Source organism: Tamandua tetradactyla, chromosome 3 (genome assembly GCF_023851605.1).
Source record: "Tamandua tetradactyla isolate mTamTet1 chromosome 3, mTamTet1.pri, whole genome shotgun sequence".
In the NCBI taxonomy this organism is placed as follows: Eukaryota; Metazoa; Chordata; class Mammalia; order Pilosa; family Myrmecophagidae; genus Tamandua; species Tamandua tetradactyla.
In genome coordinates, this window is record NC_135329.1 from 167,702,704 (window position 1) to 168,279,419 (window position 576,716).

General features: G+C 34.8%; 2 pseudogenes; one reads left to right on the forward strand and one right to left on the reverse strand.

The window, feature by feature from the left end:
- Positions 1 to 40,813: 40,813 nt before the first annotated feature.
- Positions 40,814 to 51,263, reverse strand: LOC143675835 (macrophage metalloelastase-like; annotated as a pseudogene).
- Positions 51,264 to 138,134: 86,871 nt separating this feature from the next.
- Positions 138,135 to 139,469, forward strand: LOC143676476 (elongation factor 1-alpha 1 pseudogene; annotated as a pseudogene).
- The last annotated feature ends 437,247 nt before the right edge of the window (positions 139,470 to 576,716 follow it).

Here is a 576,716-nt window from a genome sequence, read left to right on the forward strand (position 1 = left end):
CTAACGTTTCTTGTGGGTTGTAAGTGTGTTTACTTTTAGGGTCTGGAAACATAAAGCTTTCTATACAGCACTTCTTCAGATTGCTTTTAAGATTTTTCAAAGTAGAATATAGAAAAAAGCAAGTCCATCTGGAGTTATTGGATATGGAAAACCTTGACAAGTAGTTGCTGTGAGTACTATATAGTAATGTCCTTTGCAATATATAAAACACTCAATAAACACCAATAATTATAATTAATTTTAAATGTAAATTTGTAAACTGAAAATCCAAGTAACAACTCTAAGATAATGTAGTAAAAGTAGGGTCGTATATTACAGTGCCTAGGAGTAATATGATAGTATAAATTACTCACAGATAGATAGCATCTCCCACTCTGCTACTCCCCATCTACCTGCTCTTCACTTATTTTTCCTGTTGATACTTTTCTATTCTCAGTAACTGACAGTTATTACTATTATATATTTAATTATTTATTAATATAATATTATCATCTTAATGAGTAATGACAGTGTTACTATTTATGTGGCTAAATATTTTTCTCCTTGTTTTCTAAGTTAAAGTTGTTTTTGTCACCTGTATTCAAAATGTTTTTTATAAATGTAAATTAATTTATTAATGTAATTAATGTAAATATATAGTGACGTTTAACATAAAGAATAGTTCTAGAAAATAATAGAACTGTAGTACAGCCCAACATTCAGGAAAAAAAAATCACTGTTTTAATATTTTGGGGAATGATGAATAGGGAAAAATCTCAAATTATAATCATCAGTAAAATTATTTCTATGATTATTTGCCTTCATGTCTTTGTTCATTACAGCTTGGCAAATTGATAATAATTCTTTGTAAATTTAAGCAAGTGATTATGGCTGAAATGATTAAAGGATAGGGACGTATATTCTAAAATTTAGTAGCCTGAACTTTTGGTAGGAAGATGTTGTTAGTAGTATAAAGAAGCAGAAACATGATCTAATAATATATGAAGAGTTTATCAGCACCATCAGAGCCATGTGAATTCTTGAATTTGTAAATGGGAATAAAGCAAAGATTGTAAGTGTTATAGATGCGCTTACAGATCAGGTGATTTTATAAATTGCCAAATAGAATTTGGCAATGCACAGAATGCAGTTATAAGGCAAAAGAAAGGAGTTTTCTAAGGGATGCTTAGGTAACACAAATTAATTATACTTACATCACCGAGTAATAACTAAAATTATGACAAAAATCAATATAAAATTAGAAAAGAGTGATAGTCCAATAAGAATGCACAAATGATATGGAGAATGGAGTTGTGGTGATGTATACATTTAAAAAATCAGTTTTCTCTGGTTAACATCAGTTCTATTGACATTCTCCATCTGCAGGTGGTCATTTCTCATTAAAAAATTAAGAACTATTGGGAGAATCATATCCTGTTTCCATAGCCTTGGGACTTCATCTTCTGGAGGTACTCAAACACAAACATACACACATACCAGCTTAAAAAAAGGACGCAATCCTGAGGTCCATCCTATATTCTCAGAAGCAAGGATCACCAGCAGTCAACTCCTGAATACTGGTCTTTGGGAAGAAAACATCACCTTGATGATGCCGTGATTTGGACTTTTAGTATCAAAACTGTGAGAAAATAAATTTCCACTGTTTCACCCAACCCATTTTGTGGTATTTGCTTGAGCAGCCTCAGAAACTAAAACAATGACCAAGAAATAACTTTTTCATGTAATGTCTTTCTTTGCTCTCTATTGCCCCTCCTGACTTGCCTAGAAACAAACGTAAGTACACTACATTTTTCAACATATTTGTAGGTGGTTAGGGAGCATAAAATTTCCATGAAGCCGTTCCTATAATCATGGCATTGGCAAACTAACTTCTAGAAGCCATTAAACTCATATCATAAATCTGGGCATAGCAAATCTATATGGGAATTGATGGAACACAAAGAATGAATTATGTATCACAGAACTGCTGAATGGCAAAGAAATAGTGCCCACTCAGAAGCACATTGTATAGAGGAGAAATATATATATATATGTATTTATGATACCTGAATTTCCAATATAAAGTAATGAAACTGTCGCAGCATATGAATTATTATATAATGTTAACAGTTTAATAAACAAGAATTAGAATTCATAATTGTAAAAATATTCACATGTTTTATTTGGACAGAAGAATGCAGTTATATTATAGGTTTGCATTATTGAAAATACACAAAGTATAATTATTCTTGCATTGGATACACATAAATCAAGTGATCATCATTAAAGTATCAGAAATAAAGCTTGGCTTATAGTTATTGGCCAGTTCAGATCAGCTCAGCTAATGAGATTTAGTTAGGAAAAAGGCATATTTAATTAATGATATGACCACATACATTTTGTTTAGTATTAAAATTATAGTTACTCATCCCATAGTGAGTATGATCCCTTATGCTACTGATCCCCTGATGCTAATGATCTCTTTTCAAAGGTTTATTAAGTATGTATTTTAAAAGAAAATGTATCTATTTATTATAACAAATTAAAGTACATACTTTACGTATGCAATGTTTATTAGGAATTAGAGAGCCTGATGAAGGAATTAGCCTACTAAACAAGCTTATCATTTCTAGAATGCCTTGAGACCTATAAAATTAATCCCAGCTATTCAATATATTTTAATTTTGTATCTTTGTTGAACATGCCAGGAGGCTAGTTAACAAGGCTTCATACTAACAGATAGGAAATTTTTCCTTCGAGATACTTCCTGAGCAGAGTCAGAAATTCCCCAGACTTTACAAGCAGGAGAATTTTTCTATTATTAAATTTATAAATTCTTAAACTAAGAAAGGTGAGAGTCTTGAGTTGAGCTTTGCTAGTCATCCCGAATGTCGAGGTGCTAATGGGAAAGAGAAGACATTCCTTTGACTATTAGTACATAAAGAATAATAAGAGTGTTATTAAGGGGACATCAGGTAACATGTAGGAGATGAACTTTATCTAGCTAGATTGAGCCAGTCTTTATTACTAGGAAGAATATAGAGAGGAACTGAAAAAAAAAAGGAAAGAAAAAAAAAAAAAAGAAAAGCCCTATTCTGGTAGCTGGAGTAATTTAATAAAATGATTGCAACTGATACTGATTAAATGTTTAAACATTAATATTATTAGTTATTGTAAAACAATCAATATGTTTATATTGGGTTTTAAGCGTAGTATGACAACATATTTTTCTTTGTGTAATAAATTACCTGTTTTTTTCTTATTTTTATTTCAAAACCATTTTTAAAAATTAAGAAATCAGTAAAAAAAAAAACAAAACATTTAGCACTACTGTATTCTCTCTGTTATGTTATGTTGTTGAGCTTCTTCCCTCTACTAATTCTGCTTTTTAAATTCATGTGTAAATAGATAATAGAAGGGCTTATGCAATTCTCTGATTATGGAGTTTAGCATCCCCCACAGGCACTCATTTTTTTTTTAAGGCTCATTTTTAATCTTATCTAGTGGTAGTTATTTTTATTATGCCATTTTATTATTATGGAGAAAGATTTTTTTTCATCTTTTTGTTTTACTGGAAAGAGGTAATATAAAAAGTATATAACGAAGTATAAAATGGTAAGAAAAGTACATGTAAAGGAAATAAAATTTAAAAGCATGGATCTGATGGACATAAATAAAAATAAAAAGGAGAATATCTAGATGCAATGCCAGTGAAAGAGTAAGATATTTTGAGGTGATACTTTATATACCAGGTGTTATAATGTTCAGAGGACCTAGCGTTAGAGGTCATTTTAGCACCTTCATCCAGAATTCTTTCTCTCTTGCCCAAAAAAGCATTGCATTTTCTTTTTCCACAAACAGATGCTTATTAAAGTGAATTGACTAGTTGCTGAAATATAGTATTCTCAGGAATCTTTTGTAGCTAAATTTATGTGATGAGCTGAAAACCCATTTTCCAAAAGCAAAACTTTCTTGATCATAGTCTGATTAAACAGCAAATTAATATCGATAACCTAATAATGCACAAAGAGTTTATTTATTTTTCTAGAACTAGGTCGAGGTCATGGAATAGTATTCGTTGATGTCACCCAACACATGTAATCACCTTTAACAACTCTTAAAAGAATTCTTTTAATTTTGGATTTTGGAGAGGGTACAACCGTTTGTGGAACAGACTTTTTCAGTTTTCTGAACGCGAATGTCATAATTTAGTTACCATTGCTTATCATCACCACTTGTTTCTTATCTTAAAATCTTCAAAGAATCCTATTTGCAATTAAGTTCACACCCACAGGGACAGGGATTAAGACTTGAAAATGTTTTGGTGGGTTCATGATTGAGTTGGCCAAAAGTACTCTAAACTTCTGTTGTCCTTTTTCAATTAACGTTCCTTTATGATGAGAAAAATAGAAAAATTCATATCCAGGAATGCACTGAGGGAACTCAATGCATCTTCTTCCTCTGTTTTGGTTCTGTGTTCCTAATCAGCTTTGATTTCTGCTTCTCAGGGTGATGGTTTTGTTTATATACTTAGGGAAAAATGCTCTCAGTCTCTTGATCTGCAGTTGCTCATTCTTCATGATCCAGAAAGTTTTCCTCTTTTGTTCTAATTGCTATGGCTAAATACTTTCAAATGCGATTTTTTCCTGTTCTTTGCTATTCCACTGAAGGAAAGTTATACTTCTCTAAATCTCTAGAAGAAAAAAGAGCATATCCAGTTTAATGATCCCCCCTCTAATCTAATGTTTTCCTCTATGATTGCTCTATCTCTCATTCTTAATATTCCCTCTTCAAAACAGCCATCTGCTGGTGGAGATAAAATTGGTCAAATAGTAATTTTCTGCATGTGTTGCAAAGGTAATGAAAAATAGAGACTTAAAATTTCAAAATAAATGCTTTTCTTATGTCATTCCAAAGAAGAAAATTATATGTCATACATTGTGTATATTATGTATACACACACACACAGTTACTTTTTAACAAATATATGAGAGCCTGCATCTCAAGATTGACATTATAAATTTAAACACATGATATATGACAAGGCTCAAATATCTTTATATTACATTTTCATTATAATTATCTGAAAAAAATTCCCTAACAACATGTTGCTAAATGTATCTTTAATACAGTCTGAGTGAAATTTTGCTGAAACATTTCTGCATCAGTTAATTTTCATAATCCTACAAGTGTGAGTGGGACAGGCTGGGAAACTCTAGTGGCAGGTGCTTTGCCACCTGCCTCACAGTAATATACGTCTACCAATAATGCTAATGCATCCCCCACCACTGATCACCATTCTCAGAACAACTGAAGGTTTGGATATGGTACAATTTTTAAAGGGATGCCATTTCAGTTTCATGAATGCCGATTTTGAGAAACTAACAGTTTTTGAAACTATTAATTCTCCATTGTTACATAACGGAGAGAAGACACATTGCTCTGTGGGCTATAGCAATCATTTAAATAGATTGTGCTAATATAATGTATGAAATATATCTTCACTAAACACACACACACAAACACATACACGACACCATTTGTCAGACCCTATTCCTGGACCTTATGAAACATCACTGAATAATATGGAAAAATCATATATAGTAACAATTTAATTTAGAATAGCTCATTTGCATACTCAGTTCACAAATCCTCATGCTATAGTTGAGAATTCTGATACATAAGCAGAGTGAAGTATTTCAGCCAGTTCAGATGGTAAATAGTAGAGCTGGCATTCGGTTATATTTGAGCCCAGAATCTGTAATTTAACCACTATACTATATGGCAGACTATATATATATATATTTAGATAAATCATACCTATCATGAGTCACTTAACTTTTCCTAACTTGAGGTTTGTTGCAGTTTGGACATGTATGTACTCCAGAAAAACATGTTCTTAAAGTTAATCCATTCCTGTGGGTGTGGACTCATCTATGTAGGAACTTTTAGTGAAGTTACTTCAGTTAAGGTGTAGCCCACCTCAGTCAGAATGGGATTTTAATCCCCATTACTGGATTTCTTTATAAGAAAATGAAAATTAAACAAAGAGAGAGAAAGCCACAGATAGAGCAGCCAGAATCTGAACATCCACAGAAATGGGGACTTTACAATGTGCCTTTCCATGTGACAAGCTAAAGATCAAGGAGGCAGCCTCAGAAGGCCACAGTCTTCAGGGAAAAGCATTGCTTTGATGACATCTGGATTTGGACTTTCTTTTAGCCTCAGAACCATAAACTAATATATTATCCATTTCATGGCATTTACTTAAGCAGCCTAGGAAATTAAAACAAGGTTCTTTGTTCCTAAATTGAGGGTGGATAGTAGCTATATTGTAGAATGGTTTGAAAATTTGAAGTTATACATGCAGATTAGCCAGTGCAATAGAGTCCAGGTCATTTTTAGCCATTTCTTTTCTCTTTGGATTCTAAACTACATCAGAGAGTCTTCTTGAGTGCTAATACCTGTTCTTTTTTTGGTAGTTACTGTGATGAACAGGTGAGCCTTTGTAAGGGAAGTGTGTTCTTATAAAGTATTGATGCTTTCTATGGTCATAGATAGGGGAGGCTATATTCCATTCCTGTACTCCATGAATGTAAATTCATTTTCTTAATGTCTTGAAGTCACTACTACAAGCTTTAAGAAATTAGGCTGGTTATGGACTTTCCTGTGTCCTCTTTTTGTTCGTGTGCAAAGGGGAATGCCACAGATAGAGCATTTCTATTTCATAGGGCGGTTATGAAGATTAAATGATATTAAAGACATAAAATCACAGGTTGAACACACATATTTTATTTTACTATCTCCCAAATCCTAGTAAAAAGGGAATCACAGAAGATGTGGAATTGTTTGTGTTGTACAGTACTATGTTGTTGTTTTTTTAAAATTTTTATTCTAGTAGCACATATATAACCTAAAATTTGCCTTTTAATTACATTCAAATACATAATTCAGTGCTGTTCATTACACCCAAATTTTTTAAATGAATTTTGTCAATTTCTGCATAAATTGATATGATCGTGTGATTTTTTCCTCTCTACCTATTAATATGATAGATTATATTGATCAATTTTAAATATTGAACAAGTCTTGAATCCCTGGAGTGTATCCATTTCTTCATGGTATATAATTCTTTTATATATTGTTGAGTTATATTTGCTAATAATTTGTTAAGAATGTTTGCATTCATATCTATGAGGATTTTGCTCCATAATTTTTTGTACTAACTTTAATTTAGGGTTATGAGGAAAATGCTACTTCACTAAAAGATTTGAGGTGTGTCCTCTCCTAAGTCTGGAATAGATTGTACAAAATTGATGTCAGTTCTTAAGAAGTTTGAAGAATTTGGCAGAATTCTTCAGTGAAATGATCTGGCCTTGGATATTCTTTTTTAGGAGAGTTTTATTTATAGATTCACTTTCCTTATTAGTTATAGTGTCATTCGAACTATCTATTTACTATAGGGTATGTCGTTATAGATTGCAGTTTTTGAGGAATTGGTTCATTTTATCTTAGTTGTAAAATTTTTCTATGTAGAGTTGCTCATGGTACTCCTTTAATCTGTTGATGTATTTAGCACCTGTAGTGATATCCCACTCCATCCCTTATATTAGTAATTTCTGTATTTTCTTTTTTTCTGCGTCAGTCTTGATAGGCACTTGCCAGTTTTATTGGTTATTTTAAAAAATAGCCTTTTGTTCACAATTGATTTTCTCTATTGATTTTGTGTTCCATTTATTGATACCTGCTCTTATATTTATCTTCTTTGTTTTATTTATCTAGTATCTTGAAGTGGTACATTTATTTTTATATTCATTATTCTTATTTTTTCTAATGTAAGCATTTAGTACTATAAATTTCCCTCTCGGTACTGCTTTAGCTGTGTCAAATCAATTTTGTTATGTTATATTTTCCTTTTCATTTGCTTCAATGCATTTTTAAAATTTTCCTTGAGACATTTTTATTCTTTCTTTCTTGTTTCTCTTTCTTTCTTTTTTTTTTGGCATGAGCAGGCTTCTGGAATTGAACCTGGGTGTCTGACATGGCAGGTGAGAATTCTGCCACTGGGCCACATTCGCACCACCTGAGACTTATTTTTAATCCATAGATTATGTATGTATATAGTTTATTTTCCCAATATTTCAAGATTTTTCTGTCCTTCAGTTGTTGATTATCACACTCTGCATGATTTCCATCATTTTGATTTTTTTTTTTTTTTATTATGGCCAAGGATATGTTTTGTCATGAAATATGTTCCATGGGCACATGAGAAATTGGACTGTACTCTAGCCTCCCCTAGCACCATACCAATGAGGAGTGGAGAAACAACTGTTATTATGTGCTACTGTTGTTAAGTGGGATTTTTAATAAATGTTGATTAGAGTTAGTTGGTTTTTCCAAGTCTTTGCAAATTTTATGTCTTTTTCTACCAATTGTGGAGAAAGTGGTATTGAAATCTAAAAAACAAATTGTACCCTGTTTCTAACTCCTGCTGAACTCTGTTACCAATGACATATTTCAAGTTTATTCTCGAATGTCCGTTCACATCAATGGGACCATACAGTATTTGTCCTTTAGTTTTTGGCTGGATTCACTCAGCATAATATTCTCTAGGTCCATCCATGTTATTACATGGTTCATAAGTTTATCTTGTCTTAAAGCTGCATAATATTCCATCGTATGTATATACCACAGTTTGTTTAGCCATTCTTCTGTTGATGGACATTTTGGCTGTTTCCATCTCTTTGCAATTGTAAATAACGCTGGAAATGTACTAAGAAATGATGATCATGCATCTATGTGATGATGTTAAGAATTAACTGAGTGCATATGTAGAACGGTATGATTTCTAAATGTTGTGTTAATTTCTTTTTTTTTCTTTCCGTTAATAAAAAAATAAAAAATTTAAAAAAAAAAGAAAAAAAAACAAATTGTAGGTTAGTCTATTTCTTCTTTCAGTTCAATCATGTTTTGCTCCAACAATTTTGCAGCTGTATTCCATGATGCTTGCTCATTGAGGATTGCTCTATTTTCTTGGTGAATTGACCTTTAATCATTATGTGAAGTCCCTCTGTGTCCATGGTAAATTTCTTTGCTATGAGGTTGACTTTATCCGATTTTAATAGAATCTTTCCTGTTTTCTTTCTTTTTTTTTTTGTATGTTGTATGGTAGATTCACATTTCATTCTTTTTCATGTGTGTGTATTCCTTTATTGCAGCACCATTTGTTGAATTTTTATGTTTGGTTTCTTGTTTGTTTGTTTTGCTTGTTTGTTTGTTTGTTTGGGAAGTGCATGGGCCGGGACTTGAACCCAGGTCTCCTGTATGGCGGGTTTCCTGCTTTCTTTTGATTAATATTTCAATAGTATATACTTTTCCATTCTTTTACTTTCAACCTGTCTAGATTCGTAAACATTAAACGAATTTTCTCAGAGCCTACAATTAGTGCGTTTTAATCTACTCTGTCAATTTCTTTTCCTAAGCTTTAATGTAATTATTGATATGTTAAGGCTGCCATTCTAGTAATTGTTTTCTGTTTGTTTTCTATGTTTTCCATTTCTCAGTTTTGTTTTTCCTGTCTTCCTGTGGGTTTTTTAAACATGTTTTAGAATTCCATTTTGATTATCTATTGTGTTTTTTAGTGTATTCATTTGTATAGCAGTTTTAGTAATTGCTCTGAGTATTAAATTATGTATACATATCATATCACAATCTATTGATAAACATTTTACCTGTTCAAGAAAAAGTGTAAATCTAACTTACTTTTACATCCTTTATCCTGTTCACTTGCAATATGATTTTAAAAAAGATTCTCTTTGTATGCGTTGAGAACTGCAGTAGGCCATGCTATACATTTTGCTTGCACTGTCAATTATAATTTAGAAATTTCAAGAGGAAAAAGAAAGTATATTGTATTTACCCATATACTTTATCTTTATATTGTTTTGTCTTCCTTTCTGATATCCTAAGATTTCTTCTTTTATCACTTCCTGTTTAGAGAATTTCATGTAGCCATTCTTTTAGGGAAGCTCTACTATGGAGACAAATTCTCTTAGTTTTCCTTTATCTGAGATGATCTTGCTTACTCCTTCATTACTGAGAGACATTTTTGCTGGATATAGAAATATGAATTGATAGTTCTATTAATTTAATATTCGAAAAAAACTGCTGTTTTTCAAATTGACAGATGGAGTTGTTTTCCCTCATATTCAATGTGTCATTTTTCTCTGTTTTCAAGATTGTTTCTTTGTCTTCAGTTTGCAAAAGTTTGATCACAATGTGTTTTTGGTTTGGAATATTTTCTCTTCTTTTTTTTTTTTTTTTTTTTTTAGTTTATCCTTATCCTGTTTGGAGTTCATTCAATTGCAGGTTTATGTTTCTTTCCCAAATAAATGAAGTTTTAAGTCAATACTTTTTCAAGTACTTTTTCAGCTTCATCCTCTTTCTCTTTTCCTTCTGGAGTTTTATAAGAGAAGTATTCAGTTAATTCTTATAGTCAAGTGGGAAAAGGACCTTGTGACCACAGATCGCAAGTACAGCTCCTTAAGCTTCATAAGGGTAGAGTCTCTAGGCTTACTCATCCTGCACTATAAGAATGATGCTGGGAGGGTGGGGTGGAAAGTCACAGCTTTGTCTACAGCCTCTGGCTGGAATGGAGTGGTGATTGTCTGTAAGTTCTCTGTTTTGCCAGCAGACCCTTACCTAGTCCTTAAACTAGAGAGCGCAGGCTTTTCTTAGACTTTGTTTTCTTCTGTACCCATTGGTATTTCCAGATTGCTTGCTTCTCTAATACGGATCCAGTTTGGGTTATATAAGACAAAAAGGAAACTCAGAGATCTCACCACTGTGTCATTCCTCGAGTTCCTTGTCATTTGCCTTCTCCTCTCCACATATCCCTGTCATGTTAAATTTGTTTTAAATACACTGTCCAGGGTTTTTAGTGGAAGCAATAGAGAAATGTACATCTATTCCATCATTCTGGTTGAGGAAATCTCCCAAAGCTTTTAAGTATGGTGATTACTAACTTACTTTGTATAGAGAATAAATACTTGTTAATACAAAATTGGATCAAAGGAAAGATTTCAGGAGTTGCCAGTTGCACACTTACACAGCTTAAAACACTATCCTGTACAACAGGATATATCAGTCTTTTTATTTTAACAGAAAATTGTATTCATTAATGATCACTCCTCTAGCATCTGTGACAAGTATTTTATTTTATTTCCATATTGTCCATGAAAAGTCAGTTTACTCCAAAAGGCGTTCTCAATTGAAGAAGTAGTGTTCTGGTCTACATATGATCCAATTTCACCCTGGGTTTTAATCAATAAGTAAATCTTTCAGCCTAGGTAACTACAAATACATGTGTTTACAGCATTTTAATTGGCTCATTCACCAGCACACATATTCTAAAAATACAGCCCTCAAATCTATGCTTACTTATCATAAACATGCAAGCCTTAATCTTCTTGGCATATTGAAAAGGCAGACATCTCATGAGACACTGTTGTTTCTTCATTTCAATGTTTTTGCAAATGATAAAGCAAAACTGTGACTTTTTATCTGGCACTGAACATACAGTGTGAGTCACAGGAGAGAAAAACTTAAGGTACTTGTGACAGAAAGAGACATGAAATGAATTTACTGACAGAGCTTAATGTTTCAAGAAATAATCTTATCACTGGTAGGCTTTTTTTTTTTCCATTTTTTTATTTCATATTCTTTCTCATACTCCCATCTAGCATTTGAAACACTTACCACAAGTGTAACATCAATTAAACTTCCTGATAACACAAATCTGTATTTTCAAGTAAATTACATCATCAGATTAAATAAAATTCTTTAAAAAATAATACAGTTGTAATAAGTTATTTTGTGGTGAAAGGAAAATACATGACTGTTTGTTAAAATTAGGGAGCAGGATGGGGTGAGGAAGACAAAGTTGTGTACTGAGTTTGTAAACTATATGTTTAGATACTGATTTCTCTTTGTTAATGATTAAAGCAAATCAATAAATCAATATATGCATATATATGTATATTATTCACTTTGTGTAATATTCCAAGAACTTTACCAAATGTTATTAATTTAATCCTCTAAGAAAGCACATGATCTAGGAATATAATTTCCATATTACAAATGAAGAAACTGAGACAAAATAAATGACATAAGTTCTTATTTGACAAAGGATGGTTGAAATACAAAGTGGGATAACCAGAAATTGATCCCAGAAATCTGGCTCAAATCCCAATTTTAGACTTTGTACTCTAATGCCTCTTTAACAAAGATGTATTGACATCTTTTTTTTTTAATTGGTTCTAACCACCAAACATTAAAAATATAGGTGAAATAAACCAAAAAGTAGGTGATATGGAAATAATATTTGACAGGAATATTTCTTCACCTTGGCAAATCATTACAACATGGATTATGCCAATTTGTCCTCTAATTATTAAAAATTTCTTTCATCTCGTATTCTTACTGCCTTTCTTTGTTTTTTTCAAGTGTTTATACTGGGAAGTATAAGCACTGAAGCAGCTGAAATGATTCAGACCACAGAGAATAATGTTTGTATTTTAGTCTTTAAAAGGTCACTAAACCTGAGCAACACTGAATTACATTGCTAAAATCACAGTGTCTGTCAACACAACACACTTTCACAGCTTGTTTTCTCAATCGAAGTTAGATTTGCATTTTTGAATCATATTAAGGTGTCAGTATGGGGTAAATTGGACTTCTTATTTTGATTGAAAATTTGGAACTTACCAAGTGTACTTTGTTTATAAGTTATACTTAAAAATTGCTTTTATAATTATTTAAATCTTCTAAATATGTATTTATTAGAAATAACATGGCAAATGGCAGATAGCAAGATATTTACTGCATAGCTTTCTTTTAAGTTCTAATAAAAATAAACAATAAGAAGACAACCATAAAAAATGAAAACTACTTCATAGATTCTTATTTGCTCCTCCCTGTAGGGGGAGAAAAATACTTCCCATGCTCCCTCCACTTACTGATGAACTTCTGCTTAATCCTGTACAGAGAAGGCTGCATCCCTATGGTGATGCTAATGGAGGACAGTCCTTATAATTATACAGTGAAGACTCTTGGCAGTTGGGAGACCGATTTATTGCCGAAGAAGAATGCTTTACGAACTTTACAAGTTCTGTATTGGCCTACTTTGCTGTTTAGAGTTTAAAGACTTTCAATCCAATCTCACATTGTGTCCTTTTCAAATTTATTTGATTAGGGTTGAATGAGTGTCCCAAGAACTCCCAAAACTTATCAAGAACTACAATGCACTGCTGTGCTCCAGGCCGTAAATTGAGATCCAGCAAAAACATCTCAGGACTTGACTATGGGAATTTGAGGTGCAACAAATGATATTATTTAAAGAATATTGTATACACTAATAAATTATCCATTACTTGATCTCAGTGTTTGAAATTTCCACCATCACATTTCTTATTTTAAAGTATTATATTTAAAACTTTAAAAGACCATCAGACAATGTATTTTTATATCACTGAATTCATATATTTGATCAATATATGTAAACTTTTAAAGAATGGTAAGAAACAGAGCACTGCATCTTGCAAATAAATGAGACAGGACAGGTCCATCATAATATGATGGAAAGAACAATATGAGGCTTTGCTAAGGAGGACAGATTCAGCTTGAGTGGCACAGACCCTGGGTGACATACAAGCCTAATACATGATAAGGTGGAAGGTGAGTTAGCTGGATGTGCACATTTTTTTTTTCTGTTGGTTTGAGATCATGTCAAATGCTAAAATAACTCTATGACACACCAATCTGTGTTTTCATAATCATAACCAATTTCCATGCTTTACAAGGGATAAATATTAGTAATCAGAATTGGCCAAGAAAACCATGTATTATACACTGTCTTTGGAAGATAATATATAAATACATGTCTTCTTTGGAAGACAATGTATAAATACATGGTCCTTTGCCTGGACCGTTGAGTGTTGGAGAGTGACTTATTTCATTTTGGAAAAGATTGCATAATGAGCTTTAAAATTGATGAGATACGTCTTCACAGATGTTTACTCACTCATTTGAGAATAAGGTCTAGCTCTATTGTTTTAAAGATCAGGAAGGAAGTAAAATTTATAGTGAAATCCACAAGTTGAAAATAGTGGATCAAACTTCTTTACATTTTTGTAAATTTAAATATCTCTATCTCAGTTGCACTGTTCTTAAGACTCTTTTATAAGTATTGTTGGAAAATAATGGTACTTACTTGATATTAAGATTTGAGAAGATTAAATGAATCAGTTCTTGGTAAGTAATTACAACCATCTCTGGTATATAGTATATGTTTAAGAAATGTCAGGCATTATTATTATTACATTCTTCTACTTGGAAAGGGTTTAAATTAAAATGCACTTTTAGCTCATGGCTTAAAGTACAAAGATAAAAACCATTAGAATATATTCTAGGTCAAAGCTTAATATTAAGGGCAAGAGAAAGCCCTTAGAAAGAATATGTATTCATTATGCATTACATTCATTTATCATTAAACAAATAGTTGTGAAGAATTTACTTTGTGGCAAAAAAATCGAAAGTTACATACTTAAGTTTTTTAAATGAAGACAAATATCAATTTAATTTAAACTTGTTTTTATAGGTATTAAATAAGTTCCTTGAGCTGTAAAATCACTAAAGAAAACAGTGAAGGGTATTTTTCTTTTGAAAATGAAGTTAAGTCCAGAAAATTTTTCTTCCAGCAACTTGTAGACTTGAAGATAGTTATATTTCACCAGAAAATAAACATCAGCAAAGAAAAAAATCACTTTAAAAATATGAACTCATACTGGATTATGGTGGGCTCTAAATCCAATACTCTCTTTATAAGAAGGGAGACACAGAAATACAGACACACAGAAAGAAGAAATTGGAACTGTACAATCATAAACCAAGGAACACTAAGGATTGCTGGCCACCACCAGGAGCAGGAAGATGCAAGGAAAGAGTCTTTGCTGGAGGCTTCGGAGTGACCTGGCCCTCCCAACACCTTGATTTGAGACTTCTGGCCTCAAGGACTGAAACAATATTTCATTATTGTTATAAGCCCCCCCCCATTTGTGGTAATTTATTATGGTAACCCTAGGAAACTAATACAGATGGTTAAGTAACAAAACAGAAAAGAGAAAAAAGAATCCAGAATGAGGCAGATTAAGGAAAGATCATTAAATTTCCTAGCTGGGAACAAATAGGCTGATTGGATAAAGGTGAAAATGTGCTGTCTTTTTCATTCTCATTTTTCTTACCTCCTGTCTGCACATTCACTAATGCTTAGAGTTTTCTCTATATGTTTGTGGACGCTGCGTGTATGGATGCTTGCAATGGTCTGTTATATGGTTAGTCTCAGCAAATCATGTGACATGGTGAGCTTTTAGTTTCAAAGATTAAAAAGACAGCTAATATCATTCTTGACGTGAGCATTTGTTACCATTTAATATATTTTTTATAGTACTTGGCGGCAGTAGGATCATGGCTTCTCTTTTTTATGTTTAGAGCTGAAAATAATAAGTAAAAGGAATGTCAGAAAAAAATACTCCTGAGGCTTTTTTGCATTGTCAAAAATGCATTGCTATCTCTGTAGTTCTAAACAAGAAAGAAACCAGATTCTTTTTTTTTTTTTTTTGTACTATTTGTCGCAGATAGCTCAACAGCGGTTAGAAAATGCATTTGCAAGTGGTGCTCTGGGACACCAGTTCTACAACAGCATCTCATACATTTATCAATGAGAGAGAAGAGCCTCAACTAAACTTCCCAGTGATGCTTATAGCCCTCTCAACAGCGAATGGCATGTCCTCTGGGACTTCTGATAAAACATAAGCATCTAGTGGGTGCTCTACCTGAAATAGTATGGTCACTCTAATATGCCCAATTCTTTGAACCTTTTAATCTTCTCTTCCCATGTCTTTCATAGCAATTCTTTCATGCCTATCTCATTTAGTATGGGTCGTCACTTTATTCAAGCATGGTCCCAGAATTCACTGGGGTCTTTACCAGGACATTCATTTTTTTATCCCAGGAGAGTTCTCCAAAATCAACACACTACACATGTTGCCCTTTCATTTCATATCTTTTTAAATACATCTTCCTTATAAGTCCATCCCCTAGTTGTGTTTTTCTGACTCATGTTAGTACACTATCTAATGCTGCAGTTATTTGCAATATAGCCCGTTTTCTCCTTTATCATGCCCATCACCAGTTTATCCGATGAATGGAAAAAATAATAAACAAATGTTATAACTAGCATATTTTTGGTCAAAACATTTGTCTTATAGATAAATTATGCATTCAATTTTTTAAATTCTTTTAATGAATGCTTTTACACGTGTGAGTGTGTGTGAATGTACTTTGTCCTAATATTCTTGAATTTTATATAAAAACATGTATTTAAAATGTCCATATTTCCTAAAATTCAAATCTAGATTGCAGTTAGTAGTCTAGCAGTTAACATGTCTAGCAGTCAGACATGTCTGTTCATTACACATATCTTAAAAACTTGTGTATTATATGCTAATATAAAATTATTGGAGATATTGCAAATACATCGGCATGTCTGTTTTCTTCTTGAAAAGTAGATAATCAGGTAGCAGCATGCCCACATTTCTGCTTGGTGACAATTGCTAAAGCCTAATTCTTCCCTTTTATATGGGTCATACTCTTCCCTGTGCAACCATCATCACCCAGCCTGCTTCACCATTTGCTTTACTTACCTTGTCTTCTATATTTTGTTTGTGGTCATGACTTGATCATATAATTCATTTTCATAACACTTCAGCCTTTAGATTTGTTAAGTCAAGAATCCGAATTACTTTCATTTATCTAAAAGAAATTCTCTTCTTTTATTGTATAATCTGGTAATCTGTTTTGAGAAAATTTCTAATTCCATTTTATCTTTTCATCAAAGTGCTGAACAAATTTATATATATATATATTTATATATACACACACAAACACATATATGGACTTGTATACTGTAGATTATTAACTGTTTTTACCTCTTTTATGAAAAATTCTATCCATTGGTTTTAGCAGGACAATTTTACAGATAAACTTTTTGGGGGAGGGAGGTAGGAGGGAAAGCAATGTCTGAGAATATTCTTCTGCCATAAACTTAATGTAAAACTATTAATCATAGACATATTTCTAAAAATATGCAATCATCCAAGATCAATAAGTACTGACAGTTATATCCAGTAGCGGTAGGAAAATCAGTTTTACTTTATAATGAATATGATTTTGTGTATGTAGATGCAGCATATTAAGTATTTTATAATCTATTGTCAGTAAACATCATTCAATATATTTCAAAGGACCAATCTTGGAAAGAGGGGGCCTTGCCCCTTAAAATAATATTTACAACTTCTAAATTTGAAATCAAGAGTTATAAAAATATATCTTATAAATAAAAATTTGCAAGATTATGAATATTGAGCTCAGCTTAGTTAGGCACCTGAAAATAATTGTACTTATATGAAAATCAGTACTCTGGTTTGTTTAGGTAAGGAAAAGAATATATTGGAGTCCCTAAGACCATTCCCTTGTTCATTGTTTCACTAGGAGAACTCCCAACATGAGCATATAGTTATACTCATGACTCTGATTTATTGCTGTGAATGAATACACAGTAAAATCAGCAAAGGAAAAAAGGCCCAAAAGGCAAGGTTTGTGGGACACCAGGTGTAAGGTTCTAAGAGTTCTTTCCCCGTAGAATCACATAGGATGTGCTTAATTCCTCCAGCATCGAATTGTGACAATCCAGAAGAAATGCTATCTACCATGGAAGCTCATTAGAGTGTCAGTGCTCAAGGTTTTTATTGGGAACTGGTCACATAGGTACCCTCTGTCTGGCACATATCAAAATACTAGACTCCTAGAATAGACGCAGGTGTTCAGCATAAATCATATTGTTTGCACAAAGAGTTAGACACAGTGAGTCACTCATTATTTGAGCAACAGTGGAAATGCTCCTGAAATCCGAATTCCTAAAAGCCAGCCAAAAGCCAGCCAAAAGCCAACCTTGCCATGACATCTTTCTAAGGATAGCAGACTCACATGTGTTATATTAACTGATTTTTTTTCTGCATAGGAATCTTTTAGAATGGACTACCTTGAGCAGTTCAAATATTATTTTAAGCATATTGTTAATGGCAATGACAATTTGAGACTTGTTTCCTTCAACACCTTCACTATAATGAGTGAAATAATTGCAGATTTTCATTTGGAAAAGCAAAGACAACAAAAGGATATTTCAACTATATTGAAATAATTGGCTAATGTTGATTGTTTAGCACTTAATCTAAGTTTTAAAATCACATCAAAGATTTCTTGTTCCTTGGTACTTCCTTTGATCTTACTAAACATGAATGCTCTCCCTGATGCATCAACACTCCACTTTTAGTCTCACATGTAATTGAAGAATGACAGAGAACTTAAAGGATCCTTTATACCTGCTAGTGTTCAACAGTGCAGGTGTGTGTTATAGATAGTACCTATCTCAATGTGAGAGGTCCTTTTCTTTCTCATATAGTTGGCAATCTCCTCTTTTTCATCTTTCATGTGCATATCTCACAAGCAAGAAATTGTTTCACCTTTTTTAAAAGATGGATGAAGCAATGTCACTACATGCATCAGTAATAGCAACTTAACAGTTATTATTATTACATGGAAATCAATACCACTGCTTCTTGACTGTGGCTATGTTCCCAACAGATTAGATAGAGATTTATTCAAAAGATGGTAACGATTAAAGAGAGTCGGTGAAAATGATACTACTGCTTTAGCTAGATTGTGGGAGTTACGGTCATTGTGGTGTATTATTAGTAGTATTCATTATTTTACTCAGTTTATTTACTTTTGCAGATTATATTGTAGAGCATAGTATTCACATATATGTGAGTATAGATATAAATAAATAGGTGCCGCAAATTTTTGTGGCTTTTTTCTAAAGTGTTCATTTTATTGTTCTCTTCTATATGTTCTTCAGGTATTTTACTGTACCCATTTCAAAAACAGTTGATAAATAGCTAATATAATTTATGAGCAATTTTAGTAATTCCTTTTTCATAACTACATAAATATAAAACACTAAAACTAGTTATAAACATTCCTTATCAGTTTTTAAAATATCATTATAAATGCACATTTACTATCTTGGCTTCTAGTTGGTATGTGTATATATATGTTACTGCTTATCAATTCAGCATGCAGTTTATTCAAATAAGATATTTTTTTTAAATTCCAGGATATGCAGTTACTGAAATAAAATCACTTCATATGAAATATTCAAACTTATTTTATACTATCTTATAATCTAGTAAAGTTCTTGCAATTGAAGGTATTTAGGATACAGAGTGAAGAATAAATTGTGAAGTCTGCACATGAATCATGTTTAGAAAAGAAGACTGAACAAATGAAGCCTATTCTTTGAAAGTATTAGGCTTTGTATGATATGAACACCATGCATAATAGGATATTTTACAGTCTCTTTAATCATATAAGAAAACTAGTAGAGGGATTTGCATGAAATTTAAGAAAATCTTCCACTTAGCAGCCATTCATACAAGTGGAAATGTAACTCCTGCATAATTAAACACATTTTGAACTTGATGTGCAGTTAACAAATATTTATAATTCTACAGAAAAATGTGACTCATGGCATGAGAGTGCCCTTGTTTTTGTTCAGTAATTTACTTGTAAAATCCTTCATCTCCTGATTTCTTCACTAAAAAGTAGAGGACTAAATAAAGTAAAACAGTTAAATTTCAATAAAGTCTTTTGGGTTTAGTCAATTTAATAACCTCTAACATTTTTCTCAGTCTTTGTGGTTTTCAAAAAGGGCTTTTATATCCACCAATTCATATCATCATGATTACTGTCAGGTGGGCTAAAAAGACATGATTATTCATATTTTAGGGATTTTTGACCCCTAAAACTATAGTTTTAATAAGCTAGGAATCACATTCACTGTTATAAGGCTAGTAATAGGCCACATAAAGAACGGAAACCAAATCTTTTGAGTAGGAGATCAAAATTATTTCCTTGAAACATTGGTTGGAATGTATGTGCGTGTGTGTGTGTTCATATTTCACAAAATTATAAATTGACAATAACTATGCATGTGTTTGTGTTTATATGTGTAAAGCACAAATTAAATAAATAGACACTTTGTAGACTTCTGGATGTTTTTAAGCTTTTTAAAATTATAGACCTCATCTATTTAGAGCAGACTTAGATTTGCAGAAAAAATTTGCAGAAATTAAAGAATTCTCATATATCCCCCACTCCCCCAATTTCTCCTACGATTAACAGCATGCATTGTGCAGTACATTTGTTTCAACACATTACCACTAAGTGTTCATTGCTGATGTCAGAGTGCCCTCTGCATTTTGTGGTTCTGTTTTCTGACAATGCCCACCACTACATCCCATAGAAAGTAGTTTCCCTGTCCTAAATATACTATCTGTTTGTATTTTTAATTCTACTTTAATTCTTTCTTAATGGCTTCCAATTGAAAAGTCATCTATGTTCATTGATCTAACAAGTTGCATGAAAAAAACATTGCTCCTCTCTTAACAGAATCTATAAGCCATGTACCTGCCATAGTTTATTAAAGGGAAGATTTTGATGATTTGTAATGTCTTCAAGAGTAAATTGTCTTATCTGAAAAATGTTTTTTTAACTGACTCTTATGTTCCTAAAATAAAAGAAGCTAAAGAAAGATTATGTTTTTCCCCAGAGAAAAAACAGTTATATTGAGCAAATTTATGATAATTAACTTAGAAGTTAGAAAGATATATTTTATTAGTGTTCATAAATTTAATGATTATGTAAGGCTTCTGATTAATATATATTTCATATCACTATCTCTTATCTTAGTAAATATTAGTTCATAGAATTCTATTAGGGAAGCACATTTTGGAAGTTATTCCAGACGATTACTTTCAGTTTCTCTGGGCCACCGTTCCAAAATCCTTTGGACATTATCCTAACCTTTCTCAATCTTTTTCCTGTGCAGGGCGCTGACTAATCTATAGCTGTTTTCTCTGCATTTTCATTTGTCTGGATAAACACTGCATCTGAGCAGTATTTTAATTTCTTCCTGGTAATTCCAGCAGAACTTGTCCCTGTTCCCTGATTCTTCTACTATGACAAAAACATAAGTTAGTCTCTTCACAGGGTTTCTGCATGCATGCCATCACCTTACCACTTCTCAGGAAACATGCTCTGATTTATTCTTCTCCATTCTAAATCTTCAAAACCTAACTGGTAAATTATTTCTGAAGTATGTAAAAACAAAGTAACTCTACCACCGGCAAAACAAAATGACTCCCAAGTTTTACTATCCCTATTTTAAAATGAGAAAATTGAGACTGTAGGAAGGTAAGTTTCTTGCCCAAGTTCCCACGGCTAAAAGCTGGGGGTGCAAAGGTAGTTCAGTGGTAGAATTCTCATCAGGGCATGGGGGAGACCTGGGTTTGACTCCCAGCCCATGCACTTCCCAAAACAAGCAAACAGACAAACAAAGAAACAAAACCAACCAAACAAACAAATAATTCAACAAGTGGTGTTGGAGTAGTGGGGAACACACATGGGAAAAGAATGAAATGTGACCCCTGCCATACAATACACACAAAAGAAAGGTAAAGCTGGATTTCCAACCCAGGCAGACTTCAGAACTTTTCCTGTAATCATCATACAATTCCATTCCCTAATTCCTTTGGCTTCTCAACTGCCTTGTCACTACCTTCCCCTCTTCCTGGAACCAGTCCTATCTCCTGGGCTTGGAGACACAGTGAACTCAGTGACTGTTATTACTTCCTCTCTAATTGTCCCCAGTAATTTCTGGGGAGCCCTCAAAAGAACCTTCACATGTGCCCACTAGATCATGAATGTGGGAGTCTTCTTTTTCCATTCTGATTTCCAGTTTTCCATAGCTGCTGCCTGGTATCAGGATTGTTTCTAGAAGTAGGAAGTCTTTTCTGTGTGTCAGAAGGAGTCCATCACTAGGCAGATGCAGCCTACTGTGCAGGCTCACACACACTGAATTTCAGCCTTCAGTGCCCCTCTTGGCTGGTAGGCTTTGTGCAGTGTCCAAAGTGAAACTCTATCAGGGGGACTCTGCCTCAAAAGTGCACTTAATGAGGCCACCGCAGTGTCAGGGACTCTCTTGAGAATATTAACATCCACCCATGGTGAATTTCTGCTGAATTCACAAAATCTCCTAATTGTCAAACTTGGGGAATCCAGAACCCAAAAGTGTTTAATACGAAGTGGGAGAAAATCATTTCTGTCCTTAAAAATTTGTCACACATTAACAGGTAGAATTCAAAGATGGAATGTGCCCCAAATCTGAAAATGCTTCCATTAAGTAATTTTACTATTTGGGTACATCATGTTTCTAACCAAAGAAGCTTACTCCAGGCCAAGTGCAGGATGGAAAACAGAGGCCTCTATAAATTCCTTTGTTTTCCACTCTACAGTTCAAGCCTTTCATTATCACCCCTATCTAAACTCTCTGTACATTGCTATTGGCAGAACAAATTTGGGGGGTGGTTCGGTCCAACACTCATAACCACGCAGTGAGCTGAGGTTGAAAGGGGTTTATTGTAAAGCAGGGAGGGGAAGAGGAGGAGGCAAAGGGCGGAGGAAGGGAGGGAGGGGGAAAGGGTAAAGGAACACCTTCTTCAAGAGCCTGAAGGCAACGTTCAGCTGCGTTGTGATGTGTCTCTCCTTATATACTCCCACGTTCTTTGTCACTTATTAGTCCTGAAGTCTGCATTTGGTGACTGGTCTGATTGCCTTTGGTTAGTGTTTTTGCTTCATTCTTTTTGCACCTGTCTGGACCTGTTTGCTCCTTATTGATGGAGTCATGCCATTCTTTGATGTGGTTTCTTGCCCCGGGCATTGCCCTGGGCAGCATTTGGCATGAGGCCTTGCCTGTGGCAAGGAGGAGGAGGAAAGGAAAGGGTCATGAGTCAGTGGACCAGGAGTTTTGGCCATGGCTGCAGAAGAAGAGGGGGTTGGGGCCCGAACTCTGTCCCCTGCGACCTGTCAATTATCATCAACTACATCTGGGACTCAACTTCCGAAAAAAAAAAAATCATGCCACTATATATCCCTTGCTAAACTCCTGGAATACTGTTAGCCCTGTTGAGGGACACATTCCAAAAATATACTGAAAAGTTCCATATATTTTTCAATAGAATTCTAGATAGTTTCATAATACCTGCCTAAACATTCTTCACCAAATACCATTTTATTTCAAAGACTATGAATCATTTTAATGGTGCTTTTATAACCTGAACATATAAATATCTACCTCTGAGTCATAATAATGAAAGAAGTTCTATCAACACTGGTGAACAAAATGAGATCAATTTAATTCAGATTTATAGGAGAGGAAACTTCTTTATCCTTTCACTAATAATTTGCTAAGCACCAGTATTTCTTCAAACTTCAGTACGTGACCATTTAACATTTAGACTATACTGAGAATAAGGTATTTTCAAATGAACTCAGTTCAATGGGTATTTTCTTAAGGATCTTATCCTGAAGAGTAACTTGCCCTCTTAGATAGAGAGTAAACTCTATTACAAAAAAGCAGCAAAGAATAGAGCCAATTATGTTATTCAATTGTACTCATACATAACAATTCTTTTTTGTAGACAGGTAAGCTTTATTTGTCTTCACAGATTGGGCTGTTAGCTTGAATAATGTGCCACTTCCCATTGTATTTCTTCTTTTCATGACTCTTTAAGGCAGCCTATTTGTTAGTCTGATGAAATTTTGCTTGAATATGATTTAAAAACAAAGCAGATATTTGTGATACTAGAGTTGTTGATGGTCTGTCCTTTGGTCTAACATTCCAAAGAATACTTTCTAGCAAGTAAGACATTTCTTAGACAATTTGATTAAGAATAATAATAATTTTGGTGCTTAAAATTTTTGTTTTTTTACTGAAATATTTTATGCAATGATATTTTGATATCTACTATAGTAGCTGAAAGCATAGGCTCTAAAATGAGACTAAATCTGAACACTTACTAGTTTTACTAGTAATGTTTTTGTCACATCATAAGCACTAGGTAAATATTAATTATTAGTAGAATTAATAGAATTATTCCAACCAAAGAGCAATATAGTTCAAAGTCACAATCATAATATAAACCCATATGCATGTGTGTGTGTACACATATATATAAAATGTAGGTTTACACACACACACACACAAACACACATCTCATGGGATGTATAGTCATGGGGAGTAAATAATTCCTAGAATTTTCTTTATTTAATATCCAGCTGATTTTATGTAAGACTGTCTATTCATTATTTTAGCATTGCAATTTATCACCTAATGAAGAACAGAAAAGAGTGTTGTTTTTTTAATATAATGCGGCCAAATAGAACACCTTATTTTTTCTGTAAATTGTCACTTCATTCATTCACACATCACTCAAGTTAAAGATAAATTTAATATTCTCAGCATCATTACACTATAAGAAGGAAATAGTATTTACCAGCTAGGTCTGAGAGCTCAGGCACAAATACATTGCAATAGGAGGTAGCTAAGATTCTCATGGTACCGGCCTCTATTACTTTAGCCACCAATTTTAAGCAGTGCTTTATTAAACTCTCTTCAATTTCCCCAATTTGAGTGTGTCATCCATTTCCTTTCTAGACTCTGCTCAAAATAAAATTTCCAGGACTAGCCCTGGGAAGTACACCCTAATGGGACTGGGATTTGGGTTGTTCACATACTTGAAGATTATTAAAATAACCCCCTTGCTAGAGAAAATGGGCATGTGAAATCTGTAGCTTATCATGATTACACAAGTTATCAAGACTTTTGGAATAAAAATCAATTCAGGTGGACAGAACGTCAAGGGCCCAACCAATGGTTTTGACATTTGGTCACTATGGCAATGATAGTGATTATAACAATTGAAAATTTAGCTGTTTTTCTCTGACACCCTTGAGGCAGAGTGCAAATTCGCCACAATCCTTCACTTCTTCCTATATTTCCATATTTTTCAGGTAACTTTGCAGAAACTCTTATCAAGAGATGGGATCCATTTTTATTCCCATTGAATTTGGACTTGTCTTACAATTTGCTTTAGACAATGGAATATGGGAGATTTTACCAAAGACCACTTTCAAATTTGGTCTCTACAGACCTTGCAGATTCTGTGCGTTGCTGTCTTGGAACCCTAGTCATCCAGAAAAGGAACAGCCCTGATATAGCCAGCTGGAGGCTGAGAAATCTTGTGGACAATGATAAAACATCCCAGCTGAGGACATTCTAGATGTGTCAGTCCCAGCCAACTTGAATGAGGCTAGAATTTATTCAATAGAACTCAGCCCAAAATTTTAACCCACGGAATTCAAATTAAATAAATGGTTGTTGATTTGAAAACATTAAGTTATAGAACTGCTTGTTATGTAGCAAAAGCTAACTATCGAACATGGGTTCGATAGAGGGTATGCAAGAAAAAATATAAATAGGGCATCTTGAATACCTAACTCAAAGTTTGAAAATCAGAAACCCTCAATGGCAGGTTTAAAGGTCCCCCTCATCTCTGTAGCTGAAGGACAGATATGTCCGATAATTAACCTAAGAACTTTATTGTAGTGGCTGCACAGTCATAGAGTTGATTAAATGATAATTACCACTGGGTGTCTTAAATCAAGTTAAGAACAGTGATGAAAAAGGGGATATGGAATGGGGACTTTGGAGGGCACAGATAAAACTGAAAAATGTGAACTTTTTTATCACCTTCAATCTCCCTTGTCAGTAGTCAGCCTCTTCCACCTGCCCAAGGAAATCAGCCTTTGCTGAATAAAAAGTTTCAATGATTAAAACAGGAGCAGTTGACTCCAAAAAGGATGTTAATTGCATCCAGGACCGAATACGAGTTAGATCCTAACATATCCTAAATGGAAAAAGCATGAGGCTAACTCTGGAAAGAGATACGTGAATACTGAAAAGAGTTGTAAATCTTGCCAAGTTGTGTCAGGGGAGTTTGTATCAGGAGAAGCACATATGAAAACTTACTCTAAGTGTGTTGGAACAAAGAAGTAAAGGATTTAATAGGGTCAAATTAAATGACTTATGTAATATATTGCTCTGATCACCTAGGACTGGTGTTAATGATTATCTAATGATTCCAGATTTATTAGTGGAATCCTGGATTCAATGGCAGCCTAAAGTGAGAATTGTGATGCTGGAAATTTTTTAACATACTGGAAAGGAAAGAGTCCAAAAAGTATCCTTCATAAAATGTTGAAATGGATGCATTATGTGCAAACTGCTCATACATCCCTAACCCTAACCAATGGGGTCCCAGAGAACATGTTCTTGACCAGTGACTTAAGATATGTATTGTTAATCTGTGGGAATCCAGCTTCTTTGGTGGCTTTCCTTTAAATGTTGAATGATGATGATGATGCAATGGAATTGTGCTTCTTGATCTCTTTGGGAATGATGGGATCACAAAAAAGTAGAAGACAGACATGATTACAACATGCCACAGACATTAAGTAGTAATCAAAGTGCAATGGATCATCAAGGAATTTGCAGTGTTGGCTGATTTTGATCATGTCACTAGGGACTGAAATAAATGAAAATTCTAACAAGATGTTTCATATATATAGATGGAAATTTTCTAGGTTAGATAACCAGAAACCTAAATGAAGTAGTCATAATGAGAATTCATAGTCTGTTAACTATACTCTAAACCTAAGTCAATTTTGATAGGTTAATTGGTTGAGTCCCTCTTTTGAAGGGAACAAACCCTGCAGTATATCCTTTGAATCTTCCCATAAAGATATCTATGGAGATTAACCATGTCAACAATCAGTGGGGAAAAAGAAATACATATACTTTCTAGGGATTGCAGATACTTTCTAAACTGCTGTTATTCACTTCAGAATCAAAATACTACAGGGGTCACCATCAGAGAGAGACTTATCTGGTCAAAAGATAGGAGGAATCTGTGCCCAGTGGGACCACAGACCAACACTACTTGTTTCCCAGTTCCAGGATATTTAATGGCATGTAAATACTTAGAAACTGGCATAATCCCTAATTGTTTCCCTGACCCAAAGAGAGAGAAAACAACTCCAGTAGGAAAGGCCACACAAAAGTACCCAGGAAATTTTCTATAGACCCACCTCTTCATCTTCAGACAAGCCAAAACAGTAATATACAAGTAATACAGCATCCTTGCAAAATTTCCAAAGATAAGAATCTTATAATATTAGGTGCAAGAATAAGATGGTACTTTCATAATAACTGTGGATAATAAAAAATTGCATAGTTTGCTGAATTGCAACAGTTTTTGAATATTTTATTTTTTCAGGATCAAATTAACACAGGCTTTGGTACTTGGAATATAGCTATTGAACTACAAAACATTTTCTCTCCATTCCCATCAGAAAAAAGAATAAGAAATATTTTACTTTCATGTGGAAAAGACCAGTAAACATTCATTATTATATCTCAAAGCTACATCATCCTGTTTTCTGACAATTATAGCTTTGAAAGGACTTGGACTTCTTGATATCCCATGTAATGTTCCTCTGGTCTATTTATATTAATGACTGTGATAGTTAAGTTCAGGTGTCAACTTGGCCAGGTGATGGTGCCCAGTTGTTCTGCTGCTATGAACTTAAATCAACAGCATGCAAATTTAATTTATGGCTGATTACATCTTCCATAGTCTGAGGGGAATACCTTTTACAAAGAGTGACATTTAATTTAATTAGCTGGAGGCTTAAAAGGGGAAGTCAGAAGAGAGAGAAACAGCTCAGCACAGCTCAGTACACACAGCCCAGCTCACTTCAGCTCAGAGCTGAGAGCCAACATAGACCCAGATGTTTGGAGATGCAGAGAGGAAACACCCTGGCGAAAGTCATTTGAACCCAGAACAGGAGAGAAGGACAGCAGATGCCACTGTGTACCTTCCCATGTGATAGAGGAGCCCAGATGAAAGCTAGCTGCCTTTCCTCCAAAGAACTGGAAATTTGTTACTAAATAAAACCCCTTTCTAAACGCCAATCCATTTCTGATGTATTGTATCGCAGCAGCTTCAGCAAACTAAAACAGATTTTGGTATTAGAGGAGTGAACTGCTGTTGTGTTTGCAAATACTAAACATTCTGGAATACTGGATAAGGGGAGGATTCTAAAAGAATTGTGAGGAGCCTGATAGAGACAGCCTAGATTGTTTTGAGTAGGCTATTGGTAGAAATATGGACACTAAAGATAATTCCATTGCAGATTAGAAGGGGGGTGATCCTTGTTTTGAAGTGCCCAGATAGGAGGTAGCTGCCTTTCCTCCAAAGAACTGTAAATTTACAACTAAATAAATCCATTTATAAAAGTCAATCCAAGGCCGTGCAATGAAAGCTCAGTGGCAGAATTCTTACCTGCCATGCTGGAGACCTAGGTTCGATTCCCAGAGCCTGCCCATGCCATTAAAAAAAAAAAAAAGGTCAATCCATTTCTGGTGTATTGCATTCTGGTAGCCTTAGCAAGCTAAAACAGTGGCTTTCTGCTTGATACACCTGATGATTAAGAAATTATAAGCACTCAAGAGGTCTTAGCAAAATGTCTATTTTTCAGAGGGTGGGGTATGTCTCACAAGAAAGGTCAAAGTTTGTCAGATCTGTGGAGTTCCATGTGTTCCAGGAGCCTGGGATATGTAAACATTCTAGGGCATTTTGGAAAATTCCCATAAAATACTTCTTGCATTACTCACCAAAAGCAAGTGGTGTATTGTTCGGTGGGAATCTGGATTTTAGATACAACATATAAAAACATTTAGTAGACCCTATTATCTAGAAAGCACAAGGTTGCTAGAGTGGAGCTTGGACCTAGAAAGGCACCGAAGTTGATCCAGATTGAGGTGCAAGCTGCCCTACCAACGGATCCTTATGACTCAGCAGAATTAATATTTCCTGAAATGGAAATAACAGACGCAGATCCTTATGGAGTTATGAAAAGGCCTAATAGAATTGGATGTAGATCCTTTAGGTTTTGGAGTAAGTCCATCACTGCTCTTAACAACTGTTTATGCAGTTGAAAACCCTGTCAGGCTGCAGTCCCTGGTTGACTTAAGGAAACTGACTATGGAATATCAGCAAACAATGCAACCCAAACTATACATAATAAACTGAGTGTTAGCTGACCCATAAAGTTGGATGTGTTCATCAGCATTTCACAGTAAATAAGAAATTGTGTACACAAGACTGAGTCCGAGAAGTTCTGTAAGACACATGCAAGTTGGAAATCCTTTGGTCTTACTGCTTCACCATCTTTTGCTCAGACCACAATTATAACCTTAAGAGTTTCCTATATAACCAGTAACAGGGGAAGAAAAAAAACACAACCTTGTTTTTGCATCTGGCAAATCTTTGACAATTGTCTTAGCACTTGATTGTAAGTTTTGTAAAGACAGAGAATTTTTCAAAACCATTTCTTTTATCTTCATGCCTGGAATCATCCTTACTTCACACTTCATGTTCACTAACTAAACGTTGAATGAAGTAATTTTGATATATATATTAAATCATATGATCTTTTAGTAACAATGGTAAATTGGCTTAAAATCATGCATCTATTATTTTCATTTACAACTGCTATTCCTAGAGGGTTTCCATACTCTAGTACATAGGTTAAAAAAAGAAATTTAGAAATATTTTAACTTAGGTATATTCATAGCATTATACACTGAAACTGAAGTTAATTTTGAATCAACAAGCACTGAATACTCTTTCAAGAAAAAACTTCATTTGACGTTCCTATCAACTTTGAGATGATAACTAAAAAACCATACTTTTCAGCAAAATGGGTGCAACTCACATACCTCAGATAATATCTCTGTAAATTCTGAGCTATAGATACTTACAAATAATAGTCAAATTGCTTGATAGAATGTATAAAAATTGTTATTATTACCAAAGTAGTCAAACCACGAAAATGAAATTTATGATTTACACTTCATGATTTTTTTCTGCTGGGTGAATGAAACATGCATTTATTTATATTGTTAAATTACTGCAGAAGATGGTCAGAAAATCTCACCTTACTTTATAGTCCATAGAAATGGATTAAAATAAAATATGGTTACAAAGTCTACTCTTTTGGTGTATAGTTTATTCCACTTAATTTAGCCAGATTAACATGGGAAAGCTTATGCAGGTGAACATTTTTAATTATAAAATATATTAAAATGAAGCAAAAGTATCACTTTCAACACAAATGTGTAGTTAGAGAAATATTTGTAATGTACAAAATGACAATTTGCTCAACATTTTGGTTGAAATCCTAGCTGCTCCACTTAGAGATTACTGAAATCCTTTATCTTTTCAGTGCCTGTAAAATGAGGGCAAAACTCATTCCTGTCTCACAGAGATTTTGTGTGTATAAAAGATGATCACAAGCAAAAGGTTAGGAAAAAAAAACACATAATAAGCACATAATAAACACACAAGAATATATTATTTTTATTTTTGTTTTAGTTTATAAAATCTGCAAGCATAGATAAATGTACAAAAATATAACAGCTACTGTTGCACTACCACCCAATGTTAACAGAGGTTACATATTTGTATCAAATATGTTTTTTATATGAAATAACATCAGAAAAGCAAATATAGAGCAAAAATGCTAGCACACCAAACCTTCTCTTTCCTCCCTTACCAGGACTGACTATACTAACTGTGAAGCTGGTCTGTATAACCACATACCTTTTATATTTTTGCCTTTATTTTTACATATCCAGAATCAATGCATACTATTGTTTGAACATTTAATTAAAAAATAGAAGGTGTGAAATCTGTGTTCTTTTCAACTTCCTTTCTGACTTCTCATTTAGAGTCTTAAAAGAATAGTTACTTAGGAAAAAATTTGAAGGCAACATTTGTCTGAATCATCATATATTACAAAATAAAGGGAAACATATTTGTGGTGACTTAGAGTTTCATATTCCAGAAAACATGCTTTTAATCTATTCCTATGGGGATGAACCCATTGTAAATAAGACCTTCTGAAGATGTTATTTTTGGTTCAGGTATGGCCAACTAAATCTGGATAGGGTTTAGTTTCATAAGTGCAGGTCTTATAAAAAAGGCCATGGAGGAAAATGCCCCAGAGAGAGAAGCTGAAAGTCAACAGAACCCAGAAGAGAAAGTAGAAGATGTCACCATATGCACTGCCATGTGAGGCAAAGGACAAGGACCAGAGATCTCTAACGGCCAGTCTCAGAACATCCCACCCTTCAGGAAGAAAATATCTCCTTGCTGATGTTTGGATTTTGGACTTCTCCTTACCTTAAAATTGTGTGCAATAAATTTCTGTTGTTAAGACAACCCCCTGTATGGTATTTGCTTTGATAGCTAGGAAATTGAATAATATTAACATTTTTTCTAACGATATCTTCTTTTTTATTGTATATCATAAGCCATAATCATAAATCATGAGGGAATATTACAAGATGTTTCATCTTAACTAGTAATCAGAAGCACTGAAAGCTATATAGTTAAATTCAAGACACATGAAAAGATACTAAACATCATTAGTCATAAGGGAAATGCAAATTAAAACCAGAATAAATTATCATTACATTCGAATTAGAATGGCTAAAAAAAAAAGTGAGGAGAAGCAAATTCTGGGAAGCATTCAGAAACGCTGGAGGATAATGCTTAATGAAACAAACAAATAAAGCCTAACTCAGAAGGTGATTTACAATACCATCCCATCTATAGAGCATTCTTGAAAGGTCAAAACTATAGAAATGGAGAACAGATTAGTGGTTATCAAGGGACAATGGTGGTGGTGGATTGGGTAGGTATGACTATAAAGGGTAAAAAAAAGGAATTTCTTTGTTGGATTGGAACAGTTCTGTGCTCTGATTTTGGTGGGCACACAAATATAGGCAAGGGATCAAATTACATAGAATGACACACACAAATGAATACATATAAGAACTTATGAAAACTGAAAAAGTCTATAATCTAGTAAACTTATATTGAAATGCAGTTACATAATATGTCACCAGTGGGGAGAGCTGGATGAAAGGTTCACTGGATTCTATTAACTCTTTTCACCACCTCTAGCGAGCCTATAACTGTCTCAAAATATAAAAAGTTAAAACTATACTGAGGAGCTGTGTAAAGGTGGCATATTAACTAGCTCCAGGATTCAGTCTTTCCACCAAAACAACAAGCAGGAGCTGTCTGAAATAGCTTCTTGAAACTCCAAAGGCCAGAAGAATACCGTACAGCATCCAGGGAAGAGGAGAGTGGGAAGAAGAGACTGACAAACTATAATGAAGGATAGAAAATTGCTCTCTCTGTATGGTGGCTAGCAGCACCCATCCCCCACTATTGTGGCAGGCTCCTGTGGAGTCCAGTCCTGCTACACTGCTGGTGACAGAAAGGGACATAAACATCTTCTCCAAGACTAGTGGTGGGCAAAGAAAATCACTAATCATGGTTTATAATTAGGGAATTCAGATCACTGGAAGCTATGCTCTGAGAGCAGCCATTGCTTCAATCCACACTAGACAAAGGTGGGTTGTTTCAACCCACCCTGGAAAGGGGCAGCAGCAGTGAGGACTTAAGGATGCTGTGATTCCTCAGGGCTTCTGGAGAGAATTAATTAAAGGGCTACATTTGCAGGGCAGACCAGGAAAGCTCAGCTTCATGGAGACATCAGAGAAGCTCTAGGTGTCCCTCCTGACTGCCCCCCCCCCCCACACAAGGCACTTTGGAGCTGGTCTGCACCCCCTTCGTGGGTCTCTGACCCTGATTCAGGTGGGAAAGTCCTCTCTGCATGCCCCTCCTCCAAGAATTTTCCCTCCAAGGAAAAGCAGCTGGGGATAAAGAAAGGAGTGTAAGAAACTACAGAGGCAGACTGTCTGGGGCAAAGGCCTGCCAACTTAAAACACCTGGGAAGGAAGTTTGTATCCTGAGAGCCAAAGGGAAGCAAACTCCTGTTAATAGGCAAACTCTGAAACAAATAACAATCAAAAGTCTGAGACAAGACAGATGCCCAGAAAGGGAGGAAAAGCATCTCAGGGAATAAATCCCACAGTTAATATTTTAAAATGTTAGAATGTACGTTGTTTAACAAAAGAGCACAAGATAAACAAAAAACCAGGAAATGATGGCCTATCCAGAGGAAAAGGATAAAATATAGAAAACGGTATTCAATGAAGAAGACCAGAATGTGGACATATCAATCAAAAAAATGTTTTTTGTTTGTTTGTTTCAATTCTTAAAAATTCTTTAGGAGATGAAGGACAATTCAGAGAATTAACGAAAGGATATCAGGAAAACAATGAATGAGCAATAGGAGAATTTTAATAAAGAGATAGAAGGGAAGCAAGCAGAACTACTGCAGATTAAGATCACAATAACTGAAATGAAAAATTCCCAGAAGAGTTCCAAGAGCAGATTGGAACTGGCAGAAGAAAGAATCAGTGAATTTGAAATCAAGATACTTGAAGTAAGTCAGAATGAGAAGCAGAAATAAAAAAGAATTAGGACATCTCTGGGACACCAGTAAGTGTGCCAATATAAGCATTATGAGGGTTCCAGAAGGAGAAGAAAGAGAGAAAGAAGCAGAAGGAATATTCACAGAATGAATGACATAGAATTTCCCAAATTTAGCAAAATATATGAGTAGGCACATGCAAGAAACCCAGAGAACATCAAAACAGGATACACATGAAGACAAATACAGCCTGTCATATATTGCTTACACTGTCAAATGCAAAGGAGAAGAAAAGAGTACTGAAAGCTGCAGGAAAAACACAATGTGCTGAATATAAGTGAGTCTCTGTTAGGCAGTCCCAATTTCTGATCAGAAACCATGAAGGCAAGAATGCAGTGGGTTGAAATATTTAAAGTGCTGAAAGAAAATAACTATTAACTAAGAATTTTATGTCCATCTAGACTTTCTTTCAAAAATGTGGGAGAGATTAAGTCATTTTCAGATAAACAAAAGCTGAAGGAATTTATAACCACTAGGTCTACCCTACAAGAAAGAATGTTAAAAGGAGTTTTCTGACAGAAAGGAAAGGACACTAGACAGTGGTTCAAAGTGGCATAAAGAAAGATCTTTAGCAAAGTTAACTATTTGCATAACTACAAATGCCAGTAGTATTGTAGTGCATTGTTTGGTATGGAGTTACTTCCTACAGGTGCTACAATGCAATTGCATAAAAGTAATGATAAAACTATGGCTTTGGATGTATAACGTACAGAGGTATAAATGATAAATAGTATTAAAAAAAAGGGAGAAGCAGATGGTATAGGAAGTATATGTGCATGCTATTGAAGTTAAGACGGCATCTAGCCAAATGTGATTGTTATATATTTAAGATGTTAAATTTTAATCCTATGATAACCACGAGGAAAATAATTGAAAAATACATCCAGATAGAAATGAGAAAGCACTCAATATGGGAGAAAAAATAAAAATAAATATGAAAGTAGGCATTAGTAGAAATGAGGGACAAAAAAGGTATAGGACGTACAAAGGCTAAATATCAAAATGGCAGAAGAAAGCCCTATAGTATCTGTAGTGACTTTAAATGTAAATGGATTAAACTTCCCATTCAAAAGGCAAAAATAGGCAGATTGGATTTAAAAACATAAAACATTAACCAACTATATATTCATATTTTTAAGACAATCACCTTATATTAAGAGATATAAGTAAGTTGAAAATGAAAGGATGGAAGAATATATATCATGCAATTAGCAACCAAAAGAGAGCCGGGGTGGTGTTTTAGTTTGCTAATGCTGCCAGAATGCAATATGTCAGAAATGGGTAGGCATTTACAAAGGGGATTTATTGTTAAAATTTACAGTTCTAAGTCCATAAAAATGTCCAAGCTAAGGCATACAGGGACAGATTCCTTGGCTCTGAAGCAAAGGCTAAATGGTGTTCAGGGTTTTTGTCACATGGGAAGGCATATGATGACATCTGATGGCTTTCTCTCTAGGCTTCTAGTTTCAAATAGCTTCCCCAGAGGCTTTTACTTTCTGTATCTCCAAATGTCTCTGTCTATGTTGGCTCTGAGCTTTATCCAAATGACTCCCCTTTAAAGGACTCTGGTAAGTGAATTCAGACCCACTATGAATGGGCAGGCAAACACCTTCATGGAAACCACCAAATCAAAAGGTCCAACCCACAACTGAATGGGTCAAATCCCCACAGAAACAACTTAATAAAAAAGATCCTGCCCACAATGGCATGAGTCATATTTCCATGGAAAAAAACTAATCAAATGTCCTGCCCCAAACAATTCCCCTTGAGGAGGAGTTCTACCTCTGCAAGATTGGATTAGGAGAAAAATGCATGGCTTTTATGGAGTGTGTAAAAGTTTCAAACTAGCACAGGTGGCTATATTAATATCAAATAAAACTGACTTATAATTCCCAGAATCTTCCCATGCCAAAAAATAAAAATAAAAAATTGACTTATAGCTCCAAATGTGTACATTGAAGAAAGAAGATGTCAAATCAAAGACCTAACCTTAAAACTGGAAGAAAAAGAAGAGTAAATGAAACCCAAAGCAGGTAGAATGAAGGAAATAACTAAGATAAGAGCATAGATAAACAAAATGGAAAAAAAAGAAAAACAATAGAGAGAATCAACAATCCAAAAGTTGTGTCTTTGAAATAATTCATAAACCTTGAGTTCGACTGACAGAAAAAAAGAGAGAATATACGAATAACTAAAACCCAAAATGAAAAGGAGGACATTACTACTGACCCCTCTGAAATAAAAAGGACTAAAGGAAGATACTATAAAAAAATGTATGTCAACAAATTAGATAACATATGAAATGGAAAAATTCTTAGAAACACACAACTAGCTGCAATGACTCAAGAAGAAATAGAAGAGCTCAATAAACCGTAAAGAGACTGAATCAGTAATGGTTTCATCTCAAGAATTTCCTGAAAGGAATGAAGCCCTTGATTTTAGCCTGAAGATCTGTTTTCAGATTTCTGACCTAAAGAATTGAATATCTGTACTATTTTAAGTGCTTAAGTGTTTGGTAATTTACTGCAGCATTACTATAAGAAAAGTAATATACTTAATTAAAGAAAAAACAGCACATTGTATTTGACAATGAATACAATAACAATGGTGTATAATGGATGGATAGCGTTTGGATTCTGATTCAAAGAAATTAACTTTGAAAAGATATTATTGAGTTAATTGAGGGAAATTGGATATGGCAGGGTTATTATATGATATTAAGGAGTTATTAATTTTTTTGTTTGTGAGAAGGCATTGTGCTTTACTTTTAAAGGGGGTGTATCTATTAGAGTGTATTCATCAGTGAAATAATGTAATATTTGCATTTTATTTTAAACATTCCAGAATGTGAGAACAGATACAAGATTAACAAATCTTGCTAATGTTGAGTCTGAGGAATTGATATATTGAAGATGATTATATTCATCTTTATATTTGTATGTTTGAAGAGTCTTTAAAACTTGTTCGAAAGCAACTATTTATAGGGATAATTAATCAATATCTCTAAATTTCACATAATGCTGTATAAATAACTTTGCTTTTTAAATTTGAAAATCTAAGAGAATATAGCAGAATAGTTTTTCTAAATTTCTAAGCTTTGGCATCTACTGGATATTTTTAACTTATTGACTAACTTTCAAGAGCTTGAGCAAGTCAGTCAGCAACAGATTGAGATTTTAGTTGTTCCTCCATTGGACTTTGTTTTGCCAGTATTAAAACAGAGCAAGTCATTTTGACAGGTTGAACGTATGTCTTTAAATTGGCCAAGAAAATTCTGATAGTAAGGTTGATAGAAATTAAAATAGAATTTTGAAGCGTTGGATGGGCATTTCATTAGAATCCTATTTTCTTGATAAACTATCAGTATAATCTGATTTACTTTTTCAAATGTTTTCATCTCCTTTGTTCTCCTCACTCCTTCCAATTAAGTCTCAATGTGTTGGTTGGAAGTTTGGAAAAGCTAACAGAAATCACTTTAGCTATTTTAAACAGAAAGAGATTTAATGAAGGGAAGCAATTGCCGGCAACACTGTTAGAAAGAATGGAAGTGTAACCTCTAATTTAGATCTCCAAGAATTGAAACCAAGAAAACACTGCAGAATTTTCCCACCTGGTACTCTACTACCTCTGCCAATATTGGGAAGTTGGCATATAAGGAGAAAAATCTAGAGGTGGTTAACAGAAGGTGCATATTTCTTGGTCTTTGATCCAGAGTTTTTGGAAGCTGCCCCACTGCTGCACCTGTTACCTCTAAAAACCTTCTATTTCTGATAGATTTCCACTTCCAAAACACACCTGTTACTCAACATTCAAATAGTGAATGGACAGTAGGCATTATTAAAGAAGTACCCAAGTTCTCCATAACTATGATTTCTAATAGAAAAATGAGAGTTATAAATAATAATAATCGTGTTCTCTATTTCATAATTTATGTGCAATATTGTTAAATATGACAATTATTTCTATGACAAGTCACAAGAATTACATGACTGCAGTTGGTATATATAATTGTATTTTCTTATTTTTTCCCGTGTTTCCTTTGCCTTCCAACAGCTGGTCATGTTTCTTTACCTTAGTATTGACCTGAAACTTGACTCATGAGAAGCCCCGTGTGGTTGTTCTGTCCCATGTGCAGTGATAAATTTAATGCAATATTATGGCAAGCCTAATCGCTGACTTGGAAGTTGTTGTAGGTAGTCTTTAAAATAACTCCCAAAGAACCCTTTCCTAGTATTTATGCCATTGTGTTATTACATCCCTTCGTGTTGGCTGGATTTAGAAAATCACTTCTAACGAATAGAAAACAGTAAAAGTGATGGAATTTCATGCATTAGATTAGATTACAAAAAGACCGTGACTTCCATTTCACTCTTGCTCTCATTCTTTCCTCTATTCTCTCTGGAGGAAGCCAGCTGCCATGCTAGGAATAAGCTCTATGGGCAGGATCACATGGTAAGGAACAGCAGTCACCAGCCAACATCAAAAGAGAACTTGAGTCCTGGCAATAGCCTTGTGAGATTTTATGGAGGTTGATACACTACTAGTGAAGGTGGAATGACTGTAGCCCCAGCTAAAGCTTGCCTTTCAAAGTGTTTAAGAAAAAATACTTATAATATTTAGTTGATGGGATAAAAGTACAGTATCAGCATTTATTAGTTTACTTACATAGTTGTCATTTTAAAAGTTCTAGGTACATTCTGTTTTTACTTTTAATTAAAATGTAGAAATTATCCATTTTATTTGTCCGTTAGTGGGCAGGGACAACCTGATCCCTGCTTATCCTTTGTTTATCCTACCCCTCGTGGGGACTCAAACACCCTCCCCAAGGCCTTTGACATTTCTCCCCTCTTTTGCAAGGCCCTTGCAGACAATCCTTCCAGTTTGTTTTCACAGCAATTTCCTTAGGGCTGTGTGCTGGTTTGAAATGATGTATGTACCCTAGAAAAGCCATGGTTTTTTTGTTTTTTGTTTTATTAATTAAAAGAAATTAACAAACAAAACATTTAGAAATCATTCCATTCTACATATATAATCAGTAATTCTTAATATCATCACATATTTGCATATTCATCATTTCTTAGTACATTTGCATCGATTTAGAAAAAGAAATAAAAAGACAACGGAAAAAGAAATAAAATGATAATAGAGAAAAAAAACCTATACGTACCATACCCCTTACCCCTCACTTTCATTTACCACTATTTCAAACTGAATTTATTTTAACATTTGTTCCCCCTATTATTTATTTTTATTCCATATGTCCTACTCTTCTGTTGATATAGTAGCTAAAAGGAGCATCAGACATAAGGTTTTCACATTCACAGAGTCTCATTGTGAAAGCTCTATCATTATTCAATCATCATCAAGAAACATGGCTACTGAAACACAGCACTACATTTTCAGGCAATTCCCTCCAGCCTCTCCACTACATCTTGAACAACAAGGTGATATCTACTTAATGCGTAAGAATAACCTCCAGGATAACCTCTCGACTCTGTCTGGAATCTCTCAGAAATTGACACTTTGTCTCATTTTACTCTTCCCCCTTTTGGTTGAGAAGGTTCTCTCAGTCTCTTGATGTTAATTCTCAGCTCATTCTAGGGTTTTTCTCAGTCCTTTGATTCTGAGTCTCAGCTCATTTCAGGATCTTTGTCCCACGTTGCCAGGAAGATCCACACCCCTGGGAGTCATGTCCCACGCAGAGAGGGGGAGGGTGGTGAGACTGCTCATCATATTGGCTGGAGAGAGAGGCCACATCTGAGCAACAAAAGAGGCTCTCTTGGGGGTGACTCTTAGGCCTAAATTTTAAGTAGACTTGACCTATCAAAAAGCCATGTTTTAATCGTAATCCCATATTGTAAAGGCAGCTGTTTCTTCTAATCCCTATTCAGTATTGTATATTTGAAACTGTAATTAGATCATCTCCCTGGAGATGTGATTTAATCAATAGTGGTTGCTAAACTGGATTAGCTGGAGGTGTCTCCATCCATTTGGGTGGGTCTCGATAAGTGTCTGGAGTGGAAACATTTTGGAGAATAAAAGAGATTCAGAGAGAGCAGAGCAGAACAACATAGCCATGAGAAGCAGAGTCCACCAGCCAGTGACCTTTGGAAATGAAGAAAGAAAATGCCTCCCGGGGAGGTTCATGAAACAGGAAGCCAGGAGAAGAAGTTAGCAGATGATGTCATGTTTGCCATGTGCCCTTCCAGATGAGAGAGGAACCCTGAATGTGTTCACCATGTGCCTTCTCATTTGAGAGAGAAACCCTGAACTTCATTGGCCTTCTTGAACCATCCCTGGATGCCTTAGATTGGACATTTCTAAAGACTTGTTTTAATTGGGACATTTTCTCAGCCTTAGAAATGTAAACTAGCATCTGATTAAATCCCCCTTTTTAAAAGCCATTCTGTTTCTGGTATATTGCATTCTGGCAGCTAGTAAACTAGAACAGGCTGAATGTAAAACTCCATCTTTGCCTTTAGCAAAGCAGAGTAAAGAGGAACTATTGCTGCTCCCTACACTGCTAGGATTAATAGAATTACCCCAAAGCTAGTGCCATTGAACTGTATATCCATGTTTAATCTGTTATCTGTTCTGAACCCAAGTGTCTCTCTGCACTGCTGCTCTCCAGCCAGCTCTCCTCCAGTCTGGGGCTCAGCCTAGGGTCATTAATGACAAGTATATTTCTCATGTTTGCAAAAAAAAAAGAAATTAATCATTTTAGGTAAACCAAAAGTAATTATAATTTCTCAAAAGGTATTCCCTTGGCCTATGAAGGCTTCTATTTGCAAATTCGATAGTAGAGTCAAGTGAAAACTGATAATAAAATCACCATATCCCAAGGGTTTTCAAAATTGAAAAACTTATATGCAATAATACATATTAAACTGAAGTGAGTTGGCAAAACACCATTAATTATGTCATTCCTAACAATCTAATCCACTATTGCTTTTCAACCTTTCGGTGACAAGTTTGGATAGGATGTCCTGTATAAGTTGGTAAGACCCTTGGAAGAAATAGTAGTGTCCTTTAAAGTAGAACATGCCATCAATTTGAGGTCCCATTCCTAGAAAGTTTTTGGTAATAATTTGGGATAATCAGGGTCCATAAATTGTCTTCTCTCATTATATCTACAATACCAGTTATCTACAAAGAAGTAAGTCTTGTACAAAAGTGTATTAAAAATGGCTGAATCATTTTTTCTTTAACACTGATCTTAGGTATCTCAGGATGCTTCCACTAGAAGAACCTGTCTTGAAAATAAAAAGATTTTATTTTTGATTGTAGTGACAGCCTTGAATCTCAAATTGTGGTCATGGATAGATAATTTTATACTCTCATGCTCTGGCATGGGTTCTTGCTGTTCATTCTCATCAAAATGTGCATCTCCTCTAACACCAGCTCCAGGTGCAAAAGCATAGGCTAAAATTACACTTCTTCCATCAAAAGGACAGAGTCTCCATGAGCTCCACATCAAGAAGATAGCATAATTTCAGCCTCACCTGCATTAATCTTTCTGAATTTCAGGCAGGTTGCATCACTCTATAATTGAAGAGCCTTCTGGAGGATATAGTTAACATCTGCATGCAACAGGTCAGTAGTGTAACTGTTGACTCTGTAGGTGATATAATGTTTTGCCATACTGGCCTTCCTGGCATTATCATAAACATCGGGCTCTTCACATTGGGGTACATGCATCATTGCCACATAAATGTGTCCAGCTGCCCAGTCACTTTCAACCTGAGGCTGTATTTCCTGTATTTTATTCTCCATGAGTTTCCTATTGACTTTCATTTTTGTCACGTAGAGGTCATCAATGGTTCCCAAGTACCTGTGAGCAAACACAACATCATTTCCTTCTGTGTTTATATCTCTGGTCAGGGAAACATATCTAGAGGCAGTGACTTACAGGACTAGTATCAATAGAAGAAGCTTTATTCTAATCTTCTCCTGAATGGTTTAACCCAATTCAGTCCAGCTAAGACTTTAATTACAGCGTTTTTAGAGGCTCTGAGCCAGTTGACCACTATAAGCTATATTGGGATGCTTCAATCACAGAACCTGTGAAATAATACACGTTCGTTGTTTTAAATCACTGAGTTTTGGTGCAATTAGTTACACAGTAATAAATAATAAATACAGTGTATTACAGGACCCCTGGAGTTTCAGGAAAGTCTTATTAAATTTTACAATCCTGTTTACACTTGCTAAGAAGATAGGTTATCTTAACTATAATAGTAACTTACTTTTTCAGCTGTTGCTTGGTAAAACAAGAACTAATGCTTAGAAGGTAGTATTAACTTCCATTCAACGGAACCATCAACTGTCTGCTGAAGGAAGTATTTCCTACATTGTATAGCAAGACTTTAAATAAAAATCCTCAAAGCTGCCTTAATTCCTATCATACCTTTCTTTTTTAAAAAATTAAAAAGCAAAATGGATATATATCATACTTCACAAACTCAGGGGTATAAGAAATGTAATTTTATTGTCTCTTTCCAGACCTTTAGTGTTAGAAAGTTGACTTCAGTCAATTCAGTGCTTTCAATCCTTCCTAGAGTTTGTTTCTAAGTCTTGCAAATTTACTTTGTGACAAGGCATTAGTTAGTAGGGGCAGCTGATTCTCTACTCATCTGAGTAGCCATCAGATAAAATATCCTTGGCCTATTTGGTCTTTAGATATTGGCTCCCACAAGATGGCAAATCCTTCACTGCTATTCTTCTGCCTGCTATAATTATTGAAGCTGATTCCAATGCTACTTTCTTGGTACTGCCAATCGCTTTTTTGTATATCCCTTACTCTCTGTGACTCTTGACCCTTCCTATGTAAAACAACTTATACCTCCATTGTCTTTAGAAGTAAGCCCTCACTGCCACTACTGCACACCTGACATGGTGAAGTGACCGATCATTCTCCATACGAATAAATCAGTTGTTTCCTATTTTTGGTTAATAGCTTTATTGAGATGTAATTCATATACCATACAGTTCACCCATTTGAATGCACTAATTTAATGTTTTTAGTGTATTCACAAGCATTTGCAAATATCACCACAGTCACAGTTAGAATATTTTAATCACGTTGAAAATAAACCTTTTACGCTTTAACTCTCTGACTATTAGTCATTAACCATTAATCTACTTTCTGACTCCATAGATTGACCTATTCTGGACATTTCATATAAATGGAATTATATGATGTAGTATTTTACAACTGGCTTATTTAACATAGTGTAATAGTTTTCAGCGTTACCTGTTTTATAGTATTTGATAGTACCTCATTCCTTTTGATGGCCAAGTAATGTATGATCATTGTATGACCATTCCTTATTTTGTTTATCAGTTCTTCAGCTGATATATATCTGGGTTGATTTCATCTTTTGTTTATTATGAATAATGTCATCATGAACATTCAAATTTTTGTGTGGATATATGTTTTCATTGCTCTTGAGTGTATATTTCTCTGTGTGTTAGAGTGGGCAGTGAGAACGTAGGCAAAGTAAAAATGATCAATTTGCTACTATCTCAAAAATAACACTCTGCTACATTATATATAATGTAAATATGATGTTCTTTTTTTTGGAATGATAAAAAGAATAAAGAAATAAAATGCCTTCATTTTACTGTTTGCCCTGATATGTACTTTTCACCTTTTAAGAAAAATATTTGTAAAGATGATGATCTGTAAATTCCTGTCAGTTGCATTCACTGGAAATGCACAAGGCTCAGAGATGGCATTGATAAAATTGGTAAGTCCCATGGTAACTATACAAATAACTATTTGAAAAACTTCCAAAACATTTTTCAAAGTGGCTGCACCATTTCACCTTCACTTCAACAGTGTATAAGTGTTTTATTTCTCCACATTCTCATCAACACTTGTAATTGTATAATTTTTGATTCTAGCTATAGTGGTGGTTGTGAAGTGATCTCATTGTGATATATATATTTTTTATTCACCTAACATTTAGTCATCCGAAGTGTACAATCAGTGGTTCACAGTATCATCATATAACTGGGCATTCATCATTACAATTGACTTTTTTTTCTTTCTTGTGAAAATAACATATATACAAAAAAGTAATAAATTTCAAAGTATACTACAACAATTAGTTGTAGAACAGATTTCAGAGTTTGGCATGAGTTACAATTCCACTATTTCATGTTTTTACTTTTAGCTGCTCCAAGACACTGGAGACTAAAAGAAATATCAATATAATGATTCAGCAATCATATTCATTTTTTAAACCCTAACCTTTGTATGACCCCACCATCTCCTTTGATCTTTCTCCCATTCATTAGGGGTATTTGGGTTTTGCTCATTATAACTTTTTCATGTTGGAAGCGACTATTGATAATTTGGTACAGTGGATGGAATGTTTTGATGTTCTGGAGAGTCTTGTCCCTCTGCATTTCAGGACTTATCTGGTCTAGGAACCCATCTGGAGGTTGTAGGATTCTGGAAAGTAATTTTAGTGCATGGAACCTTTGTAGAAGCTCATATAATGCCCCAGGTGTTCTTTAGGGTTGGCAGGAATGGTTTGGGTTTGAGTTTGGCAAACTATGACAGGTAGCCTCATTGTGATTTTGATTTGCATTTCTCTGATGACTAATGATATTGAGCATCCTTTCATGGTTTTCTTTGCTATTTGTATATCTATTTTTGAGAAATATCGATTCTTTATCTTTGCCCTTCTTAAAATTATCTTTTTGTCTTTTTATCTTTTATTTTTTGAGTTATAAGGGTTCTTTATAAAATCCAGATATAAGTTCCTTATGAAGTATGTGATTTGTCAATATTGTCTTCCATTCTGTGGATGTCTTTTTGTTTCTTGTTAATATCCTCTGAAGCATGGATGCATCTAATTTTTGACGAAATTATATATATATGTATATATTTGCTGCTCATACTTTTTCATATCTAAGAAATCATGGCCAAATTCAAGATCATGCAGGTTTACTCCTGTTTTCTTCTAAGAATTTTATGATTTAGTTTTGAGTTATTTTTTTTCTTTTTGTATAATGCATGAGATAAGGCCTCAACTTCATTCGTTTGATTTCATTATCCAGTTGTCCCAGGACCATTGTTGAAAATACTATTCATTCCCCATTTAATGGTTTTGGCATCCTTGCGAAAATTCAGTTGGACCTAGACACACGTGCTAATTTCTGGAAGCCCAGTTCTGTTCTATTGATTGTATTTGTTTCTTGTTCTTGGTTTTGTGCCTCAAGCTATACTTTGCTTGGTGCTCTTCTTCTCTTAAGAATTGAAAATCGTCTTCACACATGGCTGAAGCTGCTGGAAATCAACATAAAGGATTATCCTTTTTCTGCATAATTCTTTGAAATAATTAGGAACACACTATATTTTGTACTGATTGTATGTGTTTTAGGGGAGTGGCTGGATGTGTGATGCTATCTCTCTATGTGTTATAGTGGGCAGTGAGAACGTAGGCAAAGCAAAAATGATCAATTTGCTATCATCTCAAAAATAATACTCTGCTGCATTACATATAATGTAAATATAATGTTCTTTTTTTAGGAGTGATAAAAAGAATAAAGAAATAAAATTCCTTCATTTTACTGTTTGCCCTGATATATACTTTTCACCTTTTTAGAAAAGTATTTGCAAAGATGATGATCTGTAAGTTCCTGCCAGTTGCATTCACTGAGAATGCACAAGGCTCAGACGGCATGCAGAGCTAGTCATTTGTTTCATAGGTAACTTTTTAAGAAGTGGCTTTTAGATAGATATGATGGTCCTGGGTATAAGCAATAAATTAATTGTTCGAAAAATACTACGCTTTGTATACTTAAGGTCATGTGTTATGTGTCATGTAATACAACAGGCTCATACTCTTAAAGAATGAAGGCTTGGTTTACGTTACTAGACAAAGAATCCCTAAAAGTCAAGGTTCTGTTTGAAAAACCCTCATAACTAGTAGAGGAAGAAGAATGTCAATGTCATCAATAGCAACTGTTGTCATGAGACTAATTACAGAAACTAGGACTATAGAAGCTTTGCATATTTTCTCTAACTTTTATGTGTATATATTTATATATTTTTATTTCCTTCTCTCTTCTTCTCATTATTATTTTATTTCAAGTTGTTAGAAGTTATTTCTGTGCTTTAAGATTTAAATAACAGGTGATTCCGTGGGACTATGGGCAGCATTTGAGGAGTGATTAATATAGCTGTGTATTGATCAAATGATTGTTGGGATTGCATGTCTCTCATCAGAGAAGTTTGAGAATTCTTTCTCTTATGCCAAGGATAGTTGCATCTTTTAAGATGGAAAGAGAGTTGTTCTGTTTTTGCATGGAAATTCTAATGTGTGTAAAAGGATGCATCTGAAAGTTGGGTAGATGTACGAATAGACTTGGTCAGAGATCAATTTAGTGCCTTTCAGTACCTAATCCACCCTTTTCTGTCCCACAGAAAAAAGACTTAAAACCCTGCCATTATTTTTCTTTTGCGCCTGATGCCATACTAGACTTTGTCAATAGAGGAGGCCGCAAGGACACTAAAGCAAAAACAGTGAGTGATATTGGTGTGCATTATGTCCCCCCAGGGGTGTTCATTCTCCAGTGAGCTTGACTTCCTGTAGCCCAGGTGCGGCACACTAGAACTTTAAAGTGAACTTTATGCCCACATAGTAGAAAGTTTCTGTAGATTAGCCTGTCCTCCTACACCCCCTGTCAAGCTTCTCAACCAGCCAGTGCCTGCTCCTACGTATTAGCCCCACTCCATAACCTGTGGTAAATGTCTCTACATTGCTTGTTAGTGGGGCAACCACGGTCTGTCCATTGTAGTTGCATCTCAGCTATGGGAAGCAGTGGGCTGGTCTAAGTTCTTAGTATCTGTTTACTGTCTCTCGTCCCTAGAAGTAGAAGCTACTTCTTGTATTTGCTGTTTCTGTGTTCTTTAGAAGTTTTTTTTTTTTATTAACCTTTTTTGCTACTTTATTTTAGTGAGTAAGCCTTTATAATAAAATTTGCCTGTTTGAATTATTGATATGATTTCTATATCCTGACACCTCCACTGGAATATATTACAGCTTGTACAAAGCATGTAGAATACTATCCACTTCTAATTCATCTCAAATTAGGGTGAGCTCATTGCTACCCTTAAAAAAATAATAATGATAATAAAACAACTCTAGATAGACATCAATCATATTGCAGAATCAAGTACCAAGATCATATATGATTTCTAATTGTTTTTATTTCTTTTAATAAGTGTTTGTCACACTTCAATGATGAGTGTTTTCTTGTAGTACTTTTCTTCTCTCTGTCAAAATTGTAAAACTGATTCTTATTCACAGTGTTGCACAAAAGTGAAATAACTGAAGGAAAATGTTGACTTTCATTTCAGTTTCTCTATTTTGGTTTATTTGCTTTTCCCCAGTTTTTGGCTATTGTCCACTCACATGAAGTGAATGAAGAAATATGCAAAATTTGATTTGGAATTCATTACATAATTGTGAATGTAATCAAACGATATATATTTGCAGGTCCGCACAAATGCATAATGGTTCAATAAAAGTTATACATTTTAACTAACAGCACTGAATCATATATTTAAATATGGTTAAAAGGAGAAATTTTAAGTCATATATTTATTACTAGAACAAAAATTTTAAAAACATAGGTAGAACTGTAAATTTAAAGAAAAAACAGTGAACCCTATTGTGAATGATGGAATTATGTTAAAGTACCATTATATAAATGTTTTTTCATGAATTGTAACAAACGTACCACATTAATATAAAGTGATATTAATAAGGTGGTATATGGGAATTCTGTATTTTATACATGATTTTTTTTCTGTAAACCTATAAGTTCATTAATAAAAAATAAAATTTGTATATATTTATTATGCATTCTAATTAGGATTAAAATAATAAAGAGCTATTCTTTATCTTTTCTACACAAATATCTCTCTTTGGAGTTCTGTTAGAAATTAGCATCTTCCTAATACAACAAGTTGTGAACTTCGTGCAATAAAGAGTTGGCTTTCTCTTGGTAGAATCACAGATTTGGAATTTCTGATCTGCGAAGAAAGTTTCCCACACCAGCATTCTTCGTTGAGTTTCATATATTCACATAGTTTTTCCCTTGGAAGTAGTGATCGTATCTACTCAATCTTATTTATGTACTGTTTTGCAGTTTAATGTATGGATGGGTCACAATTATGACCGATTCCCTGAAAACAGATTCTGTTTTGAAACACTATAGCATAGCCCATAGTCCAGAATAATCTTTTGGTTTTGTTCTGCATAGTTTTGACTTTTGATTTGTATTGCTTCTACATGTCAGGTTAACTTTGGCTAACAGAAAGATTCCTGGGAATATGAGCTGATTCTAGATTTACTTCCTTTTGTTTTTCAGCTAAATCTAGAATATATTTTTAGGAGCACTTACAATCACAACCTCCAACCCCCAACCACTCAGGGAAAGCTTAGCATGCTGATTAAATTTCTGCACCAAACTACAACAGCACTACTGGAATCTTAAAACCTATAATAAGCTCACCAGAACTTAGGAATCTAGAAATCCCCACAGTCAAGTTCAAATTGTATATTACACTCTAGATAGAAATACATGGAAATTTTAATAATATGGCATGCCTTTTAATCACAAAAGCAGAAAATAAACTCCAATATTTATAAATGATAAACAAGTTTTGACTTTAGGGAAGTTTACATTGAATTTCAAGCTGTATCTATTTCTCACTCTTATTCTATGGCGGGAATTATATGAATGTATCTCTACTTCTCCTTTGATAATGTCAACTATGAAATACAACCTCCCTGCCCAAATAAAGTCCTTGAAAGAATAGTTATAAATTCACATGGGAATGAAATTATTCACAAATTGTGAGGTGATATTCGAGTTCGAAATTATAATCTATGCTAACTATATAATTGCGTTATTATTCTTTACCATAATTTTCTACTTTGTGTTGTAAATTAATTATGTATGTCAATTATACTGTCATCATGAAAGAAGGGGAAAGAAACCCTCAAGAGCATTTTTAATGGGAATGATTTGATTAAATAAGAAGTACTGTAAAGAAGATAATGAATCAAGCCTAAATAGGAAAATGGAACAACTCTTTTGGGATTCATATAAAAGTATTTATGGATGTGTTTTTGGACGTTTTGTAACATAGAAAAGCAAATTAAAATAATACCTCAATAGATTTGTAACAAAAACATGTTGCAATAAAACTACAATGCATGTATTTATGTGTGTGTGTTTAAGATGGATTCACAATTAAGTATTTTTTACCTTGCTAACATATTTGGTAATGACACATTTCACTGCATTGCAAAATAGTATCATTTGAATTAATATTTTTCTTTACTGTTTATACTCTCTTGCTTATTTTTGGACCAGTAGAAGGCTTGATTTTCTAATTAACACACTGTTGTCTAATTTGTTTTGATCTAAAGTGGATTACAGGACCCTTGAATATGCTTAAACTATGAAATCATATCATTTCAGCTATGTTTATTTGGGGAATAATACAAAATCCATTATAAATCCTTCTCTCTTGGAAAACAGTGTGATAAACATGTTTTGACCTTGCTTAATGATTTCACTATTAAGGTCAATTGGTGCTGAACAATTTTGCAACAAACAGCCTCAAGTTTTCATCCAAATTTTTATGCTCTATTTGAAGATCTTAGTGTCTTATCACTGAGACTCAACAGACTCTCCAGTTTCCTCCATTGTGATTTCTCATCTCAGTTTGTGTACACCAACTAGAGTTATGTTTTGCCTTGGATTTCCATCCTTCCCCATTAATTGCATTGGTGATAAGTTAAGTAATAAGTTTAGTATTGGAGATATCCTTAACTCTTTTTAGAGAACAAGTATCCCAGAAGTTTAAATTTATGGGCAGTTTGAATCAATGAGGGGAGAATTGCTCTATCTTATGAGAATTTCACCAAATCTTAGACTTCCAAAGAAACACATGGAAACAGTCGTAATCGTAATGGTTTATTGTCAGTATGGAGCAAATTCCTATATGGTGAATAGTTGGAACACAGTCTCAGGCACAACAGAAATTTTCAGCAAATGACCACTTCATTACCTACCCAGCACAAAGAATCCAAAAGAGCAGGAGAAGATCCCATCGTGGTTGGTTTCCTGAGGAGGCCAAATAATGGGGTCAGGGTTGGTGGATGGCGGCTCCCCACAATTTCACAGGATAAAGGAAAGACAAATGTATGCTGCTTGAGGGTGAAGTATTTATATACCCCAGGGGGAGGGGACCTTTCCACTGAGATTTCCTGCCTTGAGAAGCAGCTCGGGCTGCTTGTTCAGTTTCAGGATTTAAGGTATGCACGGACCTTTTCATTAGATCTAACATCTCCTATGGGGTCTTGGAACAGAAACACTACACACAGCAGAAAAAGAGGAGAGAAGCTAAGCAAAGTCTGGGAGATGGCTGCAAGGTGTGTCTGTAACTTTCCCATTGCCCTTATATAAAGTAACCTTATATAACTGACATTTTATTAACTAGAAATTCCTAGTAACAAACTCTGAAATTGATCTTTGGTGAAATTTTAATTGATAATCACAACATTGTTAAGAAACAATATATACTTACAATGTCTTCTAATGTATAATTTAAACATAAGGTTTATTTTGATTTTACAACTTTCATACCTCTAAGGATATGCTATCTTTCATATATTATTCATTAAAAATATGCAATTCATCTCGATTATGTAATACTTTTACATTAACCAGAGGAATTTTATGTTCTAGCAATGCTGGATAAAATAAAGCCTTTATAGAACATTAAATCAATGTTTAAGTTTGCTTGCTTGTTTTAGGAGAGGTAGAAAGCAATATAGAGAAATGTTATGGTTATTGCTAAAAGTGGAGCTAGAGGGTTTGACATGAAATTCCCACCCATGACACTTTCAGGGCAGGGTCTTGATCAAGACATGTACCAAAGGTGCCAAGTAGTTTTCCAGAAGTCAGATCTTAATACAAATGCTTTTTCTTAGATTCATATCATTAAATACATTTGTTATCCTTTAGAAATTGGAATATTTGATGTTATACTGATATCATTCCCCTAATTATAATTTATTTGTGATCCAGATTATAGAAATATATGTTGAAGCTGAACAGACTCTTTTCATATACACACTCACACACACATACACACACAGTGTTTTAGGTTGGGAGATGTGACGTTGTGAATTTAGGGAACATTACAGCCCCCTTCTTCCTGCAGTGCTAAATTTTGTTTTGGAAATTGTGTTTCTCAGAATCTCTCCCTTTGTGTGGTTCGGGGCTAATGTTGGTTGAAAAGCAAACCTATGTGTGATTTATGGAAGGTGGAATTAAAGTAGCAAACATGCTGTAGACTGTTGTGGTCAGAGGGAAAGACACAAAAGATAAGGCACCAGGAGGTTCCAGTTCATCCTCACTCCTCTCTAGTCTATGTCAAATTCTCTTTCTTAATTGCTTGTCTACTGATCGACAGTAACTACTTGTTCACCACCAGAAGCTTCGGTGTGAACATACAAAAGCGGTACTAACCTTTCAGAGACTTCTACATCAGCTTGCCTTTGAAATCCAATTCTTGTTTCTCGATATACCCGACTTTCTGACTTTCCTTCCAGCTCCAACTTACTCAACTCCTCCATGGTATATTAGCATTCTCCACCTGATTATTTAGGTCCACTTTGGGTTTTAATTATGGGAACTCCTCACAAAATTGTATAAAACCTAATTCCTATAATAATTCCTTATTCCAGAAAATTCATAGGGGCTTCATTTCTGTGTGGACAGAATATTCCTAAAATGACCACAACACCTCTCATTCTACAGTTCTTCTGCAATATGACCTTGACACTTGGTCATCATAAAGTAGTCTATTTAACTCCCTGATCCCAGACCTTGAATCTGGTTGGATCTTAAGATTTCACAGATTTTAACTGGCCCAGAAGCTTCTATTTACTAATTTGGGAAGCCAGTTGCTCTGTAAGACGTGCAACTATACTAAAACCACCATGCCCTGAGATGGGCAAACAGTGCTGAAACCCCCTGGTAGATGAGATGCCTCATGGAGAACAGAGGCCAAGGAGTAGCATGGTGCTAGACATGTGAGGGAAGATACCAACTGGGAAGTAAATCATGTAACCCAAACTGTGCCTTATAAATCATACATGAACCACCCAGACAAGCACTTCTTGAAATCTAGACTTATAAAATTATATGCAAGATTAAGTATCTGTTTTAAGCCAATTAGCTCTGAGGTACTTTGTAATACACCAATAGATAATGGGATCATTCCTTCACATCCATGAACATCTTTCATATACCAGACAGCTTCAATAGAATGATCTTTATGCTTGGATTATGAATATGAAAATTAAAAATGGCTTTCACGATTATGATTACAAAACAATAATGAAATTGTATACCATATCTGAACATTACTCAGTATCATATTAATCTTGGGTTCCATTTCTTAAATTGACAGACAATTGAGGTTGAAGTTTCTGACCTTGCGTTCTTGGCTTACCCCAAAGATAATTTCCTTCATTTATCTGTTTGCCTTTTATAATGACAATTTATACATCACCATGATTCTAAGTACAAGAAATTACTATAATCCTTTAAGACTAAGAGGTTACACTATTGTTCCAAAACTCCTCTTTGTGACAGTACATATTTGATATATTGAAATCGTTCTTGCCATAAAGTCACAACAAAAGGTGAAGTGTTCATGATAAAGCAATTTATCACTCCAAATATGTATAAGGAAACTATAATCTGCAAAGCTATTCCTGGAGAAAATTGTACGTTTATATTTTATTAACTCTGCTTCAATCTATGCTGATGATATCCTCCTAAAATTTACTTTTTCAACTAACAGAAACATAGTTTGCTAGATGGCGTTTATGCCAAGAGAACATAAATTCATAGATAAATGGGATCTTCAAATTTTCATGCCTGGTCTTGTTGGTGTGGACTCATTGGTAAATAGAATTTTTGTAGATTGTCAAGCTACTACAAGATCTCTATAAACTTTAGAGAAAGACTGGCTTGTAGATACCTTGAATTTTGGACTTTTAGCCTCCACAGCCATGATACAATAGATTCCTGTTGTTTAAGCCAACCAGCTTGTGTCATTTGTCACAGCAGCTGGGTCAAACTAAGACAACAATCTTCAGTGCACAGCTCGATGATTTTTTTTTTTAACATCTATGCTTCTAGGTGCTGAACAGTCATATTAAGATATAAAATATTCCAGTCAACACGTATGGTTTTCTCTTTCCTCCTTTTAGTTACCTTTACTCTGATGGAACCTCCATGTGATATCACCACAGATTAATTTTAATACACATAAAAGCATAATTGTGAGGGTATGACTATATCCCACTGGTGGACAAGGAATGTTTGCTGAAGTGCGGCAAACCTGGGTTGGTGAAAGGAAACTACTCAGCAAAGTGCTGGAGGAAACTCACTGAGATGGTGCTTGCTGATGTGGTATGCCACCGATACTTACTACAGACTGCTTACCATTGGACGTCTCTTACACTATTACACCACTGGTATGAAAGCCACTTATTGGTGACCCAGCTGTGGGAACAAAACACAAACAGTAAGCAGAATCAAGAATAGTCATTTTCCTTTTGCAGTTTAACTACACTACCTTTACAGACAGGGCCTAACATTGTGCCAGTTAATAAAGAATAAATATGCATAGAGTCAAATTAAAATATTGCAAAACAGGACAAAGAAGAGTGGATTTGAATTGAAAATCAATAAGCTAATACTAGGCAAATGCCATGCATTGTAAACATCCAGTAGGTTATCATAAGATTTGCCACATAGTGAACCCAGGTTCTCAGAGAACAAAGAGAGGATAAGCCTAATGCTTAAGCAATTTTTAAGCCATAGCTTATGTCACATTTGCTATCACCGTTTTGCCATATTGGCCAAAACAATTTACATGGCCAAGCCCAGAGACACTGTGTCTTGGGGCTATGCAATGGCATGGATACATAAAGGCATGAGCAAATAGGAAGCCATAACAGCAACTGTCTATAGTTCATGGACATTTGTTTCCATCTTCTTTTTTTTCAATTGTAAATAGAGCTGTTATAAATATCCTTGTATCATTTTTTTTGGGTAGGCATAATCACTTATTTCTGCTACATATATACTTGGGAGTAGAACTGCCTTGTCATTGGATGCATATGTATTTAGCTTTCATAGGCAAGACCAAAAGATTTCCAAGAACTTGAAATAGATTTAGCTTCCCACCACAAGTAATGGGGGTTCCACTTATTCTACAATCAGACTAATATTTGTATTATCAGTTGTTTTCCCTTTATTTGTTGTGGTATAATTATAGCTTGTGTATCATTAAGGTCTGAATTTGTATTTTTAAAATTTTTTTATTTCATAATATAACATAGATTCAATACAAAGAAAGAAAAAAGCAATAATTTTCAAAGCACTCTTCAACAAGTAGTTACAGGACAGATCCCAGAGTTTGTCATGGGCTACATTACCATCATCTCAGATTATTTCCTTCTAGCTGCTCCAGAAGTTATGAAGCTGGAAGGAATAAATATTTTTTTTTTATCATCACAATTGACTTTCTACCTTTTTTTGTGAAAAATAACATACATATATACAATAAAACAATAAACTTCAAAGACATCACAACAATTAGTAGAACAGATTTCAGAGTTTGATATGGGTTACAATTCCACAATTTTACGTTTTTGAACCTTAGTTGCTCTAAGACACTGGAGACTAAAAGAAATATCAGTATAATGATTCAGCAACCATACCCATTTGCTAAACCCTATCTTCTCTGAATAACTCTACCATCATCTTTGATTTTTCTCCCATTCAATAGGGGTATTTGGGCTATGCACATTCTAACTTTTTCATGTTGGTAGGGCTGTCAATAATAAAGGGTAGGGAGGTAGAACTAGCTGATGTTTTTGAGGTTGGTTCTCTCTAGGTTTCAGGACTTATGTGGTCCAGGGACCTATCTGGAGGTTGTAGGTTTCTGGAAGTTTACTCTACTTCATGGAAACTTTGTAGAATCTTATATATTGCCTTAGATGCTATTTAGGATTCACTAGACTGGTTTTGGTTGGGGGTTAGCAAGTTTTTATAGGTAGCAATGTCTAACTGAAGTTTGCATAAGAGCAACCTCCAGAGTCGCCTCTCAACTCTATTTGAACTCTGTCAGCCACTGATACCTTATTTGTTATGCTTCTTTTCCCCCTTTTAGTCAGGATGGCATTGTTGATCCCACAGTGCCAGGGCCATAGACTCATCCCTGGGAGTTATCCCCCAGCCACCAGGGAGACGTTCACATCTGGTAGTCATGTCCCATATAAGGAGAAGGGCAATGATTTCACTTGTAGAATGGGGCTTAAAGAGAGAGGTCACACCTGAGCAATAAAAGAGCTCATCTAGAAGTAACTCTTAGGCATATTTATAAGTAGTTTAAGCTTCTCCACTACCTACATGAGCTTCACAAGAGGAAACCTCAAGATCAAGGGCTTGACCTATTGATCTGGGTGTCCCAAATGTTTGGCACAGTATCAGGGGTTTCCCTGGTGGTAAAATTTAATGTTGAATACTTTTTCTCCTACCCTTCAAGGTACTTTGCCAATACTTTTTGATTACCTGCTTAATATATTCTGAGATATATCCAAGCATTACATTAAGCTATACAGGATAAAAGGCCCTCATTTTTATTCTGGGCTATGCGTGTTTCGATCTAGACAGGTTGAGTTAGATTATGTGCTACATAAAATTTAGGTTCCAGACAAAATAATCCTTTCTTCCTTTGGTCTCAAAGAGTAGGTGAGGTTCTAAAATCAACACAATGTCTGAATTACCTTAATTCTGACCTGATTACTTTCATTTTTATCTTTGAATATCAGGTTATAAATATTTAAAACAGTCTCTAAAAATCCAGAAATAACAATCACCACTCCAGACAAAATGTGACTGCTACGAGAGCTTACAGTCAAGGCCCATGTTTTCTTATAAGCATTTTCTAAATGAGATCATACAATAAATGCTCTTTTGTTTCTGGCTTATTTTTCCTCTCCAAATGTCCCACAGATTTATGCACAATGTTGCATGCCTCACAACTTTGGTCCTTTTTTTGTAGCAGCATAATATTTGATCATACATATTCACCATCATTGGCCAATCTACTTCTCACTCAATGCATCCTTCAGTCACCTGCATTCATTAGGCATCATTTATAATGTCCAAAGTCCACAGTCCATCAACACTCTCAATTTTAGATAATTTCATTGTTCCCAAGAGAAAGATAACCAATAAACACATCCTCACCAAAAAGGAAATGTAAACCTCCCCTTAAGTCTTGACCCACCCCCCACCTATTTACCCCTGGTGTTGCTGTGGTACTGTTGATGTTTCCATTTAAATATATCCCATAGCATGCAACAAGTGTTTGCCCCCAGACCCTGAACTGAAACACTTTTTGTACAAGAGCCATACCTTTGAAGTAGGTCATGCAAGAACTTATTTATATCTGTAGTGTTAATCAGTGGGACCCATAAGTCTATACGACCCCTTTCAATCGTGTTTACTTTCAATATGGCAATATTACTTATAGACCTACTGGTGAACCATCTTCACATCTATCTATTCCCTTACATTTGTTCAACCTCATTAGCTAACTGTCCACCCATCTCTAGCTTCCATTTTTCTCTAGATTCCCTATATTCTATATTATAATCCTCTCATTTTATTTTTACCATGGTCATTAAAGTGGAGTAATACAATATCTATCCTTTTGTGTCTGGATTATTTCACTCAGCATTATGTCCTCAAGGCTCATCCATCTTGTTATGGGCTTCAGGACATCATTTCATCTTACTGCTGTATTATATTCCATTGTATGCATATACCACATTTTGTTAATCCACTCATCTCTTGATGGGCATTTGATTTGTTTCCATCTTTTGGCGATTGTGAATAATGGTGCTATGAACATCAGTGTACAAATGTCTCTGTCACTACTTTCAGCTCTTCTGGGTATATAATGAATAGTGCTATTGCCAGATTATAGGGCAACTTGATATTTAATTTCCTAAGGAACTGCCAAACTGTCTTCCATAGCAGCTGTGCCACTACACATTTCCACCAGCAGTGAATAAGTAAGTGTCCCAATTTCTCCACATCCTCTCCAACATTTGTGGCTTCCTGTTTGTTTAATAGCAGTCATTCTTATCAGGGCAAAGTAGCATCTCATTGTAGTCTTGATCTGCATTTCCCATATAGGTAATGTAAATGAACATCTCTTCATGTGCTATTAAGCCATCTGCATTTGCTTTTCAGAAAAAATGCCTATTCATATTTTTAGCCTATTTTATAATTGGGTTGTTCATTCATTTGTGGTTGAATTGCATGATTTCTTTATGTATACAGGATATCAAACCTTTGTTCAATGTGTGATTTCCAAATATTTTCTCCCATTTAGTTGGCTACCCCTTCATCTTTTTGACAAAGTCTTTTGAGTTGTGGAAGCATTTGATTTTGAGGATTCCCCATTTATCCATTTTTTTCTTTTCTTGTTTGTCGCTTTGGATGTAAAGTTTAAGAAGCTACCCCCTATTACTAGGTCTTGAAGATATTTCCCTACATTTTCTTCTAGAAGCTTTATGATACTAGCTTTTATATTTAGATGTCTGATCCACTTTGAGTTAATTTTTGTATAGTGTGTGAAATATGGATCCTCTCACTCTTCTGGCTATTGATATCCAGTTCTCCCATGCCCATTTATTGAAAAGACTATTTTATCCCAGTTCGGTGGATTTGGGGGCCCTGTCAAAAATCAGTTGACTGTAGATTTGTGGTCTATTTCTGCACTCTCAATTTGATTCCATTGGTTAATACTATCTTTGTGCCAGTACCATGCTGTTTTGACCACTGTGGCTTAATAATAATTTTAAAATCAGGGAGTGTTAATCTTCCCACTTCATACTTCTTTTTTAGCTATTTGGGGGTCTCTTTCCCTTCTAAATGAATTTAGTAACTAGCCTTTCTAAGTTTTCAAAGTAGGTTGTTGGAATTTTTATTGGTATTGCATTCAATCTATAAATCAGTTTGGGTTGAATTGACATTTTAACTATATTTAACTTACCTATCCATTAGCAGTAAATGCCTTCCCACCTATTTCGATCTTCTTTGATTTCTTTTAGCAAATGTATGTGCTTTTCTCTGTACAAGTCCTTTTCATTCCTACTTAAGTACTTGATTCTTTTAGTTGCTATTTTTAATGTAATTTTTTCCTTGACTCACTCCTCAATTAGGTCACTGCTTGTGATAGAAATGTTACTAATTTTTGCATGTTAATTTTATATCCTGCCACCTTGTTGAATTTGTTCTTTAGCTCAAGTAACTTTGTTGTAGATTTCTCGGGTTTTTCCAACTATAGTACCATGTCATCTGCAAATAATGAAAATTTTACTTCTTCCTTTCCAAGTGGGATGCATTTTATTTCTTTGTCCTGCCTGACTGCTTTAGCTAGAACTGCTAGTACAATGTTGAATAACAGCAGTGATACAGGGCATCCTTGTCCCTTTCCTAATCTTAAGGGGAAAGCTTTCATTCTCTCTCCATTGAGTATATTGCTGGCTATGGGTTTTTAATATATTTATTTGTCATGTTCAGGAAGTTACCTTTGATTCCTATCTTTTGAAGTGTCTTTATCAGATAAGGATGTTGGATTTTGTCAAATGCTTTTTCAGCATCAATTGAGATGATCATGTGATTTTTTTGCCTTTCAATTTAGTAATGTACTGCATTACATTAATTTATTTTCTTGTGTTGAACCATCTTTGAGTTCCTTGTATAACTCCACTTGGTTGTGGTGTATCATTCTTTTAATGTATTGGTGGAATTGATTTGCTAGTATTTTATTGAGAATTTTGGCATCTATGTTCATTAGGGAGATTGGGCTATAGTTTTCTTTTAGCTATAGCATCTTTACCTTGTTTTGGTAGTACAGTGATGTTACTTTCATAAAATAAGTTAAGCAGTGTTTCTTCATCTTCAATTTTTTGGAAAAGTTTGGGCATGATTTATATTAGTCCTTTCTGGAATGTTTGGTAAAATTCCCCTGTGAAGCCATTTAGCCCTGGGCTTTTCTTTGTAGGAAAATTTTTGATGACTGATTGAATCTCTTTATTTGTGATTGGTCTTTTGAGATCTTGTATTTCTTCCTGAATCAGTGTGCTTGTTTGTGTGTTTCCAGGAATTTCTCCATTTCATCTAAGCTGTCTAGTTTGTTGTTTCCATCCGTTGTTCATTCCATTGTTCATGGTATCATCTTATGATTTCTTTTATTTCTTCAGGGTCTGTAGTAACACACCCCTTCTCATTTCTGATTTTATTTATTTGCATCCTCTTTCTTTTTGTCTTTGTCAATCTTGCTAGTGGACCATCAATTTTATTGGTTTTCTCAGAGAACCAACTTTTGGTTTTATGGATTCTTTCTGTGGTTCTTTTGTTCTCCCAGTCATTAAACTCTGCTTTAATCTTTGTTAATTATCTTCTTCTATTTGCTTTGGAGTTAGTTTGCTGTTCTTTCTCAAGTTCCTCCAGGTGAGCAGTTAAGTTCTCAATTTTTACTCTTTCTTGTTTTTTTTTTTTTTAATATAGGCATTTAGGGCAACAGCTATCTGTCTCAGCACAACCTTTGCTGTATCCCATAAGTTCTGATATGCTGTATTCTCATTTTCATTAGTCTCCAGATAGCTACTGATTTCTCTAGCAATTTCTTCGTAGACCCACTGGTTGTTTAACAGTGTGTTATTTAATCTCCATTATTTGTGAAAGTTCTCATTCTTTGGTGGTTATTGATATCCAGCTTCATTCCATTGTGATCAGAGAAGGTGCTTTGAATAATTTCAAAGTTTTTAAATGTATAAAGAGCTTTTTTGTGCCTTAGCATATGATCTATACTGGAGTATTACTTTGTTAATCCTCTCTGTCTGGTTATTCCACCTATAGAGGAGAGTGGTGTATTGAAGTCTCCTACTATTATTGTTGAAATGTCTATCACTTCCTTAAATTTTGCCAGTGCCTGTCTCATGTACTTTAGAGCCCCTTGTTTGGGAGCATAAACGTTTATGATTGTTATTTCTTCTTGGCGAATTGTCTCTTTTATTAATATATAGTGTCCTTCTTTGTCTCTTATGATGTCCCTACATCCTTAGAACCTATTTTATCTGATACTAATATAGCTACTCCTGCTTTCTTTTGGTTGCAATTTGCATGGGGCATCTTTTTCCATCTTTTCACTTTCAATCTATTTGTACCCTTATGTCTAAGATGAGTCTCATGTAAGCAGCATATATCTGGATTATATTTCTTAATCCATTCTGCCAATCTGTGCCTTTTAATTGGTAAATTTCACCCATTAACATTCAAAATTGTTACTGAAAACATGTTCCTTGAATCCACCATTTTAATCTTTGGATTTTGTTTGTCAAATCTCTATATTTTTTCCCTGTATCTCTTTTGATCTTTTAAGTTACACTTACTGGTACTCTTCAATTCTCTTCCCTCCTCCAGATCTCTCTCTCATTTTTCTTTTTTTTAACTGGCAGAACTCCCTTTAGAATTTCTTGTAGGGCTGGTCTCTTGTTGACAAATTCTTTCATGATTTGTTTGTGAAAATTTTAATCTCTCCTTCAGTTTTGAAGGGCATTTTGGTTGGGTCCAAATTCTTGGCTAGAAGTTTTTCTCTTATAGGATCTTAAATATTTCAAACAACTGCCTTCTCACCTCCATAGTGCCAGTTGAGTAGTCTGAACTCAGTCTTATGTGGTTTTCCTTGTATGTAGTAGATTGTTTTTCTCTTGCTGCTTTCAGGATTTTCTGTTTCTCTTTAACATTTAATGGACTAATTAAAATATGTCTTGCAGAAGGCCTATTTGAATTTATTCTATTTGGAGTTCATTGGGCTTTCTTGATTTGCATATTTATGCCCTTTATGAGGGTTGGGAGTTTTTCCCCCATTATATCTTCAACTAATCTTCCTAGCCCTTTACTCTTCTCTTCTCTTTCTGGACACCAATGATTCTTATATTTGTGTACTTTGTTTGGTCCATTATTTCCCTGAGATTCAATTCAAATTTTTCCATCTTTTTTGCCATTTGCTGTTTTGATTGTTTGAAATCAGTTGTCCTGTCCTCTAGTTCACTTATTCTTTCTTATGCCTCTTCAAATCAGCTGTCATGCATCTCTAGTATGTGTTTGACTTGGTCTACAGCATCTTTATTCTCTGTGATATGTGCTATTTTTCTATTTATTCTTTCAAATTCATCTTTATGCTCTTCTAGTGTCTTCTTGATCTTCTTTACGTCATTAACCATCCCACTGATTTTATTTAGTAGAGTTATATGAACGTCTTCGTTTAGTCGTTCCAAAGTTTGTGTCTTCTCTGCTATTTTAATTTGGTCGTTAAGCTGCACTACATCCATCTGCATGTTGATATGTTTATGATCTTCTGTTGTCTTCATGGCATGGAAATATCTTGATTGGTTTACTTTGCAAGTTGATTTTCTTCAGTAGTCTAAAGCTTTGTGTTTATGGTATGGATGTGGATCAGGGTGTGTGGTGTGGGGCAGGGCATGACGCTGCAGTGATGTATTGCAATGCAGGTATAGGCACAGGTTGGTGGTGCTACACTGGTGCCTTTGAGCATGAGATGCAGTTCATGGGGTTGTAGAGGTGTGGTGTGGGGGCTATGCATATGGGGTGCAGCTCAGGCAGACCTTGGAGTGCAGGAACAAGGTGAGGCATGGGGGACACAGAGGTAGAACATTCCTAGTCCCAGTCTCCCCATCCATGCCCTCTGAGGGTTCTGTACTTCCATTTGGAAAGGAGTGTATTAGGTTGTTTGCCAGCTGGACAGTCTCTGGTTCTCTGCATCTCAGTTCTACAACTTTTCTAACCAGGAACTCCCTATGTGGTATAGAAGACCCTCCCAGGTCACTTATACCCTGGAATCACTGTCTCGGTTGCCTTCCCATCCCTTTTCTAACTGTTTCTTGAAGCAGGGTTGAACTTGACCTATCCTAGTCTGCCATCTTCTTGGAACTCTCCATTCTGCCATCTTTCTGGAATGCTGGGTCCAGCCCATTTGCAGTATTTTGTGTTGTTGAACTTAAAAAGCCTCAGGGGTTTTGTTTTTTGTTTTTCATCAACCTTGCCTCCTCTCTATCCAGGCAAAAACTCCTAGTACCTTTAATGCTTATTCCAGGTTTCTCTGTGCTGAGGGACTATTTTCAGTGGTCAGAATCCAATAATTAATTCCACAAGTGGAGCTTAGTTGAGCTAAGTCTTCGCTGCCAGCCAAGTTTGTTTCTTTTGCCCTTGAGCAATCAAGCTGTCCTGCCAGTGATGGAGGACTTCCAGCCTCACAGCTTGGGGAACTTAAAGTTCTGGCTGAGACCTCACCCAGTCCAGCTTGTCCAGACTGGGATATGCTATGTGTCCAGTAACTGTTGTATTCCCAGCAATTGTTCTGTACTGTTCTTGGTTATTTACTAGTTGTTCTGGAGAATGAACTAAATTCCACTTCATTAAGCCTGAATTTAAGAAATACCCATCTCCTGAATTTGTATTTCTTTTTTTTTACATGGGTAGGCACCAAGAAATGAACCCAGGTCTCTGGAATGGCAGGTGAGAACTCTAAGCTTGTTTTTTTATGATGACAAAAGGTATTGAAGATCTATTCATTTGGTTATTTGGATACACTTTTTTTACAAATGCTTTACAAGCACTTTGACCATTTTAAAATTGGATTGTCTTATTTTCATTTATTTTTTATTTATAGGAATTCATTATATTGTGTGTACATGTTCATCATTTTATAGATATATGTGCATTATAGATATATTCTTCCTAACTGCCATGTATTCACACTATTATCCATGTCTTAATGAAGAGCTATTTACCACTTTTTCTTTTATCATTAGCACTTTTTGTTTTTTTAAAGAAATAGTTACCCACTCCAAATTCATGAAAATGGTCTTTTTTTAATTTTGAAGTGTTCTGATTTATTTTTCAAATCTGTTTTGATGTGTGTTGTGAAAATATGAGATAAGGTAATTTTATGTGGATATCCAATTAATCCAGCACCATGTATTCAAAAGACAATGCTGCATCTTAGCATATTTTCACATGATCAGATTTGCTCAATGATTCTTCTTGCGAAAACTACTCAGTCAGAAAATCCCAATTTAAGATATACAATTTCCCAGGGATAACACAGTGGAGCTTTGCTTCTTTCAAAAACTCTGTTTCTCCCTTTAAAAACTGATGATAGAGCAAACCTATCCTTCTAAAAATAAAAGGCCATGTCACATATTTTGATATGTCATAATGTATGTATATATCCAAGGGTTATATTGGATTCTCAATAATTTTTAAAACGAATATTATGAGTAGCTATGAGAACTACTTTCAATTCAAAACAGTTCTATATTGCCAATGATACATGGCTTTATAACAAATATTTGGTTTCACAATTTATTTTCCAGTTTCACTTACTTTTGCATTGTGACAGATCATCAAAATTGTCCACTTCAAGATCAATCTACTTTTTAAGATGCATTAACCTTATAATTTGAGTACAATACTGTTTCTGATCCCATAATTTTAAAAATGAGCTTTTGTGTTAGTGTGTTTATATTTCAGCTTTGAGTAAAATAAAATTTGAATATTTTTCAAACTTCAAAAGCCTCTGTTATTTTTTCTTCCATCAGCCCTACCCCTTCTCTGCCAGAAGAGACTTCAGAGTAATTTTCCTGTCTGCTCTGGGTTTATCTGTGCTTGGAGCTTGTATTTAGCAGTCTAGATTTGTTAACTAAAACTGCAATTAGAGCTTGTTTGAGCTACTTTCCCTTTTTCCTAGTAGATACTGCTTCTTTTTCCCACAGGGCATTGTCTCCAGCACAGCTTGCCACGCCAATGGTGAAGGACCACTATCCTTCACAGTTTGGGGGCTTCATTTGTATTTATATGCTGTGCTTTCAGCCCTTCCAATCATTCCAAAATGTTGTTTGAAGTGTGTTTGGTCTCAGCTGTCTCCCAAATAGTTGTTTCTGACAGTTCCTGGGTATTTACTCAACAACAGTGTTTTTCTTTTGCATTTTAAATCCTTAGATCCTTCCCCAAGGACTATGCCTATAGCTTAACAACAGGATTCAATTACCAAATGAAAAGTTACAATCCTTCTCAGCCCATACTAATTGTGACAACTAAAAGCAGAAAAACACGCAATGTATCATTGCTTTGTATATTGGATTCATTTATTAATTCAAGTGCAATCACATTTTATGTTACAAATGTATGTGATCCAATAATACACCATTGTTTTTCTTGACAATACTTGAATTTAATTATTAAATTTTGTTTTGTAACCCCCCTCCTTGGTATCATATCTCTTGTTCCACAGTTTCTTAGCAAAATTTGGCAAGTACAGTATGTGCATTAATCAATGATCATAGAATGAATGGATGGTATGTAGAGGGTGTTAGGATTATTTTTATTGTTAGGGGTTACATAACAAAGCTTTTACAGAGGGCAGGTAATGTAAATGTCTCTAAAGTGCCTCAGACATACAGTTCTCAGAAGCTGACCTCCAGTCATTGAGAATGCCTCTCCATTTATCAGCTAATGTAAGGTTTGTTAGGAAATCTCTGTGTCAATTTACTCAATTTCCTGGGAGGTAAACTCCCAGACTTTCTCACTTTTGGAGTTTTTTCACCTTGATGGCTCTATCAGCCTTAGAAGCACAGTCAAAGGAGTCCTGGATCTCTTTTCTATATATTTCATCACTGAATTCCTTCTTTCCCCAGCAAGCCATTATCACAGACATCTTTATGCAGGTCTAACATTTTAGAAAGAAATACAATCTGTTTCAGTTTACCTAGTGAAAACTGATGAAAATAATTGCTATTTTAAAGAAATAAAATTTGTGCAGTCTAAATGCAATATTGTAGAATTATTAGAAATCATCACTCAAATAATTCATGGGAATTCTAGTTCTGGTTAAAAACCCATCTACCAAAAAACCCTGAATGCAATATATAAAACAACTACTAAAAACCTCTGAAAGCTGGCTAAGAGAAGGTACTCCAGGTAGAATGCTAAAAACTCTAAGAACAACCTAGAAATAAGCTTCCTGCAACTATTTTCTGCATCTTAAATATTCTGTCTTGGGTTCTGGAGTATCTCAAAATTGGAACTACAAACAGGTGCAGATTGGATAAATTCTAAGAAAAGCCTGCTTTCTCTGTGCAGAAACTGCCAGCAGAGGCCCCGTAAAGTGGAACCCTTTTGAATCATTAGTGCCAGCCAACCACAAAACGGCGGCTGCCTCACCAAGAGTAAGGCATCTCTAAGCACTTTTGACTTTTAAGCATTGGCAAAGAAACAGGAGGTTTCTTGCCTGGTGGCAGGAGAGAGGCAATCCTGAGACATTTGTTTCTTTGAGTGCTTACAAAGAAATGTCGCCCCTTTCCCCAACCACTACTATAATTTCCAAGGCAACCCCATAGAGTAAAGAAGTCTTTTTTCACTCTCCTTGTATACATAGGTAGAAACAGTGATGGTGACACATGTTATTTTCTCTTGGTGTTTCTGGGAAGTATTATCAGTTGCAGGAACTGTGTGACAATTAGGAGAGGCTAAAGTCCTGACTTTGGGTCCATAATACCAGGAAAAAGATCCCTAGAAAGCTGGAAATACTGGAGGACATCAAAGAGGTTAGAATTGGAGAAAAACAGCTTTAAATCTCTGCATTATGTTCTGGTTTATCCCTAAGCTGTATATGCTTGAAAATAGCTGGAATCAGCATGTCAAAGGCTTTGAGGACCGAACTATGATGTCCTCACTACTTTCCTCCCATAGTGACCTTTGGAGGTGTATGTATGGAACAAAACAGAATAATGTTGCAAAGTATTTGAGAAAAAATGACATTGGAACCATAACCAACAGAATACAAGTCAGAACTTAAGATCTGAAACCTAACAGGTGGAGTGCCTATTGAAAATAATTTTAAAAAAATCAACATTCCTTATATGATATTTTTATAGGCTATAGGATCTCATACTAAAGAATTCAAAATTCCCATGGTACAATGAAACAATTGAAAATTCCTATGGTGTAATCTAGATTACCTGACAAACAAAGAACGAGAAAAACCTAATCCACTCTCAAGATAAAAACCAATCAATAGATGTTCATATAAAATGACCCAATTTTTATAACTATCAGACAAAGATTTTAAAACAACCATTATCACCATGGCTTAAGAAATGAGAGCAAATCACCTCGGAACACATGAAATGATAAATATTCTTATCAAAGAAATAGAAGTCATAAAATGAACCAAATGAAAATTAGAGCTGAAAAGCACAACAACAGAAAAAAACAGTTCACTGGGGTTAAGAAAGGACTCAATGGAGGAATGGAGATGATAGAGGAAAAAGTCAGTGGACCCGATAAATTAATAGAAAATATCCAATCTAAACAATAAGAAAAATAATTTATTTTTAAAAAGGCAACGGCACCTCTGTGACCTCTGGGACAATATCAAATAGTCAATATTCATGTGTTTGGAGTACCAAGAGAAGAAGAAAAAGAGACTGAGGTGCAGAAAAATATTTGAAGATGTAAAGAATTTTCACATTTGATGAAAGACATCCATTTTCATTCAACAATTTCAATGAACCCCAAATTGGTAAGACAAATAAAGTCACACCCAGACACATTATAATCAAAATGCTGAAAATCAATGAAAAAGCAAGAATCTTGAAAGCAGCCAAGGAAAACATGTATTATATAGAGGGAAATACTTATTTGAACTAATACAGATTTTTCATTGAAAAGTATAGAGTCTAGAAAAGAGAGGAGCTGTCATTTAAAAGGCTGAAAGAAAAGAACTGCCAGTCCAGAATTCTTTGTTCAGCAAATATATCCTTCAGGAATGAAGGTGAAAAAGTAATTCTCATATGAAGGAAAATGAAGACATTTTGCCAGAAGACCTGGTTTACAAAGTACTAAGGAAAGTTCTTCATGTGGAAATTATAATTGAAATAAACTAGGAGTATCAGGAAGGAAGGAAGGAAGAGGAACTTAAATGCATCCTTTAGAAATTTATATTCACATATACCTTTTATAATCTAAATAATATGTCAGCACCTGTATATAATTAGTTAATTTTTGTTGACTTGACTTCTTAGGTGTAAAGGAAAAGGAAGAAACTAAAATTGTTGATTTTTATTCAAGAAAAATATAGCCTATCAGATTAATGTTTTTCTTTTATATTACAAGAGAAGCATTTAAGTTGAAAAAAGTGTTGGAAACATATTCACTTAAGAAAATATTTTTCTAATTAAAAATGTGATTTCAATATTGTATTTATACAATATTATTTATAGCAGGTATATATATATATATTTATAGCAGGTATATATATATATATATATATATATATATATTTACCTGCTATAATATATTTATAGCAGGTAAATCTAAATATAACTGTTCATTCTTGCAATTTGTTCTTCACTGTCTTCTGGATGCTTGCATGGTCATCAGAAGACAACAAAGAGGGAAAATGGTTTCTCATGGAAGCTACAGCTTATTGCCATCTAATTTAAGAAAAAAAATATATTGGCAGAATAAAGCTCTATGTTAAAACACTGATATTAACAGAAGAAAACTTTCTGGAATGGAAAATGTGTAATAGGAGGTTTGAATAGGAACAGGAGATTTGAATCAAAATAGCAAGCAGATATGAAACAATCTGGGGACTTAGTAAAGGTCTGCTTCACATCGTGCTAATAGGTTACATTTTTTTATCTTCACCAAGAAGGAAATTAATTAAAGAAATGTATGAGAGGACTTTATAACCTAAAATTCTCAGAAAGAGCAATACAGAAAATTATTGTATTTATTTTGCTCCTAAATTCAATTCTCTCTATTTCTTGTTATTCTTGTTTGTAAGTGGAAAATGATTTTGGAAGGGCAATAAAATTATTATGTTGCTACATTACAAATGCATTTGCACTCTATTAACAAGATAGAGCAATTGCCACAGCCACTAAAACTCTAGTTTAGTGTTTCGTATCTGAGAGAAAAATACACATTTAATATAGAATTAGTACACTGAGAATGCAAGAATTTCTCTTTTATTTGGGACTGTGTTTTTGCCTTTAGAAAGGCAAAATGTTATTTTTATTTGAAAGCCAGAATGTGTATTCCATTTGATTAGCAGGCAAATTTTAACTTTTTTTGCCTCAATTTTTTCCTGGAATTTTAAAAATAAGGATTGGGACCAGAGGTGCTATCACTTAAGCTGTTCTCATAAATTCAATGCTCACAGGCCATTTATTGTCTGATTTTCTTTTTCATTCTATAATTTGGGCACAATTCTTATAAATCAGTACTGAGTACTTAGTAAAAGTATCGTGATTTGAATAGTCTGAATCCCCACAGGTATGTTCAATTAAACAAAAGAAAAAAATCATAGCTTTCTGTTATTTGTTGTTTTATTTCATTAGATACTAAAATTAAATTCTATAAACTACTTACTATATAAAAATCATGACTATGAATATAATAAATACATACATTATTAATATGTCAGCAATCACAGTTTATTTCGATGTTAGAGTTGACATTTGGGATGGTGTGCCAGTTTGAAACGTATGTACCCCAGAAAAGCCATATTTTAATCCTGATCCATCTTGTGGGGCCCGACTTATTATTTAGGTTTGGAAACTTTGATTGGATTGTTTCCATGGAGATGTGACACATCCAATTGTTGGTATAGCCTTTTAATTAAATGGAGGTGTGACTCCACCCATTCAAGGTGGGTCTTGATTAGTCTACTAAGAGTCCTTTAACAGGGGAAATATTTGGAGAAACTCAGATGTAGATGTTTGGAGAAGAGTTGCTTAAGAGCTGACAGAGACAAGGGTGTTTGGAGATGCTTGGAGTGCTGACAGGGAGAGCAGATGTCTAGACATGGGCAGAGCCTAGTAGACACTGCCATATGCCTTCCCATGAGATGCTAAGCAAGCCAGAACCCAGAGTTGTGTCCTGGAGATGCTGAAGGCCTACAGACGCTTAGAGAGGAAATCACTCACATCAGAAGCTGGAAGCAATGGAACTGGGAACAAGGACCAGCAGACACTAGCCATGTGACTTCCCATGTGACAGACTTTGGTCCTTCTTGAGTCAAGGTAACTTTACCTGGATGCCTAATTTTGGACATTTTTCTGGCCTTAGAACTGTTAACTGTAATATAAGAAATTCCCCTGATAGGAGTCATTCCATTTCTAGTATATTGCATTCTGGCAGCTTGAGCAAACTAATACAGATGGTTTTACCTTTTAAGAGCCAGATGATATGATTATACTCCTTTTCAGAACAGTTATAAGGTAGTCAGTAGTGTTAATCCCCCAAAAGTGTTAGCAACCACTGTACTAACTCTTGTTAATTTCAGTGTTAAGTGCTAACATGTCTCCATTTTCTTGCTAATTCATAATAAACAAAGACAAAATCTATGATAACAATACCAATTACAACTGAGCATACCCAAAGGAGTGGACTAGACTTTAACTTCACCATGCTTGGAGCATGTCTTATCACTCTCATATTTTTCCTTTGTTTTACCTAGATTTGAGGATACCATTTCTATCTAAGTTATCTTAAATTATTTATATTTATCTGATAAAAACAGGTATCCAGGCTATCCACATGCTTTAGCTAAGCTATTAAACAAAATACATCTGATAGAGTTTCTCTGCTCTAGTCTTCCAAGGACATATTGCTTATTCTTTTAGAAAAGGAAGATGTTATTTACAGTTTCTTGACTTTATGAGTGTGTATAAGGTTCCTATTGTTTTTTTTAATGGAGTCTTCTGGCCATCTCTTACCTTCATGCTAAGCAGAGAAAGACAAAGAAACAATTACACAGTGAACACCTTCAGCATACCTGGACTTACAAATCCTTTCACCAATTACCAAATATTTAGTATTGTGATTTATTCCCTAATGGCAGTAATGGTGGTCATCAGCTTATTTTTAGTGTTTAAAAGCATCTCACAGAAATTGTACTTTTACTTCTACTATAGATGTGATTGTCAAATACGTCAAAGAATTATATTTTCAACACTTCTTTCTTTTTCCCTTAGGGAAGTCTCTAACAGGTTTCCAATTTAAAACCAAATAAAATTATGTATCAACATGCTTTCATTAGATATTTTCCATTTACAATTGAAATTCCATTCAAATTAGCAAAATGGCATAAAAAAATCTAAATTTGTTAAAACAAAATAGCTTCAAAATCTATTCTCTCCAGGAATCTTTAATAACTTCCCCAGGGCTCTGTCCATTCTCTAGGCTGTCAGTTCTGGTGGCTCTAAAGCTTTTTCCAAAATGGTTCCCTTTTAAAGGGCTCCAGTAAACAACCCCACCTTGAATGGGTGGAGGCATACATCCACGGAAACCATCTAATCACAAGTTACCACTCACAACTGGGTGATGAGAGCTTGATAACTGATCTCTCATTTACAACAAGAGAAATTGATGCTGAAATAGCATCTTTAATGTCATGGGAAAATCTTAAAGTCATTCTAGATATGCATATTTGTGAATTATCTTTCAGGAAGAATAGGGAGTGAGAATTTTTTCATGTAAAGAAAGATTGAGGATTGAGATTTGTTCAATTTTCTAGTCAAAAGATTGATTCTTAAACACCATGAAAAAAATATCCAGCTCTTTGCTGTTTAAACAGATATATGAAAAAGAAGTCAATAGAAAAGTTGAAAATTAAAAGCTGGAAGACCATATACTACGCAAACAATGTTTAAAAATGTCTTAATTACAGTCATATCAGAAAAAATAGAATTGAAGGTAAAAAAAATAACTGAAATAAAGTGGTTGTCATGCAATGTTAAGCCATTCAAATTATCAGAATGACATTAAAAAATCTAAATTTGTTAAAAAAATAGCTTCAAAATCTATAAAGTGAAAATTATCTACCTTAATGTGATGTTATTTTGTTCTTTGTCTCACAGTAATTTATAGAATATGCAGAATAACATTAAAAATACAATATTTTTCAGCATTGGTTACCTCGCTGCTGCCAGGCCTATTCTGGCAGAAGGAGCAACCTTGGGAGCAGACACGTCCTCCTGGGGAACAGCTCTGCGGGAACCTAAGCCTACCCACCTGGAATTGAAAAAAAAAAAAAAGACTGTATTTTATGACCCCAATTAACAAGCTTATGAAAAAATATATAGAATATTGTTCTAGTTTGCTAGCTGCCAGAATGCAACACGCAGGAGACAGATTGGCTTTTAATAAAAGGGGATTTATTTTGTTGGTTCTTCAGAGGAAAGGCAGCTAACTTTCCATTGAGGTTCTTTCTTACGTGAAAGGCACAAGATGGTCTCTGCTGGTCTTCTCTCCAGGGCCCTGGGTTCCAACAACTTTCCCTGGGGTGGCTTTCTGCATCTCCAAAGGCCTGGGCTGAACTGCTAGTGCTGAGATGAGGAATGCCGAGTTGCTTAGCTGTGCTACATTGCAATCTCGCATTTAAGCACCAGCCAATTAAGTCAACAAATAGATAACTAGAAAATTATATGATGAACACATAATAAATAAATAGAACTAGATCATTAAATGACTCTCATGGGAAACTTGAAAATGCTGAGATTTGAACATTCAGGAAAATAGTACATATATATATATATAAAGAAAGTGTGTGGTAGTTTGAAGCTGTATGTACCTGAGAAGAACATATTCTTAATTTAATCCATTCCTGTAGGGGTAAACCCATTGTAAGTGGGACTTTTTAATGAGGTTATTTCAGTTAAGGTGTATCCCACATCAGTCAGGATGGATCTTTATTCTGTTACTGGAGTCCTTTATAAGGGAATGAAATTCAGACACAGAGAGAGGAAGCCACCAGAAGCAAGAAGCTAACATGGAACTAGAAAAGAAGAAATAAAGCAAAAGATGCCACTATGTGCTATGTGACAGGAGGACCAAGGATCGACAGCAACCAGCCCCAGAATGCCACTGTCTTCAAGGAGAAATCATCACCTTGATGATGTCTTGATTTGGATATTTTCCTGACTCAAAACTGAGTGAATAAATTATTATCTTTTAAGTCAAACCATGTATGTATTTACTGGAGCAGTCTAGGAAACTAAAACAATGGGGGATGCTACACACCCACCAGAGTAGCTAATATTAAAAAGACTAATGATATAAATAATTGGTGAGGACATAAAACAATTGGAAACTTTTTTCCATTTGGGGAATGTAAATTTTAATAGCCAGTCTGTAAAACTAGTCAGAGGTATCTACTAATGCAAGATATACCCATTTCAATGATCCAGCAATTCCACTGCAAGATAAATAACCAAGAGAAATTATGTAGGTCTCTGCAAAAGGACATGTAAAGAAGCTTCAGAGCAGTTTTTATTTAAATAGCCAAAATTGGTAAACACATATTCTTCAATAGAAAAATGGATAAATAAATTTGGTATGCATGTATTCCACAGAACACTTCACAACAATAAAAGCAAATACTGCAGTACCCAAGAATATGGATTGATCTGAAAGAAGCCAAACCCAAAAATTATATATGGTATGTTTTCATGTATATAAACTTTGATAATAGGCAAAACAATCTATAGTGAGAGCATCATAAAAGTGATTGACTTCTTGCTTAGATATATTATTGACAGTCACTGTGGAGTTTTTTGAGGGTGGGAGAAATTTTCTTTATATCGATCTGAGTGGTGAAAATTATATGTATATAGTATATAAATATATACACAAAAACATACATACATAAATATACAAATTTTCTGAGATGTACATTGTAAAGTTCAGCATTATGTGTTTTATTGCATTGATAGTATAGCTCACTGCAAAATTTTAAAAATTTGGAGTGTACTTAAGTGATATTAAAGTGAAATGAAGTCTTAAAAATTAAGAAATGAAATACTGAAAATTAATTAATGCTTCAATTTAAATAAAAACGTATATAATAATAAAATCAAGTTAAATAGAAGAAAAAATGTAGAAAGAGCAGAAATCAATGAAAAAGATAACAAATACGTAATAGAAACATATAAAGGATCAACACAAAGTAAAGTCCTTTGAAAAGCCCCTAAAAATTGATCAATTTCTAGAAAACCTGAGCAACTAAAAAGTAAAAATTAAAATAAGAGATTAGAAAGTAAATGGATGTTATAGCTATAGATGCTATATGCATATAAAATATGATATTATTAGCAATCGTTTGCCAATATATTTGAAAATGTTGATAAACTGGACAAATTCCAGGGAAAATCAAAAATGACTCTAGAAGATATAGAATAACTGAATAGGCAAATGAAGACTAAAGAATTACACAATCCTTAAAAATATTTGCAAAAGCAAACAATAGGTGCAAAGGGTTGCTTGTTCTACCATCATTTTGGGAATAAACGTATTTCTTATGCACAATATTCAAGAATATAAAAAAATTTAAATAATTCCAGTTACCACTTCTAGTCAATTTTCTACTGCAGATCCTAGCAGAGCAGAAACAGTAGATAAATAAACAAGCATGGAGAGTGTTCTAGTTTGCTAACTGCTGGAATTCAATATACCAGAAACACAATGGCTTTTGAAAAGGGGAATTTAATAAGTTGCTAGTTGACAGTTCTAAGACTGAGAAAATGTCCCAATTAATTCTATAGAAATGTCCAATCAAAAGATCCAGGGAAAGATACCTTGATTCAAGAAGGACAATGAAGTTCAGGGTTTCTCTGTCAAGTGAGAAGGCACATGGTGAACACAGTCAGGGCTTCTCTCTCAGCTGGAAGAGCACATGGCCAACAAAGCATCCTCTGATAGCTTTCTTTCCTCACTTCTAGTTTCATGAAGCTCCCCACGAGGTGTTTTTCTTCTTCATCTTCAAAGGTCCTGGCTTGTGGACTCTCTACTTCGTGGTGCTGCAGCATTCTCTGCTCTCTCCGAATCTCTTTTTCTCCAAAATGTTTCCTCTTTTATAGGACTTCAGAAGCTAACCAAGAATCACCCAAATGGGTGGAGACACATTTCCCCAATCCATCTTAACAACCACTCTTGATTGGATTACATCTCCAGATATTACACATTCAAACATACAGTGTTGAATAGGGATTATTTTTCCTTTACAAAATGGGATTTAGATTAAAGCATGGCTTTTCTAGGGGACATACATCATTTCAAACCAGCACAGAGAGGAATACAAATAAACAACATAGCTATAATTTGCTGAACACATGATGCTGTGAAAGCTTGGAGCTATGTACCCCCCAAAAAACATGTTCTTAACTTAATCCATGCCTACGGATGTGAACCCATTGCAAATAAATTAAGGTATGGCATAAATGAATCAAAATAAATCTTAATCCTTTTACTGATTCCTATATAAGAAGAATGGAATTCAATTCAGGCACACAGAGAGAAAGAAAGTCATGCAAGAAGCTAGAAGTCAAGGGAACCCAGAGAAGCCTGGAGAGACCACCATGTACACTGCCATATGACAGCAAAGCCAAGGACCAAGGATCACTGGCAGCCAGCCCCAGAATCACTCCATCTTCTGGGAGAAAGCATTGCCTTGAAGATGCCTTCATTTTTAATGTCTCTTAGTTTCAAAATCATGAGCCAATAAATTCTGTGTATTAAGGCAAGTCGTTGCATTGTACATGTTTTAGTAGCCAGGATATGGAAACAGTTGTGTATGTAAAAATTATCAAAAATCTATTGCAAATTTATTCATTAATCGGTATAAAATTGAAATATCTAGAAAAATATGTAGTGATATATCAGGAAAACCTTTAGGGTAGAATTATAATGCTTTATTAAATGATATTAATGATGTGTAAATTGTATTTCCTGAATACTGTAAATGAAATGAAAATCCCTATACCTTAAATTTGATATAATACAATTAAATTCCATTATTCTAATGGGGCTGTTTGTTTAACTAGACCAGCTAATCCTAATATTTTATAAAGAATGGTAAAGAATAAGAATAACCAAGGTATTTTTAAGGAGTTAAATGAAATTGGAGAATAGCTTCACTACACTTCAAGAAGTACTAAACATTATTTTAATTAATATAGTATAGAATTTGTATAGAGAAAACTACATTTCACAGCTTAGAAACAGAGTCTCCTGTATATAAAACCTGATATTAGGTAGAGTTGTCTCTACATCCACACTTACTCTTGATTTTTTTTTTTACCTTTTAATGTTTATTAGCAATAATTGATGTGGCAAAACAAATACTTAAACACTTAAGTTGGCTGTTTAAATTGGCATAATGATGTTTTATTCATACAATGTGTTATGGTTGGGTTCATGTGTCAACTTGGCCAGGTGATGGTGCCCATTTGTCTGGTCAAACAAGCACTGGCCTAACCATTACTGTAAGAAAATTTCATGTCTGATTAATAAACCAGAAGATGGTTTATTAAATCAACAGTCAGTTGACTGCATCTTTGGCTGATTACATCTACAATCAACTAAGGGGAGTGTCTTCCAAAATGAGAGAATCAATCTGTTGGATTTGATCAAATCAGTTGAAGACTTAAGGGAGCTGATGACATCAGCACACACAGAAGAGAGAACTTTTGTTTCTACTTTGGCCAGCCAGCCTGTCCTGGGAATTCATCAAAGACCTTCATCAGATTTGCCAGCTCGCAACCTGCCCTATGGAATTTGGACTCATGCATCCCCACAGCTGCCTGGGATGCATTTACAAAATTTCATATTTACTAATATCTCCTGTTGGTTCTAGTTCCCTAGAGAATGCTGACTTAAACAGTGGATTAAAAAAAAATAAATTATATTTTGTTCAATTTTATGGGTAAATCTTAAGATCCTACTACTTAATCAGTTGCAATACTTTTTTTAGAAAACAATTACATAAGAATTCAAGAATTGACACAAAATTTAGGATAGTGGCCAAATTCTAAAGTATAATAGAATTTGATTACAAAGATAGAATCACAGCAGATATTTTTCTTAGACTGAGATACAAGAATGTTTATTACCTTATTTTGAAACACAAATAAAATATCCTTTGTAGTTACTCAATATTTAATAGAAACACTTTTAAAAGTTATTAGGTTTGCTGATAGACTTTGGCTGCAATCGAAGGGAAAAAGATGATTTAGAATGACTCCCAAGTTTCCGGCTTGGCCAATTAGGTGAATGCTGTTTTTATTTAGGAGAAACAGCAAAGGTATTGAAGGAACAAATTTGAGGGAAAAGTTTTTGTAAGAGTGGTTGTGAGATGTCTATGGGACACACAGGTGAAGATATAGAGAGGGTAGTTAGAAATACTGGTTTAAAATTCAGAAGAAAGATACATGTGAAAATCAAGGATGTTGAAGTTTTATTTATTCAAATGTAAGCCTAGGAAGTATGCAGATGGAAAAGAATCAATATTTGCTATAATTCAGAATCCTGACAAGTAATATCACAATAAACTGGGATTTTGAAGAGAGTTTGGTATCACAAATATGGGTGCTTATGGAATCACTAAGCAATGTTTAGCCACTTGAGCAACCATAACAGGAAGCTCTCACCACCACTCATCCTAAACTAAGGATTACAGATGGTCAGGTAGTACAAGAGCCAAGGATATTTATTAAGATAGCTCACTAACATTGTAGAGCAATGCCAGGAGCCAAGGTGATGTAGTTCATAGGAGTCAGCCCGGAGGCAAAGGATGAGGCGGAGAACAGTAGAAAATAGATTTTGAGTAGGTAGAAAACTAACACCTCCAGATTGAGAATAGAAGCTTCTGGAAGTTTAACATTTAAAAATTGATGAAAGATTAAAGAAATGGAACCACTAACTACTGAGGTAGGAGAAAATACAAACTAAAATATTTCTTTGATTTTTTAATAGAAGTTAGCTTTTAAAATAGAGGGAGTTGTGAAAGTGTCAAATGATGAAGAGAAGTCATGTAAGTTGAACATTAAGAGTTGCCCATAGGCTTGAAAACTATGGGAGCACTATTTGCTTATTTAAAAGTATTCATAGAACATAATTGGTTAGAGGAGTGAGAAGATGAAACAAGATGAATTTAATCTCCTTTTCCATGAAATTTAAGTGTGAAGGACGACATAATTAAAAAGCAATGGGTGAAAACAAGGGAGAGAGACTGTTTTTGTTTTGTGGGGTTTTTTTAAGTATGTGAGAAGCCTGAGCATATTTATTTGATGAGAAAGAAGTCAGTAGAGAAGAAGAATATGCAATCTAACTCTGTGGGAACAGAATAATAAATCAGTTCTTAAATAAATTGAACCTTTAATTGTATAGAAACAGAAAACATAGCTTTAAAAGTACCACTTTAATTCAAATTACCTTTTTTTTCTTTCTTTTTAAGAACCTAAGTTCACCTGGTAATGTAGAAAACTCAAGTGATAAATTTCTAATGTTCTTGGAACAGTAGAAGTTATAAAGTGTTTTTATAAAGCTACAGTAAAGAGTATCCATTTAATTCTTTAAGTAATGAAAAGACATTGAAATTTCTATCAGATAGGTTAAATAATCTGGATCAACTTCATATAATTAAGAAAGGAGAATGTAAAGCACTGGTTTCTGACACTTTAAACACAAAGTTGTTTGAAGAAAGTGAGAATAGTTGAGCGCGCAAAGAAAAATTTTGGTCAAACCACATGAAAACCAGAAGGTGTCTTTAATTTTAGCTTTTTGGGGGAGGGGTACAGGGCATCTTGGAAATATCTAGGTAGGGTGTGGAAGTCACTGGAAGAATAACATTCCTAAGAGAGACATCGCATGCCCTCCATTCACAACCCTGGTGGTGCGGGTTTGAAGGCTTTGGTCTTGTTTTCCTCTTCCATTTACTTAATGTATGATGCTCTTCCACAATGCCTGGGAATATTCAAAGGGCACTGACCTGACAGTTTGGATGGTTAAGCCTCTTTTGGATTACGTCATGACTGTTGTGTGTCCTCAAGAAAACAATTTTCCAGGGAAAAGCTAAAAACTCATAAATTACTTTTTGTTTAAGACATCAGAAATAATGGAATGGCATTAGGGAAGGAGACAATGGGATGCCTTGTTGATTGAATTTAACATTATTTTTTAACGATAGTCCATCATTTACAATAGGGTTCACTGTGTTGTATAGTCGTATGTTTTATCCTTTAAATTTTGTACTAATATCATATTTATGACTTAAAATTTCCCCTTTTAACTACATCTTCCTTCCTCCCTCCCTCCTTCCTTCCCTCTCTCTCTCTTTCACCTACACACATACCTCTTTTCAGAGCTGAGACTTCAAATACTTATCAAATTCATAATACTGTAATGTGTTTAACCCTCATACATATTGGATCGTTATTAAATGACACAGTCAACTCACTATTCTATTTATGGAAATGTGGTTAATTTTACTATTAAAACCAAGTTGTCCTTATAACTCATTATAAAACCCTCTAATTTGCACTCAATGTCTTCTATAACTTGCAATCAGTGAAATCCAAGTAGAAAGTCTGATTGAGTAATCTCACCAGATTAAGATAGAAATAGTATCTTCTCTTCTCCCTCTACTTCTTAACAACTCTTCTCTGACCCTTAGTTTGCCTTTCTTTGTCGGCAGTATCCACCATGTGGCAGCCTATCATTTACATGCAAGAATGATGATGCTCCGCAGCTCTTGCTCTTTCCTGTCTGGCTGCTTAGGGGAAGTGGTGTATGAATTGATTTGCCCTGGTACTTGGCCAGTCCCTTGTTACCCATTTGCCCACTGACAGGTTTTATGAAGGATACTAAGTGCACAGTTGCCACCTCCTTTATGAGTTCATCTGTAATGTTGTACCATGTGCCTTTCCCAGTTTGAGCTTGTTTACTGCAGTTTCCTTCTCTGCCAGGAAAGGTGAAGGTTATTTTATGGCTTGCAGATGATTGTCTCACACTTGGTGCTGTCTATAAGGTCCCTTGGCACCTCATATAGCTTCTTGAAATATACTTTCCAGTGGTTTTTGGATGTCCTCCTGTGCTGTTAGCACTTTGCCATCTGCTATCCTAATGCCACTGCAGTCTTTGGGTAAAATTCAATGTTTATAAATCCCTTTGTAGTGTTTCTGTCTATCTCTTATCTCCAATGCTTTTTACAGCATCATTTGTTGTTTTTTTTAATCTCTCCTACTTTAACTTTAATTTTTCCCAAGCATTTTTGAGCAGTTCATAAAAAATAATCATTTTGTTAAAAGCATTCTGCTAACATATGTAGATAGTACTCGAGTTGATGATGTTCAAATGTATTGCAAATATTGACTGAAATAAAGTTGTAAACGTATATACTGGTCTTAAAAGCACAGCTGTCTTAGCAAATCTTATACAATCAGTTCATAAGCAACGTCTCTGCATCTCAGATATCATGGTTTGAAGTCTTTTTAAATGTTTTATTTTTCAAATCTGGAATCCATCTCAGAGCTCTGTTGAAAATTTCATACACTTTGTTGTTGCTTTTATTCGGCATGATCTTCAATAATCTTCAGTAATCATATAATATCAAAATGCTCTCAATTCTGATATGTTTAATCATTAAACTACTATCAAAGGAACGTAAATGTCTTCGAATCTTTGAAAGCAATTATCACTTTATTTACGGTTCTTTCTCCCAAACTATCACTACTGACAGCTCCCTGGAACATATTTAGACATCCCTGCCACTTTCATCACAAAAATCTATTGCTTCAAAATTGAAAAAAAATATTTTGGCTCCTAACAAGATGAATTTATGTGCTACCCCTCCCCACATGGGATTTACCTAAAATAAATGTCTTCCTGTTTTTTATTGCCATCACCTTTACATATTCTTCTTTTTTTCACTAATAGGAACTTGTTGTGATGGGGAAAATTCAAGATCATAAATAAAAGTGATGTGGTGACACATGTTACCAAGTATTTTAAAAGCACTTTGCTTCACAGACCCCAAGGGAAATTTTCTCAAATTCGCTAAAAGTTACAAGTGATGACAAAACCATCTGGCCTAAAATGATTGTATCTTCACTATATACTAATTTTTTTGCTGTTAAAAAAAGCACTAATTCATGAGAACCACTCACTTTACTTCATATTCTTTCATTTTTCAACAATGAGGATTTCCTCTCCTTTCTAATGACAGTGATGCTTAATAGACTTTTCTCTCTTGCTCTTGTGTATAATGTAGGGATTCAGGAATGAATGAGATATAATACTTTATTATTATATCAATTATCCCTTTCAAGGAACACAAAACAAACAAAATAAAAAATAACTAAGTATTGAAAGGACTACAAATTACTTCCTTATGTTTCCATTGACCCCAGTTTCAGTTATAGTTGAATCAAAGTTCAGATAATTTAATTGCTTTTGTTTTTTGTCTTGTAATTGGTTCTATTAACATAAGTAGCTTTAAATAAGAGTTAGAGCTAAATACCATCACTAGAAATCTTGAAGTTTAACAGGATCAGGTCTCTTTAGGGGCCCAGAGCTCTAAGTATTCTAGAACTAAAACTGCCTAATAAAATCATAAATGCTGTTCCAGTGTAAATTCAGTAAAATTCTTATTTTAGACATTCATATTTTTCCATCACTCCCTTCCCCTCAACAGTCATATGCTTTTATAAACTACCTAGGCATCATAAATATAGTGGTAGCATTTCAAATTTAAATAAATTAAATAGTCCATGTCAAAATAGGTAAATGTTATATAATTTAAAATCTAAATAATGCAGACAATATTGCAATATCATGAGAGGGATGCTGGAAATGTGAGCATGAAAACTTGAGCAAGAGAACCTGGAATGAAAGCATGGATGTGACAGCCAGGAGTCCTAACTAAGAATCAAATTGCAGCCAAAATCTCCTTATCAGAAATTCTTCCTCTTCTATAACTAAAATTTTTCCTGAGATTATTAAACAAGCAAACTTAGCCACAAGGAAACACATCCACAGGGAAACTGGAGCATATACAGACACAGATTCTAGTCCCTTGAATGACCCTTAAGACTCTAGAACAAAAATCCCCGCCCTTGGTACCAGGAGTATGGGGATGAGGAGTCATTGGAAGCAAATGAAATGTTAGGGTTCCTTTAACAAGCTAGATCCAGTCCTTGGGTATATTTCTACCATATACGGACAATTCTGCAAGCAACCGATCAGAATATCCCACCTGTCCTGTCACTGTTCCCATCTCCCTTTATTTCCATCCTATAAAACCCCATTAATTCTCAAGTCAAAGAGACAGATTTGAGCTTGCCTCCTATGTCCTAGCTGGTTGACTCCTCAATAAAACACTTCCTTTTCTCAAAATGATAAGTGTCACGGTATTGGCTTTTGTGTGCGTGATGCAGCAAGTCCTTTGCTCTGTAACAGGCAGCACAGAGATTCTTGGATTTTAGTGAAGCACACTAATAGTAGATGGGAATTTAAACTTCCAATTTATACCATATATGAAAACTCATAGCTTAAATGTCTATCTAGAGATTTAGCAAAGCAATAATGCAATTTGGTGCTTTTAGCTGATAAAGATCATTAAAGGCAGTAAAATTATTGGTAAGAAGAAAACACTATATTGAATTATTGAATGTTTGATATGTTGGATCATGTGCACCATAAAAAGTTTCAGATCTAAGGACTGGTACAGACCGGATTCTGTACTTCCTTGATTAGTTCCCTAAAAGGGTCAAACCTAATGACAATTTAATTAAATTATGTTACTTGTTCGCTATATTTTCATAGGTTTTTTTTTTTTTTTTGGTGCACCAGCTCTTATTTATCTAAAATACACCTTTTCCAATACAGCTGAATCATTTTAAAAGCAGAATGCAAATACTTATACCCCTTGTTAACCTCAAGTCAAGAATCCAATGTTCAATTCAACATCCCTACCAATCTGTTATTCTTTTTTCTGTTGTTACTATGAATTTATGTCATTATTTTTATACAAAACTCAATCTAGAAACTTGGAAGTTATTTGGCATGATTTTCTTTCCGTTCTTCTCTTTAATTAATAAACGATCATTTTTAAAAAAAAATCTCTCTCTCAACTTTTTAGGAAGGCTAGCTGTTCTTTATTTCCATAATTATCCTCTCTCTCTTCAAGTCCTTGTTACATTTTTTTCCTGGTGTTTCACAATCACCTTGCCTCTTGGATACCTCCACACTGCAGACTCAGTTAAAAATAAAGAAAAGTCTTTAAATTATGAGAGTATTCATTGCCTATCCCTTGTCTACATCTCTTGCTTTTTATATGCCCACAGTCCCACATTCACGTGTGACTTTGCAAACTTATGCTATGCATAATTACATGCCTTTGTGCCCTTCAATGATTCTGTATATTCCCATAATGCCCCTTTTACCTTGCTCCCCTCTTATTTTTTATTTGATACTTGTCTTGTTTTTTATTTGTTGAGCCATTCCTAGTGGCCTAAAGACGTAATTTTACAGTAAATATCTTTACATTTCAATATATTCTTGACACTGTTGCTTATTTTTCAGCTGTATTATTTACACAGTTGGTAACATCTGTATAAAGATACTTATCAGTAAGGTAATGTTTCCATCTCTGATGTTTCCTCTTAAAGATAAAATGATCCTGCTGTTGCCTTTAAGCTCTTCAACTCATGTATAAACGTTCTGCTAAGTTCAAACAGCATGTGTAAAGTATGTTAGTTCATAGTTGTGAAATGGTTGCACGTTTTCAGTGTTCTGAAGATTAAGTTCCACACTGAATTGTTTTAATGCACTATGGCAAACATTAGGCTGTTTAATTCATTATTGGAACATTTTCATTACAGGGAGAACAGTTTAACACCCTGCAGTGGCAATTCTGAATAGAAAATTAAGTATACATTTGCGTTAGCTTAGGTTATTTATATGTTAAATGATACAATCTTGGTATACAGGATATTGTTCTTCAGAGAGAGGGATATGCTTTCAAGCAATTAACTGAAATGCATCAAATCAATACAGGATATTGTTAGGTTAATTTCCCTTTTTTGTTGTTTGTTTGTTTAATTGATTGAAGCTTTCTCTTTAGAACATTTTTATTCCCCCATGGAATTTCAGTGAGAACTATATTATATCAACATGAATCGTGAAAAGAATACAAGAAGAAAATAAAAAGTTCCTATTCATTCAAATTTTCAAGATCTAACCTGAAAGGAAAAAATTCTGGATCTGCAATAAATAGTCAACTAAAAGTAGCTATAGCAATAATATGTGAAATTGAACATTTTGTCCCCAATTTAATTTTGTCTGTCATGAATTAAAGGAAAAGAAAGAAGCCAGTGTGTATGTTAAGGCTCCCTTTAAGTTTATTTAAATTGTCATATATCTATATCTACATACACATATATACTGTGCATTCATGTGTAGTGTGTATATATATACTTATATATTATATAATATGCTGGACACAAAAATATACGTACATATATTCTTTTGATATTAAACTATGATTCTTAAAATGTATTCCAAAACTTAATATATATTTAATCACATAGCAATCAAGTATAAAGCTTAGTTATGATGGAAAATTAAGAAATGCTTTACTTATAAATACATAAAACCCCCAAAAGTGTATCTCCCATACCTCTCTAACCTAAGCTCGTGGCCTGGTTGACTATAGAAGTTGATCATAAATCCTTTTTATTCTTTTCTTCATTCTTATTTTTTGGCTTGAGGCCTGTCATATACCTCTTAGACACTTTCTATTTTTTTATTGAATTGATTTGAATTCCCAGGGAGGGAAATTGTTGTGTTTGATCTGTGGCTAATATAAATGCTGTTCTTTAGCTGCATCACTTGCCTGAGGAGAATTGACAAAGGAATTGATGTAATGTTTATACAGTTATATTCTTACTCATGTTCTGTTTCTAACAATGGATTCGTAGCATAGACTATGGAATGATGCAGACGAATTTCTTAATATTCTATTTGTGATTATCTAAATGTGGGCAAAGAACTAGTTTGGGTTTTTCTGAGTTTGTTATCATTTTTGTTCGTTTATTTTTAAATACATATGTCATGACAATCACAATAGTAACAACTTTACCTGGGTATTAAGGTTCTGTCCTTATTTCTGAAGGATGAGTTGTAAGACTAAATAAACGAGGGAATGGTTAGTGAAGCACATTCCCTACTTATAATGCCAGAGTGTGATGTCTGAAAAACCGAAGCATTGTCCCTTTTCAGCAAATGCATTAAGATCTCATTTCATCCCTTTTTGCCCCTTTGGAACAAAAATTTCTATTATGATCTAGAGCTGCACTGTTCAACACAATAGCACTAACCATATGTTTCTATTTACATTTAAAATTTATAATTTTTATTCTTCAGTTTTGCTAACCACATTTTACATATTCACTAGCCACATGTGACTAGAGATTTCTATCAGGCAGCACAGCTGATAGGACTTTTCCATGATAGCAGACATGTTTAGTGGACAGCCCTGATCTATAGAATACACTAACATCTCATCCACTTAGATGAAACTAGTCTAGGCACTTAGGGCATAACTAATGATAATTTGCCCATACAACTACTAATGGATAGACTTAAGGATCAAATAAGTCTCAAAGGTTAATTTATTTTATGCTTATATTTGTTTGTTTTTACTTACATTTAAAACTTTTAGGCAAGAACACATGCCAACCTTGCAAAACAAACAGAAAAAAAAAAGCAAAGAATTGGAAATAATAAAAAAGTCAAAGGTTTTTGTATCCCTTACCTTAATCCCTCTAGCCCAGTTGGAAATTTTCCTAAAACTTTGATAATAATCATTTCAGACTTCAATCAAACAAGCTAGTCCCTGCCTATGCATCTACACATCAGGTATAATTGTAGGACAAATAATTTGTGCATTGTGTTCTGTGTACATGTATTTAAAAAGTGAAGAAGAATTCAAAAGATTTATGGGTGTAGAAAAGTTGAGTTAGATAAATTTCAGATTTTATACCATCATTTAAAAATAGTTTTGTAAATGCATCCTATGTACCAAAAGCTGAGTGGCTCTTGTGCTAGAGCCATTTGATCTGAAACAGTTCCATTAACCAGAGATAAATTTCTCTATCTTTTGCTTAGAATATGCAAATGACTGAATCAACTTTTCAGGATATCAATCTGAAGAGCAGCAATTAAAACCAGCACATTCCCAAGATTATAAGAAAACCATTTGATCATTGTCACCTCTATTAGCAGAAAAGATAGTTGTTGCTACCGGAGCCTTAATCATTAATTAAGGCCATTGATGGTATAGTTAATTGTGCTTCAGATTGAGAATTGCCCACTGTGCATTGGTGAGTTTGTCCTTAGAGTATATTTGGAATCAGCCTTTTGAAATTTAACCATCAGAACCTAGCACATTACAAAGAAAAGAGTTTGCTTTTTTTTTTTACGAAAGGGGAGACTAAATAATCTATTTAAAGCTTCGGGGTTCTAACGTTTTCCATCACTATTTGATTTTTTTAGTCTCCTTTTTCATATGTATATATGAATCTATATAGGAATCAGTTCAAATATCTCTATATATGAGTCTATTCACATAATAAAGAAATTACATCTTCATATCTCCTTTCTTGCACACTAAAATTTATTCTCTCAGGAGTATATCCTAAGTCTAATTAAATTGTAAATTTGAAATCCCCAATGAATCAAGAATCCTTCCAACCAAGCTGCAGATTTTATGAGTTTTAAGAATGAACATATTTTCAATTAGAGTAGGTAATATGTGTTCTTTTTTCCTATTGGCATATAGCCAGAATATATGCATTTCCCATTACACGTGCATGACTCATAGCAAAGGAAAGATATTTAATGGAATTGATGGCTTTTAAATGCCTGTGTGGTTCCCATAGGATATCCCTGTTTTGTAAGCAAATGGGTGAATAAGTGAGTAGATGGGAATAAGGGGGTCACATCATGCCGCTCAATACAGGGCTGTCATTGGTGATGCTAATTTAATAGAAAAAAATCTAAATCCATGTACAAAAAATAAATGACATGGTAAAATCCAGTATTGATAAGGGAGTGAGAAAGCAAGCGCTAATACTATTGATAGTTTCAACTGGTACAAATTTTTTGAACCAAAGGTAGGATAATATAAAAAAATCAAAATAAATCATAAAAATACTCTGACCTAGCAATATTTCTTCCAGGAATATATTTTAAGATGTACTAACATAAGTATAAGATAAATTATTGCAGTATTCTTCATAATAACAAAATCCTGGAACAGCTCAGCATCTACCCGAGTCCACAACTGATAGAAAATTAAATCCTAGTTCTGCAAAGTGGTTATGAACTAAGGGTTTCACATAAGAGTTGACCAATATGAAACTGTTTTGGTACATTATACCATTTCCTTTTATTACAATGCCATATAGATGTTTTAAATGAAGGGCTTTATTATGCTAATTGTATAAGATCTCCAAAATGTATCATCCTATGAAGAGAAAAATTGGTGAATAACACTGTTTCCCCCTTGGTTAAACAAAAAGCAGACATATGCTTTGAAATGTATATTTTATTTTTGTCCCCTATGTTTACTTGAGAAATTATTAACTTCTTGTTTAACTATAGGTATTGATAGCATGGGTTGGTGGGAAAGGGAAAGCCAAATTTATTGTTTGAAATTTTGTAATGTGCATTTATGATTTTATTATAATATTAGTTTTATCTACATATATAGAATTCCAGTAAGTCAGCTTCCTTCACCAAGTCAATGGTATTTTATTAACTTTCCAGTCTACATAAATTCATTGTCTCACAAAGTACCTGAGAGTAACTGATGACTCTCTATTCCCACATCCCTCACTTTTGCTCCCTGGCTTCTTCCAATGAGAGGATGGGGTTCAGAATGACCAACATTAACTGAAAGGAAAATAGGTCACTGTGGGAATGTGGAAAGAGAAGATCCAGTCCCCACCTTGTTAGTTCTAAGCTATCTAGCGTTGTTCATCAGTCTTTTGGAACTTCAATTTCTGCATCCCTAAATGATGCAGAATGAGGTTGAAATGGACAAACATGGTAGATGCACTTCACAAATTTAAATGCTTTTTACCTGCCATCATTATCATTGTGAGATAGCAAAAGACAAAAAGAGTGTTGCCCCAAGGAAGTATAAAAGACAAAATTATAGCCCTGTATTTTTTGTCATTTGGACAACAAGGAAAAACAGTACATGAAATCAATAAAGTTAGGTTCAGAACTTTACAATTAGTTCAAGGATCTGATTTCATTCTAGGTTGCAAAAGGCATAAAATTAACTTGGCATTTGAATGAGAATATAAATTATCGCTGTACTGGCAAAGTCAGTATGTATGCCTGGCAAATGCCAGTATATATATATATATTGCTTAACTGTCTTTGCCGAGACAAGGAACCTGACAGAGTCCATTTGCAGGTAGCTCTTGAGGGTACCTGGCAGCTGCATTGTGGTTCTTGTAACCTCAGCACAATCACATTCCGAAGTGAGCACCACTATGTCAGAATAAGGATCCATAATTTCTTCTCTTAAAGATCATAGTTACTGGAAAATTCAGACCAAATTCTACAGGTTAGTATTTAACTATCAGTTTACATCTGGATTCCTGTAGAACTGATAGATATCCGTTAGGCTCTTCTCTTGAAACTGATTTGGCATGCTTGGGTGAAGCCCAGGTGTATGCATATGGAAGATCCATTTCTGACTCTAACAAACAGTCCAGTTTCCACATACACACACACATATCAGGCACACGAAACAGCTTTAGGTTTAAACTGAAAATGAGGTGAAGCAGTGCTTAAGGCCCAGGCTTTTCTATTCCTTTCTGTTTGCTACTCTTTGGGTTCTGCTCTAGAAGCCACTCTTTTATGTGAGAAGAAATCTCATTCTTTTTGAGGATTGTCAGTGCTTCCTCCTGAGAGGGTAGCACCCTACATTTTATCAGGATCGCTGTTTACATAATATTCCTATCAAAATTTTAATATGGAGACAATGAAGAGAAGGAATTATAATTCAACTTCAATTTCTGTCATTTCCAAATTGTGTCTGAAAAACAGTAAAACTATCTTAATTTACCAGGCTGCTCTGACAAATACCAACAATGGTTTGGCTTAAGCAATGGTAATTTATTCACCATTGGTTTTGAGGCAAAGAGAAGACCAAAATTGAGACATTAGCAAGGTGATGCTTTCTCCCCAAATTTTGTAACATTTTGCTTCTCACTGTCACCTATCCTTGGGGTGACTTAGCTTGTGTCCCTGCCTCTCATCATATGGCGATGTCTTTTTCTATCTCTTCTAGGTTCCATTGACTTTCTGTTCTGACTTTTGCCTGTAGATTTCTCTGACCCTGGCTATTATTTTCTTTACTTCTATAAGTCTATTTAAGACCCAATCTCATTCAACTGCTCCACAGCACAACTTAAAATAAGTTAAAATCAAGAGATCACATGAATGGGCTCGTATCCACAGGAATATGGATGAAGAATTAAGAACATATCTAAATTGAGATGCATTCTTCAGTCTACTATAGCAACCTTTTGAAACTTTCATGCTAGTCAGCACCATAAAGACAAAGTGTATAAAAAGAGATTTCCTCTTGGCTATGATTTAGCCAATGTCAGGTGAAAAGATGTGCTAACAATAGATGGCATGCAAGATGTGGCACATCTCCCAATAGATTATATATGTCACAGACAAGGACAAGAGGGCACACCCTTACTGAAGCTAGTTATGAACTCTGATGTTCAAGCTTACTGTTCCCATATAGGCCACACATCCCTGTCATCATGGAACTTTTGACTGAATTCCTCACTTATATTCCATTAGAAGTCTCTTAGATATTCTAAGGGTCAGAAGTCTGTCTCTTCAATGAGAGTATAAGGGCAGCTTCACTGAGACTATAAGGGCAACTTCTTTGTCTTTAAGCAGGTGCATATAAGTTGATAAAATCTTTCTGAAAAGCAAATGAGTCTATTAATGACTTTCCCCAGAATTCTTGGTACACCAATTGCATTTCTTTATGTGGTTTCTCTCTCACTGGCATATAGCCCTCTAGATTGTTAAGTAGTTGATTTATTTCTTGACAAATAACATACCATACAGTTTGTTATACTAGAGAGGACTGGGTATGATAATGCCCAAATGCATAGGCTCTTACTAAAAGAAATTTATTGTCTTATTTAAAACATATACAATGACGATGGTGTATTATATTTGTGTAGTTCTCAATATATATGATACTTTCACATGTATTATTCATTTTAATTCTCAAAAATACTGCATGCACTAAGCATTCTTATCTCCATTTTATGGACTACAGCTCAAAGAAGTCAGCTTACTTGCTCAAAAACAAATGGTAGCAATTGTCATAAGCATCTTTTTCTAGCTTTAAGTTCTTTTCTTTCCAGCATAGCACATCTACCTCTGATCAGCAGTAATGAATAAGTAGTATTTGATTTTCTGGGATTCTATGAATAGTTGGTAACTTATATTGCTTATCAAAGCTTTTTTAGCCTTCCTACTTCATTCAATCAAAGTTTAATAATGTGACCTCCTTTAGGTGTACTATTAGAAAATAAAATTAATTAGTTGAAGCCTAGTGTTACAGGTAACCCAACAACTGAAACAATTTGTCCCCTCTTAGGACATGGACTCTATACAGGGCTAATTTTGAAGCACAGATTTCTTTCTTCCTAGTAGGAAAATAATTCATAGTCTTTTAATAAAGAGCAACACAAGAAATGTATTTTTAAATATGCTCTTTAAAGGTTACATTAACGTTAATCTAGTTTTCTAAACTAATATACCAGATGAATCTTCAAGACTGGGGACAGCTGTCTGTTCCTTTATATCATAGTCCCGACAATGCTATCTGCAAGACATGATGGCATGAAAACGGAATTCAGTGTCAGCCAAATTCCCACATTTCAGAGTCTTGCTGATGAGAGTAGGAAAAGAGTCTCTCGACAAGAAGGGGTGGGTGGGTGATCAAGCCACATCCATCCAGTGCATCACAATGTCACACTTCTCTAATGCCAGAGAAAGACTATTTTTATGTCTCATTTTCAGTGTTTTAGATAAATACCAACTATTTCAGAAACTAGTGCTTTGAGAATGGTAACAAGTTTACTAAACAGTGAGTTATGATTTGAGAATTCAGCAGTCACATTAAAAACTTTCTTAAGTGCGACTAGTCTTTAGAATGATAGACAAGGCAATAAAAACATCTATGTTCTAATTTAAGGGTTTAAGCATCTTGAGCATTTCAAACATATGCTTCAGAGAAATTTTCAAGTCCTAAAATGTCTTAGTTCAATAAATTCTAACCAATGATATTCATAAAGACAAAAATATACCTTGTATATTTAAAATCTCATTCAAATTTGATCTAAATACTAATCATTTAAATTTCACTGTGCTTTATTCTTGGTATTTGAACTATGAGCTAATATCAGTTAATCTGTTTTCTCAGATCAAATTTTGGTAAATGTAATTTCTAATGCAGTTGTAAACCCATATGCTAACATATCTTATATGCCATTCCTTGCCTGTGACAAAATGCTTTTTTCTCAGATCATTTATTCTTTTGACAAATGCTATTTTCCCTTTGTCAGTATTGATTTTATTTTTAATATTATAGTTACATAAAGTATAGCACAATATTCTTAAAGCAATTTTTAAAATATTTGCTTGACTTAAGAACATAACTATGTATTGCCATTTCTATGATCACTCATAGAAATGGCAAAAGAAAGGGGGATGCCTTAGAAACCTCAAATTTTGTGAATTATAATTCATGTATTTCCTAGCCTATGATTAAGGTAAATAAAAATTTTGAGGTTCCACTAAAATTAATACATGTTCCGAATTTGTCACCTTACTTTGCTTTACTGCCTGTTTTTCTTAAATATCTTTTTCCCATCTGACATATTGCAATAACGCTCATTCTTTTCACAGATTTCCATATTCCACTGGAAAGAGGTACTGTCTCTCTCCAATGTGCTCCCAAAGCACTTTGAACTTCCCTTAGTAACTTGGAAATTTTTTATTTTCCTCATTTGCTCATCAGACATTACCATCTTTAGATAGAGATGCTAGAGTTTCTGTATTCATGTATTTCCTTCTTCTTTTCTTTGTTTTCCTTCTGCATATCTTGGAAACTTCAACTCTGCCTGTTTTTTTGCACCACGGTTAAAATCAGGTTTGTGGCAGTATTTGAACTCAATTTGATAGAGGATCACCATGGATATGAAGTTAAGTTTTTCTCTTTCTTTACACAACTTCTAGAAATATACCCTATAGGGAAAAAGCAAAAAAAGATGAACAGAATAGCCTTCAAAGTTTTCTCTGCAGTTATGGAGAAAGGGAGGGTGCAGGATGTCTCTGTGAAAGAATGCAGGCAGCTGACCCAGGCCAATATCCATATAAGCATGGTAATGACAGCATGTCTGACAAGCAACGCAAATTCTATTTAGAATAAAGAAGGATGTGCCTCATTGACTAGAATTTCTTATAGGATAAAACCCTAGGATCTATGGATTTATAGCCTTTGGTTCCTTGGACAGTGTCACATAAGCTATGCAATAAATTGCATATAAAATGGAGATGCGTCATGACAAAATAGCTGTGTTGAAGACAAGTGAAGAAAATTGCATATATAGCTTACAGAAATCATTTGCTAACTTTTGTTGCTACGGTAGCAAGTTACAAAAATCAGCATCTTAAAACAACACAAATTTATCATCTTATACTTCTCTACATTAGAAGTCAATGTTTATCCTCTCTAGGCTAAAATCAGGGTGTTGACAGAGCTTTGTTCAATTCTAGAGGCTTTACAGGAGAAAATGTTTTCTTGCCTATTCTAGCTTCTTGAGACTTCTTACATTTCTTGGATCATGGTCTCCTTCCTCCAACTTCAAATCCAGAGGAGTGTCTTCATTCCTTCTTACTGTCACCGCTTCATGTTATTGTCTTTCCATGTTTAAAAACCATTGTGATTATATTGAGCCAAACACCTAATCTAGCATAATCTCCAATTTTAAGTTTACCTGATTAGCAACCTTAATTCTAACTGTAGCTTAATTCCTCTTTGTTTTATAAACTAACCTATTCATGGATTCCAATATTATTGAGTGAACATCTTTGGGAGGCCGTTATTCTGCCTACCTCCCCACACTTAACCTTGACTAAAATATCTTCGATCCAGACAATTTTGAAATTCCTAGATTTATTCTTGCTCATCCAGTTACTTGTGATTGCCTGTATTCTTGAAATTATATGTAAAGCTTGATACTGGGTTAGATCTCTTATTCACGTGGGTCTGCCTTGCCAATCTGATTCTCTGTGTTATCTTGAAGTCTTGCATGTTCTGCAGAACAGCACCTGATCTTGGATCACATTAATTTTTTTTATTTTATCTCTTACTACTTTCCTCACTCTGATCCAGAAACATTGGCCCTCTTGATTCCTTTGAAAAATGCTGTGCATGTCCTCACTTTAACATCTTTGTATTTCCTGTTGGCTCTGCATGAAACTCTTTCCTTCAATTCCTCCAGTCATTACTCAAAAACTGTCTTTTCAATGATACTTACCCTGTCAATCAAAAATAACTTGATATTTTTGATCATATCAAAAATCACACCTCCTGCAGTCAGCATTTTATGTCCTATTTCTTTGCATTATTTTTTTATTAATTAAAAAAATTAACTCACACAACATTTATAAATCATTCCATTCTACATATGCAATCAGTAATTCTTAATATCATCACATAGATGTATGATCATCATTTCTTAGTACATTTGCATTGATTTAGAAAAAGGAATAGCAAGACAACAGAAAAAGAAATAAAATGATAATATAGAGAAAAAAATATAAATAAAAAATAAAAAATATATATATAAAAAACAGAACAAACAAACAACAAAAAAAAACTATAGCTCAGATGCAGCTTCATTCAGTGTTTTAATATAATTACATTGTAATTAGGTAGTATTGTGCTGTCCATTTTTGAGTTTTTGTATCTAGTCCTGTTGCACAGTCTGTATCCCTTCAGCTCCGATTACCCATTATCTTACCCTATTCCTAACTCCTGATGGTCTCTGTTACCAATGACATATTCCAAGTTTATTCTCTAATGTCGGTTCACATCAGTGGGATCATATAGTATTTGTCCTTTAGTTTTTGGCTAGTCTAACTCAGCATAATGTTCTCTAGGTCCATCCATGTTATTACATGCTTCATAAGTTTATTCTGTCTTAAAGCTGCATAATAGTCCATCGTATGTATATACCACAGTTTGTTTAGCCACTCGTCTGTTGATGGACATTTTGGCTGTTTCCATCTCTTTGCAATTGTAAATAACGCTGCTATAAACATTGGTGTGCAAATGTCCGTTTGTGTCTTTGCCCTCAAGTCCTTTGAGTAGATACCTAGCAATGGTATTTCTAGGTCGTATGGCAATTCTATATTCAATTTTTTGAGGAACCGCCAAACTGCCTTCCACAGTGGTTGCACCATTTGACATTCCCACCAACAGTGGATAAGTGTGCCTCTTTCTCCGCATCCTCTCCAGCACTTGTCATTTTCTGTTTTGTTGATAATGGCCATTCTGGTGGGTGTGAGATGATATCTCATTGTGGTTTTGACTTGCATTTCTCTAATGGCCAGGGACATCAAGCATCTCTTCATGTGCCTTTTGGCCATTTGTATTTCCTCTTCTGGTAGGTGTCTGTTCAAGTCTTTTTTCCCACTTTGTAGTTGGGTTGGCTGTCTTTTTGTTGTTGAGTTGAACAATCTCTTTATAAATTCTGGATACTAGACCTTTATCTGATATGTCGTTTCCAAATATTGTCTCCCATTGTGTAGGCTGTCTTTCTACTTTCTTGATGAAGTTCTTTGATGCACAAAAGTGTTTAGTTTTGAGGAGCTCCCATTTATTTCTTTCTTTCTTCAGTGCTCTTGCTTTAGGTTTAAGGTCCATAAAACTGCCTCCAGTTGTAAGATTCATAAGATATCTCCCTACGTTTTCCTCTAACTGTTTTATGGTCTTAGACCTAATGTTCAGATCTTTGATCCATTTTGAGTTAACTTTTGTGTAAGGTGTGAGATACGGGTCCTCTTTCATTCTTTTGCATATGGATATCCAGTTCTCTAGGCACCATTTATTGAAGAGACTGTTCTGTCCCAGGTGAGTTGGCTTGACTGCCTTATCAAAGATCAAATGTCCATAGATGAGAGGGTCTATATCTGAGCACTCTATTCGATTCCATTGGTCGATATATCTATCTTTATGCCAATACCATGCTGCTTTGACCACTGTGGCTTCATAATATGCCTTAAAGTCCGGCAGCGTGAGATCTCCAGCTTGTTTTTTTTTCCCTCAAGATACTTTTAGCAATTCGGGGCACCCTGCCCTTCCAGATAAATTTGCTAATTGGTTTTTCTATTTCCGAAAAATAAGTTGTTGGGATTTTGATTGGTATTGCATTGAATCTGTAAATCAATTTAGGTAGGATTGACATCTTAACTATATTTAGTCTTCCAACCCATGAACACAGTATGCCCTTCCATCTATTTAGGTCTTCTGTGATTTCTTTTAACAGTTTTTTATAGTTTTCTTTGTATAGGTCTTTTGTCTCTTTAGTTAAATTTATTCCTAAGTATTTTATTCTTTTAGTTGCAATTGTAAATGGAATTCGTTTCTTGATTTCCCCCTCAGCTTGTTCATTGCTAGTGTATAGAAACACTACAGATTCTTTGCCTTATTTTTATACTCAGCACTTATCAATACCATTCTATATAGCTTTACTAATTTATCTCATATGTACTGTGTTAACTTTATTTCTCACACTCACTTTCTTAATCACCAACGTTAAAAACAGTTCCTGCCATGTTCAGACTCTTCTGATGGTTTGAAACTGTTATGTACCCCCAGGAAACCCATGTCCTTTCCTAATCCAACATTGTGGGCCAGACCTACTGTTAGGATGGAAACTTTGATTAGATTGTTTCCAAGGATTGACCCACTCAATTGTGGGTGTGAACATTTTTTTTAGATTGCTTCCATGGAGATGTGGCACACCCAATTGTGGATATGATCTTTTGATTAAATGGAGATGTGACTCCACCCATTCAAGTTGAGTCTTGATTAACTTACTAGAGTCCTTAAGATCAGAAAAATTTTGGAGAAATCTCAGATGCAGACACAAACACAGACACAGATGCTTGGAAATGCAGAAGGCCCAGAAATACAATTGCTTCAGAGCCAATGTAGGTGCAGACATTTGGAGATGCTTGGAGTGCCAGTAGAGGAAGCAGATGCCTAGACATGGACATTTGGAGATGCAGAGCCCAGCAAACATCACCATGTGTCTTCCCATGATATTCTAAGCAAGCCAAAACCTATAACTGGGTCCCAGAGGAGCTAAATGAAGGCCCATAGACACATAAGAAGAGGAAACCATTTGCATCAGAAGCTGTAAGCAATGAAACCAGGATCAAGGACCAGCAGACACCAGCCACTTATCTTCCCATATGACAGCATTGGCCTTTCTTGAGTCAAGATATCTTTCTCTGGATGCCTTATATGGCCTTAGAACTATAAAACTGCAAATTAATAAATTCCCTTTTTAAAAGCCATTCCATTTCTGGTATATTGCATTCCACTAGCATCTAGCAAATTAAAACAGCTCTCAACAATTATTTGACAAGTTAGTAATTATAGAATGAACAAACTTTATTTTGCTAATATTTTGGTTGAATCTGAAAGCAAAATTTGTTTGGTATTAATGTTTCCCACCATTTATACGAATCCCCGGAAGTTAGACACTTAAGGAAGACAAAGACTCTTTTTTTCATCCTAGCATTGTTTTGAGCAGATAATTATGTGTCTGATGAAAAGCAATTATGTTTCCTAGAGGAGTATTGCCAGTTCTCTTATTATATAAATATCCTGTCCCCAAATGAGTAAATTACTTCCAATCCATATTTCTAGTTAGGAACTCAAGATGCAAAATGTACAGAATTGGAACACCAGTCGGCGTTTCAGACTCAATATATCCAGAAACGCAGTGGAAACATCTGATACCCACCCATATCCTGCTTTTCTTACCTTTGGACAGTACAGGACAATGGCACTTGCCTAACTCATTATTTGAAGCGGGGCTAAAAAATCAATTCTATAAAAAACTTGTGGGGTGGAGTTAAGGCAGATTTAACAGAGAAATTAGTAGTTGTAAATGCTTACATTAAAAAAAAAAAGAATGCTTTCAAAACAATAACATATCTTTTTACCTTAAAACATTGGCAAAAAAACAAACAAACTTAAAGCAAGAAAAAAGAAGGAGATCATAAAGATTAGAGTGAAAGCTAATGAAGTTTAGGAAATAATACAGAAAAATAAAAATGTATGTTATTTCTTTGAAAATTTCAGCAAAATGAAATTTTCAAGTAGGTTGACCAAGACAAAAATGAGATACAATTCAAAATTATTAGAATCAAAAAATAAAAGAGGAAATAATAGTACTGAACTTAACAGAATTTTTTAAAAGTCTTACACAGGAATATTATTAAATATTGTGTGCCAACAAATTAGACAACTTAATAAAGTGGAAAAATTTCTAGAAACACAGAAACTACCAAATCCGAATCAAGAAGAAAGGGTAAAAGACCTATAAAAAATGAGATTGCATTTGTAATTTAAAAATTTCTCAGAAATAAAAGCCCATGCCCAAATGTCTTCACTGGTGATTTCTATCAATTGATTTTCCACAAGGATACCATGACAATGCAATAGGTAATGAATGATGTTTTTCCACAAATTGTGCTAGTAAAATTGAATATTCATATACAAAGAATGAAACTGGATTTCTTCATACCACGCATGCAAATTAACTAAAAAAGGGAACTAAATATAAGAAACAAGACTTAAAACTCAGAAGAAAATCTTCATGATGTTGGGTTAAGAAAAGACTTCTTAGATACTACCTCAAAAGTACAAGCAACAGAAGAAAAATAAATAAATTAGACTTAACCAAAATTAAAAACATGTATGTTTCAAAGGACACAAGGAAGCAATGATACAAACTATAGGATGTGATAAAATATTTTAAAAGATTTAAAAGCCATCTATTTGATAAGAGACTTCTGTCAATATATATAAAAGACTTAGCTCTCGATAATTAAAAGAGACCACAAATGGCATGAATGAAAAATTGGCAAAATCTAAACAGTCATTTCCCTATGAAGATAGACAAATAGCCAATAAACACTTGAAAAGATTCATGACATCAGAGAAATGCAAATTGAAACCATGATAAGGTACTATTTCATAGGCTCTACAATACCTAGATTCAAAAAGTTAAGTAATGGTAAGTGTTGACAAGGATGTGGAGAAATCAGAGCACTCAGACACTGCTGGTGGGAATGTAAAATGGTGCATTCACTTTGCAAAACAGTTGTTGTACCAAAAAAAAATGTTATACATATAGTTACCATAAGACTTAGCAGTGGCACTAAGAATATACCCATGAGAAATAAAAATATGTCCCCACACAAAACTGCACACAAATGTTTATAGTACATTATTCCTAATAGTTAAAAGGTAGAAACAGCCTAAATGCCCATCAACCAATGAATGGATAAATAAAATGTGATATATACACACAATATGATAGTGTTTGGCTGTAAAAAATAATAGTAATGAAGTACTCATACAGGCTATACCACAGATTAATTTCGAAAACATGATTCCAAAAGAAAGAAGCCAGTAGCAATGGTAGCAAAAACTCCATATCATATAATTCTATTGTTATGAAATAGCTAAAATAGACAAATCTAGAGGCAGAAAGTTTAATGGCAACTTAGGGCTGGGAAAGTTGGTGAGAAATGGAGAATGGCTGTTAATAGGTATAAGTTTCCTTTTGGGAATGATAATGTTATGAAATTGATTGTGGTGATAGTCACTAAACTTTGGGAAGATGCAAAAAATGTTTTTTAAAAAATGCTTGAATTCTATGATTCATGAATTATGGCTCAATAAAATTGTTATATAAAGCCAAAAAAAGTAGTTCTTATCAATAAAGTGTGCAGAGACGAGACTTGTTTCACTTGCAAGCAAAACTATTCAATCACTAGAGAAATTCTCACCCATGTGGTTTTCCTGATGCATTGATTAGCTCTTGCTCCAATAATATTGTTTAATAGCCAAATAACAATGTCTTAGTTTCTTACAGCAATAATCATTTCTCACTTATTGAAGCTGTGAATCAATGTGGGGTCAACCAGGCCATATATTCTTTTTTTAAGCTGTGGGACCACATTCTGAAGAACAATAGCAGCTGAGGTATTTGCAATAAAAATGACAGGAGTTCAAAGAGGCCTTGCCAAACTGCAAAGGCATATTTAAAGTTCCTTCTTTATTCACTTCTGTTGACATGTTATTGACCAAATCAAGTCATACAGGGCAGTTCAGTGTCAGGAGAGTTAAATAATATATGCCCTACCCAAAAGGGAAGAGGAGAGCATATTTGCTGAGAATAATGTTTGTATTAATAGCTTTCAGAAATATGAGAGTTTGGGGTACTAGCATATACCCAAAACATACTGTTTTTTTTCTGTATCTCATCTTCTCCAAATCCACTACATTTTCAATGCTTTAAGTTCCATTTGTAAAATGTAGTGTATATTTTATTTCTTATTTCATTCTCATTTTGCTATCCTAGTGTTGGTTCTAATTTTTGCATTGATAATTATTTCTAACATTTGTTGAAAGTATTAAATGCTTGATATAACTATTTTAAATATACAATAGCTATCAGATTTTTAAAATCTTCAACTAAGGTAAAAGTATTATCCTCATTTTACAAATGAGAGATTTGAGGCAAAGTAAGGTAAGCTTTTCTAAGATCAACTCAGCAAAAAGGGAGAGTCAGGCTAACTGGGCCAGGAGCTCATGTACAAATTCATCAGCTGTGCTGGTTTGGATCTGTTATGTACCCCAGAAAAGACTATGTTCTTTTGATCTATCTTTGTGGGTGAAGACCTGCTGTGGGTTGGATCTTTGGATTGGGTTATTTCCATGGAGATGTGTCCCACCTGAATTCAAGGTGAGTTTTAACCCTTTTGCTGGAGTCCTCTATGAAGACAATAAAGACAGAAAACACAAAGAGACAGATACAGAGAACAAAAAGATGAGACCAAATGAAAGATGCAGAGAGAAAGAAAGTGCCCAAGGAGAAAATAAGAGAGAAAGAAAATGTCCAGAAAAACATTCTGGAGATTACTTATAGACAACAAAAACCTAGAAAGAAGGACCAGCAGATGCCAGCTATTGGCCTTCCCATGAGACAACCTTGGATGCCAGCAGCCTTTTCTCAAAGAAGGTGTCTCCTTCTTGCTGCCTTAATCCAGATATTTTCATGGCCCTAAAACTACAAATTTGCAAATTATTAAATTCCCTTTAAAGAAGTCAATTCATTCCTGGTATATTGCATCCCAGCAGCTTTAGCAAACTGCAATAGATTTTGCTACTAGAGAAGTGGGGTGTTGTGATTTGCAAGTAACCAAAAATGCCAGATCACCTTTTTTAAATGAATGGGGGAAAGATACTGGAAGAATTGTGAAGAGCTTGATAGGAAAGGCTTAGATTGCTTTGAAGAGATTGTTGGTAGAAATATGGATTTAAAGGCACTTCTGGTGAGGCCTTAGAAATCATGAATGTGTCACTGCAAACTGGAAGAAAGGTGACCCTTGTTTTAAAGTGGCAGAGGGTTTGGCAAAACTGAGTCCTGGTATTGGATAGAAGGTAGAATTTCAAAGAAATGAGCTTGGATATCTAGCTGATAAAACCTCCAAATTAAATGTTGGAAATGCAGCCTTGTTTCTCTTGTAAGCTTATCAAAAAATATGAGAGAAAAAGGTTAAGCTGAGAACTGAATTCTCAGGAATCCAGAAATTGATGGCTTGGGAAATTCTGAGCTTTCAGAAAATTGGTCCTCAGACAATAATGCTCCATATGAAGATTTAACCAAACATAGAGCCAGTCAACCATTTCAGAAAAAGCCAGGACTGGAAATGAAGTTATACAGGAAGGATTTGTAGAAAGTCCTACTATTTGGTGGTTGAGATCACTATGTGTTGCATGGAAAACCAACAAGTTTGTTATAAGAGCCATATAAATGGAAGCACTGCAAATCTGGACTAAAACTAACAGAAAAGAGACAGATTGAAGGAAAACTAACTTCAAAGGCAGAACAGTGGAAACTAAGATCTAGAGTAAAGAAACCTTGGGCCAGGAGAGCAGACCCACCCATGTATATGGAAAAGGTGAGTATTCCCTGAGTTTGCAGAAGGCACGTTGCCCACCCCATTGTTCAGAAAAATATTACCACCCCATGGCTCTCAGATGCCTGGGGAATTGAGGGGAACCTCGCTGCCCTAGTGTTTAGGAAAAAATGCTGCTCTCCCAGGCTCAGAGAGGGTGGTAAGCATTACTCAGGGGATGGGAAGAGCCTGGCCACCACTCCACTCTTCTGAAGGCATTGAACATATGCCTCAGAGATGGCAGAGAAACCAGGTGCTCCCTGATGCTTAGAGAGGGTAGAGCTGAGAGCACGTTGGTCTCTCCAAAGTGAACCCTCACCCTAGTGCTTGGGGAGAGCAGGGTCACTGTGTAAGCCCTTGGAGAGGGTGGGGCTACTGATTTCTCAAGCTCTGAGGATATAACATCTTTCTGTAGATGACTCTCAGACTTTGAAATCTAATTGAGATTTCCCTGCAGGTTTTCAGAACTGTTTGGAAATTTTGGCCCTTGTTTTCCTCCTAATTTCTCCCTGTGAAAATGGAGAAGGGATTCCCTATGGCAGTCCCTCTTTTGTGTTTTGGAAGCAGATAATTTGTTCTAGGATTCACAGATTCACAACTGGAGGAGAATTTTGCCTCAGGACAAACCATGCCTGTACTAATTTTGATAGACTTTGGATTTAATAGTGTTACTGAAATTATTTAAGCTTTTGGGATATTGTGATGGAATAAATGTATTTTGCATATGGCAAGAACATATCTTTTGGGGATCCAGAGGGTGGAATATGCTGGTTTGAATCTATTATGTACCCCAGAAAAGACTATGTTATTTTGGCCCTTTAGTGGGTGCAGACCAAGTGTGGATAGACCTTCTGATTGTGATTGAATTGTTTCCGTGGAGTTGTGACCCACACAATTTAAGGTGTGTCTTAATATTTTTATTTATTCCATTTATATGGATGGAATAAAGACAGAAAACACTAGAGCCAGATACAGAGCAGAGGGATGAAAACAAATTAAGGATGCAGAGAGAAAGAAAATGCTCCAGCATAAGCTAAGGGAGAAGGAAAATGCTGCAGAGACATTTTGGAGAGAGCTTAGAGAGAACAGAAGCTAAGAGAGAAAGACAAACAGATGCCAGCCATGTGTCTTCCCATGTGAGACAGGAACCCCAGATCCCAGCAGCCTTTCTTCAAAGAACATATCTCTGTCTTGACATCTTAATTCAGACATTTCCATGGCCTTAGAACTGTTAATTTGTCATCTAGTAAATCTCTTTGAAAAAGTCAATGTGTTTCTGGCATATTGAATCTCAGTAGCTTTAGCAAGTCAAAACACAGATTATACTGCATTTTGCTAGTATAGGAACTTTCTAATTTTCTTTCCATGAAAATTTTTTGGTTGGCTCATCTTCTCTAAAACACATCTTCCTACTACATTTTCTTTTCATAAACAACTCTTTCATTTTACTCTTTTACAAGAAGTATTAGCTTTTATTGTGGTTTTAATTGTGTCCTCCCAAAAGTCATGTTCAAGTCCTAATCACTGGACCTGTGAATGTGAATTTATTGATAAACAGAGTTTTTGAAGATGTGATGAGCTAAGATTAGGCCAAATTGGATTAAGTTGTGTCCTAATCCAATAAAAATGTGTATTCTTATAAGAAGGGAATAATTGGACACAGAGAGACAGATACATTTGATAACACAAACAGAGACTCAAGGCCAAAGTTTGTCAGTAAAAACCAGAAGCAAAGAAGAGGCAAGAAAACATTCTTCCCGTCAAATTTCAAACTTTTAACCCCCAGAAATTTGAGGTAATAAATTCTGGGTTTCTTTTAAGCCATCCAGTTTTTGACAGGTTGTTATAGCTGTCCTAGGAAACCAAGACAGTTATTAGATGCCTTCAAACTATAAGGGTATGGGCATTTTGTTGACCAAGCCTGACAAAGTCTCTACTGCTGTTAGACAAAAGCATACATGCTAGTAAGGGAAGTAAAAAACAAAAAAGCAAAGAAATGACTGAGGATGTTAACGCAGATCCTGCTCTAAGGAAAGGAAAAAAGAATCATGTAAAACATGACTAGGGGTAGGGGACAGAGAGAGAAGTCTAATGTTAGACATAATGGTAAAGGAAGGTCTTGCTAGGCAGAAATGAATTTAGTTCTGGCTATTGTCAAAGGACCAGGTTTTAGAGATTTGTTGAGAGGCAGATGTTTCAAATCAGAGAAAATAGAAACTGTAAAGACCCTCAAGGGAGAAATAGCTTGCTCTGTGTGCAGTTTGAAGCTATTATGTACCCCAGGAAAGCCCTGTTTTAATCCTGATCCAATCTTGTGGGGTCAGCCATTTCTTTTAATCCTGAATTAATACTGTATGTCTGAAATTTCTTTTTAGATTATCTCCACAGAGATGTGACATGCCCAATTGTGGGTGTGACTATTTGATTAGATGGAGATGTGTCTCCACCCATGCCAGGTGGGTCTTTATTAGTTTACTGGAGTCCTTTAAAAGAGAAAACATTTTAGAAAGAGCTTAGAGATGACAGAAACTACAGAGCTGACAGAAATTACTGTAGTCATTTCAGTGACACAGATGCTGACACTTGGAAAACAGAGACAAAATGTTTGGAGATACTTAAGCACAACAAATATCACCATGAGAAGTTAAGCAAGCCAGAAACTGGAGAGAGCCAATGGAAGTCAAGAGATGGAAGCCATCCCTGGAGAAGTAAAATGAGGAAGCCCACAGGAAAAGAGTTTGAAAGCAACAGAGTTTATACAGAGACCTTTGGAGTCTCTGTATGCATAAAAAAAATGTCCCAGAGGAAGTCCTTGAAGAAGCCTGGAGAAGAAACTAGCAGATATCATCATGTACCTTTCCAGCTGAAAGAAACCCAGAACAGAGAAACAGAAACAGCAGGAGATATCTATAAATAAGAGATTTGTAAAGGTATCTCATGCAATTGTGGGAATGAAAGAATCCAAAATTCATAAGGTAGTCTGTGAAGCTGATGCTCCAATGAAAGGTCTGGATGAATTCCACAGGAGAGGCTTACTGACTGAAGAAGCAGTGAAAAAGTCTCTCTTCTTCCTTAAAAGCTTTCCTCTGACTCAATTATATCACTGGTGAGAGAAATGCTTTAGTTAATCACAGATGTAATCAGCCACAGATGCAATCAACTAACTGATGATTCAATACACCATCCTTCCAGTTTATCAACCAACCATGAAATATCCTTGCTGCAATGGTCAGGCCAGTGCTTGATTGATCAGACAATTGAACATAATCATTTGGCCAAGTTGACGCTAGAACCTAGCCTTCACAGCCCACAAACTGTCAATTTGGCAGCTATACACATCACCTGAAACATGCTTAATTTATAAATAGAACACAATAACAGACATGTTTCACCTAAAAATCTTCAACTGTCCTGATACATCTGGAAATGCACCACATCTCTCCAAAACAGGGTGCAAGTTCTTAGGCAACATTCACTCTTAAAATTCATATCCTTTGACTTAGATACCAGAACATGAACAATGCAACTTATGGCATATAAAAGGAAAATAAGATATTTGCTTATGTACAAATACAAACATACTCATAACAAAACAAGGAGGAAATATTTTTCATGCAATCATAGTCTTCATTTATGTAACTGGTCATGTAATCATAGCTCATATTTATCACTACTTTCTTCTAATACCTATTCCAAGTTCCCTTTGACCTCAGAAAACACTTCAGTTGGCTATGGGTCTTTGCCAGGTGGGATGCCCCAAACCTTCATTCCTGAAGTTTCTGAGTCATTGGTAGTCCTGCTGAGATTGTGTTGTTGAAGTTTTCCATTGACATTAATCATAAGACATTGTAGTACTAACAGATGCCGTAGGGGATCTCCTGTATTCCAAGAAATACAGGAGTATTACAAGAAATACTCTTCTTTCCTTCCATTGTGTAACTGCAGTCCTATTTCCCCTTGAGTCAGGATCTGAATCTCCCCAGACAGAACAGTAATCCCCTTTTGTACCCGTTGATTCAGTGGCACAAGTAGCTCAATGTGGCCAGGTGGAAGATTTAACTTCCAGTTCAATGGAATCATTGTTGTGTCTCCTTATAGGAGTACCCCTCCTTTTGAAATTAAGACCTGGAGACCTTTCAGGTACAGGAAGCAAATATTTCCCAAGTGGATAAATAGGTGTGTTAGTGAGTGAAGCCACTCCCATCCCCCCCCCCCCTTGATTCCTAGATTTGTGAATCTTGGCTATGGGAGAAACAGTACCATGCAGTGGATGCTGATTCAGAGAATGCACAGCCTCCTGGAGAATATTTCCCCAGCCCTGTAAGGTGCTGCCACATAGTTGGCACCAAAATTGGGTCTTCAAAAGGCTATTCCATTGTTCTATCACCCAATTGCCTCTGGATGATGATCAACATGGTAAGACCAGAGAATTCCATGAGACATGTGCCCATTCCCACACTTCATTTGCTATGTAGTGGGTTCCTTGATCAGAAGGAATGCTATGTGGAATACCATGATGATGGATAAGGCATTTCATAAGTCCACAGATGGTAGTTTCTACAGAAGCATTGCATGCAGGGAACGCAATCCCATATACAGAGCATGTGTCTTTTCCAGTTATAACAAATCGCTGCCCCTTCTGTGATGGAAGTGGTCTGATGTAATCAACCTGCCACCATGTAGCAGGTTAATCATTTTAGGGAATGGTGCCATATTGGGGATTAAGTGTGGCTCTCTGTTGCTGGCAGATTGGGCACCCAGGAGTGGCCACAGTGAAGTCAGTTTCAGTGAGTGGAAGTCCATGTTGCTGAGTCCATGCATAACTTCCATCCCTTCCACCATACCCACTTTGTTCATGAGTCCATTGGGCAATGGCAGAAGTGGCTGAGGAAAGTGGATAACCCATCCTATGGGTCATTTTATCCACTTGATTATTAAAACCTTCCACTGCTGAAGTAAACCTCTTGTGAGTATTCACATGGAATACAAATATCTTCATATTCTTTACCCACTCAGAAAAGTCTTCCCGCATAACTCCTCCCCAGATCTCTTTGTCACAGTTTTCCAACCATGCTCCTTCCAAGTCCCTGGCCATCCAGTCACACAATTAGCAACAACCTATGATTCAGTATATAAATGCACCTCTGGCCAGTTCTGCTTTGAAGCAAAATGAACAACTAGGCATACTACTTGAAACAATTTCCCACTGGGAGGATTTCCCCTTGCCATTTTCCTTTAAGGACATTCCAAAATGGGTTTGTAGTGGTCCACAAACCCATTTGTGCTTCAGTGGTCCACCTTTTAGTGGCCTTCATATCATGCAGAATCATCTGTAAACCAGGCCTGAGTTTTCCTCTAGTCAGTTGACTGTAAGGAACTGGGGAAAGAAAAGGTAATGTGGTAGGAGTAGGGGCCATGAGCATTTGGGTCTCTTACTCATGCAGTTTATTTGTTCCTTTAGGATATGCTCAAATCCTATCTCTTGTATACCATTTCCATTTTACAATGGAGTACACACCAAACTTTATCTACAGGTAAGGCTTAGCTCCAAAATCCTAAAGGTCTGCATTGTGAATTCCTACAGGGACCTGCCAAAGGATCCAGACAGCATCCCTATTTCTGATCGACATTTCCAGCATGATAGGATGTGCTAGATTCTATGGCACAAGTGGCACAGTAGCTTGCACAGAAGCCTGGACATGTCACAGAGCCTCCTCTTGTTCCAGTCACCACTCAAAACTAGCAGCTTCTCTGGCCACTCAGTAAATGGGCTAGAGTAGCACACCAAAATGAAGAATATGCTGTTTCCAAAATCCAAAGAGGCCAACTGCGCATTGTGCTTCTTTTTTGGTCATAGGGTGCACAGATGCAACAGCTTATCCTTCACCCTAGAAGGGATATCTTGACATGCCCCATGCCACTGGACACCTAGAAATTTCACTAATGTGGAAGTGCCCTTGTATTTTTGTTGGGTTAATCTCCAATTCCCTGACATGCAAATGCTTTACCAATAAGTCTAGAGTAGTTGTTACTTCTTGGTCACTAGATACAATCATCATGATATCATCAAGATACTGGGCCAGTGTGATTTCCTGTGGGAGGGAGAAATGATCAAGTTCCCTGTGAACATTGTGACATAGGGCTGGAGAATTGCTATACCCCTGAGGCAGGACAGTGAAGGTATACTTCTATCCTTGCCAGCTAAATGCAAACTGTTTCTGGTGGTCTATACTGACAGCTATTGAGAGAAACACATTTGCCAGATCAATAGCTGCATATCAGGTATCAGACAATATGTTGATTTGCTCAAGCAATGATAACACATCTTGAAAAGCAACTGCAATTGGAGTCACCACCTGGTTAAATCTATGGTAATCCACTGTAATCCTCCAAGTTCCATCTGTTTATAAGCCAAATAGGAGTGTTGAAAGGGGATGTGGTGGGAATAACCCTGCCTCCCTGCCCTGCATCCTTCAAGTCCTTAAGTGTGGCACTAATTGCTACAATACCTCCAGATATACTGTATTGATTTTCATTCACTGCTTCGCTAGGTAGGGGGAGTTCTAATGGCTTCTACTCAGTCTTTTGTACCAATAAAAACCCTCACTACAATAGTCAGAGGACCAACGTGGGGATTCTGCCAGTTGCTGAGATTTCTATTCCAACTATGCATTCTGGAACTGGAGAAATGGCTATAGAATGGGTCCAGGGATCCACCGGACACACTGTGAGATGAATCAGAGCTAAAATTCCATGTGTCACCTGACCTCCATAAGCCCTTAGTCTGACTGGTGGTACAGAGTGATATTTTGACTTAGTGTCACCGAAATTAGTGTCACTTCTGAGCCAGTGTTCAATACTTTCCAAAATATCTGATCATTTCCTTTTCTCCAGTGCATAGTCCCCCTGGTAAAAGGCCACAGGCCTCCTTGGGGAATGCTTAGAAGAAAGTTAACAGTGTAAATTTTGGGCAGTGTTAATGCCTCCTTTCCCAAGGGTATCCAGCCCTTACCTTAGTCAAGGGTATCTAGGCCTGTAAACTGTCTCAAATCTTGGAATTGATTAAGGGGCCATGACACTGTTTTTGTAACACAAGTTAGACTTCTGTTCACTTGATCTAGAACTTTTCTGGCTTATACAGCTCAAATAAGAATTTAGTAGATTGCCCATCTCTTTTATTTCTAGGTACCCCATGGTCTACTAGCCAATGTCACAAGTCTCTACAAGTAAGATTATTTTGGCTGCTGCTTTGAATCTGTTGTCCATTATGGTGGCCATGCCCACCTTATCTATGATGATTAACTGTCACCGCATGGCTTCTGCCAACTCGAGACCTAATTATCCCCCACTCTGTACAAGGATTCTAGCTCAGTGACAGAAATTCTCACAGAAATATCTGACTTACAGAAAAGGGCAACCACAGAGCTTTCAGGGATGTTGACGCCAGTCTCATGAATTTATTTCTCAAGGTTCTGGTGAAGGATGTGTCCTCTGGACATGTCTGGGAGGTGTGAGCACATCGTCCATGGTAAATCCACTCTAACATCCCAAACTCTCTAAGCCTCTGCATCCCCTCATCTATATTATACCAGGGCAGTTCTGGCATTTCAACTTCAGGTAATTTTGGCCACTTTTGACCCATGTTTCAGCCAACCATACAAACAATCCACTAATCCCCTTTCTATCCTCTCAGTATCTCTGCTTAGTGGGCCCATATCAATAAATTCAGCTTGATCCAACTTTATATTTCTTCCACCATTATCCCACATTATTAATATCCATTCCCACACATATTCCCTTGATTTCTGTCTATATAGATTGGGAAACACATGCAGTTCTTAGGGAGTATAGCATTCCTCTTCATGGGTCACACTTTGTACCTCACCTTTCAGGACCTGCTGGAACTTTAATCTAGTTATAGGTCTTGAAGAGAAAAGGGAAGGTGGGGGTGGGCCATGAAGAGAAATAGTGTCATTCAAGCCAATTAGCTCAGGGTATTCTTTGCAGTTTCATTGGTGAAAAAGGATTTGTCGCTCCTAACAGAGGAGTGAGGACTTTTTCCCCAGGAGAGGTGGTTACAGGGTTAGCAGGCACTGAAGGTTTAGTTTTGTTATGTGGAGATTGGATGGCAGACTCCTCTGGGCAGATTGGGAGTTTGGAAGCTGTTTTCTCAAGGCAGTCCATTACAGATCTATGTAGCAAAGGCTCAGCAGATTCCAAGATTCCATCTCCCCATCACTGTCATTATCAAGCCATATATCTCCATCCATGTTTCAGGATCCCATTCTTTTTCAAAGCCCTGACTTTAACAGCAGACACTGGGCAAGTTTGAGATTTTAGTTTATGTTGTAAATCTGCCATTCACACAATGATGTTCTGTGTCTGGTTTTCAGAGATCTTGAGTCTGTGACCACAGGAAATAAGATTTTCTGTCAGGGCAAATATAGAAATTTCCACATCACTCATACAACACTTAATTGTAAATTTGAAGCCTTCAGATAATCCTTTTCCCTCATCACTGTACCAGGGTATCCAACAAAAAACAGCCAACATCATTATCTCTCTCTCTTTTTTTTTTTTTTTTTTGCATGGGCAGGCACCTGGAATTGAACCCAGGTCTCCAGCATGGCAGGCAAGAACTTTGCCTGCTGAGCCACCATGGCTCATCCGAGTACATCTCTTAAATCCAGATAACTATGCAAAGATGTTACCTACAGCTTTGCATCATATAAGCATACAATTAGCAGAATCTAATGGTGATATTTTGATCATCTCTTTTGCCAACTCACCCCATGGACTGTCAGTGCCATCTTGATTATTGGAAACAGTCATTAGTGCCTCTGAATCTAATCAGAGTAGAAAACCAATTGTAAAAACCAATTTTTAAGACTTGTTTCTAAAGAACCACTCCCGGCATCAAGCTGTATTAATCAAGGCTCTTCAGAGAAACAGAATAAAAGGAGATATCTGTTAGTAGGTGATTTATATAGATGTCTCATATAACTGGTAATGTAAGATTCCAAACTCTGTAGGGCAGGCTCTGAAGCTGGTGACTTTGATGAAGGGTCTGGACAAACTCCACAGGAGAGGATTGCTGGCTAAAGAATTTTGAAAAAGTCTCTTTTCCCTTATAAGTCCTCAAGTGATTGGGCTATCTCATTGTGGGTTACATGCCTCAGTAGATGGCAGATGTAATCAGTCACAGATGCAATCATCTGACTGACAATTTATTACACAACAGTTCTGGTTTATCAACCAGCCACAAAATACCCTTGCAGCAATAGTCAGGCCACTGCTTATCTGATCTTACAACTGGGCATAGTCACTTGGCCAAGTTGACATCAGAAGATAACCATCACAATGTCATTCCCTGGATGACTTAGTTTGAACATTTTCATAGCCTTAGATCTGTAAACATTCAACTTACCAAATTCCCCTTTTTAAAAAGCTGTTCAAGTTGTGGTATAATGCATTCCAGTAGCTTGCAAGCTAATACACTATATATAAGTAATAATCAAAAGGTTAGTAGGGCTAGAGCATAGTATGCACATTACAGAGTTTGTAGATTGGAGGTAGGAAGAAATGGGAGGTAGAATCTGGAAAAATCAGAGAATACATTGCATATCTTAGCAAAGTAGAAAATTGATAGAGGGTCTTGAGGAGTTTAGCAATAATTTTTGACTTTAAGAAAGTATCTCTGGCTACTAAAAGGAAGTGAACAAAATAGAATTAAGGATACTCATGAATAGGCTTTTGGAAGAGTCTGAGGGAGAAGCTATTAACTTATTCTAGTATTATAGCAGTGGAAACAGAGGAAAGCATATATATATGAGGTATATTTTTAATATAGTTCAGATAGGATTAGGTGGTGTATAGTGTTATGGGGAAAGGTGATATGGAAAAACCTTACACTTTTATCTGAAGCAACTAATTGGACAAGAAGAATGCTTTGTAAAGTAAGACAACTCAAGCAGAAAGAGCTTAAAGAGGAAATATTTAGAGATCTGTTATCTGAGAAGATTGGTCAAATACACTCTTGGATATATAATTATACAGATTGGTAGGGGGCAGTTGTGAGGATAGGATAGGTAGTTATTTAAAAACCATGAGACTTGATAAGATTACCTAGAAACTGGCTACATATAAGGGATAATATAGGGCCCATTATTGCCATTAGACCTTAGAGAATGTATAAATTTTCTCTAAAAATTTTAATGAAGTTATTTTGAAGATAAAAATTCCAAGGTACATTAACCAATATCAAATATATAAACTCATATTTCTCATTCTGACCAACAAAAGCTGCTATGAATATGTGCTAAACTGTCTTTTACTTCTCCCTTCATTATATTTGTGAACTCTTGTTTTAGCACTCTTACAGCTTTCTTTTTTTTTGGTTAATGTTTTTCATTAGGATGACCCAGTCTGACTGAAATATCAAGGATATCCATGACTACCTAGCTTGAAAATTTTATTCACATTTCTATTTTTGCATAAATTCCACAGATTTTGCATTTCTTTTCTTTGTTTACTTCTTTCTTTTCCTCTTCTTTCTAACCCATTGTACTGCTTATAAGACAGGCCTTAGAAAGTAGTTGCTGTCATCAAAGTCTGTGTATTGGCTGTGCATTCTTTCGCCAGTGTAGGCCCAGTTAAAGAGAAGAGGCCAGAAAGAGAAATTACATTCAGGGGTAACCGAGAAATATTATTTAGTCAATTATTTCTGAGCATATAGTAGGAAAGATAACCACGTAAAACATTGTCTAATTTAATTTTTACCTCTGTTGCTTATCATCTTTTGGTGTAGGTGCTAATAAGCAGTGAAAAGGATAAATGGCAGGCATTTGGAGAAAGAAGAAAGCTAAATGAAATAATTCACAGATGTAATTATTGGCTTCTTAATAATTGACAAGCAAATGAAGTGATGACTGAAATTGCAATGAAGAAGATAGTAAAATGACATCTGAAGATGATCTTTTAACCAAGTACTATTTTATGACATTTCTTTTTCTATGAGCAATTAATTGAAGCTAAGGTGTTTTTCCCTAGATCCCATTATTACACACACCATCCCACACATGGCTTAACACATACAACTACATACATGTATACAGAAGTCAGTAACTTTCCTGACTCGAATGTTTTTAATAAAACAATGTACGATATCTTGATGAGTATCCTCTAGAAGGAGTGAAAAATGTATGAGCATCATCCCCTTAGGTGCTAAATTGTGACTCTTAAAAATGAACTTTTTGTCTATTCCAGCCAGAATAACGAATAAAATATGGCTCTTTTAAGCCTAATAAGGACATACCTTATGAGATCTCCTCACTTGGTTCCATAAACATTACCACAATTGCGCTCTGCTTCTACTTAACAGTCTATTCGTCCTGGGAGTCCAGTGAGAAGGACAAGAGGTAGAGATCAATTAAAAGCATGATCTCAGAGAAAACATGTGCGCTATATTACTTCAGAAGCCTGAGAGTATTTGTCCCAAGACAAAATCTCCAATAGTCAAAGTTTTGTTTTCAACACCATTTTAAAACTTTTTTTTCTGCATGTCCCTTGTATCTGCTCCCTGCACTACATCTTTGCTATCCAAGATAAAATCTTGTTAATGGAATATGCTGAGAATTTAAACTCATGTCAAGTCTTGCACACTCTCTCCTCCCATCCAATAAATCATGTATATATCTGAATAGCATCCTCCTGGAAAAAAGGCTGGCTCTTTAGCCTGAACTGCAAACTGACAACCCTAACGATACAAATTTTGATAAAAAAAAATTTTAAAGGGGTTGGAAGAGAGGTATGATGGTAAAGGAAGGTCCTCTTGACAACTCCAAGTTACCTCATATTACTGTTGTCAACTGGTTAAAGTATGGCTCATGACAGGCATGAGTTTGAAGTCAGACTGACTGGTTCAAGTACTTGGTTTGTCACTTTGAACCTTGGTAAGTGACTTTAAGTCTTCCATACTCTCACCACTGCCACTGTTCAATCATGTTTCTCCTTTGGTCATAATAATATCCTCTTCTATCAGGTTACTTTGAAAGATTTCTTGTCCCCTTTGTTATATAATTAATAAACATTTTAAAGTCTTTCTCTGTTCTAGTTTGCTAGCTGCTGGAATGCAATACACCGGAAACAGAATGCTTTTAAAAAGGGGAATTTAATAAGTTGATAGTTTACAGTTCTAAGGCAGAGAAAATGTTCCAATTAAAACAAGTCTATAGAAATGTCCAATTTAAGGTATCTGGGGAAAGATCCCTGGTTCAAGAATGCTGACGACGTTCAACGTTTCTCTCTCAGCTGGAAGGGCATATGGTGAACATGGTGGCATCTGCTGGCTTTCTCAGGGCTCTACCAAAAAGGATCTTCTCCAAAATGTTTCCTTTTTTAAAGGATTCCAATAAGCAACTCCACCTTCAGTGGGTGGAGACACACCTCTATGGAAATCATCTAATCAAAAGTTACCACTCACAATTGGGTGGGTCACATCTTCACGGAAACAACCAAAATGCTCCCACCCACCAATATTGAATGAGGATTAAAGGGCATGGCTTTTCTGGGGTCCACCACAGATTCAGACTGGCACATTCCCTATGGAAACTTTTCCAGGTATCCCAAACTTTTTTCAAACTTATTTTCAACCCTGGTCATATGGAATGTTTATGTGTTTCATTGCATTAATAGGTCTAGTTTTTCTTGACCATTAAGTTTTCCATCCAAGATAGTGAGACCTCCAAAAATAAGAATAATATTATGTATTTCCCCATGCACTCCAGAAGAAAATAGTGCATATTAGAGTGCTGAACAATATTACTCATCTAATAATCTTTTGGCTGTTTTGCCAAAAGTGGTGGGTTCTTTGCCCAATACACTTAAATGTCCAATTCTTGAGACATCAGGGTTTCAAAGAGAAAAGTGTTCACTATTAGATAGGCATGATCTTTAGTGTGATAATCAGGTAATGGTCATTTATAGGTTAAAGACTAAGCTACTATGCATGGCAGGCAGGCCATTTTAAAAAATATTTTTGTTGATAAATCTTTACATGCAAACATTCCATACATGGTGTACAATAAATGGCTCACAATATCATCACACAGTTGTGTATTCATCACCATGATAATTTTTTAGAACATTTGCATCACTCCAGAAAAAGAAAAAAGAAAAAATTCATACATACTATACTCCTTAACTTCACTATAATTGACCATTAGCATTTCTATATACCCAATTTATTTTATCCTTTGTCCACCCTATTATTTATTCTATATTATCCATATTTTTTACTCCTCCATCCATACCTTGGATAAAAGGAGCAACAGATACAAGATTTTCACAATCCCACAGTCACACTGTAAAAGTTATATCTTTATACAATCATCTTCAAGAATCAAGGCTACTGGAATACAGTTCAACAGTTTCAGGTACTTCCATCCAACCACTCCAATACACCATAAACTAAAAAGAGATATTTATATAATGCATAAGAATAAACTCAAGGATAACCTCTTGATTCATTTGAAATCTCTCAGTCACTGAAACTTTATTTTGTCTCATTTCTCTCTTCCCTCTTTTGGTCAAGAAGCTTCCTCAATCCCTTGATTTGAGGTCTTGGCTCATTCAGGGATTACCGCCCCATGTTTTTAGGGAGATTTACACCCCTGGGGGCCATGTCACATGTAGGGGGGGAGGGCAGTGAGTTCACCTGCTGAGTTGGCATAGAGAGAGAAACTATATCTGAGCAGCAAAAGAGGTTCTCTGGGGGTGACATTTAGGTCTATTTTTGAGTAGGCTTACCCTATCCTTTGCAAGAATAAGTTCCATAGGGGAAAATCCCAAGATTGAGGGCTCAGCCTTTTGGTTTAGTTGTCCCCACTGCTGCAAGAATATCAGAGATTCTTCAAATGGGGAAGTTGAATATTTCCTTCTTTCTTCCCAGTGCCCTAAGGGGACCTTGCAAATACTTCTTTATTCACTGTCCAAATTACACTGGAATATACTGGGGCATTACACTAACCTGGACAAACCAACAAAATCTCATGCCCTATTCAAGATCCCATGTACTTATGGTGTTCAACTAAACTGACCATACAAGTTAAAATAGAAAATGCACTACCCCAAATGTAAAGTTTGTACCAAGTAAACATCTCTCCATTTTGGTCTTGCTTGGAACTTGAGTTTTTAAAATATGGGCAATATCATCCTTTATCTTGTATTCTGATTTACCTCAGTCCTATCCCAGTCAGCTTCATTCACGTGTCTACTCAAAGTCAGATCCCTTTTTCAATATTTTAAACTGTTTCTATTTGGGAAACTGCTTACTTTCATAGTTTCAGAGCTCTAATTCTGACTGTCTTGAGTCAAATAAATACCCAAAGTTTCTGGGGATGACAAGGATATAAACAAACAGCTCAGTATCTCAGAATTTAGAAATAACAGTTACAACTCCTGACTATATGTGACTGCTGTAAGAGCTTACAATCTAGGACCCTTTACAATAGGTCCCAATCTGATAACCCATGCTTTTGACTTCAGTTCACCAAGTTTTTATATTATAGTTAGTCCATATGAGTGAGGCATGATAATATTTCTCTTTTTGTTTCTTTTCTGACATTTCATTCAGCATACATCCTTAAAGTTCATTCACCTAGTTGCATGCCTCACAACTTCATTTCTTCTTGCAACTTCTCAGTAGTCCATTGTATGTATACACCATAGCTCCCCTTCCATTCCTCAGTCATTGTACCCTTAGGCCACCTCCATCCACTGTGGATCTTGAACACTGCTGCCATAGACACCATGTGCAAATGTCCATTCGTGTCCCCATGCTCAGTTCCTCCAGATATATACTGAGCAATGGGGTTTTAGTGTCAGATAGTGACCCCACCCCTAGCCTCCTGTAGAACCACCACACTGCATTCCAAGGGGCTGTACCTTTCAGTTTCCCTTCCAACAGTGAATAGGTACATCTCTTTCTCTGCATTTTCTCTAGCACTAGCACTTCTTCCTCTCTGTTCACTTTTAAACAGTTTTAGTTACACATTGTTCAATCCAACCTAAGTGTATAGACATGCCTTTGCCACTATAATCTATCTGAAGGCATGTCTTTGTCTTCCACAAAGAATAGGCAGGTTCATTCTGGTGACATTCAACTATGGTTATCAAGATAACTTTGGAATTGAGGTGGGTTAGTTCTGGGCCAACTGAAGCACCTTTGTTAATAAACATAGTGGGCTGTCTTTAGTGATCATAAGACTCTAAAATCTAACAACTGGATAAAATGGATGCTAGTGAGAGTTAGTTGCAAGTATTTTATAATCACAAGGGCACAAGATAAAGGCTATACAATCATTATCGTATGATGTATGAAGATGAAGGCAGAGATGAAGGCAGCTGTACTAAAATTCAAAGAATTCAGCCACTTCTTTTAACATACTAGAAAGTGAAAAAGGAATCGCTATATAGTTATTCAGTAATCATAGTTTAAATCCTAACTTCCCAGTTACGATTTCATTTAGAATTTGTATGTATTTGCATTCATTTATAGCAATTATTATATAACTATTGTGAGAATATTAAATGAAGAATGGGGGACAAGTTTTTGCTGTGCATTTTTCTCCATGCAGTTTCTTTAAAATTTTTTTGCATTAAAAATGTAAGTTTGCAGAGAAATCATTCATAAAATACAAAGTTCCCATATACCTACCTATGACTAACAACATGCATTAGTATAGCACATTTGTTATAAGTGATAAAATAATATTTTAATAATTTTGCTGTTTACCATAGTCCATGGTTTACATTAGGGGTCACTGTTTATATCATACAGTTATATGTGTTTGCTTTTGCTTTTAGTTTTTATTCTGTAGCATATAAACAATCTGAAAATTTTCCCTTTTAACCACATTCTGCAATTTGGTGCTGTTAATTACATTCGCAATGTTGTACTACCGTCATCGCCATCTATTACCAAACTTTTCTATCAACCCAAATGGAAATTCTATGCAATGTAAGCAGTAACTTCGGGACAAGTTCTGAAGTCAGATAAACCTATATTTGAATCCCACTTTTACTATCTATATTTAAATGACCTTGGAATATTTATTTAGCTCTCTGAGTTCCTGTATCTTTTTCTTAAAATGGAGATAGTCATACCATCCTTTCAAATTCTTGTAAAGATGAAATTAAACAGAAAATTAGAACACCTATAAGAATATTAAATGAAGAATGGGAGACAAGTGTTTGTTCCTGGATGCTCCCTTGAATTGTAGAAAAAGGTATTGTTATTATATTTGAAGTGCTTTATGATATAACATTATTGTATTTTACTTAAAGAATAGTTGCTTTTTTACATTTAACATCTAAATAAACTGGTATGAAAAATATTATAAAATTATTATAGTCATTTCATTTGGTGACTTTCAGTTCTGCAAAAAGATTAAACATTATTCAGGCAAGCCAAAATCCATAATTACTCTTGGAAGGGACTTGGAAAGCTAATCTCCAAAATACATTTTTTTTGACAAAACACTTCCCTTTAGTAGAATTTGTCTTACTTGAACTTATATTTGCTATGCATGTCATATATCATGCATACTGTGCAAAAAGCAATAACTTACATTGACATTATCTACACCATGTATGTCTTTATTCAATTATATCCCACCTCAAACAACTTTTTTCTGCACTGTATCGATTTGTTGTTTTTTTTAACCTTTCCTCCTTTCTTACCTTCAGTTGTCTTTAGTTCCAGATGATACGTCAAGATGTCCTTACTGACTGTTTTGTAATAAAATCTCTCACAGCAAAGAAGAATAGATCATTGAGTTAATAGGAGAAAAATCCAACAATAAGCCAGGATGCCAGAAGACTGATTCTTTAAATATACCAAAAAAAAAATTAGTGTTGACAATTTTTTCGGTCATTGTTGCCTTACTCTAAGGTACTTTAACGGTGATGTGAATGAATTCTGGGTCACATTTATAGTTCTGGGGGGTAAGATCATCAGGAAGAGGAAAAAAAGTTTAGTATTCAGCAGACCTTGGATTGAAATCTGGCTCTGTCATTCACTATTCTTTCGTGATTTTGTTCAGTCTTTTAAAAATTTTTACCCCTCAAGCTGTGCATCTATAAAAATGTGGGATATAACTGCAATAGCATTACAGGGATTTAAGAAGATTGTATATTGTGACAGTACTGCATTATCTTAGAATAATCATCAAAAAATAGAATCTCCTCATTTAACTAGCTTTCTCAGAAATCAGATTTACAGAATTTTACCAATATAATGTACATGTGCACATATGTGAATATGCATGTATTATGACAATGTTTTACCATCAATCCATATACAATTTTGATATTTTTAATAAAAAATAAGCAAGACCACCAAAAGTGGAGTATTTCAGTTTGCTAAAGTTGCCCAAATGTGGTTATCAGAAATGGGTTGACTTTTTCAAAGGATATTGACTAGATTAAAAATTTATAGTTCTAAGGCCATGAACATGTCTGAATTAAGGCATGAAAATGGAGATTCCTTCTTTGCAGAAAAGCTGCTGGCAGCTGGGGTTCCTCTGTCATGTGGGAAGGCACATGGCAAAGTCTGCTGGTCCTTCTCTCTTGGGCTTTGATTTCAAAAGGGCTCCCTCAGTTTCTGTGGGTCCTTCTTGCTTCTCCTGAGATGTTTTCTTTCTCTTATATTCCCTCCAAAATTTCTCTGTCTTTTATCCTCTCATAAAGGACTCCAGCAAGAGAATTAAGACACACTTGAAGGGGCTGGTTCTTAATCTCCATGGAAACAACCTAAGCAAAAGGTCCCACCCACAATAGATCTGCACCCACAAGGATGGATTAAAAAAGCACAGGCTTTTCTGGGGTACATAATAGATTCAAACCAGCACATGGAGTAAATAATAGTTTATAGGAAAATGTATATTAGTGACAGATTTGCCCCACTTAAAATACAGAAGACTTGATGTTACATAAAGAGATTTTTTTGCAATGTGTGAAAGGTTTATGTGAACTTATCCTAAATCTTCTTGAGCACAGTAATTAGTGTGCACTACACAAAGATTTTACATTGGCCTGTCACCCACATTTGACAAATGTTGATGGTTTCCAGCTACAATAAGCACCATTTATATTTGTCATACATGAGTTTAATGGTTAGTTTATCCTTCTCTTATTGGAAATCCATTGTTATCTAATCTATACATAATGGCTATAAAGTGTGTCCAGGAAATGTTTTCCAGTCTTAAGCTCTAAGAAGCTGGACTCTAAGAATTTAAATATATTATAATGTAAAGCAAACTATTGTTTAACCATTCAATGGAATTGGAAAATTCCAGAAGCAATATCTAACAAGACATTAATGCTGAGGTAAGAAAATAGACATGGTTGTAAACAAATATTTCACTTTCTATATTTGAGTCTCAGTATGTGTAAAGCAAGTGATATGATGGATTTATTGGAATTGTCTTGTCAATTAAGTCATTTTTACCAAATGCAAATGCTAAATAGAACCAGGTGAAATGTGTATACGTGGTTATGTGGCTTAGGGTACAGACATGAACAAGGCAGTGTCTAAGTAACATAAAGATAAAAATATTTGCGGTGATATTCATAAAGTTGAACACTGAGTGGAAAAGAAAAAATAATGCCTATTGCAATTTTAGGCACAACAGTCATCAAATTGTGTAATAGGCACCTGGGTAAATATCCACAGTTATTATCTGCAAGGAATTATGATATGTTACAATTGTAAAGTTCCATGTAATTATTTACATCTCAGGCATGGCTTATCTACTTATATCTTAGATGTAGCTTAATATGCTGGGTTACCTGATAAAAGATTTTTAGATCCCTAGTTTAAAACAATGGTAGATATCTCATTAACCTACTTTTCTCTTTAATGCCTCATCTCTGCCTATATCATAATTTTTTTAAATGATCTCTAATGATTCACGACCTGGCTACCTTCTGCTTCTCTAGCCCCTACATACCTCATACTATAGACTCAAAATTATAAAACTCTGAGAGGTCCCTGTATACAATCCTCCATTGTGCTTCCAAAATGTATTCATTTCAAGCTTATTTTTGTTCTTGTTCAATGTTATAATTTCTAGACTGTCAATGATCCCTTTCCTCTCTCAAAATCTCAAAAAGCTTAAGTATATCTTCCCTTGGGCCTATGTCTGTTACTACTTTGTTACTTTACACATTAATACTTTCAGATTATGCCTTGATTCCAATACCACTGAGCTTTAAATTCCTTAGGGCATAATGTGTCATTTATCTTTTTACACCCAATACTTAACATGTTGAAGATACTTTTTAAACTATTGAAAGGAACGGGTCACTACTTCTAGCATTCTACCTATTTTCTTCAGTTATGCTTTGCCCCTAATTTTGTGTTCATTTAAAGAAGTCCTTTATTACTTAACCTATTTTCCTTAGCATTGTTTAATCATTCCATCATTTTTTTGCACAGTACAATTTATTTAAAAAGTTAATACCATAGCAAATTAATGAAATCAGAGCAATAGTTATAAAGATGCAATCCCATGAAGATTCTATTACTGAAAATGTGAAAAGAGTATCTCTCGTTTTTAAATATTTGGGTCACAGATATGATATTGAAATACTGTTAAGAGAAGAAATAGATTCATCACTTATCTATTTTTGTGATTAAAATCCTATTTCTATTAAATATAGTCTATAAAAGATATTGATACCAGACTAAAGCAGTGAGTTCTCTGTCCAATGAGCTCCAGTGACCAATTCCCAAGGCACCAGGGTTTCAAAGAAATAAAGAGTTTATTGCTAGGCATGAAGCAGAAGATCAGATGGCCTATTGGCCCCAAAATCTATTTCTCCAAACTTCAGCAATTCTGATAGCATTATATCATCAAAAGATGGCCAGATTTTAGGATAAAGATCAGAGTAGCTCCAGATAATGTAATTAGAAGTGATCTAATTTTTTAGCATGTGCGGATTAATTACATGCTTAGTTACAAAACATATGTAAGAAAATGGTAGCCTTAAGATGATGATGGACATGACTTTAGTATTATAATGAAGTATAGGTGATTTCTAGGTTAAAGCCTAAGCTACTGCACATGTCAGGTGGGCCCATTCTGCTTAGATCCAGCTTCAGTTATCAAGGTAATTTTGGAATTGGGGTGGGTTAGTTCTGGGCTGACTGAAGGACTTCCATTAGCTAATATTAGAGGCTTTCTTTAGTGATCACAAGACTCCAAGTTTGAAAAAACGGATTAGTCACAAGGTTTTTGTAATCACAAGGGCACAAGACAAAGGTTATACGATCATTCTCAGAGATGAAGGCAGTTGGATGATATTACAGAGATTTCAGATATTTCCCTCTTTTTACTCTAATATACCAGAAAATGAAAAAGGAATCTATATGATGAGTCAGTAATCATAATCATCCCTTAAATTCCAACTTCTCCGTCATAATATCAGTTTCTACATATGTAATTTTAATATATTTAGAATTAATTTATTCCCTTAAATAGAGTAAGCATTCCCTCTATGGCAGTGATTTTCAGCAATAAAAACAAACATGCTTAAATGTAAATTTCAGCTCATGTCTTTGTATAGCTGTAATAAATTACAGATTCATAAATGTGTATTAGTTAGATTTTGCTCTTGGGCATGTATTGCTTGTAAGATAACTTGAGGGTGTTTGTCAAAGATTAATATAAATCTAAGAACTATAAAATTATATTTTCATAAATCACAGGCCTGAGAATTAAGGTTTCTCTGGGGCAGGTAGCAGTTCAATATAATGTTTCATTATCAAAAACAGACTCTTGGAAATTCAGTTTTATCTAATTAGAGGCTAAAAGAAAATAAATGACAGTAAAGCATGCATCAAAAGTTGGGGCAGACTAAAATAAGGCAGGGAAAAAAGATAGGGGGTCTAGATAAATGATGAAACAAAATATAGATTTAGATCCTTAGGCCTCAACTCCAGGAAATGGCAGTAGCTGACACATCAGGTCATCATAAGATCATCTAAAATGAAATGGTTCCTTTGGGGCCCATGAATCATTCAGTCTACAAGGCAAAGGAGATTCTTCCAAAGTAGTAATTGATCATTGGCCTGTAGAAGTGTGACCGTGGTATCTGAGTGCAGATTACACGTGTACATGGGTAGAAGCGCCCTCGGGTAACTCATCAGTCACAGCAGATACATAAACAGGATAGTAGCATTGACAGCCCTTTCATTGCATGTGGAAATAAAGGGTAGCATTAGGTGTACTATGAAATAGAACTTGTGGAATTCCCCAGTGGGATAATATTCATTTTTATACCTATCACACAATATAACTGAAAGCTGTTTATTATTTCAAAACACAATTTCTAAGACTTGTACACATTAGAGGAACATAACTGCTTGTTGGCAGTTTTGCTAATAAACTTCCACAAACTTCTATTGTCTTACAAGCCACTATTCCACGGAAAAATATTTGACTCATTTTTATCCACAAAGTGTGTGCACGTAAGCTGACAGCAATCTTTCCTTATATACGATTTCATCAAGGGAAGAAATTTTGCATTTGCAACTCTTTGAATCCCAGAGAATATAATCCTATAGGCTAAAGTGTTCCTATAATCAATTATGAGTTATGAAATCAATTGAGATGGATCATTAATGAGATTTATGAAATTGTAATAACTCTTTTGTGTATTCTTAAACTAAACTAAGATTTAGGACATGACCACATCAAGTGTCTTTTGAAAAACTCAGTACGAGCACAGCAGTCTTATTAGAAAATGATTATTTAAAGTCCACATAGTCAGCATTTTGCATATGAAAAGTACATTAAAATATTTGCAAACACATTTGTGTGGAATTCTCCATAATTAATACAGCCTTACTTGGATATTGATGTGAAAGAAAAATTGAAACAGAAAACTTTACACTAAAACTTACCAGTTGTAGTCAATTGAGAAATAAAAACAAATGCATATAGAATTATAGATGGTTACAGTAAAATTGGGCTCAATCACAAAAATAAATTTATATCTGCATTTTCTTCTGTTCCATGCAAGAAGTGCCACCTATTATTTGTATCAAGCAAGGGTTAAAAGTGTACCTCAGACATTTAAAATAAAACTGTATTTAATACACATACGTTGTGTATAAATTAAAAGATATCTGATGCTCGCACTAGTAAATTCAGGCAAAAATATCACATATCTAATCCTTTATGCTCATTGCCTAGCAGGATGAGTAAAGCATATTACCCAAATTTCATAGTATAAGACAAAGTAAAGGATATTCTATGAAAATAAATCAAAGAATAATCTATGGAATCAAACTAGAGGAAAAGATTATTATTTTTTGGTAACTTAAAGGAAATATGATAATGGAATAGTAAAATTTTAATTGTTAGCCTGGAAAAAGGGCATTTCAGGCTTCAAAAGAGTATGAGACCAGGAAACACACACAGTGCTCAGGAAGGGTTGAAGCACAGGGTCACAAGGAAGAAATTCATTGACAAATATATGGACAATTTGGCAATGGAGAGCTACTGATTTTTTTGAGCTTGGAATTTAATATTGAATCCTAAGCTTTGGAAAACTATCTTTTATTGCAATATAATTTGAAGATGATAAATCTGGAAACAGAAAGTTCTATGAGAATTTTATTACAATTTCCCTAGTGATAAAGTTGACTGGTATGAATAGGGAGGAAGAAATGATAGAATCCCTAACCAAGGCACTGAGGGAGAAAGAACATTGAAGGATGACGTGGTACTTCACAGCCACTATTGAATGACTTAGGGAGCAGAGGAAGAAGATGGAATTCCAGGGTAAATGGAAGTACGGATCTTGGTCTCCTAAATGTCTGGGAAGGCAACAACAGATCTCAGGAGGGGTGAGATTTGTGTTACTTAGAAAAAAAAAGAACAAGGTAGACTCCATATTGGGCACTTGTGAAGTCAGAATTGGAGCCTGGGGTGGAGGAATCCTATTAGTAGCTCTGACCCCATTAATCATTATTTTCTTTCTGGAAACACTTCTTCACGCAGCGCTCAGGAACATATTACCAAAGCTTTCCTTCCTCCCTGGCTAATCCTTCCCAGTACTCTTGGTTGTTTCCTTCTTGTAGGGGATTGCATTTATGCTCTTTGTTTGGCCAATACGTCCTTCCCCAGATACACATCACCCAAGGACTTCCTTTGTCTGATAGGAAGAAAGTCTAAAACTGCTTAGACGATTACTTTCTCCACCCTAACCCGTGAGTTTTTTTAAACCACTCTGACAATAGCTTGGTGTCCTCCTTGACCTAACTGCTGCAACCCATTTTACTCAAAGTTGCAAGACCATCACAGAAATTCCATCCTGGTTGCAATCTGTCAGAGACAGTCAGGTTCTGAGCACCAGTCACAGTGCTCCATCATTTGTCCTCCGAGGGGCTGTAGGGGCTTCTTGTTATTACTGATTTCTGGGTTACCTCAATTATGGTTTGACTTCTCAGACTTCTTATCACCTATATAACCAATTCCAGCCATTAAATGCTTTCTGTAAATATAGATTGAGTGGTTTCTGAATTTTTTTTCCAGATTCAGCAGATATATTTTGATCAAGGGCTATACCACCTGGAATTAGAAAACAACAATTAATCTTCACAAGGAAACAAGGTAAATTTGATAGACTATTTAGAATTGAAGAAACTTAAACACTAGGACACCCAAACTGCTTATTCTACAGTTGATGAAACTAAGGTAGTACGAGCCTTAAGATTTGTCCATTAGATATTTCTTTCACATCTGTTGTAGTGGGAATTTTTCTTGACTTGAATCATGTGACTGATTAAGTAGGGGAATCGAAGAATTTAGGTGGTCACCCTCAAAAAGCAGCTTCATTTGGAGATGATGGGTGGGTGAAGTGGGGATAATATTGGCAAAAAACAGTGCAAAAATGTTTCATTTTTGTGTGTAGTGGCATTTCAAGGAAAAGTAAAATCAAGTTTGAATTATTCCAAAATGTAGCTAGTTAAACCAAAAAAAAAAAAATTATAAAAAGTTTAAGAGGCCAAGAGTATACTAGAGGAATTTATAATTACTGGCTTTATAAAGTATCATTATCTGGAGATTTCATTGGGTCTCATTAAATTTATATTATTGAATAGCTTGGCAAGAAATGACTAGCAGGTGCTATTATAGTCAAAAGTTCTCCACAAAATTACATCCTATGTATAATGGGCAGTTTATTCAGCAGGAGTGTATTGATGCTATAACCAAAAGTTCCGTTAGAACCATTATAGGAGGTTGTAATTTTGTATTCAGAGCTTCTTTAATAATGATTATTGACCCATGAGAATGTAATCATTATAAATAATAAAGGCTTCTTTATCATTATAGCTACTTTAAAAACAAAAAGAAAAAAAGGAAAAATTCTGTACGAGAAGTCAGAGGACCTGGTACTTATTTCAAATATTAGCAGAGAAAGCAGCATGAACAACAACAGCAAAAAAAACTACTTTGTCTACCACCCTCTCACCTATGAATTGGGACTATAAGGTCTCCCAACAAATACACAGAGTGGATACAAGTATAAATAAAAAAACATTCTAGATAGTCTCTTCACATTGTGTATATATTCAAAATACACAAACCTTACATATAAAAATAAACTATGTATAGAATTGTATATATATATATATTATATACCATAACAATTTAAACAATACAGGTATTTTGCAGATTAAAATTAACATTATTATTGTTGTTTCAATTATAGATTTAATGAATAAGTATAGAATTATAAGTTGAAAGGAAATCTTAATTTTGCTGTAATCATAAATTCCTGCAGTGTAGTTGAGGCTATGGAAATTCTTTGATTTGCTAACCTTGTTTTCTTTATTAACATCAGTAAGTATATAGAATTATGAAAAAACAGACAACTAAAAGGAGTGACTCTCAAAATGGATGAAGTACTTTCCAAATAGTAAATCAGCAACTACTCCAGGAGCTAACTGGGTAACATGCATTCACTCACTGCTTTCATCCAAAACTATTTTAGTTTTTTGAGGAGTAATAACTTGTTAGGGCATAGAAACATGATCTCACTGTTAAGAGTGATTTTATATTTGGTTGTGTTTTCTTTAATGCCATAAGTTGATGCACATTTTCAAATGATTATGAATAAAGCACATGAACTATTTTGGCCTGATCATAAATCTGGGCAGTAATTTTAAGTGCTTTTATGATGATAGCTTTTAGTATCACAAAGATATTTTATGGAGTTAAAGACTGGGGAGTATTAAACTTTTTAAACGATATTTGAATAGTTACAGAATAGGGTGATGTCTGAATCGATATTTCATGTTTTAAATGCTTTATACACCTCAAATATCTCGTACCTTCTTCTTAACCTCTTCATTTTTCTTGTTGATTTAAAATAACAAAAATTAAGAAAATGTATTTAAAAATATGCAACATCCATTTATTTTCCAAATATGAATTGACGATTAGGTTGGGGTTACAGGTAATTGAGCCTTGGGTATTTTAGAGAAAACTGTTTCTATTCTTACAAAATAAAACTACAGTATAGGACTTAATAGATACTCAGAAAAAAGATCATATCATTTCATGCACTGAATATGACTTCATGAGAATGTAGATTGGGACAGAGTCGCAAGTGATGACCAATAAAAACTAAAAATTACAATCTTTTTTGTGTCTTTTGCTCCACGTATATATGCACATTGTTTCTTTTTCTAGGTTTAGTGCTTACAACAGTCTTCTTTTCTTCCTTCTCCTCTTTCTAATTCTCCCAAGAAAGCAAGAGAGGAAGGGAGCAAAGATGAAAAGGAGGAAGAAAAGGAGGGAAAGAGGGTGGGAGGGACAAAGGAAGAAATAAAAGAAAGAGCAGGTCTAATGAAAATTAATATGCATTAAATTAGCACAATATGGGGCAGGCAATGGTGGCTCAGTGGCAAAGTTCTTGCTTGCCATGCCAGAGACTTGGGTTCAATTCCTGGTGTCTGCCAATGAAAAAAATAATAATAATAGTACAACATGAAACTATTATATAGCTTAACTCTTTCATGGTGTCAAGTTTCCCAAGCAGGACTTACCTACGCAAAGAAAATACAAAACTCAGAAGGATATGGTTTAATTTGAGTCTAAATGCAAACAAAACAATGATTCTGCTTAATTCCAAAACCTGTGATCTTAGATACCATTTCCAGTCAGTCACATGTTACTAAATTACATTTATGGTGAATTTTAATATTAAAATATTATGCTATTTTAGCAAAATAACATAAAATAAACAGGAAAAAATATCACCATTGGTTCAGTCAGCTAACTGGGACAATTTTTCCTTTTGTTCAATGGACTCTGGTATTCCCCAAAAGAAAGAGAAAGAAATTATATTTTCAAGCAGATAATGAGCATAATGCAAATCAGTGACTGGCCTAGTGGGTTTTAAAGAACTGATGTACTTAATATACAACAAGAAAGCAATTTATGTACTAGATAACTTACTAACAAGTAGTTCTATAAATTTAGCACAGCAAACCAAAATAAAAGCTTCAAATTTTAGTATATTATGGCTTAGAAATTTGAATATCAAATGCTTGCAAACTTTGAGAGCAGAGTTAAAATCTGAGCTGTTGATATTTCCTTGTAAATATTTCAAAGTACATTATTAATCATTGAGTCTTAAAAAATATTTCATTTGCATATTTTGCATGACAACTATTGATAGGTAATAGTCAACTCGTGATGATTTAAGAATTATATTCCAATTAAAACTGTTGCTTCCATTGAAAAAGGAACAGTTTAAAAATGAAATAAAATAATGACTTGGTTATAACTTCAGTCTGAAAAACCACAGACCATACTTTTTTCATTTATCTTCTGTTTGGATTCATTTCAATAATAGGCTCTGTTTTAAGTGATATCAGTAGTTAATAAAAAAGGTTACATTTTCTGACTAACTCGTGACTAAACAATTATATAGGTTGTATCTATGTATTTGTGTGAGTGTATATACTTATTTTATAAACACTTGTATTTACCAAATCAAGCTCGACAATTCATTATCTCTTCCTTTCTTCATTCATTCCTTTAACAGATATATAATAAATATTTAATCAGGCCATGCACTGTTCTTAGTAATGGGAATATATTGATGAGTAAAAGGGACAAAAGTTACTCCACTAATGGACAGCAAGCTTCTCGTCAGAGACAAAGCGAAACATAGATAATGATGATTTGGAGCTATGTACCCTAGAAAAGCACATTCTTAAACTTAATCCTGTACATGTGAACTCATAAGTAGGACCTTGTGAGGAGATTACTTCAGTCAAAGTGTGGCCCTACTCAAGAATGGGTCTTAAACTTATTACTGGAATCCTTTATAAGCAGAATGAAGTTCAGACAAACAGAGAGAAAGCCTCTGAGGAAGCACCCACAGCTGAAAGTCAGCAAATCTGGAAGAGAAGGAAGAGGCCAGAAGAAGACAGGAGATGCAGCCATGTGCATTGTGGTATGACAGAGCATCCCACAGCCAGGGATCACCAGCAGCCAGCCCCAGAATGCCAGCCTTCAGGGAAGTGTCTCCTTTATCATTCCCTGCTTTGGACTGCTCCTAGCCTTAAAAGCATAAGCCAATAAATTTCATTGTTTAAGCTAACCCGCTGAATGTTATTTACTTTAGGAATGAGGAAACTAAAGCACATGTTGAGGAAAAATATGGCAGGGTAGAAGGAAAGAGGGCTGTATGCTATTTTAGAGTATTCAGTTGATGAGCATTGAGGAGGTGATGATATGAAAATCTATCATTGCAAGGGAATTCCAACGATTATTGTTAATGGATGGAACAAACCAATAACTTCAATGACAGTTATATAAGCCTATTGATGCAGTCTTTAAGAAAGGAAATGACGACTGTACTTTACTAATTTTTGCAACCCAACCTGTTTGTAGAAGCAGAATGCTTAATATCTCAATTGTATGGGTTGTAAATTTTGTTTATAAAATTAGGCAGTATCTCTTAAATATATATAAATATATAGAGATTGCCATAGAGATGGTTAAAAAAAAATCTTTCCAAACAGAATTCTTAATTTATACTCACTCTTTGTTTAAATAATATATGACTTCAAAGCCTCTTGGTATTTTGAAAAAATAAAAGTAACTGATTATAATAAACTGAAATCATGAGCATTTGTACCAATTTCATGATTAAAACTCTGTCAGTTTCCCAATTTCCCACATCCACAATACATGAGATGGATTTAATGTGTGAAAAATTTCTTTCCTAAACTTTCACTCGCAATTTAGACATTTTCTTACCTGCTGTCAAAATTCATGGAGAAAACTGGCATGGAAAATACAGCTATTAAGAGGGGGCAACTTGGTTGAAAGGACAAAATAAGTTACTTATCTGGATACAAAATTTCTGGACTAAGATATTTATGTCTTTTTTTGGGAAATAGTAATTAATTTTGTCTGTAGTTTCATTATTTTTGAAATGAGAAGAGTGGATTAGATCTGACATTTTTATTCAATTCTTAATGTTCTTTTAAAAATTAAATTGTTATTCAAATACTAATGTAAAAACTAGAGACAAGAAGGGCTACATCAGATGAAATGGTATAGTTTAGAAGGACCAGAATCACACTAAATTTCTATTCTTCCTCCCCCACCCCTATAAAAAAAGTTGGGAAATTTTATGAAATTTACCCTGAAAAATTTATTAACACATATGTCAAGTATTGATTCATGGTTCTTTATGTTGAGTAATAGTTCTACAATGTCTAAAATTTCATGAATACATTTTTATTTAAATAGTTGTATTTATTTATATGTATATTTTGTATAAAATATAGTTTATTTATTAAAAATAAAAATGTTTTTTAATAGAACCATGATGAAAGACATTATTTCTTAATAATATCTCAATGAAAAATAGGACTCCAATAAAATTTACTTTAAAAATATTCTGTAAAAATATATTGATTGACATTAACCAGGGTTAGAAATATAAGCATGTGTATTTAGAATTGTGTAATGCAAAGAGCTTATATTTTGCTGTATTTGGTAAGGCATAAGAAATATGTATTTTATTGAATGAACTACTTTATAAATCTATTGAATTGCACATTAGAATACTAAATAAAATATAGATACATAACTCACACATAAAGACAATTATTTTAGGCATGGTTTTCATGGGAAAAGAAGATAAAAGTTACTTACACCTTTAAAATTTTCTCCAGAATAATATTTTGAGAAAGAGGATGATTATCAGAACACATAAACTTCATTTATATTGATTAAACCATTTTGTAAATCTTAGAGTTATTTATTTTAACATCAAATGAATAAATAACAGAAGTCGCCAGTGAAGAAATGACCTTAATTGCCATTTGCAATGTGGAGAAATGACTATTGCTAGACATTCAACAAACTACTGTGACCACGTCATTATTTGGTGATGAAATTGAAGTTCCAATGGACTACTCACAGAAATATAAATGCATTGATTCTGATACATTGATCTTGTCATACATAAGCTGGCATTTTAAAATTAGACAAATAATGATTGTCGAAAACTGGGTAGACACAGACCTGAATAACTTCATTAGCATTTTGTATTTATTTGTTGTTTTATTATTTAATGTAATGTGTAATTATATTTTATTCTACTTTTTAAAGCCATGCACTGGTGTCCATGGGTTACGGAACTTCAGTTTTCATTTTAACTATAAGCACAGTAATACTAAATTGGCAATCCTTAAATAGTTACTTTTTGTTGGAAATGCAGTTTTTAAATGATCATATTTAAGTACCAAAAATGGTGAAGCATAGCAGAAATCATTTCATTTCCAAGATTGCATATGCATGTGCACACGTTCTTTGAGCAATAAAGGGAGCTATTGACTCTGGACAGCTGAGCTAAATTTCATTGATCAAAGATATTGTCCAAGAACTATGTAATGCTAATTTATGCCTTCTTGTATGAGTCTTATATGAAATTATAATGAATTTCAATATTTGTGAGCAATAATATATTCCATAAAATGTGTTTGTAGAAAATCATTAACTTAAATGTTTGCTTGGTTATGTTTATTCTTAAGACATTTGTAGTTGACAATCTTTTTCCTTTTTATGTGTTGATCATAAAACCTAGGAAAAAAAGTGATTTTTACTGTGCATCTTTTGCTCTTTTAGGGCAATGTGATTGTCTGTGATAATTTAGAAAAATAGGAGAGTCACGTTCATAACATTTTTTTCTTTTATTTGGAATTTTTCAGGAAGACCAATTCGTTGAATGGACTTAGTATTGTACAAATGTTTAACAGTTTTCTGGAATGTTCCAGAGTTTGGAAGCATTTCTACTCTCAAGCAGCCTAAATTTTTTGTCATTCATGTCCACATGATTTTCACTTAGTTAATAAGTCTAATATTTATTCTAATTTGCTTAAAGGCTAGCACGATTCTAGCCCCTGAGAGGTGTGGGAGAGAAAAAAATGTAGATATCATGAAGTCTCTGTTTATTCATCTATAAGTAACCATGGTACATGCCTGGAGTAATATTACAAAAATACAGTTTATAAGACTACTAGTAATTCAAAACTATTTTAATGTACAAAACTGTTCTACTTAAAAATTAGAGTAATAAAGGAAGATAGGATAATTTCTGTTTTAAAAAAGAGAAAGAAGCAGACGGTTGTAACTAACAGGATACAGTCAAAATTACAAGTTAAGGGGGGACAGACCTGTAACAGTTACGTATGCTTATCACTTGTTGAATTTTTATTCCCCTCCTTCCTTTCTCCACTTTGATCCTCTCTCCTACTTATTTCCACATTTCTTTTCTACATTTAGATTGACCTACTATATATTCTGTATTGTTATAAACAATCGAAAATTATTTTTGGAGCCTAGTGGAGATTCAAATAAATAAAATGAACTTGACTGCAGCAAAGTGTATGAAGTGGTAGTAGTTATCACAAAGTCATAATTCATGGAATTGCATTAAAATATAAAGAATTCATAGAATATTGTCATAGTCACAAATAGTACAACTCACATGCTTTGGGCAGGGAGGAGACTAATCTAAATAAATTAGAACACATGTTAATTTGCTATAGTTTATAATGCAATATATCCTTGCATTCTCAATGACTTCCATACTTTTGTAGGGGATTGAATCACGCCCTGATCCCTCAAAGACATGTTCAAATCTTAATCCATGTTCCTGTGGGTATGAACCCGTTTGTAAATAGGAACTTTTACAGATGTTATTATTAGTTAAGGTGTGGCAAAATTGAATCAGAGTGATTTTAAATCCCAATGACTGGGAGTCTTATAAAGAGAAGAAATTCAGACACAGCCAATCAGAAGAAACCAAAGAGTAGAGCGAGGGGAGTGAAGGATTGCCATGTGACAGAGAGGTGATTTCCAGATTTGCAAAATAATGCATGTACATGCTGTAAACATTTGTATACAGATTTTTGTATGAACATAAGTTTTATTTCTCTAGGGTGAACATAAAAGAGTAGTATTTCTAGGTTATATGGTGTCAATATAAAACAATATTGACTTATTTTTCTAACTGATTATAACATTTTGCGTTCCCACAGGCAGAGTATGAGAGTTCAAGTTGCTCTGCATTCTCACAGGCACTTTAAATTCCCACTATATTTATGTTTTTAAATTAGCCACTTGAAAAAAGATATATAGTGGTATTTCATCATGCTTTAAATGCACACATTCCTGATGGATAATGTTCAATGTCTTTTCAGGTTCTTATATATCATCTGCATATCTTCTTTGAAGAAATATCTGTTCAAGATCTCTGATCATTGTTAACTGGGTTATTTGTTTAATTATTGTTGATATTAGAGAGTTCTTTCTATATTCTAGATATAAATCCTTTGTCAGATATGTAATCTGCAAATGTTTTCTCCCACTCCATAATATTTTTTTTTAGTTCTTTAACAGTGCAATTTTTTTTGCAAAACATTCTTTTTAAAACTTAAATAGTATGCAATTTATCCACTCTTTTCTTTTACACATACTGCTTTTAGCGTTATTTGTAGGAATTCCTACACTAGCCCCAAGTTATAGATTTTCTCCTCTAAAAATGTTACGGTTTTACATTTTTCATTTAGATTGATACATTTGGAGTTATTTTTTGTATTTTGTTATATTTTTGTATTTTGTTAAATTTTGCATAAGATGTGAGGTCTAGTCCAAAGTATGTCTGCTTGTATATAATATCTTTTGAGGCACAAAATTGCCCTTGACTGAAAACCACTGCCATTTGGTTAATGCATTGTTCTTCTCTAGCTTATTTCAACACTTTGACATTAGTTTCCAACAGTCTGATAATGATGAGTGTGCATGGGGATTAATTTAAGTTACTCCTTTGAGTTTGCTCAGATTCTTAAATCTGTAGGTTTATGTCTTGTGTCAAATTTGGGAAGTTTCAGTCATTTTTTCATCAAACAATATTTCAGTACTACAGTGTTGCTCCTCTCTTTTTTTTTTTGTTACACGAATGCTAGAACTTTTGCATTGTCCTCAAGATCCCTGAAGCTCTATTCATTTTTTCCAACCTTTTTTTTTTTCCTCTTTGGTGTTTAGGTTGTTTACTTTCTATTAATATACCTTGAAGTTCATTGACTCTTTTATTATCTCCATTCAACCATTGACACCATTGAGTGTTTTTTTTTTTTTTTTTTTTTTGACTCTTTTATCATCTCCATTCAACCATTGACTCCACTGAGTGGTTTTTTTTTTATTTTGTTTATTGTTCTAAAATGTCCATTGGGTTCTTATTTATTTATTCTATAGAGTTGTTGAACATATTCTTTTTTCACATTTGTTTAAAGATTCTTTATTCCCAATTCTTGTCCTAACATTTTTGTAATAGCTGATTTAAAATCTCTTTCATATAAGCTCCAGCATCTCTGTCATCTTGTCATCAGTGTCATTTGATTGTTTTTTCCTACGCACATTGAGATTTTCAAGGTTCTCAAGATTCATGTAATTTTGGATTGTTAACTTGGACGTCTTAAATATTACTTTATGAATGTTTGCTTCTTATTTACATCTCAGGAAGAATTATGGCATTTTTGTTTTAATATTTATGGGCCTGGTTAGCTTCAGCTAGTTAAGTTCAACTCACCTTTGTTGTCTATGGTTCCAATATCACTTTAGTTTTCGAAACCTTTGCTGTGTGATTCAGATCTGTTCCATAGGGTACCCAGTGTTCCCTCTGAGACCTGGGAGGAGATCTACCAATTAGCTTAGTTCTCTGGATCATTGATATGCTATTTGAGATCAGACCCATACATGCTTAAGTTCAGCCTGGGTACAAAAGTTCTCAAGGCGTCACTTTCCCAAGCTCCTCCCTTTCCACATCCCGCTTTATTTGACATTTCTTTGGACTCTCCTTTTCTGTCTGTTGTTCAGAAACCCCCTACTTCTGAGGCTGTGCTGCTTCCTGACCACATATAGAGCGAACAGAGGGACAGAAAAATACCATCAGGTCTAAGTCTTGTCCTTTTGGTGCTGCTGCTCAATGATGGAAGACGGACGTTCTACATTTTCAGGCTCTAGTTGCTGGCCACTATTGAGACCACTATTAACACCGTGACTTTGCCAGGGGACCGGGGTGAAAAAGAGCAGAGGGAAAAACAAAACCAAATTCAAACTGAGATTTCTTCTACCCTCAACAAATTTAAATACTTCCTTTCTCATTGTTGAGCCAAGCTTCTCCTGGATCACTTTCCCTATGTGTGACTTGCTGTGTACTTGCTGTGTACCGATATTGGAGATGGAAATACTGAGCAAAAAAAAATGGCAAAAACAAAAACAAGTAAACACACCACAGGTCCATGGGTTTAGTAGTATTCCACATTCTGGTGTCCTTTCCTGATCTGTCTGATGCTATTTGATTTTCAGAGTCCTCACATAGCTATGCCAGGCATTCTGTCCAGATTTTATAGTTGTGGTAAATGGGAAAGAAGGACAACAGGTAATTCCTTCATCTTATCCAGAACTCTAGATCAAATTATTGCTAAAACCTTGTAATAGGTCTCCCTGCCTGCATGGACACCTATTCATCTTATTTTAATAAATGTGTGGTGGATGTATTGAAAGAAATAAGGTGGAAGATCGGTCGAATGAGTCCACAGCTATTTTAGTAGTCCACATGAGAAGTGATGGGGACCACGTCCTTTTACTTGCACCGTGAAAATTTCAACTCTCTCCATTCATTATCAAGCAACAGTAACTTCTAATAGATTTATTATTAAATTAGTTATATTTCAAGAAATCTTAAATAATTGAGTTAGTACGATAGGTTAGGTTTTGTTTTCCATGACTTGATATTCTTCCTTCAAAAGATAATCTATTAAGAAAACATGACATTCCTGCTAGCTCCTATATTCTGGAGCAGCTAGAAGGAAAAATCTGAGAGGATCATATGGTAGCCCATGACAAACTCTGGGATCTGTCCTGTAGCCAGTTTTTGAAGAGTGCTTTGAAAACTATTGCTTTTTTATTTGTTTGCTTTGTATATATGTTATGCTATGTAATAAAAAAGTTAAAATAATAATAATAAAAAAGAGAACACGACATTACTTTCCTCTATATTTCTGTTCATTGGTATACTGGACAACACTCTGAGCATCACCTTCAAATTCAACTGTTTTGAATGTTTTTTGCATGTTTCCATAAGTATCTCTTCAATTTAGCAGTAATGGACACTCCGAATCCTTTCAATAAGAAACATTCTTAAATAGATGTGCTATTTTATATTAAATAATGTACAGTTAAATTGAGCATGATTTTAGTTTACAAAAAATATCAACATTATTTGCAAAATGGTAGAATTAATTAATTATCTTATATTTACAGAGTACTGTGTAGTTCATATTTTATTGAAAACTATAGGTGTTTATCTTGAATGGTGTTGATCAGAACAAACATACGTACAACGCACTTATACATTTTCTGAGGGAAATTATTATGAATAAAAGTGATTAATATTTGGTTTCAACTTAAGAAATTGTATTATATGGTTATTTTTGTCTTACAAAAATAGAGTGAAATAAGGAAAATAATACAAATTGTGGTTTTTTCCCCAAAATTGAAACCAAAAAGCATAGAGAAAATACTTGTTTTCACCCACTCTTTATCCCTCCATATATATTGATATGAATGCATTTGTGTATTATAATCTGTATGACAATTTTTGGAGAATGATAAGCTCTTACATACAATTAACTACTCTTGTGAATGTGGCTTTCTGATTTATTTTATTGCATTGTATTTGCTTTTCAGAAAGAAATAATAACTTTATATTCCTATATTCAAAGTTAAATCTTTTAACACTCTGAAGAGTTCTACTCTAGTTAGTGAGAAGAGACTTAATTATACTTTCTCTTTGATCTCTAAATCCTTCACAACTTATATTAACTTTTCTCTCCTCTTCTATTCCACGTTACATAGTTCATTATTCAACAGTCTTTTGAATGCTGCAGTAATTCAGTTACACATGCTTAGTGTAAGTGCCATCATTAATAAGGATATTACTCATTGACATCTGTGAACTTGAATTTATACAGTGCACCAAAATATCATTACAGCAACTTTGCAAATCATTATTTACTCATGCCTGAGGGGAAAAAAAATCTGAGTCTTAAGAAAATTAGTCAGCAACTTGAAGTCCTTCAATGGTTGCAAACAGTATTCATAATAAAATCCAAACTCTTTATCGAAGGCCTTTCCTAATTTGGATCTTAACTATTCAACTTCAACTCTTCCACTTTCCTTCCTTTTTGCCCAGTCTTAAATAAAATTACTTGGCGATCCAATATACTTGGCGATCTGTATATCTTTGCTTTTGCAAGACCTTCCTTCTGCCTGGAACTAGCTACCTCCAACTTTTATTCTGCTATTCATTCATGTGTCCACACAGAAGTTAATTCATAGTAAAATTTTTTTTAAGTAATATTTATTTATTTTTCATATAAAATTGTATACCACTAGGGATATGGTAGTGAATAAGAATAGTTTCTGTCCTCAAGCAACTATCCACTGGTATATTTGACTCTTCAATCTGTAGCAGATGCCCTTCTTCTGTGAGTTCAGAATAGCCTTTTCATGTTGCTTTGGCAATACTCAATTTCCTAAACTAAAATAAGCATCTACTTGTAAGAACTCAACTTTGAGCTGCATTATAGTAAAGTATCTCTCCTCCTGATATTCTGGGATCTAGCAAAGGCACTGACAAACGGTATTTCAACTGCAAATATTTGTTGAAAGTATTAATGCATAAATTGAATGAATGAAATACTATATTATTAATCAGTATTAAAAGAAGGGCATATATACAGGATATTTTATTAAAAGATAAACTTACCTCATTTACATGTAACCATTTTTATATTTAACATTTTAGGCATAAGCCTTTATTTTCCAAGCAATGTAAATATAGAATTTTCATAGTACTATAGCCATAATGACTTTGATTATCATTTGTTATAATTATTTCTATAACCAAACAGTGAATTAGTAGGTTATCTATCTTTACAGTTATAATTCCAAGAGGTTTTCACTTCTTTTGAGACGTTGATTTGCATTCTGATTTTTAAAAAAAATAATTTCTGCTATTTCTATTACTGCTGTCTAAGTATGACACTTTCTTATCATCCCAGAAAGTACCTAGGAATCTTCCATGAACTCAAATATAAATTCAAAAGAGGAATGTTTCTGACTGAGAGAACAGAAAAAAGATACTAAATGATGTCTTGAGAGGGACTATCATTAACACATTGAAAAGACTATAACAGATGTTAAAAGAATTTTATTTTGCTTTGTTTTATTTTAATTCTACCAACTATCTGGCATATTCTAGAAGTATACCCTTTAGTATGGTAGCTACTAGCTGGATGCAGATATTTACCCTTTAGTATGGTAGCTACTAGCTGGATGCAGATATTTAAATTTAATTTTAAAAAATTAAAACAAGAAAAATTTAAAATTCGCCTCTTCATTTGCACTAACTACATTTCAAGTTCTAAATAGCCACCTGTGACTCATGGTTACTGTATTAGAGAGCACAGAAATACAATGTTCTCATCATCACAGAGCCATTCTATTGCATATTTCCATGCAGTTTAAACTAAAAGTTATTTGATAAATGAAATAAAAAACAAGTAAAATGCTAAAATTGTAAACTAAAGAACTGTACTCTTTTATATTTTTTAAAAATATTCTTTAGGAAAAAATGATTTATCCTTTTTATATTACGTACTCAGTCCCATCAGAAGGGTATAAAATTTTATTTAACAACTCCTACTCAAACCTACAACCTTCAGATGGGTCTCTGGTCCAGATAAGTCCTGAGATACTAGCCCACTCTCTCCAGAACATCAGTTCCATCTCCCTACCCCATATTAGTGACAGACCCTTCCAATATCAAAAATATAGAATTGCCATAGCCCAAACACCCCTAAAGAGAGGGATGGAAAGATCAAAGGTGATGGTGGAGTTATACAGAAAAGACAGGATTTAACAAATGAACATGAATCATTAAATTGATATCACTTTTAGTTTCCGGTATTTTTAGAGCAGCTAGAAGTAAAACAAATTGTGAAATTGCAACCGACGTCAAACTCTGAACTATGTGCTGTGTTTTGAAATTTATATATTTTTTGTATATATGTTATTTTTCACACACACAATAAAGAGAAAAAAGTCAGTTGTGATGATAAAAAGATATTTAAGACCTCTAACCACCCATATTCTGGAACAGCTCGAAGGAAAAATCTGAAAGGATCATACGGTAGCCCAGGACAAACTCTGGGATTTTTCCTATAACTACATGTTGAACAGGGCTTTGAAAACTATTGCTGTTCTCATTTCTTTGTTATATATATATGTTATATTATACAATAAAAAAAGTTAACAAAACAAAACAAAAGTAACTCCTACTCAGCTTTTCTTCACAATGAGCTTGCAACCAGGACACAGGTGTCATGGAAACCATCACCATATCAAGCCAAAATGGGGAAGGAAAAGATTTATCTCAACCTTGTCATTATTAGCCTTGTAGATTCAGGCAAATCACAACTTTGGGCCACCTGACCTACAAATGTGGTGGAATTGACAAAAGATTCATCAAAAAAATTGAGGAGGCTGCAGAGATGGAAAGAATGCCTGGGTCTTGGGTAAACTGAAAGCTGAATACGAGTGGGAGGTATCCCTCTATGGTATCCCTATGGAAATTTGAGACCATCAAGTATCATATGACTATCACTGATTCCCTAGGACATGGGTACTTTTTAAAAACACAATTACAGGTGCATCTCAGGCTGAGTGTGCTGTCCTAACTGTTGCTGCTGGTTCTGGTGAATTTGAAGTTAGTATCTCCAAATGGCCAGATCAGTGAGAATGCTGCTCTGGGTAACCAATTGTTGAAATTAACAAAACGGATTCTATTACGCCACCCTATAGCCAGAAGAGATATGAGGAAATAGTTAAGGAAGTAAGCACCCACATTTAAAAAATTGACTACAACCCTTACACAGTAACTTTTATGCCAATTTCTGGTTGGAACGTTGACAACATGCTGGAGCCAAGTGCTAGTATGTCTTGGTTCAAGTCTCCCGTAAAGATGGCAGTAGAACCATGCTGCTTGAAGCTGTGGATTGCATCCTGCCACCTACTCATCCAACTGATAAATCCTTGTTTCTACCTTTTCAGGATGTTTACAAAATTGGCAGTATTGGTATTGTGCCTATGGGCCGAGTGAAGACTGGAGTTCTCAAATCAGATATGGTGGTCACTTTTGCTCCAGGCAATGTTACAACTGAACTAAAGCCTGTTGAAATGCACTATAAAGCTTTGAGTGAAGCTCTTCCTGGGGACAATATGGGCTTCAATGTCAAGAGCATATCCATAAAAGTTGTTTGTCATGACAATATGGTTGATGACAGCAAAAATGACCCACCAATGGAAGAAGCTGGCTTCATTGTCCAGGTGATTATCCTGGATTAATCATCCAGGCCAAATCAGTGCTGACTATGCACCTGTACTGGATTGTGACACAGCTCTCATTGCTTGCAAGTTTGTTGAGCTGAAGGGAATTGGTCACAGTTCTGATAAGAAGCTGGAAGATGGCCCCAAATTCCTGAGATCTGTTGATGCTTCCATAATGATATGGTTCATGGAAAGCCCATGTGTGTTGAGAGCATTTCTGACTATCCTCCTCTGGGTCCTTTTGCTGTTCAGGATATGAGACAGGCAATTGCTGCAGGTGTCATCAAGGCAATGGACAAGAAGCTTGTTGCAGCTAGCAATGTCACCAAGTCTGCCCAGAAAGCTCAGAAAGCTAAATGAATATGACCCATTACACCTGCCACCCCCATCTTAACCAGGAGTAGAAGAACAGTTTCAGAACTGTTTGCTTCTATTGGCCAGTTAAGTTTGTATTAGAGTACTATATTTGTATATTCTGTCAACATCTCTGATAGCTTTGGTAGCATATTTTCTCATAGGATATATTTCAATGCTATTCCCATTTAATTACCATGACTTCCTATTCCAGGTATCATACTAGGAGTATTGTATTTACTCCTAAATAGTAAAAGACTGGCTAATAATAACAATGCATCATAAAACTTTTAGAAGAAAAGGAATGCCTTGTGGACCTGTTTTTGTGTGACAGTTTTAAGGTACAGCCTTTAAATGGAAACAATGACCAACAATCTGACTTGGAATTTTGAGACCCATGAAGACAAAGTTTAATGAGGAAAAAAGAGAGACTCCTATTCAATAAGTCATCCTGTGATGTTTAATATGCATTGTTAAGAGCTGGGCCGAGCTGAGAGCTGAGCTGAGCTGCTAATTGTGGAAGACAGCAGATTAAAATAATCAAAGTCAAAATGGAAATATCAGTACAGCCTTTAATTATTGAGATGTACCTCCTTTGTTTCATTTTACCCCATGGAAAGCTATCACCAGGCAAGGATTAGATGGCTCAGCACAGATGTGGGGGTGCACCTAACCCTCAAGGGAACCTCAAACTAGAGGCTTTGATAGTTTAATGGAGTCAGAGGCTAGGAGAGTTGGGAGGATGCCAAGAGTAGATACTGAGTCAGAGCTAAGAAAATATAGTTAAAGTCTTCACCTCCTTTCCCTGGAGAAGGAATCTCAGCAAAGTTGCTTGGAAAAGTCCTGGGGTTAGGAATACAAAGTGGGTATGAGAATTACCAGCTAGAAAAGCTTGAGTCTTGATTGCAACTCTATTCAGAGACTGCAGTGCATTGGCTGAGTGCCAAGTCTGGTATGTAAGGGCAGCTTTCCCCACAAGGCTTGCCAAGTAAAGCTTTCATATAGCTGGGGTTGAAAAAAATTGAATATAATATTTTGGTAAGGAGCTGGATTCCTCAAACATATGAACCAGTAACAATATATTTTCTGGAATTGAATTGCTCAAGATAAGTGGAATCAGAGCCAATAAAAAATTTTAAATAGATGAAAACATTTTCATGCAAAACGTAAGTCACATGTGATAGTTTGGAGTTTTTATGGACCCCAGAAATTTATGTTTTTAATCCATTCCTGTGGGAGTAGACTTACTGTAAGTAGGATCTTTGGTGAATAGGATCTTAAGATGTTACTCACCTCACAAAGGGTAGGTCTTAATCCTCTTACTGGAGTCCTTTACAAGAGGATGACTACAGAGAGAAACGCAGAGAAGCTGAGAGAGAAACAAAGTTGAATCTGTTGAAACCAGAAGATAGAAGCAATGAAACCAAGAAGAGAAGGGAGAAACTAGTAGATGCCCTTGAGGCCAGGGTCACTGGCAGCCTGTCTTCAGGAAGAAGGTATCGTCTTGATGATGCCTTGATTTGGACATTTTTGTTGCCTCAGAACTGTAAGGTTGTAAGCTAAAAATTCCCCATTGTTAAAGCCAGCCCATTTCTGGTATATTGCATTCAATTAAACTACTTCTATACAGTAGATCAGTCATTTTATCTTTTGGATACAAGGATCATGCATATTAAAGAATACTTTAAAATGTGTCCGCACTGGTTATTGGATTTTCAGGTTTGATTTTTAAAATATATGCAAAGTTTAATATTTAATGTAAAGTTGGTTATTCAGCCTTTTGAAAATGTGATAGTGGACATACCATATTGACTGAGGTATTGTATCAGTCAAATTCCTTTCAGTTGCTGGGCAATGCTATGAAGGCAAAGATTGACCTGATTTACAGCACATTGAGAAGCTAATCAGTACCCTTTACTTTCTAAAGAAATATTTATTGAATGTCTACTATGTGCTAAACTTTTTTTTTTGGCTTTCATTTTGGTTTCGAGTCTAGGATTCAGTGATGAATCAAATAGACATTCACTTCTTGCTAGATTTGAATCTTTCTGAGATATAATCTTTTCTTGGTCCCTGAAAAAATCAGAAAAAGAAGAGATGAAAAATATAATTAACAATATATATTTCATGATGATTGGAGATATATTAGTAGGAGAGATGGGAGCAATCTTTTTATGGTTGCTTTCCCCCATACCCAAATCTTCCAAATTTCTCAGCATTGTGTGTGTAAAGATTCAGTTCATGAGCAACAAAGAATCCCAAGTGAACCAGACTTAACTTGTGCTCTTGGTGCCAAAGAGACCTGGTAAGTCAGTATATCAAATAGAAAACAAAATTACCTGAAACTTACATGATAATTAGGAGGAAGAACTCATCTTATTGAACAGATTTTTAAAAGCTGAATTTTCGACATAAGAAACAGGTGAAAGTAATGAAAATTCCTAATATAATTCTACCCAATTAATACGGCAATGTGGATGTCTTATGATGACGTAATTTCTTTTATATATTCTGTTACACCATTTTTTATGGTTGGGAAAAAGACAAAATAAAAAAGAGAGAGAAAAAAGGAGGAAAGAAGGAAACAAAGAAAGAGAGAGAGAAAGAAAAGAAAGAAGGAAAGAAACAAAGAAAGAAAAAAGAAGGAAGGAGGGAGGGATGGAGGAAGAGTGGAAAGAAGGAGGCAGAAGGAAAAGGAGGTAAGAAGAAGAAATATTTTGAAAATAATTAGCTGTCTTCATCTGAATTTGAAGCATTTTACCTGTGATCATGGAGAAACTCTCACAAATCACCTCCTAAATAGGCACATAAACAACTTAACAAAACATGACAGGTTGGATCCTCCTACCTGCTACATAGGTATTTTCAGTGAGAGAACCGATGCCACTAGTTCAAACTGTACTTTTGCAAGCTGAAATAAAGTGGCAGCTTGGCATAAAATCAGACAGGGTTAATGATAGTGAAGCTGGTGGGCTGGCACATGTGGGCAATCTTTAAACAGCTTGTTGAAAGGCTGCCTGCTGAAGTGGGAGGCAAAGTGATTTATTTGCTAAAAAGAAAAATAAAGTATAAATTAAAATTAAGAAAAGGAAACAGCCTTTAGAAAATAGATTCTATCTTAATTTGCAAGCCCTTGACTTTCAGAAACAAAATAAACTTGTCCAAAGTAGATTTTTATCTTATAGGTTTAGCATTTACTAAACCAAGATAATTAGATTTGGCAACCAAGATCTAGTTTTTTTCTAGTCTAGAGACTATAATGTGATGGTTGGGTTCATGTGTCGACTAGACCAGGTGATGGTGCCTGGTCATCTGGTGAAGCAAGCACTGGCCTGTTACTGTGAGGACATTTCATGGACTTAAATCATCAGTCAATTGATTGCGTTTATGGCTGATTACATCTATGATCAACTAAGGGGAATGAGAGAATCCAACCAGCTGGATTTAATCCAATCAGTTAAAGACTTTTAAGGGAGAGGCAATGAATTTAGCAGTCAGAAGAGAAAGTTTTGTCTCTACTTCAACCAGCCATCCTCTTCTGGAGAATTCATGGAAAACCTTCATCAGAGTTGGGTTTGCAGTCTGCTCTATGGAGTTTGGACTCATGCCTCCCCATGATTCTGTAAGGTACTTTTATAAAATCTCATATTTACAGATATTTACAGATGTCGGTTCAGTTTCCCTAGCGAACCCTGATTAATACATATATGATCATTCATTTTAACCTTCAACTGATTTTGCTACTAAAAAGTCACATAGACTGTAGTAAAAAAGGAATAGTGGGCGGGCCGCGGTGGCTCAGCGGGCAAAGTGCTTGCCTGCTATGCCGGAGGACCTCGGTTCGATTCCCGGCCCCAGCCCATGTAACAAAAACGGAGAAACAGAATACAAGAAAATGTTTAAAAATGTTTCCCTTTCTTCCTTCCTTCCTTCCTTCTATCCTTCCTTCCTTCTCTCTGTCTTTCCTTTAAAAAAAAAAAAAAAAAAAAAAAAAAAAGGAATAGTTTGGTGATTTATGTAAATTTATGCATATTTTATTGTTCTGTTTAAAGCAGCACATTGTAATTCTTACTATGCTTTACTAATATATAGATGAAATTGGTTATACAATGTACCAAAGCAGAAAATTACTCTTAAATATGTTTTAATCATCCTTAATTGCATTAGTTGTGTTCATTCAGATATGAATCATTTTTTATTCTCTTTATATTATAGGGTAAACGTTTTCATAAACATTCAAGACATACAAAACAAAAGAAATAAATATGAGTTGCGTGGAAAAGAGAGAAAAGCAGAGTGAACTCTCATACATTTGGCTTACCTAAAATTTGGAAGTAATTGTTCATCTACTCAAACATGCTTGTTTCCCCTATTTGGCTTTTAAATGATACCTTTTATAAGAGGATGGTCAGCATTAATTGTATGATAACAGCACAACTCACTGAAAGGAAAAATATATATTTAAGGAGAATCGTTTGGATATCACCTCTGTATCACATGAAAATTAACAAGCACAAGAATAATTTTCCCCTCAGAACTATATAATGATAGCCAACTTTTACCTAACAAATTTTATTTTCCACTGCTTACTAAGCCCTGACTACTAATAATATTAAAACTATTAAATATCTTAAAGAGGGCCTGAAACAAATCAAAGTTATTGCATGTGCTCCATTACTATTTAGGTTCTGAATTTATATGTTCATGTTTCCAGCCTTCACCAGTGTACCAAGATTTGTCAGATGGGAGACATGATAGATCCTATTGATTTAAATAGCTTCTGAAGCATTATTTTCATTGCATATATCAAAAACTGCTTTGGGAATTCTAATATTCTAATCATTAGATTTGAGTAATAAGTCAATGTTTCAATGTATTTAAAATGACTAAAACTTTACACCAACAGATTAGCTAATCTCCATCCTGGCTTGAGCAGGAAATTCTACAATATATACTTTGCCAAAAGATTTTCAATTTCAAATTCTGGTGGGAATTTGCTTTCACTAGATTTTGGCATTTTCAAGGATACTGAAGTTATGCATATAAACCCCAGAAAACTTAGCTTTTCAGGATTCTTTTTGGATAATTCAAAAATATATACTGAGAAGAAGTCCAGTGGAGGAGCATAGATTAGGTCTTCTTAACTTGAAGGAAGGAACCACTTGAGGAAAAAGTTCTGAGTTAAGTAAGGAACCTGTGTGTATATCAAGGGCTATTTAAAGTAGCAGAGAATATTTCTCAACCATTTCTCTAAAGTCCTATTATGAATGACAGTCTTGGGTGTTAGTTTTTTATTAGTTTTTCCTTTGGGGATTTAGTAAACAAATCTTACCTAGTAAAATAGAGTTCTCACATAGCACATGGTGATATTAAATCAGTCAACAGCATGGTTTAGACCATGAGAATGACTATTTCCAGTGGTTCATAAACAATGCAAAAAAGAGTCTAGTGGGAAGAGCTGAAGGCCAAAGAAACAAATAATTTTGCATCTGATCCTATGTGGCAAGGTAATCTGGGACATTCTAATTAGTAAGTGATTAGATATTTGACAGAAGAAGCTAATAACTCAAATATTAGATCAATAAGGATTCAATTCCATTGAGACACAAAAATAAAAATTTAATCTTTTTTTTTTTAAATCACTATTTGACCCTAGTAATTTTAGATTACATTAAAATGCTTAACCAATTATGGAGAATGACTTAGAATGAATAGGTAGAATGGGACAGAAGACTTACGGGAAGAGGAGAATTTTGCCTTTATTCAATTTAAATGAAATTTGAAATACTAAAAATGCACCACTTCTCTTAGTTCCTACGTAGGGAGTTCAAACTCAAAGTGAAATTATATACCCATTCCTCTTTAGGGTGCCGCCACATTCAGAAATTGAATTTAAATATTAATTTTCAATTATTAAAATTACAATGAGGATCTGATTTCAGTAACAGAGAACAGCTTGTAATGGATTATTCCTGTGAAAGGTAAAAATGATAAAATATGAAAAAATAGAATAATAATAACAATAACAGGCTCCGGATTGTGACCAACATTAGAAAGAAACTCAAAATGAATTGACTACTGAAAAAAGAAGACATTAGGGTGGGCTATGGTGGCTCAGCAGGCAGGAATACTTGCCTGCGATGCCAGAGGACCCGGATTCGAATCCCGGTGCCTGCCCATGTAAAAAAAAAAGAGGCATTATAAGATGTGATCCATATTTATATGATATTCCTCTGTGTATATCATGAACTTGAGAACAAAACTGCAGTTTTTGATAGAGGACTTTGTGGCTGTCTGACTGCCTTAAAATTGATGTAGAAATTATCAGATATAAAACAACCATAAAGGGGGAAAGTAAAAATCTGCATATAAACTCACTAAAGACTAGGCTGACACACATCATCATACAATGAAAACAATGGGGAAACAATAACAACAAAACAACCATTTCAGAAGGTTGGAAATTATCCAATCACAGAACAAATTAAAATTGTCTATTCAAGAGTAACGGCTTAATCTTGGTAAGACAGAAGGGTCTGTATTAGTGTTTTCTCTTGGGACTGTTGCCATCTTACTCTTCAAATCAGCTCACTGTAGCCATGAAAATCCAGCAGCCTCATAACCAATGGGAAAGAATGAGCTCTTTTAAAAGACTTCTGTTAGAAGCTCCATCTCCAGACCACTGTCAAAAATTTGTCCAGTCTAGCAGCTCCCTGGAACAATATTTCTTCTGAGGGTATTGTGGCTATTTGGTGCAGAAATCAGGTCAAGCAAAAAGAAAAAATCCCTGTTAGCAGAGATCATGGTAAAGCATGATCATAATGTATTGAATTTCAAAGAAAGTAGATATCTGTGTCTTTTTCCATTCTGTTCAACTTGGAAGACTTTATTATCTAATCTTTTCTCATTATTTCCTCAAGGTCAATGAAAGTATAGTTTTTCCTTACAGGCATCATCTTTATTTTGTCTTTTTTCAGTTGCCTGTAAAATTTCTGCCAAGTTTCAAAATGTATGATTTCTCTATTCAAGGTTCAATTGGCCATGACTTTCAATTCTCTCCTCATCAGCATAAACATTTTTACTTTCATGATTGCTGGTCAGTTTTAAAAAAGAACTATACCTTCTTAAGAGTGAATCTGTCTGCTCAAATTTCTAGTTGATGTTTCCCTAGCACTCTGACAGATTTTCCCATTTTGTCTTTTTGCTTTTTGCGTTTCTCTGCTTTTTGTTTCAAATTCCTATTTTTCTGATAATTAAAACCATGCTAGCAATATATTCTGCTGAATGGAAAAACAGAATACAGAATTTGTGTTCTTATGTTTTCCACCAACAACTGACATGTTAATGGAGGAAATACTAATGGTTCTATTTGACCATTATTCTGAATGGGTTGAGACACTATGTATGTGGATATATTCAATGTATTAACATGTTCATACTATATTTAAACATGCGTAAATTAAGCTGGAATTCAATATTTATAAAGATTTTGTAATATTTAAATTACATTTAATCTGAATTTAGTGTCCAATTTATTATGTCAAATAATAATACAAATGTCATACTGGTCTTGTCTTTGGAACTCTTGATCAGTGAGAATATAGAGAGTTGTTTCTCCTTTATTTATGAAAGATATAGTTATAGTTTTAGAATATTTTTAATAATTATTTAAGAAGTTTCAACTATGTTACAGTAAAACAAACATCTTTTCCCATGTAGAAATTATTTTAGTAGAGAGAGATGAAAACTCAAACAGTTAAGAATAAAATTTGAAATATATTAGATGGTCATCACTATAATAAAATGAATGATAATATGTTGATCTTTATTATTTACTGTTTTCCAAGTATTGCACTAGGCCTTTAAATATATTATGGGATTTAATCTTAATGACAGCTTCACAGAGAAAGTATTATTATTGTCTCATTTTTAAATGGAGAAACTAAGACACACACAAAAAATCCTATGTGTGTGCCCTAAGTCACATTTTCAGGAAGTGGCAAAACAAGTTAAAATTGGTGTACAGTAATATACTCTAGAGACCACACACCTAAGCCTTAAGGAGGGCAATGCTTAAAACTGCAACCATACAAATGAAATTGTATGTGATCCAAGAAGGGAATATGTCTGTATTTGGGAACAGTTTGTTGGGAGAAAGGCAGTCAGAGACAACTAGCATTTGTTCAGTTCTTGCTATGTAACAGAATTATTCACATTTTAATTAAAGAATTATTATTTTATTTACCTCTTGGATCTTTATTTATCTGTATCAGTTCATGAAAACATCCTAGCAAACAAATCCATTCACTTGGAAACACTTTTTTTTTAATTTTAGAAGATAAATGGTAATGATTCTCTGAAAAAAAGGGAATCCACATAGCCATGGCATAAAACAGCACAGAAAAATGTCAAGTTGGATATAATTTAAAACTCCTTGTAAAATGCTTTCCTTTGTCACTCATATCACTCATGTCTAATTATACACAACAGTCACAATGTTATAATATTTTTCATGATTTACTTTTCACATGTTGATAAAATTCTGAGCTTTTCTTCAATCTTCCTCATCTGTGGTGTCTTACCCTGGTGAGATGTTGACTGTGCCCTTGTAATCAACTCCCCTGTCAAAAGAAAATATTTGATTTAATCTCCAGGTGAACAGTAAACAAGACAGGTTAATTCCAATGCCCATTCAAGCGTGTTCTCTTCTAGGTCAGTTAAAAATATAAACATTATTTATTTCTAGTTCTAAAAATTTAATAGTGACCTTATTTTCTATACTTTGAAGCTTTTTTTTGAGATATTTGTATGAAAAGAAAAGCAGATTTTTTTATACCTCATATTCTAAATTCCTTCATATAATTATACTATTTTCATGAGTCATTTTGGGAAATAGAGCCACAATCAGAGCAAGTTATGAGTCACTTAAATGTAATGGAAAGGTTATGAAGAAAGAGTTGAACAGAGTGGGAGGGAGTGGCATGGATCTAGAAGAAGGATGACTTTTATGTCCTTAGATTAATGACTATCACTTGCAGGTCTCAGCCCTGGAATCAAAAGCTAATGGACTAAACTTGGGAGTAATTGGTTGAAATGTTAATGAATCTGGACGGTTTTCAAACATATTCAGAGGTATATTTTGCAGCATTGAATATTAGCCTTTAAAATCATGTCAAAGTAACTTAGTTTTTCAAAGATGTGCTATGTATAGACTTTTAAGATATCTACTATTGTCCAATATTGTGTCAACATCTCTGATAGCTTTGGTAGTGTATTTTCTCATAGGACATATTTCAATGCTATTCCCATTTAATTACCATGACTTCCTATTTCAAATACTGCAAATTGGTTGTTAGTCTATATTATAGAAATTGTATTCAATTAAGTACTGTATATGGTGGGATAACTAATACTGATTTTAAAATTTAATTGAAAAGGGACTTCCGGAGAAGATGGCGGCTTAGTAAGACACGCGGGTCTTAGTTCCTCCTCCAGAAAAGCAACTAAAGAAACAGAAACAATACGAAACAGCTCCCGGAGCCACGACAGAGACCAAAAAGACAGCGTACCCCATTCTGGAACGACTGAACGGGCAGGAAGAATCCGCTGTGGTGAGATACTCGAGGGCGCGCATTTTCCCGGCAGGGGCGGCTGGTGACCGGGGTCCCCTCCACGCACGTGGCTCCCCAGTCTGACTGGGAACGTTGGATAGCAGGGCCCTCCCGCCACACACTTGGCGTCTCGAGCCAGCTGGGCAATTTGGACCGGCACTCCCCCAAGCACGGCGGCTGAGATTCGGATTGGCAAGTTAAAGGAGCCACAGCATCTTTTACTGGTGGGTCCCGCAGACAGACGAGCGCCACGAGCGCCACCTACTGGGCAGGAAAAGAAAAACAGAGCCCAGAGACTTCACAGAAAAACCTTTCAACCAGCCGGGTCCCACACCCAGGGAAATCTGATCAAATGCCCAGACACCAGCAGAAAATAATGGATGACGCTCGGAAAATTGAAGATATGGCCCAGTCAAAGGAACAAACCAGTAGTTCAAATGAGATACAGGAGCTGAGACAACTAATGCTGAATATACGAACAGAAATGGAAAAACTCTTCAAAAACCAAATCAATAAATTGAGGGAGGACATGAAAAAGACATGGGCTGAACAAAAAGAAAAAATAGAAAATCTGAAAAAGCAAATCACAGAACTTATGGGAGTGAAGGACAAAGAAGAAAAAATGGAAAAAACAATGGATACCTACAATGGTAGATCTAAAGAGACAGAAGCTACAATTAGTGAACTGGAGGATGGAACATCTGAATTCCAAAAACAAACAGAAACTATAGGGAAAAGAATGGAAAAACTTGAGCAGGGGATCAGGGAACTGAATGACAATATGAAGCGCACAAATATACGTGTTGTGGGTGTCCCAGAAGGAGAAGAGAAGGGAAAAGGAGGAGAAAAACTAATGGAAGAAATTATCACTGAAAATTTCCCAACTCTTATGAAAGACCTAAATTTACAGATCCAAGAAATGCAGCGCACCCCAAAGAGAATAGACCCAAATAGACGTTCTCCAAGACACTTACTAGTTAGAATGTCAGAGGTCAAAGAGGAAGAGAGGATCTTGAAAGCAGCAAGAGAAAAACAATCTGTCACATACAAGGGAAACCCAATAAGACTACGTGTAGATTTCTCAGCAGAAACCATGGAAGCTAGAAGACAGTGGGATGATATATTTAAATTACTAAAAGAGAAAAACTGCCAACCAAGACTCCTATATCCAGCAAAATTGTCCTTCAAAAATGAAGGAGAAATTAAAACATTTATAGACAAAAAGTCACTGAGAGAATTTGTGACCAAGAGACCAGCTCTGCAAGAAATACTAAAGGGAGCACTAGAGTCAGATACGAAAAGACAGAAGAGAGAGGTATGGAGTAAAGTGTAGAAAGAAGGAAAATCAGATATGATATATATAATACAAAAGCCAAAATGGTAGAGGAAAATATCATCCAAACAGTAATAACACTAAAAGTTAATGGACTGAATTTCCCAATCAAAAGACATAGAATGGCAGAATGGATTACGACCCAGCAATACCACTGCTAGGTATCTACTCAAAGGACTTAAGGGCAAAGACACAGACGGACATTTGCACACCAGTGTTTATAGCAGCATTATCTACAATTGCAAAGAGATGGAAACAACCAAAATGTCCATCAACAGACGAGTGGCTAACCAAACTGTGGCATATACCTACGATGGAATATTATGCAGCTTTAAGACAGACTAAACTTATGAAGCATGTAATAACATGGATGGACCTAAAGAACATTACGCTGAGTGAGTCTAGCCAAAAACTAAAGGACAAATACTGTATGGTCCCACTGATGTGAACCGACATTCGAGAATCAGCTTGGAATATATCATTGGTAACAGAGACCAGCAGGAGTTAGAAACAGGGTAAGATAATGGGTAATTGGAGCTGAAGGGATACAGACTGTGCAACAGGGCTAGATACAAAAACTCAAAAACGGACAGCATAATAATACCTAAGTGTAATGTAACTATGTTGGAACACTGAATGAAGCTGCACCTGAAATATGGTTTTTTGTTTGTTTGTTTGTTTGTTTGTATCTTTTGTTTTTGTTTTTTTCCTTTTTCCTTTATATATATATATATATTTTTTATTAGTATTATTATTTTAATTCTCTTCTCTATATTAACATTCTATATCTTTTTCTGCTGTTTTGCTAGTTCTTTTCCTAAATCGATGCAAATGTACTAAGAAATGATGATCATACATCTATGTGATACTAAGAATTACTGAGTGCATGTGTAGAATGGAATGATTTCTAAATGTTGTGCTAATTTCTTTTCTTTTTTTTGATTAAAAAAAATTATTATAAAAAAAATTTAATTGAAAAGGAAATATTCAAGAAAAACCATGGTCAATATTAAATTCAAGCAACAGTAAATATTTTTATGTTCGTTGTTGAGTCAGTGTTATTAATGACGGCTAGTATAGAGTCACTTTCTATTACTTGAGAAAACATTAGCAATATAGTAAAATATATGAGTTTTTAAATCAAAATATTCCAAATTTCAACTGCCAATTAGATGTTTTTTGTTTGTGAATATTTTAATTTCCTAATCTGCGAAAATACTAAGTGTTTGATGAAATTTTAAATTAAAGTCAATTTTTATTTAGACATTTATAACTGCTAGATTATGTTCCATAAGAAATGTCTATAGGAAGTATTTTTTTGGATTTCTTTATTATACAAATCCATTATGATACTCTAAAAGTCAATATCTAATAATCAAGGTACTGGAAGATATATGACTATTTAAATAGAATAAAATGTATATAATTTTGAAAATGAAGTAATACACATTTATTGAGATTCAATTTTGTACTACACAAATACAAAAAATAAAGACATGCATTTTTCACAAAATACGCACATGTATTTTTAGTTAATTAACTCTTCATGCCATCCATCTGAATTTTCAAAAGTATTGACATTGTGTGATATACAATATCTTTTTCTTAACTTATTCTCTGAAATATCTATAGTGATATCCCTTTTATTAGTTCATGTTGGTATGTTTTGCCTACTTAGTACTTTTTCTTCACCTATTTATAGATATCTATCAATCTTATTCTCTTTAAGGAACAAATTAATTTTGGAAGTCTTTTCTATTGTTTTTTTCTTATCTATTTCATTGCTTCCTTCTCTTTCTTTATTATAGCCTTCATTCCTCTATCTTAATTTGTTCCTTTTAGCTTCTTGAAATCAAAACGTATAGAAATATTTCATTAATTTTTCAGTCTTTAATATTTCACATATATTTTAAGGCTATAAATTTCCATGTAAACACTTCTTTACTTGTTCACCCAATTATCCAAGTCAAAATATTTTCAATTCTCCATTTTGTTTCAAATATTTGGGGATTTTTAAATTTCACTCTACTGTTTTCAGAGACCATATTCTGTTTGATTTCACTAATTTGAAATTTATTTGACATAATATAGGGTCCATAGTATTTGTACACTTGTAAATAATGTATTTTTGTGGATGTTGTATGCAGTTTATTATATGTATGTCAAGTTAGGCCAATTTTTAAAATATTTTGTTTCAAAAATTCAATTTCTTCATTGTTTTAATCATAACACTACTCACTTCTGGAAAAATTCGGTATGTTAAGATCTTTAACTGTGACTTTGTGAATTTGTCTATGTCTCTTAATGCTCTCAATTCCTGCTTCTATATTTTTTTATTGAAAAGAAATTCATACAAAATAAAATTAACCATTTTAAAGTGTTATCTTGCATTTAGTAAATTCATCATGCTATGCAATATTTAACATTCAAGTTCCAAAATACATTCACCACTCCAAAAGGAAACACCATATCCATTAAGAAGACACACCCATTCATACTAATTCATCTGTTGGAAAACGCCAATCTGCTTTCTGTGTCTGTGGATTTACATATTCTGTATATTTCATATAAATGGAATAATACAATATGTGATATTTTGTATCTGACTTCTTTCACTTATCACAGTATGTTTATGCTATACCATACATCAGCTCTTTACCCTTTTCACTCCTGAATAATACTCTATTGTACATACTGCATTTTATTAATCCATTACCCATTTGTAGATATTTGGGTTATTTCTACCTTTCGGCTACTGTAAACAGAGATGCTATAAACATTCATGTGCAAGTTTTTGTTTGAACACCTTTTAAATCTTTGGGGAATATATCTGGAGTTCAAATGCTGGATCATATCGTAATTCTAGCTTACTGTTATTATTTACCTTATCGAGGGGCCACAAACTGTTTTGCACAGTGACTCAACAGTTCACATTCCCACAAATGATGTATAAAAGTTAAAATATCTCTGCATCCTTGCTAACGTTTGTTATTTCCCAACTTGGTTCATTTTATTATTGCAGTCCTACTGGGTGTGAAGTGATATTTCATTGCTGTTTTGATTTGCATTTCCCTAATGACTAACGGTCTTGAGAATCTTGTTAAATGCTTGTGGGCTATATTTAAATAGTCTTTGGAGAAATATGTAGTCAAGTGCTTTGGCCTTTTTAAAAAAAATGTGTGTTATGGTTCAGTTGTATGTATTCTTTTTATATTCTGGATATCAGTCCTTGTCAGAGACATGATCTGAAAATATTTTCTCCTATTTGAGTGTTGTCTTCACACTCTCTTGATAGTTTCCTTTGATGTACAAGCATTTTTAATGTTGGTATTTTTCCAATGTATCTATTTTTTTCTTTTGTTGTTTGTGCTTTTGGTGGCCTATTTAAGAAAGAATTTCCAAACCACAGTCATAAAAGTTTGCTCTTAGATTTTCTTTAAAAATTTCATAGTTTACCTCTTAAATTTATGTCTTTGATACATTTTGAGTTAATTGTTGTATATAGTATGAGATAGGGGTCTGACTTCCTTGTTTTGCATGTGGCCATTCAATTTTCTCAGCACCATCTGTGGAAGAGGCTGTTCTTTCCTCAGTAAGTGGTCTTGACACCCTTGTTGAAAGTAAATTGTCAGTATTTAGTTTGAGTTTATTTCTGGACATTCATTCTATTTCCTTGGTCTGTATGTTTAATCTTATGTCAATGCAAAGCTAGTTTTGTTTGGTTGATGATTATGGTTTTATAGAAAGTTTGGAATCAGGAAGTAGATTCCAAATTTGTTTTTCTTTCTCAATAAATTTTTTGGCTATTTGGGGTCCTTTTCAATTATATGTGAATTTGAGGATAGACTTTTCCATTTCTCCAAAATGTTCATTGAAATTTTAATAGGGTTTGCACCAAATCTGTCAATATCTTTGGTTAGTATTCCCATCTTAACAATATTACATCTTTCAATCCATAAACACAATGTTTATCCATTTATTTAGATCTTCTGTAATTTCAGATATGTTTTGTAGATTTTAGTCTACCAGTCTTATATGTCATTAATTAAGTATATTTCCATTTTTGTATTCTTTAAGATGCTATTGCACATGAAATTTCTTTCTGGAATTGTTCATTGTCAGTGATCCAGAAATATAATTGATGTTTGCTTTTTGATCATATATCTTGCAATTTTGCTGAATTTATATTTTTGTGTATTCTTACGCATTTTTCTACTACACAAAATCATGTAATCTAGAAGTAGAGATACCAGTTTTACTTCTTACTTTCCTATTTGAAATATTTGTATTTCCTTTTCTTGCCTAACTGCTGTGGCCAGAACTCCCAATATTCCCAGTACTGAAGAAATGGCAAAATGTGCAATCTTCTCTTGTTCCTGATCTTAAGGGAGAAAGGTTTTATTACCTCATGAATTTTTCATATAAGTCCTTTATTATGTTCAAATTTCCTTCTAACCCTAGTGTTTTGGGTTCTTTTTTTTTTATGAAAAGGAGATGGATTTTGTCAATTTTTTTTCTTTCCATTGAGGTAATCATGCATTGTTTTTGTTCTGTAGGTGTGTTGTCCAAATCTCTTTCCTGTTGATATCCTTTCAAGTTGCTTTGTCCATTTGAAATAAGTTATAGGATAATGACCAATAAGAAAAACTATTATTGTAGGGCTATTTCTCCCTCAATTCTGACAATTTTTGCTAAATATATTTGGGTCCTACTATTAGGTACATAATATGAATTATCCTCTTTATTAATATATAATGTATTTCCTTGCCTCTTGTAACAATTTCTACTTAGTTTACTTTCTCTTATATTAGTTTTACTCCAGCTCTCTTCTGGTTAATTTTTGTATGGAACATCCTTTGTTATTTTTTCAGTCCCAACTTCTTTGTGTCTTTGGATCTCAAGTGTGTCTTTAGATTAGTATATGGAAGGGACTTACTTTTTAATCTATTCTGGCAATCTCTAGCTGATAATTGCAAAGTTTAATTCACTTACATTTGAAGCAATTTCTGATAAGGAAAGATTACGTTCTGCCATTTTATATCTTTTCTGTATTTCATATATATCTTTTCCTCAGTTCTTCCATTACTGCCTTCTATTGTATTTAATTGATTTTTGTGCAATTTTATTGAGATAGATTCACATACCATATAATCATCAAAAGTGTACAATCAGTGGTTCACCATATCATCATATAGTTGTGTGTTCAAAAATCAATTTTTGAACATTTTCATTACTCAAAGATTAAAACCAAACATAAAAAGAACACCCAAAACATTCCATACCCCTTTTTCCTCCTATTATTTATTTGTTGCTTGCCTTTATTTTCTTACTCATGTGTTCTTACACTAGATAAAGGGAACATCAGTCACAAGGTTTTGACAATCAATTGGTCACACCATAAAAGGTATATATTACACAATCATCTTCAAGAATCAAGGCTATTGGATTACAATTCAATGATTTTAAGTATTTCTTCTATCTATTCTAATACACTAAAAGCTAAAAAGGGATATCTGTATAATGCATAATTCATTTAAAAAAAAAAAAAAAGACTGAAAGACCTTTCATCTGTGTTTGAAATCTTCAACCACTGAAACTTTTTTGTTTCATTTCTCTTCCCCTTTATGGTCAAGAATGTTTTCTCAGTCCCTCAATGCCAGGGTCAGGTTCATCCCGAGAAGCCAGGTCCTACATCGCCAAGGAGATTCACACCCCTGGAAATCATGTCCCATGTGAAAGGGATGGCATTGAGTTTACAGAAGAGTTGGCTTAAAGAGAGAGGCCACATCTGAACACAAAGAGGTTCTCTGGGGGGGGTGGTGACTCTCAGGCATGAGGCATGATTATAACTAGGTTTAGCTTCTCCTTTGCTAGAATAAATTTCATAATAGCAAGCCCCAAGATTGAGAACTTGACCTATTAAACTGATAATCCATAATGTTTGTATGAATGCCAGGTCTTCCCCAGATAGGGAACTTTAGTATTTCCATGTATGTTCCAAGTCCCTCCAGGAGACTTTGCAAATATGTTTTTATTCTCTGCCCCGATTACTCTGAGATGCATCAGGGCATCATACTAAGCTACACAAACCAAAATGATCTCACTTCCTATTCAAGCTTCCATATAATTATGGTGTTCAAATAAACTGACCATACAGCTTAAATTAGAAAGTGTGCTACAGAAAATATAATTTTTTTACCAAATAAACATCTCTTTCTTTGGCTACACACAGAGGCTGAAGTTTTAAAACACAGTCAGTATCATCCTTTACCTTTTAATCCAATTTACCTTAGTGCTAACTAGATCAGCTTAATTTATATCTCTAATTGAAGTCTGATCTTTCAGCTTTATAAACAGTTTCTGTATGGAGTAATGCTGACTTTGGAAGCTGCAGAACTCTAGCTCTGAGTCCCAGGTGTCACACAGATACCCAAAGTTTCACGGGACAACCAGGTTATACATAAAGAGCCTCAACATCACAGAATTTAGAAATGACCATGAAAACTCAGGAATAGATATGACTTCTATGGCAACTTACAATCTAGGAACCTTACAATAAACCTTCCCCTGAAACTTATTTTCATGAATTCGATTTCAAAGCTTGCTTATTAGTAATTGACATTGGTGGGGCACTATACACATCTTTTCTTTTCCAGCTTATTTCACTCAACCTGCTGTCTTCAAGGTTCGTTCATCTAGTTGCATGCCTTACAACTTCATTTTTTGTTATAGCCAATCAATATTCCATTGTATCCACACACCACAATTCCACCTTCCGTTCATTAGTCAATGTATCTTGGGCCACCTCTATTCATTGCAAATCATGATTACTGTAACCATAAATACCAATGTGCAAATGTTTGATCATGTTCTTTCTTTCAGTTCTTCCAAGTAGTTCCCTAATAATGGGGTCGCAGGATCATGTGGAAACTCTATACTTAGATGCCTGTGGAGCTATCACACTGCCCTCCAGATGGGCTGAACCATTCTACTTTCCTGCCAACAGTAAGTAGGTACATCTCCTGCTCCACATTTTCTCCAGGGCTTATTTCTTTCTATTTATTTTTAAACAGTTTATTCATACACCATGTAATCCATCCTAAGTAAATAGTCAGTGCTTCCTTGTATGATCACATAGTTATGCATTCACCACCTCAATCTATATGAGGATATTTCCATTTCTTCCACATAGAAAGAATACAAGGAAAAATGATGAATAAAAAATTAAAAAATAAAATAAAAAGGAAAAACAACAAGAATCCAAAAACCACTCCCTTATATCCCCCCATGACCTTTTAGCTTTGTTATATTGCCTTTGTTTAATGAAACATATTGCAATGTTACTGTTAACTACAGACCTCGGTTTGCATTGCTCATATTTTCCATATATGGAAAATCCATCCAGCAATGATGACATTGATTTCTTCTCCCTCCCCTAAAAACATTCTCCTATTTTTGCAATTAATCACCATAATTGTCCACTCTAGGCTTCACTAGGTTGTACAGTCCCAGTTGTTATCTTCTATCTTTCCTTCTAGTGTCATACATGCTCCAACCTTTTCTCCTTCAACCATACTCAAACTCAGCTTTGTTCAGTGTACTTACAATATTGTGCTACTATCAGATAGTATTGTGGTATCCATTTCTGGATTTTTACAATCAATCCTGTTAAACATTCTATACTCCTTCAGCATCAAATGCCCAATTTTTACCTTCTTCTTTCTCCTGATAACTTGTGTTCTCAACTTTAACTCTCAAACTTTGATCATCAATGTTAGTTCATTTTAGTAAGACCATACAGAACTTTTCCTTTTGTTTCTGTCTAATTTCATTCAACATAATGATCTCAAGGTTCATCCATATTTTTGCATGCATCATGATTTTATTTTGTACCCTTACTCGTAGTCTTCATTTCTACACTCTTCTCCAAATCCCTCCCTTCCGTCTTTTCCCATCTACCTGTAGTATTCCCTTTAGTGCCGCTGATAGCTTCAGTCGGGCAGCGGGACTGGTACACTGGGTGGTTTTGGGGGCGAGCTCGCAGGGAATTAACCTGGGTAAGCTGGAGCTGGCGCTTTCCCCAGCCGGCGGTCGCGAGAAAAGTCTTCACTGAGGCCAGATGCAGGTTAAAGCTTTATTGATACACACCGGGATGGGCCACCCAGGAACCCGAGGAGTGAGACGTCTGGGGTCCGAAGACCCCGGGGCTCGGACGACCCAGAGCGGGGTAAGCGTGGGGCTTAAGTACTCTCGGGGAGGGGTGGAGTCTTGGGCGCACACGTCAGGGGGAGACAGCCACTCACACAAGCCAGGCGGCAGTTGCTAAGCTTTAGGCAGGTGTGGAGCTAGAATTAGGAATAGAGAAGCGAGGAGAAAAACAGGAAAGGCTGTGGGTTTGTGGCGAGCTACAGAAGTGGGCGGTCTACGACAAGAGGGGGAAGGGGGGAACAGAGAGGGGGGTTACAGGTACGGAGGGCAGAGAGTGAATGTAGAGAGGGAGAGAAGGATTAAAAAATTTTAAGCATGGCTAGGCTCCAGTCCCTGAGAAATATGCCACACTTTAGTATTTCTTGTAGAGCCAGTCTCACTCACAAAATCTCTTAGTGTCTGTTTGTTTGAAAATATATTAAACTCTCCCTCATTTTTGAAAGACAATTTTACTAGATATAGGATTCTTTGTTTGCAGTTTTTCTTTTTCAGCATCTTAAATATATCTTACCAATGCCTTCTCACTGTGTTGGTTTCTGCTAAGAAATCCACACAGTCTTATAGAGCTTCCTTGTATGTGATGGATCACTGTTCTCTTGCTGCTTTCAGAATTCTCTCTTTATCTTTGACATTGAACAATCTGATTAGTAAGTGTCTATTCAGATCTATTCCGTTTGGCATATACTGCACTTCTTGGATCTGTAATTTCATGTCTCTTATTAAGAGATTGGAAATTTTCAGTGATTATTTCTTCCATTAATTGTTCTGTTCCTTTCCCCTTCTATTCTCCTTCAGGGACACCCATAGCACATAGTTTCATGTGCTTCATATTGTCATTGAATTCCCTGAGACTGTGCTCATATTTTTCCATTATTTTCCCTATCTGTCCTTTTGCATGTTGGATTTCAGATATCCTGTCCTCTAGTTCTCTAATATTCTCTCCTTCCTCTTCAAATCTGCAATTGTAAGCCTTCATTGTGTTTTTCATCTCTTTTATTGTGGCTTTCATTTCCATAACTTCTGCTGTTCATTTTTTCAGGCTTTCAAGTTCTTTATGGTCATCGAATATCTTCTTTATGTCCTTCATCTCTTTTGCCATGTTTCCTCAACTTGTTGATTTGATTTTTTGTTTGATTTAACAATTTTGTTTGAACATCTTTAGTTGTTTCAACTGCATCTCATAAGTGTTAATTTTTTCCTTTGACTGGGCCATATCTTTGTTTTCCTTATTATGAGGTGTAACTTTTTGCCAGTGTCTAGGCATCTAATTTTCTTAATTACTTTATTCTAGAGGTCATTTCATTCCTTTACTTGGGTTTTCTTGTTGTTTACTTTAATCTCTATCTGTTCTTTAGCACTTACTTCAATTTATTCCAGACTTTTAGTATAGTTTCTGTTTAACTGATTGTAATTTTTCAGCTCTTATTTTTTTTGTTCTTGCCCTGCTTATATGAAATATTTTTTTTTGAATATGATCTCAGATATGCTCAACCCTATTCAGATTTTCCCATATAAGACAGACCCACATCTCAGAAGGAGGGTGTAATCAGTTTCAGGTTACCCTGAGGATGAGACCCAGCAGGTTGTCAGACTTTCCTGTGAAGCCTCTTAATTTTGTGCTTTTCCTGTCCTTCCCAGCAGGTGGCACATCTCAGCCCATAGCTCTCCACTGTTGTAAAGTGGTGCGATGCTTTTAAATCTCAGGAGACCCTGTCCCTGCCAGGAGCATGGTTGAGAAAAAGGCTGAGGTTGAAGGCAAGCTTAAGCTGGTTCTGTTTTCTAGCCCCTGTGGTCTGAATTCTCTGAATGAGAGCTGCCACTGGGCTGGACCTGCCCTCTGTTTTATTGTGGAAGATGTGCCCTTTAGGGATTTATCTCCTTCACTTGACTAGTTACTTTATCTCTCAGACCTAACTTAACTCCTCCCTTGCCTGGGTCAATGTGGACAATTGAAAATGCCTGGGGCTTTCTCTAATGAGTTACTTAGAGTAGCTTTTAAAGCAATAACAAATCTCTTTTCAGAGCCAGTCCCTAGCCCACAAGGTTCAACAGTCAAAAGCTGGAGTTGTTAACCATCTCTATGTTCCCCTTTTCTTGGGGAGCAGCCCTTTCCAGTATTCTGAGTTCTATCAACCCCCAAAACCTCCAGTGTTATTTTTTTTCTTTCAGCCCCACCTCCTCTCTGATAGGAGAGGCCTCAGGGCTCCTTTACCCCTTGCTCTGTGTTTATCTGTGCTCAGAGCTTGTAGTCATCAGTCTAAATTTGTTAAGGAAATTTACAATTAGAGCTTGGTTGAGCTACCTTTCCTTGTTCCCAGTAAAGGTTGCTTCTTTTTCCCACAGGGTAGTGTCTCCAACACAATCTGCCATGACAATGAAGTAGGAGCCCCACCCTTAGCAGTTTGGAAGCTTTATTTACAGTTCTGTGCTGTGATGTTGGCCCTTCCACCCATTCCTGACAGGTGTATGCTAGGTGTCTGGTCACTGATGTCCTCCAAACAGTTGTTCCAATCTTTTCCTGACTATTTACTAGCTGCTATAGAGGACTAACTATATTCCATGCCTCCCTATGCTGCCATCTTGTCCCGCCTCTCTGGCTATTTAATTGATTATTTTTGGATAAAATTTTGGTTCTTTTCTCATGTCATTTTTCTGTACATTTTTAAAAGCTACTCTCTTGCAGGTTACCTTGGTAATTAAAATTAATCACTTAAACCTATAGGAACCTGTTCTGAATTGACACCACATTAACTTCAATGAAACATAAACACTCTGCTCCTGTACACCTATTTCCCTCCAAGTTTATTTTGTTGTCACAAATTAGACCTTTATATATTGTATGCTCATTAACATGCATTCATAATTACAGTTTTATGCATTTGTATTTTAAATCATATAGAAAATAACAGGAAGTTTGCAAAGATTAGATTGTGATGTTAACTTGATCAAGTGAGTATGCCCAGTTGTCTGGTCAGGCAAACACTGGCCTGACCATTGCCAAAAGGATATTTTGTGACTGGTTGATAAACCAGAAGGTTAATGTATTAAGTCATCTGTCAGTTGATTGCATCTGTGGCTGATTACATCTGCAGTCAACTAAGACATATGTCCCACAATGAGATAATCCAATCAGTTGAAGGTTTTGAAGGGAGAAGAGAGACTCTATCACTGTTTATTAAGCCAGTGAGCCTCTCCTGTGGGGTTCATCCAAACCCTTCATCAGAGCCACCAGCTTCAAAAGCAGCACTACAAATTTTGGATTCACCCATTCCAACAGTTGCATGAGACACTTTTATAAATATCATATTTACAGATCTCTACTCTTTGTTTTGTTTCTCTAGAGAACTCTGACTAAGACAGCTTGGTACTGGGAATGGTTCTTGAGAAACAGAATCTTAAAAGTGGGTTTTTACAATTGGTTTCCTATTTTAATAGACTCAAAGGCACAAATGAATCTGTTTCCAATGATCAAGATGGCACTGACAGTCCATGGAGTGAGTTGGCAAAAGAGATACTCAAATTATCACCGTTAGGGTACATGGGTGGTTCAGGGGTAGAATGCTCACATTCTCGCGGGAAACCTGGGTTCGATTCCTAGACCATTCACGCACACACACACACACACACACAAAAACATTAAAAATATCACAATTAGATTCTGCTAATTATATGCTTACATGAGGCAAAGCTCTGGGTGAGAATATTTTTGACACTTTTACAGAGTTTTGTAGAAGTAAGAGATATGATGTTGGTTGGTTGTTAAATACACTGGACACGGTGATGAGGGAAAGGAATGATCTGAAAGTTTCAAATTTGCACCTTAAGTGCCATATGAATGATGTAAAAGTTTCCATGTGTGCCCTGAAGAAAATCTTATTTCCAATGGTCACAGACTTGAGATTTCTGACAAAACCAGGCACAGAGCCTCATTGGGCAAGTAGTAGATTGATAACATAAACTAAAGTCACATTCTTGCAGGGTGTCTTCTGTTAAAGTCTATAATTGGAAAAGAATGGGATCCTGAAATGTAAGTTGGTGATAAATGGCTTGATAATGATGGTGATGGAGGGACAGGATCCCTATAATCTGCTGAACCTTTGCTAGAGAGACCTGTAATGTACTGCCATGAGGAAAGAGTTCCTTGATTTCCAGACTGCCTTGAGGAAATAGCTTCCTGACCCCCAGTCTGCCCAGAGGATTCTGCTATCCAAACCTCCACTTAAGGAAACTAACCCATCACTGCCTGCTATCCCTGTAACCACCTCCCCTAGATAAAGAGCCCTCACTCCTCTGTCTTGAGTGACTGATCCCATTTCACCAGATGAAACTACAACAGAATACCCTGAGGTAATTGGTTTGAAATGTGCTTCTATTTCTTTTCATGACCCATCCCAAGTACCCCTCTTTTCTTCAAGACCTATAACTAGGTCAAAATCCCAATAGTCCCTGAAAGGTGAGGTACAAAGCATGACCCATGAGGAGGTACACTAGACTTCAAAAGAACTGTGTAAGTTCTCCAAACTACATAGACAGACATCAGGAGGATATATTGTGGGAATAGATGTTAAAGGTGTGAGATAATGGTGAAATGAATATAAAGTTGGATCAAGCTGGATTTATCGATTTGGGCCCACTAAACAGATATTCTGAAATCAATTTTTCAGCTCGAGGGGCTAGAAAGGGGATTAACAGTTTGTTTTGGATGGTTGACTGAAACATAGATCAAAGGTTGGCCAACATTACCTGAGGTCAAAATGCCGGAACCGCCCTAATATAATGTATATAAGAACAAGAAGCTTAGAGAGATTTGAAAGTTAGAGTGGATTTATCATGGAAGATCTGCTCACACACCCCAGGCATTTCCAGAGGACACATCTTTCACCAAAACCTTGAGAATTAAATTCATGAAACTAGCTCCATCATCCCTAAAGAGCTCTGTAGTCGCCCTTCTCTATAGGTCAGATATTACCGTGGGGACTGCTGTCACTGAGCTGGAATCCTTAAACACTATGGGGATGATCAAACCCTGAGGTGGGTAGCCACCCACCTTGACTCAAAGCAGGAGTCAAAATTATCTGACTCAGAGAGACTTGTGGCATTGTCTAGTAGATAATGGGGTACCTAGAAGTAAAATAGATAGGTTGTGTACTAAATTCATGTTTGAGTTGTATAAGCAGAGGAATTCTAGCCAAGTAACAGAAGTCTAACTTGAATTACAAAAGCAGAGAGTCATGACCCTTTAATCAATTCTCAGATTTAAGACAGTTTACAGAACCAGAGCCCCTTCAATGAGGGGAGGGGAGGATACCCTTGGGGAAGGACCCTTTTATACTGCCCAAAACTTACACTGCTAAGCTTCCTTCGAGCCTTTCCCAAGGAGACCTATGGCCTTTTACCAGGCTGACTGTACACTGATGAAAAGGAATGATCAGATATTTCAGGGATTATTTGAAACTGACTCAGAACTGGCACTAATTCCAGGAGACCCAAAATGTCACTCTGGTCCACCAGTCAGAGTTGGAGTATATAGATGTCAGATTATTGATGGAGTTAAAACACAGGTTTATCTCTCAGTGGAATCAGTGGATGCCTGGATCCATTTTGTGGTCATTTTCCCATTTCTGGAATGCATAATTGGAATTGACATACTCAGCAACTTGCAGAATCCCCACATTATTTCTCTACTTACTGAGTGAGGACTATTATGGTAGGAATGGCTAAGTGGAAGACACTAGAACTACCTCTACTTAGAAAGACATTGAATCCAGAAGCAATCCCATATTCCTGAAGGGGTTGCAGAGATTAATTCTACTCTTAAGGACTTGAAGAATGCAGTGTGGTGATTCCCACCACATTCTCATTTAATTCTCCTATCTGACCTGCGCAGAAAATAGATGGGACTTGGAGGATTACAGTGAATTATCATAAACTTATCCAGGTGGTGACTCCACTTTCAGCTGCTATTCCAAATGTATCACTCCTTGAGCAAATCAACACATCGCCTGGTACCTGGTATGCAGCTATTAATCTGGCATATTTTTTTCTCTCAATAGCTGTCAGTAAGGACCACCAGAAACAGTTTGTATTCTGATGGCAAGACCAGAGGTATACCTTCACTGTCTTACCTCAGAGATATATAAACTCTCCAGCCCTATGTCACATTCTTGTTCACCGGGATCTTGATCATTTCTCCCTCCCACAAGAAAGCACATTGATACATTATATTGATGATATCATGCTGATTTGATGTAGTGAGAAAGAAGTAGAAACTGCTCTAGACTCATTGGTAAGGCATTTATGTTTCAAGGGATAGGTGATAAATCCAACAAAAATGCAAGGGCTGTCCACCTCAGTGAAATTTCTAGTGCCCAGTGGTATGGGGTACGTTGAGATTTCCCTTCTAAGGAGAAGGATGATCTGTTGCATCTGGTGCCTCCTAAAACCAAAAAAGAGGCATAATGCTAGTTGACTTTGAATTTAGCAGACAACATATTCTTCATTTGGGTGTGCTACTCTAGCACATTTACCAAGTGACCAGAAAAGGTGCCATATGGCCATATGGGCCATATCATCCAGCAGATGCAATGGTGCTGGAAGTGTCAGTGGTAAATAAGGATGCTGTCTGGAGCCTTTGGCAGGCCCCTATAGGAAAATCACAACACAGACCCTTAGGATTTTGGCACAAAGCCTTACCATCTGCTGCAGATAACTATTCTCCCTTTGAGAAACAGCTTTAAGCTACTGCTGATCCTTAGTAGAGACTGAACTCTTAGCCATGGGACACCAAGTTACCATGAGACCTGAGGTGCCTATCATGAGCTGGGTGTTGTCTGACCCACCAACTATAAAGTTGGTTGTGCAATCCATCATAAAATGGAAATGGTATATACGAGATAGGGTTCAAGCAGTTTCTGAAGGAACAAACAAGTTACATGAGTTAGAGACCCAAATGCTTATGAGCCCTGCTCCTGCCTCATTACCTTCTCTTTCCTCAGTTCCTTACAGTCAGTTGACAGGGAAAACTCAGGCCTGGTTTACAGATGATTCTGTATGATATGCAGAGACCACTAAAAAGTGGACAGCTGCAGCACTACAACCCAATTCTGAGATGTCTTTAAAGGATGGTGATGAGGAGAAGTCCTCCCAGTGGGCAGAACTTTGAGCATTGCAACTGGTTGTTATTTTGCAAAGGAGAACTAGCCAGAGGTGTGTTCATGTACTGACTCATAGGCTGTTATTAATAGTTTGGCTGGATGGTTAGGGACTTGTAAGGAGCATGATTGAAAAATTGGTGACAGAGAGGTCTGAGGAAGGTATGTGGATAGATCTTTCTGAGTGGGCAAAGGACATGAAGATATTTGTGCCCCAAGTGAATGCTCATCAGAGGAAGGTTTTAATAACCAAGTGGATATGATGACCCATCCTGTGGATACAAGTCATTTTCTTTCCCCAGCCACTCCTACCATTGCCCAATGGGCTCATGAATAAAGTGGTCATGGTGGTAGGGATGGAGGTTATGCATGGGCTCAGCAACATGGAATTCTACTTACTAGAGCTAATCTGGCTACGACCATTGCTGAGTGCCCAATCTGCCAGCAGTAGAGACCCACATACAGTCCCTGATGTAGTATAATTTCCTGAAGTGATCAGCCTGCTACCTGGTGGCAGGTTGATTGCATTGGACAACTTCCATCATGGAATGGGAAGTGATTTGTTCTAACTGGAATAGATACATACTCCAGATATGGATTTGCATTCCTTGCATACAGTGTTTCTGCAAAAGCTGCTATCCATGGACTTACAGAATGCTTTATCCACCATCATGGTATTCCACACAGCGTTGCTTCTGACCAAGAAACCCATTTCACAGCAGATGTAGTATGGGAATGGGTACTTGCTCATGGAATTCTCTGGTTTTACCATGTTCCTCCATCATCCAGAAGCACCCGGGATGATAGAATGGTGGAACAGCCTTTTGACGGCCATTCTGTACCAACTCAGTGGCAATACCTTGCAGGGTTGGGGCAATGTTCTCTCTGTGTATGCTCTGAATCAGCTTGCACACTGAGATAAACTAATCAGTTGGAGGCTGTTAAGGGAGAAGAGAGTCTCTTTCACTGTTTCTTCAGCCAGTGAGCCTCTCTGGTGGAGTTCATTCAGATCCTTCATCAGAGATGCCAGCTTCACATCCAGCCCTACAAATTTTGGATTCTTCCATTCCCAAGATTGCACAGGACACTTTTATAAATCTCATATTTACAGGTCTCTCCTGTTTGTTCTGTTTCATTAGAGAACACTGACTAACACAGTTATAAACCAAAAATTCAATAACGTTGAACTTGAAATTAACCTATATAGCTACCTTTACCAGAGTTCTTTATTTCTTTGTATGGCTTTGATTTCTCTTTAGTGTCCATTTATTTCAGTCTGAAAGTTGAACTTTAGCATTTCTTATAGCATTCTTCTAGTAGTTATGAACACTTTGTGGCTTTGTTTATTTGAGAATGTCTTAATATCTCATTGAATTTTGAAGGACAGTTTTAGTGGATATAAATTTTTGGTTGGCCAATATTTTCTTCTAATTCTTCAAATATGTCATCGTATTGCCTTTATGGCCTCCATTATTTCTGCTGAGATATTGACTGTTTGTATTATTGTGGATCCCATGCATATGATGAATTGCTATACTCTTTCTGCTTTCGAGATTCTCCTGTTATCTTTCACTTTCTACAGTTTGGTTATAGTTTGCTTTCAAGTGGATCTGTTTGTATTTACCCAGCTTGGAGCTCTTTGGGCCTCTGGAATGTAAAGAGTGAAGTTTTTCACCAAATTTGCACAGTTTGGGACCATTATTTCTTTAGATATTCTCTCTCTCTTTCTCCTCCTTCTGGGGCTCCCAGAGTGGATGGGTTAATATATACATATCCCTTAGGCTCTGTTCATTTTGCTGCAGTCTTTTTATCTTATTTCTCAGATGAGATAAATCAATTGTCCTACATTCAAGTTCACTTAATCTTTCTACTCCCTGCTCAAATCTGTCTTTAACCCCCTCTAGTGAATTCTTCATTTCAGCTATCATACTTATAAGTTCCTGAATTTATGTTTGTTTCCCTTTTACAATGCATATCACTTTATTGTTATTCTATTTTAATTCACTGCTCTCCTTATTTCCTTTATTTCTTGGCCCATGGTTTGCTTCAGTTCTTTGAGAATGTTTTTGGCAGTTGATTTAAAGTCCTCATTTAGTAAATCCAATGTTTCTGCTTCCTCGTAGACACATTTTGCTAATTTCTCCTATACATGAGTCATACTGTCCTGTTTCTTTGCATGCTTCGTAGTTTATTTGTTGAAAGTTGACATCAGAATGATATAGTGTGGTAAATCTATGAATCAGAGTCTTCTCCCTCCTTAGTGTTGATTTTCTAATTTGGTGTGGCTGACAGGTTTGTTTCCTTTTTTTTTTTTTTTTTGGCATGTGCAGTCTCCCGGAATTGAACCAGCGTCTCCCACATTGCAGGTGAGAACTCTACTACTGAGCTACCCTTACCCTGCTTTTTTTTTTTTCTTTTAACTGATTTTTAAAAATGGTATTTAAAAAGTCTGTATTCTTTGTCATGTGTAGGTTCTGACATCACACTCTCTCTCATTTGCAGATAGCTAGTGCTTTATAGATATTTTCTTAAACATCTGCAGCTCAGCCCCCCCCCAAAACAAGCAAACATACAAAGTAAACAGAGAAAAGAAGGAAAGTAAGAGAGAGAGAAGGAGGAAGGAGGGAAGGAAGGAAGGAAGGAAGAGTCACTCTTACAGTTTTCACAGACTGGCTCTGTGGTAAGTATTGTTTCAATATTAGTCAAGTCCTTACAAATATGCCTAAATCATCACTTTTTGCTTGTACTCAACCTAAAATCAGCCATAAATAAAACCTCAGGCTTTTCCAAATGTTTTTCTGAGCATGTCTCCTGTCCTGGGCATGGATAAACAAAGCTTTCTTAATTCCACTGTATTCATGGGCATATTTCAATGCCTCATCTTACCAAAGAAACTCTCTTGCCAGCTTTTCATTCTGGGCCTGCACAAGCCTATTGTTTGCCTCAACTGTATCATCGTGTCTCAGACAAAAACAGCTGTACTGTCCTCTTTATATCTCCTCATTCTTGTGAGACTTCAAGAGTTAGAGGAAAGATTGGAGGCAGAGCAAGATGGTGGCATAGTGATGTGTGGAATTTAGTTCATCCTCCAGAGCAGCTAGTAAATAACCAGGAACTGTATGGAACAACTGCTGGGGTGACATCAATGACCAAGCATACACTGTACACTGGCCCAGACTGGGTGGAACAGCTGAGATCCCACAAAGAAATGTAAGTCTCCCAAGCCATAGAGGCTGGTGGCCCTTCCCCACAGGTGTAGCATGCTAATGTACCTAGGGAAAAAGAAACAGACTTTACTAGTAGCAAGGAGTTAGCTTAACCAACCTTCAATTGTGAAATTAATTAACAAATTCTGACCACAGAAAACAGGCCCTGAGCACAGATAAACCTGGAAGAAGCACTAAAGGAACCAGGAGTTTTTTTGCCCTGGCAGAGAGGGGGTGGGGCTGATGAGAAAAAAAAAAATTAAAAACCAAGGGTTTTTTACTTGGACAGCACAAAATAGTAGAAAAGGCTGGACCTCAAGAAAAGTGGGTATACAGACCCTGGAGTTAAAGAGAGACACTATAGCTTTTGACTGGAAAAATATAATGGGTGGGGATCCAGTTCTGAAAGTGCATTTTTTAACTTCTTAAGAGCTCATTAGATATAACTGTGAGTGTTCTTAGGGTCCCGCACTGCCCCAGGCAAGGGTGAAATTAAGGCATGTCTGAGAGACAAAGTAAATATTTAGATGGACAGGGACAATTCCCTAAAAGATGTATCTTCCCTAAGAAAATGGGAGCAGGGCCCAACTCAAGTGGATGCCTTCCTACAGGCAATTCAGGCCCCAAGGACTGAAAATCAGAAGCAACTAAAGCCTACCTACTACCTCAGCCTCGGTCACAACAATGCCCCTGACAGGGAGAGACTGCTGAAATTAAAGGCACTACATCACTTTACACTGGTGAGAAGCTGCAGGCAGACAAACACCACATGTTGGCAGAATAGTAAAAGCACAGAGTCTAGAGGCTTCATATGAAATACAGGCTACTCTCTCCCCTGAGATGTGGGCCTCTCCGGTCTGGGAAAATCTGACTGGGGTCAATCATATCTAGACCCTCCTTAATAAAAAGGCAACATATTGCCATGACAAGATGCAGAAACAAAAGAACTATAAAAGTCTGACCAGGTAAACAGAAACTATGCTAGAGGTCTAGAATAAGTTGAACTGAATGCCAAAGAATTGATAGAGAACAAAGCAATCCAAAAAGAAAACCCTAGGTAAAATGTGAAAACAACCTCAAGAATAAATTAATTAAGGAAAGTGTGCCTAGATGCCAGCAAAAAATCATGTCATATTAGGAAAATCAAAGATATGGTCTCATGAAAGAAACAAATTAACATCTCAAATGAGATATAAAAGTTGAAACAATGAATTCAGGATGTTCAAACAAACATGCAAAATCTCATCAAAAATCAAATGAAGGGCGGACCACAGTGGCTCAGCAGGTAAGAATGCTTGCCTGCCATGCCTGAGGACTGGGGTTCGATTCCCGGTGCCTGCCCATGTAAAAAAAAAAAAAAAAAAAAATCAAATGAACAAGGTGAGACTGGATATAAAGAAGACACTGGCTGAACTTAAAGGAGAACTTGAAAGTTTGAAAAACCAAATCACAAAACGTATGGGAATAAAAGGCACAACAGAAGAGATGAAAAAAAAAATAAACAAAACAATTGAGATTGACAATAGGTTTGAAAAAGTAGAAGAAAGGACTAGAGAACTATGGAAGGAACATTTGAAATCTAACACTCCAAAGAACAAGTAGGGAAAATAATGGAAAAATGTGAGTAGGGTGTCAGGGAATTCAATGACAATATGAAGCACATGAATACATGTGCTATGGGTGTCCTTTAAGGAGAAGAGAAGGGAAAGGGAACAGAAACATTAAGGAAGGAAATAATCACTGAAAATTAAAAATCACTTAATAAAGATATAACATTACAGACCTAAGAAGTTCAGGATATGCCAAACAGAATAGATCTGAATAGACCTACTCCAAGACACTTACTAATCAAGTTGTCAAATATCAAAGACAAAGAGAAAATTTTGAAAGCATCAAGAGAAAAGTTGCCCATCACATACAAGGAAAGCTCAAGAAGACTATGTGTGGATTTCTCAGCTGAAAACACAGAAGCAAGAAGGCAGCGTATGATACATTTATGATACTGAAAGAGAAAAACTGTCAACCAGGAATTCCATACTCAACAGAGCTGTCCTTCAAAGGGGTAGAACAAAATATCTTCAGACAAACAGTCACTGAGAGAATTTGCAACTAAAACACTGACTCTACAAAATATACTAAAAGGAGTACTGTAGGAAGAAAGGCAAAGACAAGAGAGAAGTCTGGAAAAGAGTGTAGAAATGAAGATTATCAGTAAAGGTAAAAAGAGAAAAAAATAGATATGACATATAAAATATAAAAGACAAAATAGAAGAAGAAAGTACTGCCTTTATAATGATAATATTAAATGTTAATAGATTAAACCCCCCAATCAAACAACATAGACTGGGAGAATGGATTAAAAAACAGGGTCCATCTGTATGCTGCCTACAGCAGACTCACTTTAAACAGAAGAACAAAAATAGGTTGAAAGTGAAAAGTTGGAAAAAGATATTTCATGTGAACAGCAACCAGAGAAAAACAGATATTTACTAATATCTGACAAATTATACTTCAAATTTAAAATAATTAAAAGAGACAAAGAAAGACACTATGTGCTAATAAAAGAACAATTCAGCCAGAGGAAAGAACAATCATAAATATTTATGCACCAAGCCAGAGTGCTTCAAAATATGTGAGTCAATCACTGACAACACTGAAAGGAGAAGTAGACAACTCTACCATAATAGTCGGAGACTTAAATTCCCCTTTCTCACCAATGGAAAGAATATCTAGATGGAGGATCAATAAGGTAACAGATTTTGAAGAATACAATAAATGAACTAGACTTTAACAGGCAGTTGCAGAACATTACACCCCACAACAGCAAGACACAGATTTTCCTCAAGTGTTCATGGATCATTCTCAAGGATAGAGCATATGCTGGGCCACAAAGCAAGTCTCACTACATTTTTTTTTTTTCACATGGGCAGGCACCAGGAATTGAACCTGGGTCCTCTGGCATCGCAGGCAAGCATTCCTGCCTGCTGAGCCACCATGGCCTGCCCCTCACTACATTTTAAAAGATATAAATTATACACAATACTCTTTTGGCTCATACTGGAGTGAAGTTGGAAATCAATAACAGACAGAGGACAAAATTCATAGATATATAGAAGCCAAACAACATACTCTTAAATAACCAGTGGGTCAAGGAAGAAATTACTAAATATCTCAAGGTAAATGAAAATGAAAGCAAATATATTATAATTTATGGGATGCAGAAAAGCCGGTGCTGAAAAGGAAATGTATTGCTGTGCTGGTTTGAAATAATGTATGTACCCTAGAAAAGCCAGGTTTTAATCCTAATCCCGTTTTGTAAAGGCAGCCATTTCTTCTAATCCTTATTCAATGCTGTATGTTTGAGACTGTAATTAGATTACCTCCCTGGAAATGTGATTTAATCAAAAGTCATTGTTAAATTGGACTAAGTGATGACATGTCTCCACCCATTCGGGTGGGTCTTGATTAGTTTATGAACTCCTATAAAAGAGGAAACATTTTGGAGAATGAAAGAGATTCAGAGACAGCAAAGAACGATATAGCCATGAGAAGCAGAGTCCACCAGCGACCTTTGGAGATGAAGAAGTAAAATGCCTCCAGGGGAGCTTCAAGGAACAGGAAGCCTGGAGAAGAAACTAGCAGTTGATGCTATGTTCATCATGTGCCCTTCCACTTGAGAGAGAAATCCTGAACTTCATCAGCCTTCTTAAATCAAGGTTGAGTGCCTTAGATTGGACATTTCTATGGACTTGCTTTCACTGGGACATTTTCTCAGCCTTAGAACTGTAAACTAGCAACCTGTTAAATTCCCCTTTTTAAAAGACATCCTGTTTCTGGTATATTGCATTCTGGCAGCTAGCAAACTAGAACAATTGCCTTAAATGCCTATATTTAAAAAGAAGAAAGAGTAGAAATTGAAAAGTCAACCGTTCAGCTGGAAGAACTGGAGAAAGAACAGCAAACTAACCCCAGAGCAAGCAAAAGGAAAGAAATAATGAAGATTCACGCAGAAATAAATGAAATTGAGAGTATGAAAACAATGGAGAAAATCAAGAAAACCAGAAGTTGGTTCTTTAAGAACATCAATAAAATCAATGGACCCTTAGCTAGGCTGACAAAAAAAGAGAGAGGATGCAAATAAAATCAGAAATGGGAGGGGGGACATAACCAGTAACCCTCGAGAAATAAAGGAGGATATGATGAGCGACTATATGCTAATAAATTATACAATGTAGATGAAATGGACAACTTCCTAAAAAGGCATGAACAACCAAAATTGACTCAAGAAGAAATAGATGACCTCAATATAGCAATCAAAAGTAAAGAGATTGAATCAGTCATCAAGAAGCTCCCCCAAAAAGAAAAGTCCAGGGCCAGATGGCTTCACATGTGAATTCTACCAAGCAGTCAAGAAATAATTAGTACCAATACTACTCAAACTCTTAAAAAAAAAAAAAAAATGAAGATGAGGGAAAAGTACCCAACAAATTCTTTGAAGTCAACATCACCTTAATACCAAAGCTAGACAAAGGTACTACAAGAAAAGAAAATTGCAGGCCAATCTCTTTAATGATTATAGATGCAAAAATCCTCAAATAAAATACTTGCAAATTGAATCCAACAGCACATGGAAAGAATTACGCATCATGACCATATTAGTTTCTTAAATGCTGCCAGAATGTGATATATCAGAATTGGAATGTCACCTGGAATAGTCACGTGGCTGGCATCTGCTGGCCCCTTGCTCCTGGGCTCCATTACTTTCAGCCTCTGTTCCTGTGGAGATTCCTCACTTTGCTTCTCCAGGGCTGGCCTTCATCTCTTGGCTTCCTTTGACTCTCTCTGGGTTTTGGCTTGCTTAACATCTCAAAATGACATCTTCTGGATGCTATGTATCTTCAAACATCCGTATGTCTCTGTTCTCCAAGTGTGGGAATCTGTGTCAGCTCTGCTCTGAAGTTCCTGTCAGCTCTCTCTCAGTTCTGTCATTTTTCGGACTCTATCCAAAATGTATTCTCTTTTAAAAGATTCCAGTAAAGTAATCAAAACCCACTAGTGATGGGTGGAGTCACATATCCATCTAATCAAGGTGTCACACCAAGAATTGGACCTGCCGCATCCCCTGGAGATAATCTAATCAAAATTTCTAACCTACACTGTTGAATCAGGATTAAAAGAAACAGCTGCTCCCATAAGACTCAATCAGAATCAAAACATGGCTTCTGGGGTACATAATAGATTCAAACCAGCCCAATGACCAGCTGGGAATTATTCCAGTTCTGCAAGGCTGGTTCAACACAAAAAAATCAGTAGGTCAAAGCAGAAAGACTACATGATCATCTCAATTGTCACAGAAAAGGCGTTTGACAAGATTCAACATCCTTTCTTGAAGAAAACACTTCAAAGACAAGAATAGCAGTGAACTTGCTCAACATGATAAAGGGAGTATGTGAGCTACTAACATCTAACAACTAACATCAAACTCAATGGGAAAAGACTGAAAAACAGAAGAAAAGATAGAGAATAAAGACTTGGGCGGTATAACTTATGAATTCCTAGAGTGGACAATGATGTCGACTACATGTACAAATATAAAAATGTTTTTTTCTTAAGGGAGAACAAATTAATGTCAACATTGCAAGGTACTGAAAATGGGATGGTATAGAGAAAGAACTACATTCAATGCAAGCCAGTGTCTATGGTCAATAGTAACATTGTAATATGCTTCCACTGGAATGTAACAAATGCGTTATGCCAATGCTAAACATCAACAAGCAGGAGATATGAAGGAGGGGTATAGATTCTTTTGGGAAAAAAAGGAAATGTCATTCACATATTTATGGTGGTGAAACTTGGCTATTTACTTAGGTTTGATTGTATAATGTGTGAATAAACCTCTTTAAAAATGAACAGAGAGAAACAAGTATTAGAGAAGCTGAAAGGAGCAGCTTTTCTGGTGGGCAGTGTGATGATTCCACAGGAGGCTAGGGATGGGTTTGCCATATGATCTTGCAATCCTGTTGTTAGCTTTATAACTGGAGGAAATGAGAGTGGGATGTAAATGGACATTTGCACACTGGTGTTTATGGTGGCAGTGTTTGAGATTCTCAATGGATGTTTGTGGTTTAAGCTTACAATGACTGAGGAATGGAAGAAGGAACTGTGGTGTATACATTTAGTGGACCACTGAGCAGCTGCAAGAAGGGATGAAGTGGTGAGCATTCAACTAGGTGAATGAAACTTGAGAACAGTATGCTGAATGAAATGTCAGAAACAAAAGACAAATATTATCATGTCTCAATCATATGGACTAACTATAATATACAACTCAGAGAATTAAAGTCGAGAGCATAGTTTATCAAGTTGGGGTCTAGTGTAAAGGGTTCTAGATTGTAAGCTCTTAACAGTGGTCACATATATTCAGCAGTTGTAACTGCTATTTCTAAATTCTGAGATACTGAACTATTTGTGTATAATGTAATTCCCTGAAACCTTGGGTATTTATGTGTCATCTGAGACTCAGAGTTAGAGAACTGAAGCTATGAAAGTCAACATTGCTTCATACAGCAACTGTTTAAAAAGTTGAAAACGTGACCAGAATTTGACTAGAGATATGAATGAAGCTGAGCTGGATAGGACTTAGGTAAATCTGAATACAGAGTAAAGGAAGATATGGTCAATATTTTAAAACTTCAACTTCTGTGTGAGACAAAAGGGAGAAATGTTTTATTTGGTGCAAAATTTATATTTTGGAAAGCACATTATCTAATTTAAGTTGTATGGTCAGTCTATTTGAGAACCATAATTACATGAAATCTTGAATAGGGCTTAGGACTTTGTTGGTTTGTACAGATATTTATTTTTTGCAATCTTGTTGGTGAGATCTTATTATTACTATGATATCCTGATATATCCTAGAGTAATTTGGGCAGAAAATAAAAAATGTGTTCACAAAATCCCTTTAGGGAACTGGGGAGGAAGAAGGAAACATTAAACTTCCCTAACTGGGGAAATCCCGATATTCTCATCAACTGTGGGGATAAGTAATTCAATAGGCTGAGCCCTTGATCTTGGAGTTTGCCCCTATGAAACTTATTCTTACAAAGGAAAAGCTAAGCCTACTTTTAATTATGCCTAAGACTCCTCCCCCAGAGAGCCTCTTTTGTTACTCAGATGTGGCCCCTCTCTCTAAGCTAACTCAGCATGTGAACTCACTACTCTCCCCTCTCCGTGAATCATGACTCCCAGGGATGTAAGTCTCTGACAATGTGAGACAGGGCTCATGGGATGAGCCAGGACCTGACAGCATGAGATTGGGGAAGCCTTCTTGATCAAAATGGAGAAAAGAGAAATGAGACAAAATGGAGTTTCAGTGGCTGAGAGATTTCAAACCGTCAAGAGGTTATCATGGAGGTTATTCTTAAGCATTATACAGACATCCCTTTTTAGTTTAAGTTATATGGGAGTGGCTAGAGTGAAATACCTGAAACTGTTGAATTATATCCCAGTAGCCTTGATTCTTTAAGATAATTGTATAACTATATGGTTTTTACAATGTGACCATGTAATTGTGAAAACTTTATGTCTGATGCTCCTTTTATCCAGGGTATGGACAGATGAGCAAAAAAAATAATAATAAGGATAAAAAATTTAAATTAATAATAAGGGGGCATAAAAGAATTAAAAAAATGGGTAGATTGAAATACTAGGGACCAGAGAGAGGGAGGGGTATGGGGTATGGGATGTATGTATGAGTGTTTTTCATTTTATTTCTTTTTCTGGAGTGATGGAAGTGTCTAGAAATGACTATGGTCATGAATACACAACAATATGATGATATTGCGAGCCACTGATTGTATCCTATGCATAGACTGTATGAGTGTGAAAATTATTTAATATATTTTTAAAAAGAGTTAGATGAAACAAAGGGAAGTGCTTTTTTCTGATCTTTAATGTCGCCCCAGATAGTTCAAAACATATTAACACAATTTTTACTGTATGATGAGGTCTTCTGTACTCCCTGCAGAAAAAACCAATGTCCCATGCTGGGCACTCAGGCTGTCATCTTTAAGATGACATACCCTATTCTTGAGTCAGCATTCTCTTGGTTGCTATAAATTTTTGACTATTTTCGAGGGTTCTGACAAAGTTGGTTCTGACAGATTCTCCTCATTTTTAAAGTGTTTCTGTAAAGAGATAGTCCCTTGAATAAACCCACACTACCATTTTTGCTAATGTCATCCCACTTGCTTTTGTACGTTAAGATTATATTATAAATTTAGTTTGAAATGCTAGTGATCAATGAAAGCGAGGGGTAAAGGGTATGGTAGGTATAATTTTTTTTTTCTTTCCTGTGTTCGTTTTATTTCTTTTTTATATTGTCTTTTTATTTCTTTTTCTGAATTAATGCAAATGTTCTAAGAAATGATGAATATGCAACTAAGTGATGATATTGTGAATTACTGATTATGTATGTTGTTTTATTTTGTTTCTTTATTTTTTAATTAATAAAAAGATTTTTAAAAAGACTATATTATTACATACATTTTAAATTTTCAGTATTTTTCCTTCCCAATTGACTCAGCATTTTAGAATATCTATCCACATCTCAAGGAAGACTTCATAATTTTAGGTCTAATTTGTCCTATATTATATATACACCAGGTTTTCCTTGGGTTTTTGTTTGTATAGATAGCTTTTTCCAATTTTTTGATGATCAAATTATCTGTGTCTTTATATCACGTGTCTTTTGCATGCATCTTATTATTTGTTGTATTTAACACTCAGTCTAAATATATTTGCTTTGGAGAGAAATTAAAAAAGACATAAGTTGTAAGTAGCATTTGTCTTATTAATGAATTGGAAAACCAAAAAGTGTGAAGTTGCTAAATCTTCCCAAATTAATTTGTACATTCAGTGAAATTTTAATAAAAATTCTAGCATGGAGAAGGGGGAGATTGGCAAGCTAATTTTAAAGATTTATCCTTTTTTCTTCAGTTCTTGGCAATTTTACTATGCATATGGCTAGGTGTGGTTTTCTTTCTATTTATCTATTTTCCTGTGTGGGTTCACAGAAATTCTTGAATCTCTGGCTTGATGTGTTTTGTAAGCTTTAGAAACTCTTGGCCAGTGTATCTTTAAATATTGGTAGTACCATATTCATCCCCTCCTCAGCTTCTGGAACTCCAGTAATTCATATGTTAGGCCTTTTCACTGGCTCCCATATGTCTGTTAGATTATTTCTGTTTTACCATTTTTTTTTCTCTATGATTCAGTCGAAATATTTTCTATGAAATTTTCTTCCTTACATCTTTTCTAATTCTGCTAATCTACTCCTAAATCTCTATATTTCTTACCTACTATAGTTACACATTTCATTTATGGCATCACCATTTTATTACATTCTCCATTTAATTTTTTATCCTATTTTACTGATGCAAAAATGTGGTGACATATCTCTAAGTCCCCTTCCAACCTCTCTCTCTTTCTGCTTCTGTCTCTCTCTCTTCCCTCTTCCTCCGTCCCTCTTAATTTTTAACTTACTTGTCATTATTTCAAGGTTCTTTTCTTAACTTACCAAAACAAAATTTAATAAAAATTAAAAAAGCTCGTAAATGTTTTTCTGTTATAATTCTCCCCTTTCCCTCTCTCGTTATTTGGTCTTATCAGTGATTTTTGTTTGAATATTGAGCATTGTATATAAATATTTTCAGCAAACAAGATGAGTAAGTCCCAAAATGATGGATCATGTCCTCAATCTCCTGCTATAAACAGTATTTTGCATACCTTGACAATATAGCTGTGGTATCCTAGAAAAACTAAAAATTATTCACAATTTATCATTTATCTCTGTGGATTTCATTTGCATGCATTGTTTATATTGCATACATTGGGAGAATATATGCATATATTGCTATATATATATATATATATATATGCATTACAATGTATGCATATGTAAATATATTCATTGAGAGAGAGAGAGAGGGAAGACAATAGAAAAACATCCACAAGGATATTTAGAGAATGAATAAAATAATTTTGCAATAACAATGATAAAGACATTTAAAAAATAAACATAGAGAGAGTACGGAGAGAGAGAAAGTTTGAGAATTTCACCGAAGAGTTGGCATTAATAAAAATTCCATATAAATATGGAATTGGTGTCTTTATATACCTCTTCCCCTAGAAATGTACGCAGATGAGTTTGTGTGGCTTACATGCTGATAGTATATAGGACTCTGCTCTACATATACTTTAGTTTATGTAATGTAATCTCCAAAATAATGGGAACTCTTTCTCTTCTTTTGCTACCAAATTACCTATAAGATTGTATACATAGCATTTAATGTATGTCCTTTTTCTGAAAACAGAATATGATCACCGAATCAGTAAAGGCTTGGGCTATTTCTCCGTCAGTTTGCTTTCAGGGCCTATGGTATCAAGATGTTAGAATTCATTTTTTACTCTATGACTGGGTTTACATTGAGTCACTGCCACTTAACCACTAGTTCTGTATCTTTAAATAGTCATGAAACCTCTCACTGTCTGCTATCTACTCTGTAAAGTGGGTGATATGCTACCCATCTCACCCAGTTGCTGTTAGTATTTAATTAGATATGCTATATAATGTAGTTGGTATATTATTTGGATTATTTATTATGCTTTTTGGCAAAATCATGTGCTCAGTTAATAACCCACTTATTAATAACCCCATAGTTATTCGTTTCTAGTAGCAAATGATTTTTAGAATCACTTTAATAGCATACTTTTGAAATCATTAACATGGCATCTTTATTTAAGGTTGATCAGCCCATTTTACTAATTTAAGACAAGGGCTACCATCTATTTCTTAGATCTAGAATAATTGCCAGAATTACTCTGAAATAGCTCTGCATCTGAGAACATCAGGGATTTTAATATCAAACTTGTACTTTGTGCCACCTTGGGTTAACATAACTAAGATGTCACAAAATATATAAATCATTTATCATGTTTTATACTTATTCTTTTAATTTTCTTTCATTGTTTCAATACAATGCCAGATTGAATGAGATGTTTCTGTCTAATTGACAAATGCAACAGTTTACTGGGCCAAATGCTTAGAGGATTGCAATGAGAGTTGGTTTTTATCTTGAGCGTCAAGATTCCGTTGCTGCTGCAGGCTATTCACCTCTTTTCTGTATCAAGGTCACCAAAGCGTCTGCCTTCTTGGATGTGCAAACTACTTGGCAGAAAAGAGGTTTGGAATTTTCAAGCTGGTCAAGAAAGACAGAGGGTCTCAATATGCTGCACGTAACAACAACAACACAAAATTTATTTTTCTTACATAGCTGACTTACGTCTTCACTTTGTCTTGTTACATTCCCTTTGCCAATATTTTCTCCTTGGCTGACTGACATAGCAAACTGTCTTTCAGCTATTCCAAACCTAGTCACCTATTTAATGCGATTTCAGCAATGTATTTGAACACAATTTATACTGGCTTACAATACTTTCTTTTTATGTATTTCTATTGTATTAGTTTATTTAACTTTCTATCACTCAATTTTTTTCTTACCAAATACATGTGTAATCTGTCTGCAAATACCCCTTCTTACTTAATAAATTACCTTCTCTTTCACTGTGTATGCTGCTAATATTTTCCATATGTGGCTTTCCTTTCTATTTTTCATTATGCTTCAAAAATTAACAATATTAATATTAATCAGAGATAAACAATTATTAAATTCGATAACCTAGACAGCCTGAAGAACCAAAGTAAGTATGATTTTCAGCCTGTATCTCCCTCATAGTGTTGGATAGAAAGGGGCTGGTACCCTTTACTTTATTTATTTATTTTTTATTTAAGACAACAAACAATACACTTAGAACCATCAAAAATGGATATCTTAGTTAGCTTAACCATAGGCATATTTAAAGAAAGTATCCATATAATCATTGTGCAGCCTATGTTTGCATAGTAAGTTTCATAAACCAATTTAAAAGTAAGGCAACAAGGAAAAATATCTACAAATTCAGATAACAAAGTTCTTAAATTCTCAGTAGTAAACACTAACTTAGATACCATTTGATCAGCTGTCAAAACTGAATTTTCCTAAAACATCAAGTAGAAAGGAATTGGAGCTCTTTATGTTCAGGATTCATCACCTGGAGGACTTACAATCTAACTGAACCTCAATAATGTTTAGTAACAGCTCCAGCCCCACCAGCTTATGAGAAATGGGCTACATTTTGCTAATGGTGAAGCCTACGTTTTGGGAGTTGTTTAAACCAGATGCCAATCCTAAGCCTTGTTTCCTGTATTCTCCCTATTTACCCCTTCTACTATGTTGACTTGGGTTTATCAACTTGTATTTCTGCTTCATTTTTTTCTGTTGTTTAAGTTGATAATTCCCCTTTAAAACCAGAATTTCCCAATGAACCTCAGCACCAGAGTAAAGAAAAACAAAATCTCTCCTGTGTTTTGGTATGGTGCAGTTTAAGATGGTCTTTACCCTTGAGTGACTTTCATTCCCTGAGAGGGACTTCCTCTCAGTTATGGGGAAGAGCAAGTTTGGCTGCAATGTCAGGTGTGACATGAGAGGACAGTGGAGATAAGGGCTGTAATCTGGGAAATGTTTCAAGAAATTCAAAACCTGGAAACGGATTCAGAGCAGTTGGCATAAGGACAGCAAGTTGAGTACAGCAGAGACAGCAACAGAAAGAGCTCACGCTGACTGCATACTCATTAAGTCCCAGAGTCCCAGGATGTAACTCCTTGCTCCTCATGGATGCAATAGGTACTATTGTTATCTCGATTTGACATATGAGGAAGCCAAGTCAAAAGAGGATAAGTAACTTGCTTAAGGTCACACAGCCAACAAGAGGTCAAGCCAGAATTTGAACCCTGGCAGACTGGCCATCCTATGGAACATAACGTTGATCATTCTGTTATAATATGTCATTATATTGGAGCTAATGGCAAAAATTCGATGTAATTTTAAAAAGTGAGTAGAAAGGAGATGCTTGTATGTGTAGTGGCAATGGTTTGTCTGAAACATTCTTTGAGATGGTAACCGTGATGGTTAAGATACAGAGGGCAGCATTACATACCATGAATGAATAAGTGAGGGGACAATATGACATCATCCAAACCTAGGAATGTTTGAGGATGAAAAAGGGGGCTATTAATTATGCTGAGAGAACAGGCTTAATTCAGGGTCATCCCAGGGATTTGGTATACAGTCTTACTCAGTGTGCAAATGCCTTCCCCAATACCCAGATACAGAAAATAAAAGATTGTTTTGTTGATCTAGCCAATGGTAGTAAGTCAGGAAATAATTGTTTTGTACTCATTTTTATGTAAACGCTTTGTGCCACAGGCAAGTTACTGGCTACATCTATTGCAGGATTTTCAGACAAAAATATTGTACCTTGCAGGTTATCCTTTACAGAATTTCATTTTAGTGCTGCTTCCATGATTTTTATTTCAGGTTATGACAAGGAATAACCACATAAAATCCATTATTGCACCTTTTTCAAGATGGGTTTGTGACAAGTGTACATTATATCACCCAGTATCCTTTCTAAAAGCATCCCACATGAAATAATTCCTTTGGAAACCAATATTCAACAATTATTTCCTCTGAAGAATAGATAGGTTTATTTTTCTCTAATTCTTGAAAAAGATTTAACTATTTCTTGGTTTATATTGGTCTCTAAAATATTCTGGTTCTTCTAGTCTGCATACCTGTATTCTCATACTTGTATCCCAAAAGTATGTTTCTATTTATTCTTGCCTTGATTTTCTACTACAAATTTTATATTTTGAAATATTATAAGTACCTTTTTGTACACATCTTTAAGTCATAAATGAAATGAGGCTAATGTATGAGTAGCACCTTTAATTTATAGCAAACCACTAGAATCTGAATATGCCTTTCACTGTTTTGTAGATAGCTGTTGACAACATTTTCTTGTATTTTTTTATATTGAAATAGCTAGAATAATGCCCACTGATTGCATCATCAATGTTTCTTTATAGCTAATTTGTGCAAACTCTGTCTTCTAAAGCAAAATAAGGGTAGCATTGTTCAGAAATGATTTCAATTTCTAAGTGAGGAAGTCTAGTATAACATTTATCAGAAAATCAGGCATAATTTTCTGTAGCACCAGAACCAACAAAATTCATCCTACCCAAGAGAGCTTCTCTTTTTAGTATTCACTAGATGACATCTAGATGAAAAAAATTGCTGATAATAGGAAGATATAGGTCTTCGGGTATTAAATATAAAGTCTCATAGGTGTTGGATTTCAGAAAAAGAATTTTAAGAGCAAAAGGAACTCTTGATGCAGAGCCCCTCTCAGCCCCCATCCCCAGTGTCCTTGGCAGGTCCAAAGGTCTAGATATAAACCTGTTACAAGCCCCCATCCAATCAGGAAACAACACACCACCTAGTGGGCACCCTCCACTCCTGGCACCACTGTCTCTTTAAAATAGCTCTAGGAACAAAGAACTTTTTCCTTTTCTTTCTGCTGGCTCCCCAGGTGGGAGCTAATTGCAGGCTCCCACCTGCTTTCTTCTTTTTGCTCTCCCACCTGCTTCCTCCCTGTTTTATTCTTTCAGTAACTCTGTTATCTTTGACTCACTATCTTGTATGGAATCTTTAATAACTCCGTGCCTAACATTAGGTGGTTTCAGAGAAAGAATTTTGTATGGGTTAAAATTTGGAAGAACATAGACCTGAGCCTAAATGACTGTGTTCCGTGTTAAACTTGGAAAGAGAAAAGAGCCATCAACTGCACCAAATCGGGAACAATCACAAGAATAGAGTCTGGCCCTGTGTATCCCTCTCCAATAATAAATGACATTTAGATGCAGAAATTTAGCTGGTGGAGGTCATTAACACATGTACCATACTTAGATATGAATAAAGAGAATAACTTAAAATATAATTAGGCAGAAAGGATTGGAGTGCAGAGGAGTGACTAGTGACACTCCTCTAATATGGATCTAAAAAGCACAAAGGTCTTGGATCAGTCGGTCCTCAGTCAAGGGGACATAAATTAAAAAAGACAAATATGTATCCCACAAATAACTTGTCAAGCATTGGAAAAGAAAAAGTTGCCCCAAAGAGCCAAATGGTTTTCTGTAGCAAACACACAGACATTATGATAGTAACCTTTTCCGTAATTGCTGAGGATCAGGATAAGTCGATGAACGTGAAGACAGTTAAGATAAGTACCTGGAGAAATAATGGGGTTTAGACCTTGTAGATTTAAAATACAGATGTAAGGAATTTAGGCAGTAAAGGTGATTCACAATAAAAGAGAAACAATAATCAAGGGTACAAAACAGAATATTTTTACCTTCTCACCTGCTTTAAATGTATTTATATCATGATATTTAAAATGTAGAAAACTTAGGGGAAATGACCTCATATACCTTAAATGAAAAGCCAATTCTCACCACCAAATGAATCATTCAAATCAGACTCATGTTAAGAAAATATCTGAATTTTTTTTCAGTTTCAATAAATACATCAATATTCATCCCAGGGACTCAGGATTATTTTTTAATTCTAACTCTAATATTAGGAAGATATTAGAGATAGATAAACAAATAAGAACTTAGATTTGCATAGATAGAGGAGGAATGTAGCTTTGCCCTGAGTTTGATACTTGCATAAACTAAGATTTGTCCCCATTTATTATCACTTACTATACTCTATGTGCTTGCTTACCTGGGACTTTTCTTGGAGAATAACCAAAAGCTTTGCAAAATTTAGTAGAGAGAGGGATGTGGTTGTTAAGCCCAAATTACTCTCACTCTGGTAGCACCACATTGTGAATGTAAATAATACCATGAAGTATATACATAAAAATGGTCAAAATGGGACATTTTGTGGTATATATACATATATATATATATGGAGGAAGGGGGAGAGAGCAAGAGAGTGAAACAGAGGAAAGTTCCTTTAGGGTCTTGGTAATGTATAAACTTTATTTTCTAGCCACTCTAGAGATGTCACTTGGTTGTTGCCAAAGCAAATAGAAAAGGTGGCCCTTGACAATCTTAATACAACATAAAAACTATATTGCCCACAAGGCTGCATAGGTGGGCTGCAGTGGGGGGCCAATGACAATCCAGGAAAGATGAGGTTTCCTCAAATTTTGTGTCCTATGTTGCCCTAGTAAATCCATGTGGACCAGGAATTTTCTTTCTGAGAAGGCTTTTAATCTTTAACATAATTGCAATTTCTGCATTTGGTATTTAGCTACTCAAGTTTTTTATTTCTCTAGTAGTTTCTTTAGTAATTTGTTTCTCTCAATAATTTTTCCCAAGTTATCGAACCATTGACATTGATTTGTAAATATCCTTTATAATTTGAATATCTGTGCAGTCCATAATGATGTCACTTTTCCTTTGAAGCTGAAATTGAAAATGTGCATCTTTTTTCTTTTCCTTGATCAGTCTAATTAGGTTTCAATAACTTTATTGATTTTCTCAAAGAATGAACTTTTGGTTTCGTTAATTTTTTTTTACTGTCTTATAGTATGTGTGTGTGGTTAATTCATTGATTTGTTCTTTGATCTCTATTGTTTCTTTGCTTTTGCTTTTGCTTAAATTATCCTTTTGTCTACTTTAGAAAGTTGAGGTCATTAATCTGAGAAATTTCTTCTTTTGTAAAATAAGTTTTTAGTGCTATATATATTTCACACTAATTACTGTTGTAGTGGCATTCCACAACTTTTGATACAGTGTTTTCATTATACCAATGTTATTTAATTTCTTTTTTATTTCTTCCATGATCCATGTGTTCTTTAGAAGTTATCTGGTCTCCAAATATTGGCAAATTTTCCTATTTTTCAATTATTGATTTATAATTTAGTTTGATTGTGATCTGAGAACATTCTTTGTATGATTTGAGTCCTTCTAAGCGCACAGGAATTTGTTTGATTGTCCCTGAATGTGGTCTGTGTTGTTAAATGTTTCATGAAAACTGAAAAGGCTATATATTGCTCTTGTTGGATCATGTGTTCTATCTATGTGAATTAGGTTGTTATATAAATGACCCAAGATGGCCTCTGTGGAGAAGAAAATCCTATCATTTTTTCCCTGTTGAACAATATATCCAAAGTCAGAGTATATCATATCAGCAGGGCCAGAAAAATCTCATACCAAAACCATACTTCAGTCTACTTCTGATAATATATATATATATATACATGCATGTACATATATTCCAGAAAATATGTACTGGAAGGGAAATAGCTTCATGTAAAAGAGGTTCCTCAGGCACTACTATTTTAAAATGTCCTTTTGTTTGCACCTTTCTAGTGTCTGGATGGGTGAGAGACTGTCTGTTTCTTTATTTGCTTATACATAAAAATAGATCAAACATTCTCCAAAAGATCAATTTGAAAAAAGAAAATACATGAAAATTGAGGATCTAGGAAAGATTCTATTAGAATTGTCCATGACTGTGTATCTCCTTGGAGGTTCTTTAATTCACCAGAGGTAACATTATTAACACAATTTGAAAACTGAAGCTGCAGGTTGTATAGTTTTAGAAATTTTAATAGCCTATGAGTAAAAATGTCTGTACTTAATGTGATAAAGAGGAGATAAAAATCCTGTAGCAAATGTTTTACTTAATGGGCAATTATTGATGCTCTTCCTCTTGAGATACAGTATGAGAGAAGTATGCTCATTATCATCATTTCTATTCAATATTGCATTGGGAATTTTAACAATTTTTTTTAAAAGAACAAGCACCAAATTGGCTCAGTTTGGAAAGGAAGAAATCAAACTATGTTTAATCACAGACAACATGATTGTGTATATAGTCTAAACCAGCTACAAATAAGCTATTATAATTAGACCAATCTAGTAATAATGCTGGGTACAAGTAAAAATTTTAAAAAAATAGATTTAAAATATACTATTCATAGCATAAATATTAATCACCAATAAATAAATCAGAAAAATAATATGCAAGTCTACAAAACATTACTGGGCATAGTGAATCTTTAGCAAATGGATTATAATGTATATATCAAATGTAATCTAGATGAAAATTCAAAATGTACATTTTAAATAGTCATATATTCTAAAATATATGTGGAAATGAAAATGAAATTCAGAAAAGCCAAGTCATCTTGAGTAAGAAGAATCACTTAGAGGACTTAAAATGTCATGTTGACATACTAAAAGCTATAGTAATTGAGGCAGTGTTGTATTGGTGCAAAAACTAGAAGAAGGAGCATAATAGTTAAGGAATTAACATGATTATACCAAAGAAGATATTGCAGAGTAGTGGAGAAATGTTGATCTTTTAATAGATGTGAAAGGGTCAAATGAAATGAGGAGTGATATTTGATAAATGTATATAGTTTTCAATGAATGACATATAATCATGAATGCAGGAAGACCTTCTATGTATTAACAAGAAATAGTCAAAAATTCTAATAGACTGAATTCAACTAAATTCATAATGATACTTCCATATTTGAATTTGGGACTACAGAGTAGTAATCTCTTCTCTATTACATCTGTATGCGTGTTTACCTGAATCCCAGTTCTCAAGGACATTGAGAGAGATGTCTGGTTTCTTTCTTCCATTTTTTTTATAGTTTGTGCTAGTCATTGAATTAAAAAAAAAAAATCTGTAAGCGTATATTAAGGCCTGCCATAATGTTATCAGGAGATTTTCCAGAAAGCACTCATGATCTTAGAAATGGATATATCTTTATGTAGTAGGGTTGCCATAATAAAATATCACAAACTCAGTGGCTTAAAAAAAAAAAAAAAACAGAAATTTAAACTGTGTCACAGCCTGGAGGGTAGAAACCTGAACGAAGGTGTCAGGACAGATACGCTTCCTCTGAAATATGAAGGGATCTGGAGGCTGCTTGCCCAATCCATGGTGTTCTTTGGCTTGTGGTCTAATTTGCTCTCTCCCTCTGCCACATGGTATCTTCTCTCATTGCCTGTGTCCAGATTTCCTTTCATTTAATCCAGCCTGATCTCATCATTACTAATAACATTTTCAAAGATCCTGGTTCCAAATAGGATCACATTCTTGAGACAGGGAAAAATAAAGTCCTGCATGGTTTTTGGGGGGAGACAATTCAATTCATAACAGATCTCTTCTGGCAATTTCATTTGATTATCTTTCTCTTGGATATATAAAAACAGTGACATACTGTTCATTTCTCGTAACAGTACATTGATAAAGAGTAGTCTCAGTAGAATGATATATTAGTGGTCATTTTCTATCATATCTTTTAGCATTGACTATAATCAAGTTACGTTTTTTACTGAAAACTACTGTCTACGATATACTCATACATGGACTGGCATTTAGCAGCAAACTGCTGCACATGAACAACACCTTTTTTTTTTCAAAAAAGATGTTTATACTTTAGTTGTACCCATCGGAACACAGTTCAGGCAAAAAAAATTATTAAATAAATGGTGAGGTTGATATTCTCTGGTGTGGATTTTCATCGGAATATACGGTATACAAAGGTCATCTTTCTGTGCCTCAGAAGCAAAGAACCGATTCATACAATTGAAAATCAGTGATAGTAATCATTCATCAAATGCAGTATCTTCTAGAATGCACATATAAGACATCTAATTTGTAGGCCCTTTATATGTTGCATCTAACATTGATAATAACATCTTATTTCTCTCTGAGCATAACATTTAAGATTAGTTTTGAGGAGGACCTTATACAGGTTTTGACTGTCTTTTTTATTTTTTGCTAAGGAGAACTACTTTGAATGACACAAATGTTTACTGTTTTAATATGTACTGGCAAAGTTCTCAGTTGGAAATCATTGTGTAATTAATATTTTAGAAAATAACTCAATTAGTTTATTGGAATTTTCATGGAGCTTTGGAAACAAATGGCATTATGCCAACATTAGATTAATGTTCCTAATTAATGCAGTAGAGTGAAAGACTTAATAAGTTGTGTAATAAATTTATTTTATAAATATTTGTCTTATCTTCTGTTCATCTTTTCTTGATTTTCAAACATTTAGGGAAAAATTAAGACAAATTTATTTGAATCTACACAAATTGATTCACCTTCTGCGTTTATATTGGTGTTGTATTCACAGATTACGCTTTTCTTCATTATTTGATGTGCCAATAAATTCTATTTTTTACTGATTCATTTCTAAATCTTGGGATATAAAACACTATATTAAAATTAAAAATAAGTATTAAACAAAGTTAAATTGCAATATATGAATATCTCAAAAATGTTGGTTATGATGAATTGATCCCTGTCAATTTAATGTTAGTTGAGCCTAAGTGAAGGCTGTTCGCCTATAGCACATGTAAAACTATTAAAATTGAGGTTATATTTCAATTTTTTCAGGTTCAGTTGAGAAAATAATTTTGTAATTGTCTCCTCTGAAATTGCCAAAAATTCTTCATAAACAATTACAGAGTTCCTGTGTAACCCATGTAATACTAGGTAAAGCATTGTTATAGATTGTGTTTTATGTTTCACAATATATATTTTTGCATATATTTTTGTTCACAATTTGGACATATTCTTCATAAAAATTTTAACTATTGAAATTACTAGGCAGAAACCAACTTTGCAAAGCTGCAATAAAGTATTATGACCAGGATATTGACATGGATTCAAGTCATCTATCATTCAGATTTTCCTAATTTGACTTCTACCTGATAATGTGGGTATGTGTATTTAGTTCTACACAATTTTATTACATTTTGGCTTATGCATTTAGCACCAAAGTCAAGCTACTGAAAAATTCCATCACTAAATAAGGATCTCTGAATTGCCCTTTTAGAAACACACCCATATACCTTGCACCACGTCCCTAACCTCTGACAACAGCTGCTACTCTGGTTTCTGTTTCTATAATTTGTAATTTCAAAAATGATACAGGGTGCATGGGGGGTTCAGTAGTAGAATGCTCACATTCCATGCGGGAGACCTGAGATCGATTCCCAGACCATACACTCCCCCACCAAAAAAAAAAAAAAAAAGACACGTGGAACCACACATCATAGACCTTTTGGGACTGGCTTGTTCTCTCTTTTCATAGAGCATAATTTCTTGGAGATTGATTAAGTCCTTGTGAATTTCAATAGTTTGCTTCCTTTTATTGCTGAGCAGTAACCCACAGAATGAATATACATAAGTTTGCTTATCCATTCACCTGTTGAAGGCCAGCTGTCCCTGCCTCCGAAGTTTTTTCGCTATTATGAATAAACTGCTATGAACATTTATATACAGGGTTTTGCATGAACATATGATTACATTTCTTAGGGCTAGATGCCCAAGAGTACAATTGTTGAGTTATATGACACTTGTATGTTTCATTTTATAAGGAAATGACAAACTTTTCCAGAGTGACTATGCCATTTTACATTCCCGCCTGCAATGTAGAAATGATCTAGCTTCTCTGTAACATTGTCAGTATTTGGGGGTCCTATACATAAATATATGTATACATAAATATACATATAAACATTCTGATAGGTTTTCAGTGATAGCTCATGGAAATTTTTATTTAAATTCCCCTGATTCCTAGTGCTATTGTACATCTTTTCATATGTTTATTTGCCAACTGTGTATTCTAATTGGTGAAACATATGTTCATGTCTTTTACTCATTTACAAATTGGATTTTTTGTTATGGTTGAATTATGGGAATTTAAAAAATATTCTAGTCAATCATAAACAAATAAACAATTTGACTTGAAATGGCCATAATGAGTGACACTTGAAAAAAAGGTATATTCTGATTTCATTGTGTAGAGCATTCCTTATTGTTGATTGTGTGGGTCAGATCTTCTTGCCAACATTCTGAATATTAGTTCTATAAGTTGGGAAATGAGGATGTTGGGATCCCCAACTAAATTGTATATTTGCCTATTGCTCCTTTTAACTCTACCCATTGTTCCTCAATGTACTCTGAAGTTTTGTTCTTCAGTACATTACACATTTAATAAATTGATCTGTTTTCCTTAAGGAATGTGCCTCTGTCTCTAGAATTATCTCCTCTTCAGTCATCTTTATTGGTTATTAATAAAGTCACTCTCTTATTTTAAATTTAAGTTTGCATGGTATATCTTTTCCCATAGTTTTATATTCAATCTACCATTTATATGTAAGGTGATTGTTGATACATTAAGGCTTAGGTAGTCCATTCTATTATTTATTTCCTGTTGTTTTTTTTTTTAATTCTGTTTCTTATTTCTCTTCTCTTTCCTGGCCTTCCTGTAGGCTACTTGATAATTTTTAAGGTTCCATCTTGATATATTTGAGTGCTTTTGAGGGTCTCTCTTAGTTCAGATTTCTCATTGCATAATGGTTGCTCTGTATAAAAATATACATATGTGAATTAGCAGCAATTTACCACTTTGGGTGAAGTGTGGAAATCTCACCTCCACTTTAGGTCCCAATTAAAAATATTAGTGTTTTAAGTGTCAGATGGTGCTATGATTTTTGCTTCAATCATCACATTGGATTCATAAAACTCTAAGGAGGAAGATAGGAAGATACTGTTTATACACCCAAATTTCTGCTCATTTTGTTGTTATCCTTTCTTCTTGATATGCTTCAAGATTCCTTCTTTTATCATTTTATTTGTGCTAGGAAAACTTCCTTTATCCAATACTTAAGAGAAGGTCTGGTACAAGAAATATTTTTTAGTTTACCTTCATCTGCAAATGTATTTATTTCTCTTTCATTCCTGAAGTACAGTTTGGCTGGATATAGAATTCACAATTGATGTTTTCTTTCTTCAGTGCTTGAAAAAGGTGATACTTCCTTTTAGATTCTATGGTTTCATTCAAATTCTCCTGTAGTTAATGCATTATTTTTCTCCAGTTGTTTGGTTAAGATTTTTAAATTTATCTTTCGCTTTTAGAAGTTTAATTATGACCTGTCTTAACATGTTTATCTTTGTGTTTATCCTATTTGGGTTTCACTCAGTTTCTTGCATTGGTATGTATCAATCTTTCAGTAAACTTTGGAAATTTTTTTCCATTATTATTCTAAATAATCTCTCAGTTCACATCCTTTCTCCTTCCATGTATAACTTTGATGATATAAATGTAAGCTCTTTTGTTTTATGTTCCTGAGGCTCTGTTCATTTTTAAATCTATTTCCTCTCTGTTGTATAGATTACATACATTCTATTTATCCACCCTCAAGGTCACTAATTCTTTAATGTAGTCTTACTTTTTCAGTCTGTCCAGAAAGGTATTATTTTTTTTTACTTTTGCTATCATATTTTTTGGTTCTAAGATTTTTTAAAAATTTCAATTTTTGCTGAAAGTACCTATTTTTTCATTTGCTTGAAAATAATTTGCAGTTGCTTTTTTTGTGTCTCCTGTGTGGTGGGGGTCATGTTTCATTTTTTTTCCATGGAAATATCCTGCTATCTATCACAGCACCATTTGTTTTTTTTTTTTTTTTTTGAAATGCGTGGGTCAGGAATTGAACCTGCTTCTCCTGCATAGCAGATGAGAATTCTACCACTGAACTACCCATGAACCCTGTGTGATTGCTTTATGAAGCATTTTTTTAAGGTGGTTGCTTTAAAAATCCTTATCAGATAACTCCAATATCTTTTCATTTTAGTGTTGGTGTCAAATAGTTTTCTTTTCTCATTTCAGTTGTGATTTTCTTGGCCTTGTTGTTACAGATGAATTTTTATTATATCTTGGACATTTTGCCATTCTATCCTTGATATTTGGACATATATTAGGAGTTCGTGCTTAAATTATTTATTATAGCAGGCAGTCTCCCTGTTTAGGTTTAGCATGCAGGTATTGAGATATATTTGTGCGTTGTGATTCCAATGACAGTTTAATTGTCAGAGCTTCTGTGGTACTCTTTTCATCTGTTTGGCTTATCTTCTTCTAGTGGTGGCCCTGTTGCTCCTTGCTAGTGCTGATTGAGGAGGCAGAAGGGGTGTCTCAGGCCAGTCTTCCTGGTGCCGATTGGTAGACAAAAGATTTCACCAGGCAGCAAAGACCATGAGCACTTACCAAGTCTCATGCTCATTATGGCATATCTCCTCCTGGCTTTGAGGCATAGCAAATACTTTCCCACCTATGAACCTGTGGCTGGATCAAGCTTGTGGAGTGCTTCAAGGACCAGGTTTGCATATTTGTGACAGATCCCCTTGCAGGTAAAGGTCTTTTGCTCTCTCTGTATGAGAAGGAAGAGTCCAGACCAGGCAGCAAAGAAAAGTGTTTCCTCTGACTGCTTATTGCCAGTACAGAAAACTGATTTAGTCCCCTTTCTTATCATTCCAGACTCACCTGGTATTCTCCAGCCTCTTGATCCTTAGGAGGAATGACCCTACATGGAAGACCTTCATTTTTTAGGTTGAGTTCAGAAAAGGCAGAACATGGGCTGCCATCTTCTATTGGGTAGGAGGTCATAGAACACCTTGTCATTATTTTGGTCTTGGGGTCCCAAACCAGTCAGCCTTCTACTCACACATTTCAGAATATTCCTTTGGTTGTATCTTGCATTATTTTCAAGGTTTATATATGTATTTAGTAGAGAGAAGCAGTCAGAGAGGAGTCTATACCATCTGGTCCCAGCTGAAAATGTCTGTCTTTTTAAAATATTTTTTCTGTATCACTGATTTTGAGCAATTTAACTGGGATTTTACATGCAATTTCCTTCCTACTTCTTATGTTGAAGTTCATTGAACTTCTTGGATCTAAAGGGTTACAGTATAAATCAAAGTTGGAATACATTCAGACACTATTGCATCAAATATATCCCCTCCCCCTTTCTTTTCAGGGGCTACAATTATCACTTGTACTATCTGACTACTTGAAGGTATATCACTGCTCTTCAGTTTTTAAAAATCCTTTTCCTTTTGCATTTCATTTTCAATAGATTTTATTGCTGTCTCCAAATTCAATAGCATTTTCTACAATGTCTAATTGGTCATTGTTCCCATCTAATCTATTCTCATTTCACACATTGTAGTTCTCGTCTCTCTAAGTTGTAATTTAGCTTTATTTTTAAAATCATCTAGGCCTCTACTTTTCTGAATATAGCAGTGATGACCAATCAAATTATTACAATGGAAATGATTCAAAAGAAATGAAGAATAATTCACTCAGAATTATGATCCATCATGTTTTATAGCCATCAGGTATTTAGTACTAAAACTGCATTGTATTTTTTGCAGAGCTGTACTGGTAATGAAGCAAGAAAATCATCAACATGTGAGCAGAATTTAAATGTATTTTTATAAGGAATTATTAGAAATAATCTCACGCACAAAGACAATCTAGAAAATATTTTCTTGAAACTTGAGTGAATCTGTAGTGAAGCACTGGAGATTAAGAAAGAATATATTTTCTCCCAGTTTGAAACGATTACAAGTATAATATGGAGTTTTAAGTTTTGTGTAGGAGTATACTGTAATGGAACAGCTCGATGGTAAAATATTCTGAAGTAGGTATTCATATTAAAGATGTAACAAAATGTAAATCAATAAACTGCTTCTTTTGTTGAGAAAGTCTGGTTAAAAAAAAGTCAGTTGAACTACACATTGCACTTAGTGACGGGGTAAAAGCAGTTAATTATATTTCAAAAAACTGTTGTAATTTGACATTATTCCCTTTGTTACATGCTAATATGGAAGTCTACCTTAAATACTTATTCAAAGAAAAGGTCTGAATTATAGTCAGAATTCACGATCCTACAGGAGAAGAGTCCAGCTGGTCACAAGTGTTGAATAATGTGAATTGGGCAATCAGAATTATATTTTGGTTTGATATTGCTGGCATTTTAGTAATTTTAATATTTTCATGAAAGGTAGTAATAAGACATATTTTCAAAAGACTAAAGCAGTAGGATATTGAAAGAACAGAGTATCGACAATTTATAACGGCATATACCTTAAAATTTTGGTAGAATATTTATCATTTTATTTTCTATTGATACATAGGCCACGTGTAGGAAATTCATGGATCCAGAATCCATTTTTTATATGGAAAAAAATTCTATTTTAATTGCAGTTTACATTGTTAGAACTGTCTACTGATGAAGTAGACATTTTCTAATTAATTTTGAAAAAAACAAAATGCAGTATCATGTCTTTCATTTTGGATAAGTTATAAATGATTCTGAGTATGCTTAAATTTTTTAAAAATATTTTCATCAATTCACATAATCTTATTTCTGTGAAACTGGTTTCACCACTAAGAACATAATAAAAGAAACATAATAACAATCTATGTAAATATATTTATGAAGACATTGCTTTATGTCTGTTGATTCTAATGTTAAAAAACTGGGTTTGAATTCAATATGCCCTTCATTTTTTAAATTTTTCCATATATAGTTTTACTGTATTTTACAAAACATTTTAACCATGACACATTACAAATTTAAAAAAAATACACATGCTCTTCACCAAAGACAGCTTGAGAAGCAGTTATTATAGTCTTTGTGCAGAGCAGTTTATTAAGCATGCGTATTGACCTGAGCCAGCTGCACATTTGTATTAAAATGAAGACCTAATCAAAACTATTCAAATGGTTCTGGTTCTGTTTCTTAAATTTCCCTATCTAGTTTATCTCAAGAGGGTATAAAGAGAAATCATTGAAGCACTTGGTACTTTGAGACAGAGCCCAACCAGAAGGCTGATTTACACCTTGGGTTGCCTGGTTATTCTGTGGTTCACGCTGTGTGTTGCTTTATCATGAAAAGAATGTTAGACTTTTATTTATCATCACTACTGCAATTTTTAAAAGCATTCTTTACCAAGGGAACATCTTTGTACTCTATTTTTAAAACCTCTCCAATTTGTTAGAATTGTACTGAATGGTTATGATTTCCCTTTTGCACTTGAAAATAATCTGTGATGGAATCAAACTCACACAGTGATCAAACATAGCATAATCGGTTAGGTAATCAGATGTCTTATAGAATTGAAATTTTATAATATGAACCATATAAAATCATCTCTGATGTCTTCTGGCCCAAGCTGTCTGATTTGAGTCCATTGAGCCTTATAAATATAGCTACCATTTTAAGTTTGATACAAGGTTTGGATACACAAGATAGAAATTATCATGAAAAATTAATCAAATAAATCCAGATGCTGGCACGTTCTGCTGAGTAAAAGCAAAATCTTTTGAGCAAGTTAACATCATTTAAATGGGACTATGCTATATTTACAGGACTTGAATGTCACAGCAGCCAGGTGGTTAATGTGAGGTTCTTGATTGAATCTTGGTTTGGAAAAACCAGCCATGCATACTTGGAAAAATAAGGGAATTGTGAGATAAATTAGGAAATTTGCTGAAAGACTAAAATGATAAACCATTGACTCAAAGAAATGTTGAAAGACAATATTGTGCTGTTATGTACTCCAGAAAAGCATGTTCTTTAAAACCTAGTCCAATCCTATGGATACAGACCCACTGTTGGGTTGGAGCTTTTAATTAGATTATTTCCGTGAAGATGTGACCCCACCCATTCAGAGTGAATCTTAATTAGTTTACTAGAGTTCTTTAAAAGGAAAACATTTTGGAGAAAAGCACAGTTTCTTGGAGAGCCTACACAGAATGCTGAGAGAATGTACAGAGAGCAGATGCATAGACACAGACTTTTGGAGATGCTTGGAGAGCCAACATAGAAAGCTTCTGGAATCAAAAGTTGAAGGCAATTCATCCCAGAAGCAAAGGACCAGACGATGCCAGTCATATGACTTTCTAACTGACAGAGAAAACACAGACATGATTGGTCTTTCTCCAGTGAAGGTATCCTCTTATTGATTTCTTAGTTTGGACATTATCATGGCCTTAGAACTGTAAATTTGTAACCTAATAAATCCCCTGTGTAAAAGCCAATCCATTTCTGGTTTATTGTATTCTGGCAGCAAAAACGATCTGAAACACATATCTTTTGTGATCTCATTTTGGTTACATATAGGACATACCTATTTTGTATCTTTTATGAAAGTCTTTAATGTTCTTATATTTTTAATGGGTATATATACAGACTCTGTAATAATAAAGTATATACAAAAATAATATTGATCATCTTCTCTGACCAAATGCAATGAAATTAGAAAACAGTAACAAAGGATTTCAAAAAACTCAACTGAATGCTTTAATTCATACATCAAAATATTGAGGCAAAACGCAAATAATTTAGAGTTTCAGAACATCACAAAAATAAACTTCAAATGTATAAAACTATAGACCATACTGCTAAAACTTAAATCAAAGTAAAATCCATGATTTTAAGTATCTACATTCCTAAACTAATACATATATAATGAAAAGGAATTGACCCAAAGAAAGATATAATAAGGATTAGTTAATTAATTAAAATAGAAAAATGAAAGAATTAAAATATAAACCCAATGCTAGTTCTTCAGGAGAAATATATATTTCCATATACACATGTAAGTATTTATCTCCCTTTATTGGCAGGAAAAAATGTATAAGTAACCTATAAGGACTAAAAGGATCAAAATAATTATAAACACAAAGAAAATGCAAAGAATAATACAATTTAATTTTATGAAAACCTGGGAAAACAGATTTTAAAATGTGGTTTATAATAAGTTTGGGAAATTCCAAAATTGAACTCTTAAATATAATATATTGCCCCTGGTCTTGAGGCTTGCTCTTATGAAGCTTATTTATATACTGGAAAAGATTAGCCAACCTATACATATGCCTAAGAATTACTCCCAGAGGAGTTCTATTGTTACTCAACTACGGCTTCTCTTTCTCTAAGCCCAACTCTGCAAGTGAAATCATTACCCTCCCTGCTACATGGGACATGACATCCAGAGGTGAAAGTCTCCCTGGTGGAATATGACTTCCAGGAATGAGCCTAGACCTGGTATCGGGGGATCAAGAATGCCGTCCTGACCAAAAGGGGGAAAAGAATTATAAGGTATCAGTGGTTGATAAAGTTCAGATAGAGTAGAGAGGCTATTCTGGGGGCTACTATTATTGCAAGCTTCAGCTAGACATTGCTACTTATCATGGTTTGCCAAACCTCAACCAAAACCATTCCTGCAAACCCTAAAGAACACTTAATACTCTATCTGAGAGTCTACAAAGCTTTCATGCACTAAGATTACTTTCCAGAAACCTACAACCTCCAGATTTGTTCCTTGTCTAGATAAGTCCTGAAACCCAGAGGGGCCAGCCTCTCCAGAACATCAGCTAGTTCCTTTCTTCTATCCCATATTATTGACAGCCCTTTTCAACATGAAAAAGTTAGAGTGGGTGTAGCCCAAATACCCTTAATGACTGGGAGAAAAATCAAAGGAGAAGGTGGAGTTATACAGAGAAAATAGAACTTAACAAAGGAGTATGATTGCTGAATCATTATATATATTGATTTTGTTTATTATATATACACATATAAATGTTTTAGGTGCATGGTTTGGGAATTGAACCTAGGTTTCCTGCATGGGAAGGTGAGCATTCTACCACTGAGCTACCTATGCGCCCTATATTGATATATCTTTTAATCTCTAGTTCTTGGAGCAGATAGAAATAAAAACCTAAAATTATGGAATTGCAACCAATACCAAACTTTGAAATCTATTCAACAATTGTTGCAGTATGCTTTGAAATTTATCACTTTTAAATATGTTATTTTTCACAATAAAAAAATTAAATACATAATATATTAAGATCATTTTCAAGGGAATTATTAAGATATCAAAGTGATAACACTAAGATCCAAGTGAATTTTCCATCATTTAGGAATTACATCTTTTATGCTATTAAAAAAAGGTAAAAAGGTAAAAGTTGCAAATTATTTTAACTTTGTTGTTGTAACTGATAAAGCATGTTTATAATTAAAAACAAAAAATGTGCATAAAGGAGGAAACAGAAAAAGAATTATTCAAAATTCAATAAAAGATTTGAAGTGAAAAATCTTGTTGGATTAAATGATATATTCTTAAAAATAAAGATACAATAGTATAACAATATCAAACATTTTTTTACAAGGATCTGTTTACAGGATTTTCTTGCATGAATTATTTAGACTCTCAGAAATCAGATTTAGAGCATTGTTTACAAATGTAATTAATAAGAAGAATGTAAAAGTTCTATATAGGAAAAAGTATGGTATAAACTTTAAAGCTTTTAAATAAGGAGTTAAAATTTGAATCGAATAGTTAGATTTTGCAAGTCTTGGCTTACTTTCTAATTGAGGAAGTAGAAGAAACCCTTTGTAGAATATGAAATCTGCTGTGGTACATTCACAGCAAATGAATGCCAAATTCTGGTAACTAAAAGTTAGAAATTTAGAAACAATTTGTGTTGTTGGATCCACATGTGTGGCAGAATTAAGTATGTACCCCAGGAAAAAAAACATGTTCTTCATCTTAACCCCATTCCTGTGTGTATGAAAACCTTTGGAAATAGGACCTTTTGTATTGTTATTTTTCATTAAGGTGTGGCTAACTGATTCAGGATGGGTCTCAATCCTACTACCGGAAGCCTTATAAAGAGAAAGCTGTGGGAAGGAGCCAGAAGCTGGAAGTCAATGGAACCCAGGAGAGAAAGGAGAGGACATCACCATGTGAGGGGAAAGCCACAGACAACAAGGTATTACACCCTCCAGAATATTAACAACCCCAGGAAGAAGCAAATCTTTCAGCCTCTGAAACTGTGAGCCAATAAATTCATGTTCTTCAAGTCTGGAAAGTAAGAGAATTTACTTATTCACGCAGTTTACCAGGCTCCACACCAGTTCTCTTTCGTCTAGCCCCAGCTTTCACATGACTGTTCCTAAACAATAACAATTTGATAGAATACAAATTAGATATGATTTGGAAGCATTGAGGAGATAGTCTGATAAATAAATCAATTAGTAAGGTAGTTTGTTTTGAAAATTTTAAAGTTTTATTCCTGGTAAATAAAAACATTTTATGTCTGGAAAAGATTGCGTATGCTTAAAATACGAACACCTTTAGGGACTCTTTCCCAAACAGCTACTGAGAGTGTTTCTGTTACTTGAAAGTTCATTCACAGATTACATACTGCTTTGAAGATATCTCAGTAAATAACAACAAAGAAAGTATTTATTGCACTCTCACTATGTGTTAATCACCATTCTAAGCACTTTATATGCAGTTACTAATTTAATTGTCATAGCACTCTTACTAATAAAATGTTATAATTACCCTTTCTTTGCATATGAGAAGCCTGAAGCACAGGTTGGATAAGTAATTCTTGCCAACTAAAATCACGTAATCCAGTGTAAATCAATCTCTTGTTGATTACTATTAACAGACAATATTATCAAATAATATTGAATCACAGAAATATGTAGCTGAGCTGAAATAGCTTGTGATTATTTAAACTAATCTATGCATTCACTGATGTATGCAAAATATTTGTAAATTCTGTGAGTTTGTGAATATGATTATGTAAAGGGTCGGTACAAAAACTGTAATATTTTATAATGGAGAAAGTACATTAGCTAGAAAATGCAGGCAAAGTTAAATATAAAATGAAACTATAGCTTTTTTTAAACAACATATTTGCCAGACAAATATTTCCCCCAGAAAAAGTCATTTAAAGTTTCAAAATTACTCATTTTGCACTTATGAGATCTATAAAAATAAATGAATAAAATCTGTCTTGAGTTTTATTAAATAAAATTATAATGCTATACAGTTAACTATCTCAGTGGCAATACTTTTGCAAGAATGTTTTTTTGGCGCTTTCTGATAATAATAATTTCACAGAAATATTAAGAAAGCTTTTTAGGTTCGTGAATTCTATGAAATGTAACTTTAGAAATATCACCTGCCATTTTTGATGAACTTTTGACTAATTGTCTAACCAAACCTTATGGTAATTACTCAATGGATAGCAGAGAACCACAAATGTTGTAAAATAAGAGACTCTATATCCCAAATACCCTGTTTGGTGATTTTAATGGCTTGCCAAATGAAATTGGGTCATTTCATACCTGTGCTATCTCCACCTTTAATATAGCTCCGTCAGTCCTCCGTGTTGGTGGACTCTAAATTATACATGTTTTTAATGAAAAACACTTTACAAACCTATTTCATATGTTCTAGGTCAGGTTATGAAATATTTTATCTCTTCATTAAAAGCAGCAGGTTATAATACACTATTTCAACAGTGCTTATAATACACAATATTTCAACAGTACAGCAGAATGCTATCTCTATTGATTCAAGCTATACTTTTCTGTGACCCAATATCATTGTAAGGAATTTGCAATTCAGACTTTGCCTCAAAAAAGGACGTCAATTTCAAGATTATGGATATCTCAACCACAGTTTGAACAGTAAGACATTTAACAAATTGACTGTCAGTATTGACATTAAATGGCATTATCCTAAAAGAAAATATGAGCATAATTTTGATTGTAGCCCCAAACCAAAGGCAAGCTCCATTAAAAATTAGATATTTATTATTACACAATTTAAAAAAATATGTGAAGGTGAAAAAAAATATGCCAAAGTAATTGATGAAAGCCAATGTGATAATATCAAGTGGAAATACATCTGGCATTTTGTGGGAACAGTCTATATTTCAAATAAAAGTATCCATATTGGATTTGATTGCAAGTCCTTCAATTTCTTGTTGGTGTCATTCTTTTTAAAAAAGGTCAAATGAAGCCAAATCATTGGTAAGAATGTAATATTCCAACCCAGGCTAGGCATAATCATTTTAAAACAGTATCTTTTTACTTCTGTTCTGGACAAGATGGAGTATGCTGCTAAGTACAACTGTAAATTGTAGGAATGACTCAAAAGACAAACAATGAAAAATCCTGAAAGATACAAGAATGGAGGAACAACTCAGTGTCAGAATATCTTACATTCTCCTGCACAAAAAAGACTGCAACCCAGACTTGAAATATCTTGATCCCCATTTTAGCAACAGAAGCCAACCAGGTAGGCTCATTCTTCCCCAATTCAAGTGGTCATCGCTCAGACAATGCCAGAGAAACCGACACCATCAGCAAGGGGAATTGATAGGCACTCCACTAAAAATTAGCAGTCAGTGGAGCACTCTTCCCTAGCAGAGCCTTAGACTATTTTTTCATGCCATGGGATACTGAAACAGCCTGGCAGAACCTACGATGACCTCATTATGGGAAACAGCCTGGCCCCTGGAGGCTCTTTGTCTCTGTGTGAATGAGACTCCCCTCCAAGGCCAAGAGTCAACCAGGGAACTGATAGGAAGGCTCTGCCACCACAAGTACCCTGTGAGATGACTCTATTTTACACAAAAGAAGGGAAATCTCACTAAAGCTCATGCTAGCCAGGGAAGCCTCTTGATCTCCAGTGTCCTGAGATTTCCCTCTCCTGGAGGGAGACACCCCAACCTGGAATAAACACCTTCTCCTTATCAAACAGCACTAGCAAGGACAAGAGATAAATCAATCAAGAGATAAATTAAGCAAGCAAAATAGCACTGCAAAGGTCCCGAAGATTAGATTGTCATTGGAACTGCAGCCCACAGAAGTAGGGCTGAGCCTGCATGCTAAACCTAAACAGGATGACAGCTTGCTAAAATAATTGATTTAAATAGGACCCAGAGTCTCCTGGCATAATAGTTGAAATATCTAGGATATGATTAAAATATCCCACAAGAAGAAGAATCAAGAAAATCAAAACTGGTGTGGGAAAAGAAAATCTACTGACACCAAATCTGAAGTGATTAAGGTGTTGAATTATCTGACCATAATCTTAAAGAAACTATCATAAAAATGCTTCAAAAAGCAATCACAACTTCTCTTCAAATAAATGACACACAATAGAAAACTCTCAGCAAAGAAGTAGAAGTTATAAAAAGAGCTTGAGGATAGGTCAATAGATTTTCTCTAATCTAAACAACAGCGAGAAAGACTGAAAAAAAATTATCAGGACCCAGAACCTGTGAGAAATAATACTTGTAACTCCAGAGTCCCAGAAGGAGAAAAGAAAGAATCTTGGCATGAAGGAATTCTTGGAAAAATAATGGCTGGAAACTGAAATTTGTGAAAGACATAAGCCCACAGACTTAAGAAGTTGAGGAAATCCCACATAAGATAAACTCAGAGATTTATCCTCAAATGCTAAAAACTGAAGATAAAGAAAATCTTAAAAGCAACCAGATAGAAATGACAAGTTATTCAAAGGGAATACCAATTTAAGTGACCACAGAATTTTCATGATTGTCTCTGTGAAAAATCCAAAGGATCCACATGAAGTAAAAGTCTCCTACAGGAAAGTTTAGCAGGTCTTAGGATAAATAAGTTTAGCAGGTCTTAACGATAAAATATCAAGCTTAAGCAACTACATGTTGCTGTCTACTAAAAATGAACATGCCAAACCAAAATTAAAAACACAATGCCATTTACAGTTGCTTAAAGGAAAATTAAATCCTCATGTATACATTTTATGACATGAGTCAGGTCCCCCACAAGGACATGTTCAAGTCCTAATGGTCCTGCAGATATGAATTAATTTGTAAATAGAATTTTTTAAGATCCTATTAAGATGAGGCCACAATGGGTCAGGTTGGGCCTTAATTCATTATGACTGTATTCTTTATAGCAATAGGAGCAAGAGGGAAACAGATTGCCATGTGACAGGGACAGAGATTGAGCTATGGATTATAGCAAGTCATCCCCAAAATGTTTCAGACTTCAGAGAGTGTGTAGCCTGTTGATACCTTGATTTTGGACCTCTAGCCTCCTAAACAGTGAAATAATAAATTCCTGATGTTTGAGTAAACCAGTCTGTGGTTTCTGTAGCAACCCTCACTCGCAATGCACTTTGTAAAATAGGTATAGGGTCTGTATGCTGAAAATTATAAAATGTTGATGAAAAAAATCGAAGAATCAAATAAATTAGGAACATATGTTCAGGATTGAAAGGTTTAGCATGGTAAAGATGTCAATTTTCCCATACTCCTTTTAAGTATGGGAAGAATCATCTGCAGTGATGTTGAAGCTTATGATATAACTACAGTATTCAAGCTAGTGCACTGTGAGGAAGGGTAGACTCATGGATAAATGGAACAAGTAAGATAACTCTGAAATACACCCACAAAACATCCCCAACTGAATTTTGACAAAGAAGCAAAAACAATTCAATTGATGGAAGATATCATTTTCAACAAATGGTAGTGAAGCAATTGAATATCAATGGACAAAAATATAAACCTTGACTTAAGCCTCACACTTCAAAAACTAACTCAAAATGGATCTGAAATTAGACATAATATGTTACAATATATTTATTTTTAATAATAGAAAAACATCTTTTTTTATATTATTAAATAAAACCTAGAGCTGGACAAATAGTTCTTGTACTTGAAATCAAAAGACCCCTTATAAAATAAAAATTGACAATTTTGTCCTCACTAAAGTGGAAAAAAAAAGTTTGCTCTGCAACAAGACTATGTAAAGCAGAAGAAAAGCCAAGTACAGACTGGGAGAAAATATATTAAGCCACATATTTGGAAAAGGAAAAACTAAAATAATATAAAGAATTCACAAATCTAAATTAAAAAAATATTGAAACAATTAGGAAATGGCAAAAGACAAGAGCAGATATTTCACTGAAGAGGAGATACATATTGCCCATAAGCACAAGAAAAGATGTTCAACATCATTAGTTATTAGGGAAATCCTTATTAAAACCACCATGAAATACACATATCTATTAGAACTAAAATGAGAAAACAAAACAAAACAAGATACAACACCATCAAATGCTGGTCAGGATTTCAGGAAACAGGATCACTCATGCATTGCTGGTAAGACCGTAAAATGACACATCCATTCTAGAAAACACTTTTCTTATAAAACTCAGCATCCATCTACTATACAACCCAGAAATTGCACTATTGGACATTTATCCCTGAGAAATAAAAACTTATGTTCATGTGAAAACCTGTCTATGAATGTTTATATGAACTTGATTCATAATAGCAATAACTGGAAAAAACCCAGATGCCCTTCAGTGCGTGAATGATTAAACAAAGTATGGTACATATTTACCATTGGCTACACAAGCTATGATATACATAGAAACTTGGATGACTCTCCAGAAAATTATGTTGAATGGAATATCTAATCCCGAAAGGTTACATACTAGGCGATTCCATTTATGTGTCAGTTTTTAAAAGACAGAATTATACAAATGGAAAACAGAGTAGTGGTTGTAAAAGGTTAGAATCTATCAGGACAATAGCCCTATAGGGCATCATTAGGGACATTTGTGGCGGTGGAACTGTTCTTTCTCTTGACTCTGTTAATATCAAGACCCTGACTGCGACAACGCACTATGGTTTTACAAGGTGTTACCACGGGGAAACACTAGTTTACGTATATACAGGATCTCATTTTGTAATATTTTTTTACAACTACGTGTGAATTTACAATTGCCTCAGAACATAAAATTTTAATTTAAAAAAGCAGACACAGGTTTGATTCCCAGTGCCTGCCCATGCAATAAATAAATAAATAAATAAATAAATAAATAAATAAATAAATAAGCAGCCAAACTTAAAAATTAAAAAAGCACATTATATACAAAAAAAAAATAAAGATAAGATGAAAGTAGATTTCTTGCCAGAAAATATGCACGTGAGACAACAATACGGCAACATCTTTAAAGTATTGAAAGAAGAAATCTGTCAGCCTAGAATTCAATATCCTGGAAAAGAATCTTTCAAAAACCAAGGGGGCATAAAGAGTTTCAAACACATAAAGATAAAAGAATTTGTCAGCACTAGACCTTCTGCTTAAACACATTAACAGTTCAGTTCTTCAGGAAGAAAAGAAATGATACAAAGATGGAAATGTTGGTTTCCATCACAATGAAATGAAATTGTTATTGCATGAGTAAATATAAAAAATGGTTTTCTTATTACATGTATTGCTTTAAAGAAAACTGTGTTTTTTAAATCATCCTTTAAATTCTAACTTCTTGATTAAAGATATAAAAGCTGGTTCTTAGTGAAAGTGAAAAATACTGAGAAAATTCTAGCCAGATTAATCAGTAAAAGAAGAATGAAATGAAATCTCATTGACCAAATGAGGAGTGAGAGAGAAGAAATCATTTAAATTCTACCTAAAATAAAAGGATAATAAAGGGATATGATAAACAACTTTATGATTAAATTTTAACTTAGATAAAATGTATAAATACCTTGAAAAAAGCAAACTACCAAAGTTAACTTAAGAATAAATAGATAAACTGAATAATGATATATTTGTTAAAGACATTGAATTTATAGTTTAAACCCTGATGCAAAGATATATCCAGTACCAAGTTGTTTCAGTGGTGAATTCTACCAAATATTAAATAAGAAATAATACCTATACTAAAAAATAAAGGAAAATTTAAAATAAATTGATACTGCCCACCTTCTTCTATAGGCTAATTTTACATTGATACTAAAATTGAAAAAATACAATGCAAGCAAAACAAACTGCAGACAAAATCTAATATAAATATAAGTGCAAAATTTCTAAACAAAATTTAACTCAGTTATATTTAACAATATAGGAAAAAAATGAACATTTGATAAATTCCCAGAAATACAGAATGTTCATGAAAATCAATCAGTGGAATTTACTCTAATAATAACAAAAACCCAAAAATCCTATGATAATCTCAGAAAAGCATTTGACAGAATCTTCCATCTGTCATTCATAAAAGTTTTTAGCAAAGTAGACATTTAAAGGAATTTTCTCAACCTGATAAAGATATCTTTGAAAAGATATCAAATGTAATGACGAAAGAATGAATTATTTCCAACAAGGCAAGGATGTTTGTTCTCACCACTTCTCTTCAACATTGCATTAAAGGTTTTAGCCAGGGCAATCCGGTACAAACAAAGAAACAAGCAAACAATAAAAGACACCCAGACAGACCAGAAAAATAAACTTGCATTGATTCTCCAAGGATATGGACTTCTATTTAGAAAGTCTGATGGCGTCTACAAAGACCTTACTTATATGAAATGATTAGAAAATGCTAGTTCATAAAATCAGAAACTAAAATACAAATTACCAAGGCTGGGTGGTTTGAGGAATGGGAAGCTAATATTCAATTCGATCAGAGTTTTTGTTTGGGGTGAGGGAAAAGTTTTGTTAATGGACGGTAGTGATGGAGGCACAAAATTGCGAACATAATTAACACCTCTGAATTATATACTTGAAAGTGGATAAAATGGGAAATTTTAGATTGTGTATATGTTACCAGAATAAAAATTGAAAAACAAAACAAAACCATAGACATGTACAACACAAAGAGTGAATCCTAATGTCAACTATGGATGTTAATAGTATAATTATAATAATTTTATTTCATCAGCTGTAACAAAGACACCACACGAATGCAAAATATTAATAATAGGGAAAACTGCATGTGAAGGAGGGGCGTATGAGGACTCTGTACTATCTGCGTGAGTTTTTTGTGAACGTACAACTGCTGTAATAAAAAAATTAGTTATCAGAAACAGTAAATGAGTTTAACAAGTTTGAAGAATTACAATATAGAAATCCAATTGTATTTTATACTAGTAATGGATATTTGGTAATTAAAATTAAAACTCAATTCTAGGGTTCATGGGTAGTTTTAGTGGTTAGAATGTCTACCTTTCATGAAGGAGACCCGGGTTCGATTCCTGGACCATGCACCAAAAACAAACAAATTAATAAAAAACCCTTAATTCTATTAATAGTGTCAAATATATTGAATACTTAGGGATAAATGTCAAATGTGAAAGATCTGTACAGAAAACACTGCTCAGTGAGATCAAAGAAACTCTAAATAAATGGAGAGCTATACCTTGTTCAGGTGTCAGAAGACAATATTTTTATTACATCATTTCTCCCTAAATTGATTAAAAGATTAAATACAGTCTCAATCAAAATCTCTGCAACCATTTATATAGAAAGTTACAAGGTGATTCTACAATTCACATGACAATTCACAAGGCCCTGGGACAGACAAAACAACTGTTCAAGAAAACATTTGGAACGCAAACACTACCTGATTATAAGACTTGTTATAAAGTTATAGTAATCTAGTTACACAAATAAATCAGCAGAATAAGATAGAGCATGCAGAAATAGACCCACACGTATATAAGCAATGCATTTTGACAGAGGTACAATTCAATCTCAGATCAAGTCACTTCTTTCCATCTCCTCTGATAATATTCCAGAAACTTCTATCTTTCTATGCATTTATACATTCTATTCTCCAGAGACAAGTAAAATCTTTCTTCTTAATGTGATAAGGTCCTGTTGCTACTGCTTCAAATGCTCCCATGATACTTACCTTAAACTCACAGGCTTTATGGGACATGTTCTTTGCCTATATATCTGCTTTCAGTCTCCACATGTCCACAGTCTCCAATTACCCATTGCTTCTTTCTAGTTTTTGAGTAAATTAAGGTCTCTGAATTCATGGTCCTTGGACTTGCTGTTTTCATCTGCCTAGAAATGCTTCCCTTAAGAAGGTTTCTTAGTCTTGTAACTGAGAAATTAGGATTTAAAGGATGATTTTAATTGCTGAATCATTATACAAATATTCCTTTTTGCTTCCTAGTATATTGGAACAGACAGGGAAATGCCTGAAATCTCTGAATTGTAATCCAGCTGCCTTGATCTCTGATAATGATTGTATAGCTTTTCTCTTGTGCCCTTGTGGTTGCAAAAATGTTGTGACTAACCATCACTTGTACTCCTTTATCCAGTTTTTAGACTTAGAGTTTGTGATTGCTAAAGACAGATCCCTAAAGAAGGATCTTGGGTCAGCCCAAAACTAACCCACCCCAAGTCCAAAGTTATCTGGATAACAAAAACTGAGTCTAACCAAAATGGGCCCACCTGACACACATGGTAGCTTAGACTTTAACCTTATTATGATACTAAAAACAAGACCCATCATTATATCAAGGCCACCATTTTCTGACCTATGTTCTGTGACTAAGCATGTCATCAATCTGTGCATGCTCAAAAATTAATTCATCTCTAAATACATGATCTGGGGCCATGATTCTAAACTCTGCCCATTTTTTGGTGCTATAAAGCTACCAGAATTGCTGCAGTTTGGGGAGACATATTTTGGGTTGATAGACCATCTGATCTCCTGCTTCACACCTAGCAATAAACCGTTTCTCTCTTTGAAACCCTGTTGTCTCAGGAATTAGTTACTTGAGTGCAATAGACAAAAGAATCTACCCTTTGTCCAGTAACAACCTTATATGGCAGTGTACTTAACCATATTGAAATCTCAGTTCTAGTCTCTTGTCTTTCTTGACCTCTTATATTAGTCAGAGCTTAGAAACAGTAATAAAAGTCTTTCTAGATATTTCAAGAGAAAAAGGCTTAAAACTAGGTTTTGATAAAATTTTGGTAGGATTGAGAGGAACAGTATTTGAGGAAATCGTTGGAATACTAGTTTTTAGGTACATGACCTTTGCTACACTCCAGAGGCCAGGTTGCTGCTTCTACATCCACTACTTCAACTCTCTTCCATCATGAAGATGGTGTTCAGACACTGAGATGTGCAGTCCAGTCACTGAAATATTTTAAGACTGTCAAAATCTGTCACCAACCACCACAACAGTCATGAACATGGTGTCTGCCTCTTTTCTGCTTCCAGTTTTTTAATGGTTGCTGTTTCCTTGTCAAAAACTTCATCATATCCACGACTAAGAAGCAAAGATGTTTTGTAGAAATATGTTTGAGACTTATAACCCATGCAATTCAGGGAGAATGGAGGATGAGGTATGAAAATGACACTCTACTTACTGTTGTTCCTTATTTCAGTCTCTCTTTTCCCATTATTTAGTACGCTGTATTCATTTCATGATTTTCTTCTGTGTAAGTCCATTATAGATTTTCGCATTAGCTAACCATCTCTCTTACTACAGTGCTTCATAGAAAGTGACCTTGTTTGCTTGTTCACCTGTACTCACTCAGAAGCCAAAATAGGTGGTTGATCAGTATGTATTCACTTATATATGGATTCTGACAGCCCTAGATTCCCTGGTGGCTGCACCTTTGTCAAGCAGAGAGGTTAGTTAATATGTTAGTAAGAAACATGTATCTTCCCCAATATCAATACTATTTGCCCTTCCATTCTCCTCTATTTTTTCCTTAATTGGGAAGCTTTAGTAAAATTTTTCATTTCCTGTTTTCATTTATTAAGCTGCTCAAGCAAATATCATGCAAAGAAATAGCTTAAACAATGGAAATTTAATGACTCACAGTTTAATGATATTAATAATTTAACGGCTAAAAGGAAGTCCATATCAAGGTGTTATCAAGGTGATGCTTTCTGATGATTGGCTTTCTGGGGCTGGCTGCCAGTGATCTTTGGTCCTTGGTCCCCTGTCGAATGGCGATGCACCTGGTGACCTCTCTAGGTCTGTTTGTTCTCTTTTTTTGAATCTGTTGAATTTCGGCTTCTACCTGTTCCCTGTGGCTTTCTTCCTCTGTCTGAATTTCATTCTGCTTAAAAAGGACTCCAGTAAGAGGACTGAGACATGTACTACATATAGATATAGAAATATATGTAGGGAGACATAAAAAAATTTTAAATAAGAAAAGAAAAGATCCATAATGATTGAGGAGAATGACCCTCTAACTGACATGGCCTTATAAAAATCTTGCTCACGATGGGTTTGTACCCATAGGAGTGAATGTGGGTTAAGAATATGTCTTTCTGGAGTACATACTCCCCTAACCACCAAATTCTCATGCAATCTACGATTTTGAGGGAAACAGAGTGGTTCAGTCTTTGTTTTTCAATTGAGTCTTATCAGTGTTATAAAATTTGCATGTTTGTCAACTTCTTTGGCATGTGTGGTCCAACATTCCTAAATTATAGCACCGCTGAGTATTTTGTCACTTTTGTTTTCCATGTCTCATAAGTGCATGGCTGCAAGCTCTATAAGGGTATTCCTTTTCTATATGACGGTGTATTCATTAAGTGCCCAGTACCAAAATCATTTTCTAACATGTAGAAAGTAGACAATAAATAAATATCAGATGAATGAATTAGAAGACACATGCATAAATAAGTGAATGGATGAACCAATCAACATGGAAATTATACAGCCTAGATTAGATCATAAATCCTGCCAGGAAGTTCACTTCTTTTTATATTTTCAGATTTTCAATTTCTTATAAATGTCTGTGATCTTTATATTATATTATTTATGGTGAGTGATGACAACTAATTAAATTAAAAATGAACTAAAAACTTTTATTAATTGTGTAGAATATGTACAATGAAATGCAAATTAATTTTAAAATATTACATAGGCTAATACTCTTTAATATAATTAATGATTAAAGTCTATTGTTTAGACTGTAATATTTAATTATTATGAATTCACTGATTATCTGACACCAATGTGTAATTTGAAGTGAAATAGAGAATTTGCTTTACTTATGTTATCTGAGTATAAAGCCTAAAAGGGCATGGGGTGATAGATAGCAGTACATGGCCTTCATGAGGTTTAGTTGCCACTAAACCTGGCAATTTCAAAGCAGAGAGAGATGTATCTTCAGCTTAGAGGAGCTTCACACGTTACTCTATTTTTCCTTGGAGCAAAAGATATAATGCGGTTTTTTAATAGTGATGTAAAATTGAGGTAAATGGAAGTCACATATAATTTTCTTAATACTTCTCAGCTTAGTTATGCTTTAGTTATTGATGTTAAGACTTGAGAAGAAAATCATTCTTGTTAGTCCAGAATATTTAGAAGTTATGTTTATGTTTATCTTCCAAAATAAGGAAATGACCTACCTTCCTATGATTATATTCATAGGAAGGTTGTATTCAGAATGAGAGCTCTATAAAATAGTTAACCCAATGGCACAAAAATATAATTTGTAGGCAAATTCTAGCCCTAGACATCTATTTGCAACTTCTGAGTGTTTTATAATGAGAAGCATTTGTGTGCTACTTGCACAACCCAAAAGTTTAGCTTATTTTCCTTTTTTTTTTGTTGGTTCTCATAGAAGCAAATGTTCATGAATGAAGTTAAAATAATCAAAGTTAAATCTCTCTCACTTGTTTTATCTAAGCTATTGACTTTGATCATACAAATCATAGCCTTAAAACAAAAGCTATAAAATTTTAAGCTAAATTTCAGATTATGGAATTTTTATTACACCTGTAGAGTCTCAATCGTATTTTCATTTCATTGCACATATGTAGGGTAAATTCCAGGTATATATCCTTTTTTGGATTTTTTAAGAATAACTGAAATAGATTAACAGTTAGTTGTTGTTGATGTTCTTTTAACCAATAAATACAAAGCTTTGGAGATCAAAATATTTTCTTATACTTAGAAGGTATTTATTTTATCCATAAAAACAGACTCAAACCCATCAATTTTTACATTTCTATGAGGATTTATAAATTATGTTAATGATCATTGCTTTCCTATGCACTTTCTAGTAAAATGTGCAGTTAAAATAGCATGCTTATTTTATTGCAAATGAATTGTTCTTTAAATAAAGTTTATTTCAAATACCACTGGAGAGTGCAACAACTGAAAATGAAGGAAAACAATAACAAATAACATTAAAATAATATCTTATGGCATATTTCAATGGAACAGAAATAATTATTTTATATAGCCTAATATTTGGTATATTTAAAAACTCTTCCTTTTTATATTGAAAATAATATTATCAAGTCATTTCTAAAATAATCCCAATGGAACAGGAGAAGTTATCCGTATTCATACCATTATGCTTCTTATAAATGATTCCTTGTACAGTATGTGGAAATAAAACTCCACATGTATTGGAAACACAAATTACAAATGTGGAAATATCGTAGCTCCCACAGCTTAACTGCAGTGAGTCTGACATCTGGCAGCTACACTGCTGAGAATCTCCACTTGAGGGCAATTCTCTGCTCATTTTTAGGTTAGTGTCGCATTTTCCCTTTGCAGCAACCTGCTATATCCATAGTAAAAATTATTCTGAGGTAGAAAGAAGCAACAGGCATAAACTGATGGCAAGGTGAGGGAGCTCACAGGCAAAGCTCTTCCTCCTTATTCTTTCCCTTTCTCAAAAAGAAGCATGAATTATATATTCATATTGCTTACAGATTCCTGGTGGGGAGGGGAATGGTAAGTTTTCTCAATCATTCTAAATTATAATTTGACTGTAGAATTTACTACTCTCTTAACTTTGATTTATCCTGTATTTTTATAGTTTTGATGTTGTCATGTTATTTTAAATAATTCCTGAAAGTTTTACATGAATACATCAATATTCAAAGATACTAGATGCAAAAGGCATCCCATAAGAGGCATAGTTGTCCAAAGATAAAATAATCTTGGAATATATTTTACAGTCCTTTCTGAAATTTACAATGATTATTAGCATAATAAAGACTATGAGAAAATCTGAAGTTAAAATTGCAGTTGTGAAAAAAAATCAAAAGAAAAATTATAGTTGTGTTTTGTTTCAAACAGGGTTTCTTAATTTCAATGGCCCCTTGACTTCTGTAAGCACTAAATGGAAGGAGTTGGATAAGGAGCTGGAATGAATGATTAAGTTAATTAATAATCAAACATATGCATACCTATAGAAATCATTTTACCATGATGGATTAAATTCCCAGTGAAATCTGATACACTTTGTAATATAGATAGCTAATACAATTAAATTATTCCAGGCTATCTGCTTTGAATAACATATCCATGGGAAATGCTGATATTTCCATTTCCTAGAATGTTCTCTACAGATATTGTCAATTATGGTCATATTAAACCAGATGGAGTCATAAGGATTAATAATAGTACTTGTTTTATTTCATATTTTTAAGAAAACAGTTTAGTGTGGACATAGATTTAATACTTATCAATAGCATGAAATTATTTTCCCATGATTCATAGGCAAACATTTTGAAGAGCTTCTCATCTAATGGGAAGATGGGGGTGCACACAAACAATTTTCAATTGCAAGGAATGTTATTCAGCAACTTGTGTGTTCCATCTGTCACAGACTCTACATTTTATCATTGACAACATTTGTGATGTGATTCAAGAAATTGTTCCCCGGAGGTCCCATCATATTGACTAATGGTCTCTTTAATATAAGCAGGTTGTTAAATCAGCAGTCTTTCCAAATTAAAGCTAGAAATGAAAACACCAAACTTAATAGATGAGCGGAACTGGTGTATACCAATAGAGAATGTTATGTGTGAATTTGGAAATTTAGTTAACGCAATGCAGACCATAAATTAAAAAATAAAAATAAAATAAAATAAAGAAAGGTTCATCAGGTTCACTCTGAGAGACTCTACCATAGAAGGAATAAATGTGATTCCTCTCAAGTGCATTTAACAAGCATTGATAACTAAGCCAATGCATATTTCTTTATAGGTTCACACTTACTCTGATCTCTAAGCACAATACTCCTCAGCAGGCAATAGGAATATAAGAAGTGGCGTAGGTGTTATTTTGTTTTGGTTATTTTTTGTTCTGCCACAACTACACACAAATGTGGTGGCTAAATATATTGATTTCAATATACCTAGAGATTCTGTAGGTCAGTAATTCAAGCAGTGTTCGCCAGGTCTGGTCTCTCTGTGTTATCAGCAGAGGTCGCTCCATAGATTTCACCAGGCAGCTAGATAGTCTGAAAGATCTAAGATAGCATCACTCATACATGATTCCTTGGCAGGAAACCTGTAAGGCTGGGCTCAGCTAGGCCCCTTTCTGTCTCCTTGTGGAATCATTGCCTCTTCAAATGTTTTCTCCAGCAGGATAGTCTAGATTCTTGAATGGTGGCTCAAGACTCCAAAATAAAAGGGAGGAATCTTCTAGGTCTCTCAAATTCTGGGCTGGACTTGATTTACTCAAGGTAATCTCAGACCAAGCCCAAATGCAAGAAAAGGGAAAACAGACCTTATTCTCGATGGCGGCAGAATCAAAGAATTTGTAGATACTTTTTAATCTACAGGAGTGTACTATCTAGCCACAGTTTATTTACATTTTTCCCACATGCAAAATATACAGTCCCCTGTAAAGACTCTTGAAGTTTCACCATTTTCATAGTTTGTCTTAAAACCTAAGATCTTATCTTCTAAATCAAGACCAGATGCTGAGGAATTACTTTGGGAGTGGTCTTTCACATACAATTTCTCTCTCTCAGAAAACTTTTGAAACATGGAAAAAAAAGATATCTGTCCCTGGCATACCCAATATACAGTGGAGACACAGAGATTGACACTACTGTTTGGAAAGGGGAAATTTAGGATGGACCATATCATTCATTGGTCCATAGCAATTATGAAATCCAGCTAGACAATAAAGAATGGTTCTTCACTGCTCTTAGTTCTGCCTTTTGGGATCATGGCTCTAATATCTGAATCATCTTTTCTTTTTACATAAGGACGGTCCATGTTGCGAATGAGTACTTTCTCAGTCTATATCCTGCCTGTGAATGTTACAGCCTCAAGAATTGTTTTTATTGATTTGAATTTCAAACCAAAAAGACAATGCTTCTGCAAGAAAATTGTCTTTAAAATCTGTGGGTTTCTTACAGATATTATTAAGGGTTACTAAGTTAGACAAAAATCACACAGCCAAATCTTTTCAAGACAAAGAAACTGCTTTAAATTGAGCCAGCACTGCTTTAATCTGAGCTAGATGCTATGGGACAATGACTTTAAGAATCTTAAAAAGTCCTATTAGGCATTTATTCATTTTTGTCTGAGATCTTAGTGAAGTACCTTAGTCCTGTACATTTGAGATACTCACCCTGTGGCTATATTGGAAGTGCCCTAGATTTGATCTTTGCCTTGAATTTCTTTCTTTGCAAGTTTTCTTTTCTTTTTCTTTCTTCCTTCCTCCCTTCCCTTCCATTGTCTTCCCTCTGCTCCCATCCCCTCCCCTCCCACCTTCCTTCCTTTCTTCCTCTAGAAAGACTAAGATTTAGAAATAGGCTTATTTTAAATCTAGCAAATCCTGGTTTTATATTTCCTCTAGGTTCTACTGAAAAAATAAATTATTTCCTCTCTGTTACATATCTGGCTTCTCATATTTTATCATAGTGGGGTAGGAGCATATAATTTACACTTTGTGCTGTCAGCCATTATTCTAGAATCTCCCAAGCTAAACCTATGTGTACATTGGGTACCCTTTCTATTCTTCATGCTACTGTAAGCCCCAGTGTTGTCAAACTCCTGCCACTATGCATATCAAGCTCACTGCATTTCCCAGATTCTAATAACTATTTTCTCTCTGTTTTTTTGAGGTAGGTCTGTTGGACAAAAGATAACGTGATATTTGTGGCCACTTAATTTAGAGGCTCGGATTCACAGACAACAGAGACTTCAGTGATATAAAAACAGAATGTATTAGGAAAGTAACTAAGCTATTGTTAGAAATGAGACATGGTTTCATCACCAGATGAGACAGCATCAACACCTGAAGAGGTGTACTGAGGAATCTCAGAGACAGCATTCAGGGTCCAACTGGTAAAAATCCACAGCAGAATACCCAGTTCCTAGATACGATTCTCTCCTTCCTTCTCTTATGGAATCCCCTAGTCTAACTGCTTGCATGCAGTTCATATGGTGTCTTTACACAATAGTGGCCGGATTCCAATTCACTTATGTGACCAGGCCCGGGTGGTCCTCTGGGAACCGGTTAGGGACTGAGGGGAGTTTCCTGGGACCTAGATAACTCTTTTTTATCAAAGTGCATCTCTTTCTGGGAGGAGAGCCAGTCCTCCCAGCTACAGTGCACATTTCAACAATTTATTACCAAGGTCGCATAATGGCAGCAATAGTTGAGTATAACAAACTCTATAAATTTATTGCTAAAGTCATGTAATGGCCACCTTAGTTAAGCATAACAAACTCTACAACAATTTGTCAACAAAGTCACATAATGCCCACATCAGTTGAACAGAACAGACTCTATAAATTTAGTTTTCCCTTTCAAAGTCTTATTTCTTTTATTAAGCCTAGTGAGTCTCCTTGTAGCTTCTGTCCATCACGTGAACCCAAGGCCAATGTTACATGTTTTAGGTTTTGGTTATTGCAGATTTCCAGTAATAAATCCAGCATAACTGGCCTCACCACCACAATACATGCTCACTGATTCAACAATTAACCCATTTGTCTTTGACATATTCAAATAACTGTCTTCTGAATACTATGACACAGTTGTGAGTTGGTTACAGTCTTCTCCAGAATTAAGTCAGATAACAGAATCATTCTGATAGATAACAAGACAACTGATAATGTGTAAAAGATAAAACACATATGTTATCAGGGATTTCAGAAGGTACTAGTTCATGATCTCTGGTATTTTCTTCTTTAGAATATCCTCTTGTAAGCCTCAAACTTAACAATGATTAAAAGGTGGGAATTATGGCTTCCTGATACCTGTATATACAGTAATTTCCTCTAGTTTTCCTTCCTGTCCATACAATATTCACTACAAAAAGTATGAATGAAGCCAAAGAGTGGTATGCTGATGACATAGTCATAGTATAATAAAATGATTTATAGTGGAATTTTATGACTGAACAAGAAAGTATACAAAAATATTGTTTGAGGCATAATAAAAAGTTAACATTTTATTAAATTAACTTTAGAAAATACTATCCAGGAATCTCTTGACATTATGCAATCTCTCAAATGACTAATATATGAGGAAATAACTTCAAATACAGGTGCAAATAATGCATAGGAATGATGAATACTGGGTACTACGTGACATTGGGCTAAAAAATTTATTTATAGCAAAAGGTTTGGTTTATTGCACGGGTATTTACAGATTCAGTGTGCTATATAGGAATTCCGACAAATACTTATAAAAATCAATTATTGGTGTGAATTGTGAGTGCCTCAAAATGTCAGAAGTTTTTTTGTTTAATTATTTGGGAGGGAATATTCATGAAAGAAATACGAAGGATTTTACAAAGAAAAATTTAAAGAAAATGTGACAACAAAACTTTGCTTTACTTCCTGCCACTTGTTTTATTAAGATATTCAAAGAATTACAGCAACAGCAATGGTCTCATCTTCTCTATCTTATATCAGGGTAAAATTTGTTCCTGCAATATATTTGTTGAACCACAAACTGAAATAGGAAGATAAAGGCATGTGGAGTTTGAAAACTGGTAAAAGTGTCATTAAAATGGAAGAAAGAGACTAAGCCCTTACATGAAGATCAATGATTTATTCAGGAACAAGCAGTGAGTAACAGAACCTTGGAAATCCACAGGTATTTTTATATATTTTTATAACATCTTGTTAATTGTCTAAATGATCATAAAGCCCTCTCTTCAATGTGACCTTCTGAGGTCATTGGGAAGATAGTACATATTGTGTATCTGTCACTCAGTAAGTCTCTTGCATTAGTTAGCATTAGGTTCATTACACAACTCAGAATGATCCTGTCCTGTGTTATAAAGGTTACGTAAATGGTAAAGGGATCTCTGTGGGTTACTGATAGCCAAGGGTTCCAATGCCCTTATTAGGATAGCCAGGAAACAAGACACGATGGCATATGAGTAGTTCCCTATAGACAGTAAAAAAAATGTGATGTTCAGTTGGAAGAAGCCTCTTTTACCATGAAACATCCTCTATGTTTTTTCATGCAATGACTTGCTTTAATTAAAAAAAAGAAAACTGTTCCTAATTTATAGGAATCCTATTTTTGTTGCTCCCATTGATTATATGATGGGGCCATGTTTCTCTGGTAGCAAAGATCTCCGGTTTCGGATGTGAGTAGTAGACACTGTATCTACTTTGTATTTTGACTTGATGAATAGGGAAGGACAAACTTGATTCTGGGATCTGAAAATATAGAGCATCTGGATATCATTCTGTGAGGAGTAAAAGAAAGTATAATTGTTTGCATTTAAAAGAAGCTACAAGTGTTCAAGTTTCCGGATATCTTTGCAGATGATGGAGATTATGTAGCTTTTCCTTCCCTTGAATAAACTGAACTATAATGAAGTAACTTTTCAGGCAAGTTAGAATTATGATTACTGCCAAAAATAATTTATTGTGATAGTATAAGTTTATGATTTATGACTTCTAATAATGCTTTAAGGAAATTCTTGACTGAGTTACCACCTTGCTGTAAGTGGTAAAAAAATATATGGTATCTTTTGCATCCAAGAATTTGGAAATGATAAATACCAGTAACTCTGAAAGTTCAACTATAATATCAACATGTAAAATCCATAATACTTTCTCAGGGGTGTATGGGTGGTTCAGTGGTAGAATGCTCGACTTCCCTGCGGGAGACCCGGGTTCCATTACCTGACCATGCGCTCCTGAGAAAACAACAACAATGACAACAAAAAAGCTTTCTCAAATTTGAATTTTTTTCTGGCAGAAGTAAAAGATCATTGATTTGCAAAAGAAGACAAAGTTGCAAACTCTCATTGGCTGTATTTTAGTTCAGATCATTTGAACAAAGCCATTAAGTAACTACAGAAAAAATGTATTAGAATTTTGTTTTATAAATTAAAGAAGCATGGAAAGGTAAAAATTGCACAAGCACAAGTTGGTAGGGCCAACCAACGAATCTCCAAGGAAAACAAAATATGCCCAATCGTTTGAAGAACTGCAGTCACATTTGCAAGTTTTGATACCAAATTTGATACAAGATATATCTTAGTGTAATTCCATTTCTATTCACTTAATGTGAATAAGTACAATATTCCAGTTTTGCTTTTTAACTACCAATTAATTTTCTGATTTTAAATTGACTTTGCAGGTATATCTACTTAGAGAGAGTAAATCGAACTGACTTTATTATTAGAGTTGACTGGTAGTAACAATGTTTCTTATTAAAAATAAGAAGTTGGCATACTGATTTATATTTTCATCTTTGTGGAGACTGTTAAATGTAATTCTGCCTTGCAATAATGGACCCATTTTTGTTATGCTCAGCAGAGTTAGTTGTTTTTCTAAATTAAAAAGATATAACAAACCAAAATTCCACCTTCTCTCCTCCCTCTATGTCCTTGTAAGCGTCAATCTGCTTTCCATCTTTCCAAATTTGCTCTTTCTAGTCATCTCTTTTAATTGATATCACACAATATTTGTCCTTATATACTTTGAATATATATCATACTAATATATGCCTTAGAGGACATACAAATGAAGAAAACATAAGGTAGCAATCACAAATAATTCTGTTTTCAGAGGTAATTACTGCTACTGCAGCATGTAAGATTTACTATGCGCTAAATATGTTGCTGGTCATCATAATTGCAGTATATTCCAGAAAGAAGGAGCAATGACTTAATTATATAATCTCCTCCTCCATTTTATTTACTAATCCTCTATATATCTTCTATTTAAATTTATAAACTTCTTTTATCCAACTCTAAGTTAATAAAATGACATTTTAAGTGTCATGATACATAGAGTAGAAAGTCTTCTAATTGTTTTGTGGTTAACTTGATACCTTAATTTTTAAATTATCTTTAAAGTAAATATTGATTGATGCCTGAATTCAATATTCGTGGCTAAATAGGCCACCCTTTAGGATGCATGTGTGGCTCAATTTCTAGGAACTGAGTTAATAGCATCTGTTTCTAAATCTTACATTCCAGCTAACTCTGGTTTTTATAACTATATAATTTTATTTAAAATTTAACAGGTCTATGAAATGTTTAAGATTATATCTAGGAGAATATTGTTGAATATTTGGAAAATTCAGTGAATTCAAATTACTAAAAGCAGGATTGGTGAGAAGGACATCTATAAAAGATAGATAAGATGTTTAAAAACATCCCAGAGGTTTCTGGACTCAAATTGCTTTGAATGTAACTTTCAGACACTCTTAAGAAAGTAGAATTTGAAGTCTACATATACAAGTGTCATTATATGAAAAATGAAAAGAAAAAGATAAAAGAAAGCAAGGGTAGACGCTAATCAGATTCAAGTGCAAAGAAAAGGGCTTGGCCTGATACCTTAAAAGATGGTGAATAAACACATTTTTTTCTTTTTAGTGCGAGGTAAAAATGTTAAGGAAGGAATGTCGAATGCTTATTCAATTAACCTACTGATTACTGATCCAGATCATGTCAGACATAAGAGCTTCTGTGTTGCCAAATTGTCCTCCAGAAAGTTTGAACAGATGTACACTCCCAGCAGTAGTAAAGGAAAGTGGCTGTTTCCCATGTCATTGCCAACTCCTGGCATTGGCATATTTGCATATTTGTGGATTGGAAGAATGAAAGAGATCTACTTGCTTTAGATTGCATTTATTTCTAATGAAATTTGAACTTTAGTAATACTCCTTTTGGATTGCTTATCTATCTCTACTAATGTTGTGAAAATAGTTATGAATTATCCTATTATTTATGAGTTCATTTTATATTAAACTTTGCAATAAATATTTGAGGAATGAACAGCTTATTCTTCATTTGGAGTTTGCCTTTTAAAATTTTTGTTAAATGTCTTAAACATAAGGAGTGTTTATATAATGTAGCTAACTATTTTTTTTTTGGTGGTCTTCTTTTGAAAGGCTTTTGCTGTAAACTTAGATAAATAAAATTGATATTGACTTCTGGCTAGATTTTTATGCTTGAATATTTTATTTTTCTGTAAGTTATTTTATCAAGATTAAATGGGGGGGTGGGCCATGCAAAGGCAGTTCAGTGGTAGAATTCTCACATGCCATATGGGAAACCTGGGTTTGATTCCTGGCCAATGCACTTCCCAAAACAAACAGACAAGCAAAAAAACAGAAAAATAAAAATTCAACAAACGGTGCTGCAATAACAGAATACTCACATGGAAAAAAGAATGAAATGCGACCTTGCCATGCAGCATACAAAAAAAGTTTAATGCTAATTTTAGAAGTTTATTTTTTTAATTGTATCTCTCTTATAAAGTAATACCATGAACAATCAATGTGTGCATACTAGCATGCTGTGGTAGTTAGATTCGGTTGTCAACTTGGCCAGGTGAAGGCACCTAGTTCTGTTGCTGTGTACATGAGCCAATGGTACATGAACCTCATCTGTTGTTGATTACATCTGCAGTCGTCTAGGAGGCATGTCTGCTGCAATGAATTGTGTTTGACTTAGTTGGCTGGTGCTTAAATGAGAGAGCTCAATGTAGCACAGCCCTAGCAGCTCAGCATACCTTATCTCAGCACTTGCAGCTCAGCCCAGGCCTTTGGAGATGCAGAAAGAAATCATCCCGGGGAAAGTTGTTGGAACTCAGAGGCCTGGAGAGAAGGCCAGCAGAGATGACCCTGTGCCTTCCCACATAAGAAAGAACCTCAGTTGAAAGTTAGCTGCCTTTCCTCTGAAGAACTAGCGAAATAAATCCCCTTTTATTAAAAGCCAATCTGTCTCTGGTGTGTTGCATTCCGGCAGCTAGCAAACTAGAACATATGCATGTACAGTAATCAGTTTCTGAACACTTATTTTGCTGTCTTCCTCACCTGAACATAATTTTCTTGCCAACTTTACAATACTTTCTAACACTTTGGAATAGTTGGCTTCTTGCTGCTTTTTTTGGGGGGGAGGAGGAGGGGATGCATAGTCCAGGAATCGAACCCAGGTCTCCTGCATGGCAGGTGAGCATTCTACCACTGAACCACCTGTGCATCCTGCTTTTTAATTTCAACTTGTTTCTTTCTTTCCTCTTTATTAATTTTGTTGACTTAAATTCGAGGAAAATTGATAGCTTTACAGCATGAGCTGCCATTTCAAGTGATGTCACCCCCTCTCTCATTTGCATATATTTGTATATTTTAGTATTCTGTATTATTACTCTTAATATATGTCTTCTGCATATTGTTTTCCTTTATTCTTGGTTATGTTTAGTGTTGCTAAGGAATGACTAGAAATTATTTTAATATTTATTCTTAAGGTAAATGTATATTTTTTGTCTTAACACACTAATTTTATTCTTCTGGCTTTTTCATATAGAAAATGGCCTCATCTGTAAAAAATTATGACATTTCTTTCTCTCCTAGTATTTATTAGCTATTTGTTATTGTTGTGCTGACAATTTTCATGAACTAAACCCTTCAACACAAAGAGAAATACCACATCATCAGATATTCCAGACTCTTCAGAGAGTTTAATGGAAAAATCTTAAATTGCTTATTTGGTTTTGGTTTGACTATATAAGTTGTAAAATTCTTATAAAATAATTATTTATACCTTGTACTTTCTGGCTCTTTGATGACTTATAGTTAATTTCATAATTTAACCCCTTAAAGATGATCCTTTTGTATTTTTTTAAAAATTCCTCAAGCTGTTCTTCAAATTTACTAATCCAATTTATTGCAGTACCAGTCATTAATGAAATTAGCTTACACATATTTTTTTTTCTTTTTAGGTTACACTTTTCATGTCCTATAAATTCTTTCTGGTTTTACATCATTAGCTTCTCTTTTAGTACTTTAAAATGTCCATTCTATTTCCTCTGGCCTTAATTGTTTCTGAAAGTAGAGTTGTCTTATACTTTTCCTATATATGTAATGCATCTATTTCACTGTCTTCCTTTAAAATTTTCTCTTTGCTTTGGATTCTGCCTTTTTCAGTGTGGATTTCTTTTCTCTACTTTGCTTAAGGGTTGCTGTCATTCTTTAATTTGTCATTTTAATGTTCTCATACAAACTTTGCAATTGTTTGCCATTTCTTTATTTGTATTTTAGTTCCATTCTCTCTTTCAACTCCTTCAGGGACTCCTAATATATATATGATGGAATGACATAAATTTCCCCAAGTTCAATAAGCTCTATCCATTTTTAAAAATAGTTATTCTATAAATATTTCAGACTGAAAAATTTCTATTTCTGTGTTGTCAAAGTCACTCACCTTTTCTTTTTCTAAATTCAAGATACTGTAATGCTCATTTGGGAATTCTTATCTTAGCTATAAGTTCTAGAAATATCATTTGGATTTCTTTACAGTTCTCATTTTCTTCTGATATTCCTAATTGTTCCACAGTGTGACAATCTTTTCTATTAATATGTGATCATAAATATAATAGTTGTTTTAAATTTTGTGCCTATTTTCAATATCTAGGTCACCTTAGGCTGCATTCTATTGACTGATTTTTCTGTTTATTATAGTTTAGACTTTTCTGTTTTATTCACTTTTGTTGTTTCTTTTTTGCAATACTCTGTCAGAACATAACATGTTGTAGAGATTCTAGAACAAAATTGGAACAATTGTGAATTTCATCTGTGAGGAAATAGAAGATAATTTAGATATAGTCAGCCCACCATTGCTCTCAAAACAAAATATCTGTGTATTCTTTTTATGATAATGATGGAAATGGAATGTGTTTAAATGTCTCTTTAAAAAGTTGTAATAGAATGTAGTAATTTGAATCATTTCAAATATAACCAAAAAATTCAAAAGCTAGTAATTCAGTGCATTTACCCTAAACTCTGCCAAATCATTTTCAGTGATCTAAGAGGACTTCTGTTTTATATAACCTGGATGAGAGTAAGAAAGCAAGGAAGATGAAATTAAACTTGAAATGATAAATACCTAAAAACATGCAAAAATGTTTGAATTATAGTTACTTTTCATTTACATTATGCATGATATTGATTTGGTTGCCTTAGTAGATACTAAAAACAGACAAATGGACAAATAAACAAAAAAAAGAGACAAAAAAAAAAGTAGATGTCCACATTGATAGCCAAGGACTCAGACTATGTCTACTCTAGTCCATGAGGCCATTCTGAGGAACCAGGTTGCTTTGACCTTATGGCTGCCACAAGATTGTAGTCTTCTGGTGGTTGGAATTAGCTTGTGACCACATGTCCACATAGCCCAGGGAGGCTGGGAGCAAACAGTGGGTAGCAGGTAAACTTCCTTTTAAATAACATCTTAGGTTTTTCATGTCTTTCTTTCTTTAACATTTCATTGGTTTCAATGTAATGTAGTCACACTTGCAGTAAATGAGGCTTGGAAATGTAAGTCTGTAACTGGACATTCATAGACTCAGGTAAAAATGTGAAGTATTCATTATTAAAAATATAACAATATAATAGATATTGGTGGGCAGTTCCTACTCTTTCAAAACTTAACCAAATGTTCATCTAATCAAATTGTATTTCTTGCTTAAATGTGACACATGAAAAAGCATTCCATTGCTATAAATGGGAGTCTGAAACTCCATATAATGCTATAAAATAGCTAACAGTACTTAGAACAATACATTTATTGAGAATATTCTTTGCCAGTAATTAACTGTATAATATTGAAATGGGATAATGAAAACATAACAAAATCTTAAAATTAAATTTTAATGTTTCAAAAAATAAATATCAAGCATACTTATCCTAATGATCTAGCACATCTATTAAAAGTTAGTCTTTGGGCAGCAACTGCAGCTCAGTGGCAGAATTCACAGCTGCCATGCTAGAGACCTGGGTTTGATTCCCAGAGCCTGTCCATGTGAAAAAAAAAAGAAAAGAAAAGAAAAGAAAAAACGTTAGTCTTTAAAATAAAACAATTCCCTACTATTTAGATTCAATTTTGATTGTGTAATAAAGTGAAAAAATCTGTTGACTTTTGAAGACTAAATTATGTATTCATCAAAATCAGAGTCTGAACTCCTGTTTTTGAGGTCAGATACATTATATTTTCACAAAATGAAGCCTCATCATTCATTCATCCACATGAAATATATTGCATGTGATGTTATGTTATAAAGCATGCATTAGCAAAATTGAAGTAAATTAAAAAGAAGGCTCTTAGGTAATTAGGTAAACTGTCAACTGAAAATCTGCTGACCAGAAAAAGGGCTTCCCTTTCTTTTCATCAATGATTAACATAAAAAAAAAAAACAACTAAACATGAAAAAGAAAACCATGCAGAAATCCTTGAAATATGAATCAGAATCAGAAATATGTTGTGTTCACCGCACACATGAGTAACATTGAAATGCTGCAGTAATGTCATTATCCTACTCTGATTCAGTTTTCTCTTTGATTAAATAAATAAGTCACCATTTTAGAGTAGCTATCTCCAAATTATGATGCATATTTACCAACGGCTTTGCAATTCGATCCTGTAGCGCATAGGAGAAAATTTTAGAAATACTATTTTCAATTTAAAATCTAAATTTAAAAATAAAATTGAGCTTTGTTAACAATTATTATATATATATAAAACACAGCTATCATTTTAACTCATTTAAATTTTACATATGTAGTCGAGAATTCTAAGTCTCAACAATAAAACAATATGCATTATTACATTTTCAAATCATTTAAATTGGACATTAGTAGTGTCATCTAAAAGTGGCCTTGGAGTATCATCATGAATTTGGAAATGCTTTAGATAAAACCCTGAAAACATTCTAAAGCTACCTTAAGTAGTGCAACAAGATTGAAGTAAAAAGCATATCAACTTAAAAAAGTATCTAATTCAAGAGCTAAGCAGATTTAATACCCATTGCTTGAGTAATTTAGTTAAATATGAAGAAGAAATTAATTATAATATTTCAGATGCAGAAAATTAGAGCACTGCGGAAATATGAAGGACATTACGGTTTTAAAAAGAAGCTAATGGGCTACCAAGAAACCAAAAGTATGATTTATTTGGGGGATAGCTGTTTTAAACATTCTTTGAAAAATAGTTTACAATAATATAGATAGCAGGGAAGAATTGGTATAAAAAACTAAAGAAATGGGAGATTGTGACTTAATTGAAAAGGTTAAAAGGCAAAATTTCCTCCTTTCCTCATGATGCTACTGAAAAGTACATAGCCATACAAAGCAAAGCCCATGTTTAAAAATTAGGATTTTTTTCTTTGGAAAAACTCAAAGAATATAAATGTCTGACTCATGTAATTATCATTCACAAACCAAAATACAGTTAACTTAGATATCAGCAATTTGAAGGGAACTGAAAAATCTATAATTCTTAGATTTTAAAAGTTTAAATATAGCTCATTTATTGAGAAAAAAACATAGAGATAAGAAGAAATCATTAAAAAGTAAAAATTATTTTTAAATTGAGAAATGAAGCTAATTTTGTATGTGAAGGAAAATTTAAAGTCATAAATGCATTTTTTCCCAGAAAAAAAGGCAGGTAAGAGAGTAATTAATATAAACACTCTAGTTTATATTTAGAGGTAGAGATAAATCCAAAGAAAATTAAAGGAATGATATATTAAATATGAGACCAAATATTAATAAAGTAGGAACCAAATATACAATAAAGAGTATCATATAGAAAAAAATGCTCTTTGAAAAGAATATATTTCATGAACTACCAGCGCCATAAACCAAGAAAAGAGAAATATAAGGTACAATTTAGAAAAGCAAAAAGGACATACTTACTGATGCTGTAGAGATTTAGATGATAAGAATCTATTTTTGAACACCCTAATGCTACTTATCTTAAAGTTTTAGATAATCAGGAAAAGGCTAGAGTCAAAAAATATATATCCAAATTAATTCAAGAACAAATGTGATACTGTTATAACCATAGGCCATATGTTAACAGTAATTATAACCATAATTAACCATAGCAAGCTCATGAAGAGTCTTATAACCATTAACCATAATAAACTCAAGAAAGAATAGTTGTAAAAGTATTTAATTATCACTATAATTGGATCTGTATTTTTAATCTCACAGTAGCAATAACTAACTGCCCAATTGGTTTTATAGAGAATTCTACCAAACGTTGAAAAGGCAGAAAGCTATAAATTTGCAAGAAAAAAAAATTAAAGAAATTACCTGAATGGTCTTATGATCCAAATCATTATCTCAGTTCCAAATCCAGTTAAAAAAGACAAACAGAAAATTTAAGTAAATTTATAGAAAAAACTCAGTCATAAGCAGAAGAAAATATCAATGAAAAAGATATAGCAAAAGAGGTTCTAAATGTTAAAATCAAATGAATAACAGAATATTAGAATAAATAAATGTCTTTATGATCAGAAATAAAGCAAGGATGCCTATCATGTCACAACTTGTCAATATTATTTGAAAGTCCAAGTCAGTAGAGCAGTAAGGGAGAGGGAAGGAGGAGAGAGATGAGAAATTGAAGGAAAAGAGAAGAGAGGTGAAGAGGGGAGGGGAGAGAGGGGTGAAAGAAAAAAGTGGAAAGGGAGAAAGGAAAGAAAGGGAAGAGAGAAAAATTGGAAAAGAAGAAAAAAGTAATTATCATTGCAGACAAGTTATTATATAGAAAACCAGAGGAATAGCATGGTAAATATTTAGGATTAATACACAAAAATCAATTCCAGCCATGTAGATATCCAAATGCAAAAAAAAAAAATAAACCTGGACCCAATTCTCATACTTTACAAAAATTTATCACACACTCAAAAAAAGAATAATTAACATAAATATAAAATGCAAATATATAAAACTTTTAGAAATATACAGAAGAAAATATTTGTGACCCAAGCTAAGCAAACTGTTCTTAGTCTTAATATCAGATACACAACCCATAAAAGGAAGCATTGATAAATTAAACTTCATCAAAATTAATATATTTTTCCCTGCAAGGAAATGATTAAGAATATGAAAAGATAAGCTGCGTGCTGTTATCCTTTAAAATTGTGAAAGAATAAAGTAAAAGAGAACATTTCTCTATAATAATACAGAATTAATGGTGGGAATGTAGATATCAATTCTAATATCTGTTTGAAAAGTAATACAAGGAAAAGGAGTACATAGTTATGTGTATATTTAACTAATTTTAGAAACACAATATGAGTAATTACATAAAATATAATTGATTATAGCACCAATTAAAAGATAAACACTTTGTGCATGTAGTATAAATTTGAGCTTTTTAAAAGAAACATCACTAAAATATAAGTACATATAAAATTTTAAAGTTAATAGAAGAAAAAAATTCAGGTAAATACTTTTCAAATGAAATATGGTTTAGTTGTATGAACAACACATAAAATAGACTATGAAACAAAAACAATGCTAGGGATGGAAAAGACTATTATATAATTATAGCAGAGCTAGTATAACAAAACATTATAGCAATCTGACAAATTTATTCACCCAATAAAACAGCTCTTTTGTTTATTAAAAAAGTTAATCTGGGTGGGCAATGGTGGCTCAGTGGCAGACTTCTCACCTGCCATCCAGGAGACCTAGGTTGGATTCCCGGAGCTTGCCCATACCAAAAAAAAAAAAAAAAAGTTAATCTTCCCTTTTTCACCTGACTGCTTTTAAGAGCACTCTATTTTGGTGTTTTGCAGTTTCACTATATCAGACATGGGTGTGAGTTCTTTTTATTTATACTGTTCAAATCCATTTTAATTGTTGAATGAGATGATACATGCTTTTCATTATAGAAAATTATCAGGTGTAATTTTTAAGATTTGGCTCTTTAGGAAAATTAACTTTTTCACAATTTTTCAAATCTCCTCATTTAAATCCCCTATGGGAAATATATTGAATCACTTTAATACTCCTAAATCCTTTTACCCTTTCCTTTATCTTTTATTTCTCTTTATCTCACTGTGCTGCATTTGAGACAATTTCTCAGAATTTTTCCCTTATTTGTTTCTTATCATTTCAACTCTATTTGGCTAACTTTTGAAGGAAGGTATCCATTAATTAATTTAGTATTTCGATGATTGTATCACTGCTTCTCCAGGGAGCCAGAACCCTGTGTACATACCACCCCCATCCCCATCCCTCACCCCACACACTCTTACTTATATAGAATAAGGCATTGATTTAGGTTATTTTAGAGAATGGCAAATCCAAATTAGAAGGGTATGCTGGAGGCAATAAATTCCAGGGAAAATGCTTTTGAATTCTTGAGTCCGAGTTCTTTAGGTTGGATATTCAGAAAGAAATGAAATGTAATCCTGAGGCAGAATTCCTTCTGATCCCTGGAACCCTCAGTTCTTGATATTAGGGCCCCCTACTGATTAGATAAGGCCCATCCACTTTCTGCAGAGTCATCTCCTTTGCTTCAGGTCAATTGGTCTTAGATACTAATCTCATCTATTAGAAGCCTCCACAACCACAAGGAGGCTGGTATTTGTCCCAACAACTGTGCACAATAGCCTAGCTAAGCTGACATGCACAAGCAATCATCACAACGAGTTTCAGTTTTTAAATAATTATTTTATTACTTTTCAAATACTCCTCTTCGTTTTGCATTTTCTTGTTCCTGGCTTATCGCTCCATTCCTTTCTTGATATTAGTTAATACAGTAAACATTGTTAAGTTAAATTTTTTTATATCTGAAAAATTATCACTAATTCTTCTTCTGTTGCTGCCTTTCCTTGTGGTTGTCTGAAAACTATTCACTCAGTTCAGGAAAGGTGCTGTGTTCTTGGGCCCCTAGTGCTGTGTTCTTGGGCCCCTATTGCTGAACTTCCCTATCGAGTGATCTTGTGAAGGGTTGAGAAAATTTTGCACTGCTAAAAACTTAGCTAAAATCAGGGTCACAAAACCCAGCAAGCATCCTGTTATTGCAAAAGACTAACCGCTCCTTTTCCAATTCTGTACCTGCTTGCTTGCTCACTTGCTTCAAAAACCCCAGGATGTGGTTTATACCTATAAAAGCCTGCACAAAATCAGGCTGAGGGCTGCACTCCCCAGTAGTGGGGACGGAGGGCAGACTCCAGCCAGCTAATAAAGACTCCTAATTGGCTTGCAATTTGATATTGTGTGGTCTTTCTGTTGGTGTGTCCCACTACAATCTCTCCTTTACCTCTACACTTTTTGCAGTTCTAAGTCAACATTTGAGGTTCCCTTATCATGTACGTGTGGAGTATATAAATTTGGTCTTTGGACTTCATGGCCACACTATGCAGGTCTTAGTTTTCAAGTTCTCTTTTTAGGCAGACGGTAAGAATTAGGGTTTTCTCTGAGCTGGTAGGGTTTTTCTGTTCTCCAGTTAAGGAGTGGCAGCCTTGTGACTCCCAGGTTTCTTTGCTAAGTAAGGTCTTGCACATAGTGAGCAAAAGGCATTCAGTATGATGCCTCTTTGTCCCTGGACATTCAAACTACAGTTCCCACATAACAAGGGTTGCACATATGTCTAATTCTCTGGTGAACTTCAGTGAGCACACACTGGTCTGATGTTGAGTTATTACTTTGTTTTTGGTAATTGGGAGTGTTTATTTCCTAAAGTCCAGGCAACTAGGAATTTGTCTTATTCTCTATTTAATTCATTCTAAATTTCTGTTCTTTTAAAGCAAGGGGAGTTCAGTATGCCACATTGAGCAAGTGCTTTGCACTCATGTTTTTGATAACACACCACAAAACAACATCAATTTATTTATTCATTTACTTGTTTATTTGTGTCTTTGCCACTAGAGATTGAGATTTATGGCTGTTAAATCTTTTTATTTGTCTCTCCAGTATATATACAATACCTAGAGAGTCTTCAGTATATAATAGGCACTTAATGAATACTTATTGTCACTTTGATTATTACTCATCAGCATTAATTTATCAATATCACTATGGGGAGCATCATCTTTGCTTAAAATTTGGAAATTAATATCTCTACTTTGCTATTCTTCAGAATTATAAACAGTTGTTTCATATCAGATGTCTCTCCCCTCATTCTCTTTTTTGGAAGATTATTAATATAAAGGACATATATTGGCCTTAGAATCATAATAAATATTCTATAAATCCATTAAATGGATCAATGACAATCTTTATACTTACTTATGTAAATGTACATATATTAATTTAATCAATCCTTCCCTGGGTAAAGTAAGAATATATTCTTAGAACATTTTTATTACATATAAGGTGAATATTACTAATTATTTATATGTTTGAAAGAAAAATGAAACTCCCATAATATATCATAAATCTGTATCATCCCAATAATTTCTCTGGCAGCAAATATTTTGAAAACAATTGTAACAGAGAAAAATCTTTATATACAGATGATGTCAAAGAGAAAAAAGATGTGTTATCTTGAAACACAGGAAACATTTTAATTTCATAAATACACTGACTATAAAACATAAGAAAAGGTGAATAAAAATAAATGATTTCTGAAAAGGAAGCAGCCATGAATATTTGAGTGAACCATTTGTACCCTGTTTCAAATGCCAAATATGATTATGACTTTGCTTGTTAATTTTAGGTCACATGGAAAAGCTATAACTGTGAAGACATAAATTCCTTTCCTAGAATTGGTACAGAATCATTGAAAAACATACAGTAAGTGAATTGGCTCTAAGTCTAAGAACTCTCTATACAAATATGAGACACAGCCAACTCAGATATTTCATATGTGTCTATTGTTGCTTTCTTGCAAACAACTTTCATGATTATCAGTTCTTAGCCAAATTTATGGAATTGAATATAACAATCTACGTAAGTAGTATTGAACATATCCATGAGGATAGTAGTAAATTATGTAGGAGACATATAAAAAGGAAATAAGCAGATAAGTTTGGTCAATCAGGTTTGCCAGGAATCCCACCATTTTCTGTCATGTCTTATTTTGCATATACATCAAGGGAGGTAAAACTAAAGGTGATTTAATTCTTTTAATTTGGTAAAAAGGTCTTTACGTGTGTCACCTGCCACATTTCTGATTTAGGAATTTTAAATTCAATGCACCAAACTACTGCATTATAACTTTAATTATTGAAATAAAAAACAGAAATTGATAATAATTAAATTCTATTATTTTCTAGATAATTTGGGAAGAAAAAATGTGATAATCTATAAAAGACAAGATGCTACCCAAGTTGTTCTGCTAAAAATAAAATAAAATCTAAAAAATCTGATTTTTCCAACTTAAATGCAAATACCCTTATGAGAGAATTTGTTCCTCACACTTCTGTATCAAATTATTATTAACAGTCATTATCTGACAGATTTCAGGTTCATGAATCTAACAGGTCACACTTAAGTATATACTGGGTTGTCAGATCACCACCATGTTCTAAAATCAGCTATGGTTAGTTTATGAGATGGCTAAGATGTATACAAACACAAAACATTGACTCCATATCTGTATCACCACCTGGACTTTGAAAGGAATCCTACAGTCTAGAATGCAATCTATGCATGGAAACTACAAGATGATTAATAAACTTGTAATTAAACAAAATAATCAGTGTCTTTTTTTTTTTTGGCATGTGCAGGCACCGGGAATCGAACCTGGGTCTCCGGCATGGTGGGTGAGAACTCTGCCACTGCACCACTGTTGCCCACCCGAATCCGTGTTTTTTAAACAAATGGGAAGGAATTTCTTTTCTATATATGTATGTTTGTATGTTTGTATTGGTAAGATGTGAGAGAGTTTTCTTCAAATAGCCCTCTTGTGTGACGTTTTAGTAGGATCTAAATAAATTAGGATGAATATGGGATAGTTAAAAACAAGGATCTCGAGGATGCATCCGTGGTTCAGTGGTAGAATACTCACCTTCCATGTGGGAGACCCAGGCTCGATTCCCAGACCATGCACCACCACCCCCAAAAAAGGAGAAAAAAAAAAAAGATCTCAATAATGGAATTATCCCAATAATTATCAGGAACAAAATCTATGATCTGTCATATTCTATATTCACTGGGAATTTTCTTAAATTTATCCTCAAAATTGTCCAAAGATGGAATCACTTACCTTGGATAATGATGTTTTATGCCTAATGAGTGTTCCTATTCAAACAAGTACTTGTCGAGTGGCATTTTTAAGAGATTTAAGGATTGGAAAAGTAGATTTTAAATTAGATTACAAACTCTGAATTCAATAGTTTTACCTGGTTTAATGCAGATGCTTGTTTTTGCTTTATTTGAGTACTTTACCTTAAGACTTTCATTTTTTTAACATATGATGGTATTTTGTGAAGATGATTCAACCCCTAGATAATCAAAATAACATGTGACGAGTGTTTGCACTTTACATTTGTGCTTCACGTATTGCTTTTAAAAGAATAATATAGAGAAACTTCTGGTTTCCGTTCAAATGTAAAGAACTTGAAAGTCATCACTCCCATCCTTAAGAAAAAAGGTGGAAAAACCCTGTAAATCAGTGACTTTCCTTAGATCCCTGAGCAATTTGAATTGACAGAGCAAACCACTATCTGGAGATCTGGAGAGACAGAGACTCACAGCCAAGGTCACTGTGCTGGTTTGAAGCTGTTCTGTACCCCAGAAAAGGCCGTGTTCTTTTAATCCATTCCTGTGCGTGCAGACAATTATAGGTGGGACCTTCGGATTAGATTTTTTCCACTGAGATGTGATCCACGCCATTCAAGGTGGGTGTTAATCCTTTCACTGGAATTCTTAATGAAAAGACGACAGAAAAAGCCCGGAGAGCTTAGGTAGAAAAAGCCCCTACCGAAGCGGAAAGAGCTACTCAGCCGGAAGTTGAAAGCAACAAAACCAGGGAGAGAACTCTGCCTCTGCACCACCATTGCCCACCTGAATCAGTGTTTTTTAAACAAATGAGAAGTAATTTCTTTTCTATGTATGTATGTATGTATTGGTAAGATGTGAGAGAGTTTTCCTCAAATAGCTCTCTTGTGTGAAGTTTTTGGTAGGATCTAAATAAATTAGGATGAATTTTTCATCCTAATTTATTTGCGGGTATGTATGACAAGTACGTATACAAATTTGTACGTATGTATACATACAAAAATAATACATATTTGTATGTATGTATGACATGTATGTATATATGAGTATGGCAGGGAGAGAAGGACCAGCAAACGCCGGCCATGTGCTTTCCCATATGATGGAGGTGTCCCAGATGCCAGTAGTCTTTCTTCTGAGGAAGTATTCTCCTGTTGATGTCTTAATTTGGACATTTTCATGGCCTTAGAAGTGTTACTTGTAAACTAATAATTCGCCATTGTTAAAACCCAGTCCATTTCTGCTATATTGCATTTCAGCAGCTTTAGCAAAGTGAAACAAGCAGCTTACATGAAGCAGAAGCTAACAAAGCCAGTGACTGATGGGAGGACTTAAATGGTGTCTGATGAATTGCTTAAAGCTGAATGTGGAATCACCTGACAGTCTCCTAGAGACCTAGTCTTAGAGGGAACCCCTGCATGTTCATGGATTTTACCTCCAGGAACTCCACTAGGTTCTCATGGTGAAGATCAGAGAAAAAAAGAAAAAAAAAAAACCTCATAGTTAGAGTAGAGTAAGAGAAAATTAACAATTTTGAAAACCCATACTCTTCCTATACAAAAACCTGCTTCTCTACTTTATTCAAACTTTATCTGACCTGTGGGAAAGGCTATTAGTCAACTTCATCTCTCTCTAGACTTCCTGCCTAAGTAAGGAGAGGAAAAATAAAAGACTAAGACCCTCATAACCCAGAGACTCAGGCCCAAACAAACAAACAACAACAACAGAAAATTCCTGATATATAATAATTTTATAGAACACTTCCCCTTACCATCACATCAATAGGGCTTTAATATAATAATGGCCAACTTGACTGTGGATTTTACTGTAGTGGTGAGTCCTGAAAGATGAAGACTATATCTAAGAAGGCATTCTTAAGGAAAATTAAAAAACAGGGAAGAAAAAAAAAGGAATCCAGAGGAAACTGAATCCTGTGGCAGTATAGTTATAGCAAACATTAAGCACAGCCCATTCCTGGCTAGACTAAAATTAGACCTGACACAAAAAGCCTAATTTCTTCAGTTCTTATTACCAGATATATCAAAAGTTACAAGGGATGCTAATAGGTAAAAGTATCTGGAAAGACAAAAAGTAGCTGTGCTGGTTTGGAAGGATTTATGCACTCTAGAAAAGCCATGCTTTAATCGTAATCTAATTTTGTGGAAGCAAACATTTCTTTCCATCCCTCTTCAGCACTATAGGCTGAAAATCCGATTGGATTATCTCCAAGGGGTTGTGGCTCTGCCCTTCCCACATGGGTCTTGGTTAGTTTACTGGAAGCCTTTAAAAGAGGGAGCATTTAAATAAAGCACAAGAACGATGAGAAAGCCTTGAGAATGATGAGCGCCCCGAGGCCCAGAGCCCACACAGCCAGAGACCTCTCGAGATAAAGAAGGGAAATGCTCCCAGGAGAGTTTTATAAAATAAAAAGCTTGGAGAGAAAGCTAGCAGGTGCTGCCATGTACCTTTCCAGTTGAGAGAGAAACCTGAACTTCATTGGTCTTTCTTATGTGAAGGTAACCTCTTGTTGGTGCCTTAATTTGGACATTTCTATAGCCTTGCTTTAATTTGGACATTTTCACAGTCTTAGAATTGTAAACTTGCAACTTGTTAAATTCCCCTTTTAAAAAGCTGTTCCATTTCTGGTATAATGCATTCTAGTAGCTTCGCATTGCAACCAGACTCAAATATGACATAGAATTGGAATTATCAGATAGTGAATTTAGAGTAATTATGATAAATATGTTAAGCTCTAAATGAAAAATGGAGATAAGAAGTAAAAAAGTAAATAAAAGATGGATAATGTAAGCAGAGAGATGGAAATTATGAGAAAGGATCAAAAGGAAATGCTAGATATCAAAATACTATAGCAAATGAATATCTTTGATAGCTTCATCAGTAGATTGGACATGACTGATGAAAGATTGAAGATATATCAATAAAAATTTTCCAAATTGAAATAAAGAGAGAAAAAAGAATTTTAAAAAAAGAAATAAAACACCAAAAATTGTGGGGCAATTGCAAAAGGTGTAATGAATGAGTAATGAAAATATGAGATTAAAACAAGAGAAAAAGGAGCATAGAAAACATTTGAAATAATAATGACTGGGAATTTTGCAAAACTAGTGACATATGCCAAACCAAAGGTACAGAATCTCAGAGAAGAACACACTGGGTTCTAATTCTAAGCATTCTATACCTACACACATATATATATATATATTTTTTGAATGGGTAGGCACTAGGAATCAAACCTGAGAACTCTACCATGCGTACTGTCACACCACCCACCTACACACATCATTTTATGTTGTTGAAAACTGAAGATAAAGAAGAAATCTCCAAAGCAGCCAGTGGTCAATATGTACATGTATGTGTATCTATAAAGGAAAAAGGAAATGAATTGCAGCAGACTTCTCTTTAGAACAATGCAAGCATGAAGAGTGGAGTGAAGTATTTAAAGGGTGGACAAAAAAATATTAAAGTACTGACTCAGAATTCTGTATGAAGCAACATTAACCTTGAAGAGAAATAGGACAATGAAGCATTTCTGATACAAAGGGAAAATCTCTTGCAAGTAAATCTTCTTGACAAGCAATGTCAAAAAATTCTTTGGAGAAAACGAAAACCATATAGAGTAGATACTTGCACCTACATAGAGAAAAAAAACTGTCAAAGAAGGTAAAAAAAAACCTTTTTTTCATTATTAATTGTTCTGATAAACAACAGTTTGTTCAAATTAATTGTAGAAACAACGTAAGTATAGCATATGGATAAGTTAAATGAATGCTAGCACTGTTATGAAGGAAAAGAGGGAAAAACTAGGAATAGTTTGTTATATATTACCTGTACTGCACACTAAGGGGTGTAGTGCTATATGAAATTGGACTTAGATTAGTTGTAAATGTATGTAACAACTCTTGAGCAAACATTGAAAGCTTTTAAAAGGAAGTGCAATTAATATGTTAAGAGAGAAGAAAGCATGGAGTTGTATAAAATACTCGATTATAATGTAAAAAGAAAAATGAGGAAGGCAAAAGAAAAAAACTACAATAAATCAAAAACAGTTGTGGACATGGTAGTTATTAATGCAACTCAACTGATAATTACTCTAAATTTAAATATAACAAAGGACAATGATTGTCGGCATGAATAAAAAAACAGGAACAAGTATATATCCTCTAGAAGAAACCCACTTTTAATATAGATGTAAAATAGATTAAAAGCCAAAGGATGGAGAAATATACACCATGTTAACACTAATCAAAAGAAATATGGAGTAACTTTTCTAATCTCAGACAGAACAGACTTCAGAACAAAGAGACGTTTCAGGATTAAAGCGGAGCATTACATAATGAAAAAGGACAATTCTCCAAGAAGGCATAAAAATTCTTAATGTGTATGAACCTAAGAATGAAACATCAAAATACATGTGGCAAAACTGATTAAAATGCGTGGAGAGATATTCAAATCTACTAGTATAGTTGGAGACTTCAAATCCCCTTTATCTCTGTATCAGTAATTGACACAATAGCAGACAGAAAATCAAGGATGATGTAATGAACCGAGCAACATGATCAACCAACCATATCATGTTGACATATATAGAATAATTCGTTCAATAACAATAGAATAGATATTTTCTTCAAGCTCATATAGAACATTCACCAAGACAGAACACATACTGGGCCATAAAACACAAATTAACAAATTTAAATGAATAAAATCAGACAAAAGTATGTTCTCTGATAACAATGCACATAAACTAGAAAGAAATCATGGTACAATAGCTAAAAATCACCATATATTTGGAGATTAAAGAACACAACTAAATACCACATTGTTCAAAGAAATGTATCAATAGATATTAGAAAATATTTAAATTTAAATAACAATGAAAATAGAATTTAATAAAATTTATGGGATGCAGTGAAAGCAGTGCTTTGAAGGAAATTTATAACATTGAATGCATATATTAGAAAAGAAGAAATATCTAAAATCCACATTTTAAGATTCTACTTTTGAAAAATAGAAAAAAGAAAAACAATGTAAATATAAAGCAGAAATTCATGAAACTGCAAACAGAAAATTAACAGAGAAAATAAAAGCAGCCATAAGATAATTCTTCAAAAAGATCAATACAATGGATTAAACTCTAGTCATTACTAACCATGAAAATAGAGAAAAGACACAAATTACCAATCATCATTGATCCTATGCACATTAAAATAATAATAAAGGAATATTATGAATAACTCAAGTCCCCCAAAGTTGATAACATAGTTAAACTGGACCAATACCTTGAAAACACAAATTTCAAAACTCACAGAGGAAGAATTAGAGAACCTGAATAGGCTTATAGCTATTGAAGAAATCAAACTAATAATTACTAATATTCCAAAAAAGAATGTACCAACCCCTGATGGTATCATTGTGAATTGTACCAAATATTCAAGGACAATATCATACCAATACTTGACGATCTATTCCAGAAAACAGAAACAGAAATAACACTACCTTAATTCATTCTATGAGGCCAGCATTCACCTAAGATAAAAAACAGACAATGACCTTACAAGAGAGGAAAACAACTGTCCAATAAGACTGTCTGATGAACTTAGATGAGTATAAAAGGAATATAAATCACTGCCAAGCAGGTTTTATTTCAGGTGGGTAAGACTGGTTCAACATTTGAAAATCAATTAATATGACCCATCACATCAACAGACTAATGAAGAAAAATCATATAATCATATTAATAGATGCAGAAAAAGCAGTTGACAAAATTTAACACTGATATGATAAAAAACTCTTAGCAAAATAAGAATAGAGGAGGATCTCCTTCCATTGGTAAAGAACATCTACCTAAAACTTACAGTTATAAACTTAACATCATCTTTAATGTTTTCCTTAAGATAAAAACAATACAAGGTTGTTGTCTCTCACTAGTTCTATTCAGTATCATAAAAGAATTCCTATGTGAAGTAATATGAGACAAGAAAAGAAAAGTACACAGATTGGAAAAGAAGAAATAAAACTATCTGTGTTCATAGACGACATGGTTGTCTGTTAGAAAAGCCCCGAGTATCAAGAAATAATTCCTGAGACTAGTAAGCAATTATCACAAGGTTGCCAGGACATGAAGCTAATATATAATCATCAATTTTTTGCTATATAAAGTAAACAGACAATTGGATTTTGAAATTAAGAGTACAATACCATTTACATTATTGCCCCCAATTAAATATTTGGGTTCAAATTAATAAAATCTGTTACATTAATTATATGAGAAAAATCACAGCATTCTAATGAACGGGCTCAGAGAAGTTCATGGATAGGAAGAATCAATATTGTTAAGATGTCAATTCTTCCCAATATGTTCTATTGATTCAATACAATTCCAATCAAAATTTGGGAAATTATTTTGTACATATTGCCAAAATGACTCTAAAGCTTATATGGAGAGTCAAAGGACAAAAAATAAACAGCACAATAATGTTGTAAAGAACAGAGTCTGAGGACAGAAACTACTTGACTTCAAGACTTAGTATAAAGCTAAGTTAGTGTGGTGGTGGTGAAAGAATAGACATAGAGCTCAGTGGAAATAAACCCTCATGGAGAGGGTTTTAGAGTCCATTATTTCTGACAAAAGGGCAAAAGCTATTCGATGGAGAAAGGATAATCTTCTCAAAAAATAGTGCTGGATAATTCGATATTTGTATGAAAAAAAATTAATCTAAACACAATCTTTACAACCTTAACACAAATTAACTTAAAAAGGATCAATACCTAATGCAAAATTTTTTTTAAAGAAATGCAAAAATCTGCAAGATAACAAAAGAGAAAATCTAGGTGACCTGGAGTTTGGTAGTGAATTTTTAGATACAATAGAAAAACTTTATAGGGTACATTTCATTCAAATAAAAATATTTGCTTTGTGAAAGACAGGAGAATGAAAACACAAGCCATAAACTGAGAAAATGCTTGCAAAACACATCTGAAAAGAACTTCTATTTCCAAAATATACAAAGAACACTTAAAACTCAGTAAAAAGAACAAAACTTATTAAAAAATGAACAAAAGATCTGAACAGACACCACCACCAAAAAAAGATAGATGCCAAATAAGGAAAAGAAAAGTATAGTTTTTCTTTGTCAACATTATATGTCATTATGAAATTGCAAATTAGAACAAGACATACCATTACACACTTAATAGAATGGAAGTGTGCAAAACACTAACACCACCACATGTCGTTGAGGATGTGCAACAATAGGAATGCTCATCTACTGCTGGTTGTTCCTTACCATGTAAAGAAACAGACTATGTGTGATGAGTGAATCAGAGTATGAAGCCCAAGGATTGACAACAAACAAGTAGAAGCTAGGAGGCCAGGAAGGATTTCTTCCCTACAGATTTCAAACTCCTAGTCTCCAGAACCATGAGACAATACATTGCTGGTATTTTAAGCCATGCAGTTTGTGATACTTTGTGACCTCAACTTTAGCCAACTAAGACAGTCCATTTGGAAGACAATTTGGCAGTTTCTTACAGAGCTAAATATAATCTTTCTCTATGATCCAGCAGTCATGCTCTGTTCTAGTTTGAAAGCTGCCAGAATGTGATATAATAGAAATGGAACAGTTTTTTAAAAGAAGAATTTAATAAATTATAAGCTTACAGTTCTAAGGCTGTGAAAATGTCCAAATTAAGTCATGGCTATGAAAATGTCCAAGTTAAGGCATCCAGGGAAAGATACCTTGGTTAAAGAAGGCCAATGAAATTCAGGGTTTCTCTCTCAGCTGGAAAGGACTCATAGTAAAGTCTGCTAGCTTTCTCTCCTGGCTTCTTATTTCATGCAGCTTCCCAAGGGGTGTTTTCCTTTTTCATCTCCAAAGATCTCAGGCTATGTGGATGCTAAAGTTTTTTTTCCAAAATGGTTCCCTTTTAAAGGGCTCCAGTAAGCAACCCCACACAGTTCCATAAAAACCATTTAATCAAAACTTACCAATTGGGTGGGTCACACCTCCATGGAAACAATAGAAAAGCTCCCACCTAGCATATTGTATAAGGATGAAAGAACTTGGCTTTTCTGGGGTACACAATAGGTTCAAACTGGCACATGCTCTGAGGTATTCACCCAAATGGTATGAAAACTTAAGTCCACATAAAACCTGAAAACAGATGTTTATAGAAGCTTTATTCATAATTACCCAAAGCTAGAAGCCACTGAGGTATCTGCCAAGAGATGAATGGATAAACAAATTCTAATATATCCATAATATAGAATGTTATTCAGCCTCAAACCATATTGCTATGTGAAAAAAGTAGTTTGGGAAAGCCTACATATACTATGAATCCAATTATTTGACATTCCTGAAAGGTCAAAACAGTAGAGATAGGGGAAAAGAATCAGTGGTTACCTGAGGTTTAGGGGGCCCAGCAAGGGAGATGTATGATGAAGCAAGGGGATTTTTTTTTTCCTGTATGGGCAGGCTCTGGGACTCAAACCCGGGTCTCTAGTATGGCAGGCAAGAATTCTGCCACTGAGCCACCATTGCCCAACTGGGGTTTTAGTCTCATTTTTTTTTTTTTTTTTTAGGTGCATGGTCTGGGAATCGAACCCAGATCCCTGGCATGGAAAAGGGTGGTAAACTCTTCTGTAAAATACTGTAATGATGGATACATGACGTTATGCTTTTGTAAAAACCCATAGAATTTACAACACAGGGGGCAAATCTTAATGTAAATTATGGACACTAGTTAATGATAATGTGTCAATATTGATTCATTAATTGTAATAAATGTACCACATAATACATAATTTTAGTAATAGGAAATATTGTGTGGGGGTGCAGTATATGAGGCAATACTCTGTACAACCTCTTCAATTTTTCCACTGCTCTAAAAAAATAAAGTCTATTACAAAATTTTTAAAACATAGTGTGATGGTTAGGTTCTGGTGTCAACTTGGCCAAGTAATGAGTCCGAGATGCCCGGTCAGGGAAGCACTGGCCTGATCATTGCTTCAAGGATATTTTGTGGCTGTTAGATAAGCCAGAGGGCTGGTATTTTAAATCATCAGTCAGTTGATTGCATGTGTGCTGACTACATCTATGCTAAACTAAACGTGCTCCCCAGAATGAGATAATCCAATTAGTCCAAGGCATTTAAGGAAGAAGAGAGGCTGTTTCACTGCTTCTTCAGCCAGTGAGCCTCTCCTGGGGAGTTCATCCAGACCCTTCATTGGAGCCGCCAGCCTTCACAGCCTGTCCTACAGATTTTGGACTCTTCCATTCCCACAGTTGCATGAGACACCTTTATAAGTTTCATATTTACAGATCTGTCCTGTTACTTCTGCTTCTCTAGAGAACCCTGACTAACACATATGGGCATATGGGTCATGAGTTCTTCAAAGCAAAGAAATGTGCATGACTCATAGCAATTATAGAGGATAATTATGAATCCTGAAATTTAAATCCTCAGTTCAGTTAAAGTAACATTCTTTGAGGTAGAAGCAAAAAAAAGGAATGCAATTTAAGTGAAATTAAGCTTTAATGAACTCAAACCTTAGAACTCTGAAGTTTGTGCTCAGAGAACCTCTGATTTTTTTTTAGTTTAAAATTTGAATGGAAGGCTTTTATAATTATCTTGAAATTGCAAACAAAACCATTAAATACTTGAAGCAGTTACTTCTGTGTTTTCAATTCCTTTTATTTATATAATGTCACAATGACACAGGCTAGCTATATGACTGTTGTCTTCGAAGTTTTTATATTTTTTGAAAAGGCCAAAAATATGATGGGTCACAGTTTATTTTCTCTGAAACATTTTTAAATGCAATTTCAAGTATTCAGAGCTTAACTTTAAGCTACATTTTTGTATCTATGCTTTAAGTTACTCCAAATAAACAGTCTAATTAATTTATATCCTTTTCCTTTATGTCAAGATTCTATAATCCACACTCAGAAATGCTTGAAAAAGTAATTTAACATGAAGATAAATAGGTAAAATGTTCATTCAGTTTCAACATTTAAAAATTCTGCTTATGTCCAGGTTATTTTTCTCTAAATATTCTAAGTATTATAAAAACTACCAAATTTTAACAAATTCCTTTATTTCACTAATTAATTTGAATGGATATTCATGAGTTGAAAGTTAGAAATCAAGGTGGCAAAGTACTTCTTTTATGTCTGTGCCCTTCCTTAAGCTTTAGCTTTCTTGTAAATGAAATAGGAGATATAAAAGTGCATGCTTTCAATGTTGTTCTGAGGAAAAAATAAGAATTTTAAGCTTTATACTACATGCTTAAAATTGCATTTAATATTCAATTAGCTTTTACTGAGTTCCTATTATTTTAGCTACTGGATTTTTTTTTACTTATTTTTTATTCAATAGCATCCATTGTTTACATCATTGATAAGTTATGACTAGAATTCATATTTACTTTACACTAATAAATGGGGCAAATATAGGAGGAGAGATGTGATGAATTGAACATCCATATTCATAGATGGCAAAAGGAGATCCCTTGAAATGCTAATGTAAATGTAAAGCCTTGTGTCCATTCTACAGATGAATATGGTAATCTTTAGTGAAATTAGGCACTTATACCCACTGCCCTAACATTTCTACCCTGTGACACCTTCTCTGAGCTTCTAAGAACTTACATCAGGAAGATATTGCAGGATTAGGAATGCAAGAAGTTGGAGGCTACCTACGTGTTCATTATTAAGAGGTAGATGCAAATTATGATGCATGAAAATTTTATATTGCAATGCAGTAGTCAAATACAATAAAATAAATCTAGATAGTATTTAATGAAATAATACTGAGTACAGAATGATGTATATATTAAATTCACTAGAGTGATTATCTCTGGAAGATCATGTGATCAGGAAAGAAGAAGGAAAAGTAAATAAATAAAATCAGAGAGAAGCCTTGTGACACCAATGAGAAATATGATAAACAAAAGCTTAGCACCTAGGGTGCTGTAACGGTGGCTCAGCAGGCAGAGTTCTCACCTGCCATGCCAGAGACTTGGGTTCGATTTCTGGGGCCTGCCTGTGTTAAAAAAAAGAAGTCTACTGAAAAGTTAAAGGGTTTTATCAACAGAGAAGTTATAAAGAACTATAAATAAATTATAAAAATTTTTAAAAGAACTTCTGTTTCAAATCAAATGGAATGGCATAAGTTGGCAGTTGCCCAAATACTTAAAACAACAAAAAATCAGACCAAATATATGGAACAATGGTTTCCAGATACTGATTTCAGGTAATATAAGATACCTGGAAGAGGGGAAGCAATTAAGGAATTTAACAATATTCAAGAATTCTGTAGGAATACAAAAATAGCCATCATCTAGCAAGGTAAAATTTAAAATATCTGGCATTCAGTAAAAAAAATAAATAGGCATGGAATGAAACAGGAAAATATGATCTATAATGAAGAGGAACAAGTCAGTCACAGCAAAACCTAGAAATGGCACCACATTAGAACAAACAATACATTTGGAACACTTATAAATTAAATTCAATGGATTTAAGAAGGAAAAGGAAAGATTTCACATGTGTTTTAGAAATAAGGGAAATAAAAGCAAAACTATAAAATTAGATAACTAGTGATGAAAAATACAATATCTGAGATGGAAAATACACTGAATGGAATCAAAAATTTATTTGACACTACAAAAGAAAATACGAGTGAATTTGAAGACGTAACAATAGAAAACATCCAAAATAAAATACAGATCAAAATAAAAGGCAAAAAAAGATTCATGGGACAAATTCAAGAGGCTACACATATGCACACATATATAATTGATGTCTTGAAGAATAAGAATGAAAGATGAGGACCAACAGTTGAATATTTTCAAAATTTGATGAAAATTATAATCCCAGCAATCAAAGGATCTCAATGAACACTAAGTGCAAAGAAGCAACATATTCAAGTTAGCAGAGGAAAATGTCAAGCTAGAATTTGTGCATAGTGAAAATATTTTCAAAAGCAAATACAAAATAAAAACTTCTTCAGACATACAGAACCTAAAAGAATTCTTCATAAGCAAATAAGCACTACAAGAAAGATTGAACAAAGTCTTTTATAAATAAGGAAAAGGATAGTAGATGTCAATATGTATCTGCACATGGGAAAGAAGAGCACAAGAAATGGTAAATACATGGGTAAATATAAGGGATTTTTCTAATTTAAAAAATCCTCTTGAAAGGCATTTGATTATTTTTGGCAAAAATTTTAATTATGCAGTTTGAAGCGTAAAACATGCATAGAAATGTATGATAATATCACAGTTCCTAAGAAACAGGGACTGGAACTATAATGTTGGAAGCTTCTTATATTATACATGAAGTGATAAAATATTACTTGAAGTTAACTTCAATAAGTTAAAGATTTATAATGTAACCCTAAACAACCAAAAAAATAATAATAAATTGCTGAAAGATTATGAAATGTACCCAAATATTTGAAGACAAAGATAACAGATTTCTAAATATTTCCTGTTTTAGAGAAATAAAAAAAAAGAGAGAGAAAACATGCTTTGAAAGCAAGTGTGGTCATTTTGAAATGAATATATATAAAAATTTGTGAGATGTGGCTAACGCCATATTGGTAGTGAAATTTATAGTCTTAATAGCCTGTATTAGAAAAGAATGAAAGTTCACAACCAATGACCTCAACTTCCACAATAAGAAACTAAAAGAGGAAAAGTAAATTAAACCAAAGTAAAGCACAAAAAAAGGAAATAAAGAGTACAATTAAATGATTTATAATATAGAAAACAATAGAGAACACCAATAGAACCAAAACAAATTAATAAAAGTGATTAAACCCTTGCCAGAGATGGGGAAAAATATTAATTCAGTAAGGAGCAAGATCAACATTATAGCCAAAAAAAAAAAAAAGAACTAGTATGAAAACCTTCATACCAATAATTTCAACATCCTAGATAAAATTGACAGATCCTTGAAAAATAAAATTTAGCTAACCAAAATCTCTGAATAAGGAATAAATTGCCTGGAAAAAATTTAAAAAGAAAGAATAAATTACCTGGACAGTCTTACATTTATTAGAGAAATATAATTTATCATTAAGAATCCTCCAGTGAATAAAACTGTTGAACAAAGAAAGAATACCAGTTTCATGCAAAAAAAAAAAAAAAAAAAAAGCTTCTAGTAAATGCAGAAGAAATATTTCCTTAAATTATTCTTTGATGTTAGTCTTATCATGATCTTATATCCAGAAAAAGAGATAAAAGAAATGAAAATTACAAATCCAGTCACTTGTTTCCCTGATATTCTCATACACATGAGCACATTCCAGCTTTGCACACTGTTTCTTTTATACAAAATGCTCTTCTCTTAGGCTCCTTCTTTCACTTCCTTTGGGCTTCTTTTTAAACACAATATCATCAGAGACCCTCTTCTGGGCACCTAATATAAAATAAAAGCACCCTGCTTCCCAGCTCATTCTTTCCCTCCATTGTACAGCACTTGATTGTTTTTCCCAGTCCAACTTAATTTTTATTACCGCTGCTTTTCCTGCCAAATAGGGATCCATAGTGATAAAAGTCAAGCCTGTTCTATTCATTAATTGATCTTCAGGACTAAGAATTCCTGCACATCAGAGTTGCCTAACATATATTTGGGTAACAAATTTTAATGAATAAATTACCCTAAAATAGCTGTTTGACTCTTTTGATATCTATACAAAGTAGACTATTTCTATTATGCAATATCTCTTCTAATGTATTATCTAAGTAACAACTGGCTCATATTTTATGCATAGTAATTCTGAGACACTGTTTAATTTCCATAACAACTAACATTTTATGATGTGTAAACTGAAGCATAAAAAGATAGGTAAATAACACAAATCACATGCCTAATGCATTGCAGGGCTAGAGCTGGAATAATGCACTATTTAATTCTAAAATCCATGCTCTTATCAGTCATGAATCTTTTTGACCATTAATTTCTGCATGCAAAATTATCCTTGTCCTTTGTCAGGAAATAAAGAATATATAACCCAAAATGTATTTGTCATTTTCTTATCTGCTGGGATATCAGAGTGCTGTTGACTGAGAAATAAACTGAGCTTTAAACAACAAAAGCTTTTATTTGGGGCCTTAGAATTGCAATTTGGGGAGCATAGATTTAGGTAACAACATATATTGTGTCCTATTTGGGGGTTTCAAAGCAAGTTTTTAGAAAAAAGTTTACAGAAATTTTAGAGACTTAGGATTGGTGTATATTTGCAACTTTCCAAATATCCTTCCTTCAGGTTAGACAATTTAGATATTCCCTTATCTTGTTGGTTCATAGCATCCAGATAGTGTTAGAGTCTTGGGAAATACCACTGCTTTCGGTTTTGCATACTTTGTTAGTTTGAGATATCGGGCTGAGACATGCATAAGAGTATGTCTTTCCGAATGTCCTCCCAACTCCATTTTAAGTCTCTTAGCCATAATAACTCTATTTTGTTTTATTTCTTTCCACAGTGTTATTTAGTGCCCAAATGCAGCTAAAAAGGGGTCACAGTTATTTGTGACTTTAAGTGCTTCAAATTTATAGCAAAGGTTACAATTGCTAAGAGGAGATGTTTACAGAGATCATATGATATTAGAAGTTCTAGATCCATTGAGAGAGAAGTTCGAGACAGTAGCATGAAATCAGCAACTTCTACCAGTGTGCTGTGCTCTCGCATTCCATATTCCTGCTTCTGTGTCCTCTGTGGGCCACAAGTTAGTGCTTTACTCAGATGCTTCCCTCATCTTTCTTCTTTTGTGCTTTAGCCTATGCATTTACTTTTACTTCCACTTGGCTCTCATAGCATAGAGGCTTCTAACAAGATGACACTAAGACCAAGAAAGTGCCAAGGAATTTTTAGATTGATTTCCCACACAATATTAATGCATAATGAATAAATTCAGAATCGAAACAGAACTTAGTAGAATCAGAAATTGGTACAGAGTGGGATGCCAAAATATGTTACATTTGCTTGGGAACTGGCATGATGACCAATGCTATAAAGTGGCAAAGCATTTTTTTTTTAATTTGGAATTAAAAACATAGTTAATGAAATAATAGTATTTGGCAAGGAAGTTTGAGGCTAAGTATCAAAAGCAGGTACTAATTTCATATATTAGCAAAATAAGAAATAAAGACCTCCCCAAATTAGCCAATTTGCATATTTACAGGATACATGGATAAACTACTAATTGTAAGGTTGGAAAAATAAAACTACTTCTCAGAAAATTAATATTGTGGTCATTAAGAGTCAGCCATGGAAAAGGTCAAATCAATAATATGACCGTATCACCCTTTTGTAAGCTCTTTTGAAGGTATCTAGTGTATCCTTTGCTCAACAAAAAAGATCTTGGAAAGCTTAAGGATATTGTGCCACAGAAACTTGTACTAAAATTACCCACAATTAACTCTAATGAGAAAGGACTGTCTCTAAAAATGAAATGTGAATGTGACTTTGGGACATGCAATTTACCTCAGCATTGCATTCTTCCTTCTAGATTTGAGAAGATGATGCCAAAACAAACTATTGTTCTAAGAAGGACAAGAGACATGGGGAGAAGATTCAGATATTATACACAGCTTTGAACCAAGCTGAGGTAGATTAGGTGACTCCAATCGGACTTGAAGAGGGGTGAGCAAGAATAAGTGTTTGTCGGAAGCCAATGAATTTCAAAATCGATGTAACAAATACTACCTTACACAATGACTAAATTAAAAATTTGCTAAGTACTACAATATTCCAAGTCTTCTATTAGATAATATGGATAAAAAGATGAGTGGGGGATTTTCCTTGGCTTTGAGGAAATGCCAATCAGATTATTAACAATGTTAAACTAATATAGCATTCATTTTCATATTAGGGTTTTTGATATGGAAATGACCAAAGAATTAGACTCTGTGATGCAGGTCTTCCACTCTCCTCAACACTACTTAGCCTCTAGTAAGGTTTGTCTCAATGACTCTCTCTTCCTTTGAATTCATGATGTAGCAATTCCACTCTGAGTGCACAGTCTTGGGAATGTAAAGGGCTGGCATCTATTTCAAATCTAATTGACCACAAATGATGTGTAGCTGTTCTATACATAAAAATAATTTTGTGTAAGTAAGATCTCTTATGGTATGAACAGATTTATATGTACTACTGGTAGAAGGATACTCTTATTTATTAGTCCTTGACTGGGTAAGACCTCTATATTCCTTTGGAGAACGTAAATATCTTAGTCTCAATATAAACTTACAAATAAAATGAAGAAAAACAAAAGAAGAGTAATAAATTATCTATCCCAAGAATTTTAATCCTATTTGCTTATTTGTTTAGTACTGTTTGTATTGGACTTTGGGATCTCAAACTATTTTTTAATAACATAAAACCTAAAAGGAAGGAGAAGAATAAACAAGTTATCTATAACCTATTGCAATGATGAAAATACATATAAATGTTTGTTACCTTTTTATTAACATTTTCATATAATATAGTATCTATTATATAAGTATTCTGTATCATATATTATAAATATGTATTATTTTAATTCCTCACTAAATAAATAGCTATTGAATAGTAATTACTACATAAAGGTCAAATGTTCCTTTGTTTAAAAGCATATCTTTTTCTTTTCTAATTTAGTCCCTTCATTTCTGATTAAGGCAGGCCATGCTGGCTCAGCAGGCAGAGTTCTCATCTGCCATGCCGGAGACCTGGGTTCGATTCCGGGAGCCTGCCCATGTGGAAAAAAAAAAATTCTTATCAGATCTCATTGGTAATAGACATATATTGAAAATATCTTCTGAACTAAAAATTGAAAATGATTTTAGCGATTTATGTTGAGGCATATAAGTAGGAGATTCTTCCATTTTAACTTGGATAAGATTAGAAAAGTCAGTTTTAGATTTTAGCAATATATGAAAAAAGATTTATGCATGTTCAATATATCAAGTCATATAGATAGCTATAAAACAAGTAAAATTAAATTCACTTCAACCCTCCCCCACCCAGGTGTATTATACTTTTTTAGACAGGATAGTTAACATAGTTATATATCAATGTCACTTACAAATTTAATCCAGTTCCCTGGTTTCTATTACTCATCTCCAGTTATTTTTCATACACTGTCCAGATTTACTAGCTTTCTCCATTTTATTACTAATTTTGCATTGAATCTTCAACCATTTAACAGGTAAAAATTCATAATACTTTCACATAGTTAACAAATTAATAAATCATGACATATATGCTATGCAAAATATCTCTAAATTTCAGTATGTTAACTAACAACCACAGAGACAATATCCTGAAAAAGAAAATGACAATTTTGCAAGCAACATCATTTTTGGTGGAGAGGGGGACATCTGTGGAAAGTCAGATTTCTTAAGACTTTAAAAATTATTGAAATGAATTTCCAATTCTTTTGATTGGACAGTCATTTCCTATCTGGATTTAAGATGACTGACACCTTCATTGATTAATTTCATTTTGTCAAAATACATATCTCCTTAAGCTCTAAAAGCTTTTATAAGGGTTAGTCTGAGTTACTAACTGAACACAGCTGCAGGGCAGAAGGTTTAAACCAAAATCAATATAGAGTTGCTGTTGTTGATAAATAATACTCTGCTGACCTCTACCCTCTCAATGACTTTTTTCCTGCTTGGTGAATGCAGCACAGGGGCTAAAGAATACTCACTGTCAGATATTCTTTGGCTGCTGGAGGTCAAGAGAAAAATGAAGGTAGTCAAAGAGATGCCTCCAGCTCATGTGCCAGACTAGCAAGATTCTAGATTTAGGTTATGTTTATGTGACATTTATCTAATAAAGAAGGCCAAGCAGAATGATAAATGCTTTTCACTGTGTCTGTGCAGAAATGGGTTTATAAACAAGCACCTGCCATAAATCACAAAAACAGCTTTGTCAAAAGTAACTACAGATCAGATGCATCTTTATAATTACCCGAGTTATCTTGTGTCCTGATTTCATATCTTCCACTCTGCTCTCTTAGATCAACTTTTTTATCCTGCATTAAGTCTTAATTATTTGCATTACATTAAAAAACCCAGTTTATGACCAGAGTGCTTTTAGGGTAACCCCTTGGCTATTGCATTAGTACCCATAAATGTATCAAGTTACAATTGTTAGATGACCAATAATATAATACCATATGAACCCACCATTTTCTCTCCTATTTCCCAGCTCCTTCTTCACGAAAAATATCAGTCTTTCCTTTAACACTGCATTTGATCAGTAAATTAGCATGCTGGTTTGAAAGGATGTATGTACCCTAGAAAAGCCATGTTTTAATCTTAATCCCATTTTGTAAAGGCAACTATTTCTTCTAATCCCTATTCAGTACTGTATGTTTGAAACTGCAATTAGATCATCTCCCTGGGGATGTGACTTAGGGAGTCACATTTTGATCTGATCTTGATGTGATCTTGAGTGAGATCAAGAGTAGTTGTTAAAATGGATTAAGTGGAGACGTGTCTCCATCCTTTTGGGTGGGTCTTGATTAGTTTATTGGAATCCTATAAAAGAAGAAACACTTTGAAGAAAGGAAGATTCAGAGAGAGCAGAGCAGAATGACATAGCCACAAGAAGCAGAATCTACCAGCCTGCGACCTTTGGAGATGAAGAAGGAAAATGACTCCCAAGGAACTTCATGAAACAGGAAGCCAGGAGAGGAAGCTAGCAGATGACACCATGTTCACCATGTGCCCTTCCAGATGAGAGAGAAACTCTGTGTTTGTCGTGTGCCCTTCCACTTGAGAGGGAAACCCTGAACTTTATCGGCCTGCTTTTGAACCGAGGTATCTTTCCCTAGATGCCTCTGATTGGACATTTTTATAGACTTGTTTTTATTGGGACATTTTCTCGGCCTTAGAACTGTAAATTAGCAACTTATTAAATTTCCCTTTTTAAAAGCCATTTCGTTTCTGGTATATTGCATTCCAGCAGTGCAAACTAGAACAGCCAGTGATTTCATATTTGAAAAGAGAGTGGTACAAAGAAATTAATACCTATTCAATATAGTGGTAAATAATTTTATTTGGAAGTTTAATCATGTTAGGCAATATATGGAAGAATAAAGTAAATGAATGCTTAATAATCAAAATGAAACCAGAAGGGTCCAAATGCTTCTTTTGAAAGTATATTGTGTTGAAAAGTAGTGTATCAAGTCCTAGCAGTTTTTCACTCTATAGTATTATCAACCATCAAGAAATCATCAGAGTGCAAGAAAATACTCAGTTCACAGTAGACGTGCACAGTATAAAGAATAAGGAGCTAGAGAGGACAACAGCTTGAACATAAAAGCAGATTGAATTTGACTTCCTTTAAAAATGTATTTGTGTTTCCTCCTGTGGCTACAATACTTAATTGATGAACAATTGCACTAATAGTGTTCCTTCACATTGGTTTACAAAAGAGCTTTGCTGTAATCATAGAATAGAAAGAGCAGAGCTACACAATAAATGTTTCAGCACTTGGGTCAGCCCATTTCATTTCCCTTTCAAATCCAATTGTTCACCTGCTGTGCTTATTAAATGCAAGCATACTGTCTGTATCTGAATGCACTGTCTGTGGCATTTTGGTATTGTCATCCTACTGTTGCCTTTGCCATTTCTAATGAGAGGTGCCTCTGTCAGAGAATCTTGCAGAATTTAAATCAGGTATATTTTCCACACACATTTTGCAGTTATTTTAATTACCATATAACTAATTTAGAATCATAGTATTGCTACTGGCTAATCAACTTATAATTTTTATAGTAGCTTGAGGGACAACATGCATTGCCAAGGGGAACATTTTAAATTAGTCAAGTTAGTGAGTTATGTGAATTGCTTGATAAATTATGAACAGTTACGTATGCATTTTTATTTTAATGCATTTAATGTTCAGGCAGTCAGATATTTGTTGATAGGTTGAATTAAACAATTAATGTATAAAAACAGAATTTGTTGTCTGTCTATAACAATATTTTAGCAAGCACCTATGTGACAGGTCTTGTTCAGTTTTTCTATAATAAAATTCTAGGGCTTTCCATAAATATATTAAAATGGCCAATTGCACAGGCTATTGAAAAGTAGAATGATTGGCTATACAGAATTTTAATCCCAGACTTCGTTATACTAGAGAACAAAATAACCTATATCTTTATATTTTTAGATATTCAGATTTTCACATTCTTACATCTATTAATGATCTATGTAAACATTATATATTTCAATAACATAGCAATAAGTAGCAGTAAAGAAAATGGAGTCTGTATCACAATTAATGAATGACATTGTCTTTCAAGTTCAAATCTCTACAATGTTCAGTATTAAATACAGTGTTTTAGTTTCCTAAGCTGCTCAAAGCAGATACCATGAAATATCTTTGTTTGAAGATAGGAATTTATTTGCTTACAAGCTTACAGTTTAGAGATTGTGAAAGTATCCAAATGAAGGTGATACTTCCTGAAGACGAACAGCCGGCAACTTTTGGCTTTGCTGTCACATGAGAAGACATGTGGCAGCATCTGCTGCTCTCTCCCTTCTCTTCAGGTTTCATTGCTTTCAGCTTCCTGCTTCTGTGCCTTTCTCTCTCTTTTTTTCTTCTTTTTTCCCTCTGAATTTCATTCCGTTTATAAAGGGCTCTGCTGATAGGATTCATTCTCATCCTCAGTGAGGTGGGTCACACCTTAGCTGGAGTCGCCTCATCAAAAGATCCTACTTGAAATGGGCTCACAATCGCAGGAATGGATTAGATGTAAGAACACGTTTTTTCTGGCATATATACAGCTTCAAACCGCCACAATAATCCTGGAATATTCTAGGAATAGAAAGCCATAACAGAAACAGAGACTCTGTAATTTGAACAACTAAAATTATGTCCTTACAAATGTACAAATTAACTGCTATTAGATACTTATACACTGACTTTGATATAGCAGTCCTCATCTAATAACTAGTTTTAAATAATTTGTTTAGTATAGATTATTAATGCATAGATAATATTTATGTCATATCAAAAGATTAATAGGACTTTATGTATAATATATATTATATCAAAAAGTTAATATAATTTATTTATATATACTCATTTTAATTACTTTTATTAAACTTCACCTCTTATTGATATTTTGAATTCCTTTTCAAAATGGCAGGAGGATACAGACTACTTTTGTTTAGTCTCTCTTTCTAATAGTCTTTCAGATCCTTTCATTCTGACAAACTAAGAGCTAATAAAAAGGGCATTAAACAAGTAACCAAATAACAAGGTCCTAGCAATTTCACATCTTTAAGTGTATATCCCATGAAAACATGCTTTCCACCAAATGACATGTACAAGTATATGCATGATTTCAATACTTGTAGTATCCCAAAACTAAACTGAAGTATTGAGGAGGGTAACCAAACAAAATGGGACTAAAACATGGGATATAAATAAATTGTAACGTGAGCTAGATTCACTGAAAGTAAATCACTTTAATATTTTTATGTTGTTTTTGGAAAAGCAAGAAAATATTTAAATTTAGACTCTAAGTTTACAAACTACGGTAAAATTTAAATTTATAACCAGAACACTATAAATTTGCTAAATGCAAATTTGCAAATAGAAATTGTGAATTTCCAAATAGAAGATGCAAATTCTAAATTGCAAATTCAACCTTCTTACAGCAAAGAGAAATCATAGGAACAATTGAAGATAAAATTATGGATTATAAATCTCATGAAGACTACAATAAGAAACAGAAAAATCCAGATAAAGGGGAAACATAAAATTGCAACAATGGAATGAAATAAATTTTATTAGAAATCATAATGAACATAAGTAAACAAAAGCTCAAGTTAAAATGAAAAGAGAACTTTTAAAATTTCAGATATAAAATATTTATAGTAAAAGCACCCACATCATAAAATATCATAATGTATGACTACTACAAATAAATACAAAATGAAAATATAAATCTGGAAGATAGTAGTCAAGAAAAACTAAGGATAAAATGAGGGTATCAGACAAGATTAACTTTAATACTAAAATTATTAATAAGGAGAGAAATCCACCAATATAGTGATAAATGTACAGACATTTATACTGTATGTACATAATAATATCGCCTCAATATATATGAAACTTTGTAGGGAGCTCAAAGGTATTCGTTATATCTTTATTTTTTTGGTATATCTCAAATATTCCATACTGATATATACAAATTTGTAAATTCAGAACATTTTAAATAATGCTAAGAAAAGATAACTATGGTTGTAGCAAATAATTTTAAAGTATTTACATATTATCATTAATTTTCCTTTATAAAAATTTCTTTTTATTTATTCTTTAAATTTTTTAAATAAAATTTATATTGACAGGGCCACAGTGGCTCAGCAGGCAAGAAGGCTTGCCTGCCATGCCAGAGGACCCGGGTTCATTTCCGGGTGCCTGCCCATGTGAAAAAAAATAAAATAAAAAAATAATAATAAAAAAAGTTAAAAAAAATTTATATTGACAAAATTAGATCTAGAGTAACATAACAAGAGTAAGGGAGACAATGTTTTCAGAATAATGATATGGGGTGTTAGGGAAGTGTCTATTAAATTGGTCAAAATTAACAAATACAACCAATAAAAGTTTCTGAAAATTAACAAAATGACAAGCAATTATTTAACCAACCTTCTTAAAACCAGTTAAAAAGCCTGTACCCTCACAGCTGTGCCCTGCAGAAGAGCTGTCCCCGAGGGCTTGGAAGTCAAGTGGAAGTTCCCCTCTCTCCCAGCTTCCTGGAATGGAAGAACCATTCTTAGTTGATTCAGTAGATCCCTTCTCCATTTTCCACAGCTAAAATAGCAAAGAAACTATCTTTTCAACAAAAGTTACAGGGGCAACTACAAGTACATTTGCAAAAGAATAAAGTTGTTCTTCTGCTTTAGACTATGCGCAAAAAATTAACTCAAAATGGATCATAGACTGAAATATAAAACCTAAAATATAACACTCTTGGAAGAAAGCATAGGAGTAAATCTTTATGGTCATGGGTGAGACGACAGTTGCTTGGATAAAATATTAAAAGGAAAAGTGACAAAAGAAAAAAAATAGACGAGTAAAATATTTTCAAGATAAGACTTTGTGCTGAAACAATACCATTAAGAAAGTGAAAAGGCAACTTACGAATGGGAGAAATCTTTTGCAAGTCATATACTTTATAAGAGACTTGTATCCGGAATATGGAAAGAAGTCTGACAATTCAATAATATAAAAAAAATAACCCAATGATAAAATGGGGGAAGTAAATATTTCTCCAAGAAGATAAAATACGCAATGAGCAAATGAAAAGATGTGTAACATCATTAGTTATTAGAGGAAAACAAATCAAAGCCACAATGAGGTACCATTTCACAACCACTAGGATTGCCTAACATACAAAAGAAAAACAGTAACCAATGCTGGCAAGGATGAGGAGAAATTGGATCCCTCATACCTTGTTGGAGGGAATATAAAATGATGTGTTTACTTTGGAAAACATTCTGCACTTCCTCAAACTGTAATTCCACTCCTATTATATATCCAAAATAAGTGAAAATATATGTTGATGCAAAATTTTGTATGTAGACATTCATAGAAGCATTATTTGTAATAACCAAAAAGTGGAAATAATGCAAGTATACATTGATTGATGAATGAGCGAACAAAATTTACCATAATATACCATGGAATATTATGAGGACACAAGATAAGTAAAGTGCTGATGCATGCAATAACATGACAGACTTCAAAAATATTATGCTAAATGAAAGAAGCCAGTAACAAATGACCACACGTCATATGAATCCATTTAGTAAATGTACAGAATAGTTAAATCCATAGAAAACCAGTTAGTTTCGTGTTTGCCTAGGCTGGGATTTGAATGGGAATGAGAAGTGACAATGAATGGGTACAAGGTCTTCTTTCAGCCATGATGGAAATGTTCTAAAATTAAATTGTGGTGATGGCTGTACAACCCTGTAAATACTTAGATATGTATTTTAAATAGGTGGGTGTTATAGTTTGTGACCAATAGCTCAATAAAATGGGTAAAAAAAAATCATCAGAATATTTGATTAATAAAAATGTTCTTTAATCAATGAATAATTCATTCATGTCTCAATATTACCAAAGCCTTATTTTTTCTAAATCAATGAAAAATTTTGGTGCTAGGAAATGAAAGAGAAAGAAAACTTAGACAGTTGAGCCCACTAATTAGAAGAACTTTTCTAAGAGATGTCTGATCATTATTCCTAAAGAGGTAACATAGAGGCTAAGTAGCTGAGCTGAGCTTTCAAATATCTTATGGGATTACTATATGCACACACATGCACACACAAACATATATAAATATGTCATAGTCTGCAATGCAAGAAGTAGAATAAACATTCTTGGACTTGTGTTGTGGCCAAACTGCCACACCGTAGACTTAATGCTAGACTGAAAATAGACCAGTTCTCAGTGGGACTAAAATTCAGGTTCAAATCCTATCAATCCTTGAAAAGATTTAGATGTTTTTGGAATGCTAATATTCTGAGCCTATACATATGTCAGAAGAAAATTTAAATCCTCTCTGGAAGAGCTTTAAATTCTATGTAATTTTTCATATACAACATTTGACACTCAGCCAAAGCTAACCAGGCATACAAAAAGAAAAGACAAAGCAATTGGCGGAAAGAAAAAGAACACTCAACAAAAATAATTAAATGGGATCTATACCATAGAGTTATCAAATTTGAACCTTGAAATAACTTGCCTTTTTAATATTCATTTAACTAAAAGGCAAGATGGATAATTTTAACACAGAACTGGTCATTATTAAACAGAAGGAGGTCGGCGTGACAGTGGCTCAGTGGCAGAATTCTTGACTGCCATACTGGAGATATGGGTTTAATTTCCAGTTCCTACCCATGCAAAAATAAAGAAAGAATAATGAAGCTGTAGAAGAAGTCAGGTGTTAAATTCAGTGGATAACTTGATAGAAAAACTTTCATGCAGTTTAGGATCTCACAGCTTTATTGAGTGATTCACGAATCAGACAGCATCCCATTCAGAAAGTAGAAGGAAGCTTCCCCAAGGATGTGGAAAGGAGAAGTTCATATAGGAGAAATGTAGAAGCAAATGAGGAAATGCTCTGAGGGGTGACATTAAGTTCCCATTTTACTTAGGGAGATCTTACAAAGTGGAGAGCAGGTGGTTGCTTAGGATCCAGGAAATTAGCTGGCTTAGGAGTGAAATAGTCATCTGCTGATAACTGATAAGCTACATTTAAATTTGGTTTTCTGGGCAAGCCTAGCCTTTAAAGGAAACAGAAACTAGCCTAGGTTTTTGGTTCTGCTGTGAGGTTTAGCATGGACACCTCCATGCTGAAACTACTAGACTATATGTATCAGAGTTCAACAGTATATTAGTCAAAGACTATGAGAAAATTATGACCTCAATGATGAAAGAAAAAATCTCAGACAGATAAGATAATGGACAATGTAGAAAATAGTATAAAAGCCATTTACAATATTGTGAAGCGATTGTATTTATTTAAATACCCAGTAGAAAGGGGGTAAAAGGAAGGTATGGAAATTATATTTTGAAAAGATAATGGTGACAAATTTTACAAACTGGACAAGTCATCAAGGCAGACATTGAATATGTACTAGGATCCCTATAATTTTTATAAATCTACTAGAGGGAAGAACATTTATGTATAATATTCAATGAAACATGACAGAAGATGTGTTAATAGAAGCCAAGAAACAATAGAAAGTTACTTTCAAAATCTTAACCGAATTTAATTGTCAATCTAGAATGAAATAAAGATTTTTTTCAAGCAGCAAAACTGGGTGAATTTATCATCGTTAGAAAGTTCTAAATAAAATACTTAAAAATAATTATGAACAGAAAGAAAAGATACTAGAGGGAAGCTCAAGGATGAAAGGACGAATTATAAGGCACAGAAAAATACATGAGAAAGTTAAAGGAATATGAACTGTATAAAACAATAATAATGCTTTTGTGTCTAAAATGTTGAGAGAATTTAAATATAGTATAATATGAGGACACAAGTCAGAGTGTCATAAATAGAATTTTTCTGAGGTTTTGAACTACATGGGCACTTGTGAAATGACAATAATTTCTATTAACCAGAATGAATTTTGAAATTACTCAATGCCCTCTAAAATATAAAAAGGAGTATAACTAAAAGAATAGTAAAGCAAATGCAATAAAAGGGAAATATAAAATAAAATGTCAAAACAAGTCAAATGAAGTCAATAGAGTTAAAGGAACATAGAGTTTAGCATTTGCTAGGTGTATACAGAGTTTTTGTAAATAATAAAAATAAAGGTGGAACTTACAAAATGAATGTGTAAGTACAAGGATATAGAAAAATTTAAAGAAAACTTTGATAAGACTGTTTCATAAAAGTAAGGGAATTTATCTACTGAGAAGATGTAATAAATGTACCTGTGCATGCATACAGTAACATAGTCTGAAACATATGAAGCCAAAGTTGACAGAACTAAATGATTAAATAGACAATCACAGGGAGAAATTTTTTAATATATCCCTATGAATAACTACTGAAAGAAGCAGACAAAATTATCTATATATTTAATTTATATATAAGTAACTGCATGTATAAATATACATATATGTACAAAAAGAATGCCTCTACAAACTGAAGAATGCATATTCTTTTCAAATGCAAAATGTACAGGTGCTGGGCTCCAAAGCAAGTTTCACCATATTCAAGTGATAGAAATCATAAAGTATATGTTCTTGAATCACAGAATTAAGCTACAATTATATTCTAAATAAAACTAAGAAATAAATTTCTAAATAATTCATGAGGCTTCTAGAAAATAATTAAGTAGAATAACATTAAGAATTTTGCGTAGGCAAAAATTTATTAAATAAGAAACCAAAAGAACTAAATAAAAGACAAAATGTTTTAATTGGAGAGCATTTAAGAAATTATGTTCATTAAAATAAATCATTAGGAAAATTGTGCATCAATAAGGATCATAGCTGCAGTTGATGGGAATCCTTCAAATGTATTAAAAATCTCTACTGTCAATGTCATTAAATATGTTATCAACATCAGAGCTAGAGAGAATTGATCTACCAGATGTTGAGGTGGTCTTGTAAAACAACAAACCAAAAGGCAAATAGCAATCAAGTCTCTAATCATTTATTGAGATAGTATAAGCAAGAGGCTAAACAGGAGAAAAACACCAGGTTCCACAATGTCCCATTTTCCCCAATGTAATGGCACCCATCAAGGGTAGTATATGTAACCAGAGATGAGGGAATCATCTCCCTGCCCAAGGAACTCTCAAAAAAAGAGTCTCCTATCATTTTATGGACCAAGGATGGTGGGGAGGTAGAGAGAAAGACTGGTTTTGAAAAGTTCTAAGTACTGAGTCAGAGTGGAAAAAGTGTCTTCAAGACTCCCTTCCCTTTCCTTAATGAGGATATCTCAGCAGAGTTGTTTGGAGGAAGACTGATCAGCCAAGGACTCCCTAAGTAGGCCTCCAAAAGGAGGCACTTGGGCTAGGAATGAAGATATACATAAGAGCGTGGGCAGCCAGGGGCCCTGAATCCTTGACTGCAACTCCCTCCAGAGAATGTCATCACTGGCTCTGCACCAAGACTGGTGTAGGGAGAGCAGGTTTCCCTATAAAGCATATTAGATATAGACTTTGTAATTCCCTAAGTTCAGGCATGCAGAACTTCTTTCCAGGAAGCACAGTTAAATTAATCAACTAAGTAAACACAATTGGAGAATGCTAATGGAGTACTGAACTAACCAAATCAGTACTTTGAAAACAGGGAAATGAAAGTTACGTATAATTTTCACCTTTTCTATAAGAAATATTCCACTGAGTAGAATATACAAGTAGATGACAGGAAGTTTCTTTTTGTAAAAGAATTCCAGCTAATAAATGAAGAAAGAATGAATTAGAATATCATCCTTTTGTAAACCCCAATAAAATAATGCACCTAGGCATTAGTCATTGACAAGTACTGATATAACAAAAAGAGAAGCAAGGATACATTTTTTCCATCGAAGCACTTTGACCTATATGACACAATGCTTGTTGTGACATATTTGCATTTTCATAGGTCAAATTTTAATGTATTATACTTTCATAATGCTCAAAGTACCACTATTTTTAATAGTCAAAAATGAAAAACAATTCAAATGTACATCAACAATAGAATGTATAAATGCATTATAATAATACAATAGAATGCTATTTAGAAATAAAAATGAATAAACTATAATTAATAATGCTATTGGGAATTGAAAACAAAGACAAACAAATACATATGTGTGATTCCATTTACATAGCGCTAAAAAATGGAAAAGGGAAAAAATGATCTAGAAGTTAGTGGTTACTTGCAAAGTAAGATGGAGGATAGTGATTGGTCAAGCATAGGAAGGGCTTAGGGAATGTTGACAGTCTCCTATTTCTTGACCCATGTGCAATTACATGGGTGAATTCACCTTGTGATATTCATAGATCTGTGTATTTATAACATACAATTATCAGTACCTATTTCATATATATTTACAAAATGAATAATTACCTCTACTATATTACTTGTCTTTCATGCCTCTTATCTGTTTTGTTGTGAATGTACATATTCTGATTTGCATTTTATTCTTTGATTTTAACATATCTGACCACTCTCAATAACAGAATTTAATGTTCTGTGTATTACATATTTTACCATTTGATGATCATTTGAGAGATGGGTGAAAACTTTTAATACCATATTTTATGATAATTTATGTATTCTTATAGAACTTTAAGAAGCTAGACGATAAGTGATAATTTTTAACTGAAATCTTTTAGAGACTTGACATGGTTTTATACATGAAGTGTTTGAAATACAACTGGCCAATATCAAATAATTGTTTCCTCTCTCTGGTTCCAAAGGTGCATCAATAAAACTACAACTGAGAAAACAATCTATCCATACATTGTACGTCTTAGATAGGCTACAATTATCTGCATTATGTGTTTATCTTAACAATCATTGCAATTATTTTTAGAGCACTTCAATTATCTACAGCTGTTGCAATAATTGTATTTAATAGCTATAGTACAGATGACTTCTCAAGAATTAGCCTATGAGACTGAGAGCAATAACGCACTCATTCTGTGATTCTATTTACATTAATTTTGTACTAAAATTAGTGCCAGCATTGGAGAAAATTGAATATCTTTTTCCTATACTTTTAATTTGAGAGGTACTAAGTCATATGATTTGAGCTCAAAGAACTCTTTGAATTCCTATATTAGTCTCATTGCCATAGAGCCATCCATCACACTCATTTGGCTCAAATGATAATAGTTAATAACAAATAATAGCTAAAACTTATGTGATGCTTAACAGAAAATTCTTGAGTCTGTTCTCAATTCTAATGCTGAGCATTACTCATGAATAAATACAAAAGTGGGTATGCTGAAACCACTTGGATGTTTTATTTATAGTTTGTAAAACACCTTCTGACTTTTCTCATGCCTTATGGAGATTGAATTCTTAATTCTGTTTTCCACAAAGCCCAGAGTCTCTACAACTGCCAAAGCTACAGTTAAATGGTTATGAACTACTCTCCACTAATGAGCTTGAAGGGGAGCCCTTAAAAGTTGCCTCTTCTGCCAGGCAAAAAATATATTGACACATTTTAAGACTATTTCTAGAAGGTAAATCTCTACCATTTCTCAAATGTTAAGGAGAGATTAGAAACAAAATGTGGTGTATTTTAAACTGGTATTTCCTAATTTTTAATCTCAGTTTTGACATTGTGTCCAAGGTATGCACTTAACCTTCTTATGTCTCAATTTTGACATCTGTGAAATGGAGATCAAAATAATTGTCAGGTGACTATGAAAGTGAAATGATATGTGAACATTTAAAACTCTGTCTGGCTCAGAGTAAAAACCACATACATTTTAGCTATTATTTATTATTATTAACTAATATAATTTGACCAGGGTCATTGACAGCCAGCCCCAGAACAACATTCTTTGGACAGAAAGCATTGCCTTAATAACGCCTCAATTTGTAACTTCACCTAGCCTCAAAACTGTAAGCCAATAAATTCCTGCAGCTTAAGCCAAACAATTTAATAATATTTGTTTTAGCAGCTGGGAAACTAAAACACCCACTCTGTGCAATAATTTCTGGGAGCAGCCAAGGAGAAGCATGGTCATAGAAATCCCATGGAGGGTACAGGGCAGCTCTCAGACAAATAGAGTGTCCCCCAAAGCAGGCTTCCCCATAGAAGATCTCTTCAAGAAGAGCAGCATACCTCCATTTCCATTATATTTCCTTTATAGTTTCATTAGAGTTCACCCCTTTTACCTCACAGATCAATTGTACCCATGTTTGATGAACAGATCTTCTCTCGTCCCTATGGGCCTCATTTTCATTGGAAGAATTTAGCTAAAGAAGGTTAGGGTGAAGAACCCCAAACCCCTTGGCTGCAGTTGGTCACAGTGGTACAGCTGGTACTAATATTTTTCCTCCTACATAATCCATTTGAAAGTCCCCTTCAGTTCTTAATTTGCCCGATCTTGATCACCTCATACCTTGTGGTATGACCAAAACTTTATTCCTTAAGACTCAACTACCTTGGTAATCACAACTTTTCAAGCCAAGGTTCTCAGCTAAAATTTGGCATGGTAGCATCAAGAGGTATCCAAGGGATCATTGTGTTCCATACATATCCCTCCCTACCACCATTGGGTAAAAGCACTCTTACCCCTCCTTCCATTGGTAAATTACCCAGACAAGATGATGGTTCCACTTCTCATATGCTGGTCTTTGGACATGAGGATTCCATAACACCCTAGTGGCAGAGGCAGCTTTCAGTTCCATGGGAAAGCTCTGCCAGTTCCTGGGTAGCAAATGAAAAAGGCTGGTTAATGTCAATGGCTGAGTCAGTTTGTCCCCTTGGTTTTTTAGTAGCTCTTTCATTGTGGATGCTTTCTACTGGGCATTAAAATTGTACACAAAGTCTTCACATATTTTGCTCACTTTCTTATATCCGTCTACACGCCTCTACCTGATTTGTTTGTCTTCAGTCTTCTAGTTCTTTGTCCTTCCAGGGCCCTTGACAGATGGCTCGACCATAAACTATTACCTAGGAATTTGTATATATTTCCTCCTCAAGTCACTTTACCTTCCACACATAGTAGATACCATGTACCTCATTCTCAACCTAACCTATTTGGAAGAGTTTTCCATTCACTAGCTCTAAGGCCACCCCTGAATATGACTATATGGTAGTTGTTACTCATTTTCAGATTTTATTCACAAAACAAACCAACCCATCTGGAAAATAAGCTTGGACATTTTTATCCTCATTCAGCTAGTCTTAGATTATGCCCCAAAGAGCTATATTTTAAAGCTGAGGGAAAAATGTTGATACAATCATTGTAGATGACTTGAGTGCTAGCTACCTGGTCATGCAGCTTATTTATGCCTTCAACTCAAATCTCAGACATACCATTTCTAAAGTAGGATGGGTTGATGATGGGTGCTTTTGACTTTATAACTTGGCAGTACCAGCAGAGCCCAGCTCAGAATAGGCAATTGTGGAAACATGGTCACTTGTTGCCTTACGGTCAAACATTCAGTCTCTGCTAGGGCTCAGTAACATGCCAGGATCTTTTTCTCAGAAGGCATGTAATGAATTCTCTGCTGCAAATGGCAGGGCCTTGTTCCAGATACTCCAGGGCCTTTGGTGTGATTCTTTCACTAAGGCTTGCCATAAATTCCATATTTAATGTTTTCCTACCACTGACCACTCCACTATCAGAGAGACTTCAGACCCCTACAAAGTTGTGGATCTCTAGATCTGCTGTCACTCTCTTTCTTCCTCTGGGACCCACTCACAACTGGCAGTGTTCTGTATCACCCAGTATTAGAAATGGAAGAGAATTTCTAGTTGTGGGATATGTTGGCTTCAGAATCCAAAGGGGCTTATAAAACATTTTAATTCTTTCTGTGTAGAAGAGGATACAAAATATAGCAATTTTACTTTGGAGGGGATATCCCAATCTCATCACAAGACTCCTAAAAACTGTGCCTAAGTGGAAATTCATAGCGTTTGTATCCTATTCACTTATTTTATCAAGGTATCCAGTGCAGTAGCCATCCCTTTCCATCCTGCTCAGTGATATAATGAATGATGTGATGTCCTGAGATGTCCAGATGATTCCATTCTGTTTGGAATATATCATGACTGAAGGTAGGAGAGTTAACATAGCCCTGAGGCAAAAGTGTAAATAACTACTATTGTCTGTTCCATGTAAATGCTAACTTTTTATTATCTACTTTTTTTAATTGCAAACTGATTTTGATCATCTTTACTGACAATAATAGAACATAGCATGCTCCCCAAATCAATGGCAGCATACCATACGCCTGAGGGGTTGTTAATCTGCTCTACGAACAATGCCATTTCTGACCCAACAGGTATAATCAGGGCTATCACTTAGTTGAACTAGTGTAGTGTCAGGATTGTGATCAATCCTGCTATCAATCCTGGCCTGCAGAGAACAACCATTGATTTTCTTAGTGACATCAAACAGCTTGGTGGAGCTAAAACTATAACCCAGGTTTCCTGACATCAGGTCCAGTGGCACCCCTCAGACCACTGCATTCCTGCTGACCCTGGTGAATGGTGTGTTCACTGGATGCTGACATGGAACATAATCCTGTGGTGGGTATGCTTCCAGGATGCCCCCTCACTTCAACTGTGTTATTCCTTCCTCTACCATCTGTAGGGCCGCTTAGGTATGTCCACTTCACTCAGCATAGGCCATAGCTTTCTCCAGGCTTCTCAGAGTCAGCCTAGTGGAGTGTGTATTCATCCTCTGGGGTTATTGCCGGGGTTTGAAATGCTGTATTCTGAGAAATTGTCCCCAGTCAATGAATTCTTGTTTTTCTGGTCTTCTCTTTCAGTTCCCTTAATCAAGCTCATTTAAATTCTAATCCCAGCAGTACTTCCAGCTGGTTAATTAGTGCTGTTTTTTATAGTAAAATATCTTTGTCCCTTATCAAGCCCAGCACATTCCCAGTCAGGCTATGCTGGTATTTAATCATAGTCTGGCAACCAGGTGAGAAAGCAGGAAATTTCCTAATGAAGGCAACTTATGCTTCATAGGTAGAAGTCTCTGCACTGTCTTCCCACATAGGGGAAGTACTGTTTCTTATAGAAGGTTGAGCCACCTCTGTAAACTCCAAGTGTTTGAGAAATAGGGAAGCTACTGAACCAAAATCCTCAAGGCCTCTTTACAGATGTCTCCATCCATGTTCTGGAGTCCCAGGTTTTCCCATCAAGGCCCTGATTTAACAACTGAGGGACATACTTGGCTGAGCACTTGTGTGTCTTTGGAGACCTGAAACCCTACTTAAAAGAGCTTGAGTTTGTTTCTCATCTGTATTTCTCTCCCCCCCACCACCTCCAGGAGATTAAGATCTTTTTGAAAGCCCTCAAAAAGGCCCAATGGTGCTTACACTGAATCATGAATTGTTTGTTAACAACCCTCTCCAAGGCAATAATACAACTTAAAAACTATTCAACTCTGCTGAACTTTTAGGTATTTCCCTCCATATCATTCAGATACCTGAATTATCACACTGACAAGGTATTCCCCTCTACCAGGGGAATGACGTTTTCATGAGATAACCAGAGGTAAAATCTTCATTGTTATTGTTCCCAAAGACTAAACCTGAATCATATTCTTCTCAGGGTGAGGTCTTCCTTTCCAGACGACTGAAAATGTAGCCCCAAACATCATAATACCACTGTTTTCTCAGAAAACTCTTGGTATCAACTAAGTCAGTTCAAATCTGAGAATCATAAAACCAGATGGCTTTAAATACACAAGAAATTTCTGGTGAGAAGGAATAAAGGGGGAGGGAGCAGGAGCAGACAGAAAGATCCTTCAGACTGTATTGCAGGTCTGATACCTGTGGAAGGAAGGAAGTTATTTAGGAAGAGCCTCAGACCACAATTCAGTTTTGAGAAAGCTTTGGCTAGGCCAATGGGGAGGCCCCAAGAAAAAATCATCTTTTAAAATACCATGCATCAGGCAGAAAAAGGCCAGCTCTATTACACTCAGCAACTGGCTTGGGGTCATTGATGGGGGAAATCATTGCAATATTCCCAGGGATGACAGATGGAGACTGTCAAACATTTAGGCAGTTTCGCATAAAGGAAATCTAAACGGTGCATCCCCTTTCTCTTGTCTTTGAAACTTGTGTCTTAAATTTGTGATTGTATGTTATTTGTTTATAAATAACATTATATAAGTGAAACATTTGTGTATCTTATAAAGAATTTGTTATCTGATCCACCTGTTTTATTTTCCCAGCCTGTCATCACAAACACCACACAACTGGGCTGGCTCACAGTGGAAATTTAATGGCTCATGCTTTCAGAGACCCATTAGACTTACTTCCTACAGGCATAAGTAGTATTCTACCTGGTCAGCAATCTTTGGGTTCCTTGGCTTTCCTATCACATGGCAATGCCCTCTCTTTTCTCTTCTGGGTTCCTGATGAACTCTGGCTACTAGCTCCTCCCTGTGACTTTCTCTTTACAATACCTCCAATAATAGGATTAAGATCCATCCTGATGATTCAGTTGGCTACACTTTAACTAAATTAACATCTTCAAAAAGTCTTATTTACAGTGGGTTCACACACAGAGCAATGGATTAAAATTTAAAATATGCTTAAGGGTACATAACCCAATATGTCACACTATCTTTCAATCAAGCAAACAAAGAATTTATCTAGGAATAAAATCTGTGCCAGGAATATGACTTTTATTTTCCATTGGGTAAATCATGACACTGTCTAAAAATAAGATCCTTAGTAAATTCCTATCGGAATTATTTTTCTACTAAAATCATTAGTAGTTATTTTTCTATAAATCATTACACATATGAGTAACATTAGCACTCCTAATGTATAATTTATTTACTACAACATAAGTAAAATTTAAAAAGAAAAGCATAATTGCTTTACAACAGTGTAAAGAGCTTCATATTGATTTCCTTGGTTCTACAAGGAGGTCAATATCCTCTTTGTTTCTTGTTTTCTAAAGGAGATAACACAGAGATTGCCTGGGGAATATGTGGGCTACAATTTGAATGAAAGGCTATCAAACAACAAAGAAACACTACATGGATACATAGGGAAAAATTAGCTGTATTGATATCTTCATCTAGTCACTCACTGAGGACATAAATGTACAAATTCTATAGAGGCATTTAGAGGACAAAGTCAACAAAAGTACTACCTTCAGTGTTGAGTGAGACTGGATCTTGAAAATCCCTTATTCCTGCCTAATGTCCAAGGTCAACTGAACTGTACTTCAAAGCAAACCAATCTTTAACTTTCAGATCTCTAGAGCCTTTGTTAACTCTGAGTATTTCTAGCCTCCTGGTAAGGAGGGTCAAGAAAAATGAACTCAAACAAAGGTGCACTCAAGGAAAGATCCAGGAGGGACATTTCTTCTCAAACCTGCAGCAGCAGAGCGGAGATAACCATTTCAAGACTCCTTCCCTTGAAACCTATTCTAATTTTTTCAGTATAGCTATTAACTACAAACTCTCTATCAGAGTTTCTCAACACTTGATGCACATTACAGTCACCTGGGGACTATTAAAAGTCCCACTGGCCTGGCCAATCTGAAGACCAACTAAATCAGAATCTCTGTGAACTGAACTCAAGTCTCTGTACCTTTTGAACTCGTCAATATGTAGTCAAGTGGAGAAACAATGTTGGTCTCTTTGTAGACCTGAATGTGCCACCCATAGCATTGAGAGTCTCTAAATATCCTTACTTTTAATTTTGAGCATTGTTAAATGAACTCACAGAAACCTAAAGCTCTAGTCACTTCCTAGTCAGGCCAAATATTGTATCTAATGATCATTATTAATGTAAAATATGATTTTGTTTAATTATCATACAATCTTGAAGCTGTTTATCCAGTTTTACAAAGAACAATATAAGAAATATACCAGGTAAAAAATATAGTCATTAACTTTACATTAATGAACACATATGTGGTTTTTTAAATTCCCATTCAGAATTTTTTAGTTTTAATATGTTAAAACCTAAAATAAGCTGAAAGAATATGCCACATATCTTTGCCCAGATCCAAATTGCTAGTATTTCCACACAGGGATTCTTTACCACTCATATATATTTACTTTGTTTCTGAACTGTTATAGATTCTGTTAAAAGCATCATGATTCTTCCCCGCTAAGTACTTTAAAATAATAGTGGAATTCTCCAATATACTGAAAATATCATATGCTCATTTTTCTTTTTCAATTCAGGATCCAAGAACATTTAGGTTTCACATTTTGTTGATGTATATTCTGTTACTGGCAGTTTGGGCAGGTTGTCTTGTACAAATAGCTGACATTTGGATTTGTCTGACATATTTTTATGACTAAACTCAGGTTAAGCATTTTGCAAATCATGCTCCATACATGATAGCTGGTACTTACTATTGCATCATATAAGGTGGACTATAATTTAAATTTCATCACTTGGTAAAATAATGACCATTATAAAGATACCTTTTTTCTCATTTGTAATCAAAAAGTGATATGAAGAGTGATAATTGAATAATATTCTTATTCTCCCACAACCCTCATAAAATTCTTTTGACACTCTATACACAATAATTATTTTTATTATTCAATGTAACTCATTACCATCTTTACCATTTTGATGCTTAAATTATCCCAGATTTGGCCAGGAATGAAACCCCTTCCAGTCAGCTCCTGTGTCCCTTTGACCTATTTAGCAGAATCAGGGACAAAGTTAGGATGTCCACTATCTCCATGACTAGTAAAAACTGTTCTGGAGCTACCAGCCAATTCAACTAAGCAAGGAAAAGCAAGTATGGATATAGGAGCTGAAAAGGACAATTAAAATGGTCTCTACAGCTTATGAACTTTTAAAGCAGAAAAGACTGAAAATATTTGAACATGCACATAAATTTAAGAAGCTATACATAAAGTAACAGATTAAACCTAAGATGCTAGACATAAAGCAATAGATTAAACTTAAGAACTTAAAGAAAATAAAATATTAAAAATAAAAATTAAACATTAATAAAATGGGAAAAAAGAAATAGAAAATATCAAACACATAAAAGCTGTTTTTAGAACATCAATGAAAATAGAAATCACTAAAGAAATATATTTTAGGATGCATGAGCTCGAGCCTGCTCTGAAGGGGTCCTATCCTGGAAAGCTGACCTTTCACTCCATCTCCATCTCTTTCTCTCCTGCACCTGGAGATAGGTAAGGCTATTGCCCAAAACTTCAGAAATATTTAAAGTGGTCATGAGGATAAGAAAGACCTCAAGGAAAGGAAGAAAAGATGCTGTGAGATAGCAGGATAAGGTTACCAGGAGTCGTCCTCTGGATTTTATGGGGCTTCATTTGTTCCTATGAAAACAAAGTGTTGCTAAGTCTTGAGTGTTCACTTTCAAACTGTTAAATGATTGCATGCTTTACCTGCAATATGTAAACTGATAGAATTTCTTTCATTGCTTATCGCCCTTCTTGTGTAATATTTCAAAGCCCTTATTAAGGATTGACTCATGTTCCCCACAAAGACAATTTCAGTCCTAATCCTTGGCCCTGGGGTCTGAACATTTGTTAATAGGATCTCTGAAGATGTTATTAATTAAGCTGAGGCAAAATTAAATTAGGGTGGTTTTTAATCCAGTGTGACTAGAGTCTTTATAATCAGAGGAAGTTTGGACAGTCACAGGGAGGCAGGTGGGGAGAAGAATGGCCATGTAACAGAGCAGAGACTGAACTGTGGATTCCAGCAAGCTGTCACCAGAATTCTACAGGTTTCAGAGATATAGTGATCCTACTGATGCCTTGAGTTTGCACTTCTGGTCTCCAAAACTGTGAGAAAGTAAATTTATGTTATTTCAGCCAACTAATCTATGCTATTTGTTATGGTAGTGCTTACAAACCATGACCAGATATTATTGTGCCTAATAAATCTTATAAAGAAAAAATAGACGGTGGATGATTAGATAAACAATGCTAAGGAAGGAAAGGGTGATAAAATCAGAAATATTATTGATTAGTTTAAATCACAAAAGAATACAATGGACATTTTATGCCAATAAAATAACATGTGTTACATATTAAATTTTCTAGAAAATAGAAATTAAGATAATAGGCTAAAATAAAAAGATAAAATCTGAATATATCAAAGACCATTAAAAATGAAATGTTTCTCCTTACTCAAAATATTAATGGCAAAGCTTTTCAGTTTACCTCTTTTGAGACCAAGTAAACTTCGATACCAAAACTTAGGGGAGAAATACAGTACAAGAAAATTAAATATGGATTAATCTCACATTTAAACATAGACACAGATATTTTAAAGCAGTTTTTTAAAGAACCGAGATTTTTTTTTAAATGTAAATAGTGAATAAATTTGGCTCATTAGTAGAATGCAGAGCTATTTCATTATCCATATGATTGTAAAGATGATATTGGTCTGTGCATGTTATGGATTTAATTATGCCCCCCCCAAAAAAAAAATTAAAATCTTAACCCTTACTCCTGTAAATGTGACTTTATTTGGAAATAGGTTCTTTGAAGGTATAATTAGTTAAGATGAGGTTAGGGTGACCCCCTAATATAATAGGAATAGTGGCCTTATGAGAAGGGAGAAGAGACACAGACAGATATGAAGGAGAAGGTCACGTGAAGCTGGATAAAGCAGAGGAATGCACTTAGAAGAGAAGGAATGCCGAGAGTTACTGCGAAACAACAGAAAATAGAAAAGGCAAGGACGGATTCTCCCTTATAGTTTTCACATGGAGCACGGCCCTGCTGATACCTTAATTTTTACTTCTAGCCTCCAGAACTGAGACAAAATAAAGTTCTGTTGCTTTAAACCATCCAGTTTGTGGCATTTTGTTATGGGAGTCCTAGGAAACTAAGGCAATAATTGGGAAAAAATGATGAAATTAGAAGCTAATTTATGAATTAAATAAAATGGCAATTTACAAATGGAAGGGAACGAATAATAGCAGTAGTACATTGACACATGTCTTTAGTCAAAGAGCTATAGAAAATAGCATACATAAAGGTTAAGCTCTGGAAGCATTCTTAATAGAGACAAACAAGTGAGACAGCTATAGTGGAAGCAATCCTCATTTGCAGATGATATGGAAAAGATAAACAATCCTCATTGTAGATGATATGATTGCCTATAGAAAGAAAATATCATGCAGAGATAAAAGTGTGTAATTTACTGAAAGTGTAGTAAGATTTCTGGATGCAAGATAAAAACAAAAAGTAATTGAGGTTAATTGCTTTCTATATCGTGGGAGTAATTCCAGATGGCACAGGAGGCTTCTTTAGCCCTAATTTAAAGGAGTTTGCCAAGAAACTACCTTGTCAGCTTTGAGTGGTCTCAAGTACAGTATGGGATTCTATAGTGGCTGAATTTTGTAGCTCCTTCTTTCTAAGAAGGCCATATCTTTAACCAGAATATTTACCTTTTCCCTTTATAGGGTGAGTCTCTCTCCTGGAGCCTTTTCTATGGTGCATTCTGATTTGATTGGCATTTGAATAAATCTTTTAGGAATAACAGAGTTTTGGAAATGGTGAGTGCTTTACTTCTTCTCTGAATGAATATTTACATAAGAAATGTATTTTACCTTTATACTGTAAGGTGCTAGCGAGTGCTGATCCTAACTTATTGCAAAATAATTATGTATTTAGAGAATAAAATAAGATATGTGCATGCATGCATAAATACATACAGCATTACAATATCAATTCCACAAATAATATAGGAATACATCTAAAAAATAGGTGCAAAACTTTTTTGAAGAAAATTATAAATCATTTTGAAGAATAAAAATAAGACATACATGATAGAGATTCGTGTATAATAACACTTATGAGAATTTTCCCACAAAGATCCGTAAATAAATTAAGTAACCTAGAAATTAATCTGAAGATGTAAAAATAATCTAAAGGTTTCATGTATATGTTAATAGAGAACAAAAAAATAAATGTATAACACACAACAGGCTTGATAGTTATATACATACACTTCAGACAAGCAGTACTTCTATGAGAGAAAAATGGCATTAGAGAAGGCTATTTAGGCAATTGTACTATATGTGAATTTTTTCTAAAATAAATACAATCTTAATTTAAAATGTCAATTATTAATATTTTTAAAGTTGTCCATTGCTATCCGTATGCCCATTATATGCTTGTAAAGATTTGTATGCATTTCAAACACTTCACAATAAAATATTTTTAAATACTGGTTGAGGAATGTTATTTTTTGTGAGGAAAAACAGTGATTCTGAGATTTAAAATAGGGAGAACGAGAGAATAAAAAGAGTCACTATATGACTCTTGTGGTCTTTTACAACAAACAGGAATTCAGGTTTTTCCTGATCCAAAACTCTTTGAAAGCTATGGAAGACCTACTGAATAAATACAATGATAAAATATATGATAACAGCAAATGAGAACAAAATTTATATTTGAGATTAAAAACAAGGCAAAGGAAGAACAGAGTGAACAGTTTGACTCTTGAAGCCCTGATATATCTATATCCATCTATCTCTCCATCTGTCTGTCTATCTATCTGACTAATATTAGTCAGGGGTCTCTAGAGAAACAAAATCAACAGGAGACATCTGTAAATATGAGATTTATAAAGGTGTTTCATGCAACTGTGGGAATAGAAGAGTCCAAAATTCATAGGACAGGCTGTGAAGTTGGCGACTCTGATGAAGGGTCTGGATGAACTCCACAAGAGAGGCTCACTGGCTAAAGAAGCAGTGAAAGAGTCTCTCTTCTTCTTTAACAGTCTTCAACTTATTGCATTACTTCGTTTGTTGGAGATGCGCCTTTAGTTGATCCAAGATGTAATCAGCCACAGCTGCAGTCAACGAACTGAGGATTTAATAAACGAGCCTTCTGTTTTATCAACCAGCCATGAAATATCACTGCAGTAACAGTTAGGCCAGTGCTTGCCTGTCCAAACAACTGGGCACATCAGCTGGCCAAGTTGACACCAGAACCTAATTATCATACTATCTATCATATGACTGTACAGACTTGTATAGGCACCTATATACATATAGATAACTAACAGTAAATCGTGTCTTTTCCTGACCCAAATTCCTATGAGGACTAACAAAAACACACTGAATAAGATAATAATCAATATTCTCAGTGGGAGATAAAAACCTCCACAAAATTTGTGCAGTGGTGAACAATTTAGGTCTTCCTAATATTTCATGCTTAAATAAAATCATATAATATTTTTAAATAATGTACTTACATAAATTAGGAATTTAAGGTTAGAATTATTGCTAGTTTTATATTGAATCAGGCAATCTGTGCCTCTAAAATCCCAGTCATCTTTACAGGCTTGACAGCCACCAGAAAGAAGTAATATAAAATGCTACTTAACACATTGAAGTAGTGTAGAGTCTGCATGACAAAAGATATCCAAAAAGTTAATGTAAGAGAATTGTTCTAAGCATTTGCATGCAAGAATGAGAGAGATAATTAATTTACAGATGTGCAGACATGACTGAATCCCATTAAAACTTTTTGCTCTCTTTTCTTGGTATTATCACTAGCAATTGTTTTTACTTAGGTCATTATGTACAAATATGATAAAACCAATTATATTTTTACTCCCTAGTCATTAGATTATTAGACTTAGATTACTCAAGAGTGTTCTGGTAAGAATTATTTCTGCTTTAGTTTATTCCTTCATAAAACTTACCATAAAAGTTTACCTAGATTAGTAAATCATCTATGCTCACAATTAAAATAATGACCAAAATAGTATCTTCCTTTTAATGTAGTGTGTCTTATTCCCAGTAATAAAAATTAAGCTGATTTGAGTAAAAGTGTTTAAATAAATTATTAGCATTTTTTTAAAAAATTAAAAATTCTGTTTTGTAGAAAAAGTAATCTCTTAAACCAATATTCCCTGTGGTAGAATGGCATGTTACCTGACTAATTGACAGGGCTGGGGAAAGTGGAAAAGTCTGCCATGTATGTTTAAATTATATTTAAACATTCTCTCCTGATGCCAAGAACATGATGACATTACTGGAATCTGAAAAAACAGTAAATACCAACAATAAGAATTGCAACTTTTTCTCCTACATTTTTCTCCTGATAAAAATTCTTTAAAACTTGTGCATCTACATAAAAAGGCACATGCTGGTTTCTGTGAGGCAGTAATTATATTGTTAGAAGCTCATTTGAATATAATTAATGATCAAGGATATAAACTAAAGAAATATGCTGTGTTATTGTTAAGGCGGTTAGTTCTGCCTGATAAACATCATGCACAATCCAAGTGAAAAGGCAGTTGTCTTATGGACTGAATTGATAATCTGTTCACATGCCCCAAAGAATGAGAGAGTTCAATATTAGAAACTAATGCTTCCTTGGATTTTCTAACTTAAAAGAAGAAAAATATTCATCTTGATTGTTTTTTTTTTTTTTTTGACTTTGCAAATTCAGTCTTGTTTCTGTATACTTGAGTAATTAATACTGGTATAGAGCAGGTGTCTTAAGAAATAGTAAAATGAAAATACAGATAATTTATTGCTTGTCATCTGTTCTCTGTACGTACAAAAAAAGAAAATGTCATGGTTGTTAGGGTAGTGTGTCAGTAGCTCAGTGGCAGAGTTCTCACTTGCCATGCTGGGGACTTTGGCTTGATTCCCGGTGCCGGCCCAGGCAAAAAAAAAGTCATGGTTGTACAAAGAAGTTCATAAAAATCTTGTGCATTTTTAATATTATCAATATAGAGTTTAGAAATCAAGCTGAAAAAATCAATACAATCTGGATAGCATGTATGTTTTGTACAGTGGTTCCCAAATGTCTTTAGTCTATATCCAATCTCTCCACATAATGATCTGCTATGATTAGTGCAACTACTGAAAAATTAATTGCTACCTATTTCAGCTGATATGTGAATAAAATAGAGAAAACTTTTATTATTACTTTGTAGTTAGTCAGTCCTTTCTTCTATTCTCTATCTTATCACAGCCAAACATCAATATGATAAAAACTTTTCATCTAAACCATTTCTCATTTTCTTCTGTGGCAGTTAATTTAGTATCAGGAAGTTTTGAGACATTCCAGTGTCAGATATTTTCCTCTTTTTCAATACTATAATAGGTTTCAGAATGAATTCCCCTTACTTCAAAATGAGATCTAAAATGTTTTCTGTATCTATTTCCGTATATTCTTCTTCATTGAAAAGAAAGACCATCTTTTCACTTATTTAGGCCCAGCTTCTCTAACTGATATAATTTCCTCAAGCTACTTAAACCTCCAAGCAGTTCCTGTTCCTTTGGTATCATTAATATCTCCACTTGAAGGTTCATACTAGTGAAATTTAAATCACTAAAATTCTTGGCATCAAAAAAAAAGGAACTCTTCCACCCACCCTAGTAATCCTAGACTCCCAATAAATTAAGTATTCTCTGTATTATTTAGGGTTCTCTAGAGAAACAAAATCAACAGGAAATATCTGCAGATATAAAATTTATAAGTGTCTCACATAACCGTGGGAATGTAGAGTCCAAAATCTGTAGGGCAGGCTGTGAAGCTGATGACTCCTATGGAGGGTCTGAATGAACTCTATGGGAGCGGGTCACTAGTTGAAGCAGTAAGAGAGACTGTCTCTTCTGAATCCTCCTTAAAAGAGCTTTCATTGATTAGATTAAATGTCGCTCATGACAGAAAACACTCCCTTTGGCTGATTACAAATGGAATCAGCTGTGGATGCAACTGACCTGATCATGATTTAATTCTATGAAATGTCCTCATGGTAACTGACAGGCCAGCACTTGCCCAAGCAGACAAATGACTACCACCACTTGGCCAAGTTGACACATGAACCTGACCATGACAGTCCACCCCTTGTCAACCTGGCTGCTATACACATCACTTTAAACCATACTTAATTTCTAAATAGAAAACAATGAAAGACAATTTTGCCTCACCTAACAATGCTTAACTGTCCTGCATACAACCAGAAACACATTAAATCTCCCCAGAATAAGCTGCAAGTCCTTGAGTAATATTCATTCTTAAACTTGATATCTTACAACTTAAATAGTATAACATGAACAAAACATTGTTACAGTTCTCATTTTTATAGTTGATCACGTGGTCATAGTTCAAATTTACCACTACCTTCTTCCACTACCAATTCCATGTTCCCTTTACTCTCAGCTGCTGTGGTTCTTTGCCTGGTGGGGTGACCCAAAACTGCATTCCTGATGTTTCAGAGTCATTGGTAGTCCTGCCTGGGTTGGGTTGTTGCAGTTTTCCATTGATTTTAATCACAGAGCATGGTAGTACTAAAAGACGCCCTAGGGGATCTCCTAAATCCCAGAAAAACTCTTCTTTTGCCTCCATTGTGTAGTTGCAATCCTACTTCCCCTGATAGTCAGGGTCAATCACCCCAGTCAGTAATGTAATCCCCTTCTTGGCTTGTTGATCCAGGAGCATGAGTAGCCCAAAGTGACCAAGTAGCAGTCTTAGATTCCAGCTCAATGGAATCATTGTTGTTTCTCCTGGTGGAAGCACTCCACCTTTTGGAACTCAAACCTGTAGACCAGCATAGCTCAAGGTCGCAGGGATAAGAAGCAAAAATTTTCTTAGTGATCACTTGGGGTAATAGTGAGTGGTGCTATTCCCATGGATCCTGGCTATGGGAGAAACAGCACCATTCAGCAGACGCTGATTCAGAGCATACACAGCTTCCTGGAGGGCATTACCCCAGCCCTTCAAGGTATTGCCACCTAATTGGCACTGTAATTGAGTTTTCAAAAGGCCATTCCATCGTTCTATCAATCCAGCTGCTTCTGGATGATGGGGAACATGGTAAGACGAGAGAATTCCATGAGCATGTGCCCATTCCTGCATTCATTTGCATGAATTGTGTTCCTTGATCAGAAGCAATGCTGTGCAGAACACCATGATGATGGATAAGGCATTCTGTGAATCCATGGATGGTAGTTTTGGCAGAAGCATTGCATGCAGGGAAGGGAAACCCATATCCAGAGTATATGTCTATTCCAGTTAGAACAAATCACTACCTCTTCCATGAAGGGAATGGTCCAGTGTAATCAACTTGCCATCATGTAGCTGGCTGGTCACCTCGGGGAATGATGCCATATTGGGGGCTGAGTGTGGGTCTCTGCTGCTGGCAGATTGGGCACTCAGCGGTGGCTGTAGCCAGATCAGCCTTGGTGAGTGGAAGTCCATGTTGCTGAGCCCATGCACAATCTCCATCCCTACCAACATGACCACTTTGTTCATGAGCCCATTGGGAAATGACAGGAGTTGCTGGGGAAAAAGGCTGACTGGTATCCACAGAATGGGTTATCTTATCCATTTGATTATTAAAACCTTCCTCTGCTGAAGTCACACTCAGGTGCACATTCACATGGAACACAAATATCTTCATGTTTTTAACCCACTCAGAAAGGTCTATCCACATACCTCTTCCCCAAACCTCTTTGACATGAATTTTCCAATTATGGTCTTTCCAAGTCCCTGACCATCCAGCCAAACCATTAGCAACAGCCCATGAATCAGTATACAAATGCACCAGTTCTCCTTCCAAGCAAAATGAACAACCAGGTGCGCTGTTCAAAGTTCTGCCCACTGTGAGGATTCCCCTCACCATTGTCCTTCAAGGACACCCTGGAAAGGGGTTGGAGTGCTGCAACTGTCCACTTACAGGTGGTACCTGCATATCACACTAAATCATCTGTAAACCAGGCCTAAGATTTCTCTTCCTCAATTAATTCACTGTAAGGAACTCCCCAAGAGGCCATAGCTCTGGTCTGGGAAAGAAAAGGTAATGTGGCAGGAGTGGAGACCATGGGCATTTGGGCCACTTCCTCATGTAACTTACTTGTGCTTTCAGGACCTGCTCTGGCTCTATCTCGTATATACCATTCCCATTTTATGATGGAGTGCTGCTGTGCATGCCCAACTTATGACTTGGTGGGTAAGACAACACCCAGCTCATAATAGGCAACTCAGGTCTCATGGTAACTAGTGACCCATGGTTAAGCATTCAGTCTCTACTAAGGCCCAGCAGCAGGCCAAAGGCTGTTTCTGAAAAGGAGAGTAGTTATCTGCAGCAGATGGTAAGATATTGTTCCAAAATCCTAAGGGTCTGCATTGTGATACTGCTATAGGGGCCTTCCAAGGGCTGTAGACAACATCTCTATTTGTCACTGACACTTCCAGCACCACTGGATCTGTTGATCATATGGTCCAAGTGGCGAGCAGCTTTCCTTAGCAGCCTTGCCTGTTGCAGAGCCTCCTCTTATTCAGGTCCCCATTCAAAATTAACAGCTTTTCTGTTCACTCAATAATTAGTCAAAAGTAGAACACCTAAATGAGGAATATGTTGTTGCCAAAATCCAGAGAGACCAACTAGGCATTGTGCCTCTTTTTTGGTTGTTGGAAGGGCCAGATGCAGCAATTTATCCTTCACTTCAGAAGAGATATCTTGACATGCCCCACACCACTGGACACCTAGAAATTTCACTGAGGTAGAAAGCCCCTGTATTTTTGCTGGGTTTATCTCCTATCCCCTGACACACAAATGCCGTACCAGTAAGACTAAAGTAGTTGCTACTTCTTGCTCACTAGTTCCAATCAACATGATATCATCAATATAATGGACCAGTGTGATGTCTTCTGGGAGGGAGAAATGATCAAGATCCCTGAGGACAGGATTGTGACATAAGGCTAGAGAGTTGATATACCTCTGAGGTGGGACAGTGAAAGTATATTGCTGACTTTGCCAGCTGAAAGCAAACTGTTTTTGGTGGTCCTCACTAACAGCTATTGAGAAAAAAGCATTTGCCAGGGGATGTATTGATTTTCTCAAGCAATTGGAGCAATTGCTGCAATTGGAGTTACCACCTGGATGAGCTTACAATAATCCAATGTCATCCTCCAAGACCCATCTCTTTTTGCACAGGCCAAATAGGAAAGTTGAATGGGGATGTGGTCAAAATCACCACCTCGCATCCTTCAAGTTCTTAAGAGTGGCGGTAATCTTGGAAATCCCTCCAGGAATCCAATATTGCTTCTGATTTACTATTTTGCTAGGTAGGGGCAATTCCAGTGGCTTCCACTTGACATTTCTAACTATAATAGCCTTCAGTACATGAGTTAGAGAGCCAAAAACTGGGGATTCTGCCAGTTGCTCAGTATGTCTATTCCAATTATGTATTCTGAAACTGGGGAAATAACTACAGAATGTGTCTGGGGGCCCACTGGACCCACTATGAGACAGACCTGAGCTAAAACTCCATCGATCACCTAATCTCCATAATCCCCCACTCTGACTGGTGGACCAGAGTGATGTTTTGTGCCCCTTGGAATTAATATCACTTCTGAACCAGTGTCTAATAATCTCCCAAACATCTGATCATTTCCTCTTCTCCAATGCACAGTTACCCTGGTAAAAACCTGTTGGTCTCCTTGGAGAAGACTTGGGGGGAGATTAATAGTATAAATTTGTGGCAGTGTAACAGGGTCCTCCCCCAAAGGGACATGGCCTCTCCTTCATTCAAGGGGCTCTGGATCTTTAAACTCTCTCATGTCTGGAAATTGATTAAGGGGCTGTGATTCTTTGTTTTTGTAATTCAGTTAGGCTTCTGTTCACTTGACCTAAAACTCTTTTGTCTATATAGCTCAAACAAGAATTTAGTAAACTGCCTATCTATTTTACTTCTAGGTACCCCATGATTTACTAGCCAATACCATAAGTCTCTGTGAGTCAGATTATTTTGACTCCTGATTTGAGTCAGCTGTCAATTATGATAGCCACATCCACCTTGTCTTTGGTGACTAAATGCTGTCACCTGGCTTCTGCCAACTTGGGATCCCATCATCCCCATTATGTTTAAGAATTCTAGTTTAGTGACAGTAGTTCCCACAATAGTATCTGACCTACAGAATAGTGCAACTACAGATCTCTTCAGGGATGATGGTGCTAGTCTCACAAATTTATTTCTCACAATTCTGGGAAAAGGTGCATCCTCTGGACATTCCTGGGGTGTAAGAGCAAGCTTTGCATGATAAATCCACTCTAACATTCCAATCTCTCTAAGCCTCTGGATCCCCTCATCTACATTATACCAGGGCAATTCTGTCATATAAGCCTCAGGTAATGTCAGCCACCTTTTGATCCATGTTTCAGCCAACCACCCAAACAAACTGTTAATGCCTTTTCTAACCCCTTGAGCTATAACATTGAATGCAGAATCTCTGCTTAGTGGGCTCATATCATCAAATTCAGCCTGATCCAGACTTATATTCCTCTCACCATTATCCCACACCCTTAAAATCCATTACCACATATATTCCCCTGATTTCTGTCTATATAAATTGGAAAACTCAGACAGTTCTTTTGAAGTATAATGTACCTCCTCATGGGTGATACTTTGTACCTCACCTTTTGGGGCCTATTGGGACTTTAGTCTGGCTAAAGGTCTGGGAAGAAATGAAGGGTGGTCAGGATAGGTCATGAAAGGAATTAGAAGTGTCTTCCAAGACATTTGCTTCAGGACATTCATTTGCAGTTTCAACTGGTGAAATAAGATTAATCACTCTAGGCTAATCCATTCAGGTGGAGGCTGCATGACCAACTCCTCAGGGCATGCTGGAGGTGGGGTGGCTATGTCCTCAAGGCAGACTATTACAGGATCATCTAGAGAAGACTCAACATGACCTAGGGTTTCAACCTCTCCACCTATATCATTATCAATCCATTTGTTGCCATCCCATTTCTCAGGGTCCCATTCCTTTCCAATCTATGCCCTCATTTTAATGGCAGACACCAAACAAGATTGATATTTCAGTTTACATTGTAAAGCCACTACTCTAACAATAAGATTCTAAGTCTGATTTCTGGAGATCTCAAGTCTACAGCTACAGGAAATAAGATTTTCCTTCAGGACACTCAAAGAAACGTTTATATCTGTCAGATGATGCTTAAGCTTCTCATTTGAAGCTTTAAGCCCATCCCTTTCACTCATTAATGTATACAGTTTATCTAACAACAACTACCCAACATCTCTATACCTCCTATTTCCACAAAACTCTGTAAAGGTGTCAAAAACATTATCCCCCAGAGCCAGACTTCATACAGGCAAAGCATTAGAGGAATCGAATGATGATATTTTGACTATCTCTTTTGCCAACTCACTCCATGGATTGGCAATGTCATCCTGATTATGGGAATCAAAGTCCTTAGTGTCTTTGAGTAATTAGCCATGTTAGTGTCCTAATCTTTTTACCAATTGTAAAAACCCATTTTTAAGATTCTTATTACAAATGGAATCAGCTGTGGATGCAGCCAATGTGATCTTGATTTAATTCTATGAATTTCCCTCATAGCAACAGACATGCCAGCTCTTGCCCTCCAGACAAACTAGTACCACCACCTGGCCAAGTTGACACATGAACCTGACCATGACATTCTCTCTCTCTCTCTCTCTCTCTTCTCTAATTCACATTTTCACTTCATTATTATTCTCAAAAATATAATTATTAATTTACCATCCAGTCACTCGAAAACACCACAGTTGGAATTTAGGATAAACCCATGCATTTCCCCCAAATTCCAAGTCCATTTTCTAAGTCATTGTCAGAGAGATTACTTTCATTGTTAATTGTACCTACCTGATGATCTTCCCTGTTTGTATTCTTCTCTCCATTGTCTGAATTATGACCCATGTTAGTGTCCTAATATTTTTTGCATTGGCAGTACTATGAGCTTTACTCTTGACCTTCAATATTATTCCCCATCAACTCATCACTCTCCCAACAGAATAGTTTAAAAGATGTATTCTGCTTTAACTGCAGTCATTCACCTTAGTTAAATCTTTTCTCATGGTGAAAATATCCTCCATAAATAGTGCATGTCCTAACTCTAACATTGTTACTTGTTTTAGTTTATGCCCTGGATTAGTTTGATTCTTTATATTTCTGCAAGACACCACACTCCTTCATATTTCTCTGCTTTTTTAAATGCTGCTCCCTCTGCCTGTACTTTTCTCTCCTACTCTGTTCCTTTAAACTATATGGGCTTTAAAAATTCCTACCTTCTTGAAGACACTGTTATGCTCTTTTTTCCATAGTGAAGTCTCTCTTCACAAGGGTCTTGATTCCCCGAGTTGTATTGCTGCTTCCTCTTTTAAACTATTCTTGTTGTGCATATCATAATTCATTACAAAGTTTGTTTACAGGTCTGTATTTCCCATTTGCTTGTGGAAACATTAGATAAGAAATAAAAATTTATTCAAATTTCTATCTCAAGTGCTTAGTCCAGGGCCTGGAACCTAACAGATATATATTAGTTATATATAATATTACAGTATAATATACTATATAGTATATAAGTTATATTATAATTAGTTATATATTAATTAGTTATCTATTTGGATAATTAATAACTAGATAAACATTTTATATTCCTCTGAAAACAAATGGTTTTGTCGTATGTGTTCTTTCCTTTTATGGCCAATGGATTCATGGGCAAGTAGAAACAAGCTCAAATATATCTATTTAATTACTTAAAACATTTTCTTTCCATATTCATAGTTTTCAAATTCTCAGTATATTCTTATTGATTTATTTTTTGTATGCTGCATGGTGGGGTCACATTTCATTCTTTTTCCATGTGAGTATCTTGTTATTGCAGCACCATTCATTGAATTTTTTGTTTGCTTATTTGTTTTTTTCTTGTTTGTGTCTTTGTTTGTTTTGGGAAGTACATGGGCTGGAAATCAAACTTGAGTCTCCCACATGGCAGGTGAGAATTCTACCACCGAACTACCCTCACACCCCAGTATATGCTTTTTCATATAATTTAGTGTCTAAACAAAAATATCTAGACATCTGACAGAGTAAAGAAAATCTGAAAAATTCATGAAACTGTCACAGCTTTCCAAACTACTCTATGTGATGTCACCATGGAGTTGAATCCTTAAAGTTTTATAAGCATGATCTCTTTGAAGTCACCTAGAATAGAAACTAAGACTGGATTTTCAATTTTTTTAAAAATCTATTAATTAAAATATACTGAGGCTTCAAAGAAACAATATTAATATTTTTAAAGAAAAGCATCAAATTTAGAAATAAAAGAATTCATGAGCTTAATCAGCATACCAGATCTAAGGGATCTGTGTGTCTAAAAATATACAAGTACTTATTTAGTATCAATAAAGGAAGATATTTACTTTAAATCTATGGTGAAATTCAGAAAAGTTTTCAAATATGTACTTTCATGGAAGAAATCACTTTATTAGTATTCTAGTTTGCTAGCTGCCAGAATGCAATATACCAAAAATGGAATAGCTTTTTGCTCATTTATAGTTCTAAGGCCAAGAAAATGTCCCAATTAAAACAAGTCTATAGAAATGTCCAATCAAAGGCATCCATGGAAAGATACCTTGGTTCAAGAAGGCCAATAAGTTCAGAGTTTCTCATTCAAGTGGAAAGGCACATGGTGAACACAGTCAGGGTTCCTCTCTCATTTGGAAGGGCACATGGCAAACACGGTGTCATCTGTTAGCTTCTTCTCCTGGCTTCCTGTTTCATGAAACTCCCCGGGACGCATTTTCCTTCTTCATCTCCAAAGGTTACTGGCTTGTGGGGTCTCTGCTTCTCATGGCTATATTGTTCTTCTCTGCTCTTTCTGAATCTCTCATTCTCCAAAATGTTCCCTCTTTTATAGGACTCCAGAAACTAATCAAGACCCACCCAAATGGGTGGAGACATGTCATCATCTAATCCAGCTTAACAACCACTTTTGATTAAATCACACCACCAGGGAGATGATCTAATTACAGATTCAAACATACAGTATTGAATAGGGATTATTCTGCCATTATGCAATTGGATTTTGATTAAAGCACGGCTTTTCTGGGGTCCATGCATCCTTTCAAAGCAGCACAATTAGCTATTTAACAATGTAACTATTTTCCTATTTCAGTTTCAAGAAAACTTTACTCAAAGTCTTGCAGAACATTAAAAATGCACATATGCAGTTTATTATTGTGAATGTTAATGATTGATTTTCTATTAAATCAATTCAAGTATTTGCTATTGTGATTTCATGATTAAAATAAATATGTCAGAGTGAAATAAAGGGCATTTTTTCCTCATTTTAAATTCCTGTATCCATAGATAAAATGGAGGATTGCATTATCTAAGCTAAATTGTAAAAGATTTTAATGATATTATTAAATGTAAAATGAGACCATGGAAATAGAACCAAAATTAACAAATAAAATTATATTATCTACTTCATAAGTTTGAGCAAGTAGAATGATTTGCATGTCTTTGAGTGGCATGTGCAAAATGTGTATGCTTAAATGGATGCATGCAATAATTTGGCATCAAAATATATTAACAATAGTAAACTATATATATCTTTATTGATGTGGTAACAATAGTGTCATGAGTGGAAATTTAAGGAAACTGCGATGGAAGAAAGCTTTAGGGATCTATGTCATCTTGCAGTATCGACTGTGGGAAAAATGACAATGCCAGGACAGCATGGGGCCAAGGACAGGACTGTGTGAGGCCCAGGTGGTGATGCTAATCACTTAGCAGGACCTATCTGCACATGTGCAACTTAAGAAGTTATGTTTCAATGATTAATAATATTTGTTTGAAAAATAGTAAACTTAATTATTATACTTTTTTCTTTTGGGATCTCAGATGCACCTAACTGAATTTAACAAAAACTTCAGCTCTTATACCATTATCATTATCTGCATATACAGGCAACCAGTTGTGTTCTTGTTTTCTGTTATTTTTCATCTTCACTGTCCTCTAAACACCCTCCTCCAACAGTGAGATCCAACCCAACATTTTAAATAAATTTGCTTCCAACTCACCTTCCCTATAATGATTTATAAATAAATCTTTCCTTAAAATATAACACACAATATAGCATGATTTTATGTAGAGATAAATTTTTAATTAATACCTAATGTTGTGACATAAATCTCATTCTAGATTTTACTACTCTCAATCTTCACATTTTTATCTCTCTAATAATAGTTTATTACTTATGACTGTCATATATTATGCCAGTATATGTATCTGCTCAGTATTATCCAATATGCTCCCCTCACAATCAATTCTATGACTAACACTCTCATACATGGCTCCTCATGGAACAATGTACACGTTTTTCAGGGGTGTATAGGTAGGAAATGTATTGCCAGGTGTAGGTCATACTCAGTTTAACAAGGACTACCAGACAGTTTGAGTGCATGAAGCTCCCCTTTCCCCAATATCCTCTCCAGCTTTCTTTCTAATCCTACACCATTCCTGTGATTGCCATTTTCATAGTGAAACATTCGGCACATGCATACCTTTGGATGAATGCCCTTTCAGGGTTTTAAAACTGGACGTATCTTTCATATGAAATCTTATTATGCCCAAAGGACCTCTATCTACACAGATGCTTGAAAATAATGAGGAAATTAACATAGCCTCATAAAATGGCATAGTTTTCTGAGAGCATGTTATGAGATTCATTTTGGCTTCTTCATATTAAGCTTCATTTCACAATTTTTCATACAATATAGAAACTATATAAAGTGATAAAAATTTAAAAGTTGGAATCAATTAAAATATAATATATATTTATATTTCAACATAAACAAAATGACAGAGAAGAAATATCCTGATCATACGTTCCTTAGTGAGCACAGTAGAAAAACAATTTGATTCTGAGTTTCCTGGTGACTAAAGCCTTAGCAAACATGGTTAAGGACAAAGAAATGGCAAAAATGTACAATCCTAAATTTTCAAAGGACACTTTTCAAGGAATATTATGTCATGATAAATATAGATGAGAAATGTAAGAAATGTAAGACTCCTGTAAACTCCATGGCAATATATCTTTTTTCTTTTTTCATCTTTTTTACTTTTTTTCTTTTCTTTTCTTTTCCATGGCAATATATTTGAGACATAAAAGAAAGTAGATGATATGGCTTCCAAGAGTGACAGAATTTATGAAATTCAACATATGGAAAAGCAGGTGAACCAAACACATAATAACCATATAATATCTACAAATATAATATATATGATGTTTTTATGGCTTTATTTATGTTGACTATTAAGGAATAGATGAATCCTAAATTATTGACACAATTTCAGACAGAAAACAGGAGAGGCTTCCCTGATTGCTTAGTGATATATATGTAAATATCATGTTTGGATAAAACATAATTTCCTAGGGACATGTTCAAAGTAACAGAATAGAATTTATAGTGAAAGTTTAAAAGGCATGATATGAAACAAATAGATATATAATTATCTCTGAAAATGAGGTTTATATCATTTTATTTGCTTTCAAAAATAAACATTTAATGATATTTCATAATCTCTTTTATTTGGAACTGAATAAACAATTTTAAATCTTATATGACCATGCCGGAGAACCAGATTCGATGCCCGGTGCCTGTCCATGCAGGAAAAAAAAAAAAAAAAACAATTATATGAAGCATCAAATATCTCAGAATATCTAAATAGTTAGATATTTTTGTTATAACATTAAATATTATTTCTTTAGTATTTCTCAGTCTTTAGTATACAATTTTGTTGTGAATTTCTAAGAAAGATGCTTTATCATTCAATGTTTCAAAATGTTTTGATCATATTACCATTTTTCTGGCATATTTATTACCTGTTATATGAGTAAGATAGCAAGAGTTTGGGACAGTAAAAATTATGAAAATAAATTTAAAATTACTTAATATATTTTGAAGAACACCACAGATTTTTTTCTCAGAAAATAATAAATGATAAGTATATGCTTTTAAAATGTATTTTATTTTGTTGACTAAAATATTTTTTTTGATCTCTTACTAGTTCTATTTTGAGTGATGCATTACAAATGATTGAAATTGAAATGATAGTTTTGAATTTAGGATGGGCCATGGTGGCTCAGCAGACAGAGTTCTCACCTGCCATGCTGGAGACCTGGGTTCAATTCCCAATGCCTGCCCAAGCAAAAAAAGAAGAAAAAAAATGATACTTTTGTATTTAAATGAAATAAAACATTTTGTAGTCTCAAAAACTTAAGTCTGTCTCGTATTACTCTCTACTCTCTGTTCACATTCTTATTGCTTTCATAGAGACTGAAAATGCAGTTTTCTTTATCTGTAAATCATTATGCATTAGTTATCACCTGTAAATCATTATGAATTAGTTATCAAAGTTTCAATACAATGATAATCTTCCTGGAGCATCTTTCATAAAACTTGCTTATTTCACAAAATTGCTGCACTTCTTATTACTGATTCATTCCTAATAAAGAAGCTGTGGGAAAAAACTCCACATAATTTCTCAGATGTTTAGATGATTCCTTGATTATAACTTATTCTAAATAGCATACATGTTTGTGCTGAAATTTTATGAAAAGTTTATGGACCCTTTATAATGAACAGCAAATAATATTGGAGTTATTGTCACCTACAAATTGTTGAATTTCTGCCTTACATTTTTTAACATTTTTATTGTGAAGCATAACATATATACAGAAAGAAAATAAATTTCTAAGTACATTGCAACAAAGTAGTTTTAAAACTGATTTCAGGGGTGCACAGGTGATTCAGTGGTAGAATGCTCAGCTTCCATGCGGAAGACCTGGGTTCGATTCCCTGGACCAGGCACCCCACTCCACCTCCCCCCCCCCCAAAAAAAAAACTTATTTCAGGGTTTAATATGGGTTACCACTCCACAATTTCAGGTTTTTCCTTTTAGCTGCTCTAAAGTAATGGAGACTAAAAGAAATGTCAATATTACGATTCAGCAGTCATACTCCTTTGTTAAATACTGTCTTCTCTGTTGTAATTCCTCCTTCTCCATTGATCCTTCTCCCAATCTTTAGGAGTATTTGTACTATGCCCATTCTAATTTTTTTATGCTGGAAAGGGGTATTGACAATATGAGATAAGGGGATGGAACTACTTGATGTTCTTGGAGAGACTGTCCCTTTTGGATTTCAGGGCTTATTTGGCCAAGGAACCACCTGAAAGTGGTAGGTTTCTGGGAAGTAATTTTAACATGTGAAACTTTTGTAGAATTTCAGATAGAGCCCTAGGTGTTCTGTAGGGTTACAGGAATGTTGTTGGTTGGGGTTTGGCAAATCATGGTTGGCAATGTCTAGCTGAAGCTTGCTTGCATTAGAGTGGATTCTGGAATGGCCTCTCAACTCTATTTGAACACTCTTAGCCACCAATCCTTATTTTGTTACATTTCATTTCCCCCTTTTGGTCAGGAAGGGGTTCTTGGGGCCAGGCTTATCTCTAGGAGTGAAACCCCATGTTGCCAGGGAGACTTTCACCCCTGGATGTCATGTCCCACATGAGAGAGAGGGCAATGATTTTACTTGCAGAGTTTAGGGAGCTTAGGGAGAGAGAGAAAGGTCATATTTAAGCAACAAAAGAGATTTTCTGGAAGTAATTATTAGGCATAACTATAGTCTGTCTTAAATTCTAACTTGAATTTCAAGTCTGTTGCTTTAACCCTTGCACATCTTGCATTTGCATGTTTTTATGTGTGTGTATTTATAAAAGAATGATAGCATACTTTTGCTGGACTTAAGTAACTATTTATGAATGCTAATCACAAAGACAACTCTTTTCTCTTTATTACTTAGCATTTTCCTTACATTTAATTATTGAAATTTTATGAGTACATTTTCACAATGAAATAGTGATATTGAATTATGTGAAAGAAAAATTGTAAATTGCATAATACTGACTTGTATCCAGTTTTTTTGACACTTTATTACAATAAATGCAATTGCCCTTGTATTCTAATAGTCTATCTACCATTCACTTATGCCTTCAGAAGGTACTCTGGTCATTTAAAACCCCCTTCTCATGAACCAGGACATGTGAAAGCAGGAAAGGATTGCCTGGTCCAGAAGTTTTATACATTTTTTAGAAAATACAGTACAATGGAGAATCAACCTCATCATATATTTAAAAATCATATGTGTTCTTTCTTAATCCACATGATAAAATCAATAATGATTTAGCCCTATACATTTCTTTTTCCTTTTTGAAGTAATAAACCTTATTTTTAGAGCAGTTTTAAGTTTACAGAGAATTGCACAGTAAGTCTTATACCATCCCCCACACCTAGTTTCCTTTATTATTAACAGCTTGCATTAGGATAGCATACATTACAATTAATGAATTTATACTGATAATATATAATTTTAACTGAAAATAAGTATAGATAGCACTTACACTATGTTTTTACAGCCCAATGCAAAGACAGGCTATGTTTTATTGGGATGATAAATAACTACCAACCCTCAGTGGCTTAACTCAAAAAGAGTTTGTGCAGGCACTCAGACTTACCACAGTGTTGGAGCTGCACTGCCTATAACACATGGCTTTCTTAGTCACCACAGCAGCGGAAGAGTCAACTGGACAATTATTCACCAGTTATTTTATGCTGCAAACCCCTGCCCATACCCAGAGGAGAAAAGAACTAGCCATGAAGCCCTATCTAATTGTAAGAAAAATAATAAATATTGGACAGTCTCAAGCAAAATGATTGCAGATCAAAACTTATTTCCAGATGGCATCCCCCATAAGAATCAACATCTAAAAATCTGAAAATAAAACAAAACAAAATTTTAAAAAAACATCTATTTTGAGCCCTGCAATATATAAAAGATGTGGTTGGGCATTTCTACTTTCAAAGGAGTTTAATTATTTAATGCTATTTATCCCTTTTGATTGTCCTTAGGTAATACAGTTATCACCTGTCATAAGATTAATCACATTTACTGCTGGAAATATAATAAAATTCCTTAGGTAGAAAAGGAAGAACATTGGTTACAATCGACAAGGTATGAGTCCTGGCTATGCGTGAGAGTGGGGTTTAAGTCCGTGAAAAAAATAAAAAAAGAAGTATTGAGTTGCAGATCTCTGGATGAAAAGTATATGAGTCCCTTTAAATAGTTTCTTAACCACTTAAGAAGTCAAAAGTTTTCAAATTTGTTTTCTTTGTTCATTCAAAAAAAAAGAAACAAACAAAAAACCAGCCATTTATTGTGGCAGCTGACTAAGATGAAAAGTATCACAGTACAATGTATTCTTCAGCTAAATGATTAGTTGGTTACTTAAACAAAGTAACAATTGGTGAAATTAAACTCAAAACAGTAGGCATTAGTACACTTAGCAGAGAGTGTCTTAATTATATTAGCATTATTAGCTTAAGCAACAAAATAGACACATTTCTCCAAGGGAAAATATTTAAGGAAAACAAATACAAGGTAATTTAGTAAAAATAACCACTTATGTTAATTCGTTATCCAGGACCCACAATACTCATTAGTGGTGCTGTAGTGTAGTTAAGAGTCTGGCAGACTGCTCACAATAAACTATTATTCATAGACAATTAAAATACAAGTTTAAGGCAAAAAACTTCTTTTTAAAATAACTCAGGATCTAAATATTTTTTAATTATATATAGACAGAATCCTTAAATATTTCACAATGTAATGGATCTGTTATCTTAACTACAGCATCCATGGGGGCTTTTTGAAAAAGATGCTTCATGTATTCTTCATAACTTAGGCACTGAAATGAACTTTCCTTCTAGTATTCTAAATATTTTTTGCTGTTGTTCAGGAAAGAAGTAAGAGGTAGCTAGCTTTACTTTTACTAAAGAAAACCACATACTTATGCTTACATTTTGGGTTTATTTGCATACCCTGATATTGAAATGTCTTTTGCAAGAAACTTTATTATTTCCAAATCTTAAGAAAGTCAACCCCCAGGTTTAGGAGACATTTTTAAAATAATCTTTAAAAATAACTTAACAGGGAGGGCCACAGTGGCTCAGCAGGCAGAGTTCTGGACTGCCATGCTGGAGACCCAGGTTCGATTCCTGGTGCCTCCCCATGCAAAAAAAATAAAATAACAACATCATTGCATAGAGTCCCATAAAAGAAAAAAGTCCCCAAATGGCTGTTTATAGTATTGATATAGATGCCTTATTAAGAACAGCCTGCCGTAATATATAAAAATGGATAAAATCAAATGTGAACAATTTATCTACTCATTCAGTAATTCTGAATTACCACTCTTCTTAACTTAAAGCCATTATCTTTGTAGCATTGCAAGTCAAAAGCTGCAGAATTTTTTCAATCTTCTTTTTTATAAGCTGTGATTTTCTTCCTAGCACTGATAGTTTTTCATTATAGATGCTATTTATTTAATAGAGATGAATAAATTAATATTATCAGATATCAAAGAGGAAGAAGGGATTTCTATGTATTTCTACATAAATTAAATAGTTAAGCAATTTCTTGGCCCAGTAAAAATTTAATTCAAATTTAAATGCATTCTTTCATTTCCAGTATTGCCAAGTAAGCTCTTTCTCAAGCCTACTCTTCCACAGATAAACCTAAATTCTGGACAAAGTAAAAACAAAACAAACGAAAAGTAAGAAACCATAAGCCATGGGGGAATGAACAAAAACAAGAGGCAGATTCTGGAAGACAGGAAGCAAAGAACACAGGGCGAGCACAGATGACGGGATAAGTGTCCACTTCTAGATGTGACACGGATAACCAGCAACCCTATGGCCCGAAGGAACTCAGAACAGGATGTGCAGACTGCTCAGTAAGGAGCCTATACTTAATTCGCTTTCCACTTTGAGAACAGTTGATGACATGGTAAAAATGGAGTTCGACCCAACAGCAATTCCAGGCGGGGTGATCTCTGCAGAAGAACATTTGTAATTGCAGGCGTAGCTCAGCTCCATCAGCCTTTGAAGGGCACACCACAGCTTTCGAGTCCTGCACATGATGTCCATGAAGAATAATTCATTTTAAATCATCTAAATCTAAATCATTTTATAACTTTCATTTACTCCTCCTTCCTCAAATTTCTAAGAAAATAAGCAATATTGGTTCTTTAGATTTAAGAGTTAACAAATACATATATTTTCCACACAAAATTTGGTATTTACGATAAAGAAATTCTAAGAGTATTTGTCATATATTTATCATTTACTACCTATCAGATTTAGGCTAAGTAATCTGCAATTATCTCTTTTAAATTTTCCCATAATGCTCATAACAACTGTGATCTCCCTCCCTCTTTTGTGTTTCTCTCTCTTTCTCTCTGTATATATATTGCATATATGTATTTACATGTATCTACATATGTGATTAGGTTTATATAAATTTCTCTATATATACATTACATATATGTATTTACATGCATATATATGAGATTAAGCTTATATAATTTATATTATACAGAATAATCAGAATACATGAATAGAATATATAATCAGAAAATATATATTTAAAATATATCTATGTCTATATTTATATCTATAATCCTACCTATATCTGTATAAGAGACCTAATAATAATTCTAATGCCATTCTCTTCTGTCTCCTAGGAAGAAATATTTAAACATATCCAGTAAACCACATGACTGATAAGTAAATACTTTCAAGATCAAGTACAGCATTTTTAACTATTTTATGCAGTTTTTAAACCACACTATGAATGATACATAGCTTTAGCGCAAATCTTTCATATATTCATTGTGAAAAATAAACAGATCCCAATGGCCATTCACTGCTCAGTGTGTGTCCACCATACTGCAGAGATTTATCTTTATTATGTTTTTCTGACAAAATAAAGAATGGGAAATATAACAAGCCCTAAAACTCTAGCCTGAAAGAAACTTCGGGATTTATTCAACAAACTCTCATGAAATTCAACTTCTCAGCAGGTGAAATTACTGTACAGTAACTTAAGAAGAAAAATAAGGACACATTTATCTCTGAGTCAGCAGCCAAAGACCAATCCTAGGATATTCTTTGCATTCTATGGAGTGCTAATGCATTGAGCTGTCACAGTTCTATATCTTCTTTTGTTATATTTACATACCTGGCTTTGGCTATTTCTGCTGCTGTATATTCAATCAGATGAGTGGTTATAGTTGGAAGGTCAAATAAAGTCGTGTTTCTGAAAAGGACAAATAGAAAAAAGAAATAAGTAGGAGTCAATACATTTTGCTAAAATAGTGTTAAAATACTTAATAAAAGTTAGGCTTTCTATTTTTATTTCTCAATTCTATTTGGCTGTAAATCAAATCTGGATGATTTTAAGACCATCTTGCTATTGACATTCATTATAAAATTGCAGAAGTGTCTTAGCAGAGTAAAATACTTTATCAGAAATAAGTGTCATAAAGTAAAGACATTTCTTGTGGTATGATAGTGAAGTATTGCTATACCTGCTCATGTGGTAGTTTATTTTGCCTTTATACTATATCCAGCATTTGGTGATCTTTTTAAAAAGATTCTGACCCTCACTTTCTGAATTTGGACTCCGTTATGTATTCCTGAAATATAAAAATTTCCACCATAGAATATGTTGATGGGTGGGCCACAGTGGTTCAACAGGCAGAGTTCTCTCCTGCCATGCCTGAGACCCAGGTTCGATTCTCAGTGCCTGCTCATGCAAAAAAAAAAAAAAAAAAAAAAAGATTGCCCTCTACTGGTAATTCTATTCATGCTGCATATGCCATGTTAGATGACATTTCACATACCATGAGGGCTGAGTGAGTTTTATCCCTGTTAAAAGTATCACACTTTACATGTTTTTTATAATATCACAGTATAACCCATGATTTCTAAGACCACAGTTTCTTGAGGAGTAAAAATAGGATTACACTAATAGTGACAACTTGTTTCTTCCTCTATCCTTCCCTATTATGTGAAGAATATGTATCACTAAATTTCAGCCAATTTGTTGGGGTCCCAAGAGTACCATTCATCTGCATAGCTTTTCAGTTATCATGAAGTTCCTGCTATTTTACCCATTTTGTGTCCAGTGTTAGCTGTACTTAGCCATGTCTTTGCTCAGGCCTTTGAAACTCATGTTGTCCTCTGATTTGGTGTCATTATTGGTGTTATTGCTTTGTCCCATTAATACTCATCGAAATAAAGTTGAAGCTATGTTATTGGTACATTATTTATTGGTGAAGCAAGGATTTGAACACAGAGAGTCTCCAGAGTGAATATACTCTTAATTGTCTATTCATCAAAAATGAAAGACACTATTGTTTTCATTATTGGTAGAAGTGTTTGTGATTAGTAATTTTCTGTTAGGATGTATAATATATATTTATATATATATTTATATACACACTTGCATGTGCGTTGTATATTTTCATCTAGAAATAGTGATATTGAATTGTGTGAGAGAAAAAAATGTAAATTGCATGACACTGTCTTGTCTACAAATATTAAGACACTTTTTTGCAATAAATTCAATTGCCCTCTTATTCTCATCATCTATATACCAATCATTTATACCTTCAGAAGTTACTCTGATGAATTAAAGCCCCATTCTCATGAACCAGAAATCTGGAATTAATCACACAGGCTCAAGTTTGGACCCCTTACTACAGTATTATAGATCCATTTTTATATTTTTCTATGCTTACTTAATGAATATTTTTTTACCTACATAAACATAAAATTATATTTTTTACTTACATGACCTAATATTCAATGAAAGTTTTTCTTAAGCCTTTCTTAAAATGAAATATTTAGAAGAGTTACAGTTTTTTATTTAAAGTGAGAAATGACACTGAGATATAATTTTCCTGCATTTAGCTCTCCCATATTTTGAATTATTGTTTTACCAGAAGTGTAACTTTTAGATCCAAAATCTTGTAATAGTGTATGATTCTTAGCAAATTTGGAACCCACTAGTAGTATATAAAAGTACTTAATTTCACCAGAAAAGTCACCAGTGTATCTTATTTTCTTGTAAATATGCAAATACAAAATCATATATACATAACGCAGGGTGAGACCCAGGAAACACATTTCCTGATCCATCAAAACATAATACAAAACAAAAGCTAAACAAGCTAATTTTTTAAAACTGCATGTCAGTGTCACACTCCAACTGAAGGTATAACAGAGATCAGACTCTTTTTTGTTGTTGTTGTTTGACTGAATTGCATGAAAAAACTAAGTGGAGTGAAGTAGTACAAGTCATATTTAGGGATCATCGATTAGTCCAAACTTAGGTATTATGAGAAATTTAAAATTGTCCAAAGTTAAGTGTTTTAAAATAAATAAGAAGATTGGGATTTATAGATTGGAATTTTGAAAGTAGAATTGGTACAGTGCCTTTTTAACTTTTTCCAAATTGAAATTAGACTGTATTTTAAATTTTCTTTGTATAATCTTTATGAAATTTTTGAAACAGAAAAATTGAGTAACTTATATATAAAACTATATATGTATTAACCAAATTCAAGATTAATGTTTTCTCGTATCTGCTTTATCTATCTATATTTATACCACATATATCTTTATATATATATTTTTTAATCAATTGAAAGTACACTTTAGGCATCAGGAAAATTAATCCCTTCTACAACTTGCATTTCCTAAGTAAAGACTTTCTTCTATATAGATCCAAGCTGATATTTTTCAAACAGGATCCCATTAAGGTTGAGGCACTACATTTGTTTAATTATTTTTTTCTTTTTACCATGGGCAGGCAACGGAAATCGAACCTGGGTCTCCGGCTTTGCAAGAATTCTGCCTGTTGCGCCACCATGGCCCATCCTACACTTGTTTCTTAAGTCTCCTAGATCTCTTTTAATTCAGAACAGCCCTACTTTCCTTCCTTTTCAAACTTAACTTGTTAAATCGTTTGATAGTTTCTTTGTGGTATCATTTAAATTGTTCCTCTCTCCTGTGTGTTTACTATATAAATGAAAAGATATGTCGAACAGTGTAATTAGATTCCAAATAACAATTTTGGCATGAATATTCCAAAAAGTAAGCTCTGCATTTTATCTTCCATCACATAAGCAAATGCATATTCACAGGTTGTGCTATTACTAATGATGGTCACCTCTTTAGATGGTGATGAGAGAATCTCTCCATTATAAAAATGTGGTTTCCATTTGTTACTAGCAAATAAATGGGGAGGGTAAAGTTTCAGAAATGTGTGAATATATTGTTCCTTAACAATATTTTACTAAATGATTTTAGCATCCATTGATTATTCATTTCTGAATCAATTGCAGATGCCTTCTGCTATTAAAATCTTTTATGAGTTCACGGAAAACCTTATGCTCTAGAAAATAGCTCACAAAGCATAATAGACATATTTCTCTTAAGTTTTTTGAAAGCTTCTCACCAAAGATCTGAAAAACAAACAAACAAAAATATTAAAAGAGATATTTGTCTGCTAGCATTTTTACTTAACATTGTAATCAGTTGATTTTTCAGCCTCAAAAATTGGGTTCAGACTTCCTCCTTTCAATATAGTTTCTGGAGGCAGTTGGTTTCTAATGAAATCTGTTTTCATCAGCATAGAAAACAACCCAATGTGTAAACCTCTGCCTCAATCCTCTGTTTTAATTCAACAGGAACAGTCTTTATAAGTTTCTATATCAGCAGTTTTGGTTTAAACAAATAACGTATGAAAGTGTATCAGTTGCTTTAACTCTAAACTATCCTCCATGTACACCGAAATGAGGCATTTCAGTAAAATTTCAGCTTTTATTCATTTAAAAATGGCTCTAAGTTTGGAGAAATCTTGCCCTATTACTTTAAAACATTAGAAAGCTGGATAAAACTATATTTGAATGATCAGATTTCTACTCTATACCAATATTATTCTGCTGCTTAACTATTACTTAGGAGATAATTTGCATTAAAGAACTCACACTGTAGTTGAACTAACTATATTTCACTCTGAATTGTAGAAGGGTTATTCTTATAATACTATCAAGTTCTATCTAGTTTCTACTAATTAATTGGATATATCTTAATTCTTACCCTTTCAATACCAATGAGTTGGTATAGTAGTCACTATAGTATCAAGTTACTTAAAATTTTTAATATCATTATTGATATGCCAATTATCTATGTAACCTTTTACAATGTACTACAGCTATTTTTATGGTATTTGATCATCCAAATTTGGTCAGTGTGAGTCACTTCAAATTACCTCCTATTTCCTATGCAAATAATTTCTTCTCAAGTCTTTGAATGTTTCCCTAATACCTGACACAGGAAGATGTGTAGCTGCAGATTTAAGATCAGATGTGTCTCTAAGAGTTCTGGATCCTTTAAGGGAATATAGTATTTTTAAATTATGATTTAGCATTAGGTTTGCTCATTGAAACTTTTTAGATGTTATTTCTTCATCTTTTAGGGGGAGGAAACTAAAAAATATGTTTGTTTGTTTGTTTTTAAATTGTATGTATCTCCCAACATAGTTATTAGATACAAAGGAAAGTGTGGAGGGCCATGGTGGCTCAGCAGGTAAGAATGCTTGCCTGCCATGCCCGAGGAACCGGGTTCGATTCCTGGTGCCTGCCCATGTTTTAAAAAAAAAGAGGAAAGTGCGGAGCAAGTTGCCGCATGGTATATCATGGAAACACTGGCTCAGGCATAACAAAGATTTTCAGCAAATGCCAGTTTTATTACTTATAGAGCCCAAAGGGTCCAGAAGAGCAGGGGTAGGAAGAGATTATGTCGTGGTCAGTCTCCTAGACAGGCCAACTGCTCAGGTCAGGATCAGTGAATGGCAGCTCATCCCACCTCAGTTTGGGTAGAAGAGGAGAAACAGATCTGTGCTTTCTGATGATGAGAGCTGAGCTGATTAGCTTCAGATTTGGGGTTCAAAGTATGGTCTGACCTCTCCATTAGACCTCATGTCTGTACTAGGCTGGGCAGTGGAAACATACTGAAACATCTGCACCCAAGGAAGAGGGAGGGCATAGGTGAGGGCTGGGAGATGGCTGTGATGTGTGTTCCTGACTTCCCGAGCAGGAAGTACAGTAAGGTTACAGAGGAGATACTGTCAGACCATCATGGTCAAAGTTAACATCACCAGTAATGAAACATATCAATGTCATTTACCTCCTGATATAATGAACCAAGTAGGAATACTACTTTGATGATATTTTTGCAAACAAACAAACAAACAAAAAAGAGACTGAAAGAGAAAGAGATGACACTTAGAGATATTCTACAAAATAATTAGTTAATACTCAAATATGTGAGGGTCAAAAAATAAAAAGAACTGTCCCATATTGAAGGAGAATAAATGCAAGTTTGGATTTGATTCTGGATGAGTAAAAATGCATTAGTGGGAAATTGATAACATTTGAATAAAGTCTATAGATAGGTAAATGGTATTATATCAGTGTTAAGTTTTTGGTAATGATAATTGTATAAAATTATGTAAGATAAGATTTGGGGAAGCTGAATGAAAAAAATACAGGTACTATCTGTACTATTTTTGCAACTTTTGTGAGTCAACTTATTTCAATATAAAAACCTTTAAACAGCTAAAATAATTAAAAATCATAAGTTGGTGAGTTTGATATTATATTTCAGATTCAAATTTTAAATATCAGGAATTTGATTTTTTTCCTATTTTCTTTTTTTTTTTTTTTTCATGGACAGATTCTGGGAATCGAACCCAGGTTTCTGGCATGGCAGGTAAAAATTCTACCACTGAGCCATAGTCACATTGCTCTATTTTCATTGATTTTATATGTGAAGTTTTCTGTTTTCATGAAAGTTGTGAATCCTGATAACATGAACATATAAACTATGATAGTGTTAACGAATGTCATAATTTTATTTGAACTCTTTTAACGCAAAAGTTGTTTAATAGAGTTGGTTTGTGTTTTTTCCTATTGGAAGGATTTTCTTGCTCTTGTTATCCATAAAACGAATGATGCTAATGGGTGTTTGTTATTTTCTCCCTTCTCTCTCAAGGATAGAATGAGAGTCTGACCCCAGAGGCAGCATCTTTTAAACATGTCAGTGGTGTTAACTAGTTAGAAAAAAATACAGGGAGTTTTCAACTTGAACTGTTTTGGCAATTTGTGCCTACTCTTTAAGAATGCTTATTGTAAATGAACTTGGGATTTGTGGAATTATTGGACCCTACTGTCTGGAAAATGAAAGTTAATCCTGTAGGGCTCCACCTACATAACTAACAAAACGTGTAGACTAAGAAGGCCCTAGTTGAATAGCTTCATTTGAGCAAACATATTTATCATAGAATAGAGAGGTTTATAATACCTGAGCTTCATAGAATTTATTTTCTGACCAATATTCATGTGTGAAATGAGTTTAAACTTTTATTTGGGAAACATTGGGGAAAGTAGAATCATATGTTAACTTTTTGAGAATTGCAGTTATTGTCAACCAAGGAAATATGCATATTGGATTTTGCTAAGGGAGTTATTATAGCATTACTACACAGAATATATCAAGTATTGAACATCCAACCATGAGTTTATTATGGAAAATATGCACACACATATTTATTACTTATATATATGTCTACTATGTTTTAGCTATATATTAGAAAATCAATTACAGGTTCTTATTGATGTAAATTGAATTTTAACTTTGCTCACATGAAATAACAGGAATTAGGCTGCCTGTTAGTATTTTAACTTTTCAAAAAATGATTACTGATATTTAATTAAAAATGCCTATACATATAGAACACATACCGTATTTTGTATCTTGATATCTTTACACCTATATATCTTGTATACATTTGACTGTTTACTTGCTGTCCAGTTGATCTGCTTTGGGCCTGAAATAGGATGCTGAGATCACCTAATATTAATTTGGTTTTATCTGTCTATCCTTGTATATTATGTAGTGTATACTTTATTAAGTTTATTCTGTGTTATTGGTAAGTACATAGATATTTATAATTGTTATATCTTTATTAAAAACTGGTGCCTTTTGAAATTTAAATCATTATCATTAGACTTGCCTCATTTTATCCTTTTGGTCTGAATTCATCTTAACAAATGTAAAGATCACAACCCAGAGTTGGTTGTCTGCTTGTGTAGTTGCTTTGGTCACTTGCTTTCCTTTTTCTGTTCCTTCCTTCCTTTGTTCTTCTCTTCCTCCCTTCCTTCCTCTTTCTCCTCCTCCTTCTACTTCTTCTAATTTATAATTTTTTAATTAGCTTTTGCTTGTCATTATACATCATAAACTTTTATTTTCATGCTAGTGATTATTATATATTAACAATTTTATAAGTCCTTAGTTCCCTGTTTTTTTCATCATTGAGTGTTCTACAATTTGGGCTATTGGGTTTATATGATAAATAAATATATACATACCTCTACATACTAATTATTTTAATGATTTACATATTAATTATTTTACTAATTTCTCTGCCATTTCCTCAAAATTTTAATAGAAATGAATAGGAAGAGTAATAACAATGAGCAACACTCTTGAAAAATTAAAGGAAAATCAGTTTTTTCATAAATTCAGGAAAAAGAATAGGTTCTTGTAAAAGAAATGGAAACAAAATAATTGTCTGCAGTCAGAAAATATATAAAGGAATAGAATAGAGTAAAAATCAGTAGGCATAGTAGATAGAACTGACTGAAAGGAGAGGAGTAATAGGTTTGAACCCTAGATATGTTGCCCACTAGATTTCAAGTAATTCTTTATCCTATTAAATGCAAATATTAAAGTGCAAATCCACCAAGGTATAAAGAATAGCTCTTTAAATTATTAGCAGTAATTTATATTGGATTATTTTACTTCATATTCTTTTTGAGAAATTATTAAAATAAGCCATAATAATTAGAAGTTGTCCGAGATTGGGAGACTAGATAAATTGTTATCTTTGATTAACTCAAAATTTCCCCATGCCCTCCACTACTAACATACATGGAACTATTTTTATTATTGATTATCTATATTCAACAGTTTTATTAATTGAACGCTTGCAGTGTCTCCTCTGTCTTTTGCTTTATTTCTGGAGTACTTCTTTGAAAAAAAAGAGAACAATGACATTCATTTAAATGTTTGTACAGTTTAAGTTTTGTAAATTCCATGGCCCTTAAACCATGAACTCTGTGTTATAAATAACTCAAGTTGTACCCTGAAAGAAAAGGCAGATAAATGCCAGCATTGAACTTTCAATTTTAACTCATTTTTTTCTGAGACAGCTTCCTCTTGCCCAAGGGAGACTGGAAAACACTATAAAAGTAACTTCCTTCTATCATTCAGAAAGGGGTGATACCTAAAGACATCCAAGTATATATAAATGAACACAGAGTTGTCTTAACAACTTATAATGAGTTAATCATTCGCCCTTTCTCATACTCAAAAGACAAATCATCCTAAATTATCCTTTTAAGGGCATATTCAGATTGAGGCGCATCTGTTGAGGTTCATTTGGAAAACATTCATTTTCAGCAGCCCATGTATGTGCATTTTTCCTTATCACTGGGATAAAATCCACATTTTCATGGGTTCCAAACACAGCTCAAGTCAAAGTAATAGACTTTATTATCAATTATAATTTGTATTTGTATCTTTTTTGCAGCATAACATTTGTCATTGAGGACTTTCTAAATTAGAGATTACTAAGCTAAAAATATGAATATATTCAGTCTTGATAAGGATTTGTAAGTATTAAGTGACAATTGATAGCACCAATTATATGATTGGCATATAGTAGGTCTTTAAGGTGTCTCTTCCTTGATTTCAAATACTGATCTATTGAAAATGATCAATTGTTCACATTATGTTTTATGATACCTAAAAGCTTGGAAAATACAGAAGACCAATCTTGAAATAGTATCTATCTATTTATCTAAAGAAACATCAATGTATTTGATAAGGAGCAATGAGATATGTACCCTTAATGCTGCACATTAAATGGTAGGGTAAGCAAATTAAACTTTTCTTTGTGTATGTTGTTTTTTATCTTCTCAAATTTTCTCTTTTGAGTGTACGCTTCTAATATCTGCTATATGCTAGAAAATGTTGGGGATTGAACCATACTTAAGTCTTAGTGCACATTCCTGTGGGTATGAACTCATATTAAAACAGAACTCTTGAAGATGTTATTATTAGTTGTGAACTCATTTGTGAATAGGATCTTTTCAGAAAAGGGCAAATTGAATCAGTATTTACTTTAATCCATATGACTGGAGGCCTTACAAAGAGAGAAACTTCAGATGCATCAATGTTGCAGTTTGCTAAAGCTGCTGGAATGCAATATATCAGAAATGGATTGGCTTTTATAAAGGGGATTTGTTAAGCTACAAGTTACAATTATAAGACCATGGAAAATGTCCAAAAATAGGATACCAACACTCAAGTAATGCTGATCAAATCCAGGGTTCCCTGTCATTATGAGAAGGCACATGGTGACATCTGCTGTTCTCTCCAGACTTCTGGTTTCAAATGACTCTTTCAGCATCTCCAAGTATCTGTGTCTACGTGTCTGCTCTCCTTGTTGGCTTTTTAAGGTACTCCAGGAAACTAATTGAGACCCACTCTGAATGGCCAGGGTCACATTTCCATGGAAATAATATAATCAAAAAGGTTTACCTATAAAGGAGTGGGTCACACCTTCATGGAAACAACCTAAACAGAAGATCCCACCCACAATAAGTTTGCACCCACAAGACTGGATTAAAAGAGTATGGCTTTTCTAGGTTATATAACAGTTTCAAACCAGCATGGTCATAAAAAGCTAGACATCAGAGAGGACCTACAGGAGGAGTCCATGTCACTAAGGCAGAGATTCAGGCCAAGGAACCCCAAGGAGGGCAGCAAGCTATTCCCACAACACTAGATTATGGGAGAAAGTATGGCCTGTTGAGACTTCAGTTTTGGATTTCCAGCCTCCAAAACCATGAGACAAAAATTTCTTATTGGTTAAGCCCACCTTTGTAGGTATTCGTCATGGCAATCCTAGTGAACTGAGATAGGAGATTATCACATGTAATTTATGAATAAACACACACATCATATGTGTGCTAATGTTTATTTTGTTTATAATTCACTGGTTTAGTCAGTATACAACAACACAAACAGTAGTTTTGTGTGAAGATCTACAAAGATGTTCATCATAGAGCGAATTTAAATTAATTTCCAGTACTCTTTGTGTCAATAAAAATATATTTCAGAAATAACTGACAAACCACTACAGAAAAGGAAAAAATAAAAGAAAGGGCAGACATTTAACAAAATTTTCCTGCTTGATTATATTTAAACTGCTGACAAGGAGGCAGCAGGCTAGCATGCTCCAGGGTGGGAATGAGAGACATGTTCTGAAGATTAGCAAATCTGTTTGCAAATGAGCATTTTTCCCGCTTGACCTCTTGCGTATAAATTACATATGACAAGCCTAGAAGTTAAGCTTTAAGAAAATGTTTATAGATTTTCATCAATAGCAGGGTCTCCTCACTCTAATTCCTGCTTAACACATTTTATAGTTTGGAACATTTGTGTTTTTTTGAAGAGTTAGTTTAGTACTATTTTTCTTTTGTTTTTCAATAAAGAAGTATTGCATTAAAAATAGAAAGTGCTATGAAAGTAAAAGAAAAAAAAAGATGGCTTTGCAAATCTTATCCTTGGATTTCTCTCCAGAGAATCATATGAAACTAAGAACTTTTTGTTCTGTGCCTCATGCGATATAAATCAAATCTCAAGAAAATATGTGTCCAAATGTCTCTAAAGATCCAATCCATAAGTAACATGTTTCTTGGGGATTTACAAAAAATTAATTACATCATATTATCATATTCTCATTGCTCAAGTAATCATATTGTAGAAACCAGGAATTATGTTTCCTTGCTGTATCTCTAATGCAGTGAAACTAATTTCGTTAGATTTTATATTCCCAATGTTTAACACCCTTTGAAACCTGGCCAAATTTACATAGTTTTTGCTAAACTCTAGGGAACTTTTTTGGATTTCTTAGAAACTTTTCCTTAATCACTTATACGTCTAGAACTTGAGTAAATGTCAAGGCCTTAAGAGATGTTAGGTATTATTTCTATGTCTGAAGATAAATTCTAAAACAAATTTAGCAATGCTGTCATAATTGTTTATGCTATCGAATAATTCCTGTTCAGTACATTTCAGAGAGGAGTACTCAGTCTATATATAACTAAACTATATGCATCATGGAATGTGCTTTAAAAGAGAGATCCTGTCCCACACAACTTTACTAACTGCTAGAAAGAGGATGGAGTGAACTTTTCTGGTTAAGAAAATGCCCTGGTTAAAAAAGGGGCAGCCTTCTGAGTACAGTGAAGTCTCCTTCCCTTCTTCAGTTGACTTCATGGAAATTAAACGCCTGAGTTTGTCTCCATATAGCTACAAATAAATGAATAGAACTATGCCCAGATTGCTGCAATCTTAAATTTAAATTCCAGGAACCAAGGAGATGATTTTATCTCCTTGCTTTTATACCAAATTACATATGCCTAGCCCATTGACAAATAATAGCAAAGAAAGTATGCATTACTATATCATTAATAATCCATTTCTGATCTTTCTACATTAAAGATATATGTAATTTTTTGTATATTCAAAATTTATTTTATTAGATAAAGACAAAAAAAATGGCATTATCTTTGTAAAACTGCATGCATTTGGAGATGTGTAAATTTAACTTCCAATCCCTTCAGTCTAAATCTAATTGTTTGCTTTTATATTTGAAAGATATAAATCATATAAACATTCATTGTTTGATTTTGAGAACCAATACAACGTGAAATGTTTAAAGTTTGTAATTGCAATGCATTTCATATTAATTTGCTGAATAGTAATGTCATGTTTAAAAGTCTTGAACTTGACTGTATTCACTTTCTTTGTTTAATTTATTACAACTGTATGTGATTAAATAACTGATGTGAATCTCTATAAAACATTTATCGTGATGAGATTATCTCTATTGTAGCACTTTTATTAAAGTTTTTTTTTAATTTTAGAATTCATAATTTTGACAAGTAAAATAAATCTATTCAATATCTTAGAAATAAAAAATATGTTTCAAAATAAACACAAATATATGTGGACAATTTTTACACTTTTCTATTTTATTTAATCTCTTTTACTCATTTTTTGTAATATCATCACCTGATCAGTCATTTAAAAATCAGAAGTGTGGATAGGTTTTTAACTTATTTTATCATATTGCATAAGTATTATGTCTATAATATTCTTCTGATATATGTTCTCACTGTTGTTAGAAAGAACTAATTTCTAGGATTTTGATCTATTACCTGTCTGGTATGTCATTCTATAGGGAATTAAAATAAAGTAGGGTTTTTCAAGTTGTCATAATGCCTCAGCATCTCCAACTCATCGTTAGCAATATTTGGGCTTTGCACATTCATAATGCCTTGGTATCTGAGCTCGTCATTAGGTCCCTGACACCTGCTTCTACAAGAGAAACAGCTATTCCCTCTTCTCCCTACATGCTACCAGGTTCACACCCCTGCAAAAATCTAATACAAACTCCCCAAATCCCACTCTTGCTTGACCAATATTATCAAGGCAAAGTCCCCAGGTCCACTGTAAGCTTTTGCTTCCCACCTGCTTGGTTGAGCCTACACTTCTGACGTTTCCCCCCATGTGACCCTGATAAGCCTGCCATAGTTCCCTATTCTAGGACTTGTGAGTACTAATAAGCTTTTATTTCCCATATGTCTTGTGTCACTCATTCACACCACACTTGATTATTCATATAAAAAGTCTTACAATCACATTCCTTTTATTATCTCCATGCTTTATCAATTTTTCTTGCCTTGTCAATTCTTCAACAAATTAAATATATTCATTATTCACAATTGCCATTATAATTTTCTACTGCCAAATTATTGCCCTTTGGTGGTTGCGATATAATTACTCATTTTTGTATTAACATTTTCCCAGTGAAAATAAATCTGTTTTAGACTTTCTAAAACTTTTCCTTTATGTAAGATCATAATAAAAGAAGTTAAAATTGATAAAATACCATTTGGAAGGTATTTGTGCTCCTTAAAAATATATAAAGATAGTTATTCATATTTAAAAAGATTAAATATTTAAAACAAAGAATCAAATAAAATTTCCCATAGTTTTGACATCAGAAATATCTTAGATTCCTGGCTGCCACAACAAATACCACATATTGGGTTGGCTCAATAACAAGAATTTATGGGCTCAGGATTGCAAAGGCTAGAAAATTTACTCCCTTCCAGAGTTATTGATGTTCAGGCTGGTTGGCAATTCTTGAGTCTCCAACACATGGTGATGTCATCTTTCTCTCCAAGGTTCTATTGATTCCAGAGTCTGCTCAAACTTCATTCAGGTGGGCTGTGCCTTATTGAAAGGTCCTATTTATAATGAGTTCACAGGAATGGGTTAAGATGAAAAACATGCTTTCTCTGGGGTACATGATTCTATCTACCACAAGAGATAACCTCAGTTTAAAATTAGAAAGATGAAGAAAGAAATGATAGATGGATACATACATAGACAGATAAGGCATTTATTTTCTACTTAATCTTCTTTCAGAATTGAGATTACCTGGTATACATGGTTTTACATACTGATTTCTTAACACATTGTATCAAGAACATCCTTTTTTGTCATGAGATACACATTTTCTGGTTCCATAATGTTTCATCATAAAGCTATATTACAGCATTTTAACTATTGTAATCTTTCTAGTATGAATACATTTCACAATAACAGTGTTATTCCCTGTTACTGATTATTATCAAAAGATATCTAACAAGACTTACAATTAATCAAATGTTGGAAAACCTAATAATATTTTTAAAGTTTTTTGTGCAATATGTTTTCTCACTAATAAATACCTAAAAGTAGAGTTGCTGGATCAAAAAGGAGTTGTACATTGTAAAAAAAATAATAATTATCCAAATTGTTTTACTGTCATGCCCTCCTACCAGCATGTCTGAAAAGTTGTTCTATATCATCTCCAGTGTTTCATATTGTCAGTAATGTTCATTTTTTGCCATTTTAGTTGGTTTTAATTTGTATTCCTAGAGTGGCTTAATTCGTGGAGCATTATTTTCATATGCTATTTGTGTATTTTCTTCTGTGACGTGTTTGCTCCAGTTGTTTTATTATTTTTTATTTGGGTAGCTTTTTCTTTTGTTAATTGTGTTTGAAGATTTATTTATGTGTTCTAACAGCAAACCTTTTGGTAGGTATATGTATTGTGAAAAACTTCTCCCTTGTTTGTGACTTGACTATTTTCTGGGAAGTTTATTTGATAAAGTGCTTTAATTTTGACAAAGTACAACTTATCATTTTTAATACATTGCATATTCAGTGCCCTTTGAAAGAAATATTTGCCAACTAATTGTCACAAAAGTATTCTCTTGTATTTTCTTCTAGGAGCACTATTGTTTTAATTTTTATGATTAGATCCATGACTCATTTTAAAGTATGCAGTTTATATGCTGTGAGGTATGTGTAGAGATTCTTATTTTGTAGATAGGTATCTAGTTTTTCCAACAGTGTTGTTGAAAAGACTTTTCTCCATTAAATTTCTTAGGCAAAATCATTTAAAAATAAATGTGTAGGTTAATTTATTCATTATCTACTCTTTTTCAGTGACCTATCATTTCACCAGTAACAATATAAATTTGCTTATTGAGATTACAGAGGTTTTTGAAATCAGATCCTTCTCATTCTTCAATTTAATTCTCCTTTTTCAAAATCAGTCTGGCTATTATAAGTCCTTTGCTTTTCTAAACAAATTTTAAAGTTCACTTGCTAACTTCTTCAGAAAGTCTGCTGGGATTTTGATAGTGATTGTTTTTATCTGTGGATCTATTTGAAGATATTTGGCAATATTAATTTTCTGCTCCATGAGCATGGCATATCTCTCTATTTACCAAGATTTTCTAAAAATTTCTCACTAAAGTTTTGCAACTTTCAGTGTAGAGATTTTGCACAATTCTGTTACATTTCCCTCTGTGTATTTGAAGTTTATTGATGCAATCATAAAAGGAAATTTTAAATTTTGCTTTCAAATAGCTTGCTTACTACTTTACAGAAGTTGATTTGTATATATTATTCATGTATATTATTGGTCACCCATTACTTATTATATTTTTGATAGATTCCTTAAGGTTTTTATATGCACATTCATGCCATCTGTGACAAAACTTTTTAATTTCCAATGTGGAACAGTCTTCATGTATTTTACTTGCTTTATTGTATTGACTAAAATCGCCAAGAAAATGTCTCTTAAAAGTGAGAAAGGATACAGTTGCCTTATTCCAGATCTTAGAGAGAGTGTGTCCAGTATTTGACCATTAAATATGCTATGAGTTGTAAATTTTTCCTGGATGCCTTTTATCAAGTCAAGGAAGTTTCTGTGTTTACTTTCCTGAGTGTTTTGTCAAAATAATTTTTGTTTTATTTTGAGGAAGACATGGTTTTCCTTTGTTAATTTGTCATTATTATAAATTACTTTGAGTAGTTTTGGAATGTTAGTCTCGCATTCTTGGGATAAATCCTTCTGAATCTTTATGTACTATCATTTTTATGTTTTGCTAGATTCAATTTCCAAAGTGTATCAAAAAACCTGTGTGTCTATGTTCATGAGGAATATTGACCTGTAATTTTCTTTTCTTGTTAGTTGATCACATTTCCTTCTTCAGTAAAACGTGTAATCCAGTCTTTTAAGGTGGGCATGTGTTCTAGTTTGCTAGCTGCCAGAATGCAACACACCAGAGACGGATTGGCTTTTAATAAAAGGGGATTTATTTTGTTGGTTCTTCAGAGGAAAGGCAGCTAACTTTCCACTGAGGTTCTTTCTTATGTGGAAGGCACAGGATGGTCTCTGCTGGTCTTCTCTCCAGGCCCCTAGGTTCCAACAACTTTCCCCGGGGTGACTTCTTTCTGCATCTCCAAAGGCCTGGGCTAAGCTGCGAGTGCTGAGATGAGGAATGCCGAGCTGCTTAGCTGTGCTACTTTGCGCTCTTGCATTTAAGCACCAGCCAATTAAGTCAACCGTCACTCATTGCAGCAGACACGCCTCCTAGCCGACTGCAGATGTAATTAGCAACAGATGAGATTCACGTACCATTGGCTTATGTCGACAGCAACAAGACTAGGTATGCTCACCTGGCCAAGTTGACAACTGAATCTAACTAACACAGCATATTTATCTTCATCTTATATGTTAATTGTACACGTTAATTTCAATGATACTGGCTACCTGATGATAGTGAAGAAGATGAAATGCAGGTGTGTTATTATGACATTTTTCATATTCGTGTGTCCTGTTCTTCAGTGACTACCTGGGTCATAGATAATGTTTTGGGACATCAACATGGGTGTAAATGTGATTGGTTAAGGAGGTACTAGTGGTGACTGATGTAACACAGCATTACTGATCCCTGACATCCAAAATCTCTTTCTGCTGCTTTCAAGATATGCCACTTTCTCTAGTTAGCTATCAAGAGTTAATAATTCTTTGCTAATTTTGGGTGTTTTAAACCCAAAACTGGTGCTGCATATTGTTGACAAACTGGGGAAGGGCTTGCTGGCACATGGAACATTTAGCTGCCTAGTGGCCATTTTATTTTTCTTGATATGGTCTTGAGCCAAAAAAAAAAAAAGCATAATTATCAAAATAGCAAAATGTACGTGGGTTTACTATGCACCAGACCATATGCTAAATGCTTTGCATATAGCATCCCATTCAATGTAACTATCCTAGCCAATATGTTTTTTCTTTCCTTTTTTTTTTTTTTTTTGTATGGGCAGGCACCAGGAATCGAACCTGGGTCTCCGGCATGGCAGGTGAGCACTCTGCCTGCTGAGCCACTGTGGTTCATTTTGCAGATATGGTTTTGAATGGAGAAGGACTCAGTTCTTATTACAGTGCATTTAAATGTGTCCACATTGGAATTTCATAGGAAAATGGAGCACTGTTCATCTGAGGAAATTTGGATGCCCTTCTTATGAGGCAAAGCAAATGCATTTTCTCATAGAATTCCATAGACTTTAACCTGCAAATCATATTGTCTTGTGTATTTTATATAACTTACCTCCAGGCTGCAGGTAATTCTGCTATTAAGAAGACTGCCCATACCCACATGAGTAAGCATTCTTCAAAATTGCATTTTAGTATCCTGCTTCCTAAGAGGGCAAATGGATCTGTTCAACAGCTACAGTTTACCCATTTGTTGACAAAATATCAATATGTAATACCTAAGATTCAAGGATCTTAATCAGGGAACTAAGGCATCTATACAAGTACTAAACTCTAGCAAATTACAGCTTTTTCTGTAATCCTTTTATCAGAGAAAGCTTGTGCTTGGTTTGTTCTTGGAATTAGTACCTATCTCTCATGATTGGCTTCATATTTGGATCATATTTTAAATGGAACACCATGGGGTACTAAAACAAATACTTTAAGTTCACTAGTTAGAAATGCAATAGCCTTGCCACAATAATCTTAAGGTTCCAGTCTCAACTCTTCTATTTTCTACTGTATATTTCCAGTAAAAAAAAAAAGAGAGAGAGAAGAGTATGGCCTAAGAAATAAGCTGAGAATGCAGGAACGAGAGGAAGTTAAAGTCATTCCAAACACAGGTTATATTCTTAATAATTTCAAAATAGAGGTAACTCAAAATGATTATTTTCATATATTTAATAATGTATTAAATATTTAAAGCACAACCATGCTTTGACAATCAATAAAATATGTCTTTAAATTGGAGCTCATACATATATTTTTTTGTTTCTGCACATGATTATATTTTATTTCCTGAGTCAGTCCTTTTATTCTCACACTTCCATAGTAATTCTACCCCAACAAAGTTATTTTGCCAGAAAAGGCAGAGAATTATTTTGAAGAAGCAAAATATGACCCCCTCACAATTCTATTTAATTGTGTATATGCTTTTATTTCTGTAAAATGAAGCATTATTGAGATGTTAGTAAAAAAGCCTATAATAGCACACAATGAGAAAATTAATGCAGAAAACCTAGTTATGTTTATCCATTCTAAATAAAATAGATTATTGAACTTTTTCCAGTTGAATAGTTCATATACAGTTGTTACTTCTTGGTAATGGAGTTGAATTATGAGAACATTTAAGTTGTTCCTATCTCTAAATAGCAAATTCAAATTAAATATCATTCCAAACACTACAATTCATTGTTAGTACTTTAAATATAATTTTAAAGGGAATAATAAAAGGTCCTTTGAAATAACAAGGATCGGTCAATGTTCTGTTTCTATCTGTATTAATTCAGACACTGAATGAAATGGCACACCCTCAAATACTCATTTGTATTCAATAAAACCTGATTTGTATGCAAGCACCACCCTCTTTTATGAGAGTGATTTCTTAAAGAGGAGAGTTCAAAGCAATTTCCAATTAACCTTTAGTGAAAAAAAAAAGCAAAACACAAATTTATATCGCATGTTAAGAAAGTATAGCTGCTAATCTGAAGAAGTGCTGCAGTAATGAAAACTTTAAGACACAAAGTAAAACTTGAATTAATTAATTAATTAATTTATTTATTTATTTTTGACATGGACAGGCTCTGGGAAATGAACCCGTGAATTTATTTTTTTAAAAAAAGCCCTGACAGAATGTTTTATTAACTTAGCAATAAACATTTTATGTGTATGAAGGAATTGCCCACTTTTTTCCAATCACTGAAACACAAGAACCGTATCAATTAATTAGCATTGCTAAGGAAGTTCTATGTCTTAAATAATTTCATAACTGCCTTACGAGAAAGAAAATATTTGAGGGCCAGGTAGAATTTTTGCTGCTCTTGAAGCATTTACAATACATTTAGTTAGGTGTCTCTGTTTTATACTTCTATAGTACCATGAACTTCTCCTTCCTACACACACTGCTCAGATACTTTAAGCTCTACAAGAAGAATTATTAGCAAATATTAAACGATTTGCTCTTTTTTGTTTGTTTGTTAACAATGGGCCAATGATTTTGGTATATAATTAGTCCTATTTTACCCGTGAGGTATCTGAGATACAGACATCTGGTAATTTCTCAGTGACACATGAGCAGTTTGTGTTCCTTTGTGATCTGTATCTATAGTTAGACACAATTGTGTACTCAAGTGTAAACTTCAGGAAGTTCAAGTTTTCTATTATCATAACCTAAGGGTGAGATTTTAAGTAAGCAAATTAAGTACTCTGAACCAACATTCACATAGATTCATTAACTGCCCCCATATTAGTATTTTCAATTTTTGTTCTAAACAAATTCTTCTTAGATACTAATAACTAAGTAAGAAATACATGAACAGATATCTTTTTTAAAAAAACTAAAATATCATAAAAATATATCTGTAGACTGAAGGTTATAGTCATTAGAATTATAATGTGATTTTTTAAATTGTATTAGACTAGGCGTTTCTCTAAATTTAGATAGCATTCCTTATGCTATTTTAGTCTTTATACCAAAACAGTTAGAGAAATTTAATTTAAAATAACTCTGGTATTTTATTTTCCCTTTAGGGTTTGAAATATAAACATATTATTTGGGGAAAATAGGAAGTCTCAAACTGACTCAATATTTCAGTTTTGTCTATCTGCTGCTAGATTTCTGCAACACCTATGATGGTACTTTTTCCTTAGACCTAGTAGCTAACTAGGCGTGGTTAATGATAGAAATAAAACCATTTCTGAGAAATTATTTTTCCAAACTGCTTCTGAAATCTCTGAAGTTCATAAAGATTTATTTAGATACATAACTAGCACAGATGTCTAGTGACTAGTCAATAAAGGTAAAATGAATAATGCAAATATTTTATGGGAAAGGTAACAGACTACTATACTATTAATGCCCTTAATTTAAAAGATTTCATCAGAATCCTCTGAGAAAATGTTATACCAAATTATCATGATTTGCTGAAAGAAGGTAAATGAACTAAAGGGATTGAAACACAAGAGTGATGGAGGAAACAGGTATTTCCAAGCCTGAAATATGATGAGAAAGGGTGAAATTTCCATAGAAAAAAAGGGGGTTAAAACATCTTGATTAATACTGAGATAAAAATAATTATTTCACAATTTCACCTTGGATGAGACTGTTTTTTAATAAAAATAACCCCAAATATTCCAGCTCAGGACTATATATTGGGAAAATTTATATAAAGAAAATCAGTTCAATAGATTGCAAAAGTGGAGAACTCCATGAGAGCAATTTCAACCCAGTTCCTTGCATATATGCTATCTAAACAGAATCTGCACTGGAATATTTTGTCCTGGAATTCTCCTAGGTAGGGATTTTGTCTAAGCTCAGAGTGGATATAATCTTTAGGACAAAACTGTGTGAAAAGCCTTCTCCAAAGTCATCTGTAGAAGGTTTTAGAGGTAATCTACTGACTGCCCCACTGTACAGCCTTCTGAATGACAATGAAAAATACATTAAAATGAAAGCAAAAAAATAATCTGTATCACTTATCTATTGTTGCAATAAACTACCCCCAAATTTAGCATCTTACAACAATAAATATTTATTTTAAGCACAGATTCTTTGGACCAGAAATTTCCACATGGCATTGATTAGTTGGGTGTTTCTGGCTCATGGTCTCTTATGAGACTGCATTCAAGTTCTTGTCTTGGGCTGTGGTCTTTTTTGAAAGCTCAACTGGGGAGAATCTACTTCCCAAGCACTCACTTGGCAATTGGCAGGCTGGACATGCTCAGTGGCTATTGGCCATAGATATAAATTCCTTAGTACATGGACCTCTCTACAGGGCTGCATGTAACATAGTAGTGTGCTTTCCCCCAGTGATGACATCAAGGCAGACAGTAAAAGACCACCAAGAGAAAAGCCAATATCTTTATATAACCTTGTTGATAAGTGGCCATATGTTGGCAAGATCTTATGACTTCTCCATCATAACCTAATAGCAGAACTGATATCCCATCACTTCTGCTATAGTCTATTTATTAAAAATGAGCACTGAATCCAGCCAACACTCAAGAGGAGGGGATTACAGGAGGTAGAGATTATTGTTGATCTTTTTAGAGACTGCCTAACAGACTTACACAAAACAATAATGCAAAACAAAATATTGAGCCATTATTTAAATCATATTTTGCTAGAAGGGCTTTTATGTTTTAAAGACTTAAGGACATGGTGACCAAACATGGATTTTAAAAAACAAAAACAAAAAACTGACTTGGGGATTTGGAATGTTTTCACTTTTCTCTCTTGCTCATTTCTAGCTTTCTTTGGGAAAACGTGCACATGTGAAGAGCTTGGCATACTGCAATCAGAGCATTTTATCATGGATTTCAGAAAGAAATTACCTCTAAATTATGCAAATAGCTTTAATCAACTGGATAAATATGAGTGTGAACAAATGTAAAGTGTTGTTGGAAATTCATTGATATGCATGTTATCATATTCATCATTCTTATTGTTAGTGAATGGCCTGTAAGAGCCCCAGGAGATTATGGGTTTTCTGTTTGCATATCTGTTCTCTGGTATTTATCTGAGCGTTGTTGTTTTATTATTGTTGCTGTCAGTCAATTTGACAACAATGCACATAAAGTCATGAAAAAATATGTGGGTGTTTTATTGTCTGTTGACTGATTATGTGAAGAGCAGTTTGATCATTTTCTTTAGCACTTAAGTTTTACTACAAAGAAATCGAACTAACTTCCTGATTTTTTATATTAAAAGGAGAAACACATATATACAAACATAAAAGCAACTCTAAAGCAGAAATCTAATTATTGACTAAAATTGCTTGAACATCAGGATAAATATTCTGATTAAACACAAAAATTGGAAAAAAAATATTGTTTCAATCTTATGGGTTGCACCAATATCCTCAAAATTGGAAAAGGACTTATGCTCAATTTTTTTGTTATTATCTTCAATTCAACAAGAATGTTAAATCCTTGAGAGCAAAAGCAAATAAACATTATCTGTTACACTCTCCCTTCCATCCTACAGATAGTATATTGCACAAAAATATTACCTGAAGTTATACATGATTCAAACATTTACTTTGAAATGTCCTCTGACATGCATATAAATGCATTTCTATGAGAGAAATTTGGAGATATCTCTATCTCTACTCTCTATTGTTTTTCCTCAATAATTCTTTTTCTTTTTTTGAAGCCTCTAAATTCTCTTTTAAGGTTTTTATTATCACCAATAAGTTGTTTCTTGGAAGTTTGTCTCATCATGGCAATTCATTTTTTCTGGTAATTTACACATTGATTATTTATATTTTTATCTTATAGTTAATATTTTTATACAAAAGCCTATTCTGATTTATGCACAGTTTTTATAAGTATAAATTTCTCCCTAAATTCCAATTTTCAAATACTTAGCCATTTTTGGTAGATACTATTTTGCAATTTCTTCTTGTTTTCCTACAGTTCTTACCTAATTTCTCTACAGTAGATCATGAGAATTTTAAACTTTTGAATTAACCATAGAGAAACACATACTCAGCAAGTACTTTGAAGTTTACAAAGTTTGTATACATTCATGGCCTTGAAAGAGATTTCTCACTGCATATGTAATTTCTAATAAATGGCGTGCGATATCATGTCAGCATTCTAACAACTTTTACATATTGAGGTAATGAGGGAATGGAATCAGGATAGGGACTTGAGGTGGAATGTGGAATAGAGGGGAAGAATGAGGCTGGGAGAGGATTGATGAATTGATCTATGGCTTAAAAGTCAAGCTACTTTTACCAGAGTCATGCACGTCATACCTAAAAACATCATTTCTACTTTTGGCAAAAGCTTTCCAATATGTGTCTCCCATGGAGGAACCATCCTATGTCAACTATCACAAATTATGTATTGCTCACTCTGATCTCCAGACATAGGCCTTTGTTGAGCAAATGTTGGCCAGACCTCAGTCCTGTGTAGATTATCTGTGCATCTGAAAATGATTAATATTGGGTTCTCCTTCTTGAGAGTGTGTACTGCATATAGTTATTGGTAAAGTATTTGACCTTGGAGTAACTTCTTTTCCTCAGTACGTTACTAATAGTCAAGATTTACAATGCTTCTTTCAACTATTAAATAACAAAGCAAATAAAGTGGATGAGATTTTCAAAATTAACATTTTCAACTAAAATATAACCATACCGGGGTATTTTTTCTCTCTCTTTCTGATATTGTATCACATGTAATGCAAAGTAATTCAGAAAGAGAGAAAGTAGCAAGGTAAGTTTAAAAGAGTAGCATACTTATAAGCAGAATTCATGGAATACTATTTTCTTTCAAATAGTTCATAAGTACAGCATATCTTCTGTTACAGGTCAATTTGGATTTCGAATAATTTAAATACCGAATCTGAAGAGATATGATAAAAAGCATTGTGATTACTGAATTGCTCATTCAACAATTTGTAATCATCCAGCAGCACTTAGCAAGTGCTTTCTGTTGTGCTGAGTTGTCCTAAACCAACTAGAGTTGTAAGTATTACTTAGATGTGTAAGATGAAAAACCAATTGAAACTTTTTTTGTCTTGGGGTAACTCTCAAATCAGTAGACAAGTCACTTGGAACCCTTAGGAAGTAGGGACTGTCTTTAAGACTTTATCACACTCTAGACTTGAAGTCTGAAGCACTGAAGCTGGAGCGTAGGAGCTCAAGAGTTTCCCCAGTGCTTCAAGACTGTTCTTGATTTATGTAGGTTGTGATATTGACCCACAGCTTACCTGGTTGGTCCATTTTGATCTTAGAAGGGTCATGCCTAGTAATTGGCAGCATGTACTTCTCAAACTCTCATACGCATCTCAACCACTAAGTTTGGAAAACAAAAATTAAATGACCAAAACATCCAGACTCAAAAGCAGAGACCTATGCATAGGGATGCAACAGATAAAATAGGAAACAGTGACACTAATCACCTGTGGCCATGCAGGCATGAAGAACACCTTGATCCCAAGATTACACTTATATTCTGTCCATTCTTTATGAGGATGCAAATGGCTGGATGGAGTTGTGGTGCCTGTGACAATTCTCAGTCCAATCCCAGGCTTTCAACTTCAGTAGCTTGTTTAAGGAGGGACCCAAGGAATTGAATTGTGTCTCACAGCATCATTTGAACACACAATATGTGATTGAGGCTTCATACTTACACAGCATATCTACTCATTCACTATTAGAAGCCACATTTTTAGCTTATGATGGGTGCCAGGGAGTGATTGTTCTAATAGAAACACAAGCTCACTTTTGATTGATAAATTTGCATATCAGCCTATCTCACTTTAAGGAGGGGACCATTTCTTTGGATCAACACCTGCTTTGTATTGTTAAACTAACACAAAAAAAAAGATTGAACAGTGATAATGTACATTTTAAAAATATATTCCCTTAACTCAATAATATATTCAAAACTAAAGATTTCTAAATTGCTCATGATTATACTTATCTGAAGTTAACATAGCCTTGTTGTTTTAAAGACAGCCTGGTCTTAATTCTAAGTATTGGCTCCAATAAGTAGATTGTTTAACCTAGGCTAAGTCTTTGAAGTTCTCTAAAGCCAGCATATTTTCCTCTGAATTGGAGTTTATTTCTTATATGGATGCTGTAAGTATTAAGTGAGATAATGCACAATGGTTGTCACATAGTAAATGCTAATGACATATATGGTTTTATTATAAATATCACTTATAATAGATTATTTAAGGACTCTGTTTAGACGCCTGTTGCTATTAATTCTTGTTTGTGTGCCTTAAAAGCCGATACCCTGGGCGGGCCACGGTAGCTCGGCAGGTAAGAATGCTTGCCTGCCATGCCCAAGGACCCGGGTTTGATTCCTGGTGCCTGCCCATGTAAAAAAAAAAAAGCCGATACCCTGATATTTAATCTCCCTAAAAAATTCTCACTGTAAGTTTAAGAAAGTAGTTGACAGGTTTTGCTGTAGAAAGCTAGTAATCTTGTGAGTATATTTGGTCAAATGTGGTGCCTGATTGTCTGTGCCCTCTGCAATTGAATGCAAATTGAGGAGCAGTCATCAGTTCTCTAGCCTCGGAAAACCCCACCTTTATGGTGTCAGAATGGTTTTTAATAAAAACCGAAGTAGTGGGATAGTGTACCTGTGCCTAATAGAGTACTTTATCTTACAACTCTCAAAGTGTTTCACAATAAATCATTTCCCGTCCATGCAACAATAAACCTATGTAGCTCCTTGAGTTCAGTAAAGAGAAACTAAATAAAAAGTACAGGATATATGTGGTAGGATGTGCGCCTGTAAGAAACTCATTTTTAATGTGCCTCAGCAGAACCTATTTGGAGCCATTTGGAGACCTTCTTGTACATTTATCTGTAAAATTTTCTTCTGGTTGATGTCACTAACTTTATCATGAAAACACTGTGTATACTGTAAAAATCTTAGTGTGCCCAGATTAAATGGTTTAAATATGCTCTTTAAAAGTTCCATTCCAATAGAACAAAGAGTTACAAAATGTCAGACTTCATCACAAGCAAATTTATTTTTGAAGCCTGGGTGTATTCCAGGTGTTGGTAGTGCATTAGTCGCTGTGGTGGCTTGAAGCTGTATGTACCCCAGAAAATACATACTCTCGAATCTAATCCACTCTTGTGGGTGCAAACCCATTGTTTAAATAGGACCTTTTGATAGGGTTACTTCAGTTCACATGTGATCTACCACACTCAGGAATCTTAATGGTGTTATTGGTATCCTCTACAAATGGAATAAATACAGAGAGAGAGAAAAGAAAGTAATGCAAGCAAGAAACTGAAAGCAATGGAACCAGAAGAGAAGGGAGAGACCCACAGGCACTGCCATGTGCCTTGCCACGTGGCAGAGGATCAAAGGTTGCCCATAGCCAAGAAGAAAGCATCACCTTAACGATGCTTGATTTAGACAGTCTCATGGCTACAAACTGTAAGATCATAAATCCCTGTTGGTAAAGCCAGCCCATTTTCTGGTACCTGCTCTGAGCAGCCTGGGACACTAAAACAGTAGCAAATTTTTAATAATGAAAGATATGATTTCTTATGGGTACAGACTTAAGAATGAGAGAAGAAAATCAGAAGGGCCCACTCCATGGAAGTAAGACATGTACATCTCTATCTCTTTCCCTTCTCTTAGACTTTTGTCTGTCCGTGCTTAGAAAGACACAAAAAATAAGGTTGAATACTTTTTCTTTTAAATCAACCCTTTTGTAAACATCAATAATGTTAAACTAGTATCATTAATTGTTTACTTCATACAAAATAATTTTCAATAGAAAATTGGAGGTCCCATAAAAAATATTTATTTCTCAAGAATGTCAGGTACATATATCACAAACAATTGGTTAGATAATCAGCCAGCAGTCAGTCATTCAGTACTTAGTGCTGGGATTTTGAGTTTGATTTTCATTAGCATTATCATATATCTGATATCAAACCTTATTACTTTGGCAAGCTATAGTTCCATTTTTTTTTCAAGCAATTTTCTACTAGTCTTTCTAGTTGTCAACCTTCCTTTTTATGTAATTCTCAAATAATTGTCTATACTAATTGTCACCATTTTTCAACTTCATGCTCATTATTCAATCTAATACAATCGCTTCACTAATGAACACATAAGTGTCATATCCATTGAAAGATTTTCAGTATTTTTCACATTTGGCACTCAAACACCTTTTCCTTAAAAAATATGTTTGATGTGCTTCTGATTTTCTTCTCTGAATCCAATGCTCATTTATATTCAGAACTTCGCACTTTAAATATATTTTAGTTCTTTCCTGTTTTCATTGTCTAAATGTGTACTTACATATATGTCTACATACATGCAATTGGGGAATGAACCATGTATCCCACAAAAGACATGTTCAAGTCTTAATCGATATTCCTCTGGATGTGAATCCATTTGAAAATAGGACCTTTGTAGATGCCATAATTTGTTAAGGTGTGGACTCACTGAGTGAGATCTTCAAAGATCCTTTTCAGAAAGGCCTAATTGAATCAGGGCAGGCCTACATCCACATGACTGGAGGCCTCATGAAAACAGGGAATTTGCACACAGCCATTCAGTAGACATCAGAAGCCAGAATAAAATGGAGAGGAGAGAGTTAACACCATGGGACAGAGGACTGCCATCACTAGAAAGGTACTAACCCTGGGAGAGATCACCATCCTGTTGACATATTGATTTTGAATTTCCAGCCTTCAAAACTGTGAGACAAAGCTTGCTGTTTAAACCAACCCATGGTGTACTAGTTGTCACAGCAGGAGTAGCAAACTAAGACACATACACAAACATATACATACAAGCATACATACATACATACATACATACATACATACATTTATACTCTTAGAGGCCAATGCTTAAGTTTAGAATGAAAACCTTCAGGTAGGATTTTTGGAATAAGTCTCATGGGAGGACAAATGGAATAGGCCCTTTAAGGCCTAGAGATGTGGGAATATTATGAATTCTGTTGATATATTGGCAATCCCCGGATTTGTTAATTACGTAAACACTGTGCAGATTGGTGGTGGTCAGCTGTGCACATGGGATGCATCTTTGGGAATCAAGGCATTCACTTGTCTCTGTCAATTATGTTATATCCCAGACCTGGAATTTGGCTGTTTAATCAGATCTCTCTTGTTCCAGTTCCAGTGCTCTGTGTCATGATGGATCATACTACAAAACCTACATCAACAGCTTTGTCTATACATATGCCATTTTGTAGTCTACAAATGCTATGTACAAGCCCCATTCATTTTGTGTGATGTCCAGATGAGAAATTCTAACTCTCTGCAGGTCACCTCTATTAGGAATCCTCAGAGGATAACAAGACAATCAACAAGTCCAGAATTGTACTTATCTCTGATCCCTTCTATTCCCTTCTCTTTTTGAAACCCTAATATCCAAGCCATGTAAAAATAATTTGTGCTGGTTTGAAAGGATGTGTGTACCCTAGAAAAGCCATGTTTTAATCCTAATCCCATTTTGTAAAGACAGCCATTTCTTCTAATCCCTATTCAATACTGTATGTTTGAATCTGTAATCAGATCATCTCTTTGGAGATGTGACTCAATCAAGAGTGGTTGTTAAGGTGGATTAGGTGATCAGGTGTGTCTTGATTACTAACTAGAATCCTATAAAAGAGGAAACATTTTGGAGAAAGCTGGAGATTCTGAGAGAGCAGAATGATGTAGACATGAGAAGTAGAGAGTCCACCAGCCAGTGACCTTTGGAGATGAAGAAGGAAAATGCCTCCTGGGGAGCTTCATGAAACAGAAAGGCAGGAGAGAAAGCTAGCAGATGGCACCATGTTCACCATGTGCCCTTCCACTTGAGAGAGAAATCCTGAACTTCGTCAGACTTCTTGAACCAGGGTGTCTTTTCCTGGATGCCTTAGATTGGACATTTCTATAGACTTGTTTTAATTGGGACATTTTCTCAGCCTTAGAACTATAAACTTGTAACTTATTAAATTCCCCTTTTAAAAAGCCATTTCATTTCTGGTATATCGCATGCTGGCAGCCAGCAAATTAGAACATAATTGAAAACTTATTTAGATTTACTGAGAATTAATTCATATAGAATTTAAAGAATCCATTCTAAGTATATAATTCCATGAATTTTGGCAAATATCTACAACCATGAAACCACTTCCACAATCGAAATATGCAATATTTCTATGATTCCTCAAGGTTCCCTCAGGCTCCTGCATGCACAACTTCACTCTCTTCTGACCACAGGCAAACACTGATTTCTTTTCTCTTTCTTTATATTGTTTCTTTAAACCAGAATTTCATATAGATGGAATGAGATGGTGTGTACTCTTTTGTGCCAATCTTCTTTGGCTCAGCATAATGTTTTTGAAATTCATCTATATTGAAGTATATATTATATTGTAAGATATTATATATGCATTTTGCAAATATATATTATATTGTAGTATACATATGAATGGTTCCATTTCTCTTCATTGTTACATTTATTTATGAAAGCTTTGAGAAAAGTTCAAATAAATATGCAATGAGTATACCTGAAACAGAAATGATAAAATAAGTAATTACATAATTAGGTATTACTTTTGCTTTAAGAAGCAAATTGTAGCAAAAACATTTTTTTGACCTACCAAAGAAAGTGATTTATTAAAGTGAAGAGATAAGTTTGCATAATAGATATTAGATCCCATGCAAAGAACTGCCTGACAGTTATAATAATAAGTTTCAAAATTAAAAGAAACTTTTCTGAGCTTTCAATATGAATAATGGTAAAAACCAGTTTTCAATAAACTATGCTAGAAGAAAAACTGATTGTGTTTTTAGTCTCTGTTTTGAAAATAATACTACAAAATTCTTAGCATATGTAGAGACCTTCAAAAAGTCTGCAGCTAAAAGTGTAGGAATAATATAGAAACAAAACACATATTGGTGATAGTGGTGGTAGTGGTGGTTGTTCTTCTGTGAACACAGAAGAAAAGTTGACTCACTGAACTATTTCATTTTGAATCCAATACTGTAGATCCTTTTAAAATTCTCTAATACTTGTTTAATGAAGTATTCCCAAATTGAAAGAAAACATGTGGGAGGTATGCAAAATATCTGAGGTTTTCATCGTAGACCAGGGATATTACAAACAAGAGGCAGAGGTAGAAAAAATTAGAGGAGTCGGTAGAGAAAGCAAAGGTTTAATATTTGAAGAGCAGTTAGCTTTGCCCTTTCATGCATGCATGTGTAAGAAAATATATAGATGGAATATTTTAAAGTAGAGGGAAGATAAAATGACAGAAAATGAAATTTGAATCATTTAATTCCTTAACTTTAATCATTAAAATCAGTTTAATTTACAAAGTTATGCATTTTTAAATTTTCGATAACCATAGATTTTGCAAATTCACATTTTGTTCTCTGTTGTAAATGAAGATGTACACTCTGAAATATATCACTTATCTCTTGAGAACTAAATACTAATGACCTTCTATTAGTCCCTATAAAAGTATTCTTAGTTGGAGGGTTCCAATAGGTGTATGGAAAGTGGCCTGATGTCTCATAAAAATATATTGTTATTTAAGTTATTTAAGATGATTTTTGAAGGAATATATTCCTAGAGGTTCATACTTAAGTTTATACAAATAAATCATGTCACAATTTTTCTTTGATAGAAGCAGTTACATTAAGTGAGGAAGGACTTAGAATTATCTTTAGCCATTTTTTTAAAGCCTCATTCTTTATTCCTTTGGCAGCAAGTCACAATTTAATTACACATATTGATTTGTTTTAAGAAAGTATTAAACAAAAAAATATATAAATTTCTGTTTAATTAACCTGCAGAAACTAATCTGAAAGTTAAGCTTACCTAAGACCCTGATTAAGGCTTTAATGTAGGAAATGCAGTAGGCATGAGGGAAAGGTCATTAAACGTAGAAAGTGAAAGAAGTTGGATACTGACAGAATTAACCATACAGATAGTACTAACCAATAAGAAAATTATTCCTTGAAACTTATTTCTGTACATTAAGAAAAATGGCTTTTACTATTTAACCAAAGTATCATTTTAAAATTCACTATTCTTATTTGTTTTTAATATCATCTGATTCAGTTTGACTTAAATGTAATAATGCAATTGCATGATATTTTACTTTTACTAATAGATGGAACAATTGAGCAGAATAGTGCAGAGTTCCCATATATGCCCCAGACACAGTTTTCCCTATCACTAACATCTTCTAATAGTATGCTTTTATTACAATTAATGAATTGATATTCATGTATTATTATTAACCAAAATTTATGTTTTATTCAGATTTACTTAGTTTTCACCCAATGTTCTTTTACTTTTTCCATGATCCATCCAGGATACATGTTAGATTTAGTTGTCCCATCTCTTTAGGCTCCTTTCGGCTGTGAGAGTTTCTCAGATGTTCTTTGTTTATGGTGACATTGAATGTTTTGTGGAATACTGTGTTAAGGAAATCACAGGCATCTATTAAGTAGCCATCTCCCAGACCCTAACTCCCCCCATCTCCTTCCCTGGGGAAGCTGTGAATGTCCAACAATTGGCAATTCTCCAACCTCCAGCTATCCACACCTCCTTTTCTACTTGTTTCACATTCTACAGCCGGGGGAAATATCGAGTCTAATGAAAAAGCCCAGTCGGACTTTAAAGCCCAGAATCCAGGGACAAGCAGCCCCAGATACTAAGCAAGTCAAGAACTCTCGGTGGCAGGACCCCTCTGCCCAAGGTGGATAAAATCATACTCCAATGTTATTTATTGGTGTGGGACATGAAATGCTGACATCTACTGACCCCTACCTGGATCTTCCTGGGAGACCAGCTGTGATGCGACTTCTTCCCCTGCTTTTTGGACTCAGAGAAGTAAAAAGAGGGTTTGTTTTGTACACCATTCTTTGTTCTATGGGAACGATGGAAGAAAAAACAGTATACAATTCTCAGAAACATTATTTTAAAATAAAGCAAGATGTTTAGGAATGTATTCTCTGGTGTCTGACTACATGGGTTTCCGTGTTGGCTTCTACCCTTACCTTTTAAAGTTTCTTAACTTACTTATATTTTAACTACCTTATCTGAAAATACAGGTAATTTACGATTAATAAACTGCTGTACATAGAATACTTTGAGCACATACTAAGGTTGTTACTGGACAAACACCTTAGATTCTTCTACTTGACATGCTAGATAACCGATTTCTGAGATACTAGGGTTTCAAAGAGAGAGAGAGTTTATTACTGCACGTGTGGCAGGAGAGCAGACAGTCTAAGGGTCCAAAATCTGTCTCCCAGAACAAAGGGGATTCGAGGTTTTTAAGGATTCTAGCAAGGGGAGATGAGGTCATTTCCAATGGTAAATTCAAGGCAGAAATTCAAAACCTAAAAGAAAACATTGTTAACATAAGTTAACATAAATTAAAAGGAAAGGAGGCAGCTCTATCTTTCAATGGCATACTTTAGCGGATGCTTTACAAATGTAAGGAACTGGGTCTAATTAATGACTGCTTTCCTTAGTGTTGAGGCCTTAAAAAGAGAATAACCAGATTAAGGGAGTTACAGTTCTCATAGCCACTTAAGTACCAGGTAAAAGATAAGGGCTTTTATAATCCCTCCGGATGTCCAAAACAGTTTAATTATAGTTCAGGGCTTCTGAGGGCTTTCCTTTGTCTACTTCAAAATCCCCAAAGCAAAGCAAGCATTTATATAATGAATCAGTAATCAAAATCATCCCTTAAATCCTGATTTCTTGGTTCCAAGGTATAGTAAGCACTCAATAAATCTTAGTTATCATTGCTATTATCTAGCATGGGTTAGAAATATAGCACAGGACTGATTGTTGGATACAACAAATTGGTGGCAATAAAAGTTCTACTTTTCCAGTTTACTTGGTAAAGTACTGAAAAGAATTTACTTTCAGGACTCTATCACTCTGGGAAAGAGGCACCTGCAAAATCACCAACTCCAGGTTGTTTTGGGGCTCTGAGCATTCAACCCAATTCTGATATGCTCACAGTAGCCAAACATCCACTCAGACACCAAGTGCTATAACAGTCTTTGCCAAAAAGCATTGTACAGGAAAGAGCAGGTATTGAAATCACAAATTCCCTTTCATAGACATGCTGCCAAGCTTGGAAAAGGAAGAAGATCAGTCCATTGAAAGGTTGTAAAGCATAGAAACTTGCTATGGAGAGAAATTTAGTGAGTGTTTTGGAACATGAAACAAAAAGCATTACATTGCTGACTGTCTTGAAATCAGAATTATCCCACATTATAGGTAAAGGATTCATTTTTCATGCACTTTTAGGATATTGTCCTTCCTGATAGATGAATGCATGCTTACCCTAAAAAGTGAAATTCCCATATTAATTATCAGATTAATTAAAAATCCTTATACATGAACATCAGACTATTCAGGCATTTTGAATTGCTAAAGTATTGAGATACTCTATTTCAAAGGAAATGTAAATGCTCTATACAAATTAAATTACATGTTTGTTCAATAACTACAACTCCTGGATGAACTGAACACCACCAAAAACTGAATTATCATTCTCTTAATGCTAGGAATAGAATTAAAAATGGTATCATAACATAAAAATTATAGTGGTGTGTACCAAAGTAACTTCAGCAGAACAGCTCTCTGCTTAGACACTCAAGTTTTTCTTATACTGAAGGAGCTATATACATTGTCTCCTGCCTATTGCTTAGCATATGAAAACCAATATCATCATGTTAAATATGATTCAAAAATAGAACATATTTTATAGCAGAGAAACAAGTTTAAGAGAAATGCGTTGACTGAAATTTTTCCTTGTCTAAAGTATTTTAAACAAGAATGCACTTGTCTTTTTATTTCCCTGTCAAGTTGATTTTCACTTACTTAAAATTGATCTTTCAATTTCCATTTCCCAGAAGAGCTCTGTGTTCTGGCTGAGAGAACTACATAAAGCTCGATTTAAAATCCAACCTTTTCTAGTCCAGAAACACATTTTTAAGAAGGCCCTATGTCACTATTCTGAATGGCAGTAAGGGAGGGAAAGAGGTTAAGGTGCTGTTGGACCTGCCATTCAGAGGATCCCTTTGAAGAAAATATCCTTCATTTCCACCAAGTGCAATTCATAAATGGTCATGGTAGGATGGCATGACTATGATGACACAAACAGTCACATATATAAATTCATCTGTAAAGTCAGAGAGCTAAAATTATATTGATTATGGATATTTTAATTAATATATGAAATTAATCAAATTTCTGAGATATTTTAAAGTTAATGTACTTGTTTCCTAAATGTTTTATTTTTTTCCCACCCCTCCTGTACCTGTACTTGTTATTTTTTGTCTTGGTATAGAATTCAGTGCTCTGAATTTAGGGTCTGAGACATGGCAGACTCTTAATAAATATATTTTAATAAAACAAATAAATGAGCAAATGAATCCTAAAATTATACAAGTTTTATGTATAAAGGTATTGCCCGCACCATTATTTATCTCAGTGAAAACTAATAATAACCTGAAAGCTAATAAAACAGATGCGTGGCTTATTACTATAAGTGCTATGAATGCTGAACGAGTAGTCACTGAATATGAACATTCTTGATAACAGTTAGTAAGTTTGCTGAGGAAAATGTCATGATAGTGCTTCTCTCCATCATTACATGATCACATTTTGTGGCATATAATGTAGGCTGACGTTCCTGTACCCCACTCTCTCTAGGTGCCCTGAGCTCCTGGCGGTCAGTTATCGTGCCCATTGAATCTTGCATCTCCACTATTCTGTCTGTTGCCTAGTATATGTAACTAATAAGTATCTTATTTAAGCTAAATAAAGTGAACACATCTGTTATAAACGATAATGGAAATGTTGCACAAAACCAAGAGCAAGGCTGCAAGCCTCCAGGAATGTTACATGAAAACAGAACAAACTGGGGTCAAGGCTCTGAAGTTTCAGGAAGTAGGTTTCATTTGTCTATGGCCATAGGGCCCAGCCAAGTAGCCTCTGAAAGTCTAACCAACAGGGGTTGTCACAGGGTTTTAAGGCAAGCACTTGGCTACATGCTGATGTGCAGAAGGGGAGGGGTCTCTACAGGAATTTTTCTTATCCTGTCCACATGCAGTTTCAGCCATTCCCTGGGCCAGGGAGACTTCTCAAAGGGGAAATGGCCTGAGCAAACAGGGGCCTGCCTTCTGTGAGAGGAAATGGCTTGAGCAAACAGGGGCTGCCTGCTACATTCCCCCCTTGATGCCTGCCCACGCCAGTGGGTAATGGCATCACCTACCTCTCATTCTCTTCTTATTGCAGGTGTTGGTATGTCTCAATTTGAGCTGGGTGTGGAAAACAAGGTAACCATGCAGGGTTTAGGCCCCAGCAAAGTTGGGGGTGGGTGAGGGTTTGTGGCCCACCTCTGTTGGCCCCAAGTTTTTTCCTGATGGCCCCTTTACAACTGTGCCTGTCTTAGGTTGTTCCCTCCTGAGGAATTTTACCTATCCATGGTTAACCAGCTATTCTCTGGGGGCAAGTAGGGTGATGTGAGGTGCGCAAGTGAGGAAGGGGCAATGCCCCCCAAGAGGGTTTGATCTGTCTCCTTGACAGCCTATGCCCCCTGGCCTCTGCCCAGCACTTGCTTTGGGATTCCCTCACTTGCTGGAGGGGCCCTGGCTCTGGTCACACGTTTTGAGGAATCCATGTTTTTTTCCTCCAGTGAGGGCCCAGCTCACAGCTTTGGGCAAGAGACAAACTGCATGGCACCAGCTTCCAGGAGGCCCCCACCTCAGCACAGCCAGGAACTCTTCCCTGATCTTGTATGTATTATATTACCAGGAGGATCACACAGGGGAAAGTGTCGGATTCAGTGGGGGATAAAACTGTACATATGTTGAAGATCAGGTGGACTTGGGAACTGCTTCTTTTTTAGGGGTTATGGCAATAGCCTTACTGCCCTAGAGTAGCACGAACAGCACTACTGAACCTGGCGAGGTGGGATTATAGCATATTGGGGGACCTTCCTTTAGGGTGCATACAGAATACTGGGTTCCATTAAGAATGCAGGTCTGAGAACTGCCTTGTCATGAATACTGGTTATAGAAAGCTATGGTAGTTTCCAAGTTTTTCCCAACATAGGTGGCCTTGAGTCATGCCTGGCATGCATCATTCCCCATGGAAAGGCTTATGACCATGCCAAGCAGAAAGAGAGGAGTGAGGCACATGGTGCTGGCTATGGGGAGTGCCACCACATGAATATACAGTTCGCCTTGGGGAAGAAATGGAGACACACACTCCGGGCAGTGGCTAGGAAGGGGAAAGTTACCAGGGTAAGAGGGATCCCACCAAATTAGAGTAAAGTTGGTCTTTGGAAAAGCTCCAGGCAACCTATTTCCAGGAGGACGAAAACTACTAAATGAAGGACAGATGCAAAGAGCAAGAAAAGACAATTAGTCCACAGACCTAGCAAGCAAGATGTCCAGGCATCAATTCCTCAATCTTCGGCCATGCATAGATCAGTCAGCTTCCAGGATGACTGAGGCAGTGCTCAGAGGTCTCCTCAGGCTTCAGCCGTGCATTAACTAGCTACTTCTGGTGAGCTAGAGCAGGGCACCGACGGTCATTCAAGCCTCAGTCGCAGGCTGTTTAGCTGATCTCAGCTACAATGGAGAAGGGTGCAGTGGCTTCCGGAGAATGATGCACACCAGGTGTTCAGGATTGGGGTGCACTCCCAGGGGTCATCTGCGGTGACCCTCTTGACCTGAGAGTGGTGAATCCACAGGATGATCTCCATGACTCTGATGGCTATTGGGGTTACTAAAACAACAAGGTAAGAACCATTCCATTGAGGATGGAAGGATCCTTTTTTTTTTTCCAGTTTTTTACCCACACCAAGCCCCCTGGCTCAAACTCATGCAAGGGAGAGAAGTTGCTAAAGGGTTTGGGTACTGCTTCTAACACCTTAACCTTTTAGTTCACCTAAAACTTTTCCTAGCTTTGACCATAACTTCCTTTTCCACAAACCTTCAGCAGCTTACAATACCTGTTCAGGCTTTGTCTTACATTTTCCTCATTCTGTAACAGCCATTTATTTTATTTTGAGACAAAACTACTCTTTTTTTTCCTTTTAGTAAAAACACATCCTTCATGCTTAAGTCATTACTTCAAGCAAACATTTCACCACATACAATTACCATTAAAATTGAATTTGTCAGAATAATGTTAAATGCTTAAATGCTTTAGTCAATGTATATTTGAAACATCAATACACAATTTTTAAATAATTATTAATGGCACATATCAAGACTTTAAAAAAAACTCTAAGGATAAAAATGAAGCAAGGAGTTTCTCAATATTAAACAGTTTCCCCAATTAAAAAATATGAGATATGAAACGAAAGGGGAGCCACAAATTTGGAGTCAAAGATAATGGAGTTTGGCTTAATCCCTTTGTCTGGAAGAAAGGGACTAAATGAGGGTACAGAGGTGCCAAGGGAGCTGGACACAGGTCTTCTGCCTTGCCAGGAGTAGGAGCACTATTCACTTTATGATTTTAACTTGGTTTACATTTTTTTTCATAGGCTCTTTATCTCATTATTTACAAAATGTTAATGTTTTTTTAGTTGACCTCAGCTTCCAGCAGGGCTTGGAACATGTTTCTGTTGGCAATCCTGTTACTGGTATTGGGGAACCATCTGTCATTATGCCTTTTGATCTTTCCTTCCCCTGTATTCCAGTCTCCCCTGTCTCCCAGCTCTGCCATTTTATTTAAGACATTGTTTAGTGGATTGCCTGTTTCTCCTAATAATAAAATTATTATCAAGTGTTTATATGCTGGAGATACTGCCTTAACAATAGCAATTTTTTGTGAAGCATTGACAGGGAGGAGGTGTTATGTGCTGGCTTTTCCTAATACAATTGCTGACTTCATAATTTCTTTTTTTTAATCTCTGCATAGCATCTTGCAAACTGTACCAGGGTTGATCATTTTGTGGCCATACAGTGTCAGCAAGGCATTGCTCATTACACCTTTATGCAGTCAATGCCAGCAAGTTGGAACTTTTTCCAGTCTGCCAACTAAACTTATGAAAAGCAGTCTGTATAAAGGGATGGGTGCTAATTCCTGCAAGTTTCATGCAATCAGCACAGTTCAACATAGCTCTCCCAGCCCCTACATCAGCAATTCTGACCATATAGGCAATTAATGGCTAACCAGTTTTCTGAGTAAAATGCCTAAGAACATCAGTTACTTTTGTTCTTTTATGGTGGTTTTGAAAGTAATGTCATTGCCCTGTTTCTTTTCTTTTTTGCCTTTGTATTGCGTGAGATCCTATTTCTGGAGGATATTTATTCTTTTTTCCTGACAAACTTTCTCATCCAAAATATTCCCATCTTTTTCATCATCTGCCTCATCCCACATGTCACCATCCCACTTATCAGGGTCCCAATCAGCAGTGGCAGTGGCTAGTACCATATGCACTTTCCCTCAATATTTTTTAATATTTATATTTGACCACATGGACTGTGGCCTTCTCAGCTACTGACTGATAATTACAAATTTGATTTTTCCAAAACAAAATTTTGATTCTTCAGTATGGACAGTTTTTCCTGTAATTCTACCAATTCTTTTTCATAATTCATTTTTTTCAGAGATTGCTCAATTTTTCTGTTCATACATTTTTCTAAATTCTGTTAACAAAACCCATCCTCTTTTACACACTCCAATCATTTTTCCCCTTTTTCTACTGGGATGTTTTCTAAACACAGAGCAACCTGAATAAGCTCTCCCTGTTTAATTTTATTCCCTCAGTCTTCACAGAGTCCCATGCATTTTGCCCATTCCTTTACAAGTGAGGAATAGGGTAAATCACCCCATCCTGGGATTTCTTGGTTCTTTACTTTGAGCTTAGAGGACTTTTTAAAAAATGATATATTCTAATTTATGTCCAAAGCTTATGGCCCACTATTAATCTATCTCAAGTAAATCTTGAAGAAGGGCTACCGACTTAAAAATTCCCAAATGTCTCATAGCATTACAAAGTACAAACCAGGGAAACAAAACATTCAAATCCAAAACATTGTGCATACAAAAAGGACAAGAAACTGGCAACTTCAAATTTATCAAGAATGGTCCTAATAAAGCATTTCAATATTCAGAAGAACACAGTTCATATTTTCTGCACAAATTTTCTAAAGCTTGTCTTATGGACCTTCACCACTATGAAGCCATGCTGAGATGCGAATCCTGCTCACAGCACCGATTTGTCACATGAAAGGCAACATGGTATTTGTGGCCACTTAATTTATAGGTTTGGATTCTCAGACATGCAGACTTCAGTGATTTAAAACAGATTTCATTAGGAAAGTAATTAAAGAAAATAATTAAAATGCTCCTCAAAAATAAAGCATAGTTACATCATCAGATAAGATGGCACCAATACCTGAAGAGAAGTTCTGGAGAGTTTCAGAAACAGCATTCCAACTCTCATTAGTAAGAATCCACAGAAATCTTGGGGACAGCATTCAGTCTCCTTAGTTAAGATTCATAGCAGAACATAAGATTCTGATGAGGTGCTCTCTCTCTCATACAATTCTTCTCTCCCTTCTTCTTTTCCTAAGTTTTTCCTCTTTCTTTCTCTAACTGCTTGCATGCAGATTTTTTTAATGATATCATCTCATAATAGTGGCCAAATTCCAATTAGCTTACATGACTGGGCCCATTTTGGTCCTCTGGGAACTGGCTAGGAACCAAAAGGAGCTTCCTGGGACCTAGATATCTTTATTAAAGAACACCTCCTTCTGAGAGGATAGCCAGTCCTCCCAGCTAGAGCACACATTTCAACTGTTTCTTACCAAGATCATGCAATGGCAATATCAGTTGTACAGAACAGACTCTACAAATTTGTTTTTTTCTTACTAGGTTATAATTTCCTTAAGGCAGGAATGATGGCTTATTAATCTTTGTTTATTTATTAGTGTTTAAGCAGTACCTTTGCATATAGTAGGTTCACAGTTTTCCAAATGCATACATGAATGAAATGATGCATATATATAATGCCTCATACTTTTTACTATAAATTGAAGAATGGTTGTGTAACAGGGTAGTTTTAAAACTTCCTTGGTAGACTATGCAATTGTTATTGTGTGTAGCAAGATCTTGTATCAACATTGTTTGCTTAAAGGTATAGATTTTAAAACCCCTACATAGATGTTCTCCTCTCACTCTGAAATGTGAAAATTTTAATTTATAAGACAGAGTAATGATAAGCCATAATACAAGAGAAGTTCTTTTTATCCCTCCCAAAAGTGGTCCTCTTTAATTCGCACAGTTCCCTAAATTGGCCACGGGTCATCTTGACCCCCCTGTCATCAGTAAAAGCCTGGACATCATGCACCGCAATGGTGTCTTACTGACTTCCCTTCCCATATCAATGGCACCAACAATTAGGGAGAGGGCTTACAGACAAACAACAAGGGTTTTGAACAAACTGTTGCTTTGTTCTTTCTGGCCTGGCCCTTAGCAGAGTTGTAGGAACCACAGGGTCTGAACTCAATCATGGCCTGGTGCACGGCTCCTACAGCCCAGGACTTCCTCTCACTCACACGATCACATGCACACACTCCAACACCCTTCCCGCATCACCCGTCCCAGAACCAAACCTGAAGACTTCTGGACGGAGATCAGTACTCAGAGAGTACCACCAGTCCTGAAGACTTCCATTTCCTCTGGCCCTCCGACTGGTACCAACTGGTACTTGGAGAGTCTCTGGGAGGTGATCAGACTCCCCTTCCACTCAGGCTCCTCCAGGCTTTTACGAGTGGGTTGAAACTGACGCACCCGGGAACTTGCCAGTCAGACGGGTGGTGCTCGCGGGAACCTGATTCCAGAAACTGTCCCAGATCCGTCACCACTCTGGTGGTGATGGGTGCCCTGCCTGGGGAGGTCAGGAACCTGAAAGACAGGGAAAAGCCCCATTGCCGGCACTGGGTTCTGTTGGGTCTCAGTCTGGGTGACACCATTGCTGCGGGCGAGGGAGGTGAGAATATCACCAGCCTCTCGATCCAGGACGAGCCCCCAGAAATATTGTATGAAACCAGGAACAAGGCTGCGAGCCTCCAGGAACATTACATGGAAACAGAACATACCGAGGTCAAGGCTCTGAAGTTTTATTCACAGGAAGTAGGTTTTAATCGTCTATGGCCCTAGGGCTCAGCTGAGGAGCCTCTGAAAGTCTGAGCCCCCAATTGGGGTCGTCACAGGGTTTTAAGGGAAGTGCTTGGCTATGCGCCAATGTACAGAAGGGGAGGGGTGTCTGCAGGAATTTTTCTTATCCTCCCTACGTGCAGTTCCAAACGTTCCCGGGGCAAGGGAGACTTCGCAAAGGGGAAATGGCCTGAGTCAACAGGGGCCTGCCTGCTGTAAGAGGAAATGGCTTGGGAAAACAGGGGCTGCCTGCTACAATACCAGGGCTTAAGGAATCATCTATACATTGCTGCCACTGGCAATAAAAATAAAAATGGACACTTTGAAAACTATTTAGCTGATTAGGAAACAATGGGTGCACATGTTCTGCGATCAAGCAGTTCCATCCTTAGGTATATAACGTAGAACCACTGCTCCACATATGCACCTGTGTACATGTTCAAGAATGTACACAGAAGCACTGCCCCTAACTGAAAATTGCTAGCAATAGTAACTGGGATTTATTGAAAATTTATGCAGTGTCAGGAACTCCTCTTCTGTCTTATGTGATTTCATTTAACCCTTAACACAATCTGAAGAGTTATTTACAATAAATGTGTGGCAACAGAGAATATTTTAAGTGAAGAAAGATTCTTCATTTACCAAGATCATTTAGCTAATAAGTGACAAGCCTTGCTTCTACATTCGAGCCGATTATGTGTTTGTGGTTCAAACAAACAAAAATAATAATGAAATTAAACACCAACTCTACATATTTCTACATAAGAATCTATGAAGATAAATTGTGATAAATGTATATAAAAATAACAGAGAGTAAAGAAGATAAATGGAATATGCACCAACATAATGAATTTCACAACCAAAATATTGAAATTAACCCTGTACTTATGCATTCTAACTCTCTGACACATCACCAAGCCTTTATCACAAATCACTCATCATTTATCTTTTTATATCATTTACATCCTAAATAAAGCGGAAAAAGCAAGAGGATAAATCCTAAGATGCCAATCATTTGTATTACTCAGTGAAGCATACTATTTTAACGAACTATTTCCATCTATCAAGCACAGACTGTTCATTAAAAAGCTTAATAATTCTTTGACCTCCATAAAACAGCATTGTCTGAACCTTTGAGTGAATGTCAATAGTTACACTTAATGTAATAATTAATCTATTATTAATTAAATATAGTTCTTCTTCTAGCCATTAACCACTTTGGAAGAACATCTCATAGGGGTTTTCGTTTAAGTAATAGATTCATTAACTTTTCAATAGCAGTTTTATCAAGAGTTCTGTTACAAGCAATCACATTAATCCTAGCAATCACATCAATATTCCATCAAATAGCTGTTATATTATAACTAAATTACTATTACTCGAAAATAAACAGCTTAAAATTATAGTAGTATTTTTCACATCCTTTCCCACAAATTTGAACTGCTCAGAGACCAAATATTTTTAAGATGGGAATAAATCAAGAGTAAAGTCTCTGTCAGTACAATTCAGGTTTCTTAGGGGCACTGATATATGCGTTGTCCCACACCACAGACTGTCTTAAAACAGTCTCCCAGTGTGTCTTGTGTTTCAGAAATGACCATCTTTCCCCAACTAGTAAAATCCTAGTCAAGTTCACTATAGTTTCCAATTCCAGCTGTACTACTGGGGAAGTCATTTTGGGCCTAGACACTTAGCGCACATTTGCGAATTACCTGGTCCACTTATAAACTCCCACAGACTTGGGTGACCCTATATGTCCCAGAGCTTTATTTGCATTTCTGCTTCCAGGCCATTTTCTTTGAGTTGTTTCTGACTCATCTGGAAAAAAACTATTCTCCCCACCAACTCCTTCTAAACACAGTGTGTCTATCACCCTCAGTGTTTAGTTAGGGGCAGTATTTTTCATTTTCTACAGAGGGTTAGAAATGTTGAAATAAAGTTGTGGAAGCACAACTTTTGGTTAATATTTATTAAATTATCCTAATTTAAAATATTAAGTTAAAATAGTCTCAGTAAAAAATTAACTAATCTTAGGCTCCTTGTGAATGAGTTATCACTATTCTTTGTAGAATTATTAAAGACTGCCAATATTTTGCAAATGCTTTATTTTGTTTCAGAAAATTTGTTTTTAAAATTTTCATATATTAAATATGCACTAAAATTCAAAATATGACGTGCACAGGTGGTTCAGTGGTAGAATGCTCACATTCCATGCAGGAGACCTGGGTTTGATTTCCAGACCATGCATCAAAAAAAAAAAAATTCAAAATATGCTCCCAACTGCACTTTTATGTAACATTTCTGTTTTTATAGTACATATTTATAACTATAAATGCAGAATTTTATTATTTATGAATAAATTTCTCTCATACTATCTCATGTGATTCTCTCACAAGACCTGGAAGACAATCATTCTTAGTAATTATTGACCAACTTTTATATATAAGGATATTGGAATTTTGACTTTTCCAAAGTTAATGATACAGCCTGCACGGCACCAGTCTCTAATTGTCATATACACCAAAGCACACCCCAATCTCTCTTTTCCAAATTGAGCATATCACCTTTCTTTAGGCCCTAACTTTTACATTACAAATGTGATGACAGGGTGAAATGATAAATTGGGGCAGTGGTTAGCTGATAATAAATTTTGCTCATCAGCTAAAGGGCTTCCTAGCACGGAGATGGCCTGTTTGGCTGAGGTTTATGGTCTGCATAGTTAGGTTTATGTTTGCCACATTTAATGTCATCTTTACGGGTTTCAAAAGCCAGCAAGAGCTTGCTATTAGAAAAGAGAGAGCAGCTCACCTTCACAGCAAGTGACATTCGTTTAGATAATCCTTAGAACAAGCTAATGCAGAAAAACCTGATTGGCATGAGGGAAAAGAACCATGTTGGAAAGGGAATAGGGATTGTTTACGAAGGGAAGAAATGCCAGTATCAGGAGCAACACTCATCTAACAGTAGGAATACTTGTTACATTAACAAGATTTACTGACAGCCTCCATCTGTATCTTCTCCCCAAACAAGGTCACTCAGTCAGATACTATGGAGCCTAATGAGGAAAGTGCCAAATCTCTGGAGTGATAATGGAGGTTCGCTCTGACTTATGCCTCAGGCACAGGCAGTATTTTTAGTCCTGGAAAATAAAATAAGGTATAGAAAACAGGTCATAATTTTTATCGAGCTGATCCACCTTGAGAAATAGCTGTGTGTATAAGTGAGTGTGTTTAGTATTTTTTTTCTTTCTCCTGAGATTCAAGGTTACATTTTCTTTTATTCTTCTTCAAAGTGGACCTTAAGGGTTTTAATACTTTACCTGAATATTAAACTTATATATGTTACTAAGTTAAAGGGTCCCTGCTGCAATTTTTTTTACGTCTAAGAAGAAAATATTTACAGAATGCTAAGGGGACTTGTTTTTTTGTCGGGCTTTTTTTTTTTTTTTAGCATGTAATGCAGCATTCATTCTTTTCCTGGAGAAAAGACCTCACAAAAGTTTTCAATGGCATTGGATATCACAATTTTTCAACTTGGGAATTAGATATCTGTATTTATTTCAGAGTACCTGCTATTAAGTAGCATTTTGGCTTGGGCAAATAGCTTGTAGTTTCTGAGTCTTAGCATCCTTGATGTAAAAATCATGGATTTAGAATAAGTAATAGTGATGGTACCTTCAAATATAAACGTTCTCCAGACTCATTAGCTATAGGTTAATCCTATGAACACTCAAAATGATTTATCTGTGCATGTCTCCAAATACAGTGCATATAGCTTTAGTTTTATTTACGATAATTTTGTGATATTAGAAATAGCAGACTTCTGGATATATCTGCACTATCTCTGCACTTAACCCACATGCCACTAATTTATGATGTCATGTTTATTTACAAAACCTTGAGCACTTAGTTTCACCTTTCTTTTTTACTTACAAAGTTGAATTATTAAAAGTAAGAACAAATGAGCTATTCCTGGTCAGCCAGCTACCTCAACTTCCTTCTCTCTTCTCAAATCAGATTCTCTTGTTAAAAAATGAACACACACACACACATACACACTCAAATGCACAGAAAACACTGTGACATTATCAACAGCACCTGAAGGTATCTATTCTTCATTTGCTGTACTATAGACAAATATTAAAAGAACTTGACCTTAAATTTAATAGAAAAGGAGATTTTTGACAAGGATTAAGTGATGGATATGATCCAGTTTGATGAAAAAGGACTTAGAGCTGCGAATTTGCTGACCTATATCGGTTCATTTGAGTGTAGGACTCCCTCAAACAATTTGAAATCTTTCTGTCTATTAGTTTTATTGAAAAAGTACTATATGTCAGGTGCTGTGTCAGGAGAATTAGGGAAGACAATCAGTTTAAGACAATTTGAATTTTAGATGCCTGATTTTAGAGTTTGGATGAGGGATGCAGATTATTTATTTATTTTTGGCCATGTCCCTGATATGGTGGAAGTGATGACCTCAGTTAGATAGAAGCAATATGCCTAAAAGCAAACAAAAAATGAATAATTATTAATGATGTAAAATATTATGAAAGGAACAAAAGGAATCATTGTTGGAGAATAAACAAATAATGACAGAGGACAGGCATGGGAACCTACTTACCTACGGTGATCAGAAAGAGCTCCCTAAGAAGGTAAAAATTTCTAAAGCATGAAAGTTAAATAAGTATTGGTCACATGAAAAGTAGAGTGAAACATGATCTATGTGGAATTATTTTTGAAACGCCAGGTCAAAAATAGAGCTTGGCATGAAAGAGACACAGAAGGTTTCAGAGATTATAATAATTATAGGATAATTATAATGACAATAGTAACAGGCATTCATTGACACTTCAGACATGCCAAGTACTAGGATAGCTAACTAACAGGTAGTAAAACCAAAATCTGAAATTAAGCCTTGTGATTTCAGAATCTGTCTGCGTAGCTTATACCTTATATTAAGGAGCAGTAAAAGTGCAGAATATGTATTGATGGCAGGCCATAGTTAGAAGTTTGAAAGGAAAACAGAAGATACACACACTCACACACATGCATTTTTTTAATCATGGAATATTTAATAATATTATTATTGCAGCTGAATGGAGAATCAAGTGTAGGGGTAAAAGAACAGAACTGAAAAGATGATAATGCAGATATTTGTAGAAATCCTCAAGGATGATATTGGATAGGGCAAGTGTGGTGGCAGTAGATTTGGAATGTATAGATCTCAGATCTATTTCTATGACTGTATTAGTAGAAAGGACATGCTAATGGACTGACTGTATTCACGGAGGAAAAGGATGTATTCAAACCTGATTTCTGGGATTCGAGCTTGATCAAAAGGTGCCATTTATGAGGGTGAGGAAGACAAGGCAATATGTTGAGCTTGGTTATATTAATTTTGAGATGCATGGTAAATAAGTCTGGAGTGCAGGAAAAGGGTTTAGACTGTATGCATAATTTTCTGTGTTTTCCATTTGTAGATGCCATTCAATTATGGGGAAAAATGAGATCACTTAGGGAATGAGCAAAGAGGGGGAAAGAAGAAAAGAGGGTCCAGAGGGCCTTGTGGATTCTCAATTTTTAGTGGTAAGGTGGAAAAGAAAGATGGAAGAGAAGTCTATGTAATCACAACAGGGAATTGGTCCATTGAATGAGAAAGCTAATTATGGCAAGGATTCATTGAAAAGGAAACATGCCTTAGACATTTTATTTTAATTCATTTCACTGACAATCTTCTGCATAACACCTAGGATTTTTGTTTGTTTCATTTTGTTTAGGCCCACTGAATGTAGCTCTGTTTGTATTTCTTTGAATAAAGCACACAAATAGCATCCCCATGCTTCAGCACTAATTATAGAATAAGGAATATAAGGAATAATGGGTGCCACATTCACAAATCTGGAAGAGACAGCATTTTCAGAGCGCCTGTGCCTAGTAAACCAACATAGGAATGTTTGCAGACTGGTTTACAAATCTGACAACCACCACCCCACTTCTACCCCCAACTTGACTATCTTGAGGGCTTTTTAAAAATATAGCATAATAAAATCTGTCTTCTTCAAAAGAACTTAAATTTTCTTTAATTTCTATAACTCAATATTTATTATATAAAAATTAAACATTATATTTTTCATGATCTTTTTTCTAAATTTTTGTTTGGAAATGCATCTCAAAAGTCAGATTTTTAGGCAGCTATTCATGGACTTCCTTTGCCTGTTCACACTTTAGGCAAACATACTTATTACGTTCTCTGAAGCCTTAATATTTTAAGATGCATTAATCTAATATTTCGTTAATTTTCTACCAACACTCCCTCTCCCCATTCCGTTGTATATAAGCTCACATATTCTAAGCTATTATCATCCTGAATGAGTACCCATTCCTGGAATATGCCTCCATCATGCCTTTACTTTATTGTAGTACACATTCTTAATTTTATTCCTGATCCATTATCTCCCAATAATGTACATCTCACTCCAACTCTCATCACTCAAAAGTAGGGACAATTCTTCCATCTTAGCAGCTCTCAAAATAGGGCCAATCCTGCCCTCCCCTTACTTTGTCCATAATTTTAATGGCATTGACACTGTGTCATAATTATTTATCAAGCATCTATTTCTGTTTAGGAGATAAAATGAGAGCACCACAGAGTCATGCAAAACCTCATTCACTCCCCTCCCTCAGTATTTATCACATTCATCTTATTCATTCTTGAACAGAACCTCATAAATGACAGTTGTTCAGTAAAATTTTATTGAGTAAATAAATTTTTCAATAAAGTAAGGAAATAAGGGGTAAATATATTTTTCTTATTTATATGCTTTTTTGATTTGCCCATGCTTTCTGAGAATGAAGCCTTCAAACCATCCTACATGACTCAGAGAATATTAAATTCTTACTGAACTCCACTTGAGTGTTCCAAACTATGTCTATTCTTTCTTTATTCACAAACTATTTCAAATTTAATGAAAATATTTCTTTAAGAAATGATCCCTCACTAGGGAAATATAGTCCATGCACAAACCACACTGTACTAGCATCCACATAGAATATAAGTATAAAATATTTAGGAATCAGATCTGAATTTCAAAATTCTAAGGTCACATTAATTCTATCACTCTATTTTCCTGAATATGTGTCTGCCACCTCAAATCGTTTTCTTCAACTCACTGCATAAAACTAATTAGGAGAAACTTAAGACAGAATAACTGTATTTTTTATATAGGAGCATAGAAAGCTGTTGGGAACATGCACGGTTTGCTCAATATTTTCTATATCTGTCTAACATTGACAATGATTATGAAAATCATGAGAGTTTTGATACAATTTGGCAATTTAGTTCAGCAAATTTTAATTGAATGAGAAAAAGTCATGAAATTTTTCTTCAGAGTTATTTTCTGAATATTGGCACATAATGCAAAAGTACGGATAAATATTTTAACTCTTTATTGCTTGCTCTATAGTTATTTTTCAGAGTCCAGCTGTAAATATGAAAATCTACTATTTTTAGAAAGAAATGTATATGAAAGATATAATGTGGATTTATTCATTCAAATCTGTAAGGTCAGAGGAAATAATAAATGTTTTATTCCCTTATTTATATATCTTATTTATATTTAAGTTCATATATCATGAGGTTATAAGCTATGCATAGTTAATAATTCCAAACATCACATCATCAGTTTTATAATTCTAAATGTATTTACCAACTTATGAAAATTTGAAAATCTTTTTAACTTTTCTGATTTATAACAAATTTGATTTTAATTAGCTGCACATATACTTAAAATGTTAAAAAATGAATTAAATTTATTTGGATGTTGAACAATATTTTGTCATGTCTTGGGAAAGGGTATTTTATGCACTTAGTTTTCAGAGTGGACAAATGAATTGTCCCCAAATTGATCATTACAGTCAAGGCTATCTCTGGGTCAAATTGTGAAAGTAAAGTTTACTTTCATGCTCAGTTGCTCAGTTTGGTCTGGTTGCCAATTGTCTTCTCTCTTCCAAGACCTTTCTGAATAGAAAATTGCTTATGTTGTTTGTATAAATCAATTTAAAAATGTTTTTCCACTGTGTTACTATATTTGCAGATGATATCAGTTAATGCATTACTAATCTAGACATAATTTAGCTTTCATATGGGACTTTCTGTAGTCAAAGACTTTACCCAAAAGTAAATTGGAGAGCTAGTGGTGTAGAATGTAATTTTCTGGGATTCTCACATTAAAAAAATACATAGTAAAACTAGTCTGGATCATATTGATATTTCATTATGGCCAGTGCATGAATGCATTTCCACTTGGAATTTCAGAATGTATGAGTAAAGCTATATGCTGATTACTTACCTTGATATTTGTTGTTCTAAGAGTCCATGTCTGGGGTGACTCTCCTTTTTGAGAGTGTACTTGTGTAAAAACAAGGAAGGGAGAGATAAAGAAGGGTAAAGAGAGAAAGATTTTAAATGAAATTTTAATATAAGAAAAATGAATAGTACGCTATCATTAATATTTTTGCAGCATTTGCCCCTAATAGCTAGAGGCTTAACACAGCAGCCATATATACACTTTAAATGCTGCCCTCCTTGCTGACCTTGGCTATACGCTTGGTCACACACAGCTGCAGTTCTCTGGTGTTTCACAGGAGTTCTGTGCCTCCACGTGGTCTTACTCATATGTGTCCTATGCCAGGTAATATGTCAAGGCTGTTAGGGGAAGGTGTCCCTTCTCTTTCATGTTTCCACCTCACCAGATTTTCCACATTTCTTAGGTGGCAGCAACATGGATCTAAGAGAGCATCAGAGGAAACTGTAAGTCCTCCTGGGATCTTCTTAGAGGTAACACAACAGCACCTCTGCCACATTCTATTAGTCAAAACAAATCACAAATCTGTATTCGAGGGATAGAGAAACAGATTTCATGTCATGGGAGAGCTGTGAAATGTTTGTGGTTGTTTTAAATATACTCATCGAGTATAATTTTATTCTCAGCTCATTAAGAAAATTTTCTAGAATTCTTGTTCTTATTCATAAGAAAACTGGGTTTTGGAAAGAACTAAGTAATCTTTTGGAGAATGTTCATTTGTCCTTTAATGCATTAACTGTCCTTTTAAAAATATGCCCCTTTTAAAAATGTATATTATTGTGATTTTCAAAGGAAACCCTCTTTGACTTTCTAAATTTTCCTTTCTTGCTGCTTAACCATGAGGGGAGAAGAGAATCTGGTCAAACAACCACAAGCTGGCAATCAACTCTAATCAGTAAGTTTCTGAATATCATCTAAATGAAGTTGTATACCATCTTAATGAAACATAATAGCTTAATTCTATTTAGTTTTTCATTCTGGTGTATAAAGGATGACAAAACTAAAAGAAACTTGAAATCTTCTTTAAAGTGCACCAGAAATATAAGAGAGTTCTCCAAAGGAATGAAAGATGGGGATTCATTACTCAAGTATCTCCAGCGAAACAAAACCAGAACTGGTGTATTTATTTCAAGTACTTGGCTTATGCAGTGGGATAGGGTTTGTGGGTGGGAGGTGGTGAAAAAGTCCAAATCTGCGAGATAGGCCCAGGCCTGCAGGTTAGGAGATGTGATGCTGCAGTCTTGAGGCAGAATTTCTTTCTTTATAGGAACACTTCCTTTTTCGCTCGTTAGGTATCTCAAAGGATTGGATGGAGGCCCACCCATATTATCTAGAGCAATATCCTTTACTTAAAGTGAACTGATTCTAGTTGTTATCCACCTCTATAAAATACCTTCACAGCAAAATCTTGATTAGTGTTGGATTAAATAACTGGGTACTATAGCATAGCCAAATTGACACATAAAACCAACCATCACAAGGGACCTGATTAAGTTATTTGTTCAGTTTATCAGGACTGTCCAATGATCACTGGGGTTGTGGGTAGAACTTGGGACACTTATTATAAATATATTCCTGTTACACTGGTAAAGATCTATACACCATTATTTAATTAATTTTTAATAATCAGGGTTCACTCAGCCTAAGATCATTTTTGTACTATAGATATTCTGTAAAAACAAACAAGCACAAAGGTTCAAGAAAGCAGCTTGTGAGCATGGGAAGTAAACAATAAGACCAATGACAACTACTAGACTGTGTTAGAATACTTATAGATTTTAGGGTTATAAACCTTATACTAGCTTAAAATTGATCAATAATTTCAATACTTACTGCTTTTTTTTATGAAAGTTCAATATTCTTTATTCTATACTGATCAATCCTTGGTATGGTCATACAACACCAGCAGGAAATAAATAGGATGGGTGTTCCTAAAGTCAAGTATGGTAGTTTTCAAAATCAAGTTTGTCATTCTCTTGAGGTAACAAGGAGAGTGCTGATTATCTGATTATATTTACAGCCTCACCAGGTTTGTATGTGCAGTTTTCTACCTGTGATAGTCCCAATCAATGCTTGATCAGGCAAGCAGCAATTGACATTTCAAGCTCATCATAAGAGCTACCTTGAAAATAAAACTATTTTTAAACTGTAAATTCACTGTGAGATACATGGTCATGAGAGTGCAAGGACAGTCCAATGTCGTTACAGACATCCTCACACACATATGTGAATATATATGCATGCATGCATGTATGTATGCATGTATGTACATATATTCATATATATGAATTAAAATATTTTATCTAAAATAGAATGCTTGTTACTGTGAGACTAGAAATACATTTTTAAGACACATAGAAATTTTCTGTCAATGCATAGTTCTTAATCTTTTAAAACCATTTAAACCAGCAGCATGTTGTGTGATAGGATTAAGTGCGTAAGTTACACAACTCTGCTTTGCTCCCTTGATTCCTCTTATTTACTCTGATGAATTCTGGAATGTGACTCCTATTCTGAATCCTAATTCTTGAGTTGATCTCATCAGATTTGGCAGCTTTACCCTGCAAAGGCAGAATTGAGAGGCAAAGAGTATTAGTAAAACTCATTCACACAATTATGTTCTCTCCAGTCATTTAAACAGCATTTCATGCTTGATATTCAAAGCACTCAGTATTGCACCTAGTAATTGCATCATTAAGTACCAAAAGGTTTTGTCCATGGGTTAAATGTCATAATACATAATGATGAGGGCAGTCCACTGTCTCTACAGTCACATTTCATTAGTATTGTTAAAAACTATACCTCTCCAGCATTCACCTATAGTCATATTTTATAGTCTGCATCAAACTTTTCATGTTATTTGCCCCCAGGTCTATTTTTTATTGTCCTAATGACCCCAGTTTTAGCCTAGATCATCGATAATGCTGACCCCAGTAGTCTATATGAGTTTCCCCAAGGCTCTTATAATTATTTATACAGCAATTATATAGTCAGTGCATTTTTTATCGCAGCTTATAATTCATGATCATAAACACTGTAAGAATTACTGAACAAAAGTCAGGGTAAACATTTTTGTTAAAAATTTAATTATATAAAGTTTCCAATGACTATTGTGATTGCAATATGTGTTTAAAATATGTGTAATATAGAAAAATATAAAAATAGAGAAAACATGATCATTATAAGTATTTTGTTTTATACCTTTTAAATTTCCTTTTCTTTAAGGCTCCTTTATAATTAAAATAGAAGGAAAAAGCTATTTTGGGGGGTGTAAGGACAGTACAGTGGTAGAATTCTTGCCTGTCATGCAGGAGATCCAGGTTCAATTCCCAGTCCTTGCAATTCCCAAGAAAACAAACAAGAAAAACAAACAAACAAATTTCAATAAATGGTGCTGCAATGACAGGATACTCACATGGAAAAAGAATGAAATGTGACTCCCACCATAAAGCATACAAAAAAAAAGCTATTGCTAATAACCAACTGATAACAATATCTACCATATAAAAAGGACCTTCTTTATATTGGGCATTTTTTCTCAGTTTTCCCAACATTTCCTTCTTTAAATTTCCAAATAACATTCAAGTTAGTTATTGTTAATCATATTTTATATATTAAGTTATGGCCAGAAAATGTAAGTAAATTACCATAAGTCACAGAATTTATTAAATGTAGTAGCCAAGATTCAAACCAACATCTATTTGATCAAGTCTAATTCCTCAGAAATGAATAATTTGCTACACAAACCCCTTTAAAAATTATTATAAAGGAATGAAGAGAATCAGAAAACAAAGGGAGAAAAAGGTATCGCTCTGAGGAACTGGGGTCAAACTTGCTGCTAGTTTGCTAGTTGCCGGAATGCAATATACCAGAAATGGAATGGCTTTTAAAAAGGGGAATTTATAAGTTGCTAAGTTTACAGTTCTAAGGTCCAGGTAATGTCCCAATTAAAACAAGTCTATAGAAATATCTAATCAGTGGTATCCAGGGAAAGATATCTTGGTTCAAGAAGGACAATGAAGTTCATGGCAAACACAGTTTCTCTCTTGGCGGGAAGGGCACATGGTGAACACGGCGTCATCTGCTAGCTTTCTCTCCTGGCTTCCTGTTTCATGAAGGTCCCCAGGAGGCGTTTTTCTTCTTCATCTCCAAAAGTCGCTGGCTTGTGGGCTCTCTACTTCTCGTGGTTATGTCATTCTTCTCTGCTCTCTCTGAATCTCTCACCTTCTCCAAAATGTTTCCTCTTTTATAGGATTCCAATAAACTAATCAAGACCCATCCAAATGGGTGGAGACACATCTCCACCTAATCCAGTTTAATAACCACTCTTGATCACTCAAGATCACATCAAGATCACATAAAGATGTGACTCCCTGAGTCATCTCCGACGAGATGATCTAATTACAGTTTCAAACATACAATACTGAACAAGGATTAGAAGAAATGGTTGCCTTTACAAAATGGGATTAGGATTAAAACATGGTTTTTCTAGGGTACATAAATCCTTTCAAACCAGCACATCAATGAGACCCATTTCAGAATTCTGATCTTCAAAAGTGTAGAGATAATGTAATTGTGGTGTTTTGAGCTGGTAATTAATTTAGTACCAATAGGAAATTAATTCAGCATGCTTTTATCCCAGACCTCTTTTCATTCCACTTTTCTAATCTTCCTTCTTCCAGACCCTTGACAAACTCCCAAGCTATTGGTCAATTCCCAGGTATATGCCTAACTTCAGACCACAATTTCCTTCATATAAAGATTTTATTATGTATTAATCTTATGGCTCTGCCCACTTACCACTGTTACTTTTGGCCACCCTTGAGTTGGACTGTAGTGGTCTCACTGCACATCTGCAGCTCAAACATGATATAAGGCTGAGTCATCATGAATCACTTTGGACATTTAATTGAATTTCCTACCAGCAAGTCATAGGAACATTCTCCCAGAAGTCATAGATTTGAGCTGAATAAAAGTTATTGGTACATTACAAGTAGACGACCTGGCATCAGGACCACATGCTTATATAATTTACTTAAGCCTTCTGATCTGCTCAGGCCAAATCCTGACTATGTCATTTCCATCATATAATATACTATTCCTCCTCTTTCCCAACCTTTTTTTTTTTCTGTATGCTGTATGGCGGAAGTCACATTTCTTTTTTTTTTCCATGTGAGTATCCCGTTATTGCAGCAGCATATGTTGAATTTTTATTTGTTTGTTTGTTTGTTTTGGGAAAGTGCATGGGCCAGAACTGAACCCATGTCTCCTGCATGTCAAGCAAGGATTCTACCTCTGAACTACCCTTGCACCCACTTTTCCAAACTTTTGACTTGATTGATTTGAAAATATCCAATTCATGATGGTTAGGTCTTATTATGTGTTCATGTGATGCTTTATGGTGAATTACTCTGCATTTGATCCCAATAGCCTACCAAAAGAGACTTTTCTCATGCTATGTAGGTACCAACTTCTCAAGGCCTGCCTTTCTAGAGTCCCAGGTGTTTGTGCTGCAGTGCTTCTCTTAGAAGTAGTCATTAACTCCACAAACATCTATATATAGAGAATCATGGGGTATGCAGGGTGTGTGACAGGGTAGTATGTGGGAGAGTCTCAACCAGCCATAGAGCCTTCTTTTGTTATGAGCCCCATTCAAAGTTGAAAGACTTTTGGGTCAGCAGACAAATGACTAAAAGTGGTATTTCTAAGTTTCAAAGTGTGATATATAGCACCTCCAAAATCCAAACAGGTCCATCAAATACTGTTTCCCCTTATTTTACCTTACAGGGCATATCTGACGTGGCACAGATAATCCATCTCCTAAAAATTACATCATTGTTACAGATCCCTTAATCTTCCCTAGGTTTATCTTCCAGATTTTGTCACTCATGTACTTTCCAAGGATATCCAAAGCACTTGCTCTTTTCTACATACCAGGTCCATTAAGCATGATGTGCATCAGTGTGATATTTGCACATTTTACAGAATGTCAAGAAAATCAAGGTCATGTTGGATCTATTAAAATAGAGAGCAGAATTAGCATATCCCTGTGACCACCTAGTGAATCTGAATTGCTCTCCTTCTGCAAACTATTTTTGATCACCTTTGCTGATGGAGATTGAAAAAATGTATTGGCCAGATCAATAGTCACATATCAAATTCCAGAGGTTGTAACAATATGTAGTGCAGATACTGCATCAGCACAGAAACTATTATTGGAATTATAATTTGATTATGTTTTCAGGAGTCAGCTATCACCTCCATTATCTATTGAAGTTTTGTAAAAAGAAGTGCACTGAGCAGGGTGTGATGATGATCACGGTCCTAGATAGGGTGTCAATTATCTCTGCACCCCCAACAAGAAAGCAGTGCTTCTTCTGGTCATTGCTAATGGTGGCTGGGGAGGGAGGGTGGAAGGGAGTTGTGGGTGGCTTCAGGTACTAGCAGCTGATTCTTCCTCTTACTGTACAGTCCAGAGAACACATGTAAGTGTTTTGCATTCCCATTGTAATATGCAGCCAGGACCAGGAAAATGATCACAGCGTGGTTCTAGAATCCACTGGACTAGCTGCAAAAATTTCTGGAACCAGAAATTAATTTGCAATACCCTTTATGTGCCCCCATTCTAACAGAGGATGAGATGGAGTTTGAGGATTACTTGTTTCGTTATCTTATACCCTGCATCCAATAGTCCATGAGAGGTCCGGATATCTCCTTCTTCCCTATGTATAGTTATTCTAGTAAATTTCTATAGATCCATTTGAGAAATGAGTGAAAAATATTCCTTAGATATTCTTGCAGTGTCATTGCATAGTTTTTTCTCAAGGCAACAAGATTTCCCCCTTCATTTGACGGCCTCTGAATCTGAGAAATGACTTAGATCTAGAAACTAGGTGAGGGATTTTCCATTCTGGCAGCTGATACCAGCACTCTGTTCACTAACTTTTGATATATTTTAGACATGTAATGCCAGGAAAACCTTATTTCCTGTCAGTATGTTCCAGGTATTGAAACATCATGGTCTATTAGCCACCGCCACAGGTTCCTGCAGGTCAATGTCCCCTGATTCCCAGCCTGGAAAAACTTGTTGCACATTTTGGTAATTATATCCACTCTCTCCACCAAGTGGCCTTTGCTATTACAAATTCCATTCACTGCTATTTAATTTGGAGAACCTAGTTACATGGCAACAAAGCTTAACCTCAACCTTGGCTAATAAGATAGCTATCACTGAACTGCTCAATTATGTCGTTACCACCCTTAATTTTACACTTAATGTTTTACCTAAAGAAGTTTCCTTTGGTCCCTCTTGGCAAATAGAGCACAAACTAAATTTATTTTAACATGTTCATATTCACTTCTCCCAATCCCCTGACACCTTTTTTCAAAACTGTGCAGGTGGTTCTAGAAAATCCTCATTAATTTTAAGCACAATCAGGTCCAAACTTCAAGGTACCATATCCATCAAATCATGGAAGTGCATCCTTACCATATCAATAGCATCCTGCCTATATTCTTTCCCTCCCCAGTTCATCACCCATAGGGTCAACTCTCTTATGGTTAACCTTTCTATCATTATACATGTTAGCCAGATGCCAAAGCTCATTGATTGAATATGTTATTTCCCCTGTAGAGGGATTAAATTGCTCCACTCCGCTATACTGTGACTTGACTATAGCTGTTAGGGCCTGTGAAGGTAGGCATAAGCGGAACTTGAGGAAGATAAGCATCATATTATGGGGTGTCCACCTCCCAAGGCCTCTGCATCTTTCCCAGGTAATGGGAGGCTGCCAAAATATTTTAGAGTGCAAACGGTACTTTCTACTATTGGAGGGTTTACAGGAATATGGCATTTTACATTTATCAAGTACAATCACCCTAATGCTTTCTTCCTATCTCTCTGGGACTCATTCCTTCTCCCAAGGCCTTATGGTAGCATAGAAGACCTTCCAGCATTGTGCCTTCGATCTCTTTTATGCCTCTCCACCCTTATAATCACTTCTAAATCTGATTTTCAATTTCAAAAAGTCAATTTTTCCTCTGACTGCAGGAGATTCATTTTTTTTTCTAATGACACTATGAGGGCCTTCTAGTTTTCACAGCGTGAGTTGATAGATGGCTAATGAAAGGTTGTCATTCTCCTTCTTAAAAATTTCTAAGGCAGTTGACAAAAGTCAGACAACTCCATAAACATTATAATTACAGACAATTCCATGCCTTTTACATGCTAGATCAACTTCATACATCCATATATCCTCTTCCTCCAGCACTTCACTTTCTTCAACTACCAGTGAGATATTCAGTAATCCGAATGTCCCAGCTTGGGGCTATTCATTCAATCCTTTATAGTTTTCCAGTTATTTATTTAAACTCAACAAATACATATTGAAATCTCCTGGTGCCAGACATTTTTCCTGGTTCTGAGAATACAGTGCTAAACAAAATAGGTTCAAACATAAGCTTCTTAGTGGAGCTTATAGTGTTGTGGGTAAGAAAGTAAATAAACTAATAATTACAACGTATCATATTACAAAGTTCAGGAAAGTCTTTTAAAGAACAATGAAACAGGGTAGTAGGCTAGTGAGTGCTGAGAAATGAAGGTTTTTAGTTGTAATATTAAATAAATTGATGAGAAATAAGGTTTGAATTTCCAAGACTGATTTTCCTGTCTCCTGGCCTCTCAGAACAGGCATTAAGTCCTTGCAAAGTTCCATGGAAATATAATATAGTTCAGTGCTTATGGCAATATGTTCTGGTTAGAATTTAACTGCCTGTCCTGCTAGGAAAGAGTTAGTGTTTTCCAACCATGAAAAGTGGTATGATTAATCTTCCTAGTAGCCATTATATAATACAATTATAACAGAAAGGCCTGAATCTCAGCAACCCAGCCCATTAGAGAGTACTGATGCCCCCAGAGATAAACACTGATCTTTCAAGACAGGGCTGAAGCCCAGGTCCTTTCATGTCATATGGCTATGGCACGCTTCCCACAATTGCACTGGGGGAAGGACTGTTGCTTCTGTAATCATGCACCATCACAATCTAAGTGCCAGTATCCCTAAGTCCCTTCTGTCCAGCTGTACTCAATCTCAAACTGTTGTCCTAAAATGAATGGTCAACAGGGCACCCACACTATTATTACTGCTCTTTTTCATTAGCTTTCCCTTATGAATGCTGCACCAGCATGTTGATTGTAGGTGCCGTCTGGTTATTGGCATGACCTATGGTCAGGCACGGTGTCACTGAGAAAATATTATTATATCAAAAACCTAAAAAATTGTGTGAAAGTGACCAGGGAAAAAAGTATGTCTGGCAGAGAGAACATTTCTAGTATGTCATGAAAATAACAAAGAGGCTGTGTGTGGCTTTAGCCATGGTGAGCCTGGGGGAGCTTAGAAAAGAGAAGATCAGAGAGGCAGAGGGGAGTCGTATAAAATAGGGCTCCCTAAGCCTTTCTGACCACATTGGCTTTGACTCTGGGTGAAATGCAAAGCTAGTAGACAACTTAGATGAAGGAATTACATCAGCTGATACATTAATTAATTTTAAAAGAACTTGTTATTTCTGCCACATGATTTATGGGGTCAACAAAGAATCATAGATATAAAGAAGCAAAGCAGTCCATAAGCTAAGCTCTGTGGCATTCTAATGGTTAGACATCAGGAAGGTGAAAAGGATCCATCGAAGAAGACAGAGAAATAAGAGAAAAATCAAGAGAGCTTTGCGTTCTGGAATCAAAGTAGAAAAAGTTGTTCAAGAAGGAGAAGGTATTCAACTGTGCAGATAAGACAGGTGAAATGAACACTGAGAACCGGCCATTATATTTGGCCCCATGTAGGTTCTTTGGGGACCCTCATAGGGTAGTTTAGAAGAAAGGGGTTGGCAAAGACTGATTGGCATGGATTCAAAATAGAATGCAGGGAGATAAATTGGAGAAAAAAGATGTAGACAAATATTTGAAGAAATTTTGAATAAAATGGTTCTTTTTAAACACTATTACAAACATAGAGGGCTAGACTTCAACTGTGTAGATTTTTTAATATAAGAATTACTGGATTGTTTTTAATAATTTAATAATATTGTTATTTTAATGATGTTTTCATCTCAATTGCATGTGATATGTCAGAATATGATCATTTATGCTGTGGTGCCAAATGGTAACAGTATACGTTGTTTTACAACAACAAAGACCTTTTATTTCACTCATGTTGCTTACCCACTGCAGACCATGCAGAGCTTCCCCTCCAATTAATCTTTACTCCAAAATCCAGGCTTGGGGAACAGTCATTTTTCTGAAACAATGTTGGTCTTGCAGCTGAGAGAAAGAGAACATGATATTTTATGAAGGAACTTTATTAGAATCTTGATTCAAAACATATTAACTTCATAAAACCTTTGCATGTCACTTCAATACATATTCAGTTGTGCAAAGCAAGTCACAGAGCTGTGCTTGAGTGTTTACTACCTGACCTGTGCTGGGCTCTTATTTCATATTCTGCATCCTTCTTTGAAGAATTATAATCTCCATTTTGCCAATAAGAAATGTGCGAGCTAGAATGTTTTGTAACTTAATTACGTTCAAACAGTTATTCAGTGGCAGAGGCAGAATGCAAATTCGGGAAGACTCCCAGATTTGTGCTTATAATGTTTCTGCTTTATTTATTTATTTTTCCAAGAATATGTGAAGGAAAGGAAAGTATATTAGATGATTAGATAGATTCATAAGTATATATATGAGAAAGAAAGTAAAAGGAAACTGCTAGAAAAAAAAAAAAGCACAGATGCTGGAGGGCAATAGGGAAATGTAGATGAGCTTTCACCTAAAGAAAATAAAGCCACTCTACCTGAGAGGTATTGCCTGGGTCACAGAGCCCAGTGTTCCATTTTCAGATTAGGAAGTCACGGCCTAGGGGGATGACTGCACACTCAGGGTAGAATGAAAAGTAACACAAATTCATTCTTTTGTACATCTGCTACTCAGAGTTGATGTTTCGTTTTGTTGTTTTTGAGACTTCCCACTATCTAATGGATTGCCTTGATAGGTAGCTTCAACCTGGCTTGTGCATTTGACCTAGATTGTCATTTTGGATGTGCAAAATTAGAAATTAATGAAACCTGGTGCTTGCACCACAAATTCCCTCGTTGGAAAATGTATCTTATGACTCGAGGGTACCTCACAGTACCCAGGCCACACAATTTACTCATACTTCATGGCATGTTCAGTAGATACCTGAAATCTCTTCCACCACTCTTCTGTCTGAATCCATCCAGGCAAGTCAGTTCTCAATCCAAATTCCATCCACTCAGGGACACGTGCCCTGACCATGCTATCTAAACCAGAACTCCTCTCTGCATCTATCTTCTATTCAGTAGTCTGCATAACCCTTACCGTTAAGTGAAACCATTTTGTTTTCTTTAAATTTGCTTATTAGACCCCTTCCATTGACTCATTTAATAAAATCAGTGACTTCTCTTTTCTTATTTATTGCTGCATCTCAAGTTCCTGGGACAGAATAAAACATGCTAGAACACACTAGCCACTAAAAATACTACTACTACTAATATACTTGCTGAGGCTCAGAATCCCTGCTTTCTCTAAAGGTTGCAATCTGTGTTCATCATAAAGTTAGTTTTAGAGAAGAGACAGGCAGATGGAGATAAAAACATCAGCATTAGTCATGATTAGTTGATTTGATTAGAAGATGTTGCTACAGATTTGCAGGCAAAATCTGGGTAACATTTCCTAATTTAGACAGTCTCATCTAATAAGTCTCAGTAGCAGTTCTACAAGTAAAACCTCCCCCTCAGTTACAGTCCTTGAATTTACTGGCAGTGAGAAGGCCAGTGTGAGCCCTCTCTTTAATCATTCTGAGCCAAATAACAAAAGGGAACCCAGAAAGATCTGAGCCTTTCCTGACCATTTCCTTCCAACAAACTGATCAGTCAGATATGTCAGTCCTCGTCCAGTTTGAGAGTCTGCCGCAGGAGGGACAAACATATGAAGAACATATTTCGAATACAGTATCTCCACAAGGAATCGTGAGGTCACAGAGATGGATACTTTACCCCTTGCTGTCCCCAATATCTACATACTGGTTTTGGAACAGCTGCATAATTTATATTTTTTTTAAAAAACTAAGAAAATTTGAATAAATTAAAAATATAGTTGGAGGTGGGGCAGGGGGATGAGAGTTCTAATAAAATGGTGGTTCTAGAATGGCCTCAGACTTCAGATCAAATTGAACATTGAGATGCTTTATTGAACATGCAATATAATAAATCACAAAAATATTGTAATATTGAGCAGTTTTAGCAACAACCCTGTTTGGTTGTTCTTAAGAGATTCTCTATATTTTCCCATCTCTAGTCATCACTTTCAGATTTTCCTTCTGCTGCAACAAAATCTCTGACATTCCATCCCTCCCTTACTACCTCACCCAGTTTCTTTGGTCAAATGGAGACTGTGGTAGTTAGATTCAGTTGTCAACTTGGCCAGGTGAATGTACCTAGTTTTGTTGCCGTGGACACAAGCCAATGGTACATGAACCTCATCGGTTGCTAATTACATCTGCAGTCAGCTAGGAGGTGTGCCTGCTGCAATGAATGACGTTTAACTTAATTGGCTGGTGCTTAAAAGAGAGAGCACAACATAGCACAGCCTAAGCAGCTTGGCTTTCCTCATCCCAGCAGTCGAAGCTCAGCCCAGGCCTTTGGAGATGCAGAAAGAAGTCTCCCAGGGGAGAGTTGTTGGAACCCAGGGGCCTGGAGAGAAGGTCAGCAGAGACCATCCTGTGCCTTCCCACGTAAGCAAGAACCTCAGTGGAAAGCTAGCTGCCTTTCCTCTGAAGAACTAACAAAATAAATCCCCTTTTATTAAAAGCCAATCCGTCTCTGATGTGTTGCATTCCGGCAGCTAGCAAACTGGAACAGAGACCATGCTTCAAGACTGTGTTCAAAGTTAACTCTCTAGTAAAACATTCTCAAGCCCTCCTGTGTTAGACTGCAGTTTTTCCCTCAATCATTTGCTCCCCAGTTTCTTGTAAGAGTATTATAGCATCCTTGCCTGTTGTCCTGTGATTTTCAATGACCCTTTTGTTTAGCCAATGAAATATTAGCAGAACTGATTTAAGCCATGTCCTAGCAGAAAATGTTAAGAGTTGTTACATGATTGTTTTTCCCTTCTTTCCCTCTGCTAGGAGAATATCATTTCTTAATTATGGGATGCTCCTTCATCCTGGATATTGAAGTGAGAAAACTTATGGAGCAGAGCTGTATAAGCCAATCCACAGCCACTCACAAACAATGTGCCCAAGAAGTAAGTGACTGCTGTTGTAAGACACTGAAATTTGGGGGCCCTTTGTTGCCATGAAAAAGCTGGCTAATGAAATTTCATACAGACGGTTTTCATTTCCTTTAAGTCTTAGATAAATTTATTTATGGGTAAGGTAGTCAGTGTTGTGTACGATTAACCTATGTTCATCTATTTGTGCTTATAACTCAATCCACTTTGTGTTATGACTTTGGAGTAAGAGAAAGTACATGCATTCCTATTTTATGTCAGCAACTTATTTAGTAAAGATACAGAAATTATCCTAGAATGTAGCCTCATATAGCTGGCCCAGCAGCAGTGGATCTTTAGTTGGCTTATTCCATGCCTCTGATTCTCCTGGGGATTTTGCTGCTGCTCAAGACAGTCTAGCCACAGGTCTACCTAAGTCCTGGCAGAGTTGATAAAAAAGAAGAAAAAAATCCTTGCTGCTCAATTGCTCTTTACTTCTAAAACTTACATTACCATTCCAGAAAGGCAGACACTAACAAAATAAACACACATATAAAGAAATGTTTAACAGTAAGCTTCACTTGTTTTTGGACTAAGTTTAATATCAGCAAAAGCACATCCTTATTGGGTGTGGGGGGGCAGTTGGTTTTCTGATGTCTCTGAATACCCCTACCACTTAATTTTAAATGGCTCTGACAACCTGTATTCACAAAGACTATTGCATAAATATATTTAATATAACATAATATGTATTATCGTACCAATTTCTGAATGTATATGCTCCTTGAGGGAAACAACTCAGTCTTATTCTTCTTAGAATAAGTATGTTAGTGCCTAACTTCAGGACCCCCAAACAGCAGGCAAATAGGACATTTTTACTGAATAAATAAGTGATGTTAGCTTAATATTGTTTACCCTAGGGTTACATTTAATATTTTATAAACAAGGGAAATAATAACTAATATTTTCCACATACCAAATGGAAAGGATGTTTAATAGAGCACAATTCTGCAATGGCATTCATTAGCAAATGCTGTTTGAATAGCAGAAGAAATGGGTATAAACATTATGCAAGTATAGAATGGAGGTTTTCAAATAATAACTGTGAACTATTGAAAAAAATTCCAATGGGGAATCAATAGAGTGTGCAAAAATTCTGGACCCACCTAGGCAAGCAAGTCTTCAGCAAAGGAAATTCTTTCCTGAAATTAGCAGTTGCTGTCTTAATCATGGACATTTCTTTTTCCTAATGGGGTAGGGGTTATCAGCTGGTTTTTAGTTCATGTGAACATTTGCACTCCATCATGAATCATTGTTTTCAATCATGAAAGGTATTTGTATAGATGATGTATTTGGACAAAGTAATATTTCTTTAGAAATTATTGTGCTTTTTTGAAGAAAGATGCTTAATTTTGAAGAAATGGTGCTAAATTTAAATGAAAAAAAAAAAAAGCAAAAATCTCCAGACACGGGATGATAAAAGGAAAAATTAACAATGAGAAGAAATGGACTAGACAGTTTTGAAAGTGACCAAGAGCCTTTCATAACTTCTAATCAGGATGTGGAAAACTAAAGAAAGTTAGAACACTGTGAGAGCTTGGAATGTTTTTCCACAGATGTCTCTACTGATATCACTATTTAAGAGGAGATTAACTGCCTGTCCCAAACATCTTGTTTAATAAATAACCAATTCAACTGAGAACATTGGCTACATCTCTGAAGCTCTGTAATATTACTAACAGTCTGAAAATTAATTCCCCAATAGCCTGGATATATTTTTAGTTTAATTAAAGCTTTTTGTAAGTTATTGCTGTCTAATTTTTTTACCCAGAGAGTCTATTTTATCATTTAAATGTAAAAAATTAAGCAGTCAGAATTGCATGCAATTCAGCAGAAATAGTTTTCATCCCACACTCTAAAAATTATTATTTTATATTTCAAATTGTAGTAGCCCTAACTTCTGTTTTATTTAGTTGTATCTTTCTAATCTCTTTGCCTAGAAAAAATTGTTCATTAGACAAGGATTGATCTTTGTTGATAAATAATAATTTAGAATAATTTGCAGAGAAGACAACAACTGAGTATTACCTAGTTTAAGATTAACATTATTATTTTTAGAAAGGGGAAATATGCTTGAGAATCTCATGTTAACGTTAAACTTCATTTACTCTGTATCACTTATCAGATTAGAGAGAGAAAGAGATATGAAATTGCAATTACTAAAAATGTGTTGTGATACCAAATTTTTACTTTTATTTTTGCTACCACTTAACAGTTAGTAAATTGATACCTCCAACGCCAAACAAATTTATTGTGTACTTAGAATTCTTCCTATTGGCCAATTATTATTTATTTATTTTCATATGTATATATTTGAATTCTAGTTTAAGGGAATAAAATTAAATCAGTTTTCAAAAAGCAGTGTAAAAGAGTGAATTTGGAACTGCCAGACAATAGCAATAATGGACAAATATTTCTCCCACATGTTATCAATGCACAATTTGTGCTATTATCATGTGTCTTTAAATACTTATGTGTGACATGTTTAATCCCAGTAATCTTAAAAATTTAAATATTTTAAGATAGCATTAATGATTCCATGAAATGAAGCTTCCTCATTTACAAACTTTGTTTCTATTTTAATCTTTGATGATTTATCAAATAAAATTACTAGGGAAAAATAATACCAAAGCACTCCTATTTCCCTGCTATCTATGGAGTAGATAACTAGATTCAGAAAAAAATAAGCAATTTTAAGTACATCTTGAATGCAAGTCCTTTATTATGTCCATGATAAAAATACCCCAGTCACATTTCTGCTCTGTCCTTTTGTAAAGTGAAAGCTTTTATCTCCCCGCTATAATTTCATCCCCTGTAGCTTGCATGTAATTTAATATTCTCTCTAATGAACTGCAAGTCAGTATCCCAAGTATTTTATTTAAAAATATTTACAGACAAGCAGACACATGTAGGACCTTAAATAAAACAGTTAATATTGTAAGTAATGATTTCATATGGGAAAAATAAAGGTACGATCACCCGAATTTTCTATAATCTGCTTTTTTTAAATGAGGGAAAATCATTCAGTTTCTTCAATTTATCCTTTGTAAGTAAGTAGACCAAATTAGTACTTTACTACTTCCTTCAGGTAGCTAAGTAGATTACTCACTGGCTCATCATTGCAAACTGATGTTTTATTTAAATCCTGTTTGTGGAACAGGAATTCACAAACTAAAAAAATACAATTCAATTTAAGGATTGGAGATATGTTTTGTTTCCTACCAAGACACTCATAAAATAGCAGTGTGAGAAATTTTAGAAAAATATAAACCTTAAGGCCTTCCATTGTACCTTCGTGAAAAAAAAAAAGTATTTCAAGTGTCCTTTAGTACTTCATCTGAGGAAGTTTTGGGTACTAGAGCTCACTTCATCTGATTAACAACACAGTAGTCTTATGAAAAAGTTAGAATAGGCATAGCCCAAATACCCCTAAAGAGTGGGAGAAAGATCAAAGTTGGTTGTAGAGTTTTACAGAGAAGATAGGGTTTAACAAATGAGTATGCATACCTTAGAGCAGCTAGAAATAAAAAAACCTAAAATTGTGGAATTGTAACCCATACCAAATTTTGAAATCTGGTCTACAATTGGTATGATGTGCTTTGAAATTTATTGTTTTTTTTGTATGTATGTTATTTTTCACAAAAGAAAAATAAATAAACAAAAAAAGAAAAGAAGAGTGTTTTTTTAAGATGTTGGCTTGAAGACTGATTTCAAGATCTGTTTTGGTAATTTAAATATGTAAGTACGTATAGAGGGTTTTTGTTAAGGGAAAAGAGAGTACTTTTTCCCCTAAAGTAAAATAACTGCTGTAGAATGAGAAATCATGTGTCAGGCAAAATAGATGGATATAGAAAGTTGTAGAAATTTTGTTGAAAGTGAATTTTATTGGTTGTGGTTAAAATTGGCTAAGATTTTATAGTTTTATAAGATTTTTAATAGTTTTCTTAGATGTATCTTCATGCAAAACAAGAATCTGGTTTTCACTCTGTTAAAAGACAATGTTTTGTTGGATTATTTGTATGCTGTTAATGAGAAACTGTAAAAGGTTTTGAACTATCTGAGTAATCTGCTGAAATGACAAAGATTCTCTATCTTATCAGAACATACTTATTGATATGTTAAAAAAAAAAAGAATCCTGTAGTCTTGATTTGTCAATAGTAGTGATTCTGAAATAGAATGGGATATTGAGGATGTGAAAATTCTGAGCCGTAATGATAAATAATAGCTACCATCATTTTATTAGAGAAAAATTATAATTTTATATGTCTCTTTCATCTACATTAGAAGCTGGGGCAGATAGATAGATATTGGTTTAAATTATTCTAGAGGCTCCAACCAAAAAATAAAATAAAATAAAGAAAGAAATAGAAATAGACATTTATTCATTGAATTCCTAGTATGTTAAACTCCGTGCTTAGTGTTCCGGATTGGTGAGTGGTGCTCTTACTCCCCTCTAAGTGGTACTTTTAGGATCAAGGCCACTAATATCTTATGTGTCTGTCATTTTCAAAATGTGACTTCCAAAATCTCATTTTGTGTGCATTAAGCAAGTGTAAGAAGAAAGAGCACAGAAGATTTGAGTTGATGTTCATTTGTTTGTTTTAGACCAAGGCTGGAAATGGTGTACTCCATTTCTGTGTGTATTTCACAGCCTAGAACTAGGTCCCATGGCTCCGACTATTGCATTGCAGATTGAGAAATGTAGCTGTGTGTCTAGGAAGAATGAGAAATCGATTTGGTGTGCAGTTCTTCTCTACCTATAGGGACTTACATTATTTTGGTCTCCATCCTCATAAAATCCAGTTTAAAAGTAAAAGTCTGAATACTAATTGTTCAATCATTTCTCTATTTCTTAACGAAATTAATGTAATAAATCAAAGCATCATTTTAACCTTGTTTAGTACCACCAAAACTACACTCAGTTTTTTTATGCTTGAGCCAAATTATACATAGTACCTAACTCTGTGTCTTATTATGACTTTTGCTTCTAATTACATAAGGTGAAAAATACATGAAAGGTTAATACTTCTGCAGTGCGTATAAGCCAAATGCTGTTGTTAAGTGCTTTACACAATTCAGCTCACTTAATCTTCATAACCCTTTGATGCAGGGACAATGCCTATCCCCAATATATGAATGACAACTAGTCACAAAGAAGTTGTGGTATCTAATAAGCAGAAAATCCTGGATTTTGAACCAAGAAAATTTTGTTCCAAAGTCTATGTTTTTAACAACCTTGTTATAAATTCAGGAAGCTAATATCTTCCTTTCTCTCTTTTTTTTTTTTTTTTTCATCCCAACGTCCAAGTGTAGTAATGGTTAGTAGAACTCTTAAAGCATTTGATTTGTGGATCTTTTAGAGAGCACATTAGCTTCAAGCACTTCTCTTTATATATATTAATATATTGCAAGTTGAAATGCCTAAAAGTCATTCATAGATTATCTGTTTATACATTCATGGAATTAAATGCAAACTTTATCTTTAGATTCCTATTTGACTTCACTACACAGTGGCATTTTGTCATGACTTAGAAGATTATCACCACAGCTGTGTGATGGCAGAAAGTTTTAGAATCGTGACTGAAAAGTCTGGCAGCAAGGCTGGCAGGGGTCTGCAGGGTAAGGACCCCACACGTCCCCGTCCGCGGGCCTCACTCCTATCATCTCACCTGTTGTCACAGAGAAAGGTATCTCGGAAGAAATAAGTGATGATTATTATTTTTAGGAAGTGCAGAGGGACTTCTATCAGGCTGTTTGTCCTATAAGAAAGTAATGTGATTTCCAGCCTGTTTTGATTCAGTTCCTGGTACATTTTCTGTGATTTATCTTGACCCGCTTTCCCATGCCACAGTTCATGTGGGGTGTATGTGTATGTGATCTCTTTTTCCTTTAATATGAGAGTAACAAAGCTCAGTATTTGTGAGGCTCTAAATTTAAGGCTTGGTAAGTTCTAAAGGTGAATTGGCTAAAGTTTCTACTTATGGAATACTTTAAATTAAACATTAGATATCAAAGAATTCCTTGATAATTAGAATGTATTAATTGAAAGATAGCATCTCGTATAAACCAGGGAAATATTTACCTGCATTTTTTGAAGGCACCTCTGCTCTATATAATATTAGCAATAATAATGATATTGATAGCCATGCTTATTGAGATCTTAAATATTGCCATGAGTGTGCTAAACAATTTTAAAACATAGCTCCATTATACCTTTACAATGGCTAGCATAGATTTAGTAGAGAGTAGATTATTTTCCTTGTTCTTTTTAATTTTTCACTTTTTATTTATTTATTTATTTTGGACACAGCTGCCCTCAAATATTTCCATGCTTAAGCTAGACAAGAGATAAGTTATGGCAGAGAAACAGTTCAAACATAAGGAATGTTTTTGTTGTTGCTGTTGTTTGAGAAATCTGGTAAGAACTGTCTTACATGCCTTACCGGTAACCACTACTCTTGCTTTCATGATAGCAGTTTGTAACTAAATTTGTATTTCAAAAAAAAATTAAAATAAAGTTTCCCCTATCATAATTTTTAGTTTGATCATTGACATCCTTCTTTTGGGTCACAACCTACCTGGATTTTTTTTTTTAATTAAGCTAATGAAAAATACATAAATATATGGAATATTTGTGTGTATATTTTTTCTTATCTTAATAAGACAAAATACCTCTAGAAATGAGAACCTTCCTGTTTTCAGCTGTGATTACACAAAAGTTACTTTTGTTTTAATAGCCTATTGTTTTACTTCCTGTGAGCATACTGACATTTGTCCCCATTTCTCCTCTCCCATATTTAACATATTATCTGTATCCACAGTGTATCCATGCCCCTAAGGAACCCCAAATTTCATATTATCTCTCTCTCTCCTCCTATGCTGTCAGTTGAGATTGCAATTTGTGATTACGGTGAGAATAAATGCCCCTTGCATCTTGTTCTCTTTCTTAGTTCTAATATAATGTGGACTAAGCAAACAGATAAACATACTTGTTAGAATTATGAGTAAAACAGTAGTAAAGAAGAATGTGAATTAGCACCTGAGAAACTCTGTTATGACTATTGTGTATAAGCTTTACTCTTTGCTCATCTAATTTCACTGACTAGAGAAAGTCACCTTCTTACAAGTGCATTTAGCATAAGTGAACAAGGCATTCTTCAATAGGCAGGACATCTGTGCTTCTTGTGTAACCACAAATAACAATGCCTAATTATACTGCCCTTTAAAACTCCTTTTTGAGTGAAAAAACAACCAAACTTGTCATTAGCAAGTCACTATGGTCAATTATTTGCTACCTTAGGATAGATCCTTTGCTTTAGTTTCAGTTTGCCGATTGATTTATAGTAAGTGAAGTTGGCATAGACTACTCGCTTTCTCCCCGCTAAGAATCTTAGAAACTAGACTTTGAAGCCAAGTTCATTGTTTGAAATCTGAGCTCTATCACTTTCTTGTTGCATGACTTTGAACAAGTTAATTGACTACTCTCCTAGAATGCTATGGTGAGAATTAATTAGTACATTTGCAGTACATAGGCAAGTCTCACTAAAATGTATTTAAAATATATACATAAATGTAAACTGCAATTATTTGTGCTAACATTATCTTCATAATGGTTATTTTATTTTAAAGGAATAAAGGTCTTTGTCTTTGTGCAGATGTTCTATATTTTCTATTAATTTTCTAAAGGTAGGCTTTGATAAACATGTACATTTGCCATTGGGGCATTACTTGTTAACTCATTATTTGTGAAAGAAAAAATATTCCTTGTTTGTAATTTTTTTTTTTTTTTTAACATGGGCAGGCACCGGGAATCGAACCCGGGTCCTCGGGCTTGGCAGGCAAGCATTCTTACCTGCTGAACCACCATGGGCCGCCCCTTTGTTTGTATTTAATTGTAGGCATGGCAAAGAGATGATTCTCCCGTACCATGAGAAAAAATTGTGAAATCATTTTTTCTTAGCAAAAACATACAGAAGTGATGTTATTAGTGATTACTGCATAAATGTACACCTGCAGATACCCTTACAAAGTGTGTAGTCAGTGTTCCTATCATTGTTAAGTATCTAGGTTGACAGAAATTATTAGGCTTGAGGAGTTGAACAAAGGACAGGGTTTTATTTTCTAACAATATATTTGGCTGCACCTCATCTGGAATATTTATTTGTTAAATAAAGAAGAGAACATGCACATTGCTTACAACTTTGACAATGAACATATTTTATTGAAAATATATACACAAAATATTTTACTCCACTCAGTTCACCGTCATTAAAGTCCTAAATATACCTACACAAATAATAGAACAGACAGTAAGGAGTGAAAATCTAAGAATGTCTCCTAGTGTGTATGATAAATTCAAATCATTTAATTTTAACATGAGAGAAGATATTTACTTGAGTTAGTGAGAAGGAAAGTGCTGCAAGATTTACCCTAAACTATACTGTCCTCATACATTTTCAGTATTTAGTCTAATGAAGCCATTTCTATGGAAATGAGGCTATCACTTAGTAGTTCTTTGCAATTGATTCATTCATAATAGTTCTTTCAGATCAGTGATATATTTTAATGCAACTTCCCAAGAACTTCCTTTGTCATAAGAATAAAATGCAGAAAAGAAATATTTTATGGACAGATAGCTCGCCATGCTCACAAACCACATACATTTTTTCAAATCATATTAATAAATTCAAATATGAAATTTCATTGATATATGTATTAATAACAGCTGATACTTGTTGGGACTTAACATGCTTTTATCATATCCATATGTAGAGTGGAGTCTAGATCATTCTGAGTTTCAAAATCCAAGCAGTTAAGAGCATAAGAATGACTTTCATTGACTTATATTTTGGAAAACTCACTGATAATGAAATAGAAGAGCAAGTCCTTTTAAAAGAGTGATTTTCCTTGCTTTTGTCAGTGACAGTACAACATATCTAAGAAAATGGTTCCTAAACAGAAAAATGGGGTTTGAATCAGACATCATAATCTATTCTCAAGAAAATGTTGTAATCATCACTTTACTTTAAAATCTTTAGAGTATCTCATATTTAAAATGTAAGTTGATAACATTTCTCCCATAGTATTCTGTGGATATATGTGCCAGAGAATTAAATGAGATAATGAGTCCAATGTGCATAAAATAATTCCTGGAATATAATATGTGCTTAGTAAATATTGTCATTTATATTTATTCAGAGTGTATTAAGGTGTTCTGTGCATTTTTTTAAATCTAGAATACTTTCAAACTAAAAAATCGTCGGTGGATACAAATTGTGTCTTTTGATCTATAATAAATACAATTTCAACCCATGAAAAATATTAAAATAATATATTCCTCCTATTAATACAAAATAGATGATTTCAGGAAACATGTTAATGAAATTAATTATTTAGTAAAATCCTGGAAGGGCTATTTTAACTTGCTGCAATATGTTCTCAGCATTTTATTACCCATATCTTCACATCACTATATTCCCTTCAGGAAGACTGATTCCAATAAACACATCAACCTATGCCTTCTCTTTCTCCCTCTCTCCAGGAGAGTTTTCAGTTAAAATATAAAATAAAATATAAAATTAAATAAAATAATAAAATAATTATGTCTATACTTGTACTATACATCCATTTGTTATGATAAAGAAATTAAAACTCTTTGTTCCTCAATTCAGGCAATGCTTGTTTTATTCCTTCTACTATAGCATTAGAATGTATATTCTAATACTAAATGTTTATTTGCTTGAATTAAAGTTTCTCACCTTCTGTACTATAAATATGTTGACTAGGATAATTCTTTGTTGCAGAGGGGAGGAGCTGTGCATTGTAGACTATTTAGCAGTGTCCCTGGCCTCTACCTGTTAGATGCCAGTTGCACCCCTACCCCATGTAATGAACACCAACATTTTTCCTAAGTGTTGGCAAATGACCCCGGGGGTAGGGGGTAAAATTCCCCAGGTTGAGAACCACTGGTATGAATAAGGTTCAAATAAGGCTAATAAATTGCAACTGGTTGACAAGATTCTTTTAATACGTTGGTTCCCCTTTGACCTTCCCATCTTTTTATTTACTTGCAATTTATTTGTTAAGGAAACCAATGGCTTATCTCATATAGCTTTCAACAGTCTGAATTTTTGCGAGAGGCTTCCCTGCGGTGAAACTGACCATATTTCTTTGCCCCTTCTGTCTCCTTTAAATTGGTTGTTAGGACCTTGAGATACCTGATCAGATTCTGGGTCAGTTTCTTGGCAAGAAATTTTCAGAGGTGTTATTAGATACTGCCATCAAGAGACGCATAAAGTCAGGCTGTTTCTACTTTTATGTTATTGGCAGTCATAGGTGACCCTCACCTAGAACTGCATTCCATTAAGGATTGGCGGATTGTGATATTTTAATAAAATTCTTCTAATTCGTTATTTAGATTTTATAACACTATAAGAATAATTTTTATCAACAGTTTGGTTTTCCTGAGGTACAGTTCCTATGGGAAAAAAAAGCAGTTTAAATGGTGGATTCTTATTCTTTTCCTATTTAAAAAAATCGTGAGATGGTTCACTATATTCTCTCCAAAAGTGACCAATGACTTTTTTCCTGTTTTAAATGATCTTTTTAAGCTCAAGGATTTAAACCTATTTGATGTATTTTAGTCCATCACAGTTAATATTCTTATGGATGTTCATGTTTTCTCATCTCTGGGCAATAAGAGCTTTTCCGTGTGGGATCCCACGCCTATGTGACAAGTCACTTAATGTTTGACCACTTTCTTGCCTTCTACTCTAACTAGATTTCGTACTGCTTCTGAGGAAGAGGTGTGTCCTGAGAATTAACCGAATGAAGTTGTGATGTTTTTTCAAAGCAGCAAAACTATCATTAAACTCATGTTTCCTTTGGGCCATTATAAAGGGGAAAGTTATATATATATTTACATATATAATATGCATATTTATATACATATCAAGTTATTAAATAAAATAGATAAGAGGAGCGCTCTAAAATGTGTTGTAAAATGTTCTGTAAAATGCTGCACTGAATGGTTCACGTTCCATCCTTCTCCAATTTAACATTTGTTCCAGGAGGCTGACACGTGTGCACTGTATCAGTAGATTCATTTACTCTCTAATGTACGGTTCTTCTGGCTGCCAGTAGAAAGCCATGGCAGGAGATCAGAAGTGGTAAGAGAATGAAGGCAAATTACGTATTCGGCCTCTTCAGCTCCATTCATGCTCTGAGTTGTTCATTCTCTCTACCTAAGGACACAGATTCCATTAAGAAGTGTTTTCCATGTAGTTTCCCTCTCTGAGCTCTAGCAACCTGCTCTTTTCTCCTTACCAAAATTCGGAAATAGTCTTCTCATTAAATACTTCTCAAATTACCCACTTTGAATAGACCATCCTAATTATAATACCAAATGATTCAAGGATTATGAGAATGGTTTTTATGGGGGCACAGTGGGAAGTTAAACCCAGTAATAGAGAAACCTAAGCAAAATTGAAAAGTGAAAAATTAAGATAAAACATATTTTTAAAGGAACAAAAAAGATGTACTAGAAAGAGATAGAGAGAGATTGAGATAGAGACAGAAACAAAGATGAGAAGGATGAACATTAATTGCAAAAGAAAAATGCATATTTTGAAATAGAAAGTAAAACTGAAAATGTAAAACAAAGATTAGAAAGGAAATTTGTAAAATAAAGTAAGCCTGGAAAATTAATCAATCTTTAAAACATTTACTATATCCTCAAGACAAAGCTAATAATAAAACTGATATGAGCTAATATACAGAGTAAGATACTTCTCTATGCCCTAGAGAAAAGAGCAACTGCAATAATGATCCAGAGTGGTGGGTTACAGAGGAAAATACAGATGGATGAGGAAAAAAAAAAAATAAAAGAAAATCTAAACTAAGTAAACCAATGGAAGACAATACTAAACAGGAATTTTCCATTAATTAAGCCCAGGGCTAAACTATAAAGCTACAAATGGAGGCCACAAAATGTGAAATATAATGCTTATGAGTATATGCCTCATAAAACTTAATGACACAATGACAGATATAATTTTAAATGATCTTGTGTCTTTGATGACTACTGTGATTTAGTAATTACAATCTATACTTGAAATATTCTGACTTCCAATTTCAGCTCTGTCATGTGAAGAGTTTGAGAGTCATCAGCCCTATCCTTAAAACAAGAAAATCTTATACAAACTACAAATAAACCACTTAACTTTTTATTGATACATTAGAGAATTGAAATAACAGGCAAACCATTTTATACCAAAATCTCTGGAGACAGATACATCAAGAGAGATACAATAACCAAGATCTGCTTACCTGAAGGAGAAATCACTGGAGGTATAAACTTTTCAGTAATACTTAAATGTTAATTTAGCTGACTGTAGGCTAGCATGGAAGTGAGAAACTCCTGGTGCAGCAATCTTAATGAGGGAAGGGCACACTTTCATGGGCTTTGTCTCCAGGAACCCCACTAGTTTTTCAAGGTGAGGAGCTCAGAAAGAGACCCTGGCAGTATGGCAGAGAAAAGGAAGAAGGAACCATTGTGAGACATCTCCAGAGTTTTCTCCATCACAAAGCTCTCTGTTCTACAGTAAAGGACTTCTCCAGAGAACAATTATGAAACCTTACCCCAACTACCTCCAGCCCTTCTGTCTTACCTAATGGGGGAGAAGGAACATGGTCAACAGAAAGCTTCAAAGAAATAGATTGGAACACTAAAACTAGGGAAAGAAATAATAACAGAAGGAAAATTTTCAAAAGCTATATATCTGGAAGAACAGGAACATTTGTGAAAACCACAGCCCAAGGCACTGGCCCTCTAAAAATCTAAGACTTAAAGGATTGTAAAATACCCTCTTTTCCACACCCTACCACCACACCAAAGTGGCTCCAGTAGAAAAAAAAAGTGGATTATTGCAGAAAAGGCTGCAAGACACAAACTCTGAATAGCAGTATATAGGGAAGACTCAAGGCCAAAAGCTACACAAAAATGAGGAAATTAAAGCCTATGGGACAAACTTTAAACACATCCCAATTCCTAGCTATATAAAACCTTACTCTAATGGCCTATTTACCTCAGTTCTTATTACCTAATATATCAGCTCTTGATTTCAACAAAAGTTTGCAAAGTTTTCAAAAGTCAAGAAAAAGCATGCAGCTGGAAGAGACAAAACTGTCACCAGAATCAAATTTAGGTTCGACAAAGATGTTGGAATTATCAGAAGAATAATTAAAAAAGAATTATACTTAACTGTCAAGAGTTCAAAAAGAAAAAGTAGACAAGGTGCAAGAACAGATAAATAATGTAAGCAGAAAGTTATGGACTAAAAAAGAATAAAATGATGTTTTGTAAATAATAAACACACAGTAAGAGAAATGAAGGTCTTTGACAGAATCAGAAATAGACTGAGAAAAATAATCAGCATACCTGAAGGCAGGTCAATTGAATATTCTCACAGTAAGATCAAAATAAAAAGGACTGGAACAATAAAACAAGATATAACATCCATGAACTGTGGATAATACCAAAAGTTGTAACATACACATAACTGGAACACCAGAAGGAGATGGTGGAACAGAGAAGAAATATTTGAAGTAATAATGGATATGAACTTTCTAAAACTAATAGTGGACACTATATTACAGATTCAATAAGAGCAGAGGAAAACAAGCAGAATAAAAGCAAAACAAAACAACTGGAAAAAAAAAAGCTACACACACACACCTAGTTATATCAGTTTCAAACAGCAGAAAACCAAAGAAAAAATCTCAAAGGAAATGATAGCAAGATTAAACACCTTATCAATAGAGTATCACCAAGGATAAAAATCATAGTAGACTTTTCATCAGCAAACTATGTAAGCAAAAAGAAAGTAGAGTGAAATGTTTAGTGCTGAAGAAAAAAAAATACACTACAAGCTTATAAGTTTATGTTCAGCAAATCCTTGAAAAGTGAAAAAGAAATAAAAACATCTCCAAGAAAATAAAAACTCAGAGAATTGTCCACTAGCAGATATGTCCAGTAAGAAATATTAAAAGAAGCTCTTCAGGTAGAAGAAAAATGATATGTCAGAAACTTGGATCTTATACACAGAAAGGAAAAACATTACAGATGAAATGAAAATACATAAAGTGTACTCTTTTATTTTTCTTATTTTTCATTGATTGACCAGTTAACTGTTTGAAGCAGAAATAATAGCAATGGCTTGGCTGTTTATAAATATAGATAAGTAAAGTAAATGAACATAATATCACAAGAGACTGGGGAGAAAAACTGGGGATGTTTTAATTGACTTGTACTACTCATGATAAAGGTTTAATGTTATTTGAAGTTGAACTTATGTTATTTAAAAACATATATTGCAACCTCTAGGAAAATTATTTCTTAGTGACATATGCTAAAAAAGGGGATAAAATAGAATCATATAAAATTCTCAATTAAAGCAAAAAATTGTAGAAAGAGAGGGGTCAAGGAAAATTAAATAAATAGAAAAAAGTTTAAAAAATGGAAGATATTGATCTAATTACATCAATAATTAACTTAAATGTGAATGATGTAAGCACAATTATAAGAAAGAGATTTGGAGTGCATTAAAAAAAAAGACCCAGCTACATGTTGTCCATAAGAAACCCATTTTAAATGTAATGCGATCCAGATAGGCTAAAAGAAAAGAAAGCTGCAGTAGTTATATTAATTTCAGACAAAGCAAAATTTGGAATGAAGATTATTTTCAAAGATAAAGAGAAGCATTATGTAATAATAAAAGGAGAAATTCTCTAGGGAATTGCTAATTTAATTCCTAAACCTATGCCCTTCTAGCAAAAATAGAGTATCAAAATATATGAGGGAAAAACTGATATAAATAAGAGGGAAAAAATACACAAATTCAGTATCATAGTTGAGACTTAAACACCCCTCTCTCAGTAATTATACCCCAGGCAAGCAGCAAGTAAGTAAAGCGCACCATCACTCAACTTGATGCAATTGACATTTATAGAACACTCTGTCCCCAAAAAACCAACTATCTATTCTTCCCAAGTTTACATGAGAAAATTCACTAAGATAGGCCACATTTGGACCATAAAACACAACTTAAAAATATTTAGAAATAGAGAAATTATACAATGAGTTATCAGAACTCAAAGGGATTATACTAGAAACCAGTAAGAAAAGGTTATCCGTAAAATTTCCAAGTTTGGGAATTAAACAATATATTTGTAAGTGACCATAAGTCAAAGATTATACCTCAGGCGAAGTTAAAAATATTTGAACTAAATGAAAATGCAAATGCAACATATCAACATTTAGGGGATAGATTTAATATACTGCAAAGAAGTGAATAAGAAAAAACAAGACGATACTGATAAACGAAGAAGGAGCATTTGACAAATCCAATACCTATTCATGATCAAAACTAAAAAAAAAATTGTAATAGAAGGAAATGTTCTTAACTTGATAACAGGAATATATAAAAAATTTACATATCCTACTTAATGGTAAAAGTATGAAGAGTATTTCCCTAAGATGGGGAATAAGAAAAGGGTGTCCTTTTTCGCCACTCCTATTCAACATTGACCTAAAATCCTAGGAAGTAGAATAAGACAAAGGAAAAAGAAGTACAATTAACTGATCAGAAGGAAAGAAATGAAACTATCTTTATTCTAACAGGAGACGTAATTGGCTAGGTAGAAAACCACAAAGAGTCTACAAAGTGCTGTTGGACCTAATATATAAGTATAGCAAGGTGGCAGGATACTGGTCAATAAACAAACAACTTAAGTTTGAGTCAACTCAAGTTTGACATTAAAAAAAAATACCCATTTACAGTGGCACTATGAAGGGGAGATACTGATGTATAAAATTAAAAATAATTTGTATAAGAAATATATTCAAAAATCTAAAAAAATTTAAAAAATCAAAGAAGAATTGAATAAAAGGGAGATATTCCTTGTTTATGGATTAGAAGATTCTATATTGAGCCTGTAAATCCTCCACAAACTGATTTACAGGCTCAATGCAATCCCATTCAAAATTCCAGCAAGCCAAATTTCAGTAGATATTGGCAAAATTTATATAGAAAAAGACATAAACTAATAGGAACAATACTGATTTTTTTTAAACTTGGAATATCCACACTGTCCAATTACAAAGCTTGGTATAAAATTATAATAATCAAGATAGTTTGGCAGTGTAAAAATAATACACACATAGATCACTGTACACATTAGAGCCCAGAAATAGACTTATGCAAATATAGTCAACTGACTTCTGACAAAGGCACAAAGACCGTTCCATGGAGAAATTATAGTCTTTTTAGCAGATGGTTGTGCAAACTTGGATGTCCATTTTCTTTAACTAAAAAGATTCAGATTTTACAGTTTACATAAAAATAAATCAAAATGTAAATTGTTTTGAAATATAAAATGCAAAATTATATAGCCCCTAGAAGGAAACGGAAAAATCTATGTTATCTTGGCTTTGGTATTGAATTTTTAGATATAATCTCCTTTACATTCCTTCAAAGAAAATAAAAGATAATTTGGTCTTTATTAAAATTAGGAATTTTTGCTGAAAGGAAGAAACTGTTAAAATAAAAGACAAGTCATTGATTGAGAGAAAATATTTCCAAATCACATAACTGATAAAAGGCTTGAATTCAAAATATACAAAATTCCTACCCTTCGAAAATAAGGAAAAAAAAAAACAGTAAGAAAACTTTTGCATAGTACCTCACCAAAGAAGATATACAGATAGCAATAAGCATATGAGAAAATCATCAGCATCATTTTTCACTAGGGAAATGCAAATTAAAACCACCATAAGTAAGTGTATCCTTATTGAAATGGTTAAAATCCAAGACTGACAACATCAAACACCAACAAAGACATGAAACAATAGAATCTCTCATTTAATGCTGTTGTGAATACAAAATGGCACAGCCACTTTGGAAGACAATTTTATAGTTTCTTACAAAGTCAAACATGAGCTTGCTGTATCATCTAACAATCACACACCTAGGTATTTACCCGTTAGAAAACATATGTCCCCAGAAATCCTCCCAGGCAAATGGTTATAGTCCCTAAACTAGAGACAACCAAGATGGCCTTCAAATGCATAAACAAATGGTGATGCACCCATTTAGCGGAATTCTTTTCAGCAGCAGACGAAATGAGTTATCAAGCCATATGAAATATGGATGAATCTTAAATACACATTGATAAAGAAACAATTATGTAAAAGTTCCTTATTGAATGATTACACTTATATGACATTCTGGAAAAGGCAAAACCGTAGAGATGGTAAACAGATAAGTGGTTTACAGGGGTTTGAGAAAGGAGACATTGAATAATGGAAGCATGGGATTTTTTGGAACAGTAAGTCATTCTGTATGATACTAACATTGTAGTTACATGATACCCTGCATTTGTCAAAAATCCATAGACTATTACAGCCTAAAGAATAAACTTAATGGATGCAAACTTTAAAAAAAAATCATTTAAGATTTCAGGGAATACCAGAATGAAGTGAAGACTATGAAAAATGAATCTAATTGTATTACTGATGTATGAAATCACCATTCTGAAGGTGGTTGGGGAAAAACAAAAAACCTTTGCAATAAGTGCAGCCTGTAGACTAGAGGAGGAAGGAACTATATATAAGCACTGTACTCATGTAAACTTCCTTTTCATGGGGATATGAATTAATAATTTAAACCTGATATACCTGTAAACTGAATTTGAATATTAAATAAATGAGTGGCAAATACTGGGAAGTAGGTTTCTCACTATTGGTGTGGGTGATTACATGTGAGCATAGGGGGAAGTCCAGAATGATGCATGTGATACTAGATTAGAATTGAAGATACCCATATGAACTCATGTTAACTTAATATAGGTACAAATTGATGCATATGCAAATACTTATGGATATGTGTACATATACACAGGTTACTATGCACACATATTTCTTTTCTCTGTCAGCCTGCGAGCCTAAAAGCCAAGACACTGCAGTAGAAATAAGCACATTCGTTGCCTAGATCTTGATTTCTCATACCATTCTCTAATAAAAGGAACAAGGAATCCTTGGAGAAGTGGCTGATTCTAGAGCTGGAGAAGGGAATATTAAAAATAGGTCTGGAGGGCAGGCCACAGTAGCTCAGCAGGCAGAGTTCTTGCCTGCCACGCGCAGAGACCCGGGTTTGGCTCCTGTTGCCTGCCCATACAAAAAAAAAAAAAAAAAGCCTGGAGTATGTTGTAGTGCCAGCAAGTAAGGAAGCGCCAAAAATAAATAGATAAATACAGAGCAAACAAAACAACAACAATGGAGGCATGTCAAAGGGACAGAGGAGTTAACTGAAGGAACTCCTAATGGCCAAAGTTAAAACAATCTGAGCAACGTAATAAATGATGTAGCATGGGATTATAAACCAAAGTATAAAAAAGATCAAAGGTGATGGTGGAATTATACAGAGAAGGTCAGGTTTAACAAATGAGTATTAGTGTTAAATTATCATACTGATATTTCTTTTAGCCTCCAGTTTCTTAGAGCAACTAGAAATAAAAACCTAAAATTGTGGAATTGTAACCTGTACCAAACTTTGAAATCTGTTGTTGTGAGGTACTTTGAAATTTATTACTTCTATATATATATGCTATTTAAAGAGAAGGAGGTATACAAGAGAGAAGGTAGGATTTACCAAATGAATATGACTGCCGAAATCATCATATTGATGTTTCTGTTGGTCTCTAGTGTCTTGCAGCAGCTGGAAGAAAAAACAAAAAATCATGGAACTGTAACCCATACCAAACTTTAAAATCTGTTCTATCACTACTTGTTAAAATGTACTTAGAAATTTATTGTGTTTTTTGTATATATGTTATATTTCACAATAAAAAGAAGAGTTAAATTAAAAATATTTCAAAGACCTCATTTGTTATAAATAAATAAACAATAAATATATGGGGTAAAGTATTTAAAACTCATGCTAAAAATGAGTTCATACTAATGGAATTCTAATCTAGTACCACATGGATAAATGTGGAAGAATTTAAAATAATATGGAGATTCTGGCCCCTCAAGAAAGTACAACACAACTCCACTCTTTTTGTGTGGTCTGTGTATAGTGACATCCTTCCAATGACTATGACATGGAAAGAGGAGGAGGAAAAGAGTAACTTTATAGTGAAGAAACCTGACAAACACGACCTCAGCAAGTACCAGTTTATCATAAATTGTGATGTCATGTTGATAGCATATATTCTTGATATGATATGATGAGAATAGCACTTTACCTCTGTGATCCTCTTCCTCCTAATGCATAACTCAGTCTAATCATAAGCAAATCACTAGACAAACCCCAGTGAGATACATTCTTCAAATATCTGTGCTGGTTTGAAACTGTTGTGTATCCCAGACAAGGCATTTTCTTTAATCCTAATTCAATATTTCTGGATAAGATCTCTTTTATTAAGCTGTTTCCATGGAGATGTCACTCACCCAATGACAGGTGGGACTTCTGATTAGGTGGTTTCCATGGAGATGCAGCTCCACCCATTCAAGGTGGGCTTGTTTACTGGGGCTTTTTAAGAGGAAATCATTTTGGAAAAAACTTCAGAGGTCACACAGCCACAGAACTTTAGAAAAAGCTTCAAAGTCCACAGCCAGAGAACTTGGGAGATACAAAAGAAAAATGGCCCTGGGAAAGCTTTGTGAAGAAGCAGGGACAGAAAGCTAGCAGACATTGCCATGTGCCTTCCCAGCTGACAGAGGTGTTCTGGACTTATCAGGCTTTCTTGAATTAAGGCATCATTCCCTGGATGTCTTAGCTTGGGCATTTTTATAGCCTTAGAACTATAAACTTGCTACTTGTGCTGGTTTGAAAGGATGCGTTTACCCTAGAAAAGCCATGATTTAACCCTAATCCCATTTTGTAAAGGCAGTCATTTCTTCTAATCCCTATTCAGCATTGTATATTTGAAACTGTAATTAGATCATCTCCCTGGAGATGTGATTTAATCAAGAGTAGTTGTTAAACTGGATTAGGTGGTGTGCTGGTTTGAAAGGATGTATGTTCACTAGAAAAGCCATGTTTTAATCAAAATCCCATTTCATTAAGGTAGAATAATCCCTATTCAATCCTGTATGTTTGAAACTGTAATCAGATCATTTCCCTGGAGATGTGATTTAATTGAGAGTGATTGTTAAACTGGATTAGGTGACAGCATGTCTCCAACTATTTGGGTGGGTCTTGATAAGTTTCTGGAGTCCTATAAAAGAGGAAATATTTGGAAAATGAAAGAGATCCAGAAAGCGATTCAGAGAGAGCAGAGGAGAACAACATAGCCATGAGAATCAGAGTCTACCAGCCAGTGACCTTTGGAGATGAAGAAGGAAAATGCCTCCCGGGGAGTTTCATGAAATAGGAAGCCAAGGGAAGAAGATAGCAGATGATGCTGTGTTTGCCATGTGCCCTTCAACTTGAGAGAGAAACCCTGCACTTCATCGGCCTTCTTGAACCAAAGTATCTTTCCATGGATGCCTTAGATTGGACATTTCTATAGACTTGTTTCAACTGCCTTAGAACTGTAAACTAGCAATCTATTAAATTCCTCTTTTTAGAAGCCTTTCTGTTTCTGGTATATTGCATTCTGGAAGCTAGCAAACTAGAATAGGTGGAGATGTGTCTCCACCCATTTGGGTAGGTCTTGATTACTTTTTGGAGTCCTATAAAATAGGAAACATTTTGGAGAATGAAGGAAACTCTGACAGCGCAGAATGACATAACTACAAGAAGCAGAGACCACCTGCCATGACCTTTAATGATGAAGGAAAATACCTCCCAGGGAGCTTCATGAAAGAAAGCCAGGAAGGCTAGCAGATGATGCCATGTTTGCCATGTGCCTTTCCACATGAGAAAGAAACCCTGACTCTGTTCGCCATGTGTCTTCTCATTTGGAGAGAGATCCTGAACTTCAGAGGCCTTCTTGAACCAAGGTATCTTTCCATGGGTGCCTTTGATTGGACATTTCTATAGACTTGCTTTAATTGTGACATTATCTCAGCCTTAGAACTGTAAACTAGCAGCTTATTAAATTCCCCTTTTAAAAGACATTCCATTTCTGGTATATTGCATTCCAGCAGCTAGTAAACTAGAACACTACTTAATAATTTCCCTTTTAAAAGCCATTCTTTTTCTTGTACATTGCATTTAGCAGCTTTAACAAACTAAAACAATACCTTAGAAGCATCTCTCAAAGCTATCAAGGTCAGGAAAGATGAGGAAAATTGGAGAAACTGTCAGTGTAGAGGAGCCTAAGGAAACATAATGACAAAATATAATGTGGTGCCCTAGATGGGATCCTGGAATAGAAAAAGAATGTTAAGCAAAAACTAAGGAAATCTGAATAAAGTACAGATGTGGTTAATAATAATTTCTTTATATTGGTTCATTAGCTGTAACCAATATACTACACTAATGCAAGATGTTAATAATAGGGGAAAATGGGTGCAGCTATATGGAATTGTGTGTAGTGACATCCTTTCAATGAGTATGACATAGAAAGAAAAAAGAATGTTAGGTAAAAACTAAGAAAATCTGAATAAAGTATGGATGTGGTTAATAATTTCTTTATATAGGTTCATTAGCTGTAACCAACGTATTACACTAATGTAAGATGTTAATAATAGGGTATATGGGAACTGTGTACATTTTTTGCAATTTTTCTGTGAATGTGAACTTATTTTAAAGTATAAATGTTATTTGGAAACACACTGTATGAAAGACAGCACACAAATTTTTCTCCGTTCCTACGTGCCAGACATAATTTCATCCTAGTTTCTATATGGAGGAAATTGAGGTACAGGTAAGGTTTAATGACATGCCCTCAACATTGCAGAGTCATTACATGCTTGTTCTAGGATCTAAATAAGATAATCTACATATTTAAAATCTTGTTACTTTCCTCCAGCATATGGTAATTAATAAGCTTATACCTACGGAGACGTCCTTTTTATAAAGGGAGTTTTTGTTTGTCCTTAAGCAGCAATAGATTTCTGAACAGGGAAGGGACAGGGAGACATGAGCACTTATAGTGAGATTGTGAGATCATGCAATAAGGGAACTGATAGCATTAGCCAATTATAAATCAATGAATAAGTTAAATATGACAGAATCACCTATCTTGTTTTATATGATTCATGGAAAAATGACAGGACTTCTATTTATTAGTCCTAATTGCTTCCATGAAAATATACTGGGAGTAGTCAGCACTCTACAATATTTTCAGAACTGAAATAATCTTGCAATTTTTTGACTGATAGATGATTCTGATATTCTTTGACCTTTATGATGTGAATAAAACTATCTTTGAAATGTTTATTTAAATTTTTAAATACCTCTAAAAGTTAGTAATCCTAAATAAGAAGATTATTTTATACATGTTTACCTTTATAAGAGAAAATGTAATTGAAGACAGCACTGTGGATCATTATGACTTTTATGTACCTAGCAAAATTGCTAAACTTAAATGCATGCCTTTTACTGTGACTTTTAACAAAGTAATACATTGATTAATGATGGTTGAAATTCTTTTCTCCTTGTGTCACTCTAATTCCTGAAAGTTATAGCAGGTCAGAAAACATCTGAGTGGTTTGTTCAGGAGTTAATTACTTTTAGGAATACATTATGAAAGGAAAAAAAGTTCACTATACACCATAATTTAGTGGAGGATTGAGTTGAGGGTTTCAAATGCTCCCTGTCCAAATAATGGTCCTTATAAAATAAATGCTATAACATATTTGTTTTCATAGTGCTAATTTTCTTCTGAATTTTGAGAGACAGCACTAATTTAGAATTACTATGTCATAAACAATTTAGCCAGAGGAGAATTTTGCCTTAGGACAGACCATGCCTGTAGCTGACTTTGATGAGACTTGGTACTGTTTTTGACTTTGTATTGCATTTGTGCTGTTACTGAAATGGTTTAAGGCCTTTGTGATATTGTGATGGAATGAATGTATTTTGTATATGGAAATAATATGTCTTTTGGAGATACAGAGGGTATAATGTGTTGGTTTGAATCCATTATGTACTCCAGAAAAGCCCATGTTCTTTTAATCCAAATCCTGTGGGGACAGACCTTTTGTTGGGTGGGGACAAACTACTTGTTGGGTGGCACTTTTCGATTAGGTTGGTGTCATGGAGATGAGACCCATCCAACTCAAAGTGGATCTTAATCCTTTATTGGAGTCCTTTAAGACAACTCATGGAGAGAGAGAGCTTAGAAGGAAAATACCCCAGGAGAAGGCAGAAGAACCTCCAGGAGCTGAGAGAGCCATTTTGAAACCAACCCAGGAGAAAAGGGCCAGCAGACAGTCCTGTGTGACTTCCTGTGTGACAGAGGAACCCCAGATGCCATTGGCCTTTCTTGAGTGAAGGTATCCTCTTGCTGATGCCTTTTCATAGCCTTAGAACTGTAAATGTGTAACCTAATAAGTCCTCTTTTAAAAACAAATCCATTTCTAGTATTGCATTTTGGCAGCTTTAGCAAACTGAAACAGGTAGATACCCTTTCTTTTCATTATCTAGTCCATGGAAGAACAAAGAAATGTCTTAGTGGCTTCAGCTGGGTGAGATTTTCTCTATACCTACAAAGGGAGGAAGGGAGCTGTTTTAATTTCCTAGGCTATACCATCGAACACCATGAGATGATTCAGCTTAAACAATGAGAATATATTCACTTATGGTGAGAGGCTGGGAAAATGTCAAAATCAAGGCATCATCAAGATAGTGTTTTCTTCCTGAAAACTGGTTGCCAATGAACCTTGACAAGGCACATGGCAGCATCTCCTGGTCTCTCCCATCTCTTCTGAATCTCACTGATTTCAGCTTTTTGCTTCCTTGGCACTCTCTCTCTCTCTCTCTCTCTCTCTCTCTCTCTCGCTCTCTCTCTCTCGCTCTCTCTCTCTCGCTCTCTCTCTCTCGCTCTCTCTCTCTCGCTCTCTCGCTCTCTCGCTCTCTCGCTCTCGCTCTCTCGCTCTCGCTCTCTCTCGCTCTCTCTCGCTCTCTCTCGCTCTCTCTCGCTCTCTCTCGCTCTCTCTCGCTCTCTCGCTCTCTCGCTCTCTCGCTCTGCATTCATTCTGTTTATAGAGGACCCCAGTAACGGGATTAAGACCCATCCTGAATGAGATGAGTCATACCTTAACTGAAGTAGCCTCATTAAAAGGTTTACAAGGGATCTACATCCATAGGAATAAATTAGATTTAAGACCATGCTTTTCTGAGTTACATATAGTTCCAAACAACCACAAGAGCATTAGAAAATTGTGAATATAGTAGGCTGGAATTCCCAAAAATTACCAGGTCAGAACTAAAACAAGTTTTTACTAATCCTTTTATTACCAGTATTCGTATTACAGTTCTAACATTTTCATTTTCTTAATAATTTAGTAGTATATACTTGTTACTCGACTAGTCTTTGTGATTTCTGAAGCTAATAATTGGCATATTAAAGTGCTAGAAACCTAATTCAGTGTTTAAAAACAATTAAAAACTTAACTCGTGCTGAAACTGCACATCATTAAAGACAGAAGGTAGAGACTGAAGGGAGGAGTAAAACAAAGCAAGTTAAGTAATAAACTATAATTTACTGGCATTACAATTACTGATTTAGTATTTCTTTTAAACAAACCAAATGAAGTGAAGTATATCGCTCAAAATTACAATTTCAAATTTGTGTTCTGTTGTTAACTCAATCCATATACTCTTAAATTTGCTCCCAGCATGTGCACAACTTTTATAGAAAATTTGACATCTTCTCACAAAAAGGTTATACAATTTTGATTGATTATATGGTATATGTGACCCAGAGAGGAGTTACATTAAAAAGAAAATGATCTCTTCAACAGTAATTATATTTAATGGGGAAAAATTGAAAAAATACCTATGGTAAATAGGTAGATGTTAATCACTGTGGCAGACAATTAAGGAATTTGCCTTTTGTATTGCTAAAGTGTAGATTTATGTGGTAAGCGCTGAATTTTCCATTGTTTTTATTTAGGAAATGTTGCTGGTTTTCCCATCTAGCCTTTCACAAGAAAGGCTGTTTAAATTGATGAGCTAAGGTGTGCCGGTCTGAATCTGTAGGGGACCCCATAAAAGCCATGCCCTTTGATCCTCATTCAGTATTGCTGGGTGGGAGCATTTTGATTGTTTCTATGAAGATGTGACCCACCCAATTGTGGGTGGTAACTTTTGATTAGATGATTTCCATGGAGATGTGTCTCCACCCACTGAAGGTAGAGTTGCTTGCTGGAATCCTTTAAAAGAGGAAACATTTTGGAGAGAGTCCCTTTTGGTAGAGGCACGTGAAAGCCAGCAGACGCCGCCATGTTTGCCAAGGGCCCTTCCAGCTGAGAGAGAAATGTTGAACATCATTGGCTTTCTTGAACCAAGGTATCTTTCCCCGGATGCCTTAAATTGGACATTTCTATATACTTGTTTGGATTGGGACATTTTCTCGGCTTTAGAACTGTAAACTAGCAACTCACTAAATTCTCCTTGTTAAAAGCCATTCTGTTTCTGGTATATTGCATTCCAGCAGCTAGAAAACTAGAACAAAAGGAAGATGATGGCAGTGATAGGAGCCTAATTTTTAGATCTTCCTGAACCTGCATATAAAAACAGATAGGACATTCAATGGACAATGTTTATAGCAAAATTGACTGTAATATATTCTTTGAAACACAAAGTACAAACAAGTTGGTGTAAATCACTAAAGGTCATAATACCTGCCTGTTACTGACATTTGAGCAGCAAGAAGGGAAATTAATAGAGCAAACGAAGAATCTAAGAACAGAAGAACCCCTGAATAGCCAACAGGTATCCATTGGAATATGAGCCAAAATGAACATTATTGTGAGAAAGAGAAGGATCCTCTGCTAACATAATGCGTGCAGAAAATAATTGTTTAGATTCTGTGTTCCCATGTTTTGTGTTGCTATGTCACTTTAGATAAGGCTGCCTAACAATAACTAAATAACTAAACAATACCAATATTATTTAATGTGCCATACTTTCCTTTTGTTCACAAAAATATTTCAGTAGACATACTTAAGGTTAAATCTCTGTCTAGATACATGATTATTTCCTTAGTGTAATTTGTTGAATTCTGCATGTCTGGAGCAAATATACTGAAAACTTTTAATCTACAGTTTTCAGCAAGATTAAACCCATTTATACTTCATCCAACAATGTACCAAAATGCATTGCTGGGTTGGCCATGGTGGCTCAGCAGGCAGAGTTCTTGCCTCCCATGCCGGAGACCTGGGTTTGATTTCCTGGCACCTGTCCATGCAAAAAAAAAAAAAAAAAAAAAGACCACATTGCTTCTTTTACTCTAATAACAAATTATCTATTCTTTGACATCAAAAGAGTCTTGTTTTAATATATTTAATAAATATTTGAATGGTATTTAAGTACGTTGACTACTGTATTTTTTCTTTGGGAATTTATTATTCACAGAATTTTTCTATGGATATTTTAATATTACCATGTTTTATTTGTAAAAGTGCTTTATATTTAGGATTTTAATAATTTCTCTGTCATTAAAATTGCAAGCTACTTAATCTTTCTAGTTCTGTAGTATATTATTACAGTGCTACAACTTTATTATCTTTCTCTCCTCAGTAAAATATAAGCTCAAAGACACAGGCATGCTATCTATTTTGCACAATGGTTTATACCAAGTCCCTAGAGGCATGCAGAGAATATTCAGAATATATATGTGCTGACTAAATAGATAGAGATGATAGATAGATAGTTAGATAGATAGATAGATAGATAGATAGATAGATAGATAGATGATAGATAGATAGATAGAATATTTCAGGCAATGATTTTTAAGAAATCATTTTAACCATAAAATTATATAGTATTATTAATCCTAGAAATAATGCCAACATAAGTAACTGCTTTCTTTTTTGATCATTGAAAATTAGAAATTAAAGTTTTTTCCAGATTTTGCATGAATTGTTTTCCATTTTTATTATTTTATGTATTAAAGCGTTCACTTGGAATTCCCACATAAACTAAAGTGTCAATACTAGGAGAAACTTTTAAAACAGGGTTCAAAATTGTTTATATTTAAAATTAGCTTTACTTTTCTCATTACATCTAGTGAATACCTTAATCCATTATTGTCTAAGATTGTGCATTGATACTTTATAACAATAGGGGATTTTGAGAAAAGAATTTTAAGGACATCAGAAACGATATTATCAGAGTAGAGCAGTTAAAGTAATATTTCACAAGACACTTTCAGACAAGGTATTCTTTTGAGATGTTCATGCTCTTATGAAACCAACATTTTATGGTTTTTATTCAAACATGAATGCATATTTTCTCCAATCCCTTTAGCTGGCTGATTTAATCTAGAGAAATAATGAAGTGTTTCACACAAGTAATGCAGCATGCTGCATTTTGTAGATTTTCTTATTATTGACGAATTTATGTAAATAACTGAAAATGCTATATATACTAAAAATGTGTTGATAACTTACAAAACATAATATCAGATTTTTTTAATGGATGATTTTCTTTCTCTATCAGAATTAAAATTTGTCAATGTAATTTATAGGATAAAATTATTCTAATTCCAATTTAAATAATACATTCTACTTGATATGATAAATGCCAGGGTAATTTATAATTTTACTAGATTTTTGAACTGGTTATGTGACAGTGATAAAATGTTATTTTTTGACGACAACTGAAGAATTGTCCAATAAATTGCTCTGTTCCTTCAGTGGCCAAGGAGCTACAGCTAAAATATTGCCTCCAACATTCCTATTGAAATATGATAAGAGATTGTCTCAAAGTGATTTATGCCTTGATTGTATAGGATCTGCTCTCTGAAGTGGATGACCATAGGAGTTTAGTCAGGAGCTTATTATATTAAAGATTCTGTTGCCCAAACCCAGTACCACTGGCTGATTTAATGAGTTTGGAGAAAGGATATGAATGCAAGTTTAAAAGAACACCCAATGGTAAGTTTTTGGACAGCTGGATTTAAGAAACACATACTTAAAGATGTATACAAACATCCCCTTGATGATGCCGTGATTCAAACTGCTCCTAGCCACAAAACCGTGAGCCAAGAAATACCCTTTTTTTAAGCCAACTCATTGCAAGGAATTTGCTTTAACAATAAGGAGATCAAAATACACAGATAGTAGGGCTTTTTAAAGTTGGCATACAGCTTATTGATGCTCTGTTTATTTTATCAAATTTTTTCTCTCTGAGTTTTATATTCATTTATTTTGCTGTGTCTTCAAGTTTGCTACTCTTTCCCTCCTCATTGTTTGATCTGCTATAATCCACTCCAGTGTATTTTTCCTCTGAATCATAGTTGCTTTCACCTCTAGGAATTTGATTTGTGTCTTATTTTGTATTTCATAATTCTCTATTACATATTCAATTTTTCCTCTATTTTTTTGGTGGGGGGGGGCAGGCACTGGGAATCAAACCCAGGTCTCCAGCATGGCAGGGGAGACTTCTGCCTGCTAAGCCACCATGGCCTGCCTCCTCTATCTAGTAATCAAATAGAATACTCTTCTAATAACTATTTTAATATACTTTTTTTACTGTTAACTGCTGAGGCAAAAACTTTCTGAATACTCTACCCAATGCCTTCTCAATAAGAGATTTCCAATCCAAATGGAGAGGATATGCTTGGCCCTATTTGATCCTCATGTGTATTGTTCTTTTTAGGCATTTTGGACATTTTTCCTGCCTAATTAATGTATTCACACACATGCTCTAATCAGTGCTCTACTGAATACACTATGAAACGTATTCAGTAGATCTTCTCAGTGCTCTTTCAAAGTAACTCTTCCCGCTCTGGAATTCTTGGCTGAGAATTCTCCTCTTGAGTTCCCCTTCATGACCAATCACCTGAGAACTCTCTCAAGGCAGTAAACTGGGGCAATAATAGGAATCATCTCATGAATTTCTCACCTAGCAACATTCTCGTCCTTCATTTGTTGATGCCCAATCCTGAAAAGTATTGCTTCAAATATTTTGTATGTTTTTAGCTATTTTATGCAGGAAGTAAATCCATTTCTTGTCACATGTTAGCCTTAAATATAATTTTGAAAGAAAGATTCATAAAATGAAGAGTAATGAAAAGGTAAACTCTGTGGGTTCATCTTAAGAAAAATATTGACTATACAAAAAACAAGGGGATGGGCCACAATGGCTCAGTGGCAGAGTTCTCACCTGCCATACCAGAGACCCAGGTTTGATTCCCGGTGCCTGCCCATGCAAAAAACAACAACCACAGAAAAACGAGTTGTGGATTTTGAACTATATGGCATATTTTTAAAAGGTGACAAAATTAACATAAACTTCAGAAGGGGTTAATAAATGGAGATGAAGTGTTCTAATGTCCTTTTATTATCCAGAGAGATGCAAATGTACCATTAATATTATATGTTCACATGTCAATAATGCATGCTATAATAGTGTAGAGTAACACTAAAAGAATAATAAGACAGAATATAAATTGCAAACTAACAGAAAAAAACATGGTATAATAAGAAATAACCAGCCAGTGCAAAGGAAGGTGATAGTGGGGGAGGCGGATGGGGAGAATAGCACAGGCAGACTAATATAGAATAGTATGGTAGACTTTTTTTTTTTTTTTTGGCATTGGCAGGCATCAGAAATCGAACCCAGATCTCCGGCATGGCAGACAAGAACTCTGTCTGCTGAGCCACCAGGGCCCGCCTATGGTAGAGTTTAATATTATACATTATTAGTTGCATTAAATATAACTATATTAAGTGTTCCTATTATAATACATATGCTTCCAGGCTGGATTATAAAAATTCACTTTACCAAGAAGAGAACAACAACTCTAAATTAGATGCACCTTTCACTAACCTGGCACCCAAAAATAAAAAGGAAAAATTGAAAGAAATACTGGGAAAAACAGATAAATATGAAGTATGCTAGAACATTTAAAAACATTTCTCAACAACTGGATGAAAAAAATAGGCAAGCAATTATGGAAGAGTATACAAGATTTGGAAAACATGGCTAAATTAAATTTCATGTGAACATAGAGAACTCTCACCATTTAGGACATGCATTCTTTTCAGACACATTAGGTTATTTAAAAAATAATTTCCATGCAACTTGCCATAAATACGTCTCAGCAAATTTCAGAAATTGAAATTCTCTTGGGTTATGTAGAAAACAATAACAAAATAGATAACTTGAAAATTTCCATACTTATTGAATTTAAGACGTATACTTCAACAGAGCACATGTGTTAAAAAATCAAATGGAAATTAACAAACTAAGATAGATAATAAAAATATCCCAAGCCTCAAAATTTGTCGGGTACAAAATTAAAGTCTGTTTAGAGGGAAGCAACCCAAGTGTCTAACCACTGAGTAATGGATAAATAAAATGTTGTATTTACATACAATGGAGTATTATTCAGCTGTATAAAGGAATGGTACATGTGACAGCATGAATGAACCTTGAAGACATCATGTTGCAATGAAATAAGCCAGATATAAAAGGACAAACATTGTATGATCTCACTGATTTGAACCAATTAGAATATGCAAATTCATAGAGTCAGAATCTGGAATATAGGTTGCCATGGAATGGGGTGGGAATAGGGAATTGAAAGTTCAGTCTTAAAATGTACAAGGTAGGGCACACGGATGATTCAGTGATTGAATGCTTGCCTTCCATGTGGGACACCCAGGTTCAATTCCTGCATCACACACACACACACACACACACATACAAACACACAATGTATAGGGGAAATTGCATTAAAGAAATGTACAGGGTTACTATATGGAATGAGGAAATGCTTTGGTAATGGTGATGGTAACAAAATGTTGTGAGTTCAATTTAACAGCATTAGGATATATATTTGAATGTGATTAAGGGGAAAGTATTGGATTGTATATCTCGTAACAGAATTAAAAAGTCACTGCTGCCCATGCAGTGAATTCTGTGTTAGACCATGGACTTTATTTTTATCATTTGAATTTTCAAGAGAGATATATTTTACGATTCCACGTTATCTTAAATACTATAAATTATACTACCAGATACATACAGATTCCTTTTTTCAACTTTTTAAATGATATAGTATAACATATATAAAAAGCAAAGAAATAAAAGAGCAATAGTTTTCAAAACAGTCTTTAACAAGTAGTTACAGGACATATCCCAGAGTCTGTCATGGACTACTATATGATACTCGCAGATTTTTACTCCTAGCTGCTCAAGAATATAGAAGGCTAGAAGACTCAAATTTATTTTTTATCACCACAATTCACTTTTTTTCTTTCTTTCTTGTGAAAAATAACATATATACAAAAAAGCAACAAATTTCAAAAAACAGCACCACAATTAGCTGTAGAACAGATTTCAGAGTTTGACATGGGTTACAATTCTACAATTTTTTATTTTTACTTCTAGCTGCTCTAAGATACTGGAGACTAGAAGATTTATCAATGTAACGATTCAGCAATCATATTCATTTGTTAAATCCTATCTTCTCTGTATAACTCAGTCATCACCGTTGATATTTCTATTCCTCTCTTTAGGGGTACTGGGGCTATGGCCATTCTAACTTTTTCATTTTGGAAAAGTCTGTCACTAATATGGGGTAAGGAGATGAAACTATCTGATGTTCTGGAGAAGCTGGGCCCCCTAGGTTGCAGCATTTAGCTGGTCCAGGGACCCATCTGGAGGTTGCAGGTTTCTGGAAAGTTACACTAGAGATCATGGACTTTAATAATGTAATTATAGGAATGTGTTGTCATCAATCATGGCAAATGTTCAACACCAATGCAGGGTGTCAGTGGGGCGATATTTATTTGGAAGTCCCGTACTTTATTCTGTTCTCTAATAGAGGGAAAAACACTCAGCAAATTATAAATAGATAAGTACACCCTTAACTATGAAAAGGAATGTACAAAAAACTCTTTTGTAAACTTCATATTTAGACATCATATTGAATGGTGAAAATATAAAAACTTTCTAAATTAAATAGGAACTTTAGTTGGAATTTTATACCTTTAAGATTTTTGTTTAGTTTTCTTATTTATCTTTCAATTTTGATGCTTTGCTTCTGTAATGCCTTTCTTACCCTGAAAGCATATTCTCTAATAATTGGCTCATTATTTTATTTTATTCATGGGGTACATATGTGTACAGCATAGGATTGAAATCTAAGATTTTTTTTAAATATATACTCTAATAGATAATTTATTTAGCTTCTCTTATTAAATAGTACTTTTCCCTCTGCTGTCACCTTTGTGATATTCAGCTTTTTAATATATCCTTATTTGTATCTTTGAATATTTTATTTCTTCCATCTCTATTGCATTTAAATGGTTATTGATATTCATTGAAATGCTAGGAGATTTGTGCTCCTAGCTAAGGACTTTTGGGAACAAATTATACTACAAAAGGATATTGAGTATATGAAGTGAGCTAATATCACAAATAATATTCTCTCTTATTTTCAGTGCAATTAGAATTAATTTGAATTATGCAAGAAAAATTTTATTTCATAGTAATCAGTTCCTAAAGTGTGTAGGAGCTCTTCCAAAAGGGATGGGTTTCCAACCCTTAATGGTTGGAGATTAATACATCAATGGTAATTAAAATCACATTAAGCAAATTCTTTCTGGAATATTTGATGGACGCTATTCTGACAAATTCCCTAACTATTCATGATAACTTTTTCCTTTTTTCAAAAGTGGCATTTTTCAGTGAGATTTTATCTACTTGATGCTGATGAATAAAGTCAAATTAGTTGGAAGAAAATTATTTTATATGGCTACTTTTCCTTCATCACATAATAAGCACTAAATAATTGCTATTACAAATTATTTCTAAGTTTATGTTTTGACAAATTTTGGTCTGAATATACTTCAAATTTTTGCAAATCTCTTTTAATCATTATTCACTGCTCTAATAAATCTAATTTAGCTCTATATTGGCATTAGCTTTATCAGAAAATTTTTCCATGCTAATTCAAACAGCAGGAGTATGTCTCTAATATTCTCTGAATGCTAAAAGCTTGGAAAAAACACACATTCCTTCTCCTGTTGTACCTCCTACTCCTTCTCCTCCTTCCTTAATGCTTAGCTCTGAGCACAGCAGCAGGCTAACAACCTAATCACCAACAACTGTGTACATTGCCAACTTTGCAGACTTAAAGATGGATTCAGAGTTGCAATGACTTTGCAGTCTTTGCAAGTTTGCAAGTAATAGCAGAACTATAAGTTTGATCATTTCTGTACAATCTTAACAAATGTTGAAAAGAACAAGGGTTGTAAATTGAATCAATATAAGTACAGATTACATCTTTTACTTTCATTTGCTTTTATTCAATTTGGAATTTGTTTCTACTTTACACCTAAAGAATGAATATCCTCTCTTTTTAAGTGCCTTCTCTATGAATATTGTTAGTTTCAAAGTATTCATATGATTAACTGTCCCTGAACCACTAATTGAGATAAATTACGTAAAGCTCCAACCCTGGCGTCTATGTATTGTATTGTGTTCTTTCAATAATCATCAATATCTTTCTTCTATTCCCCCTTTAACTTTTTTTTTTTTTTTTCATGGACAGGCACAGGGAATCGTACCCAGGTCACGGACATGGCAGACGAGAACTCTGCCTGCTGAGCCATCCATGGCCCGCCCTCCCCATTTAACTTTTATCATTTGAATTTAGCTTGGTTTGATAACTTTTGGAAAATCATTGGGGAGTTCAAAAAATATTTGTGTTTCTGACCAATCATAATGGTATCTAGTAATAAGAATAGAGCATTTATAGCTTACCTACAAAACTCAGAAATCTGATTACCCCTTTAACATATTACATAGCATTGTCCATATTAGTGTAAATCTCCGATTGAGAAATGCCATTTAATCTAACTGAAAATAAATCTTTCTTAGAATATACTTGGCCCGTCATATTTTAGAGCAGTATCATATGTTTCTTAATATTCACTGATGTGTTCCTTATGACACAAGCAGGGTGATGACACATGCCATGACAACTAAAACAATTCAGTATCCTTGCCTTGATTCTTCCTAAAGTGTCAGCAATTTTAGCCACTGTTGTTTTTGCATCATTGGTACAAATAGAAATACAGTGAAAGAGGCTCATAATTATTATTATGAAAATAATTTTGATAAGGACACCTGAAACACTCTGGGGAACTTCCAGTAGTCTTTGGATCACACTTTAAAGAGCAACTGATTTATATTACAAATTATGATATTTAAAAGCTGTTCATCTCCTTCATCATATAATTCTAAAACTTATTGCTCATGTATATCTTTAAGCAACTTGGCTACCTACAATATCTAATCTACTTCTGTGTAGGTTAGGGCATACTGAAGGTAGTATTAGAATCTTTTAATTTATGGATAAATAAATATGCTTTTTCTCTTTTGTTCCGTTTTTACATAGATAATTTTTTTAGTGGAGGATGGATATGGAGCTATGAGCTTAAACTCTGCAGAAAACCATGTATGATAAAGGGAATAAAAAATATTGGTGCTGGATAAAAACTTACATTTCAGTTAAAACTAATTAGAATATATAAACATCTCTCTTTATCTTTGGAAAATCAGCTATTAGACTTCATAAATGAAGTGAAAAATATGAACTAGTATAATTTTTAATGTGGTTCTATTTACAAACCATTTGTTTAAGTAACAGAATTTGAAAGTTTACTAATTTATTTTCTTTATGTAATATATGAATTTTTTTCTAAACAGCTAACACAGTTCAAAGAGATGTGATAAGCTAAAATAGTAAACTTAATCACATAAAATGAATTTTCCATATGATGGAATGCATGCATCAACATAAAATTTCATGCAGTGTACTTTTTTCTGTGTAAATTGACAATAGATATAACTCTAAATATTCCATAACTTGGAAAAAGCCTAACTTTAGTTATTAAATTATTGTCTTCATATAGTAGATGGAATTATATTTTACATAGCATTGAAAAACTTTCTTCAATGTAAATCGGATTTCAAAAATAACATTTGTGTCAAAATAACATTGTCCAAAATAAAACAATCCACTGATGTATAATTAAAATGGAATAGTAAACATATAACTTACTTTGTAATGATAATCATCTGACAGTCATTAAGTGATTAAGAAGGCAAAAAAAAATTTACAAAGTAACAGGTACCTAGGAAGTGATTATGATTAAATGTTAAGCATTGTAATTTGGTTTGATTACATACAAAATGCTGTGAAGAGTCAAAACATATTTCAGGAGAAATGCCTGTTAATTTTAATGACTTCTCTAATGACCAGTCCTGAATTCTGGAATGTCATAATCTCATATTAGTCCTATGTATAAACTAAAAGTGATTTAAGTGATTAATAAGGTCATTTAGAAATTTTCCTAATGATAATTAATAAATGAGAGACTTTAATCACAATATCCTGGCATTTTTGGCGTGTAGTTTTAGATTAATCAAAAGCATGTAATGCTCTCTCTTAATGTGGTCATAACATTCAGGAAAAAATTACTAAAAGATTACTAAGGCATAAGGCATGCTTTTAAGTACAAATGAGAATGATTAATTAAAGCAGCTACTATCTTAAAGAAGTTTAAAATCTATTGGTATAAACCAAGTATAAAATCAAATCAAAACATTGTACAAGTAGATAGGAACATAAATACTGCACTAGGTAGTACACAGTTGATAAATAGTTTAAAGAAATTGATATAACTTGGTAAGATCTTCCTGCTCAGAAAATTGAGGATGATTTGAGGCTATTTATATATGTGTGATCATTCAATATACAGAGATTTGTACAAACACATTATGAAAATGCAAAATCTAATTGAAAGAAACCAATTTTTCCATTTGTATCTCTCTACATATTTTTACAGACAATGTAGGGATGCAATGGAGAAACAATGGTGACTGCACATTGAACAAAATCTGTTTTCTTTCTCCCCATATCATTTAGTCTGTCTATGAATTAAACACAGAACACTTTATTCAGTTTTTACATATAAGATATCTTCTGCCTACAACCTTACAACCTTAGTGTCTACCTTGTGTCAGCAATTAGGTAGTGTGTCCAAGCAAGGTTCCCTCCAATCCCTTGCAGTAGATATTGAAGCATGATTTTAGGTAATATACAAAGAGCCACAAGAGAGTTTCTACTTTATACTTTCAAATTTTCATTTTAAACAACTACAGTTTCTATACGAGGGTTAAAATTACTTTCAACCCTTGGTGTAGATTTTTCTATCAACAGAGATTCAGGGGCAACTTGGTTCACATTTTCATCACAACCATTTTATATTTGATGACTTTAACAAGCAATTTCCAATTTTGCAATACATTGCAAAAACACCTCTACGATCCTGTATTTCTAATCAACTTTTATTCTAAAAGATCTATAATTTTTCATAAACTTCTGAAGCTTTCCCTGTTTTACCTTGATGATGCTTGGGAGATAACATTTCATATTTCCCTCTGGGTTTTTATACCTTATGCTCATGACAGGTAACTTAAATTTTGAATTTTTATGGGACTCATACAAAGTATCCTGATATCTAAAATTTTGAAGTGTTGATTGGGAAATAAATTCCTATAATCAAACAATTGGGAGATCAACAAATAAAATTGCATTTATGAACCTTTCTAATCACTTTCCATTGGTGTTTTACTTTATTACTCCTCTTACCTTCCCTTCCTTCTTTTTATATGTCAAATAACATAACAGTTCCAAAAGAGTCTTTTATTTCTCAGAGACATTCTACCATCTTTTGGTAAGTACTATATGAATCTCTATTCTTATTCCCTAGGACAAAAAAATTAGCATGATTGCTTTACTCTGTAAAGCTATCGACTTTAATGCTCAAATTTAAAGGGAGAAAATTGGGGTATAAATTTGGCATGAAAGAGAAAGTCAGGCAGATGTCCCATATATTTGGAAACCACCAGTATTACTAAAGTGGATAGAATTGAAATCCAAGAACCATCTGCCACCTCATTCTTGCCACACAACAATTACCGTGAATACCACTCAAGTATTCATTATCCACTTGCAGAGATTCATTGACTTTTCAGGACTTTTAAATTTCTAGATCCATAAAAACCCTACTATTTTTCCAATTTTTTTTAATTTATGAGAAAGGAAAACCATGCCTTTTTATAGTTTAAATATTCCCTAGCTTCATGTGTAAGGTTTTCCTCATAGTAGGTATCTACTACAAATGGTAGATTTATAGCTCACTAAACATGGATACTAGTAAGTTAAAGGACGAAGACAATAAGATTATAAGTACAAACATAAGAATGCATATATTTATGAAATGATGTGCAAATTTTTACTTCATTGTGGCAGTGGGACTTTAATATTGCGCAAAACAGACAATTCTAGCAATCCTCAAGAAGTTTAAATTCTAGTGGAATGCATTGAATTCAAAATAGATTAATGAGGAGGCTGTTCCGTCACAGTGCTGTTCTGCTTATTTCCTGAGGTAAAATGGTTATGTGACTTTATCTGGAAAATGTATTTTCTATTTTTATGGATTTTCCTGACATATACCACTTCCAGTGAATGTTTTTCTGATAATTGCTTCCATTAAGCCAATTTAGAAACCATATATTTTATGTACGGATAAAAAAGGAAGCAAATTAGTTTCAAGCCCATACTGTGCTAAGTTCTGTGGCTACATATGGAAATTAAAGAGTATTAAGAAATGCTACTTTCATCTGTATGCCATTGTCCACTGCGTGACTCTGCTAATAAAACAACAGTAGGGAAGATCTGGCCACACATCCAAGCAGCAGTAACACAGTGGTTCTTTATTGAACAAAACTGCAGGAACAGGATTGCACTGTAAATATTTTCTGAGGCCACAATTCATTTTCTTTCCCAGAATCATGTTTGCAGCTTTTCTTGCAAGTCAACATATACCTCTAAAGAAAAAAGAAACTTTGTAGTATGACTGAAGCAGGACAATAATGTATGTGGCACTGGTTAAATTGCTTACATCCTTACTTAAGGACTTCAGATTTGTATTTGAAATTCAGTATTTTCCCAGTTGTTCCCTTTTCTAGTATTCATTTGCTCTGGCCCTGTTATTATTTATACAAAAAAAGTATTCTAGAAAACTCAGCACTGTCACCTCAATACGAAGAAAATGTGCCATTTTGTGACAAACTGAGCCTGTAAAGGTTCAAAGGGGTAAAGAAAAAAGTGAGAGAGAATCATGCCAATGTTTACAGAAACTTAAGGAGCAGAGGAGAAAGTATCTCAGTGGTGTTTGAATCCCTGTGTTTGTTAAGAACTGGTATCCAGCTTAATCCTTTCCTTTCCTGTGGTTTGACTACTGATTCCTTTAGATTCCAAATGAACAAAATTCCCTTTTTCGCTCAAACTAACTGAGCAAGTTGAATTTATTTTTTTCCACTTGTAACCAGGAATCTAAGGGTTATACTGAAATATTTGCCTTAAAAATAGATGAAATATTTACTGGGAAAGGATTTTATTCTGAAAAACACCATGGTAAACTTAGAATTTTAAAAATAAATGTGGAAGTTCCATGAAATGTGACTTGAAGAGAATATAACTAGTAGCAACGCGACCAGTTAACCTTAATGCAGAAAACCAATTGAGAAATTTGGAGGAATACAAAGAAGGCAGTGACAGTGGATGTGATAGTCGGGTTCATGTGTCAACTTGGCCAGGTGACGGAGTCCAGTTGTCTGGTGAGGCAAACACTGGCCTAACTGTTACTGCAAGGATATTTCATGGCTGGTTGATAAAATAGAAGGCTGGTTTATTAAATCATCAGTCAGTTGATTGCATCTGTGACTGATTACATCCATGATCAACTACGGGTGTGTCTTCCACAAAGGAGAGAATCCAATCAGTTGGGTTTGATCCAATCAGTTGAAGACATTTAAGGGAGAAGAGAAAATTTTGCTGCTTCTTCAGCCAGTGAGCCTCTCCCATGGATTTCGTCTAGACCCACATTGGAATTCCTAGCCTCACAGCTTGCCCTGCATATTTTGAACTCTTCTGTGCTTATGGTTGCATAAGACACTTTTGTAAATCTAGTATTTACAGATAACTCCTGTTGGTTCTGTTTCTCTAGAGAACATTGACTAATACAGTTTGGTACTGGGAGCGGTTCTTGAGCAAAGAATCTTAAAAATGGGTTTTTGCAATTAGTTTTCTACTCTGATTAGACTCAAAGGCACTAATGGCTCTGTTTCCAATAATCAAGATGACACTAGCAGTCCAAGACATGAGTTGGGAATGGAGATACACAAAACATCACTATTTGATTCTGCTGAGTCTATACTTATATGAGGCAAGGCTCTGGGTGAGAGTGTTTTTGACACCTTAATGGAGTTTTGTGGAGTGAAGATGTATAATGATGTTGGCTGGTTGTTCTTAGATATGCTGAATACAGTTATGAAGCAAAGGGCTGAACTGAAGGCTTCAAATTTTCAAGTTAGATGCCATATGTAAAAGATGTAAAAATGTCTATGTATGCTCTGAAAGAAAATCCTATACGCTATAGTTCCAGATTTGAGATCTCCAAAAACCAGATCCAGAGCTTCATTGTGCTAGTAGAATATTTATGACATAAACTAAAATCTCAAGTTTTCATGGTATTTACTGTTAAAGTAAGGGCTTTACTTTACTTTAAAGTAAAGTAAAGTGGGGACATGGAAACCCTGGATTCTGCCGAGTCTTTACTAGATAGAAATGTAAAGGTCTCTCCTGAGGAAATGGCCACCCCCACCTCCAGTCTGACCTGTGTAGATCACTTCCTGGCCTCCAGTTCACCCTGAGGAGTCTGCTATCCAATCTCAACCTAAAGAGATTAACCTTCCAGTGCTTGTTAAACCTGTAACTACCTCCCCTGGAGAAACAATGCTTTCTTCTCTGTCTGGAATGATTTATCCTTTTTCACCAGATGAAACTGCATTGAAATACCCTGAGGTAACTGGCTTGAAAGAAACTTCTAATTCTTTTCATGACCTACCGCCATGATCCCTCTTTATTTCAAGCTTATAACTAGACTAAAATCTCAACAGGCCCTGAAAGGTGAGGTACAAAGTGAGATGCATGAAGATAACTGCATGAGTTTTCCAATTTATATAGACAAAAATTAGGGGGGAAAGCATGGAAATTGTTGTTAAGGGTGTGGGATAACAGCAGAAGAAATGTAAAGTTGGATAAAGCTAAATTTATTGATATGGACACACTAAGCAGAGATTCTGCATTCAGTGGTGAAGCTCCAGCAATTAGAAAGTGTATGAAAAATTTGTTTGGGTAGTTGGCTGAAGTATATATCAAAAGGTAGCTGAAATTACCTGAGGTTGAAAAGCCAGAACTGCCCTGTTATAATGTAGATAAGGGGATACAAGGTTCGAGAGATTGGAATGTTAGAGTGGATTTATCACAGAAGACCTGCTCACCCACCCCCAGGAACGTCGGGGACACACCTTTTCCCAGGACTTTGAGGAATAAGTTTGTGAAACTAGCTCCATCAACCTAGAAGAGTCTGTAGTAACTCTTCACTGTAGGTCATACATTACTGTGGAAACTGCTGTTACTGAGCTGGAATCTTTGAAAAAAATGGATATGATTAGATCCCAAGTTGGCAGAAGCCATGCGGCAACAGTTAATCACCATAGACAAGGTGGCTGTGGCAGACTCAAATCAGCAATCAAAATAATCTGACTTACAGACATTTATAGCATTGGCTAGTAGATCATGAGGTACCTAGAAACAAATAGATGGTCAGTCTACTAAATTCTTGTTTGAATTGTATAAGCAGAAGGGTTCTAGATCAAGTGAACAGAAATCTAACTTGAATTACAAAAACAGAGAGCCACAGCCCCTTAATCAATTCTCAGACTTGAGACAGTTTACAGACCCAGAGACCCTTGAATGTATTCTTGGGGAAGGACCCTGTTACACTGTCCAAAATTTACATTAACTGTCCTCCCAGTCTTCCCCAAGGAGACAAATGGCCTTTAACCAGGGTAACTGTGCACTGGGGAAAAGGAAATGATCACATATTTCATGGATTACTAGACACTGGCTTAGAAGGGACACTAATTCCAGGAGTCCCAAAACATCAACCTGATCCATCAGTCAGAGTAGGGGTTTATGGAGGTCAAGTGATTGATGGGAGCTTTAGCTTAGGGCAATGAATGCTCTGAAGTAACTGGCTTGAAAGACAATTCTAATCATTTTCATGACCCATCCCAACTATCCCTCTTTACTTCAAGACCTATAACTAGCTCAGGTCCATTTCACAATGGGTTCAGTGGCTCTCTAGACCAATTCTTTGGTTATTTCCCAGGTTTTGGAATGCATAATTGGAATCAAAATATTCAGCAAATCATAGAATTCCCACATTCATTCACTGACTAGTGGAGTGAGGGTTATTATGGTAGGAAAGGCCAAGTAGAAGCCAGTAGAACTGCCCTTACTTAGCAAAATAATAAATCAGAACCAATACTGCATTCCTGGAGGGATTACAGAGATCAGTGCTACTTTTAAGGACTTGAAGGATGCAGGGGTGGTAATTACAACTACATCCCCATTCAACTTTCCTATTTGAACTATATGGTAAACAGATGGGTCTTGAAGGGTGACATTGGAATATCATAAATTTAACAAGATGATGACTCCAATTGCAGTTCCTGTTCTAGATGTGGTATCACTGCTTGAACAAATCAACATATCCCACGGTACATGGTGTGTACCTATTGATCTGACAAATAGTTTTTTCTCAATAGCTGTTAGTAAACAGTTTGTATTTAGCTGGCAAGGTCAACAGTATATCTTCACTGTCCTCCCTCAGGGGTATATCAGCTCTGCAGCCCTATGTTGTAATTTTGTCCACAGAGATCTTGATCATTTCTCCCTCTTACAGGACATCACACTGGCACATTATATTGAGGATTCAAGTTGAGTGGACCTAGTGAGCAAGGAAGAGCAACTATTCTAGACTTATTGTTAAGGCATTTGTATGTCAGGGGTTGTGAGGTAAATTCAACAAAAATACAGGGGCCTTTCACCTTAGTGAAATTTTTAGGTGTCCAGTGGTGTGGGGCATGCTGAGATATCCTTTCTAAGGTGAAGGATAAACTATTGCATCTGGCCCCTCCTATGACCAAAAAGAGGTACAACGCCTAGTTGTCCTCTTTAGATTTTGGAGATAATACATTCCTTTTTTAGGTGTGCTACTCCAGCCCATTTACTCAGTGACAAGGAAAGCTGCTAATTTTGAGTGAGGATCAGAACAAGAGGAAGCCCTGTAACAGGTCCAGGCTGCTGTGAGTGGATCAAATGGTTCTGAAAGTGTCAGTGGCAAATAGAGATGCTGTCTAGAGCCTTTGGCAGGCCTCTGTAGGAGAATCACAATGATGACCTTTAGGATTTTGAAGAAAAGTCTTACAGTCCTCTGCAGATAACTACTTTCCTTTTGAGAAACAACTTTTGGGCTTCTACTTGGCCTTTGTAAACACTGAATGCTTAACTATGGGTCACCAAGTTACCATAGATAGGTAGAACATAGAACTGAGTTGCCTATCATGAACTAGGTGTTGTCTGACCCACTAAGCCATAAAGTTGGGTGACCACAGCAGCACTCCAGCATAAAATGGGCATGATATATAAGAGATAGGGCTTGATCAGGTCCTGAAGACACAACTAAGTTACATGAAGAAGTGGCCCAAATGCCATGGCCCCCACTTCTGCCACATTACCTTCTCTTTCCTAGCCCAGAGCTATGTCCTCTTGGGGAGTTCCTTAAAGTCAGTGGACTGAGGAGGAGAAAACTTTGGCCTGGTTTACAGATGATTCTACACAATATGCAGGTATCACCTGAAAGTGGTCGGCTGCAGCACTATAGGCCCTTTCTGGGAAGTCCTTTAAGGACAGTGGTATGGGATAATCCTCCCAGTGGGCAGAACTTCAAGCAGGGCACCTGGTTGTTCACTTTGCTTGGAAGGAAAACTGACCAGAGGTGTGTTTGTATACTGACTCATGGGCTGTTGCTAATAGTTTGACTGGATGGTCAGGAATTTGGAAGGAGCATGATTGGAAAACTGTTGACAAAGAGGCCTGGGGAAGAGATATGTGGATAGATCTTTCTGAGTGGGCAAAGAACATGACAATATTTGTGCCATGTGAATGTTCACCAGTGGGTGACTTCAGAAGAGGAAGGTTTTAATAATCAAGTGAATAAGATGACCCGTCCTGTGGGTACAAGTCATCCTCATTCCCCAGCCACTCCTGCCATCACCCATTGGGCTCATGAAAAAGGGCATAGTGGTAGGGATGGAGGTTATGCATAGAGTCAGCAACATGCTCTTCCACTCTGAGGCCAGTCTGACTATGGCCACTGTTGATCATCCACTCTGCAAACAGCAGTGATCCACGCTCAGTCTCAGATATGGCACCATTCCCTGGGGTGAATCTGGTCGCATATTATTTGCACTGGAGCACTTCCATCATTGAAAGGGCAGTGATTTATTCATCTAGAATAGACATGTACTCTGGATATGGATTTGTCTTCCTTACACACAATGTTTCCACCAAAACTACCATCCATAGACTTACAGAATGCCTTATCCACTGTCATGGTATTCCACATGACATTACTTCTAATCAAGGAAACCACTTCACAGCAAAGGAAATACAAGAATGGGTAAATACTCATGGAATTACCTAGTCTTACCATGTTCCCTATCATGCAGAGACAGTATGGTTAAAGGTGATGTGTACAGCTTCCAAGTAACAATAGGTGGACTGTGATGGTTGAGTTCAGGTGTCAGCTTGGCCAGGTGATGGTGCCCAGTTGTCTGGCCAGGCAAGCACTGCCCTAACCATTACTGCAAGGATATTTCATGGCTAGTTGATAAAACGGAAGGTTGGTTTATTAAATCATCAGTTGATTGTATCTATGACTGATGACATCTATGATTAACTAAGGGTGTGTCTTCAAATAAGAGAATCCAAATAGTTGGATTTGATCCAATCAGTTGAAAGCTTTTAAGAAAGAAGAGAGAATTTTCATTGCTTCTTTGGTCAGTGAGCCTCTCCTGTGGAGTTCTTCTAGACCCACGTGGAGTTGCCTGCTTTACAGCTTGCCTTAAGGATTTAAGCCTCTTGTGTTCCCACAGCTACCTGGGGCACTTTTATAAATCTCATATTTACAGATATCTCCTCTTTATTCTTTCTCTCTAGAGAACCATGACCAATACAGTGGGAAAGAGAGGAAGGGGTAAAGTCTGAAAATATTTAAGTGATAGAGTCCACAGAAATTGATGACAAATTAAATGTGGTATGGCAAGGAGTGGGGTTGACAGAGAATGAAAGATTCCCACTTTTCAGTCTTCAACATGTGGCAAGATTACCATACTGTATATAAAGTTATGGATTGAAGATGAAAAGTCTGTTTTAGAGGAAAGATGATGATTTTCATTTTCTTTAATATTTTATGAGATTTCCAACTATTAATAGTTAGTAGACAGTTACTTGGTTCAGGAAGCTAAGGAAAAGAAATGACCTTGGGATTCAAATAGTGAATCAAAAACCGGTAGAAGTTTTTGAAGTATATGGAATCATCCCAAAATGTTATATAATGTGAGCAGTGAGTGAAAGAGAGCAAATATACAACCTCCTGAACAAGGAGAGAAAACAAAGTGCTCCGAAGTATAGAAAAATGAGTAAATAGTGGTGTTTGGAAACCAAAAACTAGTTTTCCACAAAAAGAATTGATCAAATCTGTAGGTCTGCAGATACTAAATGTCATACCCATATTATTGAGAAAAGGGTTAAAGAAATTTTTTGCAGTCATTTAATAAGACACAACGTACAATTACCCCAGGCATGACTGGGGAGGCAGGAGACCTCGCTTTTCCTAATTCTGACTTTAACTTGTGATATGATCTTCAAAAAGCTACTAACCCTCTGAACTCTGCTGGTAATAAAAGGATGACCTAAGAAGTTTTAAGGTTTCTTTCAACTCAAAATCTCCATGGTTCCTTTATTATTTTTCCAAAGGGAATTGCAACATTTATTTGAATATGAACTTTTCATAGCACATTGTTGAGCCCCTTAGTACTTTATTTAAGAACATTTTTCTTTGCCTATTTAGTGCTATCTCTGTGCCAGATACTTAGCAAATAGGATGGGAGAAAAATCAACTTTCTGCATTTGTATTCTTTAAAATCTGGTGGGAATGACAATAAGGTGATAGTCAAACAAATAACAGTAAAATAAAAATGACAAATGAAAAATACTTAGAACAGTGTGAAATGTGAAGACATAATAAGAAACATTATTAATAATGGTGTCAAGAATAAAGTAATACTTTATCTGTTACCTGAAAAATGGGTAAGAATATGCCAAATGTATCAATTGGGGTGGGGGGGTTAGTACTGAGATATTAAGATAGGTGTGTGGCAGAAGCATTTTGAACCAGAAAGATGTGGCTCAAAAGGGCTGTTCAGGGATAAGAGCAGACAAAATACGTTGGTAATATTTGTTATTCTTAATATTAATATTAGTTTATTAAAAAGCTATTGAAGGATTATAAGACACAGAGTATTATCAGATTTGTATTTTTTTCAGATTTGTATTTTTAAAATTAATTTGTTTACTGTAAAAAGGAAGGCCTGAAGAAGGAGAGTAGAAATAGAAAGAGAAACTTCAAATTATGAGAGCTAGAATTAATGTAAAGCAGTACGAGTGAAGAGGTCTCTTTGAAATCACATGAGAGAATTAAAAAAAAGTAGGACTCAGTGATAGATTGGATGTGGGCAAGGTATGAAAGAGAAATGTAAAGAATTCTAGCTTGAGTCAAATGTAAAACGGAAATGTTACTGTGATGGGAGCCACTGGGGGAAGGTAGTACTTAGTGGAAAAGGTAAGAAGTTGAATTTGAATACATTAAATTTGAGGTATACATTGGAATTTGTCAGTTTTTGTTTCTTCTCTATTTTTCTCAAATATAGTGCTTTGTATTTACAGTCATTGCATGTCTTTCTTTTTATTTTTTGGCATGGGCAGGCACCGGGAATCAAACCTGGGTCTCTGGCATGGCAGGCAAGAAATCTGCCACTGAGCCACCATGGCTCACTCTCTTTTTATTTTTTAATTAATTTAGTATCATAAACTTGGGAAAGTTACCTTATCTGACCAGTAACTTAATATGTATTCTCTTTAATTGCATTACTTTCTCTTAATTTTATGCATCACAACTACACAGTCTTCTCAAAATAAGGATACATACTGTGAGCATAGTTAGATGTCCTAGCTAGTGTTCATGGTGATAACCATTTTCCATTTATGCAAATCCATGTTGGACCTCAACACTTTGACTTGAAATGTGAGAATATTAGTAAAGAAAAATGCGGAGTGGAATAATGTTTGTTTGCTAATGTCAAAGAAGCAAAGCAATCTAACCCACTGTTGAACCACCAAACATATTCTAAAGATGGTTTCATAGTATTCCAGGTGAGCACAATTATATTAATTTTTAAACTTATGCTCATACTTCATACAGGTGATAAATCAAAATTCATGCATAAATCTTAATATATTTAGTATTTATTCACCCAAACAAAAGTAGTTTCATTTTCCATTTGTATATTTATTGTGATTTCAGTTTTTATTTTATTGTTGTTTTTGTGATTGGTATGTTATCAAAAATTACCATCCAAATTTGGACATAATTTATTTCAAGTTTTTGCTACATTTTCTCCATTAGACAAGCTGTTTTCTTGATATAATATCACAAGTTGTTGCTTAATTGAGTACGTTGGATGTTGACCTGTACAAGCCTTAGGGTTTGTTTTGATTTCAGTACTTGGTCTCTTGGTTGAAAGTCAAATAAAAATAAAATTAGACTTTTGTTGTTGTTGAGCTTTCTCAATCTTCTTTATCCCAGTTTCTATCCTACCTTTTCTATGTGTGCATTTGTATTAGTTGATTCCAGAAGCTAAATTAAAAAAGAAATAAAAATGTAATTGCTTTATTGTGCCTGTCTATTTCAATTGCTTTGAATCTCCACTATGTGTTGGTAGTTGAAGGAAAGTGCTGTCATTTTTCCTGTACTTTTTCTCACCTCTGTACCTCACTTGAGTATTGAATTTGAAATAAATACCAAGAAAAGAGAGTTAATATGAATGCTGAAACTCATGGTGAGCCCTGCTTTATTTTTATTCAAGAAAATTGCTAATGCATGGCATTGTCAAACTAGGATAGAAATAGTGTAAGTGGATAGGGAACACAAAGCATTAGAGTAAAAAAAACAAGAGAAAAATAAAAACACTTAAAAATGAGGAATGTCAAAACAAATGAGTACAGTGCATGATTGATTTTGCTGAAATTAGCATGCATAAATCAATTAAAGTGATGCCAGTTAAAAATTGATATGTGGAAAAGAGTATCATTAAGAAAATATACCATTACTATCCGCCTAAACCACAGATTTCTATAGTTTTCATTGCCAAACACCTTTGTATGTCATTGATGACCTGATTTCATGAACAAACAAAAACCTATACTATTTTAATCCAGAAGGAAAAATTAAAAATTAAAGTTATTCTTCCTAATAATGAAATTGATAAATAAGATTTTGCATGTCTTTTTCCATTAAGAAAAAATGTTGGTTCATTTGTCATATTGTTCAAGTTCTCTGTTTCCTTATTAATCTTCTGCCTATATGTTCAATCTATTGATGAGAGCCATGTGTTGAAGTCTCTGACTATTACTGTAGAGATGTTTATTTCTCCTTTCTGGTTTCCCAGAGTTTGTCTTAAGTATTTTGGGGTACCATGGTTAGGTGCATAAATATTTATCGTAGTTATTTTTTTTATTAATACATAGTGTCCTTTTTTGCATTTAAAGTTCATTTTTCTGATATTAGTATAGCCACCCCAGCTCTTTTATGGTTACTGTTGGCATGGAATATCTTTTCCCAATTGTTTATTTTCAATTTTGTTTATTTTGGTCTAAGATGACTCTTTTGCAGAAAGCATGTAGTAGGATCATACTTTTTTATCCATTTTGCCTATCTGTATCTTTTAATTGGGGACAATACTGTTACTGTAAAGACAGTACTTGTATCAATCATTTTATTCTTTTTATATATGTCATGTCTTACTTTTGTCTCTCATTTTACCCTTTTAGTTATGCTTACCAATAATCTTGATTTCTATACTCTCTTCCAAGCCTATCTCCTGCCTTTTCCTTTCAACCTGCAGTATTTTTTGTAAGGCAAGTTCTTGTCGATGAACTCTCTCAGTTTCTGTTTATCTAAATATTTTGAACTCATTTTTGAAAGACAGTTTTATCAGAAAAAGAATTTTTAGCTGGCGCTTTTTCTCTTTGAGTACCTTAAATGTGTCACATCACAGCTTTCTTGCCTCCATGGTTTTTGATGAGAAATAGGCACTTAGTCTTATTGCAGGTCCCTTGTATGTGATTAATTGCTTTTCTCTTGCTGCCCTCAGGATTCTTTCTTTATCTTTGGTATTTAACATTCTGGTTAATATGTATCTTTTAGAGTATGTTGTGCTTCTTGTATATTTGTGTCCTTCATAAGAGTTAGGAAATTTTCATCCATTATTTCCTCAAATATCTTTCTGTCCCTTTTCCTTTCTCTTCTTCTGTGACACCAATGATGCATATTTTTGTGCTGTCATTCAAGTCCCTGAGACCCTGCTTAATTTTTTCCATTCTTTTCTCTATCTGTTCTTCTATCTGTAAGATTTTGATCATCCTGTTTTCTAGTTTGCTGATTATTTCTTCTGCCTGTTCAGTTCTGCTATTCTACATCTCTGGTTTATTTTTAATCTCTTCTATTGTGCCTTTCATTCCCATAATTTCTGTTTGTTTGTTTGTTTTGTTTTTTTATACTTTCAAATTTTCCTTTGTGTTCACAGTGTCTTCCTAATATCCTTATTCTCTGTAGTCATATTTTCCATTATTTCCTTTCATTGATTTAAATTTGTTTGAATACATTTGATTAGTTGTTCCAAATTCTGTGTGTCCTTTGAAGTTTAATTTGTTCCTTTGACTGGATCATTTCTTCCTGTTTCTCAACATGGTTTATAATTTTTTGCTATCTTTCAACTTCTTGATGATTTACTCTTAAGGTAAGTTTCTCTTTCTTGCCTTGGGATTTAGTGTTAACTGGTTTTAAAGGTTCTTCTTTGATATTAAGTTCAACTTCTTCTAGACCTTCATTTAACATTAGATTTTTTTAGCTCCTCCTCATATGATTCTTATGCTGAATATGCAGCACAATTTTTTAAGATTGTGCTATTTGTGTAACTGTTTCACCCTAGGGAGAAAGCTTCTTATCCTTTCTTCCTTCTCTGTAAATCTTGAGCTGTTCTATTTTTTTGTTTGTTTGTTTTGAGTTTATAGTTTTTTTACACTCTGTTCATTGTCCCTAGCTGCTTTTGCCTAGTGGGCAAATTCTAGCTGAAGGGCTACCAGTATTTTCCAGCCAAAGCAGGCCTGGGGACCCAGGAAGGGAATACACACCAGCTCCAAATTGCCCTTGGACGAGGGTCAAGAAAGACACCAAAAGCCTTTTTCATGGCTCCTTGAGCTTGTGCTTTCTGGTCTGCCCAGCAGATGATACCCTTCAGCTAACTGTTCCCCACAGCCTTAAAGAGGCTCTACATCTTTAAACCATCATAGCCTATGTTCTTGTCAGTGGTGGGATTGAAACAGAGGCTGTGCCACTTTTTTTCTGGGGTGGGTTGAAATAGTGGTTCAGAGCTGGGACCCAACTAAGTAAAAACTGTTATCAGTTCTTGGCCATGCCCCCCTCACCCCTCCCCTTCCAGTTCTTGAGGAAGAAGATTTGCATGTCCTTTTCTGACACCAGTATTTATCCTGGAGCTGGATTAACAGGTGGCCTGCCCCAAGGGCAAGGATGGGCTCCAGTAGCTGCAGCACTAAAAGAACTACTCACAGTTCTTTACTGCAGTTTATCTGCCTCTTCCTCTTATTCTTCCCTGATGTTTCACAGTTTTCTTCTGGCCTCTGGATTCTCAGAACAGTTATTTCAGATGCTTCCTGTCTGTTTACTAGTTGCTTTGGAGGAAGACTGAGTCCTGTAGCTCCTTACTCTGCCATTTTCCCTGGAAGTTTTTGAATTCCAATTTTTTTATTTGTTTTTGTTCTTGTTATTTTGGTGCATGGGCTGGGAATTCTACCATTGAGCCACCCATGCAACCTATCTAATTCATTTTCGTTTTTTTTAAAACTAAGAAAACAAACAAGTATAAGAATGTACAACACAATGAGCTCTATTTTAAATGAGCTATAGTCAATATTACAGTTAGAACATTCTTTCATAATTTATAACAGTGTACCACACTAATGTAGGGTGTTAATAATGGCATAGTAATAGAAACACTGTAGTTTGTGCATGATTTTTCTGTAAACCACAATTTCTCTAATAAAACCAGCCAATAATTCTCATTCAAATGTCCATTAATGAGCATCTACCAGATGGAAGAAAAATACTGAACTCATAGCATTGTTGTGCTGGAGCCCTCTTGAGCCTCATTACTGGGTCACAAGGGATGATTGTGTACATCTCTTCCCAACTCCAAGTTCAGTGAAATCACATTGATATCTTGAAATTGGTCATGATGGGAGTATTTATCTAATAGGATTCCAACAGCATTACAAATTAGGACCTTCTGTTTTCCAGAAAGCCATTTGTTAAACAGATACCAGCATACCATAGTGTGTGTGTGTGTGTATATATATATATATATATATATATATACAAATCATTATATTCACTCAAGAACACTTATTGAATATCTGCTGTAGGCCAGAAAATGTCTTATTGATAGAGGAAAAAACAGAAAATTCCTTGGCTCACACTAAATCATAAACAAATATTTAGATAAGATAATTCAAGAATTGATAGTTGGGATAAAAATGTAACTGTAATGAGTGAAATAGAGAGGCTGTTGGGGTTCTTTAGACAGGATGATAAAGTAAGGCCTGTAATGAATTGATACTTTTACTGAGGACTAAATATTGGAAAAATAGCATATGGTTTGGGGACAAAGCATTTCAGACATAGGAAATAGAAAATGTGTTTTTTTTCCTAGAGGCTAATGTGGCTATAAATGCAGTGAATAATGTTAGGAACAGTGAAAACTGAAGAAGGAAAGACAAGAAAAGGTCATTTCAAATCTGGTTATAGGGTAAATTATGCAAAAATTCTTAAATTAAATATATATTAATTCATGCATTCATTGATTTTTGGTATATATTAGATACTAGGCAAATAGGTGATCAAGCTAAAAAAAAAGTGAATGACATAGAGTCTCCAAAAGCAGAAAAAGGAGCCCAATGTGTTTTTGAGAGTGTATGATAGAGGTTCAGGTTATTTGCATTTCCTGGCCTTTAAAGGAATCTCAAGTTCTTCTTCTCCAGATCACTTCGATCCATCCCAATAATAACTAAATTAGTAAGCCCACTGTGGCTTTTGTAGTTAAAATTCAATAAAATATTCTAATAAATTGAAGTTATAATAGTATTTTGTCTCAATGTACTGAAATTCTACCCCATGAAATTTGACCCTAAGAAATCTCTGAAAGAGCAAGATTGTGGCATATGCAGCCATCCCACCAAGCACATACTCTCAAAGCTAACTTTACCTGAACTCTGGAAATTAGTCCAAAGTTCACAGTAATCTAATCGAATAAATACTGAATCAAGAGAAAAGAACTTAAAAAAAAGGAAAGCTTCGAGACATTTTTACTTACCCTTGCCCATCCTCTCCTCAGTTCAGTGACAGACTTGATGACAGCAGGTCATTTTACCAATAGTATGGGATCTTGGAGCCTGGTTCCAGTGGGAGCAGAGAAGATCTTATTCATTAATTATTATAAATTTATATTCTGATCTATCTGGGTCTAATTTAAGAATTGAAGCCAGGTGTTTATCCCTGTATTGCCTAAATTGAAGCCACTCAGAGTGGAAAAACAATAGGCATTATTCAAAATCACTGTAAGCAGAATTCAAAACACTTTGTGCATGGGGCAAAAGAATATGGCTTATACATACAATAGAGCACACAAAGCCCAGGAGGAAAACTAAGGAGTGTTTTGGGAGTGGGGTGGGGATTAGGGTATTCAAAAGCAATCACATGGCAATTTTGAAAGCCAAGCACACAACCATGGCAGGAAGCATGCTCAGAAAATACCTGAGAAGATCATAAGCTTTCATCTTGGGCTGATATCTAGGCTCTGTACAAACCAGGTTAAGAGTTGAAGGAGTGCCCAAGCACATCTCAATCTGTAAAGAATGGAGAAGCCTTTTTTGTTTGCTTGTTTTTCTAAATTTTTCTTTGTTTTAGCTCTTAGCATTCAAGGATATGCCTGTCAAACCACTAGCTGGGTAAAAGATTAAGGAATAGAGATGTCAATGACTACACATGACAAGAAATACAGTCTTTGCAAAGAGAGTTCAGCACAATCACTAAACAAATGGGCTACTGCAGTCTTCAACAATAAAACGAATATATAAAACAGCATACTTGTGGGTGGGCAACAGCGGCTCAGTGGCAGAGTTCTTGTCTGCCATGCTGGAGACCCGGGTTTGATTCCCAGAGACTGCCCATGCACAAAAAAAGGTTAAACAGCATACTCTTTGTGAAGGGAGAGACCCTAATTTCACAAGTTACCACATTTAATATTGAAAGGTCCAAATTTCAATAAAAACTCACAAGGCATACAAAGATAGAAGGAAAAAAGGCCCATTTAGGGAAACTAAGTAAAAATATCCTACAGGGACCCCAAATTAGGTTTAGTAGACAAAGAACATTAAAACAGCTGTCATAAATATACTTACAGAGTTAAAGAAATCTACATGCAAAAAAAAAAAAATCAAGTAAACAATTTATGAACAAATGAAAATACCAATTAAGAAACTGAAATAGGAAAAGGAGTCAAACAGAAAGTCTGGAGCTTTAACTTAGGTGAAAGTTCCACAGGAGGAGTTCAACAGCAGAGTAAAACAGTTCAAAGAAAGAATTAGTGATCTTGAATACAGGACAATTGAAAATTATATAGTCTGAGGAATAGAAAGTAAAAAGAATGAATACAGGGGGACAAAGCCTGAGGAAATTTGAGGTGGTGGACTATGGACCACCACCAAGTCAGCCAACATATACATCATAAGACTTCAAAAAGGAGATAAGAGAAAAGGGAAAAAAAATATTTGAAGAAATTATGGCCAGAAATTTCTCAAATGTGTTGAAATGCATAAATATTCATATTCAAGAAGCTCAATGGCTTTTCAGTAGGAAAAACTCAAAGAGATCCACTGCAAGCAATATTATAAGCAAACTGTCAAGAGCCAAGGGCAAAGAGAGCATCTTGAAAGCAGCAAGAGAGAAACTAGTCCTCATGTACAAGGAATCCTTGATAAGATGTACAGCTGATTTTTATCTGAAACCATTGAAGCCTGTAAGCACTGGGATGGCACATTTAAAAACCTGAAAGAAAATAGTCAACAAAAAATTCCACTCTATATCCTTTCAAATATGAGAGAGAAATTAAGATATTCTCAGATAAATAAAATTTGAGGTAGTTCATTGCTGCTAGATCTTCCACACAATAAAGGTTTAAAGTAATCCTTCAGGTTGCAATAAAAGGACAGTAAATAGTAACTTGAAGCTGCTTGAAGAAATGCACAATTCATTAAGATGTCATTTGTGACTACAACATAAAGAGGATGAACTTGGAGAGATGAAGAACAGAGCTTTTGTGTGCTATCAAAGTTAAGTTGCTATCAATTCAAACTAGATTGCTATGAATTTAAGATGCAACACTCACGGTAACCACAAAAAAATACTTTAGAATCAGGCAAAAAGGAAATAAGAAAGGAAATGAAATGGTTCACTAAAAACAAAAAACAAATAAAAAAAACATAAATCTAAATGCAAAAGTTTATGGTAATGGATGAAATGAAGGAAAAACGGTATAAGACTTAGAAAGCAATAGCAAAATGGCAAAAGTAAGTCCTTTCTTATTTATAAATGTGTTAAATTCTCTGGTCAAAAGCAGAGACTGAAATAATGGGGAAAAAAAATCATGATCCATCTGTATACTGCTTACAGGAGACTCATTTAAATCCAAAGACACAAAGCATTTGAAAGTGAAAGGGTGGAAAAAATGTTCCTTGCATATAGTATCCAAGAAAGTTGGGATGGCTCTGCTAATGCCACATAAAATAGACTTTAGTCCAAAAACTGTTACAAGATAAAAGTAGGACATTATGTATTGAAAAAGATGTGAATTCATCAAGAAGATAAAACAATTACAAACATATATGCACCCATCTGAAGATCCCCAAAATACACGAAGCAAAAACTGACAGTGTTCTTGTTTGCTAGCTGCCAGATTCAATCTACCAGGAATGGAATGGCTTTTTAAAATGGGAATTCAATAAGTTGTTAGTTTACAGTTATAAGGCTGAGAAAATGTCCCAATTAAAACAAGTCTATAGAAATGTCCAATCAAAGGCATCCAGAGACAGATAGCTTGGTTCAAGAAGGCCGATGAAGTTCAGGGTTTCTCTCTCAAGTGAGAAGGCACATGGTGAACATAGTCAGGGCTTCTCTCTTGGCTGGAAGGGCACATGGCAAACATGGCATCATCTGCTAGTTTTCTTTCCTGGCTTCCAGTTTCATGAAGCTCCCCAGGAGGTATTTTCCTTCTTCATCTCTAAAGGTCGCTGGTTCATGGACTCTCTGCTTTGTGATGCTGCAGCATTCTCTGCTCTCTCTGAATCTCTCATTCTCCAAAATGTTTCCTCTTTTATAGGATTCCAGTAAACTAATCAAGACCCACCCAAATGGGTGGAGACACGCTTCCACCTAATCCAGTTTAACAACCACTCTTGATTAAATCACATCTCCAGGGGGATGATCTAATTACAGATTCAAACATACAATACTGAATAGGGATTAGAAGAAATGGCTGCCTTTAAAAAATGGCATTAGGATTAAAACATGGCTTTTCTAGGGTATGTACATCATTTTAAACCAGCACAGACAGAATTGAAGGGGGAGAGATATCTATACAATAATAATTGGGGACCTCAATATGGATAGAACATCAGAAGATAAATAAGGAAATGAAGGAAATGAAAAACACTATAAAACAATTATACCTAAAAGAAATATAGAGACCATGCCAGAAAATGACAACAATCTTCACATTTTTGTCAGGTGCATTTGGAAAATTCTTCAGGATAGGCCATATGTTAGGCCACACAATAATTCTCAATAAATTTAAATAGATGGAAATATTGTATTTTCTCTTACACAATAAAATTAACATAGAAATTAATAACTAAAGGAGGGCTGAAAAAATCCACAAATATGTGGAAATTAACCAACATAATTATGCCTGTTTGGAAATATATGTACCTCAGAAAAGCCATGTTTAATCCTGACTAAATCCTGTGGAAGCTGTTTCTTTTAATCCTGATTCAACACTGTAGGTTGAAATCTTTTGATTAGATTATCTTTACAGTGATGTGACACACCTAATTGTGGGTGTGACCTTTTGCTTAGATGGAGATGATTTCACCCATTCAAGGTGGGTTTGATTGGTTTACCGGAATCCTCTAAAAGAGGAAATATTTTGAAGAAATGACAGAAGCCTCAGAGCCAACAGAGGGAGATGTAGAAATTATTAGCTTATACATTTATAGTTCTAAGGCCATGGAAATGTCCAAGTTAAGGTATCAACAGGATGATGATACCTTTTCTGATGAAGGGCCACCATCTATCACATGGGAGGGCATGTGGCTGCCGTCTGCTGGCCCTTCTATCTCAGATTTCATTGCTTTCAGCTTCTGGTTTCAGGGGCTTCTTCTCTCAGCTCCTCTGGGGACTTTCTTTCCAAACATCTCTGGGTGTGTTTCTCTTTTATCCTCTTAAAGGACTCTAGTAAAGGATTAAGGCCCACCTTGACTGAATGGGATAGATCATATTTTGATTGAAATAACTTAAACCAAACGTCCCACCCACAACATGTCTGCACCCATAGGAATGAATTAAAAGAATATGGCCTTTTCTGGGGGTACAGAATAGCTTCAAACCAACACAAAAATATGAGCATGAATCCTATGCATACTTTCTTGAAGATTCTGACATCTTACCTAACTTTAAGCTGCAATTCTAATCTCCTCTTGGGTAACTGGAGGCAAAGCCTAGGGAATGTGCCAGGAGGACACTTACACATATCTATATGCCTCAAAGGACTCATATTCTGTGAGAAAGGGACCTGTGAAAGTCAACCTCAGAAAAAGGAACAGTAAGGAAACATATTTGTTCAGATCTTTACTCTGAGCAGAGGAGGCAAATATCTCTCCTGAGAAACTCAGTCAGCCCTCACAAGGACTTGTGGTCTGAATCCACATTACCTGTACAGTTTACAATCTTTAGGGACAGATTTTGATTTAAAGTGGCACTATAATTGTAAGTATCCCTGGGCAATTTACAGATATAAATCCAATTCAGCTCTGGAAAAATACTGCTCAACTCAAAAATTCTACAACAAAGTTCCAATACATGTGAAAATCACAAAATTCCATCCTTCAAAATCAGTCCTGAAAAAGCTTTTTGAGAATTAAAACAATACAAATTAATAATGGAATGCCAAAAACTCCACAGTAAGCTAAACAGTAAATATGACATTTCTGAAAAGAATTAGTGATCTGAGCAATAGATTTAATCATTTAAAGAATTTTACATGATGAGGCACACAGAGATTAAACAATTGCAAGTAGGAGAGTTAGAATTAGAAAGTCTAATATACATCTAACTAGGGATTTAGATGGCAAGAGTTGTGAGAATTTGGGAGAGGCAAATCTGAAGATGTAATTCCTGAATTGTTTTCCATAATTTACAAAAGGGAAAAGTCCTCAGACTGAAGAATTATAATGAGTCTCAAAAAAAAGAAATGGGAAAGATAAGTATTTGGAAGGAGAAAATTGTGTTAGTCTTCTAGGTTTGGAGGCTTGTGGCTTGGAACCAGGAAAAAATTTGCTGGACTCACTTGGGTTTGAAGCTTGCAAGGATAAGATTTTTCTGGGTCATGGAGAGTGAAACTCCAGGGTCTATTAATCAAAGTTTGAAGAAAAGCCAAGTGAGTTGCTTTTCATGAAACTCTGCAGAGGGAATGGGGTGCATACATTTTCTTTTGAAGGCAGGAGAGGAAAAGAAACTTTCCATATACTGAAGAAGGAAAGAAAAAGGAGAAACTCAATGGTGGCAAATAGACTTTAGGCAACAGAAAATCTGGTTGGCAATCTTGCATATATGTGTATGAGTGTGTGAATTGTTACATGGAATAATTCTTCTTCATTGCTCCATTATTTTTTAGTAAAACTTAAGAGTTATCGAATGGTTGGATAAAAGTGTTTTCATGGGGTGCACAGGTGGTTCAGTGGTAGAATGTTTGCCTTCACGCAGGAGACCTGGGTTCGATTCCTGGACCATGCACCCCCCCCCCCAAAAAAGTGATTTGATGAAGCCAAAATAGTTAGGTCTTATAAATAGTGTATAGTTGCTGCTAAATTTCTATTTTAGAGTATTATTTTGAGATTATTTAAATTAAGCAGCAAAATCTAGCTGTCTCTAGCATTCTGCCATTTCTTAAAGGAACCAATATGTTGGATTATATGTATGAAATTGTGGTAATGAGGTAATTATAAAATCCCTTTTCTACGATCTGTGCAAAATCTCTACTACAATTCCTAGTGATCATAGTAACAATAATCAGAGGGCACAATCTTTTTTGTATCGAAAAAAAAAAAAAAGCCAAACCAGAAAAGTTGGTGGGGTTAAGAGAAAACCTAATTTTAAGGTGGGGGCAGGGAATTGCTAGACATTTGGTCAGTATTTTGAGATTTATCTAATACATGTGAACTACTAGGCTACAATTTAAGTCAAGCACTCATGCTATAGTACCCCTATTATGAGAAAAAAAAATCTTAAATGTCTGTAACAAGGAGTAAAAAATGACCTGAGATGGGCCAAAATATCCCAGGCAATATAACATTAAATTTAATGGGATTTGTAAAAAAAAAAAAAGGTTAAAAATGAAATAAGCATTATACTCTTTCAGGGATATGCTATTTTTGGAAGTATATTTAGCATGGAGAGTCAGTAATATGTGAGATTACTAGAATAAATGTCTTCACAAAGTAGCAAAATGTTATTTACCTTTGCCAATAAGGCATAAAATCTCTTTTTAAAATTTAGGTTATTTCCTTGAAGGGGGATTGAAGGTTCCTAACATATATCCCTTGGCTTCTACTATGGTTTACTCACAGAGTTGAGATTGCCTTTAGCTGTTATTTTAGAGTCTATTATTTTAGCAGTTATTTTAGAGTCTGGGCTATGCACCAAGTGAATCACCAAGGATGATTTTTTGCATTTCATTCCTCTGAGACCTACTCCAGTCCTGGAAAAGAAAATATGTAATAATCATTCTACACTGAAGTTTGAAAAATTGAACCACTCCTGTGGGGTTACTGTTTAGAAAGCTTTGGAAAACCCAATACAAGAACAAGACATCTATAGGGAGTACAGTGCCAAAACTGGAGAGAAAATTTAAATTGTGGTAGAAAGAGGCCCAGAATTTTAAGGAGTGAAGGCCTAAAGCAATTATTTAAAAGTTGCTTCCAAGCAGGATGCCATGAAAGAAAAAGCCCTTGGCTTCTCTCAAATCTAATCCTTGGAGATGGCATTGTGTGAGAGGGGAATGACAGACTCCAGAGTCAGAAACAGCTATAAAACACACATGGTCAACAACAATAGCAGAACCTTGGGAAATCTCTAGGAAGACAAATGTCCCAGCCTGTGGATGGGAACAAGGGAATGGCAGCCGAGCAAGGTGGAGGACTAGGTACCATAATGTCGGAGAGATGGCCTCACAGTTTTTTTTTTTTTTTTTTTAAAGGAAAGACAGAGAGAAGGAAGGAAGGATAGAAGGAAGGAAGGAAGGAAGAAAGGGAAACATCTTTAAACATTTTCTTGTTTTATTGTATTCTGTTTCTCCGTTTTTGTTACATGGGCTGGGGCCGGGAATCGAACTGAGGTCCTCCGGCATAGCAGGCAAGCACTTTGCCCGCTGAGCCACCGCGGCCCGCCCGCCTCACAGTTTTTTAACTGCACTCTTGTCTCTCAGCCACATTGCCCTAGGAGGATAATTACACGGCCCACTGCCACCAAGACAACAGCAATATAATCCACTGGCCCCGAAGGCACTGCAACATTAGGAAGGTTTAGCAAAATTAGGTGGCATGGACATGTGGCTCAGTTGAGAAGCATTTTATGATTGCAGTTCAACTTGCTAGACCATGAAAATTCCCTGGTCACCCCAATGAGATAAACTAGCTCAATAGGAGGGGCCAATCCCTGGAAAATGGAGTACCTGGATGAAGTCCTGAGAAGGTTTCCTGAGGTCAGAGAAGAGGAACACACACACTACACCATGAAAGTATATCTGACTCTGAGGTCCTCATCCTATTTAATTCACCAGGTGAGGTTAAAAGCTTGGACTTAGCCTCATATCCCAGCAGGTTGTCTAGTAATTTTCAAGCAATATGAGGTGAAGGAAAGCTTATGAGATCTCTGAGGAATGCAAGCACTATAAAATGATCACAATAAATAAAGAGCTTATTACAGAGGAATCAGAAGAAATAAATCACATAGAAAAAGAATTCAAAATATGAATAAATATCCTTAGAGAGAGAAAAATTTGTATTGGAACTTTCTGCGCTACCCAGAGAGGAGTCCATGTGGCAATACCCTGGGTTCCCCTTGTAATTTAAAGGGAAGCTTCCTCAACTATTCGGAATGCTTGATGTCCCACAGATGAATGAGGAAGTTCCTTGCAGCAGAAATTCCTTTATGAGGCACCAACCTTGACTTCCAAATAGAAGATTACATCTACAAGAAGAAAAGTGATACCATCTACAGAACAAATCTAAAGAGCATCTGGAAGAAGATTCTACTGGGCAACTCTTGCCATTGTTGCCAATGAAAACCCAGATGTCCGTGTCAGATCTTCCAAGAATAACAGCTAGCAGGTGGTGCTGAAGTTTTCTGCTGCCACTGGAGCTACTCCTATAGCTGGGAACTTTACTCCTGGACCCTTCATTAACCAGATCTAGACAACCTTTCAGGATTCACGTATTCTGGAGGTTATGATCTCAAGGCTGACCACCAGCCTCTCACAGACACATCTTGTGTTAACCTGCCCACCTTGCCCTGTGTAACACAGATTCTCCTTGTGTTTTGTGGACGTGGTCATCTCTGAAACAATAAGGAAGCATACTCTTGCAATAATGTGGCGGGCCTTGGCATAGGAAGTTCTTTACATGTCTGCCACAATCTCCCATGTGCATCTGTGGAAGGTCAAGCCTGGTCTCTACTTCTACAGAGATCCAGAGGAGAATGAAAAGGAAGGCTAGGCCACTGCTGAAAATGCTGTTACCAAGGAACATCAATATGATCTTACTGCTACTCCATCTGAGGTGGCAGTCTGGACTTGGCATGCAGGGACCCTCTGAGACTTTCAGCAATTCCATACTGAAGACTAGAGGGCTCGGCCTGCAACTGAAGACTAGTCTGTGACTCCCACTGCTTGGGCCACTGAATAGGTCAGAACAATCCCAGAGTGGTTTTCAGTTATTCTTCAACAAGTTCTTAAATAAAAAAATGGAAAAATTGTTGTGAAACAAATATCATTTTCTATTAACAATCATCAAAGAATATTGGAAACTTAAACCAAAGTATGCAGTTATGAAGAACCACATGAAAGCACTGGATAGGAAAATATAACAGTTGAAATAAAGAACTCAGTGTTTGGATTAAACAATAGAACGCCAAAATATAAAGAGTAAGTTAAAGAATTGGAAGGTCAGCAAATGTCATATTTCAAAAGCTACCTAAAAGTGATAAAGAGACAGAAAACCAATGAAATAGTAAACCCATGGATGATGGAACTAGTGTTCAATACCTACATAATAGGAGTTCCAGGTGGAGAGGGAAAAAACAATAAAGAGAAGAAGTACTTAGAGAAATAATGCCTGGCTGTTACCTAGAATCTCAACAAAAGACGCTGTGAGTCCTCACACTGATAGGGTGCAAAGAGTTGAAAAAGAATAAATGGGAAAAACAGACAAACAGAAATAGACATTTAGAAGTGGTATAAAGAAATCTAGAAATATTAGAAACAAAGAAAAACATCACATCTAGAAGAAAAGAGCAGATCAACCATAAAGAAACAAATTTCATAATGACAGATTTCTTAACAACCACACTAAATTACAGAAAACAATGGACAAATTTTTTTGACATGTATAAAAGTATTTTGAAAATTCTTTAAACTCCAGTAAAATATTAACTGAAATATAAAACCTTTTAAAATTTGCCACGCAAAAACTTCTTGGATACTGGCATGGAAAAAATAAGACTCTACAAGGAATCAATAAAATATGGATTATAAAGATGGATAAATAATCTTATAAAAGCATATTTTCAACTTTGGGTGTTGGATTGATTTAATATAAATCCTCTTCTATTTTTTCCCCCTCCCTGTAGTGATGCCTTTTTCAATATAATTTTTCAGATTCACCCAAGTTGTTTCCCATTTCTTGAGCATGGACTGGCCTCATGACTTTCTTTGGCCAATAAAAGGTGCAGAAGTGGGTTTGTGCCCTTTTGGAAGCTGGGTTCATGCCCTCTTCCTTGCTCCTGGCACTATCATATGTAAAGCCAGGGCCAATGTGCTCCATGATGAAAGGCATGTGGGCCAGCCTTGAATGACTTACTGGTTGTCATTCTTTCTTTGATACTTTCTTTATGGACCCCATTCACTTCACTCCTGGAAGCCTCTAATTTCCTTGAAGAGTCCATGACAGTATACTCTAATTTATTCTCAACTTCTCTTCAGATTCAGGTTTTATACAGAACATTGTAGACTTTTACAATTGAGAGGAAACTTAAAAGGTCATGCTCCTGTCTGTAGTTTCAGATCCCTTTCCCAACATATGGTGTTCATCACTCTGCCTGAGACAAAGCATGGTTTATGTTTCTTGGTACAACTCTTGGTTCCCTGATCAGAACTTTCTCTTTACTTCTGCTTTCCTGCCTTGTGGCAGCAATCTATCCTTTCTGGAAACAATGCATAGAGACTTTTTTTTCCATGCCTTGCTTTATCTTTCTTTTTCCTAATTTAATTTATATCCAATGCTTTTAGTGATTTTTAAGCAATAGTGTCTGTGTAATGGCCACATATGTACAGAAGAGAAAAAAAAAGATTGTTTTTTTTTTAGGGTGCTTTAGGAAAATAATTAGTTTGAAAATGTCTGTATTTCTTATAATTGGTGTTAGAATAAACATGTACCAGTAATAGAAAGGGGAAAATTCAAATTTCCTTATAATGCAAAAAGGAAAAATTATTTTTTGACTTATAAACCTAAACTCCTGATAGGACAAGAATGGAAGTGGTTACTTGTCAAAAGTTTTTTATAACAAGTTTACTGCTTATTTTTAGTAAAAACAAATGATTAATTCACTTAGTCACACCAACCTACCAGGGCTACAATTGGGTCAAACCCCCACAACTCAGGCCCAGCAGGTAGAATCTTGTGATGGGCTTGGTGTGGGTGTAAATCAAGCTTTCTACTTTCTGCAAGGTTCTATGTATGAGTAACCACAGAATTACGCTTGCAACACTTTGCAGTAAGCTGTTAGGGTCTGTACTTTAGATATAATTTTCAAAAACATATTTAAAAGCCCTAATGCATTCTAGTAGGCCTTTTATAACAGTCAATAACTACCTTAAAGTGAACAGAATCAGATCCCTGAAAATCATTCTTATTTGTATATTTGCCATAAATCAATGCTGCTATAAGTAAATGAAAGTTACAGATGAAGTGAATCTGCAATGTTAAGGTATGACAGCTCTGAGAACTTCCACAGGAAAAGAGTCCTTTTAAATTAAGATAGATTGAAAATTTTTACAGGGTTTGTATTTTTTTAAGCTGAAGTACTTTAAAGTATTTAATTCTAAATGTATTTATTAGTCTTGACTGTTCCTTGCAGAAATTCCAGTAAAAATTACCTGTATTTTAAAAATTGACTTTCACAGAAACAAACAGTACAAGTTAGGCAAAATGAAGTCCATTGAAAAACACTATTAATGTAAAACAACAATGAGATACCACTACACACTTGTCAGAATGGCTAAAAGCCAAAAAATCAATAACACCCAGTTGTGGTAAGGATGTGGAGCATCAAGAGCTCTCATTCATTGCAGTTGAGAAAGGAAAATGGGAGAGCCACTTTGGAAGATAGTTTGGCAGTTTCTCACAAAATAAAATAGGCTTACCATATGATCCAGCCCTTGTGCTCCTAGTTATTTACCTAAAGGAGTTGACGACCCAAGTCCACATAAAATCTTGCACATGAATATTATAGCAGCTTTACTCATAACTGCTAAAATTTGAAGAAAAACAAAATGCCTTTCTGTAGGTAAGTGGAGAAACATGCTGCAGCACATACATTCAATAGTATATATTTTTCAGCAATAAGAAATGAGCTATCAAGAAATGAAAAACCGTGGAGGATCCTTAAATACACATTGGTAAGGCAAGAAGCCAGTCTGAAAATGCTACATATTGTATGAGTCCAACTGTGTAACATTGTGGCAAAAACAGAATTACAGAGATGGTAAAAAGATCTGTAGTTCCCACTGGTTCAGAAAGGTTAAAGGGAAGGAAGGATGGAACACAGGACATGTTTAAGGCATTACAATTATTTTTTATGGGACTGTATTGGGGGAATAGATGATGTTACACATTCTCCAAAACCTATAGAACTGCATATACAAAGAGAAAATCATAATATCAGCTATAGACTTTAGTTACTAATAATGTATCAGTATTGGTTCATCAACTGTAACAAATGTACAGTTATTGCATGATGTTAATAATAGGAGAAACTGAGTATATGAGGTCAGGAGAGGGAGTTATGGAAACTGTACTTTCTACACTATTTTTCTATAAACTCCACCTTCTCTAAAAGTAAAGTTTGTTTATGAAAAGAAATTAGTTTTAAAAAGACAACTGCCTATATGCCGTATGGAAGGGATGCTCATCTATTTCTTGAACATATTTCATATGCACTTAATTCCCCATGTTTCCCACTGCACCCACCAACTTGGTGGCTTTATGGTCTCTATAAAACTGGCAAGTAGGCTAAGTTTTCCAGTTTGCAGCAGCAGCAAATACTTCTTCCATCATAATCCAAGTTCAAAGGCAGTTAGCTCTTTGAAATTGTTCATTTCTGAGCATTTCTATCAGCCTGCCCTCTACATACTATCTATGAAAGAGAGGAATTGCTTACCTTAAGTCTAAAGAGTGAAGATTGAGAAAAAGTTATAGTTGGACTTTTTTTTTTTTTGGATTTAACCATATTTCAAATTACTACTTGATTCACTGCATATTCAACTTATAAACTATTGGATGAAACCTTAACAGAGGATGTTAAGTTCAAAGTGGAGGTCTGTGTAACCTACAGTTACACATAATGATAATTACAACAATGATAATAAGAAAGTTAAAATTAAAAAATATGGGACAAAAACTCATCAAGGACAAATGCTGAACTAGCTGGGACACTGGAAGAGCAGGCATGAACAGGCAAGCAAAGACAAGTGGGAATTTTTGTTATGTTCTCTCTTGGGTCTTCACTATAAGATGGAGCTTTTCAAAGTTGACAAGCAGGGAAGGTAACACTTAGTTCACTTGTAACTCCATAGCCTGAAATGCCTTTGAAATACTCATTCCCAAGGCCAACCACGAATATCTCCCACCCTTCCCTGAAGTTATGTTGGGGCCATGGGACTAATTTTTGCCAAATGACACACATTCAAACATCGCAAGCCTAGGGGTATATGATTTGCTATGTATTATTTTTTATTTTGTTAATTTTATGATTTCCTATTAGCTAAAGTTAGCATTTATTTTGAGTACTCTAGACACATTTGAATTTTAGAGTGAGAGAAAAAATAATAATCTGTTGTTTCAAATTCCTAATTTCAAACAATCAGGAGTTAAAACATCAAACAAACCAAAAAAAAAAAAAAGATCCCCGCAGGAAGTCTTGGTCACTTCTTAAGGTATTAGATAAACCAAGGAGACTGACTTTTCCTTTTTCAACTAGAAAGTGAGGTTGCTAGGCTATCTGATCCAAATCATCATCTATTACCCACTTTATTCTTCTGTAAATTACTAAAAACTCTAGTCCTAATATATTTTATAGTTACATAGATTTCTGTACTCAGATATGTATCATATCTTACCACCAAATCAAAATTTAAATAGGGTACAAGTGTTGATAAATCAGCTAAATTATTACTTTCCATTAGCTTACTTAGTAGTTTGAAGGAATAAAACATCATCTCAATATTAAAAGTACATGCACTTTAATGATTTGATTTCCTGCCAGCAATTAAACAGTCAGTTAATTGGTGATTCCAACAGTAATTTTTCTAAGGTATCTCTAAGAGTGCTCTGACAATTCTCATTCATGAAATTTCACAATATCCTGATGTAATGATTTAACATGTTTTAATTATACTGTGCTGCTGAAGCACAACTTCTATAGTCTGTGATCTTTTTAAAAGCAATATTCTACCTCTTTACTGATATTGCTAACTGACTTAATTTTTCTCAGAACATCTCAAATATTTCCCCAAATAATTAAATGATAGACCAGGTGTTAATATTTTATCATATTGAGATGTGTATGTTCAACTTTACCAAGAATCATAGCCTTTTTCAGCAACAAAAAGGCAAATAAAAAATGTCACATTCTGTATCCACTTATTTTCTTTCATTAGTTTATAAAGATTGAAAGCTATTTTAATTAATCGATTAAATTTTCTGAAATAAAAAGCAAATTTTGAGTGTTTGGCGGAAAAGAATCATATCACAAACTTTAAACATAAGTTGAAATATAAGGAACATCATAATTATTCTTTGGAAAAAGAGGAATATCTAATTCTATATATTTTTAAAACTTTCTTTTCTTCCTAATAAATTGTATTCATTTACTTAAAACACAGTAGCTAAAATTAGACATATTATAACTCAAATTAAGTAATTAGATATATAATTCTTAACCAAGGACAATTATCACATACATTTTCCAAATCTATTTTGATCTTTTCAAGTGCTTGTAGCACATGCATTTCTTCTTAAACCACATTTATAAATGATCATATCACTGTAATTTTGAGAATAGCCTTGAATTTGTATCAAAACAATGATAAAAAATGATAAAATGCCTATCTAAATATAACTAGGACAAAAATAAGCTCATAGGAGCATTGATTTCCTACAATTTTGAAACTAGAAAGTAGAATAATGAATTTGTCAGCTCAAGTTTAATTTGTTCCTCAATGTAAGGAATTTTTTTTTTTGGCCGAAGGGAAGCTGTGAAGCTCTTACATGCCACTAAGGAAATAATCAATAAAATGGGCATCTTTGAAACTTGGCTTCTTCATAGAACAACATGGTATGCTTATCCCAACTTTCTGTTGTTCGTCTCACTTCCTTCTCAATCATGGCAACCATGACAGGAGAAAAGCATGGATTTCCACATGAGCTAGAAGGGTTTGAAAGTCTGATTAAATAGAATCATTTATGAACACTTAAATAATCTTTCTAGAGTTATCTTTCTTTAGATTCACCAAAGTTTGTGTTGCCCAGTGAACAGAATTGCCCAAAAGTGATTCAATTATTCAGTCTCGTTTTCTTGTACAGTACACCAGGTGGGAGTGTTTTCACCCTTCTCCTAGCAGGTGGGGATGAAACCAAATTTGGCTTTGAGATAGGTAGCTTCCTTACCCACTTTAAGAAGGCACTGCAATTTATCACAAGCCCCAAGGTCTCCAAATACTAACACTAATTAGTGTAAATAGCCTATATCTAAACCAAACTGCAAAGTTCTCCTAGTGACAGTTACTCAGATAGTTCTCTTAGTAGTGAGGTATTTTTCACCCTCTACTAGGAAAAGGAAGCATAACAGGAGAATCATTTCTTATGCATGCCCACTGCATGTTCGGCAGTGACAGACCAGTACACCCAGTGTAGGCTGTGCAGGCAGTGACTGGCCTGTGTAGACTGTGTACACAGTGTAGGAAGTCACTGGCCAGGTATGCAGTATACACAGTGGAAGCAGTGACTCGCAGTAATACAATGTAAAATGGATTGACAAATAGAGTCTGATGGCAGGATTGGGGGACCTGACTCCCCCATTTTATTGAAAAGCAGCATTACCATGTTGTAACATATTTTGGGGTTGTGATAACCTCCTTTCCTCTTCACATTAACAACTATACCTGCCATCATTAAAATGTCTTTTTGGGAAAAAGTGCAGTAGATCAAAAATGTAAAAAGCGTAATGCTTGAGCCAGACAACCTGGGTTGAGATCCACAACTGAAATCCTTGGTAAGTTTATCATCTAGGCGAGCTATTCTTAGACTAACCGCACATCAGTTCCTTACTTGTAAAATGGGGTTTAACAATAATAGTTATCTTACAGCGTTTTTATGAGAGTTAAGAGAGGTCTATATACGACCATTTAGAAGTATGCTTGGAGCAGGAGTCTTCTCCAAGGGTAGCTAGCATATAATCGATGATTCAAATCACACTTTTGAGAATGAAAGGGTTCATTATTAATAATTATTCCCATGCATAAACCAGGACTCTCCCAGGCAAACTAGAGTATACAATCTACTTAGCTTTTATGAATTAGTAGTCTCTCCTGCTGGCTGTAAGATGACTAAAGTGTTTAATGAAAGCAGAAACATAATTTTAACAAATTAGAGAGAGTTATTAAAAAAAGCTTGTCAAAGATGTAGCAATTTGTGCAGTTGATGAAATTTTCAGATAAATGTTAGAATTAAAAGAAAAGGAATTGAAAATGAAGTTTTGCCAAAGTTGGACCAGTAATAATGAAAGAGGGGGGAAATCTGCAAAGAAAATGAGACTATATACAAAGATGTATGTTTCAAAGAAAGAATGGCCTTTGTTAAAATTGATAAAGCCCTCAGGAATTTTTTACAGGAATATATTTTTTATGATTATTCTGTGAAAGCAAAGTGAGAAATGAGGGCTGCCATGTTTTTGCTGTCATATATATATATATACTCCTCTCAAAAATATGTCCAGTATCATTCAGTCCAGTAATTAGTGCATAGTAGCAATTACAGCCTGTATTGCATCAAATGAGAGATAAATTGAACATTTTCATTGCATGTATTCATTTTAAAGCTAAATCCTCAATATATGTTTGCATTAAATATGAAATGTTAGTTTGAGTTAATTTGACAAAGTAAAACTAAAGTGGACAAAGTAAATCCACTTTCTAATACCAAATAGTCTTGGAAAATAAGGAGACTTGGACCTTTCTCAGTAGAACAACCGTAAAGATGAAATGAAAGGGTATATCAACTGCACTTTGCAGAATGCTTGGAACACATTTGGAGCTTATTTCACTTTAACAATTATTATTTATATTAGCTTCTGCACTAAATAGAACAGTGCAATTCGAAGAGTGAATGCACACTGTGATTGGAGAGTCTGATAAACTAAATTGTTACAAACTAACATAAGTATTGCAATAGAGACTAACCAAAAATTCTGGCTAGACTTGGGATGGTAGAAAACTTATAGAACAATTTTTAACTATTTTAGACCATGACTCAGGGAGCAAGAGTTTCAATGGGAATTTAAGAAAATTTGGGGCACATTCCTTAACTTTTCAGATTGGCTTTAAGAGAAACTGTTATTCTCTTCTACTTATTATCTTTAGGTGGTAACACAACAGAAACATCTTGTGAACGATGGCTTTATAATTAGATCACCTAAGATTTCGTGTTTAAGTGAGCTAATGTTTCTGTTGAACACTGTGTCATTAAGGAGACAGGCCATTGCTTATTTAGTTAAAGAGATTTAGCTAATCTCTTTAAAAACTATGGTCACCAAGGTGGGAAAAAAATCGTACATAATGGTGCTTTACCAAGGAGTCAGAGCAGAATCACAGGCGTCTAAGTAGAAAGTGTCAACAAACAAAATATTATACACCCTGGGCCCTTTCTCAGATCCAGTCCTTGTCTTCCTCCTGACCTGCAATGTGTCTCTCAGCTGTTGTCTAATTACTTTTCAGCAAAGGCATTTAGTGCAAGATTAAAGGAAGGGATCTAAGAAAAAAACAGGGTCTTTCTCCTTGCTTCTCTGAGGAAGCCCTGTCTCTCCATGCTCCCACTTTGCTTCCTCAGGACCCACAGGGCCTGCCCCCTGCTTCCTTCCTCACTCCTAGGTGTCTTAGTTGCTTCCAGCTCTTGCTCATCTTGGTGCAGTCTCCCCATCTCCTGCTTGGCTTCTCAACTTGTCCATGACCTGTAGCCAACTCCCTATATTACATTTTCTCTCTTTTGAAAATTTGAAGAAGTGTTTATTTTCACGGAAAAAATACTGATGGATGCAAACCCACTGGAGGAAAAATGCAGTTAATGATCTGAGCAAACAGTGGAAAGTAGAGGAGACTTAAAATATAAAGTAAGTCAATTCTTGTTTGTTTTTTTTTTTTTCTTTTTTTGGGGGGTGCATGGTCTGGGAATCAATCCCAGGTCTCCCACATGAAAGGTGGGCATTCTAACCACTGAACTACCCGTGCACCTGAATTCTTGTTTTAAAATACTGACTTTGACTCTTGTTTTATAGTATCCCTGCTACTATGTGATAAATATACTTTTAAGTGCCATTTTATTAAAGTGAATATAGTTAATTTTAGAAGAGACAAATAATAGTGAATCCATGTTTCTGGAATTGCATTTTGGTTTCTCACAGATATCAGATCATCAAAAATAACAATGTTAGTAATAACCATGATAGCACGTAGATTTTTAGATTCAGACCTGGGAGTTTCAGAAGTTCAAAAACACCAGGACAAAACAACAATACAAATAAACATACTCTAAATTATCATTCCTCTACCTAAATCACTTTCTAACTCAGCTTCTAATAGAAGCTAACTGTCTCAATTTTCCCCTCAGTACAAACACTGACACAATCATTACTTATTTAAACATATATATTGTCATGCAAAGAAGTGTGGAAGAATTATTTCATTATTTTAAAATATTATATCAATTTGTACTTTATATCAATTAATTAATATATCACATGCATATAATTCATTATATTAATATATCCTATTAGCAAATGTAAAATCTTTTCTCATATAGAGAATTATTTCCTTTATTTCTATTATTTATATTATATAATTCTCATATAGAGAATTATTTCCTTTATTTCTATTATTTAACAATTACCCAGTCTTATGTAGTGATATTAAAAAAGAGAGAGAAGAAAAAAAACTACATTTTTTCCTAAGATAACATTGCTGTAATATATAGATTAGTGTTTCTTAAAGTATGGCCTGAGAATGACCACATGAAAAATTAATTGAAGTAGTTTTTAAAATTATAAATCCTTGGGCCTGATCCTCTATCTAATAAATCAGAATGCCTACAAATGTTCATGTATAGCAAACTCCTTCAGAGATTCTCAAACTCATTAAAGTTTGTAACAGATAGAGTAATGAAATCAATTTTTCTGACTAGGTTGAAACTCATTTAATAAATATGTTATAAAATGGAAAATATCAATATATATCTACATATCTACATATTTATATCTATCTATCCATATGCATACACATCAATGAAGATATTTAATTGAATAATAGTGATAAACTAAGGACACATATATATAAAACAAACACTTTATATTGAAATGTAAATGCATTCTGTTGGCTCTACTTGCCTATACGATCAGATCAGAAATTCAAAAGACAAAAATAAAGTGCAAATTCAGGACCCAGCACTGGAATGAAAACTGCTATCTACCCTCAGAAAGAAGCTTAGTACGTGAATAGACAGTTGACAAGCTAAAATGGACAATAATTAGCAAGAATATTCTAAGTGATTAGGTTAGATGAGCAGAGACAGTTGGAAATTTTAGTGCCTGTTTTATTTAGTGCTAAATAAAAATTACACTAAATGAGTTTCAACAGAAATATCTCCTACTTTTTGTCAGCTTTCAGTTTCAGAGTATTCCTGGCAAGTGACCTATCCAACTGGTTGAAAGTTTTTTAACCATTTGGCGATGGGCCCTCTCTAAGGGAACAAGACAAGGCAAAAGCCAAATTCTAAACAAATTGTAAAATTTTTTTGTAAATTAGGCATGCCGTGGTTTGCAACTCAAACTAAGGCAAACTGAAAAATAGGTTCAGTGCTTTTGCTGATGGTTTAAAAAATTATTCTTTCACAACCCTCCTGCATCTTCATCATCTTGTCTGTCAAGCCCGTTCTCTTGCCACACTAAATTCCAGTAACACTAACTGCAGCTCCTGAAATGAGGGCTGTTCTTTCAGTAGTGTCAGTTCACTTGCAAAGGCATTTTCTTTTGAACTGAAATTCTTTTCATCCCTCCACCTGGAGTCCTGGGAAATGTATCCACTTCGTGATGTGTTTTCTAATATACTGACCACAAAATCATTAGTGCCTGTCCTCAAAATATCTTTGGTCAAAAAAAGAATATTTCAAATGTCATGTAACACAATATTGTAACTTGTTATTTGCTATGTGTTTGTCCAGAGGTAGCCCTTTTTTTCTATTCTATACAGTTTCTTTGGTTATTACTAGATCTTAGAAAAAGAAGACTTCTTCATATAAATAAACCTTAGTGAAGAAGAATTACAATTAAATAATGTTATCCAAATTAAGTAATACTTCATGCTACAAAAAGACATTCAGGATCTATGCCTTAATAATTAAACAATTTGGATTTACATTTAAAATTTAATGAGCAATAGTATATGCACATTTGGAGAAATGAAAATAAAAAAGATATCACAGAATTTGCATAGCATGACAAATATCATTGTCTTTGCAAGAATTCCTAGCAAAAGTGGAGTTAAAACAGTTTTAATTTATATGAATAGGATAGACTAGTGAAAAATGACAGAGGTTAATAGTTATATATTAGTTTGGAGAGATGATATATTATACCTCAGGGTCAGCCTGATTAGACTAAACTAGTTAAGCTCATTTCAATATGAATGTGTAGTGAAATGCATAATGCTATTGATTTGTGAAAGAGAGGTAAATAAGTTGCATATTAATACTTTCAAATGCACAAGATGGTAATTAGACTGAGTTTTGAGTTAAGTTGGCCAATGAGGCACTAATATCTTTTGTCGGCCTGAAGAATGGTCACAAAGTAACAAGTATGTAAAACTGAAAGGGAGTTTTTAACATTTAGGCAAATAACAATTCATAAGAACTTGTAGCATATTCATTTTATTTAGAAGTTTCTGGTCCACTTCCAGGCATGAAATGGATCCATGTAATTCATTTTCTTCTCAGTACCCTCAGGCACTATTTAGATGGTGATATTTAAAGGAATAAAATTTACCATCAAGTAGAATATGCAAATGTGTGACATAATGGTTTTGCCAACACTTAAGATATTTTATAGGACTATATAGCTGTTATTATTCAAAAGTCTATGCCATTCATCTTGGAAATTATTTTAAATAAAAATGTGCAAAGGACTATGATCATTGATTCCTCAAAACATCTACCATATCAATGAACTATACTTCACTGGTTTTAACTGCATCAGTCAAATGTTCCCATATAAAAACTACTTTTAGTTTGCAAGGACAGGATGTTCTTTTAGAGTAAATGATTTTTCACCCCATTTGTACTGATTTTTAAGTGGCTAATGTCACTCAAAAATAGTAAGCTAAAGTAAAGAATGTCAAAACATGTTGGGATCATATGGACAGTTCTGTAAAAGTAATACTTTAAGTGGGCTATTTTTTCTCTTTTTCTTATAGAAAATCTGTCAAACATAAATTCTATGATGAATCAAGAAATTTAAAATGTGTTAAAAAGTATAAAATTCAAGTTTTATAAGATGTGACTTTTAATACTTAAATTATTCTTCAGGAAAGGAAAAGTGAAGCGATTTTAAATTCTGTTAGATATTTTATAATATTGTATTCTATGACTCTTTTCTTCTAAAAGTCAAGCAATTTTAATTTTTAGCTAACCGAAGCAATTTTAACTTAAAGAGAATAGGGAACTGTAAATTGTTTATAATAACAAAAAGAATCCTCAAATCCTTCCCCGAACTTAGTGAAACACATATTTTAGTTTTTACATGTTGCCATACACATATATGCAATATTGCATTTCCTTTTGTATATGAGGCTTTTTAAAAAATTTACATTCATCATAAACATTTCCATATTTCTGCAGTGTCTACACTATTTCAACAACTGAATCATAAAGGGTACTACAGAGTTTTAGTGCATGTTTTTGTTTGGTTTTGTATTTTAGCCACTGCGATCTTATTAGATAAATGGGCAAAGCATCATATCAGACAATCTACATTATGAAAATATAACTTTTACTGGTTTATTTAATGGGCTGTATTTGAGATGTTGCAAACAATAAAGAATTTCAATTTTAATTCATAGTTTAACTTTTGAAACTTCAGTCAGATTTTCCTATCATGAAGTTTGTAGATATTTGGAAAAGAGACTATGAAGATTTTAGACATTTTCAGGTACAAATAGTTTCATTAATTTCTGAAAATGAGTATGAAGAGATGAAGATTCAAACTCAAAATATCAATCTGTAATCCACTTCAGTGACCCCCTATACCTCTACCTCCCTTCCTCTCACCAGCAGGTTTAACTTCCGAAGAATTCCAAAGACCAGCAGGGGTGTTGTGAGTTAGAGTCTGTTCTTTCATTTCTCTTGTTTCACATCCTCCTTTACTCACTAAGAGCTCCAGTATTCTTTCACCCTACTCTTAACCATCGTGTGCTCTTATTCAAACTGCTATCACAGAAATAATGAGGCATACAGGATGAAAGGAAAAGAGTCTAAGGCTATTTAGCTTAGCTTGTGCTATTTACTGTTTCCTAATAGCTTTTGGATGCTTGCTTTCATGCCAGCAATCAAAGGCTAGCTAGCTCCTCTCATGGAATACTCTTGTGCATTGTTTAGTGGGCTCATCTAAGTATTCCAAACAGGTTTCATGCAGTAATGTTCCACGAGCGTGATATGGAAAAAGACAGCTATGCTTGCAAAAATTCAAATATGACCCTCACTGAATGAAAAAATTATCAGCAGCAGCTCTATGCATGTTGGTTTGTCACCGGGGCTAGGGAGTTTTTAACCCCCTTACAGGATGTTACTCACTTTCCTGTTACAGGAATGAATGCATTGACTTTCCTCCATATCTTTTAAATAAGTAAATTACTTGATTGACCCCAAACAATGTGTACAGCTTGGCTTTCAGTCAATCTTTAACTACAGCTGACATTAGTTCATACTGTGAATGTGTTGATTAATTGCAGAAGTGAAATTGAGTCAAAGAGACTGTTCCTATTTTTTTTTTTTTTTTACATGGGCAGGCACCAGGAATTGAACCTGGGTCCTCTGGCATGGCAGGCAAGCATTCTTGCCTGTTGAGCCACCGTGGCCCACCTGATACTGTTTCTTTTATGGCTAAATCTCTGTTGCAAAAGTGCTAAATAAGAACAGGAGAAAGAATGTTTTCCTGACTCATGGTCTTCTTACCATTTATGATTTGAGAATACTAAATCCAGATATGTGATAAGACATAGAAGAGATTTCAAGATTAGATGTCACAGTCAGTTTAAGTTCTGTTTTAACCCTAGATATAGCGTAATATGTAGAAAACGAAGAGGGACTAGCTCTTGAGGAGAGCATCTTTTACTTTACAGGGGGGAGCTTTCTAAAGCATCTTCTCTAAGAGGAAAGTGCTCACTCTTAGCAGGAAGGCTTAGGACACATCTTCCAGTTCTGAGGTTTCAGGGGTTCTCATAGAACCCATCCAGATGCCTCATCAATGTTTAAAGATGCTAGGCTTTGCTAAACTGGATTCCAAACATAGCATACCAGAACTGCCTTGCCTAATGTGCTGATTTGAAGCTATTATGTACATCAGAAAAAAGTCGTGTTCCTTTAATCTAATTTTGTGAGTGCAGACCTATTGAGGGTGGAGTCTTTTGATTAGGTTGTTTTGATGGAGATGTGATTATCCAATTGTGGGTCATACCTTTTGATTAGATTGTTTCTGTAGAGATGCAACTCACCCAATTCAAGATAGGTCTTAATCCTTTTACTGGAGTCCTCAATGAAGAGAATAAAAGGCAGAAAACAAAGAGAGAGTTCAATGCCAATACAGAGAACTGAGAGATGACAGATGCTTGAAGACCAAAAATGTCCCAGGAGATACTAAGTTAAGAGATGAAATCCAGAGTTTTCCCCCGAGTAGCTAGAGTGGACCCACAGATGCTTAGAGAAAGAAAATACCCAAGGAAAAACCAGAAGGACCCACAGGGGCTGAGAAAGCCATTTTGAAAGCAACCCAGGAGAGAAGAGCCAGCAGATGTCACCATGCGCCTTCCCATGTGACAAAGAAACCCTAGACACAGTAGGCCTTTCTTGACTGAAGTTCTCCTCTTGCTGATGCCTTAATCTGGACATTTTCATGGCCTTACAACTGTAAATCTGTAACCTAATAAATCCCTTTTATGAAAGCTAATCCATTTCTGGCATATTGCATTATGGTAGCATTAGCAAACCAAAACACCTAAGCACTCAGATGTATCTAGATTTCTGCAAATCTAACTCCAGGTCCCCAAGTCACTCCTCAGTTGTGTTCACCCTTCCACTACAGAAATTAAGGGTCCCTTTGTAAGTACCAAAGAGGAATGCTGGCTCTCAAACTAAGCTTCTATCACTTGTCAATAGCAAATAAGTTCTCTGAAGGACATCTATCAGTTTGCTAATAACCAGATAGCTTTACTGTCCTTATAGAAACTGAATATTGTGTGTTTTTCAAATGTCTCAGTCCTTGGACTTTAAGGATATTTCACTTTACCAGAACATCTTCCTATTTATCCATCAGTGAAATCTTTAGCATTTGGGCAGTCACCCTTTGCCAGTAATTATTCATGTCCTATCTATCATGCATACTGTGTTCTCTTTGCCTACAAGCAGCAATGAGGGACTCCCAAAGCTCCATCTTACCCTATTTTCTTGGACCATGCCTAGTCCTAATTATTTTAATTTGGATCATCTGACAAGCAGATGCCAAGTTTTATTAACATAAAGAGATTTATTTATAATGCTTGTGAAGGATAGATAGGAAGCACATACAGCCAGGGGTGAATACAGATCCATCCCCTGTGAAATGAAAGGGGAAAGTTTCCACCAGGCCAAAGGAGAATCTCTGAGCCAAAGTTGCCCATTGTAGAAGTCCTGCATTTCCACGGGCTGACACTAGTACCCCCACTATCCTTAGTTATTGGCTGGGAGTAGCCTGGAGAAAGCACTGGCTCAGCATAAATGCAGTGGCTATGGATCCAGCATGGTGTCATGACAGCTGGGACTGTCAATCAATCATTTTTCAATAGCATGAGATCTGAAAATTAATTTTCATGGCCACCACTGCCATATACATTAAATGGAACTACTTCAGGCAATAGTAGCTTCAGTAGGAAATAACCAAATCTCAGAGGTTTATTACAATAAGAGTAGATATAACACCATGGAAAAACAGAATAGGAAAATAAAAATTATTTCCTACCATGTGTGAAAGTTCAGTGCAAGGATTTGCTGGGTGACTTCCATGCAGAAATTCAAGTCTCTGGTTACCCCTTGTGGCTCTGTGACATGAGAGGGTCATGGTGTTATTTACTTCTAGCCAGGTCATAGTAAAGAAAAAAAAAAAACAGGTCATAGTAAAGAAAAAAAAAAACAACAGGATGGAAAAGGCATCTTTGCAATTATGACTCTGAAAGGATATGTACACTTATCCTTCATTCTAATATTTATAACTAGCTACAAGTGCTCTCCTAAAGGTTAAACATTCTGGAAAATGCAGTCCTTGGGTAGGCCTCTGTTTCTCAACAACAAATCTACACTATGAAAGAAAAATGTGATTCTTTGTAGAGTATTACCTTCCTGCCATACTTGTAGCATAGCTTAACATGAAAATATGCAAATAAAAGTCTAAAGAAAAAATAAATACAAATTTATTTTGAATTATTCACTATATGACATATAATATTGATGGTACAATTATGGTGGCATAAAGGATTTGAATGATATATTCCACATATAAATATATTTGGATGCAAACTTATTTTGCCTAGCACCCTGGTCAAGTGTTCATGAAATACTTCTTTTACTGTATTTCCCAAATAGGCAGGTGCACAGGCAGTTCAATAGTAGAATTCTTGCCTGAGATCCAGGTTCGATTCGCATGCACCTCCCCCGCCCCCATAAAACAAACAAACAAACAAAAAACAGTTATTCCCAAATTATTTCTTATATTCACAATACCATTGCAAAGTGCTTATAAAATCTGAGAGGGAAAGGTCAAGAATAGCATGTAATTGTTTTACTCTTTTGCTAAAGAAATAGGAAACAAAAGCACACTTTTGAATCTAATAGGTGTGCTTCCAATATTATTGGATATTATGCAAAAATACATTTGTATTTTGAAAATGACTATGTCACTTCATTTTTATATTTGGGGGTTGCTGCAGCATACCTGGACTGAGTTGCTCTTGGATGTAAGCAAGTCATTGCACACAATGCAGCTATTTGTCATCTAGATTAGTAAAATGAATTATTTTGTATTACATAGTTCAATTCAAATGTTTTTTTCCAAATGGCAGTTTGGCATAAATTAAAAATAAATTTAAACTGAAATGCAATATTTTATAGTTTAAGTGCATTGAATAAATAATGTACATTTCCTCTGTATTTACAATACAATACTAACCAGGACCACAGCTTACAGGACAACAGTAGGATTTATAGCCACAAAACTGAAAGACTCTATGTACTCATTCAAAAGATATATGTATATATACACATGATTATACACATATAAACATACATAATGTGCATATACACATAAAATATATACATATATAAAATATACACAAATGCATATATAATAATTTGGGTAATAATTGTATTTCATTGTAACAAGAAAAAGCTTCACTACAATTTCTCACCTGTACAATTTAAGCATTATAATGCTGAGAGTATGGTTATTTTTGAATGTAAATTCTTTTTTACAACTCCCAGTCCATTTCACTTTCGAAATATATAATTGAACCTAGGGAGCCTAAATAGATCTAAGCTTCGTGAGACCAATTGGTTGGTTCTGCCAAGTATGATGTCATCTGTCAAAAATTGGGAGCTCCAGAGATCTACTGATTCCTGGCATTACTACTCATCTCTCTACTTAAGGCTATAAACAGTTTTCATTGTTTCATGTCCTGTGCTGCTACTATATGTTACTATACTTAAAGAAGGCCAAAACAACTACAGGGCAACTATCACTTATCAAGACCCACTTGACAGAGATGAGACCTAACCAGTAGTTACTGTATAAGGACACAGTAAATTTCCAGGACACTCCATCTGGCCCTCGAGCCTTTTGCTACAGATGCCACTATTTTTCAAAACTAATTTCAGGGTTTGGGGAGTATAGTAACATTGTTAATTCCTTAAGCAACACCCACTTCCCCATTCTTTCTTGTTAACCAAACCACAGGCTTTTACAGGTAACATGCTTTGAGTGACTATTGCCAATTTAGTGGTCAGTCTTCATTAGTTTAAGTTAATCCTGGCAATCTCATTCACCTTGCCAATATTCCCTTAGGAATTGGAAAGTAACTGAATTCAAATCAATTAGATAAAGGAATGCATCTGCTGGGTTTTCTGGAAAAGGGGCACATAATGGACTATATGGTCTCTTCTTCCAATTAATGCTATAAAGCCAGAAAGTTATGCCTGATGCTGTGGGAGCCATTTTAGTATGATAAGAGGGCTAGTCTGAAGTCAAAGCAGAGTGGTAGGACAGAAGAAGGTAAAGATCCTGGATCCACAATAAAATAGTTCAGCTACCAAATCAAACTTGCTACCACTGGACTTCTTATTAAAGAAGATAATACATTTTCCTTAAATGATAAAGTAGGAGGCAAGAACATATCTGTTTGGTTTTGACTTATCTTCCTCTCTCTTTCTTACTTGTTATTGATTTGGGAGATGAAATAATTGATCTTGCAACATAGATACCCTGATCTTTGAGAACCTTCTTTTGCAAAGATGATACAAATTCTTTAACTTTAACATTTGAAATTCCATTCCAACTATAAGGTTAACTCTACAATCTATTTTCCATTATTTTTCCTATCTGTTCTTTTGTGTGTAGGATTTCAGATGTCTTGTCCTGTAGTTTACTAACCCTTTCTTTTGCCTCTTCAAATCTGCTCTTTTAAGTTTCCGTTTTATTTTCATCTTTTCTATTGTCCCTTTCATTCCCCTAAGTTCTGCCATTTGTTTTTTTCAAGTTTCCAAGATCTTCTGTGTGGTCACACTGTGTTTTCTTTATGTCCTTCATCTCTTTTGCCATATTTTCCTTCACCTCCTTGACTTGATTTTTTATTTCATTTAGAAGATTTGCTTGAAATCTTTAATTAGTTGTTTCAATTCCTGTATCTCATTTGATGTGTTAGGTTGTTCTTCTGACTGAGCCATATCTTCAATTCTTGCCAGTACGACTCATGGTTTTTTGCTGATGCCTGATACCTAGGCATCTGATTTCCTTGCTTAGTTTATTCTGCAAGTTGTTTCCTCTTTGCCTAGGGTTTTCTTGTTGGATGGCTTTTTTCTCTATCTGTTCTTTAGCATTCTGTTCAACTTACTCTAGACCTCTAGCATAGTTTCCATTTAACCAATCAGAAAGTTTCGGTGTTCATTTCTCTTGCACTGCCTATATGGAACATATTTTTTAGGAGAGTCTCCCTAGATGTGATTGACCCCAATCAGAATTTCCCAGGCCAGACAGACCCAGTTCTCAATGGGAGGTGTAATCCAGTATCAAGTTTCCCTGAGAATGAGACCTAGAGAGTTGGCAGACTTTTCCTATAAAGCCTCTAGGTTCTGTGTTTTCCCTTTATTGTCCAGCAGGTGGTGCTTGTAAGTCTACAATGCCTATTGGCATAAAGTTAGGTCCAGTGCCTTTAATTATCAGCAGACCCTGTCCCTGCTAGGGGGATGGTTGAGAAAGAGGCTGAGATACAAGCTTAAGCTGTTTTTGTTTTCCAGCCCCTGGGGTCTGAATTTTCTGAATGAGAGCCAACACTTATGCTGGGCCCTGTCCCCCCATGTTTTCTTTGAGGAAGATATGCCCTTTATGGAATTATCTCCCTCATTGGACTAGTAACTTTGTCTCAGTCATACCTTAACTCTGCCCTTGCCTGAGTCGATACTGACTCCAAAAACCAACTGAAAATGCTTGAGGCGCTCTATTTTCAATGAACTGCTAAAAAAGTTGAAATATAAAATCCTGCTCAGAGCTAGTCCTCAGTCTCCTGGGTTTGCCAATCAAGAGCCAGAGTTGGTGCTCAGTTTTATGTACCCCTTTTCTTGGAGTACAGACCTTTTCCAGTATTCTAATTAGTGGACTAAAAAAGCTGTGTTCTTTCTGTGTGTTTTTTTTTTTCAGCCCCCTTTATCTTTGTCAGAAGAGACCTCAAGTTTCCTTTTGTGCTTGCTTTGTGTTTTTCTCTACTCACAGCTTGTATTTAGCAGTGCAAATTTGTTAATTAAATTTGCAAATGGAGCTTACTTGAGCTCTCCTTGCCTTGCTTTTAGTAGAGACTGCTTCTTTTCCCCATGGGGACAGGTCTCTAAGAAAGCCTGCTGTGACAGTGGGAAGGATTGACAGTCTCCTCAGTTTGGGAGATGTTACTTACAGTTCTGTGCTGTGATCTTGGCCCTTCCACCCATTCCAGACCGTGGTACAATGTGTGTCTGTTTACAGAAGTCCCCCAAAACAGTTGTTCCAGATAATTCCTTAATATTTACTAACTGCCCTAGAGGACTAACTAAATTTCACCTTCCTGTGCCACTATCTTGCCCTCAGTACTTAACTTTATAATCTATTGACTATGGCAGGGTATAGGAATGTTCTACATGCCTCTTCCTGTGAAAGTTGGATGAAAAGAAACATTAAAACCAAGACACTTCTCAGAGACTACTTCTTAATAAAATGATCAGGAGTCTTAATATCTTTACCATTTGAAAGGTTATAATTTTGGCAGAAATTGGATTCATGGTTTGAAACATATCTATCTATAGCTTATCACTCCAAAAAGAGTGGAACAAATGCTACTGCCATAGATTATCAATCCTTCTTAGTTCCCCTGAGTAGATGGATGACCCACTTTTTCAGGAAGTATTAGATTGGGTGGAGGACATAAGACCCTTTAAATTGCCCTTGAAAATGAATTAATTAGGTGGATATAAAAATCCCCTTTCCTAATTTTCACCATTCACCCTCTCCATCCACTTCCTACTGAGAAAAGAAAACTGTACAGATATTATTCTATGTATTTTGTTTTTATTGAGGCAGAAAAGTCTTATATTTCTTTGCATAAAAAGTTTTCTTTGGTTAAAAAAATGTTTTCCTTGTGTGTTCAGAAGAAAAATACTTTATGATTCCATTCATAGGAAATATCTATTTTAAGTAAATTCCTGGAGACAGAAAGTAGAGTACAGTTTATCAAGAGCTATGTTTGCTTCATATATTTTAGGTCTCTGTTGTTAGGTGCATATATATTAAATTATTATATCTTTTGGATAGCTTAGAACTTTTATCAGTATATAATGTGCATCTTTAACTTTATAATCATTTTTTACTATAAATCTATTTTGTCTGATAATAACATAGCCACCTAAACTCTCTTTGGGTTAATATTTGTATGGGGAATATTTTTTCTATCCTTTTACTTTCAACCTTAGCATGTCTTTGTACATAAAATGAGTCTTATGCTTTGTACAGAATAAAGATGCATCGTTTTTTATTCCATTCGGCCTATTTTGACCTTTGATTGAAGAATTTAAACAATTTACATTTAAAGTAATTATTTATAAGGTAGGACTTATTGCAGGCATTTTAATATTTGCTTTTGTAAATTTTAAACCTTCACTGTCGCTTAATTATTCCATGCCTTCCTTCATTTGAGTTCAGTTGATTGTTTTGTAATTAACCATTTTTATATACTTCTAATTTCATTTTGTGTATATTTTTAAGATATTTTTTTATGCAGGTACCATGGTGGATTACATTTAGTATCCTAAATTTATAATTAACATAAATTTCTACTGAGTTAATTTCATAACATCAGATGAATCTGTTTCTTTATCTCCCTGTCTCCCTGCCCCAGCTTTATGTTGTTGCCACAAATTGCATCTTAATATATTATGTGCCAAATAACATAGTTTATATTTATTTTATGCTTTGTATTTTAAGTCATGTAGGAATAAAAAGTGGTAATACAAATAAAAAATACACTAATGCTGACTTTTGTATGTACCCATGTACTTGCCTTTACTAGACACCTTTATGTCTTCATATGGTTTTTAGTTATTCTCTAGTTCCTTTTCACTTCAGCCTGAAGGACTGTCTTTAGCATTTACAGTGGCACAGACCTAGTAGTAACAATATGCCTCTGCTTTTTGTTTATCTGGAAATGTCTTAGTTTTTCCTTGGATTGTCATGTGACAAAAAAAGCTGTGTAGCCCCAAAGATTGAAGGTCAGCCAGAAGATACCAATTTCAGAGGAAACAAGCCTTTGAGCCTCAGAAATTGTAAGCCAGTAAATTCTTGTTATACGAACCGAATGTATGGTATTTGCTTCAGCAGCTAGGAACTGAGATAGGCTCTTCGAATATAATGTGTCACTCTGTGGATCTGTTTTAGTTTATCTTGGTTGGAATTTTTCAATCTTCTCTGATGTGTAGATTTGTGAATTTTATCAAGTTTTAAAAATTTTCAGGTGTTATTTCTTCAAATATTCCTTCTCTCCATTTTCCTTCAGAGAGTCCCATAATGTGCATATTTGTTGACTTCAAAGTATCTTACAGTTCCCTTAGTTTCTGCTCATTTTTTCTTCATTCTCTTTTCTTTCTGTTCCTTAACATAATGTCAAATATGCCATCTCAGCACTCTTTATTTTTGTTCTGACTGGTCAAATCTGATGTTTTACCCATCTAGTGGATTTCCATTTCCACTATTGTAATTTTGAGCTTAGCACTTCTATTTAATTTATTTTTATACTTTCTCTTTGTTGATATTCTCATTTTGTCCGTACATTGTTTACCTGATTCTCTTTAGTTTTGTATCCAAGTTATCCTTTAGTTATGTTGAGGATGTTTAAGATAGTTGTTTTAAAGAATTTGTCTAGTAAGTCTGATATCTGGGTTTCTTTGGAGATAGTTTCTATTCTATCACTTTATTTTTTCCTTTGATGTATGATCTTTTCCTATATCTTTATGTCCCTTGTGATTTTGTTGTTGTTGTTGTTCAAATCTGGATTTTTTAGCATCATGATGTGGTAACTCTGGAAATCATATTCTTCACCTTCCTTAGGATTTGCTATTTGTTTTGAACATTGAAGGCTATCATGTTTCACAAACACTGTATTCCTTGTGCCGTTACTGAAGTCTCTGTGCCTTTAGTTTGTATTAAGCAGTGTTTTTGGTAAGATTTCCTTGTGTGTCAGGAGCTAAAATAACAAAGCATCAAAAAACAACTTTCCGGGCTTTGTAGGTTGGCTCTGTGTCTTCGACCCTTAACCTTGTTTGCACTGAACCAAGAGATCAGCCCAAGAACCTTAGTGTCTTCCCAGTGAAAAGTGTCTTTTCTGAACATGCGTCTTGTTCTGGGTGTGATCATAGCTTTCTAAATTATCCTGTATACACGGATGTTTTTGAATGCCCTAATTTCCCAATGAACTTTCCCATTTTTCATTCTGGGGTGAGGCACTCAATTTAGTTAGCTAGTTAGTTGCTCTGTTAAGACATATCTCAGCCATAATCTTTGGCCCCAGACAACAGGATTTTTCATTCTCATTAAAATGTTTTTAAGAAATGCCCACTGCTTTTCCTCTCTGAATGGTTTCCAGTTTAGACAAAGCAGAGTCAGTCCTTGATGTTGTCCACAGACAGGTTAGAGCAGACAAGCAAAATTTGGTGCATGAACTCTGTTCTGTTCCTCTGGAATCAGATGCCAGGGTTCCACACTGGGAACACAGACTGCTACTTTTAAGACCGCCACCAACCTTGAGAGGGGATAGGAAAAACTCTGTAAAACTTTTCTATCATTTTTGCATCACCATTTTTCTGGATTCAGTATTCACTTAGTTTCTATAAACCTTTGAATGTTTTCCATAGTTCTGGCAAAACTGACTCTGACACTTTCTGCTTGCTCCTCAATGTTTCTCTGATAAATGTTAGTTTGCAGCTGCCATCCCTGCCATTTTTTTTTGAATTATTTATTTTTTAACTCTTTAGTTTACATGCAATTTTTTATACAAGATTATTTATAATTTTTTCTTCTTTTTACTTAATTTTAGTCTGAAAATTCATGCCTTACTTCAAATCAAGATAGTTGCCTTCTATTGTTACTTAAGAATCATCACTTCTGCTTCATTCCATCATCTTCTGATCCTGTTATATATGGACAGGATCTCCTGTACATGTCCTTCAGTATTCCAACTTGAACTTCTGGTAGTTTTCTCAGTCCTGGGTAAATATGTGTTCTACTTTAGTTGCTGGGTTTTCTGTACTAATCAGCCTTCTGTTTACTGCTTCAATCAAGGATTTGCATTTGCCAATCATGTTTTTCATTTACATGTAATTAGTCTTTATCTTAAACTGATTTTTCCCATAAGTGTTTTCTCAATTTTTATGGATACAGCATGAGTGCTTTCTCAATTTTTATGGATGCAGCATCTTCTTATATCTCTTAGGGAATAATTGCCTCCAATTTCCTTAAATATATACATATTTGAGAAAGAGAGAGTACAAGAAAGAATGAGAGGGTGATTTTTTCTTAAATTTAAACATTTAACTAGGATCTGTGATACCTTTCACAAATTTTGTGGTTATTCACTATTTGCTCATTTGCAAATCAGTTCATATTCTTGTTCCTGAAGAAACCAAGTTGTACTTGCTTTAACTTAACAATCTATTCAGCAAATGCTAAGCGAATGCTTACTCCGTGCCAAAAACTTTTCTAAGCCCCAAACATGACTGTGAAAAATATCAGTAAAATTTTATCTTATGAAATGTAGATGATAGAGCAGAACTCCCCAAAAGAATTTTTTCGATGATAAAAAATGGTTGGTGTTGTCCAATATGGTAACCACAGACCACTTTGGATGCTAAACCTGTCAAATGTGGGTAGTATGGCCAAGGAGTTGTATTTTAAATTTTATTTAATTTATATTTAAATTTAAGTAGCCACATATAGCTAGTGTCTACCCTGCAGGGCTGATGAAGTATAAAGAATTGGAGACAGATAGTAAATAAGTAAAGAAAAAAGGATATTTTCAGATAACAATGAGTTTTGAGATTTCCTTTTTTTAAAGATTGTCATATTTGTCACAGCCTGCCTTTCATCCTGGAATTCTTTAATATACTGGTTGATTTTTAATTTGTTGACAGTTCCCTCTAATTGATGAACAGTTCTATGAACTTGATATATTTTATTCAGTTATGAGTCATGTATCTACCACTTCATTTCAGTACCATACAGAATAATTAATCATCTTAAAAAATACTGCATTTGTCTCTGTTGAAGTCAGCACTCCTTCCCTCTCCATATCTAGGCAATAATTGTTTCATTTTCTATCCCTTCCTGTTTTTCCTTTTCTAGAATATCACATGAAATGAATCATATTAATATTTTGGCCTGTTTTTTTAATCTTAGAAAAATACATTTAAGATTCATCCACACTGTTGCATGTATCATTACTTTGTTCCTTTTTGTCATTGAATAGTACCTCATTATATGGATATGCCACTATTTGTTTTTGCACATACTTGTCAAAGGACATCTTGGTTACTTCAAGTTTTTAGAAATGATGAACGAGTTTGCTTAAATATTTTCATATAGATTTTGAATAAATATACATTTTCAATTCACTTGAATATATATCTATGGAATGGAGTTGCTGGGTTCTGTTCTTGTCTAACTTTATAACAAACACCCAAACTGTTCACAAAGTGGATGTGCCATATCACATTTGAACAGCAATATCTTCAGTTGATCTACTTTGTTACCAATAATTGGTATAGTAGGCCTTTAAATTTTATATATTCTACTTGGAGATGATATTTCATCAGTGTTGTATTTTGAATTATTTAATGCCTACTGATGTTGAAGCGCTTTTTATGTGCTTGTTTGTTCTGCGTGTATCTTTTTTGGGCACAATCTCTGTTCAAATCTTTCACCAGTTACTCACCCTCCTCAGATTGTTTGTCTTCCTACTTCAAGTTGTTGAGTTGTAGGAAAGAATTCATGTACATTTGGGATATTTTATATATGTGTGTGTGTTTCAGATATTTAATCCTAGCCTAAAAATGGACTTTTCACTTTCATGATGGTATTGTTTGTGATAATGTTTTATTTGTATTTTTTTTTGTCTGTTACATTTTGTGTTCTATATAAGAAAGCTTGCCTATCTCAAATCACAGAGATGCTGGGCTAAGTTTTCTTGTAGAAAGGTTATAGCTGTAGGTTTCATGTTTAGATAGAAGATCCATTTCTAGTTAATTTTTTAAATGGTGTGGTGGAAAGGCAAGAGAGTTTTCTTTAGATATATCATATTCTTCCTCACATTTTATCCTAACAATATTATTCTTTCCTCATTGACATATCTCAGTATTTTGTTAAATATTAGTTGACCATATATATGTGGTTCTGTTTCTGTAATGGTTATTTTGCTCCATTGATCCTCATGTCTGCCTTTACACCACACGATCTTGATTACTATAGTTTTGTAATAAATACTAAAACCAAGTGATGTAAGTCCTCTAAATTTGTTCCTTTTCAATACAGTTTTGCCTATTCTGTGTCCTTTGTCTTCTGTATTAGTTTTTTTTTTAATCAACTTGTCAATTTCTATAATTATTATAATTTGGATTGGGATTGGATCTATAAATCAAGTTGAGAGGAATTGGCACGTTAATAATATGGAATAGTGTATTAGTTTCCTGGGGTTGCAAGAAAAAATTAGAACTTTGATGGCTTAAAACAACTGAAATTTATTCTCTCACAGTTGGAGGCCAGAAGACTAAAGCCAAGACGTTAGCAGAGCTATGCTTCCTCCAGAGGTTTTCGGAGAGAATTCCTTCCTTGATCCACACAGATGATTCAGAATAATCTCCCCATGTAAAGATCCTTAACTGAAACATATCTCAAAAACTCTTTTCCCAGGTACAAAATAGGTATAACTGCTCTCATCATTTCTGTTCAATTTTGGACTGAAGGAACCTTCCAATGCAATAATCACAAACTCAATACCTTCTTACAGTAACATTGACATGTTCTAAGGCTTAGATCCTCATATTTTGGGATAGCCATTATTCAGCCTACTCCACGTACTTACATCCATAAATATACTAGTCTCTCCATTTATTTAAATTTTTTCTTTTAAAAAAATTATCTCAGCAATGTTTTGTAATTCCTGGTAAACAGATATTGAACATATTCTGTAAAAATTACTTCTATGGATTTTGTGTTTTTGATGTTGCAATAAGTGATATTTTTATTGTAATTTTCAAGTATTCATTGCTTGATACAGAAATACACTTTTCCTATATTGATCCTTTATCCCTTGATCTTATTATATTTAGAAACTTTTTTTGTGGCTCCATAGGATTTTCTAGATAGATGATAAAGTTATCTGTGAATAAAACAAATAGAAACAGAAAATAGGTTTTGATCATGTACAGTCTGTATGGTTTTTATTTCCTTTCCCCAGTATGAAGTTGAATAGAAATTGTGAAAGTTGACATGTTTGTTTTATAATTGACCTAAGGTAGAAAGCATTCAGAATTTCACCGTCAAGGATTCTGTTAACTGTAGATTTTTCTTTTTTGCATAAGCCCTTTATCAGATTGAGAACATTCTTTTCTATTCGTAGTTTTTTGATAGTTTTTATCATGATTAGGTGTTAAGTTGTGGCAAAGCTTTATCTGCACCTGTTATAATCATATGGTTATTCATTGTTAATCTCTTAACATGAATTCTATGATTGATTGTGGATGTTAAATGAAGCTTGTATTCCTGAGATTAAACCTGCTTTGTCATAATTCACTTTCATTTTTATATATTGCTGGAATCAATTTATTAAAACTTGAGGGGTGCTTGTGCTTTGTTCAGGAGAATTACATAACTCTTGTTCTTTTCTTTCTTTTTTTTTTTTTTTTTTAACATGGGCAGGCACCGGGAATGGAACCCAGGTCCTCTGGCATCGCAGGCAAGCATTCTTGCCTGCTGAGCCACCATGGCCCGCCCTGTTCTTTTTTTTTGTAATAGCCATCTAAATTTGGTTTCAGGGCAATGCTTTCCACATAAAATAAATAGAAAATGTCCTTTCTTTGATTTTCTCATAGAGTTTGTGTAGAATTGGTATCTCTTCTTTAAAGAATTTTGTTGAATTCACCAGTTAAGCCATGCAGCCATGGAGTTTTCTTTCTTGGAAAGTTTTTAATTATGAATTTAATTTCTTTAATAGACATAGGACTATTGAGTTTATTATTTATTGAAAGTGTTCAAGCAAATTGGATCTTGCAAGGAATTTTTCAATTTTAAATAGTATGCTAAATGCATTGGCAAAAAGTAGTGCTTATTATTCCTTATTATCCTATGGATATTCCTAATGTTTTCTTCTCACCTTGTTTCATGATCATTCTGGTGATGTTTGCTAGTTTTATTGACCTTTTAGATATTACTGATTTTTTTCTAATGTTTCTGTTTCAACTTGCAATGATTTCTGTTCTGTACTATTTATGTCATTCTAACTTACGTATTAATTTGATTAATAACATTTCTAATTTCCCTTGTAATTTCTTTTTTGACTTATGTGTCATTTAAAAGTGCACATTTTAATCTTGAATATTTGTCAGATTTTCCAGATAAGTATCGATTACTGATTTGCATTTCAAAATAATACTCTTTTATGATTTAGAGGCCCAGAATTTTATGGCCCAGAAAATGAACCGTCTTGGTGAATGTTCTACAGATGCTTGAAAAGAACATCAGGTGGGGTATCCTACAAGTGTCTAAAATGTCAATTAGGTCATGCTGTTTTTTTATTGTTGTTTATGTCTTTCACACCATTATTTATGTTTTGTCTACTGATACTATCAATATTCCTAAGCGAGGAATATTTATATAATTAAGTCTATTTATGGATTTATCTATTTTTTCTTTCAAATTTATTAGTTTTTACTTGATGCATGATGAGTTCTGTTATTAGATTCATACACATAGAATTTAATCTTGATAAATTGTATTTTTAACCAATCACAATTTTTACCTTTTTATTTGCATGTCTGATAGTACGTATTTATGTAATTATTGTTATTATTGTTATTGCTGGCTTTAAATACACAATCATGTTAATCATTTTCTATATGTTCCATGGATTCTTTTTTCCCTTTCCTCTTTCCTTGACTTGTTTTGAATTAATTATCATTATGATTAAATTTTACCTTTGCTACTGGCTTTTTAGGTATTTAATTTCATTTTTTTTTCAGTGTTTGCTCTAGATTTTATGGTACACATCTGTAGCTTGTTGCAGTCCCTCCCACAACTTCATGTACAGTACAAGAAACACAAATGGTATGCTCCCGTTTTCCTCTCAAAGTTTTTTGTATTACTTTCCATGCATTTTAATCCACCATGAAAGTCCCACATTTTAGTGAAATTTTATTTCCTTACAGTGTCACATATCTTTAAAAAGAGATATAAAATATAAAAATTAGAAAATATGATATTAAGTTTACCTATTTTCCATATTAGTGCCTTTATTCCTTCTACATTTGATTATTCTTAAGATCGTTTCTTTTTCTTCATTTTTCAGCAATTTGATTATAACATGTTGTTTTAGTCTGTAAGCTGCCAGAATGCAATACACCAAACAAAGAATGGCTTTTAAAAAGGGGAATTGAGGTGCCAGCCTATACAAAAAATAAGGGGGGGGGGGCGGATTTATTAAGTTTCAAGCTTATAGTTCTAAGGCCGTGGAAATGTCCAAATTAAGGCAAGGCTACAAAATATGTACAATCTAAGGCATCCAGGAAAGATACCTTGGCTCAAGAAGGCTGGTGACATCTGGGATTTCTCTCAATTTAAAGGGCATATGGCAACATTTGCTAGTTTTCTATCTAGGCTTCTTCAGTGACTTCCCCAGGGCATTTTCTTTATGCATCTCCAACGATCTCTGGTTGCGTGGGTTCTGTCAGTTTTGGTGGGTCCTCAGCTCTAAAACGGTCCCCTCTTAAAGAGCTCCACTGAGCAACCCCACCTTCTAATCAAAAGTCACCCCCCACAATTGGGTGGGCCACGTCTCCATAGAAGCAATCAGAAAGCTGCCAACCAACAATATTGAATGAGGATTAAAGGACATGGTTTTTCTGGGGTACAGAATAGCTTCAAATTGGGACACGTCTTGATACAGTTTTTCATTATTTATACTCTGCTTGGATTTGTTGAGTTTTCTTTTATCTATAGGATAAAACTTTCAACAAACTGGAAAAAGTTTGAACATTATTTCTTTGTATAACTTATTATTTTCCATTCTCCCTTCCTCCTTCTAACATTTCAGTGACACATATATGTGCTTTCTGCTTGATCTTATCCCACTGCTCACTGAGGCTTTATTTATTTACACTCGAGTCTTTTTCTTGTCATTCTTCATTTTATATCAATTCTACGTCTTTACCTTCACTGATCGCTTTTTGTCTAGTGTTTAATCTTCTTTTAATTCCATAGAACATATTTTTTTTTTTTTTTTTTTTTTTTTTTTTTTTTTTAGAGAGGGAGGAAGGGAAGGAAAGAAAGACAGACAGAGAAGGAAGGAAGGATGGAAGGAAGGGAAACATCTTTAAACATTTTCGTATTTTATTATATTTTGTTTGTTTGTTTGTTTTTTACATGGGCTGGGGCCGGGAATCGAACCGGGGTCCTCCGGCATGGCAGGCAAGCACTCTTGCCCGCTGAGCCACCGCGGCCCGCCCAGAACATATTTTTATTTTGGATTTATCTTTCTTATCTTTTAAAGTTCCATTTGGTATTTGTAATCTCTTTTTTTCTCTGTATATATATGGACGTATATTTTCCTTTGCATCTTTGATTTTATTTATGAGATGTAATTACACGTTTTAAGATCCTTATCTATTCATGACATCTTTGCCATTTCTGTGTTTTCACTCTTTTTTCTATTTATTATTTTTGGTTTTATTCTCTAGGTTATGGGTCATATCTTCTTGCTTCTTTTCATAGTTGCAATTTTTCTCTTAGAATTTTATATTATTAACTAACTTTTTTTTGTCCATTTAAAGAGATTTAGCACAGGATTCAGTTACATGCATTCATATTTATTCTTTTCAAGGCTTTGAAGAGTTTTATTTGTTTGGTTGTTAAATTAGTGGCTCTAGAGGAGCTTTTATTCTTGTACTAATTTTATTCCTTTCTGAGGCATAATCTTTCTGAGGACTCCACTTTGTCCTACATATATTTCAAGACCTGTACACTCTAGGAATGCACATCATTCCCAATCTTGTTTGACCTCTGAGACTTGTTCAACCTGCTGCTTTTTATGGGTTCTTTACCCAGTTGTGGCCATTCCTCTCTATTGTGTGCATATCTTCAGTAACCCATCTGGAAGATTTCTGCACTGTGGCCTGGAAACTGCATCTAGGCAATAAGCCAGACCATAGTAAGGGTTGAGCTTATTTATTTCCCTTGTCAGTCACATTTTTGTACTCTCTTTTGTCTGATATTGAAGTTGTTGCTTCATATAGTTTGTCTAGTTTTCTAGTAGGGTACAGTGGAAGAAAAATTCCTGTAGTAGTTGATTATTCATGGGTGGAATCAGAAGTTATATTCAGCTCATCATTTTCTATACAAGTGGTTTGTTTAGAAGTAAAGAAAAATATTTTAAATTATAAATTCATCTAACCAGCCAATTCAGCAAGACAACACAAAATTAAACTTCATAAAAATATTTGGATAAAATTTAATGTTGCGTCATATTGCACCAAAGAGTGTTTCATCACTTTTATTTATATTGAGTAAATATTTTAATTAACACCTTTTCACTATAATTTGCTTAAAACAAGCTAAACAAAATAAATGAATTACCAAGACTATTTAGACAGTTTTCTTAATACTTTAGTTAGTTTGCCTATATTTTCTCAAAATTATTTTTGTTCACAAGAACATAAGGGAAATTGCAAATGTCTGTATTTTTAGGAAATGCTCGCATCTTATAATATTTGTCTTTATTTCTGGATGACATACAACAACATAATTTAGAAATGTAAGACTTAAAATCAGTGGCATGCACTAATATTGAAAATTGTATTAGTAGTTTGTGTATGTATATAGTCTTGAATGTATCTAAGATTTTAATAAGAAGGTGTATTTTTCCATATGCAATCTACAGATTTAAAAACATCTGCTTTCTTTCCAAACAAGAAGTTGCCACCAAGAGTTTAATATGAATCTGGCAAACTTTTTTTTCCTAAATTTTAACCATTGATGAAATATCAATTTTCAGTTGTTTTTTAGTAACGCCTTTTATAAAAATGAGTAAAACTGTCAAATGTTTGAGAGGTGTTCCATGCACCTCATGTAATCTAGTATGTCCCAGCAGTTATGAAACATTCTTACTCTATTTTTTTTATTTATAGAGAAGAAAGATCCAGAAATACTTCACTGCCAGCATAATGTATTTCAAAGTTCAACATGATCTTTAAACATTTCAGAGAGATTAGATTGCTAAAAGGGATTTATTTAAAACTTACTCTCCATAATACAATGTTATTCCATCAAAGGTAATAATAAAAGGATTTGGGGAATTTGAAGTTATTTTACCATTTTTATATTTTTATACCCAAGAAAGAGAGTGCTGATATCTTCTCAGAACTAATGGAAGTGTACCTGTGTCAACCACAATTGTTGCAGTCTGACTTGAAGATTAGAGTCAATATTTTCAAGGTGAAATTTCTAATTCCTGACAATACATCTTGCTTTAGGAAGGAATGGTATTTCTTCTCATTAAGCAGGCACACCTCCTTCCTCCACTGTATTGCCAAACTTCATTTCTATGACTTGTGTTTTCCCTCACTAAATTTTAACTTACTTGTAGAAATGAAGGTACAGTATAGTGCAGCACTAGTTTCTACATAATTTCCTGGATTTTCAAAGTTCAGGAAAAACAAACCACACTATACTTGGTTGCAAGCTGAAGAAATCCATCCACAATACCACAAATTTAGTGGTGAAATCCCTTGTTATTACAAAAATGGTTCCTAAAGTTTTGGAAATGAAGCCAATAGGCAATGAAGCCACAGTTTATAAAGGAAAAAGAAAGAAAACATATGCAAAACTCTTCTGATATGTTCTTTGGATTGACTTTGTGCTATCTCTGCACAATGATAAACACACCTCTTGTATGATTTTTGTTTAGTGCTCCAGCAGACAGAACAGAATGTAAGAAAAATACTCAGACTATATCTCTCCACTGGGTATTAGAAGTAGATTAATTGGTGAATTTTTCAATACATTAACAAAAATATCTATGGATCAAACCCTGATTAATATCTGCTAAGTAATAGTGGAAGATAATTTTATCCTTTCTTTAACCAATAATGTTTATCAATGGCATCATATCTCAGAAGTAGAAAATTCCAGGTGTTTAGAACGTCTTCTGTAGACACAGATTTGGGAGGACACTTGTGGGGAGGATAACCTGGAAGAAGTAACACTTTGCTCTTTAACATAAAGTTCTATAACCAATCTTTGAAGTAAATGTCATGGCCTTGGTGAGCTGAGATTAATCTTGAGAAACCGAAGATGCTGTTCTGCTTAAGCAAAGAAACTTTAAATTGTCTAGATCAAAAGTGAGCTGTGATGATTCCTTGATCCCTTTCCTTTAGGCCCTTATCCTATTCTAGAAACCCATGTAAAATAACAATATGAACACTTTTTTTTGTCTATGTAGGGGTAACAGAAGAAACAAAATGAATTTGTTAAAAGGCTCTGAATATAAGTTCACGTTCAACTTGGCCAGGTTACGGTGACAAATTGTTTCATCAAGCAAACACTGAGCTGATTGTGTGAGGATATTTTGTGGACTTAAACCATCAGTAAGCTGATTGCATTTCGGTTTGATTACCTACAATCAACTGAGGAGATTCCTTCAGCAATGAGAGAAGTCTCATCCAATCAGTTGAAGTCCTTCAAAGGAGAAGTGATGATTTCAAAAGTCAGAATGAAGAATTTCTGTCTCTACTTTAGCCAGCCAGCTGGGGCTGGGGAATTCATTGAAACCTTCATTGGCGTTCCAGCTTGCGGCCTGCCTTGTGGAATTTTGACTTGCCAATGTCCACAACTGCATAAGCCAATTCCTGTGCCCTGAAGAATGCTGACTATTACAAACGCTGAAAGAAGGAATATAGAAGATGCAATCACTAATTTATTTGCTTTATAGCTGTAGTTCATTATAAAAGTTTCTCATGGAAAAAGAAGTATTTTCTGCAAAGTCAGTTGATGAAAATCAATTACTGCATTTCACAGGTGTTTTCATTTAAAAATGGAATATTGTGATGGTGCTAAAACTTTTTACCACCATTACTATAATTTGCATACCATTACTGGTGATGTTTATATTTTGAAAAGTTGAAATGTTTTTGAGCTCATCATAACCTCATACTAATGACTCTCAGTACATCTGTGGAAAACCAACATCTAGGCAGTTTTCTCCAGCTCAATCATCTTTGATGAGCTTGTACTGCCTTCCAAAATAATCAGCTATGACTTTGTATGTATTTAAAGACTCTGCTCAATGGTACACATTCTGAAACTTAAAAAACAAAGGTGACAAATCAGAATTACGTGGCAACACGTAATTAGACTTGTATTCTGATGTCTGTTTTAATAAAAGCATTATAATAGCTTTATACTGTATCTTCAGAATAGCTAGATCAACTTAATTCTGTATTCCTAGGGAACTGATGCTTTGTTTGTAAACAATAAAGTGAATTAGCTTTAATTCAGAATCTAAGATTTAGGAAAAATATAAATGTTGTGAGTTCCAGTAAGAGAAGACTCTAAAGGAAATAATTTCCTATGTAAAATATTTCAGGAAAGAAATAATCAATAAAATTGATATGGAAATTAAAGAGGTAAAACAAAAGGTAATAAACAATTAACAGATATGAGTATTTTTAAAATAAATAACCATAAAGTAGAAACCAGAATTCTCAGTGCATGGTTGCACTATCCGTTATCTTCAAAATAAAGATAATTTTCAAATGCCTCTGAACTGCTCTGAGTGCAAATATATTTTGCAGTTTCCTATTTTCCATTAACCATAATCATGAGAATTACCATTAACCAAACACATAACAGTAATGCTGAAATTATACAAACAGTAGCTTGCACTTTGCAGGATCTCCTATATAAACAAAGTTTCAATTGCATGAGCATTCACCTTCAGTACTGCATGCCTTAGTATTTGGCTTAATTGCAAGCAAAATAAAAACTTTAGCTTAAGCAAGATAACTTTGAATATTTTTCATGTAAAAGAAGTTTAGAGATAATCAATCCAGGGCCAGTATGGCAGCTTCCGAATAACATGGGGACCTAAGCTCACATCTGTGTGCTCTATCCTTAGTACACAGCTTCCATTGTTTCTCAAGGTCACTTCAAGGTCATCCCATGATTGTATAAGAAGCTGGTGTGGCAGCAACCATACCTGCATTACAGAAAGAAAGAAGAAGAAGAACAATATGCTCTCTTCTGTTTAAGAATATTTCCCAAAAGTCCAACATATCATTTTCACTGATCAGAACGTAGTCTCATAATCATACCCAGCTGCAAAGTTGATTGGGAAATGTGCAGGAATAAAAATTGAGTTTGGATACTAAAGAATAAGGGGACTGCAACGAACAGACTCTACCACAGACAAGATTTGATTATATTCCTCTGGGTCAAAATTCCTGGGCTGGAATATTGATGTTCTTGCTCTGTAGCGTAGATCTAGTTTTATGCATGTACTTTCTTTCGTAGCCAAATCTGACTTCACCAATCTGCCTTTTGAAAACCATTTTCTGGTCTCTAAAATGCTGTTCTTTCTCTCCTCTTGCTTGCTATTCTTTGAATTTTTGAAGTTCAGCTTAAGTATCATATCAAAGCCTTCTTGGAGAATATTGCACAGTGGTTAAAAACATTCTTAGAAAATAGGCATTCTTGTTCCAGTCTCTCCTTCTATATCATCTTATCATGTTATGTAAGTTTTAGTGAAATCTCCAAGCATCATTTTCTGCATTGACAAAATGTAATAATAATAATAATATCTACTATTTAATGTCACTGTGAAATTTAATCAAATTTGCACTGACAATACTTGGCACATTGTCAGGTACATGATAATTTCTAAATTTACACTACTTTTATCCTTAATGATCCACCCTTCATTGATTTCTATCTGATTCCCTATAGACTTTATAACCATAATCGCATAAGCTTAAAGTGTATTTTTATTGTTTATTATATATTTATGTCCACCATGTATTAGATTTTTCTTCTGAGTAAATATGTGATCTTCATGAATACATTTAATGCATTACATGTTTTCAGCATCTCACTATGTCTAGTAATAAAGCATTCAATAAAATAATTGGGATTTATTCTAAAGAAACATACTGTTTAGCACATAATATATATTTCAAATGTTTACTTTAGAATTGTATATAGACGGATAATACATAGTTTCTAACATTAATGAACTCACAACATGCAAAGACACTGAGAAACATACTTAAGTATAATAAACTCTCGTTTAGTAATGAAATGCATGGCTTGGGTCTCATTCACCAGAATAATACTTGAAACACTGAAACCTGAATTCTTTTATTATTTGCCATTAAGCTGATCTTTATGTTAAGCTGTTCACACAATTGTCCAAATGACAAAGGCCCCTCAACAGACTTTTAGCATTTTACCAATCTTTAGGTTTTTTTTTTTTAACCTGAAAGTACAAAACAATCCCCTGACCATTTGTAGATTTCTATATTATTTTTAAAGTTATATGGAATTTAGGAAAATCAGCAGATGAAGAAACACTGTCATCAATATTGATATAGAGTAGGAATTGAGAATGTCAGTTGGTATTATGAAATTTATTTTTTGTTGTCTATGTTTAGCATACCATTTGTTTCATACTAGACTCATATATGTGCTTGTTTATTAAATTAATGGGAAAATTCTATCTCATATAATGGTAGTACACACTTTTAGGTAGATATTGAATGATAAGCAGTGATATCTAAGACCTACAACTTGAGCAAAGAATATTAATGATAAATTTTGTTGCTTAAACAAAATATTAGAAGGAAGAAATTTCATGAAACCATCCTTAGAAGTTTAAATTAAGACAACATTTTTAATAGAGGAGAATAAAGTAAATGGTAGCTAATGTTGACAAAAAATTATTCAATGTTTATTCACCATATTTTTATAAAATTTGTCACTAGCTGATGTCACATGGGTAAAGAGTTCATTTTGTCATTAATTCAACTTCCTACTAAAAAAGTTAAAAATCTCAGTAAATGTGCTTGCTATATGACTGTATAGTAGTAGTTATGAAATTAGCAAAGATTTCTAGCTACTGTTATATCAACATTTTTTGGTAATGGAATTATCACCCTGCTGTTCATTACTTGCATCCTTGCAACTTTGGCTTCATTATTTGTTCTTCAACATTGAGGAAATTTCAAAAGTTTTACACAGCATTTACTAGAGATGTCATTAAAAATTACAATAGCAACCACTAGCATGACCATAGCAAAATATTGTAATATATTTTCCCCAAAACTATATGTGCCTAACTGTCAATCTTATCATTGGATCTGACAAAGGATATAAAGCTTTTTTTAAGTATTTGGTTGAAGGGAAGTTTCTTATACATAATTCTGATACTGCAGTTAAGTGTAACAAGGGTTTGACTGCCAGGTTAACAACTGAACTAGCCATCCTTATTTTGTGTTCCTTTGTGACATTTCTAAAACTGAGCAAGTAGTTTTAGAGCTCCCATCTTTATAGCACAAAGGAAGAGGTTATTATTATTATTAATAGTAGTAATAATTTTAAGAAGGTAATAGAATAAGATCATAAGAATAAGTAGATAAAAATATAAGGTTGTGAAAGGAGTAATTTGATCAACGTAAACTTGGAAAAATAATTTAAAATTGTTAAACTTTAATAGTGTTTAAAACTTTAAATAAATTATTATATTGTCATATTAAAAACTTCCAGATAAATGAATAACAAAAATCCATGATACTAAATGGATTTTTCAATGTAATTATATATCTTATGATTTATTAGATAGTCCCACATTTTAATTACAAGTTAGATATGTTATAAAAAAAAAAAAGTAGAAATTTCCAGGGAAAAATAAGTAGCCACTACAAATATGCTATCTTTTATGTTGTAAGTTCAGTTTTAATGCAGGTGATCGCATTCTAACTTTAGTTTTATTAAAGGTAGAATGAAGAATATCTTCTACTTTTATATTTATCTGTGTTTCAAAAGAAGAATAAATGTCATATGTTAACTGTCAAAATAAATTTCCCCATAATCAATCTTTGCATAAATAATTTAAGAACACACATATTTCATTTTAATCAATGATTGTGTTTTTCCTTTGTTTGGCAGAACTGAACTGACTGGTTTAAATCACATGAAATAATGGATAATCCATGTTATGGTAAAACCTGGAAGAATGAATGTGTTTAGCAGCAAAAGGAGAAGCATGGTTGTTCTGCAAACTAAGAAACCAAGTATACAATTATTTTGCAAGGTAGTAAACTGTAATTTTTAAAGCTGTACCTAAGAAAAATGAAAAAAATTCAGTGGTTTTTTAAAAATGTGGAAAATTAAGTTTAAATTATTTTTTACGCTAAGCACTCGTGTTTTTGTATTGTTGTAAAAATAGGCATTATTGAGAAAGGATTGGGGAGTGTCAGATACTCTGTAACTAAGATATGCTCACTTCTAATAGTAACTCTGAAATGGTGGCTTAAATAACAGACATGCATTTCTCTCTCTCACATACAGAAGTCTGGAGTTCCGTTAGGCTGTTACAGTTGTCCTGTGATCCTCAGTCACCCTGTAGGTTTACTTAGCTCACTGTTTGACTATGGCCTTGTTTTCGTGGTCCTGAGTGACTGAATGAGCTCCAGCTTTCAGATCAGATTTTCAGGCAGCAAGACAAAAAAAAAAACAAAGCGATGAAGAAAATGAAGACGTATGTGGCCTCTATTTAAGTTGGCTCCCTGGAAGTCACACACATTTCTGGTTTCATATCATTGCTCAGAAATTAGACATATAGATATACTGAGCTACGTAATATGTCCTATCATCTAGTATATTGCCACCCCCAATAAATACAAATTCTTTCCTAAAGAAAAGAGAGCGAATGGATATTAAAGTAGGAAACCAGCAACATCTGCCGTTCTCAGCATCCATGAAGCAGGTGAAAATTTCTGCAAATACATTTCACTATATTTTTTGTTAAATACATTAATATGTTTCCTATATAAACCAGATATTTCAATAAATGACAAAGATTTCTAAAACATCAATGACTGCATCTCAATAAATAATTTGATTCTCATTTCATCAACAGTTTTCCAATGATCTAGTACTGTAAGAGGATATTTCTCAAAGATGACTAATGGTTTTTACTTAAAATATCCAATTTTATATTTCATGTTCTAACCAATTATAAAATATTAGAATGCTGTTATATTTTAAACCCACAAACAGACACAAATACAAAGCATGCATTAATTAAAATTTAAGATGTTATACCTGACCTGAATATACAGGTTCATTCAGGAGGAAAGAATTGTGCAGTAATAAGCAATATTACAATTTGTTCATTGGAGCTTGTATGTGTAATAAGAGTAACAAAAAGGAGACAGTTTAGTTTGTACACTGCATATTTTGTAAAATAAATTTAATTTTTTTTTTTTTTTTTTTTTTTTTTTTTTTTTTTTTAAAGGAAAGACAGAGAGAAGGAAGGAAGGATAGAAGGAAGGAAGAGAGGAAGAAAGGGAAACATCTTTTAAACATTTTCTTGTTTTATTGTATTTTGTTTCTCCGTTTTTCGTTACATGGGCTGGGGCCGGGAATCGAACCGAGGTCCTCCGGCATAGCAGGCAAGCACTTTGCCCGCTGAGCCACCGCGGCCCGCCCAATAAATTTAATTTTGAAATTAAGGAAAACCAAAGGATGTGAACTTCAACAGCTCTCAGTTAAAGAGAAATTCTTCCATCGTAGGCATTATGTAAATTAAATAATGCTGAGATGTCTGATATATCAGACTAAGTCAAAGTGGAGACGCCTATTTGATGTAAAAGTAGTGGAACCCCATTATATAAGCCTCTCCTTTGTATCTCACAAAGCCTCTGAGGCTCCTCCACAGTGCCCCTGGATTCCAAAAGAATTGTCTGAAGATGAAAAGTTTAGGGAAACCCTAAAACAATTTTGCTAGACTTCCAAAGGAGGGGCCTCATTAAAGCAAATCCTACCTAATTACATCAGCCATTGGGCTGCCTTCAGCAAGAATGATCACTCTCCCCCACAACCTACCCTGTTTGGTTGATCAGTGTCAGATATGTTCCCAAGGCCGTGTCAGGGGCTTCGGGTTGGAGTTTGGGAAGCATTGGAAAATCGAAAGGGCCAATCTTTTGGAATGGAACAGAGTAGAGAATTCTAGTTAAAAGGCATAGATAGTCATGGTTGGATTTTAGAATTATTTCTGTGAAAGATCACTCTCAGCCTTTTTGCTTTAACCTTTTATCCTTTCTACCTAAAGCTGTTCTATAGAACTCATAGAATCCATTGTTGTGTGTGTGTGTGTGCATGTGTTTGAATCCACTGTTTTCTTACACCTGATTCGGCATCTGTTACCTAAAGCACTGCTTCCTACTTGCAATGTACCCAGGAGTCACCTGAGGATCTTGTTAAGATGCAGATACTGAGTCAGTAGGGTCTTCTGGAGTTGGGTTGAGATTTTGAGTTTCTGAAAACTCCCCATCTGATACCGATGCTGCCAGCCTAGAATTCACATTTTAAATAGCAAGGAAGCAAGGCATCTGTTACAGAAGTCTCCTGAGCCTTCCCATTAGAATTCTGGTTCACACATTGATGGCTGGATTATGGGATCTTTATTTTTACATCAAGCATAGGGGTATTTCTGTATTATCCAGTATGTCTTCTGTTTGAAAACTAGGGCCTCAGATTCTCACAGTAAGAGTTAAACATTGAGATATTTTTTGTTCCCTGAACTCTCAATGACCTACCAAATGGTCTAATCATAGCTTTGCCTCAGTTAGGCCAGAAAACTCAAAATGCCACAAAAAGCACTATTTGCCTACTTTCCCAAACCAATAGCTACTAGTTTCTAGGAATCAGAATATATTTTAAGCCTGAAAAATACCACACATAATTATTTGCAATTTTTAAAAAATTATTTTTAAAATTTTATGCCTTTAGGTATATCCAAACACCACCCCTATTTTAAGAATTATATAAATGCTAATAAATTTATAAGAGCTTATTATACTTCACAAATTTGAGAGAATATGAATACTATTGTATACCACAAATATTTTTATAAGCATAATTTTTTTTGGCTTAAAACAGCAGAAATTTATTGTCTCATAGTTCTAGGAGCTAGAAGCCTGAAATCAAAGTGACAGCAGGGTCACTTTGATTTATATTTATATTTAATTTAATATTTAATTTAATTGTGAAATATAACATATGTACAAAAAAAGCAATAAATTCAAAATACACCACAGCAATTAGTTATAGAACAGATTTCGGAGTTCGTATAGGTTACAGTCCCACAATTTTAGGTTTTTTGTTCTAGCTGCTCCAAGACACTGGAGACTAAAAGAAATGTCAATATAACGATTTAGCTGTCATACTCATTTGTTAAATCCCATTTTCTCTGTTATAACTCTAACTTCTCCTTTGTTTCTTTAGGGACAATCGGGCTATGCCCATTCTAACTTTTTCATTTTGGAAAGGGCAGTTGATATTCTGGAGAGGCTGGTCCCTCCAGGTTTCAGCAGTTATCTGGCCTAGGAACCCATCTGGAGGATTTAGATTTCTGGAAAGTAATTACTGTGCTTGGAATCCTTTGTAGAATTTCAGATAGAGCCCTAGGTGTTCTTTAGGGTAGGCAGGAATGCTTTGGTTGGGGGTTGGCAAACCACAGTAAATAGCAATACATAAAAAGCCTACATAAAAGTAGCCTTCAGAATAGCTTCTTGACTCTACTTGAAGTCTCTCAGCCACTAATATCTTGTTTTGTTACAATTCTTTTTCCTCTTTTGCTTAGGAAGGCATTGTTGATTCCATGTGCCAGGAACAGGCTCATCCCTGGGAGTCATGTCCTGCATTGCCAGGGAGATTTTCACCTCTTACCATGTCCTACATAGTGGGGAGGGTAATGATTTTACTTGCAGAGTTGGGCTTAGAGAGAGGCCACAACTGAGCAACAAAAGAAGTCCTCTGAAAGTAGCTCTTAAGCAAAACTATAGGTAGGCTAAGCTTCTCTGCTACATAAATAAGCTTCACAAGAGTAAGCCTCAAGGTCCAGGGTTTGGCCTATTGACTTGGGAGTCCCTAATGTTTGAGAGAATATCAGTGGTTTCCCTTATTTGGGGAAGTTTCATAGTTCCATATTTTTTTCCCATTCCTCAATGTTTCCAGGCATTGTATTAATCTATACGGAACTGCAAACCCTCATTCCCATTCTGGGCTCCTTGTTTTGGGGTTGTTTAAGTGATCTATTGAGACAGGTTGAGTTAGATTATGTGCCACAGAAAATTTAGGTTTCAGGAAAAAGAAATCTCTCTTCCTTTGGTTTCATAGAGTAGGTGAAGTTCTAAAATACAATGTCCTCCTTACCCCTGTACTCTGATTTACCTTAGTCCCCACCCAGTTGACTTCATTCTTATCTTTAATTGAAGCCTGATCTCTTTTTCAATTTCTTTAGCAGTTGCTGTATGCAGCAATGCTAACTTTCAGACCAGCAGAACTCCTACTCTGAGTCTTAGGTGTCACACAGGTACCAAAGTTCCAGAAAAATGCCAGTTTAAACATATATAGCACAGTTTCAGGGAACTATCAGTTTAAATATATATAGCACAGCCTCTCTAAAATGTAGAAATAACAATTACAGATACAGACAAAATGTGACTGCTATAAGAGCTTACAATCTAGGTCCCAATTTTCTTATAAGTATTTTCTAAATGAGACCATACAATTTTTGCTCTTTTTGTTCTGACTTATTTTGCATCACACAATGTCCCCCAGGTTCATTCACCTTGTTGCATGCCTCATGACTCCGTTTCTTTCTGTAGCAGCACAATATTCGATCATATGTATACACCACAGTTTGCCATTTTACTTCTCAATCAGTGTACCCTACAGCTACCTGCAGCCATTGGACATCTTGTATAATGTCCAAAGTCAACAGTCCCTGTCTCACATTATCCTCACTTTGTTGTATAATCATCAACATCCTCAAATTAAGACAATTTTCACTGCTGCAAGAGAAAAATAACTAAGAAACACACCTTCACCAAATAAAAAATTCAAAACTCCCCTTAACTCTTGTCCTCCCCCCAATTATTTATTCCTGGTATTGCTGCAGTACTGTTGATGTTTTCCTGTTAAAAACAGCCCATAGCATGCAAGAGTAGTTTTCCCCCCATACTTGAATATTATTTAGTTTTTGTACAAGATTCATACCTTTGAAGTAAATTAGCCTCATTGGCTAACCATCTCTAGCTTCCATGTATATTTAAATCCCCCATATTCTGATTATAAGCCTCTGAGTTTACCTTTACCAAGGTCATAAAAGTGAAATCATAAGGTATCTATCCTTTTGTGTCTGACTTATTTCACTCAGCATAATGTCCCTAAGGTCCATCCATGTTGTCATATGCTTCAGGACGTCATTTCATCTTAGTGCTGCATAATATTCCATTGTGTGTATATACCACATTTTGTTTCTCCACTGGACTGTTGATGGGCACTGGGATTGTTTCCATCTTTTGTCAATTGTGAAGAATGCTGTTATGAAAATCGGTGTGGAGATGTCGGTTTGGTCACTGCTTTCAGCTCTTCTGGGTATGTACCGATTATTGGTATCGCTGGGTCATAGGGAAATGTGATAATTCCGTTTTCTAAGGAACCTCCAGACTATTTTCCATAGTGATCGTACCATTAGTCATTCCCACCAGCAGTGCATAACCGTTGCAATTTCTCTGCATCCTCTCCAACATTTGTGGTTTCCTGTTTGTTTAATAGAAGGCATTCTTACAGGTGTGAGGTGATATCTCATTGTGGTCTTGATCTGCATTTCTCTTATAGCTAATGATAATGAGTATTGCTTCATGTGCTTTTTAGCCCTTTGTATTTCCTCTTCAGAAAAATGTGTATTCATATCTCTAGCTTATTTTATAATTGGATTGTTTGTTCTTTTGTTGTCAAGTTGTATAATTTCTTTATGTATACAGGATATCAAACCTTTACTCAATACATGATTTCCAAATATTTTCTCCCATTGAGTTGGCTGTCTCTTCACCTTTTGACAAAATTTTTTGAGACACAAAGGCATTTGATCTTGAGGATTTCCCATTTATCTATTTTTTCTTTCATTGCTTGTACTTTGGGTGTAAGTTTAGGAAGCCACCTCTTATTACTAGGTCTTAAAGATGTTTCCCTATATTTTCTTCCAGGAGTTTTATGGTACTGGCTCTTATACTTAGGGGGTTGCTCCACTTTGAGTTAATTTTGAATAGGGTGTTTTGTGCTCCCATATATGATCTATCCTGGAGAATGTTCCATGAGCACTAGAGAGAATGTATATACTGGTGTTTTGGGGTATAATGATTATATAGGTCTGTTAGGTCTATATCACTTATCAAATTGTTTAACTTCTCTATTTCTTTCCTGATCCTCTGTCTGGTTGGTCTATGTATAGAGATACTGGTGTATTGAAATATCCTACTTTATTGTTGAATCATCTATCATTCCCTTCAGTTTTGCCAATGTCTGTCTCATGTACTTCAGAGCTCCTTGATGGGGGGCATAAACATTTATGATGTTATATCTTCTTGGTGAATTATCCCTTTTATTAATATGTAGTGCCCTTCTTTGTGTCTTATAATGTCTTTACATTTGAAGTCCATTTTGTCTGATATTAGTATTACTACTCCTGCTTTCTTTTGGTTGTGGTTTGGCATGGAACATCTTTTTCCATCCTTTCACTTTCAATCCATTTGCATCCTTGGATCTGAGATGAGTCTTTTGTAAGCAGCATATAGATGGATCACATGTCTTCATCCATTCTGCAAATCTGTGTCTTTTAACTAGGGATTTTAATCCATTAACATTCAAAATTATTACTGTGAAAGCAGTTCTTGCATCTACCACCTTATCCTTTGGTTTTTATTTGTCAGATCTATGTATTATTTTCCCTCTTTCTCTTTTTATCCTTTATGCTACCCTTACTTGGACTCTTCAATTCTGTGCCCTCCTCTAAACCTCCCTCTCCTGTGTTTTTCTTTTTCAGCCAACAGAATTCCCTTTAGCATTTCTGAAAGGGGGTCCCCCAAACCACACACACATATGCACCCATGCTCTACCACCCCTGACCCATGTCACCCTCCCACCCCCACAACTGCGTATCAGTTTTGCTGGTAGATTTATGATTTTCATTCTTTTATTTAAAAGAATTTTCTTTTCACTGGATATCATAAAACCCTCTTATTGGTCCAATTTCCAAATATAGAATAAAGAAAAAGTATAATACAAATCACTCCACTTTCATATTCGCATATATGTTATCTACTAGGAACACAGCTATAAATAATGCATTCTCAAATTAAGCTGATATTTTATCTGCTCATTTACTTACTATCCAACAGAGAGAGATTATTCTCTTTTTCTCCCACTACCACATTTAGAAAAAACCTTTACTATCTGCTGGAGAAGTTACAGTTATACTCAATAGTCATCTCCCATCCCTCCGCTACCCTCATCCTTTTCCTCTCTTGCTTATAGTTTGCAGGTATTTGGTATATTTTACAGGATCACAGGCAGCCTAGGGAAGATGTTAAATCTCAAGCAGACCTAGATGATTGCCAGGGCACAAAAGTTACTTGATGACTTCCTAGAAGATGGCTGACTAGAGCAACTTAAGATTGGCCCCGCTCCACAGAAAAGTTGGACAGGAGGGCGACAGAGGCAGCAACTCAGGAGTGTGGCTGACCTGGGAGAGCCTTCTGCACCACATGTGGCAGCCTTGGTTGCAGAGGCTGAGGAACTGAGAGACAGAGGTCTGGAATCTGGTGTGGAAGGCTGTGGGAGTGCACGGATGGGTACACAGGACTAGGAAGTAAGCCAGGCCATGTTCCTTGGGTGTGCTACCCTCACCAGCGCAGCCCCATGACTGGAGACTCACCCCACACCCCACACACCTGAACTCCCTCACCTGCTCCCATTCCCCGCGCTCCAGGTGCTCCCACCCCACCAGAGCCCAATGCACCTCTCCTACAGCCTTCCCAACTACACTACCTCCCCCTCCCTGTTCCCTGCAGGCTTTTACCAGAGCATAAAGGTTGCTGGCACTAACCTCCACACCTAGGCTACCCCCGACACAGCCAATGGTGTCGCTCAGCCTCACCCTGCCCTCCCTGAGCCCAGTGTATCCTTTTATGGCACTCCCAGACCCACACATGCACAGGCCCCCAATCACGTCATTCAGCTCTGGGAACTCCACATTACAGCAGTCCTAGAAACTGCACATGTACACAGCACTCACCTACACTTCCCAGTTCTGAGAAGGTGCCAACCTACAGAGCCAGGTCACATCTTCCCCCAATCCATGAAGGCTTAATGATGACCTGCTGTCACAGCTCTATGCATGCACACAAAGGGCCCGGTACCTTAGACCAGTGCACTCCAGGGTTGCAACCCGCAGATTGGTGCACCAACACAGATGCATCCTCCCTGGCTGCTGGGTGCCCATGTTCACAAGCACCAGGGTAACATCCCCAACCTAAGCCCACACCTGCCCTGAAACAAATCACTGAACTGAGTGCTCCACCCCATGCCCTGCTCCCTGCTTTACAACCATCCCCAAACACAAAGCCTTAGACTACTGAAAGAAGTCAACTCCCAAAGTAAATCAATCAAGATATCTACATGTGACAAAGACAGCAGAAGATCACTAAGCCTATCACAATGTAGTCAGATATAGCCCTGCCTAATGACCAAATTAAAACACCTGAGGAGACACAGATGTTGGAACAACTAATCAAAGATGTTCCTACAACTCTACTTAATAAAATAAGTGGTATAACAAATGACATGAAGGAGATCAGGAAGACAGTAGAAGAGCACAAAGAAGGATTTGAAAGAATAAATAGAAAAATACTAGAAATCACAGAGATCAAAGATCCTATTGACCAAATAAAAAATATACTAGAGGCACACAACAGCAGATTTGAAGAGATAGAAGAAAGATAAGTGATATAGAGGACAGGGTAATTACTCGAAGATCAAAAAAGCAAGTGGCAAAAAAGATGGAAAAAGTTGAATGGGAATTCAGGGAAATGATAGGCAAAACAAAGCACACAAATATAAGAATCATTCATGTCCCAGAAGGAGAAGAGATGAGTAAAGGGCTAGGAAGAGTAGTTGAGGATATAATGGAGGAAAACTTCCCAACCCTCATAATGGACATACATATATAAGTCAAATAAACCCAAAGAAATCCAAACTGAATAAATCCAAATAGGCCTTTCCAAGACACATACTAATCAGTCCATCAAATGCTGAAGAGAAGCAGAAAATCCTGAAATCAGCAAGAGAAAAACAATTTGCTACATACTAGGGAAATCAAATAAGACTGAGTTCACACTACTCAGCTAGCACAGTGCAGGTGAGAAGGCAGTGGTACAGTATAGTCCAGATTCTGAAAGAAAAAGACTTCCAGCCAAGAATTCTGTACCCAGCCAAATTGTCCTTTAAAATTCAGGGAGAGATTAAAATTTTCACAGACAAACAAGTCCTGAAAGAATTTTTCAACATGAGACTGGCCCTTCAAGAAATACTAAAATGAGTTCTGTCAGCTGAGGAAAACAAACAAACAAAAAAGACCAGAGAGGGAGGTCTGGAGGAGGGCACAGAATTGAAGAGTACCACTAAGGGTAATTTAAAGAATACAAAGAGAAAGAGGGAAAATAATATATAGATCTGACAAATAAAATAAAAAAAAGATAAGATTGTGGATTCAAGAAATGCCTTTTCAGTAATAACTTTGAATGTTAATGGACTAAACTTACCAGTTAAAAGATACAGATTGGCAAAATGGGTTAAGAAACAATCAGCTATATGCTGCTTACAAGAGACTCATCTTAGACACAAGGATGCAAATAGATTGAAAGTGAAAGGATGGAAAAAGATCTTCCATGCAAGTTGTAACCAAAAGAGAGCAGGAGTACCTATACTAATATCAGACAAAATAGACTTTAAATGTAAAGACATCATAAGAGACAAGAAGGACACTATATACTAATTAAAGGGTCAGTTCACCATGAAGATATAACAATCATAAATATTTATGATCCCAATCAAGGAGTTCCAAAGTATATGAGACAGACATTGGCAAAACTGAAGGGAGCAATAGATGTTTCAACAATAAGAGTAGGAGACTTCAATATACCACTCTCCTCTATAGTTAGAACAACCAGATAGAAGATCAACAAGGAATAGAGAAGTTAAGTAACTTGATAAGTGAATTAGATCTAACAGACATATATAGGTCATTGCACTCCAAAGCACAAGGTTATACATTTTTCTCTAGTGCTAATGGAACATTCTACAGGATAGATCATATGCTAGGGCACAAAACAGGCCTTTATAAATTTAAAAATACTGAAATTATTCAAAGTACTTTTTTCTGATCACAATGGGATGAAGCTGGATCTCAATAACCACCAAAGAATGAGAACATTCACAAATATATGGAGTTTAAATAACACACTCTTAAACAACCAGTGGGTCAAGGAAGAAATTGCTAGAAAAATCAGAAGCTATCTGGAGATGAATGAAAATGAGAATACAACTTATCAGAACTTATGGGATGTGGCAAAGGGTGTGCTGAGAGGGAAATTTATCATCTTAAATGCCTATATTAAAAAAAATAAAGAGCAAACATTGAGGACTTAACAACAAACTTGGAGGAACTTGAGAAAGAACAGCAAATGAACCCCAACGTGAATAGAAGAAGAGAAATAGCAAAGATTAAAGCAGAGATTAATGAATGGGAGAACAATAAAAAGAATCAATAAAACCACAACTTGGTTCTTTGAGAAAATCAATAAAATTGATGGGCCACTAGCAAGACTGGCAAAGAAAAAAAGAGAAAGGGTGCAAATAAACTAAATGAGAAATAAGAAGGGGTGTGTTGCTGCAGACCCTGAAGAAATAAAAGATATCATAAGAGGATACTATGAACAACTATACACCAAAAACTAGACAACTTAGATGAAATGGACAAGTTCCTGGAGACACACAAAGCAGTTACACTGACCCAGAAAGAAATAGAAGATCTCATCAAACCAATCACAAGTAAAGAGATTCAATCAGTCATCAAAAATCTTCCTACAAAGAAAAGCCCAGGGCCAGATGGCTTCACAGGGGAATTTTATCAAACATTCTAGAAAGAACTAACACCAATCCTGTGCAAACTTTTCCAAAAAATTGAGGAAAAGGGAACTCTACCTAACTCATTTTATGAAGCTAATATCCTTTTAATACCAAAACTGGGTAAAGATGCTATAAGAAAGGAAAACTACAGGCCAATCTCCCTAATGAACATAGATGCAATAACTCTCAATAAAATATTAGCAAATCGAGTCCAACAACACCTTAAAAGAATTATACACCATGACCAAGTGGGGTTTATACCAGGAATGCAAGGATGGTTCAACACAAGAAAATCAATTAATGTAATACAGCACATTAACAAATCAAAAGGGAAAAATCACATGATCATCTTGATTTATGTTGAAAAAGCATTTAAAAAAAAGTCAGCATCCTTTTCTGATAAAAGCGCTCCAAAAGATAGGAATTAAAAGTAACTACCTCAATATGATAAAGGGAATATATGAAAAGCTAATAGCCAGCATCATACTCAATGGAGAGAGACTGAGATCTGGTACAAGACAAGGATGCCCACTCTCACCACTATTATTTAACATTGTGCTAGAAGTTTTAGCTAGAGCAATCAGGCAGGACAAAGAAATAACAGGCCTCCAAACTGGAAAGGAAGAAATAAAACTCTCATTACTTGCAGATGATATGATACTATACTTGGAAAACCCTGAAAGATCTATAGCAAAGTTACTTGAGCTAATAAACAAATTCAGCAAGGTGGTGTGATATGAAATTAGTGTGCAAACATCAGTAACATTTCTATACATAAGCAATGAGCTAGCTGAGGAGTCAGTTAAGGAAAAAATTCCATTCAAAATAGCAACTAAAAGAATCAAATACTTAGGAGCAAACTTAACTAGGGATGTAAAGGACTTGTACACAGAAAACTGCATAACATTATTAAAAGAAATCAAAGGAGATCTAAATAGGTGGAAAGACATCCCCTGCTCATGGATAGGAAGGCTAAATATGGTTAAGATGTTAATTCTTCCCAAATTGATCTACAGATTCAACACAGAACCAATCAAAATTCCAACAACTTACTTTGAATATTTGGAAAAACTAGTTACCAGATTCATATTGAAGGGAAAGAGACCCCAAATAGCTAAAAACATCCTAAAAAAGAAGAAGACAGAAGCATTGACCAATGAAATTGAATTGAAAGTGCAGAAATAGACCACCAAATCGATGGTCAACTGATTTTTGACAAGATCCCCAAATCCTCTGAACTGGGACAAAATAGTCTTTCCAACAATTGGGCATGGGAGAACTGGAGATCAATAGCCAAGAGAATGAAAGAGGACCTCTATCTTACACCCTTCACAAAAAGTAATTCAAAGTGGATCAAGCACCTAAATATAAGAACTAGCACTATAAAGCTTCTAGAAGAAAATTTAGGAAAACATCTTCAAGACTTAGTAATAGGAGGTAGCTTCCTAAATTTGACACCCAAAGCACAAGCAACAAAAGAAAAAATAGATAAATGGGAATGCCTCAAAATCACATGCTTCTGCACCTCAAAAGACTTTGTCAAAAAGGTGAAGAGGCAGCCAACTCAATGAAAGAAATAAATGGAAATCACATATCACACAAAGGTTTGCTTTCCTGTATATACAAAGAAATTGTACAACTCAACAACAAAAGAACAAACAACCCATTATAAAATGGGTTAAAGATATGAATAGACATTTTTCCGAAGAGCAAATACAGATGGCTCAAAAGTACATGTCCCACTGACTCACACTAGAAATATGAATAAGTTCTTGTAAGAATTATTTCAAAGATATGATCCCAGAATAAAGAGTGATAAAGTCCAGGGTATAAGGGGAAAACTGCTATTACATGCTATGAGCTATGTTCAAAAGGAAACCATCAGCACTACCACAGCAACAGCAGAGGTAAATACTGGGGGTGGGACAAGAGTTAAGAGGTGATTTAGATTTCCATTTGGTGAGGGTGCGTTTACTGGTTTTCTTTCTCTTGGGAACAATGAAATTATCTAAAATTGAGAATGTTGATGGACTATGGACTTTGGAACCTCTACATGCTGCCTGATGAATGCAGGTGGCTGAAGGATGCACTGATGGAGAAGTAGAATGGTAAGCAATAGTGCATACTTATGAACAAAGGCCGTGCTGCTACAGAAGGGAACATTGTCATGAGACATACAATGATGTGAATGAACATGTGGGATATTTGGTGAGACAAAATCAGCCAGAAACAAAAGAACTAGAATGGTATGGCCACCTTTAGGAAATGCTAATAAGAAAACGGGCCTAGATTGTAAGCTTTTAGAGCAGACACATTAAGTCTGGAGAGGTGATTATTATTTCTGGATTTTGAGAGGCTGTTTTATATATATAACCTGATATTTAGAGATAAGAATGAAGCTGAACAGGTTGGGGTAAAGTAATTCAGAACATAAGGTTAAGGAAGTCAATGCTATGTTTTAGAACCACATGTACTCTTTGAGACCAACAGAAGAAAGGTTTATTTGATCTGGAACTAAAATTTTCTGTAGTGCATAATCTAATTCAACCTATCTATATGGCTCATTTGAACAACTGAAACACAGAGAGCACAGAATGAGAAAGAGGTCCTTTAATTCTGTATAAATTATTGTAATTCCTGGAAACATTCTATAGTATATTAAGCAGATAAAATAATATTGGCAATGTCCCCTGAGGGAGAGGAGAAAGAAAGACTATGGAACTATTAAAAACCTTACCATCATGGAATTCCCTAATACTGTGTCCAACCTTAGGGACACTCAAATCAATAGGCCATGCCCTCAGTCATGAGGCTTACCCTTGTGAAGCTTATGTAGGTAGCGTAGAAGCTTAATCTACCTGCAGGCATGCCTAAGAGTTACTTCTAAAGGACCTCTGTTGTTGCTCAGATGTGACCTCACTTTCTCTAAGCCCAACTCTGCAAGTGAAATCTTTGCCCTCCCCACTACGTGGGACATGACATCCAGGGGTGAAAGTCTCCCTGGTGATGTGGGAGATGACTCCCAGGGATGAATCCAGACCTGGCACCATGGGATCAACAATTCCATCCTGACCAAATGGAGGAAAAGAAGTGTAATAAATGAAGTGTCAGTGGCAGAGAGAGTTCAAATACAGTGAAGAAGCTACTCTGGAAGTTGCTCTTATGCAAGCTTCAGGTAGATCTTGCTACCTATAACCTGCCAACCCCCAACCAGGACAACTCCAGGCAATCCTAAGGAACACCTGGGGAAATATATAGGATTCCACAAAGGTTCCAGGCACTAGAGTAACTTTCCAGAAACCTACAACCTCCAGATGAGTCCCTAGCCCAGATAAGTCCTGAAACATAGCCCAGCCTATGTAGAACACCAGATAGTTCCATCTCCCTTCCAAAGGTGACAGACCCTTCCAAAATTAAAAATTTAGAATTGCCATAGTCCAAACAACCCCAATGAGAGGTATGGTAAGATCAAAGGTGATGGAGGAATTATCCATAGAAGATAGAACTTAACGAATATGAATGCTGAATCATTAAGTTGATATCTCTTTTAGTCTCCAGTATTTTAGAGCAGCTAGAAGTAAAAACCTAAAATTGTGAAACCGTAACCCATGTCAAAGTCCGAAATATGTTCTACAACTAATTGTGGTGCTGTACTTGGGAATTTATAGCTTTTTGTTTATATGTTATTGTTCACAAAAAAAGAAGGAAAAAAAGTCAATTGTGATGATAAAAAAGTATTTAAGCCTGCTAGCTACCTATATTCTGGAGCAGCCAGAAGGAAAAATATGAGAGGAGCATATGGTAGCCCATGACAAACTCTGGGACCTGTCCTTCAACCACTTTTTGAAGAGTGTTTTGAAAACTGTTGCTTTTTTTATTTCTTTGCTTTGTATATATACTATACTATACAATAAAAACAGTTTTAAAAAAAGTTACTTGATGACTACTTTTTCTCATGGGCCAGGCTCCACCCCTTGAAGAATATAAAAATGCAATGTCAGAGCAGCACAAATTCCTTACTGCCAACATGAAGTGGGGCATGCAGAGCCTCCATTCACATACCCTGACCTGAGCAGTTGGCCTCCCCAAGGGACTGGCCATGATGGCACCCCTTCCCCTACTTGTCTGAACCATTTCTGCTGTGTAGGTAATAAAATGGTCATTTGATGAAAGTCTTAAATATTCTTAAGTCTGTGTTTCATGGCACACTGTATAGCAGCTCACTTTAAAATATATTTTATTGAGGTATCATCACACACATACAGCCCATTCAGAGTATGCAATCAATGGTTCACAATATCATCACATAGTCATGTATTCATCACCAATATGATTTTAGGACATTTGTATCACTCCAGAAAATGAAAAAAAGAAAAAAAATCATACATTCCATACCTCTTACCCCTCCATCTCATTGACCACTAGTATTTCAAATCTACCCAATTTTTTTTACCCCTTATCCCCTCCCATTATTTATTTATTTTTGTCCTTATTTTTTTACTCATATGTCCTTACCCTGGATAAAAAGAGCATAAGAAACAAGATTTTGACAATCACATTGTCACATTGTGAAAGCTATATAGTTATACAGTCATATTCAAGAATCAAGGCTACTGGAATACAGTTCAACCATTTCAGGAACTTCCCTCTAGCCACTCTAATACATCATTAACTAAAAAGGGATATCTGTATAATGCATAAAAATAACCACCAAGATAACCTTTTAACTCTGTTTGAAATATCTCAGCCACTGAAACTTTATTTTGTTCATTTCTTTCTTCCTCATTTTGGTCAAGAAGACTTTCTCAGTTCCATGAAGCTGGGTCATGGCTTATCCTGGGTGTCCTGCCCCATGTTGCCAGGAAAATTTAGACCCCTGGGAGTCATGTTCCACACAGGGGTGTGAGTTCACCAGCCGAGTTGACTTAGAGAGAGAGGCCACATTTGAGCAACAAAAGAAGTTCTTTGGGGTGACTCTTAGGCACAATTATAAGTAGGCTTAGCTTCTCCTTTGCAGGAATAAGTTTCATAGGGCCAAATCCCAAGATGGAGGGCTGGCTCAGTCTATTCAATTGGTTGTCTCTACTGCTTGCAAAAAATACTAGAATTCTCCAGATGGGGAAGTTTGATATTTCTTCCTTTTTCCTCACTTCCCCAAGAAGACTTTGCAAGTACTCTTTTATTCCCTGCCCAAATTACTCTAAGATGTATTGGGGCACCATATTAACCTGTACAACCCAAAAAGATCTCATGCCTTTTTCAAGATTCCATGTAATTATGGTGTTCAAGTAGTCTGACCATACAAGTTAAATTACATGGTGTGCTACCCAAAATATAAATTTTGCACTGAATAAACATCTCTTTCTTTGGTCTCACATAGAAGTTGAAGTTCAAAAAAATGAAGCATATCATCCTTTATGCTGTACTCTGATTTATCTTAGTCCTAGCCAGATCAGTTTTATTCTTACCTCCAATTGAAGTCTGGTCAATTTTTCAACTTTTTAAAAAGTTGCTATATGGGATACTGCAGACTTTCATAGCTTCAGTGCTCCAACTCTGAGTTTCAGCTGTCAAATAAATATCTGAAGTTTCAGGGAATGACCAGGTTATACACAAGAGCTCAGTAACTCTGAATTTAGAAAAAGAAATAACAGTTACAACTCCAGGACAGATGTGACTCTGTAAGAATTTATAATCTAGGAACCTTTATAATAGGTCCCAACCTCTGAATTAGTTCATATGAGTTAGGCAGGATAATATTTGTCTTTTTGTTTCTGACATTTCATTCAACATGTTGTCCTCAAACTAGTTGCATGCCTCACAATTTCATTCCTTCTTGCAAATGCTCAGTAGTCCATTGCATGTACGCACCACAGTTCCCCCTTACATTCCTCAGTCATTGTGCCCTTAGGCCCCCTCCATCCACTGAGAGACACAAACAATTGCCACCATAAATACCAGTGTGCAAGTGTCCATTTGTGTCTCCACCTCCAGGTATATACCCAGAAATGGGGTTTCAGGATCATGTGGCAACCCTACTCTTTGCCTCCTATGGAACCACTGCACTGACCTCCAGAGAGGCTGCACCTCTCAGCTTCCCTACCAACAGTTAATTGGCATAAATTTTTCACCACATTTTCTCTGGCACTTGCTACTCTCTGCTCATTTTAAAGAGTCTTATTCATACATCATACAATCCAACCTAAGTAAAATATCAATGGTTTTTGGTACATTCACATAGCCATGCCTTCACCACCACAATCCATATGAAGACTTTTCCTTTTCTTCCACAAAGAATCCATACCCCTCCCCCATATTCCCTGCTTGTTGACATTTAGTTTTGGCATAATGCCTTTATACATTCAGTGGAAGCATATTATAATGTCACTGTTGACTAAAACCTCTATCTTGCAATGATTGTATTTTTTCCTGCATACCATTCCATTTTCAACACCTTGTGATGTTGACATTCATTTGTTCTCTTTCATGCAAAAATATTATTTTATCTGTACATTTAATCACCATCATTGTCCACTCTAGGCATTGATAAGTTATACCATCTCAGTCTTTATCCTCTGTCTTTCCTTCTGGTGTCATACATGCCCCCAGCCCTTCTCCCGCAACCATACTCACACTCAGTTTTCTTCAGTGCACTTACATTATTGTGCTGCCATCAGATAGTATTGTGCTGTCCATTTCTGAATTTTTATAGTGAATTGTATTGCATATTCTGGACTCCTTCAGAGCCAAATGCCCAATCCCTATCCTCTTTCTAACTTCTGATAACCTGTGTCCTTAACTTTAACTTTCAAAGTTTACTCATTAATGTTAGTTCATATTAGTGAGGTCATACAGTATTTTTCCTTTCATTTCTGGCTAATTTCACTCAGCGTAATGTCCTCACGGTTCCCACCCACTTTTTGTTCCATCTTTACCTCAATTCCTGTGCTGATGGACTTTACAACATCCCCCAAACTAGCAGTTTTTCAGCCAACTCCTCATACCCGTAATTAATGGGCAGAAATTAAATTTGATCATCATCTAGAACTACTTCAACCTCCAAGATTTTAAATCAACCCTTGGCTTTCTATTAGCTTGTTAAGCTTTATCCTAAGGGAATAATAGCCATTGCCAAATCTTCTAGGTTTGGTTATATATTAAAGATAATCTTTTATTTGTTTTAGCTTACCTTCTTGGGAGAAGGAATTTCTTAAATTCATGGACAAACTTCAATGCTTTAATATATTAACTTTTTATGGAGAAAATGATAACTTTATTTTTATATAAATATTTCTTATAAGGTTATATGCCGATTTGGCCAAGTTCAGGTGTCCAGTTGTTTGGCCAAAGCAAGCACTAAGCTGACTTACTGTGAGGACATTCTGTGGACTTAAAATCATCAGTAAGTTGATTGCATTTGTGGCTGATTTCATCTATAATCACCTGAGGAGAGCGGCTTCAACAATTAGAGACACCTGGTCCAATCTGTTGAATGGTTTCAAAGGAGAAGTGATGCCTGGTTCAGCAGTCAGAAGGAAGAATTTCCATCTCTACTGCAGCCAGCAGCTTCTCCTGGGGAATTCATTCAACGCTTTCTTTGGAGTTTCCAGCTTATGGCCTGCCCTATGGAATTTGTACTTGCCAATCCCCACAGTCATGTGAGACAATTCTTAATACAAATCTCATAATATTTACAGCTGTCTCCTATTGTTTCTGCTTCTCTAGAGAATTCCTACTAATACAAAGAAATAATATATAAAATGTACTGATTGGAGAATTATTTTGTATAGTGTGTTGTTCTAGTTTGCTAGCTGCCAGAATGCAATATACCAGGAGTGGAATGGCTTTTAAAAAGGGGGAATTTAATAAGTTGCTACTGCCTACGGTTCTAAGGCTGTGAAATTGTCCAAATTAAAGGAAGGCTATAGAAATGTTCAATCTAAGGTATCCAGGGAAAGATACCTTAGCTCAAGAAGACTGGTGACATTCAGCATTTCTCTTTCAGCTGTAAGAGCACATGGCGAACATGGTGGCATCTGCTAGCTTTCTCTACAGGCCTCTTGCTTCCTGAAGCTCCCTGGGGGCACTTTTCTTCTTCATCTCCAAAGGTCTCTGGCTGGTGGACTCTGTGGTTCTCTCGTCCTTCTGTCGTGGTTCTATGGCTCTTTCCTCACTCTCAAAAGGAACTCTCTACAAACTGTCTCCTCTTTTATAGGATTCCAGTAAACTTACCAAGACTCATATAGAATGGGTGGAGACATGTCTCCATCTAATCAAGTTTAATACCCACAACTGATTGAGTCATATCTCCATGGAGATAAGCTAATTAAAATTTCCAACATACAGTACTGAATGCAGATTAGAAGAAACTGTTGCTCCTACAAGATTGATTAGGATTAAAACATGGTTTTTCTAGAGTACATAAATCCTTATAAACCAGCACAAATGTGTTTATTGAGTGCCTGTTAGTTTCACTCTTCGTATTGTGAAGAGCTCACAACAGAGTGGCAGAAAGTGCATGTTCCAAGCATATATATGTCTTTATATGTATGTATTTATATATGAAAAATAATTTATCCAATGCTTGGCTCTTTTTCAAATATATTTAACACAATTTCCTTATATGATATAATTGTGGTGATAATTAAACAATTCTGTGAATATACTAAAAATATTGATTTGTGCACTTTAGCTAGATTGTATGGTATTTGAAATATATCTCAATAAACTTATTTTAAAATATAATCATTGTTATACCTGAGCAGAGGGAGTATTCTGTAGAGCACACAGTCATAAAAATTGAATTAATATCTTCTTGTTCTCTCTGAAGTTAAAAACTAATGTACTTTCAAAACACATTAAAGTACACTTATAGTTAGCAGTGGTTTTTATTCTTCACCTTTATTTTACAGGTTTTATTGTCTGGTTTTAGAAACTTAGATCATGTATAAGCCCAGTTAATATGGTTTGAACCCAGTTTGGACAGTTCTTGATCTTAGTTTATATTTTGGTGGGTCATGATCCACTGTAAATAAGATCACTTCAAGATGTTACTTCAGTTAAGGAATGGCCTAACTGAATCAGGTTTGTCTTTAATCCAGAAAACCAAAGTCCTTTATAAGTAGAGTGAAAGTCAGAGAGAGAAGCTCAGGGAGCAACCAGAAGCTGGAAGTCTCTGGAACCCTAAAAGAAAGGAGAAGATGTCAGCATTTGCTTTGTCATGTGATAGAAAAGACAAGGGCCAAAGCTCACAGGCACCAGCCCCCAGAATGCCACAGAATTCTGGGAGAAAGCATCACCCTGCTCACACCTTGGTTTTGAATTTCTCCTAACCTCAGACCTGAGCCTGTGAATTCTCATTGTTTAAACCAAACCATTGCAAGGAATTTGCTTTAACAACCAGGAAACTAAAATACCAATTACATAATGAAAAGTTGTAAATTGGAGTCAGTGACCCCTTAATTGTTTTCCAGAAAGATTGTTTCTGAATGCTTAAACCTGCCACTGTTTCTCTTGCTCAGAAATTGAAGTTCTGTTGTTCATGGCTTGTTGTTTTTTTATCAGAGACATCCATGAACAAATAATTTAGAGAATGAAGTTGATTTTTTAAAGACTATATCGATGCTACAGAATTCCTTAGAGCACATTGACTTATTGCATTTGAGACAAGTTATCATATTTTAATAAGACTTTTGCCTTGAGAACTTTTATAATTTAATCATAGCAGGGAATAGGCAAAGAATATTTTTGAAGCTTTGCTCTAACTTTCAGATTTTCTCATAAATTTTTTACTATAGTTCACTGAAAAATATAATCTCAAAAAATAATCTCAATGCTCTCATTGAAAAGCAGACAAGTTATGAAAAATCTCAAAGATAATAAACACCATGAAGTCTTGGATGAATGAAATTATCCTTCACTAATTAAGATTTTTAAATATAAATTTATAAATATGAGTATATTTAGAAATACCTGAAGATCTTCTGTAATATAAAAATGGAGACTATTAAGCAGTACTTGCATGTTATAAGTTACTTATGAAATTGTCTCTGTTTTGAGCTTTCAAATATCACGGGACTGATTCATTTAAAAGGCTAAGCTAATTGGATAAAAGACCATTGTTAATCTCATAAACACTGTTGCATTATTGTTAACATAGTATTTGTATTTTTAAAAATTAACAATTATAGTTTATAGTTATTGTGTATTTGTGACACAGATTCATTCAGTCCTCATTACAACCCTGTGTTTTTGGTTGTTGTTACTTTTTTTTTGCACTGGCAGGCACCAGGAATCGGCCGGCATGGCAGGTGAGAACTCTGCCTGCTGAGCCACCGTTGCCCACCCAACCCTATGCTTATTATCTCTGTTTTTTTTTTGATGCAGAAATGAAGATTCCGAAAGTTTAGTTAACTTGCCCAAGCTCACATATCGAGGAAGTAGTGCAGTTAGCAGATTAACTCTAAGGACTCTGCCTGAAACTTTCCATGATACTGCTATATCATTTATTTGTTTAATATGTTTTTTAGTGTATTTATACACTGAAATATATACATGATATGTATATCAAGCACTCTTCTTATCTTTCCTTGGAACATAAAAGAAAAGAAACACACACTCTTACTTTCCTTCTATATAAATTGAAGCTCTATGTTATATGTTAAAATTTATGAGGCTACTGTAGATATAAATTGTGAGATTTAAGATTTTTCTGTAGGTTCTTTTTTTAATGTTTTAGAGCCTGAAATATATGGATCCCAGGAATTTCATGGCTTGATTTAAAAGAAATAACTTTGTTTTCGTTTGTATGCATAATTCATTTTAAAACTGAAACTTCATCAAGATACGTGGAAAAAGGCAGATCATAAACAAATAGAAAGTTTTGTATTTCACAATAATAAAACTAAAAGTAGTAATTTAAACTTTAAAAGAAATTATTTAGAAGGCAATTAATTATAAATATCTGATTTCACAACAAGCTAACTTTGCTAAAGTTCTGTCACTTTGAAGGGAATTCTTTACTCTTATCTGGAAGTCTAATATCTAATATTTAGTATGCACATAGCATATTTGTAAAGACTTAGCTACCTGAATAATGCATTTAATCAGAAACTTAAATGCAATGTGTTTTCTTATGTCGCTTGATTAGGAAAAACATTATTAGTTTCCCAAAATTTGAAACTTAGAGCTAATCATATGCATAATGTTCTTTTAGAGTTTAGATTTTAGTTCTGAAATAAACGTTGACTATAAAGCAGAATATGCTTTCTGTCTTAGTTCATAATGCTTCATCCAATTCCATAAACTACAGTGAATAAGAAACGTCTTCAAGTTAATGAAAATAATATGTAAATTTTTATCACAGTTCTTAAATGAATGAAATCCCTTTTTCAGATACTCTTTCCTCCCTTCTTTTAATCAAAGCAGATGAATGAAACTAATAAATATGAAACTTTGAATGTGCAAATGATCTGCCATTTAAACATTTTAACAAAGTTTTCCCATGACACTTTCTTTTGAGAGGAAAGGGGTCACGAAAGGACTTTTGTGATATGCCTCCACAAGTCATATAACTTAAACTCCATTTCATCTATCCTTCACTCCCAGGACTTTCTGCAACTCTGAAAAGTGCTAAGGATAAGGGATTTAAAAGGTTGCTGAAAGTAATTCACAATACGTCAGCATGAGCAGTTACTTCTGCTATTGGTATAATGGTCACTGCTGTTGTCAACACACCTAAAGTGTGCTTCTCTCCCAGACATGCCACTTCTGAATATTTTCTTCATCCTTTGGGGATGGGGGCTGCCTTACCAGTATGCAATCTAGGACATCTTGGCAAATCATAAATGATTCCCTGTATGAGGCCAGGCCTTTCCTACTCTTCGCTTTGTAACTGCATCTTTCCAGACTTGATTTACTGTGTCTTCATCCTTTCCTTTTATGGAGTAATGTTTATACAACTCAAAATTTCCCATTTTAACCAGTTTTAGTTGTGCAATACAGTGGTATCAGTTACATTCACAATATTGTGCCAACATCATCCTTTACCAAAAATTGTTCAGTACCTCAAACAGAAACTCTGCACCCATTAAGCAATAAAGTGCCTTATTTACTTAGACAGATAATGCTTACTTAAAAAACGAAACATACACCCAAAAACCACAGGCGGCCCACATGCGCTTCCCACCTGCAATTACCAGAAAACTTCCATTTCCCTCACCAGTCTGAGCAATTAATTAGTTGTTTCAATCAAGACATATCCTGTGCCTACTTTGTTCCAGCTCTGTAGATAGAATGCTAAATATAATGGTGAGCCAAACCAGATGTGTTCCTGCCCTAATGAAATCTAAGCCAATGGGAGAGAAATTAATCAAACAAAGGTTAAACTGACAGTGGAACTTAGCTTTACTGGCTTCATATGTTCTTTAACTGAGGAAAACTTTGCAGCACTTACAAAGTCCCTAACAATGTCTCAGACATTGGATGGAAGGAAGAGAGCACACATTTATTAATTACATTATTGATATGGGTCAGAAATGTAACATGCTTCCTCTCTGTTTCTTATTGTTCAAACTGTTGGGCCTTCAACATGATGAAAAGGTCTAGTTGAATGTTTCAGGATGTTAATCACCTGTGAAGTAGGTATGGATTGAGTATAGATTTTGACATGAATCCAACTTGAACACTTCATATAGTAGCCTATTCCTACATGATTACTGATTGGGAATACATATGTGAAACCCTCTGCTTATATCTTCATTATGCAAAAATGTATTTTTTTTCACAATACGTAAGTAACCATTGGAACCTTTAGGAATGGCTAGTAAAATTATCTCTCGGCATGTGTATGATACTAAGTTTTCTACTTTAATTCAAACGCAAAAATTCTTAAGTATTACTCCCTACAAAAGGTTATACATCCAAGTGATTGCTTATTCTTTGAAGTAAAAAATGCATGTGTCTTACTACAATTTTCAGTTATTCTGTGACCATGCACAAATCACATAAACTCTCTGAATCTTTATTTTCTCATTTATAAAACATGAATGACATTTTGAAAAGTAGCATAATCCATGTAAAATACTCAGAGCAGTATCTGTTACATAATATGTATGTAATTAAATTGTTATATTAATATTGATTGCATATTAATAGATATTTAACAGAATACTAGGTATACTAATTTTGGCTTTTGCTGCTATGGATAGTTTGCATACATGTCAAAATAATCGAAATTGATTTTTTATAGGAATATTCCTTATTTAAGTCCTACAAAGTTCCTCTAACCACGACAGATATTTAACAGACCACCAGACAATATTTTCTTGAAACATGACTTGCATTTTCACATTCTATCCATTGATAGAATAACAAATAAAGCACCACATTATTTATTTATTTATTTATTTACATATTTATTATTTTGTTCCCATCACATTTTATATTCTCTTTCAGCTATCATTTCTGAGAAATGAATATCATTGCATTTTCAGTTCTCCTATATTTCCTTCCATTTTTCCTGTGTGGAATTTCTTAGGGTAACACCTGAAATTTCTAAAACAAATTAGTCCCCTCCTAATTTACTTACTATGTAAAACAAAATCAATAACAATGCCATGTTTTCTGCATCTCTATAGTCCCTTCACTCTGTTTTCATTAAAACTTAACTGGTGGTCACTTTTTTGTTTCCGTCTTGTGACAGATATTAGAAATAAAAAAGTGAATAGATCTCCCTTTAGTGTAAAAACTCACCCTCGAACAGTCAGATTTGAAAGAGCGTCTACAATAAAAAGCAGCAAGTCCTATAGTTGTTGTTTTTTTTTTTTTTTTTACATGGGCAGGCACCAGGAATAGAACCCAGGTCCTCTGGCATGGCAGGTGAGCATTCTTGCCTGCTGAGCCACCATGGCCCACTCCCTATGTTAGTTTATTGTAAAGAAGTACACAGAAAAGGTTGGAATTAAATTGAACTTACTGAAGCAGGAGACACTTCATAAATAAAGAGATGTGCCCCAAAGGGGATAAATTGAGTGTAGAGTATTTCAGGGAAAGGGAATAAATAGCATACTAAGTTTAAGAGGCTGGCTGTAGTTGGGAAGTTGGTGAACACTTGTGTGACTCAGTACAGAGAGCATGGGCCGAGGGAGAGCCAATGAGACCGCAGAGTTAAATGTGAATACAACAAAGAAAAGGGAGACATTTGCAAATGCATTTTATGAGAATTAATGTGGAAGGAGGTCCTAGTGTAGGTAGTATGAGGCAAGAAGGAAAAGTCTGGAAACTACTTAGGACACTGCTGCAAAAAAATTAGACATGGGAAAGGAAAGGATTAATAAGAGAAAGATTGGAACTAACTGGAATTTAAAAGAAAAAGAAAAGAGAGACTAACAAACCTAAGAGCCATAAAAACTGCGGCAGATTCCTTTACTCTCACTAAAAAACATTGTTTTACACTTTATTAATTCTACTACTGTTTTCACAGGATTCCTGTGCACCAGTGTCTGCATGGAAGGAGGAGTTAGCGTATGTGTATGTGGATATGAAGGAGTTTTCAACATACAGTGCGTTTACGAACTCAGGGGAACTTAGAAATAAGGGTCCACATGAAAATCATCTCCAGGTGAAAGCTGAACTGGACCACCGCCCACCTGGCCAGGGTGTGCTGGAGCTGCTCACAATGCCTTGCAACAGCCAATTATGTGTATCCTTCCCATGTCCTTGCTCAGGAACTTGATGTTGGTAGTTTGAATTCAGGCATTGTGCAATTTTCGAACCAAGGAAATTTTAGCAAATGCTGTGAATTGGAATTCTCTTCTCTGTGCCCTGCTTCCAGAGCACAGGTTATTCATTTGCCAGCTTCATTTAGCTCTCTTTATTTAGCCATTTCCCCATTCTTTCTCCAAGACCAATAGAAACAAGCATATTTGCAGGTTCTCTCAGTCAGCAAACTCCCAGTGATAAGTGGGTGTAAGTTCCCTCAATTCATAAGCAGCCCCTAAAACCTCTCTGGAGTGTTCTCTTACACATAAACACATCACACCTTTCCTCTGGAAACCATTCATGGGAAGAAAGACAAACTTCTCAAACTCTTAAGGCATAGAACTTTCCATTTCATTAATCACTCATGACAAAAATAGAGAACCACCTCTGAATCTTCCAGACCTTCTTTGATTTACCCATTTAGAATCTGACTATTTTTTAACCTCAATTGTCCATGCAGGTGAGAAGAAACATATCCCATGTCTCCAGTTTCTGCCTTACATATCACATATGTTTAATCTGATAATCGGAGGTGAAGTTTGAGTTTAACCCTGGAAAGGAATGAAAAGGAAAGTTTCTCATAAGTTCATTTCTTCCGACTTCTCTCATGGCAGTACACCTTTGCTTGTCCTGTACAAAGCTTCTACACAGGGGTCTGTGCCGGTCCAGCATTGTCTCTGTCTAAGACAGGTTGGTAATTCTGTCTAATTCTTGGGTTCAACTAGCAACCCGACATGGCCCTGATATTAACTAGGTTCTCCAACACTCTTTTAGTGGTGCATTAATAAGTTTTTCTCCCATTTGCTTTGCATTTTTGTCTGATTTTCAATTGGTTCAGAGCTTGAGAAGGGAAAAAATGTGCTTTTCTTTGAACCAGTTAGCAGACTTTAAAATCAGTGTGTTAGGCAAAATAGTCTACTGAGCCATGTAGGGAATTGAAGATAAAAATGCACGTAGGCAGCTAATTAATAAAGTGGTTCATTATTCAGTGACAATGTGAAATTAGACATGGCAGTGGCTTTAAGAAAAAAGATGAAGGAGCATGTTTGGAAAAATAAGCAAAAAATTGCAATGTATGAAAGAATAGGTAGAATTTTAGGAAATCAAAGATAAAACTCTGTGCACTTGAAAAATGTCAATTCATTAGAGAATAGAGTGCTAACTTCTTAATTTTTTTTTTCTTTTCTTATATACCTATGTCTTTGTTTATAGTAAGTCCCAACCAAGAAAATACGCTCTTGGTTGGGACTTACTATTTTTATTCATGCTATAAAAATGTACCTTGTCCACCTAAATTAAATGTTTTCAAAACAAGTTAATCACATTTCCATTTCTTCCATCAATTTACTTCTTAATTGCAGTTCTAATCAAAACCAAATGAACTTTACCAAAGAAAAAATTTGTAGTCTTTGCATATAGTGTTATACTTGGAAGATTCAGAGAAGTTTGCTAATTAGGTTATCACAATTTTGCGTGAGTTCACGTTTCATCTCAGGAAGTGAAAGCAGAAGAAAAAAAAGTAGCATAAGAAATAGAATAAAACTGAAGTCTCTCAATCCTTTTTTATGTACTAGAAAATGTACTGGACAAATTTGTGACCTTGATTGAGCTCCTCTTCTCTTGAAATGTGTAGCAATAGGCCAATCACATTTCACTTAGGTGTTTTAGAACTATAGTTTCAAATAAGGTGAGGAGTATTTCCTGTCAAGGAAGAATAATACTGTGCTTTATATGGGCTCACACTAGTGGTCATTTTATGAAATAAGGTTTATTAAGTTTGTAATGATCAGGTGATTTCCCCAAAATCATGTTATTTTGCTCTGGTGTTACATTCTGTAATCATAGCTTAAATGAATCAGATAGGCTTTGCCATGTTAATAGGATAATTGAAGCCATAAAGCAGTGGATTATGAAATAATAGCTATTTAATCATAGCTTATACATATAAATGCTTAGTATTTCTAAGCATTTATATGTAGTAACTAATTTAATCCTCACTATACCTGACATATTTAGTCTAGGGTTTTCTAGATGAAGAAATGGAAGGAAAGAAAGGTAAGCCACTTGCTTAAGTTCATGCAGTCCAATAGTTCACAGCTATGATTTGATCTCTGGTAGTTTAGCTCCAGAGTGATATTGCTAATCAATACTATAAAGTGTCACCTTTTATTTATAACCTCTTAATATTGCTCTGTTTTATTCATTTTGGTTTCTCTCATCCATGGGTCTTTTGGGTTGACATTTTATATTTTAATATTTGTGGTCATTTGGAAATAAACAAAAAACATCTTAGTTTACTGATTTCTATTCAGACACAAATATGCAATTTGATACAAGGTAGAATATTAGTCTGCTTCAAAGGAAATCTCTCCAGTCTCTTGGAATTTTTATGTTACAGTCAAGGCTGCTTTTCTCTTGATAACACTAAGATTAAAAAAGATGAAAATAGACTATGCCAAAGAAGAGCTACTGCTGCCTGTTTGACTATCTTTTCCCATCTTGTTTTTTTTTTTTCTCAGATTGTGAATGTGTAGCTCAGTTCTCCCATTTCATCCTGCCCTTTGTAATATTCATAGTTCTCGTTTATTTACTCATCTCATTAGCTAACCACAAAAATTTTGTAATTTCTCAGACTGAGAAACTACAGTGTTCCTTAAAGAAAATAAATTCTTCATCACCTCTGAATTTATTAGATTACAGTGTGGCAGGGTGAAAACAGTTATACACCTATTTTCCTATAATCATGTTTTCATGCAGATATTATGGTAATAGTCATTTTTTCAAAATCAAAGATTTTAATTTGTGTTCTACTGGAAGACAGCTTCCAACTCTTAGCACCATGTGAGTGCACTGGTGTGTCTGTGCACACCTACATACACACCTGCACAATTCATATATACTGCTTGAAAAGCATGAACTAGATATAAATTAAATGAGCAGCACTGTGATTCTTTATAACTAATCATACGTTATTTGGAAATCTATTTAAAATTTTGAATAAAGAAAATTTTTTAGGTCTATTCAATTACTTAAGTCTCTATAACACTGATGTATGACTATATAAATTCCTAAATCTGACTCACAGTAAATCATTGGTTTAATTAAAAAACTGCTGTATTTTTCAGAGACTCAGAAATATTCCAATCATGTTAAGCTCTAACACAGTAATATTTTTCCCATAACTTGAACTTATTCTAAAAAATAAAATCAAATTATTCTATAATGGCCTTTCTAAGATATTTTCTGAATATATTGGAAACAATTTTCAAATTGACAAACTCTTCTTATGCACCTGCAGCTTCACCAGATGTATATTTAGGGGAATTACCCAGGTCAATTAGCAGTGCAATTCCTCCATAACCCTAATACAGAGGTCACTCAATATGGAATATACTTTAGGAATGCTACCTAAAATCTGGGCAGTGTTCAATTGATAGAACATTTATGAGAGTGGAAATATTGTGGGGATCAACTGAAAATGGCCATTTTTTTCCTGATCACTCTCCTTTCCTGATATTAGATTTTTTCCTTGAGGTTTCTATTGGTACTCACAGCACACAAGATCTTCTTTTCTTATATTTACATAATCTGAGGCAAGAAAAAAGTCACAGAAATTCAAATGAGCTATTGTTTCTAGGATTTGGTTAATTGTGGACACTAAGAAGGGAAATAAATTAGAAAGGGAGCATTTGAATACATGCTGTAAGCATTCTCATTCTTTTCATCATAGGAAATTGGGCCATTTAGTTAGAAAACAATTATAATGCAGAAAAGCTGAATTATGTGAATAGCTTATGTAATTTTAAAGACTATTAGTATAATTTGGAAATTCAATTAAAATTTAAATTTTCAATTCTCATCATAGTTCAAAGAGCAGAGAGTTTATTTTGAATTTACTTAAAAACAAGAAAAGGTTGTTAGCAGTAGAAACACTTTAAGAATATTCTTTTCATTTTTATTTCTTTTCACAGTGTCATATTTGACAAATTAAAACTGGGGTTCTCTCTACGACCATGGTCAAAAAATTGGTAGGTCAGTATACAGCTGACCAAAAGTTCTAATTTTAAGATAAAAGGCACTTATACAAAGAAGTAGCAAAGAGTGTGCCCTTAATTCTTTCCCTATTGAAGCATATTAGATCATTTATAAACATATTCTAAAGTTAAAACATTCATCAACCTTGAATTATCTATAAAACAACTTCGAACTTTCATGTTATGCACAATAAGTGGAGGGTTCAGGAAGAAAATAGGCTGATATTATAAGCTTCTTTTTGTAATACTAGTAAGGGTACTATAAATATCTGTTATAAATTAATAAACAAGTCATCTCTGATTCTTCAGAAAACACATTTTATCTTATATACAGAGCAAATGTATAGAGTTTTTGCTAGAATTTAAGAAATAGGTTATAGAAATATGCTTGCTTTTTCTATTATTCTTTAACTATATCTTCAGTAGTGGCTTGCACGATAATTTGAGCCATTTGCGCGTGCTTTACTTTTCCTCCATTTCCTGCTTCCGGTGCACTATTTCCCCATAGATAAGTTGTTACAGCAGAAGATAATGGAGTTTATGACATTCAGTGGGGAGCCTGTCAATGATGACTCCAGCTGCTCCCTTTCTTTTCCTTTCCTTACACTCCTCTACTATTCCCAGGCACAGTGAGAAACAATTATAAAAGCCATGAGCCATTATAAAATATTATACTGCCAAATGGTTATTTTTAAAAGGCTTTCAATCTTTTAGGTCTCTTTGTTTAGCCTCAGAAGTGGCAAATTGTATCATTATTTTCCATTCAATCTGCAGCATAGAGATGAGAGTTTTCTGCCTTGAGGGCAAGGCGATTAGATACTGCATCCAATTTATATCACTTCTTATGTTTGCCCTCCTCACGTCAATCTAAAACCTTCACCATCATACACACCTCCAATCTTTTACCTGAAGCCTTCCTTTCCCAACCTTCTTGAAGTGACCTCTTCTTGTGCATTTCCATGTTAAAGACCACTAACCTTTTATGAAACAATGATCTGATAGACATAACTAGTATCCACCAATATCCAGTTCTTTTACCCTTTCCATGAAGAAAACTGTACTTTTCAGCTGACTTACACATGTGAGGGGAGTTCAAAAAACTAATTCTGACCAATGAAGTATGAGAGACATGACATTTGTCACCTCTGGACTATGAAAACAGCAAAGATGTTTCTCAATGTTTTCTTGCCCCCTGCAATGGCACCCAAAGACTGATGTTGTGATGATGCAACTCAGGAGTCTGACAGCTCCATCAGCCTGTGTGACCCTAAGCCCCTGCCCCCATCTCCAGACTTGCATATGATCTTTAGACAGTGGAAATAAGCAATTATCTTTTGTTTGTTAAGCCACTGAAATTTCATGTTACCATATTATAATCCTATTTCATACAGCACAAAGATTTTTCTATCTTCCTAAAGACTTAATGTCATTAAGCAGTATGGAATTTTGGGGGAACCTTGAAATATTTGGCAGGATTTATGGGTGTGGCAGGACTAAGTTGCCCCACTACTTGTTGCCACGCACCTCTCCACCAAGCAACTGTCCAGAGATATCAAAGAGGGAAGGGAAAAAATTGAGTATCAAAGAGGCATAGGCAAGAAACTTGCTTATACTGAGAGGTAATATGACACTTTGGAAAGAGCGTAGAGATTGGTGTGCATCCTAACTCTATTAATTTAATAGTGTGTGCCATTCGACAAGTTACTTAAAATTTCTGGCTCATTTACCTCAGCTATAACTGTATGATAATAGAATATAATCTACCTTTCAGGATAGAAGTAAGGATTACATAACTGCAAAGTTATTGAACCAAAATATCTGCTTGGAAAATGTCTTCTTGCTTTTGGAAATCTACTGAATGAGTCATAGGGTCCACTGGTTTATAAACAATTTAATTTCTGTGTAATTCATTTCACTTTAATCATATCCTACCTTGTGGCATCACATTCATTTAAATCTTGCTTGTGTGTGTGTGTTTTATTTGACTTGTCAAGGTGTTAATTTTATACTGCAATTCATCTAGAGTTTATTATTTTCTAGTAGGCTTTGTAAGACTAAGTTTCATCATCTGTGAAATAAAGATTGTTTTGATAAATTTTGGTAAAGTTTTTTATAAAAAAAGGTGAAATGCCTATAAGATATTGGCCATTCAATAAACGATAGCCATTATTGTTATTATTATTATTATATGCTGTTGGCCGCATAAATGTTAAAATACATAGACTAATTAGCATAAATGGTGATACCTTGAAACTCTCAACCCTTCCCAATGATAAGAAATGTTATTTTCCATTAACTTTAGATTTCCTTTAACTCATATTTGAGCACTTCCAGTTTTGCTATTTAATCTTCCCTTAAAGGTCAGCCAGAATCTTGTTGAAAATATTGGGAGATCTCTTTATTGAACTCTACAGTAACCTCCAGCTCCTGAAAAGAAATTCAGCAAGCTGAGGAAAAGTTCGGAGTTTAAACAGCTTGGTTTGCCGCTGGTTTCAATTTATCCTCCAATTTGTGCTGAGTATGGAATAAAGTGAAGGGAGGAAAAAACTGCCAGGGCAGCAACTATAAGTTAAGGAGACCTAAAATGCGTTATATATTCTTTGGAAATAAAGATCACACACTATTCATCTTTTTTTTTTTTTTAACTTTTTTTTATTGTATGGTATAACATATATACCAAGCAAAGAAATGAAAAAGCAATAGTTTTTAAATCACTCTTCAACAAGTAGTTACAGGACAGATCCCAGAGTTTTTCATGGACTACCATACGATCCTCTCATATTTTTCCTTCTAGCTGCTCCAGAATATAGGAATCTAGAGGGTTTAAATATTTTTTATCATTACAATTGACATTTTTTCCTTCTTTTTTTGTGAAAAATAACATATATACAAAAAAGCTATAAATTCCAAAGCACAGCACCACAATTAGTTGTAGAACATATTTCAGAGTTTGGCATGGGTTACAATTCCAAAATTTTAGGTTTTTATTTCTAGCTTGTTCTAGTTTGCTAGCTGTCATAATGTAAAATACCAGAAATAGAATGGCTTTTAACAAGGGGAATTTAATGGGTTGCTAGTTTACAGTTCTAAGGCCGAGAAAATGTCCCAATTAAAAAATGTCTATAGAAATGTCCAATTTAAGGCATCTGGGGAAAGATACCTTGGTTCAAGAAGGCCAACATCCATTTTTCTCTATGGTGGCATCTGCTGGCTTTCTCCTGGCTCTACCAAAAGGGACTCCCTCCAAAATGTTTCCTCTTTTAAAGTATTCCAGCAAGCAACCCCGCAGAAATCATCTAATCAAAAGTTACCACCCACAATTGGGTGGGTCACATCTTCATGGAAACAATCAAAATGCTCCCACCCAGCAATATTGAATGAGGATCAAAGGGCATGGCTTTTCTGGGGTCCACCACAGATTCAGATTGGCACATAGCTGTTCTAAAATACTAGTGACTAAAAGAGACATCAATTTAATGATTCAGCATTCATGTTCATTTGTTAAATCCTACCTTCTCTGTATAACTCCACGATCACCTTTGATCCTTCCATTCCTCTTTTTAGGGGTGTTTGGGTTACAGCAATTCTAAATTTTTCATATTGAAAGGGTCTGTCACTAATATGTGGTAAGGTGATAAAACTTTCTGATGTTCTGGAGAGGCTGGGCTAGATTTCAGAACTTATCTGGACCAGGGACCCATCTGGAGGTTGTAGAAAGTTACTCTAGTGCCTGGAACCCTTGTGGAATCTTATACATTGCCCTAGGTGTTCTTTAGGATTGGCTGGAATGGTCCTGGTTGGGGATTGGCAGGTTATGATAGCTAGCAAGGTCTAAGTGAAGCTTATGTAAGGGCAGCCTCTAGAGTAGCCTCTCAAATCTATTTGAACTTTCTCTGCCTCTGATATTTTATTAGTTACACTTCTTTTCCCCCTTTTGGTCAGGATGGAATTGCTGATCCCACGGTGCCAGGTCTGGATTCACCCCTGGGAGTCACCTCCTACGTCGCCAGGGAGACTTTCACCCCCAGGTGTCATGTCCCATGTAGGAGGAAAGGGCAATTTTTTTCACTTGCAGAGTTGGGCTTAGAGAAAGTGAGGTCATACCTGACCAACAAAAGAGGTCCTCCAGAAGTAACTCTTAGGTATGCCTATAGGTAGTCTAAGCTCCTCCGCTACCTACATAAGCTTCACAAGAGTAAGCCTTATGATCAAGAGCATGACTTATTGATTTGGGTGTCCCTAAAGTTTTACACAGTATCAGGAGATTCCCTGATGGTAAACATTTAATAGTTCAATATTCTTTCTCCCATTCCTCAGGGGACTTTGCCAACACTTTTTGATTATCTGGTTAATATACTCTAGGATGTATCCAGGCATTCTGATAATCTATACATGATTAAAGGACCTCTTTCTTATTCTGGCCTCCCTGTGTTTCAGTTGTTCAAATGAGCTATACAGATAGGTTAAGTTAGATTATGCACTCCAGAAAATTTCAGTTCCAGATCAAATAAATCTTTCTTACATTGGTCTTAAAGAGCATATGCGGTTCTAGAATATGGACACTGTCTTCCTTACCCCTATGTTCTGACTTACTTTAACCCCAACCTGTTCAGCTTTGTTCTTATCTCTAAATATAAGGTTATATATATATATATAAAAGCCTATCAAAATCCAGAAATAATAATCACCACTCTATACTCAACGTGTCTTGTCTAAAAGCTTACAATTTAGGCCCTGTTTTCTTATAAGCATTTTCTAAAGGTGACTATACCATCCTTGTTCTCGTTTCTAGCTTTTGTCTCACCAAATGTCCCACATGTTCATTTACATTGTTGCATGCATCACAACTTTGTTCCTTTTTGTAGTAGCACAGCCTTCGTCCATAAGTATACACCATCATTTGCGTATCTACTTCTCCATCATTGGATCCTTCAGCCACCTGCATTCATTGGGCATCATGCAGCAGGCCCAAAGTCCACAATCCATTAATACTCTCAATGTTAGATCATTTCACTGTTCCCAAGAGAAAGAAAACCAATATACACACTTGCCAAATAGGAAATCTAAACCTCCCTTTAACTCTTGTCCCTACCCCAGCATTTACCTCTGCTTTTGCTGTGGTAGTGCTGATGGTTTCCTTTCAAACAGCTCACAGCATGGAATAGCAGGTTTCCTCCTGCACCCTGGACTTAAACACTTTTTGTACAAGGATTATAACTCTGAAGTAATTCTTGTGAGAACTAATTCATATTTCTAGTGGTAATCAGTGGGACGTGCAGGTCTAATCAACCCCTTTCAATCTTGTTCGTCTTCAATATGGTAATATTACTTATAGACCCACTAGAGAACCACCTTCACTCCTATATATTCCCTTACATTGGAGTTCAACTCATTAGCTAACACATCTCTAGCTTCTATTAGTTTACCCATCTCTAGCTTTTATGTTACTCTAAGTCCTCTATATTCTGTAATATAAGCCTCTGATTATACCTTCATGCTGGTCATAAAAGTGGAATCATACAGCATCTACCCTTTTGTATTTGGCTAATTTCACTCAGCATTATGTCCTCAAGGCTCATCCATCTTGTCATGTGCTTCAGGATGTCATTTTTGTCTTACTGCTGTATTATATTCCATCGTATATATATATAATATATATATATATAATATATACCACATATATATATATTATATATATATACCACATTTTGTTGATACACTCGTCTGTTGATGGGCATTTGGCTTGTTTCCATCTTTTGGCGATTATGAATAATGATGCTATGAACATCGATGTGCAAATGTCTGTTCGTGTTGTTGTTTTCAGCTCTTCTGGGTATATACCAAGTAGTGCTATTGTTGACTCATAGGGCACTCTATATTTAGTTTCCTAAGGAACCGCCAAACAGTCTTCCATAGTGGCTGCACCATTGTACATTCCCACCAGCAGCGCATAATTGTCCCAGTTTCTCCACATCCTCTCCAACATTTATAGTTTCCTGATTGTTTAATAGCAGCCATTCTTATAGGTGTGAGGTGGTATCTCATTGTAGTCTTGATCTGCATTTCCCTTATAGCCAATGAAAATGAGCATCTCTTCATGTACTTTTGAGCCTCTTGTATTTGCTCTTCAGAAAAATGCCTGTTCGTATCTTTAGCCCATTTTATAATTGGGTTGTTTGTTCTTTTGTTGTTGAGTTGTATGATTTCTTTGTATATACAGAAAATCAAACCTTTTCCGATATGTGATTTCCAAATATTTGGTGAGGCTGTGTGATACTATGGGCAGGGGTGCAGCGGTAGCCTGGGTATGGAGGTTAGTGCCCACAGCCGTTAGGAACTGGCAACAGCCTGCAGGGTACAGGGAGGGGGAGGTAGTGCTCAGGGGGGGTGCAGGAGAGGTGGATTGGGCTGGTCTTGGGGTGGGGGGCAGGTACATGCATTGGGGGCTGGTTAGGTGGCAGCACCTGGAGGGCGGAGAATGGGAGTGGTGAAAGGGTTCGGGTGCATGGGCTGTGGGGTGAGTAGCCAGTCACAGGACTGCATTGGTGAGGGTATCCGAAAATCAACTGATCTAGGGGGTGAGAAGGTAGTTCAGTGGTATAATTCTTGCCTGCCATGTGGGAATCCTGGGTTCAATTCCCAGCCTATAAAATGGCCTCCCAAAGATTTTCACATCCTAATTCCTGCGACTTGTGAATATGTTATTTTTCATCACAAAGGGAAATTAAAATCTCGGATTGAATGAAGTTTGCTAATCATCTGACCTTGAGACAGGGAGAGTAGCCTTAATTATCCAGGTGGGCATAATTTAATTACAAAATCTTTCTTTCTTTCTTTCTTTTTTTTTTTAAGGGGCAGTTGGAGGCAGGAGTAGTCAGAGTGAGAAGGTTGTCATGTCAGAAAGACAAAAAAAAAAAAATCCAACTGTCCATTATTGGTTTTGGAAATGGAAGGAGGTCACAAGCTAAAGAATGCAGGCAACCTCTAGAACTGAAAAAGGCAAGAAAATGGATTCACCTTTAGGGCTTCCAGAATGAAAACAACAACCCACTGAGAAGTTTATTGTAGTCCTGTTAGACCCACTCCAGACAACAGGACTGTGCTGTTAAATTTGCATTGTTTCAGTGATTGGTCACAATGGTAACAGGAACTGAATACACTTCCCTAATCTACAACGGAGCCTCAAACAGAGTCCGTATCCGGCTAATTGAATTCAGGGTGGATTTCTTTTCTTTTTACTTTAATCTGTAGATTTCAACTTTTATGGAGACTAGAAATAACCACATTGAAATAGAAACTACCGCAGAAGAGGAAGGTCAGTATGGAAGCAACACAAACAGTGAAATCCTCTTTGATGGCAACATTTTATTTTCAAGTATATTGAAAACTCAATTAGTTTAAAAATCTATGTCAGTATATAAAGGGAGCTTCAAAATTTTGGGTAAAAATAAAGTAATCTCCGTATGACTTATTCATGTTTTTAAAATAAAAATATTATGCTTCCTACTGATAAAAACAGCATTGTTAAGGAGCAGAATGCCAATATTTTTAAGAAATAATGCTGACATTTGGGAGTAAAGGGCCCAGAAAGCACACACATGTGCAACTTTGGAATTATTAAAAAAAATGTTTTTAAAATGTCAATTTGGAGTTTTAAAAATTTTTGAACATACATCTAAATCAAACAAAGTAAACAAAGATACAACAGCTAGGGAGAATGGCAGATCAATTCTACATATATTGGCTTTATTTTGCGTGGTTGTTTTTTTTTTTTGAGTTACATAATGGGCTCAACACATTATTTGTTAATCTGAATATCTTCTATTTCTCAAATCTTTCCTTTAGGGAAATCGCTCATGCGTAATTGAGTGGAGGAATGTGTAAATGAAAACTTCCATCCCTTGTTCCCATCATTTTTAATGTAAATGCTGTTCAGATTTAATTAAATTCAAATTTCAATTTGAATTGAAATTGAAATGGCTCCTTCAAGGATTCCAGAATGAGAATTGCCATATAAATTTGCATGAATGAACAGATGAAATAATTGATTAATAAAACTAAGGGTCAAATTAGTCACTGTAGAGTTATGCAGAGTGACTTACATAAAGTCACTTGGATTAATTTTAATACGCTTCCATTTTGCATAGCCTTAATCTTATCATGAAGCTTTGTTGAATTTTTGGTGCTTTAAAGAGAGACCATTCTTCTGTAATTAAGTCAACAGAAATGAGATAAATTTTTGAAAGCAAAAGAGTATTTTCAAATTTGGCAAGAACAAAAATGATTATTCTGCCAAATTGTATGCATAAAACTCTAGGAAATAAAATCGTTTGACCTTTTCAATCTCTAATTCCTTAATTGCCTTTGTTTGAGGGCAAATTATTTTGGGTAGTGTCCAAGTTAATTTATTTTTACTTCATATTCAGATTCAGTACATACACACTGAGTTTCCAAATTTGTCTCACTTTTAAAAAATGTTATTAAAGTGTTTGTGAATTTTTAAAGTAACCACATAAATCAGTTACTTTGTAATATAATATGAAGCTGCTCATGATTATAAATGCTTTTAAATCACATTTCCTACTTCTGTAATCATATTAGCATATGTTCACCATAATGACAACCATCATGCTAATATGGATATATAATTCATTCTGGAAGCTAGCCACAATCCTGCCTGCCCTGAACAGGGAAACCCAGTCATCTGAATGTGTTATTCTATATGGAGTGACAATTAGAATGGGTAGTCATTTTTTGCTAAAGCTTAAAAACGAAAGCTAAAATTAAATGAAACAAAATGCAGTGTTCTCACATAACATAGATATACAATTGAAATCAGGCTCTGTGATTGGATTTTGTGTTGTTGATTTTCATTATTTTTTTGTTTGCTCCAGGACGTAGATAAGAAATAGCCAGCTAGGTTTCTTACAGTGGGTCTAATGAAAACCCTTTTAGAATCTGCCAAATTACATCTCAAATTATTTTATAATCACATTCTAGAACTTTGAGAAGGAAACTGACACGATCAATCTTAGAAGATTTTTTTCATCTGATTGGTTGTCACTGTGCAAAAGTCAGTCTAATAATTGCATTTTTGGGCACTCGAGTCTAAGATAAGAAGCAATATTCCATAAAAAAAAGTCTGATTACCTTAGCAATTCTCTTATGGTTTGATTTGATTTATTTCTATTCCTTATTTTGATTCAATTGCTATGTTTTTTGGACACAGCTTACAGCTTTTGGCAGAAGGAAATCAGTGACAATGACTTAGGTGAAGCTTAATCCCATGAAAGAAATAAATGCTTGTCAATCAAGAAGTTTTAACCTTTACCGTGTCTTGACCTTTACATTTTCAAGGTGTGCTCATTATTTGGTCGAGAGTACCACAAAACTCCACAGGATGCTGTATAATCAATACACTCCACAGACCTTCACACTGTATGTTTAAAGGTATTAAGAAGATAAACAAACATCAGGATTTTACCAATTGGAACAATCCTGTATTGGATGTTTGCCTCATTTGGGGATTTACAATTAATCTCTTCACTATCCTGAACTCTTCAGTGCTATAATTCTCAGAAACTGCTACAAGGAACAGAAGCTTCTAGTTAATTGTAGCAAATATTTTGGAGTTTAAAGTTGAGAGTAACATGCATATTTATCAATTATATCCACTGAAACATGAAGAAGACAAAATTATCATTTTTTTCAAACTTGTATCCTATACTCATGATCAATATTTCTATAATATTCATTTATTAAAATATCTATTCTTTGAGTAGCAACTTTATATAAGCAGTTATTCTATGCTTTGGGGATACAGTGATGAATAAATCATACTTGATATCTTCCCCTCTAGAGCTTAGATATTAGTGGAGAATAATGATCTTGCAGACTTAAGGAGACATTAAAATATATAATCAAAAGTGTATTAATTTCTTAAGGGAGAGGAATGTCACAAGAGTATGCGGAAAGATACTTTGATCTAGCCTGGATGGGAAAGATGGTTGACCTAGCCTGAGGAAACTTTTTTGAGAAAGCATCCTTTGAGATGTCTTCGATGATGAAGAGAAATTAGTTAGCTTAGGGGTGTGTTACTTGGGTGATGAGGTAGCATTAGGAGTGGAAACAGGAGAGGTGAGGTCCCAGCAAAGGTATGAAAGAGTTCAATATCCTGAGAAGGGAAGGATCATATGACATTTCAGAAACTGAGGAGTGGGGCGGGTGCATGGAATGGAAGGAATGGTGAGTGGATTGCTGCCAGGTGTTAGATGGCGTTTGGCCTGAGAAGGCCTAGCCCATCAGTATTTCTGTATGAAAACACTTTCTGTAGCCTCAAAGAAGAGTAATTACACAGCAACTACTTGCATTTTATTTCCTATTCGTTCACTTTTCTGATAGATTTATTTTCTATCCTTTTAATAAAAAATTAAAACAAAGTTTTAACAAAAAAAATTTGAAAGAAAGAACAGTACAATAGTATCATATCCCATCATCTAAATTCAACAGTTTTGAAGGTTTTAACCCTATTTGCTTGTTATACCCACATACATACATAGACATGCACATGAATATTACATGTAAAATTTTTGCTAAGTCACTTGAAAGGAAGTTTAGATATCATAACACCTAATCAAAATCTTCGATGGTTTATTTCCTGTTAAAATGATCAGTCTTCTATAACCATAACACTTCTGAGGAAATTAGTAATGATTATTAATATTAACCTGTTTATATTTCCCAAATTGTTTCCAAAATATATGTCATATCCTCTTTGTTTATTTTTTGTTTGAACCAAGATCCAAAAGCCACATATTACATTTGGTGGTCATATTAGTATAAATTCTTTAATTTAGAATAGAAATGTGTCATAAACATGTTTTTAAGATATTGGCTTTTTGAAGAGGGTAAACCATATGGTTTTACAGAATGCTTTACTTCTTTGACTTGTCTGATAAATTTCTTGTGGCAGTATTTAACTTAGTCCTTTATTCCTGTATTTCCTCTGAAATGGAATTTAGTTGTGAATTAAGGTGTAGATTCAGAATATGCCATTTGCTGCGTATTCTTCCTATCAGTAATCCATAAAATCCCTCTATACACGATGCCAAGTTTGATCAACAAGTTAAAGTTGCCATTTATGCCTTCTAAACTTTGGTTTACTTTTTGCAGTTAGACAAGAAATAGAGAAGTGATCACTGGCACTTTCTGAAAATAATGTTTATCCAGGCTTTGGCCTACTGTTTTCAAGTTGGTTAATGGTTTTATTGAAATCTTTTAAAGCTTAATTCACTTTTTTTGTCTGAAAATATGTGTCTTTTAATTGGGGATGTTTAGTCATTTGCATATAATATAATTACTTATTTTGTTGGAATCATTTCATCATCATGCCATCAGTTTTCTGTTCAACTCACCTGTGTTCCCCTCTCCCTTCTCCTCCTGTTTTCTTTTATATTTATTGGTTAATTTTACTAGTCCACTTTATTTCCATTATTAAATTATTAAAGTATAATAATTTGTAGTAATTTATTATATATTATATATAGCCATGTGTGTGTATTATTGCTCTAAAATTTATAATATAGATATTTAACTTATACCTGTTTTTAAATAATAATATACCATTCCATGTATAATATAAAAAAATTCTACAAATCTCTTTCCAGTATCCCATTTCATCCTATTTATTGTTGTAATACATTTTAATTTACGTATGTTTTATATCCCACATCACATTGTTATTATTTTGGCTTTAAAATTTTCTTTTCTAAACATTAAATATCAAGGAAAAAAAACATCCTAAAATGTGCCAACATATTTACCCATTCTGGAACTCTCCATTTGTTTATTGGGATCATAGTTTTATTTTGGTAACATTTATATTTTATTTGAAGAACTCCCTTTAATAATTCTTATTAGGAAGTTCTGTTGGCAATGGCATTCTCACTTTTCGCTTTTTGAAATATTCCTTGTTACATATTTTAAAAGATATGGGTCATAAGTAGAGGATTCTGCATTATTTATTTTCTTTCTGCACTTTGAAGACACCTTTATGCTCTCTTATACCTCACATTTTAACATGTATATTTATTGGATATAGGACACCGTGTATTAATGTATTAAGTGTTTACATTTTTTCTCCCTTTAGAGAATGTTGAAATTTATTTTGGCTCAGAGTTATGTTACTGTCAGATCAATTTGATCATTTCAGCTTGTTTTATATTTTTACTGGGATGAGTGTAGCCTTCCTTAAAAGTTTATTCTTGCTACCAAGTTGTGACCTTTCTTGGGTCTCTGACTATCACTCAGCTGTTCACCACAGTCTCGCTAAGCTAACTGGATGTGACTTGAACATCTCTAAATCCTATGTATGTTTGAGGAATTGTTCAGCCTATAGCTCCTTGGTAGTTGCTCTTTAGCCATTCTTATATCATTTCAGCTAATGCATGTGCATATCAATATTCAGAAAAGACTCAAGGGACCCTGTGCAGATTTCTGAAGCTCTTTTCCTGCGTGGCCCTTTTCTCTCCAGAACTCTTCTTCAGAAATTTCAATCACTTTTTACCCTGTCTTGTTAAATCAGAGAGACTTTTATTCTCTGCTTGGGTTCTCTTCCTTTCTCCATGGTCCAAAATTTTTCTCAATGCCAAAAGTCAAAATGATTGCAAAACTCCCCTAATTCACTTTCATTCTATCAGAGACCACTCTTCCACACTGTTTATTGTTCCAAAGTGTACAAACAGTTGCTTCATATACATATTTCCAGGTTTCTAGATTTTTATTGCAGGATGGCAAGCTTTATGCCACTAACTCCTTCATGGGCCAAAAGGCTTTCATTTTTGTTTGTTTATTTGTTTTAGTGATAGTGTTGCTGTAGTAATGGATTAATTATTAAATTCTAACAGTAGAAGTCCAGTCTGCTTTTGCTTAAGTTCAGTATCATTCAAACTTTATTGCTTTATAATTTTTCTAATAAATAATATATGAGTATAAATAAAATACTTAAAAAGTGCATTATGGTCAAAACCACTAAAGCTATTAGTGTGGTTGAGCTAACCAATATACCAATGGGATAAAGAAACCTGACAAAGTCATCTAACTTCCCTTGTCTGATCAATAACCATTGATAACGCTCTTGTTAATTATTAATAATTATATGATTTTAAGTGCTGTTTTTTTCCCTAGAAATAGAAATCGAAACAGGTGCCAGAGCCATATTTACTTACTTAAATTACTTGGACTACATTTTAAATCCACAATTGGAGAGATATGGAATAAATGACCTTCCAAAAAAATATGTCTTGCTCTCACACTTGCTCTAGTCTTCCATCCATCCAAGCTGTTTTATACTTTTTTCTCATTCTTTTCTTCTACCTTAATAAATTCAACTCTTTTGTCTTAATAGAATTTAGATATAATCATTTATGATGAGGTTAAGGTCCAAATGTTCATTTGTATATTAAGTTAGTTTACATATTAAGAATCTTGTTAACCTAATCATTTTAGAAATATCATGGTGACACGTCCACATTGACATTTATATAAAAGACAATTCTGTAGCTTTCAGCAATTTCAGTTCGCAATCTTTCTCTAAATCTGAAGTCTCACTCTTATTTGAGATGCGCTGCCAGTTGAGCTTGGAGGGACGTAATCAACAAAATATTTTCTTTTTGTTTTAATATATTGTATTATCTTCCTAAAACATTAATTCCTTTACCCCAAGTTATTCAAGCATGTTATTCCAAGTTTTTATGTTTATGTTGGATGAGTTATTTGTTATTAATGATAATCACAAATACATTGCCAAGTTCTTTTAAATAAAAGTTGAAATCTTTAAAGGAAAATTACTCTCAAAGAAACAATAAACATTTTCTCTCTTGAAAATTTACTTGTACTTATACTTTAAAATCAGAAATATAATTTTCTCTCTTTTCATTATAAATAATTTATGCAATAAACTCAATGCAACTAAAACTGATTTTCATAACTACATTTCTTTTCATTCTTGTTATTTGAATCCACAGGAATACAAACTCATAGAAGAAAGTTCATTGCTTAATTGCCACCAAATATAAGAACGCCCCATTAAAAACTATATATTTCCAAATATTTATTTCAAACATATATGCTAATTTGTGCTACATTTCTGTATTGTGTTTATGTTATGTTCAGGAAAGGAAATTTTAAGTGAATTGATGATCAAAATTGGGAAAACCCCAAGATTTCATTTATGTGGCATGACTTTGTAGTATGACTTTTAGTAATTCACTTCATCTACCAAACTCCTTCACAATTTTAATAATGCAAATTTAGAATGAATAAGGAGGACCTTAAAATTCACGAAAGCATACAAGAGTCAGACTGAAAAGCAACATTTTATTCTAATAGCCACCTGCTGAATATCGGTATATCCATGAAGTCTCAAATACTCTGACTTTAACATACTTCTCTGGCTTAAGGCCAAGTTTTAGATGCCAGTTTCTATTGGTTCTGCACTATTTGCATGTATTTTGAGGAATAATAAAGAATATGTGGAAAAGCACAAACCTAGTTTACATGGATGACTTATATGAGAACTGTGACAATGTTTGTTTACAAAACACATTTCTTCCCTAAGGAAGCTGGTATTAGAGAATCAAGGTGAAAAAAACAGGAGGCAAACTTCTGATAATAAATGAAATTGAGGAAACCTTTTAAAAATGTGGTTGAACATGGACATTTTTAATTATCATCTTTTTTTCAGTAGGGGGGAAGAGAGCAAAGTTATGTAAATTACTAATTAATTTTTCAAGAAATTGCAGTGGCAGTTTGTCAAGCATTTTCACTATTTCTTAGGGAAAGAAAGCACAAATTTTCCCCTAGGTCAAATGGGTATTGTAGTAAGTCAAGCCTAAGGCCTAGAAAGTGTGTATAGAAGATTGCAACCTGGGAGAAAATACTGAAGGTATACTACCTGGGACATGACTGATAAGAAGCTCATCACCGGCAGGGAAGAGGTCCCACAGATTTGCCCTAAAAGGAGAGTAAAAAAAATGGTGTACATGCTGTGCTAAAGACTTCTTGATAGTTGAGACGATTTTAAACAGCACCAGCTAAAGGAAGAAACATCTCTCCCACTCCCTCCTCAGTACCCTTCCAGTACTGGAGGGAATAAAAGTAGGAGAAGGGAGAGGAGAAAAAGGAGAGTGAGAAACAGCCCAAGGTGTGCCATCACTTCCCTTTTCCAGTTCTTGGCTTTTGGGCTAGATGTCAGCCCTGAAATGTGATGAGGGGAGAAACCCAAAACTATAGGAAATGAATTCCGTAATTTTAAATGGGAAGCCCAGTTTGAAATGGACAGAACTTTTAAATAACTGAATATAAGTTGGTTTTTGGAGCTGACTATTTCCAAAAATGTTTGGCATCTTTCTGACATGTGATCAAGCAACAGGGAAAAGAGATCCCAGACTGAATTTAAAATAGCAGTAAAAAAAAATAAATAAATAAAAAATACTGTTTATCTCCTGTGGTTGAAAGTGCCAACGCTTTCAGGGATTCATAATTTGTAAAATAAAAGTGGCACTCATACAAACCAAGGAATATTTTGCTTTTAGGATTAATGTCTAGGTTTTTAAAATCAGGAATTCTTCCTAACACCCTTTTAATCATAATGTAAATTTCTCCAGGAATTTTCATGGCTGTTGAGTACTTTAGGCTCTGTCAACAAAGTGTTAATTGTAAAGAAACACGTCAGAAATGGGAATGTTTGGAGTATCATTGATTTTCATATGCTTTAATTTCTTCATAGCTGCCTCAGTACTGAATGTGTGAGGCTTGATAGGTGGAGTTCTGACTTCAGTAGGAGCGCTTGCTTTAGCATCTGGTTATATAGAGAGTCTCTTAGTCAATTTTTCCATAAAGGAAAAACTTTGAGGTTAAAACACATTTGAAAATTAATGGAATTAAATTCAAACAAAAGACAAGAATCAGACGTTTATTCATATGGAATCAAAGGAATACTAAAATGGTCAATGATCAGTGATTAAATATAAAAATCCTGTGCAATGTATTTGCAAGATAAACATGTACCAATAACTATAAGTTAATTGTTTTCTCAAAAATGCATCTCATTAAAATATGTGAAGCTTGTTTTCTAAGAGTTCTGAATTAGAACTTAATACAGAAGGGTCAACAAGGATCAGAGAATACAAGTGTCATAATTTACTAAAATGAAAGAAAAATAGTTCAGTACTATTCTTTTTAGTTTCGGGGACCCAATATATACTTTATTACTAAATGTTATTATTCTTTGCCATTTTAATTGCATGCATCTTGACCTGTTTGGGATGTATTTTTAATTCATTCATCATAGTTTTCTCTGTTCCTCTCCAGTTTCTTTTCTTATATTATGACAAATGAGATTCAACTAGCTTTTGTAAGCTGTGAAATAGAGCCCTTGATGCCAGGTATAATTTTCACCTTACTATCTATTCCTAATGTATAACTTAAACTATTAACCTTTTTTTTTTTTTATAACAAACAGAAAAAAAATTTTTTTTTATTAATTAAAAAAAGAATTAACAGAACAATTAGAAATCATTCCAATCTACATGTACAATCAGTAATTCTTAATAACATCACATAGTTGCATATTCATCATTTCTTAGTACATTTGCATCGATTTAGAAAAAGAAATAAAAAGACAACAGAATAAGAATTAAAACAATAATAGAAAGAAAAAAAAAAAACCTATACCTCACATGCAGCTTCATTCAGTGTTTTAACATAATTGCATTACAATTGGGTAGTATTGAGCTGTCCATTTCTGAGTTTTTATATCCTGTCCCGTTGTACAGTCTGTATCCCTTCAGCTCCAATTATCCCTTCTCTCTTTTTTTTTTAATTAATGGAAAAAAAGAAATTAACCCAACATTTAGAGATCATACCATTCTACATATGCAATCATTAATTCTTAACATCATCACATAGATGCATGATCATCATTTCTTAGTACATATGCATTGGTTTAGAAGAACTAGCAACATAACCGAAAAAGATATAGAATGTTAATATAGAGAAAAAAATAAAAGTAATAATAGTAAAATCAAAACCAAACCAAACCAAACAAAACAAAAACCTATAGCTCAGATGCAGCTTCATTCAGTGTTTTAACATGATTACTTTACAATTAGGTATTATTGTGCTGTCCATTTTTGAGTTTTTGTATCTAGTCCTATTACACCGTCTGTATCCCTTCAACTCCAATTGGCCATTATCTTACCCTGTTTCTACCTCCTGCTGGACTCTGTTATCAAGGACATATTCCAAATTTATTCTCGAATGTCTGTTCACATCAGTGGGACCATACAGTATTTGTCCTTTAGTTTTTGGCTAGACTCACTCAGCATAATGTTCTCTAGGTCCATCGATGTTATTACATACTTCATAAGTTTATCCTGTCTTAAAGCTGCATAGTATTCCATCGTATGTATATACCACAGTTTGTTTAGCCACTCTTCTGTTGATGGAGATTTCGGCTGTTTCCATCTCTTTGCAATTGTAAATAACGCTGCTATAAACATTGGTGTGCAAATGTCCGTTTGTGTCTTTGCCCTTAAGTCCTTTGAGTAGATTCCCAGTAATGGTATTGCTGGGTCGTATGGCAATTCTATATTCAGCTTTTTGAAGAACCGCCAAACTGCCTTCCACAGTGGTTGCACCATTTGACATTCCCACCAACAGTGGATAAGTGTGCCTCTTTCTCCGCATCCTCTCCAGCACTTGTCATTTTCTGTTTTGTTGATAATGGCCATTCTGGTGGGTGTGAGATGATATCTCATTGTGGTTTTGATTTGCATTTCTCTAATGGCCAGGGACATTGAGCATCTCTTCATGTGCCTCTTGGCCATCCGTATTTCCTCTTCTGAGAGGTGTCTGTTCAAGTCTTTTTCCCATTTTGTAATTGGGTTGGCTGCCTTTTTGTTGTTGAGATGAACAATCTCTTTATAAATTCTGGATACTAGACCTTTATCTGATATATCATTTCCAAATATTGTCTCCCATTGTGAAGGCTGTCTTTCTACTTTCTTGATGAAGTTCTTTGATGCACAAAAGTGTTTAATTTTGAGGAGTTCCCATTTATTTATTTCCTTCTTCAGTGCTCTTGCTTTAGGTTTAAGGTCCATAAAACCGCCTCCAGTTGTAAGATCCATAAGATATCTCCCAACATTTTCCTCTAACTGTTTTATGGTCTTAGACCTAATGTTTAGATCTTTGATCCATTTTGAGTTAACTTTTGTATAGGGTGTGAGAGATGGGTCTTCTTTCATTCTTTTGCATATGGATATCCAGTTCTCTAGGCACCATTTATTGAAGAGACTGCTCTGTCCCAGGTGAGTTGGCTTGACTGCCTTATCAAAGATCAAATGTCCATAGATGAGAGGGTCTATATCTGAGCACTCTATTCGATTCCATTGGTCGATATATCTATCTTTATGCCAATACCATGCTGTTTTGACCACTGTGGCTTCATAATATGCCTTAAAGTCAGGCAGCGCGAGACCTCCAGCTTCGTTTTTTTTCCTCAAGATGTTTTTAGCAATTCGGGGCACCCTGCCCTTCCAGATAAATTTGCTTATTGGTTTTTCTATTTCTGAAAAATAAGTTGTTGGGATTTTGATTGGTATTGCATTGAATCTGTAAATCAATTTAGGTAGGATTGACATCTTAACTATATTTAGTCTTCCAATCCATGAACACGGTATGCCCTTCCATCTATTTAGGTCTTCTGTGATTTCTTTTAGCAGTTTTTTGTAGTTTTCTTTATATAGGTTTTTTGTCTCTTTAGTTAAATTTATTCCTAGGGATTTTATTCTTTTAGTTGCAATTGTAAATGGGATTCGTTTCTTGATTCCCCCCTCAGCTTGTTCATTACTAGTGTATAGAAATGCTACAGATTTTTGAATGTTGATCTTGTAACCTGCTACTTTGCTGTACTCATTTATTAGCTCTAGTAGTTTTGTTGTGGATTTTTCCGGGTTTTCGACGTATAGTATCATATCGTCTGCAACAGTGATAGTTTTACTTCTTCCTTTCCAATTTTGATGCCTTGTATTTCTTTTTCTTGTCTAATTGCTCTGGCTAGAACCTCCAACACAATGTTGAATAATAGTGGTGATAGTGGACATCCTTGTCTTGTTCCTGATCTTAGGGGGAAAGTTTTCAATTTTTCCCCATTGAGGATGATATTAGCTGTGGGTTTTTCATATATTCCCTCTATCATTTTAAGGAAGTTCCCTTGTATTCCTATCCTTTGAAGTGTTTTCAACAGGAAAGGATGTGGAATCTTGTCGAATGCCTTCTCTGCGTCAATTGAGATGATCATGTGATTTTTCTGCTTTGATTTGTTGATATGGTGTATTACATTAATTGATTTTCTTATGTTGAACCATCCTTGCATACCTGGGATGAATCCTACTTGGTCATGATGTATAATTCTTTTAATGTGTTGTTGGATACGATTTGCTAGAATTTTATTGAGGATTTTTGCATCTGTATTCATTAGAGAGATTGGTCTGTAGTTTTCTTTTTTTGTAATATCTTTGCCTGGTTTTGGTATGAGGGTGATGTTGGCTTCATAGAATGAATTAGGCAGTTTTCCCTCCACTTCGATTTTTTTGAAGAGTTTGAGGAGAATTGGTACTAATTCTTTCTGGAACGTTTGGTAGAATTCACATGTGAAGCCATCTGGTCCTGGACTTTTCTTTTTAGGAAGCTTTTGAATGACTAATTCAATTTCTTTACTTGTGATTGGTTTGTTGAGGTCATCTATGTCTTCTTGAGTCAAAGTTGGTTGTTCATGTCTTTCCAGGAACCCGTCCATTTCATCTAAATTGTTGTATTTATTAGCGTAAAGTTGTTCATAGTATCCTGTTATTACCTCCTTTATTTCTGTGAGGTCAGTAGTTATGTCTCCTCTTCCATTTCTGATCTTATTTATTTGCATCCTCTCTCTTCTTCTTTTTGTCAATCTTGATAGGCGCCCATCAATCTTATTGATTTTCTCATAGAACCAACTTCTGGTCTTATTGATTTTCTCTACTGTTTTCATATTTTCAGTTTCATTTATTTCTGCTCTGATCTTTGTTATTTCTTTCCTTTTGCTTGCTTTGGGATTAGTTTGCTGTTCTTTCTCCAGTTCTTCCAATTGAACAGTTAATTCCTGCATTTTTGCCTTTTCTTCTTTTCTGATATAGGCATTTAGGGCAATAAATTTCCCTCTTAGCACTGCCTTTGCTGCATCCCATAAGTTTTGATATGTTGTGTTTTCATTTTCATTTGCCTCAAGGTATTTACTAATTTCTCTTGCAGTTTCTTCTTTGATCCACTCGTTGTTTAAGAGTGTGTTGTTGAGCCTCCAGGTATTTGTGAATTTTCTGGCATTCCACCTATTATTGATTTCCAATTTCATTCCTTTATGATCCGAGAAAGTGTTGTGTATGATTTCAATCCGTTTAAATTTGTTAAGACTTGCTTTGTGACCCAGCATATGGTCTATCTTTGAGAATGATCCATGAGCACTTGAGAAAAAGGTGTATCCTGCTGTTGTGGGATGTAATGTCCTATAAATGTCTGTTAAGTCTAGCTCCTTTATAGTAATATTCAGATTCTCTATTTCTTTATTGATCCTCTGTCTAGATGTTCTGTCCATTGATGAGAGTGGGGAATTGAAGTCTCCAACTATTATGGTATATGAGTCTATTTCCCTTTTCAGTGTTTGCAGTGTATTCCTCACATATTTTGGGGCATTCTGGTTCAGTGCATAAATATTTATGATTGTTATGTCTTCTTGTTTAATTGTTCCTTTTATTAGTATATAGTGTCCTTCTTTGTCTCTTTTAACTGTTTTACATTTGAAGTCTAACTTGTTGGATATTAGTATAGCCACTCCTGCTCTTTTCTGGTTGTTATTTGCATGAAATATCTTTTCCCAACCTTTCACTTTCAACCTATGTTTATCTTTGGGTCTAAGATGTGTTTCCTGTAGACAGCATATAGAAGGATCCTGTTTTTTAATCCATTCTGCCAATCTATGTCTTTTGATTGGGGAATTCAGTCCATTAACATTTAGTGTTATTACTGTTTGGATAATATTTTCCTCTGCCATTTTGCCTTTTGTATTATATATATCATATCTGACTTTCCTTCTTTCTACACTCTTCTCCATACCTCTCTCTTCTGTCTTTTCGGTTCTGACTCTAGTGCTCCCTTTAGTATTTCTTACAGAGCTGGTCTCTTGGTCACAAATTCTCTCAGTGACTTTTTGTCTGAGAATGTTTTAATTTCTCCCTCATTTTTGAAGGATAATTTTGCTGGATATAGGAGTCTTGGTTGGCAGTTTTTCTCTTTTAGTAATTTAAATATATCATCCCACTGTCTTCTAGCCTCCATGGTTTCTGCTGAGAAATCTACACATAGTCTTATTGGGTTTCCCTTGTATGTGATGGATTGTTTTTCTCTTGCTGCTTTCAAGATCCTCTCTTTCTCTTTGACCTCTGACATTCTAACTAGTAAGTGTCTTGGAGAACGCTTATTTGGGTCTAATCTCTTTGGGGTGCGCTGCACTTCTTGGATCTGTAATTTTAGGTCTTTCATAAGAGTTGGGAAATTTTCAGTGAAAATTTCTTCCATTAGTTTTTCTCCTCCTTTTCCCTTCTCTTCTCCTTCTGGGACACCCACAACACGTATATTTGCGCGGTTCATATTGTCCTTGAGTTCCCTGATACCCTGTTCAAATTTTTCCATTCTTTTCCCGATAGTTTCTGTTTGTTTTTGGAATTCAGATGTTCCATCCTCCAAATCACTAATTCTATCTTCTGTCTCTTTGAATCTATCATTGTAGGTATTCATTGTTTTTTTCTATCTTTTCTACTTTGTCCTTCACTTCCATAAGTTCTGTGATTTGTTTTTTCAGTTTTTCTATTTCTTCTTTATGTTCAGCCCATGTCTTCTTCATGTCCTCCCTCAATTTATCGATTTCGTTTTTGAAGAGGTTTTCCATTTCTGTTCATATATTTAGCATTAGTTGTCTCAGCTCCTGTATCTCATTTGAACTATTGGTTTGTTCCTTTGACTGGGCCATATTTTCAATTATTTGAGCGTGATCCGTTATCTTCTGTTGGCGTCTGCGCATTAGACAGATTTCCCTGGGTATTGGATCCAAAAGTTTGGAAGATTTTTCTGTGGAATCTCTGGGTTCTGTTTTTCTTATCCTGCCCAGTAGGTGGCGCTCGTGGCACACGTTTGTCTGTGGGTCCCACCAGTAGAACGTGCTGTGGGACCTTAAACTTTGGAAAACTCTCGCCGTCCGGGGGGTTCGCTAGCCGAAGCGGCTTGAGCCGGCCCGGGGTCCGAACGCAGGGAGGGTTGCTGGTCGCCGCAGCCCGGGAAAGAGCCCGTCCGAATTTCCTAGTCGGCCCTGGGCGACAAGTGTGGTGGGAGGGCGCCAGCGGCAGCGGCCCGCCCGAGAGAGTGCACGTTCCCCGGGAGTCACGGGTTTGGAAGGGGCCTCCCCCACCCGTCACCGTTCTCCGCGGCCTGGGAATTTCCGATCCAATTCTCTCAGTTGGTCCGGGGTGCTGCGTGTGGTGTGGGCGCCAGCCGCCTTTGTTTCAGGGGACTGCCTCTCCAATTCTCCCAGCCGGCCCGGGAAGGGGGAAGGGAGTTACTCCGGCCCGGGAAGGGGGAAGGGAGCGCCACCCGCGCGCCTTGGCAATCTCACCCGAGCTGCTTCTCTCAGCCAGCCAGCCATTCCAGGATGGGGTACGCTGTCTTTTTTATCTCTTGTGGCTTTGGGCGCTTTCTGTATCGTTTCTACTCCCCTAGTAGCTGTCCTGGAGAAGAAACTAAGATCCGCGCGTCTTACTAAGCCGCCATCTTCCAGGAAGTCCCTAAACTATTAACCTTTTATGTCATTGCTAAAATCTATCAAAATAGATAAGTATTTCAGTTTGACCCTTTTGTCTGATACTTCTAATCCTTGTCTTCTTGTGCATATAATTAAAATAATTGTGCATATAATATAATTAAAATAATTAAGTTTTTCTGTTTGAGCAAAAGCAAAAAAATTAATACTATGAGTTATCCGCTTATTTTATCAACTTGCATTAAACTATTTTAGTTCATATAATTCTTGTTTCCAAAGTTCTTCTTGTAAGAAGAGTCTCATAAGGTTCAGCTTTAGTAAAAAGTAAATTTCAAAACAATGCATTGTGTTTATTTAATTTAAATCTTATTTTTACAACAATTGTAACTAAAGCTTGTAGTTGTTTGAAGATGTTAGTAAGACAGAGCAAATGAGCCTTAGCAGAGTTTACAAGCAAAGGAATTAAGTAGAGCAGAGGGTAAAGATTTTCTCAGTGTATTTTCAACCCATGGTGAGTAAAGACCCAGAGGAAGATGAACTGGGCTTTGCTTAGCTCAATATGGTTTCAAATGTTGACGTCCAATATTTGGTGCTTTGGGCAATGTGGCACTTTTGGATCATTACTCACTTTCCTGGTACTAAAGGAGCAGAATGCAGCCCTGTGGGTGGAAGGAGGATTTACTGAAAAGGATGATTATTTTGTTTTTCAATTATCTTTGTGAGTATCCATCTTTGGAAGAAAACAAGGCCTTGAAAAAATGGTCATAGATTGAACCAGGAGAAAATGTCATCTTAACTGAAGAGCATGAGACAGTCTGGCCAAGATTCCCAAAGAGGCCTGGAGCTCTTCAGATGATAACGAGATGGTAACTCCAGGCAAGCTGAGGCCGCCCAAATGCAGGGTGAGAAACTGACGATAAGACTTAAGAATTTCAGATAAAAATCTTGCCTTTGAATCTAAACATGTGCTGTTTTATAGAATTTGGTAGATTAAAGATAAAACAAAAAAATGCAATTTATAAGACTATCAAATGTTTCTAGGTTGCTAGAAAATGTAAAGTATAAAAATTCTACAAACATGCTATATGTTATTGATGCCTTATGTTAGTGTCCTGAGACAGTGACAGACAACATATATTAAAATGCTATTTGCATCTTATCTACATTTTTATTTTCATATTAATAATTTATGTGGACAGAAGAAATATTTAAAGTGTATTCTATATGATATTAGAGGTTAGATGTTATATTATCAAGGGACAATAATAGTAAAGTCCACAGTCTGTCATTTCTATTGCTATTTGATTTTGTTTTAAATAGGTTTAATATAAGATTGAAGCTTCCCCTGAGAAAGAAAGTATGTGGGTGCTATAAATGGGCAACTTACTGGTTATACTGGTTATTCCCATGTCATTGGATTTATACAATGCCAGAAGTTCTTTTATTAAAACTGTTTTAATACTTTTGAAAGGTAACAGAATGCTAAAGGCATTAAGGGACTGAAGTCTGCTAACTACACATAGCATAGGTAGAGTTGAGATACTAAAAATATAGTATTTGACTTAAATTTTTAAATATTTTAAAAAGCATATTTTGATTTCAGGAAATGACATGTTTTGATGAAAGAAAAATATATAATCTCCAACACAGTTTTCTCTTAAGCTTTGAATAAAGAGAATATTATCCTGCTGTCTGCAGGTGGATTTCCAGGAATATGTGCTCGGTTGGAATTGCACATAAATTTTGTGCCTTTGCATTTGTGGAGTATGAGAAATAGGTTGGATAATGTTCTAAACCTTCAACAGGTCGAGCCTCTGATCCTAATAACTAACACATACCAAGTTTAATTTTAGATCTAATATACTTAATAAAATGAAATAAGGAAGCCTTCATTTGAAATATTGATCTCATTTTTTTTTTTTTTTTTTTTAAGACAGAGAGAAGGAAGGAAGGATAGAAGGAAGGAAGGAAGGAAGAAAGGGAAACATTTTTAAACATTTTCTTGTTTTTATTGTATTCTGTTTCTCCGTTTTTGTTACATGGGCTGGGGCCGGGAATCGAACCGAGGTCCTCCGGCATAGCAGGCAAGCACTTTGCCCGCTGAGCCACCGCGGCCCGCCCTGATCTCATTTTTAAGCTCTTTTCGGGGAAGGAACTGTTAACATATACATTAATCAACTGAGTCATCAAAATACTTTTTTATAAACAGGGTACTTATCTCACAAAGTTAGAGTCTGAATAGAAAGAAATAAATGTCATCTCTGAAAAACAACAAAAGAGAAGAGAGCAGTGCTGAAGGTCACTATGTATGAAACCTTGGGGAAAGCCATGATGACAAAACTGATAATAAATCATTTTTATAAAGTAATTACTGTAACAAAAATTGACGTGCTATATTCCACTCTACAAATGAGCCATTGACAAAGTCCTATTTTTATATAGAGGAATCTGCTTGTATTTATTTTTCTGTTGACAATTGAAAGCAACATAATTGTTTGTGTAATTGGCTAATTGCAGGTTCAGTGAGCCTTGCTTGCTCAAAGATGATGGGCAGGTGGCTAATTGCTGTTAGAATTATTTCCACATGCAATAAAATGTATGTGTTTAAAATTGAGGTTGTAAAGAGGCAAATCGCTCATGTAAAATTCTGCCCTTAGACGTTTAACACCAGTTGAAAAATTCATGTCTAGAGTATGGCAACCAATACATCTTATAAATATCCTCTTTTGCAAGAGAATTTTCAAAGTTAAAATATTTTCTCACCAAAACTGAGAGAATAAAAAAGTTATGGGAAGTATTTTTATTAGGTAAAGAAATATTTTCATATATCATATGATGAGGCATTTCATAAGTAATTTATTAATTCAGACAAAAAACCCAGTTAATCAAAAACAACAAATCTGGTTTATTTTTGTGAAAATAACTTAAAAACATAAAAAGAGAGAGAGAAAAAAGCGCATTGAACCTTTATGAGAACAGATTGGCAGTTCTAGAATAATTGTACTAGGGAATTAGAGCAGAGAAAAAGAATGCTCAAATTAGCAAATATATAGGCATATGACACAGAGCAGAAATTCTGAGTAAAGAAAAATGAAATAAATGCCCTTTGAACAATTTCCCTTTTCTAAAAATGGCACTAAGTTTCTTAAGCATATTTGAGGCAAGAAAATGTTTAATGCATCAGTGACATTAATGACTTATTTCATCCTATTAAACAAAAATTTTCAGAGGTTCATTAAAATATCATTTATTAAAACAGCGAATTTACCTTAAGTATAGTTCAAACATCCTAATAATGCAATAAAGTGTAGATAAAGCAATCGTATGTAGATGACCTTTGTTTCTAATAAATTATTTTGTATTCGAACATTTAGTATATAGTATTGCAATTCAGTTGCTATCTTATTAATAACTACACATTTAAGGTTATGGCAGTTCCACAAACAAAACTTTAGATTCTCTTCCATATTCAAGGATGATGGTGAATCTTTTCAATTGGAATTTTCTTTTAACTACCTTAATTCATTTCCTCAACGTAAATTATTATTTTAAAGTATAAACCTCTTGTGGTCATGGATTAAGGGGATTGCATTTGGGAAAGTCAAAGTTGACACAAATTTGTTCAAATTATAATATAAGGTTAGGTTTTCACTTTGCAACTTTGGAAACTTGGTCTTCTTAATCATTTGGATTCTCTTTGAAGTCGTCTAAATCTATATAATTTTCAAAAGTTATGTATGAATGAAAATATCAGATTACATTAGATTATTTTTATTTTACAATGTCAAATGTATATGTAAAGCAGTCCAAATACTCTAGTTAGCATTATTTGTACCTTTAGAAAAATCTGCCAGAGAAATTAAGTTATTATATGCCGATCTTCATGATACCAGAATAAGAGGATTTGGCTTTTCAGATATATATCTGCATTAAACCATTAAATTTGTTTCATTCTCTTCATAATACGTATAGTACCTTCCACCTGATTTAATAAATAAGGCAACAGAGCACAGCACAAACTTTCATTGAGAATTCCATTTCTATGGAATTAATATGAAAGGCCTTGGTATAATCTGGTTTTCTTCTTTGATGAATGCCACTACTTCTCTTTAAGATTGTTGTATATGTAACACCCTCTATCATTTGTAGACTTTTTTATCAACTTGTCATTTAACTCATCGTTTAGCACTTTACTTTGATTTAGATTAATAGCAGCAGAAATCAGGAAACCTCTTTCAAAGAAAAGAAGAAGAATGTCAAAAACTTCACATTTTCTTTAATAAGTTTATTTATCTCGCTAAAGTTTTCTGAAACATGATCTCAAGGATAAACAAAATGTTTATTCCATACACAATGGAATATTATTCAGCTGTAAGGAGGAATGACGTTTGAGATATGCTGCAACATGGGTGAACCTTAAAAACATTACCCTGGATGCACGGGTAGCTCAGTTGTAAAATGATGCCCAACTTGCACAAGACCCGGATTCAATTCCGGGCCCATGCACCCAAACAACTACAACAAAAAAAGTTGTGAACAAAATTCTCTATAATATATATACCACATATCTGCCTATGTGTGTGCTTGTGTGTGTATGTATAGATATAGAAATACATATATGTAGGGAGACATAGAAAAAAAAGAAAACATTATGCTGAATGAAATTAAACAGGGCTCATAAGGACAAAAACTGTAAGATTCACTGACATGAAAAATCTAGATATAGCAAATTAGTTTAGAGAGAAAGAAGATAAGTGACTATCAGGGAAGAGCACAAAGGGGAAAGGGGGTGGTGTTGTTTGGTGTTTGTAAACTGCTGGTAAATTTTGGTAATTAAAAAATGAGATACATAAATAATAAATAGCTAATCAAAACAACCAAGGAGAGAAATAAGATACAAGTGTGGGGAGAGAGCCAGTATATATACCAAAGCTTGAATAGCCAGAGACAAAAATACCTACCAAGGTCTGGGATACAAGAGTTTTGAAAAACAAAAGCCTAAGATGTGTGGCATTGCTTTACGAACTGGGCAGCTGGAAGTGGTGAGGAGAGTTATAGAAATTTGAGGAATAATGACTGATAAAATACACCTAGAATGTCTTGGGAAAAAGATTATATAAACAAAATATACAATTATAGTTTCAGAAGAGGTTGCAAAAATAAATGTTTATATGTTTAGGTGGGTCTATCCTTTTTAAACTGTGTTTGGCAAGGTACTAAAAAAAAAGCAACTTCTGTTGTTCAGAAGTTAGGAATAAAAAGAAATAGAAATAGCGCACGACTCTGTGGGGACTTCCAGTATTGGAAGAGATAACTGCTTCTCATTTCCAAATGTTGGAAGATAAAACTGAGGAATACTTTGAAAAGAGATCATTTAAAACTAAAGCATACAGTAAAAATCAAATCAAAGTTAGGGTCATCATAACCCTTATCAATCCTTTGAATGGATTAAGATTATGCCAAATTAATCTGTTGAGTTGAATGAAATCTCAATAAAAAGAAAAGTGTCTCTCCCGCCAAAGACATGGTATAAGAATATATCTCTATCTATCTACAGATAAAGATCAACATATTGTCTGATGCCTGCATCAGGTGTTCAAAATACATAGAAGATAGAGCCAATGACAACAGAGAATAGACAAAAGACTACGTCACAGGGATGGATTTTGAGCCTAATCAAGGTATGTCTGTCACCCACTAGGCAGAGGTTCTCATATCTGCCACCAAAGAATTTCAGAATTGCTTAATTCCAGTGCCTGTTTCTTGTTTCTTATTCCACTCCTTTCCTAATAAGAGTAATTAATATAATTATCATATTATCAAACATGGTATATGGGGTGTTTATTTTCGATTCATAAATCCATGAATCTAGGGTTGCTTTATTCATATTTAAGGAGAATCTGCCATGCAACATCCCAAAATGTGGATTTGACAACGCCTTCTAAAGAAACCCTGTACTTTTTGCTTCATTCAATTGTTACTGGATGTGACTACTCCTTGTCTTGGTCAGGAAGAGTTAACAAAATATTTGGTGACTAGAACTGACAGTCACTGTTACTATTTACCATATATTTCTTGTGTTTTTTCAGGCACCTGGTGTTTCGCATTCCACACTCTTTGAAATTAGGTGTGGTCATATGGTTTGTATCGGCCAAATCATATGCATATACAATCATATGTAAAAAGGTTGTATGCAATTCAGCATAATTTCTTTTTCTAACTCCCATTCACGATAGTGACTTCTCATCAGATGTTTTCAAAGTGAGAAAATTTGGACCAGAGCTCCTAGAAAACTGCAATGAAAATGTAGCATAAGTATGTAATAAAAAATACTGTGGTTCTTAAAACTATCAAGTTGTTGATATTGTATTAGAATATTGTTAATGATATGAAGGTGTAAACAAAGTTGTCACTAAGTTTTTTAAGAATATACAGACTATTTGGAGAATAGTGCAGTCCAATAACAGAAAAAAATTAGAATACAATTTTTTATAAAATTATTATATGAGCATTTCTCCTCATGGATAACCTATTATAGAATATTATAGAATATGTTGACTTATTTTAATTCATGTTATGTAACTAAGAGATAGGGCCCATTGCAAATCATTATGTGCAATAGTATCCAAATTTTATTTTTAAAAACTGCATCCATTGAAAGAAGACTGGAATATAAACTGCTAATTATTAAATGATTACCCACTGATATATGAATGTTTTATTTTAGTGTATTATTGCAGTTTTGAATATTACCTATATTTTCCAAAGGAACATTTAATAATTTAGTCTTCAGAACAATAATGAAGCACAGTAAATGAACTTTTTAAACAGAGGTGCTGCAAATGATAATATATTTGTCAGATTAGTTTAATCATGCTTTCATGGAAGTACTCAAGAATATAACTTGAATTATGCCAAATAATTAGGGTGTAAACCTGTCATACATTGTAGAACACAACAAATGGGTCTAGTTAAGAAGGAAACAGATAATGTAATGTCAATGCTGCATTTAAATATAAAATGTTAATTTCCAGTTAGAGATAGTAGCCTAAAAAAATTTATTCTACTTCTTTCACTAATACAAATACGAGAAATAGAGAAAAATCAAATAAACAAAACTCCTTCTTCAATGAAATTGGTAAATGACTATATCTCCAAATCAAAATCTGTGAAACTGTCAAATAATAAGGTACTTGGACAAGGAAGGGGAGCATACATTTTGTTTTTAAATTAGAGATGAAATTACATGCGGTTATGTTGGAAAAGGAAGACAGACCAAATAAGACCCATTTAAGGAAAATAAACAAATAGAAAGAAAAACAAAGGTGTGGCAGGGTGGGGTCGGGTGCCGGTGCATAGGTAATTTAGAGGTAGAATTCTCGCCTGCCATGAGGGAGACTTGGGTTTGATTCCCAGCCCATGCACTTCCCAAAATAAACAAACAAAGAAAAACAAACAAACAAAAAAATCAACAAATGGTGCTGCAATAGCAGGATACTCAAGTGGGAAAAGAATGAAATGTGACCCTCACCTTACAACATACAACAAACTAAATAATATTTATAAAAAGAGGGAAAAATTTCAAAATTTCAAAGATATAATAAAAATAAACCTATCTGATCTAAAAGAAGTTTTAACTCTTCATATCATAAAAGCTCAGGCATGATATTCTGTTGAATTTATTGCATGTTAATGATAACGGGAAAAATCAACATAGCAGGTCACGCACAGGAGAACAAAATCAGATTTGCTTCATATTTCCCCCATAAGAAACATACAATGTCAAAAGACACTTGAGGAATAACTAAAATTTTTTTTGAATTCCCACATTGTTTCCAGCCAAGTTTTTATTTAAAGCCAATAGTTGGAGCATATAAAAACTCAAGGGAACACCTCAATGAATAAAAATAATAAACTTAAGGAATTGAAAAGTGTAAGCAATATGACTTGCGTTATCATTTAACCTAATTAAATATATAACTAAGACTAAATAACTGACTTCTGGTCAGAAATAAACATATTATTGCTGAGTTTAATTTCTCATGCTTCACATTGTTCAAATTTTTAGTTTATAAAGCATGCAATTGCAGGCCACACACTTAAATCTGTTAGGTAAAATATTTAATATTTTCAAACCTTGGAGTTAAATATAAGCTGACTTTCAGTTGTCCTGTTTTTTGGTGGGAGTATCAGCTGAAAATTGCCTAGTGCATTGAGCTATGGCCTTACCATTTGCTTCTGAACAGTAACTAAACTGATTGGTGCCCATATTGTATCATTTCTTTATTTTTAAGAACACTGCTATTTATGGATATATTTTCTTTAAAACTTTCATAAAATTGAATTTCTCTTTTTATTTGTCCTATTTTGAACTTCGGGAAAATTGATACCTTTCAAACTTGCTTTTAGTACAGTGTCTATGTTTCTTTTTTTGTTGTTGTTATTGTTTCTTTGGTTTCGGTTGGTTGACTGAACTGTTGTCTATCATTCCTGGTGATACAGTAAAGTTCTACTTGCCTTCACAAGTGCATGCAAAAAGAGTTATGTAGGCATATTCTTAAGGAAACTTTGTGAATTTGAATCTGAGAGAAATAACTGAAAGTAGATAATAAGTTAAGAATCCAGTTATTATTTAGTGGTACTAAGTACCTTTTAAAATTTGAGTCCAGCTAAATAAACTCTAAGTTAGAACTGTGGTTTTATTATAGGAGCTAGTGTTCCAATACTAATTTCAACTTGATTGAAAAGGGATTTTCATAGAAAGATAAATCAATGCAATATAAAGAGTACAAATCTGAGTGCAGTAATATTTCTATCACTCTTCTTTAATATGACAATAAGTACTGTTACTTGACTTTTAGGCTCTAGAATGCCTACCCTCTTAATATGTTATTTTAAGGAAATGTCTGTACATAATTTAAATTATATCTCTCATAATAAAAAAAATCACTCAATAAATTAGAGAACAAACTTTTCCAAATATTTATCCACGACATTTGAAGACTCTATTTGGCTTAGTCTATTTAAGAATGAAGCAGTGTAGAAATTGTTTGTTTCATTGTGTAGAAAGCATCAGCCTTGAAAAGATTGGGTATCTTCTTCTGATTCTAATAATCCTAACCTCTCTCAACTACTTAGCCAATTTTCTATTTATAAAGTTGGCTTCTTTTAGTCTTCGCATGTTGTAACAGTATAAGAAAAATTAATTTGCAACACCTGACCTAGAAAATTTAGCTCTTGAGATATCCTGTCCCTGCATTACAATAATTTAGAGTTTATCTCATAGCCATGGGTAAAAACAAAGCCACCTGAGAATGTTTTCAAGAAAGTAGGTATACTAAAAATGTCTGCAGATTACAAAAATGTATGTAATTCTCCAGTGAGCGGTGTCCTTTCTGTTTGCAAATCCAAGTCAGCAAAAGATTATTTGAAATGTAGATTGTTGCCAAGAGCCCTTGAGTCCCAGATGTGCTTTATATAGATTCATTTTAAAGTAATAACTAAAATAGCTTTAGCATTCTTTGGAAATCAGCTGGCTTACTTACTTAATAAAGGTTACTTTCTACTTTCAGATTTAAAGTTTAAATGTTTTGTTTCCCAGAAATTGAGGCAAGTTTTTTTTTAATTCCCTGTTTTCCCTAATGATGGTGAATACAGATATTTGTTAAAAGAGAATGTATTTTAAATTACGTGTATCTTATTTTTAATGCCCCTGCAACCCAGTCTAATATTTTGCTCAAGAATCTGAAGTGCACTAATTATAAGCCAAGCTAAAAGGAGTGTCTCAATAGAACCTGATAAAACTTAGGTAAAAACTGAATATGCAGACGTCTGAGAGGGCAAGAAGGAGGAAGACTCTTGACACCTCAGGAAAGCAGTCCAGGGTTCTTTTTGTTGTTGTTGTTCCTTAATAAAATATTATTCTCCAACCTCACACAGTTAGCTATAAACTTAGAAAAAAATTTCATTTGAAATAAATTGATCTGCTCAGTCCAAACTATAGACTGGTTTCTCCAAGACCGAGAACACACCAGCCCCAGTGCGCCGTGACCAAAAAGTCAAGGTCACGTGGCTAAAACGGGATTCTCTAAGAATGACATGGATAAGAAAAAACTGTGGGGACTTTTAACTTTCCAGCACACACTGTTCTCTTCAGAAATACATTTCTAATAATTAATTTATATAACATGCTTCAAATATCACAAGTACAAATGACAAAAATACCCTTTTCTCATCAGGAGGCACACACATCGTGTCCAATTTACTGAAATGAGACAGGAATGGTACAAAGAATTCAGAGAAATTCTATTTAATTGGAGTGTTTAACTTCCAGTATTTAATGCAATTGCTCAGATTTAAGTCATCCAGTTTGCGATTTGTCTTCTATTTTCTCACTTTTACTTTTGCTCCTCAGTTCTTCCTTTCTTGCCTTCTTTTGTATCAATTTATTAGTTTTCTATTAGCAATTCAATTTGAATTTATCTCTGAAAAGTGTAGAGCTGGGAAGTCATCACTTCAATCCTGACAAGAAGAAACCTTAAACTGCAAACCAGCAACTCTTAGAACTAACAGACTTTTCGATCCAGGGCAATCTGCCTCCTCCAAATTGGAGATCAGCGAATATGTAGAAACAGTTTACAGGTGGTAGAAGATGTCACAGCATACTAAAGTAGATATAACACCTAAAATATAATTGACTGATTGCTGGAGAATGAGCATGAACTAGCTTGAAAGAGGAAAACTTTTGAGGGCCCAGTCTTAAGGGAACCCCTGCACTTGCTCACGTTTTACCTCCAGAAGCCCCCCTAGGGTTATGTCAACTAGGCCAGGTTGAGGTGTCCAGTTGTTAGTCAGATAAGCACTAGCCTGATGGTTACTTGGAGGACATTTTGTGGACTTAAATCATCAGTAAGTTGATTGTATCAGTGGCTGATTACATCTCCAATCAATTGAGTAGACTGCCTGCAACAATGAGAGGAGACTTTCATCAAAACAACTGGAGGCTTTAAAAAGAGACATGATGACTTCAGCAGTCAAAAGAGAGCATTTTCATCTCTCCTCCAGTGGGCCAGCATCTCCTGGGGAATTCGTTGAAAGCTTTCATTGGGGTGCCCAGCTTGCAGCCTGCCCTGTGGGATTTGGACTCGTGATCTCCACAGTTGCATGAGACAATTTCATAAAATCTCAAAATATTTACAGCTATCTCCCATCAGCACTGTTTCCCTAGAGAAACGACTCATGCATTTATATACTTTGGTCTTTTGCTAAACTCACAACATTTTCTTCAAAACATTTTTTTCTGGTCCCATACTTTCTTTCCTCTCTTTCTGAAACTTCATTTGAATGCATGCTTGACCTTTTGATATTTCCTCACAGGACCTGGAAGCTTTGTTCATTTGTCTTTTAATCTGTTTTTCCTATTTGTTTCAGATTGGATAATTTATATTGATCCCTCTATGAGTTTATTCACTCCTCTTTCATCTCCAGTCTGCTTTTAAGCCCCTTCAGTGTTTATTTCAATTATTGATTTGCTTTTGATTCTTTAAAATATTTCTAATTCTATCTTTTCACTCATTGCAAGAATGTTTTCTTTTAATCTCTGAATCTAGTTATAATAACTGCTTTAATCATTTCTTGCATATTCCAACAACTGGATCATCTCAGTATAGGTCTCCATTGATTTTCTTTTCTCTTGAGAATGGGTTACACTTCCTGTGTCATCATGTCGAGTAATTTAGTATTACATTTTACACATTGGGACTCACACATTACAGGATATCTGGATTCTGTTATCTTCCTCCAAAGAGTGTCACTTTACTATTCATTTTGCTGAACTCATACTGCTGACTCAGTGTCCCTTGAGCTAGGCAGCACTTCAAATATAAATTGAGTTTTAGCTGCTTAAAACTATCCTTCACATGCCAACGTGCATGATTCAGGTGTTAGTATATGTATAGAATTGTGGGCTACTCTTCTCTGGCCCTCTCCTTTCCAGAACTTTCTACTAATGTGGTTGCCATAAGCCATGTCCTGTGGATCGTCAAAGCATCCAGACCGTGGACTTTCTATGCTTAGGGTGTAGTAAACTGGGGGTTGCTCTAAGGCTCAAAGCTGTGAAACTAGCAAACTCACCCAGAACCTATTCCTCGAAATGCTAATTTGTGTCCAGTTTCTGCCTGTTTTGTTCACTCTTCAGTGCCTTCAGTTTTGTTTTTGTTTGCTTTTTTCCTGCTTCTATCAGATGTTTTAGTTAGTTCCTCTGAGAGATTTTGTCTATTGGGATCAAAGTGAGACTACCATAACTTCTAATTAAATAGGAAAATAAAAATAAACTTAGTGAGGTAGTTATCCATGCACCTTATGGTAAAATAGCAAATAAATGCAAGTATTTTTTTTTTAAATTGGTCAAATGTGATTTGTAGCTAATTGTGCCTCATTTCTTCCACTACTCATCTCATATGTACATTATCACAGAATTTAATAAATATTATTTTACAAAATAAAATATTACATTGATTTTAATTAAGAATAAGAATTCAAATATTCACTGTGAAAAGGAGTCTTTACTTCAGCTTAGCAGTCAAAAATTAAAGTACTAAAATGTACAGCAAAAGGGACTCATGCAAGAGGGTTCAACTATGATAAAGATTTATTATTCAAAGGTGAGAGTAAGAGCCTTAATTTAGTCTTAGACAGGAGTCACTATAAAGACAGGGACACTTCAGTTGCTTTGGCTGAACTCAAGTTATATACAGAATAATAATAAATACTCAGACCTCTACTGGTCCTGAAATCACTCCATTAAATAACAGGTGATGAATGCAGGATGTTTTGGTTCTATCATTTTGTGGTAGAATAATATGTGTTTGGACAAGTCCACCTTCCCTTTTCACCCTTTAATACTCTCATATAATTCCTTCTACATAAGACTTACTGACATTTCCTATTTCATCATATGTCGAGTAATTTAGTATTGCTAACTATTACTAATTTAGCATTACTGAGTTACTCTGCATCTGATTTTGTGTGCTGCCACCTCCTAGACTTGGGTCTTTTCCTATCTGGACATTAAGGACTATATACCCCACTCCTCCACAAGACAATACAGTATTGTAAGTGATGCCCGGTACATGAAGTAGCAGTTTCTCCTTCAAGTTCAGGTAGGCAGAAAAATAGAGAGGAACAGTAAATGAGCACACAGAACTGCAGTATTGGGAAAACAGGGAGTTCAAGTTCAAATGAAATCCATTTGTTTGATGCCACTGGAAGTTTAGCAGCAACAATTTATACCCCCCAGTGAGACATTATGCATACTTTCTAAGGTAATCCACCACCATGACTTGGTGGTTGTTAAGGCTATAAAGAAAGATGTTTCACTGTGGGAACAAATCTTGAAACAAGAAGAAATACATTTTAAGAGTGTTTAGCTCTTTCATCAGGAATTAAAGGTGCTTACTCAGGCCAAGTTACAAAGCTCCTTCTCTCTGCTATCAAAACCTTATTTCTCAGGAATACTCAGAAATGCTCTGGAAACTTGTCTTGTGATGAGCTGTATATTTTGGGAGGATGTGAGGGTGACAGAAGAGGAAAAAGAAGAGAAGAAAGTGTAGAACAGTGAGAGAGTTACGAGAGACAGAAAGAGGATATTATGATCACTTGTTACATCATTGATTAAAACTAAAGAACATGATTTTAAATAAAAGAAAACAGAAGAAAAATGATTTTGAGGAATAAAGGATAAAAGTAATGTTATTTGCGTGACAAAATCATCAAATATGCATGATTGCTAAGTAGTACTATAAAGATCACATATATAGCACTTCAGATTAATATTTTACGACTCTTTATATACAAACACTAAGCTCTATAGAATACATAAGGGGTTATAGTTGCTCTTTCAACTGCTGAAAATGTAAAAAACAGAAAAAGGAATTTAACACCTTCAACAGAGAATGAAAATCTATTTGAAATCTCTCCAATATATGAGTACCTGGGACTTTGCTCTAGACAAATAGTTGCAGTTTGCTTCAAGGTTGCCTTTCTTCCCCCATTATTTGTGCTCAGGGTACTTGTGATTCAGTGGTGTTAGTTACCAGCTAGAAAGTCAAAATATTTGTTCTCCCCACCAGCAGTCCCTAAAGACTGGGAGCACAGCTTTTAAACATGGATCTAGAGAAGACATGTCAGTCTAAGGCAGAGCTGTGATGAAAACACTTTTAGTGGAATTATAATAGCAGCTGTCATAAACTGCATTTACTCACCATTCATACAACAATGTAACTAACTCCTAGAGCAAATCCTGTGTGTATGTTACGTGATTGAAAGTTAAAACATAATATCCTAACAAATATAAATGCTAATTTTATGCATCACACTTAAAACAAGCATTTGCAAAGAAGAGTCTTAACTGTTACATTCTGTTTTCCACAAAGATTCTTTCATGAATTCATTTATATGAGTTTAAATGCCATAAATACTCTCTTACCCTTTTTTTGCTCTGAGAGGAAAGATTTTATTTGCTTAATTTCTGGAAGGGTTTATGAAGTAATCCTTTATGTAAATGTGTAAAATAAAAAGGCATGTTGCAATTGCTTATTTTAATTATCTTTTTTGTCACAAGCTGTGGTCAATGTTTTTAATGCCCATACCTGCCCCACTGTAGTTGCATATACTTTGGTGTCTCTGTTAAAGTGAATGAGAGGACAGAGAGGGAAGAACATCTGTGTACATGTGATAGTTGGCTATAAGACTTGTCCTACAGAGCAGGCCTTCCATATGCAGTGAAGTTTAACCAACAGCTTTATTAAACAGCTCTTTCCATATATGACTGTACCTTTTGTGGTGGCTAATTTCATGGGTCAACTTGGCTAAGCTATGTTGTCCAGTAGTTTGATTAAGTCCGATTGGCCTTATTGTTACTGTGAGGGTATTTAATAGATGGATTAGGATTTATAGTCAGTTGATTGACTCTACACTGATTGCATCTACAATCAACAAAGGAGATTGCCCTCAGCAATGCTGGCATCTCCTCATCCAATCAGTAGAGGTCTTAAGGCAGAGCTAAGAATTTCAGCAGTCAGAAAGAAGAATTTCTGCCTTTCCTTCAGACAACCAACTTCTCCTGAGGAATACAACTTGCACAACTACTAGAGTGCAGCCTGTTCTAGAAAGCTTGATCATGCCAGATTTCAGAGACACCTTTCTTTTTCAGCTTTCTAGCCTAGTCTATGGAATTTGAACTTGTCACCACAGTCACACGAGCCAATTGTTATAAATTAATTTAAAATCCTCACTTCTAAAGATTGAAGTAAACTAGTGTTCATCCTTTTCCTCTCTCTATGCATATTCCATTCATAACCCATACCATTCTTTCAGATGACTGTAGAAATTTTCTATACTATTAAACTCGAAAATATAAACCCTTAATTTCTCCTTTGAACTGCAGATTTTATGCCTATCTACACTTCATACCCACATATATAACTAAACAATAAACCTTATCAAAATTGAGATTTAATTATTATCTTCTTTTTCTCCCAAACATGATATGTCACAAGGGACTCTATAAATCACAGTAAAGAGCATCATTTTTCTCTTACCTCTGCAGGCCATAAACCTAGGGTTATCATTAACAGCACAGATATATCCCAAGCCTAACTACATCTCATCTTCACTGCTGATGCCCCCCTACCTAAGCCACCATCACCGCTAACTTGCATTAGAGTATTAGTACCTTACCTGATCTTCTCCATCCCCCCTTACCTTCTCTAGGGAAATCGCCACATAGCACCAGAGTAATACTTTAAATTATAAATAAGACAATGTGATACCTGTACTTGCAAACATTTCAATAACTCTGACCAAATTTCCTACCAGTTTCCTGCACACTCATTGTATTCCTGCCACACTGGCCTTCTTGCCTTATTGAACATGCAAAGTATGTTCCTTAATCAGGATACAATTTTTGCTGTCACATTCTTCTTCTTGAACAGTCTTCTCCTAGGACATGGCATGGCATGCTCCCCTACCTCCTTTGGTACTGTCCTCTACAAAGGTTCATCCTCATCAAATTCCTGTCTTAATGTAGCACATACACATAAATATTTATTAATTGATCTGCCATTTCTATAACTAGAGTATCAGCTCCCTGAGGGAAAGAACTTTGCTTTTCCTAAACCACAGAAGCTTGTCTAGCACACAATAAATAGTCAAAACTTGTTTAGTGAGGAAAGGAATGAAGGAAAGAATGACTAAAAAAATACAACCTTAGCCAAGAACAAAGAATAAAAAGTTAAATTACATTCAAAATATTTTATATCTCCCTAAAAAGACTACATGCGCTTTCAATGTGTGACATTATCATTGCTTCAAAGGCATATAACTTCCAAGCCTCAACATTTATAATTCATATATGTAAAACTTTATGACTTCTAGAGGCCATGCAAAAACAGTGATGAGAAGTAAGAGAAAGAAATGTTATTAGATCATAACAGACATCCTTTCCAGTTTTTCCAACAAGGAACCTTCATTTTTTAATGAGGTCTTCTGCTCATGTTCTCAATTAAAGAATATTTTCCTTATATATCACTTTTATTCTTATTTAAATATGAATTCCGTTGGCCACATAAGTGGCCCATGTTAACCAAGATGTGACAAAAACTAATAGGGAAAAATAAAGTAACTCAGAAAAAAATTAATCTGTATATTAAAAAATCTCCTCTACAGAACATAAAAGGGAGCTGCTTGAAAGCTGATGCAGTTCATTGTACTTTGCAGAGAATGGAAGGAACAAAGTAGTGACTAGGTTGTAGGTCAAGAAATGGTGGCTGATTCAAACTGAGTCACTAATTAGTTCTGTAACCTAAGGTAAGTCATTTAACTTTTCAGTATCTCAGTTTTCTCATTTATAATATGAAAGTGTTGGAATTCAATTATCTCTACAAACCATTCGATGTCTGAGACTCCTTTAGAAAGTTGAGAAAGAGTCTCTAGGGAGTTAAAGAGATAACTGTTATTCCCGTCTCTTAAAAGGAAAAACAATATGAATTTATAAAATAGGTTCAGTTCATTTTACATCTTAGTCAATTAAATGTCTGAATAAATTGATTAAATACGCTGAATAAAAACCAACGTGGACATATGAGCTTTAGTCCAATTTAAAGTTCTATGATACTGTTAAAATTATTTAAAAATGCAAATTTGACCTCTATAAAGAAATTTTTATGAAATAGTTAAGAAGTTATGATCTAGGCTAAACTCTCCTTGGATTAAAAATGCACGGTTAGGCGGGCCACGGTGGCTCAGCAGGCAGAGTTCTCGCCTGCCATGCCGCAGACCCGGGTCCGATTTCTGGTGCCCACGCATGCAAACAAACAAACAAAAAACTGCATGGTTAATATTCTTATAATTTTTCCTCCATCTGCATTAAGAAATATTAGATCATCTTGAAAGTATAAATGAAGAATTCCTTCCCTTTGTCATCTTCCTATTTCAACTCAATCTCTACTCTTTCAAAATCGACTACTCTTTCTCAATATATCTCTCTAAAAAATAAACATCTGGCTCATTTGAATTTTAATATCACTGAGGACACTTTTTAAAAATCTATCTGCTAAAATAAATCTTAATAATGTAGGAAAATAAGTGAAAGCTAAATTTAAGAAAGCAAAAATTAGCATTGATGTTATCATTAATTAAAAGGTAAATAAGGTCTTTTTGGTCCTGCAGATGATTATCTAGAGCTACACTCTCCGAGAAGGCAGCAGAGTCCCGTGGGAATACAGAGCTCTTAAAATATGTTCAGTCCTAACTGAGATGTGCTGTAAGTACAAAATACACATTGAACTCTAAGTTAAAATCTCAATATTTTAGGTTGATAAATATTAAAATTCTAATTGATATATTGGGCTGTGAAGGAGGGTATTATTAAGGTTAATTTTGACTATTGATTTTGCTTTTATTGATTGGCTGGTAGGAAGTTTAAAATTAATATGCAATTCACATATTTTTATTGGAAAATATTGATCTGGAAAGGTAAATAGTATCTCTTATTATGGTAATTTTAATAGATACAGATGACATTAAAGGTCATCAAAACATTCTGTGATTTTTGCTTCCAACTATAGCATTTATCAGTGACCTCTTGTAGCACTTAATGTATAGTTTAAAGCTTCTTAAAAAACTTTAAAAGAATATATTGTTATATATTTCTTTATAAAAATAAATTCCCTAGTCCATTGTTTCTTTAATATGGAATTGATTAACACAAATGAGAGTGATTTCCTTAAACATATTCTTATATATTGACTTTTTAATTTATAAAGTTTCAGAGAATGCTTCTCGTGCATTCTTTCATATAGCTTTCTGACAATTAGAATTTTAACAATTTATGGTGCTTCAAAAGACACTATAATCTGTCTATAATATGTAGGTCATAAATGAGATACTATAATCTGTCTGCAATATTTAGGTCATATATGATTTAAATGTAGCATAATTATATTTAGCAATGCATATCTAAATGTATGGTTTTAATAACATGAAACTAAGAAAAATATAATGTCTGTGAAATAATTCAAAACAATAGAAAGAATTAATCTACTACAAACATGTATGATAGATTATGATTAGTGCAAATAAGTAAATATTTAATTTTTACCAACTCCTTTTAGTACCATTCATTACTCATGGGCTTAGCAAATATTTGTTTGTTTAAAGTTCTGCATGCAAGTTTTTGCTATATATGATTTACAATTCATTATTTTATGGAAAAACATACTTTATATTAGATATATAACTTCTGATAAGGTTCTTTAAACTTTGTAACTATTCATTCTCTCTTCATGAATCCTGATAAGATGTTTGAAAAATAGAACTTCAAATATCAAAAATGGGTAACAATATTCATCTGAATATTTTTGAAGATATGTACATCAAGAACAACTTTCATCAACAATGAATAGATACTTCAAATTTTTCCCTGAACAAAATAGATATTCAGTCACAATCAAGTGTACATTTTTAAAATGTAGCAATATGAATGTTGACACTAACACACATTCTTTTTTATTTGACAAGCATGATCCTTTCTCAGGTTTATCTCAAGGTTGATAAAAGTTTGCAAAGCTCTATTAAGAGAGAAAGCAGTGCTTTTTTTTTTTTTTAAAGAACAGAAGTATGGACTCTGTGACAAGTTCCTTGGTTTTGCTTTATAAGTAATTGAACTTTGGAGATTTATTTATAAATTTATAAAAATTATTACTCTAGAGTTAGGGTGCCTGAGATTAATTATTTGTTCTCTTTTATAGATGCTTCTCCCATCTGTAAAGTTATGTTAATAATCATGCCTAGAATTTCATGGGTTGTGAGATTTAATGAGAAAATGCATGTAAACACTCAGCACAAGGTCTGGCACATGAAAAGCACAAAATAAAGGTTAGTTTTTACATTTCCAATGTGTAAGCTATGTTTTTAATCTTAGTACTCAATACAAGGAAAGGTTTCTCATTTTATGAAGGCACTGGTAGTTTGATTTACTTTTTTCAAAAAGATCTTATTTCCACTAGAATAATAGTTTGGTTTCACTGTGATATCTGTGGAGAAACCTTTCTAAAATATATATGCACGATTTGAATGTTAGCATAAATCATATGGATGAGCTGGATTATTTTAGTATCTTATTCCAATGTATCCTCTGAAAAGAAACAATCTTTGTAGAAGAGAATAAAGGATTGTGGGTTGATTAATAAATCTGAGTATTTGGACAAGAGAATAAATTTGAGTCTCTTGCCTTGACATACTGTCTGCACTGCTTGCTGAATGAAAATGGACCTTGTATTTACTTGGAAGCTCTGATTTAAAAAAACTTTCAGCAAAACTATATATTTCCAAGGGATGAGCACAATCACTTGTATAAGAAGACCCACATGCATTTTTCATTTCAAGATATTCACAGGTAGATATGAGATTAAAAGTTTTCAACTCACTAATTGCTTACTGTACACTGTGAGAGTGGAGAACAGTGTACATTAAAATATATATTTTGCTCACACAAATTGATTTTTAAATTATATTTTTATCTGTATATCAGAGAGCTGAATTTTCAATTAAGTAAACTCTCATTTGCTTATATCTATCTTTTGTATTTGTTCATTTGTTCATAATTTTCATTTTTAATAGACAGAAATAGCATTTATGACTTTGAATCCACAGAAACTTTCTCTCAAATTCTTATAGAATACCAGGCTTTTTATATACAGTGAACTTTAGAGATAATTGAGTCCAATACTTTCATATTATAGATAAGAAAACTGAGATTCAGAGAGGTTAAGTGACTTGCCTCAGCTCACAAACTAATTAGCGACTCAATTTGAACTAGTCACTATTTTCTGACTGGCATGTTTTAAATTTACATACTATTAGAGAAGTTATAGGTTTATAGAAAAATCATACAGAAAATAGAGTCACCATGTACTCCAACCCCCCCAACATTTACACAGCTTTCCTTATTATTAACATTTTGCAATAGTGTGATACCTGTGTAAAAATGATGAAACAATATTATAATTATACTTAGGGCTCACTGTTTGGGTTGTACAGTCCTATGTTTTTAATTAAAATTCACATTATGGTAACATATATACAACCTAATTTCCTCATTAACCACATTCAAATATATAATTCAGTGGTGTTAATTACTTTCACACGGTTGTGCTACCATCACCATCATCCATTAAAAAACCTTTTCATCAGCCCAGCAATAACTTTAAACCGATTAAGCATTTAGTTCCCATTTCCTACCTCCATCCCAGTCACCTTAATCTATATTCTAGTCTCTGACTCTATAAATTTGCTTGTTCTAATGAGTTTATGTCAGTGAGATCATAAAATATTTGTCCTTTTGTGTCTGGTTTAATTCACTAAACATGAGGTATTCAGGATTCATCCATGTTACTGCATGTTGTCAGAACTTCTTTCTTTTTTATGCCTGAATAGTATTTCATTGTGTGCACATGGTACATTTCCTTTAACTGTTCAGTTGTTGATGGGTAGATACTTGGGCTGTTTCCCTCTTTTAGCAATTGTGGATAATGCCACTGTGAACATCAGAATGCAAACTGTTAGAAACCTTACTTTCAATTATTTTCGGTCTATACCTAGAAGTGGGGTTGCTGGTTCATATGATAATTCTACAGTTGACTTTCTGAGGAAGCCCCAAACTGAGCATAGCAGCTGCACCATTTTACATTCCCACTAACAATGAATGAGAGTTCCTATTTCTCCACATCCTCTCCAAGGCCTATTTCCCTTTTTTTCTAAAAGTAGCCATTCTAGTGGATTCAAAATGGTATCTCATTGTGGTTTTGATTTTCATTGCCCTAATGGAAGTAGCATTTAGCATCTTTATTGGCTTAATTGGCTATTCATATATCTATTTTGGAGAAATGTGTAATCAAACTATTTTGCCAATTTTAAAAATTGGGTTGTTTGTCTTACTGTTGCTGACATAAATTTTCTTTATATATTCTGTATACTAAATCTTTATTGAATAAGTGAATTTCAAATATTTTCTCTCATTTTGTAGGTTGTGTTTTTACTTATATGATTTAGTCTTTTGATGCATAAAGTTTCAAATTTTGATGAAAACCCATTTTCCTATTTTTCTTTTGTCAATCATGCTTTTGGTTTAAGTCTAAGCAACCATTGCCAAACACAAGGCCCTGAAGTTTCTTTCCTATGTTTTCTTCTAGGAGTTTTAAGGTTTGGTACTTATACTTAGGCCTTTGATCCATTTTGACTTAAATTTTATATATCCTGTGAAATAGGGCTCCACCTTCATTCTTTTGCATGTGTGTCCAGATTTCCAAGCACTGTTTGTTGAAAAGACTATTCTTTCCCAATTCATATGCACCCTCGTCAGAAAGCAATTGGTCATAGATGTGAGGATTTATTTCTGAACTCTCAGCTGGATTCTTCTGGTCTATATCTCTTTGTGCCAGCACCATGTTGTTTTGATTACTTTAGCTTTGTAATGAGCTTTAAAATTAGAAATTGTGAGTCCTCCAACTTCATTCTTCTTTTTCAAAGTAGTTTGGACTATGCCCCTATGCAGCCATATAAATATGATTGGCTTTTCTATTTCTATAAAGAAGAGTGTTGAAATTTTGAATGACATTCCATTGAATCTGTACATCACTTTGGGTAGAATTGATATCTTAATAATATTTAGTGTCCCAACCCGTGAATATGGAATGTCCTTGCATTTATGTCATTGATATCTTTTAGCAATGTGATTTTCTGTGTATGTCTTTTACATCCTTAACTAAATTTATTCCTAGTTATTTGATTATTTTAGCTGCTATTATAGATGCATTTTTCCCTTGATCTTCTCTTCAGATTATTTTCTAGTGTGTAGAAACTACTGATTTTTTCATGTTAATCTTGTACCCCACAACTTTTCTGAATTCATTTATTAGTTCTAAGAGCTTTGTTGTGGATTTTTCAGGATTTTCTAATTATAGGACCATGTCATCTGCAAATACGGAAAGTTTTAATTCTTGCTCTACAAATTTGAATGCCTTTTATTTCTTTTTCTTGCTATTTTCTCTGTCTAGAATTTCAAGTAAAATTTTGAATAACAGTGGTGACAGTGGACATCCTTGTCTTGTTCCTGATCTTAGATTAGAGGGAAAGTTTTTAATCTTTCACCATGGTGTATGATACTTGCCTCTCATTACTTTCTGTATATATTTCCCTATATTTTCTTGTATTTACCATGGGGCTTGAACTTACCAAACAAAATCTATAAAAATCATCTTTGACTTTTTTTCCAACCTAATTTCAAGCATATATATTCACTGTTCCAATTCTGGCAAGTCAAATAAGATTTCCCAATAGAAATCTTAAAAGGGCTCCCATAGGTCCAGTGAACCAATCTCCCATTTCTAGAAACAGGTCATTCTAGATAAGTATGCATAATTTTTTAGAGAGCAGTAAATTTTTAGGTTAGTTTCTGTGATATGTAAGTAGTTTATGTAAAAGCAGCAATTTCCAGGTATGAAAATGCGGATACTCTCCTGGATGACTGTTAACAAATTATTTGTTTCTTTGTTTTGCATTATCAATTTAGCTAAACTCTGTGTGTCTGAAGTTTATGAAACATAACAAAGCTCTGGTTAAAAGACAGTTTGTTAGATTTAGATATGTTTACAATGACCTTTTCTGGATGTAAGCATTTAGATCAGGAAAAATTGTCTCAATGTAGTTAAGGTTTAAGGCTCAATTATTTAGGAGGTTACAATGTTTCCTGAGTAGACATACAAAAGACCCGAGGTTTGAAACATAGCTACCATCTCGTGTTTTGAGAAACTACCAATTTCACGATCATGTTTTCCTCCTTCAGACAAGGTCAAAGTGTTGCAGGGTTTAAAACATTACAACAGCAAAGGTGAATATTTGAAAGGGAAAGCCACAAAATTTCATCAGAATTTTGAAATTTTGAAAGCCACTCTGCTGGCTGACAACTATTAGATTTTTCCTGAAATTAATAACTGATAGTGTATACCACTGCCAACTATAAGATGTGTTCTTGGACTTGGGGTATCAGCAGATACCCCGAATAATTCTTATGCAGCAGCTACTGCTCTAAAATACCAAGTGTAACTGAAGATAATAAGCCATGGGCTTCTGCTAACTGCCATGTGTTTGAGTGAGAACTCCCAAGTCTTGATTTTGATTTTCATGTGCAAATAACGAGAAAGGTGGATTATAGTTTGGTAAACTGAAGGTTGGGAATTGTATCAAGGCTTCCTTTAATTGGGTAAAAGCCCATTCATGTCATTTTTTTCCCCATTGCAATGGTTCAGGGACTGAGGTTTTAGTTAACTAATAGAGGAGAGGCTAGTAGGGAGAAACATGGGACTCATGTTCTTTAGGGTAGGTTTTTTTATTTAGTGACTGTGATTGCTGATGCTTTAGGGCCATCAGCCTCTTAGCATAACACGCATATTTCTGTTCTGCTTTTCTGTCAAAATGTTCAGTCATGTGTTAGAGTTCTGAGATAGAGGTAATTTCCCATTCTAGTTTGTTTTTAACTAGGTCATTTAATTCAGGTTTTAGGTCACTGAGAAAATGACTAGAAAGCACTGTTTCTGTATCTGCATTTATTTGAATTCCCAAATAGTGGCTGAAGATATTTTCTAACCTTTCCTGGCAATCTTCTATAGATTCATTGCTTTTTTGTTTACAAGATCATACCATTGTTAATCTACTTTTATGGGAAAGTCCTCAGGGATTTTCTCTAATAATGACTGCCCAATTTTATGAGCTCTTTTAATTCTATCCTTAGTAGCATGCTGGGCAAGATCTTTTTAATCCTCATGAGAATCATTTCAATCACTGAGTTCTATCTATTTTCTAGCATCTGATGGCTTTACTAACATGTAAACCAATTGACATAAATCTGAGGTCTCTGGGTCATTACCCCAATTAGAATTTTGAATTTGTCTTTACGTTTGATTAGGTGTTTTGGAGGGGATATCTTTGATAATGGCACAAAATACAGCCCTAGCCCAAAACTTGAACTCAGTTGTGGCTGTTATGCTAAGCTCAGTGTAAGTCCTAATTTTCAAGACCACTGATTTATGGGCTTTAAGGGAACAGGTGAAAAAGAAAGAGAGTAAAGGGGTCTGAATGTCTGTAAGAGGGAACAGTGAGACTAGGGGCAGAGTTTTTAATTTTTTCTTCTGTGTGCTTTAAGGAATGTTTTGAAGATGCTATTTGAGAATCATTTTGTCTTTTAGATGTGACCAAGAAATTTTCAGGGGCATCTCTTAAATGTATTATTTTAGCTAGTTCAAATGTTCCCAAAGTGGCCACCATAAAACCAAATCATCTCTGATGAGATTTACCCATGTATTTGAAAACAAACATGAACTGGGTCCATAGTGAGAAAGCATGAAGGCTGTTGGCATCTTTGTCAGAGGAGATAGGGAGTGGATTTAAACTGAGAAGAGCTCATGTTCAATCAAAGTTTCAGAAAATGAAAAGGATATAGGAGCCCCATAAACCGAAAATCAGTTGACCAGAACCTCCATACCCTCCCCACACAGATAGAACAAGGTATTCAACAAGAAGACATCTGGACCAAACCCAAAATTAAACCCAAACCAGTCTAACAATAAACCTGAAGAGCTCACCACAAAAACAGGGGCACTCAAACCCAGAAGAAACTTACCCATCACACTACACAAGTGATAAGAAAGAAGTAGACAGAAAAGGTCCTGTGGTACCAATACTGTCTGCTCACCTCCCATGAAGATACTAGGGGGTCTTCTCTGGATCCCACTTTTGACATTAATAACTGTCAAAAAAAATCTAAGGCCCCCTATATCTTGCCAACTCCCAACAAAAACCATTCCTATCAATCCTAAGAACACCTAGGGCATTATATAAGATTCTATAAATGTTCCATGCACTGGGGTAACTTTCCAGAAACCTACAATCTCCAGATGGGGCCTTGGACCAGATAAGTCCTGAAATGTACAGGGGTCAGTTTTTCCAGAACATCAGCTAGTTCCACCCCCTATCCCACATTATTGACAGCCCCTTCCAACATGAAAAAGTTAGAATGGGCATAGTCCAAATACCCCTAAAAAGTGGGAGAAAGATCAAAGGTGATGGTGGAGTTGTACAGAGAAGTTCAGGTATAACAAACGAGTATGATTGCTCAATCATCATATTGATATTTCTTTTAGTCTGCAGTATCTTAGAGCAGCTAGAAGCAAAACCTAAAATTGTGGAACTGTAACCCATACCAAACTCTGAAATCTGTTTTACAACTAATTGGTGTGATGCACTTTGAAATTTATTGCTTTTTCTTGTATGTATGACATTTTTCACAAAAAAGAAAAAAAAAAAATTGTGCTTTGTAGGATGTTAGCCTGAAGATTGATTTCAAGATTTTTCTTGGTTTGGTAGTTTAAATATGTAAAGTATGCAGGAAGTTTTAAGGAAAAAGAGTGTACTTTTCCCCCTAAATAATATAACTGGATTACTTGTTTGTTCTTAGTGAGAAGCTATAAAAGGTATTTAACCATCTGAGTAATCTGCCTAGATGGCAAAGATTCTATGCCTTATCAAACCAATATACTTAATGATATGTAAAAAAAAAAAAAAAGGAAGAGATAAAGAAAAAATACATTGGATCTAGGTGAACTATTAAGTTAGTATAATTATAAAAAAAAGATGTTTTATTAGTTTCATTATGGAAATTATAACAAATGTACGATACTAATTAAGATATTAAAAATTTAAAAAGAAAACTCAGGCCCCAATAGTAATCAATATTACAGGTTTACTGAAAGAGAAACTACTCAATCAAAGAGAGTTTGAACTGAAGTAAGAGTCTCAAATTGCAAGTTACATTAGCTTATAGAGACAATTAGGGGTTTCTAAAGGACAAAGTGCAATAATCGGTTGACATTTAGATTCCTGCACAAAGTTTGATACAAGCTTTTTGCTCAGTGTCAGGTGTCTCTCTGGGATGTGAAAAAGCCCAGCACTCAGGCAGTTCAGGGTTTCTCACCTCTGGCAGAAGGCAAAGGATCCAGAACTGCCATTCACTGATCTTGATCCAAGAAGTTAGCCTCCCCAGGGGACTAGCCATGATAACACCTCTACCTGTGATCTTCTGTACCCTTTACACAGTTTAAGAAATAAATACATCATTTGTTGAGAGGCTGTTTTGTGCCTGAGCCTACATTACCACAACATATTTTACAGCATCTTGCTCCACAAAGAGCCTTTCTTTTCAGTCAGAAGAACTCCTTTTTGCATAGCTTGTAGGGCATGTCTAATGATTTTAACTCCTTCAGCTTTTTGTTTATTTAAAACCTGGGAATGTTTTAATATCTCCCTCATTTTTGAGTGAGTCTCACTGGATATAAAATTATTGGTTGGCAATTTTGTCTGGCAGCACTTCAAATATTTTGCCCCTTTGCCTTCTTGCCACCGTGTTTTCTGATGAGAAATTATCACTTAGTCTTATTGGGGCAACCTTGCACATTACACGTTGGTTTGTTCTTACGTGTTTCAGAACTTTCACTATTTGTCTTTGGCTTTCAGTGGTTTGACTACTATGTGTCTGGGTATAGTTCCTTTCGAGTTCATCCTGCTTCGGGTTTATTGTGATTCTTGGTTGTGTGCATTCATGTCTTTCATCAAATTGGGGAAGTTTCCTGCCATTATTTCTTTGACTGTTACTTCTTCCTCTTTCACTCTTTACTTCTGGGAATCCCATAATGCATACATATATTGGTATGCTTGATGTTGCCCCATAGGTCTCTTAGGCTCTATTCACTTTTTTTCATTCTTGCTTCTTGGTGCACCTCAGCCTGAATCACTTCATATATCTTGTCTCAAAGTTCACTGATTTCTTTCTTTTGCTAGCTCCAATCTGCTGTTGAAAGCAACTGGGTAATTTTTTCAATTAGGTTTTGGGGTCTTCATCTCTGTTAGTTTAATTTGGTTCCTTTTTAAAATTTCTATTTCTTTATTGAGATACTTCAATTGTTCATTCATTGTTTTCCTGATATCCTTTAGCTCTTTGTTATTTCCTCTATCCCCTTGAGAATACTGAGGATCAATTTTTAATAGTCCTAGTCCAGTATGCCCAAAGTCTGGTCTTTTTTGTTCTTATCTTTTTCTTTTGGATGGGCTTTTTCCTGTTTCTTTGTTTGTCTTAAAATTTTTTGGTGTACACCGTATATTTTAATATTTTAAGATGTTAATTCTGAAGATGTACTGCCTGAGCTGTTTGTTCTTTAAATTTCTATTGAGCTAGTGAAATGACAGAGATTTCTTTGAGTGCTAGGGGCTAACAAAAAACAAGCAAACCCATGCAAAAAACACCTTTCAAAGTCTTTGAAAATTGGTTCTGCACTAGACGGTGCTCTCCTTCATAATGTAGCCCTCGTACCAAGATGATACCTTCAAGATGAAGGTGAAGTACAAAATGCTCTCCATCTTTTATGATCGTGCATCTTGTCTTGAGTTTGTATTTGTTCATGGTCTTAGGAATTCTCCTATTCAGAGAATTTAAATGCCCTCTCTGTTCCTATAAAATTGACTTCCTCCCCACTCCAGGTACTCAAGTAATCATCTGCCCCAAACCATTTGATTTAATTGTTTCTTAACTGTTTTAGCTATCTGAAAGTTGATTCTGCCTGTGAGTTAAAATTCTGGAAGTGAAACCTGAGAGGAGTTTCTTGGTTCAGTGTTTCATGCTGCCACCCAATAGCTTGGAACCAACATACAAGTAACCCGGTATGTGCATAGGGATTATCTGTCCCCTCCAGAACAGGACCAGGGACCATAATGGGAGCACAGACTGATGTCGTACTGTGTCAATGTTGGGTTGAAGAAAGAGCCAGCAAGGGTACTAGGAGCTTCTCCTACCTTGTTTAAGCTTGTGTTTTAGTTAGCCAGCCCTTGCCTAGTTATTAGAACCCTTTAATTTTTTTCCAGAGTTAGGATGATGGCTTTGCCAGATTTTTGTTAGTTGTGCAATGATTCACTCTGGGTGCTCTTGCACTGTCCTCTTGATGAACTACTGCCAATTTGAATTTTGAAGTGTGTGTGTGTATGTGTGTTTTTAAACATTCTTTTGGAGTTAAATTTCATTGAGTTTATTATATCTTATAACCAGGTTATTTCACCTAGTTCATTATTGGATTTCTTTTTTTTTTATATATGGGTAGAAATTATTGCAATTCATCTATTTTAGCTCAAAATCTGATTAGCAAATACCAGTTCTAGCAACCTGTGTTAGGGGCTTTGGTATTTAATATCCATTTTCTGAAGGCACTTGTGAAATTAGTTTGGATTATATGAAAAAAAATTTGAGTGAGAAAAAAATGACAATAGAGTTCTGAAGACAGAAGGAACTGGTTTTTTTTTTTTGATTTTGCATAAAATACTATAGGATTTTTCCTTTTCCTTTTTTTTTAATTTTTAAGATAAGTAATCTGAGAAATCAAAATAAAATTAATACAAAAAATTATCTGACTTTATGGATATTATTCTCTCAGTCATTCTTTATTGAACCATTTGTTTAGGCATTTTGTTCATGATTCTTCAAATAATCATTTCTCACGATTGGATCAGAAATAAAAAGGAGGTGGAAAATAATTTGCTATATGTTTGTACAAAAAACAGGGTACTTCAAAAATTAATGAACATCTTATATTTCCTCCATAAATTATGCAGATTACATCATGAAATTGTACATAATCCACCCTAATTTTGTAATACATAATGAGACCAAGAAAACTTTGAACTTCTTCCTAAAATTAAATATTTTCAGCAAAGTTTCATTACTATGTGTGTTCTCAATATAAAGCTCAGGAACCATTAACTTATTCTAACATTCTAGCTAATAGAAACCAAAACCATAGAAAATAACAATGTGATTTATTTTCTCTACATCAGATATCTTGACTGTTAAGCACAAAATGAAGCACCACATTCATTTTATGAAAAAAGAAACAAATTAAATTTCACTACCAGAAAAACCAGCATTATCTTAGTATTGTTAACTGACACAGGAAAGCAGAAGAAGTTTAATTTTCTTTTTATGTTTTGGTTGACTCTTTCCCCACCTCCTTGCACACCTGGAGTATTATAATCTTATAAATACAGAATTGCTTTATAGTCCCTCTTCTGTTACTTCTCCCCAGTCAAAGCAAATACAATAGAAATAATATCTCCCATGGTTACATTCATCCAAAAGCTTATCAGCTCATGATGGGGTTATTTCATTCAATAATCTCAATGCAGAATATCTTTACAAATCAGTTCTGTAGATTCTTTACACTATGAAAATCATTAGCAAGGATAATTAACTGAGACTGTGGTGACGAATAGGACTGCATTACTGATCAGTGCAATAAAGAACAGAAGCCACTAATTACAGCTATAGAGCCTTGAAGCTACTGAGAAATGTAATTTAACATTGCTGCCCAAATTCCATGCAGCCAAATACAAGTGTGGAATTAAATCAATAAGGTCTTCCCACAAATAATGCTTTTGAGGCTGTTCCAGGTGTAAGAAAATGTATCCATCTGCATGAAGTGGCTTGTGATACAGTGAGCGCAATGCCTGAAGTGGCTTATGATACAGTGAGCGCAATGCCTGAAGTGGCTTGTGATACAGTGAGCGCAATGCCTGAAGTGGCTTATGATACAGTGAGCGCAATGCCTTAGGGAAAGACATTTTAAAAGTTAAACCTGCCTAAGGATTGTGTTAGATAATCTCATCACAGCGCCACTTTCTATTGCATTCTCTGGTAATTTCTTTGAGTTCTCAAAAATTTATCAATGTTTTAGAAGAACATCTGGTATAGAAAAATAGAGTAAATCTGATGAAGCTATGCAACCATTTAGAATTGTCTGTTTCTTAGATACAAAAAGACATTTTTCAACTGCAGAGAAAGGTAATAAGTTATACAGCAGTTTCCCAAACTCAATGGATGAATTATATGAGGCCCTTGTTAAAATATAGATTTCTGGAAAGTACCCTGGGAAACCAGAATATCATCTCCAGGGACAGAACCTGGGACACTGTGAGTTCAGTGAGAGCTCTAGATGATTCTCAACAGCAGGCAAGCCAGGGTGCAGTAGACTTGTTCTTTGAATACTGGATCTGTCACTTAATAGCTGTGTGTACCATCGAGTGTCAGTTCTTTCTGATCCTCAGTTTCTTTATTTGTAAAATGTCGAAATATATCAACATCTTTGGGTACACATAAATTTAAAATGTATGTAAAGTACCTAATAATGTGTTTGTACATAGTAGATGTAACAAATACCAGTTTCCTGCCATTTTCTTCTCTACTGTACATGACAGCATACCTTTGAATTCTTTTCTTCAATAAATATAAATAGTCTCACTAACAGTAATTCAGTCCATAAGAGTCATGTTGAGGGAAGGAAGCTATGAGAATAGTATATGCATTTAAAAATTAAAGCATCAGGCGGGCCGCGGTGGCTCAGCGGGCAAAGTGCTTGCCTGCTATGCCGGAGGACCTCGGTTCGATTCCCGGCCCCAGCCCATGTAACAAAAACGGAGAAACAGAATACAATAAAAACAAGAAAATGCTTAAAAATGTTTCCCTTTCTTCCTTCCTTCCTTCCTTCTATCCTTCCTTCCTTCTCTCTGTCTTTCCTTTAAAAAAAAAAAAAAAAAAAAAAAAAAAAAATTAAAGCATCCAGAGTATGCATGGGTTTCTCAGATAATTCATCCTTATATGAAGAAGAGAGAGTATACTCAATAAGAGAGCTTCTACTGGCATACCATTGGTAGTGAACGTATGTAATATCTTCATAGACAGACATTTTCTTCTGTTCTGATGTTAGACTATGGTAGCTAATATATTCTCCAGTTACAAATAAGAGAATTTTAGCATAAAAAAGATGTTTTCATCCTTTTTAGGAAATAGTTTGTGATACATTTCTACCAGTGACAAAATATTTTCTAACATTTGCATAACATGTAAAAATTTAAAAAGTTTAATCATTAAGTAATTTCCCTACTTAATGTCATATATTCAAATAATATAAACAGCTTCTTAAACAGTTTAAGATTATTTCTTTTATGAAGCACATGTGGAGTCTAGTACCATTATCTGGAGTCAGACCCAAAGAGATAATGATTAAAAAAATGCTTATTGCTAGGTGTGCTGGTTTGAAAATATTATGGACCCCAGAAAAGCCATGTTTTAATCCTGTTTCAATCTTGTGAGGGCATCTGCTTCTTTTAATTCTGGTTCAACACTGTTATTTGAAAATTTCTGATGTGATTATTTCCAGGAAGATGTGACACGCCATTAGATGGAGAAGAGACTCCATGCATTCTAGGTGGATCTTGATTAGATTACTGAAATCTTTTAAAAGTGGAAACATTTTTGGGAGGGTCAGAAATGACAAAGACAGAGCCAATGGAGAGAGAACCAACAGAAACTTCAGGACTGACAGAGAAAGCAGAGACATGAATGGTTGGAGATGCTTGGAGCCCAGCAGATGTTGCCATGTACCTTCCCATGAGACGTTAAGCAAGCCAGAACCTAGAGACAGCCAAGGGAAGCGAAGAGATGAAAGCCAGCCCCAGAGAAGCAAAGTGAAGGACCCCCCCCACAGGAACAGAGGCTGAAAGCAACAGAGCTTGGGATCAAGAGACCAGCAGATGCCAGCCACGTGACTCCCCAGCTGCTAGAACTGTTCCAGACAATATCAGCCTTTCTTGAATGAAGGTAACCTCTTGTTGGTGCCCTAACTTGGACACTTGCACTTCCTTAGAACTATAAACTTGTAGCTTATTAAACTTTCCTTCTGTAAAAGCCATTCCAGTTCTGGTATATTGTATTCTGGCAACTAGCAAACTAATACACTAAGTTATCTGCATTGTATTTTCTTCTTTCTACTAAGATGATAATTTAAATAGTGATATTGCAAAAGTCATGCTGGAAAATAATTTCCTGTGAAAATGAGAATACTCTCATTTGCAAAAGTGTGGTCTCAAAAGTTTATTTTTAATATCTCTGTTAATATTACAAATATTTATTGATGACACATGCAAGTCATTGGGCTAGACCAACTGGAGAATATGAGAATTAGTTAAATATAGCAGAGGATTTAAACAACCTTGAGTCTATAAGTTACACATATGTACTTTTATAAAATGGGTTAAAAATTGACCAAGAAAGATACAAATATTTATGTGGATTCAGAAGAAGGCTATATCTAGCATGAATGATCAAGAGAACATGATGAGCTTCATAATTTATTCTTCACAAAATCAATTTTCTTCATTTGTATATTAATGATAAAAAATTTGATCCATTCATGAAGTTGCATTTCACTATTCAATCACACTTTATCTACTCTTATCAAGCAGGATAGTTTGAAATCCACTACCAAAAATAAGAAAAAGAAAAAAATAATATATATATATTTGTACCATAGCCTTATTCTCTACATTATTTTTAATACCTATAATTCTTGGGGAGAATTATATTTGCTCTCTATATATTCAACAAATACTTTTTTGAACACCTAATGCAATAATGAATATAGCCCATGGAACCTACCTCCTAAAGGAGGAAGACATGCTATCAATAATAAACATTAGGTTGGACACATTTGAGGAGAGATGTGAAAGAGGTGAGAGAAGGAACACCACAGGCAGAGACAAGCGCTGGTGGAAGGGCGCTCAGAGAGAGCATGTACAAAGTGCCTCCCCAGTGGTAGCTGATATCAAATAGGGCAATAGAGATGAGAGCTTGAAGTCATGATACATGCAAGAGAGAATTATTATGTTAATTCAGGACTTCAGCTCTCTAATCAAACCATAGATGTTTATGTCTCCTTTCAGTGACAACAATGAGCCCTTGTCCCACTCTGGAAAGGAATTCACAATTTTCATCCATAGGAAAATGTTTCCTTCTTAAGAGTTATAAATGCTTTTTGAAGATGGAACTCAAATGGAGGAAAATGGAATAGGAGCAAGGAATACTTGAAATGTGAATCAATAAAATCAACAGGTTTTGAAAAGAACACCTCATTCCAAGTTGTTAAAAGTCCTTGTTATTCCTTACTCTATCATAGTACGTACTCTCTTATAACTTTTTTACATTCACATACAAAATCAACAAACAAAATGCAAATTGTAAAAGTATCTTGCCTATCCCACAGGCTTAATTATTAACACAGGTTCAACAAAAAATACGAGATTAAAAGAAAAGTGCTACACAAGAAAAGGGTAAAGGCTATAATTAATTGCGGAAAACCTTGGTTCCTGAGGGAAAATAATCGGACACTGAAAAAGAAAGTCTTAGATTCTATCAGTTTTACTATCGAATAATAAGAAGCAGGCCATTTTCATTTTCTGCTCTTGGATCCAGCTGTTTTCTAAAAACACCACTTTATAGCTGCCTAGTTTAGCCTTCTCCGATAGATAATATCCGTATCTACTAGAACAGAACATCTTTCAAAATATGTCAATATTTTGATGCCCTTCAAAGACTAAGAAAAGCCTTTCAAAACTAATCCAAATACAATAGCTTAGTGCCTGGCATATTGTAAATATTCAATAAATGTTAGCTCTTTCTCAATGTATCAATTTCTTTCACGTGTTCTTATTTTACATGTGCAAGTAATCAAACTATTTCTTAGAAACTTCTGCTAGACTCTCCCTTGTGTATAAAAAAAAAATGTGTTGAAGTAACAGTTGATAGAAATGTATTCCAGAAGTGTTTCTATGTCAGTGTTAATACTGCACTGCCTGTGTCCCTAGAAAACCAGAAAAACATGTTCTCGGAAACTCACTGATTATCATATCCAATTGGTTTGCATTTCCTTAATTACATTTTTGGCAGTTTACTATTTGAAATCGTAAGTTTAAACTATTCAGCAAGAAACTGAGAAGTACTTATAGGGACATTGAATAGCATAGCTTGAGAAATATATAAAATCACTAAGATAAAGATGCTCATTAAGAAGTAAGGAAACAATAAATTTTGGGTTAATAGTAACAGATAGAAATGCTTACAGTAAAGTCTTGGGTAGGTGCATGGTGTGTCAAAATGCTGACTCCAAAATTCCTAGGGATCTGAGCTATCAAGATAAAAATTCAGATCAAAGTCAGGATTGGGGGAGGGGAGAAGAGGGAAGGGCTTTTTCTTAAGAGATACAGCTTCTGTTGGTACTGAGGCCTGAGAGAAACTTCTCCTTTGGGATAATGTAAAGAAGAAGCTGCTCCATACATTGAATGATGCTTTCAATAACACTTGACACAAAAAGAAGGCTAACAAGGTTCTTATAACTGTTTCCATTAATGTTTGAGAGAAAATGGTGGTAAAATGTCCGATGCAATTCAGTAAAAGCAATTCTGTCAGGGGCCAAAACAGTGCCATTCAAGGATGTATCTCCCTGTTAGACTCAAATTCAGATTTAGTCCTTTGGGCTCCAAAGGGAAATGACCTTTTACATGTAAAGAGAGCACTCATCATAAAAGGAGGAAAGTCTTCGTTTCACTCTTTCTAAAGTTACAGGCTTAAAAATTTTATAAAAGGTAATTCCTCAAATTAAGTTTCAATAGTAGAAATGCCGTACTCCTGTAAGTATGTCACACAGCATGAAGGTTTAATGATCAGTTCTCCAAAAAGGGAATCACCATGGGAAATTTCAGTTTTGATTTTTATCTCCTTGAGGCCAGAGCAGTAGTAGCATTTTTATCTGACTTTATTTTCTATCAAGGTTCACTTTGAAAACTTCAAAGGCCATGTTTGGAAAATGAAAATAGCCCTCATTTTTATTCCATTTTTCCTTCAGGACAGCATGTAAAAATGGCAATACTTTTAATCCTAGGGAAAAATGCTTTTAGACAAACTATGTAGGTGTTCTTTTTTCTGGTAATAAATTAAAAGTAATGTGACAGAATTATTATAGATAATGCATTAATACAGTAGGCCACTGAAAACAGAACAGGTAGAAATCATCATAGTTCTCGACCAGTTTAGACTTTATGCATTTGTTAGAAATCTTGAGGCCAATAATAAAATTAAATAATATACTCAAAGGTAAAGATCTAATTTTTCCTTTTAAGAATAATTTTACATATTCTGAGAGACTATAAAATAGTGAGAGGTTGATTTAGGGTGCTGGTATTTATGTGAAATATATTTCTATTTTATGAACATATTTTAGCCCCAGTTTTCCTTCCCTTCCATCAAAGGTCTGATGTTTGAGAGAAAAAAGGAGAATTATATGGGGACCATACAATACTTAGTAGAGATTTCCTGGCCACAAAATTTTCATTCATCCTGTTGCATGATTCAGCATCCTCCTACCACACTTTTCAGGGCAATGGAGAGAAAGAAACTATGAAGCGTTATCCTAGAACTAAGGAATAATCTACCTTGAAAGGTCCTGTGATTAGTTTAGGTAGACCAAACATATGTCTCCAAATGCCTTTCTTGAGATTCTATTTTACTGTTACAAAATCTCCTTTGGAGAACAAATTCCTTAGAATAAGTTCTCAGATATGTTTTTCCCTGCTATCTGAACAATCTTTCAGAAAATTTTCAGTTTATTAGTCTGTAAAGTATTGTCATGGTCAGGTTCATGTGTCAACTTGGCCAAGTGCTGGTACCTGTTTGATTGGTTGGGCAAGTGCTGGCCTGTCTGTTGTGAGGAGGACATTTCATAGAATTAAATCATGATTTTGTCAGTTGCATCCACAGCTGATTCCATTTGTAATCAGCCAAAGGGAGTGTCTTCTGCAACGAATGAGGCTCAATCTAATCACTGGAAGCCTTTTAAGGAGGATTCAGAAGAGACAGGCTCTCTTCCTGCTTCAGCGAGTGAGCCTCTCCTGTGGAGTTCTTACAGAACCCCCATCGGAATCATTGGTTTCATAGCCTGCCCTGCGGATTTTGAACTCTGCATTCCCATGGTCACGTGAGACACTTTTATAAATTTTATATTTGCAAGTGTTCCCTGTTGATTCTGTGTCTCTAGAGAACCCTAACTAATACAGACCCCGATTGCCTTGGGAAACACATGGCCTGGAAACACATGATGTGTCAGAACATATATTAGTTGTATCCTTATTGAGAGGAAAGTTCCCCCAAATGAATAGGTCTTGATTGCAAATGGGTTGGGAGTTTGAAGACATCTTTAGGAAAAAACGCATCAGGCAGGAGAAGAATGGTACAGCATCAGAAGCATAGACTACCTGAGAATCTAGGAGGTGGTGTGGGTAGTGCGCCCAAGGAGGCTGGAGGTCATGACCCAGGCTTTCCACAGCACAATTTTACTGGCATCTTAACCTAAAGCCATTAAATGTCATACTTCCCTTGTTCTGATCCCTTGCTCACCATGCAGTCTTCTGGTTTGACTTGGCATCTCAGATATGTCTATCAGCAGGCAGAAATGTATTTTCTGTGCCAAGTCTGATTGGCACAGGAGTTACGGTATATGGGGTAAGTTAATTAGAGAGCAGTATGATTTACACAACTCCTCTGAGGTTAATTGGAGACTACTGGCCAAACTGTTCACTCTTAGGTGCTGACCAAACCAGGTTTCTGGGTCTGCAAGGCAGAGAGGGAGATTCTGGGCTGCAAAGTTCACCTAGGAAGGCAAATCTGTGAGGCCTCTGGGCAGCCCTGCAATCTGTTCCCCTCCCCTCCGCAGCCAGGTTCACCTTTATTCCAACTTTTATAGATGATTTTCTGTTTTGTTTTGTAATGGCTCCGAACCTTTTGATTACTTGTCATTTCATTTGTCTACCTTTAGGTATGCTCTAGGAGTAAGTTACTGCAGATGCTTTTATTTAAAGGCAAAGTGGCTTCAAAATAAACATGAATATATAGATACGCCTATGTGAGAAAAGCCCAAATTGGCAAATCCATTGGTGAGGTTAGAGAGAGAGGGATTATATGGTACCCTGCTGAGAGCAAAGTCCTGAACGGATGGAGATGCAGGGAAGTTATAATGGAAAGAAGTGGAGATTATAGGAAAAGAGAGACAATGCCAAATATTGTCTTCAAAAATTTGACAAAGGCCAATCCAGTTGTCTTGAATGTATTCATTAATCCATTCATTCACCTATCCATGCAGTCTTGCATGAATCAGCCATGTGCCAAAGCACTGTGTAAGCCTGGGCACATGGATGGGAGGTAGTGATACTACTAAAGAGGCAGTTTAACTTTCATCTTGCTAAGTGCTTGATGCCATGTGCCATGCTTAGACATATTCATCACACAATTGTATGTAGGGTATCTTGGGCATCCAATGCATTTTCTCTGGTGCCTTTCTCAAGCTCCTGTGACTCCTTTCATCCTGGACTTCCTTGTGCCTCTGCTCTACAGGGGACCAAGGAGATAATAATAGGAGATAAATAAACTTCTAATTGAAGTTTCCTGCTTGGTGGGAAAAGTGTTGGAGGCTCAGCATCTGAAGATTCTCATGGCCCTCAGTCATTTCATGGTCTGGGCTTACCTGGGGGTACAGCCAGTTCTGAGACTGCAGCTGTAGATATTTCCCAGGACTTCCACTAGGCACACTTAGCAGCTAGAGTCTATGAGGTCTGGAGGATCTGAGCATTCATTGCTTCCCATCACCATCTGTGCAGCCTTTGCCTTACCTCTTTTCCACAGGCCATAGGATTATCTCATCTCTTGGATTTACCAGAGCATGGTACAGGATAATTTCAGCATGGATAATCTCAGAGAAACCTAATCTATTGGACGTTTGGGAATTCAGGAAGCTTTATGAGTGTCTGGCATTCCTGCCTCTTGAAAGCCACGTGCACTCTGGCTTGGCTTTGCTTGGTGGCCACCACTTGCTGCCCAACGGAGAGGTAGTATACAGATGAGGGGGAGTTGTTTTCAATAAATGTTGTCAGTTTGCTCTGTGGAAATTCTTGGAGTGGAAGAGGTCATTTCTACACAATTTGGTTCATCCTTCCTCCATAAGCTACTCATTTATTCATTCTTCATGTATTCATCATTATCTATTCATTCCTTTACAGTTTATTAGATCTGTGGAACACTTCTTCTATCCAGCTACAAGCTGGTAGTACTTTCAAGCTCTCAGACTTGGTGTCTGTTCTTCAAAAGTATATACTCTTGTTTTCCTCTTTAAAGAGATGCTTTGAAAAGCAGGCTATGACCTTTCAGAAGCAACTTCTACATAGATTATTACAGAATGAATGTATTTTGTATATGGGAAAAACATATTTTTTTTAGGGTCCAGAGGGTGAAATGTGCTGGTTTGGAAGGATGTATGTCCCCTAGAAAAGCCATGTTTTAAACTAAATTCCATTTCATAAAGGCAGAATAATCCCTATTCAATACGGTATGTTTGAAACTGTAATCAGATCATCTCCCTGGAGATGTAATTTAATCAAGAGTGCTTGTTAAGCTGGACTAGGTGACAACATGTCTGCACATATTTGGGTGGATTTGATAAGTTTCTGGAGTCCTATAAAAGAGGAAACATTTTGGAGAATGAAAGAGATTCAGAAAGACCAGAGAATGCTGCAGCACCACAAAGCAGGGAGTCCACCAGTCAGTGACCTTTGGAGATGAGGAAGAAAAATGCCTCCTGGGGAGCTTCATGAAACAGGATGCCAGGAGAAGAAGCTAGCAGATAACACTATGTTTGCCATGTGCCCTTACAGATGGGAGAGAAACCCTGAACTTCATCGGCCTTCTTGAACCAAGGTATCTTTTCCTGGATGCCTTTGGTTGGACATTTCTATAGACTTGTTTTAATTGGACATTTTCTCAGCCTTAGAACTGTAAACTTGCAACTTATTAAATTCCCCTTTTTAGAAGCCATTCTGATTCTGGTATATTGCATTCTGGCAGCTAGCAAACCAGAACGAATATTTTAACTTTATTTGATCTTATATAAATAAACATCCCCAGAATCTTATTAATACTGTATCATAGCACTACTGATTAGACAACATATTACCTAAATATATCTCCTCCACATGAAGCAAACAACCATAAGTATGAAAGTCTTATTTGGTTTCCTATATAATCTTACTGGGTTTCTAAAGATATTCTCTTAAATACTCTGTAAAATTTATAAACATATTCCTGAATATTTAATTTTTTTGCATTTTCAATTGAGATAAAACAAGATTTATCTAATTTTGCTAAAAGTTTAAGAGAATTCCATAATCATACTGAAATTCCAGGCTTTACAATTAACTTGCATTTTATATGTTATGGATTATATAACCTTAAAATAATGAACTATTTATAATAAAATGAAAGGCTGGCACAGGACCACGATCTATTATTTGGAATTCTGAAATCCCAAAAGTTTAAAAATCAATTTTTTCCTAACTCATTTCATGGCAAAACCTGACTTTGATGATGAGACTATGTAGTCTTTAGTAATAACATTTAGTTTGCAAGTGCATATCTCAGTGCCAAAAAATATGCATCCACCTAGATTCTTCAAATATTCATAATATATATAATGTATTACTTTTCTGAAATGCAAAGATGTTCTGGTTTCTGTTCCCAAGATTTTCAGATAAGGGAATAGTTAAAATAAGAGGCTTTATAATTATCCATGTACTGAAAATTTCATTCTACTATCACAGCTGTATGACTGTGAACATGAGGAAAGTCAGAATTGTAGTTTCTGCTACATGAGGTTGTTTTGAGGATTTTTAAAACATATTAAATTCCTAACCTAATGCCTATCATGTAGGAAGCACTTAGAAAAAAAGTAGCTATTAAAATTAATATTATTGCCAGGATCTTTTTTAATAAAGAAAATATCTGGAACCCTACTGTCCTTTCTGAATCTTCTAGTATTAGGAATGATAATTCAAATTAAATATATTAAAAGTTGGATTTTAGTATCTAAATATATTAATATGCAATAAACAATTTATTAAGGTTAAAAATATATGAATTGTTTGTTTCCTTAAATTTTCTCATTTAAGAAATACAATATGGGTGCCCGGTTTGCGCTGTTGGAGAAGGAAACTACAAATATGGAATGAGAAAAAGAGCAGAAAGTTACACTGTGGTGTTGGATTGGACTTGGAAGAGTCAGCAAGAACTCATGATTTTTTATGATAAATAGATGATAAGGTGATTAGATAGATAGAGGGCCAACCTAGAATTAGTGACTCCCCAGTAACAATGAACAAATCTTGCATACAAATCTTGATTTTTAAATGCCATTTTTTTCACTAAAGGGATTCACGATTCTTTGGAGGAAAAGTTGCTTCCACATCTGTGGCAGATAAAGTTGAACCAAGAGAATTGACTTCTGCTAGCAAATAAAGAAGTAGTCAAAGAATGATGGCATGTATCCAAAGGACACAGAAGCCCATGCACTTCCCCCTAAAAACAAACAAGCAAGCCAGCAAACAGAAAACCAACCCCCAAGAAATCAACAAATGGGGCTGCAAAAATGGAATACTCATGTGGAAAAAGAATGAAATGCGAACCTGCCATATAGCATACAAAAACAAAATAAAAGCAGCCTTGAAGGAGCTTCACTGGCCAAATGAGGAAGAGGTTGTATTTCAGAATAAATAAAGGATAATTGATTAAAATTAGAATACATTGAATAAAATTAGAATACATTGATCCATACTAATTTAAACCGAACAGGTAAAAGAAAAGAGAGTTCTTCTTTACAGTAAAAATCTAATATATGTATCTATCTATCTATCTATCTATCTATCTATCTATCTATCTATCTATCTATATATATATATATATATATATATATATAAGGAATGATGGAATTAGAAACTTTTCATTGGTTGGTAATACTATTTGGTGATAGTTTTATGAGCATAAGGTATTTGCATATTTGCAAAATAGCCCCCTGGTAGTTAGATTCAGGTGTCAACCTGGCCAGGTGATAGGCCAAGTTCTGCTGCTGTGAACGTGAATCATTAGCATGTGAAACTCATCTGTGGCTGATTAATCTGTAGTTGGCTAAGGGAAGTGCCTTCCACATCAATTTAATTAGCCAGAGGCTTAAAAGAGAGAGGTCAGAAGAGCGCCCAATGCAGCACAGCCCAAGCAGTTCAGAATTACCTCATCTCAGCACTCACAACTCAGCTCAGATGTTTGGAGATGCAGAAAGGAATCACCCCGGGGAGAGCCACTGGAGCCCAGAAGCCAGGAGAGAAGGTCAGCAGACACTGCCCAGTGCTTTCCCATGTAACGGAGAACCTCAACTGCCTTTCCTCTGAAGAACTGTAAGTTTTTAAATAAATAAAACCCCTTTTATTAAAAGCCAATCCATCTCTGGTGTGTTGCATTCTGGCAGCTTTAGCAGACTAAAACACTCCCACTATTTTTTTTTTTTATTTACTTATAAAGTAGAAAATAGTAACTTGATGCTTAACCACCTTAACCACCTGATTATTGTTTTCATCACCAAGACTGAGACAAATTAGCATCATTTCCTTCCTGATCTGATTTACAGAGGATAGAAAACAAACAAACAAAAAAACCTTATGAATAATTCCTGCCACAGACATAAAAAGTGAATCTAACCATGAAAAAAAAATCAGAAAAACACAGCTGGGGCATATTCTACACAACTGTCAATTTTTATTCCTCAAAATGCATTAAAATCAGGAAAGATTAAAAAAATAGTTTAGGTTCTGTGCCAGATTAATAGAGAGACATGATAAACAAATGCCATTCCAACTCACATATTTTTCCTACAGATGATCTTGATTAAAATTTACTTCAACCAAAAAGAAAGAAATATATTATCCTTATAATATATATTGATAATGAATATATCAATTGTATCGAAGTGGTGCTAATTTTGATGCAAATGAAAGGAACATTCACCTCTTTAAGAAAAAGCAATACGAAAAATTATTTAATAACAGAAGTTAGAAAGTACCCTTTCTTTGACCACTAATGTCTGGAGACGGCAGAAAAGAAGAAAAGTGAACTTAATGGAAGAAAATGAGAGAGCGTAAAAGAAAAAGAAGATCTAGGCAATTACAGTGAAGCAAATAAAAGCCATCCAGAAATATTCAGTTCTAGATATTCAGGAAACTGAGTGAGTTATTGTATTATGATATGAAACATAATTGAGTTTAGTCAATAGAAAAGAAAAAGTTTCATAATTACGCCTAAAAAGATGTGAATGCCTCTTTACGTATCAAAATATTTAACATATTCGAAAGTAAAGCTTTAAATAAAAGTACACGTTTTATGAGAAATAGGTCCTTTAATAGCTTAATTATTTAAAAGGCAAACGTGAGTTTCAAGCATGTTTTTCCTGATAGGAGACTTCTGTTGTGAGAAGTTTTTGCTGTGTGACTGATATGCTAGCTCTACTAAAAAAAAAAAAAATTGTTGGTAGAGAAACTGAAAAAGAGATCAGTCTTCAATTAGAGATAAGAATGAAGCGTATCTCATTGGGGCTAATGTAAATCAGAATTCAGGGTAAAGAATCACAGTGTCTGTAATTTAGAACTTCACTTACTACTGTATGAGACAAAGGAAGAGAGATTTATTTTGTCCAAAACCTAAATATTCTGTAGCTCGCAACCTAACTTAACCTGTCTGGCAAGTTCACTTAAACAACCCAAATAACGTGGGGCCCAGAATGGGAATGAAGCCTTGTAATTCACCCATACCTTAATGTCATGCCCAGATACATCCCAGCGTGTATTGTATTGGCAAAGTCCCTTGAGGCACTGGAGAAAAAATATGGAACATTGAACTTTCCCATCTGGGAAGCCCTGGATATTCTCTCAAACTCTAGGGACTCCAAGAATAGGTCAAGCCCCTGATCTTGAGGCTTGTTTCCACAAATTTTTTTCTTGTAGCACAGAAGCTAAGCCGACCTATAATTATGCCTAAGAATTACTTCCAGAGAGTCTCTAATGTTGCTTAAATGTGACCTCTCTCTTTCTAACTAAGGAAAATCATTATCACCCCCCATCACTGGACATGTCATCCAGGGGTGTAAGTCTCCCTGGCAATGTGGAACATGACCCCCAGGGTGAGATTGGCTCTGGCACTGTACCTTCCTGACCAAAAGGGGGCAAAGAAATGCAACAAAATAAGGTATCAGTGGCTAAGAAAGTTCAAAGAGAGCCGAGAGGCTGTTCTGGAGGCTACTCTTAAGTAGGCTTCATAAGATGCCTAGATATTGCTAATTGCTGTGGTTTTGCAAACCCCAACTGACACCATTCCTGTTAACCCTAAGAAACACGCAGGGCTGTAGCTGAGAGCCTACAAAAGTTGCACGCACTAAGTTTACTTTTCAGAATCTAAAAGCTTCAGATAGTTCCTAGGCCAGATAAGTCCTGAAACCCAGACTGAAACCCAGTCTCTCCAAGAACATGAACCAGTTCCATCTCCCATCCCATATTGTCAATACCGCTTTTCAACATGAAAAGTGTTAGAATGGGCATAACCCAAATATGCCTAAAGATTGGAAGAAGTAGCAAAGGAGAAGGAGGTGTTGTAATAGGGAAGTTACAACTTAACAAATACTCATTGTTAAATAACTATTGATTCATTATATTAATATTTATTTTTAGTCTTTCAGTGCCTTGGAGTAGCTAACAGGAAAAATCTGAAATTGTGGAACTTAATCTATACCAAACTTTGATATTTGTTCTAAAACTACTTGTTAAAATGTACCTTGAAATTTATTGGGTTTTTTTTTTTTTTGGGGATTTCACAGTATTTGTATTTCACAATAAAACATGTTTTAAAAGTTACTATCAATTTCCACTTGCACTAAACAGAAAAATAAATACCAGAATATATAAACTGAATGCTCAAAAAAAATATTGAAGGGAGAATGCAGGACAGATGTCTCTTTATTATACAATAAATTTTTAAGAGATTTTAGGAATTACGGAAGCATGACAGAAAAATGGTACTTCTCTGAAAATAAATACAAACTAAAGGTCACTTATCTAGCAATAGTTAGAGCTGCTTACTGAAATTATTTTTTAAATTTTATATTTTGAAATAGAGTCACCTCATATTCCCTTCTTCCAGTTTACCTCAGTGATTACATCCTAGGTAATTATAGTGTAATATTGAAACCAAGAAATTGACTTGGATGCAATGTTTGTGTGTAGATGCAATGGTTGTGTATATGTTTATGTCATTATATGGAGTCCAGTGATGAAATCATTTTATCTCTGGAGGCTTAATATTCTTAAGATCTTCCAAAGTGAGCTTCAAATTCATTTAAATAGTGATTAATATCCACTAATTATAGTCACAAAATATGCAAAATGGCCATGTTCCATTGTTTCTTCAATTTTAAATATCTATTCAATATACATAATAATTGAGATGGAGATAATACAGAAGGAGCTGCTTTGGGGAGAATGCCAGGCTCTTAGGCTGGAAATATTAAATTGCAAATGTCTACTTGACTGCCACATGGAGAACAATATTGCTATATTATTCAGTATGCACTTAGCTAGGGATTAAATAAATGGCCACTTTATTGTGCTGTTATTATCATTTTCATAAGGGCTACTTTGAAGTAAAGTCAATCTTATTGGGAAAGGAAAATACAACAAATACTACAACCTTTACTATTACTTCTTATATTTTTCATCATTGATGATCTGTCCATCCACCAAGCTAACTGAGAGTCATCCGGCTCTTTTTTCTCCTTCAATACCCTCCTGCTCTAGGGCACGATTAATTTTCTTTTTATGTATTGCTTTCTATTACCTTCACCTGATGGACAAATCCTTAGCTTGAACTTTCATAATTTATCTAATGGATTAATTATTTAGCTTCTAAATGAGTTTGCTTAAATCTGGACCTACCTGGTTCTTATTAATTAATCCTCCCCCTTGCTAAAAGTTTTATTTTTCTAAAAAAAAAAAATGTGTACTTATGTGTTTCTTTTGCAGAAAAATTATTTCGTGGTTTTTACATTGCCTTTGGGGTAAAATCCAAAATCTTAAACGATTGCCTATAATTTTGAAAAAAGAACAAACAAAAACATCAAAGCAGATTAAAAAAAATTCAAACTCAGATGCCTGAAATTTCATTTATACATATCTTATCACGGTCAGCGTTTGAGAAGTTGCCTAGTTTTCACATCTACTATTACAAACAAGTTTATTTATACAACTTGATTTTGAGGAGTGTACCATTTTTGTAAAACACATCATTTTATTGTAGATATTAAATATCTTGGAACAAATTGGGAAACTGGGGAGCTGGTAATGTTCTGTCTTTTAATCTGAGTGCTGATTATACAGTTCAGTACAACTTGGGAAAATTCATCAAGTGGAAAATTAGTTTGGTGTTTTTTATAATTTTTGGTATGTGCATGATAATAAAAATTGAGAAAACTGAGGATTTAGGAAGAAGAAATGAGTACATAGAAAAATGGGAGGGGGAAATATGTATTAATATATGCTCATAAAAATGAATAATGCCATGGAGAGTCTAAATTTGAGATATATGATTAAGTTAGCACTATTTCAATTATCTTAACATTGGTTTTCATGAGAAATTAGATACTTAACATAAGTAATTATCCTAGTACAGCTCTTTATTTTATAATCAAGAGCATAACCTCCAAAAATTTTCTCCAGCATTACTATAGCTGAATTTATAAATCCAACAGATTTATTCAAATTGTGTCCACCAATATGGCAGCAGTCACTGAATTTATCCATAGTTACTTACTTAGATCTTTTCTTAGACCTGCTGCCAATCCACTTGTCTTCTTGTTAGCTCAGTGAGCTGGCAGTAGATTTTTCACCTCAGGATGTTTACTCTGGCTAATTTAGCTACTATCTTCTAATGTCTGATGTTTGGCAATAAAGTCTCAGTTGGAGTTTCCAACCAAAAACAGTTTGCATTTAGCTTTTGAGTCTGTTTTGTAATCTCAGTACCTTCCCTTCTGACTGCATGAAGACAATTGCTCCTAGGGATACCTGAACCTGAAATGAACTGAAAATAGAGTAAGCTTTTCAACTTGCCAAGCAGTAGAAGAAAAATTCATACCAATTCCCCAAATTTGAACAGCTGTTGTTGCTATAAGGTGGTATTGCTAAGGAATCTCAAAATAGAACAAGGCAAATACCATCCCTGCAAGGGTTCTACTATATTTTGGAGAGCTCCAGCTGGAAACTAAATTGTAATTTAAATAGAGCATACAAAAAACAGCTTTCCTGTATCTATTCACCATACTCTTATTAAACTGGAGATTTAATCAATAAGTCTTTCTAGTTTGGGGCTATGCAAAATTCTACAGGAGGAGAAATTTGATTTTTGCTGTTGATTATCTCCACTTCTTTCACTGTATTCCCCCCAGACTTTAGGTAATACCCCTACCTATCATAATCATGTCTTTAACCACTTGAAATTTAGTTCCCATTCTTTGTGTCAATGCTTTAAAGATGAAGATCACCAAGAATACAACTGTAATGTAACAACTACATTATAAATCAATGCACTGATTTATTACTGATCACAGCAAGGGAGAACACATACAAGAAGAAAATGTGGGCATCTCAGGGAGAAAGCTTTAGAAAGGATTTAAGGCTTTGGATGGATGATTTGGAGGGGCGGGGATTAAGATCTTAGCCATAGGTGGTACAGACTAGAGTGAGGCTAAAGCCGTAATTGATAAAAGAATAGCAGTTACTCTTATTAGCCAGAATATAGGGTATGCTGTGGCTTGAACAATGCTCCCATTTTACCTAATGCTTAGACATGGAGAGGTAATGAGTTCACCGTCATCTCTCATGGTCACAGAATGGCCTCGTCTGACCTTGAGGTTCAGTGAAGTTGCTTATGTTCAACAGGAGATCACCGAGACCTACATGTGAGTTCCACACCAGCTTCTGGATGTCACAGGCTGCTTTTTTTAATTCTCTCACTTGATTTTATTAAATAATGGTAATAGAATATTACATAGCAAAGTATAAAATATCAAAAAAGTTAGAAATTATATCTTTAGTGAATTTTTAATTCATTCATTGATTCATTTATTTTTCATTCATAACAGAAGGACTTGAAAATTGAATTAATTTTCTCTAGTATAATTTTTGCCACTCAAATTTTAGAGAAGACAGTGATAGGTAGAAGTTTTTATGCACCTCGAAAAGAACTGGCAAAAATAAGGTCAGTCTCTCCTATCTTCTTATTACTTGCCACTTAGGATTTTCTTACGGAAATGTAAGCATGTTTTAAATATTCTGAGATCAAGATAAATTATATGGCAATTATTATACTATATTAAGCAAAGATCTATGTCTGAAATGAATTTAGAACGCTGTAACAGTCAAAGCTTTCTCATCTTTACTTCATTGGGACTGGTATTTGGTTAGCAAATTGAAAAAGTAAGTTAAAGAAGGGACCCAGAAACGCAAAAATACACACTTATCTTAAGAATTTTATCAAGTTAAGGTATATACATACACCTTGTGATATGAAGCCAAAGCTTTTCTTTGGGATGCGATTTGTTGATTTGTACTCCATATTTTACATAAAATAAATCTTAAGGATTCATCTCAGCCTAATGTTAGTTTCATTATGTGAAATAAGGGTATAGAAAGAATCTGGCACAAAAGAAAGTAGCTTACAGGCTATGAAAGTTCAGTCAGTATGTTTTGAAAATGGAATGGACAATTTCAGTTACTCCTGAAGGTTAGTTAAGTAGAGACCTATTAAGAGAGCTTTTGTATGTTTTGTAAATGCAGACAGAGGCTCCTTAGTAAGGCTTTTCCATATTACTTTCAGTTGCTTATATTATTTTTAAGTATTCCAAAGCCCAGTCTTATAAGCTAAGATATGGCTATCCATCAGATGCAGGATGTTTTTCATTTATTTACTTCCCTTCCTTAAGATACTACTGCATTATATTTGACAAATTAAGAATAGAAAGCAGGAGATTTGTGGGGAGATGAAGCATAGGAAGCTCCAGGAATCACTCCCTCCATCAGAACAACCATTAACCAGGCAAGGACTGTCTGAATCAACCATTTTGAAACTCTTAAGTCCAGTAGAATACCGTAAAGCATCCAGGGAAGGGCAAGAGGAAGACACTGGTATATTATAGTAAATACCAGTGAATTGCTCTCTCTAAGTGACATTTACCATCACTCATCACCCGTTCCAGTAGGAGGGAGCAATGGGGTCCAGACCCTGGTATGGCTTGGTGGTGCCAGAAAGAGATGCAAAAATCCACTTATCCATGATGTGGGAGAGCCATGGGATAATCACTGGGCATGGCCTTTGATTAACCACTTCAGAACCTGGCTTTGTTCCAATCTGCCCCAGGTAAAGGTGGCAGAGAGACTTAAAGATGGTATACTTCCATAGAGTTGCAAAGGACAGTAGAAGAGATATATTTGTTGGGTAGGTACCAAGTCAAAAAGCACACCTTTGGGGGAGCCATGGAAGAAGCTGCTGGTGCCCTTCCTTGCCCTTCCCACATACCCTATCACAGGCAGTTTGGAGTTGGCCCTCCCTTTGTAGGTACCTGGCTTTGTTCCAGCAGGGAAAGATGGATTTGGGAAGCACCTTTCCTGTGCGCCCCCCACTCCTAAAATTTGTCCTCCAACCAATAGCAGCTTAAGACTATGAAAGCAGTGTAAGAAACAGCTGAGGAAGATGGCCTGGGTCAAAGGCTTATCTGCTTTAAGTCTGCAGTGGAACAGCAGTAGAGGGAGGTCTGTTTCCTGGGTGGTAGAAGGAGGCATTCAAACTCCTATAAACAACAGAGCTCCTAAGGCCACTGGCAAGCACAAGCTCAGGAAAAGACACAGACCCTAAATGACAGGGAGGACCCTGCACTTTGCATTCACCTTCATCTGACCTTCAGAATAGGAAGGATGAATTCTGATGGAGAGCCAATGCAAAGGCCAATTTACAACAACAGTGAAGAGTGTTTATTCACATGTTTGCTTGGTTTTATTAGCTCATGATTCTGAAGAAAATCTCTGTCATATTACTAGCTGGATATAACTCAAGAAACAGACATCTCAGGGAATAAATCCCAAGGTGAACATTTTAACATTTTAAAATGTACAATGTGCAAAAAAGATTACAAGTCAAAGAAGCAGGAAATGATCGCCCATCCAAAGGAAGAGGATTAAAATCCATAAAACTTCAATGAAGAAGATCAGACTGTGGACATACTGTACAAATACTTTTTAAAAATACTCTTCAATATGTTCAAGGAGATGAAGGAAAATAGAGAGAAGGAAGTAAAGTATATCGGGAAAACACTGAATAAGCAATATGAAAAACTCAATAAAGCACAGAAATTTTAAGGAGCCAAATAGGAATACTGGGAGTTGAAGACCACAATAACTCAAATGAAAAATTCCCTGGAGCATTTCAGCAGCAGATTGGAACTGGCAGAAAAAAGAATCAGCAAACTCAAAGACAAGACAATTTCAATGAGTCAGGCTGAGGAGCAGAAAGAAAAACAGAAGTATAAAAAGTGAAAATACCCTAGCCTTGTGGGACACCATGAAGCACACCAATATATACATTATGAGAGTTCCAAAAAAAAGAAAGAGAGGGAGGGAAAAAGGAATATTCAAAGAAAGAATGACCAAGTTTCCCAAACTTAATAAGAGACGTGAATATGCAAACCCAAGAAGCCAAGAGAACACAAAGTAGGATAAACTTGAAGAAATATACCTGGTTACATACTCATTAAACTGTAGAATACAAAGAAGACAAGAAGAAAGTTCTGAAATCTATAAGAAAAGAGGAACATGCTATCTACAAAGGAGTAATGATTAGATTAAGTGCTGATTTCTCACCAGAAACCATGGAGTCAGGAAGCCCATGGGTTATAAAACTCAAAATGCTGAAAGAAAATAACTGTCAGCCAACAACATTATATCTGGTGAGAATTTCATTCAAAGATGAAGGAGAGATTAAGATTTTCCCAGATAAACAAACGCTGAAGAGTTCATCACCACCAGATCTGTCCTACAAGCAAACTAAAAGGAGTAATTCAAACTGAAAGGAAAGGATATTGAAAAGTGGTTCAAGGTGGCATGAAGAAATAAAGTCATTTAGTAAAGGTAGCTATTTTGGATAATTATAACTATCAGTACTTTTTGGTACATAACTCCACATTTTACTTCTACAGATGCTAAAATATAAAAACATAAAAAGTAATGAAAAAAAAATCTATGGTTTTGGTTATGTGATTTACAAAAATATTATTTGTACCAAGTATAAAAATTAAGACGGTATGGATAGGTATAGGAACAGTGTATGTGCATATTATTGAAGTTAAGTTGGTATGAATTCCAATATGATGATTATATATTTAAGATGTTAAATGCTAACACCATGGTAACCACAGGAAAATATATGAAAAATATTTCCAGATAGAAATGAGAAGTAACTCAACATGTGTTTTGGTTTGCTAAAGCTGCTATAATGCAATACATCAGAAATGGATTTGCTTTTATAAAGGGGATTTATTAAGTTACAAGTTACAATTATAAGGTCATGAAAATGTCCAAGTTAAGGCACTGAAAAGAGTATACATTTACTCAAGAAACGCTGATCAGATCTGGGTTTTCTTTGCCACATGGGAAGGCATATGGCAATGTTTGCTGCCCTTCACTCCAGGCGTTTGGTTTCAAACAGCTCTCTCAGCATCTCCACACATCTGTATCTGAGCTTTCTCCAAAATGTTCTCCTTTTAAAGGATTCCAATAAGCTAATTAAGGTCCACCTTGAATGCACAGGGTCACATCCATGGAAACAACCTACTCAAAAAGTCCCACCCACAATTGGGGGTGACATCTCCATGAAAACAACCTAATCAAAAGATCTAACCCAATAATAAGTCTGCCCCCACAAGACTGGATTAAAAAAAAAAACATGAGGAGCCGCCGAGTCGATCTTCCTGAGTCTTGGTGGTCCCTGAGCATGGTTTGGACTGGGTCCTGTCCACTGCCGCAGGCCTTATGGTGAACACATGAATAGAAGAAGAAAGTTTCTTCTTGCCTCTGTACTTGCTCTCCAGAATGCAAGTTTTATATACTCATCATGTCAAAAGTGCTTCTCTCAGATAATCATAGTTTCCAAAAGGTCTACCTGTCCAAAATGTGGCTCTGTTGGTGAAGCTGAAAAGGCCAGTTACAGATATAAACTTTCCTTAAAAGTTGCAGAATCAAACAAGCTGTTTGGCATTATTGTATTTGGAAGTTGCTTAGATAAATTTTTTGGTCTTACAGCCACTGGTTTGCACAAGTACATTGAGGATCCTAATGAAATTCTTGAAACACTGGGCAGTGATACAGCACAGAACCTACTAACTAAAGTAGTTGAAACGTGCTTCGTTGGACAAAACTTTATTTTTGGGGTGATGTTCCTCCTCCAGAACAACTACTAAAGAACTAGAAACAGTACAGAACAGCTCCCAGAGCTACAACAGAGACCAGACACACAGCATACCCATTCCGGAACGGTTGGACTGGCTAAGAGACTCCGCTGCGGTGAGGTCCCCAAGAGGCGCACGCTTCCCCGGGCCGTGGCGGCTGGCAGCCAGAGCCCCTCCCTGCCTCCTTCCTGGGCCGGCTAGGAGTTTTGGATCGGGTTCCCCAAGCCGCGGCGACCGGAGCCCCTTCCACACATGTGGCTTCCCGGGCTGGCTGGGAACCTTGGATCAGCAGTACCCCAAGCCACGGCGGCCCTCCCACACGCGGCTTCCTGGGCTGGCTGGGAGCTTTGGATCGGCGGTTCCCCAAGCCACGGTGGCCGGCGACCCTCCCCCACGCGCGGCTTCCTGGGCTGGCTGGTAGCTTCGGAACAGCAGTACCCCAAGCTGCGGTGGCCGACGACCGCAGCCCCTTCCACACAGGTGGCTTCCCAGGCCAGCTGGGACCATCGGAACAGCAGTTCCCCAAGGCACGGTGGCTGGCGACCCTCCCCCACAGGTGACTTCCCGGAGGGAAAGGAAAGAGTATCCAACAGTAGTAGAGACTGAGCCCAACCTAACACCAATAGTGGCATTAAGGAACAACTTCTGACTACTAAAAATAGGCCCTCAGCTCAGGCGAAACTGATCAAGGCGGAAGTCGCCTGAAAAAGAGGAAAGGGGGTGAAACAGAGCCTTCTGCGGCTGTTTCTATGGAGGCTTCATTGCCTCTGGGCTCAGCGCTGGGATGACATAGATTACAACTGCCCGAACGCAGAAACAGGCTGCTTTCAGGGCTCTCTACCACCTGAACCTTCCCTGCGGGAGGGGTGAAACGCAACTCAGGTGGAATCCCTCTCTCAAGGAATTCAGATCACAGGACTTCACAATTTGAAGCCATTAAAACCAACCTACAACCTTTCCTCTGTCTCCACCACACACCCAGCAGCGAGAGTCTTCCAAAGTTAAAGGAGCCACAACATCTTTTGCAGGTGGGACCCGCAGACAGACAAGTACCACATACTGGGCAGGATAAGAAAAACAGAGCCCAGAGACTTCACAGGAAAGTCTTTCAACCTGCTGGGTCCCACATTCAGGGAAATCTGATTAAATGCCCAGATACCAGCAAAAAATAACAAATCACACCAGGAAAATTGAAGATATGGCCCAGTCAAAGGAACAAACCAATAGCTCAAATGAGATACAGGAGCTGAGACAACTAATTCTGAATATATGAACAGAAATGGAAAACCTCTTCAAAAACCAAATCAATAAATTGAGGGAGGACATGAAGAAGGCATGGGATCAACAAAAAGAAGAAATGGAAAGTCTGAAAAAACAAATCACAGAACTAATGGGATTGAAAAACACAGTAGAAAAGTTGAAAAAAAACAATGGAAACTTATAATGGTAGATTTAAAGAGAAAGAGAATAGAATTAGTGAACTAGGGGATGGAATATCTGAAATCCAAAAAGAAACAGAAACTATAGGGAAAAGAATGGAAAAATTTGAGCAGGGACTCAGGGAATTGAATGATAATGTGAAGCACACAAATATACGTGTTGTGGGTGTCCCAGAAGGAGAAGAGAAGGGAAAAGGAGGAGAAAAACTAATGGAAGAAATTATCACTGAAAATTTCCCAACTCTTATGAAAGACTTAAAATTACAGATCCAACAAATGCAGCGCACCCCAAAGAGAATAGACCCAAATAGGCATTCTCCAAGACACTTACTAGTTAGAATGTCAGAGGTCAAAGAGAAAGAGAGGATCTTGAAAGAAGCAAGAGAAAAACAATCCATCACATACAAGGGAAACCCAATAAGACTATGTGTAGATTTCTCAGCAGAAACCATGGAAGCTAGTAGACAGTGGGATGATATATTTAAATTACTAAAAGAGAAAAACTGCCAACCAAGACTTCTATATCCAGCAAAATTGTACTTCAAAAATGAGGGAGAAATTAAAACATTTTCAGACAAAAAGTCACTGAGAGAATTTGTGACCAAGAGATCAGCTCTGCAAGAAATACTAAAGGGAGCACTAGAGTCAGATATGAAAAGACAGAAGAGAGAGGTATGGAGAAGAGTGTATAAAGAAGGAAAATCAGATATGATATATATAATACAAAAGCCAAAATGGTAGAGGAAAGTATTACCCAAACAGTAATAACACTAAATGTTAATGGACTGAATTCCCCAATCAAAAGACATAGACTGGCAGAATGGATTAAAAAACAGGATCCTTCTATATGCTGTCTACAGGAAACACATCTTAGACACAAAGATAAACATAGGTTGAAAGTGAAAGTTTGCAAAAAGATATTTCATGCAAATAACAACCAGAAAAGAGCAGGAGTAGCTATACTAATATCCAAAAAATTAGACTTCAAATGTAAAACTGTTAAAAGAGACAAAGAAGGATACTATCTACTAATAAAAGGAACAATTAAACAAGAAGACATAACAATCATAAATATTTATGCACCAAACCAGAATACCCCAAAATACGTGAGGAATACACTGCAATCACTGAAAAGGGAAACAGACACATCTACTATAATAGTTGGAGACTTCAATTCGTCACTCTCATCAACGGACAGAACATCTAGACAGAGGATCAATAAAGAAACAGAGAATTTGAATATTACAATAAATGAGCTAGATTTAACAGACATTTATAGGACATTACACCCCACAACAGCAGCATACACCTTTTTCTCAAGTGCTCATGGATCATTCTCAAGATAGACCATATGCTGGGTCACAAAGCAAGACTCAACAAATTTAAAAAGATTGAAATCATACACAACACTTTCTTGTATCATAAAGGAATGAAGTTGGAAATCAATAATAGGCAGAGTGCCAGAAAATTCACAAATACATGAAGGCTAAAAACATACTCTTAAACAATGAGTGGGTCAAGGAAGAAATTACAAGGGAAATTAGTAAATATCTCGAGGCGAATGAAAATGAAAACACAACATATCAAAACCTATGGGATGCAACAAAGGCAGTGCTAAGAGGGAAATTTATTGCCCTAAATGCCTATATCAAAAAAGAAGAAAAGGCAAAAATTCAGGAATTAACTGTCCACTTGGAAGAACTGGAGAAAGAACAGCAAACTAATTCCAAAGCAAGCAAAAGGAAAGAAATAACAAAGATTAAAGCAGAATAAATGAAATTGAGAACATGAAAACAATAGATAAAATCAATAAGACCAGAAGTTGGTCTATGAGAAAATCAATAAGATTGATGGGCCCTTAGCAAGACTGACAAAAAGAAGAAGAGAGAGGACACAAATAAATAAGATCAGAAATGGAAGAGGAGACATAACCACTGACCTCACAGAAATAAAGGAGGTAATAACAGGATACTATGAACAACTTTACACTAATAAATACAACAATGTAGATGAAATGGACAAGTTCCTAGAAAGGCATGAACAACCAGCTTTGACTCAAGAAGAAATAGATGACCTCAACAAACCAATCACAATTAAAAAAATTGAATCAGTCATTCAAAAGCTTCCCAAAAATAAATGTCCAGGACCAGACAGCTTCACATGTGAATTCTACCAAACATTCCAGAAAGAATTAGTACCAACTCTGTTCAAATTCTTCAAAAAATCGAAGTGGAGGGAAAGCTACCTAATTCATTCTATGAAGCCAACATCACCCTCATACCAAAACCAGGCAAAGATATTACAAAAAAAGAAAACTACAGACCAATCTCTCTAATGAATATAGATGCAAAAATCCTCAACAAAATTCTAGCAAATCGAATCCAGCAACACATTAAAAGAATTATACATCATGACCAAGTAGGATTCATCCCAGGTATGCAAGGATGGTTCAACATAAGAAAATCAATTAATGTAATACACCATATCAACAAATCAAAGCAGAAAAATCACATGATCATCTCAATTGATGCAGAGAAGGCATTTGACAAGATTCAACATCCTTTCCTGAACACTTCAAAGGATAGGAATACAAGGGAACTTCCTTAAAATGATAGAGGGAATATATGAAAAACCCACAACTAATATCATCCTCAATGGGGAAAAATTGAAAACTTTCCCCCTAAGATCAGGCAAGGATGTCCATTATCACCACTATTATTCAACAATGTGTTGGAGGTTCTAGCCAGACAAGGTTCTAGCTAGGTTTCTTGTCTAGGTTCTAGCTAGACAAGAAAAAGAAATACAAGGCATCAAAATTGGAAAGGAAGAAGTAAAACTATCACTGTTTGCAGACGATATGATACTATACGTCAAAAACCCAGAAAAATCCACAACAAAACTACTAGAGCTAATAAATGTGTACAGCAAAGTAGCAGGTTACAAGATCAACATTCAAAAATCTGTAGCGTTTCTATACACTAGCAATGAACAGCTGAGGGGGAAATCAAGAAACGAATTCCATTTACAATTGCAACTAAAAGAATAAAGTACTTAGGAATAAATTTAACTAAAGAGACAAAAGACCTATACAAAGAAAACTACAAAAAACTGTTAAAAGAAATCACAGAAGACCTAAATAGATGGAAGGGCATACCGTGTTCATGGATTGGAAGACTAAATATAGTTAAGATGTCAATTCTACCTAAATTGATTTACAGATTCAACGCAATACCAATCAAAATCCCAACAACTTATTTTTCGGAAATAGAAAAACCAATAAGTAAATTTATCTGGAAGGGCAGGTTGCCCCGAATTGCTAAAAGTATCTTGAGGAAAAAAAACGAAGCTGGAGGTCTCGCGCTGCCTGACTTTAAGGCATATTATGAAGCCACAGTGGTCAAAACAGCATGGTATTGGCATAAAGATAGATATATCGACCAATGGAATTGAATAGAGTGCTCAGGTATAGACCCTCTCATCTATGGACATTTGATCTTTGATAAGGCAGTCAAGCCAATTCACTTGGGACAGAACAGTCTCTTCAATAAATGGTGCCTAGAGAACTGGATATCCATATGCAAAAGAATGAAAGAGAACCCGTATTTCACACCCTATACAAAAGTTAACTCAAAATGGATCAAAGATCTAAACATTAGGTCTAAGACCATAAAACAGTTAGAGGAAAATGTAGGCAGATATCTTATGAAGCTTATAACTGGAGGCAGTTTTATGGACCTTAAACCTAAAGCAAGAGCACTGAAGAAAGAAATAAATAAATGGTAGCTCCTCAAAATTAAACACTTTTGTGCATCAAAGAACTTCATCAAGAAAGTAGAAAGACAGCCTACACAATGGGAGACAATATTTGGAAATGACACATCAGATAAAGGTCTAGTATCCAGAATTTATAAAGAGATTGTTCAACTCAACAACAAAAAGACAGCCAACCCAATTACAAAATGGGAAAAAGACTTGAACAGACACCTCTCAGAAGAGGAAATACAAATGGCCAAAGGCACATGAAGAGATGCTCAATGTCCCTGGCCATTAGAGAAATGCAAATCAAAACCACAATGAGATATCATCTCACACCCACCAGAATGGCCATTATCAACAAAACGAAAAATGACAAGTGCTGGAGAGGATGTGGAGAAAGAGGCACACTTATCCACTGCTGGTGGGAATGTCAAATGGTGCAACCACTGTGGAAGGCAGTTTGGCGGTTCCTCAAAAAACTGAATATAGAATTGCCATACGACCCAGCAATACCATTACTAGGTATCTACTCAAAAGACTTAAGGGCAAAGACACAAACGGACATTTGCACACCAATGTTTATAGCAGCATTATTTACAATTGCAAAGAGATGGAAATAGCCAAAATGTCCATCAACAGACGAGTGGCTAAACAAACTGTGGTATATACATACGATGGAATATTATGCAGCTTTAAGACAGAATAAACTTATGAAGCATGTAATAACATGGATGGACCTAGAGAACATTATGCTGAGAGAGACTAGCCAAAAACTAAAGGACAAATACTGTATGGTCCCACTGATGTGAACCGACATTCGAGAATAAACTTGGAATATGTCATTGGTAACAGAGACCATCAGGAGTTAGAAACAGGGTAAGATAATGGGTAATTGGAGCTGAAGGGATACAGACTGTGCAACAGGAGTAGATACAAAAACTCAAAAATGGACAGCACAATACTACCTAATTGTAATGTAATTATGTTAAAACACTGAATGAAGCTGCATCTGAGCTATAGTTTTTTTGTTTGCTTGTTTGTTTTTTTATATATATTTTTTGTATTTTTTATTTTTTTCTCTATATTATCATTTTATTTGTTTTTCTGTTGTCTTGCTATTTCTTTTTCTAAATCGATGCAAATGTACTAAGAAATGATGATCATGCATCTATGTGATGATATTAAGAATTACTGATTGCATATGTAGAATGGAATGATTTCTAAATGTTGTGTTAGTTAATTTTTTTAATTAATAAAAAAATAAATAAATAAATAAAATGAAAATAAAATTTTTATTAAAAATAAAAAAAAACATGACTTTTCTGGGGGACATCACATTTTTAAACCAACACAATGTGGTATAATACAAAAAAAAATCAAATAAATATGAAAATAGACATTAATGGAAAGACTGAGAGGTAAAAAGGTATAAGAATAAGTAGTAAAATGATAATGTCCTGCATTGTCAGCAGTGACTTTAAATGTAAATGGATTAAACTCTCCAGTCAATATTGCTGACTGGGAGCATTTTGATTGTTCCCATGGAGATATGACCCACCCAGTTGTGGATGGTAATTTTTGATCAGATAGCTTCCATGGAGTTGTGACTCCACCCATAAATCCTTTAAAAGAGGAAACATTTTGGAGAGAGTCTCTTCTTTTGTAGAGACATGAGACAGCCATCAGATGCTGTCATGTTAGCCATGTGCCCTTCCAGCTGAGAGTGAAACACTGAACATCACTGGTCTTCTTGAAACAAGTTATCTCTCACTGGATGCCTTAGATTGGCCATTTCTAAAGACTTGCTTTAATTGGGACATTTTCTCAGCTTCAGAACTGTAAGTTAGCAACTTATTAAATTCCCCCTTTAAAAGCTATTCTGTTTCTGGTACATTGCATCCTGGCAGCTAGCAAACTAGAACAAAAAGGAAGGAATGAAACTCCCAATTTGCAAAGGACCTGATCCTATATACAGAAAATGCTGAAAATTCCACAACAAAGCTACTGAAACTATTAAATGAATTCAGCAAAATGGCAGGGTACAAGATTAACACCCAAAAATCACTAGTGTTTCTATATACTAGTAATGAATAATCTGAAGCAAAAATCCAGAAAACAATTCATTTACAATGATAACTAAAAGAATCAAATACTTAGGAATAAATCTAATCAATGATATAAAGGATTTGTACACAGAAAACTACAAAACATTGATAAAGAAATCAAGGAAGACCTAATTAAATGGAGTCTTCATTGATTTGAAGACTAAATATTGTTGTCAATTCTACCCAAAGCAATTTACAGATTCAATGCAGTCCCAATCAAAACTCCAACAGTGGTTTTTACATAAATGAAAAATGCAATCATTAAATTTGTATGCTAGTATCAAGGGTCCCTAATAGCCAAAGCCATCTTGAAAAAGAAAGTAGTTGGAAAACTCACATTTTCTGTTTTTAAAACTCATTATAAAGTCAAAACTTATTACAAACAACCTGTTATTGGTACGGAACAGACATATAAACCAATGGATTCCAGTTTAGAGATCAGAAATCAATGCTCACACTTACAGCTAATGGATTTGGTCAAGGGGCAAAGATCACTCAATTGGGAAAGAATATTCTCTTCAACAAATGGTACTGGGAAAACAAGATCTTCAGGTGCAAAAGAATGAAGGTGAACCCCAACCTAACAGCACATACAAAAATCAACTTAAAATGGATCAAAGACCTTAATGAAACAGTCAGAACTATAATACTCCTAGAAAAAAAATGTAGGACCTTGTGTTAAGCAATGGTTTCTTAGATTTCACACCCAAAGCATAAGCAACAAACAAAATTATACAGAAATGGGACCTTACTGAAATGTAAAACTTTTCTGCACCAAAGACCTCTATCATGAAAGTAAAATGGCAATCTACATAATGGAAGAAAATATCGGGAACCACATATCTGGTTAATGTTTAATATACAGAATATATAAATAAATCCTTCAACTCAACAATAAAATGGCAAACATCCCAATTAAAAGATGAGCAAAAGACATGAACAGATATTTCTCCGAAGAAGATATACAAGTGGCCAAAAATCACATGAAAGATGACCAGTATCACTAGCCATCAGTGAAATGCAAATCAAAACCACAGAGATACAATTTCACACTTAGAAAAAAAAGCAAATGGAAAATTACAAGTGTTGGAGAGAATGGGAAAAATAGGAGTACTCGTTCATTCCCCAGCAATACCATGTCTGGGTTTATACCCAAAATAATTGAGAGCAAAGACACGAACAGATACTTGCCAATATCCATACTGGCATTGTATTCACACTTGCCAAAAGTTAGAAGCAACTAAAATGTTCAACAACGAATGAATATGCAAAATGTGGTGTATTCAAACAATGGAATATTATTCAGCAATAAAATGAAGTGTAGTTCTGATACATGCAACAACATGGATGAATCTTGAAGATATCATGAGCCAGACACAAAAGGACACATATTGTATAATTTCACTGATATGAAATAATTAGAGTAAGCAAAGTCATAGAGTCAAAATCTAGAACATACATTATCCGGGGGCAGGGAGTGGGTAGGGAAAAGGGAGATAGGGCTTAAAATAGTCAGAGTTTCTATATATTTTGACTATTTTGATGACGGAAAATTTTTGATGATGGATGGTGGCAATGGCAACACGATATTCTAAATGTAATTAACACCACAGAATTAAACATTGAAATGTGGCCAGAAGTCAAAATCTTAGGTTGTATTTATGTTAGTAGAATCAAAATTTAAAAAGATAATCCATGGAACTGTGCCACACAAGGAGTGAATTGTAACTTAATCCATGGACAGTAGTAAAATTATAAAAATATGCTTTCATCAATTGCAAAAAATGAACCACACCAATGCAAGCTGTTAATAATAGGGTGGTAAATTTGTTGGCTAAAATGTGTTTGCAACTCATCTTTTAAAAATATAAATACTTGTAGAAATAAAATTTGTAGGCAATGATGTTCATCCATCTGATATATATATTATATAATATAATTTATATATATAATATAATATATATATATATAATTTTTCCGGGCATCAATGATATATTGACATTGATCCTACTTGCTTGCTATGCTGTCAATCAAAAAAGATATGACTGCTCTCTAATGGCATTTGGCAGAAGCAACTGAGATTAGAGAGCAGAATGATAGGTTCAAACTTCTAAACCAATCTGTGCAGCTTTCAATTCCAACCAAGCTGTCACACCTGCATGTGGTAATCATTCTCCTTGGTTACAAGTGTTGGCACATACTAGAGTCTTGTTTCAAACTAGAGCAAAAAAGAGCTAAATATAAATGTGCAAATCCTCTTGAAGAAAATTATAATCTTCTTAAAAAGTAAAAAAAAAAAAAAAAGCAAGAAGGGAGCTATGTTTAAGTCATATGTTTTGTTATTTTGTAGTAAGGTATATTAACTTTAAATATGCCGAAGATGGCTAAGTGTGGTGAGTGCATTATCTTCCCTTGTTCATGATAAGAATTCACATAGCAGCCCAGTAGCCAGCATGGGGCTTAAAACTGCTGTACTGGTGCCCAGTATGCCACTCCCCTTTTTAGGTACCTGTTAGAATTGTATGAACCTTCTATCTTGTGAAACTTGCTAACTTGAGGAATTCCTTATGAGTTACCATCTTTGCAACTTTTGCAGAATACATTCAAACATCACTTTTATGGGCAGCAGAACTATAAATGTTTCTCCAAAGATTTGAGAACTTTATAAAAAGGAAACCAATAGCACTTTACCATTGTTTCTTAGCAAAACCACCTGCATTCTATAACTTGAGATCAGGCCCTCTGTTAGAGGATAGCAATCATCCTCCTGAGATCATCATTCTTAAGCAAATGTTTCTCCAGATAGCAAAAACACTACAGATACTATCCCTTTTCAATTAATAAGGTATTTAGCAGCCATTCTTAAATGAGAATGAGGGATTACTTAGTAATTATTTATCTTTTTTCCTTTGTTCCAACTTGTCATTCTTATTTAATCTCTTAAAAGTTTCATCTCTTAATAAATAATATTAATTTAATGTAATAGATGATGAATATGACAAAGTATTTTTTATAAACTTTCATATAGCATGAGAAAAAATATTCTTTTTCAAAATACTCTCAATAGTTCATTGTTATTTTTAAATAAAAACAATGCTGCAATGCCTATGGAACCCCAGAAGGGACAAACTTGAAGCCAGGTCTTAGATCTGATAAATGGGGCAAGACTGATGTTATATCTAATGAATTCAATCTGGAAATTTAATCTGGATAACTAGTTCACTGGGAAAGGTTAGAACTGATTTTGGGAACTGATCTACACAATTGGCCTTACTTATAAAGGAAGAAAGAAAACTTTATCAGTGTAATAGACTTTATGGTGCTAACTTATATCCACACTGATAGGTAAATGTTTAAGAATCATGTTTTATTAGATGGAATTTTCAGAATTCACTTAAAATTTATTATATGTATACATGTGAGAAAATGTCAAGATATGAATAACATATGAAATAATTTTTAATAGATGACTGCGCATATGTGTAGCATACCCCTAAAATTAACATAAAATGGTTTAGTAATTTTAGATGAACTTTGTCATGAGCATATTAAAGTCTTCTAGAAGCCTGATTTCCACTAAGGTGAAATGACTACGAATGATCTTGAGAGAAATTTTAGCGAAAAATATATCGTCTTTTTCAGAGTTCATTCTTTGATGGCCATTCAGCAAATTTACTGGGACTATAGGATTTCTGAGAGTTCAATAAATTTACAATGGATAGTTTTTGTAAGTGAGTTTAATACAAGATTCCTTCTTTTTAATATAAAAAATATTTAAAGTTTTGAAGCTGAAGGTGAGATAACATTTTTAGAAATAAGAAAAATAAAAATAAAATAAACCCCTAAGAAAGAAATTATCTAAGGTATTAAAGCACAGTTTTGTCTCCAATTATATTATAGAGTAGTCTTCAGTTTTAGTGTTCATCTTTAAAATACAAATGCAAACTCACCATGAAAATTTTATGAGTTAAACCAAAAGATATTGATTTTCACCTGTACTCCTACAGAGCCTAAAGGGTCCTTTGTTTAACAAAACCAAATTATATTCCAAAATAAATTTAGAAATACTTACCTTCAAAATAATCAAAGTCTGCACTTCTCTCTAAACCCTCTGCTTGCCAAGATTTTCCCATTAGTTTGACAAGCATTTACATTATGTCATTAAAAACCTTCTTTACTTAATAGAAAATGCTCTATCCAGAGATGTATAATTTTACTAAAGTATAATAGTTCTGTTTCTGCTTTCTTATAATGTCCTAGTCTTCTAATCTCTTATTTACTTTATAATGTACTTTGTTTTATTGAATATGTAGTAATAATGGTTGATATTTAAAAGTTCTGGACCAACAGGTGCAAAATTAATTACACAACTACACAACTTTTTTTTTTTTTTTTTTTTGCATGGGCAGGCACTGGGAATCGAATCCAGTCTCCGGAATGGCAGTCCAGAATTCTGCCTGCTGAGCCACCATGGCCCATCCTCAATCACACAACTTTAAAAAAGAGAAGTTTTTCTCTGAAGTGAGTTGAATAGAAAGAGAAAAATTTAACATAATTCCTGATTCAGATAGGTACTTAGTACAAATGTAGAAATTTGATAACACCTCATTTAAGTGGCTAGGCTAAGAAATTATTTTCTTTAAGCACACTGATAATTAAATGTTTAAGAATCATGTTTTATAGATGGAATTTTGAGAATTTCACTTAAAATTTATTATATGTATACATGTAAGGAAATGTCAAGCTATGAATAACATAGCTTGGGTTTGACTCTATCCCTCAGCATCCATGAAGGGATGTTGTCTTTTTTATGTTCTAAGTTTTTGCAAATGTAACTGAGTTTTTTCTGCCCTACCCATCTAATCTACATCAGGAATGAAAACAAGGTGTCCAAAGAAGAAAAGATTTGAAGGAAAATTTATAAAGGGGCCTTAAAAAAAATCAGGGAAGCTAAGAGAATGAAAGTGAAAAGGAAAGAAATGAGCAGTTGAAGAAAAATATTTGAAATGGAAGAGTGGTAAAGAAAATTTAATAATTTATAGTTGAACAAACTGAAGAACATAAAGAAAACAGTTCATGAGGTCTTAGTTCCTCGTTCTGCCCTCTGAGAGGACATACTCAGAATCAGAGCACAGTTTCTAAATACCATCTCCACTAGAGAACTAAGGCTCCTTGGAGAAAGGTTAGATTCCAGGCAGGAGCAGGCAAAGTCCAAGACAAAGTATCCCAAAAGGTCAGATTCCAGAAAGGAGCAGGCAAAGTCCAAGACGAAGCCTGGAAATGTGTTTGACTGTAAGGGAGTGCTCAAAATTTAGATGTGAAAATAGGACAGCTATAATATCTCGAATGAGCTCTCCTAGCCAATATGGTGAATTCTGCATCAAAATATATAATGAAAGTAAAGAATTAGAACCTCTTGAATGAATTAACCTATTATTATACCATTATTAAATATGTTCTATGTTAAGTTATATTATATTGTATTATATTACTTACCATTATAATCATTAGTATACCATTTTGAATAAATTGTATATGTAAATATAATACATACTTATATTTATATGAAAAGTCCTTTTTCACAGAAAAGGGCCAAATAGTAAGGAATTAATGGAGAGATAAGAAAAATCACCATTTGGCAACCATCGATATAAAATTAATTTAGTTAAGACTCATCAGTGGATACTAAAAATAGTGAGTGGAATTTTGAAGTGTCACAAAACTTTTACATCATCTCCACATATTTCTTCACAAGATAATAGAAAACCTTAAAAAACAACAACTTAATTAACTGATCAAAGTTAACATGACCGGTGTAGAGGCAAATTGGTACCATGGGTGGTATGGTACATGAACCATTAAAAATAGAACAGTGTAACTCCTGTGGTGTTCCTGTCAGAAATTCATAGCCTGAATCTGGAAACATCAGACAACTCAAATAGAGACACATTTTATTAAAAAAAAAAAATCACTGACCTGTCCTAAAAATATATTTATAATGTCCCAGAATAAAGGAGACTAAAGAGGTATGGAAACTATAGCAATGCATGATCCAGGATTTTCTTTTGATATAAATGGCATTATTGGGACAATTGTCAAAATCTGAATTTTGTCTTTAGATCAGATAATAGTACTACAACAATCCCAATTTTCTATCGATTTTGATAAATCTATTATTGTTATGCCAGATAATGTCCTCATTTTTAAAGAAATAATCAATGATATTCACAGATGAAGGAACATCATAGTAGTAACTTACTCGAAATGGTTGGTGGCTGAGGCAGGAAGGCAGTATCTGGGTGACTATTTTTCACTATTCTTGAAATTGTTGTAAACAATTGTTTACAACAATTAAAATTGTTGTAAAAAAAAATTGTCATTTTTTTTTAATTTACTCATTTTCTTCCACGGTGGAGAAGAGAATCCAAAAGTGTTCATCTTAGAAACTCCTGTCCCCTTGAATTAGAAGAGGGAAAAAAATATCTTCCTTCACAGTGAAAAACTAACCCAAGAAGTATTTTAGTGCCATCTTGACCCTAGGAGATTTGCAGAGATTGGAACGTTGGCCAGCTGAGAGCACCAGCAGTAGGTTCAATTGGGAAGTATTGTCTTTGTGCAATTTCCCCTTGAGCAAAGAACAACCAATGTCAGGAGGTGCTTGCAAAGAAGAAGATGAACATGCTAATAAGCACATGCAACCCAGAAAACATGGACTGAGGAAAAATGAGGTTTTTTCCAGTGAGCTTAAGTGTTGCATTATGCATACAAAGCCATTATCTGCTGACATTTGTAGTAGTATTTTTATTATAAACATATTAGAATCCTGCAGCTAGCAAGCTCTAGAGAAACTGGGGTTACAGAAAGTACATAAGGGCCCAGAGGGCACTAGGCTTATGTCAGTATTTCTAATTATTGGTGTGTTTTCTTAATGCTAGAAGTTCAGGAATTCAGCTCCTTTACCTTATTGAGACTTTTATTCTAATCTGACTCCAGTCTTTTCAGATTTTCAGCTCTTTATCAAATTTTAGAGAACTGAAATCCCCCACCTTCTCTCTGATGTTCTAGGGTATAGCATCATTATGAAGGATTCAATTATTCCATCATCAGTTGCCTCTTTGTCACTGTACCAGTTTGAATCTGTGGTGGGCCCCGGAAAAGCCATGTCCTTTAATCGTCATTCAATATTGCTGTGAGGAACTTTTTTTGATTGTTCCCATGGAGATGTAACTCACCCAATTGTGGGTACTAACTTTTGATTAAAGGGAGATGTGATTCCATTCATCCAGGTAGGTCTTGATTACTGGAATCCTTTAAAAGAGGAAGCATTTTGTAAAAGGCTTGAGATTCTGAGAGAGACAGAGCCAGAGTAGTCAAAGGCTTTTGGAGATGAAGAAGGAAAATGCCCTCAGGATCTTCATGAAACAAGCAGCCTGGAGAGAAAGCTAGCAGATGCCATCATGTTCACCCTGTGCCTTTCCAACTGAAAGAGAAATTCCGAATTTCATCAGTCTTTCTTGAGTGAAAGTAACCTCTTGTTGGTGCCTTAATTTGGACATTTCTATAGATTTGCCTTAATTTGGACATTTTCATTACTTTAGAACTGTAAACTTACAACTTAATAAATTCCCCTTTTTAAAAAGCCATTGTTTCTGGTATGTCACATTCTGGCAGCTAGCAAACTAAAACAATCTCCTTGAGCCAAAGTATCTGCTTCCCTCACCAATTCTGAAAATTGGATAGACATTATATATGTGAAGAAATATTAACCTTGACTAATTTCATGGCCCCGATTTCTTTTATATTTTAAAGAACTCCAGCTATCCTTTCATAGTATGTAGACAACAGAGCTTCAGCTAATATATAAACTATAGAAACAAAGACTCCGATAAAAGACTCATCCGCCTACTAACACCATTACTTTTTCCTATACTCCCTTCTCATGCACCCCAATTTATTCAGACCTAACTTATTTTATTGACTTCAGGAAAGAACTCCTTTCAATGTTTTCTAAAGTTGTACCAAAATAAAGTGTGGCCATTTGATTCTTTAGTGGAAGATAATGGAAGCATTTCTGTTTCAATATTTTTCTCTGGTTCATTTATGCTTCGACAGGTCAATTATAATTAATTTACATACTGTATGTGTAAGTGAAATGCAGAAGCTGTGTGTTTTAAATTCACACTGTTTTAGGCTAAACAGTCAATTTGCATTTCTAAATCTAAATTTACTAATGCTTTGTTCCAATTTAATCATGTTTAAAGTACTCAGAGCAATCTTGGTTACTATTCCTTCTTTCATGCCTGTTTGTAGTATTTTTCAATTATTATGCTTTGAAAACTGTATTCTTTTGTGCCATAATTATGTCATATAAAAGCATTGAATATGGTTAAAATAAACTGATTTTTAAATAACTTTATGTCATAGTTTTTTTCTCAAAAAACGCATAATTGAATTCTACCTATTTATATGTGACAAACTGTTTTAATATGTGAAAAATTCCAAAACAGAGTTTTAAATGAATATTTAGATAGGA